The sequence below is a fragment of the Corvus hawaiiensis genome, chromosome 36, assembly GCF_020740725.1.
Source record: "Corvus hawaiiensis isolate bCorHaw1 chromosome 36, bCorHaw1.pri.cur, whole genome shotgun sequence".
Classification (NCBI taxonomy): domain Eukaryota; kingdom Metazoa; phylum Chordata; class Aves; order Passeriformes; family Corvidae; genus Corvus; species Corvus hawaiiensis.
The window spans coordinates 190,098-719,135 of NC_063248.1; the positions used below are offsets into that span (position 1 = coordinate 190,098).

Sequence of the window (529,038 nt, forward strand, 5' to 3'; positions counted from 1 at the left end):
TAGACTCCCATAGAACCTTCTAGATTCCCACGGAGCCCCTCAGACCATTCTGAAGCCCCAGAGAGCCCCACAGAACCCAATGGGACTCCATAGATGCCCACAGTGCCCCACAGAACCTTCTAGAACCCCACAGAACACAATGGGACCCCACAGAACGTTGTAGAACCCCACAGAGCTCCATAGAACTCCATAGAACCTTCTGGAGCCCCAAAAACCCGTAGACCCCCACAAAACCCAGTAGGACCCCATAGACCCCCACAGACCCCGACAGAACCTTCTGGAGCCCCATAGAACCCAATGGGATGCCATAGAATTTTCTGGAGCCCCACAGCGCCCCATAGGCCCACAATGAACCCCCTAGAACCTTCTAGAGCCCCATAAGGCCCAATGGGACCCCACAGAGCCCCACAGAACCTTCTAGAGCCCCATAGAACCACGTGGGACCCCATCGAACCTTCTGGAACCCCATAGAACCCAATGGGACCCCATAGAACTTTCTGGATCACCATGGAATCCACTGGGAACCCATAGATTGTTATATAACCCCACAGAGCCCCCAGAAGCTTCTGGAGCCCCAGAGAACCTTCTAGACCCTCATAGAACCCAATGGGGCCCCACAGAACCTTCTGGAACCCCATGGAGCCCCATAGAACCCAATGGAACCCTGTAGAACTTTCTGGAGCCCCACAGAGCCCTATAGACCCGCAGAGAACCCAATGGGACCCCATAGAACCTTCTGGATCCCCACAGAACCTTCTGGAGCCCTATAGAACCCCACCATGCCCCATAGAACCCCACCGTGCCCCACAGAAGCTTCTGGAGCCCCATAGAACCCAGTGGACCCCACAGAACATTTTTAGAGCCCCATAGGACCCCACAGAGAGCCATAGACCCCCGCAGGGCCCCTTAGAAACCTCTAGAGCCCCATTGAATCCCATAGAGCACCACAGAACATTCTAGGACCCCACAGAGCCCCATAGAGCCCCATAGAACTTTCTAGAATCCCACAGAGCCCCACAGAACCTTCTAGAACCCCACAGAGCTGCATAGAACCCCATAGAACCTTCTAGAGCCCCATAGAACCCAATGAGGCCTCATAGAACCTTCTAAAAAAACTATAGAGCCTCACAGAACCTTCTGGAGCAGCACAGCGCCCCATAGAAGCTTCTAGAACCCCACAGATCCCCCCAGTCCCTTCTGGAGCCCCACAGAGCCCCATAGACCTCCACAGAACCCCACAGAACCCAATGGAGCCCCATAGAACCCAATGGAAACCCACAGAACCTTCTGGAGCCCCATAGCACCCAATATTTCTAGAACTTTCTAGAACCCCACAGAGCCCCATAGTAGCCCTACAGAGCCCCATAGAACCCCATAGAGCCCCATATAATCTTCCAGAGCTCCATAGAACCCAATAGAGCCCCATAGAACCCAATGGAACCCCATTAAACCTTCTGGAGCCCCACAGCTCCCCACAGCATACCATAGAACAGCCAGAGAACCTCCTGGAACCCCACAGAACCCAATGGGACCCCATAGAACCTTCTGGAGCCCCACAGAGCCCCATAGAACCCCTTAGAACCTTCTAGAGCCTCATAAAACACAATGGGACCCCATAGAACCTTCTAGAGCCCCATAGAGCCCCACAGTGCCGAACAGAACCTTCTAGAGTCCTACAGACCCCCATAGAACGCCATACAACCTTCTAGAGCCGCATAGGACACAATGGGACCCCACAGAACTTTCTAGAACCCCACAGAGATCCATAGAATCCCACAAAACCGTCTTGAGCCTCAAAGTGCCCTATAGATCCCCATAGAGCCCAATAGAGCCCATAGAATCTTCCAGAGCTCCATAGAACCCAATGGGACCCCACAGAATCTTCTGGAGCCATACGGAGCCCAATGGGACACCACAGAACCCCACAGCGCCCCATAGAACCTTCTGGAGCCCCATAGAACCCAATGGGATCCCACAGAAATCTCTAGAACCTCACAGAGGTCCATAGAACACCATAGAACCTTCTGGAACACTACAGCGCCCCATAGAGCCTTAGAGACCACCATAGAACTCAATGGGACCCCAGAGAATTTTCTGGAGACTCATAATGCCCCACAGGACCCAACAGAAACGCCACAGAGCCTTCTAGAACCCCATAGAACCCAATGGGACCCCATAGACTCCCACAGAACCTTCTAGATTCTAGGCATAACCCTAACCCTAATCCTAGTTTGAGCCAGGAATCGGGTATTTGGCTGTGGCGAGTTCCAAGTAGAAAGAAGAAGAAGGAGCAAGGTTTGGGCTGGGCTGTGCTTGTCATGCCTTTTGCATGGTGAGTATCCCTGGAGCTTTGTGGTTTTTCCTCCTGGTTTTGTGGTTTTCTCAACCAGAATCTGTAGGTCTTGGGGTGTTGGTCTGGACCGGGCGTAGACGAAGACAGTGACGAGATCTCTATAAGCAGATCTTGGAACATGCGGTTTATTGCAAAGGGCGTGGGTATAGGGGCACTGCTTAGAGCTGCAGCTGGCAGCTCTGAGCAGGCCCAAGAGAGCAAGAGAGTAAGTGAGTAAGTAAGGAGAGAGAGAGAGGGAGAGAGAGTGTAAGAGTGTGCGAAGAGTAAGAGAGGAATGGAATGGTGAAGTCCTGGTTACAATACAATAAATCATCTTCTGTACTGAATATTCTAATTGTCACTAACCAATCTAATACAAGATACAAATCCTATAGCATTTACATACAGCCTATAAGAGTTCTTATATTACCATAGAGTGTTACATCTTAACTTCTAAAAACTACTCTTTGGACCCCTTCTGCTGAGCTAGTACGGTCTGCTCTGACCCTTGGACCTGCCTGCAAGCAGAGGGTATTGTTCAATCAAGAGGGGATTACCTTCAGTCGGCCATACCATTGTTTTCCAGTTGTTCAGTAACTAAGACTTGGTATTTCAAAGGTGGCTTTCATTTCGATGTTGCCTGTAGTTTTCATATTCCCAAAATCTTTTGTCAGGCAATCATATTTATAAGGCTTTCCTGTTTCATCTTCCCCAACATCTCCCCCCGCTCTGATGAACAATTAAGATATTAGACATAGTCCTACTCGTTATTTTTTGCACACACTGAAGTATACAAGGTACTGCTACTAAAACTATAATTATTACTACTAGAATAATCAAGCCTACTTTATAGAGTTCCCTTAGCCAGGGTGCAAAGCTCCAACCATCAAACAAACTGTCTAGCCAAGACGAGTCATCTGTTGTAATTTGGTTAGCTAGGTCCCTTAGGTTTTGTAACTGTTTGTGAACGGAAACAGAATGATTGGATAGGTTCATACAGCATAATCTTTCAAAATCTTCACAGCCATGCCCATGTGCTAATAAAAGATAATCAATATAAGTTTGGTGTCTATGGCTGGGAGTTGGAGAAATGTGATGATTATCATATGGCTAATATTTATCAAAAGTAACATTACCAAAACCTTCTGGAAAAGGCACTCAGTAAGTTGAGAAAGGTTTGTCAGGGCTTGTGTCAGATAGACAGATGGTATCGGAGCCTGCAGATTTGGCTAAGGCAACCCAGACATTTGTCTTTGGTTGATTTACAGGTAAAGCTTCACTACAAAAACAAAAACAAAAGGTTAAAAGCAACGTGCATCTACACAAATAATGCTAAAACTCCATTCTTTTCTTGAGCTGCTTCTGGCAGACAATCTTCTCTCAGTGGTTCTGCCTAGTTCACATTTCAGTGCTGGCTTCTCAGCTTCCACTCGCGGGGTGACTGGCTGAAGTGGAACTGACAACGGGCTTTGATGTGTGGTACAGCTTCACGTTCTTTGCTGGAATCCACTTGGTTCCTTCACCTGTGGAGAGACATGCAAATCCCTTTCCCCACATTATAAGATCATATGGTCTTTCTATTTTTCCTGATGCTAAATTCTTAATTAAAACTGGGGGGTGCTCTTTCAGTTTTGCTTTTTTGTTGTTTAAGAAATGTCTGAAAATGAGGGGGTCAGGCTCTTCTGCAGAGCTGTTCAAGAAATTAAAAACATACAAGGCTTTATTCAACCTTCTTTGAGGTGTAGCCTGGGCTTTTCCCCTTTTCTGTTGATTTAAAATGCGTTTTAAAGTTTGATGTGTTCCTTTTAGGGTACTTTTTAGCAGTTGTTTAAGATACGGTGAGCAAATGCCACTGTATCTTACAGCACTTTTTAGTTCTTTAATTTCGAGAGTGGGGATGGGAGCCCACGTTTTAGGACTGTCAGGCTGTTGGCTAGCTATCACAGGCTTAGTTAATAGACTAAGACTTTCATCTTTATAGATTTGGGGTCTTATTTCATGGCAATCTGTTAATTGAGAATAATCTGAGCACTTTGGAGGATTTTTTGATTCAGAAGGTAGCGCTGACAAACTCTCAGAACTCGTTTTCTCTTTCTGGGTTGCAAGATCCCCGTCGCTCGCTGGCGGGACTCTGGGGCTCATTGCAAACAAATCTGGCTGCTTTTCAAAGTTTACTTGTGTTAGATTTAAAGCATCAGCTCCGGCAGAGGGGCTCTCCGTCTCCCCTGCCACTGGAGCTGCATCATTGCCCTCCGTTCCCCCCCTGCTCGCGGCTTCTGAGGCAAGGCTGCGCTGCGCGGAGGGATGCTGCTGGGCGGCGGAGGGATACGGCTGCACAGTGTCGGGGGACCTGGCAGGGGCGATGATGACACGGCAGAGCTCGGGAGTGGCACGGCAGAGCTCGGGAGTGGCGCAGCCGATCTCGGTGGCAGCGGGCGAGGAGGCGGCGGGGGCCACGGGGGACTGGCTCAGTGACTCCGGCACGGCCGATTGAGGCGGCGGCGGGCGAGGGGGCGGGGCGGAGCTGCGCGGCGGTGGGGGGGGGGCGCGGCGAATAGTTCCATTAACGCTACACAAGCCGGGATGAGTTCTGCGGTACTCTTGTCCCAGCGTGATATGGCATTAAATAATTTGATTCCCACTGAGTCCCAAAAGTCTCTGGTGTAGACTGCTGAACGGTCAGCATTTGGGAAATTAATCAGAGTCCATTCTAAGAGGTTTTTTAGCTCCTGTTTAGGTAATTGTCTTGAACCAGAGCTTAGTAAATGCTTAAGTTGCTCATAGAGATCTCTGTCATGGGCACAGTGGATTTGTCCCATTATTAGACCAGTATGATACTCACTTAGATGATGTCGCAGGAGCAGTGTCCTTAGTCAGAGGTCCGTCGTGGGGGGCTGGCCAGGCACTCCACTTGGCACTCAGGACGCTGCTTTTGGGTCCTTTCTCAGAGCTCCGGTTTTAGGCGTCGCGTGGCAACGGCTTTCCGTGCTCAGGACCTCACAGGTGGGTCCACACTGAGAGCTCCAGTGCGGGCGGCACTGAGCACTACTCGCCTGTGCTCGGGGCACGCGGCAGGGTCCCTCCGTAGAGCTCCGGTCGGCACTGCTTAGCAGCGTGTCCGTGCTCGAGGGGTGCCACGGCAAACTTCCTCAAAGAGCTCCAGGGAGCCGCTGCGCAGCAGTGGCTGCCCGTGCTCAAGGACTGCCACGCAATTCCCTCCAAGAGCTCCAGGTAATCCCCGTGCTCGAGGGCTGCCTCAGCAGAATAAGAGAGCTCCAGCTTTTACGATGCGCAGCAACGGTATGCCGTGCTCACGACACGTTCTAGGTGGCTATAACTGGTCTTTTAGTTACCGTCCATGGAGAAGTCTCCCACAGATGGAGAAAGCTGAACCGGGCCTTCAATCACGTTGTGCGTCAGACTGCGGGTGCTGGGTGTGGGTTCGGCAATCACGATGGGTGCCAGACTGTAGGTCTTGGGGTGTCGGTCTGGACCGGGCGTAGACGAAGACAGTGACGAGATCTCTATAAGCAGATCTTGGAACATGAGGTTTATTGCAAAGGGCGTGGGTATAGGGGCACTGCTTAGAGCTGCAGCTGGCAGCTCTGAGCAGGCCCAAGAGAGCAAGAGAGTAAGTGAGTAAGTAAGGAGAGAGAGAGAGAGAGAGAGTGTAAGAGTGTGCGAAGAGTAAGAGAGGAATGGAATGGTGAAGTCCTGGTTACAATACAATAAATCATCTTCTGTACTGAATATTCTAATTGTCACTAACCAATCTAATACAAGATACAAATCCTATAGCATTTACATACAGCCTATAAGAGTTCTTATATTACCATAGAGTGTTACATCTTAACTTCTAAAAACTACTCTTTGGACCCCTTCTGCTGAGCTAGTACGGTCTGCTCTGACCCTTGGACCTGCCTGCAAGCAGAGGGTATTGTTCAATCAAGAGGGGATTACCTTCAGTCGGCCATACCATTGTTTTCCAGTTGTTCAGTAACTAAGACTTGGTATTTCAAAGGTGGCTTTCATTTCAATGTCGCCTGTAGTTTTCATATTCCCAAAATCTTTTGTCAGGCAATCATATTTATAAGGCTTTCCTGTTTCATCTTCCCCAACAAGAATCCTAGGCCTAACCCTACCCCTAACCCTAACCCTAGATTGAGCCAGAAATCGGGCACTGAGCTGTGGCGAGTTCCGAGAAGAAAGAAGAAGAGGGAACACAGCTTGGGCTGTGCTGTGCTCATTTTGGCCTGCCTTTTGCATGGTGAGTGTCCCTGGGGCTCCTGGCTTTGTGGTTTTATCAAGCCTAAACCTAGGCATAACCCTAACCCAAGTTTTAACCCTAGCATGAGCCAGTAATCCGGCATTCAGCTGTGGCGAGTTCCGAGGAGAAAGAGGAAAAGGGAGCAAGGTTTTGATGTGCCGTGCTTAACTTGGTGTGCCGTTCGCAGGGTCAGTGTCCCAGGAGCACCTGGCTTTTTGGTCTACCCGACCCTAACGCTAGGCGAAACCCCTAACCCTACCCCTAGCTTGAGCATGAAACACGGCATTGGGCTGTGGTGAGTTCAGAGCAGAAAGAGGAAGAGGGAGCAAGGTTTTGATGTGCCGTGCTTAACTTGCCCTGCCTTTCGCATGGTCAGTGTCACTGGAGCTCCTGGTTTTGTGGTTTCCTCAACCCTAACCCTAGGCATAACCCTAACCCTAACCTTAACCCTTACCCTAATCCCAAACCCTAACCCTAACCCTAACCCTAACCCCTAACCCGAACCCTGGAAGAAAGAGGAAGACGGAGCAAGGTTTTCATGTGCCGTGCTTAACTTGTCCTGCCTTTCGCATGGTCAGGGTCACTGGAGCTCCTGGTTTTGTGGTTTCCTCAACCCTAACCCTAGGTGTAACCCTAACCCTAACCCTAACCCTAACCCTAACCCTAACCCAAACCCAACACTAACCCTAACCCTAACCCTAAACCTGATCCCTAACCCTAACCCAAACCCTATCCCTGGCAGAAAGAGGAAGAGGGAGCAAGGGATCAAATATGCCGTGCTTAAGTCGGCCTGCCTTTTGCATGGTTAGAGTCACTGGGTCTCCTGGCTTTGTGGTTTACTCAATCCTAAGCCTAGGCATAACCCTAACCCTAACCCTAACCTTAACCCTTACTCTTACCAAAACCCAACACTAACCCTAACCCTAACCCTGGCAGAAAGAGGAAGAGGGAGCAAGGTTTTGATGTGCCGTGCATAAGTTGTCCTGCCTTTCGCATGGTCAGTGTCACTGGAGCTCCTGGTTTTGTGGTTTCCTCAACCCTAACCAAAGGCGTAACCCTAACACTAACCCTAACCCTAACCCTAAACCTAACCCTAACCCTTAGCCTAACCCAAACACAACACTAACCCTAACACTAACCCTGGCAGAAAGAGGAAGAGGGAGCAAGGTATTGATGTTCCGTGCTTAACTTGCCCTGCCTTTCGCATGGCCAGGGTCACTGGAGCTCCTGGTTTTGTGGTTTCCTCAACCCTAACCCTAGGCATAACCCTAACCCTAACACTAACCCTAACCCTTACCCTAACCCTAACCCAACACTAACCCTAACCCTAACCCAGCCCAAACCTAACCCTAACACTAACCCCAAACCCTAACCCTAACCCTAACCCCTAACCCTAACCCTGGCAGAAAGAGGAAGAGGGAGCAAGGTTTTGATGTGCCGTGCTTAACTTGTCCTGCCTTTCACATGGTCAGGGTCACTGGAGCTCCTGGTCTTGTGGTTTCCTCAACCCTAACCCTAGGCGTAACCCTAACACTAACCCTAACCCTAACCCTTACCCTAACCCTAACCCAACACTAACCGTAACCCTAACCCTGACCTTAATCCTAACCCTAAACCTGGCCAAAATTTGGATTCCACCTCCAAAATTCAATACATCCAAGGATTACTCCCAGATGAAAACTGCCAGGACAGACAGGTCATGCCAGGGACAGTGACACCCTCGGTCAGTCATAGGAGATGCAACCAATCCTGAGGGACACAAGAACAGTTCTGTGTGTCCTGTGTGTGTCCCTCATGTCCTGGGCGTCCACGTCCTGTGTCCTATGTATCCCCCGTGCCCTGCGTGTCCCCATGCCTGTCTGTCCTTGTGTCCTTTGTCCCCACGCCCAGTTGGCACGCAGGTGCATTAGCAACTGTAGCTTTATTCTCTAACCCATACCTCCTCCTGACCTTGGTTTGTCAGCCCCTCCATTGCTTTGTACTGCCTTACCTGGCCTACCCTTCCATTTCCCTGCCTTATCTCGCCTTCCGCTGCCTCCCATTGCCTTTCCTTGCCTGGACCCCTTGCCTGGCCTTGCTTTCTCTTGCCTGCCCTTCCTTTTCCTTGCGTTGCCTTTACCAACCCTCCCTTCCCTTGCCTTGCCTACCCTTCTGTTGCCTTGCCTTCCCCTCTGTTGATTTGCCTTGTCTAACCCTGCCTTGCCTAGTCTTTCGTAGCCTTCCTTTTCCTTGCCTTACCTACCCCACCCGTGCCTTGCCTTGTGTTGCTGGCCCCTTGTATTGCCTACCCATCCCTTGCCTTTCCTCATCGACCTTGCCTTGCTTTGCCTACCCCTCCCTTGCCGTTGTTCCTATTTGGACATATGACTCGGGGTGGGGCGGGCGGTCTCCTCCCCTCCCTGCCCCTCCTCGCTACTTTGTCCCTCGTGTTTTTGCGTCGGGGGGAATGCTCCTCGCCTCCCGCTCCCTGGATATTGTGGTTCGGGGCGGGCACTCTCCCGTCCAGCCGTCACCAACGCCCCGCTCCTCGCGTCCCTCTCCCTCGGGGTGTTGCTCTGGGGAGGGTGCTCTGCTCCCCTCCCGCCCTCAACAGCTCTAAGCCAATCAGAACTATCGGTTGCCAGGCACACCAGTCCTTGGCCAATCAGAGTTCCCCGTGCTGTAAGTCACCTGTTGCCAGGCAGACCAGCAGAACCCCGCGCAGCCCACGGATGGGCACGCGCCGTGTCTCGCAGAGCTGCGACCGCAGCCCGGAGCCCAGCCCGGAGCCCAGCCCGGAGCCCAGCCTGTCCGAGGAGGTGGAGATCGCCCACACCGGGATCCCCCTAATGCTGTCCCGAGGTTTGCGGCTGTGGCGGGTGCCGAGCGTGGCCAGTCAGGGTGGGGGCGGGGCTGGGCTTCGGGGATTCCGGAGGTTTTGGGGGGGTCCCAGGAAGAGCCGGAACTTGCGGGATGGGGTCAAAAGTAACAATTTTATTGGGAGGAGGTAAATGGGGCCCTCTCACACTGCACTGACCCTGGCATTGGGGGGAGACCCAGGCATCTGGGTTGTTGAATGGGGGCACCCAGAGGTGAGACAGTGACGGGTAGGATCAGGTGTGGTTAGTAAGGGTCAAGTGGGTTGGGATGGAGTCATGCAGGGTTCAAGCAGGGTCAGATGGGGGTCATAGCCAAGGTGAGGCATAAGGCTGGCAGGGGGTCAGGCCGAGGTCAGGTGGGGTCAGTCAGGGGGTCAAGGTCAGCCATGTTTAGGCAGTATCACACAGGGTCAGATGAAGTCAGGTGTATTTCAGGGAGGGTCAGAAAGAGTCAGGTGAGTCACAGAGTGTTCAGGAAAAGTAATAAAGTGGTCAGGTGGAGTCAGGCCAGGGTGAGGGTGAGCCTGGGGGCTGGCAGGGCACCATGCGCAGGCGATAGGGGGGGCAGCGCAGCACCGTGCCCGGCGACCCTGTCAGCCCCGGCAGTCCCCCCGGACCCGGCTCCAGACGGAATTCCCGCAGGATCAGCCCCAGGAACACGAAGAGCTCGGCCCGCGCCAGCCCCTCCCCGGGGCACGATCGCGCCCCGCAGCCGAACGGCAGCAGCGACCGCGAGGGGGCGCCCGGGGCCAGGAACCGCTCTGGGGGCGACGGGTCAGGTTTGAGGGGGCTCCGCGGGGATGGGCCGGGGCCATGGGGGGGACCCAGGATTTTGGGGTGGAGGTTTCAGGTTGGAGCCCGGGGTTCAGAAGGGAGACACGGGGGCTTGGGGTGACCCAGGGGCTTGGAGGGACCCTGAGGTTCGGGGGTGACCCCAGGGTGTCAGAGGGGATTCGCATGTCTGGGGAAGGTTTAGACACCCGAGGAGGCTCTCAGGGGTTTGGGGTGAGGTGGAGGGGGGGGGAAATAGGAGGGGAGGAACAGAGGGACCCACCGGTTTTGAGGGGTACCCAGATATATGGGGGGCCAGTGGGGATGGAAGGGAGAGCCACAGGTTCGGGGGAGGGGGTGTGGGTTTGAGGGGACTCAGGCATCTGGGGGGGGGGGCACTCATGACACCAAGGTGTTCCCAGGATACCCAGGAGTCAGGCGAAACCCTGTGGTTGGGGGAACCCACAGTTTGATGCTTGAGGAGACCCCAGGAGTTCGAGGGGGACGCTCAGGGTGCAGGAGGACCCACATACCGGGCAGGAAGGCCTCGGGGTGCTGCCAGATGTCAGGGTCCTGTTGGGCTGCCAGCAGGTTGGGGACCAGGACAGTGCCGGCCACCACGGGGAGTCCCCCAAGACTGGAAGGGACAGGGGGCACTGAGATGGACTGGGGTCTGCTAGGGACTGCTGAGAGCTACAGGGGCCGTACTGGGATCTGGTAGGTGCTACTGGGAGTTACTGGGTGTCTGTTGGAGTCTACTGGGGCCGCACTGGGGCTCTCTGGGGTTTTTCTGGGATCTACTGGGTGCCTATTGGAGTTTACTGATGCCATGCTGGGATCTACTGGAGCCACACTGGGATCTACTAGAATTTATTGGGGGTCTACTGGCATACTGGGTGGGATCTGCTGTGAGCTACTGGGTGTTGATTGGTGTCTATTGGGGCCATACTGGTATCTACTGGGTGTCTACTGGGGCCATACTGGGTATCTACTGGGGCTCACTGGGAACTGCTGGAGCCATAGTGAGCTTTTCTGGGGGCTCCTGGATGTCTACTGGGGTTTAGTGGGGCCACACTGGGACTTACTGGGGTATACTGAGAACTCCTGCTGGGATCCTCTGGGCTCTGCTGGGGCCTACTGGGGCTATCATGGGGTCTCCCAGGATCTACTGGGTGTCTATTAGGGTCTACCGGGGTCATTCCAGGACCTGTTGGGCCCTAGTGGGATGTACTAGGGTTATACTGGGGCCTACTGGGGGTCTAAAGGGGTCTACCTGAGCCATACTGGGACCTGATGAGTCTTACTGGGATTTACCAAGGTCTGTTGAGTCCTACTGCGTCCTACAGGGACTTAGTGGGCCATACTGGTCTGTTGGGGTCTACTGGGGCCCTACTTCTTCTACTGGGCCCTGCCGGGAGTTACTGGCACCTACTGGTGTACTGGGGTCTTACTGGAGCCATACTGGGACCTGATGGATCTTAGTGGGACTCACTGGGGTCTAATGGGCTCTGCATTGTTCTCTTGGACCCTACTGATGATACCAAGCAGACCCTACTGGTCTGTAGCGGTTCCTCTCAGTTCCCCCTCACCCAGACTGGTCCAAAGCGGCTCCTCCCAGCATCCCTCCCCCACACTGGCCTGTAGTGGTCAGTCCTGGTACCTGGTATGGCGCAGGGCACAGTGGGGCAGCGCCAGGGGCGCAGGGGGCCGCAGCCTCAGGGTCTCGCTGACAGTGGCCTGGAGGAGGGGCAGGCGCCCCATGTCCCCAGGCCCAGGGGGGCCCTGTGCCCCCGCCAGCTCCGCCCGCAGCCGTGCCTGCAGCTGCACAGGTGGAGCACAGGTGTGCTATGGCTGTCATGGGGTGTCAGGGGAGGGGGCATGTCCCAGGGGGCATACAGTGGCAACGGGATGACAGAGGGACTTCCCAGAACCCCAGACCCTCCCGAACTTACAAACCTGCCCCTGGGAGCCCAAACCATCCCCAAACCCGACCCTCTCCCTTGGGGACCCCCTTGAACCTCCGGATCCTTCCAAACCCCCAAACTTGCCCTGGGACCCAAACTCCCCCCACCCCGCTCCCCCCCCCCCCCAAAACCTGCTCCTCCCTCCTCCTTGGGGACACCCCTGAGCCCCCAGACCTGTCTCTTGGGACCCTCTACCCTCAGACCCTGAGCCACCTCTCCATGGAAACCCCAAACCAAGGAGCCATGTGAGGACACAGACAGAGCTCTGATATGTCTGTGACACCCATGTGGCACCTCAGGACAGGGTGGTGGGACACTAGTGGCCACAGGGGATGCATAGGACATGGGTGGGGGATATGGGACCCCCTGGGGAACATAGGCAGGGACACGAGTCCCTTCCAGGAACGTGCATGGGGACTTGGACATGGCTGTGACATGCATGTGACATCTCAGGGTGGTGCAGGGGGACAGTGTCAGCCATGGGGAGGAGGACATGGGGAACATGGAACCCCCAGGGACACACATGGAGCCTTGGGACCGTACAGGGGACACAGGGGGACACATGGCGCCACACATGTCATCTGGGGGCAGAGCATGGAAGCCCATGGAGAAGGGAGCATGGGGGACATAGAGAACACATATAGGACATGGCTGGGGACATGGGACCCCTGGTGACACACAGGACCCTCCAATGCTGCACGGAAGACATGGAGGGACATGCGTTTCACCTCAGGGCGGTGCAGCAAGAAGGCCACGGCCCAGCCCAGAGCAGCCGCTGTCGTCTCGGTGCCCCCAATGAACAGGTCGACCAGTGCCATGTGCAGCCGGGGAGGACTCAGGGGGCCCCCCCGTGCCCTGGGATCACGCCCCAGCAATGCTGCCAAAACTGTGTCTGGGGGAGGGGAGGGGCACTCCTGGCAAAGGGATGACACGTGTTGGAGGGTTCCCCTGATCCCCGGTTGCCCCCCAAACAACCCTTTTGTGTGGGAGTCCCTTCCAAACCCCTGAGTCCACCCAAAGCCCCGGTTCCTCCCCCAACCCTTACATCTCCCCAACCCCGCATCCCCCCCAGACCCGCGGGTCCTCCCATCTCCTTGGGTCCCCCCAAACCTCTGTTTCCTCCAAAATATATGGGTCCCCCCAAGCCCCTGGGTACTCCCCAAATTCCTGGGTCCTTCCAAACCCCTTGGTCTCCCCTGCCCCTCTCTTCCCACCAGACCCCTCCTGACCCCTGGCTGCCCCCCACCTCCCCGGGACTCTCCACCTGGTGCCGCCGGATCTGGGCCTCCACGAAGGTGTCACGATGCTGGACGAGCCGCAGCAGCTTCCGCAATCCCGGGTTGGGCAGGGCCTGGGCATAGGGACTCCTTAGGGACCCCCAACCCCTAAGAAACCCTTGACCTCAGAGAGACACCTCCTTCCCCAGAGATGCCACATAAGTCTCCTGAGCCCCAGAGAAACCCTATGGCTGCTCCCCTGGGCCACATAGACCCTACAGGTGCTCTCCTTGCCCGTGTAGACCACTCCAACATCCTATAGGCACCCTCAGCTCCATAGAGACACTTCACCCCATATAACCACCCCAGCCCTATAGAGCCCCCACAACTGCCCCTCCCACGCCCACAGACTTTCCCAACACCATACAGACCCTGTAACACTCCCCTTAGCCCCATATAGACACTATAACCCCTGTCCAGCCCCATAGAGACCCCATCATTCCCTTCCTAGGTTTATACAGCCCCTTCCCAGCCCCATAGAGACCACCCAAGCTCCATATGGACCCTGTAAGACCCCTGTCAGCCACCCATACCCTTCCCCAGTCCCGTACAGATCCTATAACCTCTCTCCCAACCCCATATAACCCCCCCAGCCCTATATCCCTCCCCTGGGCCCCACAGCCCCCCCCCCCCAAGACTCATAGCACTTCCCAGGGCCCTGTTGCCTCCACCAAGGGCCCTATTGCCTCCCGTAGCCCCCCACAGTTCCCTCATGGGCTCCATGCAGCAAAAAGGCCGCGGCCCCATATGCCACCCCTAGGCCCTGCAGGCTTACCCGCAGCGGGGGCAGCAGGTCAAGCGCCCGTACACTGCTGTGCCCCCAAACCTGCAGCAGCTCCCCAAGGCAGCAGGAGAAGGCCCGGAGCTCTCCCGGAGGGGGCACCTGGGGGAGGACACATCCATGTACTGTCCAGTACTCGAGTTCCCTCTAGATCCCCCCAGAACACCCCCAATGCCATTTCAGACACTTGGGTCCCCTCAAACTCCTCTGTGCCCCCAAACCCCTGCCACCCACCTGCAAATTGCTCAGTCCTCCCAAACAGCTGCATGTCCCTTCCACAAACTCCTGGGTCCCCCCCCAAACCCCCAGGGCCCCCGTAAAAACTGGGGTCCTCCCCCAAGCCCCTGTCTCCATCCTGGGGCCCCCCCAAGTCCCCACCAGGTCCCCGAAGAGGACGCGTGCAATGGTGCTGCAGGTATGGAAGGTGAACACCTCAAAGGGGTCCAGGGGGGCCTCCCCATGGGAACGCAGCTCCTGGGGGAAAGAGGAGGTTAAGGGGACCCCTGGGGGAAATAAGGTGGGGCTCTAAGGTGGCTTAGGGGGTGGCAGGGGAGAAGTGGGGAGCTCTAAGGGAATTTTGGGGACTCACAGGAATAATGCCCTTTTGGGGCGCAGAGGGGGGGGCTTGGGTGAGTCAGTTTTGGGGGACGGGGAGTGTGGTGTGGGTGCAGGGTTTGGGGGGAGCAGTCTGCAGCTGCAGGGGGCATGGTTAAGGTGCATGGGTGGGGTTTTGGTGAAGGGAGTGGGGTTTAAGGTATCAGTTTTGGGGTGCATGGGGCAGGGTTTTGCAGGTCAGTGTTGTGTGGGGATCTGTTTTGGAATGCAAGGAAGATCTGTTTTGGAGATGTCAGGGTCAGGGGATCGGTTTGGGGAGAAGTTGGTTTCAGGGTCTCACCTCACACAACTCCCGGCCCTGCAGCCAAAGGAGGGGCCCAAGACGCCCTCCAGCCCGTGCCAGTGCCCCCCGCACTGCTCCCCGCTGCCGCCGCCAGCCGGGGCAGGGGCCTCCCAGTGCCAGGTCCCGACCCCTCTGTGACACCAGCGACCCTGGCATTGGGCAGACGGGGGTCAGGGACCCCCAGAAACTCCCCCAGCCCCTATAGGGACCCACCTCCATCGCACCAGGGGTGTTCTGCGGGGCTCCTCTATCTCATAAAGCCTCCTTCAACCCCACTACTACCTCTTCCACAGGACCCCCCCTATTCCCACCAGGGACCCTGGGAGTTGAAGGGGGTGTCTGGTGGGGCAGAGACCCTCAGAGACTGCCCTAGCCCCTATAGGCAACCCACCCCTCCAGAACTGTCCCCACCCCTTCCCAGCACCCATGTCCCCAACCCCATAGGGACCCCCCCCCGTCCAAATCCCTTAACAACCCCTCCAATCTCATAGGGACCCCCTCAAACCCTATAGGGACTTGCCATCCAACAGCCCCTCCCCCCCTCCCAACCCCCATAGTGACTCCCTTCAAATCCCCCATAGGGCTTCCCTACACACACTCCATAGTGACGTCCAAACCCCACAGAGACACTCTCAGCTCCCGTAGTGACTCCCCGAACCCCTCCAATCTCCCCATCTCCCCATGGCCCACCCGGTCTCCCCTGCCCCCGTACCCAGATAACTGGTGGGACGCCCCAGCCAGTCCCCCCAGTGCCGGACCAGCGCCTCGCGGATGGTCCCCACCGAGCTCGGCACCAGCACGTCTGGAGAGAAGAGGAGGGGCAGGGAGAACCCCGTAACTCGGGAGGGGCGGGGGGGGGGGGGGGGTCCCAAACCAAGCGGGGAGTCCTAGGGTGGAATTTTGGGGGGAGCATCGGGGGATTGGGGTCGCAGGGAAGGTTTGGGGGGCTGAGAAGAGGTCTGGAGTTGGGGGGGGTCCCCACGGCAGGGGGAAAGGGCAGGCAGGGTTGGGGATTCGGAGAGTTCGTAAGGACCGGGGAGAGGGAGATTTGGGGGGAGGGGGGAGGAGCCGGGGGTGCCAGGGCAGGTTCGGGGAGGTCCGTTTTGGGGTGCCCCCCGGACTCACCGCGCCCCCCCAGGCGCAGGCGCAGCAGGGGCCCGTGCCGCCGCGCCAGGCGCCGCAGGTGCAGCGCCCCCTGCGGGTGCAGCAGGTGCAGCGCCCCCCAGCGCGGAGCGCGCCCCTCGCCCCGCCGCAGCAGCGCCGCCAGCGGCAGCAGCAGGAACAGCAGCAGGAGCAGCGCCGCAGCCGCCATGGCCCGCGAGGGGCTGTCCGGAGAGCCCCTATATTGGGGAACGCCGAAACCGCGCCCCATGCAGCCCCACTCCTTCAGTCCTGCCCCTCGCAGGTGGTGCACACGCACACCACCCCCCCTCCGCCACTGTGGATGTGGTCTCTAAGCCCCGCCCCATAAAGGGGGCCCCTGAAAAGCCCGCCCCTTGAGGCCTGGCTCTTATACGGGGGACTCAAAGTCCCGTCTGTCATTAAGCCCTGCCTCTCACCGGCCCCTCTGCCTTTACAAAGAGGAGCCCTGCCCTCCGCCCCTGCAGGCAGCCCCATCCTCTATAAAATGGATCCGTAGGCCCTGCCCCTACAATCCCTGCCTCCTGATGCATTGATTCCTCCCATAAAGCAAACTCCTAATCCCTAACCTCCCAAAATGACCCCACCACTATAAAAGCGGCCCCTTAGGCCCCGCCCCTCAAGCACCACCTTAGAAAGGGGACATTTTAAGCCCCCCCCCTCCCCACCTCGAGGCCTGGTCTGCAGTTACGGGGTTCACCCCCGAACTCTTCCCATCAACTTCCCAGGTGCGCCCACTCATTCCTCCCCCTTGGGGACCCCCTGAGCCCCCTGTGGGTGCCCCCCAACTGAAATTTCCCCAGAACCACCCACCCTGGGGGTGCCTCACCCCTCAAATCCTCCCCCCCAGGTGTTCCCCCATCCCAATTCCCCCAGCCCTCGTGGGGGTGCTCCCAGCCCCCATTAAGTCCCCCCACCCAGAGCCTCCTCCATGGGTGCGCGCCTCCAATCTCCCCCACTCCGGCAGCAGCATTTGAGGATCATTTATTGGGGTGCAGCAGCTCTGAGGGAGGTCCCCAATAGAGTGTGAGTCCTAGAGGGGTCCCCGTGGGAGGTGCCATTCCAGTGAGTGGGTCCTGGGATGATTATAGGTGGGGACCCACAATAATCTGAGGGGTGCTGAAGTCAGGAAGGGGATGGGACCCCCCGCCCTGGGATGTGTCGCTGGAGGAGTTGTTGGGGACTCCAGGGGTGGGCTCCCATGGTGGGGGTCCTCGGGAGGGGTATTGTGGAAGGGGGTCCCAGGTGGGGGGTCCGTGGGGGGGGTGTCTTAACGTATTGGGGATCCCTCAGAGTCCCCAATAAGATTAGGGGTGTGAAGGCGTCAGGAGGTGGAGCCAGGGTGGTGGCCCCTGTGGGAAGGTGCCAGGGGTTGGGTCACGGTGTGAGGATCCCGGGGGTGTTGATCCGGAGCCCCTGCAGGTGTTGGGGAACAAGATGACGCAGTGGGCAGTGAGCACAGGTATGTGTCCTCCATCACCTGCACTCTGACACCCCTCAGCACCCCCTGACCCCTTCACAGCATCTCCCAGGGGCAGCAACCCCCAAAACACACTCTCGAGGCACAGGGTTCGTTCAAATCCAACCACAGGCAACTCAAACACCCTGTGCCCCTAAAAGTGGGGAGTGGGCCCCAATATCCACTGACCATTCCCCCATACGCTGACAGACCTCCCCCTGGGGGAAGGGACCAACCCACCCCCCCCCCCCCAGCACTCCCTCTAAGCCCCCCATCCATGAAGGCCATAGACTCCCCCCTCAGGTCCCATAAGACCCCCTCCACAAACCTCTCAGCCCTCATGGCCCCCCTCCCTTAGCCCCAACAACGTCCCCTTAGCACCCACAGAGATCCTTCTAGACCTCCCTAATCCCCCAGAGACACCCCCAGAACCCGCAGGATCTGCAGAGCCCCTCTGGGACATTCCAACTGCTCCCCAGTACTCACAGCTCCCCTCCAAGTGCCCACAGAACCCTCCCAGGCCCCCTCCCTCAACTCCCATAGGAGGATCCCCCTTGGACCACCCTTGGGCCCCCAGCCCTCACCTCCTGCAGCACCAGCAGGGCCGTGCCAGTGGTAAGGGGCCCTCCGGGTGAAGAGCAGGCAGAGTTCCTGCACCTGGGACAGGGGAAGGGATAGGGGAACAGGGGGACATGGGGATGTTGGGGGATATAGGAGGACATGGGGGATGTGGTGGCATAGTGGGACATGGTAAGCCATGGGAGGCCATGGGGACGTGAGGGGGATATGGGGGACATGGAGACATCAGGGGTCATGGAGGGCACAGGAGTGGGGATGACATGGAGCGGGGCTGTGGAAGACATCAGGATATGGGGAGACATGGGGACATCCTGGTCTGGGGCCATCACCCTGGGGATACCTTGCAGACATGCTAGAGACATGGGAACACCCTGGTTGTCACCCTGAGGACACTTTGGGGACACCCCAGGGACAGGGACACACTGGACGGGGACACCCTCGAGGATGGGGATGTGGGGACACCGTGATGGGGACATCTTGCACCTTGGGGACACTCCAGGTAGGGGGACAAGGGGGTAGTGACACTCTGGGGACATCTTAGGGATATCCTGGGCATGGAGATATGGAGGGCATCCCCCTGGGGACACCCTCTGTGGGGACAGGGGACACAATGACACCGTGGGGGCATGGAGAGAACCCTCTAGGGACACCCTAATGGGACAGGGAGACAGTGCCGCCACAGCAGAAGGGGTACAGGGGACATCCAGTCTGGGAGGCCCCCGGAGGATGGGTGGACACAAGGACATCAGGAGGCACACAAGGACACTGAGGGAGGACAAGGCCACCACGTGGTGGGGGGAGGGCAAGGACATGGTGGTGCTGGAACAGTGTGGAGGGGGGGCCCTTTATGTAGGGGTGGTCCCAGGGCATCCCAGGGAGTGTTTAGGAGGTCCCAGGGTGGATTTGTGTGGTCCCAAGGGCTTCTCAGCAGGTGTTTGTGTGTCTCAGGGTGGATTTGGGGGATCCAGGGGGGGTGAGGGACCCCAGGGGGTCCTGGGGGGGGGGGCATTTGGGGAGGATCCTGGAGTGGATTTGGGGGCATCTAATGGGGGTTGGAGGGGTCCCAGGGACGTTCCCAGGCACTCTGGGGTGTACTAGGGTGGATGTAGGGAGTCTGGAGGGGGCTGGAGGGTTCCAGAGGCTGTTTGTGGGGATTCTGAGGGTGGAGTTTGATTTTCCAGGGTGGTCTGGGGAGGAGGGAGGGGAAGGCAGTCTGGAGGGATCTGGAGGGTCTCAGGAGGTGTTTGGGGGAGTTCGGGGGGGGGGGGGTGGGGGATGGTCCAGGTTAGATTTGGGGGCTGCCAAAGGGGTCTCAGGGAGTAGAGGGTGTCGGGGGGGGCGGGGGCAGGTCTTGTGGTGAATTTGAGGGGTCAGGATGTCTTTGAGTGGATTTGGAGTGTCCATGGGGTTGTTTGTGAGGATCCTGGGGCTGATTTGGAGGGTGCAGGGTAGATTTGGGGGGTCTAGAGGGGTGCAGTGTCCTGGGGATGTTAGGGGATGAGGGGGATTTTGTGTTCCCAGGATTGATTTGGGGGGACCCTGGGTAGATTTGGGGGACCTGGGAGGGTGACAGGGGTTGGAGGGGGGTCCTGATGGATGTTGGGGGTCCTGAGATGGATTTGAGGGGCTCCTGAGGGGCCGTTGGAGGGTAGCAAGGTGTTGCTGGGGGACTGGGGAGATTCAAGGGCATCCTGGGAAACATTGGGAGTCCTGGGGTGGATTTGGAAGGGTCCCAGGGGCTGTTTGGGAGGGTTCCCAGAATGGATTTGGGGAGGCGCTTAGAAAATCTGTGGAGTCCCGGGGGACTTTGGGAGTCCCTGGGGGATATTGAGGAGTTCCAGGGTGGGGGAAGTGGGGAAGGCCGGTGGCACAACCCACCGGTCAGGGGTGCAATGCTCGTTGTAAATTCTCATCAGGCTGAACAAAGACGCCAGACACGTGTTGAGGGGGCAGCCTCATGATGCACAGTTACCCCACAGGTCCAGACAAAGCTCAATGCACATGACCCACGTGGAGGAACTTTATACAGAGCAATCAGTTATCTTTCCCAGTTCAGTGGCAGCGATGGTCTGGAGAGACAGAGGGGCATTGATGGTGGATGAAGTGGCTCACCTGTTCCAGGAGTACAAAGACAATCTGTCTTCCTCCCTTGTACTGGCTGTGGAGAAACTGTCCTGGGAGTTCCAGCAATTCAGCATCCCATCCTTCCAGAGGAATGTCCTGCCCCCACCCATATGGAGCAGGCTCTCAGCTATCAACAGGCATCCTTTCTTCCTCAAGGGGGGATGGAGAAGGTGCAAACCATGGGGTACCGTTCTGACACCAGCAGCCATCACTTGCGCCTGAACAGCTGGGCTGCTTGTCCCAGCACCTCTAAGAGCTGGACCACGTCATTACCTGGGCCTGGAAAGCCAGTCCATCCCACAGAGTACCAGGGAACTGGCCCCTCCCAGCCTCGTTAGGCGCCTAACACATCTGCCTCCACCTGATCCCCACGGCTGCCCAGCGCAACCAGATGTGCACCACAGGACCAGCCCAGAGCCCTTCAGCCCCCAGAGGAACAGAACCCACTCCTGGACAGCTTCAGGGAGAAATTAGTGGTTTCAGAATAAAGGCAGAATGATAAACACAGAGCAGGAGCACAGTCGTCAGGGTTGTAATGGCAGCAAACCCAGGAACTCACCAGTTCTTGAGTGAGGTGGGGGATGCATATACTGCGAGTGATGGTAGCAGTGTGTGTGGGCATGAAATACTGTTCCTGGGCACGCTGATATGAGGATGAGACTGGGGGCCAGGCAGGCTGAGGAGGGTCCCAAGCCTGAGGAGGAGGCAGTGCTCTGTGTTTACCTCTGCTTAAACTGAAGCCCATACTATGACCTTGGCCAAACAACTTCAGTTTCTGGGCATGTTTTGCATCACTTTGTCCCAGTCTCAGGTTTTCGTGTATTTAATGCTGCTGCTCAATATTCTTTCCCTTCAGAGCTGCAGCTACAGTCTCCATTCAAAGGAGAGCTGTTCCTCTCATGAAGAAAATGCAAGAGTAGAAGAACCGGGCCTGGATGTGGATCCAATGGCCATGACTTGCTGCTATGGGCCAGAGGTCCAAGAGTCTTGCTGCTGGGGAGGCAAAGCTCCATGACATTCATATGCCCCTTCCCAGGGAGCACTGGCATGACTGCGCCAGAGGTCTGTGCCAGGTGTGGAGAAGTGTAGTGGCTCAACAGGTGGGTGTCCTCCCCTGTGGGGGCTGCCAGTGTGAGGGAGATGCCAGTGGGGAGCAGGAGCTGTGGGGAGCTTTCCCTGCGCTCCAGGCCAGCCTGGGTGGAAAGTTCTCAAGGGGTGCCCAGGCCCCGAGGGCGGCCAAGGGCCCAGAGCACCGCGAGACTGAGGCATGAGCTGGGAGGGGCACTGGGCACGGGGCCGTGGAGGGATGGCCCCCCAGACCCCACGGGGAGCAGGGCAGGTTTGCCCGGTGCATCACAGAAAAGCTTCCCCCGTGCTGCCTCGGTGCCTCGAAGAAAAGTTTCCGCCACCTTGTCTTGCTGCGTCACCGAAAGGCCCCCCCCCCTTGCACCTCCTCTACTCTGCAGTCCAGGGCCAGGATGCCCCTCCGCTGCCACCCGGCCCTGGTGGCTCCCAGACAGCGGGGGACGGGGCAGAAGCTGCTGCCGGCTTCATCTTCCCCTCAGACCCTGCGTGACACACCGCCAGCACTGGGGTCACCTCACTGACACCAGGGGCTCGGCCAAGGCAGAGCCCACGGCTGGGCTGCGGTGGTGCAGCTCCAGGTGCAGCAGATGGGAGTTCAGAGCCCTCCAGGTACTGCGGGTGCACCGCAAAAGGGGGCAGGGGGTCAGACCTTGCCTTGCTGGATCCACAGGGTCCTGAAGTTTACTCCCACCCAGGCACCCTCAAACTGGAAGCACTGGAATCACCCTGGAGATGGGCACCCAGCCTTGAACTGGGCACACCAATCACCCCATTGACAACTGGAACTGTGGCAAACCTGGAATTTGAGCAGAGCTGGGCACCCCCAAGCCGGGACCACCACCCCCCAACAGGGACCACTGGGATCCCCACCACAGAGAACCACCTCCAAACTGGGTTGCCTTAACAGGAAGGTCACAGACCGGAACTCTCCCTTACTGCAACACAACTGGGATCCTCATCTTCGCAGGACAGCCCACAACCAGCTCTGCCAAATGCCACCTGTTGAAACACACCCACCAAGGCACCCCAAGGTGGGTGTCACTGCGCCTCCCATACTTGCTGCAGCCCCACAAGTGCAGGGCAGCAGGTAGAGGAACAGAACCCTTCCCCAGCTGAAGCATTGAGGACCCCCATGCTCAGTGCCAAGACCAGCTGAATTTGTGCACTCTGGGTCCTACTGGGGACCCAGTGTAACCACCCCACTGGCAGGGATCCCTCCTGCCCCCTCAACACCTCCTTTTTCCTCCCCCACCAGCCCCAGACCCTGCCCTCCCCAGCTGAGGGACAGAAGGGAACTGCTATGGTGTATGTAGTTTAACTCGTTTTATTTAGACTCGAAGGTAACTGCGGCCCAGTGGGACCGTGACCCAGTAGAAACGCAGCAGTACATCAGGAGTGGGGCGGGAGCGGGTGAGCTGCAGCGGGGTGTGGTGCCCAGGCTGCCCAAGGAATGGTCAGTGGTGAGAGAAGGGTTTACGAGAGCTGCCCGCAGTCAGTGATGGTGATCTTCTTGCTCGTTTTGCCATCTTTGGAGCCACAGCGCTCCATGGCCTCCACCACATTCATCCCCTCCTTGACGCGGCCGAAGACGACATGCTTGCCATCCAACCTGCCGGAGAAGCACCAGTCACAGCTGGTCCCCAGTGTCCCCCAACAGAGGACATCTCCCAGCTGGAGATCCCCAAGGTTCTCCTCCCATAGCCCATGACTCACCACTCGGTCTTAGCAGTGCAGATGAAGAACTGGGAGCCGTTCGTGTTGGGGCCAGCATTGGCCATCGACAGGATACCAGGGCCCGTGTGCTTCAGGATGAAGTTCTCATCAGGGAACTTCTCCCCATAGATGGATTTGCCTCCAGTGCCATTGTGACGCGTGAAGTCACCACCCTGTGAAAAGGAAGCATTTCAGGTCATAGGTGCAAGAAAACGCTCTGGAACTGGATGCAGGCAAGAGGCAGAACCAACCTCCCAGCCTTAATCTGCCAGCATTCAATTCCAAAACCCACATGAGTGCCAGATCGCCTCACCCACCCACCTACCCACTGCAGCAGGAGCACCACGCACCTGGCACATGAACCCAGGAATGATTCTGTGAAAGCAGGACCCCTTGTAGCCAAATCCCTTCTCACCAGTGCTCAGAGCACGGAAGTTTTCTGCAAAGGAAATAAAACCACACCATTAAAAGCTTTTATTTGTCGAGCATTCTGGACAGTACTAGGGCTTGGTGCAGCTGCAGTGGAGCCAAAGTTGCTTTACCAACCTGCTGTCTTCGGGACCTTGTCTGCAAACAGCTGTGAAGACAGGAAAGACATTTGTCAGTCCGGGCTGGTGACTGGCCACTGCCCCCCACTCCGCGAGGCCGCCCCCAGACTGCGGGAATCCCCCCAGGCGCTGCTCGGAGCCCAAGGACCCCCCTCCAAGTGGCAGCTTCTCGGCTGTGCCAGCAGCTCTAGACGCCTCCCTGCCTTACACCGCTATTTGGAAGCTCCGAACTAACAGCTGCGGCTCACCAGCGGGGCAAAGAAGCGTTCGTTCCGCTGGCCTAGATTAAATTAAACATTAATATGCCTGAAGCCTTCTTGGGCGGGGCGCGCGCGCCGCCTCCCAACGCTTCAGGAGGATTTTGGGCTGGATGCGCCACCCGAGCGGGAGCGCGGCCCCGAATCTGCAGCAGCCGCGGCGCCCGGAGCCGGCCCAGCCGTGCCAGGGATGCCCCGCGCCCCGGGCGGGGTGACAAATGCTTTGCCCTCCAGCGACAATCCCGTGGCGATCGGGTTGCCGGCACTCTCCGCCGGCATCCCCAGATGCGGGCAGCATGGCCCGGGAGTTCGACACGGCTCATCCCGATGCTCCGGGGGCCCTGCGATAAAATGGCGGCGAGGCAGCCACGGCCGCGACCCGCAGTGGGGGAAACTGCCGCGCCCCCACCGGCCCCGGGGCGGAGCGGAGCGGAGGCGCGGCGGGAACACCGTGGCGGCGAGGCCAGCGGAGGCCAGCGCTAACGGGGCACCAGCGGTACCAGGTGTGGACTGACTCCCGTGGGCGATGGCGCGCCCCGGGCCAGCATCGCGCCGCCGCCGCTCCTCGAGCTCCCCGAGCGCGACGCTGAGGGGCCGGTGGGGCCCTTTGTTCGCCCCGCCGGGCCAGGGGCGCCGCAGCCCCGCAGCCACACCGACGCGCCCCCGCCGCGCACGCGCGGCGCCTGCTGGCCCCCCGCCGGCCCCGCGCGCCCGGCAAGGAAATGGCAACGGCGCCCCCCACCCCTCCCCAGTCGCCTCCCGCGCCCACCTCGAAGGTGACGCGACCCAGGGGCTCGCCATTGGCGGCGATGTCGAAGAAGACGACGGGGTTTGCCATAGCGAGACACGAGCAGGGCAGCAGACGCTCCTCCGGGCGGCGGGCGCGGCGCAGCAGAAGGAGCGCAGCCCTCCGCCGCCCCTTATATAGCGTAGAGGAGGGCCCGCCTCCTCCGCAGCGCTGGCCAACGGCCGCTGGCGAAGTGGCGGAGTGGCAGGGCAGCCAACCAATCGACGGCGCCGCGTTTGAAAAAGAGGGGGAAGGGGGAAAAAAAGCGCGGGCGGGGCGTGGGCCGCGGTCCGGCGCTGGGCAGGGCGCGGCGCGCATGCGCTGTGCGGAGAGTGAGGAGAGGCAGGATGGGGCGGGCGCAGGACCGGCAGCTGAGGGGAGGGGGGTGCGGCGCCGGGCGGCCGTGCGGGGTGGTTCCCGGGGAGGGGGGGCGGCGGGGATGCGGCGGCACCAGGGCTTGTGGGGCTTGGAACTGCCGGAGCTCCGGCCCAGCTCTGGCAGCTATACCGCCAGACGTGGGGAAACACCCGATTCCCCTCCTCCGCCGTCGGACTGCAGCACCGCCCGGCCGGCCCCGGTTAATGATTGACGCCACAGGCCCGGTTCACCGCCCGGCCGAGCCGTCGCTGCTCGGGAACGGGGCAGGATTTCCTCGCTACTCGGGACACACCCTCCCCCCTCTGCCCGGAGAGAGGGCTGGATCCCCCCGCCAACCCAGGATCTCCCCTGCTTGCCCGGAGAGGGGTCGCGGGGCCAGCCCCACAGCGGGATGACAAAAGATCGGGGGACACACATGACCCTGCAGAAGGATCCTTTAATAGCCATCGGGGACATACAGGGCAACTCGGCGGGGGGGCAGTGGGAGCTGAGCTCTGCACCCCACACCAGACCCGTGCGGTACAAGGGGCAGCAGCATTTGCACATTGATGGGGGGCACGGGCAGCCCTGCAGTGATGCACTTGCCTTTAAATATGGGGAGTCTCAGGGGAGCAGTAGTGTTTCTACACTATGTACAGCCTTGTGCTTCTGGGAGGGCTCAGCCCCTCTGTCCCATCGCAGCCCTTTGAGAAAGCCCCCGCAGTGGGGGGGGTCCCAGCTCTGCAGCGGGCAGGGGCACACAGTGCTGCCCCCCAGCCCCCGGGGTGAGGGTGGGGGGGCAAGGATGGCTCAGTTATTCTCGAAGAGGGAGAGGAGGTCATCGTTGCTGCTGCTGGGGAGGTCGGGGGGCCCCAGGTAGGAGAGCAGCTCGTCAGGATTCGTCAGCTCGGGCAGGAGCTGGGGGCAGCAGTGTGTGATGATTGGCTCCCCGCAGCTTCTGCCCACCCCCCAGCCAGCAGCTGGCATCCCAAGCCAGCAGCAGGACCCTTGTCCACCCCCGAGTACTCACGTCGAGGGTAGGCTCCGAACCATCACCCGCCGTGGCCATGCTGGGTGCAGGGGGGAAGACGAGGTCAGCAGTGTGGGCCGGGGGTCCCAGGGGTTGCCGTGCCACTGCGCTCCGGGAGTGCAGCGTGGGGGCCGACTGGCTGCCCAAGGGAGTGTTGTGCAGCCCCGTCTGCACTGCGGGGTGGGACGGCTCCATTCGTCCTGGCGGGGGAAGCTGGGGAGTGGGGGGAAAGAGCTGTGAGACCCTCCCTCCCCTGGGACCCCCCAGTGAAACATGGGGGCTTTGGGGAAGCCCCTCCACCCATAGCCCAGCTGACCTGTGTGGGCAGAGGGGGCACAGGAGGCTTCTCAGGGGCCAGAAGGCCGCCTGGGATGTTGGGCTGGTAGGAGATGGAGGGGGGGCCTGGTGTGAAGTCACTCAGCGTTGAGGTGCCAGGGACGCCAGGGGCAGTGAAAGGCTCCGGGAAGCCCCCAGGTCCCAGAAAGCTGGAACCTGTGAGAGGAAATGGGGCAATTGGGGGACACACACAGAGGAATGGGGTTCGGTCCTGTCCCCCATGGGTCCCCCCGTACCCGGGGTGCTGTAGTCGGTGGCAGCCCCTGCTGGAGGTTGTGACAATGCCGGGAAGGGCACAGAGCCAGGCCCCAGGGCTGCGATCATCTCCATGATGTTGGGCAGCACCATGTGTGCAGGACTGAGTGTCCGGCACCGCTTCAGCGCTGGCCCCTCCGGCTCCTCCTTGATGTGGACATCAGGTTTGATTGGGACAGGTTTCCAGCTGCAGGTCGGGTCGATGGTGATCTCCTCATGCTCCGAACTGGGGGCAGCAGGAGGGCAGGGGAGGTGAGACTGGGGGCACTGGCTGCACAGCTCCCCAGGGGTGGCACAGGACCAAGCATGGATGGACAGACAGCTGAAGTGAAGGCACTTACTTCTGGATGTAGATCAGGATGCCCAGCATGTACTGGTCCACCTCCAGCCCCTCCAGCAGGGCCGTCTTACTGCAGGCAGGGTGAGGGCAGGGTGAGATAAAGGAACCCCCACCAGACAGGAACCTACCCCCAAGGCGAGAACTACTTCTCTCTCAGGGCAGGAAACATATCCCCCACAGGCAGTGAAACACACACCCCTGCCCTGCAGGCAGGGACACCAGGGCGTGGCCCCATTGCGGCCCCCACTCACTTGCAGACAGGACACCGCCATGTCCCCCTCTCGCAGTTGAGCTGCAGGTATGACTCCAGGTCGAAGCACTGTGGGGGAGATCAGCAGCTGAGATGGAGGGGGGCAGGATATTGGGTGGGGGATACCCCCAGCACCCTGTCGTCACCATCCCTACCTGTATGTGCCGGCAGTCATGACCCCTGGCTGGAAGCTGGATCCTCCGGAAGGTGATAGGGCACTTGAGGGACACCTTGATGGCCGTCTGCTCCACACCGTCCTCACCATTGGGCCCTGGTGTCCCCGGGATGGTCCCACTGCTGAAGTTGCGCTTGACTGGAAAGGTGGGGGCAAGAGGCACCAAGGGTCAGAGCCAGGACACTGGGATGGGAGTGGCACCGTGGTGGCACCTGGGTAACAGTGCACCATCACCCCCATCCTGCTGTGGCCCCCCTGCTATGGTGCATCCTCCCGACCCCCAGGACCCAGGTGCTCACTTTTGGTGATGCAGTGCTCAGCGGGGAGCAGGCGCTTCTTGATGAGCCCCTGCAGCACCGAGCGCACCGAGGGCCGATGCACCAGCTGCAGGACGAACAGGTGGGACTGCGGAGAGATGGGGGGGCTGAGCTGTGGCCCCAGCCACCACCCTCCCTCTGCTGGTACTCCCCCGGTGACTCACACAGCAGCAGGCGGTGACAGTGATCTGGATAGTGTTTCTGCCGGGCTGGCAGACGTGCTTCAGGTAGAGCGGCTTGTGGGAGGTCTTGTTGTCACCACGTTCAATGGTGAGCGGCGTGGCATTGACGCTCACCTGCACGGAGGCCGGCCAGTTGGTGTTCATCTGCCGGTCCTCGTGGTGGTAGCACTTGAACTGCAGCTCCAGGTCAGGCCTGGGGGCAGGCAGGGTGTGGGCAGGGGGTGTGCCCGCACTCGAGCCACCGCACCACGTGTTACCACACCATGCTGCTCCAAGCCATGCAGAACCATGCAGCGCTAAACCACTCCATATTACACTGTCATACAGCACTGTGACAAACGCCAAAAGTACCACCGCATAGTCCTGTGCCAGGCCACACAACGTCCCACCATGCTCTGCCATGCCGAGCCATGCCCCAAACCACCACGCCGCGCCACAACATGCCGAACACCATGACACCACGCTGAACCGTGGCAAGTACAGCTGTGCCAGGCCACAGCTCGCACCGTGATGCAGGACAGCACCATGCCAAGCTATACCAGGCCACGTAACCCCGTGGCACACAGCACCATGCAGTGCCCAGCTGTGCTGCCCAGCACAGCCCCCCACCGCACCACATGGTGCCGTACAGCACCCCCCGAGCAGCAGTGTGTGACACTACACAAGGTGCCCCAGAGCCCCCACCTCATCATGAGGGTCTTGTAGACAGAGTCACGGAGCTGGAAGACGTGGTTGCTAACAGCCAGGTTGTGCTGCAGGCGGAAGGGCTCCAACACCACGCCGTCCCGCACCGGGAAGGTCAGTCGCAACTCCTCGCCGGGGGCCGGCCCTGCGGGGTGCCGCCATCAAGGGAAACCGACACCTTCCCCCCGGGCCCCAGCCGCACCCACGCCATGCCCCAGCCGCGCCCCGCCCACTGCACAAGGATCCACCTCGCAGGAAGCCCAACCTCCACTAAGCGGCCCTGCCCACCCCGGAAACCGCAGCCCCATGGAGGAAGCTCCTCCCGCCCAAAGTGGCCCCACCCCTGGGGGCCACCCCCCTCCCACCCCTATGGAGGAAGCCCATCCCACCGAAGATTCCTCCCGCTCGCTCTAGGAAACCACACCCTATCCCAGCCCCTCCCAATCCAGATGGTCCCACCCTAAAAGAAGAAGCCCCCCACCAAAACCACCACTCCTGATAAAGCCCCTCTCCCTGAGGCCACACCCTTTCAACAAGCCCCTCCCAGTACTCTGTCCCCCCTCACAGGAAGCCCCACCCCCTGCCTCAATCAGCCCCCAAACCCTGGCAGTGGCCACGCCCTCTTCTCTGAAGCACACTCCCCCCCCCCCCCCAACATCCTCCATTTAAAGGGGCAAAGGCCACAGGCCTGCCAGAAGCGAGGCCCACCCCAGGCTGCTGGGGCATGGGGGTGATCTCTGTGAAGTGCCCCCCTCACCCGCACCACGGACACCTACCCGAAGGGGATGGGTGCAGGGGGGCAACGCTGGGCTTCATGTCTGCCAGGAAGGGTGACTTGACATCCTGACCAGGGGACGCATAGGCGGGGATGCCGCTGCCTGGCGTCATGGGTGGTGTGGGGTTCCCGGCCAGCGGCGAGCTGGGGTACCCCGGCAGCGACCGGCCTGGCTGTAGAGGCACCATGCACCCTCAGCGTCCAGCCAGGCCAGCACAGCCCCCACCCCACCCGCTGCCAGACTCACCCCATTGATGGCTGCTTGGCTGTAGGTGCTGAAGCTGGCACTCTGCCCGTTGAACTGGTCAGCTGGCTATGGGAGGAGGAGGGTCTCCAGGGGCTGGCACCGTGGGATGGCAGACACCCGGACCTCCACCCCTTGCCCACCGTTCCCCCTGTGATACCTTGTAATAGGGTCCAGCACTGCCTGAAGCGGAGAGGTACTGGCCCATGCTCTGCTGCAGCCTGTGGCCAGGGTATGAGGGGGACGGACCGGAGGACTGGGGGGCGCTGGGGGCATACTGGGCACCAGCTGCAGCGTACTGCCCGCCCTGGAGGTACTGCTGTGCTGGGTACCCCTGTGGGGCCAGGGAGTCAGCACCAGTGGGAAAGGGGGTCCCCATATATCATAGCCTTCACCAACACAGCACTCACCTCACTGGAGTACGCCCGCTTGAGGCTCTGGCGGGGCAGCTGCTGGCTCGGGGGGGGGGGGCCAGGGTAGGAGTGCTGAGGCACTCGCTGCCCGCCATAGAGGGGGCCAGTCCCGGGTGCCCGCACTGGGCTCATGCTCACGGGGGAGACGCCAGAGGGGGCCACAACACCTGCCATGCCAGCCGGGCTCATGCTGTTGGGGCCACGGGGCCCGGCATGGGGCAGGAACTGGCTGCTGAAAGACTGCCCTGTGCCCATCTGCAGCAACAAAGAGAGAGAAGTCACGGCAGGGTGGGGGCAGCTGTCAGCTCCCCAGTTCTGCCACAGCCAGGTTCTTACCGCGCTGTACTGGCTCAGCTCCTGGCTCTGTTTCTCCTGCAGTGCTGCCACCGTTGCCGTGGCTGTGGCCGTGGCTGTGGCAGCAGCCGCGGCCACGGCAGCAGCAGCTGCTGCCTGGGTGAAGTCAGCAGTGGCCCGGCTGGCGTGCGAGGGGAGCCCCATCCCTCCAGGGCCATTTGGGCCACCATTGTAGCTGGAGAACAGAGAACCAGGAAGGGACATGCAGTGGCCCTGCAGCAGGGCACGTGCCAGGCCATGAGGGACAGGGCTGGCCTTACCTGGCAGCGAAGCCCGGCCCAGTGGGGTAGGCGTTGCGGCCATAGACACTTGGCTGCACATACCCCTTCCCTGGCGCCCCCTCGGCGAAAGGCTGCTGTGGCAGGAATGGTGGTGAGCTCATGCCCGAGCTGGTGCCTGCCATGCCAGGCAGCAGTGGGGTGCTGGAGCTGCTCCCCCCAGGGCCCATGGGGCTGCCAAAAACCTGGGGGGGGCAGTGGGAGGCAGCGGGTCAGGCAGGGGCAGTGGCATCCAGGTGCGGGGGGTCCCTGGGGCGGGGGTGCTGCTGGTACCTGGCTCTGGGAGGGGTTGCTGACACCCCAGACAGTGGTTACCACGGAGAGGGATCCCGGCGGCTGATTGGTGCTTGGTTGCCAAGGAACAGCCTCGTATGCAAATGAACCATCACTAGAAAGAAAAACAAATTAATGAAGATGAAGGACAGAGGGATGGAGAGAGAGAGGGGACTGGGGGATGGAGGGATTGAGGAAATGGAGAGATGAAGAATGGAAGGGATGGAGGGATGGACGGGGATGGATGGACAGATGGATGGACGGATGGATGGATGGGGCAATGGATGCATGGGTGGATGGAGGGACGCTGCCCCGGCGCCCACCCGTGGGGCGCAGGCGGCAGCGAGGGTTTCATGGGGTTCATGGAGCTCATCAGCGGGTGTGGGCTGGGTCTTCCAAGGCCGCGGCGGGCACTGCGGGACGGCGGCACCGTCTGTCACTGGGGCTGCGGGAAGCAGTGGAGCGGCCGGTGAGGGGCGGCCGCCCCCGGAGAGGCCGGGGCGGGGGGGGGGGGGGGGGACAGCCCGTAGGCTTTGCGACACCCCCCAGCCTCCGCGGCCGGGACTTGGCGTCCGGCCCGCGGCTGGCACGGGGCGCCGGACGGCACGCGCCGCCCCCGCTCCGGGCCGCCCCCCCGCGCCGGCCACCGCGGCCTCAGACCCCCCCCCGGGGCGGCGGGCGCCGGGGGCTTCCCCCGCGCGTGCGGGCGGGAGCAACCACGGGGACTTCCCGGGGAAAGGACGCGGCCCCCCGCCCGGCATTGCACCCCGCTGCCCGGGGTATTTCCAGCCGGGCCCGGCAGCGGGGGCCCGCGGGGTCAGCGGCGCTTTCGGTTCCTCCCGGCGTCGCGGGAGGGCGGCGGAGACGGGGTCGCCGCGAGGAAAGACACGGAGCGGGGGGAACACCCGCGGCTCCCGGCTCCCCGGAGCCGCCACCACGGAGCCACCGGCCCCCGGCGCCCCTCGCCGGCGGTGACAGCCCCCTCCGCTCCTTCCCCGGCGGCACCGCAGGGACAGGCCCCGGGGCCGGGCCTCCCTCCCCCCCCCCCATTGCCATAGCAACCGCCCCCACCGCCCCCGGCGCGGCGGGGGGTGGCCCGCGGGGGCACCGCCAGCCCCGCCCGTCCTCCCCCCCGTCCCCCCGCCCGGCGCTCCCGCTCTCACCGCGGCGGCGGCCCAAGATGGCCCTGGCGGCGCGGGGCGCGCGCGGCTGCGCGGAGGCTGCGCGGGATCTTCAGCCGCGCGCGGCCGCAGCTCCGCGGGGGGCGGGGCCGGGGGCGAGGCCGGGCCGCCGCCGCGCACAATGGGGCCGCGCGCTCATCAGTATGCAGGCCCCGCCCCCGCCCCGCCAGGCGCGGGTAGCCGAGCGCCGAAGAAGGGTCTGGGCGGCGGCGGGGAGCGCGGGTGGCGGCAGCAGAGGAGTGCGGGCCCCCGTGTGCGGGGCGCCGGGGGCAACACGCGTGGGGCAGCACGACGGGCGCTGCTATCGCGGCGGCGGGACCGCGAGACGCGCGGGCACGTGGCACCGTGCACGTGTGTGCGCGTGTGAACGGGTTGCGCGCAGGGACGCGGACCCACGCGCGCCGCACGGAGAGGGCGGTGACACGATGTGCGAGCCGGTGTGTGACAGCACAGCCACGGGTACGCGCGGGCTTGGGGCACGCGTACCGTACCCCCGACCTTCCTCCTGCAGCTGAAGGACCTGCGGCGCACCGAAAGGCCGTGGTGGGTTCTGGGGATACCGACAGCGAGTCCCAGCTGGCGCTGCCCCCGTCGCCCCCACCCCCCAAGGACCTCCCACGGGAGGACGCGGTGGGCTCTGCAGACGCCAACATTGAGCCCCATCCGGGGGATCACCTCCCCCGACTCCCACCCAGGGTTTCCCCACGAGAGGACATGCCACCCAGCACCAGCACTGACCCTGCGGGGGCTCAGAGCTGGGGGATAGTGCAGACTCAGAGGGGAAAAAGGTGCTCCCCAAGGACAGGTAAAACTGAGACGGGCACAGCACTCTCACACCTGTCTGGGCCCTCAGGGCATGCAGACGCCCTATCTCCCTCCTCCAAGAGAGGCAGGCAGTGGCTGCGCAGGAGCAAGTCCAAGACTGGGAGCAGCTGGGAGGAACCTGACTCATTGCCCTGGACACCCCCATAGAAGAGTCTTGGGGACCAGTCCATCCAGGGGTCTGGGCAGCCATGGGTGTCACCCACCAAGGCAGCAGGCAGGCCCCAGACCCACCAGCGCCGCCCTGATACGAGGCAGACAAGGACTCCAGGCACCAGTGTGGGGTTGACAAGGTCTGTAGTTGAGGGGGGAAGGCGAGCGAAGGACAGAGACAGACAGACAGACGGAGGAGCATGCTGCGCCGCGCCAGCGCTCAGGCCAGGTCCTTGAAGGCATCGAGGTTGAAGGCCATGTCGAGGAGCCGCTGCAGCTCTGTCAGGTGAGTTTTCTTATTGCCGGTGGCAGGGGCAGCTGCTGGCTCCCGCCCTGCATACCTGCCGGGGAGAAGGTGGGCCGTGAGAAGGGTCTGTACCGACAAACTCCCTCCCAGCCTCACAGCCACCCCCTGCATCCTTACCAGACAGGCTTGGCACGGTTGATGGTGGTGCGGAGCCGGGGTTTGACATAGTCATAGTAGCCCTGGTTCTTGTGCTCCTCCTGGCACCACACCAGCTCAGCAGCTGGGTATTTCTGGGCTTCCCGCTGGAGGAGGTCGAAGGGGAATGGGGAGAGCTGCGGGGGACACAGAGTGCTGTCACAGGGTATATGGGGCAGCACCACAGGGGACACAGGGCAGCGTCTCAGGGGCTGCAGAACCCCCAGCCCACAGGCATGGCAGTGGCAGGACCCTGCTCACCTGCTCCACCCTGGTGATGGCCACATCGGCCTCCATCTGCCGGGCCTTGCGTTCACGGGTCAGGTCGTAGTACACCTTGCCGGTGCAGAACAGCACCCGCTTCACCTGCTCAGGGTTCTGGGCTGCAGGGCCACTGTCAGGGATGACACGGAGGAAGTGGGTGCCTGCCAAGGAAGAGAACGGCACCCTGAGCCACAGCAGTTCACAGCACTGTGCCAGCAGCCACTGCACCCACATCCCCGGCCAGCCCCTTCCGGGACCCCCAGCGGCAGAGTCAGGCCTCTGAGGCTGAGTCAGCTGACCTGGGTACAGGTGCAACTCCCACTACAAACCATCACATGCCACTTGGGGCTGCCAAATCCCAGCAGCAAGTGGCTGCCAATGGAGGAAGCTCCACTGAGCCAAGTTTCCCGAGGGTGCCAGGCTCGGCCCTGATGATGGGGGGCTCCCATGTGCCAAGGAGATGGCCCTGGCCTCACTCGGCCACTCTCCAGCATGGGGAGGCTTCTGCCAGGCGGACTTTACCCAAGGCCACAGGCTCCTGCCCTTCACCCTGCAAAGCGGCGTGGGGGGAACACAGGCAGCTCTGTGCTACTTGTACCTGGCAGCATGTCGTCGAAGCTGGAGCGGGCTTCAGGGTGGCGCAGCAGCGACTTTGGAGTGAAGATTATCAGCTGGAGTGGGGGTAAGAGGCAGAGCAAGGTGGTCAGCCCTGCCAGAAACACCACCCCTGCAAACCACTGCTGGAGCAGCCACCTGCCTGCCCCTGCCCCCTTCCCCCCAGTCCTGCCTGGGCAAGGGAGCAGCTGCCAGAGATTTGCTTCTCACTCAGCTGCAGTACTCTGCCAGATTGGGCACCCATTCCTGACAGCACCAACCCTCCCAGTCAGGGTGTCCCCTGGGGAAGAGGCAGAGGGGCTACCAGGGACCTGCCTGTCCCATGGCTGTAGCTGACTGAAAGTGGCTGAATTAGGTTATGTATCAGTGTCTGTTGGCTCCAACAGCCCTGACCTCCCCACCGAGTTTGGGAAGGGATCACAGCCCCTGCAGCCCACATGAGCCAGCAGCTGCACATCGAGTGCCAAGCCAGTCCTGAGCACCATGAAGTCCTTGGCCAGGCAGAGGCCTACTGCCTGTGTTTGAGGTGCACGAACGAGCAGCCCCCAGCCCCATCCCCGTCTGCCAGGGACACAGCGCCCTGCCTGGGCACCAAGCTGGGCACGGAGCTGCTGGTACTGACCGGTTTGCGGAAAGGCAGGAGGATCTGGCGCCGGAGGACATGGAAGAAGTTGGCTGGAGTGGAGCAGTTCACGACGATCCAGTTGCACTCATAGAGCTGACGCACATCGAAGTCATCCAGCTTCTGTCTCGGCCAGCAAGGGTGAGGGGATTTCACGAAACACATGGTACCTCTTGGCCTCGTGGCTCCAGCAGCAGGGAAAGGAGTGGTCCCCAGCCCTCCCTCCCTCTCTTTCCTTCCTTCCTTCTTCCTTCCCTTCCCTCCCTCTCCAGAGCACACAGAGACTCAGAGAGACCTGGGAGAGGCTCCAGGGCTGTGCCCTCCACCTTGGTCTGGCCATCGGGGTGGCCAGCAATCCCTTCTCATGCCACTTTCAGGGCCACCTCTACCTCAGACTATTCCGCAGCCCCAGGTTTGGTGGAGGTGCAGCCGGGGCACCAGAGGCAGGCCCTTTCACCGAACCCTCCTGGCACGTGAGCCCAAGGCATCTCATGCCTCCTGCCATCAGCTCCCACTGTGCTAAGCCCACACGGGTGTTGCTGCCCTCCACCCAGCCCAATCCAGGGCACAGGAGGGCCAGGCTGAGCACCACAAACAGGGGCCACCACTCACAGGGAAGACATCGGGATCATCATTGCACATCTGCAGGAATCGCTCTGGGCGGGCAGAGGAGTGCTCGGGACCCTACAAGGACCAAGCAGGGGGATGGTCATTGCGGGCCAAGTCAGGCATGAGAACCCGACGTCAGGCACTGCCATGTCATGAGCAGTGCTCTGTCCATGCCACTGCTGTCCAGGGCTCTGCCTCCAGGGTGAGCAGGGGAGTCCTTACCATGCCCTCCATGCCATGGGGAAGCAGCAGCACAATGCCATTCTGCCTGACCCACTTGGCCTGCCCGGGACAGATGAACTGGTCGATGATGCACTGAGCAGTGTTGTGGAAATCCCCAAACTGGGCTTCCCAAAGCACCAGGGCGTTGGGACTGGCCATGGCGAAGCCCAGCTCAAATCCTGAGAAATGGAAGAGCAGTGAGAGGGTTGGGTTACCCTTCCAGAGCAGCCTGACCCTGGGCAGTGAGCACAGACCCACTCACTCACCCAAGACACCGTACTCTGACAGGGAGCTGTTGCAGACAGTGTACGGAGCCTGGTTGGGCCAGAGGTGGTTCATGGGGATACAGGTCCTCTTGTCCACGTTCTGATCATGCAGGACATGGTGGCGATGGCTGGAGAAGGGAGAAGAGTTACTTCATCATTAGCCTGTGGATCCCTTCCAGAAGGGCTGGAATTGCCTTTAAAGCCTCCAAAAGCAGGCCTTTACCTAAATGTCCCCCTCTCAACGTCCTGGCCACTCAGGCGGATGTGGATGCCCTCTTTGAGCAGGGAGCCAAATGCCATGTACTCTGCCAGGGCCCAGTCGACCGTCCGGTTCTTCACCATCTCCCCACGGGTTTTCAGAATACGGCTCAAACCTGCGGAGACAGGAGCCGTTTCAGAGCCAGCATGGGACAGAGCTCCAGTGACACCAGGTTTGTTCCACAACCAGCCCACGGACTGACAGACTGCAAGTGGCATGGGCAGAAGAATGGATTCACCTCTGCTGGAGGGATGAACCACGGATGAGGAATAAGGACTGCAGGGAAAGACCAGCTCCAAAGAAGAGCTATTCCTTGGTTCACTTCCCTTACCCACACCTCTCTCGTGAACAAGTTCTCATAGACTCAGGAGTCTGGGTGAGAAGGAACCCTAAAGATCATCCAGCCCAACCCCTGCCACAGGGGTTTCTTCCACTAGAAGGGACATCTTCCACTAGACCAGGTTGCTCCAAGCCCTGTCCAACCTGGCCATGAACACTTCCAGCCACAACTTCTCTGGGAAACCTGTACCAGGGCCTCACCACTCTCACAGGGAAGAATTCCTTCCCAATATCCCATCTAACGCTGCCCTCTGGCAGTGGGAAGCCATTCTCCCTTGTCCTGTCACTCCATGCCCTGGTGCAAAGTGCCTCTCCACCTCTCTGGAAGCTCCTTTCGGCACTGGAAGGGTCTCTCAGGTCTCCCTGGAGCCTTCTTTCCTCCCAGCTAGACACTCTCAGCTCTCTTGGAGTTCCCGCAGAGGGGCTCCAGCACTGGTATCATTCTCAAGGCATCCTCTGGACCTGCTCTAACAGGTCCAGGTTTTGCTTGTTCTGGGGCCCCCAGAGCTGGACATGTGGTCCAGGCAGAGTCTCAGGAGTGCAGCGTAGAGGGGAAGGATCCCCACCCTTGACCTGCTGCCCACACATATTGAAGCAATCCAATACGTTCCTTCCTTCCAAGCCACATCCCAGCCCTATCTCACATCTCTCTGGAACAAATGCCCCGTCTGGTACAGCTTCCACAAGCTCCTACCTCCATGGATAGTGAAATCCTCCACCGGCACTGAGCTGGCCACTTGACCAATGTGTGTCAGGTCCTCTTCATTGAGGCCAGTGGAAGGGCAGGTCATGCTCCGGGGCTGCCCATCCAAAGTGAAGAAACCTGTCAGAGGAGAGACATCATGGTGCAGGAGATGTGTCAGATCCATGGGAAGACCTCACGTCACGGACACCCTTCAAGCAAAGGTGGGGACACCAGGAACGGGGAGAGCACCACCAACCTCCCCTCTGGGGTGGTTTACTAGAAAATCTCTGCCATGGCTCTAGAGAGGTCAGGTGCTTTGCTATGGCCTCCAAATCACTGCTAGTGCCTTACCCGGCCAAGGTGAGTCCAGCCAATGCTTGATGTGCAAGATTTTCTCATCCTTGGATCTGGCATGAGCCTCCTCACAAATCTTATCGTACTTGGCAATTTCCTCCTGAAAGGCAGAACCAGGAGGCAGAAAAACATTAACGGGGCATTTCCAAACAAGGGCGTTGAGCCTGAGGACCTCAGTGTAAGCTTGCAAGGGTGCTGGAGGGCAGAGGTGGTCCCCACAGCAGGGGAGTCCCAGAGCTGTGCAGTTCAGCTTCAGAGAGCACAGCCACAGCTGGGACCCCTGTACCCCAAGGGACAGCTCTGCTACGCTCAGAGCTGACATCTTGTTTTCAACCCTACTGATGCTGAAAGGTGGTGCCAGGGCAAGCAGGGCTGGCGGAGCGTCTGCGTCGCAAGCTGCACAAGCAGCAGAACCGGGACAGGACCTGCCCCAGATATCCGTGGCCACAGCAATCCTGAACGCTAGGATGTGCCTGTGCTGCAGTGGCCCAGAGCCGCATGGCCTGTTCCACACTGATCACAGGCAATCCTTGAACTAGATGTTCCTGCACTTTTCAGAGCTGGCACAGTTGAAGGATGAGCCTTGGCTCCGAACTCCATCACTGCCAAGTCTGCAGCGCACGCCCAGCCCCAGCACAGCTCTGCCACCTTTAGGTTACAAAGCACAAGCCATGTTTCCTGTGGGCCTAGGTGGGCCCTGCACATGGTTCACACCCAGGTCTGAACCACCTAAGTAGTTTCCCGTGGAGATGCCACCTACAGCTTTCCTTTCAGGCCCCACAGATGGTACCTCGTACTCCGGCTGATTTACCACCCCCTGGGAAATCAGCAGCTCTGCGTATTTCTGCAACACTGGCTTCTGTTTCCGGATCTGTTTGTACATCAGGGGTTGCGTGAACATGGGCTCGTCCATCTCATTGTGCCCATTGCGCCTGTAACAAACCTGCCAGGAAAGGAAAGAGCCTTTGAATACAGCTGCCTGTGGCCAAAAGCACTCGGGAGCTACCTGGATCATATATGAGGGAGGGTCCCAAACAGCCCAGGAGGGACTCGAGCACACCCCAGCTTCAGGGACTTGTGCCACATTCCTTACCAAATCCACCACCACGTCCTTGTGGAAGGTGCTTCGCCATTCTGCTGCCACATTGCACACATAGACAACGGCTTCAGGGTCGTCTGCATTGACATGGAAGATGGGCGCGTTGACCACACGGGCTACGTCGGTCGGGTACGGGGAGGAGCGGGCCATCCGCGGGTCTGTTGTGAAGCCAATCTGTAGCAGGTGAGGGGAAACAGGATGAGCACAGTGTTACCAGCTGGATTTGGGACACGGCTTTGTTAGGCAGCTCCTTCTTTGGACACTGATGTCACGGCTGGCTTGGCGTGAGGCAGCTGCGCTTTGCTGGCACAGGAAACTGTCCACACAGCTCCAAGGGCAGCTCAGCTGCTGCAGCTGGGCTGTGGATGCACAACCTGCCTGTCTCCTGTGTCTGGACACAGTGGCACATCCTGGTACCTGTTGCACCTGTGGGGACAGGCTGGTACCAGCAAAATGCCTTCAGTTTCCGTGGTGGCAGACAGGATCAGCCCTGTCAGACCTCACACACTGAGCATTAGGTTCTATCACCTCTGCACCAGACTGGGCTCAAAAGCTGCTGCCGTTGAGCAGCTGGGTGAGAAGTACCCTCTGCTGACCGCAGGTTAGGGCTCCTGCCAGGACCACTGGCAGGAAAACAGCTGCTGCTGGTTCCAGCTACTCCCTGGCCCAGAGCCTGCAGAGACAGCTCTGCCAGAGGCCCACAGGCACAGGGGATTTGCTCCTCACCTGGTTGTTGACCACAACATGGACAGTGCCGTGGGTGGTGTAGGAGGGAAGGTCGCTCAGGTGAAACGTCTCATACACAATGCCCTGCCCTGCAAATGCAGCATCTCCATGCAGGAGGATGGACATCACCTGGGAGAGGGGAAGCCACGGCAGTCATCAGGGACAGCGAGCAGGACACCAACCAGGAAGGGGCCCAGCTCTCCTCCCCATGAGCTTTCAGCATCCTGGAAAGGACATGGAGCAGCTCATCAACACATCCAATTCTTTCCCAGGGGATGGGAATGGAGTCACCCATGGCTGACACACCACTGGGCAGAGGCTGTGGACACCAGCCCCACCCCAGCAAGGGCAGCACCCTTGGGGCACCCTGAGAAGACAGCAAAACACCACCTGGTATGTCCCAGCTGGGCAGCAAGTCCCATTCCCAGATACATACATTGCAAAGCAAAGCTTTTTTCTCACTGGGGGAAGAAGAGAAGAAAGCCCTGTTCCCTCACAATTTCAGCCCAGAAGCCCCATGGGCAGGAGCGGGCCCAGGAGCTTCCGAGCCACTGACGTTATTTTGTCACCATCCCAGGGCTGGCTGAGGACACCGCCTGCCAGGCGAGGACAAGATCTGTCTATTTACATCCAGCCCTTGGGGTGTAGGAGGGAGGGAAGCACTTTGGATCTCACTCTTCCACTTCTTGGGGTTGGAGACAGGTCTGCAATGAATCACACAGCAAACAGCTCCCCACAGTCCCTTCCCACTGGGGTGTGGAGAGCTGCCTCCTGTTGCCAGCTCCAGCTTTCCCAGTCCCAGGAATGGTTATCTCTAGTCACATTGAGATCCTGCTGCCAAGCCGTCCAAGGTGTGGTGCTTGGACTGCCTTGGAGTGCTCCTCGTGTCCCTGTCTTCCAATAAGGGGTTGTGCATTTGCTGTGCACACAGCCCGGCTTAAGTCAGTTCAGAGATGAAGAAAGCAGCAATGGGAGCCTAGGGTGGGCAAGCCCCTCCCAAAGTTATCTCCAAAGACAGAGGAGAAGGATGGAGAAGCAAAGTCAGGGTGACAGCAGAGGAAGGGGCACATCAAACAAAAAGCAGACAAGTTACTTCACTTTTCCACCAGCCTGTCTCCATCAAAATCCATTCCCTACACGCATCTGAGCAGCACTCACCTTCTTCCCCTCCGTGTCCCCACAGTAAAATTGCTCTGCCTTAGTCTTGCCTTGAACAACAGGATCAGCTGCTTCCAAATGAGAAGGATTTGCCACCAAGGAAAGGGTGATGTTCCTGTCAGTGACACGGTTAATCCGCCGGTGGTACATTCCCAGGTGGTACTTCACGTCACCGGAGCCCTGGCGGAGGGGAGAAGAGAGTCACCCCCCAGGAGCATGAGTGGCTTTTGGGATGTGCAAGGAGACAGAGGAGTGCTGACCCCAAGGCTGGAAGAGGGGGGCATTTTTTGGAGGTATTGTCACAACACAGCAGGCACTCACTGCAGGAGCTGAACTGGCACCCAGGAAAGCCTGTTCCAGGTGCCAAACCACCACCAACTTACATGCATCCAGCCCATCTAAATACAGCTGAAGGTGTGGGGAATGAAGCAAGTGTGGTGGGTTCGGCAAAGACCCTGAATAACAGGTGACACTTGTCTGAGCTCTACCCACACTGTGGCAGCACGACCATCCATGGCACCATTCCCAGTACGCTGCCAGGTACCCCGTCAGGGCACCTCGAGGCCACAGGCTGCTGCTTTCTCACCTTGAAATCCCACTGAAGGTCATGACAGGATCAAGCCAGCCCAGCCCAGCTTCCCAAAATCCAAATCATCCCAGCTTATGATGCTGAAGCTTTGGAGCATGAGTTTATTGCAGCGACAGAGCTTTTGGAGCTGCTTTAGAATCCCAGATGGGGACCAGGGGCACAAATTAACTTCTGCTCCTGGCCACCTTCCGCTCCTCTCAGCATCCACCCCAAGGCTGCTTCATACCCTGGAGAGCTGCCAACAGCCTAGCCTGTGCTGGAGACACCAGCAGCAGCCAGGGCACACGTCACCCCCAGGACAGGCAAGGACAGACCAGCACTGGCACCTCTACAAAGACTCCCATCACCCAGGTGTGCTTGCAACGTGGAAATCCTTGCAACACCAGTGCCGCTGAGTGACACCAGAAGCAGTGGCACAATCCAGTCACAGCCCTTGGGCACTGCTCAGGGAAGGCAGCAGGAACCCGCTGCAGGCAGGGGAGAAGCTCACCTCATCAGCAGCCTCCAGCTTGGAGTCGAACTGGCAGAAGATCTGCTCCAGCTCTTTCCTGATCACGTTGGCAAGAACATTCAGGCGTCCCCTGCAAAAGCAAGACTGCTGCTGATGGCCATTGAGTGCTGACAGTGACCTACAACCCCCACTGCCATGGCCCACGACTCCTGCAATGGCTGTGGGGTCACCCAGAGATGGAGGCTTCCCAGAAGGAGCCTGAAGATCCCTCAACACAGGGATGGTTTGGCCAACACCACATCCTACACACTTGCTGAGATGCCCCAGAGTGGGCAGGTGCTGGGATTCCACGATGATTCCAGCTCTGCCCTCAAGCCACCACCCCTCTCCAGATGAATTTACAAACAAGCTGGAAAGACTCTGATGAGCAGAGAGCAGCCAAGGTCTGAGCTCTCCAGCTGAGGTTCATCACCAACCAAGACCAGTTAGGTGATGGCAGAAACCAGTGTGCCCACCAGTACCAAACTCTGGCAGTATCTCCCCACCTCCTCCCTACACCAAGCAGCACCATGGCTTGAGGCAAGGTTACCTGTGGGGCATCCCCATGATCACATAATCCACTCCCTTCTCACTTGACTTATCAATAATGGTCTTTAAGGCTGGGATCAGCACTTCACATCCCTCCAGACCAAAACGCTTCTCCGAAGACCATTTCCGATGGAGGAACTCCTCAAACCTAGCAGGCAAAGGGAGGGAGGGATCAGTGCCAGCGCTGCAGTTGAGGGCAGAAACCAGAGAAGGGATGAGAACTGCACCAAGGGAGCCACAGCACTGACTGATGCTCAAGCTGGTACCATGCAGCACACAGCAGTCATTTCAGTGTCTTCCCACAGAGCTCAGCTGGCCATTTCCCCCCACTCTAACACCGTGCTGCACTTGGTCCTTATTTTTAGACCTTTTCTTTCAGGATCATCCACATTTGCAGGCTGTTTGCCAGCACCTGAGCCTGCCAGGCTGGCAGCTCACTGGCGTCAATCTGCTCATTAAGCTGATGGCAACAGATGATGTCAAGATGTGACTCAGCTGGTGACTGCATCAGTCTGGATGGGAGCAAACCTCCTGGGGAAGACATGGAGAAGGTGAAGCCCCCCACAGGGTACCTGGTAGAGCGGACCAGCCTGGCCAGCAGCGTGCGCTTCTCTTCATTGGTGAACTGCATGATGCCTGGGGTCTCAAACTTCTGCCGGATCCACTGGCACTGCTCCAGGTCATTGATGAACATGAACTCCACACCAATGTGCTGGCAGTATGCCATCTGCCCCAACGGGAAATGGGGGGCCATCAGACAACAGCCAGGGCTTCAGCACCTCAAACCCCCAAAGGACGGGCACTTGCAGCACCCCATTGGGTCACAGGGCCAGGGGCTCTTCATTCCCCCCTTTACCCTTTAATCCAAAAAGCTCTTCTGTGCCAGCAGAGACACCAACCCTCATGCCTGGCAGCTGGAGGGGGACCCCAGCTGCCAGCCCTGCAACAGCCCTGCTTTAGGAGCCTTGTTTGAGTTGCATTCCCAGGAAAAGGGATGCGGCAGGGCAGCTCGGACTGTGCACAAGACCCAGCATCAAGCTGTTTAACTCCCCTTCCCTGAGGGGCCCACAATCAGCCCTTCAGGTCCTTTACATTCACCTCAGAGGAGAGATTTTCCCTCTTGGTGGCATCACCTGTGAGCAGTCCAAAATCCCACATCACAGGGCAGGGGAGAATCAGAAGAAGCTCCTCCCGCGATACATGGGGAGCCCATTCCTGCAGCTGAACTAAGATGTTGGCACAGTTTTGTTTCTTCCAAGGTCAACTAGTCTCAGCAGAGACCATCTGAGCAGCCTGCAGCGTGCCTGAGAGCTGCCTGCAATCAGTCCAAGCACAGGAGGGGATGAAATTTGGCAGAAGAGGGGAACTGCCTGCACGAGCTGGAAGCCCCAGCCCCAGGGGTCTCAACTGCACCAAGACCCTCTGATGGACCCCCATGCTGGACAGTAACACTGCTGCAGTGCCTGGAGAGGGGACCACTGGCCTCCAGCCCACTCCTGTGCTCTGCCAGCACCAGCTGCTGCTTCAAACTGGAAAGCATAGCTGGAGAGGTTTCAAAAAAGGCAATATCCAGTTGCCTGGGGTTTGCTCCACCCTGGGCAAACCAAGTGCATTGCTGCAATGCAGCAGAAAGCTGGAGGCGATCAGAGCTGAGCAGGTTACTCAAGGTGGCTCTTGTGAGTGGAGCGAGTGCTGTGAAGCAGTTCCCAAACTGAAAATCTTACAATGTGCAGGTTGACCCAGGACTTTCCAAAGACAACCGCTCTGCCCCTGCCCCTGGCTGCACAGAGGTCTATGCCAGACCCCTCCCCTCCTCACCTCCAGCCGACGGATGATTTCCCGGAGTGGAAGAGCCGATTCATTTCCACCGATGAAAGTGGTTGTGGGCAAGTGGAAAACTTTGTCGAGGTCAGATTCATCCAGACCGTAAAAGCCTGCAGGATTTGTCATGGGTGGGACAAGCACGAGAAAGAAGGAAGGAAGAGGGCCGGGGATGCCGTCAGGTGCATTTGGGAGAGGTGGGGAAGGGACAAAAAAAAGCAGCATAAAAAAAATAATAAGCATGAAGGAGGTTTATAGGGATAAAAACCAAGCCATAATTAAACAAAAAGACATTAAGCACAGAACAAGGAGTTATTACGGAAGGCACCACAGGAAATTAACCACAAAGCAATGTATATGCATGGAAACAGGCAATTAAAATCCATGGTGAGTCAGGGAGTTTGGAGCCCCAAGAACACAAAAAATACACCACAAATTGTAACAGAGGGGAGAGAAAAGAAACAGGAATTGAGGAGTCACCGAGCACTCTGGAGGTATTGGCACATGGTGGGAATTAAAAATGGAGTCAACACGGAGAAGGAAACAGTTAAAACACACACAACCAAACAGACAAAACCCCAAGGAGGGAGAGACAAAGAAGAGAAAAGGCAACAGGGCTCTGACAGACTCTCCTGAATAGCTCAGCCTGGGAGCAGGGCGGTCAGCAGCCACTCAGGGGTTTGGCTGCCCAGGTACCCTTTCACCCCAATCAACAGCTTTTTAATTAGAGTTTTTGCCTAGGTCTGCTCAGCAAACCTCCTCCCTTTGGTGCTGGCAGCTGAAGGTTTGGAGGCAGCTTATACTCATGGTATGGGGGCTATGGGGAGCTGGGCTGGGCCTGGAGAGGGGCCAAGCAGGCCTCGAGCCTTGGGATTTAGGGCTGCAGGTGAGTCCCACTGTACCCCAAAGCCATCAGAGGTGCCTCACTACCCACTGAAATTCATGGTTGTCTTTGGGGAAACTGAGGCACAGAGGAGGAGGGACAGTGCTGACCTTGCTGAACTGATGCCGAAAGGCAGAAGCAGGGCCAGGAACTGGGGAGTCCGAGGACCCTTCTGAAGCAGGAGCTTGGATGAAGGAGTGGGTCTACAGCCCTGGCACTTCTCTCGGTCTCCTGCTCATCCCTCCCACGCTCCCAAACAAAGCCTGGTCCCAAGGTGTTTCCTAAACCCAGGGCAGGAGCTGCAGAGGAGACACATACCACTACTCCTCCCAGCTTCCTCCAAACCAGCCCAGGATCCCATCTGGAGGTTCTTTTAGAGAGGGGATGGGGAACGTCATCTAAACACTGCAGGGCAGTGTAACCCACCTTCCTCATGGAATGGGAGGCAAAAAACTGGCCCCTCCTGCACTGGCCCCTTCCCTGAACTCCATCTTAAAAGTCTGTCCCTTGCTGTCTGGTCAGGAACAGACAGTGAGCAGTAGACAGCCCAGTCCCTGGAAGTGTTCAATGCCAGGCTTGGAGCAACCTGGTCTAGTGGACTGGATGGTGTGAAAGGCCCCTTCCAGCCTGAGCCAGTCTGTGATTCCATGACGATGGGGCTGGTCATGGCTCATCCCTGTGCAGCCTTGAGGGGCAATTCCAGAGACTGGGAACACTCCAGTCAGCCTGTAGTGGACACATTCCTGGCTGCCACTGCTGTCCATCCCCTCTGCTGCTCACGCCACCCTCCTGGACACCAGAGTCCCAGGAGAGGGAACAAAGCCTGGCCCCAGAAGCTCCGCTCTGGAGCTATGCCTAGGAACATTGAACCAGGCAGGAGTTGAGTTTGGCCCCATGCCTCTGGGGCTTCTCTTTGGTTCCCATGCAAAGAGAAATCCAGGAGAGAGGCAGCAGGGAGCATCCCACACAAACTGCCTGTTGAAGGGTTTCAGGGAATCCTCAGTAATTTGCTGAAGCTTGCAGACCTGCAGCACAAGGTTTTGGCTTGTTCTGCTGTGATGCTTTGAAGACACCCTGGCACACTTTAGGGAGTATCAGATTTTACAGGGAGTTTTAGGACATCTAAGCATCTTTGCTTCTGCTTTGCTGCAGCCTGCCAGCTCTAACAACATTCAGTATTTATAGGCAGCAGCACCATTGGATGGAGGAAGACAAGGGACAAGCTGCCGAATTTTCCCTGCGAGAAAACCAGGAGAAGACAGATTGGATTTTTAGGAGCCTTGAACCAATGAGGGAGATTGAGGCCTTGTAAAATTAATATTCACAACAAAACATGTACTCTAGCAAGCCAGGCATGCAAACATGGTATAGAAAAGGCCAGCAAGGCTCAAAACGAGGATTTCTACAAAGCAAAGTGTCACTAACCACACACCTACATCAAGACTTTGAGTAGAAATTAAAAATAAAACATGTCGCAAAACTCAGGAGTGGTGGGAGATGGGAGGGGTCCACTTTACCAGCTCAGTTCATGCCCAGAATAACCTATTCAAAGAGAGTCTTGCACTCCAGAGGGTTAAGGGCTCATTAATTGCATACCTCCTACTGTTAACACTCTCAGCCGCTCCTTGAACACTGCGAGGTCTGGGGGGGCAGGGAGGGAGGGGGTGCAGAAAGGGAGAAGATAGAGAGACGCAGTCAAAGTTAGTAAAAAAACCCTGGAACCGTGAAAACTAGTCATGGAAAGCACAAGTCAAAAAAATACAGTATTTAAAATACAGTCAAAATCCATCAGAAGCAAAAGGGCAAGGATGGAGGATGACTACACGCTAGGCAGAAGAGAAATCTTAGTGGGAAGTCTGATGAGAGGAGGGAGGAGCAGGAGGGGAAGGGCGGCATCTGACACTGGGGAGCAGTTGAGCTGCATGGTTTGAGATCTCCTCTCACACCTTGATGGGAGAGGGGGTGGCCTAGCATCTTCATCTGCCACGACCAAAAGCATCCTGCCAAGCTGCATCACAGGGAGTGGGACCCTCTGCAGAGCAGGGAGCTGCCTCCCACCAACACCTGCTCCACAGGGTTTGCTCTGCTCGTGCTACTGGGAGGATTTCAAGGTCAGCCCAAGAAGGTAAGGGTGCTGCCTTTGCACAGAGGAGGAGGACTGGGGTGTTAATAAGCTGGCAGCTCACGAGGCAGGCAGGCACAGCCGTCTCTTCTGGAGCACGCTCGGTGTGGGCGGGAGCACCGGCACACTGGAGCAGTGGGCAAGCAGACAGCACCAGCGCTGCCTGCCCGGCTAGCTTAAGTGACCCAAGTGCCTCAATCTCACCTGGGTTACAAAAAAGGCCTTGGAAACACTTGTCCTTTGGGTCAGCAGGGAAAATCAGACCAAGTGGGGAAAAGGAAGATGGGAGCACTTCAAGCCCAGCTCCCTGCAGGGGCTTGCCTGGCTCTTCCTGAGCTGGAGGAGGATTTCCATCAATTCCCCTTGGCATGAGGCAGAGGCAGCTGCCTTCCATGGGGAGAAAGACAGACAGACAGCCTTCCACAGGGAGAAAGACAGGCGGACAGACACACACAGCCTTCCACACACCACCCAGATTTCAGCGTGCTAAGGTACTATTTCTTTCTTTCTATTTTCAGGGTCATACTGAGTTCCTGTAGTCATCCTGTCCTTGTTTTACACACTTACCATGCCAGACCAGCTGCAGTGAAAGATCAGGATGAGATTACTTTGTTTTTTAAATAGGAAGGACAAGAGAAAGGGGAATTTGGTGGCTCCAGCCCCACCACTCCTCTGACCGAGTAACCCTGGGCAGGTTTTCTCCCTCTGACAATTTTCCCAAAGATCACACTGCTTAATCCAAAGAGGGCTTCCAAACCAGAACCAAACCAGTTGCTAAACAAAAGGCAATTGAGAAGAAGGATCAATTTCTGAGACTAACCATCCAACTCCTTTGAATCACAGCACTGTCACTTAAACTGTTGGCAACAGTGATCACACCACAAAAGCTGACCTTTAAAGGACTTCACTGTTCAGAAAGAGGAAACAAGATTGTTTCCAAGTTTCAAAACCACTCCTGTTATTAAGTGCCCTGTCAAGTGTCACATACTCTTTCAAAGCAAAAAAAAGCCCGCAGGATCTGCTTAGAAATTGGCTTTTTCTGCCACAAGCAGGCGACACCCAGCTGGAGTTCTGTGTTCTGCACCACCGCAGCTCCTTCCCCACTTCCTGAACACTATTGGCAAGCTAAGTTCACCCAGTTATAGTTAGGATTGACCAGATGAGGTTTTCCAAGATAAGAATACCAGGGGGAAATCTACTCAGTATAAATAATACTTACAGCAAGATAAAAAAAAGTCCTTTGCTAAGCTCAAGCCACCTGAGTCTGGGGTTCTACCCCAAGACACAGCCTCAGCATGAGCTGGCAGCTGCCACCATTGTATCTTGCCCCCAGATATTTATAATCATTATTTCCTATGAATTCATGGATTCCTGGGAAGCAAATCAACACCAGCAGCCACAATGACAGGTATTTTAATATGAAAGCCCCAAAGGAACAGAGATTAAGCTTAAGGGCTTGCTCAGACCCATGCTGAGGTTCCTTCCAGCCAAGGCCTATGGACTAGCCATGCCTGAATGCTTCCCACCACGGTGAGCCACACTAGGACACACTGCTTGGCTTGTGGCAACTCACCCCGGGGAAGCAGGAAAAATGGAGCCTTGACTGCTTCCCCTGGATGATGGCTGGTGCTGCCAGGAAAGACTTGCTCTTGGATCACACTGGGCTCTGCATCCTCTGAAGCCAGGATATGGCTGGAACATACCTGGCTCCTGAGGAACCAGCAGACTCAGCAGCTCTCTGAGCTGACTTTCCCTCTGAACTGACCTTCCCCTCAAGCAGACCTGTGAGTTGAATGTACAAGTGGAGAACAGTAAGGAGCAGTGTCTCTCAGAGCTCTCTACTGGGATCAGTAGGGTTTAATTCCTCCATCGATGACATGGACAGTGGAATGATGGGCACCCTCAGCCAGGTGACACCACTGAGTGTTGCAGTGACATGCTGGAGGGACAGGATGCCATACAGGACATACATACTTGGACAGGCGGGAAGAGAGGGACTATGTGAACTTCGTGAAGTTCAACAACGCCAAATGCAAGAGCCGGGGCAATCCCCAGTCCCAGCACGGATGGATGGATGGATGGATGGATGGATGGATGGATGGATGGATGGAAAGCAGCTTTGTAGAGAAGGATTTTGAGGTCCTGGTGGATGTGAAGCTGGACACGAGCCAGCCACGTGCACTGACAATCCAGAAATCCATACATGTCCTGGGCTGCATCGGAAGTGTGACCAGCAGGCTGAGGGGAGGCGTTCTACCCCTCTGCTTCACTCAGGTGAGACCCCACCAGTGCTGCCTCCAGCACTGGGGTCCCCAGGGCAAGACAAACATGGATTTGCTGGAGCAAGTCCAGAGGAGGCCACAGAGATGCTTGAAGGCCTGGAACCCCTCTGCTATGGAGATAGACTGGGAAAGCTGGGGGTGTCAAGCCTGGAGGAGAGAAAACTCCAGGAAATCCTGTTGTGACCTTTCAGTGTATAAAGGGACTTACAGGAAAGGAGCAGAGAGACTTTTTACCAGGGTTTGCAGTGCCAGGACAAGGGACAAGGGTTGCACACTGACAAAGGGCATGGCTAGATTGGACATAAGGAAGAAATTCTTCCCCGTGAGGGTGGTGAGGCCCTGGCACAGGTTGCCCAGAGCAGCTGTGGATGCCCCATCCCTGGAAATGTCCAAGGACAGGTTGGACAGGGCTTGGAGCAACCTGGTCTAGTGGAAGGTGTCCCTGCCTGTGGCAGTGGGATTAGACTAGGTGACCTCTTAAGGTCCCTTCCAGCCCAGACCATTCTGCCAGTCTATGACTTCCTGAGCAGCACGGTAACTCTGCTCCCCACACCCAGCTCCCTTTCCTGCTGAGGGACAGCTGTCACTGCCACCACTCACAGTTGACTCTCTCTGGGTTTCATCCAGGCCCTGCTCTACTCTCAAAAGGGATACGCATCCACCAGGCGTAAGGCTTCAGGGCTCTCCTCTCCTGCTCTGCTTCAGAACTGTAGGGCCCACAGCAGAGGCTAAAAACCCTGAGCTGGAAAAGCCTTTCCTCATCCTCTCCACTACCCAACCATGATAAGTGACTCCAAGTTCACCTAAAAAGTCTCCCTGCTTTCCTCGCAGTGCTGACTATGAGCACGTCTTCTCCCACAGCTGGGTTCACAGCCATCATCTCCCCACCTCTTGCCATCAAAATATCTCAGGCACAGGACATGCTCCAAGCTGGAGCTGGACTGCCCCTGAGGTTCAGCCAAGGTTTGGTCCTCCAGAGAAGCATGTCAGAGTCCAGACTGTGGGATAAAGCAGCTTCCTCACCATCCAGTGAACTGGTCCAACCAAAACCTACTCCATTCCCTACCGCTCCTGGTACACTGTAATCCTGTCGGAAGGTCCAGCAGGTCCAGGGCTGGTGTCCCTGTGCTGGCAGACGAATAAGGAATCAAGGTGATTTACATGCACCGTGCATTCTGATTGGCTGGTTCAATTGGCGAGGTTAGTAATCATCACTGCTGTTCTACTCTACGTTAGGAGCAGGAGCATGCCTCTGGAGCACTCGGAGTGCCAGGGAACCACCCTGGGAAGCACCAGTGAGGTGGCAGAGTTCAGCAACCTCATCCTGGCTGGGAGAATGGTAGCAAACTACAGAAATCAGCTCTAAGGCACATGGAGAGGTGCTGGGTTTAAGCACTTTCAGATCAGGATTTCAAGTCCTGGGGACCACACACACACTTCTGTACAACACCCATGCAGCTCTCACTCAAACACATTTGGATTTCCGCCTCTCTACTTGGACAGGAATGCATCCCAAAGCTTCCTTGTTATGATCACCAGTAGGGACTCATAGCTCAGTCTTGGAAAAAAGGCAGCTAAAGGATTTAGAGATGCTGGGGCAAGCTGGAAGTTCAGGAGGGCAGCCTCAGCCCTGCAGAGATGAACCCAGTACGTTCACCCCCAGCTCTGAGGGTCCCCAAGTGCAGCAAGAGGAGCTGAGAGAACAGACCTCCAGCTCTCACCAACACAAAACCTCTCTGCTTTGCAATTCCAGGAGATGCAATTGCTTCCAGCCCTTCTGGGCTTTTTGCTTCTGGGTCAGCACGATCAGTGATGGCACTGGCTGAAGAAACATGAGCTGGGTACTGGGGTGACAGCCGGAGGGGGGCAGGACTGCACTGCTGCTGCTGCTGCCGGCAACTACAATTTTAGAGTGATCATTACTAAGGAAACTTCAGACCCCCGACTTGTGAAGCAATCTACCTAAGAAGCTGTGAAAGAGAGGGGAGCTCAAGCAATGCAGCACCAACTGCTCTCAAAGCCCTCACCCAGTTTGTCTGTGGATGTGATAATATCGGCTGGAAGGGAGGAGTCCAGATCTGCATCCAAGATGCCCAGTGGATCGAGTTGTGCTACATGATGCCCTCGAATCTATGAAATGCACCAGGAATGGAAAGGAGAACAGGAACCAAAAGGGAGAGAAAAACAAAAGAGGGGAGGGGTAAAAAAGTTAAATTACATTAGAATTAATTTGCAGAGTAATTCTCACCGACGTTTGGAGAAACAGTTACTGGTGCATCATCAAAATTTACACAACTAATGCCGAGAGGATCAAGCTTTGCAATGTGGTGACCCCTGACCTGGAAGCAACAACACAGATTAGTCATCAAAACAAGTGAATTGAAGAAACATTCCTAAAAAAAAAGAAGTTAGAAAATTTCATTCAGACTTTCCCTCTTCACATTTTGTGCAGAGCTACCCCAATTCTAGCTGCAGCTGAAGCCTGGAGAAGTTGGGCTTAGTGTCACCTACAGCACACAGGAGAGTGCCAGCAGCCAGCAGGACTGCTCTACCTCACACCAGGTTTGGCAGGGGTACGGGGCGATGGAAGCTCCTGCACAGCAGAGACGGGGTGTAAGGGTCTCCTGATGCTTTCCCAGTGCCCAACTCGAGCAGCTCCTCTCTACAGATGCACTAACTTCACACTGATGATCTCCTCCTAAGCATGACAGGCACATGAAGAGGCAATTTGCCCAGAGAAGCTGTGGTTGCCCCCTCCCTGGCAGTGCTCAAGGCCAGGTCGCATGTGCCTTGTGGAACAACTTGGAAGGTTGCAGTAGGTGTCCCTGCCTATGGCAGGGGGGCAGCAGGGTGGAACAAGAGAAGCTTTAAGGACCCTTCCAATACAAAGTATTCTGGGATTATATGAATTCTTCCCTGTGAGTGTGGTGAAGCCCTGGCACAGGTTGCCCAGAGAAGCTGTGGCTGCCCCTGGATCCCTGGAAGTGTTCAAGGCCAGGCTAGTCCAGGCTTGGAGTAACCTGGCACAGTGGAAGGTGTCCCTGCCCGTGCCAGGGGGGTGGGAACCAGATGGTCTGTAAGACCTCTGCCAAGCCAAACCACTCCACAACTCAAAAGTAATAATGACTTGGACATGCAAACACAGTTGCAATTAAGGAGTCCTCACTGATGCCGCAGCAGAGTAGTAATTGCTCACCTATAATCACAGGGAAAACCAAGCTCGATCCAAGTAAGAAATTCTTGTGTGATGTTTTAAGTAGGTTACCAATCACATGCAGGGCTTCCTTCACCTTCCTACTCTTTCATACCTCCATATACCGTCCTGAACCTCCCCACCTGCACATCCCGCTGCAGCTACAGCTCTACTGTGACACCAGGGCACGGAGAGAGGTGGATTTCTCACTACAAATAGCTTAGAAAAATACATCCAAGAGCCATCATCTTCCTGCGCTGCCATTCAGAGCCTGAAGAAGAGACGAGCATGCTGAAGAGGTTACGGATTTTGTGTTCAAATCACTGACTTTGAGCTTCTGCCTCCAACTACATCAGTCGCTGCACGTTCAAACTCGGCGTCTGCCCGCTTGCTCCACTGGCAGGGGCTGCCTGAGAGCTGGCAGGGTGGTCATCTCTCATGGAATCAGCCATGCAGGCCCTCGCAAACAGGTCCCGATGCTGACATCAGCGCTGCAGCTGCAGAGGCAGGCAGGGCAGGGGCACTATCTTGGAGCCAGAGAGCAGGGCCAAGGCTGGGCAGACCTTTGGACTCGCCCAGTGCTGTAGTTCCTGCCCTAACTCACAGCCTTTTACACTGGATTTTCCCCATACCTCAGCAGGAACACAACTGCACAGCACTGCAAGTGCTTCATCACAGGAACCCGTGAGAAGCTCACGGTCACAACTGCACAGCATCTGGCTTCATTAACTTCTCACCACAGCCGTAATTACAGCCCCCATACTTGATAAACCAGAGCACAGCAAAAAGTAAAACTGTAACACAGATGTAGAAACACACTTAAATGTTCTCCCAAGTTAAAATACTTGCTGGCCTTCCCCCAGCCAGAGGATGTTTCTTTCCTGCTCCAAATTCATTTCTCCCAGAAGGCTGACTTGACAGCATTGGTCTGAGCTGCAGCCCATCAGCACCAGAGGCCTCTATCAGGCTGCGAATCACATGGCAACGTTTCCTGAGCTTCCCTTTTAGGACCTTGGAAGTTCTGTCAGCAACAGGGGGGAAGCAGGATGGGTGCTCCATGCCACTGCTAAGCATGGCAGGAGCCCACGGCACAGGAGCAGCATTCCAGAAGGCAGCAAACTACCCTGTGTGGAGAAGACCTCCCCCTCCCTGCCACCCTGTTTGGATGACAAAGCTTTAATCTTCCTATTGTCTGGCAAAGCATCAGCCGAGCTTCTGCCCCAACAGATCAGCTGCTCCTATTCCAAACCAGGCAGCCCAGCTCCTATCCTGCGTGCTCTCCATGCAAACACGCGGATCACTCCCACTAAATCCAGCCCCCCTCAGCCACCGCAAGCCCCTCTACAAAGGACGCGACCCTCCTCGGCACAAAGTCCACCTACCTGATATGCCCTGATGAGAGACTGCACTGCAAGATGGTCCTCCACCAGTTTATCCACGTTAGGCTGTGCCTGAACCAGGGACTGCGCTTGGGACAGGGTGGAGAGGCTGGTAGTCAGTGGAGGGGGGCTTTGGTAAGCAGTGCCTGGAGCAGCTCCAGCATTGGCGTTGCGAAAAAAGATGTCCCATGACTAGAAAAAGGAAAGAAGAGAGGTGAGCAGGGTCATCACTTGCAGCCCAAACACCTCCTCGGCTGAGGTTACAGAGGTCTCAGCTCTACTGCCAAAGCAGGGGACAGAGCTGCCTCCTCCCCTGTACCTCAGCTCCATGCAGCCACTGCTGAAGGCACCCATCTGCCTTGAACAAAAAAGCACTAAAGCTCTCCCACTATTCCAGCTACATCACTGTCCCACTTCCCATCCATACAGATTGCTTCTCTTGGCATGAGGCCAACACCAGAGCCACCCCTCTCTTGGCAGTGGCACCCAGGACAGGACACAGTCATACCCCGTCCCTTGGCTCTGCTCTCAGAACCACTGCTCTGAGCAACGAGCCCCAGCCTGGACTTCCAGCCCATTTCCCTCTCCCCAGGGGAAGCCACTGCCCTCTAAATACCCTAAATATTTTCTGAAAAATATTTTGGCCTTGTAATCAAATACACCTCTTCATCTTTCCATGGTCTGAATGGTCTGAGACCTAAATCCCCACATCAGCTGTGTTGTTCAGCCCTCAACCAGCAATGGGTTTCTTTTTCTACCTCTTCTTCAATTTCTCCCCATCCTTTTGGTGACACCAATGCCAGCACTATGGAGGTACTCCCATACCAGCTCTCCCATGCCCAGAATGAGGCAGCTGCCAACAGGCTCTGCTCCTGTTCCCTCTGCAGATGGGCATTTTTAGGTGTTAAGAAAACAAACCAAAACACTTGGAAAGGAAAAAAGCCCTTGACAGACTTGGTGTACTGTCATACTTTTCCAGCACCGTCTGAAAAACCTGGAAGTGTCCCAGGCCAAACCCAAGTTAACCTGTCTCCTTGCAGAAGCACCAACAGATCTGGGGAAGGAGAGAGCCTGGCCAAACAAAGTCCAAGCCACATCCTCCCGTCACGCTTGTGCCTTGTCTCATGTGCCGCCAGATGATGGCAAAGGATGAGGGCACAGCAGAACAGCAGCTGTGTGCCAGCACAGACCCAGGAAGCTAGCTAGAGCAAACAAATCCCCTGGGATTTGCACGCTGGTTTCAGCCCAAGGCTCTCTCCACCGACTGGGAGCTTGGCATCCTGCACCTTGGAGGGCACCAAATACAGCCTTGGCGATCACAGATGGGCAAAGCCCAGCCAGCCACCCCCAAAGTGTTTAAATGAGGTAGAAAAGTGCCCTCAAAGCAGGGTTTGTTTGGGGCAGAAAACAGTTTTTGTCCCCTGGAAGCAGCGTGGGGAGGACTGAAAACCTGCCCTTTGCTGGAGTCGCCTCAGCTCAGCTGCTCCCCCCAAGAGCTCCTCCAGTTGCAGCACCCATCACATGTCCCAGGAAGGTATTTCCAGCCCCAATTTACCCAAGCACCCCATCGCCCCACCACATGACTGCACAAGGTGAATAAATTTAGAAACAGGTCACGCTAAAGGAACATAAATAAAATCTGGAACATTTTGACACTGTAACTGATAAACAATCACTCCCCCAAGGGGAAAAAAAAAGGGAAGACAGAAAACACCCAACCCTCTTCTGACTGCTAAAGGAAATTTCAGTGGGAAACAAGGAAGATCTGCTTTATGTTCCATCCCTGCTCTTCCCTTCCCCACGCTCACAGAGCTCCTGGGTGCCCCCAAAGCCATCAGCTCCTGCAAACGGAGGGACAAGGACGCGGGGATGGGCTCTGTGCCCTTGGGATGGAGAGGAACCTGGCTGGCTGCTTTGCTCCGTGGTTTAAGGTTGTTTCATGTACTGGCAAATAAAGACAGGCAAGAGCAAAGGAGCACCTGTCAGCCTGGGAGGGGGCTGGGGACAGGGACGGAGCCAGGGGTGTCGCCTTTATAACCTTCTCCCTTCTGCCATTCATACCTCTTGGAGTTGCAATTTGCTTCTGTTTTGGAAGAGAAAGTTCACTTTAAACTCTGCAAACAAGGTGTGTCACTGGCTGGGTCAGCTTGGGCACTTTCACTGAGTGCTTTATTGCCTCACAGAATGATGTCCGGATGGCACAGGGCAGGCTGGGGCCCTGATAAGTGCCAGGAAAACATCACCTTTCAACCTGCTGATGTGGTCTCGAATTCAAGAGAATCCAAGGGCCGTCCCAAGAGTTTCTGGGGAGCACAAAGGTGCCTCTGGAGCTCACATCTCCCATGGGAGAGGCCGAACAGCCCCATCAGAGTTATCCTGTTTTATCACAGGAAGGAGAACTTTGCCTTAATCCAGCATTTGACAAAGGTAATGGCAGTAATAAACTCATGGGGTTACTCCCCTCTGACTCCTCTGTGCCCGTGGCAACTCTGTGAGTGCTCCACTCACTTTTATACACTGTATAGACACATACAGGATGTAAGATACATAGACACACATTTTGGGTACAAGAGAGCTCAGATTCAGGGCATTTTTAGACAGTCCCACAGACACAACACAAAGCATTAGTCTGCACTGGCTTTCCCAGCGCTCCTCCATGCACTGGCAAAGCGGGATTGGTGAGCCAGCTGTCTGCCACACACCAGGAGAGTTCAGGCTCCAGAGGGATCCTGAGCTCGGTTCTGTGAGTGGAGCTCAGGGCTGGCTCCTCTATTGGGAACAGCCCCAAACCAGCTCACCAAGCCAAACAAGCACCTTCTACGAGACTCAGCTCCCAAAGAAGGGTGTGGGCTCATACTGTCATGTCCCAGCTTCCCAGCTTGGAGGTCAGGCATGCACAGCAAGAGGACAGGGGTGACGTTTCCTACCCACTGCAGGCATTGAGGGTGCTGCAGGCTGGGAGGTGCATAAGGGACACACAGCTTCCACCTCCAGCTCAGGCTGCTTCCTGCTCCTTCCCCTGCCATGGGCTCCAGAAGCACCAACCCTGCTTGGCATGCTCCGCAGGGAGAAGAAGAGGAATATCAGAACTTAAGGCTGAAGGAGAAGTAGCCTGAACCAAATTTAGGGCAGGTAATCTTTGCTGAGAGCAGGCAGTCAAGCAGCAACCAATGGGCTCATGCTATGCACATTGCCGTGTCCCTTATCAGCCTAGACAAGGACCTTCAGTTTTCTGAGCTGTGATGGGCTCACCCCTTTCCATTTCAAATCCCAAACACTGGCATGTTAAGGAGTCTGTGTTAAGGGCTGCTTCATGTACAGATCCATGAGGAGAGCTGGGTCCCTGTCCCCTGGTTCAACCCAAACTCCAGGGGTGCTGCTTAAGGAAGCTGAACCTACCCCAGGTGTATGCAGGTACCACCCACCTGCAGCCACAGCTCTTTGGCCACCTTCCCCAAAGCACCCATGAGCTTGCTCAGGATATGGGAAAACAGTGTGGTCTGTGCCAAGCACCCAAGGTGGTCAAACAGGGGGCAGGAGGATGGTGTCCCCACATGCACGGGATGAGGTCCAGGAGCAAGCAGCACCGACCCTGTGGCAGCCCTCTGGCACCCATCCCCCATGCCCTCATCTCCCCTTTCTCCCACTCTGCTCTGATTTTTATTATTCTATTGTTACTATTATCCAACTCTGCTCATCGGACTTTGAAACTGGAGTTCAGCTAAAGGATTCCATGCAGAAAATTCCCTAAAATAACCTATTTTTTACCTTCCCTATTTCAAGCAAGCACTAAAGCTTGTCCTGCAGTTTAAACCCCTGGTGTCTACAAGGAGGAAATGGATTCAGTGTGCTCAGCTGGGACCACCACATCAGCTGGAAGCCTCAGAGGTTTTTGGTGACAACAGCAAAGACACCCCAGCTCTTCCCACTTGAATGTGTCCCTCCCTAGTGGGACGCAGCACAGCGAGGAGCAGCTGCTCTCTGTGCTACACAGGGACAGAAAAACCTCAGCCAGGTCCGCGTGACAGCGTGACTCCTTCCAAGAGCTCCACCCTATGATCTGACCCTTCATCTGGCAGGATGGAGGCCAACGCTTATCAAGGACAGCAGTGGCACTTTCCTCCCCCGGGAGGGCACACAGGCTGATGAAGACTGCGAGCCAGCATGACCAGAGATGGCTGCAAGCCCAGCCCGAGCACAGCAGCTCAGCATCCCACCAGGAACAGGGGACCCATGGAAAAGCAAAGACAGGACAAACGAGCGCAGACAGGACAAAGGAGTGCAGAGAGGAGCTGCGAAGGAATCTTCGTAAACAGGTCAGTGGAACGAGGTGGAGTCCACACAAGAGACAAGGCCAGAATGAGGCCAAGTGCACCAGGAAGCACCGGCAAAGTCCACATCAACACACGCATCAAGCCCACCAAAAGTTCTGGGACCTGGAGCTGGATTTTGTAGGATCACAGAACGGTTTAGCTTAGAAAGGACACTCAAAGGTCATACAGTCCCATCTCCCTACTCCAACCCCTTTCTGTCAAGCAGGACTCCAGCTTGGTTTTGTTGGAAAAGCAGTCTTTGAGACTTGCTTTTTTCATCATGAGTCTCAGGTTTGCTTCCTGGAAATGGCAAGACTTCATTTCATTTCATTTCATTCACTGATCTTCCTGCTGTCACAAACGAGTCCCAGCCACGCAGGAGGAAAAATCCTACGTCAGTTACTCCTCTGCTCTCTGAGCACTGGAAGTACTTCCAGAGCTGTTGATTTCCAGGGGATCAGTCACCCAGAAATCACACACTTGGAATCCTTCACCATAAACACTGGACTTGGGGCCTGCAGAGGTGGTGAAAGCTCCACCCTCACAGAGGCTCAAAACCTGACTGCACAAGGCCCCAGGTGACCTGGTCTAGCCATGAAGATGGATGTCACCAACAAGCCAGAGGCCACCTCCAAGCTGGATGCTTGGACAGAAGCTCCAAAGTCTCCTTCCAACCTGAATTCTCCTCCAACTTCTTCAGCCAAGTGTGCACATGCCCTGCCTGCCTACAGACAGGCTGACAAGCCCCATTAACGAGGACACGAGCCCAGAAGCAAACCAGAGGTCTGGCCACAGGACCCAAATTCACTTCCCAGCCAGCTTCCATGGTCAGTGCTGATGTTTACTCTCATATCCACTCGGAGTGACTTTCAAGACTGTCCAGAGTCTGGAATCAAAGAGCTGGTACCATAGCACGACTCTCTGCCAAAGACATGATTGTTGCTGGGACAAGGTGGTGTAACCCTCACTTGTTTTTAAATCAAGCTACAGTATTTAAGCTCATGGCTTTTAATTCAATATCGCACCTCTGAAGGAGGGGCTGTACCATGCGCTTGGGCAGCTCCCGAGTCACTATTTGCAAAGGGCACAACCCAAACTAAGATGTTTTGTGACTTCCGATTCTGTCGTTTGGCTCAGCCGTCTGTTTCCCTCCAAAGAAGCATGAAGTCAACATTTTTTGTGAAAATCCTACGTTGAGAACGTTTTAGCACCTACATTTTAGATGGGTGGGATCAGTGCCATTGAAAACACATCCACACTGCCATGAGTGCTGGGGCATAGGATTCCTTATACCCCTGGTTGCTCATTCACTCGTTCTATCCTGGCTTGCACATGACTCACGAATAAAGAAAATCCCTGCTCCACATCAGGACATGTTCAAAACTGTCCTAAAAATCCCCTGGGTAATGCTGAGACTTAGTCACTAGAGGAACATTTTCCTTGTGAAACACTGGGAACGGGGAAAAATGCTGTCAGGTTTCAGAACTCCTCCTCCCAGCTGAGCCCTCACCTGCTGGGCTCACTCTTGCTGGAAGAGCTTCAGGGATCCAGATCAGGACAGACCTCTGCACATACTGCCCACAGCTGGATTGTTTTCCCAGTTTGAAGTTCAGGAGCAGCTGGTGGGAATTCCTCTGGCCACCAGACCTTGTCCCCCTCCTGGTCTGCAGATCAGCAGTCTGGCTTTACACACACAAGCTCAAAGCCAAGCTTACCTACATCTGCCCCAACACAGAACACCACCCGTGCCTGAGACAAAAAGGAAACAAGTCACAATGTGGAGAATACCCTCCTTGGCCCTCTTCCCCATCCTCCACTCCGGAATAAACCCTCTTGATAAGCCACCAGAGATGGAAAAAATACAGTATTGGGAGCTTGCTACAGGTGGATTCCCAGAAGCCATTCCTTGTATCCGCTTGTCATCCAGGATGCTGCCCGTGTCCCAAGCCCACGGCGTTCCCTCTTGAACAGAAAAAGCTCCTCTTGGCTCTTGCTCAAGGAATCACTGCTGTTTCTTTTGGGCAAAGTGAGGCAGAAGGACCGTCCACAAACGTCTGGCCCCTACAGATGAATTCACTCCTCCTCAAGAGCTGGCACTTACCTGCACCCACTGCTCAGACACACAGAGAAGTGAAGGTGACGTCCTGGCAAGGTTGATCCTTACCTTATGTACACTTTTGGGATTTTCCAGCCAAGCATAATACATTTCCTCCACATAGTTAGAACTAGTCCCACTCAGAAACGGTTCAGCAGCCACCGGTGCACTGTAGCACCTGAGCTGTTGGAACGTCCTAGGTGCTGCCCGTCTGTGCTGGGAAATTGTCTTTACAGTCTGGGAGGCCGTCAACGGCCTCAGCTTTGCCGCACAAGTCCTTAAGTTAAGCATTTTTGTCCTGTTGCCTCACACAAGTTCCTGTTGAGAGAGAACAGAAAAGTGGGTTACGAATAACTGCAGGAGAGCACTGAACAGAGACCACCCCCTCCCCTGAGCACGGAGAACTGAGCTTAGGATCAGTTTCTAATTCGGATTCATCCATCCGCCCTGTCTCACAGCCAGGTCCCTCACGGCTTGGAAATGCAGTTTACGCTCAGTACACTTGGCATGGCCAGCTCTGCCTCTCCCATCCCTGGCAGCGCGGCATCCTCATCTCCCCTGTCATGACAGTGCGAAGCAAATTTGCTTGCTGGGTACCCAACACTGGCTTCGAAGGAGCCGCTGCACACCAAAGCCACCCACATCTCGTAATTTCAGCTTCTTCCATCGCTCTGCCTCCCAGCTAGGTCTGGGCTTCAATTTCTGTGACCACTCTGCTTGGCCGAGGTTTTCTTCTTCTCGGTTTGTTGTGACGTGCACCAGGATAAGGCTGGGAAGAAACCATTTACAGGGGAAAGTGCTTGCAAAGTCGGGGTATAGTAGTGCAAAGCACTTGAGAAGTGGACTCCAGGACAGACTGCTTCTCCTCAAAAGCCCACACCCAAGAATGTCAGTGCAGATGAAAGACCCAGAGAGGGACTCTCCCCTGCTCAGAGAACCCAGAAAAGTAACCCAGAGCCGGCGTGGGACCTTTGAGAGCTCCCAACTTGCAGCTTTCAGTAGGGCATGTACCGGGAGGCCTGGGGTTAGCCAGGGGGTTGGCCACAGGGTCAGCCATGGGGTTTACACACATCCAACCAACCAGCGCAGCCCAAGGAAAGCACTGGAGCAGGATCATCCTGAAGGAAGTGCAGGCACTTGGAGCTGCTCTTCTTGGAGCTGCTCTTCTTGGAGCTGCTCTTCTTGGAGCTGCCCTTTCCACCCAGCTTCTCTCACAAGAGGCAGGACCCAAGGCCAGAGGTGACCCAGCTGGCTGGTTTCCATATCCCAGAAGAGTTTAATGAGCAGCAGCCCAAAGTCAAAGCAGTTATCATGCGTTCGCCAGATTAAAAAGAAATTTCACAAGGGACTAGAGAAAACAACACACCTCCATGGCCAGCGTTTTGCTAGCCAGCCTTCCAGGTTTGTCTTGCTGAATCTAGTTCAGACACTGATCTCTTCTCAGTAACAGGACCCGAGGGTTGTGTCAGGGGAGGTTTAGGTTAGATATTAGAAAAAGGTTCTTCACCCAGAGGGTGTTTGGGCACTGGAACAGACTCCCCAGGGAAGTGCTCAAAGCACCGCGCCTGGCAAGACTTCAAGCAGCATTTAGACAACGCTCTCAGGCACAGGGTGTGACTCTTGGGGATGGTCCTGTGCAGGGCCAGGACTTGGACTTGATGATCCTTGTGGGTTCCTTCCAGCTGAGCATATTCTGCGATTCTGTAGTTCTGTCTGCCTGGCATGACAGGGGCTACACTTCCCATCACAAACCATAAGGTTTTGGTTCAAACAGCCTGAGGAAGACCCAGAGTCACCTGAATTCAGCCAAAGTGTTTGACAGATTTACCCATAGGAAAAAGGGAACCACTTGTCCTTTCCACCCTGCCCACAATCACACCTGGCAAGAAAGGTGCAGGACCACGAGTGCCACAGCACTGGGGATTCACCCTCTTCAGATCTGCACAGCATAACACACACAGGTATTTATCTGAAAGGCTGAGAAAGTCAGGGATGTTCAGTCTAGAGAAGAGAAGGCTCCAGGGAGACCTTACAGACTCTCCCAATCCCTAAAGGGGCTCCAAGAGAGCTGAGGAGGGACTTTAGACAAGGGCCTGGAACGACAGAACAAGGGGGATTGGCTTCCCACTGCCAGAGGGCAGGGTCAGATGGGATACTGGGAGGAAATTCTTCCCTGCAAGGGTGCTGAGGCACTAGCACAGGTTGCCCAGAGAAGCTGTGGCTGTCCCATCCCTGGAAGTTCAAGACCACGTTGGATGGAGCTTGGAGCAACCTGGGATAGTGGAAGGTGTCCCTGCCCATGATAGGTGCAACTGGATCATCTTTCAGGTCCCTTCCTACTCAAAGCATTCCACGATTCTGTGATATTTCAGAGAGTCAACTGAATCAGGTGCCAGAGCATAGGCATGCATATGGCAGGGAAAAAGCTTTAGGACAGAAGCAGCATCAACGTCTCCAGTTTCCTGTCCAGTTTCGGTGTTGTCACTCAGCAGCATCCAGCGACCTCTCAGGAAAACAGTGAGGTTAATGCCGGAGGTTGACCCAAAGCAAGCAGAACTAGCTTTGAGGATCCTCTTTGAGGATCTCTTGCAGGAACGCTTGGCTAGGAGCCTGGACAGAGACAGGACAAGCTTGGAGCTGGGATAATTGCAAGTTGGATCAAAATAGAGAACCAGAAGCAAAGACGTAGTAAACCGAGTCTGAGATAAGGGATATCAGGGGCAAATAGGAATGCAAAGGTCACACTGGGAGTGATGACTGAGGAAAGTGCAGAGGGGCAGCCAGCCACAGCCCAAACCTCACCAAAAGGTCAAACCTCAGGAATACCCACAACAGATGACGGCCCAGAGCTCACCAATAAGCAGATTAAAGTGCTAAATGTGACCCACCCGCAATCGGGATGGGGACGTCAGCCTAGATGGCGGGTACTTGGGAACGACTTGGAATTTAGGAACGCGTCCTAGGTTAAAAACAGCATAAATTCCACTTTCCAGGAAGCACCGGGGCCACAGCCACCGGCTGCAGCCACAGCCGATCCAGCACCGGGCACCTCCGGGCCCGCGGCGGGCGAGGGCCTCACGGCGGGCGGGCTCCGGGGCAGACCCTCTGTGGCCGCTACACCGCCGACCCCGGCCCACCAGAGCCCACCAGACATCGCCAGGGAGCGCCGCGGGCTCGGACGGCATCCTCCGACCGGGCAAACGGAACGGAGCGGCGCCGCCGAGAGGGCGCGGGGGGGACCCGTGAGGCGGCCCCGCGTGCCGGCGGGCGCGGGAAGGGCAGCGGGACCCCCGCCCCGCCCCCGAGAGCGCGCCGGGCCCGCCCCCGCCCCGCGCCCCCAATCACCGCCCGCCGCCGCCGCCCGCACTCGGCGCTCCGCGCTGTCTGCAGGAGCGGAGCCAACGGCTGGGCTCTGCCATTGGCCGCAGGGCCGTCCGTCTCGCCACAGCCCCGCCCCCCCGGCTCCCCTCCTCCCAGGCGCCCGGGCGGCGCCAAGGACACCGGGGCGCGACCGCGGGCCCCCGGCCCGGCGCGGCCCCCGCCGCGGCCCCCGCCCCGCCCCGGCCCCGGCCCCGGCCCCGGCCCCGGCCCCCGCTCCCGGCCCTCCGGCCCGGCTGGGTCCGGCCCCACCGTCCGGCCCTGCCGTGGAACCCACCGGCACGTCCGCGCAGCCCGCTCGTGGCCCCGGCTCTGACAGCGGCCCCGATCTCTGGCCCCGCCCCGCCCCGCCCTTGCGTCACCACGCCGCGGCGCCCCGCCCCTTTTGCCCCGCCCTTCCATCCCGGCCCAGGGCGGCTGCGCCGTCGGGCGGCGAGCGGCGGGCGGGGCCGGGCCGGGCCGGGGGAGGGCCCTGGCGGGGCCTGGGATCCCCTGTGGGCTCTGGGGACCCCCGGAATGGCCAGACAGTTCTCACCGTGGCCTGGAGACCCTTGGTATGGCCTGGCAACACGCACCGTGGTCCATGGCCCGCAACCCTCGTCATGGCTTGGTGACCCTCACCGTGGCTTCAGGACCCCAACCGTGGCCTGGGGACCTCTGCCACGGCCTGGGGACTTACTTCCACTGTGTCGTGGAGGACCCCTTGCCCTGGGGAACCTCAGGCCTTTGGGGACATCCCAGCAAGTGTGACAGCCAGCGGATGCTCAGCAGGGCACAGGAAGTGCTCCGGGAGCTCTGGGTTTCTGGCAATTTCCTGACACTGAGTCATGGTGGTGCCAGTCTCGGCCCCAGGAGTTGTGCAGGGCTGGACGGCACTTTCAGGAAGTGAAACAGGTGCCAGGAAAGCACCCCAACAGCCCAAGTCCACGCAAGCCCGGCCACGCACATCCCCGGCCCTCCCAGCATGGTGCAATCTCCGGCACACTGGATGGACACGAGGATGAGGGGGGTCCCTGAAGGCCATGTCCCTGAAGGCCATGTCCCCAGGGTGCCATGAGTGGGCACAAGAAACCGAGGGGACAGGAGGGTCCTGCACCCACTGGTGCTGGGGCAGTGGGGACAAGAGGGGTGACAGAGGGCACACAGCTGGCCATGGCACCAGGGGTCTGGGCAGTGCAGAAGGAAGCTGTGGGGAAGCTTCGGCTCTGCCCCGCACCCCAGCTCCGGATCATTCCCTGCTCTGCCCCACACTCTGGTCCTGGAGCATCCCCTGCTCTGCTCCATGCTCTGCCTCCCCACTGCACTGCTTGGGGGCAACCAACCCCTCCAGCCCTCCAGTCTCAACAGAGTAATTGGGCAAAACTGGGCATTGCGAAACCTGGAAATCCCACTCTGACAACGCTTCCTTCTAGAGACTCTTGAAAACCAGCCCCACTGACGCCGGGCTCAGAGAGCAGCCAAGCAGCCCTGCAGGCGGGACAGGCAGGAGCAGGCAGCCAAGCGCCTCAGCAGTTTGCAGGTGCTGTGAAGTCTCTGCCCAGGACTCTGCAGCCAGTGACGGCAATGGCATTCGTCCCTGATTTGGACACACTGGAGAGCAGCAGGTAAGAAGAGATGTGCCAGAGAGGACTTTGGGGATGTGATTGCTGCATTCCTGACCTTGGCTTCACCATCTCTCTTTGCCTTTCAGCCTGAATGAGGAGACGTTGTATGGCCCCAACTGCTTCTGCCCACAGAAGGTAACGCTGGGGTGGTGGGAGCAGTGGGGTCCGTGTGGTATGGAAGCCAGGCTCTCACTCTGCATCCCCTTTCCTCCCCAAAAGCCCCAACTGGACTTGGAGGTGACATCGCCTGGGGTGGGCATCCAGGTGACAGTGACAAAAGGACACCTTTCCAGGACCTTTCGCCAGGCTGCCGTCCTGGTGGCTGCTGTGACCAAGCTCCTAAAGCAGCCGTCGCACAAGGACTTTGCCGATAGTGACCTTGGCAGCTTCTTGGATGATATCTTCGGTAGGAGGGTGATGTCAGGGGTGTCACTCCAGCCAGAGGATACTCTTGGGGGATACTCTTGGACCTGGGAGCATCAGCGTCCCCCTGACTGTCTCACTCCCTACAGAGCCCGTCTCCTTCCAGTGCATCAAGGGCAGTTATACTGGGGCACCCGTTTTCCGCTACACTCGCTCCCAGTCCTTTGACATCCTGGACATTGACCATAAATGCTTCGTACTGGAGTCACCCACCCAGCTGGTGGCACTGCACCTGCAGGGACCTTCTGCTGGACGGAAAGGTGAGAGCATATGGTCCCATCCCACCGTCCCTCTCCCCAAACCCAGGACCATCCAGGAGCTGACCCACAATCCCAGGACCGCCTATTTACCTGTCCCTTCTCTCTGCAGTGAAGCTTAACATCGCTCTGTACCGTCCCCGGTCATCACAGGGCAGCCCAGGGTCTGGAAGGGTGCCGGTGGCACTGGGTATCAAGGGCTACCGGCTCTACATGTCATGTGTGATGAGTGGCACCAAGCCCGTGCTGCAGCTGGAGGTGAGCAGGGGGTCCCACCAGCGTGTCCTCTCTGGGGCTGGGGGCTCTATTCCACCTTAACTCCCATTTCACCTCCGTGGTTATAGGAAGCAGACGTCAGGAGGGATATTGAGAGTGTGGAGCTGACCCGCTTCATCTTCTATCGCCTGGACAGCCCAGCTGAGGGGACCACCCGCTTCGAGTCGGCTGCCTTCCCCGGCTGGTTCGTTTGCACATCCCTGCAGCCCCGCCAGCCTGTCAGCATCACGAACACCCCAGACCAGGTGAACATTGCTACCTATGAGCTGAGCGGGCGCTGAGGACCCTGCATCAACCCAACCGGCAGTCACTGGTTTTCAGGCTGTATGTACTAAGTACAACCCCCTGGGACACAACCTCCCTCCCCATCTATTTCATGTGAAATAGCAGCTCTGGGCCCCATGGGCTCGAGCCACCCCAATCTGTATGTATGTATGTATGTATTTATTTATTTATTGTATCTGCCCATTGCTTTTGTACTTACTTATTTTGCCCTCTTATTTATGATTGCTTTTAGCTTGTATGTGGATGGAGGTGGAAATAAAAGGTTTTCTAGGACAGCATTGCTCAGCTCATTGTTCATGTGGGATAGGGTTATGGATGGGAAAATCCTTCTGTTTTGGCTGCTTTTTGGGTGAAAATCCAGGGAGTGGGTGGCCACCCCACAGCTCAGGAACCATCCTGACTTGGTCAGACCCACGCAGGACCCTCCACCACCCTGTCTCCATGCCCACACCACAGCTGGGAGGTGACTGGGGTGGGCATCCCATGGTGGATCCCCAGCAGCCCTGGCAGCCACCTGGAGCTGTCACCTCTGAGCCAGCTGCTGCCAGCACATGGCATGGTGGACCACAGCACGGCAGGACAATGAGTGGCGTGGCGTGGCATTACAGGGTGTGGCATGATATCACATAGTATGATGTGGTGTACCATGTCATGCAATTTCACACCACATCATGCCTTATGTGGCACAGCATGGTGCAGCACAGCATGGTGTGGTGTGGCACGGCACTGAGTGGTATTGCATGGCGTGGTATGGCGTTATGTGGCATTGCACAGCATGGCACGGCATGAAATTGCGAGGCCAGACGTGGCACGGCATCTCACACCGTGCCGTGGAACAGTATGGCTCGGCTCGGCTCGGCTCGGCTCGGCTCGGCTCGGCTCGGCTCGGCTCGGCTCGGCTCGGCTCGGCTCGGCTCGGCAAGGACCCGGCCCTCCCCGGCCCCCCCCTGCGGTTGAGGCCGCCGCTGGGGGCGCGTTGTCCCCGCCCCCGAGCCCTCCGACCAATGACAGAGCCGCAGCCGCCGCTTGGCTCTCTCCATTGGTCGGTTTGAAGAAGGCGGTGGCCAATGAATGCGGCGCGGCGGTTGCTGGAGCTGCGGGCGGTTGTTTTGCGGCGGCGCCGTGATGGAGCGGGCGGGAGCGCCGGAGCTGGCTCTGAGGGGTACCGGTACTGAGGGGTGCGGGCGGTCTGGGGGCCCTGTGGGCGCGGGGGAGAATGCAGCTATGAGGCCCTGCGATGCGGGGGTGCTGCGACCTGCGGACCCTCTGGGGCGGGTACCCTGCGGGGAGGCCGCGAGTTCTGTGGGAGTGCTGGACTGGAGGCGCGCAAAGACGGGGCTGTGGGGAGGGTGTCAGGGGTGGCCTGGGGGCTGCTGGGAGGGAGGCTGAGTGGGGGCCGCGGGATCGGTGTGGTTAGGGGTGTGGGAATCCGCAGGAGGTGCCCACAAAACGGGCCCAGGGACGCGGTTTGGGAGAAGGCAGTGTGGAAGGATTGGGGGCGTGTTGGGGGGCGGTCGTGCTGCTCTTGGGGCTCAGTGGAAGCCTTGGAGAGCAGAGGGGGCTTGACATGTCCCTAAAGCCCAGGGCGAGATGTGGGTGATCGGGTGAGACTGGGAGAGTGTTAGAGACGGGGGCCCTCGGGATGGGGTGATGCTGGACTCTGGCTGTGAGGTGCTGTCGCGGGTTGGGTTTGTAACCGGGCGGAAACACCAATTTAGTGTAGTGGTTTGGTCCAAAATACTCATTACTGTTTATCTTCTGTGAGATAAGAATTAGGAGAAACGCAAAGCAGGCACCAAACTTAAAAGAATATAAAGAAATTTATTAACAGACCTAAAAGAAGGGAAAAAAAGTTATACCACCTTCAGAACTCTCCTCCTCCCCCCACCTTTCTCCCTTCTCCCACTGACAATGTAAAAAGACAACCCTTGAGATGTTCAGTCTGTTTACCACTTCCATAAAAACCTTGTTCAGTCCATTTAGAAAGAGAAGTCTCTTCTTGCTCATGCTATGAAAACATTATCACAACGAGAGAGCCGCCCACTTCCAAATATTGTTCAGTCCATTTAGGAAGAGGAGTCTCTCTGCTCCCATGTGAGTCCCTTCCCCCGACTTGCAGCTTTTCCCGCAACTGCTTTCGAGGGTCCGCTCTTGAAGGTTTTTTGGGGTACAATTTTAAGGTTGAGCCGTTCAGAAACAAAAAACAGAGGCCCTTCTCCTTCCCTGGGAGCAAAGGGTCTTCCTCATCTTCATCGTTAGGACTATCTCTGGGAGCATCTCTAGGGACTGAGGTTTCTCCTTTCCCGTTTGGAGCCAAAGTCCTCATCTGGTCCATCTCTCCCTGTCCAAACTTCTCATGAAATTACAGCTGCGTCAGCATCTGCCTATCTCAGCGCAGGTGCTTTTGCTCACGAGTTGAACACTCCACCCCCCAGATCTTCATGGAATTACAACGGGATACTCTGATATATCATAGCTTCACAACAGACTTTCAGCTTTAAGCATCTCCTCTCTCTCTTCCCTCAGGGTTTCAGCTCTTCACAGCAATAAAAAGGGTTAATCTCACCTCGGCCTTGCAGCTTTGCAGCTGGAATGTTGAATCTTTCTTATTGCAGTGGAGAGGGGGGAGAGCTGAGCTGCTCCAGCTGCCCACGGCAAGGCAGTGGGGGGGGTTCCATGGCTGGAACAGGTCCATGGCTTCAGGATGGCCGTGGCCCGGCCCGGCCTGGCCCCCACACGGGGCCCGCAGCCACCTGTCCCAGCGCCAGAAACGAGAGAGAGCTTGGGGGGGAGTTTGTCTATTCTTAAATGTGGATCACAGAGGCGGTCCCAACTTTAAGTGGCTCAGAGAATTGTCCATATTCAAACTGGCTGCTGATAGGTTCTGTCAGGTCCCAGAGGAAGCTGTAAACAAACACCCCTTAGCAAGGACATCCCTTTCGGGACTATGCTTGCTAACCTATGACAGGTGCCCTGGTGCCGCAGCCAAACTGGGAGTGTCGGAAGTATCCTTTCTCCTCCTTTTGAGATGCTCCTTGCTTTTCCCTCTTACTTGTTTTAGAAGAGGGCTTGGCTGCTAGTGGGCGCAGGCCTGTGGGATATACAGCTGAAACAGAATCGTGGGCAGCATCTCCCCTTTCCTTCTGCAAACTGAGCCCTGCACAGCTGGGGTGTTGAGTGGCATCACTCTGTGAGGGTCGGGAAGCTCAAGTGCCAGTGAGCCTCTGGGCAGTATCATGTGCATGGAATTTCTGGGAACAGCATTGCCAGGTTCCCCAGGCAGGGAGCTTGAGAGATGTGCAATGTAGTGTTTGAGACTAAGAGAAATCCATTGTCACAGATATTTGTTCTTTGAGAACTGAGACCGTGCTGCGTGCACTGCATTTCCTGTCATCTCTCTGCAGAGCAACAGAGGAGCCGGCCGCAGAACTGCCAAGCAGCCAAGGAAAGGCTGAAATGCGCAAGCGCAAAGTAAGTTAGGAGGATGTTGGGCTTGGATGAGATGATATGTAAAGGTCTGAGGTATAGCTGGCTCTCCCCACTGGCCAGTGTCTGCCTTCTCTGGCCTGCGTACAAAGAACCAGCTCCTGCCAGGGCCTCGCTGTCTGGGCTCTGCCCCCACAGCACCCTGGCACTGGTCTATGGTTACTGGCAGCAGGAGCAGAGGGATGGTTTGAGTGCTGGCATTTCCCAGTGGCTGATGGTGTCTCTTCTGCATATTTTATGAGTCTCTGTGAAACTTTCTCATCTCAGCTCCTGGCTCTGGCAGAACAAGCCTTGCTGCTAAAAACTCAGATCCAGAACCAGGTCTCAAGGAAAGGGTGATTGGAGTCTCACCACTGGTTTTTAATGGCAGCTTCCAGTGGCCTTTGGAATATGTTCGTATCAGGAAGGGGCGTTTTCAGTGCATCTGGCAGGAAAATAGGAAGAGAAGCAGCAGGATCAAAGAGCAAACCAGTTCCTGTCACCAGGCTCTGGGAAACGCCACTAATGTGATAGAAATGAGAGAAGATTCACGACCTTTCTTTTTGGCATAGGGCAGCACTTGGGCAGAATAGAAGATGATCCCCTCACTCTCTAGGCTCTTTCTTATGGAAAAGTACTTGTGCAGGCATTCATCTTCCCAGAGGGCTGAGCTGCTACCCTGGAGCAGAGGGATGGGAGAACTCCCCAGCTGGCTGCTGTCAGAGGGCTCCAGTTCTGTGAGGAGGAGAGGACAGGACTGTGGGAGCTGACAGTGGCCTGCTGTCCCACCTTCCTGCTTAGCTGCCAGTGCCTGGACAGCTGCAAGGCTTGTGGATCAGCTACACTGCAGTGAACCCCACGCAGGACTCTCTGAGGCACCACTATGACCTGCAGCGTGGCAGCGGCGTGACCCCATCTGTCTGTGACACACAGGGCAATCTGGGAGCCTCCAAACCCCCTACCTGGCAGACAGTTGCCTGCAGGAATCATTTTGGTTAGCTTTGTTGTCCATGGAAGTTTGGGGACAACCTTAGATGTTAATGGTTTGTGTTGCTTTTCTGTTGCCACACAAAAGAAAAAGAATTCATAGTATGGGCTAGTATTCCTTGACAGGTTTTCGATTTCTGAAAACCACTCCTAAGCTCCTGTGTCTGAGACAACCAGCAGTGGGTTAGATATTTAACTCTTTCTGCTTTTCTTATGGCTGATAAATAACCTGATAATTTGTTTGACTTTCACAGACACTTTTTAAAGAACTGGACTAATCACCTGAATCCACCCTTCGAGCCAGTTTCTAAACTCAAGCATGTAAGTAGGAAGCTTTTGGGTCTCTCATGCTTTAAGTGAGTCTGGGCAGAACAGGGTCCCCTGTCACGAATGAGTGTTTCATGGTTGCTTAAAGAATCACTGGCAAAGGTATCAGCAAAAGCAGGTGTAATATAAAAGTGAAAGCACGACAAAGTTCATTGTCAAGGTTCACTCTACTAACGGGATGGTTAAAGCACATAGAGAAAAAGCAAGCTAAAATCTAAAATCAATCAATCTAAAACCAAAACCCACTCAAAAATTACCTACGTGGAGGCTGGGGGAGTGAGGCAGGGGAAGGGAAGGGTAAGGCTAAAAAGGAATAAGGAAGGTCCATTGAGTCACAAGATTCAGAGCGGACAGTCTTGCTAATCTGAGCACTGGACTTGACCAACAGTTTAGGCCTGAAGGTTTTAACAGCACTTAACAGTATTTATTGAATAGGTTAAATTAAACAATTTAACAAAGGATTCGTATAGAATTTACTGTAGCACAACCAAGGAAAGCCACATTCATGGAACATTTGCTGTAGCATACTTACACACGTATAGACCTAAAGAGTTTGTACAAGGTAGATACCTGTGAAAAAACTTCCCCTCAAATTCAGTGAAGGACTCATGTTGATGCCTTTGTATCCTCTCAACGGGCAAAGGGTTGAGCCTCGGGGAGAGGGGGCATCAGCCCAGGCTCTGTTGACATCATTTGCTGTTCCTCCAAGTACAGCCAACGTGAGAGTTTGCTGGCTCTGAGATGTCCCGCTCAGAGGGAGATGCTGGTCACAGCCCACAGCAGTCCAGGAGAGCTCAAAGGGTCTCACTCAGGATTGCTACTTACAGGGTCACAAGAGAATGTACTCTAGTCATAATAATTTTTCATCCTGGCTGCAATTCAGATCTGTAACTTGCTTTGAAAACCACATCCCCAAGTCAGGGTTGTGAGTTCCTGACTCCAAATGGGGGCATACAACAGACAGCTAAGTAGCTGGCAGTGAGTCAACTAATTATTTTTCAAAGGAGTTTAGCTTAGTTAGGAGTTTCAGTTTGGAAGACTGGTCCTTTGCCCATGTCCTGGTGGGTGTTGTGTTACTGGTCTGTTGACAGCTGCTTTGTCATGACTGTCCCCTGGGCCAGCTGTCAGGGTCTGACCAAGCTGTGGTCTCCTTGGAGCTGAGGGCTGCTTTGTCTTTCCAGATTGAGAGGAACCAGGAGGATGTTCTTGGGAACGTGATGGAGGGTGCTCAAGGGCATGGCAAGCTTGGAGCGAAATCCACACAGCACTCTGGCCACACTGCTCAGCAGAAGCCTTCAAATACATCCCAGAGAGCAGCAGGGGTGTGTCCAGTGCAGCCGGGGAACAATGGGAAGCTTCCTGCTTCTGCACAGACCAGAGACAGACTCCCACCTTCAAGCTCAGGTCACCTAAATCCAGAAAGGAACCCGAAGTCTGCACAGGATACTGTCACTGCAGCAGCACCTCAGGTGGGAAGTGACCACCCCCCTCCTGGAGCACCTCACTCCCTGAATGAGGGGCTGCAGGACAGGCTAGTCTGCCACAAGGAAAACCTCGGCCCACGAGCCTCCACACCCCCGGTGCTGATCAGAGCTTTACAATCTGATGGAAACGGTCTCGGGAAGAAGAAAGTCTTGGCCCGCAGGCAAAGCTCAGCCGTAAAGTCAAGGCCTGTTCTGGGTCCAAAAGACAGAGTTAGTAACCGCCAGCCTAAGGAAGAGCCAGTTCTGGATAAATTCAGGAAAACCCTGCCAGAGTCAAAGAGTGTGTCTCAAAATACAAGTACCAGAACTCGGCCGTTGCAGCCCTCTCGGTTCCTTCCTGCTTCTGATAATTTGCTACATAAAAACCCAGGGAAAAACCAGGGAAAAACTACTACAGTGAGGCAACCTGTAGGAAAGCCACCTGGCACAGCTCCCGGCGGAAGTCTCAAGCACCACAGCCAACCTCCCCCAGTGAGAAGATTTCCCACCAAGCCTCCCACCTTGGGCAAGCCCGAGGGGACCACAAACCTGAAATCCAGCCTGAACCCAGGTGTCACTTTGCCAAGGCCCATGGTTAAAGAGGGGATGGACAGGAAGGACATGAAGGTGGTGCCTCCTGGACACACAGCAGCATCCCAAGGGACAGGCCACCCAAACCAGTCTCACAGCATACACAACTCCAAAACTCCTGTACTTGAGGATGATTTGAGAAGTAGGAGAGATGAGCTTCAACCAGACCTACCAAAGGCAGGTGGTATGCAGGCTAGGCGCATTCCAAGGATCCCATCAGCTGCAGATCGTAAGTAAGTGGCAGCTCTGGCCACCTGGGTCCTTGCCTCCAGGAAACAGCAGAGTTTAAAAGGTTTAACTGGGTGAGCCTGCTGAAAATGGAGTCCAAAGTCTTTTATCAGCAAAAGCGTTTTGGGAGGTTGATGCCCTGAAAAAGAAAGGGTTGGGGATAATGTTGGGTGTCACCCTGGGTTCCTCTCCCACCGATTCAGTAAGTGGAAGGAGAGTGTGTGGCCACTCTCCTGTTTTAGCCTCAAGGCTTACACTTGAGAGTGTTTTCCTTTCCCAGTCTAGAGCTCACATGTGTTTCTGACATAGATATACTGATTGGTTTTGAGCCGCTGAAGTTGGCTAAAGGGAGATTCCAAGGAAAAACCAGCCAGCTCTTGCCAAGCTACTGTCTGCTGGGGTGGTAACTGATCTCTCGGTCCTTGGACAGGAAACAGCTGGAGGAGTGGTTGGCATCCAAAGGCAAGAAGTACAAGCGGCCACCGATGGCGCTGCTTCAGAAGCAGGCAGTGAAGCCATCCTGCAGAAGCGTCAAAGCAAAAGAGAAGCAAGAGAATCCAGAGCAGCGCTGCCAAGCGGAGATCAACAACGTATTAACTCAGTGCCTGAAGTTCGCTGAGGAGGTGAGAATGGGAAAGGAGCTGCTTGAACAAGCTTCTCCTCTCCTGGAGCATGCCAGGGGATGAGGGCCATGTCCCTCCAGTAGCTAAGAGGGGTTGGGAGCAAGTGTTCAGTTGCCAGAGGGGAAACACAGGAAAATAAAAGTCCTCCTGAAGTTATGGGTAGGCCAAAGGCATGCGGTGAGCTGTGCTGGCCGGGAGAATGGAGAGGTACCCTGTCCAAACGGACTGCTGTGGTTTAACCCCAGCCAGCAGCCAAGCCCCATGCAGCTGCTCACGCAGTCCTCCACCAGCAGGACTGGGGAGAGAATCATAAGGATAAAAGCCAAAGAATTAATGGGTTGAGATAAAGACAGTTTAATTGGGAAAGCAAAAGCTGTGCACACAAGCAAAGCAAAACATTGACTCCCTGCTTCCCATGGTCAGGCAGGTGTTCTGCCACTTCCAGGAGAGCAGGGCCCCATCACATGCAGTGGTGACTTGGGAAGACAAACAGCATCAACTGTTTGTCAACTCCAAATATCCCCCCCACTTTATACACTGAGTACAGGGTCCAGAATATATCTTTGGTCTGTTGGGGTCACCTCTCCTGGCTGTGTTTCCTTTCAACTTCCCACAGATCCCCAGCATCCTTGACAGTGTGGCAGTACAAAAAGTAGAAAATGCCTTGGTGCTGTGTAAATCTTGCTCAGCAATTATGAAAATACCTCTTGTCATCACTGTGTTTAGCATAAATTCTACTTCTACATAATTGGACTTACATTGGCAAACTTCTACAGTTATGTTATGATTAAAAGAATTCAGAGTTCACCCTCCCTTCTCTCCCTTGCACGGCAAAGTCTGTGTCCCCAGCCTGACACTGCTCACCGCTCTTCTCTGTCCAGACCTGCAGCTCGCGGGCCAGCTCAGGTACCACCAGAAAGGTGCGCCAGCCCTGCCGCTTCTTGGATTTGAGAATGTCCCCAAAGATGTGGTCGCCCATGTAGAGGATGTCTTTGCCCTTCACACCCAGGAGGTCACACACCACATCTGAGGAGCCTGCAACAGCCGGGGGTCAAGGTGGGGGGCGAGTGGGCCCCCGTGCCACCCACAGAGCCCAGACAGAGCCCAGCTGGGCGCTTACCACCGGAGTAGACAGCGCAGTGCTGGAGGGGGCCGGTATATGTCCCAATGCGCAGCTTCCCCGTGTCCTGCAAGACAAGAGGACTCCAGGATGGCGACACTGGTATCTGTGCCTGCTTGGTGCCCAATCAGCCATGAAATCTACCCTGCTGTACTCACAGGAGCCCCCTCAGTGCCTAAACAGTGCCCACCACCCCAACTAGCCCCGTAGCAGGGGAGAGGTCCCCACCGTGTCGACTTGGCGCAGGACGGTGCCCTCAGCAAAGAAGAGGGGCTTGCGGGTGTCCACCACAATCAGGTCGAAATAGGACCTCCAGGGGCGTTGTGGGACGTCAGCCTGTGGGTGCCGGGGAGGGGGTCAACAGGAGAATGCTGATGGCACTCTGCGTCCTCCACCCAGCCCACAGTGAGGACAGACTCACCTTGTCCCCCTGGCTGAAGTCAAACAGGTAGGACATGATGGCCTGCAAGGACATCTGGCATCATCACTGCTGCCCCCAGGGCAGGCAGACCCTGCCTGTGCTTCAACACATCCCCTCTGCCTCCCCCATCCAGGGCAAGCTGGACCTGGTGGTGGGGGACACAGACACCCCCAACTCACGTCAGTGTAGGTGTAGTCACTGTTGTTCTCTGGAGCTGCCTTGTGCCCTGCCTGGACAGCATCTGTTTGTCCCCTGCTGAGAGGCATGTGCAGAGACCTGGTGTCCAGAGGCACAGGTGCTTGTGCCTGAGGGGCTGGGGGACCTGCAGTGCTCCAGCAGCTTCTGTGCAGGTCCCAAGACTGATAGCAGCACCAAGGGTTGCAGAGGACCTTGGGGTGCAGCAGGCCAGGCCCCCAACACCTGGACATGGTGGGGGTCTGGGGACAGATGAGCCCTGTAAGGGCACTTGGGCCCCCTCCGCTGCTGTCCCTGCACTTGGAGCAGGCAGCGGCACAAGGTACCAGGCAAGAGGTTGGTGAGGGGATTGGCAGGTGCTCTCTGCTGTGAACAGTGACCATATGGCAGCTGCAGAAGGGGAGCCCTACTGTCCTCCACCCAGCCCCAGCAAGCAGTGGTCCTGGCCCCATCACGGTCTTTTGCCTCCTCTCTCCCTCACAATGCACCCAACCCCAGCCTTGCCTCAGCATCTCTATTGAGTCATGGATGCTGGAAGAAGTCTGGGAGCAGCGTGCTGGAGTTCTGGCACGGGGCTGGCTCCACTCTGTGGAGTGCTGCTGGCCTGGCCCTCCTCTGCAGAGGTGGGGATAGCTCGGGGCTACCACCTTCTGCCCAGGGGCTTGCACTTGTCCCAGCTGCTGGACAAGGATTTGGGGACTGCCCTTTGCCCCCACCTCTCAGGTGCAGGGACAAAGCAGTTTTCCTTTAAAACAGTCAATGTTATGTCTCTTTGGTGCCAGGAGGTTTGAGTATCTTTATAAATAGAAAAGGGTAGAAAAAAGAAGAGGGGAACAGCTGGTGAAGAGGGTTCCCCTGGAGCAGCTGTCACCTCCAGAGCTCCACCCCCTCCACCCAGCACTGCAGTGCTCATGGCCAGGCCCAGAGACTGAAGGGGCAGGAGCTGCTGGGACCCCGACTGCTGCGGTGGGGCTTCCAGTGATACTGGAGCAGTGGCACTGCCCATTCACCCTGGTGTGGGGTGGCCCCAGGCTGGCACTGAGCTGGTGGGAGAAATACGAGTTAAAGGGGCACCAGGCAGATATGAGTTAAAGGGGCAGGAGCTGGCAGGCTTGGGGGGGGCCCTCTCCTGGCTCTGGGCACAGTCAGGAGAAGGTGCCAGCTGCCCAGGGACAGGTGTGACAGGGGCCATGGGTCAGGGCCAGCAGCCATCCTGTGGCCACCAGAGGTGGTAGATGACCGTGGATAGCTTCCATCTGGCAGTGCAAGTGGTCCAGGGCCCCCGAATGCCCTCCTGTGAGGCTGGCACCTGCCATGGCAGCAGCTGGGGTGTGCTCAGGCTTCTCCATCATCATCCTCCTCCTCACTCGAGTCCTGGGGGACCTGAGACAGAACGGACGGGGCTCAGTGGGCACAGGACCCTGAGGGCATCAGGGTGGCAGGATGCCCATGTCCTTCTGCCCCTCTGTTCCCTGCCACCCACCTGCTGGCCAGGGTCACCGTGCTGGGCCAGCCAGGGAGGAAGGGCAGTGACCGCATCCCCTGAGTCCAGGCGAGAGTGCTCCACTGTTGACTCATGGGCCATCTGCGGGGGGGTGGACAAGGCTCCCAGAGAGAGGCTGGCACCAGCCAGCCAAGGGGTTGGGTGCCCACCCAACACCTCTATCAGCCCCATGCCCCCCTCAGGGAGGGAAACTGAGGCACAGCAGGTGAGCAGCAGGGGCTGGGGGCTGCGTACCAGGACAGGGGGTGCCCGGAAGAGGTAGCTGAAGGGGTAATAGAGGAAGTTGATGAAGGAGGCAGCATAGAGATCTGCATGAGCTGGCAGAGTTCAGCAACCTCATCCTGGCTGGGAGAATGGTAGCAAACTACAGAAATCAGCTCTAAGGCACATGGAGAGGTGCTGGGTTTAAGCACTTTCAGATCAGGATTTCAAGTCCTGGGGACCACACACACACTTCTGTACAACACCCATGCAGCTCTCACTCAAACACATTTGGATTTCCGCCTCTCTACTTGGACAGGAATGCATCCCAAAGCTTCCTTGTTATGATCACCAGTAGGGACTCATAGCTCAGTCTTGGAAAAAAGGCAGCTAAAGGATTTAGAGATGCTGGGGCAAGCTGGAAGTTCAGGAGGGCAGCCTCAGCCCTGCAGAGATGAACCCAGTACGTTCACCCCCAGCTCTGAGGGTCCCCAAGTGCAGCAAGAGGAGCTGAGAGAACAGACCTCCAGCTCTCACCAACACAAAACCTCTCTGCTTTGCAATTCCAGGAGATGCAATTGCTTCCAGCCCTTCTGGGCTTTTTGCTTCTGGGTCAGCACGATCAGTGATGGCACTGGCTGAAGAAACATGAGCTGGGTACTGGGGTGACAGCCGGAGGGTGGCAGGACTGCACTGCTGCTGCTGCTGCCGGCAACTACAATTTTAGAGTGATCATTACTAAGGAAACTTCAGACCCCCGACTTGTGAAGCAATCTACCTAAGAAGCTGTGAAAGAGAGGGGAGCTCAAGCAATGCAGCACCAACTGCTCTCAAAGCCCTCACCCAGTTTGTCTGTGGATGTGATAATATCGGCTGGAAGGGAGGAGTCCAGATCTGCATCCAAGATGCCCAGTGGATCGAGTTGTGCTACATGATGCCCTCGAATCTATGAAATGCACCAGGAATGGAAAGGAGAACAGGAACCAAAAGGGAGAGAAAAACAAAAGAGGGGAGGGGTAAAAAAGTTAAATTACATTAGAATTAATTTGCAGAGTAATTCTCACCGACGTTTGGAGAAACAGTTACTGGTGCATCATCAAAATTTACACAACTAATGCCGAGAGGATCAAGCTTTGCAATGTGGTGACCCCTGACCTGGAAGCAACAACACAGATTAGTCATCAAAACAAGTGAATTGAAGAAACATTCCTAAAAAAAAAGAAGTTAGAAAATTTCATTCAGACTTTCCCTCTTCACATTTTGTGCAGAGCTACCCCAATTCTAGCTGCAGCTGAAGCCTGGAGAAGTTGGGCTTAGTGTCACCTACAGCACACAGGAGAGTGCCAGCAGCCAGCAGGACTGCTCTACCTCACACCAGGTTTGGCAGGGGTACGGGGCGATGGAAGCTCCTGCACAGCAGAGACGGGGTGTAAGGGTCTCCTGATGCTTTCCCAGTGCCCAACTCGAGCAGCTCCTCTCTACAGATGCACTAACTTCACACTGATGATCTCCTCCTAAGCATGACAGGCACATGAAGAGGCAATTTGCCCAGAGAAGCTGTGGTTGCCCCCTCCCTGGCAGTGCTCAAGGCCAGGTCGCATGTGCCTTGTGGAACAACTTGGAAGGTTGCAGTAGGTGTCCCTGCCTATGGCAGGGGGGCAGCAGGGTGGAACAAGAGAAGCTTTAAGGACCCTTCCAATACAAAGTATTCTGGGATTATATGAATTCTTCCCTGTGAGTGTGGTGAAGCCCTGGCACAGGTTGCCCAGAGAAGCTGTGGCTGCCCCTGGATCCCTGGAAGTGTTCAAGGCCAGGCTGGTCCAGGCTTGGAGTAACCTGGCACAGTGGAAGGTGTCCTTGCCCGTGCCAGGGGGGTGGGAACCAGATGGTCTGTAAGACCTCTGCCAAGCCAAACCACTCCACAACTCAAAAGTAATAATGACTTGGACATGCAAACACAGTTGCAATTAAGGAGTCCTCACTGATGCCGCAGCAGAGTAGTAATTGCTCACCTATAATCACAGGGAAAACCAAGCTCGATCCAAGTAAGAAATTCTTGTGTGATGTTTTAAGTAGGTTACCAATCACATGCAGGGCTTCCTTCACCTTCCTACTCTTTCATACCTCCATATACCGTCCTGAACCTCCCCACCTGCACATCCCGCTGCAGCTACAGCTCTACTGTGACACCAGGGCACGGAGGGAGGTGGATTTCTCACTACAAATAGCTTAGAAAAATACATCCAAGAGCCATCATCTTCCTGCGCTGCCATTCAGAGCCTGAAGAAGAGACGAGCATGCTGAAGAGGTTACGGATTTTGTGTTCAAATCACTGACTTTGAGCTTCTGCCTCCAACTACATCAGTCGCTGCACGTTCAAACTCGGCGTCTGCCCGCTTGCTCCACTGGCAGGGGCTGCCTGAGAGCTGGCAGGGTGGTCATCTCTCATGGAATCAGCCATGCAGGCCCTCGCAAACAGGTCCCGATGCTGACATCAGCGCTGCAGCTGCAGAGGCAGGCAGGGCAGGGGCACTATCTTGGAGCCAGAGAGCAGGGCCAAGGCTGGGCAGACCTTTGGACTCGCCCAGTGCTGTAGTTCCTGCCCTAACTCACAGCCTTTTACACTGGATTTTCCCCATACCTCAGCAGGAACACAACTGCACAGCACTGCAAGTGCTTCATCACAGGAACCCGTGAGAAGCTCACGGTCACAACTGCACAGCATCTGGCTTCATTAACTTCTCACCACAGCCGTAATTACAGCCCCCATACTTGATAAACCAGAGCACAGCAAAAAGTAAAACTGTAACACAGATGTAGAAACACACTTAAATGTTCTCCCAAGTTAAAATACTTGCTGGCCTTCCCCCAGCCAGAGGATGTTTCTTTCCTGCTCCAAATTCATTTCTCCCAGAAGGCTGACTTGACAGCATTGGTCTGAGCTGCAGCCCATCAGCACCAGAGGCCTCTATCAGGCTGCGAATCACATGGCAACGTTTCCTGAGCTTCCCTTTTAGGACCTTGGAAGTTCTGTCAGCAACAGGGGGGAAGCAGGATGGGTGCTCCATGCCACTGCTAAGCATGGCAGGAGCCCACGGCACAGGAGCAGCATTCCAGAAGGCAGCAAACTACCCTGTGTGGAGAAGACCTCCCCCTCCCTGCCACCCTGTTTGGATGACAAAGCTTTAATCTTCCTATTGTCTGGCAAAGCATCAGCCGAGCTTCTGCCCCAACAGATCAGCTGCTCCTATTCCAAACCAGGCAGCCCAGCTCCTATCCTGCGTGCTCTCCATGCAAACACGCGGATCACTCCCACTAAATCCAGCCCCCCTCAGCCACCGCAAGCCCCTCTACAAAGGACGCGACCCTCCTCGGCACAAAGTCCACCTACCTGATATGCCCTGATGAGAGACTGCACTGCAAGATGGTCCTCCACCAGTTTATCCACGTTAGGCTGTGCCTGAACCAGGGACTGCGCTTGGGACAGGGTGGAGAGGCTGGTAGTCAGTGGAGGGGGGCTTTGGTAAGCAGTGCCTGGAGCAGCTCCAGCATTGGCGTTGCGAAAAAAGATGTCCCATGACTAGAAAAAGGAAAGAAGAGAGGTGAGCAGGGTCATCACTTGCAGCCCAAACACCTCCTCGGCTGAGGTTACAGAGGTCTCAGCTCTACTGCCAAAGCAGGGGACAGAGCTGCCTCCTCCCCTGTACCTCAGCTCCATGCAGCCACTGCTGAAGGCACCCATCTGCCTTGAACAAAAAAGCACTAAAGCTCTCCCACTATTCCAGCTACATCACTGTCCCACTTCCCATCCATACAGATTGCTTCTCTTGGCATGAGGCCAACACCAGAGCCACCCCTCTCTTGGCAGTGGCACCCAGGACAGGACACAGTCATACCCCGTCCCTTGGCTCTGCTCTCAGAACCACTGCTCTGAGCAACGAGCCCCAGCCTGGACTTCCAGCCCATTTCCCTCTCCCCAGGGGAAGCCACTGCCCTCTAAATACCCCAAATATTTTCTGAAAAATATTTTGGCCTTGTAATCAAATACACCTCTTCATCTTTCCATGGTCTGAATGGTCTGAGACCTAAATCCCCACATCAGCTGTGTTGTTCAGCCCTCAACCAGCAATGGGTTTCTTTTTCTACCTCTTCTTCAATTTCTCCCCATCCTTTTGGTGACACCAATGCCAGCACTATGGAGGTACTCCCATACCAGCTCTCCCATGCCCAGAATGAGGCAGCTGCCAACAGGCTCTGCTCCTGTTCCCTCTGCAGATGGGCATTTTTAGGTGTTAAGAAAACAAACCAAAACACTTGGAAAGGAAAAAAGCCCTTGACAGACTTGGTGTACTGTCATACTTTTCCAGCACCGTCTGAAAAACCTGGAAGTGTCCCAGGCCAAACCCAAGTTAACCTGTCTCCTTGCAGAAGCACCAACAGATCTGGGGAAGGAGAGAGCCTGGCCAAACAAAGTCCAAGCCACATCCTCCCGTCACGCTTGTGCCTTGTCTCATGTGCCGCCAGATGATGGCAAAGGATGAGGGCACAGCAGAACAGCAGCTGTGTGCCAGCACAGACCCAGGAAGCTAGCTAGAGCAAACAAATCCCCTGGGATTTGCACGCTGGTTTCAGCCCAAGGCTCTCTCCACCGACTGGGAGCTTGGCATCCTGCACCTTGGAGGGCACCAAATACAGCCTTGGCGATCACAGATGGGCAAAGCCCAGCCAGCCACCCCCAAAGTGTTTAAATGAGGTAGAAAAGTGCCCTCAAAGCAGGGTTTGTTTGGGGCAGAAAACAGTTTTTGTCCCCTGGAAGCAGCGTGGGGAGGACTGAAAACCTGCCCTTTGCTGGAGTCGCCTCAGCTCAGCTGCTCCCCCCAAGAGCTCCTCCAGTTGCAGCACCCATCACATGTCCCAGGAAGGTATTTCCAGCCCCAATTTACCCAAGCACCCCATCGCCCCACCACATGACTGCACAAGGTGAATAAATTTAGAAACAGGTCACGCTAAAGGAACATAAATAAAATCTGGAACATTTTGACACTGTAACTGATAAACAATCACTCCCCCAAGGGGAAAAAAAAAGGGAAGACAGAAAACACCCAACCCTCTTCTGACTGCTAAAGGAAATTTCAGTGGGAAACGAGGAAGATCTGCTTTATGTTCCATCCCTGCTCTTCCCTTCCCCACGCTCACAGAGCTCCTGGGTGCCCCCAAAGCCATCAGCTCCTGCAAACGGAGGGACAAGGACGCGGGGATGGGCTCTGTGCCCTTGGGATGGAGAGGAACCTGGCTGGCTGCTTTGCTCCGTGGTTTAAGGTTGTTTCATGTACTGGCAAATAAAGACAGGCAAGAGCAAAGGAGCACCTGTCAGCCTGGGAGGGGGCTGGGGACAGGGACGGAGCCAGGGGTGTCGCCTTTATAACCTTCTCCCTTCTGCCATTCATACCTCTTGGAGTTGCAATTTGCTTCTGTTTTGGAAGAGAAAGTTCACTTTAAACTCTGCAAACAAGGTGTGTCACTGGCTGGGTCAGCTTGGGCACTTTCACTGAGTGCTTTATTGCCTCACAGAATGATGTCCGGATGGCACAGGGCAGGCTGGGGCCCTGATAAGTGCCAGGAAAACATCACCTTTCAACCTGCTGATGTGGTCTCGAATTCAAGAGAATCCAAGGGCCGTCCCAAGAGTTTCTGGGGAGCACAAAGGTGCCTCTGGAGCTCACATCTCCCATGGGAGAGGCCGAACAGCCCCATCAGAGTTATCCTGTTTTATCACAGGAAGGAGAACTTTGCCTTAATCCAGCATTTGACAAAGGTAATGGCAGTAATAAACTCATGGGGTTACTCCCCTCTGACTCCTCTGTGCCCGTGGCAACTCTGTGAGTGCTCCACTCACTTTTATACACTGTATAGACACATACAGGATGTAAGATACATAGACACACATTTTGGGTACAAGAGAGCTCAGATTCAGGGCATTTTTAGACAGTCCCACAGACACAACACAAAGCATTAGTCTGCACTGGCTTTCCCAGCGCTCCTCCATGCACTGGCAAAGCGGGATTGGTGAGCCAGCTGTCTGCCACACACCAGGAGAGTTCAGGCTCCAGAGGGATCCTGAGCTCGGTTCTGTGAGTGGAGCTCAGGGCTGGCTCCTCTATTGGGAACAGCCCCAAACCAGCTCACCAAGCCAAACAAGCACCTTCTACGAGACTCAGCTCCCAAAGAAGGGTGTGGGCTCATACTGTCATGTCCCAGCTTCCCAGCTTGGAGGTCAGGCATGCACAGCAAGAGGACAGGGGTGACGTTTCCTACCCACTGCAGGCATTGAGGGTGCTGCAGGCTGGGAGGTGCATAAGGGACACACAGCTTCCACCTCCAGCTCAGGCTGCTTCCTGCTCCTTCCCCTGCCATGGGCTCCAGAAGCACCAACCCTGCTTGGCATGCTCCGCAGGGAGAAGAAGAGGAATATCAGAACTTAAGGCTGAAGGAGAAGTAGCCTGAACCAAATTTAGGGCAGGTAATCTTTGCTGAGAGCAGGCAGTCAAGCAGCAACCAATGGGCTCATGCTATGCACATTGCCGTGTCCCTTATCAGCCTAGACAAGGACCTTCAGTTTTCTGAGCTGTGATGGGCTCACCCCTTTCCATTTCAAATCCCAAACACTGGCATGTTAAGGAGTCTGTGTTAAGGGCTGCTTCATGTACAGATCCATGAGGAGAGCTGGGTCCCTGTCCCCTGGTTCAACCCAAACTCCAGGGGTGCTGCTTAAGGAAGCTGAACCTACCCCAGGTGTATGCAGGTACCACCCACCTGCAGCCACAGCTCTTTGGCCACCTTCCCCAAAGCACCCATGAGCTTGCTCAGGATATGGGAAGACAGTGTGGTCTGTGCCAAGCACCCAAGGTGGTCAAACAGGGGGCAGGAGGATGGTGTCCCCACATGCACGGGATGAGGTCCAGGAGCAAGCAGCACCGACCCTGTGGCAGCCCTCTGGCACCCATCCCCCATGCCCTCATCTCCCCTTTCTCCCACTCTGCTCTGATTTTTATTATTCTATTGTTACTATTATCCAACTCTGCTCATCGGACTTTGAAACTGGAGTTCAGCTAAAGGATTCCATGCAGAAAATTCCCTAAAATAACCTATTTTTTACCTTCCCTATTTCAAGCAAGCACTAAAGCTTGTCCTGCAGTTTAAACCCCTGGTGTCTACAAGGAGGAAATGGATTCAGTGTGCTCAGCTGGGACCACCACATCAGCTGGAAGCCTCAGAGGTTTTTGGTGACAACAGCAAAGACACCCCAGCTCTTCCCACTTGAATGTGTCCCTCCCTAGTGGGACGCAGCACAGCGAGGAGCAGCTGCTCTCTGTGCTACACAGGGACAGAAAAACCTCAGCCAGGTCCGCGTGACAGCGTGACTCCTTCCAAGAGCTCCACCCTATGATCTGACCCTTCATCTGGCAGGATGGAGGCCAACGCTTATCAAGGACAGCAGTGGCACTTTCCTCCCCCGGGAGGGCACACAGGCTGATGAAGACTGCGAGCCAGCATGACCAGAGATGGCTGCAAGCCCAGCCCGAGCACAGCAGCTCAGCATCCCACCAGGAACAGGGGACCCATGGAAAAGCAAAGACAGGACAAACGAGCGCAGACAGGACAAAGGAGTGCAGAGAGGAGCTGCGAAGGAATCTTCGTAAACAGGTCAGTGGAACGAGGTGGAGTCCACACAAGAGACAAGGCCAGAATGAGGCCAAGTGCACCAGGAAGCACCGGCAAAGTCCACATCAACACACGCATCAAGCCCACCAAAAGTTCTGGGACCTGGAGCTGGATTTTGTAGGATCACAGAACGGTTTAGCTTAGAAAGGACACTCAAAGGTCATACAGTCCCATCTCCCTACTCCAACCCCTTTCTGTCAAGCAGGACTCCAGCTTGGTTTTGTTGGAAAAGCAGTCTTTGAGACTTGCTTTTTTCATCATGAGTCTCAGGTTTGCTTCCTGGAAATGGCAAGACTTCATTTCATTTCATTTCATTCACTGATCTTCCTGCTGTCACAAACGAGTCCCAGCCACGCAGGAGGAAAAATCCTACGTCAGTTACTCCTCTGCTCTCTGAGCACTGGAAGTACTTCCAGAGCTGTTGATTTCCAGGGGATCAGTCACCCAGAAATCACACACTTGGAATCCTTCACCATAAACACTGGACTTGGGGCCTGCAGAGGTGGTGAAAGCTCCACCCTCACAGAGGCTCAAAACCTGACTGCACAAGGCCCCAGGTGACCTGGTCTAGCCATGAAGATGGATGTCACCAACAAGCCAGAGGCCACCTCCAAGCTGGATGCTTGGACAGAAGCTCCAAAGTCTCCTTCCAACCTGAATTCTCCTCCAACTTCTTCAGCCAAGTGTGCACATGCCCTGCCTGCCTACAGACAGGCTGACAAGCCCCATTAACGAGGACACGAGCCCAGAAGCAAACCAGAGGTCTGGCCACAGGACCCAAATTCACTTCCCAGCCAGCTTCCATGGTCAGTGCTGATGTTTACTCTCATATCCACTCGGAGTGACTTTCAAGACTGTCCAGAGTCTGGAATCAAAGAGCTGGTACCATAGCACGACTCTCTGCCAAAGACATGATTGTTGCTGGGACAAGGTGGTGTAACCCTCACTTGTTTTTAAATCAAGCTACAGTATTTAAGCTCATGGCTTTTAATTCAATATCGCACCTCTGAAGGAGGGGCTGTACCATGCGCTTGGGCAGCTCCCGAGTCACTATTTGCAAAGGGCACAACCCAAACTAAGATGTTTTGTGACTTCCGATTCTGTCGTTTGGCTCAGCCGTCTGTTTCCCTCCAAAGAAGCATGAAGTCAACATTTTTTGTGAAAATCCTACGTTGAGAACGTTTTAGCACCTACATTTTGGATGGGTGGGATCAGTGCCATTAAAAACACATCCACACTGCCATGAGTGCTGGGGCATAGGATTCCTTATACCCCTGGTTGCTCATTCACTCGTTCTATCCTGGCTTGCACATGACTCACGAATAAAGAAAATCCCTGCTCCACATCAGGACATGTTCAAAACTGTCCTAAAAATCCCCTGGGTAATGCTGAGACTTAGTCACTAGAGGAACATTTTCCTTGTGAAACACTGGGAACGGGGAAAAATGCTGTCAGGTTTCAGAACTCCTCCTCCCAGCTGAGCCCTCACCTGCTGGGCTCACTCTTGCTGGAAGAGCTTCAGGGATCCAGATCAGGACAGACCTCTGCACATACTGCCCACAGCTGGATTGTTTTCCCAGTTTGAAGTTCAGGAGCAGCTGGTGGGAATTCCTCTGGCCACCAGACCTTGTCCCCCTCCTGGTCTGCAGATCAGCAGTCTGGCTTTACACACACAAGCTCAAAGCCAAGCTTACCTACATCTGCCCCAACACAGAACACCACCCGTGCCTGAGACAAAAAGGAAACAAGTCACAATGTGGAGAATACCCTCCTTGGCCCTCTTCCCCATCCTCCACTCCGGAATAAACCCTCTTGATAAGCCACCAGAGATGGAAAAAATACAGTATTGGGAGCTTGCTACAGGTGGATTCCCAGAAGCCATTCCTTGTATCCGCTTGTCATCCAGGATGCTGCCCGTGTCCCAAGCCCACGGCGTTCCCTCTTGAACAGAAAAAGCTCCTCTTGGCTCTTGCTCAAGGAATCACTGCTGTTTCTTTTGGGCAAAGTGAGGCAGAAGGACCGTCCACAAACGTCTGGCCCCTACAGATGAATTCACTCCTCCTCAAGAGCTGGCACTTACCTGCACCCACTGCTCAGACACACAGAGAAGTGAAGGTGACGTCCTGGCAAGGTTGATCCTTACCTTATGTACACTTTTGGGATTTTCCAGCCAAGCATAATACATTTCCTCCACATAGTTAGAACTAGTCCCACTCAGAAACGGTTCAGCAGCCACCGGTGCACTGTAGCACCTGAGCTGTTGGAACGTCCTAGGTGCTGCCCGTCTGTGCTGGGAAATTGTCTTTACAGTCTGGGAGGCCGTCAACGGCCTCAGCTTTGCCGCACAAGTCCTTAAGTTAAGCATTTTTGTCCTGTTGCCTCACACAAGTTCCTGTTGAGAGAGAACAGAAAAGTGGGTTACGAATAACTGCAGGAGAGCACTGAACAGAGACCACCCCCTCCCCTGAGCACGGAGAACTGAGCTTAGGATCAGTTTCTAATTCGGATTCATCCATCCGCCCTGTCTCACAGCCAGGTCCCTCACGGCTTGGAAATGCAGTTTACGCTCAGTACACTTGGCATGGCCAGCTCTGCCTCTCCCATCCCTGGCAGCGCGGCATCCTCATCTCCCCTGTCATGACAGTGCGAAGCAAATTTGCTTGCTGGGTACCCAACACTGGCTTCGAAGGAGCCGCTGCACACCAAAGCCACCCACATCTCGTAATTTCAGCTTCTTCCATCGCTCTGCCTCCCAGCTAGGTCTGGGCTTCAATTTCTGTGACCACTCTGCTTGGCCGAGGTTTTCTTCTTCTCGGTTTGTTGTGACGTGCAGCAGGATAAGGCTGGGAAGAAACCATTTACAGGGGAAAGTGCTTGCAAAGTCGGGGTATAGTAGTGCAAAGCACTTGAGAAGTGGACTCCAGGACAGACTGCTTCTCCTCAAAAGCCCACACCCAAGAATGTCAGTGCAGATGAAAGACCCAGAGAGGGACTCTCCCCTGCTCAGAGAACCCAGAAAAGTAACCCAGAGCCGGCGTGGGACCTTTGAGAGCTCCCAACTTGCAGCTTTCAGTAGGGCATGTACCGGGAGGCCTGGGGTTAGCCAGGGGGTTGGCCACAGGGTCAGCCATGGGGTTTACACACATCCAACCAACCAGCGCAGCCCAAGGAAAGCACTGGAGCAGGATCATCCTGAAGGAAGTGCAGGCACTTGGAGCTGCTCTTCTTGGAGCTGCTCTTCTTGGAGCTGCTCTTCTTGGAGCTGCTCTTCTTGGAGCTGCTCTTCTTGGAGCTGCCCTTTCCACCCAGCTTCTCCCACAAGAGGCAGGACCCAAGGCCAGAGGTGACCCAGCTGGCTGGTTTCCATATCCCAGAAGAGTTTAATGAGCAGCAGCCCAAAGTCAAAGCAGTTATCATGCGTTCGCCAGATTAAAAAGAAATTTCACAAGGGACTAGAGAAAACAACACACCTCCATGGCCAGCGTTTTGCTAGCCAGCCTTCCAGGTTTGTCTTGCTGAATCTAGTTCAGACACTGATCTCTTCTCAGTAACAGGACCCGAGGGTTGTGTCAGGGGAGGTTTAGGTTAGATATTAGAAAAAGGTTCTTCACCCAGAGGGTGTTTGGGCACTGGAACAGACTCCCCAGGGAAGTGCTCAAAGCACCGCGCCTGGCAAGACTTCAAGCAGCATTTAGACAACGCTCTCAGGCACAGGGTGTGACTCTTGGGGATGGTCCTGTGCAGGGCCAGGACTTGGACTTGATGATCCTTGTGGGTTCCTTCCAGCTGAGCATATTCTGCGATTCTGTAGTTCTGTCTGCCTGGCATGACAGGGGCTACACTTCCCATCACAAACCATAAGGTTTTGGTTCAAACAGCCTGAGGAAGACCCAGAGTCACCTGAATTCAGCCAAAGTGTTTGACAGATTTACCCATAGGAAAAAGGGAACCACTTGTCCTTTCCACCCTGCCCACAATCACACCTGGCAAGAAAGGTGCAGGACCACGAGTGCCACAGCACTGGGGATTCACCCTCTTCAGATCTGCACAGCATAACACACACAGGTATTTATCTGAAAGGCTGAGAAAGTCAGGGATGTTCAGTCTAGAGAAGAGAAGGCTCCAGGGAGACCTTACAGACTCTCCCAATCCCTAAAGGGGCTCCAAGAGAGCTGAGGAGGGACTTTAGACAAGGGCCTGGAACGACAGAACAAGGGGGATTGGCTTCCCACTGCCAGAGGGCAGGGTCAGATGGGATACTGGGAGGAAATTCTTCCCTGCAAGGGTGCTGAGGCACTAGCACAGGTTGCCCAGAGAAGCTGTGGCTGTCCCATCCCTGGAAGTTCAAGACCACGTTGGATGGAGCTTGGAGCAACCTGGGATAGTGGAAGGTGTCCCTGCCCATGATAGGTGCAACTGGATCATCTTTCAGGTCCCTTCCTACTCAAAGCATTCCACGATTCTGTGATATTTCAGAGAGTCAACTGAATCAGGTGCCAGAGCATAGGCATGCATATGGCAGGGAAAAAGCTTTAGGACAGAAGCAGCATCAACGTCTCCAGTTTCCTGTCCAGTTTCGGTGTTGTCACTCAGCAGCATCCAGCGACCTCTCAGGAAAACAGTGAGGTTAATGCCGGAGGTTGACCCAAAGCAAGCAGAACTAGCTTTGAGGATCCTCTTTGAGGATCTCTTGCAGGAACGCTTGGCTAGGAGCCTGGACAGAGACAGGACAAGCTTGGAGCTGGGATAATTGCAAGTTGGATCAAAATAGAGAACCAGAAGCAAAGACGTAGTAAACCGAGTCTGAGATAAGGGATATCAGGGGCAAATAGGAATGCAAAGGTCACACTGGGAGTGATGACTGAGGAAAGTGCAGAGGGGCAGCCAGCCACAGCCCAAACCTCACCAAAAGGTCAAACCTCAGGAATACCCACAACAGATGACGGCCCAGAGCTCACCAATAAGCAGATTAAAGTGCTAAATGTGACCCACCCGCAATCGGGATGGGGACGTCAGCCTAGATGGCGGGTACTTGGGAACGACTTGGAATTTAGGAACGCGTCCTAGGTTAAAAACAGCATAAATTCCACTTTCCAGGAAGCACCGGGGCCACAGCCACCGGCTGCAGCCACAGCCGATCCAGCACCGGGCACCTCCGGGCCCGCGGCGGGCGAGGGCCTCACGGCGGGCGGGCTCCGGGGCAGACCCTCTGTGGCCGCTACACCGCCGACCCCGGCCCACCAGAGCCCACCAGACATCGCCAGGGAGCGCCGCGGGCTCGGACGGCATCCTCCGACCGGGCAAACGGAACGGAGCGGCGCCGCCGAGAGGGCGCGGGGGGGACCCGTGAGGCGGCCCCGCGTGCCGGCGGGCGCGGGAAGGGCAGCGGGACCCCCGCCCCGCCCCCGAGAGCGCGCCGGGCCCGCCCCCGCCCCGCGCCCCCAATCACCGCCCGCCGCCGCCGCCCGCACTCGGCGCTCCGCGCTGTCTGCAGGAGCGGAGCCAACGGCTGGGCTCTGCCATTGGCCGCAGGGCCGTCCGTCTCGCCACAGCCCCGCCCCCCCGGCTCCCCTCCTCCCAGGCGCCCGGGCGGCGCCAAGGACACCGGGGCGCGACCGCGGGCCCCCGGCCCGGCGCGGCCCCCGCCGCGGCCCCCGCCCCGCCCCGGCCCCGGCCCCGGCCCCGGCCCCGGCCCCCGCTCCCGGCCCTCCGGCCCGGCTGGGTCCGGCCCCACCGTCCGGCCCTGCCGTGGAACCCACCGGCACGTCCGCGCAGCCCGCTCGTGGCCCCGGCTCTGACAGCGGCCCCGATCTCTGGCCCCGCCCCGCCCCGCCCTTGCGTCACCACGCCGCGGCGCCCCGCCCCTTTTGCCCCGCCCTTCCATCCCGGCCCAGGGCGGCTGCGCCGTCGGGCGGCGAGCGGCGGGCGGGGCCGGGCCGGGCCGGGGGAGGGCCCTGGCGGGGCCTGGGATCCCCTGTGGGCTCTGGGGACCCCCGGAATGGCCAGACAGTTCTCACCGTGGCCTGGAGACCCTTGGTATGGCCTGGCAACACGCACCGTGGTCCATGGCCCGCAACCCTCGTCATGGCTTGGTGACCCTCACCGTGGCTTCAGGACCCCAACCGTGGCCTGGGGACCTCTGCCACGGCCTGGGGACTTACTTCCACTGTGTCGTGGAGGACCCCTTGCCCTGGGGAACCTCAGGCCTTTGGGGACATCCCAGCAAGTGTGACAGCCAGCGGATGCTCAGCAGGGCACAGGAAGTGCTCCGGGAGCTCTGGGTTTCTGGCAATTTCCTGACACTGAGTCATGGTGGTGCCAGTCTCGGCCCCAGGAGTTGTGCAGGGCTGGACGGCACTTTCAGGAAGTGAAACAGGTGCCAGGAAAGCACCCCAACAGCCCAAGTCCACGCAAGCCCGGCCACGCACATCCCCGGCCCTCCCAGCATGGTGCAATCTCCGGCACACTGGATGGACACGAGGATGAGGGGGGTCCCTGAAGGCCATGTCCCTGAAGGCCATGTCCCCAGGGTGCCATGAGTGGGCACAAGAAACCGAGGGGACAGGAGGGTCCTGCACCCACTGGTGCTGGGGCAGTGGGGACAAGAGGGGTGACAGAGGGCACACAGCTGGCCATGGCACCAGGGGTCTGGGCAGTGCAGAAGGAAGCTGTGGGGAAGCTTCGGCTCTGCCCCGCACCCCAGCTCCGGATCATTCCCTGCTCTGCCCCACACTCTGGTCCTGGAGCATCCCCTGCTCTGCTCCATGCTCTGCCTCCCCACTGCACTGCTTGGGGGCAACCAACCCCTCCAGCCCTCCAGTCTCAACAGAGTAATTGGGCAAAACTGGGCATTGCGAAACCTGGAAATCCCACTCTGACAACGCTTCCTTCTAGAGACTCTTGAAAACCAGCCCCACTGACGCCGGGCTCAGAGAGCAGCCAAGCAGCCCTGCAGGCGGGACAGGCAGGAGCAGGCAGCCAAGCGCCTCAGCAGTTTGCAGGTGCTGTGAAGTCTCTGCCCAGGACTCTGCAGCCAGTGACGGCAATGGCATTCGTCCCTGATTTGGACACACTGGAGAGCAGCAGGTAAGAAGAGATGTGCCAGAGAGGACTTTGGGGATGTGATTGCTGCATTCCTGACCTTGGCTTCACCATCTCTCTTTGCCTTTCAGCCTGAATGAGGAGACGTTGTATGGCCCCAACTGCTTCTGCCCACAGAAGGTAACGCTGGGGTGGTGGGAGCAGTGGGGTCCGTGTGGTATGGAAGCCAGGCTCTCACTCTGCATCCCCTTTCCTCCCCAAAAGCCCCAACTGGACTTGGAGGTGACATCGCCTGGGGTGGGCATCCAGGTGACAGTGACAAAAGGACACCTTTCCAGGACCTTTCGCCAGGCTGCCGTCCTGGTGGCTGCTGTGACCAAGCTCCTAAAGCAGCCGTCGCACAAGGACTTTGCCGATAGTGACCTTGGCAGCTTCTTGGATGATATCTTCGGTAGGAGGGTGATGTCAGGGGTGTCACTCCAGCCAGAGGATACTCTTGGGGGATACTCTTGGACCTGGGAGCATCAGCGTCCCCCTGACTGTCTCACTCCCTACAGAGCCCGTCTCCTTCCAGTGCATCAAGGGCAGTTATACTGGGGCACCCGTTTTCCGCTACACTCGCTCCCAGTCCTTTGACATCCTGGACATTGACCATAAATGCTTCGTACTGGAGTCACCCACCCAGCTGGTGGCACTGCACCTGCAGGGACCTTCTGCTGGACGGAAAGGTGAGAGCATATGGTCCCATCCCACCGTCCCTCTCCCCAAACCCAGGACCATCCAGGAGCTGACCCACAATCCCAGGACCGCCTATTTACCTGTCCCTTCTCTCTGCAGTGAAGCTTAACATCGCTCTGTACCGTCCCCGGTCATCACAGGGCAGCCCAGGGTCTGGAAGGGTGCCGGTGGCACTGGGTATCAAGGGCTACCGGCTCTACATGTCATGTGTGATGAGTGGCACCAAGCCCGTGCTGCAGCTGGAGGTGAGCAGGGGGTCCCACCAGCGTGTCCTCTCTGGGGCTGGGGGCTCTATTCCACCTTAACTCCCATTTCACCTCCGTGGTTATAGGAAGCAGACGTCAGGAGGGATATTGAGAGTGTGGAGCTGACCCGCTTCATCTTCTATCGCCTGGACAGCCCAGCTGAGGGGACCACCCGCTTCGAGTCGGCTGCCTTCCCCGGCTGGTTCGTTTGCACATCCCTGCAGCCCCGCCAGCCTGTCAGCATCACGAACACCCCAGACCAGGTGAACATTGCTACCTATGAGCTGAGCGGGCGCTGAGGACCCTGCATCAACCCAACCGGCAGTCACTGGTTTTCAGGCTGTATGTACTAAGTACAACCCCCTGGGACACAACCTCCCTCCCCATCTATTTCATGTGAAATAGCAGCTCTGGGCCCCATGGGCTCGAGCCACCCCAATCTGTATGTATGTATGTATGTATTTATTTATTTATTGTATCTGCCCATTGCTTTTGTACTTACTTATTTTGCCCTCTTATTTATGATTGCTTTTAGCTTGTATGTGGATGGAGGTGGAAATAAAAGGTTTTCTAGGACAGCATTGCTCAGCTCATTGTTCATGTGGGATAGGGTTATGGATGGGAAAATCCTTCTGTTTTGGCTGCTTTTTGGGTGAAAATCCAGGGAGTGGGTGGCCACCCCACAGCTCAGGAACCATCCTGACTTGGTCAGACCCACGCAGGACCCTCCACCACCCTGTCTCCATGCCCACACCACAGCTGGGAGGTGACTGGGGTGGGCATCCCATGGTGGATCCCCAGCAGCCCTGGCAGCCACCTGGAGCTGTCACCTCTGAGCCAGCTGCTGCCAGCACATGGCATGGTGGACCACAGCACGGCAGGACAATGAGTGGCGTGGCGTGGCATTACAGGGTGTGGCATGATATCACATAGTATGATGTGGTGTACCATGTCATGCAATTTCACACCACATCATGCCTTATGTGGCACAGCATGGTGCAGCACAGCATGGTGTGGTGTGGCACTGAGTGGTATTGCATGGCGTGGTATGGCGTTATGTGGCATTGCACAGCATGGCACGGCATGAAATTGCGAGGCCAGACGTGGCACGGCATCTCACACCGTGCCGTGGAACAGTATGGCTCGGCTCGGCTCGGCTCGGCTCGGCTCGGCTCGGCTCGGCTCGGCAAGGACCCGGCCCTCCCCGGCCCCCCCCTGCGGTTGAGGCCGCCGCTGGGGGCGCGTTGTCCCCGCCCCCGAGCCCTCCGACCAATGACAGAGCCGCAGCCGCCGCTTGGCTCTCTCCATTGGTCGGTTTGAAGAAGGCGGTGGCCAATGAATGCGGCGCGGCGGTTGCTGGAGCTGCGGGCGGTTGTTTTGCGGCGGCGCCGTGATGGAGCGGGCGGGAGCGCCGGAGCTGGCTCTGAGGGGTACCGGTACTGAGGGGTGCGGGCGGTCTGGGGGCCCTGTGGGCGCGGGGGAGAATGCAGCTATGAGGCCCTGCGATGCGGGGGTGCTGCGACCTGCGGACCCTCTGGGGCGGGTACCCTGCGGGGAGGCCGCGAGTTCTGTGGGAGTGCTGGACTGGAGGCGCGCAAAGACGGGGCTGTGGGGAGGGTGTCAGGGGTGGCCTGGGGGCTGCTGGGAGGGAGGCTGAGTGGGGGCCGCGGGATCGGTGTGGTTAGGGGTGTGGGAATCCGCAGGAGGTGCCCACAAAACGGGCCCAGGGACGCGGTTTGGGAGAAGGCAGTGTGGAAGGATTGGGGGCGTGTTGGGGGGCGGTCGTGCTGCTCTTGGGGCTCAGTGGAAGCCTTGGAGAGCAGAGGGGGCTTGACATGTCCCTAAAGCCCAGGGCGAGATGTGGGTGATCGAGTGAGACTGGGAGAGTGTTAGAGACGGGGGCCCTCGGGATGGGGTGATGCTGGACTCTGGCTGTGAGGTGCTGTCGCGGGTTGGGTTTGTAACCGGGCGGAAACACCAATTTAGTGTAGTGGTTTGGTCCAAAATACTCATTACTGTTTATCTTCTGTGAGATAAGAATTAGGAGAAACGCAAAGCAGGCACCAAACTTAAAAGAATATAAAGAAATTTATTAACAGACCTAAAAGAAGGGAAAAAAAGTTATACCACCTTCAGAACTCTCCTCCTCCCCCCACCTTTCTCCCTTCTCCCACTGACAATGTAAAAAGACAACCCTTGAGATGTTCAGTCTGTTTACCACTTCCATAAAAACCTTGTTCAGTCCATTTAGAAAGAGAAGTCTCTTCTTGCTCATGCTATGAAAACATTATCACAACGAGAGAGCCGCCCACTTCCAAATATTGTTCAGTCCATTTAGGAAGAGGAGTCTCTCTGCTCCCATGTGAGTCCCTTCCCCCGACTTGCAGCTTTTCCCGCAACTGCTTTCGAGGGTCCGCTCTTGAAGGTTTTTTGGGGTACAATTTTAAGGTTGAGCCGTTCAGAAACAAAAAACAGAGGCCCTTCTCCTTCCCTGGGAGCAAAGGGTCTTCCTCATCTTCATCGTTAGGACTATCTCTGGGAGCATCTCTAGGGACTGAGGTTTCTCCTTTCCCGTTTGGAGCCAAAGTCCTCATCTGGTCCATCTCTCCCTGTCCAAACTTCTCATGAAATTACAGCTGCGTCAGCATCTGCCTATCTCAGCGCAGGTGCTTTTGCTCACGAGTTGAACACTCCACCCCCCAGATCTTCATGGAATTACAACGGGATACTCTGATATATCATAGCTTCACAACAGACTTTCAGCTTTAAGCATCTCCTCTCTCTCTTCCCTCAGGGTTTCAGCTCTTCACAGCAATAAAAAGGGTTAATCTCACCTCGGCCTTGCAGCTTTGCAGCTGGAATGTTGAATCTTTCTTATTGCAGTGGAGAGGGGGGAGAGCTGAGCTGCTCCAGCTGCCCACGGCAAGGCAGTGGGGGGGGTTCCATGGCTGGAACAGGTCCATGGCTTCAGGATGGCCGTGGCCCGGCCCGGCCTGGCCCCCACACGGGGCCCGCAGCCACCTGTCCCAGCGCCAGAAACGAGAGAGAGCTTGGGGGGGAGTTTGTCTATTCTTAAATGTGGATCACAGAGGCGGTCCCAACTTTAAGTGGCTCAGAGAATTGTCCATATTCAAACTGGCTGCTGATAGGTTCTGTCAGGTCCCAGAGGAAGCTGTAAACAAACACCCCTTAGCAAGGACATCTCTTTCGGGACTATGCTTGCTAACCTATGACAGGTGCCCTGGTGCCGCAGCCAAACTGGGAGTGTCGGAAGTATCCTTTCTCCTCCTTTTGAGATGCTCCTTGCTTTTCCCTCTTACTTGTTTTAGAAGAGGGCTTGGCTGCTAGTGGGCGCAGGCCTGTGGGATATACAGCTGAAACAGAATCGTGGGCAGCATCTCCCCTTTCCTTCTGCAAACTGAGCCCTGCACAGCTGGGGTGTTGAGTGGCATCACTCTGTGAGGGTCGGGAAGCTCAAGTGCCAGTGAGCCTCTGGGCAGTATCATGTGCATGGAATTTCTGGGAACAGCATTGCCAGGTTCCCCAGGCAGGGAGCTTGAGAGATGTGCAATGTAGTGTTTGAGACTAAGAGAAATCCATTGTCACAGATATTTGTTCTTTGAGAACTGAGACCGTGCTGCGTGCACTGCATTTCCTGTCATCTCTCTGCAGAGCAACGGAGGAGCCGGCCGCAGAACTGCCAAGCAGCCAAGGAAAGGCTGAAATGCGCAAGCGCAAAGTAAGTTAGGAGGATGTTGGGCTTGGATGAGATGATATGTAAAGGTCTGAGGTATAGCTGGCTCTCCCCACTGGCCAGTGTCTGCCTTCTCTGGCCTGCGTACAAAGAACCAGCTCCTGCCAGGGCCTCGCTGTCTGGGCTCTGCCCCCACAGCACCCTGGCACTGGTCTATGGTTACTGGCAGCAGGAGCAGAGGGATGGTTTGAGTGCTGGCATTTCCCAGTGGCTGATGGTGTCTCTTCTGCATATTTTATGAGTCTCTGTGAAACTTTCTCATCTCAGCTCCTGGCTCTGGCAGAACAAGCCTTGCTGCTAAAAACTCAGATCCAGAACCAGGTCTCAAGGAAAGGGTGATTGGAGTCTCACCACTGGTTTTTAATGGCAGCTTCCAGTGGCCTTTGGAATATGTTCGTATCAGGAAGGGGCGTTTTCAGTGCATCTGGCAGGAAAATAGGAAGAGAAGCAGCAGGATCAAAGAGCAAACCAGTTCCTGTCACCAGGCTCTGGGAAACGCCACTAATGTGATAGAAATGAGAGAAGATTCACGACCTTTCTTTTTGGCATAGGGCAGCACTTGGGCAGAACAGAAGATGATCCCCTCACTCTCTAGGCTCTTTCTTATGGAAAAGTACTTGTGCAGGCATTCATCTTCCCAGAGGGCTGAGCTGCTACCCTGGAGCAGAGGGATGGGAGAACTCCCCAGCTGGCTGCTGTCAGAGGGCTCCAGTTCTGTGAGGAGGAGAGGACAGGACTGTGGGAGCTGACAGTGGCCTGCTGTCCCACCTTCCTGCTTAGCTGCCAGTGCCTGGACAGCTGCAAGGCTTGTGGATCAGCTACACTGCAGTGAACCCCACGCAGGACTCTCTGAGGCACCACTATGACCTGCAGCGTGGCAGCGGCGTGACCCCATCTGTCTGTGACACACAGGGCAATCTGGGAGCCTCCAAACCCCCTACCTGGCAGACAGTTGCCTGCAGGAATCATTTTGGTTAGCTTTGTTGTCCATGGAAGTTTGGGGACAACCTTGGATGTTAATGGTTTGTGTTGCTTTTCTGTTGCCACACAAAAGAAAAAGAATTCATAGTATGGGCTAGTATTCCTTGACAGGTTTTCGATTTCTGAAAACCACTCCTAAGCTCCTGTGTCTGAGACAACCAGCAGTGGGTTAGATATTTAACTCTTTCTGCTTTTCTTATGGCTGATAAATAACCTGATAATTTGTTTGACTTTCACAGACACTTTTTAAAGAACTGGACTAATCACCTGAATCCACCCTTCGAGCCAGTTTCTAAACTCAAGCATGTAAGTAGGAAGCTTTTGGGTCTCTCATGCTTTAAGTGAGTCTGGGCAGAACAGGGTCCCCTGTCACGAATGAGTGTTTCATGGTTGCTTAAAGAATCACTGGCAAAGGTATCAGCAAAAGCAGGTGTAATATAAAAGTGAAAGCACGACAAAGTTCATTGTCAAGGTTCACTCTACTAACGGGATGGTTAAAGCACATAGAGAAAAAGCAAGCTAAAATCTAAAATCAATCAATCTAAAACCAAAACCCACTCAAAAATTACCTACGTGGAGGCTGGGGGAGTGAGGCAGGGGAAGGGAAGGGTAAGGCTAAAAAGGAATAAGGAAGGTCCATTGAGTCACAAGATTCAGAGCGGACAGTCTTGCTAATCTGAGCACTGGACTTGACCAACAGTTTAGGCCTGAAGGTTTTAACAGCACTTAACAGTATTTATTGAATAGGTTAAATTAAACAATTTAACAAAGGATTCGTATAGAATTTACTGTAGCACAACCAAGGAAAGCCACATTCATGGAACATTTGCTGTAGCATACTTACACACGTATAGACCTAAAGAGTTTGTACAAGGTAGATACCTGTGAAAAAACTTCCCCTCAAATTCAGTGAAGGACTCATGTTGATGCCTTTGTATCCTCTCAACGGGCAAAGGGTTGAGCCTCGGGGAGAGGGGGCATCAGCCCAGGCTCTGTTGACATCATTTGCTGTTCCTCCAAGTACAGCCAACGTGAGAGTTTGCTGGCTCTGAGATGTCCCGCTCAGAGGGAGATGCTGGTCACAGCCCACAGCAGTCCAGGAGAGCTCAAAGGGTCTCACTCAGGATTGCTACTTACAGGGTCACAAGAGAATGTACTCTAGTCATAATAATTTTTCATCCTGGCTGCAATTCAGATCTGTAACTTGCTTTGAAAACCACATCCCCAAGTCAGGGTTGTGAGTTCCTGACTCCAAATGGGGGCATACAACAGACAGCTAAGTAGCTGGCAGTGAGTCAACTAATTATTTTTCAAAGGAGTTTAGCTTAGTTAGGAGTTTCAGTTTGGAAGACTGGTCCTTTGCCCATGTCCTGGTGGGTGTTGTGTTACTGGTCTGTTGACAGCTGCTTTGTCATGACTGTCCCCTGGGCCAGCTGTCAGGGTCTGACCAAGCTGTGGTCTCCTTGGAGCTGAGGGCTGCTTTGTCTTTCCAGATTGAGAGGAACCAGGAGGATGTTCTTGGGAACGTGATGGAGGGTGCTCAAGGGCATGGCAAGCTTGGAGCGAAATCCACACAGCACTCTGGCCACACTGCTCAGCAGAAGCCTTCAAATACATCCCAGAGAGCAGCAGGGGTGTGTCCAGTGCAGCCGGGGAACAATGGGAAGCTTCCTGCTTCTGCACAGACCAGAGACAGACTCCCACCTTCAAGCTCAGGTCACCTAAATCCAGAAAGGAACCCGAAGTCTGCACAGGATACTGTCACTGCAGCAGCACCTCAGGTGGGAAGTGACCACCCCCCTCCTGGAGCACCTCACTCCCTGAATGAGGGGCTGCAGGACAGGCTAGTCTGCCACAAGGAAAACCTCGGCCCACGAGCCTCCACACCCCCGGTGCTGATCAGAGCTTTACAATCTGATGGAAACGGTCTCGGGAAGAAGAAAGTCTTGGCCCGCAGGCAAAGCTCAGCCGTAAAGTCAAGGCCTGTTCTGGGTCCAAAAGACAGAGTTAGTAACCGCCAGCCTAAGGAAGTGCCAGTTCTGGATAAATTCAGGAAAACCCTGCCAGAGTCAAAGAGTGTGTCTCAAAATACAAGTACCAGAACTCGGCCGTTGCAGCCCTCTCGTTTCCTTCCTGCTTCTGATAATTTGCTACATAAAAACCCAGGGAAAAACCAGGGAAAAACTACTACAGTGAGGCAACCTGTAGGAAAGCCACCTGGCACAGCTCCCGGCGGAAGTCTCAAGCACCACAGCCAACCTCCCCCAGTGAGAAGATTTCCCACCAAGCCTCCCACCTTGGGCAAGCCCGAGGGGACCACAAACCTGAAATCCAGCCTGAACCCAGGTGTCACTTTGCCAAGGCCCATGGTTAAAGAGGGGATGGACAGGAAGGACATGAAGGTGGTGCCTCCTGGACACACAGCAGCATCCCAAGGGACAGGCCACCCAAACCAGTCTCACAGCATACACAACTCCAAAACTCCTGTACTTGAGGATGATTTGAGAAGTAGGAGAGATGAGCTTCAACCAGACCTACCAAAGGCAGGTGGTATGCAGGCTAGGCGCATTCCAAGGATCCCATCAGCTGCAGATCGTAAGTAAGTGGCAGCTCTGGCCACCTGGGTCCTTGCCTCCAGGAAACAGCAGAGTTTAAAAGGTTTAACTGGGTGAGCCTGCTGAAAATGGAGTCCAAAGTCTTTTATCAGCAAAAGCGTTTTGGGAGGTTGATGCCCTGAAAAAGAAAGGGTTGGGGATAATGTTGGGTGTCACCCTGGGTTCCTCTCCCACCGATTCAGTAAGTGGAAGGAGAGTGTGTGGCCACTCTCCTGTTTTAGCCTCAAGGCTTACACTTGAGAGTGTTTTCCTTTCCCAGTCTAGAGCTCACATGTGTTTCTGACATAGATATACTGATTGGTTTTGAGCCGCTGAAGTTGGCTAAAGGGAGATTCCAAGGAAAAACCAGCCAGCTCTTGCCAAGCTACTGTCTGCTGGGGTGGTAACTGATCTCTCGGTCCTTGGACAGGAAACAGCTGGAGGAGTGGTTGGCATCCAAAGGCAAGAAGTACAAGCGGCCACCGATGGCGCTGCTTCAGAAGCAGGCAGTGAAGCCATCCTGCAGAAGCGTCAAAGCAAAAGAGAAGCAAGAGAATCCAGAGCAGCGCTGCCAAGCGGAGATCAACAACGTATTAACTCAGTGCCTGAAGTTCGCTGAGGAGGTGAGAATGGGAAAGGAGCTGCTTGAACAAGCTTCTCCTCTCCTGGAGCATGCCAGGGGATGAGGGCCATGTCCCTCCAGTAGCTAAGAGGGGTTGGGAGCAAGTGTTCAGTTGCCAGAGGGGAAACACAGGAAAATAAAAGTCCTCCTGAAGTTATGGGTAGGCCAAAGGCATGCGGTGAGCTGTGCTGGCCGGGAGAATGGAGAGGTACCCTGTCCAAACGGACTGCTGTGGTTTAACCCCAGCCAGCAGCCAAGCCCCATGCAGCTGCTCACGCAGTCCTCCACCAGCAGGACTGGGGAGAGAATCATAAGGATAAAAGCCAAAGAATTAATGGGTTGAGATAAAGACAGTTTAATTGGGAAAGCAAAAGCTGTGCACACAAGCAAAGCAAAACATTGACTCCCTGCTTCCCATGGTCAGGCAGGTGTTCTGCCACTTCCAGGAGAGCAGGGCCCCATCACATGCAGTGGTGACTTGGGAAGACAAACAGCATCAACTGTTTGTCAACTCCAAATGTCCCCCCCACTTTATACACTGAGTACAGGGTCCAGAATATATCTTTGGTCTGTTGGGGTCACCTCTCCTGGCTGTGTTTCCTTTCAACTTCCCACAGATCCCCAGCATCCTTGACAGTGTGGCAGTACAAAAAGTAGAAAATGCCTTGGTGCTGTGTAAATCTTGCTCAGCAATTATGAAAATACCTCTTGTCATCACTGTGTTTAGCACAAATTCCAAGCACACAGCCCCATACCAACCACTGGGAAGGAAATTAATTCTAGCCCAGACAAAGCCAGCATGGGCCTTCTGCGTGACACTGATGGTGTCCTGGAACCTGGCAGTGCAGTCTGCAGCAGCAGCCCAGGCTGATTGAGCCAACTCGAGGTAGATCCCTGGTGGGTGTCACAGCTTGAGGTATGGCCCTGGTGAGCTACAGTTGCTAGGACCACTGACTGCTAGCCCTGCTCCAGGGTTTACTGGCCCCAATTAATGCCAGCACTGGAGTCTATCCCTTGACACCCCTCTGGAATACTAGACTCACTTACTCAAGGGGAAGATAGAGTCAGGACAGCTTTTAGCTGCCATGGTTATGTGTTCGAAATGAAAAAGAGTCCGACGACTCCGGCGGGGGGAGAAATTGCAGTCCCAAACCAATGTGGTTGATAAGAGCAAGCTCCGTTTATTAGCAATCCAGAGGCACTTCTATAGAATACCAGCTTGGTAACTCTTAAGTGCCTTAAAACTTATCAAAGTGCATTTCTACTTCTACATAGTTGGACTTACATTGGCAAGCTTCTACAGTTATGTTATGATTAAAAGAATTCAGAGTTCACCCTCCCTTCTCTCCCAGTTAGCACATCTTATCAGCACAGCTGCATCGCTTCCAACTCCCTTCTTTGTTTCTCAGGCTTGGTTCTCACACAAGAATTTTCTCATGGAGAGTCTTTCTCACACAGGCCTTTTGCTTGCAGGCTCTTGCTACAGTTCTTTTATTGATCCCATAATTCTATCAGTGATCCATGTCCCTGATCCTTTAATAATATTGCAACAGTTATGTAGGAGACTTGCAAACCCAGACTTTTGAGGCCCTCCTCCTGGAGAGTGTTGGAGTGTTGGGAGCTGCGGTTAGGCACAGACTACTTCCTGGTGCACACACTCGTCCATGCCATGGACACCTTTCCCTTCTCCTTGCAGGGTGTCCCTGCAGAGGAGCTCTTGGCAGTCCTGTCCCATGTGCCCCAGGCAGAGAAATTTGCCAAATTCTGGATCTGCCAAGCAAAGCTGCTGGCCCGGAATGGCCCCTTTGACGTGTTGCAGCTGTACAGAGAAGCAGTCAGCGCTGGGGCTGAGGTGAGTGGGGCATGCCAGCTCCCTGTGTTCCCTGCCTCCACACTGGAGGGCTTCCTTGAGATCCAAGGGCCAGGTTTTGGAATGAGTTTAGCAGCATTAGTCACTGGTGAAAAAGTCCCTTAGAGCTGCCTGTCCCATTCCATGCTGCAGGATGTGCCCATGCAGGGTGGGCACCTGGCCAGCTGTGCTGGGTGCTGATGGATCCCACTGGGCAAAGGGGAATCCTGCAGCCTCTTCCTGCTGTCCTCAGCACAGGGTGTTGCGATGCAGCAAAAACCTTTCCTCCTATTCAGCTGTAACTCTGGTCTCCATTCCCATGCCAGATCTGCCCTGACCCATGTTCTGCTTTTCCTGCAGCCAGTTGAGGAGCTCAGGGAAACTGCTCTCAGTATTTTGAAGGATGCAGCCCAAAACTTGGAAGGTAACCTGAACATTGTGGGGCCGGCTGGAGCATGGGTAGGTGGGGTGTCCTTGGTGTTCCCAGCCAGGAAGCAACGCGGTTTACAGTCCGTTCCAGCACCTTGTGTCCCTCTTGACGAGTGTTGTGAAAGTCTGGAATCCTGATCTCAAAAATGGGACAATGTTACTCTGCCTGGGCTAGGGAGGGTCCTGGACTGGCAAGTCTCTACAGCCATGTGCCCTGGCCCCTGTCCAGAGTGCCAGCTGCTGCTCTCTGCAACTGCATTGCCCTTTTCCTCTCCTGCCAGGAGAAAAGGCCGAGGAACCCGTTCCTTGGGGGCCTACGACACCTTGTCCAGGTGAGAGGCAGCCCACAGCATCAACTCCAGGCCTGGTGGGGAGGCCCCTGACCTCACTTCCCCCCTCAATCAAGTTACAGGTTACATCTGCATCCAGGTAAGGCTGAATCTCCTGCTCCTGGTAGCACACACCCTCCATGTCAGTGCTCCTCCACAGGGTTTAACCAAGGCTCTTGTCCTCTCCATAGAGGAAGGGAGTTCCCAGAAGGCCCAGAATTGAAATTTTTGACACCCGTGCGGCGCTCGCTACGGATTGAGCGAGTTGTGAGTCTCTACCCAGAGATGCTGAAGGACCATGACCCTGTGGTGTCATCCCTCAGGGAAATCCTGGATGCTGAGGAGGAGACTTGCTTCTTCTTCCGGAAAAACCTGGCTTTGCCAGAAGTGACAGAGCTGGAGGATTTGAGTTCATACCCCCCCAAGAGCTCCTGAGGGGTTCCCAGCAGGGGCAGGCCACCTGCCCACTGTGCTGCTCCACTGACTGCTCTTGCTGCCCCTCAGATGTAGAGGCGAGGGGGATGGCATTGTATCAAATATCTAAATGCTGGTTTAAAACTTGCAGTAGAGATGTGTGTCAGCTAGTGAGTGGTGTGGAGACACCAGCTGTGTCTCCTGGGATTGTCTCCTCAGGACTGCCCTCAGCTCCTCTGCCACAACACACACTGTGGTTTTCCTGCTGTAGAATGGTGTCAGTTGGACTGCAATATTCCAGGTACCTCCCAGTGTTCGGAAGCAATGTCCTGAGGAATGTTCTCTGGAGCTGCCTTGTGCCCTGCCTGGACAGCATCTGTTTGTCCCCTACTGAGAGGCATGTGCAGAGACCTGGTGTCCAGAGGCACAGGTGCTTGTGCCTGAGGGGCTGGGGGACCTGCAGTGCTCCAGCAGCTTCTGTGCAGGTCCCAAGACTGATAGCAGCACCAAGGGTTGCAGAGGACCTTGGGGTGCAGCAGGCCAGGCCCCCAACACCTGGACATGGTGGGGGTCTGGGGACAGATGAGCCCTGTAAGGGCACTTGGGCCCCCTCCGCTGCTGTCCCTGCACTTGGAGCAGGCAGCGGCACAAGGTACCAGGCAAGAGGTTGGTGAGGGGATTGGCAGGTGCTCTCTGCTGTGAACAGTGACCATATGGCAGCTGCAGAAGGGGAGCCCTACTGTCCTCCACCCAGCCCCAGCAAGCAGTGGTCCTGGCCCCATCACGGTCTTTTGCCTCCTCTCTCCCTCACAATGCACCCAACCCCAGCCTTGCCTCAGCATCTCTATTGAGTCATGGATGCTGGAAGAAGTCTGGGAGCAGCGTGCTGGAGTTCTGGCACGGGGCTGGCTCCACTCTGTGGAGTGCTGCTGGCCTGGCCCTCCTCTGCAGAGGTGGGGATAGCTCGGGGCTACCACCTTCTGCCCAGGGGCTTGCACTTGTCCCAGCTGCTGGACAAGGATTTGGGGACTGCCCTTTGCCCCCACCTCTCAGGTGCAGGGACAAAGCAGTTTTCCTTTAAAACAGTCAATGTTATGTCTCTTTGGTGCCAGGAGGTTTGAGTATCTTTATAAATAGAAAAGGGTAGAAAAAAGAAGAGGGGAACAGCTGGTGAAGAGGGTTCCCCTGGAGCAGCTGTCACCTCCAGAGCTCCACCCCCTCCACCCAGCACTGCAGTGCTCATGGCCAGGCCCAGAGACTGAAGGGGCAGGAGCTGCTGGGACCCCGACTGCTGCGGTGGGGCTTCCAGTGATACTGGAGCAGTGGCACTGCCCATTCACCCTGGTGTGGGGTGGCCCCAGGCTGGCACTGAGCTGGTGGGAGAAATACGAGTTAAAGGGGCACCAGGCAGATATGAGTTAAAGGGGCAGGAGCTGGCAGGCTTGGGGGGGGCCCTCTCCTGGCTCTGGGCACAGTCAGGAGAAGGTGCCAGCTGCCCAGGGACAGGTGTGACAGGGGCCATGGGTCAGGGCCAGCAGCCATCCTGTGGCCACCAGAGGTGGTAGATGACCGTGGATAGCTTCCATCTGGCAGTGCAAGTGGTCCAGGGCCCCCGAATGCCCTCCTGTGAGGCTGGCACCTGCCATGGCAGCAGCTGGGGTGTGCTCAGGCTTCTCCATCATCATCCTCCTCCTCACTCGAGTCCTGGGGGACCTGAGACAGAACGGACGGGGCTCAGTGGGCACAGGACCCTGAGGGCATCAGGGTGGCAGGATGCCCATGTCCTTCTGCCCCTCTGTTCCCTGCCACCCACCTGCTGGCCAGGGTCACCGTGCTGGGCCAGCCAGGGAGGAAGGGCAGTGACCGCATCCCCTGAGTCCAGGCGAGAGTGCTCCACTGTTGACTCATGGGCCATCTGCGGGGGGGTGGACAAGGCTCCCAGAGAGAGGCTGGCACCAGCCAGCCAAGGGGTTGGGTGCCCACCCAACACCTCTATCAGCCCCATGCCCCCCTCAGGGAGGGAAACTGAGGCACAGCAGGTGAGCAGCAGGGGCTGGGGGCTGCGTACCAGGACAGGGGGTGCCCGGAAGAGGTAGCTGAAGGGGTAATAGAGGAAGTTGATGAAGGAGGCAGCATAGAGATCTGCATAGCGCATCAGCTGGTTGGCAAAGAGCGTCTGACGTGAGCCACAGCGGAAGAGGCTGCCCATCTTCCCGTAGCACATGTCCATCTCATGTGTGACTTTCTGTGGGCACAGCAGGACAGTCAGGGCCCCCAGCGCCCCCTGGGGGCCCCCCCACGGAGGAAGCTGTGGCAGGGTGGGGAGCTGAGCTGTGTGTCAGCTGCGTGTCACCTGGATTCGACGCTTGATGGAGCTGATGTCCGGGCGCTCACTGCTGCCACTGTCCAAGTGCCTGGAATGGAACAGACCCAGCTGAGGGCTCACCTGGAGGGTTCCCCACAGGTGTTCCCACCCCTGCCTCTATCCCATCCCAACCAACTCACTGGTACAGCTCAGCCAGGAAGAGATCCAGGCTCCTCAGCTCCTCAAACAGCTCTGCAAGTGCAACGGGGCCAGCTCAGTGCAGGAGCGTCACCCACTGCCCAGCATGACTGACAAAGAGGGTCAGGGCACGGCCTACTGACGCAGTTTTGCCATCGAGGGGTGTAGGAGGCTCCAGGCCACCTCCCCTTGCACGGCAAAGTCTGTGTCCCCAGCCTGACACTGCTCACCGCTCTTCTCTGTCCAGACCTGCAGCTCGCGGGCCAGCTCAGGCACCACCAGAAAGGTGCGCCAGCCCTGCCGCTTCTTGGATTTGAGAATGTCCCCAAAGATGTGGTCGCCCATGTAGAGGATGTCTTTGCCCTTCACACCCAGGAGGTCACACACCACATCTGAGGAGCCTGCAACAGCCGGGGGTCAAGGTGGGGGGCGAGTGGGCCCCCGTGCCACCCACAGAGCCCAGACAGAGCCCAGCTGGGCGCTTACCACCGGAGTAGACAGCGCAGTGCTGGAGGGGGCCGGTATATGTCCCAATGCGCAGCTTCCCCGTGTCCTGCAAGACAAGAGGACTCCAGGATGGCGACACTGGTATCTGTGCCTGCTTGGTGCCCAATCAGCCATGAAATCTACCCTGCTGTACTCACAGGAGCCCCCTCAGTGCCTAAACAGTGCCCACCACCCCAACTAGCCCCGTAGCAGGGGAGAGGTCCCCACCGTGTCGACTTGGCGCAGGACGGTGCCCTCAGCAAAGAAGAGGGGCTTGCGGGTGTCCACCACAATCAGGTCGAAATAGGACCTCCAGGGGCGTTGTGGGACGTCAGCCTGTGGGTGCCGGGGAGGGGGTCAACAGGAGAATGCTGATGGCACTCTGCGTCCTCCACCCAGCCCACAGTGAGGACAGACTCACCTTGTCCCCCTGGCTGAAGTCAAACAGGTAGGACATGATGGCCTGCAAGGACATCTGGCATCATCACTGCTGCCCCCAGGGCAGGCAGACCCTGCCTGTGCTTCAACACATCCCCTCTGCCTCCCCCATCCAGGGCAAGCTGGACCTGGTGGTGGGGGACACAGACACCCCCAACTCACGTCAGTGTAGGTGTAGTCACTGTTGGTGGCCAGGAAGACCTTCCCCACCTCCTTCATGCGGCTCAGCAGCAGTGGCACACGGGGCTGGTGTGGGGCAAGTCAGTGGGAGCGAGCCCGGGGGGGCCACGAGGAACTGACTGAGGGGAGCAGAGGAGGGAGGAGTCTATGGGGGTCTGCACAACTCACATCCTTCACCACATATTTCTCCAGGTTCTCTAGCGTCTTCTCCTTGAGGCAGCCCTGCAGAAGGGACGGGGTGGGGCTGACCAAAATCTCGCAGGGTGTGCGTGTGGGAAAACCCCAGCACTCTCAGCTCCCACCACCAGCAGCCCCCTGCCCATTGCACCCACAGAGAGGTGGACATGGTCCATGGCCTCGCGCACATCCTGGAACATGCTGCGGAAGGACATGAAGAGGTTCCCATGCTTGTAGCCGGTGTCACAGCTGCAACAGTCAGGAATAGAAGAGGTGAAGGGGCTGCCCTGCCAAGGGAAACTCCCTCCAGGATTTACCCCCTGTCCGATCCAAGCCCCCACCCATCACCTCCCTCTTACTTGACATATCTGGAGCAGTTGGTGAAGAAGTCCACCAGACAGGCATAGAGGTGGGCCTCTGTGGGGGAGGGGGCTATGAGAGGGGGTGCGGGACAGGACAGCGCCCCAAGGTGGTGGGAGGGCCAGGACGATAGGGGTTCTCACTCACCTGTGAGGTTGAAGAGGGTGTTGAGGATGTGGAAGCGCTTCATGTCATCCCGCTGGATGAACTTGTTGGGATAATAGTGCAGGATTTCGGCTCTGGGGAGGGAGCATGGAGCTGCACTCCACCCTGAGGGACCCCCAACCCCCCCTGCCCCAGGGGTGGGGGATTCCCAGACTCACCCTTTGAGGAAGCGGAAGCCATGAGCACAGACCAGCAGGTTCCCGTGGGAATCCACCTTCAGCAGGTTCCCGTACAGGGCATCGAACACCAGCCCCCTGCACCACACAGCTGTCAGTGCGTGGGGGGCTCACTTCCCTCCCCCTCCCGGCTCTGGGACCCCCTCCACAAACTCACCGGGTGGGGAAGGTGGGGTCATATTTGTAGGCAAGGATCTCAGGAGGGTACCCAATGGCAACGAGGTGCTCCAGCAACAGGTTGAAGGCCAACTCCTCGTAGTCAGGGGACTTGTACACTGTATGGGGGGAAGGGGCGATGTGGGCAGGGGCTCCCACTACCACCCCACCCTGCCTTAGGGCTCCTCCAAAACGCACCGGCCAAGGTGTAGTCCATGTCAAAGCCAAAGCACTTGATCTTCTCCAGTGCCAAGCTCCGGTTGACAAAGATCCTGGGGGTGATCACGGCGGGAGTTACGGGGTGAGGAGAGGTTTAGGGCTGGGGTGGCACAGAGGAAGAGACAGGGTCGTGTTTCCCTATCCCAGTCCCTGGTCAGTGCTCTGGGAGGGTCGTGTGCTCATCCCAGCCCAGGGCCCCCACAGCAAGTTACTGGAGCAGAAAAATGGGCTGTAGAGCTGGAAATGGAGCTGGGGTGGGGGGGATGGGAGGGAGGCAGAGGGTGTGCAGCGCAGGGGGGGGGGGGGATAGTGAGCCCCTGTTTGGACCTGCCCCCACCCCGGCATGTCTACATGACGCCCAGGGCCTCTGCCCCCTCCCGGTCCGCCAAGGGTCCTCTCCCGTACCTGAACCGCCGGGCCCTTCCTTCGGGTTCTGCTCCCCTCCCCATGTGCTCTCCCCACCTGTCCTTCCCCGAGCCCTCGCCCCGCATCCCCAGTCCTGCTGCCCCCATTGCCCGCCAGTCCCCAGCCCACCGGTGCTGGCAGTCCCTCCGCAGGGCCCGCGGGTCGCCCTGCCCCGGACCCCGGGCCGCCGCCGGGCCCCGCTGCCCCTCGCTGCCCATCGCCACCGCCTCCGGCCACCGCCTCCGGCCGCCGCCGCTTTAACGGGGGCCTGCGGAACCGCCCCGCCCTGGCCATCGGCCGGGCCCGGCCCCCCTCGGGCAGCACAGCCGGGACGGACCCGGGGCACCCCGAAGGCAGTGACCCCCAAATGGGGCAGTCATCCCCCCGTGCTCCGCCCATGGGGTACTGACACCTCCCCAAGCGTGGCCCCCGCACACGGGGAGTGCTCCCCGTGGCCCCCTGAGCGGGGCTCCCCGCCCGTGCCGCCCCCGCCCCCCTCCCCCGGGCCCGGAGCCCCGGGCCGCTGTTTGCCCAGCGGCGCCGCTGGCAGCGGGAAGCGCCCGGCGGCGAATCATTAACCGGGGTCAGGGACCGGCCTCGCCACCGCCCCGAGGCCGGGAGCAGGGCCGGGGCGGATAGCGCGGGGCGATCGGGACAGGATGGAGCACCCACGGCCCGTGGGACACAGCGCCCGCCGGCCCCTGGGGTGCGGAGTTTGCGCCCCACGCAGCACCCAAAGCACCTCTCGAACGCTGCGTGTGGCTCCCGCCCCCAGCACTCGCGGCCGCCCCCACCGTGCCTCTTGCGACACCCCGGGGCCGCTGGCATGGGGCCCCGGGCCTGGCCTTGACCCAGGCAGGAAGGAGCAGCCCAGGGCACAGGGAGGGGGGCAGCGGAGCAGTTGTTGTCCCAGGGCTGGGGAGGGACGGACCCACGGCCAGCCACACACACACACATCCACCCCTCAACACCGGGAGTAGGGCTGGTGAGATGAGCAGGAGCCGCCCCCAGGTGTGGGGCCCTGATAACCCCTGCGCAGGGCTGTTTACAGCCCCTCCCACGACACAGGGGGCACGTGGGGCTCTTATCTTTGTCCCCAGCTCCCTCCTGGGGCACAGGGCCAAGGCAGGGAGGGCTATGGGGCAGCACCTGGGGCCCCCACTGGATCCCAAACCCCCAGAACCACAGGCAGCACTGGCATACGAAGGAAATCTTTATTAAGTCCGAGGTAGCAGCAGTGACAGAGGGCCAGAGGGCAGCCCCCAGGGCCCCCGAGCAGGATGGTGTCCACAGCACTGTGGCAATGGAGGCAAAGCTGAACACTGCACAGCCTGCAAGGGGGGTACCCTACAACTCCCCAGCCCTTTGTTCCAGGACAGGCAAGGACAATCCTCTGTCCTTCCCCCAAGAGAGCACTGCCAGGGGAGCATTAGAAGTGAGAAAGTCGCCCCCAGTAACTGCTTATCTACAGCTACAGCAGATCGGGGGGGGGGTGGGGGGGGGCACCTGGGGGCAGATACAGCCATGGCAGTACACCCCCCCCCAAAGTTAGCGCCAAGACAGTTATATTTAAAAAAAAAAAAAAAAGATACTTCAGTGACAGCACTATGCGCAGATGGGCGCAGCCCCCACCCCACAGCAGGCAGCCTCAGTGGCTCCTCGAGGGAGGACAGCAGTGGGAAGCAGGAGCGGTGGGAGCCCTGGTGCCCTCACACCTTCAGGACAGCGAACTTGAAGACAGCCATGATGGCAGCACTAATGAGGCCAGAGATGGGCACGGTGACGAACCACGCCATGAAGATGTTTCGGAAGAGGCGCCAGTCTACTGCCTTCCTGGAGCGCAGCCAGCCCACCGAGACCACTGAGCCCACCTGCCCAAGGAGTCAGGGCACACAGCTCAGCACCAGAGCAGGCATTTGCACCCCCCAAACATGCACTCCTTCACCCCCCACCCGGAGCCCTGGGTCCTGCTCCAGTCTGTGGGGACCTCTCAGAGCAGGGCAGAGTGCAAGGCAAGGAGCTGCCACCCAAGGACCGTGCGGCACTTGGGTTCCCATGGCCTCTTGGCAGAGCCTAGGGGACCATGAAAGGGGTTTTGTTCTCCCATCATCTCCCAAGTGGCCCAGGGACCCACCCTGAGCCTGGGCAGCCACTGCCACCTCACATTGAGATGCAAGAGGCAGAGCTGGGAGCTGACAGTGGCCAGCAGCCCAGAGAGGGTCCTCCCACACAGCTCAGCCCTATGAACACTAAGATTCAGGAATGCTGAGCTCACACTGAGCCAACGCCATCCCCCTGCCACCCCCTCCTACCTTGCAGTGGGTTGTGCTGATTGGGAGGCCAACATTGGAGGCAATGACCACCGTCAGTGCTGATGCCAGCTCAATGCTGAAGCCGCTGCAGACAAAAAGCGGATCTGAACAGGGGCACTGGATACTCCAAAACATCCCATGGGCTCAGCTCAAGGCAGCACAGCTTGGCTCTCCAGAGCCCCAGCTGAACCCCCCAGGATGCAGTGAGGTGTTGGAGCTACACACACTCCAGCTTGACCACTGAAACTCCCAAGAGAGAAGGAAGAGGGGCTCCTGGAGCAGAATGCAGCTCTCAGGCTGCATGGAGCCTCCCCTCTGCTCCATGGCAGCCCTTACCTGGATGGTGTGATGGGAGTCAGGTCCTTCCCCATCGTCTGGATGACTCTCCTTCCCCAGACCCACAAGCCGATGCAAATCCCTGCACCCCCATAGAGAAGCAGCCAGATGGGAGTTGCCACCTTGGTAGCCACATCGCCCGTCTGATAGACCAGGAAGAGTGCGACCAGGGGCCCAATGGCATTGCTGGAAGAGAAAGGGGATCTGGTCTAGAGGACCAGAGGCTCTTGGCAAGACAGACTATCCCTGGAAGTGTTCAAGGCCTGGTTGGATGGGGCATGGACCAACCAGGTCAAGAGGAACATGTCCATGGCAGGGGGTTGGAACAAGACAATATTAAAGGTCCTTTCCAACCCAAACTATTTTGTGATTCCATGATTCTCTGTGAGCACTAGCCCCAGCTAGCAGCCTCCCTGGCTCCCACTGACTCCCACTGACCTGACATCATTGCCACCATGAGCGAAGGAGCCAAAGCAGGCCGTGAGGATCTGCAGGAACTGGAAGAGTAGGGACACCTCAGGCTTGTCCTGCTCATGCCACTCTTCCAGGGAGCTGCTGCTGCCCTTGTGGGCACTGGCACCCAGCTCTGCCTGGGCTGTGTTCAGGTCCACATCTGCAGCCGGGTGGGCATCTGCCACTGCGTTGCAGTAGCTTGTGTAGCTGTCCATGCGGACCCTCTTCTTAGTGTCCGCCATAGACCAGCTCAGCTTCTCCCCCTCCTCGGTATCCCTGGCACGCAGCGAGTCCAGGGGCATGCCACAGATGGCCATGGTGTAGGAGGTATAGCTGTTATTGCGCCGCAGGGGCTTGTCCCCCGAGTCCCCCATGCAGTCCCCCATCTTGGCTAGGTGCAGCTTGTGCAGCAGCTCCTTGTAGAGGCCGGAGTCCTTGTGCACAGTGTGGTACTGGTATTGCCCGCCTGAGCCCAGTTGGTGGCCCACAGCCTGGCTCAGGTGGACCAGGTTGCCATTGGGCAGCCGCACAGCTCCTGCCAATGGGGACAGCGGGTGAAGGGGTTAGCACCAAGGGGTGCCTGGGGCTGGGCAAGTCTTACCAACTGTATCAGCCCCTGCTACTTACCACTGTCAATACTTGTTTCCTTCAGGTCAAGGCTGGGAAGCCTCTCCTGCTCTGGGGCCTCCTCCAGCTCCCCCAGGTTGAAGGAGACCATCCTCTCTTCCACTGCTGCCCGGGGCGGCATGGCCGACTCTGCATCAGCAGCAGGGCTCTTGGCATCACCCAGGGGCATCTTGGCCTCCTCTTGCTCCTCCTTTGAGCCAACATTCTTCTCCATCAAGGGGCTTTCAGAAGGACTCGATTTTATCTCTCCTGTGGGGGGGGGGGGGGGGAGGGGGGGGGGGGGGCAGCTGCCATCAAACCCCTTTCCACCACTGTACCCAATGCCAGCAACAAGCCCACACACCCCTTGCCACTCAGATTTATGGCAGCCAAATAAAATTTCCAGCTCACTCCCATCCTGAACTTTGGAAACTGCTGGGCAGTCACACCTTGTCCCAGTCACAACAGCCAAACCATCTAAGCCAGCTCATCCCCTATTTTTAGACACCCCCACCCACACGGGGTGTGGTGAACACCATTATGGGGCTTTTATGTCAGTAATGTCTAGTGCAGAGGTTCCTCTTTGGGCCATGTTTGTCCCATCCCTGCGGGCAGTGGGATGCTCTGGACTCACTTCTGGAGTGGCTATGACCCCTTCAGCTGACAAAAAGGCACCCAGAAGAGCCCAGCTCCTCTTCCAGCCCAGCAGCTCCAGCCTGGGCTCCTCTCCAGCTTCCACTGGTGAATGGCAAACCCAAAGAGGAGCTGGCCTCCACCTCCCAAAGGCAGCCTGGTTTCCTGTCCACCCTGAGGAGCCAAGCCAGCAGCACCCAGCCCGGGAAGCTGAGGCTGTTCCTCCACCTCTACCAGGAAAAGCATGTTTTCTCCAGGTGAAAACATGAGGTCAGCTCCTTCACACAACAACCAAAACCACCTTCTTGTCATAAACATGACCACTTCCCTGTCACTTTGTTTGCCTCAAGGGCTGGGTTGTGGCATCAACCCTTGACCCTGGCATCCAGTCCCAGCAGAACTGTCTCTCCCTGCATGCCCACCTCCTCCCAGGGATGCTGTGGGCAGGCCGGGAGCACGTCTGGCAGGCAGAAGAGCCCACCTCACCTCACAGGCAGGAGTTAAGTTGAACAGCTGGAGGATTGTCAAGAGCAGCCATAAAGCTGTTAGTCACACCCCAATTACACCAGCACAACGAGGACATCCCCTCATCACCAACTCCCGAGGCCCCAGCTTGCACACATCATTGATATTCAGGACCACATGCAGTTCCAGGCATGGCTCTGGAGGCAGACCTCAGGGCTGCTCCTTTGGATGCCTTTCAACACAGTGTTTTGGGTTTTTTTGCTACAGGGAAAAGATTTTGTCAGCTTTAAACTTGTGATCTGCACCAGCCAGGCCAAGGATTGCTCAGCAGGTATGAGAAGATTAAAGGTTACAACAGGCACATTGTCTCTTGCCCTTCTCTCTCCTCTCTTAGAGAGAGACAAGCTGTCTGATACTGCCCACAGCTCCTGGAGAGATCACCCCGCAGATCAATCAGCCCCCAGACACTGCTCAGCAGCACAACAGCTGATCCGGGGGGGTTTTGGATGCCTTGGTTGGGAGCAGGCAGAGCCCAGTGTGGTGAGTGCCCCAGTGACTCAGAGCAGGTTAATCCCGGAGCGAAGATAAGGATTCTGCTAATAACAGCCCCAGAGCTAATGGGATCTCCCACTGGGAAGAGAAGTCTGTTAGCCAGAGTTTGCCCTTCCCCGAGGATTGCAGAGGGACGCGGTACTTACGGTCAATTTTCTTCTTCATTCTCGGACATACAAAGAACCAGACGACGAGAGCACAGACAACAGCACTCCCCGCCGATATTAGGAGGATACCCCACAGAGGAAGTTTGTCAAAGCCCAGCACTAGGAAATAAAACAATGGATCTTTGAAAACCTCTGGGCAAAACCCTCCTCAATATATGACTTTGGTTTTCCCAGGCACAGGGATTCCCATCACCTGCAACAGCCCTGAGCTAATCCACCTGCCAGGGAGAAACACTGCTGGGAAGGCATCACTGACCACGCCGAGACACCAGGTATACTCTCTAAGCAGCCCCATGGGTCATATTCCCATCAGCAGCTGACCCTTCACAGCCCCTTCCCCCAGCCAAACCCTGTCGGGAGTGGCGCATGCCCCTGGCTCCACACAGCTCCTGTCTCCTCATTTGCTGCAATGTCAAAGGAAAAAACACCTCCCAGCTTGGCTGCTGCAGCGCCACTGCTGCTTCCCTGCTCTGGAGAGGACACGGAAGCTTGGGCTGCTGCCACAGGAGCTCACCAGCCCCTCCGGCTGCTGGGGAGGGCAGCTCCTCTGCTCCAGGAGTCAATGGGAATTTAGGCTTCATGGCATCTGAGGTGATACATGACCCACTTAGGAGCATTCTCACAGGCAGCCTGACTGAGCAGAAGACTGGCATCACGCAACCCCAGGTAGGGCATCAGGTGCTTGTGGCTATCCAAACCCTGCATTTGCTGCTGCAGGCAGATGCTGCATTTACTGCTCCTAAAGCAGACCAGACACCTCACCCAGGCACAGGTCTGCCTGCAAACCCTGTGCTCAAGCAACCTAGAGCTCACTCAGCAATTCAGGGCTCAGGATAAACACAGATCCATTTTGGGCATGCCAAGTGATCAAGTGATTTTGGAGCAGCCCCAGTGCCCCCAGCAGCACCACTGCAGGCCTGTCCTCCTCTCTCCCATGTTGGAGAGCCCAGGGAAGGGGAAGCTGACATCCCTCCAAAAATTTTTCCAGCCACTGTTTACAGAGCAAACCCTGCCAGAGCCAGCACTGCCTGCCCGCATCCCACCTCCAGAGGCTCTTCCACAACAGGAAACCCACGCTCACACCAAAAAACAGCTCAGGCCGAGTCATCCCAGCAAACAACGGATGTGACTGAGCCTCTGGCTCCACGGGCAAATCCCTCCTGTCCCTGCTGAGCCCTCTCCTAGTCCTGCTCGTGACCTGTCCCCTGCCACACAGCACCTTAGTTTGGCTTTTCCAACTGAAACTCAGACTCTGCAGCAGACAGGCCAGCTCTTCTCAAAGGGAGTAATTAGCTTGTTTTTAGGGACAAGAGGAATCAGGAGGCGCAGCCCCCAACCTTGCTCCTAGTGCCACTACTGGCGGCCTGAAGAGTCTCTTCAGCAGCCAGCAGATACCTGAGTTTTAGCACAGGTAAGAGAAGGGAAGGGGAAGTCATGTTATTGGCCAGTCCTGGCAAGTCTAAGGAGAAAGGTCTGGAGGAGTTTAGTTTGAGCAGGTCTCTTTGGTTGGGCAACTACCTAGCCCAGACAGTGCAGGCCAGCCTGCCGCCTTCCGTAACTGGCACAGGCCAGCCGCCTTCTAGGAGATCTCAGCCCTGTAAAGCAAAAAAGGGGTAAATCGTGCATTTAATGGAGGCTTTAGAAAGAATTTCAAAATTCACGTTCAAGCATTCTTCGGTGCACTTACAGGGCGCCCCAGTGTACATGATGGAGAAGAGGTTGATTCCCACAGTGCAAGCATAGAAGACGGGCAAAGCGCGCAGGCCGTTGGGAACAGGATCTGCCTGGAAAACACAAATCAGTGCTGTAGAGAGGTAGACTGGGGGGCTGTGCAGCAGCCAAGGAGCAGCTCAGCAACAGATCCTTTCCAGAAGGGGTTTGTGCCCTCAGTCACCTACAGATGGCAGCTCCCAACAGCCTTTAGGGAACAACCCACAGTCAAATGCCCCCCGGGCTGGGAGGGCAGGAGGTAGCACAATACCCTGGGTCCCACAAGGCTCCTCAGAGAGCCAAGGCAGGCCCAGGGTTCCAGCACTCCCAAGCCTGGAACAACTCATCTCTACCTAGCTTCTGAACCCTTTCCTCGGCTCCCCAAACTGCCACATCCACGTACATTTTTCTTTCAACTCCCCAGGAACTTTCAAAGCTTTTACCTCTTTCCAGCTGACTTGGACAAAACAAAAAGTCCATTACTCACAAAGGAGCTTATTTGACCACATACCTGACAGCAAGGCCCTCACCCCAGCAGCAGGAGCATTTAATCCCCACTGCTGCCCAGCAATTGGGGTTTGGCACCAGGACAAGCACACCAAGCCTTCCTGAATGCCAAGCAGCACGGAGCAACTGGACTCCGTTCAGCACCAGAATGGAGCTGACAGGGCCAGCCCCACTTTGGGAGGCTGGTTACACAAGGTTACTGTGGCAGTGGTGATGCTGAGCTGTTTTAAAGGGCTGGCCAGTGATAAGATCTTAATGTCTCTTGAATCATTAGAGGTAAAACCTAAAGGAATTTAACCTCAGATATGCAGGAGTTTCTCTGCATAGCTGGGGTTCCAGGTGGAAAGAATGTGGTTTCCCCAGCCCCAGGAACAATTCTGTCCCTCCCAGCTAAGGAAAGCCATGGCTGTGGATCACCACTTTCACCTGCAGCCTATCCCAAGGAAAAAAATCCTTACACCAGGCTTTTGGAAATGCCCAGCTGACAGCTCAGGTCTTATCAATTCTGGGCTACGTCACTACTGGGAAACAGGGCTGTTCCTGCTGAAGCCAGGCAAGACAACTCCCATGTTTCAGAGGGGAGATGATGCCCCAAAACCCTCCAGGTCCACTCTGTGGAGTGGCCACAGGCCTCATTTTCTCACCTCTTCAGCTCCCAAAGGGCCCCCCTGGTGCCAACACACACATTCCAGGATGTGCCAGGAGAAGCCCTGGTGACCATCAGCCGACTAACGAGTCCATTGAGAACAGCCAAGAGCCCCAAAGTGACAGAAAGCAGGGCAGACAGCCCTTACCTTACAGAGGATGAATCTCTGGACGAGGAAGAACAGGATAGCAGACATGATGCCCGAAAGAAGGGGTGAGATGAACCAGGACAACACTAGAAAGTGGGAGGCACAATCAGCATCCTGCTGCTGGAAAAGGAAGCCCAGGGACACATGAGGGCCATGGCTGGGGTGGTCCCACCAGCTGGACTTACCAATCTTCAGCAACTCAGACCACTTGACACCTTCTTGCCCTTGAGCAACCAGTGAGAAGCCAATGGTTGCTCCAACGATGCAGTGGGTACCAGAAATGGGGAGCTTCAAGAATGAAGCCATCAGCTGCCACACAGCTGATCCTGGAGAAGAAGCAGCCTAAGAAAGCCATCACCAGGGCACCATGGGACACACTGCCCCTACATTGTGACCTCCCTGCTCCTTACCAGACATGGCGCAGATCGAACCGGCCATCAGCAGCTCCTGTGTGGAGTTGTACATCTCTACATCAATCAGCCCCTTCCGGATAGTCTCGCTGACCTTGGCTCCCAGCAGGACAGAGCCCACGGTCTCAAAGATGCTGGCCAGGATGCAGGCTTGCCGCAGGGTCACCACCCCCGAGCCCACAGCCGTGCCAAAGGAGTTAGCCACATCGTTTGCACCAACAGAGAAGGCCAGGACGAAAGCAATGATGAAGCCCAGGACCAGCATCCAGAGGAAGTCAGCCATGGGGGCGGTGGGCACCGCGGGGGTCGGCTCCATGGCGGGGGTGGGGCGATGGGTTAATAAATTAGGTATAAAATTAAATAGAGGGATCGCTATAGGGCTCGGGGGGGCTGCGACGTCCTACAGGCCCGTCGGTCGCAGGGGCTGGGGACTGGGTGCCGCGCCATGGCCTGCGCCGCTCTTCATCCTGCGGGAAAGACAAGAGCTCAGCGGGGCGAGCACCGGACACCGGCCCTTCCCGCCGCCGGTAACGGCCGCTCCCGCGCGCGCCACCGCCCCCTCCCGCCGCCATGTGTACGTGCGTCCGCCCCTGCCCGTCATCTCAGCTCACCGGCTGGGCCGAGCCGCGCCGCGCTAACCGGGAAGCCCCAACTGCGGTCCCGCTTCGCTGCCGCTCCGGCCCCGCTCCGCCGCTCCACTGGCGGCCGCTCCCGCCGGCGCCGCCCGCCCCCGCCGCCCGCACTGACGCGGCCGCGGGCGCCCGGCGCGCTTTAACGCCGCCCTCCGCCCCCACGTGACCGCGGCCCCGCCCCTCCCGCCGGCGCGGGCCCGCCCTCGCTCGCCATTGGCCCGCTCGCCGGTGGAGGGGGCGGGGCCGCGCCGCCATTGGACAGCGCCGAGCTCAGAGCCCGGGCCCGCCCCGCCCCCCCGCGCCGGAGAACCACGTGCGCGCTCGGCGGCCCCGGGGGGAGGGACGGTGGCACCGGCACCGGGAACAGCATGGCCGGCACCGGGAACAGCATGGCCGGCACCGGCACCGGGAACAGCATGGCCGGCACCGGGAACAGCATGGCCGGCACCGGCACCGGCACCGGGAACAGCATGGCCGGGCCCGGCACCGGGAACAGCATGGCCGGCACCGGCACCGGCACCGGGAACAGCAGGGCCGGCACCGGGAACAGCATGGCCGGGCCCGGCACCGGGAACAGCATGGCCGGCACCGGCACCGGCACCGGGAACAGCAGGGCCGGCACCGGGAACAGCATGGCCGGCACCGGCACCGGCACCGAGAACAGCATGGCCGGGCCCGGCACCGGGAACAGCATGGCCGGCACCGGCACCGGGAACAGCATGGCCAGGCCCGGCACCGGCACCGGCACCGGCACCGGCACCGGCACCGGCACCGGGAACAGCATGGCCGGGCCCGGCACCGGCACGGGAACAGCTTGGCCGGGCCCGGCACCGGCACAGGGAACAGCATGGCTGAGCCCGGCACGGGCACCGGGAATAGCATGGCCGGGCCCGGCACCGGCACCGGCACGAACCCGGCCCGGCACAGCCCAGCCCAAGCCGATAGTGGGCTGACTCGACTCTGGCACGGCCCAGCACTTGTGTGGCACATCCTGCCGCGAATGTGTGCTCTGCCCTGGCATCGTCCGGCTCAGTCCCGCACGGGTGTGGCCTTGACTGGGCTCGGGCACGTCTGGCACAGCTTGGCACCGATGTGGGCTCTGCTCCAGTGTGGCACGGGCACAGCCCAGCACCTGTGAGGGCCCAGACTGGGCTCCAGCACAGCCCGACACAGTTTGGCACGGGTGTGGGTCCGTGTGGGTCTGGCCCACATGTGGCACGGCTCTGCTCAGCTCCAGCATGACCAGCCTGTGCCAGGCACAGCAACAGTGCTGCACCAGCCCAGGCGGGCACTGGGCTGCTGACCACCGGGCTGGCACTCCAGTGTGGCTCAGTCCCACTCCAGCGCTGAACTGGCATCACACATGGGCCTTGTGCCTGCACTGGTTGAGACCAGCACCAGCCCAGGGTATGCACTGGCCTCAGCAAAGGCCACACGTGGACACTGAAACCAGTACCCACCAGGACCAACCATGGCACCAGCATCCACAGCTGAGTGCTGGCAGCTTAGGGGATCCTGCAAGGTCCCAGGAGGTTCCCAGGAGGTCCTGCTGGGTCCCCCCCAGCACTTCCAGCCTGGGTAACAGCAGGTGGGGGTGAACCCCTGCACTCAGGTAGCGCGCAGCCCTCTGTGAACGTGTGTGCACACACAGCCCCCATATGCACATGCACATGCTGGGGGCCCATGTGTGCCCCGAGCAGGGTGAGCGCCAGTGCCCATTCGCATCTTGGGGTGACCATTGCCCAGCAGGAACCACGGCTCAGAGGCCACAGGCAGCCCCAGGGCAGCGGGTCAGCCAGCACAGGAAGCTGGGGTATCTGGCCAGGGATTGTGTGCTGCACGGGTCAGCGGCTGGGGGCTGGCCACGGCTGGGCCATCACAGGCCATCACGTCATGGAGACACTAGCGACAAGGGGTTGCAGATGGCACCTGGTGCGGGGGGGAAGTGGCCAGGATGCCCCAGCCCTGCTGCATCGCTGCCCCTGCGTCACCCGGCCAGAGTCCATCCTGTGTCCCCATGGGCCCTGTGTCCCAGGCCACGTGCAGCACTGGGTGTGCAGAGCCACAGCACAGCCCAGGCTGAGCTTGGGGGGTAAGGAGGTACGTGTACCTGGAGCCTGGGGACCCCTTGCTACTCTCAGCTCGCCAAAGCAGTAGCAGGGAATGACCACACACCCTTACCCTCCCCCCACTCCACATTCCTGTCACCACTGGGTGTCCCCATCTGCCCTAGATGTGTGAACTGGGGAGGAAACTGAGGCAGGAGTCCCTGGATGAAGCTGGGAGGATCCGTGCCCTGGGCCCCCAGGTCCCATAGCCCTGTATCCCCAAAGCTGAGAAGGGATCCAGATGAATCTACACCCCTGCAGGGGTAGAGGCAGGTCTGGGGAGCAGTACTGGGCATACGGGGTGCGGCACCAGGGCACCGAGTATGGGGGATGCAGCACCAAACGTGGGGCACAGCACAAAGTGTGCAGGAGTGTGGCCGAGTGCGGAAGGGTGTAGCACTGAGCAAAAGGGAGTACAGAGCCTTGCACATGGGGAGCAGCATCGATCACACGGGTGCAGCACTGAAGAGATGGGGTGCAGGGCCAAGGATGTGCTGGGAAGGAGCAGGAGGGGTGCCCTTCAAGATGCCCCCAGGCCAATACGTTGCAGGTTCCTAGCACTGGGAGGGGATCCTCAGACCTTTGTCAGCTTCACTCCTACGCTGAGTCCCACTCCTGAGCAGTGGGACTGTGACACTGGAGGCACTTAAAGCAGTGAGGCAGCACTCTGGCAGCTGCTGGGAACGCCCTGGGAAACACTCCAGCCTGTGGCCATCTCACATGCAAACCCAGAGGCTACATCCCCCCGCCCCAGTAACACCAGTAAGTCTGTAACTCCTGCACTGGGAGCCTTTGATGGATGCTGAGCCTGCCCTGCAATCCACCTGCTTGGCATTGGCCCTTCCGGTCCTGGTGCTGGCTTTGACCTGCAGGTCCCTGCACGTGCCCTGGTGTTCAGCAGCATCACTGGGCATCCCAACACTCGCTGGCACACTGTGGACCTCGTAAGTGTCACCAGCAGTCTCCGGAAACCCCCCAGCACCTGGCTACCCTGGCTCCACTCCTGACCGATCCTCTTATTTTATGTTGTCCTACTCTGTTGTTAATTGGTAATAAATTAAAACTAATTTTCCCGAGTCAAGTGTTTTCCCCGTGACTTAACTGTTGAATGATCTCCCTCTCCTTACCTCACCCCAAAAGTTGTTCCGCTGCTCACAACCCTGCCACATGTGCCGACATCACCCCTCCCTGCACACCCAGAGCACACCACTTCTTCCCCTCCAACGCTGCTCTGGCCCCCCAGCCAGCTCACATCTCCCCTCTTTCCCCAGTGCCGAGTCACACCTCTTTCTTCTGCCCACTGTGTCCACTCTGACCCTCCATTTCTCCTTTGCTCATGCTCAGATCTCTTTTATTCACCAGTCTGGATCACTCATGTCTCCTCCTTTTCCTCTTGGGATGCTCAGAGTCCCTTCTGTGTCTCTGTGCATGCTGACATCTCCTCCACAGACCCCCACCTAAACCAAGGGATCTCTGCTTGCTCCTGTGCCAATCCTTTCCCCTCCCAGGATGATGGCTCTGGTCACCTTCCCAAAATCCTCTTCTGCTGCCCTGCAGTGCAAGAGAGATGTGAGATGAATAGAATCACAGGATTGTTTGGGTTGGAAAAGCCCTCTGAGACCATCGAGTCCAGCCATTCCCCAGCACTGCCAAGACCACCACTAACCCGTGTCCCCAGGTGCCACATCCACACAGCTGTTAAATCCTGTTAAATCCCCCCAGGGATGGGGACTCCAGCAAACTATGTCCTCAGATCAGAGCCTTCCCCACAAGCCCAATGGACACCCTAAGGTGTCTGTGTGCACACAGGGGAGGGTAAGATGTCCTGCCACCTTCTGCAAGTCCCATTACTGGCAGAGGAACCATGTCTTGAAAGGATGGGCTCTCCAGGGTGGAAGGGCAGGGCCAGATGCCACATTCCTCCTCCTTCACCTTCCCTGGCAGCTCTGTGTGTGTCTCCAGCCTTGCCAGAACTTCTCATGCTTGTGGTGGCAAGCAGCTACGATGGTGGTGAAGTATCACGGTATCCCGCAGTGGTAGAGAGGAGAAGAGAAACCCCGCAGGCAGGAATTGTGCAGCAAGATTCATTTATTTAATTATTTTACAAACTCTTTTACAGACTTTTTTCTTCATAGTCTAATTGGTCAAAGGATCAGCCACCTCTTGGGGTGATTGGCTAAAATCCTAAAACATCCATTGTCAAAATATTTTCCTACTGTACTATAAACAAAGCTTTGCAAGGTTGCAGGTGTTCTATAGGTGTGCTTATAGAACTCTGTAGATACAAAAATGCTGCTAGCGAGGATTTTCTTGCTATTTTCTAAGTCCGTGAGAGACTTTTCTCTCTCACAGAAGAGGTAGCAGAGAATGTAAACAACCAGGCCACCTGCAACCTTGGAAAGTCTTGTTTATGGTATAGTAGAAAAATATTTTGACAATGGATGTTTTAGGATTTTAGCCAATCACCCCAAGGGGGGGCTGATCCTTTGTCCAATTAGACTATGAAGAAAAAAGTCTATAAAAGAGTTTGTAAAATAATTAAATGAATAAACCTCGCTGCACAATTCCTGCCTGCTGGATCTTCTCTCCTCCTCCTCCCTATGGCTGCGGGACACGGTGATGTACCCTAGGGCCCAGGCCTGCGGTAATAGAACTCTACTAATATCTTCTGTGAGAGACAAAAGCATCCCACGGAACTGGAAAGAAGCAAGAGAAATTCTTGCTAGCAGCATATTGTATCCACAGCGAAGGATTACCTCTGGGCCCTGGCTGAGCCCCAGCCTCTGCCCAGGGACCTCCACAGCCCTGCATGGCATCACCCAGGTGTCTCTTTGGCACTGCCAAAGCAGGGATGGCTGGGTGCACAGGGATAAGGAGAGCAGGTCAGGCATGTCACAACAAGCAATGCCAATCGAAGGGCTCTGGAGCCCTCTAGTACCACTGCCACAGTCCACTGGCAAGAGTTTAGAAATTTGGCAGGAAACAAACCCCCTTGTGTTCCAGCTGGTCCTGAGAAATCAGAAGGCTAAATTTCAGAATATCACCAACTGGGCACTGTAAGTGCAGTCATGGTCTGTGACAACTTAATTGATCCAGATTCATGAATAGTTTGGTTAATTGGAGCAACAGGAAAGCAGGTTCAGAATAAATGCATGAACTACAGAGTGTTAACATGTCATGGCAGAAGGTATAGAAGAGAATATATATATAATATTCCTGGGTCTAAGTGTTGCTGGAGGCTGGGAAGCACTCAGTGCCTGTTCTGGACAGCAGCCAGACACAGGGGATGCCTGCACAAGCAGCCCACCTTTTCCTGGTGTCCCAGTAAGCTGGGATGGAAAAAGCCCTGTCAAGGTCTGCCCCAGCTCACTCACCCAGCTCCTTTCCTCGCCATGCATCTCTCCAGGAGATGGTGCCCAAGCATATGAAAAAATCTCACTGGGTGCCTCCCCTGCATGGGAGACCCCTTCCACTCACTGCATGCTGGTGAATCACTGGCAAAGGTATGAGTGAAAACAAACTTGAATCACATTGTGGATAAGGTTGAACGGAACAACAGTGGGGATATCTGGTCCCACCTCCCTCCTCAAGCAGGGTCATCCAGAGCACATTGTACAGAACTGTGTCCAGACAGTTCTGGAATATCACAGATGGGGGAGACTCCACAACCTGGGCAATCTGTTCCAGTGTATGGTCACCTGCACAGAAAAGTTCTTCCTCATGTTCAGGTGGAATTAATATGAATTTGCAAAAACACAACAAATTGTGATGTCCGGGGTCACTGTATTGCTTACAGCATGGATCATGCAGTGAAAATCAAATTAGAAAAAATTAGAATCAGTGGCAAGTTAGATTCAGTGGTGTCGTGGGGCCCCCCACACCCCCTCAGAAGCCAGGGGACCCCCAGGGTTCTGAAGGGTGTAGTCGCACTCATGGGAGTTTGCTGCCAGAAAAACACAGTTGATTGTGCTGCTGATCTTTATTTATACTCCTGCAAATATTCTGCTGGCTTCTGTCCGGCTGTCTGGGCGCTCCAAACTGGCTTTGGAAGCTGCGAGGCGCCTGTGGAGAGGAAGCTGCTGAGGCCCTGCCGGGGCGCGGGGCGGGTGTGAGGGTGAGGAGCAGCACTGGGTGCCCCACGGGCTCTGGGCACCCAGCTGCACCGGTGAGCTGTGGGCACAGAGAGCTCTGGGGAGAGCACAGGGCGCCAGCTCACAGCTCCAATCTCCACAGTGACTTGCTGGGCACCCAGAGCACCAGAGCTTGAAATGCCTCGTGCCACTCAATACCGGTTTGGCAGCTCCACTCCGCCCCACCAACTCACTTTCTCCTCTTCCTCCACACGTGGAGTACACAACACAGCACCATTCCCAGCAGCATCGAGCCAAGGACCGCCACGATGCCTTCGATGCAGTACTTCTGGAAATTATCAGCATCCACGGCATTTGGGTCTGCCCTGCCCACTACAAGGTATGGCTTTGCCCCACCATCCACATCATCATCCTCATCATCATCCTCATCGGCTGGGTCTGCTCTGCCATTCCCAGTGCTGGTGGATCTCCTGCTGACAGCGCTGTTGAGGCTCAGGCTCTTCACACCTGGAGGAACGATTCTGCACGTTAGTGTGCCCTGCACACCTCTGGCAATCTCACCGGAGAGCTGACATTGCCAACAAAAGTTCTTTCCCACTTCATTAGCATCTCTGAATGAGGGGATATCCTGTTGGCAGCAACATTTCTATGGCTTCGGTAGAAACCAAGGGAACTCCCGAATGTCTTGCTAGTCCGTGCTCTCTGGACCCTCTCTCTCCTCTCAGCTTTGCTTACACTTTGGAGTGGCCACAATCCTGTTCTTCCAGTGTCTGCCTTTCCTCCCTGTTCCTGGGGATCCTTCACATGTGCCCACAATTTCTCTTGTGTTCCAGCCAGGGATGATCTGATTGGGGCAAATGCAGTCCCTGGGACTCAGCTGGAGACACAACTGGCAGTAGAGACTCTGGACCACCCTTGCAGCTCACCAATACCCGCAGGGCATGACATGGAGGGTGCCTGCAGTGAGGGACTGAGGTGTGGGCGGGGGTGCTACGGTGTGCCCCTACATGCACCTGAAACCTCCGCTGCCCCATTGTGCTGGTTAGGAGTGACCTGTACCCACCTGCTAGTATCACCCTCATCTCCCTCAGGATTTCATGTAGCACTTTGGATGTCTCCAGGGAAGATTGTCTCCTTCCATCTTGATACTCTGGACCTTATTGGAAAGAGTAAAGTTGCATTTTCCCTCCAGCAAGCCCGGGAAGCAGCGCTCAGGCTGTGCAGTCGGTCAGGACCGACCAGTGACTCCTGCAGTGCCAGGGGTCTTCCAGTGCAGGGTCCAACCGAGAAGCTGGGAAAGCCCTCCCTGTGCCCACAGCTGCAACCAGACCTCCCCCTGGCAAGGAGCTCCCTGCATACCCTGGAGCACCATCTGTCCTGATGGAACAACAGAACAGGGAAGGGGATCAAGGAAGAACACAGCACACCCAGGCTTTGCTCCCTGTTCCCGGGGATCCTTCACATTTGCCCACAATTTCTCTTGTGCTCGCCCATCTTCCCTTCTGAGGCTTGGCAGGTGCTGCCCTGGATGGAGACTCTGTCTGATGCTGAAGGATATTGCTGTCTCCCTGGGAAGGACTCAGGGGGCTGGACAGAGAGCATGGGGGGAGCACAGCTGTCTGACCAATCACCCCTTGGAGTGAGATGGACAAAACCCATCCCTGTGTCAAGGAGAGCTACCCCCAGCTCTCCCTCTCCAGCCCAGCACCCATACCCCAAGGGGATGCAGTCAGGCCCTCTAGGGAGATACCTGAACTTCCCTCTCCCTTGCCTGAACTTCCCTCTGCAGTATGGGCAGCATTTGCCTGCCCCCAGCTTTCAGGACTTGTCTCCCATTTACAACCTCTGGCAGGGCTGCCCAGTGCCTGAGTAATTTTGAAAGCATTCCTATATCCTGGCATGGGGGCCTTCCCCAGGGTTGGCCAGCACTGTCAAGGATCAGGGAAAAGTAAAGTGTCAGCATGGCTCAGGCACAGCGTTTGCAGGAGGACAATGTAGGGTCCCCTTAAGCCATGTCGGCTCTGAGAGTGCACCCCTTTGGACCCCAGTGCCAAGGAGGGATGCCCCTCTGTTGTGGTAGGGCCTCCAGGGTCTCACAGCAAGGTCTGGGACGCAGGTGCTGGGGGAGGGACATTAGACCCAGAGTCACATTTCCCATCATTCGCTGAGGGGTGTCCAGGTGGCCTCATTCCCAAAAGAGCAAAGTTCTGAAATCCCTGAGAACGGAGTGTGAGAGGTGGTGAGCATCTCGCTGCACCCACAGAGCGTCCGAGCGTGTGTCCCTGGCACAGCAACAGCAACAACCTGCACCCCAGAGGTGACAGTCACCCCAGAGCCACTCCTGGTTGCTGGCAGAGCCCTGGCTCTGCACTGACAGTTTGGCTGCTGCTGCTGCTGCTGCACACACCCGGGGATCTCAATGGCCAAAGGACAGCAATTACCTGACACACTCGTTGTGTGAAAGGCCCTGGTGTTTTCCTCAGGGACTGGCACTGCCTGACGGCCTTCCTGAGGTGCTTCCTCCTGAGGCACAGCCTCACGCTCGGGTGTTTTAGAGAGAAAGTGTGTCAGCTGAATTCCAAGTTGCTGTTGCTCATCAGGATCTGTCAGAGCTGGGTGCTGGCCCTGGCCTGCCCACCTACCCACTGCCTGTGCCTGCCGTGGAGCAGCCCCAGCATCCTGGGCTGGGAGGGCCACCAGGAGGAGGACGAGAGTTAGGGCCCACCGTGCCTGCACCATGATGCAGCTGCTGCTGCTCCTGCCACTGCTGCTGAAGCCCGTGACACCCAACCTACACTGCACACCAGGGCCTGGCTTTGTGACCTCACAGGGGGCTTCTACCAGCAACATTCTGCCACCTCCACGGTGCACCCAAATATTCCCCGGCTGCTGGTGACAGGTCAAGCAGAGCCACCAGGTTCAGCCCTTCCCCCGCGTACACAGGGTTCTCTGGAGAGCTGTCCTGGGTTGCAGTGTATTCTATCACCATCCTCATGAGGTGTTGAAATCAGGTGGGGCAGTGTTTCCTTGCCTCCTCCACCCAGACCATCTTTCTGTTCATGGCCCATCATTGTCCTGCCGCCTGACTCAGAGATAACTCCCTCTGGGCTATCTTCTGTTAATGAGCCTAATCAACACTTGGCCTCATGACTCATTATCCCCATTGTGAGATGCTCCACCCAGAGGGAGGAACCAAGCATCCCATCGTGGATATAATCTGGGACTCTGAACACCAGAGACAACCCCTTTCCACTGGACTTCCAGAGGACAGGAGCTACACAGCCACCACTGGACCTTCTGAGGAAGAGCAGCCCCTTTTTTCTACAGGATCACCACTTCGGGAGGACTGCAGCCACCATTCTACCAGACTGCCACCACCACCCTGCCTAACAGGGTGCCAGGTTGTATCCTAACTCTGTCAGTTTAACCCAGTGTTTTCCGCTTTTATTGTTTTTTCTTTCCCCCTCCTTTTATTTCCCTATTAAATTGTTATTCTGACTTGGTGTCTCCCACTAGTTTGTTTTCGAACTAGTACAAGAGCTGCTCTAGAAAACACTGCAGAGACTACCTGGGACTTAACCTGTCTCCAGAGCAAATCCCAGTGCTCCTGGAAGTGCCTGAGGGTGTCAGGCAGCTGCTGGTATGGACCTGTCCTGAACATGGACCAAACACTTCCTGGAGTTCCCTTGGAGGAGTCAGGAGCTGGCACCTGGGAATTATCTCAAACCCTTCATGCTCCACATCGGTCATCAAAGAGCACTGTCAGCTGGCAATTAAGCACCATGAAGCTGCTCATTTACTTTGCCCCGACAGGATAATGAGCATAGTCAGGAAAGCAAAGAAAATAGAACTTGTGGGCTGAGACAAAAACAGTTTAATAACTGAAATGCAGGAAAATAATAATAATAATAATAGTAATAAAAAGGAGATGGTGAGAGGGAAAGAACACACAAGAAAACAAGTGATGCACATTACAACTGCTCGCCACCTGCTAACCAATGCCAAACCAGTCCCCAAACCCCTATCAGCCCTTTGTTCTGAGTAACTCCCCCACACTGGGCATGACGTTCTATGGCACAGAGTATCCCCTTGGCCAGTTCAGGACAGCTGTCCCAGCCATTCTCCCTCCCAGATTTTAGTGCACCTCCTCCCTGGCAGAGCATGAGATACAGAAAAGTCCTTGGCTCAGGGCAAGCAGCTCCTTGGGGCCACCTCTCCTCTCTCCTACCTGATTTGCTGCCCATCCCACTGGCCCAGCAGCACCGACTGCCCTGGCCAGCAGCTCCCGACAGGCCGGGCACAGAGCTCGGGGACGTCCACAATGGGGGCCAGCTCAGCGGGTGCCCCTGAGGTTCCCCCCAGCCCAGCACGGCTCCCACTTGCCCAGGTCTGGAGGGGCACCATGCAGCTGTTTCTTTGCCCCTCAGAGCTTCTGTCTCCATGGATCGGCACCAACCCACCTTCACTGGCCATCTCCATACTGGGCCACAGTGCCACTACCCTGGGGCAGTTACTAGAGACATTAAAATGTTCATAAACAGGATCTATGTCTGACTGTTTGAAAAGAAATACCTAGACTCTGGGAACTACCAACTCCTCAGCTTCAGCTCTATGCCTGGGAAGATTTTGGAACAGATCCTCCTGGGAGCTCTGCTGAGGCCCATGGAGGGCAGGAGGTGATTCAGGACAGCTAGCACAGGTTCACCAAGCACAAGTCCTGCCTGACCAGCTTTCTGCGATGGAGCAACTCCACCCGGGGACAAAGGGCGGGCTCCGGGTGGCACCTCTCTGGGTTGTGGACATGGCACCCCCAACACCCTTCTCTGCCCTGGAGAGGTGGATTTTCAGGGGGTGTTGGATGCACGTCTGGCGGGTGAGTTGATTGGATGGTCGCAGCCTCGATCAAGTCGATCAAGGGGAGCAGCTGATGGAATAATTTTTGGTATCGGTAGTTTTGATACGGTCTGTCCCGGGACCTTTCTGGACCAAACGTCCCGCACACGGCTGGATAAACCCATCCTCCGTCAGGTGAGGAACGGGCCGAGGAGCCACAGTGAGCGGGGTGACACCAGACCAGAGTCCGGGGGACAGGAGCGAGGGGACGGCTCGGGGAGTTCCCCCGGCTCCGACCGCAGGCACCGCCGGTACCGCAGCGCCGCTCGCCCCCGCCATGACGGACCCGGGTACGTCACTTCCGCCCCCACCGCCCGGCCCTGGCCCCGCCCCCGAGCGGCGGCGGCGGCGCCCGGGCGCCCCCTGGAGGTTCGGAGCGGGTCCTGCAGCCCCGGCCCCGCCCGCCCCGTGGGGGCAGAGCTGGGAACGGCGAGGGGAGGGGGAGGCCGGGGACATGGGGGACATGGAAGATATGGGGAGGGGGACACTGGGGACATGGGGGCGGGGGTCTGGGAGTCCTCTGGTGCTGGGAGGCGACAGGAGGTCCCAGCGGTGCCACTGGGGGACCGGGAATGCCTTGGAACCCCCAGCGGGGCGGGAGGGGCCTCCGGGGAGGCCGGAATACATGTGCGCGGGGCGGGTTCCGGGCGGACCGGAAGCGGGGCCGAACTCGTTGCCGTGACAGCGGGCCCGGGGCCGCCATGGAGGCCGCGCTCACCGACATGTACGACCAGGCGCTGCTGGGCATCCTGCAGCATGTCGGCAACGTGGAGGAGTTCCTACGCATCCTCTTCGGCTTCCTGTACCGCAAGACCGACTTCTATCGGCTCCTCCTGCGGCCCGGGGACCGCCTGGGCTTCCCGCCCGGCGCGGCGCAGGCCATGGCCCTGCAGGTACCGGCAGGGCCCGGGGGGATGACGCAGCCTGGCCGTGCTGGCGGCCGGCGCTGTCCCTGCTCGTGGCCGAGCCGAACGGGCCGTGTCTCCCCGGCCGGGCGGTGTCCGTGTCGGGCCGGCGGCGGGGTCAGGTCCGGGCAGGGCGGGGGATCTGGGGCGGGGGTCGGGCAGCACAGCGCTGCCTGGAGAAGCGCAGAGGAAGGCAGGAGAGGTCCCTTAAAGCGGGGAGAAGCGTCACCCTCGTAGGAAGATGAGCAGCCCCGGAGGCAGGCGAGGACCCCGAGACCCCGGTGGGAAGAGCCCGGGTGCGCCATCTGCTCGGAGCTTGGCCCCGGGCGCACCGGGCCAGGGTGGACTCAGGGAGCTGCCGCCAGGAGCCGTGGGAGTAGACAGGCCAGAGAGAGGCAGGAGGCAGATGAGAACCCGGGAGTCGTGGGGGGAAGTACGTCTGAGCTCCGCTTAGCGAGAGCTTGTGGCCGGCATTGCGCTGGTCCCGCTCCTGGACGGGAGGGGGCAAAACGCCTGAGCTACCTGGTTCGGTGTTGGAGGAGCTTTGACTTGGGGTCCTCTGGCGTGTTATTAATTTTCATTGGCAAGGAGGAAACGAGCTCGTAAAACTTAGAGTGAGGCTGGGTTTGGGGTGTTTGTCTGCTCGGCCTGGATGAGTTTTCTTTCCCAGGTGCATCAGGCCCGACGTGACATGGGTGGGGGGACAGGAGTCCTGCCCCTCCCTGCAGTGCCCCGTGGCACATGGGGGTCCTCATCACCCCCCAGGGTAGCCCCTGATGGCCTCTCTGGATTAGGGGGACCCCAGAGGGTGCTCAGGCTGCAGAGGGATGGCATGGAGCTCAAACTGTTGGGCAGAGGGGCAGTGCTGATGGGGTTCCTGTCTGGTGTCCCCCCGGGACTGTTTGGGGCTGGGCACAAGGGAGGAGGTGCAGCATTCCTGCCATGGGAAGGTCTTAGGCAGGGTGGCCTCATGGCTGCAACCAGAGGTACCCAGAGTGTGGGGACAGTGTGGAAGGGGCTCATTCCTCCTCATCCTGGCTCGACTGCAGCCCAGGGGACACAGTTCTGGGGTGTTGCTTTGCATGATCCATGCAGGGCTGGCACTCACCTTTCCCACATCCTCCCCTCTGCTCATTGCTTGGGGAGGAAGGCCGGGGTAAGTGGCACAAGTTTCTGTCCTGTTGTGGTTGCGCTGGCAGGAGCCCTCTCTGGGCCATGTCCTTTGTCCTGCACCTCCTGGACCCAGAGGAAGACTCAAATCAAGCAGGTGTGTCAGTACACTGCTGGAAGAACTAAATCTGCTTCCAGAATATTCCTGGGAAGCAAAGGAGGGCTGTGTTTGATGCTTGCACACTTTTCATGTTTACAGTGCCAAAGCCCTGGCACTCAGGTGGGAGAAGTTGCAGCCCTTTCAAGGAGCAGGTGCAGGGTCTGAGTCGCCATCAGCCCTTGCTGCAGACACGGCTGTGGGCTTCACTTCTGACCTCCAGCCTGCACTGGACAGGCATGGCCAGAAGCCACCTGTGGGGTAGGATTACATCTCCTGGGATCACATCTTCTCCTGCACCTGTCCGTTTGGGCACAGTCAGTGCCAGCTCAGTTGTCCTGCAGCTTCTCCTGGGGCAGCTCATCCTGTTTGCCTGTTGGAGACTTTGTCTGAGTCCAGGCTTGCAAATGGTCCCTGGGTGAGTCCCGGAATTTGGGGTATGGGGAGGCTCCCTTGGAACCCCCTCCCAGTCAAGAGCTGAATCTCACCGCTCTGCTTTTCCCTGGAGTAACCAGCCCTCTTCCCAGGCTGGTGTGAGGTTGGCTGCAAGAACACAATCCTAAAAACAATTCCAAAATGCTCCCAGGAGTTTGTGAGGTGTGCTTGACATGGCCATGGAACTTTTCAAAGAGTCACCAGCTGTTTTTGTTGGTGACTCAAGCAGCTCGAGGTAGGTGTGTGGTGCGGAGAGAGGAAAGGCAGGAAGGAGTAGGTGCCCCAAGTGTGTGATGCTGCTCCTTTCCTTCGCTCGGCATCCCAGGCAGAGCTGGCAGTGCTGCTCACTCAGTTTGCTCTTTCTCTCCCAGGCATTCCGAGTGTTTGAGCGGATGGCCAGGCAGGATGATGAGAAGAGGCGCCGGGAGCTGGAGGCAAAGCTGAGGAAGAAGGAGGAGGAGGAGGAGGCAGCTGCAGCTGCTGAGAGGGTGAAGCTGTGCCCTGCGGCTCAGGAGATTGAGGTGGAGACAACGGAGCACATCCCAGCACCAGATGCCGGGGGAGCTGCAGGCACACAGGAATCAGCCGCAGCCCAGGGTGCTGCAGCCCCCAGCCCTGTGTCAATGGAGCCTTCAGGGGCTGCTGCCCCAGCAGAGCTGCCCACGTAAGGGTCTCTTACTTTCTTCATGCTCCTGGCGCGGGGAGGCAAAACCATGGATAGGGTGTCCACTGTTCCCTGCACAGCCCTTTTTGGGTTTTGACCTTCTTCTGCAGGCACTCAGCCCTTCGGGAAGCTGTGAGGATTTCCCTTGCAGGCTTCCAGGGCCAGAGGCATCATGTAACTTCCCACAGGAGGGCAGGAGTTGTTGTCCTGTGGGTGGTTTGGGGTTTCCCACTCTGCTCTGAGCAGGGAAGGTGGCACATCCCGTACATGGCCCCACAAAGCTGGGCTGGGCCATGTGGCTCCTCCACAAACTGCCTGTGGTGAGCACTGTCCCTCTTCTAGCACTTGCTAAGGCTCACATGGAAGTCCTGGCACCAGCCTGCAATCTTTTTGTTAGTGCTGGACTCCCTGGTGTGCTGGGAGACATCCCAGCAGCTGTCTGGGAGTGTGCACGGATACCTGCAATACCTACAAGTTGGTACTGGCAGGCCTGGCCGTGTGACAGGCAGCTGCAGCAGCAAATGGGTTTGGAGCCCTGTAGAGGTCTCTGGCCCAGCCCTTGGCTCAGAGCAGGGCCAGCTTCAAAGATCAAGCAAGTGCTGCAGAGTTTTCTCTTTAGCCAGGCTTGGTGGCTTTCCAGCAGTGCCAAGCAGCCTCCATTTGTGCAGAAATGTCCTTGTGTCAAAGTCCTTCCATGGCTTCTGGGACACTTCCAGCCTGACTCTGTCCGCTGAGCAGCAAGACGTGAGCTCCAGAGGGCCAGGGTGGCCTGTCTGAACTGTGTACCTGAATGCAGGTTCTGTGCAGGGTTCACTCGTCCTTCCTTGGGCATCACCTTGACCCTGGGCCAAGGAAGAGCTGCCCAACCCTTGCTCAGGGCCTCATGGCCCATTGAGGTTCAAGCTCCTGTGTTTCTTTGCTGACCAAGTTGGGGGAGTGATGCCGTGAGCTGGCTGTGCAGACTCCATCTCCTCCTCCCCTTTCTGGTGTGTTCTGTGGTCAGACCTCATGTGATGGCTGCGCTGCCCCTCTCCGATCACCACAACTGTCCTGGCCGTATGCGGGGCTCTGCTGTGGCCCGTCCCTGCTGTCCCACTGGTGCTTGGTGAGGAGGGAAGCTTAGGCTGGTGAACCCTGTCCTCCCAGCCAGTTTTGGACATGTTATGGGGAAGAGCAAGCTGCCAGAAGGAAGTGGACCACTGGAAGAACCCCAAATCGTGGAAGGACTGGGATGGCCTATGCCCCTGAGGGGCATAGAGGTTTCAGAGCTCAGACTTAGGGGCTGTCGACCTTTGGCATATGGAAGGAACAGTCTGAGGACCAAAATCTTGGGAACAGTGGAATGATACATGGCAGGAGTGGAGAGCTTTGGTTCCTGCCCCTGGGGATGGTTGGGCACTTGAACAGGCTGCTTGGTCACGGCTTCAAGGCTGCCAGAGCTCAAGGAGCATTTGGACAATGCTCTCAGGCAAATGGTGAGATTGTTGAGGTTGTCCTGTGCAAGGCCAGGAGTTGGACTCAATAATCCTCGTGAGTGCCTTCCAGCTCAGGATATCCCATGATTCCATTATTCTAGGACAATGTTGGGGTCAGGTTCTGCAGCCTCGGCTGGAGGCCATGATGGGGAAGGGCCTGAGCGTGGCCACCACTGGGGGAGGAGGGAAGGGGACTGGCAAGGTGCCTGGTGACTCACGTGGTCCGATGGGAGGAGGAGAAGGGACTTAGGTGTAACTGATGTGCATCCCAGAGGATAAAGATAAGCCAGAAGCCAAAAATGAGATCACCTGCAATGCCTGTGCTGGAGCTCTCCTGGTAAAGGAGGATTGTCCCTGGGGCTGCCAGTCTGACACCGATCCTGGGCAAAATTAGCAAGTCAAAAAAAGCCCTGCCAAAGTGCACAGCAGTGGCCTGGGTGTGTCCAGCTCAGCTTTCTCCCAGTGGAGAAGAGAGGGAGAGACTAGAGGCCCAGTGAAGCCATGAGCAGAGGGAGCTGGGCTGGGCTGAGTGCCAGCTGCTTGGCCCTGTGCAGGCCACATCTACTTCACTGCCCCGTGAAGTTTCGCCTCAAGGACTTTTGTTGTGGGGCAGCAGCTGGTGCGAGGAGAGTTCAGCCGCCCGAAAACAAATGTCAGAGGGAGGGATCAGGAAGGAAGGTGAGGGCTCATGTGGAGCAGGATGAGTCTGACAGCGAGTGTGTTGGAGACAACAGGGATGGTTTCTGCTGTGTGTGGTGAGAGCCTGGTTGAAACTCGGCTGTCGCATGTGCCACCCTCTGAGTGTGTCCTGGCACCGCTGGAGAGTGGCCCCTGTCCGACCTCAGACACTCAGGTGGTGTTTTGCAGCCTGCAGCTGTGGCATTGAACACCAAGCCATGCGTGGCAGCTTTCCCGTGGGTGTTGCCATGAGAAGAAGATGCCTTCAGCTGAATACAGCTGCCGCTGCAACTTCTGCCTTCCCTGATGGGCTCTTCTCCCTCTTACTGCTCCTGCCACCCCAAACTCGCTGGTGGGGTGGAACACCTGCAGCTCCCTTGGCGCCTGCCCAGTTTAAACACGTGGTGGGCGAGGTGGGGTGCAGGTGGCCCCGTCCCAGTCCCAGGAGTCTCTAGTGGTTTTCAGGCCAGGAGGATGGGGTGGCTGCAGGCCTGAAGTAGGGCAGAGCAGCCCACGGGTTTGTCACGGGGCTGTAGTTGGTTTCGATGCCTCTGGGGGGCACTGGAGCCCCCTGAAAGGCAGTGGGGGCCGGGCGGGCACCCCCCGACAGACTATTAATAATTTAACCGACTGCTTAATTCTCCACAGCCCCTTCCTTCTGAGCAAAACCCAGAGCACCCAGCCTGGGTACGAGGGGTGCATGAGTAATGCACAACTCTGGCAGCAGGAATGCAGAAAAGAGCTTAAACAAAAATATTTTCCATCTCCCTTCCTTCCCCCCGCCCCTCCAGCCACTGGTGAAGAAAACCGCTGCCACCAAAATCTATATAAAAACTTGCTCATTCTGTCAACCTGACGGCTCTGGAAATGTAGGGCAGGTACCATCCCAGATCTGCCAGCTCCCATCAGAGCCTCGCGCTGCGCCTGGATGCTGGGATGCTGGTTGGGAACATCTTGTGAAGCACAGTGAGATGGTAGCTTTTTCAGGGTCGATCCAGATGAATTGAGCCAGTTTTGCAGGTGTGGAGGCTTTCAGGGCTCAGTTTGGGGCTCAGCCTGGTCTCCCCAAGTCCCTCACCTTCCCCACTTGTGAAAGGCAGGCAAATCAATTCCTCTTTGCTGTCCTGTAAGTACACCGAGGACTGAGGTGTCTTTGGGGTGACGCTCGTGCCAGGACCTGTGCCAAGGGGGACAGAGGTCTCTGTGCCACAGAAGAAGCCAGGCTCCTCTTGCAGTTGCCCCAGGTGTTGCAGCCATCCTTCTCTGGCTGTCAAAGCTCTCTTGCTGTCCTTCCTTGTCAGGAGGGTAGCAGGGCACAGCCCTCCTCACACCTCACCATAGGGCTGTTCTTCCTGGCACTGCAGCTGCACAGTCCCAGCTCTGGCTCTTCCCCCATCTGCTCCCAGAAGCCATCCTTGCCTGAGCTCAGCTCCTAATTTTGAACACCTCTGCTGCCCAGCACCCTCGCCATCCCCCAGCTTGGATTCCATCCTGCATATATTTGCCACACAGCATTTAAAATAGAGCCTGGCAGCCCACGTGTGGCACTGCGCAGCCTGGCCTGTGCTTGTGCTTTATGACTTTGGTTCCTGGCTTCCCTCTGCTCCTTGCTTTCTCCCAGTATGAACTGGGGGGGAAGCTCTCATCCCCCTGTCCTGTGAGTCCCTTCCCTTACTCCATGTGTGGGCAAGAGGTGGTGGCAGGAGGCTGGGAAGGGCAGTCCTGGAGGCCTGTGCATGATGGTGAGGTTTCTGAGAGGAGGATGTTTGGGTGTAGACAGCACAGCCAGGGCTGGAAACAGGGCCAGTGGGACATGGAACACGGTGCCAGGTGGGCCCAGGAGGATATGCAGTGCCTCATTCCTGAGGAAGGCTTTGGCTGCTGCCAGGCGATCTGGCACAGTAACATGCAGAGCAGAACGAAACGCTGGGGTCTCTGTGGCCTTCTGCGGGTGGAGAGGGAAGGGACGGCTAGAGGAGTGGGCTGAGGTGAGGAGGGAGCTCTTCATGGCTCCACCACTGCTTTGTAGGGCCTTGAAGGAGACCCTTCAGGTGTTCTGGAGTCCGTGACTGGAGAAGGGACTCCACTCACCCTATGTGCACAGTGCCGTTGTGCCAGGGAGGGGGGCAAACAGGCTGCTGCTGAGCAGCAGAGCCCTGGCCACCCTGACCGCCCCAGTCACCTGGTCCAGGTGAGCCCCGCCACCGGGGCTGGTCTCCCTGACATGGCTCTGTTATCCCTGGGAGTGGGTGTTTGGGCTCAGCAGTGACCTGCAAAAATCCTTGGTGTACTCCCTGGCTTGCTGGCCGGTGAGAAGCAGAGTAGAATTGAACTGAAATGCATTAATCTGGTGAGCTGACTCCTAACATTTCAGCTCTCTCCTGAGACCCACCACTCCCATTCCCAGAGCTCCAGGAGACCTGGGGTTAACCCTTTGTGAGACTGGGAGCGTCCCTGGGATGACACAGCAGAGCTCTGGGAAATTTCCATGAGGCGCCTGTGTGAATCTAACTCGACTTAGCAACGGCTTGGCTTTGCTGGAAGCCCAGATGGCGTTTTGTTGTGAGGTGCCTGCAGGATGGGCTTCCTGGCATGGCTGCATCCTTCTTGGGGTGTTGGGAGTTTCACTGCTGGTCACCCTCTGTGGGGGAGCAGGGCTGTGAAGAGGAGCTGTTGCTGCACGCTGCTGACTTCGAGGCCGGTTTTGTTTGACTCAGAGACTGCGTTGTCCCAGGCTTTCTCCTCTCAAGCCTTTTCCATTCGAAGGGAGGGGAACCCTTAGGTGCTCAGCAGTTTTGTCTGGGACTGTCCAGACCAGAAGCCAGTTAAACTGGTTTCCTTCCCCACTGCCCCTGGGGACTTTCCTGATGAGCTCACCTCAGAGTCTGTGCTGTTCTTTCAGCCTGACCCAGAAAGGAGCTGATCTTGATCCACATTTAAGGAGAGTCTGTCCTGGTTCTGATTCCTCTTAGGCACGTGGGGCTGTGCACAGGGAATTCCTCCAGCATGGCCAAGGCCTGTCATGAGCAGGAGTCAGACAGTGTTCAGAGAATGGCCTGACCTGATACAGCCGAGCTCCATCTGGCCCTGTATCCTGTCTCCATCAGCAGCAGATGCTGGGGGAAGAGGAGAAGAACAGAATGAGCGTGCAGTGATACTTTCTCTGTGCTTTCACCCTGCTCTGGTACATAGTGGCTCAGCAGCTTTCTGAGCACTTGGTCCTTCGGCTCTTTGGGGGGATTATTTTCCCTTTTCTTTCTGAATTTCAGCCCTCTCATGCCTGAGGGCTCTGCAATAGCATCCTGCAGCAGGTCCCTGCCACACAGCACTGCCATGTGTGGCTATTTTCTCCATGTGGGTGAAGAGGCATTGAGTGGATCCTCAGTCCCCTTCTCTGCCCTCTATGGGGTTCTTCTACTGTGTCCATTTTCCCCTTTCAGCCTGTTTTTGGGCTGAAGAGTCATCATTTCCATGCTTGTTTCTCACTTGAGCATCCTTATGCTCCTGGTCCTGTACGATTCTCCAGTGTTCTGAGGGCCATCCCCATGCTCATGTATGGACGCATTGGTGTTCTCTGCCTCCTACCCCATTTCTTTTCTCCTTGGCTGTCCTGCTTTTGCAGTGAGGCCATGAAATCATCTTCCAGCAACATGGTACTTCCTGCAGTAAAGTGATATCACTCCAACCCCTTTTCTTCCCTTCCCAGCTCTCCCCAACGCTGACAACTTTTTCAGGTGGGAGCAAGAGCTTCATGGAAGCTCTGTGTTGGTGAGACCTCCTTCTGCTGACATGCCCCAGTGTGTCCTTGGCTCCTTATGTGTCACCAAGGCTTTTTTGGCCCTCAGGGTCTGCAGCGCTGCACTCACAGTGCTGTTGTGTTTGGTTTCTGGGAGGAACGTGTCTAGGTGATACAGAGGGAAGCAGGGAAATGTAACTTAAGTCGTCTTTGCTAAGTGTAGTCTTTCTTGCAATGGAGAGAGGCTGTGGTTCCTGCTGGAATTGTGTGCCTTCTCCCATTGTGGTGGGAACTCAACTGCTCAGGAAGCATTCTTTTCTAAGGCCTGAAACACTTGAGCTGAGGGTAAAATCCCTTAGTCATTTCTGGTGCAGCCCTTGTCACTCCCAAGCCTTTTGCAGATGATGAGGAACTAGTCAGGGTTCAATTTCCCAGTGTTTTCATGGAGAACCAGGCCCCTCCAGCTGGGTTGCTGAGATCAGCAGCAGAGTGCCAGTTTCCCTGTCCTGCACTGAACTGCTAAGGCTTTTGGTTGCCCTACCAAGCTACTGAGCTCCAAAATTAGGTCCTGGGACCAAAAATAACTAAATTAAAACCTATAAATTTTTCTCTCAACATGCAGAAGATCCCAGGGCTGGAAACCAAGGGACAGCATGTGCCCAATTCTTAAGTAAAAAAAAATTGCTGTTTGCTTGGTTTAATATTGCCGCGTTCACCGAAAGGGGCCTAATGTGGAAAACTACCTGGATTGGGCCAGGTTGTGTTGGTGGTGCAGGGGTCTGAGAGGCCACCTCGTACTCTCTTCCCACAGCTCAATCCCATTGGCTTCCTTCGGCCTTATCCCCCTTTCCCAGGGGAGCCTGGTTGGCTGTGTGTAGGTCTCTCTCTTGGGAGACCTCTGAAGCCCAAGGCTGTATAAGCTCTGTGCAAACAATAAGATCCCAGGGGTCTTTTCCGGATGGTAGCATGTCCTGCTGTCCTTGACCTAAATATCCCAGCAGTAGTGAAATTTAGCCCCCTGGTGCTAGCACTCCAACACTCTTCTGCAAGCTGGTGGTGGCATTTCAACTTGCCTAATGTCAGTAAGTTGGCGCTGCCAAACAGCTCTGTAAATAACTCGGGATGCAAAAGGGAAGGCTAAAAGCTCTCCTGAAGAGAGTGAGCTTGGAAAAGAGCAAGGCTCTTCCCCAGCAGGGAGAGGAGCAGAGTGTCTTGGTGGGGCTGGTGGGGCTCCAGCTGCAGAGGAGAGGGGTGGATTTGTTGCCTCGCTGCTGGGTTGAGCAGCATCACGTGGGTGGTGCCTTGGGCACCTGGTACCAGGAGCCTTGGTCCCTTCCCACTGCATCATCCGGGCTTGGTGACACAATGGCATATAGAGGAATGTGTCTTGATGGGCTTGACTTTTGGTTGTTGGTCCCATCCTGGTGGTAAGTTGAAGCTTTGAGGCGTCCTGAAGGTGAGGTGACCTTTGAAGTACAAGTCATATGAGGAGCAGCTGAGGGAGCTGGAGGGGCTTAACCTGGAGAAAAGGAGGCTCAGGGGGGACCTTCTCACTCTTGACAACTCTCTGACAGGAGGGTGGAGCCAGTTGGGGATCTGGCTCTGCTCCCAGGGAACAAGGGACAGGACAAAAGGAAATAGCCTCAAGTTGTGCCAGGGAAGGTTTAGGTTGGATATTGGGAAGATCCCTTCATGGAAGGGGCTGCCCAGCCCTGGCACAGGCTGCCCAGGGTAATGTTGGAGTACTCATCCCTGGGGGGATTTGACAAACGTGCAGATTTGGCTCTTGGTTACATGAGTTAGTGGTGGCCTTGACAGTGCTGGGGAAACAGTTGGACTTGATGGTCTCAGAGGGTTTTTCCAACTGAAATAATTCCATGATTCCATGATCCTTGTAATGCTGATGGTGGGCACTGCAGGCTTGAGCCTGGGCTGCACTTCCTGGCTGGGCTGTGCCTCAGGTTTCAGAGTGCGGGGAAGTCACTGGCTTGCATTTTTCACTTTATTTTTTTGAGAGCAGGACCACCAAGCTGCACAGTGCAGTCCTGGAGGTGTGTACTCAGGAGCTCAGGGATAATGGGCCATGGGGTACTGTTGACGAACTTCTGCCCACTTTGGGGGTGAAGAACACTTTCCAAAATTGGATTTGGGTTGTTCTCCAGCAAACCAAACACACCTGGGCTGGAAGAAATCCCGAGGATTGGGAGGGCCCTGGACCACTGCTGTGCTCAGGGCTGGAGCTTGCTGCCAGCCAAGGAGCATCAGAGAGGATTGGGGTGGATCAGAGTGGATCCTGAGGCTTACTGACTGCACTGCGACTCAAACTGTAAAGGAAGGGATTTGGCATTCAGTTTGCTTAGTGCTGTGCCAGAGCCTTCATTAGTTGAAGTGCTGGTACAAAGAAGCCTTTGGGGAGCCCTGGGTGCCTACCGGACCCCAGTGAAGGTCTGGGAGCTGCAGTCTACGTTCTCCTACCACAGCACTTCCCAGGCAGAACCCAGAGACAGAAAGTGCAACTGTCCTGATGTTTTGATGCCAAAAGATGTTAAATCTGGAAGTGGGGGGGAGGCTCCTTTGCAGCTTGCTTGCAGAAGGAGCACAGAGCTGGGATTTTCCATGCGCACAAGCCCTGCAGCTTTGGGAATGCAGCTTTCTGAAGAGGTTAAACCTCTGGCTTCCCTACCTGTTGCTACAGCACCCACACTGGATCCCTGAGGACCAGAGGGCACACTTTACCCTCTTCAAAATCATCTTAGAAGCTGAGGTTTTTTAGCTTTGGGTGTTGTCCATCTCAAGCTGAAGCTTGATAGCAGCTTTTTGGGGTGCACAGACCTTCCTGTGGCTTGAGGCACTTTGGGTTCTCATCTGGAGGGCTAGCAGAAGTTCTGGAAATCGGAATTCCAGTAAATCTGTATTCTGTTGCGCGTGCCGGTGTCTTTGGGTGAGCGTGGCCTTTCTGCAGCACTGCAGAACAGGCTCTGCCACCCCCCTGCCCACTGCCCGCCTGCCTAGCTGGCACTGCTGGATGGTTTCTGCCCTGCTGGGCTTCATGCAGCCCCTTTAGTGCTGGAGGTGTGGGATGCAGGTGTGGTGCAAGGTGCTTCCCCAGGAGGGAGTGGGGATTTGTGATGGTGTGAAGGCCTGGAGGCTGCCAAGGGTCTGATGGGCCTCCCTAGGTGGGTGACCCAAGTGTTGCCATGGCAGGAGGATGGTGGCTGCTGACGTGGTGCTGTTCCCAGCAGCCCTGTGCTACCTTCAGCAGCAGTTTCAGGGGGACAGAGCCTTCATTAGTTGAAGTGCTGGTACAAAGAAGCCTTTGGGGAGCCCTGGGTGCCTACCGGACCCCAGCAAAGGTCTGGGAGCTGCAGTCTACATTCTCCTACCACAGCGCTTCCCAGGCAGAACCCAGAGACAGAAAGTGCAACTGTCCTGATGTTTTGATGCCAAAAGATGTTAAATCTGGAAGTGGGGGACAGACTGTGGGCTGCTCCTCTCATTCTTCCTCAATACGACTCTCTGGGGAGCCCAGTGAGGTGCTTTGAGCCAAGCAAAGCTGGCTGTGAGCTACAGGCAGATCTAAATGAAACCATGGTGGGGCCACAGCTTGCCAGGGATATGGACCATCTCCCACCAGGCCTCGGGCGCTGGCAGTGCTGGCACTGGGAGCTGCAGGAAGGCATCTACTTTGGAGCTCCCAACCCCAGGGTAGCATTCCCAGCTGAGCATGGGGGACCAGCCCTTGCTGCAGTGGGGCCGGGTGCCCCTGGCAAATACGTGCCAGCAGCAGCTTCTCTTCCTGAGTGTGCTGGTGTCTCTCTGAGTCCTCGCAGTGCTGGGGCCATAGGATTTATGATTCTGATGGATGCCATTTGATCTCAGCTGCTGTTAGGGAGCAGCAGCCTGGATCCCAATGTCTGCTTGTTGCAGTAAATGTCAGCTGGATTGACGACGTGCAGAGCGTCTCCTGGCAGGCCCTGCTCTCTGCATGTGGATTTGGGTAAGGCATGCGGAGTGCTTTTTTCTTTTCCTTATTGCTCTGAACTTCATTGTTACTCAATGAGTTCTTTCCACTCTTGGTAACTTCTCAAGCTTGACGACAGTTTCATGTATCACACAGGGCTTCTGACAGTGGTTAAAGCTGGGGTGTTTGTCCTCTTCTGTCTGCTGCCAGGGTGACTCCATACACCATGCCCTCTGCTTGCCCACTCAAATGGCAGAAGGTCTCATGGAAGGGAGAGGCTGTCTCTGGTGGTTAGGATGTGCTTGTGGGATCTGCAGGATGTGTTGTGATGGCAAAGTGCAGACAGAATGGGACTGTTGGAAATACCTCTCTCAGGAGCAGCTTTGCATAAGGGAATGGGTCTGTGTCTCAGTTTCTGCTGATGCTGGGTTGGTTGCTTCAAAAGGTTGGTTGCCAGCCCAGCTTTTTCTCCACATCATTCCCTTTGGCATCGGCCAGTCCTGCTGTCCAGCTTTGGCTGTGGCAGTTGTTTCTCTTCTCATCCACCTCCACATCTGGCTTGACATGTTTTCCTTAAAGCTGCCTAAATAATTCACCTTGACTAATAGCAAACAGCAGTGCCAGCTCTGGAGGAAGCTTTCTGGGAATTCCAGTGACTGGAGGGTGTCTGCAGTACTGGCCACCGAGCCGTGGCATCCTTGACTGCTAGATCCAGGTATCCTGGACTTCCCTTCCTGAGACAGCAGGGATCCTGTCTTGGAAAGTTGAACTGCTCCAGGCCGAGAGGATCACTTCCATTAAGTTGTTCTGAAATTCCTTGGAATTTTCTCCTTCTTATGGGGAAAAAAAGAAGTCCATTGGGATTATGCCGTATCAGTTCCCTCCCGTGACACTTTCCCACCTCTGCTCCTCCTCAGGCTGAAGAACGGCTGCTCCCATGCTGCTGTGTCTTTTCCACAACTTTTGCATGCTTGCACCAAAACTCCTCAGCGAAGAGGAACTTGGTGAGCTGCCCTGCTTCTTCTCAGCTCAAACATTAACCAGATCCTTTGGTGTGTTTGGTTCCTGCTCTTGGTTTGTGTCCAGCACTGCTTTCACAGAGCTGATGCTGCAGCTGTTGAGCTCCATGGACAGAAATGTGTTCAGCTGAGTGTCCACAAGAGCGAGGATTGCTGTTGCCATTTCCACATTGCTCAGCTCATCGTGCGTCACCAACCCACGGAGCCGGGAATCCCAGAGTAAGAAATGCCCAGAAATCTTTGTATGGGGCTTGACACGCGGCTCAATCCTCAGACATCCAGCGCGCCCACCAGGGACAACACTGTTACCTTTCAGGGGGTCTTGTCCCCTTGTGCTGCTGCCGAGGGTCTCACCCCGCGTGTAGGGAGTGGCTTCAGTCCCAGGGACAGCGCAGCCGTGCTGCGCCATGTGGCTCTGAGGAGTGGGAAACAGATCGGCTGCTTCTCGACGGTGCATTGTTAAAGGTTTCACCTCCCCCAAAATGACACATTGCGAGCAAAAATAGAACAAGACAGAACACATAGACCCACCCCCACCATCCCCACCACCCGGCAGCCAAGTGCACGCGGTGCCAAACCCATGGGTTTAAAAGCTGGTGCTTTGTCACCCTCCCTCCCCTCAGCCCTGCCACCACCTGCCCCAGCCCAGCAGGCATTCGGGCAGTCCAGTGAGTGACCATCGCCACCCGGCCCACACTGTGTGCTGGATCTGGCCTCCCTCTTCACCTGGTGGGTCTGGGGATGGGAGCAGAAGCCGTGGTGTTGATGCAGGAGATTCTCTTGCCCGCTGCACAGTGGTGCTCTTGAGAAAACGTGAGGGATGCCTTTGGCCAGGAGAGCCACCTGCGGCGTGGCTTGGCCCAGCATGTTGTGAGCCAGAGCTGTCTCCTGTGAACAGTGAGGGAAGCTGCCTCCCAGCCAAGGAGCAGGGTCCAATTCTGGAGTGCCACTGGCGTGTGCTAAGCACAGTTGGACCAGGCAGAGATCTGGTTGGAAAACCTCCAGGAAAGGAAGAGTTGCTCCAGGAGGTGGTAGAGCTGTCAGCCGTTTGTCAGCAGTGCCTAACAAGGCTGCGGCCTGCCTTCACCACCCTGGATCTTCCACAGCTCCAGAGCTGGCAGTTACACTGGCAGTGAAATTACCCAGGCTTCATGAGTCCCCCGGTGATCCTGTTCTGGGGTAACAAAGCCCACTAGTTTCACATGCATGGATTTTTAACATTGGAAACAGAGCTGAAGCAGAGGTTCATGGTGTCTTGGGCAAACAGCTGGAGGGATTTGGACTGGATGTTGGGGAGGAGAGGAGTGGAGAAGTGATGGCACTGGAGCTCACATCCCCAGGATCAGCAGCCATGGCTGGAGAGAGGTTTAGGCACGAGGGGGAGCTTCTCCCCTTGAAGCTGGATGAGCAAGGCTGGGGCTGCAAGGCCAAGGCAGTGGGGCTGAGCTTGTCCAGTGAGCTGCACGTGAAGGCAGAGGTAGCGGTGACACATTCCTCCATCACCCAGCCGTGCTCCAGTTACAGCACAGGAATAGCTCTGGAGAATGACAGAGGGACAGTCGGGCTGGGAGTAAGGCTGCTATCACCTGCACAGTACCTGTGCTGTGCAGAGAGACATTCGACAAAGTCCCTACAGAGCAAGTCCTGCCTCAGTTTCCCTGTCACACAGTTAACACTGCCTGTGGGGCTGATGAATCAACTCGTGCCCTCATAGGCAGTGAGACTGCGCTTGGTAAGCTCCAAGTGGGACTACAACATGCAAAACTGTCCAGCTGGGATCTGCTCAGCCCTGGTGCTCTTCTCCTGAGGGAGAGGAGGCACATCCAGGACAGACCTGGTGGCTTTGTGACAGCAACTGACGGCTGTATTTGTCCATGCTGAGGCTGTGTGGCATTTGCAGCTGGCGCTCTCACCCTGTGTGCCTTTGTACCAGTGGATTTCTCCCATCTTTGATCTGCCTCTGTTCTCATGAGCCTTGGCTGGGCATAGGCCCATTGCTGCCTCCTGCTCCCTTTTGAGTTTTTCCCAGGAAAGGCCTGGAGGGGAACAACCATGGTTCTCATCTGGTTCTTTTGTGATTGCAGGGAGCCCCAGACACTTGGAATGGCAGCACTTGGTTTGGGAGGAGCCAGGTTAGGCTCTGCCTTGGCCAGCATGGCCACTGAGCCAGAAAGCTGGGCTTCTCATGGAGGGGGGCTGCAGGTAGAACTGTGGGGTGTTGAAACCCCCTCCATGCTGCTGCCCCTGAAGGTCACGGAAGAAAGGGGCCTACACTGCTTAGAAGAAAACACTCTCTTAGGAGGGGTTTAAACCAGCTGGGTTTAAAATCGAGTCAGATTTGTTCTTTGGTGCGCTGTGTGGCCTGGGGTGGAGGGCGGGAGTCCTGTGAAGCTGTGCTGTGCCTGGGCAGACCCCACAGCATGGGTACACGTCCTGCGAGGGCATTTAACCAGCCGAGCTGCCCCAGGCTGCACACAGACCCTCCTCCCTGCTGGGGGCTGATGCAGGGTGGTCTCTGAGACAGTTGTGCCTTGAGAGCCAAGCTGGGTGCCACCACTGGGGTGTCCCTAGGTGGGGACCGGGGGACACATGAGACAATGCCTGGGGACATGCCACTGCATTTCAGCATATTTGCTTCCCACGGGGACGAGCGCGGGGCCCTGAAGACCCTGTCACCACAGCCCCTGGTCGCCTGCACCATTCGGCTTCTCGCCCTCCAGCCTGTTTGACTCCTACAGTCCGGGGGCGGGTTGGGAAGCGACAGCTGGAGCCAACGCACCAGCCCGGTGTGCGCTGCCATGCCAACCCTGTTTCCATGGCAATGGGCACCCAATGGGCGACTGCCAGGCAAGGCCAAGATGCCCGAAAAATGATGCGTTGCCCCCTGAAACGGCCAGCTGAGGCTGGGAGCCTGTGAACACTGCCAGTCCCAGTACTGCCTTCAGTGCCTGGGAGCGGCTCAGAACCACCCCGGGCCACAGGTGTAACAGGGCAGGTGAAACCCTTGGTGCCCCTGGTGAGACCACAGAGAAAAAAAAACCAGGAGGTGTGCACAGCCATGTTGACAGCCCCCTCTGACGGTCTAATTTAATTTAAATAGATGGCTTTTATATAACCCTCAGGGCACCGTGCTGCTGGAGCCAACCCCACCCTGTACTAGTGAGGGCCCCCTAGACTGGGGGTGCCAGGAAGGCAGTGGGGCACAGGAAGATAGGCTCCCCAGGGCTCTCTGTGCCCTAGGGCTGCTCTTCACCAGCCCCCCCTTTACATAAGTCCCTGAGCCCCATGTTTATCCAGCTCTACATTGAAGCCTAGGTGGGTATCAAAACATTTTAAAATAACTCTGCCTTTTGTTAGCACCACAGCTATCTTTAGAAGAGATTTGATTTTATTTGAAAGCCCTCTCTGTGAGGGTTCGGTGGAATAGATCCCCAGCCCAGCAGTTTAAAGGGATATGGGTGTGGTGGTCTCCTTTCTTGGCTGGAAACACTGTATTGATTATTGCTTATTGATCTGATAAACCCCATCTTACCCCTGCAGCTGTCTCCTCAGCTTTTCTCACATTTCCACAGCTGGGAAGGGGCAGTGTTGTGCTCTTGAGTGTTGCTCATGATTCACTTGCCCAGGCACCCTGGGATGGCTCTTGAGGCATCCCGCTCCGCAGCTCCTTCACCTCCATGTTGCCAACTGCCCTGGTCATAACAGCTGGTGCTTTTCCCAAACGTTAAAATCAGGGTGAGGAGAAAGAATGCTGTGTTTTCATGGTGAACTCAGGTCACAACCATAGGCCACCAACTCTGCAGCCATGACAGTGGCTTGGGGGTCAGGTCAGACCCAGCATGTGCCAGTGTCCCTGCTCCAGCCGTGATGGGAAGCAGAAGGAACGAGGAGCTTGTGCTGGAGCAGAGGTGGCCAGGAAGGCGCCCTGGGCCCACTGGGGGCCAGTTCTGCACCTTTTGAGCAGCCAAACCATCGTGTGTCTCACCAGCTGTCTTTTCAGCAGCCTGACTGCTGCTGCAGCACACTGGGGAGAGGGGACTGTGAGTGTCACCCACAATGGGTCTGTGGTCCCTCTGTCCTGTGGCTGCTGACTTGGACCTGCTCCCTTCCATAGAGTCAGCAGTGAGGGAGAGACTGGGCAGGAGCCCAGTGCTGGAGATGCTGTAGGAGGCCTCAGCAGAGGCTATGCCCTCCCTTTTGGTTTCTTGGACCCTGCTCTCAGAGCTTCCTGCTCTCTCCAGGCTCTGATCTCTGACATTTAACATGTCACCCCTTTCTCCCTCCACCAGGAGACAGGAGCAGTTCCAGACAAATCCTGACAGCTACAATGGAGCTGTGCGAGAGAATTACACCTGGTCCCAAGACTACAGCGACCTGGAAATTAAAGTGCCTGTGCCCAAGCACATTGTCAAAGGCAAACAGGTAAAGTGGTGTTAGTGGTGTCTCTTTAGCATTTCCCTTTCCATCAGGGTGCCCAGCTTTCCTGGGAAACTGTTTGGAGCGGAAAGGCTCCTTGTCCCTTGTACTGAAGGACCAGGATGTGGTTGTGCCATTTTCTCCCGTGTGAGTCTGGTGGGGACTGAGATCCCAGCCTGTCCGTGTTCCTATTGTGCTGCAGTGTTCTCTGCTCCATCCCAGCTAGGTTCCCTGGCACTGCCTCACCCTTTCTGTGCTGCTTCTCTCTGCTGTCGCTACCTGCGTACTCACGTGGGTTTTGGAGCCTGGTTGGGGATGGATGCCCTTCCTCAGTTGTTCCTCTGGCTCTGCATGTCTTCTGCCTCCTGTTTGGAAGCAGGAGTTGCTGGAACGGCTCCTCTGGCACTGGGGAGCTGGATCAGGCACAGCCCCTGTGTGGCTTGACCTGCTCTAGATGGAAGGGAGCCGGCCTGGGTGGAGGCTGAGGGCCAGCCCCTCCCCCTGGCTGGCTTTGTGCACAGAGAGGTCTCGCCTCTCTCTCTTTGGCTCAGGCAGGAACTTCTCTGTTCTGCTTGTGGTCACGTTGTTTTTCCTGCACCACTTCTGTTCCCTCCTGGTCAGGGACCCAGAAGGAGTGTGCCCATGGCTGGCCTTGGTCAGACCTAGAAGTTTGAACTCTTTCCCAAGTGCTGCCCTTCCCTCTGTATTTTTCCATTTGGGAAGCCTGTGCTCCCCCACCTCCTGCTCTCCTCTGCTTCCAGGGCGGCTGAAAGGAGCACGCTGGAGTTTGTCACTGGCTTCAGCCTACACAGCTCCTCAGCATGCCAAGGAATGTCACTGGCAGCAGCAGCAGCAGCAGCCCGGGCCGGAGGGGTGAGGGGGCACACGGCTGCCACAGGCACAGCAGGGCACCAGGAAGATGCATCTCTCCCAGCAGGTCTCTGAAACAAACCCAGGTTGTTTCTTGAAAGGATTCTGGGGTGTCCAGATGGATATTCCATCCCTCCACATCGTGCTTCGATCATGATTCCTCTCCCTGCCTGGGGAAGTTTCTTCCATGCCAGGGAAGTTGTGTCCTTGTCCTTGCCAAAAACCCCACACAGGGCTCTGTCTGCTCCATCCTTGGCCCTGGAGAGGTTCAGGAGCCTGCAGGAGCTCACAAGAGTGGAGACAGGATATGGTTTCCTGACCTTCCCTTGGGTTAAGACTGTGCCATCGCTGTGGAAGAGTCCCTGCACCGCAGAGTGGGCAAAAGGGGTTTCAAGATACCCCATGCCAGTGCCCGTGGCATGGCTCTGCCTACCCTTGCCCCAGTATCTGCCCACGTCCTCTTGAAGCAATCTGTTGTTCGGATGCTGAACTTCCCTTCTCCTTGCACTGTTGCCTGGTGTTTTGTTCATCCATCCTTCTCAGGGCTCCTCTTGGCAGCTGAGTTTCCATTTCTAAATGATTCTATATATTCCCAGCCTTGGGGGAATGGGAACAGGCAGGCTGGGTCTTGGGCCAGAGCAGGAGGACTTAGAGCAATTTAAAAGTTCCATGGACTTTGGACATGTTGTTCCTGAGTACCTGCACAAGAGTTGCACACCCCTGTATTCACACAGCTTCATATTTTAAAAAAAATTACCAGGTTTTTGGCTCCTGCTTGCCAAGGCGAGATTAAAAATCTCCCCGTTTGGTCCCTAGGCTCAGAGTGCACCCAACTCTAATGCTGCTCACAGTCTTCCTTATGACACTTTTTGGGATTCAGGCTGTTGCTATGGCATAGTTTTGCTCTGGTGAGCTTAAGGTTTCCTTGTATGGAGCTCGGGTGTCCTTGGAGCAGGAATGGGTGGTTGGGACCATCTTCCTCCATGGTCCCCACCTCTCTGATCTACTTCTGGGCGCAACAGAGGCCCACAGATCTGAGCGCTTAAATAGAAATCATGACTCCAGGCCTTTCTCTTTGCTGGACTCAGAGGAGACAAGCTCGTTTCCTCTCTCAGTTTGTATTTGCTTGTTTGAGGTGCGTGGGCAGGCGTGGGCGTTCAGTGTGCACAGAAATCACTGTGGTGAAAAGGCCACAGCACACAGACGAGAGCTGGCTTTCCTTGGGAGCAGCCAAATGTTTTGGGGAGCAGGGAGCGCATGGGGAGGGACAAGCAGCTTCAGAGCTGCCGGACTGCTGCGGGTTGCTCTTGGCCTTCCCCCAGCTGTGGGCTGTGCATACGAGTCCTCTCAGACATGTCTCTCCATGCATGAAGGGGCAGGGCTCTCCCACAGGGCATGTGCTGCCCCTGTCCCTACTCCTGGGAGGCTGGTGTGCTGGGTGGGACCTTCTTGCTAGGCGCAGGTAGAAGCAGAGGTTGCAATTGGTTCTCATGCTGGCTGCTTGCACAGCCAAGTGGGCAGGTGGTGGCTTCCCAGTTTGGATCTCTTCTTCCATTTGGGTTTCTCTGCTCCCTCTCCCAGTGCATGTCTGGTCCCAGAGCCACCTGAAAGGTGTCCCTCAGCCCCTCCAGATATCTTGTGCAGCCACCTGGGAATAAAACCCCTCTCACATTTGGTTGTTCTTGTCCATGTGGATCCCGCAGACACAATGCTGCGCCTGTGCCTTCCATGTCTCCAGCTTCCCTGGCCCTCCACACCCCAAAGAATTTCCCCCCAGAAGGTGACTTGGGAGTCACCTTGCTTTTTTCCCCTTGGTCCTTTCTGGGCAGGCCCTGGAGTGTGCTGAGAGACCAGCATCAGTAGCTGTGTCCCTGTGCCCAGGGACCTGAGCAGATGGTGGTAATGGAGGGCAGAGCCTCATCCCCATGCCTCATCTCTGCAGTAGGCCTTCAGCACTGGTCTGGAGGGAGCTGCTCCATGGAAGGAGCACCTCCTCTGGAGGTGTTTCCATCCCAGGGCAGCTGCTCTTGTAGAGGCTGTCCACAGTCACATGCCAGGTGACAGCCTCTTGTCCTCTCCCATCCTCATGTCCCTTCCCCAATCCCCTATGAGCGTGGTCCTGCTCCCAGCCGTCGCACTGGAGCTCAGTCCCATGTCACCCTGCGCTGTGTGTGCTGGGCCTCCTCTGCTCCTGCCGGAGCACACAGCAGCTTTGGGGGTTGTACCCGGGTGACATCAGTCAGACACAGCCATGGTGCCCTCCCTGGCTGGAGCAGCTCTGCCTGTCTTCTGCCTGTGTGGAGCTAGTGAGCTGCTGGAAGTCTCCTAGGTAATGGATAATGTAATAACATTTCAAATGAGATCTGCAGAGCAGGAGGAAGATCTGGGGGAACTCTGGGAGAGAATGCAGGCAAATCTCACTGCAGTCTCCTCCTCTCGGGCCAGCACTGGGGGCCACAATCCTGCTCCTTCCCAGCCAGGTCCTCCCTACATCCTCTGGCTTGACGCGGGCTCTGCTGGCGGCACCTCAGGGCCAGAGGGGACAAGAGAGAACATATGGTCTCTACAGAGACCAAGGGTACTGCGTGCCTGTCACAGCCTGCCTCTGTCTCCCCAGGGGACAGCCATGTCACCTGCATGGCAGGTCAGAGCAGGGTTCCCCATATGGCTGCTGTGGGCGGGAACTGGCCCCGTTCCTGGGGACAGAGCTGCCGCTGTAGCAGGGAGCCGGGAAACCGTGCTGCAGCATTCCTCCTGCACGCGGCCCCTCCTCACACACCCGATGGGAGGCCTGGGCTGAGCCCAGGGCTGGCTCCAGCAGCGGAAGCAGAGCCAAGGAGCATGCTTTCAGCATGGTGCAGCAAAGAGGGGATGACCTGCTGCAGCCCTAGTGTAGGAACCCCCAAATTGCCCCTGCTTAGCTATCAGGATGACATACACTCATGCCCAGCTTGTCACAGTGACGGACAGACATACCCCTAAAGAGCTCTCTCACAGCAAGTAGGTGCTTAACCTTTGAGTGCTGTGTGGAGGCCTGTGGCATTACTGGTCTTCCTTGTGGGGAAACTGAGGCACGGGGCAGAACCAGCTGCCTTGAATCCTTCAAGGGCCCCTCCAGTACTGCTTTTCCGTCGCTGAAGAGATTCCCTCTCTCCTCCAAACTGTCGCTGTTTGCTATGAGAGAACAGCGGGATTCCCACCCTGCTGCTCCAGGCAGGCCTGGAAGCTCTTCTCTCTCTCATCCCCTGCAAGTGCACTTGACCCCAAACCCCAGCTCGCACAGTGGGATGGCAAGCAGGAGCCTTCCAGATTATTGTCTCTCCCTTTGTTTCCAGGTGTCTGTGGATATCAGCAGTGGTGCGATTCGTGTAGCAGTGCTGGAAGGAAGCAGCCAGCACGTCCTCATGGAAGGGAAACTAACCCACAAGATCAACACAGAGAGTTCCCTGTGGAGCCTGGAGCCAGGGAAGTGCGTTTCGGTAAGGATGGTCTACACCAGCTGTGTCTCCTTGGCTCGCAGCTCTGCCGCGCTCGACCTAGGAAACTGAAGCAGCTGGAAGTTTGAGCCAGCTCTGGATGTGTCTGGCTTTGCCTGTCCAACATCTGGCTCTGCCTGTCCAACGTCTGGCTCATGCTGCCCTTGCCTGTGTGCCGTGCCTTGCCTCCTACTCCTGAGTTGCCTGTCAGGGTGCTGGCTGGGCAGCACATCTGTCAGGCTGGGCAGGGTGGTCCCCAGCTCCAGCACAGCCATTACTTGGGGCTGGTCCTGCACACCTGGCCTTGCTGACTCTGCTTTCCAACTCCCCTGGCCCCACTCCAACCCCTGCATCTTGGCAGGTGCCTGTTCCCTTTCCTTTCTGTCCTGCCATGGGATTCCTACTTGCCCTGTGTGATGCGGACACTGTGCCTCCTCCTCTGCCTCCAGCAGGCCTGTGGTTTGCTGTGTGCCTGCTGTCCGAAATCATCCCTGTCAAGGTGGTCTGAGTGCTGCTAGTGCCCAGCTGTGTATTACTGGTGGGTTCCCAGCCCCAGGCCTCATTTCTGATGTGCTCCAGATGTGCAGGCTGAGGGTGTGAGTTCAGCCGTGTTCACAGCTGGAGTTGTTGTGGGAATTCTGCCCATCACCCTGGGATCTTGAGTGTCAAACAATTTCCAAATTTCTGTGCCAGTTTAGGGGCCAGGATTGTGCTAGGAGCGGGATTTTGCTGCCTGTGACCATTTTTGCCCTATCCTTTTTCAGCCAGAGGCTTTTCCAGGAGAGTTTCAGGAGTCCCAAGGCTGTTGTGAGACCCAGGAGAGGACACATGCCATCCCTGGGAGGGAGGGAGCTGGCACCAAGCCTTTCTCCCTGTGGCACAAGGGTGGCAGCAGATGAGCACCCAAATCCAAGCCCCCACAGTGGAAAATGGAGTGGGAATGTGCTGCCAGAGTCAGGAATCCTGTGGATGGTGTGTGGGGAGGCTGCGCAGTGCCACTCGACCACTGCTGATCCGCAGGGATGTACCTTGAGTGACAAGCTGGTGCCAAAAGGGTGAGTGAGGTCCCTACGAGGGAGAGGAGCTTCTCCAATGCTGCTAGGCCATTGAAGGGATGTGGTAGCAGCATCCTTAACCTGCATTTTGTAAATATTCATAAGCATCTTGAAAATTAGCTTATCTGGAACAAAGAAACAATCCTGGAAAGGTATAAACCCATTGAAGAGGAGGTGGCCCAATGAGTGGCTGCTCCACAGTGTGGATAGAAGTCTGGAAGTCCCCAGTGGGTGTTCCCAGGATCAGCAAGGGAGGCAGTGTCTCTTAAATACCCATCAGAGGCTGGGAATGGCGCGGGTGGAGCGAGACTCAGTGCCTCCTGGAGCAGCCGTGGACAGTGTGGGGAGCAGAGTGGGCCCATCACCCCCAACCCCAGAGCTGGGTCTTGCCTCGAATAACACGAGCCCAGGCTTGTGAGGATCTCCAGCTGGCTGCCAACATATTGATGGTGGGATGAGATCTCGCTTGAAGAATTGTAAGGTAACTGGAGCAGAGTGAGTAATTCTCGCCCAAGAGCATCTCCTTTTTCCATGTGCTGAGTAGCCAGGAGTGGTTTGCGCCTCCTCCCAGTTCATTCATCAGAGGACACCCACCCTTGTGGGAATGCATTGCTTCATTCAGTGCCTGGATGGGGTCATTGGGGTTTGTTTGGAGCTTATGGGGCATATGGACCATTTCTGTGCCCCAGTTTGTGCATCACTGTGTGTGAGCTCCAAATGCAGCAGTTGGGCTGTGTCCCTCTTGCAAGGTGCTGCAAGGTGCTGCCTGGCTTCCCTCTGTGGGACCCAGGGATGGCGTTCCCTGACAGGGTGTGGATGTAGCCAAAACTGAACTCACCCAGTGCCAGCGCTGGGGTTGTCCGAGGAGATCCTGCCTGCCTTGGGGACTGCTTGGGGCACATTGATGGCCCTGTCCATGCTGTGTGTTCGTGATCTGTGAATTGAGGTGATCCGTGCAGCAGAACCCGAGCTTTGCGCCCAGGAGGTGTAATCTCTCTTGCTTGGTCCTGTCTGTCTGAAAAGGTCTCAGTTCTGTGCAGAGAGGCCTTTGAGTCCCATGTCCTCTTGCAGGATGTGTCAGGAATAATCAAGATCCCCAGATTCTTCAGGAGGCTGCTGTAACAGCTTTTTCACTGTCCTCGGCCTCCCTGGCCTCCTCCTGGCTCCCTTCTGGGATGCCATTCATGGCCGCACCATGAGCAGACTCCCTTCTCCTCCGGCTCTTACCCTGGGAAGATTATTTTGCCTTACACCCCTTCCTGGCTCTGCTTCCCCCATCCTTCCTGGTGTTCTTATTCATGTATCCTCTTCATTATGTCACTTGCACTCCAGCAGCCCGAGGACTCCCCTCACCATCATTCACAGACCACTCTGCCTTCCCGCTCCTGCTCCATGGAGTTCTCACAGCTGGAGCCCAGCCTGACACCAGCATGTTTCTCATCTCATCCTTTGGCACACCCGTGTGCATGGCAGCAGAATCCAGCTGGCATTGTTCTGCAGTGGAGTGCTCTGCCGACGTGGGGCGGGGACCTGTCCCTACCTCCTGCTCAGGATTATGTCCCAGGATCGTGCCCCTGCCTGTGGCGTGCCACACTGTACCCTGGTCCTGGGTGTCATCCCTGTGCTCTCCCTTCTCCGTCACACCCGCTCGCTTGTTGAAAGCGAGATTAAAATAACCTTGCTGTTTTTAGCAATCCCCACTGGGTGTTGTGCACAACTCCTTTTGGTATTATTTTTGTTGTGGAGGATTTTTCTCCCATTCCCTCTCTTTTTCTCTTCCTCTCAGCCTTTGTTTTCCACGCTTGGGCTTTTGTCAGCAAGTCCTGCCTTGAACGTTTATTACAGTCTTGGCTTGTCATCCTGTGAGCCACAAGGCTGAGGGGATACGGCTCGATGGTGTTCAGCCCTGCCCTCCACGTACTGCTGAGAATGGCACTGCTGCCTCCTCTGTCCCCCTAAACACCTCCCAGTGACTTTTGAGGTGACTTTGGCTGATGTGGTTCCAACAGGAAAGCTGGCCAGGAGAGGCTGTCCTCCCAAGACCTACTTATACCCCTTGGCAGCATCTCTCCAGCTTTGACAAGGTGTTTGAGATCAGAGAGGAAACCTTGTGCTACCACAAAGCCCAGCACCAACAATGGGGGGTTGTGACCTTCCCAGTAGGGTGTGAAGATGGGACATGACGCTGTGTCCATGCTGGTGACGCCTGTCACCTGCTAGAGGGTCTCTCCTGCTGAGTGTCCCATTGTTCCTGCAGCAATCCTCCTTGCAATCCATCATTACCCTGGTGCTTTTCCAGGGAAAGGCCCATCCTGACGTGGCTGAGAGCTCGTATCTTGGACACCGGTTGTGGGAACTGAGCACTTCATCATGAGGACACTGCCAGCTTCAGATACAACATTGCCTTCTGCAAGCCTCCTTCTCCTCAGGCCACCGTTGTAGAGGCTGTTCCTGCCTCCCTGTGCATCCCAAAAGACTCAGCTGGGCTTTTACCCCAGTGAGACTCACTAGGCAGAGCCGAAATCTGGCTGAGGGCACAGGCACACTGCAGGGACCTCATCCTTTCCTCTGGCAAGTGGCTCTCAGCATCTCTGGGGCCCTGAGGGGTCAGCCAGAGCTGTTGGCTGGAAAACTGGGCAGCGGTGTCAAGTGTGGGCAAAGCTTTGCCTTGTTTCAAAGTGAGAAACATAATGGGCTCAGGGTTTGTCCTTGTGGAAGAAGCCGTGCTGCCTCCTGGAGCCCCCCGGTTTCTGGAGCTCTCCCCAGCGGTGCCCACAGCTTCGCGGGGGCCTGTCAGCTGAGTGCCAGAGCCTCCTCCATGGGCGGGTGGGTGGGTGGGTGGGTGAGGACTGGCGTGTGTGGGGAGTCACCCAGAGACCTGCCATGGCCTTTCAGCTCTCCATTACCTCCACCTTCGGGCACCCAAAGCGCTTGTGGGGGGAACCAGCTGCATCTCCATCACCACCGGCTCTCGTAACCCAGACACTCAGCCAAGCAGGGACTGGATCCACAGAGGACATCGGCAGAAACTGTCCAGGAAAATTACTTATGTCTGTGTCCCCCATCCTGGAGGTGGGACCTGTCTGCAGCAAGTCCTCCAGCACCACCTTGAACCACAAAACTGCAGACTCACGGGGGGTAGAGCGACCTTTGCCCTGACCTGTGGGCGTTTTAGAAACTGGAGCTCAATTGGAGTGAGTCTCACTTTGACAGCTTTCCCCCTGGAATAAAGAGGGATGAGCGGATCGCCCCAGGCAGGCTGCAGAGGTGTGCAGGTGGTGGCAGGGTGCCAGCGAAGGAAAGGGGTTTGGTAGGGAAGGGAGGGGGGATGGGTTTCCATCCCAGATGCTCCAGGTTGGGTTTTCCATCCCCCAGTTCTCTGGGATGGAGTTGAGGTGACGCCTGAACTCCTCCAACACTTGTCCATCCCTCTGCCAGCAGGCTGGCTCTGGTAGGGATATACCAAGCCATGTGTGCTTCACAGCAATGCCATGGGAGCATGGCTTGTGCTGGCGCCTCACTAGGGAAACCCACACTTTGCCAGCAGCACCACGGGAACATCCCTCGTGTTCCAAACGCTGAGGAGCTGAAGTGTGCTCCTGCTGCAGGTGTGGGACAGTCAAGGCTGCCCCTCCACTTCGCTTCCTGTCTGAGGGGTGACGTTCTGGGGGCTCCTCTGTTCCCCCACCTGCCCACCCAGGGTTGGGAAGCCCAGGAGCAAACCCTCGCTGGCTCTCCCTCCCCTCCAAAGTGGAACTGTGCAATTAAAAGGAGAGCAAGCATGCCTGTCTAGCTGGAAAAACTAACGCCTTCCCCAGGCTGGAATATTTTACCGGCTCTGCTCTCCCAGAAGGATTAAACCCCAGCCACCCCCTCCTGTATTAATTGGTTCCTTTTCTTCACACCGCAGAGAAACCTAGCTCCATAACAGGAATGGCTGTCCGTGTTCTCCCCTCTGGAGCCATTGAGCTTCCAGGGAGGTTTGAGCAAATTGTATTGTCTGCCTTTATTGATGATTTTGCAGAGGCCGACGAATGCCATAAATCTGCCCTGCTGCTGGGACTAGTGCTAAAATAACATGGGAGGAAGCAGCCCACTCTTCCTGGAAAAACAAAAAGCAAGTTGGAGTTCCCATTGCAGGATGCCCCGTGCTGGCCCCAGCACAGCCCCGCTGGCCAAGGCTCTGTTGAAGGCACTGCCATCAGGGATGCCTGTGACTACAGCCAGCGGCTTTTCCCAGTGAGGGTGTTGGCTGGAGCAGGGAGATGCCCTGTCTCCTTGTGCACCCCTCCGGGGCTGCTGCTGAGCTGCGGTGCCGCAGGAAGCAGGTGCTGGCAGTCAGCACGGGTGGCACAGAGCAGCAGGTGATACCGTTGCCTCCTTTGCCACCCATGCTGCTGCCCACCGAGCCAGTGCCAGAGGAGCTGAGGCCAAGGTTCCTTCTAGGTTAGGGAAAGGCAAGAGGGCTGCACTACCACACCGAGAGCCCTGGCCCCACACTCCACCAGACACAGCCTCCTCATCCGACAGTCCTGGGTTCTGTCACGGCTGCTGTGTCAGCCATGCGGCCTCGAGCCAGTGTCAGCCCTAGGCAGGCACCGCTGGGGGATCTGGTCCTGACTTTGAGCCATAGCGTGGGCTGAGATTTCATCCCTGGGGCCTGTGCTGGGGCTGTGGGGGCCCACAGCAAGGTTGTGCAAAGCCTTTGGCTGCTGAGGGAGGGAGGCACAAGCATCCCTCCCCCTCTGCCAACTGTGAGGCTGGATCCGTATGAGCTTGACTTCCACTTGCGGCCAAGCCCCATGCTGCTGTCGGCACAGCTGAGCTCTGCATCACTGCTGTGGAGCTGTGGACGGGGGTACCACACTCTGGGCAGGATGGGGGCTCCTCCCCCCATTCACTGACCCACACCTTGTCCCCAGATCAACCTGAACAAGGGGGACGAGTACTGGTGGAACGCCATCCTAGAGGGCGAGGAGCAGATCGACATCGACAAGATCAACAAGGAGCGCTCCATGGCCACGGTGGACGAGGAGGAGCATGCTGTGCTTGACCGCCTCACCTTTGACTACCACCAGAAGCTTCAGGGCAAGCCCCAGAGCCATGAGCTGGTAGGTGCTGGCTACCCTGTGCTGCCAGCCCAGCCTGGCCCTCCCACCTGCCCTTCAAGGGTCCCATCCCCAGGAAAAGGGGGCCTCATGGCTCTGCTCCATCTCAGAGCTCCTTTTCACAGTGTTCCCCCACATTAACATTTCGGGGGTGTGAGGTTCTGCTGATCAGTCTTTTGCCATGCACTCCTGTCTTCCCTATCCTGGCACCATGTCAAGTTACCTGTAAGCCCAGATCCCCCATAGCAGGGATGGGCCCCACCTCCCTGTGCCTCCTTGGCACCTCTCTGCCAAGCTGGCCCTGCTCAGAGATGGACCCACAGGGGTCTGGGCTCAGCCCGACCCAGGAGCTGCCTGGTGCTGCCCTGGGTGCTGTCTGTCCTTTGCCGGGTAGCAAGGGGGAGCACAGAGGTGGTGCGTGCCCTTGGCAGTAACTGCTGCCAGCCAGGGAGGAGGGGGACTGCTGCCCACACCCCCTCCTGTGGGTCCAAACGCCTGTGGGATGAACGGCAGGGGAGAGCAAGGGGTGTGGGGAACAGCATGGGGTCACCCCGGGTTGACGGAAGCCTGTGCCCTCTTTACAGAAGGTGCACGAGATGTTAAAGAAGGGCTGGGACACCGAGGGCTCGCCGTTCCGTGGCCAGAAATTCGACCCCTCCATGTTCAACATCTCCCCCGGCGCCGTCCAGTTTTGACAGTGGCAAAAAACAACTGAAAAATAAAGCAGGGAGAGGAAACGTCCCCGCCCCCGGATGCCCACCAGGACCCTCACACCCAGCGCCGGTGCCCGGGACTCACTGATGCACGCTGCCAGCACCCATCCATGCTGTGTGGGGAAGCCTGAGGAAGCGGGCAGATTTACATCCTGTCACCACGGCAACCTGGGCACCAGGACCCCTCCCTTCCCCTCGCCTCACGCTGCCGACGCTCCGTGTTTTTCTGGAATAGAGGGAGCGCGTTGGGTCGCATTGGGTGACATAATTATTATTTTTGGTGGGTGAGGATACTGCTTTTGGGGTTTCTGGGGATGCGGAGCCCTCCCTGCCCTGGCACTGGGCAGCTTTGCCCCTCGCAGGTGGAGATGGGTGCTGGGTACGGGCAGTGGGGATGGGGAAGCCTGCCCCTGCCTGCCTCTGTCAGCACCCTGCCCACCTGGCACCCCCAAATCCCCTCGCCAACCCCACTCCAGAGTATCCCAATGGGGCTGTGCTGCCCTCTACCCAGCCCCAGGGGAGGCTTCCTCCTGCCTTCTCCCCCCTTCACGTCCTCACTGGAGGGTTGTCAGGACACGCGGGGGTGGGCAGAGACCACAGCCATGCCCCAGGGTTTGCCTCCCCTTTGTCAGGGGGCCGCGGGGGTGCTCCCTACAGCACTGGTGTTTGGGGGTGGGCTGCAGGCCCACACCTCATAGCCAGCAGTTGGGCAGGAGCCTCAGAAGCATACAGGTTTCCCTGGCATGGTACTTAGGGGTCTGAGAGTGGGGACTACCTAGGAGAGTAGGCCCCACCCAGGCCCAGCCTGGCCCTTGCAGCTTCCCACCAGCCCTCCACCCTGGGGTGTGTGGGCTGGGGGTCCCCAGCCATCGCCTTCTCTGGTTTCCCACCCCCCAGCCCCAGTTCGCAATAAACACTCTCACCGTGGGGCCTGTGAGTGATTCGGTGCCACCCCTGGGGAGATGAGTGTGCCCAAATCTCCACCGTCACCTTGCCTATGGGACAAGGGCAGGGACACCCAAGCGGGGTGCCTGGGGTGTCTGTCTGCCGGCATGGGCTCTAGACATTAGGGTGGATGTTGTGGTGGATATGGGATTCCTGGGGGAGAGTGGAATTTGGGGGCCCTTCGGGGTGCAGATACAGGATTCCTGGGGGTGGAGGGAGTGGATATTGAGATCCCTGGGAGGGGCTAGATACAGGACACCCCGAGGAGGGCTGGATTTATGGGTTACTTGGGCGTGGGGATGGTGGAATGTGGGATTCCAGGGAGGCTGGATTTTGGGGTCCTTGGGGTGTGGTATGAGATCCCCGGGGAGAGGTGCTGGATTTTTGTGTCCTTGGGGTGGGGGGGGGGTGGATATGGGATCCCCAAAGGCTGGCTAGGTTTCACATGGTAGGTGCTTTGGGGGTACCACCCCTGAGGTGTCACCCACCACTCTCCCCCTCTACCGGTGCCGGCATCTCCCGGTGCTGATGCGCGCACCGGGCCCGCGGCCCCCCGGCCGCCCACGGTCCCCATGGCAACAGCAGCGCCAGTCGCCTGCCGCCCACCCGCGCCGGGGGGGCCCACACCCCCCCGCGCCCACCCACCCCTCCGGGTGGGGGGGACACTCCACTGTCCCCCGGCCCTGGGGCTACTGGTGGCCTTCGGGGTGGCCTTTTGTGTGTCCCCCGCACTAAAATCCACCCCCCCCCCCCCATTATGCCGCTGACACTGGGGGGCTTCAAGGTGCCCTTGGGGGAAGCAGGGGGGGGATTTTGCCCCCTCCCCCCCCCCCCCCCCGGCCTCTCCCGGGCGTTTTGCTTAGGGAGGGGTTGGAGCTTGGAAGGGTTGTTTGGGGTGACATCGGTGCTGGAGGAGAGAGTTCAGTATTGGGGGGAGTAGGGGGGAAGTCCCCGAGGCGGGGGAATGCGGGGCATGGATGTGGGATCTTTGAACGGGTTATCTGGATATTGGGGCTTTGTCGGGGGAGAACGTGGGATCCGGAGGGGGTGCAGGTTTGGGGTCCTTTGGGGGAGGTTGTGAGATTCTTGGGAGGGGTCTGGATGTGGGTCCTTTTGCAAGGGGTGTAGATGTGAGTCTGGATTTGGGGTCCTCGGGGGAATCCCTCAGAGGGAGTCTGGACACAGAGCTATTTAGGGGGGGAATCCCGGGAAGGGGCGTCTGGATATGGGGCCTTTAGGGGTGGGGGCTTGGTCCCCCACTCCCGGGGGTAATTTGGGATAAAGGAGTCCCGGGGTTGGGGGGATCTGGTTATGGGGCCCTTGTGGAGACAAGGGGGATCCCCCCGGCGTGCGGGGGCAGGTCCGAGGTGGGGGGGTGTCCCGGGGAGGGGGTTGGGGGGGATCCCGGGCGGGGGGGGCGGCGGGGGCTGTCCCGGGCTGGAGCCTCCCCCGGCCCGGCGCCTCCCCCCGCCCCCCCGCGCCGGGCGGAGCCGGAGCCGAGCGGAGCCGGTGCCGGGGCGGCTCATTGCGGCGCGGCGCGGCGGCAGCATGGCCACCACCGTGCCCTGCACCCGTTTCACCGACGAGTACCAGCTCTACGAGGAGATCGGCAAGTAAGGGCGGCGGCACCGGCCCCGGCCCCGGCCCCGGGGCGCGGCGGGGGCGGGGGGCGCTGCCCAGGGCTCGGGGAAGCCGCTCGGTGCAGACGTGACGCATCCCCCCCCCCCCCTCCCCCCCTGGGATGGGACACCCGGGACTGGCCCCCCCCGCCCCCCCCGGGACCGGCCCCCCCCCCAGCCCACCCCCCCCGGGACCAGCCCTGCCCAGCCCCCCCCCTCCCCCCCCCCCCCCGGACTGCCCTCCCCCCGGTATTGGCCCTGCCCCCCCACTGGCCCCCACCCCTTATACCGCCCCCCTCCTGGGGCCTTCCAGCCCTCCGGGCCCCCCCCTCCCCATAGCTCCCCCTAGTCCCTGCAGCCCCCCTGTTCCCCAAGGTTCCCCCATCCTTACGGACCCTCATCTTTACAGACTCCCCTGATGTGTCCTCATCCCCGCAGCCCTGGTCACCCCAGACCCCTCCTCCATCCCTCCAGATCCCCTGCAGTCCCCAGTCACCTGTCCCTAGAGACCCCCCACTCAGTCCTTATAGCTGCCCTTGACCCTATGGACACTCCATCCTTACAGACCCCCCCAATTCTTCCTTAACTCCCCCAATCTTCACAGATGCCCCAGCACTCCTAATCCTGCCCCTGGCTCCTGCAGACCCTCTCAGTCCTTAAAGCCCCCTTGCTCCAATAGAACCCCCGTTCTCACAGACCCCTCATCCTCACAGACTCCTCCATCCTTATAGCCCCCCCTCCACATTCCCCGGTCTGTATAGATCCCCATCCCTCCAGACCCTCCCCCAAAGCTCCTACAAACCCCTACCCCGTCTAGCCCTTATAGCCCCCCTGGTCCCTGCAGCCCTCCCAAACCCTCCACCCCCATCCCAGTCCTGATAGACCCTCCCCTCCCTTGTCCTTACAGCCCCCCTATAGACACCCCCCATTCCCCAGACCATCCCTGAGTATTTATAGGCACCTGCTCCTTTTAGACCTCCTCCCCTTTCAGGACCCCCTTGCCCCTCACCCTGATGGTTTTTCCCATCCCTCTGCCCCCCCCCCCCCCCCATCTCCACAGACCCCCCCCTCCCCATCCCTATCCCCTCTGGTCCTTTTAGACCACCCTCCCCCCCTCCCCTATTAGACCCTTTTGGGCCTTACATAACTCCCCAAATCCACTTCCCCTTCGGGTCCTTATAGATTCCAGCCCTGCTGGACCCCCCGGGCCTTAAAGACTCCCAGGTCCCCTCTGCCCCCCTGGATCCTTCCAAGCCCCCCGGCTGCACCCCCCACATCATGACCCCCCCCCCGGGGGGGTGGGTGTTGTGGGGAGCTGAAGAGGAGCTGTTTCTGGGGGGGGTTCATTTGCCCTCAAGGCCACGGGAGTTGCAGTTCCCTCCCCCCCCCATCCACGGGCAGGGATTGGGGGGGAGTAAAATGAGGGGAGGGGGGAGGGGGTCAGACCTTTTGTGAGGGGGGTTGCACCACCACCTCCCTAGATCGGGGGAACGTTTTGCAGGGGTGGCTGTGGTCCCTTTGGGGGTACCAGTAGGGGGAACATGGTGCCAGTCAGGGGCTGTTCCTTCGGTCTGCCCAAAATCCAGCCCATCCTGGTTGCCATGGCAACGTGGTCCTGTTTCCCCCCTCCCACCTCTCAGTGTAGCCCGCCAGCCATCGCACATGTGTCCCCCCCTCACCAGAATGGGGGGGACATTGCTCTGGCCAGGGGGAAACTGAGGCATGGCTAGGGGCTGGCACCCACCATGTCCCCTGTCCTGGGGGCCACATGGGGAAGGGAGGGGTCAGGGGTGCCAGGCCTTGGGAACCCCCACTTTTCCCCTGGTGGTGAGAGGGTCTCCACTATTCTGGCCAACGTGGGGCCCTTGGTGCCTGAGGACATGGGGACATGGGTGGTGGCACGGGACAGGCAGGCCCTGAGCCCGTCCCAGGGGCACCCTCTCCATGGCAGGACCGGGGTGCTGGTCTCAGCCATGTCCCCAGCCTGTTATGGGGATCCTCTCTGTGTGCCCTGACGCTGCCTTGACCCCCCCACGAGGGAGGGGCCTGTCGGGCAAGGGACAGGCAAGGGATGTGCAGGGATGTGGGTCCTGGAAGGGGGACAGGTGCTGATGGCACTTGAAGGGGCTGCAGGTGCTTCTGCCTGGCATGGGTACAACCATGCTTTTCTCATCTCTGTCCCTGTCCCTGGGGTGTTGGTGGCTGCCAGCTCCCTATACTCACAGCTGGGTCCTGTGCCCACTGTCAGCACTGTCACCACTGTCACCGCTATCACCATCACCACTGTCACCGCCACTACCACCATCACCATCACCGCCACCACCATGGCCACTGCTGCCATCCGGGCCACCCACTGTTCCCATGGCAACGAGCTGCCGGTGCTGGATCCTTCCTGCGACCCCCCCCCTCCGATGATGCGTGGCACTGAGCCCCCCCCTCCAGCCTCTTCCCCCCAACCACCCCCTGGTGCCTCCCCAGCGCACCCATGGCAGGGGCCCAGTGTGTCAGGGCCCTCCCTCCCCGTCCCCGTGTCGGGGTTCACCCCCCTGGTGCTGAGTCACTGTGGGTGCAGCCCCCTGGCCTCGGGTGCTGAGTCACGGGTGGGAGCCACCCCCCACTTGCCCCCCAAGGTGCTTTGGGGCGTGCTGAGCCTGTCCCTCCCCAGGGGGGCTTTCTCGGTGGTCCGGCGCTGTGTCAAGCTCTGCACTGGCCATGAGTACGCTGCCAAGATCATCAACACCAAAAAGCTCTCAGCCAGAGGTAGGACCCCTGGGAACCCTGGGACTCCCCAAGACCCCTCTGGCACCCGAGGGGGCCACTCCCCAGACATCCCTGGTACCTGTGATAACCCCTGGTGCCTGTGGCACCTGTGACACCTGTGATACCCCTGGTGCCCATGACAGCCATGATACCTGTGGTGCCCATGACACCTGTGACAGCTGTGACCCCAGTGGTGCTGGTAACACCGGGTGCTGGTGGAGGGGGGGGTGAATGCTCCAGGGGGTGGGGTCTGGCCTGGCCCATCCCCATTATCCCCCCTGCTGCCTCCCCCGGGGCCCCTCAGAACTTCATCTGTCCCTGAGGGATGTCCTGCAGGTATGCAGGTGTGAGCAGATGGCAGGGGAGAAGGGTGTGCACACACAGGTGTGAGCTCTGTGTGTGCACAGGTGTGTGCAATGTGAACATGGGGGTGTGTGTGATGGTGGGTGTGGGCACACATGAACACTGGGGGTACCTCAGTGTGCTTGCCCATATGTGTGTTCATGGTGTGTGTGTGTGCACACACTTGTGCAGGGGGGTGCCTAAGTGTGCATGCAGAGGTGTGTGTGTGTGTGTGTGTGCTTGGTGTGCACCCAGGTGTGAGCAGAGTGTGTGTCAGCAGGGCTGCGGGTGTGCACGTGTCAACAGTGTGTGCGTGTGTGTGTGTGCTTGCACATAAGGGTGGGCACTGCTGTGTGTGCACACCTGCGAGCAGAGTGGGTGCCTGTGGGGTGGGGTGTGCTCCCAGCTCAGCAGTGGGGGTGTGCAGGTGTTTGCAGGTGTTTGCAGGTGTGGGACGTGTGACTGTGTGTGTGTGGGGGGGTAGATGTTTAGGATGTGCACCTGGATGAGTGGCGTGGGGAGGGGGTGTGTGTTCTGTGTGCACACACACGTGTGTGTCTGTAGCCATAGCTGTGTGCACAGGTGTGAGCAGTGAGTGGAGCGGTGCACACACTTGTATGTGTGCGAGCTGTGTGTGAATTGTGTGTGTACACACACACGTGTGTAGAGAGGTGTGTGAGCAGGTGCACACACCTGTGCACGCGTCTGTGTGCTCTTGTTTGCAGACACATGCAGGGGTGCAGCTGCACACGCAGGTGCACGTGTGCACTCATACAGTGGGTGCTGCAGGCACACACGTGTACAGTCGCACACAGGCACAGCGGTACAGATGTGCACACCTGCACACACCTGCACGCGCAGGAACCACCACGCACAGGGGTACAACTGCACACTCCACATCACACACAAACACAGGTACAGTGAGACACATGGGTACAGGCAGGCACACGTGTACACCTGTGCACACAAGTACAACCACAGAGCTGTTGGCTGCACACACAGGTGCACACAGGTACAGCCACAGACAAGCACACCCACGTGTGTGCACAGCTGCAGGACACGGATACTGCTGCACACCCATCACAGCTGCACACCCACATACCTGTATATCCACACAGGTACAGCCACAGGTGCTGGCACACCCATCCTTCTGTGTGTACATGCATGCACAGCCTCACACATGAGCACACATGTGAACATGCACACCTGTGCACACCTGCGCAGTGTGTGTACACCTGCGTGCATGTGCGTGCCCAACCCGTGTGCGCATACATGCAAACCTTTGCACACATGTACACCCACAGGTACAACCCCCACCCCTGCCCCCTGTGCATACCTGCACACCCCACAGAGCCACATGCACTCCCACATGGGCATCTACAGCTCCTCTTGCTGGGCTTGGGCTGGGGGCAGGTGACGGGGCGGGGGTGGAGGGGGCAGGTCAGGTGCCCCCCTGACCACTGCCCCCCCAGACCACCAGAAGCTGGAGCGTGAGGCGCGTATCTGCCGGCTGCTCAAGCACTCCAACATCGGTGAGTGACTGAGGACACCTGGGGGGTCTCACCCCTACTTGGGGCCACCCAGGGACACCTTGAATGACACCCTGGCGGTATGCTGGGTGTCCCTCTGGGGATGTGTGGGGTCCTGCTGAAGGCTACCTTAGGGACACACTGGGTGCCCCCATAGGGGACATGGTGGGTGTCACCCTGGTGACTTATGGGGTCCCACCCTGGGGTCCCTCTGGGTGCCACCTTTGGGACACTGGGTGTGGGGGTGTGGGCTGCATGTGACACAGACACCCATGGGTGCCACATGTAGTGGCTGGGGGAGCCAGGCAGGGAGTACTTGGGGGCTGAGACTGAGCCTGTCCCTGTCCCCATCTGGTCCCCACAGTGCGGCTCCACGACAGCATCTCCGAGGAGGGATTCCATTACCTCGTCTTTGACCTGTGAGTGTGGCAGGAGGCTCCCAAAGCTTCAGGAGGGGCTCAGGGGATCCTGGGGGCTCCCAGGGGTCTCAAGGTGATGTGGTGCCTGGCTGTGTTTCAGGGTGACGGGTGGTGAGCTCTTTGAGGACATCGTGGCGCGGGAGTACTACAGTGAGGCTGATGCCAGGTGAGCCTTCACCCCCCACACACCCCCCAAAGCCCTGGACACCCCCAGCCACCCGTGCCCTGTGCCTTGGGAGGCCTGCAAGGATGGGGCAGCTCCAGCGAGGCAGGCAGGGGGGCACGCAGGGGGAGGGGGGGTACACCCCCTCGGCCCCCACGTTATTGTAACCCCTCCACTGGCTCCATCCCGCTGCTGGGTGGGGTGGGGCCCCCGGGTGGGGCCCCCCCATGTTCCACTTCTGACCCCATGCTCCCCCCTCTGCCGCTGAGTCCTGACACTGTCATGACCTGTGCTGGGGGGCTGGTGGCAAGTGGGGGGCCCTCAGGGCCCCCCCCATGCCGTCCCCAGCCCCCAGTGCCCTGTGTGCCGCTGTGTGCCCCTCCCCGTGGTCTCTGGGCTTTCACAACATTGTTTCTCCCCCTCTCTCGTTCCCCCCATCTCCACCCCTGCCCCCGTCCCTGTCCCACTCGTGCCCCTCACCTCCTCCATCCATTCCCCCCATCCCTCTGTCCCTCTCGTCTCCCATCACACGTTGCTCGGGCTCTGTGCGTGTCCGTGTGTCCATCTGTGTGTCTGTCCGTCCCACTGCTGCCCTCTGCTCGCTGCCCCCCCCAGCACCCTTCGCCCTCTGTTTTGCCTCCTACACCCATCCTTGCCCCTGAACTGCTCCCGTATCCTCCCATCCCCCTTTCCTGTCACTTTCTCCCACCCCTTTACCCCCATCCTGTCCCCACACCCTGACCCCCACTTCTTGCCTGCCACCCCTTTACCTCATCCCACCCTGCCAACCTGCCCCCCCCACTCCCACCCCCTTTACCTCATCCTGCCCCCATCTCCCACCCCCTACCCCTCCATCCTGCACCCCTTCACCCCTTCACCCCATCCCGCCCCCTCCCACACCCTTTGCCCTATCCTGCCCCCCTATCCTGACCCCTCTCCCACCCCTAACCCTCCATCCTGGCCCCCCGCCCCCGCCCCCCGTTCTGTTTTGCAGTCACTGTGTCCATGAGCTCTTTGCCCGCGTTCCTCCCACCCATCACTTTGCCCCTGAGCAGAGGGAGCCGCAGGTCAGTATCTGGGGGGGGCCGGGGGGGCCGCTTCCCCCTCGCTGCCCCCACCCGCCGCAGCCCCCACTTCCCGGCCCCCCGCTCCGCTCGTCAGGACCCTGCTGCGGGGCTTTCTCCTCAATCTTTTTTCTCCCTGACGCCCCTTTTTTTGTCCCCCCCACCCCCACAGGGAGGTTGTCCCCCCAGCGCCCCCGCTCCCCCAGCTAGGCGGGGCCCCCCTTCACCCCCATTTCAGGCTCTCATCCCCTCGCTCCTTCCCTCTTTCTTTCTTGTCTCGTCTCCATCCGCCCCACCCCCCCATCCCCTGTTCCCCCCCTTCCCCCATGAGTCCTGTCTGGGGGATCCCAGCATCCGGGCGGCAGCAGGGATGGGGGGCCCCCACGGGGGACAGGGGGTGGGTACAAAAGCACCATTGGGATGACCCCCACAGCTCTATGCCAAGGTTGGAGCTCACCTGGTGGCCACTGAGGGGTGACCCCCAGCCAGTGATCTCCCCAGGGATGAACCCCCACCCAGTGACCATCTCCTCCAGGATAAACCCCCGGCAGTGACCCCCCAAGGGATGATCCCACAGGGGTGACCCCTCGTCAGTAACTCCTTTGGAGTGACAACCCTGGGATGATGCCCCAGGGGTGACGCCCGAGGGATGACCCCCAGACAGTGATACCCCGCCAGGGGTGATGCCCCCCAGGAAGGAGTGACAACCTCAGGGCTGACCCCGCCTCAGGCATTGACATCCCCATAGGTGTCCCCCAGGCAGTGACCCACCCCAGGTGGGACTCTCCCCAGGGGTAACCCCTCTGGGTGACCCCCCCAGGTGGTGATCCCCCAGGAGTCCCCCCAGGGGTGACACCTCAGGGATGACCCCCCTGGCAGGGCTACATAGGGGTTGCCATGCACAGCACCCACAAATCCAAGGTCACCACTTGTTTTTGTCAGTTCCCCCCAGGGTGCAGTGGGGCCCCAGCAGAGGGGCAGGGGGGCTGGTTTGGAGGTACAGGTTGTGGGGTACAGGGGGTGTGGGAGGTGGGGGAGCAGCGTACCTCTGACCCCCCTCCCATTTGCATGCAGCCACTGCATCCAGCAGATCTTGGAGGCTGTCCTGCACTGTCACCAGATGGGGGTGGTCCACAGGGACCTCAAGGTAAGTGTGTCCCCCCAGCCCCCGTCTGTCCCTCTGCCCCTCTCCCCCTGCCCAGCCCTTGGGGTCCCTACAGCCTGGGTATGGCCCTTGCCCAGTGCGTTCTGGGGGGGTCACTGAGATCTTGCTGGGCTTGGGGGATCCCCTCAGCTCTGAGCACTCCCAGCTTTCACCTCCCTTTTCTGGGGATGCACACAGGTCCCCCAGCTGTGTCACGGTTCTGCACTGGTGGGGCATCTCACTGCAACCCCCCCAGTTGCCATTGCCCCAGGGAGAGTGTGAACTGGCTGGGATGGGGGGATGGGGGTGGGAGCAGCTGGAGCTTGGCTGGGGGTGGGTCACGGCAGGACACAAGGGGGTGATGGGTGGGACACGGAGGGGTGGTGGGATACAGGGGGATGGGGGGGGATGCTGGGATGAGGCTAGTGAGACATGGGATGACCCTGAGCTGGCCATGGGGCTGTGCCATCCGGCACCCTGGGCCATTGGCAGAGGGCGGCCATGGCCACAGCCCCACGGTGCAGAGCCGGCTGACGGGCAGCACCCAGTCGATGGCAGCAGTAAAGTCCCTCCCCTACTTGCCCCGTCCCTTCTCTCTCCCCACCCATGTCTGTGCCTGGTGCTGTCCGTGCCTGGTGCTCCCTGTGCCTGGTGACCGCACAGCCGGAGAACCTGCTCCTGGCCAGCAAGTGCAAAGGGGCGGCGGTGAAGCTGGCGGACTTCGGCCTCGCCATCGAGGTGCAGGGGGATCAGCAGGCCTGGTTCGGTGAGTGCTGCTGGCCCCCTGCCCACCACGGCCCCAGCCCCTGCCCGCTGGGACCTGCTTACCAAGCCCCTGCACTGTGTCTGCCGTGTCCCTCCATGTCCAGAGTCCCTGCTCTGTTCCTACTGCATCTGCCCTGTGCCCAGCACAGCCCTGTCCCATACCCACCATGTCCATGCCTCTGTGCCCACCATGTCCACCCCTGCCCAGCACATCCCTCCCCCATGCCCATGTCCCAGTCCTGTGTCCTGTCCTTGTCCCCTCCCATTGTGGCTCACCTGTCTCTCCTCACCCATCTCTCTGTCCCTGTCCCAGGATTTGCGGGCACACCCGGCTACCTGTCCCCTGAGGTCCTGCGCAAAGAGGCCTATGGCAAACCCGTGGACATCTGGGCATGTGGTAAGAGCCAATCCCTGCCCAGTCCTTGCCTGGTCCCTGCCCCTTCTCTGCCCCCATTCCGAACCCGGACCTGGTCCCAATCCTGAACCCTGCCTCATCCCTGCCCCATCTCTACCCCAATCCCTGCCCTGATCCCTGCCCAGTCCCTGCCCGATGCCTGCCCAATCCCATCCTAATCCCTGTTCCATCCCTGCCTGGTCCCATTCTGATCCTATCCCGCTCTCATTCTGGCACTTTCCTGGCTCCATTTTAGTCTTATCCCATTCCCATCCTAGTCTCACCCTCTTTCCCATCCCATTTCTATGCTGGTCCCACCCCAGTTCCTGTTCCAGCCCTGACCTCATCCTGGGGCCATCCTGTGCCATGTGCCCCGGCAGTGCCATGCTGTCCCCTGTCCCTGCCATCCTGGCAGCACAGGGACAGGCCATATTGGGAATAACTGCTTTGTCATGGGGACACAGCAGGGCCAGAGGGAGCCTGGGGTGGTCTGGGGTCCCTGCACTCCCCTAACCCCGCTCTCCCTGGCTCAGGGGTCATCCTGTACATCCTGCTGGTGGGCTACCCGCCGTTCTGGGACGAGGACCAGCACAAACTCTACCAACAAATCAAGGCCGGGGCCTACGATGTAAGTCCCCGGTGCCATGAGCCCATGCCCTGCAGCAGCTGGCCCGTTAATTGTGGAACCTACTGAGGGACCCTACAGCTGATCTTCAGCAGGCAGAGCCCGGGGGTGGCTTTGGGCCATGTCTTTGGTGGCTGGCTGGGGATGTGTCGGGATGTGGGGTGACACAGGTGCCATGGGGCTGCCCCTCCACAGCTGTCACCCCCGTGTCCCTGTACCCCCCCAGTTCCCTTCACCTGAGTGGGACACGGTCACCCCCGAAGCGAAAAACCTCATCAATCAGATGCTGACCATCAACCCTGCCAAGCGCATCACAGCCCACGAGGCCCTCAAGCACCCGTGGGTCTGCGTAAGTGCTGTGTGTCCCCCCAGTGCGTGTCACCCCAGTTCAGTGACCACTAGCACCTGGTGCTGACCCCACTGTCCCCCACAGCAACGTTCTACCGTGGCCTCCATGATGCACAGGCAGGAGACAGTGGAGTGCTTGAAAAAGTTCAATGCCCGGAGGAAGCTCAAGGTGAGGGGTGGGGGAGGCGTGGGCTGGGGACAGTGCTTATCCTTCCAGCAGCACCCTGCCTGTCCATGGGGCTCTCCTGTGGGACCCTCCCCTACCCGCTGTGGGACCCTTGTCCTGCCTGCTGTGGGACGTTCCCCTGCCCGCTGTGGGACCCCTGCCCTGCCCACTGTGGGACGTTCCCCTGCCCGCTGTGGGACCCCTGCCCTGCCCACTCTGGCAGCAGCCGGTGGCACATTCCCACCCTGGCACCCACCAGGGCCTTCCTGTGCCCTTCCCAGTGGGTGTTGCGGTCCCACTCTGGTGTGCCCGGTGCTCTGCTGTGGGCTTTGGTCCCATCCTGGTGACACACAGTGCAGCATGGTCCCATCCTGTCCCTGCCCAGTATCCTGCCCCGTGCCATGGCTCCAGCCTGTCCCCGTCCAGCTGCATCCCACAACCTGCACCCTCTATCCCACTGCCTGGTCCCATGGCTGCATCCTGCCCCCTCATCCTGCATCCCCTCTCCCAGTTCCCAGTCCCATGGGCCCCATCCTGTACCCCCTCCCATCCCATCATCCCATTTCTCCCCCTCCTTCTCACCCACCCCCATTACTCCCCGCGCTCCCAGGGCCCCATCCTGCCCGTCCCACCCCGCACCCTCTCCCCAGCTCACCCTGCCCCTCCCCGCAGGGTGCCATCCTCACCACCATGTTGGCCACCAGGAACTTCTCAGGTAAGGGGGGGCTCCCACTGGCCGGGGGGCTGGGGGCCGCAGCCCCCCTCCATAGCTCCCCCCCCCCGGGCCGGTGCCCCCCTCTCTCTATCGCTGTCTTTCTCTCTTTTTCCCCTCCCTTCCTTAACCCCCCACCATTTTTTCCCCATCGGTGAGGACGGGGCATGTGGTAGCCAAGGTGGGGGCAGGACCCGGCCCCCCCGTCCCACGCACACAGCAGCAGGTAGTGCCCGGTCCCCGTGTGTCCCCCCCCACTCCGGTGGCTGGTGGGGGGGCGACACGGGGAGGGGGATGGAACAGCACCAGCCACCCCAGGCCTGAGGCCAGGGTGATGGGCACCCCAAGAGTTCGTGCTGGGGGGGGGGGAAGGTGGGGTCCCGGCTGCAGCCCCTCCCCGCCCCCCCTAACAGGAGCTCTGCTCCCTCTCTCTCTCTCTCGCGGCCCGCAGTGGGCAGACAGACCACCGCTCCTCCCACCATGTCGGCGGCCGCTGCCGGGGCCCCCCTGGGGCTGGTGGAACAAGGTAGACGCGTCCGCAAAGGGCCCCCCCGGCCCCCCCGGCCCCGCTTGGTCTCTGTGTGTCCCTAGATCCTTCATCCCCATGTCACCCTCTTCTCCCAACCATCCTCTTTCCTGCCTCCCACCTCCCCAACGGGTTTCGGGTGCCCTCCTCGGAAATCGGAGCGCATGCATGGCCCCCGGCACTGCCCCCCCCCCAGCCCCCCAGCCTCTGCCCCTCCCCACTGGCACGGAGAGATGCCGCCGTCCCCCTGCTGCCATCCCAGGCCTGGCCCGGGGGAGGGGTCTCTGCACCAGCCCCCACCCCCAAGGCGGGGCTGCTGAGTGCTTGACCCTGGGCCGGTGGTTCCTGGAGGGGGTCACCCTGGTGGCACCCCCAGGGTCCACATCTGGGTCAACAATGGGGAGCTGGGGGTGGGGGGATGATTTTAGGGTGTGGCCCCCCGCTGCTCCCCCCCCCCCACGGCGCTGCCCCCCTCCTGCACACAGGGGGGGCACAGCGGTGCATGCATTGGGGGCAAACGGGCTGCATGTCCTGTGTCCCCCCGTGCCCCCCCCTGCGTCCCTACCCCGCATGTGCCCCCCGTCGCATGTGTCTCCCCCCGGCATGTGCCCCCCCCCCCCCCCCCCCCCAGCATGTGCCTCCTCCCAGCTTCTGAGAGCTGCAGCCGGTGTTTGTGACGCCGCGAAACGCTCGGCGGGTCTTAAACCATCCCCACACCAAGGGCTACCGCTGGCCCCCCTGCCAGGGGTCCCCCTCTCCCGCCCCCCAATTTGGCTCTGGTTTAAACCCCCACCTCTCAACACCCGCCTGCTTTCAGAGGAGGGACCGGGACCCTTGGGGACACCCTGCTAGGGACCCCTGAGGAGACATAGGTCCACGGGGGAGGGATGTGTGGGTCATCCCCCCCTCCCTGCATCTGCCTGCCCCTTCCTTTGGTGCTGATGAGTGCCACCCTGCTGTCACTGGACTTGTCGCCGCACATCCCCCCTCAACATGTGACGCCAGCCGGGGGAGGGGTCCCTGAGTGTGGAGGAATGATGAGGATGCTCGAGGTGACACCCCCCCTCCCGCCCTCCACACCCCCTCAACCATGTCCCCATCTCTCCTTATTCCCCCACTGGCCAGAGATCGTGGTAGCAGTGACAGATGCTCAACCCGTGCCCGTCCTTGTCCCCCTTCAAGGAGACGGGGGGGGCACAGGCGGCTGTCCCCACCCCCCGTACTCAACTCATCTTTTTTATGTTCTTTTTTATGTTTTCCCCCTTTTCCTCCTTCCCCCCCCCCCCCCGTTTCTCTCTTGCCCCCCTCCCCACTCCTCTCTCTCGCTTTCCTCTCTGCATTTCTCCAAGGTAAGCCAGCCCTGCCCCCCACCACGGGGGCCACCAGGATGGGGACCCCCCCTCAGGTTGGGGGCACCTCCTTCCCCCAGTATGAGAACCCACTGAGTTTGGGGACCCCCCCCCCCCTCCAGAATGGGGACACCCTGCTTGGATGGGGATCTCCACAGGTTGAGGACATCCCTCCCAGGATGGGGACAGCCCCCCCAGGTTGGGGACCCCCCCTGAGTTTGGGAATCTCCCACTAGGATGGGGACACCCACCAGGATGGGGATGGCCCCACAAGGTTGGGGAAACCCCTCCCTGGGTGGGGACACTCTCTTCCCCCAGGATGGGGACCTTCCTGAGGGTGGGGACCCCTCCAGGTTGGGGACAGCCCTCCCAGCATGGAGAACCCCCCCCAAAATGGGGATTCCCTAGGATGGGGACACCCCACCCTCCATGGGGGCTCCCCCCAGTAAGGGAACACCCCCAGGATGGGGACACCCCTCCCAGCATGGGGACACCCCTCAAAATGGAGACCCCCCTTAGAATGGGGACACCCCTCCCCGCATGGGGACCACCCCTCCAAAATGGGGACCTCCCCCAGGGTGGGGACACTACCTTCTTCGTGTGTTCCCAACACTGGGGAGGCAGGTGCTGCCAGCACCCAGGGTGGGGTCAGGTTGGGTGGCCGGGAAGGGTCCGGGTTTGGAGGGACACACAGTGTCCCTTGTGCTGGGGAGGAGCACTGACACTGTCTCCCCCCGCAGCAGCTAAGAGCTTACTGAACAAGAAGGCGGACGGTGTGAAGGTGAGGGGCCAGCGGGGCCGGGGGGGGGCCGGGGTGGGCTGCTGCCCCCACCATGCCACTGAGCCCCTTCCATCTCTCCCCTCCAGCCCCAGACCAACAGCACCAAAGGCAGTGCCGGCGTCACCAGCCCCAAGGGGACCCTCCCGCCCACCGCTCTGGTAGGTGCTCCGTACCCTGCACCCCCCAGATCCCCCATCCCACTGGATCCATCCCACCAGCCCATCCCATCCATCACCATGCGCGCCCCCTGACCGGCTCTTCCTGGGGTCGCTGGGGAGGGGGGTGTCCCAAGGATGGAAAGGGGTGTGCAGGACATGGGCGCAGGGTGACTCTGCTGGACAGACAAGGTGGGTGAAGGGTGCAAGCACGTGGACAGCCCCACGTCTCCCTCAGCCATGGGGACAGTGACATGGGTGCAGGACACGGTCATGCAGGTGTCCCGCTATGGGGATAAGGTAGGTGCAGGACACAGACACAGAGATGTTCCTGCCATGGGGACAGCAAGGTGGGTGCAAGATACGGGCATGAGGATGTCCTGTGACATGGGGACCGAGGTGGGTACAGGAACATGGATATGGGGGTGCCCCACCATGGGAACAAGGTGGGTGCGGAGTATGGGCATAGATGCCCCGTAATGTGGACAAGCAACAGACAGGAGGATCCTGGTGACACAGATGGCGAGGTGGGTGTGGGGTTGGGAGACAGGGACACCCTGCAATGCCAATGGCAAGGCAGGTGCAGGGTCACAAGGATGGGGGTGCTGACTGTGACCCTGCAGGTGAAGTAAGTGCAGGATCCAGACACAGGACTGCCCAGCTGGCACAGGGAGTGCAGGACACAGGTAAAGGCGTGGTCATCTGAAACAGCAGGTGCAGGATTTGGGGGTGTTCTGGCAATGCCAACAGCAAGGTAGGTGCAGATGTGGGTACAGGGGTGACCGTTGTGACCTTCATGGCACAGGGGGTGCAGCAGAAGGGCAGGGACGAGGTACCATGAGGGCAGGATACAGGCAGGGTGATGCCCAGAGTGCTGTGCACTGATGAAGGTGTGCCTGGCTGGTCACTGAGTGCAGGATATGGAGAAAAAAGGGGTGCTCACCCTGTACAGTGAGGGTGGGATGCCGGCAGCGGGAAGCTGTGGATGAGGGGTGCTCGGGATGTGGGCACCAGGATGGTCAGGATCTGGGCACAGGGACAGTCAGGATGCAAGACAAGGGATGCTTGGGATGCAGGCAGTGGGATAGTTGGGATGCAGGCACATGGATGGGCTGGGTGCGAGCTGAGGGATGTGCAAGGATATGGGCAGTGCTCGGGATGGAGGCAGCAGGTTGGGATTCAGGCACAAGGATGCTCAGATGCATGGTGAGTGGAGCCCCTGGGCACCGGGATGCAAGACATGGGCACGGAGCTGCCCCCCGCCCAGCCCATCCTTTTGGCCTCACTGCGTCTCTCCCCCGGCTCTGCCCACCCCTTTCCCTCCTTTCTTCCCCCTCCATGTCTGTGAATTAAACCATTTGGCTTCGCTGGACTAATGACTCTCTGCTTCTCTCCCCCTTCTGCCCTTCCCAAATCCGGTCTGGGTCTCTCCTTGCCCCTGTCCATGTGCTGCTCACTTCGTCGTCCCCCCTCGTTGTCCTCTCCGGGCTCTCGCTTCCCCCCACCCCCGCCTCTGTCTCTCTCCCTTCTCCCGTAGGAGCCTCAAACTACTGTCATTCATAACCCCGCGGACGGCGCCAAGGTACCGCTGCCCCTGCTTTCCGCCTCCATCCTCCCCCAGCATCAGCCATGTCGCGGGGGGGGTGACGTGGATGAGGAGTGCGCATGGGGCGCGGTGACAGTGGGGTACCCCTGCGGCGTCCAGCATCGGCGGGGTCCTGCCAAGCCCCGGCTGGGCTTGTTCCCCCTCCCCGTCCCCCCGGGGCCAGGTCTGACCCCCTGTTTGTGTCTCCCCCCCACCGCCGCCGTCCTGCGAGCAGGAGTCCTCCGACAGCACCAACACCACCATTGAGGACGAGGACACCAAAGGTGACGGGCGCAGGGGGCGGCAGGGTTGCACTGGGATGCACTGGGAGGGAGCTGGGATGCACTGGGGTGGTGCTAGGATGCATCGGGTTGCACTGGAATGGCACTGGGATGCACTGGGAGGGTCTTGGAATGCACTGGGATGGTGCTAGGATGGCACCGGTATGCATTGGGGTGCACTGGAATGGTACTGGGATGAACTGGGATGGCTGCAGGATGCACTGGGATGGCACTGTGATGGACAGTTGTGGAATGCACTAGGGTGGCACTAGGATGCATTGTGATGCACTGGGAGCGTGCTAGAATGCACTGGGGTGCAGCTGGGATGTGCTGGGATGACACTAAGATGCATTGGGGTGCACTGGAATGGCGCTAGGATGGCACTGGCGTAGCACCAGAGTGCGTTTGGTTCACTGGGATGCGCTGGAGCAGCACTGAAGTTCATTGGGATGAAGCTGGGATGGCACAAGGATGCATTGGGGTGCACTGGAATGACACTAGGATACACTGGGACTGTGATGGGGTGCACTGGGATGGCACCAGGATGCACTGGGGTGCACTGGGAGTGTGCTGAATGGAATGCATTGGAATAGAGCTGGGATGCATTGTGTTGGCACTAGGATGCCTCGGATTCCACTGGAATTGCACTGGGATGAACTGGGATGGAACTGGCATGGCACCAAGATGCAGTTGGTGCACTGTGATGTGCTGGGGCAGCACTGGAATGCACTGGGTGGGATTTGGGATGGCATTGGGATGGCATTGGGATAGCACTAGAATTCACTGGGTTGCACTGGAATAGCACAGGGATGGCACCAGAACGCATCGGGGTTGTACTGGGACATTTCTGGGAGAGTGTTCACATGCACTGGGATGCATCTGGGATGTGCTAGGCTGAAGCTGGGATGACACTAAGATTCATTGAGATGGCACCAGGATGCACTGGGAGCACACTGGGATGCACTGGAATGGTACTGGGATGCACTGGGATGGTACTAGGATACACTGGGGTGCACTTGGGTGGAAATGGTGTAGATTGGGACATGCTGGAATGGCACTGGAATGGCACTGGGATTCATTGAAAAGGCATTGGGGTGACATTGGGATGCACTGTGATGATACTGGGACATGGTGGGATGGTACCAAGAGGTGTTCTGGGTAGAACTGGGCTGTACTGGGATGTATTGGGATGCACTGGAATAGCAGTGAGACAGTACATTGGCACTGAGATGTTAGGGTGACAAAAGAATGGACTGGGGAGCACTGGGATACAGTGGAATGGTACTAAGATTAATTGAGATGCACTGGATAGAACTGGGGTATACTGGAATGCACTAGAATGGTACTGGGATGCACTGGGAAGCAGCAGAATGGTACTGCAATGCATTGGAATGGAACTGGGATGTATTGGGATGCACTGGTATGACACTGGGACACGGGCGATTGGCACAGAGATGCAGTGAGATATTACTGGGAGGCACCAGGGCAAACTGGAGTGTACTGGTATGCTCTGGAATAGCACTGGGAGATACTGGGATGGAACTGGGCTGTGTTAGAATGCACTGAAGTGTCACTGGGCTGCACTGGGATGAAACTGAGCTGACTGGGTGGCATCAGGATGAAATGAGTCATTGGGATATAGTGGGATGGGCTACATTGGAATGATACTGGAACACGCTGAAATTCAACAGCACGATGCTGGGATGCACTGGGATGGAACTGGGGCGAACTGGAATATACTAGAAGGGCACGGGGTTGCATTGAAGTGCAGTGGCATGGCCCTGAGATGTACTGGTGTAAACTGGGGTGTATTGGGATGCCCTGGAATGGCATTGGGACACTCTGGGATGTGACTGAAATGTAGTGGAATGGCACTGGAATGGCACTAGAGTGTACTGGGCTGTCACTGGAATGCAGCAGGATTGCACTAGGATGGAACTGGGGTGTATTGGAATGCACTGGACTGGCACTGGGATGCAGTGGGAAGCAATAGGATGGCACTGGGATGCATCAGATGGCACTGAAGCTGCTCTGGGATGCACTAGGATTGCACTGGGATGTATTGGGGTGTGCTTGCATGGAACCGAGAGGGTACTGGGATGCACTGGAACGGCATTGAGACGGTGGGATGGCGCTGGGAAACACTGGTATGGAACTGGCTGTATTGGGATGTGCTAGAATGGCACTGGGATATACTGGAACTTGCAGGAGTAGCACTGGGATGCACTTGAAACTACTGGGACATGCTGAGTGGGCACTGGGATGCTTGAGCATGCTGGGAGGGCACTGGGATGGCACTGGGACATTTAGGGGTGGCACTAGGACATGGCTGGGGTGACACTGGGCTAGCAATGAGACGTGCTGAGAGGATGATGCGAATACTGGTGTGGCAGAGCTGTGGGGGCCCTGGGAGCACAACGGTCCCTATCTGTCCCCAAGGGCCTTCTGTCCCCAAGGGGTGTCTGTCTGTCCCCATGGTTTCTGTGTCTGTCCTCAAGGTCCCTGTGTCTGTCCCTGTGGTCTGTCTGTCTGCCCTCATGGTCGGTCTGTCTGTCCCCAAGGTCCCTGTGTTTGTCCCCATGGTCCATCCCCATGGTCTGTCTGTCTGTCCCCAAGGTTTTTCTGCCCCCAAGGTCTGTCTGTCAGTCCCCGTGTCCATCCCCATGCCTCCCCTCCATGTCCCATGTCCATCCCAACATCCCGTCCACCCACCCCCACGGTGTCACCGGGGGGCTGGGGCGGTGGCGGTGGCGGTGACAGTGACGTGCCCCCAGCCCGCAAGCAGGAGATCATCAAGATCACGGAGCAGCTCATCGAGGCCGTCAACAACGGGGACTTCGAAGCCTACGCGTGAGTGGGGCAGGGCCAGGTGGGGCCGGGTGGGGCCAGGTGGGCTGGGGCCAGTCAGGGCCACTCTCACCCACTGCCTGCAGGAAGATCTGCGACCCGGGGCTCACCTCCTTTGAGCCCGAGGCACTGGGCAACCTGGTGGAGGGGATGGACTTCCACCGCTTCTACTTCGAGAACTGTGAGTAGCCGACCTGCCTGTGCCACCTGCCCTGCCTGCGCCCTGCCCGCGCCCTGCCCATCCTCTCTCCCTGTCCAGCCCAGCCCTATCCATCCTGTCTCCCTGCCTGTCTCCCTCACTGTCCCCTGTCTCCCTGCCTGTCTCCCTGCCCATCCTGCTCACCTCGCCTGCCTGTCCCCAGTCCTCCCCTGCTGAGCCATCCATCTGCTTGCACTGTCCCCCTCCCTGCCCCTATCCCTGCCCATTCCTCACGCGTTCCCTGTCCCCATCCCTGCCCCCATCCCCCTGCTCGTGCCAGCCCCGCTGACCTCGGCCGCCCCGCAGTGCTCTCCAAGAACAACAAGCCGATCCACACGACCATCCTGAACCCGCACGTTCACGTCATCGGGGAGGACGCGGCCTGCATCGCCTACATCCGCCTCACCCAGTACATCGACGCACAGGGCCGGCCCCGCACCAGCCAGTCCGAGGAGACCCGCGTCTGGCACCGCCGCGACGGCAAGTGGCAGAACGTCCACTTCCACGGCTCGGGGGCCCCCGTCGCCCCGCTGCAGTGAAGGTGAGGGTGGGCTTGGGGCTCGAGGGGACGGGGTCCCCCGGTTGTGGCTCACCAGGATGTCCCCACAGAGCTTGCGGTGGCTGTCCTGGTTCCAGCCCGACGGAGACGGCGATGGGAGCCGAGGCGGCAGCCGGAGCTGCGGCCCCCCGAAGCACGCGTCCGCATGCCTGTCCCCCCCTACCCTGGCCCCTGCTCCCCCCCTCCAGTGCCTGTGTTTGCAGAAAACAAAAAGACAAAAAAAAAAGCCAAAATGATGAAGACAACAAAAAAAAGGAAAAAAAAAAAAAAAAAAAAAAAGGGGGAAAACCCACCCCAATCCCAAACCCACCCACACCCCCAAACCCACCCACACCCCCAAACCCAACCCAGCCGCTCGGCCACAGGCGAGGGCGCTGGGGGGCTCAGCCCCCTCCCTCGGCCCGTCTCTGCTGGGGGGGGAAGGGGGGTCCCAGCCCCCCTCCCGGCTGTGCTCGTGGCGTGTTGCTGTCGCTGGTGGTGGATGTTGTTCTTTGGGCTCCGCTTTGCTCTGTCCTGCCCCGGCCCCTGTACATAGAGAGAGCTCTTTATTTTTGAATTCCCACGGGGGTCCCAGCCACAGGGGGCTGCCAGGGGGTGAGTGAGGTGGGGGGGACACACACAGACTCTCTCCCCTCCACCCCAGTCCAGTGCCTCCCCTGGGGGGCCCGAGACTGATCCTGGGCACTGCTGCGCAGGGAACACGGTGGGTGCCTTTGGGAAGGTCCACCAGTCGCACCCCCGTGTCCCCATCCCGCTGATCCCCACCCCGTGTCGCAGGTGCCAGTCCCAGGTGCTGGCAGGTTTTGGCAGGGGGCAGGTGGGTGCCACGTCAGGGGGCAGAGGGCAGCTGGGGGGTGTTGGGGTTCAGGGTGGGGGGCTCAGGACGATCCAGCCAGCACTGACGCAGCATTGAAAGCACTTTAGACTAAGAGAATGGGTCTCTTAGGGGGCACAGGCTGCTCCGCCGGCGCCCCTCCCAGCACAGGGGCACTGGCAGCACATCCTGCACCCCCCCCTCCCACGGCCAGCGCTCGGGGGGACCCCGTCACCCCCAAGGCCCCCCTCCCTGGGGAGGCATCACTCCACTCCAGGCACTCCCCACGTGATTCCCCAGGGCATCCCCACCATGCTGAGGGCTGGTTTTGGCTGGGGGGGAGGGGGCGGGATGGGCGAGGGATATTAATTATTTTTTAATTATTCTGATGATTTCTCTGCATGCCCTTTGCGCGGGAGCAACCCTCGGGCGCTAACGCTGTATGTCGAGGAGCTGAGCTGTTCCTGTCCCATGAATGCTGGTGGATCGTTGCCAACTTTTTCTCTTTCCTCCCCTTTTCTCTCATTCTTTTTCTGTCTCCCCCTCCCCAGCATATCCCCCCCCATGCCCCTCCCCCCAAAAAACCCTTTGTCTTTTCTTTCTGAGCCTTGTAAGTGTAAAAGATGACTCTGATTTCGTTTTTGTCTCGGGAAAACTGCAAATAAATTATGAGGAAAAACCAATGATCATTAAAGTAGAAGGTGGAGAGAGAAGGCCAAGTGCATCCGTCCCTGCTGGGGTGCCCAGGGCATGTCCCTCTCAAATCCCACCCCGGGACGCCACAGAGAGGGAACAGAGGTACAACTGCCAGATACGACTTTATCCCCCTGGCCAGCGCAGCCAGGGCATGGAAACAACTGGAGCACTGCAAGGTACAGCCCAAGCCCAACTTTTCCCTTCCCGAGGAGGAGGAAGAGGAGGCAGTGAGGGCTGCTGGGCCCTGGCAGGTGCTGAGCCCCCCCCACCCCGGCTGGTGGGAGCAGGGGAGGGGCTCCGAGGTGCAGGGCAGGCTGGTGAGCTCCCCCCTCCTCCAGCACTGGGACACAGCTCCAGGCGCAGGGAGAAGCTACCCAGGGAGGCAGTGAGCACCCCCCACCCAAGAAACCTCTTCTTTTTCCCTTCCCCCCTTCTCCCACCCCCCAGCTCACCCTTAGGACACAAATACATAAAAGCCCCCCCAGCCCCTGGGATGGCAGGAGGGGACTCCACCTGCCCCCTCAGCCCCCTGGACAGCAGTGGACGGCCCCTCCAGGCTTCTGGGGGGTGTGAAGGCAGGGGAGTGCGTGGCCGGGTGCCCCCTGGTCCAAGCTGTCCCAGGAACAGCAAGGGTGGGGGGTCTTCAGTGTGGACCTCCCCCCATGTGTGCTGGCCCAGTGCCAGCCTTGGTGTCCCCTCAAGGTGGACAACAGTCACATCAGCCCAGGGGGCTGAGGACCCTCGGCCCAGCCCCAGGAACACCCCTGGGGTGGCTGCAGAGGGGGGTGGAGGGCTGGTGGTCCGGAGGTGGAGACCCCGGGCTCCATGTCACATGATTTCACAGCAGGAATTCTGCTTTCGGGCCTAAGAAGAGAAGGAAAACCATCTGTAGAACTCCCCAAGGGTTTGGGGGTCCCAGGGCCACCCACCCGAGGCCCCTCTCCTGCTGAAGAGGCCAGCACAGCACAAAGGCTGATGACACGGAGGCTCCTTTCCTTTTGGCCAGAGCTGGTGCCAGGAACTGGGATGGGCATCACCCCCCACTCACTGCAGGGTGCAGGACACCCCCAGTGAGGGGCTGTGGGGCTCTGCAGCTGGAATTGGGGCTCTCTCCAGGCCCAAAGCCCGCAGCAACAGGGGTGATCCCTGCCTGGCACCCAGAGCTGTGCCCCAGGGTTTATCCATTGGGGGTGACCCCCCAAGGATGACGCTCCACCCATCCCCAGCTCCCTCAGGGAGGGGGTGACCCTCCACACCCACCGTTTTGTAGAAGGCTTTGGATTGTGCTCCAAGCACCTCTGATTTGGAGACCAGGTCGTCCAGCTTCTCCCCACGCTCCAGCAGTGATTCCATGGTGTTGTGCTGCCAGAGAAACATGTGCTGAGCCCCAGCACCAGGCCCCCACACCCTGCAGCAGGAGATGGAGGTGCCACCATCCCCCATCCCACCCTCCTACAGTCCCCCCAGCTCTGCAGCCCCAAGGGAGACGGGAACTTGGCCGGGGGCAGGAGCAGCAGAGCTCCCACTGGGTCGCCAGGCAGAGAAGAGACCAGCATTTGGAGGAGGGGTCAGAGCCCTGGTGCTTGTGTCCAGCCAGCTGGGAAATGCCCAAGGAGAAAAAAGGAGGGAAGGGAAGAAGGGGAAGGGAAAAGGAAGCTCCCACACCAGGGAGGTCTCCAGGGTCGACTCTACCCCTGCCCCATACCGTGCCCCCAGGGACCACCGGCTTGTGCAGGCAGGAGCGTCCTGCAGCCTCACCAGGATGATTTTGGTCTCGTCCAGCTCTGCCTGCACTCGGGTCATCGGGTCGGCGTCACGGGGGTTCTGGGGAGAAACAACATGCTGCTGGCACCACCACAGGGACACCAGGGTCCCCTGGACACAGCCCCAGAGCACCGGGGTCCCAGCATGCGCCAGAGTGTTGCCCACCTCCCCTGCCACTTTCAGGGCTGTAGGGAGCACAGGGATCCTCTGTCCTGGTGCCCTGCAGCGTCCCAGGGGTCTGTACCTGGTATTTGCTGAGGTATCCATCCAAGGCAGAGTAGGTGATGGTGGTAGGTGACCCTGAGGGCCAGTCCATCTTGCTGACCTGCCTGGAGAACTCATCCAGCACCTGCCAGGTAAGGAAGCAGCAGTTACCACCCAGGAGCCGCAGCTGTGGGGCCACAGTGGCTGGAGGGGTTTTGCTCGTCAAAATAGGAGATCTGGAGATTTTTGGGAAGGGACCTTACAGCTCATCCACACCCCTGCCATGGGCAGGGACACTTTCCATTAGACCAGGTTGCTCCAAGCCCTGTCCAGCCTGGCCTTTGACACTTCCAGGGATGGGGCAGCCACAACTTCTCTGGGAAACCTCTGTTAGTCCCTACCACCCTACAGGGAAGGACTTCTTCCCAATATCCCATCTCACCCTGCCCTCTGGCAGTGGGAAGCCACTGCCCTTTGTCCTGTCCCTCCAGGCCCTTGTCCAAATTCCCTCTCCAGCTCTCTTGGAGCCCCTTTAGGTACTGGAAGAGGGTCTGGGGTCTCCCTGGAGCCTTCTCTTCTCCAGGCTGGAGAGGCACGAAAAGGGTTGTCCAGCCTTGACACAGGCTGCCCAGGGCAGTGGTGGAGTCCCCATCCCTGGAAGCATCCAAAGAAACACACAGACATGGCACCTGGGGACATGGTTTAGTGGTGGCCTTGGCCATGTTGGAGAAATGGTTGGACTTGATGGCCTTGCAGGGCTTGTCCAACCGAAACAATTCCACCGTTCCATGAGAGGTGCTCCTGCCCTCTGACCACGTTGGTGACCCTGCCCCCCCCACCCCTCCTCCTCTTCTGAATGAGCTGAGGGCAGAGACACGAATGAACAGGCCTGGCACACGAGGACCAGAGCGATGCCCAGGCCAAGGTGGCCGGCCCCGACTCTCCGCAAAGCCCTGCATGTGCCAGGGTGGGGAGACTGGAGGAGCCCCCTGGAGCAGCTCCCAGCATGTGCCCTCACCTTGTCCAGCAAGGTGAAACAAACCCGCTGTGGATACTCATTGTCTGCGATCACCACTCCGGCCAGCCCGTCGGTCCGCACATACACGTGGCACAGGTACTCTGGGAAGGAAATTCCTGTTAGAGATGCAGCAAAGGTCCTGAGCCTTCCCCAGCACCCACCACCTTCCCCCCAGCCCCCACAGTTTTCCCCCCTCCCCAAAACCACCCCGGAAGGTGTCATCAGCACCTGCATTTTTCATTAATTCATTAGGAAAGCAGGAAAGGCTTAAAATTAAAAGCCCCAAGTTGTGCTGTGGCAGGGGACCACAGCCATGCCACACAGTGTGGGACATGAAACCGACAACACATGGTAGCCAGAGGTAGATAAAAACCAGTGGGGGAAGAGCTCAGCCTATTTTTAACTAATTTTATTAATAACAAGGCTGGGGTGTCATTAAAGAGGCTCCAGCAGCCAATCCAGGCTGTGCCCCACAGGCATGTGAAGCAGGACAGGGAGGCTGGAATGAGGTGAGAATTTGGGATACGGAGCCTGGACTTGCATGGCAAAGCCAGCACAGCCACCCTGTGGTGGGGGGGTCGGGGAAGTTGGGGGGGGGCTGCAACCCAACAGCTCCAGGGGTGCCAAGGGGGACATGGAGAGTGCAGACACTGGAGCAGTTCCCTGCTCCCTCCAAAGCCTCTGCTGCACCGAGCTGGGCTCACACCCGGCCCAGCCCCTCACGCCATCAGTGCCGCTCACCCGGGCACTGGGCTTGGCGGGACCTTCCCCAGGAATGGGCCGCAGGGAAGCGGACACGCTGCTCTCACCTTGCTCCTTGACCGAGGCCCTGCTGCCCAGCGCCGAGCGCTCCGCGATCAGCTGGCTCGTGAACGTCATGAACTCCTGCACACTGCGGGGACACAGCGCAGGGCCTGGGGCAGTGCTGGGGAAGCAGCTGGCCCACAGCACCCCGGTGTGCAGGGGTAACGAGCCCTTCCCCCCCCCAGTCCCCGAGTCTGGGCTGTGGGGCTGCAGCTGAGCACTGGGTTTTACTTGGGAGAGAGGCTGGACCCTGCACCTCTGCAGAGTGGCAACCCCCAAACACATACCTCCAGCCACCACCCAGACCCAGGGGAGCACCCAGAGCCCTCCAGTTGCAGTGACAGGCTTGTGTCCTTGGGCTGAACTTGCTTTTTGGGGATTTAGCAGAAAGCAAAAATGCCACTGAACCTGGCTCTGCCCGGCCAACACCTGGTGACCAGCTGCATCATGGAATCATGGAATGATTTGGGTTGGAAGGGACTTTAAAGACCATCCAGTTCCATCCCCTGCTGACACCTTCCACTAGAATCACAGAATCATAAAATATGCTGAGTTCAAGGGACCCATCAGGATCATTGAGTCCAACCCCTGGCTCTGCACAGAACACCCCAACCATCCCACCCTGTCCCTGAGAGCATTGTCCAAACGCTTCTTGAACTAAGGCTTCGTGCTGCGACCACTGCCCTGGGGAGCCTGCTCAGTGCCCAAACACCCTTTGGGGGAAAAACCTTTTCCTGATATCCAACCTAACCCTCCCCTGACACGGCTCCAGCCATTCCCTCAGGTCCTGTCAGTGGTCACAGAGATCGGAGCTGTTCTCTGCTGCCCCTCGGGAGGATGTTGAAGAGCACAGGGAGGTCTCCCCTCAGTCTCCTCCAGCTGAACACATCAAATGCCCTCAGATGCTCCTCATATGGCCCCTCCAGACCCTTCCTCATCCTTGTGGCCTACTTTGGATGCTCTCCAATGGCTTAACATCTTTTTTTAATTTGTTGTGCCCAAAACTGCCCCAGGACTTGAGGTGAAGCCACCCCAGTGCAGAGCAGAGCAGGACAATCCCTCCCTGTCCTTCTTGCCATGAAGGGCCCAGAACTGGACACAGCCCTCAAGGGGCCTCAACAGGGCCAGCACAGGGGATGGTCACTCTCCTGGGCCTGTGGCCACACCATGGCTGGCACAGGCCAGGTGCCATTGGCCTCCTTGCACACCTGGGCTCATGCCCAGTCGCAGCCGACCAGGAGAACCAGGTTCTTTTCCAATTCTCCAGCCACTCTGCTCCAGCCTGGAGTGCTGCCTGGGGTTGTTGTGGCCCAAGACCAGGACCCATCACTTGGGCTTGTTGACTCCTCACAGCGTTGGCCTTTGCCCATCGATCCATCCGTCACTCCGTGCCTGTGTCCCAAGTCCCTCTCCAGCTTTCTTGAAGCCCCACTAGGCACTGGAAGGGACCCTAAGGGTCCCCAGGTCCTTCTCTTCTCCAGCCGAACAGCCCTAGCTCTCCCAACCTGCCCCCAGAGCAGAAGGGCTCCAGCCCTTACAGCATCTCTGTGGCCTCCTCTGGACTTGTTCCAGCAGCTCCACATCCCTCTGATGTCAGGTCCCAGAGTTCGAGGCAGCTCTGTAGGTGGGGTCTCACCTGAGCGGGTCACAGGGGCAGAACTCGCCCTGCCCACGCTGAGCCCAGGACAGGGATACCCTCCCCATCCCAGGGGGATGTTTGACCCCCCAGGCATCCAGCCACCCCTGTGAGTCAAAGTTAAAGAATATCCTTAAGCCAGACTTGCTCTAAGTTTGGAAAACATTCCTGAGCCCAGGCTCAGGCCTGTCCAACAGGCTCCTCAGTGATCCCTTCTCATCCCACAGCAAAGGAAAAGAGGCCAAAAATAATGAGCAAGAGTAAAATAAACCTGTTTCCAAAACACCACATCGTGGGCATGCTGGAATTAGCCAATGTGGGGCAACGCATTCCCCAATTCAGCTGGAAAATCCCAGGAAGGGATATTTGTCAAGGATCAAGTTACAAAGTTTGCAAACACCAAGGAGTGGGACAGCTCCTGCTTGGGAGGTGATGTGGTGCCAAGGAAACGTCACTGGACAGAGACACTGGCATGGCAAAGACCACGGTCTTCTGACTGCCTCCCACTGCTGGAAGCAATTCCAGAGGGGAAGTTGCCTCTCCCAGTTTACACATCCCTTAGAGCGGTCTGCAATCCTCCCAGCCCGGACACCAGTTCTACAGAGACTCTGGACTGTCGGGGTTTCAGGCACTACAGAACAAAGTCCAGCCCAAGGATTCCTGAACATCCTGAACATCTCAGCTTCATCAGAGAGGGAACATGGACACCTTCCTCCTAGTCTAGGGATCTGCTGCCAGCCACGGCCCCCACCATGACCCCAGGTTTTCATATCTAGGTTGGAAAAGACATTTAAGATCACTGAGTCCGAACGATGCCTTAGGCTTGAATGATGCATCACAACCCTATGTCAGTTAGATCCCAGCATGTATCTTCTTCAAGGACACCTCTTCCACTGTGAATACTGCTTTTATTTCCCAGTATTCCTGAAGGAACTGCCCACTCAAGACTCCACTCTGCCTTCCTGACCCTGCCAAATTCCCTGGCAGATGTTCAGCAGACATGAGGCACTGGCACAGCCCAGCCCTGTGCTCCCGCCCAGCAGGTTCCACAGCTCCCAGGAGCCACAGCCCTGTTTATCCCAGACCCAACCCTTTGACCCAACTCTCTGGGAACTCCACAGCCTCAAAAAAATGAATGTGCAGCATTTTAACCCAAACTTCAGCTAAACACACCTTAAACACCACACCTGGGCCAAGCTCTTGCAGATCCTCCGAGCACCACCCATGAATCAGCCTGGGAAAAGCATCAAATCCCAGGAACAGCTGCATGACTGACACACACCCTCTCCAAACCTCACTGCTCTTCCCAAAATCCCAGGCTCTTCTTCAGGCAGAGACGCAGCCTGCTGTGGGGGAAGCCCACAGCATAAACACACAGGGAATTTTCCCAGGATTTGGGAAAACAAGAGCTGCAGCTACAGAGTGTTTTGGGACTGGAGCTGATGTCACACGCTGGCACCGCTCCGCGTCCCACTCGCACATTTGGCTAAGAAAGAGCTTTTTAAGACAGTCTTACTTCAGTCTTCCCCCTTTACCCCTGGAATTACAGAACCAAATGTGCCTGAGGTTCCATAAAACCTTGGCATTGAAAATTTGGGTCCCAGAAGAATTTCCTAACTCCTTTACCATCTGAGGCAGGCACTGGGAACAACCTGTTCCACAGCATGCTCCTGCTTTGTTTGACAGCTTCAGGAGGTTTTCGGGAGCTGCCGAGAGCTCCCTGATCCCTGTGAGCCCAGTGGAACGCCGGGAGTCTGGACTGGCATCTGGGGCTCAACCAGCTCACCTGAAGCCATTGGAATAACTTGAGCAGGGTTTTGTGGGCTGGGAAAAGCTTCAAGTGAGTCCAAACAACCCATGGGCACCAGGATCCAGGCGAGTCCTGTGAGCCTAGCACAGACAGGCCTCTTCTCACCCCACCCAAGGGGAAAGAGCTGAGCCCACTCCCAGGGCATCCCCGCACCCTGATTTCATGGCTTGGCTGCACTGGAGGATTTGTGGAGTCAGACCTGACCTACTGCTGGCTGGGGCTCCAGGAATTTCACTCCATTCCTGAGGCTGACCCATCATTCCAAGTGCTGCAGCAGGTCGCAGCACCCAGGTTGTGGCTCTAGGGGTATTACCCCTTAAGAAAAGCCTTTCACTGCTGCCACTGCAGCCCCAGTGGGGCAGAAAACCTCCCAAAAGCTTCTGCTTCCCCTCCCCAAGGTCCTGCCTGAGCCACACACCAGCCTACAGCACACGGAGGCAATTCCCCCTCCCCAGCCCCCCCAAAAGTTCCAGCGGCCCAGCACCCACCTGGATCTCTGAAAGAAGTTGAAGGTGGACACATCGTAGGCAGCTTTGAGCAAATGCACTTTGGCGTCACCCTTGTAAAGGACACTTAGGCTGTAGAGCCTCATCGCGGTGGCTCCGTGTGCCTGGGGGGAAAAAAGGGTTGGGGCTGAGGCCATGCAGGGGCCAGGACACCCCCGGACCTCCCTCTGCCACAGCCGTGCCTGGGGTTGCCCCCAAACCCTCCTTCCGTCCTTTAAATGCTATCCCAGACAGCCAGAACCCTCCCGACCCCCGGAGCCCAGCCTGACAGCGCATCCCGACCCCCGCCCAGCCAGGTCTCCCTAGTCCAGCCTAACCAACCCCTACCCTCACCTGACCCAGCTGGCCCAGTGTAACCCAGCCCCTCCACCCAGTGTAACCCGGCCACTCCTCGGTATAACCCACTACAACCCAGCCGCCGGCCCCTGGGCAGCCCCGCCCAGCCCGGCGTTGCCCCACCGGCCCAGCTCGCCCCGCAGTGCCTCGGGACAGCGGCGGGCGCGGCTCAGCGCGGGCGCTGCCGACACGGCGGGGGCGCGACCCGGAACGGGAACCGCGGCGCCGGAAGCGCCCCGAGCCCGGCCACTGCCACGGGACTGCTCCCGGCCTGCGCATGCGCCGAGACCGCTCCGCCCCCCAAGCCTTCTGACCAATCATCGCCCGCCTCCCCGCTCTCCCGCCTCAGCCGCACGGCCAATCAGCGCCGCGCTGGCGGTGCGGGCAGTGCTCGTTCCCCAGCGCGGCCAGCAGGGGGCGCTGAGCCCAGCAACGGGGGCGGGGCCTGTTCGCTCCTCCCGCTGTGGGCCGGGACCGCGCTGGGGGGGGGGGGGTCCCTGTGTGGGGGGGGGTTCCCCTCTGTGGGGTGGGGGTCCCTCTGTGGGGTGGCGGTCCCCTGTGTGGGGTGAGGGTCCCCTGTGTGGGATGGGGTTCCCCTGTGTGGGGAGCCTTCCCCTATGGTGTAGTGACCCTCTGAGGAGGGGCCCCACGGAGGCAACAGCCTCTCCCGGGTGCTGGGGGACACCCTGGGGACTGGGGACCCTTCCATGGGGCTGTTCTGCCCCTGGGTGGGGACCCCTCCATGGTGGGGGTGTACTGACGAGGGGTGGGTGAACCTCCCGAGGGTTTTGGACCCCTCGAAGGGGTGAGGACCCCTCTACGGGTGGACACCAGCACAGGGGCAGGGCTGCCAGAGCCCTCCTGTGCCCCCAGGTTCTCCCTGCACAGGGGGCAGGTGAGGTACTGTGGGGTGACCCTGTGTCCCCTAGGCCCTGCTCTGCCACCCACAAAACCTCTGTCCTCCCCAGAGCCCCCTCAGTCCCCCACGGGGCTGTCACCCCAACACCCATCCAGGCTTCCCAGGGACCCTCCCCAGCTCTGTGTCTGAGGAGATGCTGCCACACACCAAGACCAGAAGGTTTTGGGGTCCACCCATGACCAAAGGTGCTCCTTATCCCATTTGGACCCCCATAGTCCCCTGTTTCCGCAACGCTGGGTGGATGACGCGGCTCTGGGGGCGATGGGAGTTGCCACATCCCCGTCCTCAAATCCAGCATCCATCCCCGATCTGTTGCGACGCCTGGTGTCAATCCCAGCACCGCTGGATCCTTTCCCGTCCTGGGGGCTCGGAGCACTTCCCAGTCGCCCTCGGCCCTCCACGGGTGTCTGTAGGCCGTGCTGTGTCCGCGGTCTCCATGGGAGCATGCCGGTTGCCAAGCCGGCCGGTGGAGTGCTTGCCACCACCATCGAGCCGTTGGTATGACAACGGGGACACGGGTGACCCGGGGCGTGGTGCTTCGCGTGACGGGGCCAGCGGCCCCTGCGGGGAGGGTCCTGGCCGAGCCTCGCCAACACACAGGGGGTCCCCAGGGGCTGCCAGAACCTGCTGCGTCGGGCTGGGACCCCCGCACCAACACCAGCCCGGGAATTTATTGACACATTGAGGAAGCGAGCGGGAGAGCGAGAGTGGAATCCCTCTGGAGCGAAGGATGTGGGGCGACAGCGCTGATCCCACCAGGGCCCCGGGCCCTGCTCCCTGCCCCTCTGCTTGAGGCCGGGGGTATCGGGACCCCCTCAGTGGGTGCCGGACTGGGGCGTCAGATGAGATAACGCAGCGAAAGTGGAGCATCCGCGTGTGGAGCGAGGGACGGAGCAGCCCAGCGCCTGCCAGACACCCTCCAGGACAGTGCAGGGGGCTCCCCCAGGCCAGGCACCACGGTGGGGGCACAGGGGCTGAGGGGGGCACGGCTTGGCCCGCAGCCCACCCCACCTCACCAGCTGCCCCCATGCTGGATCACCGAGCCAGAATGGAGAGCAGCAGGAAGGAGAAGGTGAGGCCACTGCCAGGGCAATGCTGGGGGGCCGGGGGGGCCAGGGGATGCCCAGTGGGTGTGGGGAAAGGTGCAGATACTCACCGGGGTTCCAGCCTTCCCTGGAGTGAGCGGCCGGGTGCTCCCAGCATCTCCCAAGGTTCCAACAGAGGTAGCCAGGAGGATGGCTGGTGGGGAGGACACCAGCTCCCAGGCAGCCTGCAGGCAGCCCAGCATGCCCCAGGGGGGTCCCCATCCCTGAGGTCACCCCCCCAGCACAGCATGGGCCCTACAGCACTGAGGGCTCACAATGGAGCTGGGAGCATTTGTAGGATTTTCTGCTGGGCTGGGATGCTCCCACCATCCAAACATCACCCTGGGCATCTTGCAGCCATGCAGCTGCATCCCCGGGATGAGATTGAGCCTGTCACCTCCTTCAGCTGGCTGTCATCGTTGTCACCGAGGCACCCAGCAGGATGGCACACGGCTCATCCCCAGTCAAAAACCAGTTGTTTGTGGGAAGCATCCTCTCCCAGATGGATTGAGCTCATGGGGTCACGGGTGAGGACAGTGGAGACATTCCCTGCTGCCGACTGGGACACCAAGGGGACACCAAGGAGACTCGGCACATGCTGAACCAGCAGAGATGGATGTCACTGGCCCCTGCAGCCAGTGGCCACATAGTTCCCAGCTCCATCCCTTTTGTGGGACGCATTGGAACACACCATTTCCATGGGACACTGAGAGCCAGATAATGTCATGTGGGAAGAGCCAAATCCTGCCAGGGGAGAGCCAAGCCCATTGTTTTGAAGGCGAGTGAAGAGATGAGTAGGTACATGTGGTGCTGAGATGGAAAAAACATTGGAGAAATAAAATTCGGACTCCTGGGTGCCAGCCTTGGGAGGGGGACCCTCCAGCCGCGGCAGATCAGGTGTTCCCATGCCAAGCAGCCCCATGGGATGGATTAGCACTGAATACCTTCAGCCAACAACCCAGGAGAGATCAAATCCAGCTCCTTGCTTTTCCTGGCAGGATTTTTCCAGTCATCCAGGGCCAAACACCCTCTGGATCAGGGCAAACCTCACCACAGTGCTGCTGTGGGTGCCCGGCTCCGTTCCAAGGGAACGGAGGCTGCAGCCATGTCTCTTGGGGTTTTGTCTCCCAGCACCTGGGGGTCCAGGGCTAATGGACCCCCAGCACTCAGGACCAGGATGGAGTGAGGGGTGCCAGGATCCCACCCAGCTGTGAGTGGTGGCTGAGGTCACAGGAGCTCTGCAGGGCCTCAGAGATATTTGGGCTGAGCCCCCACTTGAGGGTTTAGAGGCCAAGGGATGGCACTGGGGGCCAGGCGATGTGCCAGGATGGAGGGCAGCTGGACTGAGCCGAGGCAAGGGGTGCCCCCAATGTTGGGACACTCCACACCCCAAACGCTTTCTTGAGCCCCCTACCCCAAAACCTGTCAGGAAACAGCAGCAGCCTCGAGGCAAACATCTGTGTGCGGCGAGAGCACTGGAGCCTCCCCAGAGCCGGTGACTAATGAGCCCTAATGCTGCCGACTGCAGCTGGTGAAGGAGTGCCGGCTCCAGCTCCATCTGACAGCCGGGGCACCTGGCCCCAGCTCTGCCGGCTAATGAAGGCTGCGCCGAGCCCGGGGTTGCTACGGAAAGGATAAACACGGATCCTGCTTGCCAGGTGCTTCCCTGGAGTGGGCCCTGCGGCTCTCCCTGGCAGCGAGGCAAGGCAGCAACCCCTGAGAATGTTCCAGCCTGCCTGCCCTCTGCCCCATATTAGCCCCACGTTCGATGGGTGAAAAATGGTACCCATGATTCCCAGTGGGATACAGGGAGAAGGATGCTCCCAGGGGAACAAGGAAGGCACACCAGCATCTTCATCATAAAAGAATCCCATGTCCTTGGTGGGAGATGCTGTACTCCTCAATGGCATGGCCAGAAGTGCTCCTTGCTGGGAATGAACCTGGGATTCATCAGGATGGGATGTCCCAGGTCACTGCTGGAATGGGGCCAGCTTCTACACAACCATCCCAAAAATTCAGCTGGGTGACAGAGATGGCAGAACCCCAGTGCCAACCCTGGTCCCCAGGGACCCCAGAGCTGACTGTGGCATCCTGCAGGCAGCACCAGAAGGGGACTTGGTGCCTTGTGACAGTCCTATGGATTCCCTGGTGCCTCAGTTCAGCTGGAGGAGAACAGCAGAGCAATAGGATAAGGCATTTCAGGGTGTCTGTGTGCCAGTGGGGAAAACCAGGGCTGGCGGAAGGAAAGCTTGGCTATTTCTTGCAGTTCAGGCCCCTTGCATCCCATATCCCTCGTCCCTGGCTGATGCTGTGTTGTGTGCAGGTGGAGCAGATCCTGTCAGAGTTCCGGCTGAAGGAGGAGGACCTGAAGAAGGTGATGTACCGGATGCAGAAGGAGATGGACCGAGGGCTCAAGCTGGAGACACATGAGGAAGCTTCTGTCAAAATGCTGCCCACCTATGTCCGCTCCACCCCCGAGGGCTCTGGTACCGTGTCACTCCCAGTCCCTTGTGTCTCACCCCTTCCTCAGACCCCGTCAAGCTCCATGTGGAAGGCTGAGCCTACCTAGAGCCCATCACCTTCTTCCCTTCTCCCTGGCTTTGCAGAGGTGGGAGATTTCCTGTCACTAGACCTGGGTGGCACCAATTTCCGTGTGATGCTGGTGAAGGTGGGCGAGGGAGAGGAGGGGCAGTGGAAGGTGAAGACGAAGCACCAGATGTATTCCATCCCAGAGGATGCCATGACTGGGACAGCTGAGATGGTCAGTGGAGCACACGGGGCATCCCATCCCATCCCATCCCATCCCATCCCATCCCAGTCCCTTTCACAGTGTGTGTTTCAGTGGGGACACTGGAGGGGACACCCCCATCCCTAAGAAGCTGGGAGGTGGCCAGGCCTGGGGAACCCATGGTGGGGACAATGTCCATCCAAGGGCAGTGGGAGGGTGGGGACATCCCTTGGCAAAGGCTGGACCTCCTGTCTTCCAGCTCTTTGACTACATCTCCGAGTGCATCTCCGATTTCCTGGACAAGCACCAGATGAAGCACAAAAAGCTGCCCCTGGGCTTCACCTTCTCCTTCCCCGTGCGGCACGAGGACATAGACAAGGTGAGGGGGTGGCCGGGCAGCATGAGGGCTTAGGGGTCCCCAAGCCTCAGCTACCCCCACAGCCCCATTTCGGTCTGACTCCCACTCCAGGGCATTCTCCTGAACTGGACCAAGGGCTTCAAAGCCTCCGGCGCGGAAGGGAACAACGTAGTGGGGCTGCTGAGGGACGCCATCAAACGGCGAGGGGTGAGAGGATCAGACGGCTGTGCCGGCACCGGCGCGGTGCCGAGACCCCAGCACCCCGGCTGTCCCTGCAATGGGCTCACTGAAGCCTGGCTGTGCCTGCAGCAGGGCCACTGGAGCCTAGTGTGTCCCCAGGAAGGGACCACTGGAGCATAGCTGTCCCCATGATGGGGCTGCTGGAGCCAAGTGTGTCTCTGGGCAGGGCTGTTCCATGTGTGTGCACACACGTGTGCGTGACACATGCCCAGGTCCTCATCCTTGGGGACTGTCCACCCCAAACCCACCTGTTGTGGGACAGCCTGACCCCCCATGAGCCCACAATGGTCCCTGTCCCCAGGATTTCGAGATGGATGTGGTGGCAATGGTGAATGACACGGTGGCCACGATGATCTCCTGCTACTATGAAGATCACCGGTGCGAGGTTGGGATGATTGTGGGTAAGATGCCCCTTCTACAGGGACACCTGGCTGGGGACAGTGAACTGTCCCATGGCCCCGCTCCCCTGCTGCTTCCCCCATCCTTTTGGGGGGGACACACCAAGGATGGGGGGGGTGGCAGTGGCACCCTGCTGGGGTGTCCGGTGGTTGGGACATTCGATGGTATTGCCTGGCCCCAGCACTGGCCCCTGGTTGGGGCACTTTGGGAGTAGAAAGAGGATGATCATCATAACAGGGCTGGTCCCCACAAGGCTGTTGGTGGCTCTGGCACTTCATCGTAGGGATAGGGACCCATGGAAGGCAGCTAGTGTCAGAGAGCCAGGTGGTGGGGGTGAGTTTGAACTCTGCTGGCTCCATCCCCCACTCCCTGCAGAGAGCAGCCCCCCACCTCCCCCAGCCCCTCACTATCATTTGTGCCATCAGCCACGTGCCGATGTGTCATCTGGGCTTCGCATCCCCTCACCAGAGTAAACACATGCTGGGATGTTGATCAGCTTCTTGGGGCTGGGCTGGCCTCAGCACAGTGCCCAGAGCCCCTGGGACCCTGCTGTGGGGACAAGTGGCCAGCCAGGGCTGTGGGGACACTGCAGGGGCGGGGAGCAGGAGGGATGTCCATCGCCATCACTGCAGGACAAGGACATGCAGCTCCAAGCACAGCCCTCAGCCATGATCAGTCACTGAATCCTGGTGCTCATGGAACAGCAGTCACTGGCTGTTCAGTCAGTTCTCTGAAATGAGGTCTAGCATGGAATCATGGAACTGTTTGAGTTGGAAAAGCCTCTAAGGTCATCGAGTCCAACTGTTCTCCAGCACTGTCAAGACCATCACTAACCCATGTCCCCAGGTGCCACATCCACATGGCTGTTGAATCCCCCCAGGGATGGGGACTTCACCACTGCCCTGGGCAGTCTGTGCCAGGGCTGAACGGACCTTCCCATGAAGGAATTTTCCCAATATCCAACAGAAACCTCCCCTGGTGCAACTTAAGGCAGTTTCCCTTCTATCCTTGGAGCAACCTGGTCTAGTCAAAGGTGTCTCTGCCCAGGGCAGGGTGGTGGAATGAGATGAATTTTAAGGTCCCTTCAAACCCAAACCATTCCATGATTCTATATTTTGATGGTTTTATTGCATCCCAATGCCGGGTGGAGTAGGGATACAGATTTGGGACATATGTAGTAAGTTCCCAACCATCCTTGGTTCCAGCTTTCATGAAATCACAGAATGGTTTGGGTTGGAAAGGGACCTTACGGATTATCCAGCTCCATGCCATGGGCAGGGACAGCTTCATTAGACCAGGCTGTCCAGCCTGGCTTGTAACACTTCCAGGGATGGAGCAGCCATAGCTTCTCTGGGAAACTTGTGTTTGTCCCTACCACCCTCACAGGGAAGGATTTTTTCCCAGTATCCAATCTAAATCTCTCCTCTTTTAGTCTAAAACCTTTCCCCCATGTCCTGGAGCCACCCTTGAAGTAGTTGTAGGCCATGGTGCCAGTCACCAGGTTGAGGAATGCCCCTCATCCATATGGGTCCCAACCCCTGTCCTGGCACATGTCTGGACCCTCTCCAGTTCTTCCCCATTGCTCCACAAGACTATCCCAGCTTTATCCCAGTTGGGATGGGAGGGCTGTGGCGGGGGGGTGTCACTGCTGCCCCCCCGCCGCCCAGACCCATCCCCAATTCCTGGCAGGGACAGGCTGTAACGCCTGCTACATGGAGGAGATGCACAACGTGGAGCTGGTGGAGGGCGACGAGGGGCGGATGTGCGTGAACACGGAGTGGGGGGCCTTTGGTGCCTCCGGGGAGCTGGACGAGTTCCTCCTGGAGTACGACCGCGTGGTGGACGAGACCTCACTTAACCCCGGTCAGCAACTGTAAGGAATAGGAGAGATCCAGTTCCTCTGGGCATCCCTCCCATCCCCTGCACCACACTGGGCTCAGCCGCCCAGCACGGGCATCCTTCGCCCTGGACCGTGCCCATGCACGGGAAACACATCCAGCAAGGAGGGGGGAAGGAAAGAGGGGGTGCTGTGGGATGTGACCCCTCAAATCCCAGCTCTGATGCCACCCCCTCGCCTCTGTCCCCCCCAGGTATGAGAAGATCATTGGGGGGAAGTACATGGGGGAGATCGTGCGGCTGGTGCTGCTGAAGCTGGTGGATGAGAACCTGCTCTTCAATGGGGAGGCCTCTGAGAAGCTCAAGACCCGCGGGACCTTTGAGACCCGCTTCATGTCCCAGATCGAGAGGTACAAGGCTGGGGGGTGGCACCCCAAACCTGCCAGGCTGCATCGCACTGGGAGGTTTGTGCTCTCACTCCACACTGGTCCGGGAATACTGGGGAGTCTGTGCTCTCACTCTGCACTGGGCTGTCCCACATCAGGATCCTTCTATTCCATCATCCTATACCAGTCTGCTTTGACTGCCTCATATTGGGGTCCTTTATCCTGTTACTCCACACCAGCCTGCTCTGACTGTCCATCTTGGAGTCCCCACATCCTGCCACCCAAACCACAGTGTCCCATGTCACAGGCCCATCATGATGAGACATCATGATCCGATCATTCCATACCTGCCTGCTCTGTCCCGTTTGGGGTCCCCATGTCCCATCACTCCACATTAGGGGGACCCACTTCCAGGTCCCTCTGTCCCATCACCCCACACCAGCCCTCTACAGCAGCACCATGTTGGGGTCCCCCATCCCATCACCCCACACCAACCTGCTCTGACTGACCCAGTTGGGGTTCCCCATCCTATCACCCCATGCAACTGTCCCATGTGAGGATCCCCCATCCCATCACTCCCCCATCCCTCTCCAGCTGTCTCACCCAGGGTCCTCACCCCCCAGCCCTTGCTGACCCCCTTTTCTCCCCCCATCCCAGTGATTCTGATGACCGCAAGCAGATCTACAACATCTTGTCAGCCTTTGAGCTGCTGCCGTCCCGGACAGACTGTGAGATCGTGCGCCAGGTGTGTGAGAGCGTGTCCACACGCGCCGCCCAGATGTGCTCGGCCGGCCTGGCTGGAGTCATCAACCGCATGCGGGAGAGCCGCAGCCAGGACACCCTCAAGATCACTGTTGGTGTCGATGGCTCTGTCTACAAGCTCCATCCCAGGTGGGGATCTCCAGACCCTTCTCCCTGCTGACATCCCTATCCTTTCCCTTCATCCCCCAAGCCTTGACCCCGTTTGTGACCCCATTTGTGACCCCGTGTTCCCACTCCCCAGCTTCAAGGACCACTTCCACGCCACAGTGCGGCAGCTGACACCCGGCTGTGACATCACCTTCATCCAGTCAGAGGAAGGCAGCGGGCGCGGGGCCGCCCTCATCTCGGCCGTGGCCTGCAAGATGGCCTGCATGATGGGGCAGTGAGCTGGACTCAGGGGGGATGGCAGGGCCAGTGGTCCCACTCGGAGCGCTACGGGAGCAGATACGGACGTGGGAAGGAGGCGGCTCCGGCCCCCCAATAAACGGGGTGTGTGTGGACTTCTCTGGGGCCACTTGGGCCACTGCTCCTCATGCCTCTCCCCCCATGCTGGCAGGGAGACCCCCATGGGGCTGCCCCACATGTATGAGGCAGCTGAGGAGCTTCCTATGCCCTCACACCCCCCTATCCTCACACAGCTGCAGCAAGGGGTGCTCCAGCATACCCCAGCCCCTTTGCTGGGGGAAAGACCCCCTCAAGGGAGTTGGCCTAGAGAAAAGGGGCACTTTGGGGGGTGTCAGGGTGGAGGATCTCCTCACCAGTGATCCCTGGGGTGCAAAGACTGAGTGCACCAGAAAGGGCCAGATGGAGGGGGGCATATTGGGGGGATCCTCTCTAGCCATGTTCCCACCCATGTTCCCTGAAAGGTCTGGGGCACCCCAGGGATTTGAGTTCACCAGAGGGTCTGGAGCAGAGTATTGGGGTCCCTTTGGGGGTCATGGGCACCCCAGGGTGTTGGGGTCCCTCTAAGGATCTGGCAGTACCGCAGCATATTGTGGTTCTCTGAAGACTCTGGAGGCAACCCAGGATTTTGAGTCACTCTGAGGGTCCGGAGCACCCCAGGGTGGAGGGGTCCTCCTGGGACACCACAGGGTGTTGGGATCCCTTTGGGGGTTTGGGGCTCCCCAGGGTCTGGAGCCCACTCAGGGTGTTGGGGTCAGTGCTGGGGTATGGGGCTACCCCATGGTATGGGCTGTCTTGGGGGTCTGGAGTTATATCTGGGATATTTGGGGCCACTGCAGGGGTCTGGGGTCACCCTGGCACATGGGGGCACCCAGGATCTAGGGCCCTCTCAGGGTGCTGGGGTAACTCTTGGGCATCCGGGACCATGTGGGGGGACTGGATCACCACAGGGTGTGGAGCCAACCTGGGGGGCTGGGACTACCAAGGGGTCTTGGTGTCCTCACAAAGCACAGGGTCACCCCACAGCTGGGGGGTGCATGTTGAGGGGCTGGGGACACTGCAGGGGTCTGTGTCACTCCAAGGGACAAAGCCACCCAGTGGTGCTGCTCCTGAAGCCCCCAGCCCCATGGGTGGCACTGGGATCCCCACAGCTCATTGCAAGAGGGGAAGGGGATCCCTCTGCTCTGCTTGGCTGCAGCCCTCAGCCAGCAGGATTCCCTGTCTTCTGATTGGCTGCAGCCCTCACCCAGCAGGATTCCCTGTCTTCTGATTGGCTGCAACCCTCAGCCAGCAGGATTTCCTTTGTTCTGATTGGTTGGCACCAGAAAGACATCCTTGAGCTCTGATTGGTGGCAGGCCTCAGAGACCCACAGTCTCTCTGTTCTGATTGGCTGGGACTGAAGAAGGGATTCCCTGTGCTCAGCTGGGACAGTGCCAGAATGCATGACACAATGCCATGTGTTGGGGACAGTGCGGATGATCCCAAGCCCATGGCAGTGCCAGTGACAAGTGTGTGACAAGTGACAGTGCCAAGTGCAGGGACAGATGCAGTGCCAGGCATGGGGACAGTGACAGCCAGGGCCACCCAGGTGTGTGGAGGGAACCGCTCACTCCGACCCACGTGGGACACATCCCCACGCTACCACAGGCACCTTTGGTGTCACCTTGGCCCTGCTGGGGCAGGCCAGGGCCAGACTATCCCCTGCCAGTGCCTGGTGCCATATGCCCTTGTCACCGTGTCCCCCCAGCGCAGACAAAAAAGACCCATGGAGCCAGAGGAGGGACTTTATTGTGTGGGAAGGGGATGGCTGGGCTGTGGGGGCATCAGAGGCTGGAAGAGCATCGGGGTTTGGGGGCATTCGGGGCTGTGCCTGTGGAAAAAGGAAAAAGCAAGGGGTGAGTCGGGGGCCAGCAGAAGCAGCTCCTCCAGCCTTCCCCCTGCCCCGCAACGCACTTTGGGGTGACCTGGCTCACCCCCACCCTACAGAGCTGCAGCAGGGAAGGTTCAGGAACCCCAAGCGTAGGATCGGGATGTGGGGTGCAGGACACAGGATGCAGAATGCAGAGTGCAGGATCAGCCCATGGGATGCAGGATCAGGATATAGGTGGGCCCTAACCACGCTCAGGACCGGCAGATGCCCATGGCGGTGCAGATGTCCCGGGGCGTGTCCCCATTCTGCAGCGCCTCGGTGATCTGGTCCCGGTACTTCTTCACCAGCTGCTGGCACAGCTTGCCCTTGGTCCGGCCCAGTGCCTGGCAGCCCTTCTGCAGCGCCGCCACCACCGCCGCCTGCCAAAGGCACCGCAGGTCAGGGGGCCGCAGGGAGATGGCCCCCAGCCCGGCCCCCCAGACCCCCATCACCCCTCACCTTGTCAGGGTCGTCACCTGCCAGTGCCAGTATCTTCTTCAGGGCCTTGGTGCACAGCCTGCACTTAATCCCCCTGCCCTGCGCCACGCTGTCCCCATCAGCCACGTCACTCCCGTCAGCCATGTCATCCCCTTCAGCCACATTCCCCTGTGGCGACACAAAGACCCTCAGGGCTGCCTGGACTCCTGGGTGGCCCTGGCAGAACTTGGGGGTGGGGTACTCACCAGGGCCAGGCTGTCCCAGAGGTCCTGGCACTGCTGCTCCTGGCCACAGTGTATGGCCATGGCCATGTCCCAGCACCAGGACATTGGGTCACCCTGGCAGGGCGGGGGGACCACGGCCTGTGCTGCTGCATGGGGACAGGATGGTGAGTGTGGCCGCAGGTTGGGTACCCATCACTGAGGTCCCTGGGGGCCCAGACCCCTAAACCACCAGCCCCAGGTACTCAGCCCCACCCCTACCGTCCCTCCTGCCTGTACCCACATCCTTCTGTTCCCACCATTCCTACATCTCCATGCAGACCCTGTCCCCAAACACCCCCAGGTGCTGGTCCTAACATGGGCACCATCCCCATTACCCGTGGGTCCTCAGGCAGACCCCATCCTTGCCACCCCCAGGTGCTTGGTCCCATGAGATCCCACTCCCACAACCCCCGGGCCCCCACCATCCCTCCTGCCTGTCTCCTCATCCTCCTTCCCGCATCCCTGAGTGCCTGTCCCTACACAGACCCTATCCCGACCGCCCACAGGTCCCCACACAGACCCCCAGCCCCACCAAGCTCAGTCATCCAGGCTGCCATCCCTGTTGTCCCCATGTGTTTCCTCTCCCTGCCACCTCAGGGTGACCATCCCCCCTGGGAGGCAGGAGGGTCCCCATTACCTCCCACTACCACCAGCACCAGGAGGAAGGCGGCAGCCATGGTGAGCCCACCGAGCCGGTGACAGCAGGTGACTGACAGTGGGTGACTGCCTGCATCCTGACACCTTTTATAGTGGGGCTGTGGGGGACCAAAACCCCAAAACGCCTTGAAACAGACCACCGCGGCTCCCCAGGCCCCTTCCTGCCTCGCACCTCCACCCCCGCAGGAAGGCGATACGGGGGGGCTCGGGGGGCACATGGGGGAGCTCAGCAGCTCCCAACCTCCCCACCTTCGTCCCCTAAGGGAAGCTGCCCCTAAGTCCCCCCAAGTGTGGGGCAGGGAGCAAGCGGCCAGACCCCCGAGGGCTCCGGAGGGTCTATCCCGGGATCGGGGAGGTCCATCCCGGGGTCCCCTTTGGCCCCCTCCGGTCTCTGGGGAGTCCAAGGGCTTGGGCTTAGTGTCCCCCTCGAGGTCAGTCTTGGTGTCCTGTCTGGGGTCGGTCACGGTGCCCCCTTCCCCCCATGGGTTCCGTGGGGCCGGGGGATCGATCCCAATGTCTCGCTGTCCCGGCCCCCATCCCCTCCGTGTCCCGCCGCCCCAGGCCCACAGCGGTTGCCTTGGCAACTCCCTGGCGTCACTTCCGCCGCGCGGTCACACCACTTCCGTGTTTGGCGGCGTTCGCGCCTTTTCCCGCCGCAGCCCCACCCCCATGGCGGGTCCCGGTGTCGGCGGCGACCCCCGACCTCTGACCTCGGAGCCCGTACGTGACCTGCGGGAACCCCGGGCGGGGGCTGAGGGCATGTCCCCGTTTGGGAGCAGGGGAGACCCTGGTTGGTGGGGCTGGGGGGACTCTGTGAGGCCCTGCAGCCTGAGGGGGGCTGGAGCGCTGGGGTTGGGGGTCTGGGGGGGGCTGTTGCGTCCTCGGGGGGGTTCCTGGTGCCAGGGAGGTGTTTGGGGGGGTTCAGTGCCGCGGGGAGAAGGATTGTGCCAGAGGGAGTGTGCTGGGGGGGCACTGGTGGCTGGGGATGTCCAGGGGGCTATGCAGGGCCCGGGTCCATTTGGGAGAGGGGAGTCCCGGCGGCATCCGGTGGCCAAGGTGTATTTTGTGGGGAGTTCAGGTGTCCTACTCTGGGGTGGGATTTTAGGAGAGGGTGGGATGGTCCTGTCACCAGGATGAGTTTGGGGATGCCCTGGGTTGGGAGGAAGCAGGGCTGAGTGGGTGCAGCGTGCAGAGGGAAGGTCAGACCCGGACATGGTTTGTGTTTTGGGGGTGGAGAAGATCATTTTCAGGGGGACTGTTGTGTCTTGGGGTGACAGCGATGGCCAGGTGGGAGCCAGGATCCTTAATTCACCAATTTATTTTTCAGACCCATCAGTAGACCCGCATGTCCCACACCATGTTTTCGGAGCAGGCAGCCCCCACGGCACAGGGGCTGCTGGCCCCCCCCTCGGCCGAGCCCCCCACCTTCCCCAGGGTGCCTGTGTCGGGGTATTCAGACTGCTCCCAGCCTTTCCAGCTGGGCGAGCGCAGCTTTTCCCGGCAGTATGCCCACATCTACGCCGTGCGCCTCGCCGGGATGCGAGCGGGGCTGGAGCGGCGCGCACAGAGCCGATGGGGTGAGCCCAAGGGGAACTCCCCCTTTATCAGGGCCCTGCCCCAGGAAAAACACTGAGGGGCTGGAGTGTGCCCAGGGGTAGGGACAAAGCTGGGGAGTGGGCTGGAGCACCAGGAGTGGCTGGGGGTCTCAGGCTGGAGAAGATGAGGCTCAAGGGGGCCTTCTCACTCTCCACAATTTCCTGGCAGGAGGGTGCAGCCAGGGGGGTCAGGCTCTGCTCCCAGGAAACAAGGGACAGGACAAGAGGACTCGACCTCAAGTTGCACCAGGAGAGGTTCAGATTGGATATTGGGACAATTCCTTCATGGAAAGGGCTGTCCAGCCCTGGCACAGCTGCCCAGGGAGTGTTGGAGTCCCCATCCCTGTGGGGAAATAACAGCGGTGTGGATGTGGCACTTGGGAACCTAGGTTAGTGGTGGCCTTGGGAACAAACATCTCTGGAGCTGCCTTAGGATTTTATCTCCGTGTTTGACCAGATTTACATCTGGAGTCCAGAAGTGAGTGAGTGTTCTCGTCCTCAGGCTGGATGTACCCTGCAGGCATCCCTGGGGACAGGATGCATCCCTGCAGGTATGGAGTCCATCCCTGCCAGGCTGGGATCCACCCACAACCTTCCTGCGACCTGAGCAGCTCCAGTGTACCCAGTTGTCCCAGTCTCCAGCAGCATTTTACACCCTTGACAGGGGATGTGCAGCAGAGCCCACCCCAAACAGCTCAGCCCCCAGCTCTGGGATGCACAGTCACGATGGGATAATCCATTTGCAGCTGGGTTATGTGCTAATCCTGCTGCAGCTCCCACCTGGAGTTCTGACCTTGGGACAAACCGCATTCCCCATCAGAAGATAGAAGGGGGGGTGTGGGCAGGGAGAACACAACTGTCTGAGTCCCATCACCCCACACACTTTTGGGAACAGGAGTTGTGTGTGAGGTTTGTCAGGGTGGGGCTGGGGGGCCCTGGCCAGGAAGTGGGGTACAGGAGGGTGCAGGAGGGTGAGAGGTGCTGGTTGTGCCGGGGGGGCTGTTTCCTGGCCGGGGGCGGTTGTGGTTCTGGGGGTGGGACCCTCATGCTCAGAGTTTCCATCCGCGGGATGAAGCAATGCCAGCGCTGCTGGGGCTCTGCCCCCCCGGCCTGGGCATGGCCTGCGATCGAATTTCCTTCAGCTTTGCCCTTCTATGGGCAAAAACCCCTTCAGTGGAAGCTTTTGGGCCGGACGCCTGGTCTTGTGTGCTCCCCAGCCCCGTGGGCTGTGTGGAAGCAAAGCCAGTGCTGGTCCCACAGCAGATGTCATTCCTTGGTTGGCCACCCTGGACTTTGCCAAGTGTGACAGAACCCAATGGTTTGTAAAGCTCCACCTTTTGGAGTCCTGGGATGGGACCAGATTTTGGGGTTTGTCTCCCAGCAGGAAGCGCCTGCAGGCAAAAATCTGGAGAGCACAGCCCCCTCCTGCTAAACGCATATTTTGGGGAGTTTGAGCCAAAAATAAGAAACTTCAACAGAATTGTTTTTGTTCTGACTCAGAGTGTTTGCATTCCTGGGCTCGGGAATCCATGTTTCCAGTGTGGAATGCCAGGGATGGCAGCGGGGTGCTCTCCCTGAGACAAGAGTCAGGTTCAGCAGCATGTGATGAGCAAAGGGAGATTTTTGAGAGGAGAAATGTCACCCAGAAAGGACAAGGAGCTGGCACAGGCAGTGTTGTTTTGGGAGAGGAGACCGGGAGCAGGTTCCTTGCTCCTCTCCAGGGCCTGAGGCTCGGGATGGACTTCACAGGCTGGTTCAAATGGGAAAGGACAGTCCCACACACTGGATGGGGCTGGAGCATCTCTGGGTCCCCAGGGGTGGGGTAAGAAGTTTTGGACTCACCTTGTGGTGGAGACTTTTGCTTCTCATCCACAAAGTGGATGCAGCTGGGGCTGCAATGCTTCTTGCAGCTCCCGAGGTTCTCCCAGCCTGTATCCCCTGTGGATCCCTGCCTAAAGCCCAGGGACCTGTCAGCATGCCAGGATCTTCTCTGGATGTGATGGGGATCCTGAGTTCCAGCAGGGATCTGAGGCAGAGGATCTGGGCCTGGCAGAGATCAGGTTTGGGTGTGTTGAGTGATCTCCTGCCTGTCGGCTCTGAGGAAGTTTGGGTCAGCCCCTGACGAGCAGGACCAGCAACCCCCCATGCCCAAGGGCAGGAACATCCTGGGCCCTTCCCGGGCAGAGCTGTTACTGGGAGCTGAACGCACCATCCTGACCCTGCTTTCCCCCCAGCACAGAGGAAATGCCTGCAGGCTTGTAGGCTCTGGAATGCTCCTCGGCCCCATCTGGCCCACACATGTCCACTCGGCGCCGTGCCTCGAGGAAAAGCAGGAGGCTTCCCAACATTCCCCAACGCTTCTTGCTGGCCTCGACGCTGGGGCCCTTCGGCTGCTGCCCCCAGCCCTGCGCTGTGCCCGCCGTCACCCCAAGGCCATTGCCTGCTGTCTCTCCGCAGGGAATGACGTTGCGCTGCGGAAGCTCTCGGAGCTGCAGGCAGGAGAGAAGTGCTGCGTGGTGGGGACGCTCTTCAAGGCCATGCAGCTCCAGCCCTCCATCCTGCAAGAGATCAGCGAGGAGGTAATGGGCTCACCCCTCCTCCTCCTCCTCCTCCTCCTCCTCCTCCTCCTCCTCCTCTTCCTCCTCCTCCTCCTCTTCCTCTTCCTCCTCCACACAGCTCAGGGGGTTGTACCAGCACACCTAAGAGCTCAGCTGGCCTTCTGTGGCTTCCCTGTGCTCATTGAGCCAGGAAGCTGGCAGGGATTTGAGCTGGGTTTGTGTGACAGGATGATAGCCTCTGCCCACCCTGTCCCTGGATGCCACCTTGGTGATGCCTCTTGGTGCCAGCATATGTGTGTGTGCATGCTCCTTATGAAATCATGGAAACTGAATGGGTTGGATCGGAAGGGACCTTAAAGGTCATCTGTGGGCAGGGACACCTTCCTCTATCCCAGGTTGCTCCAAGCCCCATCCAACCTGGCCTTGAACACTTACAGGGATGGAGCAGCCACAGCTTCTCTGGGCAACCTGTGCCAGGGTCTCACCACCCTCACATGGAAGTATTCCTTCCACATATCCAATCTAAACCCACCCTTTGTCCATCTGAAGCTGTTCCCCCTGCTGCTTACCACCACTCTTGCTCAGGGCTGCTTTTCCAGCCCTTGGAGGGTTTGGATCCAGGGGGGTTGGCAGTGCAGACCCCCTTTCCCTGCCACAGGGGAATGAGGGGGGTGAGGGAGGTGTCAGGGGAGCTCTGCCATCCCCATGTGGGCTTGGGGCCCATTTGCTCCCAGCCAGTTCATGTTGGGAAGCTTGAAGCTTCCCAGTACCCGTCTGAGCCACTTCCTCCTTGGACAGGGCTTGTGTTCGGGACGCTGCAGGGAAGCACTGAGTGAAACCAGCCCGGCCGGGGGGGTTCCAGCTGCCGGGGCCTCCAGCCAGGGTGTTGCCTGTGCTGGTGATGGGGAGCTGGGGTTGGGAAGGGTCCTTGGGAGCTGCTGGTCCTCGCTGAGGCCGTCAGAGCTGTCCCTGCACCCTCGCAGCACAACCTGGTGCCTCAGCCACCCCTGCCCAAGTACATCCAGCCCTCTGACGAGCTGATCCTGGAGGATGAGCTGCAGCGGATCAAGCTGGAAGGAGCCATTGATGTGCAGAAGCTGGTGACAGGTAAGGAACAGCGGTGGCTCTGTGGCAGCACCCACCCTGTGGCTGCTGGCCAGGGCTGACCACCTGCTCTGCTGTAGGGACCATCTTGGCCGTGTACGGCTCCGAGCAGGACGATGGCATATTCCTGGTGGAGGATCTTTGCTTCGCTGACTTGCCACCACCGCTGCCCTGGACCGGGCCCAGCTCTGACCGGTCAGTCAGCAGCAGCAGGAGTGGGGCTGGCACTGTGTCCCTGCTGTGTCCCTGAGCCCCTTGTGCCAAGAGGGCTGGCGGAGGGGACTGTGCCCCCTGCCCTGGCTCTCTGAAGCCCCTTGGTTTGGGAGCATGGCACTGCCTGAGCCTCTCCATCCATCCAGGTTCGTGCTGCTGGCCTCGGGGCTGGGGCTGGGCAGCGTGAGTGGGGAGGCCCTGCTGAGCACTCAGCTGCTGGTGGACGTGGTGACGGGGCAGCTGGGTGCAGAGGGCGAGCAGAGCTGTGCTGCTCACATCACCCGTGTCATTCTGGCTGGGAATCTGCTGAGCCAGAACACACAGAGCCGAGACACCATCAACAAGGTGCGGAAAGGAGGGGGCTGCAGCATTGTGGTGCTCCTGGGGTGCTGGGAGGGCATGGGGAGGGGCCAGAGGGGGCATGGGGTTGTCCCTCACTGTTTTCCTGCTCACCCAGGCCAAGTACTTGACCAAGAAGACGCAGGCTGCCAGTGTGGAGGCTGTGAAGATGCTAGATGAGATCCTGCTGCAGCTCTGTGTGAGTGCTTGGGGTTGGCTGGTGAATCAGGTTCCTTTGGGGGAGAGAGCCTGGTTGCTGAGGCGGGGAAGCAGCCCAGGGTGCAGGGTGGCAAAACCCCCTTCCCCAGCACCCAACTTCCCTTTGAGCACCCCTTATGGGGAGGCAGCTCACAGCCCAGCTCCAGATCCTTTTCCTGGGATCTGGCCTCCATGGTGAAGCCAAGCAAGGTGTCTTGGGGAAAAGGAGCAGCAGTGACACCAGGGCTTTGCTCTGAGCCCCCTTGGAGGGCACTTTGGCCACTCGGTTGATCCCTGCCCTACCGACAGACCTCTGTGCCTGTGGACGTGATGCCTGGCGAGTTTGACCCCACCAACTACACACTGCCGCAGCAGCCCCTGCACCGCTGCATGCTGCCCCTGGCCAGTGCCTATGCCACTCTGCGCCTTGTCACCAACCCCTACCAGGCCAACCTGGATGGTGTCAGGTAAACAAACCTGGTGTGCTACCAGCTCTGGTGACAGCTGTCAGGGGCATGGGACCATGGGACATGTTCCGGCATGTCCACCATCTAAAGCTCCCCTTCTTTCCCCCATAATGTAGGTTTCTGGGGACGTCAGGACAAAACATCAGTGATATCTTCAAATACAGCAGCATGGATGACTACCTGGAGATCCTGGAGTGGACACTGCTGGCAGGACACATCAGCCCCACGGCCCCAGACACCCTGGGTATGGTGAGGGCTGGGGGGCTGTTGAATGGGGGGGCTTTACCAGGGGCTCCCCCCCTAATTCCCATCCTCCCCAGGCTGTTACCCGTTCTACAAATCTGACCCGTTTATCCTCACCGAGTGCCCTCACGTCTACTTCTGCGGCAATGCGCCCCACTTCCAGTCCAAGCTGCTCCAAGGTGGGTCTCACAGCACACCCAGATCCTCGTGGGGGCTGGGAACCCGTGCTGGGGGCTGCCAGGGGGCTCCTGTGCCTGACACCCACCTGTGCTTGCAGGGAAGGAGGGGCAGCGGGTGCTGCTGGTGACGGTGCCCGACTTCAGTGCCACGCAAACCGCCTGCCTGGTCAACCTGCGCGACCTCACCTGCCAGCCCATCACCTTCTCCGGCTTTGGAGCTGACAGTGAGGATGGGGACATGGAAGTTGGGCACTGACCACAGGGAGGACACAGACTCCACAAGCCCCCACCCCTCAAGGTTTCCTGGCATCCACTGCCTTTGTCTGTCCTCTGGGAGGGTGACACAGCTGGGGAAACACCGGAGGGACAAGATGCTTGTACCAATATAACTTGATTTATTTGTGTAACAAAAACTGTATGGAGGGGAGAAAGGCTGTGCCCGCCTCCATGGGCCCTGCCCAGGAGAGCAGTACCACCCCTGCCACCCCACTGGGACACGGACAGTGGGCTGGCAAGGCCCGGCTCCGAGGGATGGGGTGGCATGTCCCTGACAGCACCCAGCTGTTGGTGACGATGCCCGCAGTCCTTGGAAGCAGCAAGGTGAGTGGCTGGAGCCCACCTGGAACAGCTGTCTGGGCTCAGGGAAGATGTTGGAAGCAGATGCCAAAGTGTCCAACCATGGCTTGAAGCTGAGTGAGGGGTCAAGTGTCCCTAGTCCCCAAAGTTCACGGTGTAGGTTTCGGCAGTGGTGAGGGGCTGCGCCGTCCCTGTGTGCAACTCCCAGCCCTCCGTCTCTGTCACCAGCTCAGTGACCACCTCTGTCTCGGTGTCCATCTCCCAGGTGCCAGCAGTGGGTGGCTCCTGGCTCCAGGGCGTGTAGGCCGTGCTGCTGAAGGGGAAGGGCAGGGCGGTGGTGGACGGTGGGGCCGTGGGGCTGCTGGTGGCCGTGGTGGCATTGAGGCGCCGCAGCCGCATCTGCTCCCGCAGCCGCATGCGGTGCCGGAGGCGCATCCGCAGGCGCAGGCGCTCGCGGGGCGTCATGGGCTGGCCGGGCACCACGCGGCGGATTGGCCGGTTCCCGTTCATGGCCATGATCTCCCGGATGCGCTTCCAGTTGGAGCGGGACAGGACGAAGTTGCACTGGGTGGCCCCAATATCGTAGAGGACGTGGCAGGTCTTGACACTGGGGTTGTAGCCCTCGGCCCGTGCCGACACGCGGTACTCGCCCGGGTTCAGGATGCGCCAGTAGTCCCCGCCGCTGGCTGCAGGTACGGGGAGCAGCGGGGTGGGATGGAGGCGGCACGGGGCTGCTGGCACCCTGCCAGCACCTCATGGTACCTACCTGTCCTGACGTTGTGGTTGATGCCCCCCACCACAATGGTGGCGTTGGCAATGGGCTCGCCCTGCTGGTCCGTCACCACGCCCTTGATTCCCCGATGGATCTGGGTGAGGAAAGGGATGAGTGGAACTGTGTGGGACAGGTGGGTCAGCTGTGGCCATGTCCCAGTACACACCTGCTCCATGAAGGTAAGCAGGGACTCCTTGTTGTTCTCCCACTCCTGCTGCAGCTCACTCTCATGGGGGAACTTGTCACAGCCCAGGTAAATGGAGAGCTCCAGGCAGTTGGTGTGCAGGTAGCTGAAGTCATTCATACCTGCAAGAGCATAGATACGCCCACCCAGCTGCTTGCTCACCTGCCAGTGGCTGGGTGACGGGGCAGCCACGCCACTGGCCCCAACTTACTGCCAGCCCGGGGGTGCCACTTGGCGCCCTGCACGATGCCCATGGCGTCAGTCATGTCCTGGGTGTGGCAGCCCCCGCGGAAGGTCTCGGTCATGGTGAGGTGTGCCGAGGCATAGGAGATGGCGAGCCAGCGGAACACGGCGTGGTCAGGTGTCTCCTGCAGCTCGGACTGCTCATCCTCATAGTCCAGTGGACGAGGGGCAGCTGCTGGCGTTGGGGGGCTGGGTCGGACCGTGTCGAAGGGGAAGGACACCAGCTTCTCCCCACCCTGCAGGTTGGCTCCCAGTACGAAGGGGTTCTTGTCCATCCACACCATGACAGCCCGTGTCTCCACTGCCACCTGTGAGGCGGGCACAGGGCATGAGGTGTCACCCCCTGCCACACTCTCCCCACCCCTGTCCCGCCCCTGTGCCCCGTGCCACACTCACCGCCGCATCCTCGGACAGGTAGTGCTCCGGGATGGGGATGTGGTGGTTGGGGAACTGGTGGGGCACCAGCCGCCTCTCCTCAGCTGCCCACAATGCTGAGGCCAGGTCAGGGAAGTTCTCAAAGAGGTCAAAGCCTTCCTCTGTCCAATGGCCCAGTGCCCAGTTGCCCAGTTCGGAGCCCTGCGGGCAGCCCAGGACACTGGTGAGTCCTGGGGGGCTGCACCCCACCACCCGTGTCCCATCCCACCACTCCAAGTCCTGTCCCCTGCCCCACCATCCCATCCCATCCCACCGCTCCCGGTCCCATCCCCTTCTCTGACATCTCAGGTGCCCAGCTTGGAGCCCTGCGGCCAGCCCAGGGCAGTGGTGAGCTGCGAGGAGGGGGCTGCATCCCGCGACTTTGCCATCCCATCCCAGTGCCCCACAGCCCATCCCAGCACCCCACATCCTACCCCACTGCTCCACTGTCCTCCCTCAGTGCCTCACGGTGCATCCCACCCTGCTGCCCCCTCACCGCCTCATGGGCCAGCTCGTAGCCGTCGGGGTTGAGGGACGGGACTAGGTGGATGCGGGTGTCGGTGACCAGGCCCCGCACGCGGGGATTCCCATCCCGGTACTCCTTGCACAGGAACTGCATCAGCAGCAGCAGCAGCTCCCGGCCCAGCGCCTCATTCCCGTGCAGCCCCGCCGTGTACCGGAACTCGGGCTCACCTGAGGTGGGGGGTGAGCAGGGTCAGCAAACTCTGGGGACCACAGCTGGGGGCCCCCAATCCCTCACACCCCCCCTCACCCGTCTCGTGCTCGCCCGGGTTGTCAGAAACCTCCATGGCGTAGATCTTCAGCCCCCGTGAGCTCTTGCCAATGTTGTAGATGCGGGTGATGGTGGGACACTCCTCATTCACCACCTTCATCAGCTGCAGGGTGGGGAGAGATGGGGGCAGTGCTTGGGGGGGAAGAGCCCACACCCTGCAGAGAACCCCACCCCCAAGGAGGATCCCACACTACGGAGATGCCCACCACCATGGAAGTGCCCACAACCACAGAGAATGCCATGCCCCAAAGGTGTGCCCACCACCACGGAGGTGTCCACTTCTCATGGAGGATCCCACCCGACACAGAATCCCACCACCATGGAAGATCCCATCCCCAATAAAGCTGCTCATCCCCAAGGAGGTTCCCACCCACGTGGAGGATCCAACCCACTCCTCCCCAAGGATCTCACCACCATGAAGGATCCCACAACCCAGGGTGTTCCAACCCCATAGAGGATGCCACCCCATGGATTTGTTCACAGAGTATTCCATCCCCTGCAGAGGACCCCACCCCATGCCCACCTGCCTCATGTCCTTGTAGGAGTGGTGTCGGAAGTCCAGGTTGTCCGTGGAGGTCACCTCATTCTGCTGGGTGTAGTAGCTGCTGACAGCTGTGGAGGGGACAGGGACACAGCAGCGGGGGGTGGCTGCAGAGATCCCCCCCTCCCCCCCATGGCCCCCAGGCTGCATTGGGGTGACTGTTACCAGACAGGGGACACCCCAGGACCTCGAGGCGCAGGCAGAGGCTCCCATTCCAGCGCTGGGGGTAGATGCGGATGTATCGGGCCACCACTGGCTCAGGGAACTCACTCAACACCGGTGTGTCCTTGTCCACGTTGCCATAGAACATCTGCCGAGGAGGGAGAGATGTACCCAAGAGGGTCCGTGTTGCTCCCACGTCACCCGTCCAGAACAGGTCCCCACCATCTCCTCGTAGCCATTGCTGTACATAACCCAGTGCTGGCTGTCATTGCTGAAGCCCACGTAGAAACTGGTGACAAAGTCATCGCTGCGGGAGGACAGGGACAGGTTGGGACAGGGGTCCCCACACTGCTCCCCCCCCATGTCCCCGGCTCCACCCCCGTGTCCCCATACTGGATCTGGGAGTCGCGCCCCTGGGTGATGACACCGGTGAACATGGTGATGCGGCGGGTGTCCACCTCGAGCCAGTGCGCCCGGCTGTCATCCTCGGCACACCACGCTCCATCAAAGAAATCGTCCTCGTTGGTGCCCGCCTGGGGAGCGGTGAGCGGGATGTGGGTGGGGGTGTCACCGTGACCCGGGGGGTGGGCGCAGGGGTGACCCTCACCTGCATGTTGAGGCGGCCGCGCTGGGCACCCAGCCCATGACGCAGCATGGAGGAGGCCAGGATCTGGTCATCCTCGATGCGGTGGGACTCCAGCCCAATTGGGGGACACCCTGGGGACAGCAGGGGGTAGGGGGTGATGGGCTTCCCCCCCAGCCGGGTGTCCCTGTCACCCCAGGAATGGGGACACTCACTTTTCTTCTCTGCCGGAGGGGTCCATTCCTCCTCATCTGGATCCCACTTCTTTCCTCCTGGTTTTTTGGGTTTTCCTGGGAAAGGAAAAGGCTTAGTGAGGGGGCAGGGATGGGGACAGGTGTGAGGGGACAGGGATGGGGGCTGGCACCCACCTTTGCGCTCCTGGCCCTTCTCCTCCACCCAGCGCTCTTCCTCCTCCTCTTCCTCTTTCTTGGGCTTCACTGTTGGCGAGGTGATACCCACCCCAGGGACGTGACACCAGTCCCAGGAACGTGCCACCCACCCCAAGAATGTGCCACTGATGCCGGGAGTGACACCCACCCTGGGAACGTGCCACCTCCCTGGGGATGTGGCACCCACCGTGCAGACATGTCACTCACCCCAGGGATGTGCCACCATCCCTGAAGACATGACACCCACCCTGGTGATGTGACATCCACCCCAGGGAGGTGACACTCACCATGTGGATATGTCACCTACCCCAGGACGTGACCCACCCTGGTGATGTGCCACCCACTGTGGGGATTTGACACCCACCACGGGAATGGAACACCCAGCCCAGGGACATGCCACCCTCCCTGTGGCTCTGCCACCGACCCTGGGGCACACAGGCCTACCATGGGCACATGTCTCCCCCCGTCGAGCCCTGCCCACCCCGCCCAGCCCCCTCCACCCCCTCTCACAGGGTCTGATTTTCTCCTCGTCCGTCTCCGTCCTGTCCCCTTTGTCCGGGTGTTCATGGGGCTTTGGCGGGGGAGGCAGCCCGTAGGTCCCTGGGGGGCACAGGGTGGGGGGCTGGGACAACCTTCTGGAGGTGGGAGGGGCAGGGATGATGGGGGTCCTGGGGTGCCTTGTCCCTCCCGGTTCATCACTCACAGTCATCGTAGTCGGGTGGCTCGAAGCCCTCACCGTAGTCCCCTTCCGTCACTGGGCCAGGCACGGGGGGCTGCGGGAGGGGCTGGGGGGAGGGCTGCGGGGGGGGCTCCTCAGGCTCTGCTTGGGGGAGGGGGAGGCAATGAGGGTCCCCATCTCCCTGCAGGGTGCCCTACGTCCCCTATGGGGTCCCTATGGGGTCAGCTTGCCCCTCTAGAACCCACATTTCCCTTTGGGATTCCCATGTACCGTGAGGTCCCCAAGTCCCCCACCGGACCCCTCTATATCCCACTGGGATGCCCATGCCCCCAAGAGACCCCCACACCCCTATATGGTCCCCACACCCCTACAAGGTCCCTGCACCCCTTATGCTGTCCCCATGCCCACCCCAGCTCCAAGCTGCCCCAAAATGCTGCTTCCCTGGGTTCCCAAGGCTGGGGACTGTCCCCCAGCCTCACCCTGAGCAGTGCCAGCCCCTCATGTCCCCATCCTCCCACATACGTGTCTCCTCAGGCTGGGGCCAGACCCGCTCAGGTCTCCTCCTTCTGGGGGGCTTGCGGGGCTTCTGCTGCCGCCGGATGTACTCGACTGGGGACACAGAGGGTGGCACTGGCTTTGTGGCGAGAGGCAGGGGGGACACCCCCTCCATCCCTCCCTGCAGGCCAGGGGGTCCCGGTGGCCCCCCCACCTACACCCCAGCACCGTACAGTCCTCGTAGTCCTCCCGCTCCAGCTGCTCGTTGTAGTCCAGGGTCGGGGGCTCCAGCTCCTCGGGGACCTCTGTAGAGAAGGGACACATGGAGAGGCACAGGGTGGCACTGGGGTGCAGGAAGGGGACAACAGGGAGCAGGGAGGTGGCACTTGAGAATAGGAGGGAGGCCCTGAGGTAAGGGTGGCAGCCCTGGGGCACAGAGGAGGTGACACTTGGGAGCAGGGAAGTGGTCCAGAGTGCAGTGGGGTGCAGGGAAGTGACACCTGGGAGGAGGGAGGTGGCCCTGGCGTGCAAAGTGATGGCACTGGGATGCAGGGAGATGGTGCTGGGACACAGGAAGGTGACATAAGGGTGCAGGAAGGTGGCGTTGAGGAACAAGGAGGTGGCCTGTGTTGCAGGAGCATGGCCCTGGGGAGCTCGGACATGGCATTGGGGTGCAGGGAGGTGACATTTGGGGACAGGGAGGTGGCCTCAAGACACAAGGAGATAGCCCCAGGGTACACAGGGGTGACCATGGCCTGCAGAGGAGTGTCCCCGAGACACAGGGTGGTGGCCCTGGGAGCTGGGCACTCACCTGGCTGGGGCTCAGGGTTCCAGTCCTCCCGGCCCAGCCCCCAGCGCTCATTCGGCTCTTCCAGCTCTCCTGGGGACAGGGACAGAGCAAGGGGCTGGCGTGGCCTCCCCAGGCCCCTGTCCTGGCCCTCCCTAGCCCCACAGTGGGAAGAAAAGCCCATGGGAAGGAAAGCTGGCAGGGCAGAGAGGGGAAATCCCAGGGCACAAAGCCCAGCCAGCTGTAGGATGCCACCAGGGCAGCTGAGCAGGATGCGGGGTGATGCTCTGCTGTGCTGAAACCTCCCACCCCAACCCCACTAGCAGCAAGATGGGTGTCACCAAAACTCACTTCGGACACCTCCATCCTCCTCCTCCTTGTAGTGTGAAGGCTCCAGGAACTCAGGTGTCTCTTCATCCTCCTTGCCCTGTGAGGGCTGCAGGGTAGTGGGGGATTCAGTGGAGGGGCTTGGAGGCACTGGTGGCTTCTTGCCAGAGGGTTTGGTGGCCTTGGGTGGCTTCTCCTTGGGCTTTTTGGAGCCTTTCGGGGGTTTTTCAGAGCCTTTCGGTGGCTTCTCCTTGGATTTCTTGGCGGGTTTGTTCTTGCCCCGGTCCTTGTCCTTGACCTTGTCCTTATCCTTCTTGGTGCCCCGCGGTCTCTCCTTGAGCTTCTTGGGGGGTTTTTCCTTCTTCCCCTTCCTGGGTTTCTCAGGCTCCGTCAGCGACCCTGGGAAGCCTGAGGGGACAGGAGCGGGGAGGCCGCCACCCCGAGGCAGGGTGAGTGTGGGGGGCCGGGCTCCCCCCGTCACGCCACCCCCGTTCCCCTTGGGATCCTGGTGCCGATCGCTCACCCGTGCCGGTGCCGGTGCCGGTGCCGAGGTCGGTGCCGAAGCCCAGCTCAATACCGTCCCCGTCCCGGTCCCCGCCGTCCCCGGGTCCAAGGAAGCCCCGCAGGAACTCCTCGATCTCGGCGTCGGTGAGCGCGGGGGGGCCCGGGGCTGCCCCCGGTGCCGGTACCGGCAGCAGCGGCAGCAGCGCGGCCGTCAGCAGGAGGCAGGAGCGGGGCGGCCCCGCCGGGACCATGGCGCTCCGCACCGGCCCCGCTCCCCGAGAGCCCCGAGAGCCCCGGACGGGCGGGCTGGGGGCGGTGCTGCGGCCGGGGGCGGGATCCGCTCGGCACCGGGATGGCACTGGCGCGTAACGGGACCGGAATGGCGCTTGACGGGACGGGCACCGACACTGTCACTGTCGCCGGCCCGGTATTGGCACCGCACCGGGGCCGGGACTGCCGGGAACCCGCACTGACCCGCGCGGGACTGGCGCTGCCTGGCACCGGGACTGGCACCGGGACTGGCACCGGGACTGGCACCGGCACTGCCGGGGACCTGCGCTGCGCTGGCACCGGGACTGCCTGGGACTGGTACTGAGCCCACCCTGGCGCTGTGCGGGGCCCGGATTGCAGGGGCTGGCACTGCATCAGCGCTCGCACGGTGTGGGGACCAGCACGACACTGGCACGGGCCCTGTGCCACCACGCCAGCCCCACGCGCCTGTCCCCCCGAACCCCGGCACCCCTGTACCCCCTTGTACCCCCCGGCACCCCTTGTACCCCCAGCATCCCCTGTACCCCAGCGGGTGCTGCACACGCAGCCACAGGGTCCCACACACCAGCGCTGCGCCTGCACCGGGACCGGGCACACACCCAGTGCCTCCGCCACACTGCAGGCACAGTGTCCCCATGGCCCGGAGCAGCCCAGGGACACGCTGCACGTCTTGGGACACCGAATGTGGGACATGCCCAGCACATGGAACATGCCCAGCACATGCACACAGAACGCCCACACGGAACACACACTGCACATGAGATCCCACACGCGTGTGGCAGTGCCTTGGGCTCCCTGCACACGCGGGAAGCACCCGCAGGGGATGCAGTGCACACGTTCTGCACTGCACACGCATTACACGTATGTGATCCCCCCGAGCCCCCCTGCTCGCGGGGTTGAGGTTCAGGCTGGGGTGTGCACGCCCAGGGTGCCCGCTGGGGTGCTGGGGGGTGCAGGGGGTGATGCTGGGGGGTGCACTGGGTGCCCCCCACCCACCCGGGCCCCGCAGGCTCCCTGGGCCGCGGTGGCGGCAGGGCCACGTGGCAGCTCAGGCCGCCCGCCATCGTCACATGCGTGATCCCCCCCAGTCACACGCGTGGCCCCCCCAGCCATGACTCACTGTCCAGCAATGCTGTGGCCTGCCAGGAGCTGGGGGGGGCCCCACCTGCACCTCCCAGTGCCTCCCGGTGCAGCCCAGTGAGCCTCGGCTGCAGCCCCTACTCCACTTCATGCAGCCCCAGGAATGCCCCCCCGTCCCAGTTCCACTCCCACTCCCACTCCAGCCTCCCCAGCCTGTTATGGCTCCCCCAGTACAGCCCCGAGTACCATACCCCTCCCTCCCCCCACTACAGTCCCCCCAGTACAGCCCTCCCATTCCCAGTACAAATCCCCCCACCAGTAACAGCTCCCAGTATACTTCCTCCAGTCCCACCCCCGTACAGCCCACCCACCACAGCTCCCAGTACAGTCTTCACACCCAGTATAATCCCTGCTTCCCAGTACAGGTTCCACCCCTCTGGATCCCCAGAGCTGCCCCATCCCCTGGCAGGGGGGCAGAGGCCTCGGACCCCCAGGGGGAATGGCTCGTAGGTGGCACTGGTGCGGTGGGGGTCCTGGGAGGGGTGGGTGGTCCCAGAAAAGGGGGGTCCCAGTAGGGTGGGGTAGGCTGTCATCAGGGTGGAGGGGTCCCATGAGGGTCCCAGCGGGATGGGGATCCCAGAGCGGGTCCAGGAGGATGGGGTGGCGGATCCCCTGAGAGTGTGGTGGTCCAGCAGCACTGAGGAGGGCTTCAGGAGCAGCGGATTCCTCAGGAGGGTCCGCAGAATGGTGGCGGGGTCCAGCAGTGCAAAGAGGGATCCCAGTGGCGGGGGGGGGGAGGGTCCCATGAAAATGTGGAGGCAGGAACGGTGTCCCATGAAGAAGGGGACCCCAGGAGGGTGGGGGTCCCAGGGCTCAGTGCCCCCAGGGCTCAGTGCTCCCCGCAATGCGAGGGGCCACACCCGAGGCCACATTTCCCCCCCCGGGGAGGCCCAGCCCTGGCGCCCCCCCCTCCCCTCCCTCACTCCCCACCCTCGTCCCACCCTTTCCTGCGCCTGAGTCACTCCCGCCGCCTTCCGGGTGTTGGGGCGTCCGTCGGTCCTGCTCGGTCGTAGCCTCGGACGGAGCCGGGCGCTGTCGGGGCATCTCTCGGGGGTCCGTCCGTCCATCGGGGGTCCGTCCGTCTATCCCTCGGGGGGGGGGGGCGCTGTCGGGTTGTCCGTCTGTCCGTCATGGGATGCACTCCTCGCGGGTCTCTGTCCCGGGGGCATCCCACCCCCGTAGGGTCCGTCTGTCCTTCCAGGTGTCTGGCTGTACCTCAGGACACCTCTGGCTGTTGGGGGTGTCTGTCCGTTTTCCTGGGTGTCCATTTATTCGGTTGTTTGTCTGTCCATGGGTGTCTCCCCCTACCCATAGGGGCCTCCATGGGTACGTAGGGGTGTCTGTCCATCCTCTGGATGTCTGTGTGTCCATTGGGGTGTCCATCTACCTCATGTGGTGTCCATGTGTGCATTGAGGTGTCCCTCTGTCCATCTGGGTATCCAGTTGCCCTTCCGGATGTCTGTTGGCATGTCTGTCTGTCGGGGTGTCCACTTGTCCTTCTGGGTGTCTGTTGGGGCATCCGTCTGTCCTTCTGGGTATTAATCTGTCTCTTGGGGTGTCCTTGACCTCCTTCCTCGCTCTCCATCCTTTGCAACCATCTCATGGTGTCCCTCCGTCCACAGGTCCATCTGTCCGTTTGTGCATCCGTTCATCCACCCACAGGTCCACCCATCCATCTGTCCCCACCGCCCCAAGGCCATGTACACCGCACTCCCCAAAAGGTACCTCCTCCCCATTCTCCCCAACCTCCCTGATTGCCCCCATCTGACCCTGCCCACTGCCCCACAGTGGTTCCCCTTTTGGCCCCGGTGCCACCCGTCCGGGGCTGCACGTCTGGAGGGTGGAGCAGCTGCGGCCAGTGGAGGTCCCCGAGGCCACCCTGGGCGTTTTCTTCTCGGGGGACGCGTACCTGGTGTTGCACAACGGGCCGGAGGAGCAGTCCCACCTCCACCTGTGGATGGGTGAGCGGGGGGCGGGGGGATGGAGGGGTTGGGTGACGGCCCGGGGGCAGGCGGGGGTCGGGTGCTCACCTGGCTCCCGCAGGCCGGGACTCCTCGCAGGACGAGCGGGGTGCCTGCGCCCTCCTCTCCACCCAGCTGAGCTCACTGCTGGGCGAGCGCCCCGTCACCCACCGCGAGGTACAAGGCAACGAGTCCGACCTCTTCATGGACTACTTCCCCCGTGGCCTTACCTACCAGGTATGGGGGTCCCCAGGGGTGCTCGGGGTGCTCCCAGTACTCAGCATTCCGACCAGGCTCCCAGCACCCGAGATGGGTGCCCGGTGTCACTGCTGGGCTCTCCACACCCTCAGTACTCTGCTTCATCCTCGCTGAGCTTTATGAACCCCCCTGGGGTGCTGGGCACCCTCAGAAGGTGCTCAGCATCCCTGCTGGGTGTTCAGGTCCAGTTCTTGTCAACACCCCTGTTGGATGTTGGGCACCCCCACCAAACACTCGGCACTCCCACTGGGTGCTGGGCACCCCAGCGAGGGCTCAGCACCCCGGCTGCTCGGTATCCGTGCTGGGTGGCTGTCACCCCATTTGGTGCTGAGCCCCTCCCCTGTACCGGCAGGAGGGTGGTGTGGCCTCGGCATTTAACCGTGCCTGCCCCGGCCCCGGCCCCGAACCCAAACTGTACCAGGTGAAGGGCAAGAGGAAGATCCGAGCGAGCCAGCGGGACCCATCCTGGGCCAGCTTCAACACTGGTGACTGCTTCCTCCTCGACCTGGGACAGGTGGGTGGAGGGCACCTGTCCCCACTGTCCACTCCCTGTCCCCGCTGTTGCCATCCCTGGCCCCAGACCCTTCTCACCAGGTGTGAGGCAAAGTGCAACGTCCTGTGTGCTCCTCTGTCCTCTGGGGTGTCCCTCAGCTCAGTGGCATGTCCCTCTTTGTTGGGGGACCTGTCCCTCCATAGGACAGGCTGCTTGTCCTCCTCTTGGGGTGTCTGTCTGTCCTTCCAGTGCCACTGGGGCATTTCCCTATCCGCAGGGATGCTGGATGCTTGGGGTGTCCATCCCTCTTCCCATCATGGCATCTTCCTGGACCAGCTTCAACCCCAGTGGCTGCTCCATCCCCAGCCTGGGCGAGGTGGGTTGAGGGCCATCATGGGGCAGTTCCATCACCACTGTCCCACTCCCTGCCCCCAGACCCTCTTCATCTGGTATGGGGCCCGGAGCAATGTCCTGGAGCGCAGCAGGGCTCAGGAGCTGGCCGCTGCCATCCGGGACAGTGAGCGGGGTGGCAAAGCACGCCTGGAGATCGTGGCTGACGGCGAGGAGCCACCTGAGATGGTCCAGGTATACCCCCACTGGGCAGAGAGGGGGACCTGGGTGTCCCTGGGCTGGCTCTGTGACCTCCCCCATCTCATCCCCCGGCAGGTGCTGGGCCCCAAGCCCCCCTTGCAGGAGGGCAGCCCTGAGGAGGATGTGGTGGCTGACCAGAGAAACACAGAGGCAGCCGTCCTCTACAAGGCAAGGACACGGCAGGACACCATGATGGCACTGGGGCTGGGCATGCCTAAGTGTCACCATAGTGGGCACAGGGGTGGAGATGGTGAGGGGCCTCACGGTGATTCCAGGGTTGGCATGGCCAGGGAACAGTGCTGGGCAACATGGGGGGACCCCAGGGAACACCTGGGGCTAGGCACAGCCAGGGGACTCCATGGTGGCCCCAGGAGGTCCACGAGGCTGGGCGCAGCCAGGGGACACTATGATGGCCCCCAGGAACACATAAGGTTGGACATGGCTCAGGGACACTCTGGTGACCCTTAGGAAAGCCACACAGAGCTGAGCCTGGGCAGGGGACACCGCAATGGCCCCAGGGGACACCGCGGGGGCCCTGGAGGAGGTGGGGATGGAGAAGGCCCGAGTGGTTGGGTAGGAGGGAGAGGACACCGGGATGGAAAGGCCCCTGGTGACCCCACAGTGATGTCCCCTCCATGGGCAGGTGTCGGACGCGACAGGGCGCATGGACCTGACCCAGGTGGCCACCAGCAGCCCCTTCAGCCAGAGCCTGCTCTGCCCTGATGACTGCTTCGTGCTGGACAACGGTGCTGGCGGGATGGTCTTCGTCTGGAAAGGTGCCCAGGGATGGGGACACAGGGTGACATGGAGACAGGGACTGTCCCCAGAGCGGGTCTGACACCCCCCTCTGCAGGGCGCAAGGCCAACGAGCAGGAGCGCCAGGCGGCCCTAAGGGTGGCCGAGGAGGTGATCGCCCGCATGGGCCACCCGCCTCAGACACAGGTGGGTGCAGGGGGTGAGGGGTGCCCAGGGGCTGGCATGAGAGGCATCACCCCGTCCCAATCCCTGTCCCCTCCCTGTCCCTGTCCCGACAGGTGGAAATCCTGCCTCAGGGCCGCGAGACGCCCTTCTTCAAGCAGTTCTTCGCCAGCTGGAAATGAGCAGCAGGTGCCCAAGGGGCAGTGCCTGGCCCAGGGTGTGACCAGGCTTGTGCCAGCTCCCAGCAATGCCTGCGCTCTGTCCAGCTGTCCCTGTCACCATGCCATCCCTGTCCCTGTGCCCATCCCATCCCCACGCTGTTGGCATTCACATCCTTGTGCATCACAGCCCTGATGTCCCATACCAAGCCCATGCCATCTCTACTGCTGTGATATCCCTGTGCCTTTGGCCACACTGTGCCCATGCCAGGCCCATCTCCATGCCAGTCATTCACATCCTTGTACCATGCCCATGTCCACCCCATGCCCAAGCCTGTCACGCCTGCCCTGTGCATGACAATGCCCTGTCATCCCCATCCCTTTGTCCACTCCATGCCCACATCATCCCTGTCCGTCCCTTTGCCCTTCTCACGTCCATGGCACTTCCTTCCCCATTCCCATGCCTGCCCTGTGCCATGCCCATGCCATGTCCTTTTTGTGACAAGCCCATCCCCATGCCATCCCAGTCTCCTCACCATACCCAAACCCGTGTCATCCCTGCCCCTGTGCCATCCCACCATCCCAATTCCTTTGCCCACCCCATGCTTATCTCCATCCCCATTCCTACACCACCCAAACCCATGTCATGCCCACAAGACAGCTCCCCCCCACGCTGCAGTGACAGCTCTGCCACCTGCATGCCCTCGCTGCCTTCTTGCTGTGCCTGTGCCACACTGTGCCCACCCCGTGCCCATGCTGCCTGTGCCCACACGTCTGCCCCTGCGCCCAGGTCCTGGTGAATAAAGGGACAGTGCCATGTCCTGATGGGTGTGGTACCAGCCCCGGGGATGGGGAGACATGCGGGGACTCAGGACAGGGCAAGGGCAGTGCAGCGGATGAAGTGTCTCCAGCATCCTGGAGACATGGTGCCACATGGCACACTGCAGGGCCACCTGTCACCAGGGCACCAGTTCTCTGCCCCATGGGTGATGCCCACGTCCCCAGGTCCTTGTGTGAGCACCTGACCCTGTGTGTTTGGGAAAGGTGGGACATGGCCCGTGGCACCCATCTGGCTGCCAGCATGGGTCTCCCATGTCCCCAAATCCCTCATGTCTCCAAATCTCCACTGTACCTCCATGTCCACACCCTCGCTGTCCCACCCCCTGCTGTCCCTGCACCCCCAATATCCCCAGTGCTGTCAAACCATCAGTGCCACCAACCACACTCCCAAAGCCCCTCTCCACCCTGGGGCCACCCAGACCCCAGGACCCCAACCACTGCAGGCTGCTTCCTCCCTCATTAGACCCAGATAATTAGTGTTGAGACTAATTATGTGCCCAGTTACCCCTCCCTTGGCCCCTGCTCACAACAGCCTGGTGTGATAACATGTCTGGCATTACGGACACCAAACCCCTGGCATTCCTCTCCCATTCCCACCTGGACCCTGCCACATCCATCACCAAAGAAAAGCCCTTTTATTGTAGCTGGGGAGGGCCCAGGGGGAGCAAGGAGAAAAAGGAGCTCGGGGGAGGGACTCGGAGAGGACACCATGTCCCCCACACCTGCAGGAGGGGTGGGCAAGCTGAGACCCCCCAGCACCCCAACTCTGTTCTCTCCTGTTCCTAAAGGGACACCAAGGCAGGAAGCTCCGTGTGGGGGAGGGGCTGGGCTGGGCTTTTCCTTGTTCACAGTGAGTTTGGGGGTGGGGAGGGGGGTCCCACGCGCTTGGCCGGGCTGGATCTGCACTGCAGGGAAGGTTATTCACTCCCAGTTTAAATCCCCAGAGCACATTTGGGGCGAGGGAACAGTGGGGAGAGCAAGGAGGAAAACACAGGATCACACATGGCAAGCTCAGTGTGCTCGGGGTGGTGGGGAAGAGAGCCAGGATTCACCTCTCTTGGTCATGTCAGACCCCGTAGGATTCCAAAATTATTCTGATGAGCTTTTCCAATGAAATAAAATTGGGAAAGTGGCTTCTCCAGTGTGGCTGCGGCAGGTCCAAGGTCACGGGGTGGGAGGGAGGGAGCACAGGGGGGAGGTAATTTGTTCCCTGAAAATTCCTCTGAGGGATTTGTCATGCCCTCCTTCCCACTCCAAAGCCGAGGGAGGAGGGGGAGACCAGCGCTGTGGGCTCAGGGTGGGATGGGACCCTTCCTTCACCCACCCAAGGGCAGTTATGGGGGATGGGGGGCAGTGCCTGGGGGGGCCCCACTGCCAAGGGACTGGGGAATGGCACTTCACTGAGAGAGAGAAAGAAATAGAGAAGAAGAAAAAGCCACGTGTCGTTTGGAAGAATCAGGCAGGAGCTGAGTGGTCTCGGGGGTCTGGAGCAGTCCCAGGGGTCTGGAGCCCCCCATCAGCCCCCCCACCAGTCCCCCTACTCTATCAGTTCCACGTAGTTGGCGGGGAACATGCCAAAGTGGCCATCGGGGCCGTAGCCGCGCCACCAGCCCTCATCGATCATCTCGATGTTGGTGATGATGTTCTCAGGATCAAAGGAGATCTCGGTGTCATCAGCTGGAATGGGACAGAGAGAGGGGAGGGGGTCAGACCAGCTGAACTACCCCAGCTCTGGGGTTCCCAAGGCTAGAGGGATGTGGAGCTGCTGAACAAGTCCAGAGAAGGCCATGGAGGTGCTCCAGGGGTTGGAGCCCCTCTGCTCTGGAGACAAGCTGGGAGAGCTGGGAATGTCCAGCCTGGAGAAGAGAAGCTCCAGGGAGACCTTGGAGCGCCTTCCAGTGCCTAAAGGGGCTCCAAGAGAGCTGGAGAGGGACTTTGGAGGGACAGGACAAGGGGAATGGCTCTGTGGGTCTCACCAGCCTGGTAGTCATAGAGTGCCCGGGCACAGAGCCCCTTCCCCGCCAGGTCCGGGGGCTCCTGGTACTCCACCCTGTAGTCATATTTGGCATCGTCAACTTGTTCCTTCGGGAAGGAGAGGAGAACAAGAATTACTAGGACAACAGTGGGAGGGAAAACAACTATGTCCAACGCCAGAAATGTCCATCAGCCCCCTGAGGCTTGGAGACCTGCGTGCTGGAAGTCCCAAGTGCCCTCTGGAATAAAACATGGACTCCAGGGAAGTTGTGCCGTGGGTCTGCCACAGCATCCAGGAGACACAGAAGCAAACCAGCTCTTAGCCAAAGAGCCGAGGTGGCCACATCTCCATCTAGCTCAACACCCATCCCTGTCCCTTGGGATCTCATCCCAACAGAAACACCGGAGACCAGTGGCAGACAACCCCTCTGATCCCTTGGGATCCCTGCTGCAGACAGAGCTCATCCCCCAACAGATAAGCTCCAGCTTCTGAAACATTTCTGCCAGAACCTGAGCTGGCTGTGGTTTGTTTCCCTCAGGAAAGGCTGAGGGGATCATTGAGCCCATCTCCCCTGGAATCCCTTGGAACCTGCTGGACGCTTCCAGACAAATTGCAGAATGAGAAAATGTTTGGAATGCTGATGGTTTGGTGAGCAGAGAAGAAACCAAAGGGGCCCCACATCTCCAAGGGCAACACGGCAGCACAGCACAACCCCGCGATTAGCCCCTGGAGAATCCTGGAGTGCACAGGGAATAGCTGGGATTGCCAACTCCACTGGGTTCAGATGGGCAGAGAAGCAGGAGAAGGAGGAGAAAGGGCTTTGGATCCTCTCCCCTCACTGGTTCTGGGATGTGGCACTGACAACAGCCAGAGCAGCCCTGGGGTGCAGGATGGGTGCCAGGGACTCAGTACCAGTGTCTCCCACTGGGAGCACTGGGAAGGGACACAGCCGCACCCCTTTGCCACATGGGTGCATCCTGAATACACCTGAGCTCTGGGGTTTCTCCGTTTCCTACAATTTTAGCCCAAAAAAGTGTTCCATCCTAAGGATGGGACAAGCCACTCTCTCCCACACAGATCTGGCCCCGACAGGGTCCCCTCCGTCCAAACTCACCTGGGGCGGCTCCTCATAGATGGCCGAGGGCTCCGGAGGCTCCTCATACAGATTCTCTTCCATGTGGGACCCTGGGACACCAGAATTGTATCCAGAGTCTCGTCCTGAGGAGAAACAAGGGATCTGTCACCAAAACCATGCCCTGTCCCCTCGTGGGCTCCTGCCCAGGCTGGAGTGACACCACATTCCTGCGATGAGCTGGGTGTCCCCCGGTCTCCTGTCCAGCTGGGGGATGGAGCACGCACAGACCATGGGATGGAGGAGGCAGGGGTTTAGGGAGCAACAAAAAGGACAAAGGAGAGACCTATCTCTGATAGGGAAGGGATAAAGATAGGGAAGGGATAAACTCGCTCAAGATGAAAAAATTCCCGTGGAGGGAAAGGGCTGGAGCAGAGGTCCTGGCCAAGAGCAGCATCTAGTGGTGACAGCAGCCTGGGGACATCAGAGCTGGACCCCCTGTCCACAGTTTGTCCCTGGCCCTCACCTCATCTCTGGCCCCCAGTTCATCCCTGGTCCCTACTTTGTTGTCCCTAAACCCCACCTCATCCCTGGCTCCCACCATGTCCCTGCATGTCTAACTCTGGAGCAGGGAAACCCCTGCACAGGGGTGGAGCCACCTCAGCTGGGTCTTGGGGCATTTTGGAAATGGTGGAAAAGTCCAAGTGTGACTGTCAAAGCCCCTGTGGCAGGTCTGGAGGAAGGCTGGGGGTGCACGGAGTCGAATTCCAGCCTGAATTCCAGCCTGAATTCCAGCAGGAGATATCCTCATCCCCCATGCACTGAGCCTTCAGGTGGAGACAAGCAGGAACCATCCTCATCCCCAGCATCACGCTCAGCCCTGGCTGGAGACAAAGCCCAGGGTCCCTAGCCCACGGAATGGGACAACCAAATGGAATCTCCAAGGCCGGCCTCAAAATGCCCAATTTTGTGAGATCTAGTTGGAAAGATGAGGAGAAAGCTTCGGGGAGTGGAGGGAGCCAAGCACATACCTGCTGCAGGTACTGGGGAGGCCGGCGGGGACCCCCAAACATCCTGGCTGGGGGAGGCAGGGCTGGGCACCGAGTTCACCTCCTTCTGCAGGAATGGGCTGCGGAGCTTCCCTGGAAAAGGAGTTCAAGGGGCTGCAGGAGCCGGTCAGGCAGGGGGGCTCCCAGCCTGACTGCGCACCCACAGGTACTGCTAGGTCACCCTCCCAAGCAGGAATTTCCAGCCCTAATCCTGGTTGTGGAAAACAAGTTTGGCAACTGGTTACAGCAGCAGTCAAGGGAAAACTAAAAAAAAAAAAGGATTTTTGCAGAGGAGGAAGAGCTGGAAGACCCTGCCTCCGGCTCTCCATGGTGACTCTTGGAGCACCCTGAACTCAGACAAAGTCCACAGACATCAAACTGGGAAGGGATGGTGCAAACTGGTTTCTGCCAGTGCATTTCCTGTGACAGGAGGTAACTGAGCTGGTATCTCCTCATCTCCACCTCCAAACCAAACAAAAGCAGAAGAGAATTCCCAGACAAACCCTACCAGCACCAAGACTCCCTCCTACCCTTACTTCTGGGTCTGATCAATCCCAGGGCATTTATTTCCCTTTCCTCCATGAAAACCATCAAATCCTAATGAAATACCTCAAAGTCAGTCTCTCCCCATGATGTCTAACCACCAAAAAAGACATTTTCCCAGCACATGGCATTCCCTCCTCTCCTACCATGGCTTGCCTGCCCAAGGAAGTAGGAATTAATGCTCCTATCACCAAGTGAAAGTGATTATTCTGAATCAATTTAAGGTGCTTTGGAGGGGGCTGGGCTGAGGAGGACGAAGAGGAAGAGGAAGAGGAGGTGGAGGCGGCAGCAGTGGCAGAGGCAGTCACCCAGGGGCGTCATGCACTCGTCACAGCTATTTCCTCAGCTACTCTCAGCTCTGGTCTGCAAACTTCCTGATTTCTATCCGAGAGATCGGATCAGGTTCTTCTAACAGCACAAGATTCTGCTTGGCTGGGGCAGTGCAAAAATTTGGGTGAAATTTCATGCAGTCAGGAGAGATTGCAATAGTGGTGTTTTCCTGGTGTTAATATCTTGAACTTTAACTAAAAAAATCCAAAACAACTTTAAGGCTCAGAAGGTGAATCAGAGTATGGAAATCTTCCATCTTTGTGATTAAAACTTGGCGGGAGCCGCACCCTGGAAAATGGCAGGAGCCAGGTGTGGGACACAGCACAGCAGAGAACATCAGTGTGATGAGAGCTGCCTGTTGTCAGCTCAAACTGTGGCCTCACGATATCGCTGCCCCACTGGGGCCCCTCCACGTGCAGAGAGACCCAGGGGGGGACTGGAACCAGCCCCCAGCACCCTCCCCGTGTCCCCAGGCCGTACCTGGCTGTGCTGGCATCCCCGTGTCCCCTGGCCCTGCTTTCTCCCTTTGCTTGAAGATGTCGCGGGGGTTGACGGCTCTCTGCGCGATCAGCGTGGCAGCCTCCTGCCCAGGAGGGCACACGGCCCGGTCAGGCCCCGAGCAGCACAGCAGGGGCAGAGCCCCCCTCTCCCCAGGGACTCAGGGTCCCAGTTCCCCACCTGGGCTTTCTCCACTGACTCGCTTCTCTTGAAGCCCTTCCGCTGTCGCGCCTCGAACTCCTCGGCCTGCTCCTTCTGCAGCACAGAGAGCATCGGGTGCTGAGCCACCCCTGCTAGCCCCGGCCAGCCTTCCTGCCCCCTTCAGCCCCCTCCTGCCCCATCCAATTCCTTCCAGAACCATCCTGCCCCCTCGGGTCCCTTCTGCCCCCTTCAGCCCTCTCCGGACCCAAGGAACGGCGATGGAGGGTGAATGAGGAGGGAACGCTGGATCTGGGAGGGAGACACAGGAATTCTGGGCTGAGGACAGGGACTTGGTGTCATGGAATCGTGGAATGATTTAGGTTGGAAAAACCCACTGAGAGCATCAAGTCCAACTGTTCCCCAGCACAGCCAAGGCCACCACTGACCTGTGTCCCCAAGTGCCACATCCTGTTAAATCCCCCCAGGAATGGGGATTCCAGCACTGCCCTGGGCAGCCTGTGCCAGAGCCGGACAACCCTCTTCATGAAAGAATTTTACCAATATCCAACTTAAACCTCCCCTGTGCAACTTGGGGCCATTTCCCCTTGCCCTGTCCCAGGTCCCTGTCCCCTCCACCATGCATAAACCTCGCCTGGGGCCAACACCAGAGCTCACCCATTGCTGCTGCTCCCTGTCCCTGTTCTCAGCCTCCTGTTGCTGCTGGAGTCTCCTGTGGGGACAAACTGGGGTTAAAACTGAGGATTTGAAACCTCACCCCACTGCAGGTCTCTGGGAATAGCACATGAAGGCCATCCCTCACTTTGGTAGTGCTCCCCCTCACTTCAGGGCCAGACAAGGTGCTACAGGTCACCCTTGAAGAGAGGAGCATGGTGAGAGGGGCAGGTGCTGCTCCAAATAGTGGGATCATTCCAGGGAAATCTCTTCCTTGGGGATATGGACACGAGCATCTTGATACGGGAGATGGGCAGATTTCCCTGGAGTCATCCCCATGGGGCTTGGAGCTCCCTGGACCTCTGACACCCCAAAAATAGGGGCCATGGGTGCCAGGAAAGAGTTTGGGAAGCAAAAGGGGAGTAGTCCTGGAGCAGGATCCATGGCCAGGGGAACTCAGGGACGATGGTGAACAAGCAGTCAAGCTCCTTGGGGGTTAGCCAGGGAGATGTTTCCTCCACACCTGGAGTAAGATTCCCTCTTATCTGTTCTCTTACAGGAGGTTTCCTGGGATTGCAGGAATTCCAGCAGTGGGGAATACATGGACATGATCCACCATTTCCTAAGGAATGAATTTGCTGGAGTGGAGGCAGCTCAGAGAGGTAGTGACAGGGACACCTGGTACCACAGAGATCCCAGAGAGCAGGACAGGCTCCGGGAATCATTCCCAAAACCCCACTCACTTCTGGGCTTCGATTTCACTGGATCTGGCTTTAAACATCTGCTCCCGCCCCGCTGCCTCCTGCAGCTCCCGCTCCCGCCGCTCCCGCTCCAGCCGCTGCCGCTCCTCCTCCGCCCTCCTCTTCTCCTCCAGCCGACGGTTCTCCTCATCCTTCTGAGGGGAGACGGGCACAGAGCCTTGGGCTTCCTGGGCTCAGGGGTGTGGGGGCCACGCTGCCAGTGCTCGGATCCCCCTGGGCCTCTGCATCCCAGGGCACACAGCAGGTCCCAGGGGACACAGCACATCCCAGGGCACGCAGTGGATCCTGGGGCTCGTGGTGGATCCCAGGGTGCTTATCCAGCCAGAAGGTTCACACGTTATTGCTTAACCCCATAAAACCCAATGTGAAGGGGAAGGAAACAGGGAGCAGCCCTCGGAGAGGTCAAGAACCAGTTTCCTCACCCAAATGGGGTTTGCTGGGAGCTGGGATGCAGCCCAGCTGTCTGCCAGGAGAGCCAGGGTGCATCCCAGCCATCCACTGGGAGCTGGGGTGCATCCCAGCCCTCTCTCCCTGAGCCAAATTCAGATGAGATAAAGGAGCACCTTCCCCTTCAAGACTCAGCCCCTCCTCTCTGAGCACCCCAAGGTAGCAGCTCTGCGCTTCCCTGAGCTCTGGGTCCCCGATTCCAGGCAGGATTCCCCAATTCCCAGACAGGGAATAAGCATATGGAGAATAATCTCCAGCTAAATCCAAACACTTTGTGCTCTGAGGGATGCGTTCACTCACCTCTGCTTTGGCCCAGAAATTATCCTTATTGACCCGCTTGATTTCAGACATCGCGTTTGTCTTCTGGTACACAGAGCCCTGAGGAAAACACAGAGAAATCACCTTTTTTGCATTTTCTGTCAAAAATCAGCCCAAATCAGCACAGGCTGGGACTTCTCTTAGAAGTTCCTGTAACCTGATGCTTTGTCCCAAAATTTAAAGAAGGGCTGGGTGAGGCCAGTGATATGCACGTTGCCAAAAATGGGGAATTGCTTGCCCTGGCACAGGTTGCTGCCCCATCCCTGGAGGCGTCCAAGGCCAGGTTGGATGGGGCTTGGAGCAGCCTGGGACAGTGGAAGGTGTCCCTGCCCATGGCAGGGGTGGGACTGGATGGGCTTTAAGGTCCCTCCAACCCAAACCATGATTCCATGCTTCAAACCCGCCCTCCGGCAGTGGGAAGCCATTCCCCCTTGTCCTGTCACTCTGTGCCCTGGTCCAAAGTCCCTCTCCAGCTCTCTTGGAGCCCTTTTAGGCACTGGAAGGGGCTCTAAGTTCTCCCTGGAGCCTTCCCTTCTCCAGAATGAACATTCCACAGACACGTCAATGGCCAGGGATGATAGTGGTCCCAGACCCTCCCCCCACCCAGAGGGACCCGAAAGCCCTTACTGACTCAACTCACCACGGGAGCCTGGGGCCCCGAGTCCTGGAACTTGCTGCTCTCCTTGTGGAAGCTGTAGTTGGCCCCGGAGGCCTTGGCCACCTTCTCCATGATGAGTTCAGGCTCCACGTCCTCCTCTGCCCGGGCGTTGATGGTGACGTGAGCCCCCTGAGCAGGAGGAACCAGGGTACGGGTGAGGGGGTCACTCTGGGAGCCCCCAAACCCACCACTCTGCCCTGGTGGGTCCTGTCTGTGCTCCCAGAGCTCCCAAGGGAAGGAAGAGGGTTCTGGTGAGAAGGAGAAGATATCCAGAGGGATTTTTTGGGCAAGCTGGTCTACTGGAAGTTGTCCCTGACCATGGCAGGGCAGTAGAACTGGGTGGTCTCTAAGTCCCTCCAACCCAAAGGGAGGACATGAGGAGGATCAGACCTTCAGGAAGTTGGCCACGGTGCTGACGTGGTTGGCGCAGGCTCCTTTCCGCACGTCATTGACCCCTTCACCCGTCTGCAACGAGACACCATCGGCACCAGCTCACCTGAGCCCATCTGGGGGGGATCCATGGCAGCAGCAGCACCTGGATCTGAGCCCAAGCCCCTCTCCAGCTCTCCTGGAGCCCCTAAAGGCACTGCAAGAGCCCTCTCTTCTCCAGGCTGGCCACCCCAGCTCTCCTAGCCTGGCTCCACGGCCGAGGGGCTCCAGCTCCCTCCCAGTTAAGCCAAGGTCTGTCCCCACTCACCCAGTTGACGAGGACATATTTGGGCAGCCCAGAGTTGGGATCCTTCACACGGCAGAAGCCGTACATCACCTTCCCACTGTTGAGCTCCTCCACCATCTCCTCCAGGCCCCCATCTGTCCCGGGAGGAAGGAGACGGGGTGAGTCCAGCCCATTCCGTACGTGTGCCAGGAACAGCCAAACCCACGGAGCCTCCCAGCTCCGTATTCCCTGGAGATTATCCCTGTTAGATTTGGGGTCATTGTACCTCACGAGTGTCTCAGACCCCTGTGTTTACTCTGTAAACACATAACCTGATCATTTGTCATCCACGTGATTACTTGGGAGCCAAGCCCCAGCCTCTTCTCACCCATTCCCATTCCCAGCAGCCTTCATCACCCAGTTCCTCTTCCTCAGACCCTCACAAACCCCATAAGGAAAGATCCTGGATCTGCAACCGAGTGCTGGCAGGACACAGAAGGAGCTGCTCAGACTCCCTAATCAATTAGAAGCTTTAATGAGAGCAGGCAGCTGTCAGTTTTGCCCACAGGTTCCTGCACAAAACACCTCAGTGACGGTGGGAAGGGTGCTGAGAAGTGGAGGAACTGGCTGAGCCTTGTTCCTGCTTTGTCAGATGGGACGTAGAGAAGGAACCAAAAGAGTAACATGAGGTAAGGTCCTGCTTGTCCACCATGGACTCCAAGGGCAGTTCTCACGGGCAAACTCCTGCCTCAACGCCTCCCTCCCTGTTACACCCACCTAGAGTGGTCTCAGTGCCGGTTTGAGGACTTGGGAGTAAATCCCAGAGGAAAAATCCCACACAGGGCTCAGGCAGGGGCAGTGGAAAGGGAACAGCATTGCTCCCACTACACCAATAAAGGAAAATGAAAGGATGAAAAACACCAAAAATGCACACTCTCATCTCAAAAATATTCCCCCAGACCACAATTCCTCCTGTGCTGGATTGTCTGAGCCCTGAAAAGTGGGAAAAGAGCCACTGGTCCTTATCACCCCTGACAGGAGCAACCCAGCCCAACACAGCTCACTCTGCTCTGCAGCATAACCCGGATCATTTCCTTCTCCCTATTAAATATTTATGATTTGGCTCTAAATTTGGCTCCAAACCCAGCAGGGAAGTTGAAGGTTGGAAGTCTGAAGCTGATCGGTGAGGGCTGGCATGGAAGGACATGAGGGGAATGCTGGGGAGAGCAGGGATCTGCGAGGAGCTTGGGGCACACCCTCTGCAGCTCCCCAGAACTCTCATTTGTGACTCAACAAGAGTTTTCCTCAACAAAATTCCCCAGCACCAAACCCCTGGCTCCATGGGCTCCACTAGATCCTATGGAGAATCCCAGAAACTTCCATAGAGCTCCACAGGCTAGGAAAAACACTTGGAAGTTAAGGAAGAAGCTGGGGAGAGGATGCAAATTCCGAGCACGGGGAAACCCGCCTGGACGTGCTGCTTCCCGAAGGCTTCGGCTTCCCAGCCAGTAGTGTTTGGGTGGGAATCAGCAGCCAAATAAAAAATAAAAGAAAAAGAATTGCAGGAAGAAGAGAATTCGACATGAGGGGCTTTAGAAGCATTGAGTAGGGAGCCCTGGCTTAGTGAGTGGCTTTGGAGTACCAGGTGGCCCTGCCTAAATCAGGGATCTAAAATACTTCAGGGATGCAGAAGGCAGCCAGGATACAGACTTCAGATCCTTTGGAAAGGAGGAAAATGAAAGGAAGGGAGAAGCAGAGCTGCCAGTGAGGCTCTGCTCCATATTCCTCACTTCGAAATCACACCAGACCCCCCAACACAGTTCCCACCCTTCTCCCACCACCAAGGGCACCTCCCAAAATACCCTCAGGGGTTAAAAACCCCCCCCGACATCTCAGGCAGGTACAGTGAGATGGGCCCTGGAAGCCCCCCAGACCCCTGGAAAGCCCTGGAACCGCGGAAACAGGGGGTGGTCCCCAACACAGTCACCTCCGGAGCCGGCCACTCGCAGGTCATTGCTGTTGCCTTCATAGGTGAACAGAGCCCTAAAATTAAGGCAGAAATGGGATTTTTAGCCAGCACAGTGCTCATCACACACCCCTGACACCTCCTGAAGCGCAGAGCCCCACAGGGACCCCCACCCCACAGCCCGGGGTCTTCCTGTTCCCCCCGGACACCGCCACAGCCCCCTGAGTCTCTCACCCCTCACCCCCCAACTGCCCCTATACACCCTCACCCCACCCACACCCCTGACTCCCTCTGGGCGCCCCACATCCCCCTCAAACACCCCCACACTCTGATCCCTGTCACCCCATGTTCCCCCCAAGCCACTGGCCCAGCCGCAAATTTTTTCCCAGGCCCTCCACCCCCCCCCCCCCCCCATCCTTGTTTCACTTCCACCCCTCCATCCGCTCCCCACCCCCTCGGATTCCCCCTACACCCCCCTCCCCCCCAAACCACCTCATCCCTCCTAAACACCCACATCTCTGCAAACACTCTACAGCCGCCCCCTCCCCCAGCTCCCCATCCTCCCCCATCCCCCATCCCCATCCCCCCGGCCCCCATCCCCGCTCACCGACCCCCGGCCCCGCCGCCCCTCCCTCACCAGTCCGTGGGGCTCCCCGCGGCCACCACGCTCCCGTAGGCCTCCTGCAGCGCCCGCCCGTTCTTGGCCAGGTTCAGCGCCATGGCCGCGCCCGCTCCGCCCGCCGGCACCGCCGGCACCGCCCCTCCGGTGCTACCGGCACCGCCCGCCGGCACCGCCCCGGTACCGCCCCGCCGGTGCTACCGGCACCGCCCCCGGCACCGCCCCTCCGGTGCTACCGGCACCGCCCCCGGCACCGCCCCGGTACCGCCCCGGCACCGCCCCGGCACCGCCCCTCCGGTGCTACCGGCACCGCCTCCGTACCGCCCCAGCACCGCCCCCGGCACCGCCCCTCCGGTGCTACCGGCACCGCCCCCGGTACCGCCCCGGTACCGCCCCGGCACCGCCCCGGCACCGCCCCTCCGGTGCTACCGGCACCGCCTCCGTACCGCCCCAGCACCGCCCCGGCACCGCCCCCGCCGGCGTTCCCGCCCCGGTACCGACCCCCGCCCCCGCCTCACGGGCGACCCCGCCCCGCCAGGCCACGCCCCCGAGCGCCCGCCCCGCCCCTCTGGTCCTGCAGACCCCGCCCCCGATGGGGAGACCACCCCCGGCAGAGAGAACACCCCCTCCGGTGACAGAGCCCGCCCCGAATGACAGAGCCCCATAGGGACACCCCCCGCCATGGGGAGACCACCCCTCCGAGCGGTCAGCCCACGCCCCCGGCCCGCCAGGCCGCGCCCCCCCGCGCTCCGTGTCCCTCACGGACCCCCCATCCCCGGTGTTCCTGGGGATCCCCCGTCCCAGAGCAGCTCTCGGGGACCCCCACCCCAGGATGACTCTTGAGGACGCCGTTCCCGGGCAGTTCCGGGATCGCCTGTCCCAGATCAATTTTCGGGTTCTCAGGGTCACCCACTCCAAGGGCAGTTCTCAGGGACCCCCATCCCGGGCTGTTCTGGGAGACCCGGTCCCTAGTGGTTCTTGGGGTTCTCTGCCCTGGTGCAGCCCCGACAGTCCCCACATCCCATACAGCCCTCCCCGGGCGGAGAAAATCCCCTGCCCGTACCCCCTAAAGACAGCCCGCGGGTGGAGAAATTCGGCATTTCCGGGGACTTCCCTCATTTCCCAGCCTGAGGCGGCGGGACGCACATCAGGGGTGTTTGCGGGTACCGCAGCAGTTCGGAGCCTGGAACTTTTTGGGGTGTAAATGCGTCTCAATTTTACCCCAAATCATCAAAATTCTGCCTTCCACTCCACCCCCCCCCCCCCCCCCCCCCCGTGGCGATGACCCTCCCGAAGAGGTGTTCTTGGGGGGCAGGAGGTGACCTGAGGTGGAGGGGGAGGGACAGGGGGTGGGCCCTCGCCCGGCGGTGTCCCCAGAAGGTGCTAATGGGACATTAGCAGCTCATTGTCCCCACAGCCCTCCCCCGCTGCCAACATCTGGCTGGAACCGCGCTGCCACCGCGCGGGGAAGGGCTGCTCGGGGGACTTCGGGGTGGCCCTCCATCGGGTCCCCTTTCTCTCCCCCGAGCCTTCCTCCACATTCGGGGTGACCTTAAAGCTGGGAGAGCAGGAGGGACGCGGAGATGGGGGGAGTCCCTCAAAACTCCTGCGGCGTCTCACCCCCATCCCTGCGGGCTCGGGGGCCACGGGGGGAGCAACTCACCCATGAGCCGCCACCGTCATGCACGGGGAAAATAACGGGGGCCCGAGCTCTACCTGCCCCGGGAGGGTGAGGTGGGGTCTAACGAGCCCCCCAAGGCCCCCGGTTTGCCCCCAGAGATAGCGATGGTTCCAGCGCTCTGTCGGGATTTGTCTCCTTGGGGCTTCAGGCTTCGGTTGAGGGGGGTGGAGGGTGGTGGGAATACCCTCGTGCCCCCAGTCCCTGGGATAAATGTGTCTGGGGGAGTGGGATGGGGTGGGAGATGGTGAATGGGGTGATGGAAGGTCCTGGGGTGTCCAAGGGTCCTGAGGGACCTAAAAGTCCTGGGATCGCTGTAATCCCAAGGTGGTCCCAGGGTGTCCAAGGGTCCTGTGGTAGGTGAGAGTCCTGGGGTGCACAAAGGTCCTGGGGTGTTCAAGGGTCCCAGAGTGGCCAAAGGCCCGGGGGTGGGTGTTGGGTCCTGGGGTACCTGAGGGAGCGCTGGGTGGCATGGGACGTTCACCCTACACATGCCCCATGCTGGGAACCAGCCACCTCCTCACGCCTCGAGGATTCATCCCATGTTATTTATGGGAAATACGGGCAAAAATAATACATAAGGTGATTATTTATACTTTTTAGCATCCTGAGACTCACACAGCCCCCTGGACATATCCATACCTCCACTCCGTGTACCCCTAAACAAGGAGCTATCTGGGAAGAAGGGGCAGATGTGAGCTCCCCATTCAGCACGTGGCTGGAAATGTTAATTAAACACAGAGTAATAAAACATCTGGAGGGCTGGGAGCAGGGAAGGGCCAGCCGGCACGACCCCCCACAGCTGCCTCCTGCTTTTCCTTGGGAATCTTGGGCAGGGGGGACTGGGGTCACCAGCGATTTCGATGGTACAAAAGCCTTTTCATGAAGTATTTCAGGCAAAGCAACTGAAGAACCTTTGTGGCACAGAGCGAGGGGCTGCCGGGGGTGGTGGAGTCTGGTGGCCCCAGGGGTTTGGGGACTGGAGATGGCTGGAGATTGGGGTTCACGGTCAGGCTGTGGCTGATGGGATGGGACAAAGACAATGCTTTGGAGATGCTGGGTTAAGCCCCATTTGGTGCCACCCCACCAGCCCTGCAAAATGCCCGTCATGGGGGAATGAGCCCACCCTGTAGAAAAAGGGGGGAAAAGGTTTTTTCAGATGAGTCTGTCCTGCAGGCTGGCCGGTCCCACCATGGCAGAACCCTGCTCCCAGTGTGGAGAGCGATGGGCATCTCCCTCTGAGCCTTCCCTGGGGTAGGGGACAGGGGCACTGGGTGGACTGGGATCACTCTGGTGTGGTGAAACAAATGGGTGGGATGGGGACACCGTGGTGGGGCAAGAGTCTCCCTAGGTGAGGTGTGGAGTGTCCTGATACATGGAGGTACACAAATGGGATACGTGCACCTCGGCAGGACAGGAACAGTGTAATGAGGGACACCCTGGGTGGGATGAGGGCACTAAGGGAGGGTGGAGGCAAATTAATAGGATGGGTAGCAGGGATGGGAGCACCCAGCTGGGAGGGGACACCCTGGGACGAACGGGGGGACCCTGGGCATGATGGGGAGACCATGGGCAGGGTGAGAGGAACACGAATGGAATGGGGGGGACCATGAGAAGACTGAGAACACTCGGATGTGTCAGAGGTGTCACCCTGCATGAGATGGGGGCACCACGGGTGGGATGGGAACACTCGGATGGCAGGTGACACCCTGCATGGGACGGGGGGACCCCAGCGGGGGCACCCTGGACAAGGTGGAGGAACCCTGGATCGGATGAGGGCGGCACGGATGGGATGGGGAGACCCCGGACAGGATGGGGGAACCCCGAACGTGCGGGGAGCTTCGGACGCGGCGGGACCGACTGGTGGGCGTCCCGTGGGCAGCGGGGCCGGTGCGTGGCCGGTGGCGGAGCGGGTACGGAGCCGATGCGGAGTCGGCGGCGGGACCCGTGCGGAGCGGTGCGGGCCCGGCGGGGCGGTGCGAGCCCCTGCCCGGCCCCCGGTGTCGGTTTGCATCCCGGCTCCTCCCCGCCCCGCCGCCCCGCGCATTCCCGACCCTCCGGGCGGTGGCGGCGGCGGCGGCGGGGCCCGGCGGGGCCGGGGCGGGACCCCACGATGCCGCAGCTGGAACCGACGGGGGGAGACGACTTGGGGGCCCCCGACGAGCTCATCGCCTTCCAGGACGAGGGCGAGGAGCAGGACAAGGGCGCGGGGCGCGGCTCGGCCCACGGGGACTTGGACGAGCTCAAGTCCTCGCTGGTCAGCGAGACCGAGAACCGGGGGGGCCCCGGCCCCGTGGTCGGCCCCGGCCCCGAGGTGAGGCGAGGGGCGGCGGGGAGCCTGGGGGAGGCGCCCCCCGCCCGGCCCCGCTCCGCTCACCGCCTCTCCCCGCAGGCGGAGCGGCCCCCGCCGCCCCGGGAAAGTTTCCAGAAGCCGCGGGACTCTCTGGCAGAAGGTACCGGACCCCCCCTCCCGGCGCCCCCCTGCTCCCCGCCACATCCCCCGGGACCGGCCGACACTTCCCAACTTCTTTGTTTCCGCCCCCGGCTGCGGGCGGGACCCCTTGTGTGCCCCCCCCCGCCCCCCCGTCTCCCCTCGTGTGTCTCCCCGTGTGCCCCAGTTCCCCCCACGGTGTCCCTCCACAGTCGTGTCCTCATCCCCCATGTGTGTCCCCCCCGTGTCCTACTCCCGCTCGCCGTGTTCCTCTCCCCAGTGTCCTCAACCCCCCCCGTCCCCCGAATTCCCTTTTCCATGTCCTCACCCTCGTGTCCTCGCCCCCCCCGTGTGTCCATCCGCCGTGTCCCCCAATTTCAGCTCCCGTGTCCCCTCCCCCGTGTTTGCCCTCCCGTCGCGTCCCCTCTCCCACCTCACCGGCCCCAGGTCCCGCCCCCCCGCCCCAGTAACCGGCCCCGGTCGCTTCCCCACGGATGGATCGGTGCCCCCCACCGCTCCACGGAGCACCCGGGCTCGGGACACCCCCCAGGGCTGGGTCCTTTCGGGGAGTGACCACCACCCGGACCCGCCACCCCCCGGGACTCCCCCACGCAGCCGAGATCCCCCTCCCGCGGGGACCGCGCTCTCCAGCAGTAGGGACACCCCCAGAGGGACCTGTCCGGGCCCCTCCCCCGTGGGGACCCCCCAACAGAACCAAGTATCCCCCTAAGGGACTTGGGCACCCCCAGAGGGACCTACCCAGGTGCCCCCCAAGTGGGAACCCCTAGAAAATCAAGGAGCCTCCCAAGCGACTTCCCCGGGTCCCCCCGTGCACCCAGCCTTGCCCCCCTCGGTGGGTGCACCCCCCACCCCTCCGCCTCCTGACCCCCCCCTTCCTTCTCTCCCCAGTGGTCAGACGACAGCAAGATGGGGGTTTTTTTAAGGGCCCCCCCTATCCCGGCTACCCCTTCCTGATGCTCCCCGAGCTGGGCAGTCCCTACCTCGCCAATGGAGCCCTCTCCCCCGGCGGAGCCCGCACCGTAAGTGCCCCCCCGGACCCTCCCGAACCCCCCAGCCTCTCCCCACCTTTTGCCGGTGCTCAGGCCCCCCCAAAGCCTCACAGCCCGTCCTGTAGGAAAGCAACCACCTGATGCTAAGGAAAACCCCCAAGAAATTTGGTTTATTTCCTTTATTTTTGGTTCACTTTGCCCCTTTGAGGGGGGAGTTTGGGGGGGCCTCACTCCGGGGGACCCGCCCCGAAACCTGACCCTGAGCTGCCGCTTTTCTCATTTAAAAGGGTTTTAAAGCCATTAATGGGCCAACATTGGCCACGGGGGGAGAAGTGATTAAGCAAATTGAGCGAGAACTGGGGGGGGGGGGGGAGGCGGGAGAGGGGAATCGACCCCCTCCTCTCAGCAGAGACCCTCGACCCCCAAACCATCCCACTCAACTTCTTGGGCAACATCCTAAAGTAATTTTAGGGATATAAAGGTATTTTAGGAATATAAGGTGTTCCCTACGCGGCCCCACAGTGCCATCCTGGGAGGAGGAATTCTCAGCTCCCCGAGGGACGAGGGAATTCTCAGCCCTCTGGGGGGTCCTCAGCCTTCGGGGAGGGATGCGGACCCGGGCTGTGGTACCCACCGAATCCCGGGCTGGAGCATCACTCCTGACTGTCCAGGTGTATTTCTTGCTCCAGTGGTGCTTTTCCACATATTATTTCTTCGGATCCATAGGAAACTGCGTTCCCATATGGAACATATATGGGATAACAATACTTGTGGCATTTATAATGATTTGAAATCCCGGAATCTGGCTGGTTTGCATGGAGAGTTTTCCATGTTTTTAGGGTTTTCCTACTTTTGCTTTCCTGGAAGCAACTGGTTGAAGTGGCCGTGGAGCCAAAATCCCGGGATGGGGAGGGTAGATAAGCTAATTATCCCGGTGTTTTGCTGGCAGCTGGATAAAGGTTGTATTCCCAATTTGTCACTTCTGGGATTATGAGGTTTTGGGGATGAAGCGCGACTGACCGCGATGCCAAACACTGGCGAGGAATCCGGGATAATGAGAAGGGATTGGGGTTGGGATCCGTCACAAGCGGCCACTAACGATGATTTAATGAATCCCAGAAAGGGGATTAATTAACAGGGGCTGGAGCGGGTGTCGCCTCCCGGATGTTTTAGAGAGATGACTGGGGTTGGGAAAGCATGGATTGGGGCTGAATTCCGACGGACTGGGGCCTCTGCACGGATCCAAGTTAGTGAGGGGTGTGTGGGGGGGGAACTGGGGATGCTGGGGGCGGGGTGGGGTGAATTTTGTGATGCCACTGGGTGAGGCCCCGCTGGATCCCACGGCCACTCATGCACGGAGTGCAGCCGAGCTCTGTGCCCATCACCAACCTCCTTCCATGAGCTCCCACCGGAGTGGCAGTATGGGGATCCCCCCGATCCCAGGATGTCATCATGCCTAGTGCAGCTAGACGGGCACAGTGTTCCGGATCCCACATTAGATCCATCTGGGTACAGCATCCCTGATCCTGTATGAAATCCAGCCAGGCTCAGCATCCTCAATCCCAGAGCAGAAAACAGCAGGACAGAGCATCTTTGATCCTGGTCTGGATCCAGCTGGGCACAGCATCTTTGATCCTGTACTGGATCTATTTGGGTGCAGCATCCTCAGTCCCAAACCAGATCCTGCTGGGCACAACATCCTTGATCTCGTGCTGGATCCGGCCGGGCTCAGCGTCATTGATCCCGTTCCTGATCCATCCAGGCACAGCATCCCTGATCCCGTATCGAATCCATCTGGGCACGGCATCCTGGATGTGATAAAGGATCCATCCAGGCTCAGCCTCTTCAATCCCATACTTCAGTCCTTGATCCTGTACCAGATCGATCTGGGCACAGCATCCCTGATCCCGTACCGGATACATCCAGGCACAGCCTTCCCAATCCTCTGCTGGAAGCAGCCTCCCCGATCCTGACCCCTTCTGGATCCAGCCGGGTGCAGCATCGCCCGAGGGCACCGAGCTCCGCCAAACCCGCTTCCCACCCTAATCCCGGGGCTCTGGATGAGTCTGGACACGCGGAACACCGGGGTGGCAGGAGGCACAGGCTGCTTTGGGAACAGTCTTTTTCTTGTTTCCTTCTTCTTTTGCCCCAGCGTTGGAGGGAACGAGCGGATCTGCAGGATCCAGCCATCCCAGTGGCCGTGGCATCCATCCTCGTATTCCACAGCCGGGTGCTGTGGATTGAACCACATGGAAAAGAAAGATTTTGGAAGAAAAACCCAAACCCAAACTCTGAGGAGGTGGCCAGGAAGGTGGTGGATCCTGGGGATGGATGAGTCTGTGGATGGCAGGACTGATCTGACAGCCAAACTGGAGGACTTTTTTTGGAATACTGGGCAGGTATGCAGTGCTTCTGCATTTCTGCACTCCAAAATCTTTAGAAATCTAGAAAATCTATGGAAATCTGGGAAATATTTAGGAATCTGGTTGCACAGTGCCTTCCCACACTCCAAACCAGGAGAAGTCCCAGCCCTGTGCCAACCCACCAAGCACCAGTGGATGGATGGATGCTCCTGCCCTTTAATCTGTGTGAATTCCTGGGTTATTTCCAAATGGGATCCTGGAATCTGGGAAGCGTCTGTGGTCCCCAGTATCACCTTCCTGGCAGTTTCTGACCAGGGAGTATTTCTGGGGCTCTGCTCCGATGGTGAAGGAATTTGTTGGAATCTAACGATGGCACTGCTGTTTGGAGCAGCGCTTTAGCCCGATTTCCCTCATGGGGAATCAGGAACTGGGGACCCCTGAGGCTGTGTTTGGCTCCTTGGGATCATTCCCAACAACAAAAAGGTCTCCAAGGTGGGGTGGAAAGGAAAGGCTCTGGACTCTGGACATGGACAAGCTGGATGGATGCAAATCCCTACTGCCACGATGCCGGCTCCATCCTGTCAGGATCGTGTGGAGTTGATGGGTTTTATCCCAAACCCAGAATGAGATGGATCCATACTGGGGTAAAATCTCATCCCAGCATCCTTCTCCTGCTTGGAAAGTGGATGGGAACCAGGCACGGCACTGCCAGAGCAGCGAAGCCGAGACCATGCACAGGATTGGCATTATTCCCAAAAAAAACAGTTTAACCCCAGGAATTCGAGTCTGGAGGCGAAGATTTAAATAAATCCAAACCTTCCTCAGGCATGGAATTCCATCCAAACAGCTCTCCTGACGCCATGCCGGTGTAATTAATGCACCTCGGTGTAATTAATGCACCTCAGCAGGCTGCGATCCCAAAATAAATGAGGGAAAAATCCATAACCTGGGCTTATTCCGGCTTTTTTTGCGCCACTCCTGTGATGAATTCCCGAGGATACAGAGCCGTATCTGTCTCCTAAAGAAAATAGATCCTTAACTGTGCTGCTGCCAAGGAAAATGATTAAAATACGGATTTTTGGCAGGAAAAATGGTTGCTCCAAAAACCGGGCGGGTCCTGCTGGCGGTTCTGGCAGAGCCTGGAGGGTTTTGGCATTGGGATGCGGATGGAGGTGTTGGAATGGGGGGATTTTTCCGGCGTGGGGGCTCACTCGATGTTCAGCATCTTCAGACCACGGCAGTTCCTCCTTCCTCCTGCACTAATTTGGGATTTTCTGGTTTGTTTGGGATTTGCCCCCCCATCAGTGCCGCCTTCCTTCCCCACCTGGAAAATATTAAGGAAAAACCCGATTTTTTCACACTTTTTGGCTTGTCCGTGTTGCTCTGTGCAGCTGCTGGGTTGATCCAGTCCTTCCCGGCTCTGAGCCCTCCCCGTGCCTCAGTTTCCCTAATCCCAGACTCTCCCGCCTGCTCTGCAGAGCTGCCGCACACAATGGCCCCTTTATCCCGCTCCTTAATTATGCTCTTCGGCTAATTACCCTGCGGGCGGAGTTTGTAGACCTACAGGAGGTTTCCACTCCCCCCCACCCCCCCAAATCTCCCTCCTCCCTCCTTTTCCAACACGATTCCCAAATTAAAGCGATGAAGTAAGTGCTCGGGGCGCCTCTGCTCAGCCCTGGGATTGTTCCGGGACTGAGGCGCATTCATCATCCTTCTGGAATTCCCAGCAGCTGCTTTTCATTAGTTTTCCTTCCTTGAAGTCGCTGGCGGGAGCTTGGGAGGGAAGAGGAACCCGGGGGGAAGTGCCCGGTGCATCCTGGATGGAGGAAGAGGAGGGATAAGGGAAGAAGAAGGGGTCGGGACCGGGATCGGGTTGTGTTGTGTTCCGTCTCTCTCCTGCTCGTGTCGGAGCTCGGAGAGAAAGGGGATGGAGTGTGGGAGGGTCCGAGGGGGAGGGGTGATGTGCCCCTTCCCGGTTTGCCTCTTATTCCGGTGGTTTTTGGCAACGATGTCACTCTGTGTGTTCACCCTGGGGATTCTTGAGGGATCCCGGAGCCTTTGGGATCCCGGAGCCCTGGGGATGCTGCTCAGAGCTCTGGAAGAGGGCAGCGGAGGTCAGCAGGATGGGAGCGGGGTGTGCTGGTGTGGCTGCTGTCCCGTGGGTCAGCGCTGGCACCGGGGATGCCCTGGGAGGCTCCGGAGCAGTGGGATTGTCGGTGCTGGGGCCGGCTGAGCCCGTTACTCCCGCTGGGATCCCCCCGTGCGGATGCAGGGAGAGATGAATGGATCCATTGAGGCTGGGGCCGGGAGCTGCAGACAAAAGCCTCGGGGCAGCAGCAGCAGCATTCGGGGCCACTGGGTTTGGGCACAGATCCTGTCCTGCCCCGTGGCCAGTGTGTGCGAGGGGTGCTGGGGGCACCCATGGGTGGGGAAAGCTCGGGGTATCCATGGGGTGCTGGAGTCACTGGGGGCAAGGGATGAGCCGCTCCTTCGTGGGGGGAGGCTGCTCAGGGGTGAGGGAAGCTCGGGATGCTCGTGGTGAGGGATGCTCAGGGCACCCACGTGGGGAGGATGCTCGGACATCCTGGTGCCGAGGCCGCTCTGGGCTGAGGCTGTGTCCTGGCTGCTGTCCTGGCCGTGCTCCAGCCTCATCCCGCTGCCTCCCATCCCTCCCATCCTGCCTGCCCTCTCCCTCTGCAGATCTGAGGCCGCGTTCTTCAGCAGATGCCACCGGCGTCCCCATGGGGGGGACTTGGGATCTGTGGGTGGAGATGAGGTCACCTAAGTGCCACCACTCCAAGCTCATCCCAAATGGAGGGCTTTTCCACCTTCCCATCCCAGCCCTGTTGGCATTTCCCATCTGGTGTCCGTGGGTCTGGGCTGTGCTATGGGAACGGACAAACATCTGTTGTTAAGGTGTCACAAACTCTCATTCCCACCCCAAAGTCCTTGTCCCCACCTGGGACACCCTTTGCCTGGCCGGACCCAAAAAATGCCAGAAGGGGACACGGTGATGTCTCCTGCATCACCCCAATATCGCCCTTTAAAAAGCCTAAACCCTGATGGGAAAATAACTCTTACCAGGAATTTTGGGGGTTCTCCTTGGGATGTGGGGAGCTGGAGACCTCCCCCATAAGTCTCCCTGCTGGAATTTGTCATCCTGGTGTTCATGGGCAACATCTGGAGGAGATTATTTGGCTGGGAAGTGGATGGATGGCGGGGGTGGGGGAGAGATTTATGTCTCGTTCCCCAGGCTGTAAATCCAGCTGTAATTGGGATTTCTCCCTTCCCAGTTATCCCAGGGAAGCAGAATGCAGCAGCTGCGGTGCGAGGTTGCGGGCCGGGTGATGGGCACTGTGGGGCCGGGATGCTCCTGGGTTTTCTCTGTGATTTTTGGCATTGGGGTGATTTATTGGGGTGCGAAGGACACCCCATCCTGGCTCAGGAGGGTGAGAGGCCAGGTCCCTACTTTCCCCTCTCCTTTCCCCCTCTTCCCCCACCCGTTTTTTTTCCCCTGTTTGGGGCTTCCCCCCAATCCGCCTTGGCACCATCCCCATCTGCAGCACCCCTGGGTGCAGCCCCAGACCCTTCTGCCAGGGCAGATTTGGGGTTTTTTCTACCTTCTTACTCCCAAGCACAAAGTTTTATGGGATTGGACGATATATTGAGCCCAGAATCCCCATTCCCTCAAAACTCCCATCTCCCTGTGACTCCTGGAGCCAAACTTGGGGTTTTTTTCCCAAACAAGCCAGTGACACTGCCCAAAGCTGGATCTTGGGATGCCATGGGGCTGCAGTGGCCACACCTGGACAAAGATTTTGGGGGGGGCTCCATTAATCATCCTACAAACCCCCCTTTTCTGCTGTAATGCTTGGCCTTTCCTGTCTCCCTGGCATGATTTTGGGATGAATTTTGGGGGAAAAGGGCTGGCAGAGGTGGGAGGGGGAAGGGCTGTTGGTTATCCTGCAGCTGTGTAAACAGGCTGGGAATCTGGGGATCTCTGGAGGGGCTCAGGGGACTTTGCAAAACCCTGGGAATTTGGGCTGGAAAAGGGATTGGTGTGAGGACGGGCGACTGGGGGTCGCCATTCCCCACCTCCTGTCCTGAGCAACAAAAAGATGGATGCTCAAATCCATGGATCCCTGTGAGAACCTTCCTGGGTGCTTTCCAGCTCATCCAGGGGGTTTTGGGGACAGGGATGAAGCACTCGCATGCTGGGATCACCTGGATCTCCTCCATGGTGGCTCCTGCAGGATCATCTCTGGGCTGGAGCCTCTGCAGGCAAAGGGAAAAGCCAGCAAAGAGGCTCCTGCTCTAGAGCCGCTGGCAAAATGGTCCCAAACAGACCTTTTCTCTCCCAAAATGAGGCTTGGTGAGTACCAAGCCTGAGGCTTTGATGGCAGCAGAGAGGAGCCTGTGCTGGGACAGGGAGCATCGGGATAAGTGATGGAATGTGCAGCACAGGAGTTGCGGAGCCTGGAAGTGGAGCAGTGGGACAGGCAGTGCTGGGATGGGCGATCCTGGGACACCTGGACGTGGTGCATCCAGCCCAGAAAACCCATTTCCCTCAAAAATCACACCTCACCTGCACACGAGACAGCACAGCGGTGCTGGGACACCAGGACAGGACACCAGGACAGGGACACACGGTGCTGGGACGTGGAATCCTGGGACATGCGACACCGTGGCAAACCGCGCTGGGACACGCGACCTCGGCACGTGGAATGGCAGGATGTGCAATCCTGGGACATGTGATAGTGGGACACACCACCAGGACATGGCACACGAGGACGTGCAATCCTGGGACCCGCAGCAGCCACCCAGACGTGCCACCCCAGGATCTACGATGCTGGGATGTGCCACACCAGGACACGCAGCCCCAGCCCAGCCCCAGCCGGGCGCTTTTCCCCCTTCCCAGAAAAATCATCACAACTGGATCGATGCCTGTGCCGAAGAGGAGCGGAAATCCTCTCGTGAACGCCCTTAACTGGGCATTGGGGGATCCCCTGGCCCCCCTTCCTCCGGGTCTGGGGGCTCCCAGACGGATGGGCTCCAGCAGGGAAGGGGTTATCCTTGTTTTTAATTGGCTGGTAACGAGGACCCAGGACTGGCTCTAATCTCTCTGGAATGTGACCGATTTTCAACTATTTTCCTCTTTTTTTTTTTTTCTGCTGTTTCACAGTTCGGATCCCCAAGTGGGGGGACAGTGGGGGCTGTGTCCCAGCTGGAGCCAAGGGATGGGGAGGAAAAAGAGGGGAGGGGGGGTCATTTTTCCACATCACCATTGAACCATTCACCAGCTCCCCCCGCTTTGTATATTTTGAAAGGGTCCCCCCTCTTCCCCCCCCTTCCCTTCCCCCTTCTCTTCCCCAGCTTCCCGAAATGGCCTCGAAATGAGAATCAGCCTTTTATCCCCCAAACCTTCCCCCACTGCCGTCCCCCCTGCGCCGCCTCCCCGCCTGTCCCCGTCCCCTCGCGCCTTCTCCGCTTACAGAGCAGCCTAGAAAGCCCCTTTGTGACGGGGAGGGGGCGGGGGCTGGGGGGTCAGGGAGCCCCTTGGGATGTGGGGGGGCATCTCCTGCCCTGTCCTGGACGTGGTCACAGGGGGACACGGTGGGGAGCACCGAGGGTCTCATCCAGTGCTCGGGTCTTGGCTAGGGACAGCTGGGGGGTCCCCAGTGTCACCCCGGTGTGGCTGCAAGCGTGGCCCTGGAGGTGTTGGGACGTTTTGGCTGCCCTGGCACCTGTAGGTCACCCGGATCTGGGGAGGGTGCATCAAAGCTGGCACTTGGGGAGCAGCTCCTTCCTCCCAGGGAGAGCAGGCTCACAGTGAGCCCGTGGGTGGCAGTGAACCTGGGGTGGCAGTGAGCTGGCAGGTCATGGCCAGCCCACAGGGGACAGTGATGAGCCCACGGGTGACAGCCCACGGGTGAGGGGTGAGCCCGGGGCCATGGGGCCACCCGCATACCAGGCGTGCTCTGGGCGCGTGGGGTCCCAGCTGCCAGGGGTGGATCCAGTCCTGGCACCTGTGGGATTATCCCAGCAGTGCCACAAGTCTCCCCATGGAGGCACTGGGAGCATGATGCTGGAGCGTCCGTGTGCCAGGATGGGGATGGAAGTGGCCCTGCGGCACCTGGGTTAGGCAGTGAAGCAGGATTTTGGAGAAATGGTTGGATCACGAGGAATCCTCATCAGCTTCGGGACTGTGCTGTGCCAGGGGGGTCCTGGATGGGGGTCCTTGGGTGCTAGCAGGGATCGGGGTGCTGGGAGCTGTGCTGGGCATGGAGGGGGATGCTGGGGAGGGAGCCATGGGGGATACTGGGGAGGAAGGGTTACTGGAGGCAGAGGGAGGAGACTGAAGGTGCAGGGTGGGATACTGGGAATGCAGGGACAGGATACTGGGAGTGCAGGTGGAGATACTGGAGATGGAGGGGGGATACTGGAGGCAGAGGTGAGGATGCAGGGCTGATGCTGGATGGGATGGCGGGTGCAGGGGGGGTCTGCTGGGGACAGGGGACAGCCAGAGGTGCTGCAGGGGGCACACAGGACACTTTGGGGGTGACAGGAGCCCCCCAGCTCTGGAAGAGTTAACGCTACCCCAAACTCCTCCTGGGTTTTCCTTCCAGCTGCCTCAGCTCAGGAAGGTCTGTGTTTGGGGAAATTCCTGCAGGCAGCTGCTCCAGCCACATTCCTGAGCCCTGGCATCTCCAGGGACCCTCCTGCTGTCTTTGGGAAATGCCTCTGTCCCCCCAAACACGGCACAAAGCACCTTTCTTTGGGGGTGCCAAGGAGACACCCCCATGTCATGGCAAGATGTTACCCCAGAAAGGGAGAAAAAACCCCCAAACCCCTGCATTTGACCCCACCCCACAGTGTAGGGCTGATTTCTTGCATTCCCACAATTTGGGGTTGGTGATGGTGCCCCAAGGATGGAAGAGGCACCCCCAGACACAGGGATGTCTCAGGGAGGCAGCACCACTGGGGTAGGATTTCAGGTTTAAGATTTGGGGGGGTTGCACTATTTGGGGCAGATATTTGATGTTTGGGGCTTGGCACCATTTGGGGTTGAAGATTCAAGGGGTTTTGCTGTTTAAAGCTTTGCATCCATTGGGGCAGAGATCTGGGGCTGGGGTTTTGCACTATTTGGGATTTAGGATTTGGGAGCTGGCACCAGTACTGGGGTCCTAGGAGCACATATGGCTGAAAACATCCCTGTATACCCTCAAAACCTCTTTGCCAGCAGCCCATGGGTTGGGGTGTCCTCGGTGGATACTTTGGGGTCAGAGGGTTGTTTCAGAGCTAGGGAATGTTTTGGGATTGGGGGGAAGTTTTGGGGCTGGGGAATCTTTTGGGGACAGGGTTTTTTTGGAGGGCTATAGGAATGTTTTGGGGCTGGGTGGGATGTTTTAGTGTTGGGGGTGCTTTGGGGCTGGCGGGTGTTTTGGGATCAGGGGGTGATTTGGGGCTGGGGGGTGTTTTGGGATCAGGGGGTGATTTGGGGCTGGGGGGGAATGTTTCAGGACTGGGGCAGGGGGTTTTCTGGGGCCAGGGGTGTCCAAGGCTCTTGGAGGGCATCGTCCCGTCCCTCCCACAGTACCTGCAGATGAAGTGGCCGCTGCTGGACGTGCCGGCCGGGGCCACGCTGAAGGACAACCGCTCGCCCTCGCCCGCACACCTGGTAAGAGCAGCCCCTACCTGTGGGGTGGTGTGTTCCCAGCGCCCCCACGATCCTGCAGATGGGGAATGTGGGGGTGGTTTGGGATGGAAGGGACCTTAAAGACCAAAGTCCCGCTCTCCTGCCACGGGCAGGGATGGCTTCCACTGGACCGGGTTGCTCCAAGCTGCCTGGAACCGCTCCAGGGATGGGGCACCCGTGGCGGTGCTGCCCTGCTGCCCACAGGGGTGTTTTTGGGGGTGGCCGCAGTTCCCTGCTCTCCCCACAGTCCAACAAGGTCCCGGTGGTGCAGCACGCCCATCACATGCACCCGCTGACGCCGCTCATCACCTACAGCAACGACCCCTTCCCACCGGGATCGCCGCCCAGCCACCTCTCCCCAGAGATCGACCCCAAGACGGGTGAGCAGGGGCTGGGGCAGCGTTTGGGGGAGCAGAGGGAGCGGGATGGTGCGGGGGCTCTGCTGGGAACGGGGGGCTCTCCATTGGGTGCTCCCTCTGCCTCCCGGGTGGTCTCTGGGAGGGGGCTGGGGATGCAGCCAGGGACCGGGGGGGTCCTTGACCAGCAATGGGTGGGGTTGGGGTGTGGGATCCCCCCAGGGCTCCGCTGTGGCTGTTGCAGCTCTCCCCAGCCTGGGGTGATGGGTGCTGAGGGAGTTGGGCTGCTCTGAGGGGAGTGGGTACATGGGCTGAGAGAGATGGGGTGCTGGGAGGGAGCTGGGGTGCTCAGAGGAAAGGTGCTGGAGGGCACAGGGGGTCCAAGGCTGCCGTGGCCCTGTTCTCACCTTCCCCCATGCTCCCTCTCCCCCTCACAGGGATCCCGCGGCCGCCGCACCCCCCCGAGCTGCCCCCCTATTACCCACTGTCGCCTGGAGCCGTGGGGCAGCTCCCGCACCCGCTGGGCTGGCTCGTGCCACAGTAAGGACAGACTGACCCTGGGGTGGGGTCCCCAGGAGTCCCGGGAGCCCCACTTCTGACTGAGACCCTCCTCCTCCTCTTCCTCCTCCTCCCACTTTACCCACTCTTCCTGCGAGCTCAGCAGGATGCCGCAGGCTCCTGTGAGGGGTGGGAAGGGAGGGACTCCCTACTGCTGGAAAATTTGGGAATCTTCCAGATGGAGATCAGCTGGAGACCAGTCCAAGGGTGCCCATGAACTGGGAAGGGATCTTTTTTTCCCCTGAAACTCATGTTTCTGTAGGCAAGGACAGCCCGTGTACTCCATTCCTGCTGGTGGCTTCCGGCACCCATATCCCGCCCTTGCCATGAACGCCTCCATGTCCAGGTGGGTCTGGGAAGGGGGAGGGACCCTCAGGGGCACCCCAGAGCTGGCAGTGGGTTTTGGGACACTTGGCTGCAGACCATGCATGGGTACAGCCCAGTCCCAGGAGATGGGGGTGGTCCCCTCAGCTGAAAATGCCCCCAGAGGGAGTGGCTGGTCCCCATGGGTGGAGGAATGGGACATCCCACGGACTCAGGGCATTGCTTAGGCTGGATCAGTGTCACCATCTCAAAGCTGGGGTGTGATTTGGGGGCTTTCAGGTGGACTCAGGGTCTCCAGCATGGCTGTGGGGGGTGCAGTGTAGATTTGGGGTTTGCAGAGCGAATTTGGGGTTTCCAGGGTAGACTGGGGTTCTAGCATGGTTTCGGGGTTCCCAGTGTGCATTTGGGGTTCCAGCATGTTTTCAGGGTTTCCAACTCAGCTGGGTTGAGGCAAGTGGTTCTCAGAAGGGTCTTTGGGTGCCTGTCGGGAGGTGACCACCCCTCCTGTCCTCTCCCGCCGCTGCAGTTTGATGTCCAGCCGCTTCTCCCCGCACATGGTCCCGCCGCCCGCGCACGGGCTGCACCCCTCGGGCATACCGCACCCCACCATCGTCTCGCCCATCGTCAAGCAGGAGCCCTCCCAGCCCAGCGCCAGCCCTGGAGGCAGCTCGTGAGTGGGGGCTGGGCCGGCCGTGGGGACGGAGATTTGTCCTGGGGGTCCTGACCCCTGTCCCACTCCTTCCAGAAAATCCCCCGTGGCAGTGAAGAAGGAGGAGGAGAAGAAACCCCACATCAAGAAGCCACTCAACGCCTTCATGCTGTACATGAAGGAGATGAGGGCCAAGGTGGTGGCCGAGTGCACGCTGAAGGAGAGCGCTGCCATCAACCAGATCCTGGGCCGGCGGGTACGGAGGGGATCCCCCATCAGGGACCCTTCAGACCCCCTGGCTTCACTTCTCCTCATGATCGGACCCCAGACCTGGGGCATTGCCAGCCCAGGGAGTCCCAGGGAGGTGGTGGTGACCTGGGTGGCACTGGGATGGGAGGGACGGAGCTCTGCAGCCCAGGGCAGCAGGTCCTTGGGGTCAGCAGTGTGGATTTGGGGATTCCAGCAGGCTTAGGGGTTTTCAGTGTGCCTCTGGGTCCCCAGGTGAGGCTTTGAGGTCTCCAGCATAGCTCTGGGCATCCTAGCATGTATTTGGTGTTTCTGGTGTGTATTTGGGGTCTCTAGCATGGCTTTGGGGTCTCCAGTGTGGATTTGGGGGCTCCCAGCCTGGCTTTGGGGTTCCCAGAGTGGCTCTGGGGTCTGCAGTGTGGTCTCCCCCCGCAGTGGCACTCGCTGTCGCGGGAGGAACAGGCCAAGTACTACGAGCTGGCACGGAAGGAGCGGCAGCTGCACTCGCAGCTCTACCCGACTTGGTCGGCGCGGGACAACTACGTACGTGTGCCCCTTCCCGGGGTCTGGCTGGCGGGAGGGGCTGGCTGTGCTCGGGCTCAGCGTTTGGGGTGCTGGGGCAGTGGGCGATGGTGCCGAGTCCCTGCAGATGCTCTGGGGCACTGCCAGCCCTGTTTCCCACTGCTGGCAGCCCCCATGGTGGCCAAAAGCCACGGAAGGACCTGGAACCATCTTTTCCAGGGCAAGAAGAAGAAGCGAAAGCGCGAGAAGCTGGCGCAGCAGCAGAGCCACGACACGGACAGTGAGTACCCCCCCTCCAGCTCCCCCTGCGCGGGGCTCTGGCCCTCACGCCCTGCCTGTCCCTCCAGGCTCCCTGCCCTCCAAGAGCAAGAAGCCGTGCGTGCCGTACCTGCCGGCCGAGAAGCCGTGCGCCAGCCCGGCCTCGTCCCACGGCAGCATGCTGGACTCGCCCGCCACGCCATCGGCAGCGCTGGCCTCGCCGGCCGCGCCGGCCGCCACCCACTCGGAACAGGCCCAGCCACTCTCGCTCACCACCAAGCCGGAGGCCAGGGCTCAGCTCGCCGTGCATTCCACCGTCCTCACCAGCAAAGCTTCCTCTTCCTCCTCCTCCTCCTCCTCCTCCTCCTCCTCCTCCTCCAGCCTCAGCAGCCCGCCCTCGATCCTCTCCAGACCCATCCCCTTCACCTCGGTGCCCCCCACGGCTCTCCTGCCCTCACCCCCCGGCTCCATCCCGGCCGCCCTGGCCGTGCTGCAGACGCAGCCCCTCTCCCTGGTCACCAAACCTGCTGACTAAGGGAAAAGCCTCGTTCCCCCCTCGCCCCCCGTCCCCTCCCTGCTGTACATTGCAGAAGCCACAATCAAGATTCAAACGCAGCCAAAACCATTATTGGTCAATATTTGACCCTTTCTGAACTCTTTGGAAGCAGACTCTGGAGGAAGGGGCTTTCTGCTCAGAGCTGCTGCCAGCAGTCGACCTAAAGACTGTTTTTATTAAAAAAAAGGAAAAAAAAGGAAAAAAAAAATAAAATAGACCCTCCAGAAGCTGCCAACGATGGGAATCTCCGTGGGATGAACTGAGTGCCCATTGCTGCCGTGGGGCACAGGAATGACACCGGCACAGGGACGACACCCGCATGGTGATGCCAGCACCAAACACGGCAGGTGTTGACTGGAACTGGCACTCCATCCCGGATCCAGGAGCAGGAATGCCTCCAGCTGCTCCCAAATCCTCCTGCCCTACTCCCATCCCCAGCTCCCACCCTCGCTCTGCCCTGGCAGGGAGCCGGATCCTGCCCCAGGGATGCTGCTCCGTTGGTGCTGCTCCTGCCTGCAGTCGTGCTGGGGTGGGCAGGGTCTGGGGCTGAGCCCTGGGAGGGGTTGTGTTTTTATCACCTCAAAATCCTGTTATTTTTCACAAAAGGAAATAAAACTACAGCTGCAACTTACCATGTGAGTGTGGTCTGTGTGGGAAGCGCTCACCTCTTACCCATTTCGACCTTCCTGGGAACTATCTTGGGACAGAACTCCTGCTCCTGAGGTCCAGTGTCCCCTGAACACCTCTGTCGATGGGCACAGGGGGATTTTGGGGTGTCCATCAACAGTGTGCAGTTTTCTGGAGTGATCCAGGCATCAGGACACGGGGGGGATTGGGTGAACCAGTTCAGGAGGTCCCCAAGAAACCAGGGAGTGGGAGTTACTGGTGTGTACTGGGTCCTCTGTGCCTGCGTCTTCCAAACCAGGGGTGGAAAGATTGGGATGAAAAAGGACAAAACCAACCCAATGGATTTTCAACCCATCTGGGGGCCTCAGTCAGTTCAGTACTTTGGCGTATCAGGACTCTTCCCTCTCCTTGTATTTTAACAGGAAAAACTCTCAATTTTTCCCCTGGAACTCACGATTTTGTTTCTGTTGCAGACTGACTTGGAGCGGCACCTGCCTAGAGCTTATTTATGGGGTTCACAGGCCTGTTCCATCCCCCTTTGGAATTTCCTGCTCTGTTCCCTACTCTCTACCCACACCTCTCCTGCATTTTGGGGACCACAGTGTCCCTCAGTTCCCAACAACAGCATCCCAACCATCGGTGATGGGTGAGCCCACCCTGTAGCTGCTGGGTCTGGTGGGGCTTTGGCTCATTTGGGGGATCAATGACACTTTTTCCTCCTGTTGTGACATTTCTCTTCTCCTTTTCAGTGCTGAGAAGCCACCGGGGAAGCATTTTTAACGAAGTGGATCAGCAGCAGGTGCCTGCCTGCAGGTGGAGGGGAAAGGGAACTTCATGGTGAGTAAGGAGGGTCTGTCTGTGTTTCCTAGATGTGCGGGATGTTGGCATCCACATCTGCAGCAGGTGACTCCCGGATTTGAGGATTTTCATATCAGAGCTGGGCAGAACTACAAAAACTCACACCTGAACCGGGCCCCAACTATGGGCACAGATGGGAGCCCTTGGCTGAGCCCTGGGGACACACCTGGGGCCAACACCAGCTCCCAAAACCTTATGAAAGCTCCTGATGCCTTTGCAAGCAGCAGTGGGACCTCCAGCAGGAGCACGGCTTCTCCATCCAGCTCAGGACCATCATCTGAACAGCTGAAATTCCCAGCTTGGAGCATCCCAGAACTCCAGAGTCACTGCTTGTAGGCGCCCTGGCAAGCTGGGAGCGGCAAGCAGAGAGTGCAGCTCACGCAGCCCTTTGGTGCCACCAAATCCTCCGAGTGCCCGGAGCATCCTGATTGTTGCCACACCCAAGACAACCCCAAATCTGGGAGGTGTTTCCATTCCACACTCCAAATTATTTAAATTTCTTGCTTTCAAAGAAAAAAAAAATTGTGTAAATTTTGGAATAGAGCACGATTCCTCCTCGGCAGCACCCAGGAGGAGTGGCCACGTGTCACACAGTCATGTGAGCACCGGGGCGGAGGGGATTAGGGTGTCACCCAAAACGTGCGTGGCTGTTGCTTGAAAAGAGGCAAAACGGAGCTTTTTTCAGAGAAACTGTTCCAAGAAACTGGTTTTTGGTGAGGAACGCCTGGAGGACATGCGGCCCCGCTCTCCCCAACACCAGGAGCAGGCTGCGGACAAACAGCTCCTTGAATTGGATTTCATGGGACATTAGAGGCATGAAGAGACCTGTCACAAGAATTAAATCTGAACCAGAGCCAGACAGCTTCAAACAGATGTTGGGCTTCAGCAGGAGAATATTCCTTTGTTTTACTCAGTGTTTTCCCATACGGAAAAGGAACATCTGTTCCGATGCTTTCGCGGTGCTCCGGAGCTGAGATGGGATGGGATTATCCCTGCCAGAAGCAATTGGTCACTAAACCCTCCTGGCCTCGCTGCTCCTGGGGAAGAAGGTGAGACCAGGGATGCTTTTCTCCAGTGCTGGATGGACCCACTGGAGCTGTCACGGTGGAACAGATCAGGGGGTCGATGTATCCACCGTGCCTGCAGCAATACAGCTGGATAAAAGTACTGGATTCAGAGTGGTTGTCCATGGAAAATTGGTCTTTTTGGATTTTATTTGTCCTCTAGGAAGTACTTCTACAGGAGGTGTCTCTGCCCACGGGAGAGGACTGGAGCAAGTTGGTCTTTAAGGTCCCTTCCAACCTAAACCATTCCATGATTCTAGAAGAGGAAAACTTTGGGGTTTATCTTTGTTGCAGAAAAAAACCTGGATATCCAGCACATTTCCATTTGGGATGATGTGACCAGGAGGTCTGGTGGCCCCACTGCTCTGTTTTGGACAAGTTTTAGATGATGTTTCCCGTGACTTAACTTGTCCTCAGAGCTGGGAGGTGAAATGGAGCCAGGCAGGCCAGGATGTGGGAGGCCTGGGATACTGCCCAGCAGTGTTTGGCTCTCTGGAAGTGCCTAAAGGGGATCCAGGAGAGCTGGAGAGGGACTGGGGAAAAGCACCTGGAGGGACAGGACACAGGGAATGGCTTCCCATTGTCAGAGGGCAGGGTTAGATGGGATATTGGGAAGGAATTGTTCCCTGGGAGGGTGGGCAGGCCCTGGCACAGGGTGCCCAGAGCAGCTGTGGCTGCCCCTGGATCCCTGGCAGTGTCCCAGGACAGTCTGGACGGGGTTTGGAGCCACCTGGGACAGTGGAAGGTGTCCCTGCCATGGCAGGGGTGGCACTGGGTAGTCCTTGAGGTCCCATCCAACCCAAACTGTCCCATGATTCCACGATTTCCCAGTTACAAGATTCCATTTTTCAAAATTCCACCAAAGCCCCACAGTTTTGCAGCCCAAGGCCCCGTGGTCCCCTGAGAAATGAGGCACTGCCAGCACACACTCCCTGGTCCTGCTCTGTAGGTGACTGGCTTTTCATGGAGTGTGTCCCAGTTCCATCCAGAGAAGGGAAAAAGGTCAGAAGGGAATAAAATGGAGTGTCAGCAGCAGAGGGAAGGGATAGCACAGTGTGGAGAGAGGTGGGACAGCTGGATCCTGCCTTAGCTGAGAGGCACAAACAGCTGGGAGAGGGGCCAACATGCCCGTGACGGGGTCCCCATGAGGCACAGCCGGGCAGGAGAGCTGGGAGCATCCGTGTGGATGATGGAGCTGAGACTGGAAATGAGCAGCTGGAAATGTAAATCACATTCACCATCACTGCTGCCCGTTCCCAGAGCAAAACAAAGCTCGGGGAGTGCCTGGTGTCTCCTGCCTGGGGTGGGTCCAGGTGAGGAGGAATTGCTGCAGAGCTACGCTTGGGGTGGACCTGGCTGCCCCAGGATCCCTGGAAGTGTCCAAGGCCAGCTTGGACGGGGCTTGGAGCAACCTGGGACAGTGGAAGGTGTCCCTGCCCATGGCAGGGGGGTGGAAGGAGACGACCTTTAAGATTCCATCCAGCGCAAACCATTCCCTGCTTCCATGAAAAGGCTGGAAAGCTTCTGCAGCTGGCACGGCCGCCTCGGGCACAGCCACGGCGGGGTTCGCTGCCAGACCCGGCGAGAGAACTCCTGGGAGCATCCGGGAGCCAGCCTGGAGCTTTCCCGGCTGCTTTTTGGACACGGGGCTACTCCTGTCACCTCCGCCCGATCGTTTAATTGCAGCCACCTCCCCGCCCTCCCGCAGCCCCCTCCCGCCCCAGTCCTCCCCCCGCCCCCTCTGCAGGCTGGCCGGGCACTAATTGAAAAGCCTAATGAGGTCCCAGGGGTCTCCTGCAGAGATGGAGCTAATTAGGGGCTCCACCACGAACACCGAGGTTTCTTCAAACCTCCTTTTTTTTTTTTCGGGGGCTGGAGGGGAGGGCGCAGCAGATGTCCTGTTATCCCACTCTGCACCGGGATAAGGCTGGTGCTCCATGCTCTCCGGGCTCCTGCCAAAGCAGCTGGTGCAGAGGCAGTGGCTACACTTAATACATTTTAATTAGCATCATTAAATTCTTCCATTTGCTAATTGTTTCTCCTTTTGATCCTTTATCCTGACCAGATTAGCCCTCGGGGGGAAGGGGTGGGATGGGGGATGCAGACGTGTTGGACAAGGTGAGGACTTTATTGTCTTGACACCAGACCTTGGGACAACACGTTAAAACACCCCAATTAGTGTTAATTAAGGCCAGATTTGTGTGTCCAGCCTGCTCTTGGTGGCTATTCTCAGAAAGAGTCATCCCTGAAAAGTGAATCCACAAGGATTTGTAGAGAAGAGATGGCACCAGTTCAGGAGCGCCCCAAAACTGAAGCTGGGATGTGGAGCTGTTGTTCCGGTGATAACGTGCTCAGGTTTTGGGGTGTCCTGTGCAGGGCCAGGAGTTGGAGTCAATCCTTGTGGTCCTGGTGGGTCCCTTCCAACCGGGGATGTTCCACGATCCAGGACCGGCAGCTGCCATCACGCTGGCTTGGGCTGCACTGTGAGGGACATGAGGGAAGGGGAGGTCACTGATCCTGTTTATCCTGCTTGATCCCAGGAAAAGTGTTGGATCCTGGTGCAAGCCACCAGGCTCTGGGCTGATGTCAGCCTCATCCATGGTATTTTGGGCAGAATTCCATTCCCAGAGGCATTGTTGTAAATCCAGAGGAACTTGGCCTCTGCTCAGTCACTCTTGACTTCCAGGGGGTGAGTGAAAGCTGAGCATGAGAAGCAGCCTCAATTCTCTGTTTAAATCCCAAAAAAGCATTGGGCCAACTGTTCTGGTCTCCTTGGGAAGGCTGGCACGGGCAGAGCCAAGCAGCAGGGATTCTTGGAATGTGTTGAATTGAACTGAGATTCCCCAGAGATTGGGGGGAAAAAAAAACCATGAGAGAAGAAAACCAACCACGTCTTCTGCCACACTCCAAGGCAGGATTTTTCCCCAGTTATTCCCCAATCACGGTGTGGGATTCGGTTGATTTCCATGTGATGTTTTTCCTGTGTTTTAGGGTTAAATGGAGTGGCTGCCCCATCCCTGGAAGTGTCCAAGGCCAGGTTGGATGGGGCTTGGAGCAAGTGGAAGGTGTCCCTGCCATTGGCAGGGGGTGGGACTGGATGGTCTGTAAGGTGCCTTCCAACCCAAATCACTCTGGGATTCCATGATTCTGTGAAAAGCTGGATATTTAGTCCAGAGAAGGGAGATTTAACAGTCTAAACCAGATAAAAGGAAAGACCTGAACAGTCCTGGGTGCCCGCTGACAGGCACAGCCAATTTCCTGCTGCTGCCGGGAGCCACTGCTGTCGGACAGGACACGTCCACTTGGGCCAAAAAAGAAAAACAACAGGTTATCCAAAAAATTAAATAAAATCCGAAAAATAACACAGTATTAAAAAAAAAGAATGAATGCCCGAAAAATACCAGGTTACCCAAAACCAGCAGGTTCTCCAAAGCCGTCCTGAAGCAAAGCAAAGGAAACCAGCCCTGATTTCCTGCCCGTTGCCCCCCAGCCTCGCCCACTCCAGAGCTGGGAGTGCACTCCCAGCGCCCGCCTGGGGCCGTTGCTCACTAACCTGCTCACTAACTCCCCGCCCTGGACTCTCAGGCTCGGGAAACAGACCCCAAACCGGCGGGTTTTACCCCAAAACGCTGCTGAGACCCCACAGGGGGCCCCGCGCCCGCCAGGGGGCGCCAAGCGCCTCCCAATGGGGCTCCAGCAGGCCTAGGCCCCGCCCCGAGCGCGAGACCACGCCCACAGACCCGCCCCGGTGCTGCCTAGGCCCCGCCCCAACCGCGAGACCACGCCCACATACCCGCCCCTGTGCGGCCTAGGCCCCGCCCCGAGCGCGAGACCACGCCCACATACCCGCCCCTGTGCGGCCTAGGCCCCGCCCCAACCGCGAGACCACGCCCACAGACCCGCCCCGGTGCGGCCTAGGCCCCGCCCCGACCGCGAGACCACGCCCACATACCCGCCCCTGTGCGGCCTAGGCCCCGCCCCGAGCGCGAGACCACGCCCACAGACCCGCCCCTGTGCGGCCTAGGCCCCGCCCCGACCGCGAGACCACGCCCACAAACTGCCCCTGTGCGGCCTAGGCCCCGTCCCGAGCGCGAGACCACGCCCACAGACCGCCCCGGTGCGGCCTAGGCCCCGCCCCAACCGCGAGACCACGCCCACATACCCGCCCCTGTGCGGCCTAGGCCCCGCCCCGCGCACTTAGACCCCGCCCAACGCCTCAAGCCCCGCCCCATCCCGCTCAGGCCCCGCCCCCGCACGGCCGCTCTCGCTTTCTCCCGTCCCCTCCCCTAGTTCTCGCGAGATCTGTGCCCGGAAGCGGCACCTGCGTGCCGAGCCGGCCGTGAGGGGCCCGCCCGCCATGGAGGCCCCGCGCCCGCTGCTGCTGCTGCTGCTGCTGCTGCTGTTGCTGGGGCTCTGCGCCGCCGGTGAGGGGCCGGTGACACACTGGGCGGGCGTGCCGGGCGTGCCCGGGGAGGGGTCGCGGAGGGACAGCCGCTGGGGAACTATGGCAGGGGCGGGAGAGGGCAGCCAAGCCCTTTGGGCCGGGGGTGGGTCAGGCACCGCGCTTGGTTTGCGGGGCCTCCTCTGGCCTTGGGCCCCTCCGGCGGGAGGGGTTCCTTGTGGTCCGCCGCGTTTGGTCACCCGGGGGTTTCCCCTCTCCCCCCGAGATCCTTCCTCTCCCTTGAGGTTCCCCTCCCCATCTGCTCCCGCCTGTCCCCGTGGGTTCCCCGGCTCCTGTGGGGTTTCCCCTCTTCCTCCCGTGGGTTCCACCGTCTCTCTCGGGGGATTTCCCCTCTGCTCTCCAGCTCTCAGCCTCCCCAGTGCTGACGGGCTGGTCTCCGTGCTTGCCCACAGCAGCGGGGCAGCAAACGGATCACAAAGAATCTTCCACAGAGTCTGAGGGAACCCAGGCAGCTGGAGGAGGTGACAACCAGGAACACACGAACGCAAACAACCAAAACCAGCAGCAGGATAATTCCGACAACAACGGTGACCCCCAAACAGACACGAGTAACAAGACCAGGGCAGATGAGGAGCAGAAGGCAAAGAACGACGAGAAGGGTGGAAATCTGAATGGAAGCGACAACAAAAAGAACGAGGAGGAGGAGAAGAAGAAAAAAGAGGCACAGAATGACAGCGGCCAAGGCGGCAGCACGGGGGCTGCCCAGGGTGGCACAGGTGCAAATGGGGCCAGTGAAAGCGGCAATGCAGGAGGCGGGGGACAAGGGGATGGAGCGCAGAACAGCAGCAGTGGCAGCCCAGGCAGCGCTGGCACTGATGCCCAGGGCAACAATGGCAACAGCACCAGTGGCCAAAGCAGCAATGGCAGCAGCACTGGTGGCCAGGGCAACAATGACAGCGGCACTGGTGGCCAGGGCAGCAATGACAGCAGCACTGGTGGCCAGGGCAGCAATGGCAGCGGCACTGGTGGCCAGGGCAATACAGGCAGTGACAACGGTGTCCAGACTGATGGCCAGAACAAAAACAGTCAGCAGAACAACGAGAAGGACAAGAAGAAGAGCCAGGATGGCAACAACCCAGAGAGCTCCAAGAGTGAGGACGGCAGTGAGAAGAACAAGGCTGGCACCAGCGAGAGCAGCGACAACGAGGGCGGCAAGAGCACAAATGGCAGCAACAAGGACCAGGCCACCAACCAGGGCAACAGTGGGGCTGGCACCCAGGGCAGCGAGGCCGGTAATGGGCACACAAACGGGAACACTGGCCAAGGCAGCAGTGGTGGGCAGCAGGCCCAGACCGAGACCCAGGACAATCAAAAGAACTCCCAGGAGGAACAAAACCCTACGGAGGACGACAGCTTTTCGGAAAATCAAGAAAACGCCGGAGAGGAGGCGGCCAAGGCTGAGGAGGGCAGTGACAGCTCTGTAAATCAGGAGAGAGAGAAGAGTGTTCCCTCCCTGCCCAGGGCCCACTCAGAGAGCAGCCACTTCTTTGCCTACCTGGTGACCACGGCCATCATCGTCGCGGCCCTGTACGTGGCCTACCACAACAAACGGAAGGTGAGCAGCCCTGCTCAAGCCCTGAGGGGTGGGACTGGGGCCCACTGAGTCCTTTCCCCTCATCCTGGCTGGTTTCTCACCAGTACCTCCTAGTTTGGTTCATGTTCATGTGGTCCCAACAGCAGTGGGAGGAGCAGGGGATTTGTGACCAGGAAAGGGGTCAGATCTGGTGGAAACTGAGTGTCCTCAGCTCTGCTGCTGATTTTCAGCTGAGAGGTGAAAGCACAAAGGGGTGTGAGATCTCTGCGTGTTTTCTCTGACAGTTTTCTACTGAGTTTTCTGTAGCAGGTTGCACAAGATTGGGGTTGTTTTTCCTCTCATAAAGCTGGTTTTGAGGGAGGAGAAAGAAAACAAATTCTTACTGTTTTCTGCTTGTTGAGCAAACCTCGTTATCTGTCGTAGCTGGGGTCAAGTACTGGGATTTATATATTTCAGGTGTCACAGGAAAAGGGTTGTAAGAGCAGGCGAATGAAAAACCACAAGTAAGCCTGTGTTGGAGGCTGCTGTCCCACTCACCCTGTCTCCATTTTTCTCTCTCCAAAGATCATTGCTTTCGCTCTGGAAGGAAAAAGATCAAAAACTGGTCGGCGGCCCAAATCTGGTGATTATCAGAGACTGGATCAAAAGGTGAGACCCAGCCCAAAGTGGGGGTTGGCACACCTGGTGTGCATTGGAAATACAAAATATTGGCCCTTTGCATTAGAAAGGGTCCCAAAGCCCCACCTCAGTCAGTTTGGGAAAGCAGAGTTTGGTGCAGAAGCAGGGTTTTGCCAGGAAATGGAAACAGTAACACTGAGAAATGCTGGCAGAGCTGACCCAGGGCAGAGGTGGGACGCTCTAAAGCTGGACTGTGCTGAACCACTTTGTCACTGATCCAAATGACTTGTCAGAGAGGTTTTTAGTGGGACACGGGTAGGATTTGGGGAGAAATCCCTTTCTTCTCTCCCTTGAAACCTTTTTCTACCTCTTGCTCTTCAAGGCAGATGTGCCTATAATTATTTTCTGCTGTGGGAAGAGGAAAGGGAGGAAAACAAAGGCAAGAGCTCGTGTTTGCTTTGGGAGCTCCTCAGCCCACTCAGGTCTGGACAGAGCAGCAGAGTAATTCTGAGCTTCCAGGTAGTTCCAACCTTTCCTTTTGCCTTTCCAGATCTAGATTTCTCCTGGGGTGATGATGGCCGGCGATGGGAATGCTGTGCTGCCACAGTTGGATTTCAGTCCACGGGAAGGAGGGGAAACGCTTTTTGTTTTGCACCTGCACCTTGATAAAACCTCTCACTTCCCTAAATTGCTCCTTTCCCAGCTGCCTTGTCTTCCCCCTGGGTGTCTGGCTGTGGAAAAGCCAGTCCCAGAACTGCACACCTAGGACTTCTGTGTCCCAGTGCAATGGAATTTGCCATCCACTGGACTGACCCCTCCTTTTGGGGAGGGGGAATTAAGGATCTGCTGCACAATGAGCCATGGGACTGTCCCTTGCCTGGAAACGGAGCTGCCTTGGTCTCCTCCTCCTTCTCCTCCATCTCTTGGGTTTGGATGCTCAAGTTGGGAGCATGTGTGTTCTCTTGCACTTGTTTGGAATTGAACTACCACAGACTTGGATTTGGGTTTTCTCTCCCTCACCAACTTTCCAGTTCCTCACCCAGGTTCCCTTTTCCACACACACTTTCAGCCATGCTGAAGCAGTTTTTGTGGTGTAGCTCAAACCCTTTGTGCTCTATGCAGCTCTTTTCCCTCCCAGTGCTTCCAGTTCAGCGTTTGCACTGGGGGTGTTGGTTGTGGTGTGGTGCTGTGGAAGAGGGAAGAGGCTGGGGAAGCTCCGTGCCCTGTCAGGGATGTAGATGGGAAGATTGCTTCCTCCCCCTTGTCAGGTGTAGGAAGGAATGTAAATCCCCGAGGAGTTTGGGATGGATGAGTGAAGCTCCCAGTCCCTCAGCTCCCCAATTTGTGTTGGACTGGTACCAGTTGAACCAAGGGCTGCCAGAGGGGTTGGTGCCCCAGTTACACCTGTGAGGTGGTTTTCATGCCTGTAATTCTACTCCTAAGAGGTTTGTTCGAGCTGGGATGTTTCTGGAGAGGGCACAAAGTACCTGCTTGGCTCCTGCTTTGGATTTTTCCAGTATAGGCAGAAAAAATGGATTTGAGGAACCCAGAGCTACTCACGCAGGCACCCAGCTGTGCCACAGCAGGTGCCAGCCGTGTGCCAGTCCCGCGTTTGCCAACTGACTGCACAGGAAGGATCCCAGGACAGTTAAATTCCCTCCTGGAGGGCTTTTTTCTGGCCTTCTCAGGCTTGGGAACAATCAGCTCCTTGCTCTGTGGTCACCTTGGACAAGGGCAGAGCCATTTCCTGGTCACTGTGAAAGCTGCAGCTCTAGTTTTGATTTCCTGATAGTTCATTCCAAGAGGGGAGAGAGGGCTTGACTTTCTCCAGACCCTAAAATCATCCTTTCCCTTTTTGCTGGCTCTTGGCAAGCACAAGGAGCATGAAAGTCCCTCTTGGCTTTAGAGAGTTCTCAGGAGTTTCCCTAGGAAACATCTAGGATGCAAAAAGGACTTCCAGGAGTTGTTCTGGAGAGCAGGAGGGTGGAGGGAAAGGAAAGGGAAACAGGAATGTAACTCTCACGGAAGAGGATGGGAACCTCATGCACCCTGCTCCAGAGCTGCTGTGGGATCAGCCGGGCTGGGGGGCTGCTTTAGGGCAGGGCTGGGGAGGGGGACACTGACTTTTGGCTGGTGACAGTGGGGAGACAAACCCTATTCCAGTGTGTGGAATTCCATGTGCTCCTGGGCTGCTCCGGCCACGATTTTTGGAGTGTGTGTGCTTTTTGGAGTGTGAGTGCTCTATGCCTGCTTTGTCCTGTTTTGTTTTTTTTTTAAATTGAATGATAATTTAGAAAGGTGGGGGGTTTTTTTTCACCATCTACTCATTTTTCTGTCCTGGGAGCTGTTTCAAATCTCTCTTGCTCCAGGCTGTGGGAATCCCACCCTGCTGCCAACAGGGGAGGGAATATTTGGACCTCAAACACCTCGATCCCAGGCTGAGCCAAGCGCAAGCTCATTGGGGTAATGAGGATGCACCTCACGGGTCTGGGGAGAGGCAGAGCTCACATCAGGCTGACTTGGGGGGGTTTTCCCCCAAAATCTCCCTGCCAGCACTTCCCGAGGCTGGTGTGTTCTGCCAGCGGTCTGGGCTGCCCGAAACCTCTGGGAATTGCTCCCAGTTTGTTGAGTTTATGGTATTTATGCAACATGTCCCAAAGGGGTCAAGGTGTGCAGAACCTTTTCCTTTTGGACACACATGTTTTCCATGGATGGTGTCTGTCGGTACAGAGGGGTTTTTTGCCAAATATTCCTACTTTTTAGGCTTGAGCCAGCACTTGATTTGTTTTCTGCTGTGAAACGCACCTTGCTTGGAAGGATCAGAATTTTTTACAGTTCTTTGTACTGTTTTTTTTATTTTCTGTGTGGCGAAGTCAGTAAATGGATTTTAAAAGACCCAAAACGCTGAGTTTTCATTTCTGTCTTGGTTTTGTTTTTTTCACATTCTTTGCATGGTTTCCGTTGACAGCTGGCACCAAAGGTGCAAGGTGTCTCCTCTTCATGCAAAACCAATTTGATTTTGATAAAAACACCTGGTTTTGTGGAGCTGTTTGTGCTCAGAGCCCCGTGTGCAGCCGGAAGGAGCCCAGACAGGCCCAGGCCAGAGTGGATTTGAAGTTTCCAGTCTGATTTCCAGTATGAGCCCAGCTCCACCGGGGCTGGCATAGGGTGGTGTGAGGTCAGGGCCCAAGAGGAGATTAAACTGCTCTGGACAGAGCTTAGTCGTGAGCTCTCCTCTTGGATTTCTTCTTTCTCCTCCAGAGAGCCTCAGAGGGCAGGACATTCCAGCTTGTTGGAGCAGCAGCAACTGGGAGACTGGAAAAGAGAGTGGTGTGGCTGCTGCTGCCAGCCAGCTGTGGGAAGGGATGAGACGGTGCCTGATCCCCGGTGGATGACGAGGGTACTTTTGGGGAGTGTTTCCTGCAGCGAATGGAAGAAACTCCCTCCTTTCCCCCGCCTCTTTTCCCTAAAAGGAGGAAATCCCGCCTTCCGCTCTCCGCTCCGGTCCGGGCCGTGGCGAACGGCCCGGCTGGAGACAGGGAGGGCCACTGGATTTCCTGGGGATGGGGTTACTGACAGCTTGCAGGAGGAAAAACGGTGAAAATGGGGGTCAAATGAAAATTCCCATGGGGATGTGGGGTCGGGAGAGACCTTACAGACCCCCCAGTTCCAAGCCTTGCTAGGAGGGCTCAGAGCTCTGCTCCGTGTCCTTAGGATGAGTTCCCAAAAAAACCCACTGCATTGTGCTCCAAGAGCTCGCTGAACCCCTTGCCTGCTCTCACCCTGATGTGAGAGGGCTGGAAAGGTCCCAAAATACTTTGGCAGGCAGAGCAGGGGTGCTGGGGCAAGAACAGCCCCTCAAGTCAGGTCCTGTCCCTGGGCGCAGGAAGCAATGGGAGCACCCCAGGGGTGTGGAGTGACTGGGGGGAGTCATGTTGGGGCAACTGCCCAGGAGTCAAAGTCCACGAGTGGAAATAATGTCAAATAAAATCAGAAATGCTTTGCCAGCTGGGTTGGGCTCTACTTACCAGGGCTGGCTTGCTGAGACATCCCGATAAAGGCAGTTCAGCAGAGAGGCCCGGAGGGCGGAGGAGGTTTAATGCATGAGAAACTGGGTGGAACTGAGGGGGGGCTGGGGCTGGGTCTGTGCCCTTCAACCCTCCTGACTGGAGAGTGGTGCCAGCTGGAGGTCGGGCTCTGCTCCCAGGGAACAACGGACAGGACAAGAGGAAACAGCCTCAAGCTGTGCTGGGAGAGGTTCCAGTTGGATATTGGGAAGATTCCTCTGTGGAAGTGGCAGTCCAGGCCTGGCACAGCTGCCCAGGGCAGTGCTGGAGTCCCCATCCCTGGGGGGATTTAACAAACGTGTGGATGTGGCACTTGGGGACACGGGTCAGTGATGGCCTCGGCAGTGCGGGGGATCAGCTGGACTTGGTGGTCTCAGGGGGCTTTTCCAACCCAAATGATTCCATGGTTCTGTGAAATGCTCCTACTCCCTGACCTCTACTCTGGATCCCCAGTGAACCCAACCTTCAAACCCTGTTAACCACCCCGGGTTTATTTTCTTATCTTCTTTGCTGAAATCTTTAAATCTTGCACGGCCTCCTGAGCAAACACGTGAGCCTGAGCTGGTCTCACTGCAGGTATTTTCCTTAGGGGCAGGGCACCAGCCAAGCAAACACATCAGCTTTGCAAGACAAATGCCATGGCCTGGGAAGGTTTGTTTGGATTAAAAAACCACCAGAAATGAGTGAGATAGCATTTGCAAGGTTGGAGCTCTTTTGGGTGAGAAAAGCAGGAGGAGAGGCAGGTCTGGGTCTCCTTGGAGCTCTGGGAGCCATGGGGATGCTGCTGGGTGTCACTGCACTGTTCTGTGCCTAAATCAGAGGTTTCTGCTCTGCAGAGGGTCCCTGGGAAGAGGATCTGGCTTGTTAAACCCTCCTCCCAATAGCTCTGGTGCTCCAGTTGAGCTGCTCACCTTCCCAGAGGGATTTCTGGTTGGTTTTTCTGTAACTTGTTCCTCTGTCTCCATGTGTGACAGGGAACAAGCTGCTGCTGGTCACCCCTCAGTCTCTCCCCCTCAGGACCCCTCAGGGCTGAGAACAAGAGATGTCTCCAGCAGGCTGGGAGTGAGGCAGGGCCTCGGTCCCCAGCCTCCAGGACCCTGCAGGAGCGTGGATCCACAGGGGCTGAGAAAGGATGCTCAGCCTGCAGGGTGAAGGGAAGGACAGGGACATTGGCTGTGCCCTGGCCCTGCTTTGTCCTATTTTTTTGGCAAAAGGAAACTCTTCTGGCTGGTGTTGGTGCGTCAGGGGCTCTCCCTTGCCTGGGCTGCAGGTGAACATCTCAGTGGTCCAGGGAGGGAGGGGGAGGTAGTCAGAGATCCGACCTGGATCAGCCTCCAGCTCTGCACTGTCACACTCCACATCCACCCCCAGTCGAATCTTCCCCCTGACAAGTCTGTGGGGAGAATGGCCACCTTGAGCTCCCCCAGTTCTGCTCTCTGGGGGCCTTGGGGATTCCCTGTGGGCCTCTAACCCCAAACAAGAATCTGTGGCTTGGGAGAGACCTTGAAGCCCATCCAGTGCCACCCCTGCCATGGGCAGGGACACCTCCCACTGTCCCAGGCAGCTCCAAGCGCCAACGTCCAGCCTGGCCTTGGGCACTGCCAGGGATCCAGGGGCAGCCCCAGCTGCTCTGGGCACCCTGTGCCAGGGCCTGCCCACCCTCCCAGGGAACAATTCCTTCCCAATATCCCATCCAGCCCTGCCCTCTGGCAGGGTGGGAAGCCATTCCCTGGGTCCTGTCCCTCCAGCCCTTGTCCCCAGTCCCTCTGCAGCTCTCCTGGAGCTCCTTTAGACCCTGGAAGGGGCTCTGAGGTCTCCCCGGAGCCTTCTCTTCTCCAGGTGAGCACCTTCAGCTCTTGCAGCCTGGCTCCAGAGCAGAGGGGCTCCAGCCATCTCCATGGTCTCCTCTGGACTCGCTCCAGAAGCTCCACATCCCTCTGGTGTTGGACCCAGAGCTGGAGGAAGCTCTGCAGGTGGGGTCTCAGCTGGGCTGTGGGGCTGCAGCTGCTGGAGGTGCCCAGAGCAGCCTCCCCAGTTCACTGCTGTGCCCTGGGAAGATTTCAGAGTCCTTCAGTAGGTGTAATCTCTCTCCTCCTCCTTGGAGCTGGGTTGTGGGCCCACCTCCAGGGCCTCAGTGGAAAATTCTCCCGATGTGTTCTGATGTTGAAACAGTCCAGAAGAGAAGGGAAAAACTGAAGTTCCAGGAAAACAAAGTTCAACTCTCCGTCTCCCTCCAGAGAAAGGAGCTGAAAGCTGGCTGAAAAGCAAGCAGGGTGCTTCCTCCAGTCTTGCTGCTGCAGGAGGACACGGAGGAGTGTGTGTGTGTGTCCTTGAACAACTGCTTTGTAAGGTTCACTCGGCTTTTTCCTCTCCCCCCTCTCAGGCTCAGTTTAAAGGCACAGAATTAATTTCTGGGCCCAGAGCAGCGATAGGGGATACAACATCATAAAGTCACCCCAAGACAGGGGTTTTGGTGCGCACTGGGCACTTCTCCATGATCAAATCTGGAAAATCTGGGTCAGTTTCATGGGCTTTGAGCCACAGCCCAAGGTGCCCCAGTGCTAACGAAGGACTCGCCGTGCTCACAGCAGTACCCCCCAGTACCAGGGAATTCCTTCTTCCCATGGCTGTCTGCTCCAGGGAGGTGGGAGGAAGGTAAGTCCATGCTGGCCAGCTGCTTTTCCTCACTTGGGGTCCAATTTGTGGCCGTTCTGCCATAATTCCTCCCCAAAACTTGGCTGGTGCAGGACAAACCCCCAGCAGCACGTTCACAAGGATGGGGCTGTCCCTTCCCCTTTCCCTTCCCATTCCACTTTCCATTCTGCCTCCCCTTCTTTCTGCCTTCTTTTTCCCTCACAACCCCCAGCCCTGCTGACCCATCATGAGGCACTAATCCCAGGATCATCATCACTGTTTTATTACTTCAGTCTCATGTGCTTCCCTTCCCATCTGGAGAGGACTTTGATCCTGTTCCCAAGCTTTTACCAGCAGACAGAAGGACTTTGCTGCTGCCAAAGGAGCATGTGCTCATGCCACCAGTGCCTTGGGGCAATGGGGGGAGAGCAGCACCCAAACATTGGGAATGCTGGGGGGTCAGGGTCCTGCTGCTGCCAGGGGTGACTTTGGAATCACTGGACAGCCTGCAAGCACCACTGCTCTCAGACAGCTCTGGGGGCTGCAGGTGGAGGTTGATGAGCCTGATGGGATCAAGCAGCAGCACCCCCGGCTGCTGGGCCATGCTGGTACCTGCTGGTGCCACCTGTTTTAGGGTTATCTTGAGTTCTCTCCTGGCCATGGCTGCTCAGAGCAGCTCTTGGGGACCTTCTTCATGGCCAGGGACCAGCACTGGACATGATGGTGGAAGGTGATGCATTTTTTTTGCGGGGGTGAGGTCCAACATGATCTGTCTGGGAATGGGAACAGCATCTTCTTGGATTGAAATCCCTCCGTTTGGCAAAGAGACGGATCTGCTACAGGTGTGTGAAAGCTGAGAGTGAGTTAGGGGTGCTGTGGTGAGGAGTGGGGGTCCCTGGTGGTGGGACAGTGGGCCTTAGTCTCCCTTCTTGGAGCTGGTGGCCTGCAGGCGCATCTTCAGCCACACCATGTCCAAGTAGAGGTTGCGCTTCAGGACAGTGCTGGCACAGATGATGGCTCCTTGCAGGGCTCCCATGAAACCCTCCAGGCACAAGTCCTGCCCTGAAAGGAGGCAGCAGCAGATGTGGCCCTGCTGTGAGCAGCTCTCACTCCCCATTCCATCCCAGCCAACCATCAGTGGTGGTTCAGGCATTACCTTCCCCACATTCCAGCTGCCCCCACTCCACCCCTGGAATCTGAACCCACAACCCTCTCCCTGTCTGACCATTCCTTCTCTCCAGCAGGAAAAGGGCTTCATCCTGCCTTGGGCAAGGAGACAACCTCCCAGAGCTGGAGGAGCACAGCCCTCTCCTCCTCCCCGTGTGGGACCATGGAACTCCGCTTTCCCAGCGGTTCTTCCATTGCCCCACAGCATCGCAGTGGCTCTTCCCTTTATTGCATTTCAGGATTGAAGGCTTTCTCCCCCCCATCCTGCTCCCCCAGAGCTGTCCTCATCTGAGAATGCTGGTGGCCCTGTCACCTGTCAGGTAGAGGTTGGGCACGGCCGTCTCTGCCCGCACGGCAGCAATGGCTTTGTCCTGCAGGCGGGGAATGCCGTGGTCGGCGCCGTAGAGCTCCCCGCGGGGACTGGCGATGTAGTGCTGGTTGGTGAGGGGAGTCCCGCTGGAGAGGTACTCGATCTGTGGGGGACAGGGGACAGGGTGGTCTGCAGGGGTAGCAGGACCGGGGGCCATTGCAGGAACCCAGGTGTGGGGCTGGGACAGGTCTCCTCGCAGACCCTGGGGGGGTGGTTCTGGCCAGGTTTTGTCCCAGGATGTTTCTGAAGGATCATCCTGGGATGGTCATCCAGGTCTGCCCAGGTTGGATGGGGCTGGGAGCAATTTGGTCTAGTGGAAGGTGTTCCTGCCCATGACAGGGGGTGGAACTGGGTGAGCTTTAAGGTCCCTTCCAACCCAAACCATTCCATGATGCCATGGTCACTCGCCCTTGCACCATGACGAGGCAGCAGTGATGGGTTGGTGCCACACTGGGCCTCATGTGCAGCAGGTCCAGCCCCAGCTCCAATGCTGGGTGGGTAGAGGGGACCCAGAGAGGAGCTGGAAGACCCCTGAACCCTGAGTTTAAGACCCCTGAACCTTGTGTTTCCTCACCCGGCCCTCGATGCGAGGGTAGAGCTTGAAGACAGTCTGCATGATGGCATCCACAAAAGTCTTCTTCAGGTCCTCATAGTCATCCCCCCGCTTGTGGACCTGCTTGTCCTTCCACTCCTCAAACCACTCGTACCTGGCGAAGGTGACGATGGCCAGCGTGGATTTACCTGCGTGAGGACAAGTCTGGGGCACTCGTCCCTCTGCCCACCCTCATCCCACCCTGTCGCTGCCCCAAACCCGGGAGATGTCCCCAGGTCTTTGGGGTTCCGTGTCCTCCATCCAGATATCCCAAAGACCACGTTCCATGAGCCCTGTGCTCAGCGGCTTTGATCATGTACAGCTGAGTAGAAACTCCTTGTTTGGGGTCACCAAACCCCAACAAGAGCTTTGAAGCCTCTCACAAGCATTTGTGGCTGGGTGTCAGCCTTACCTGGGTGCCTCATTTCCCAGGTGGGGTCCTTGGCTGATGGAGAGGTGACAAAGAGGAAAGGGATGTTGTTGGCAGCTTCTTCTCTGGACGAGGCCAGGTAGCGCTTCATCCTGCATGAGAGGGAAGGGCTGAGCTGGGGCTCGATGCACACCTTCCCCTGAATCCTCCTTAGGGCCAAATCCCCATTTTCTGAGTCACTGCCCAGGAATTCGTCTCCTTACGCTCAACGAAGCACATCCAAGGTGAAGCCAAACCTACATTCCATCCAGGTCATTCCCTGGGAACATGAAGTAGTTGGTGGCTTCCAGCCCCAACTCTTCCCTCGAGCCGCTGAGGCCGACGAAGACAGTGAAACCCCCCTCCCCATGGGTCACCATGCGGAGCTGGGACTGGATCTCTGCAGTATGGAGGGAAAAAGGGGAATTAGTCTGTTCTGGGGGAAATCAGGCTTTTCTAGGATCCTCAGCTACAAAGAAGTGGTTTCTCCAATCCTGACCCCTTCCCTCCAATGCTGACCCTTCCCAACCACACAACCATCCCCCTTCCACCCAGCTGTGCCCCTTCCCACCTACCTCTGTCCTCTTCCACACAACCATTCCCCTTCCCCCCATCCATGCCCCTTCCATCCATCCTTGCCCCTTCCAGAAGATTTTCTGGCAAATTCCACAAATTTCGGGGCCCTGCACTGTGTTTTTAAGGGAATCCTCGCACCAAACTGGGACTTTGCAAACTACACCCAACTTGGGCCAATTAATTTAAGCTTAATTAAAACCCCTGGGAAGAAATGAGCGGCCAGGGCTGGGCTTTGAGGGCTGTGGCACAGGAGCAACAGGGGGTTTGCCAATGTTAATTGATAAATCCCCTTTCCGATGAGGCTTAGGATGGGATTAACGCTGTAACCCCACCGGAGCCCAGCGCTGATGCGGTACCTGGCAGAGCCCGCGCCTCCGCTGGCAGCAGCCTCTCGTAGGTGTTGAAGATCCCAGCATCCGAAATGACCACGGGAGCAAAGATGTCCACCAAATCTTGGCCTTTTTTGACACTCACACCTGGGAGGGAAAACCCAGAGGGGGAAGAATGAGGTGCTGGTGAAAGGAGCCCCACTTCGAGGAGCAGCCCCACGCCCCGTTCCGGGCCGGTGCTCACCACAGGCTCTGCCCTGGGGGTCCAGCAGGATCCTCTGCACTGGCGCCTTCCCAAACACGTTGCCTCCAGCCTTCCGGATCACGGGAATGATGTGGAAGGCAATTTCCCCAGCCCCACCCTTGGGGTACCAAGCGCCATGGAGGAAGTGGTTCACCAGGATGCTGTGCATGGAGAAGCTGGCCTTGGAGGGGAGCACACCTGCGAAAAGGGGCAGGGTTTGGGCAAATCATGAGTTTGGGGCTTATCCTGAAGATTTCAGGAGGAGGAACACCCTGGATATGACACTGGGAGGAAGGTGAGGAGCCTGGAGGAGCAGGGAGGATGTCGGGTGTGGGTGTCCCCATGGCAAAGCCTGTGGTCACCAACGTGACCAAGTCATGGGGGGCCTGTAAGCCAAGCCCAGGTGCTGGGATGGAGGGAAGGGGGAGGCTCAGGGGCTATCGGGGGAATATTCCCTTGTGCAGGAATGATGTCGCCCCATCGGGAAGGAGAAGAGCACAGAGGGAAAGAGATGGAGATGAGCAACGGGGATGTGTCATCTGCCGGTGACTTGGGGACAAAGATGCTGGTCAAGCATCCACCACAGCATCCCTGCAAACCTCCCAAAAGCATGGAAAAAAGGAGTTTGTTACCTTTTCTCTGTTTCTAAAGGGTTTAATGTCATCCCAGAGCCTCCTGGTCACCTACCGTAGGTAGGGAAGATGTAGCTGAGGACAGCCCGGAGCTCGGGGTTGGGGGTGAGACCATCCACCACCTCCTTGAGGCTGCGTGAGGCCAGGCGGGAGAAGGGGCAGAGGCGTGGGAGCAGCTGGGAGCGGATGAGGAGCCCGGCCAGGAACCGCGGGAGCATCTTCAGGATACCCAGCAGCACGACCCCGCGGCCGGAGCTCTGCAGGGACAGCCTGGGGCTCACTGACACACCCGGGGGCTCAGACACGGCCCAAAGATGCTCCAAAGCATTTTTTTCCCCTTAAATTCATTGCTGGGCATCCTGGGGAGCTGTGGGCAAGGGGAGTACTGGCTCCCTCAAAAAGCTTCCCTCGAAAACCTCCCTTAGGAAAAGCTTCCCCAAAAAAGCTCCCCCACTGAAACTGCTCCAAAAAGGTCCTCCCGAAAAACTCCCCCAAAAAGCTCCCTAAAAAAAAGGTTCTTCAAAAAAGCTTCCTTAAAGAACTCTGCCCAAAAATCTCCCCCAAAACATCTGTGGTGCTGCATTTTTGAGGCAGAAAAGGGTGATTTTGGATTTGTTTCCCAACGCTTTTGGGGTGATGCCATTATTCCCTGGGGGTGCCCGGTATCCAGGTGCTGGGGGGGTTCCCCTCTTTGTGTGACCCCCAGATCCAAACTCCCCTCGTTTTATCCCACCCAGATCTGCCTCTACCTTCACCAACCGCTGGAACTCATCGATGGCCGCTGCCTCCCCGGGGAACTGCTCCTTCAGCCTCCGGAAATATTCCCGCTTCCCAGAATGGAGGTGGTAGGTCTTTCCAGCACCCTGGGGGTCCCCCAAAACCACGGCATCGTAGGTGGCCGGGAGCTGGGCCCACTCCAGCTGCCCGTCTGTCAGCTGGTCCACCAGGAACCGCATCAAGGAGCCCTCCTGCATCTGCCCCACATAGTGGATCCCTAAAATAGACATTTTTCCTTTATTATCCTCTTTTTTCCTTTATTTTCCCCTTTTTTTTCTTTTATTTTCCCACCCCAGGAAGCACCAAACCCACCTCTTATTTATCCATGCCCACCCCATCAGCTCCATGTGGAAAGGAAAGGGAAAATCTGGGATACACTCATCTCCTACTTAGGGTACACAGTGCTTGCCACTGCATTTTTAATTAGGAGTTTGGGGAATTTTGTTACATTTTGGTGTTTTTACTGGTTTTTTTCCACCCTGGGATGTACAGAACCCTCCTCTTATTTTTCCACCCCCCAGCCCAGCAGCTTCATATGGAAGGAAAAGGGAAAAACTGGGATATACCTGCCTCCCAACTGGGGTGAATGGCACTGGCTTTAGTGTTTTTAACTGGTAGTTTTGGAATTTTGTTACTGTTTGCTATTCACCTCTGCTATAAATAATTAATCCCGGAGATTGAAAGCCGGACTTTGTCTTGCCACAAAAAGTGTGCCAGCAAGATGTGTCCTGAGGTGACATCCCCCGTGCTGGGAATTACATAGGGGCTGGATATAGGGAATTTGGGGGGTTTGGTATCCTACAGCCAGAGGATTTTGGGATGAAGAACAGGAAAATGGGCTGTCTAACGCGAGGTGTGTGCTGGGGAGCCCCAGTCCTCACCCCAACGGGTGCAATTCCCACCCTGAGGGTCTCCCATGCCCCTCCCCTGGGTCCGGGTGGAATTTGGGGCACCAAATCATACCAGTGTCAAACTCAAAGCCTTTCTCGGTGAAGGTGTGGCAGCAGCCCCCCAGCTTCCCGTGCTGCTCCAGGACCAGCACGCGCCAGCTGGCCTTGGCCAGCAGAGCCGCAGCCGCCAGGCCGCCCACGCCGCTGCCCACCACGATGGCATCGAGCCCCTGAGGCACCTTCTCTGGGGAGAACACTGCGGGGAAAGCAGGGAAAGTCACTGAGGGGGCACCCCACGGCATGGGGGACCCCCGAAACCACGGTGAGCAGGGGGTGATGCTGGGGGGGGACAGTGCCACCCCGGGGGGGGCTAACGAATGCTGCCGCAGGTGGAGATGCCACCGTGGGGGGGGTCAGTACTGCCCCGGGGGTCCAGGACAGCCCGGGGCGTGATGCCACCCTCGGGGTGATGCCGCTCCGGGGGGATTAATGACACCGCGGGGGCGGTGCTGTCCCGGGGGATGACACCACCCTGGGGGGCCAGTGCTGTCCTGGGGGGCGGTGACACCCTGGGCTGTTGATGCCCCCCGGGGGTCCCGTACCTGTCTTGACGACGGTCCTGCGCACAGCCTTGTCGGTGACGAGCGGGGCGGGCGGGCGGCGGGTGTCGGTGGCGAAGGGGTTGCGGCTGCCCGGGACCCGCGGGAGCAGCAGGGAGAGGAGCGGGAGGAGGACGATGAGGAGAAGGAGAAGGGGGGCGAGGAAGAGCAGCGCCTGCAGCCACATGGTGCTGCTCCGTCCGGCCTGCGTGAGCCTCGCTCTGCCCCGCGGAGCCGGGAGCAGCGGCGAGGACACCGGGAACCGGAACAGAGGGGAAGGGGAGCGGCTGCGGCACTGGGCGGGGAGATGCGCGGGGAGGGGCGGCGGGGCGGGGGCTGGCACTGGGAGCTGGGACTAGGAAGTAGCATTGGGCACTGGGAACTGGTCCTGCACACTGAGAGTTGGGACTGTGCAGTGAGAGCTGACACCGGGAGTTGGCGCTGGGATGCTGGGAGCTGGTACTGGCAACTGGTAGTGGGACTGGGAACTGACACTGGGCACTGGGAACTGACACTGGGCACGGGAGCTGGGACTGGGCACTGGGAGCTGGGACTGGGCACTGAGGGCTGGGACTGATCGCCACGCTCCCGACCCCGGAAGGTCCGACCGCCGTGCCGGGCAGCACCGCTGTGCCGGGCAGCACCGCCGTTCCAGCTCCGCCGCCGTGCCGGGCAGCACCGCCGTGCCGGGCACCGGCTCCGTTCCAGCCCCGCCGCTTGGGGCTCGCCCCGCCCCCGGCCCCGCCCCGGCCGCCTCCGCCCGCCCCCCGGGCCGCGGCTCCGCCCCGCTCAGCTCGGCGCGACCCCCGCGCGGCTGTCGCGTGGTGCACGCCGGGAGCTGTAGTCCCGTGTGCCTCCCCGGCGGGCCGAGGCGCGGACTGCAGCTCCCGGCGTGCGGCGGCCGCGGGCTGAGGGAACCCGGCGGGTCCGGGGCTTCTGAGGGGTGGAGGGGGGGCTGGAATGGGCTCCTGAGCGGGTTGGGGGGCTCCCGAGAGGCTGAAGGGGGCCTGGGAAGGGTTCCTGAGGCGTAGGGGATACTGAGGGCTGCAGGAGGCCCTTGAGGGATGGGGAGCGCTGAGTGGCCCAGCGGGCTTCCTGAGAGCCTGGGCTGGTTCTGGTGGGTGTCAGTCGCCGGGACTCCCCCTTCCCACCAGCTGATCCCCTCCTCTTCCCCAGGCCATGAGCGGCGCCGGGGGCTCGGAGCGGCTGGAGGAGCAGCCGGAGGAGCGGCAGCGCGTTGTCCCCCCGGCAAGTCCCCGCCCGTGCGTGTCCGGCCGGAGCCCCCGCCAGCCGACACCCGCGGGGGCCCCCCACGCAGGGGTCCCAGCCCCCCACTTCCCCTCATTGCTCCATTTCTATCGTTGCAACCATAAAAAAAACCATCTTGGGACCCGAAGGGGTCTGAGCCAGCTTCCTGCGGGGCACAGGGTCTGTTCCCTGGGGGAAACCCTTGGGATTCGGGGTCGGTTGGTGTTCGGGGTTTGCCGCGGGGAGTGACACTGTGTTGTCTCTGTCCCCCTCAGGTTCTAGCTCTGAGGCAGGAAGGTGTCCTGCAGGAGCTGGTGCTCGGAGCGGGGCAGCCCCCAGACCCTGGTGAGCTTTTCCTGCTTCCCTTGGATCAATCGCGGTGTTTCCTAGTGGGAAAGTCACCTGAGGGGCTGGGAAGGACCCCAGGGATCAAGTAGCGGGGCGGTCTCAGTCAAATCCATCTGGTCCCAGATTGTTCCCCCAGTTCATCCAAGATAAACCTTGCAGTGCCTTGGGTGACTCCGGCTGGGATTTTCCTTGGAAAAGAGGAAATACAGCCCCAGGGTGTAATGAGGGTGTTGTGGAAGGGAGGAAACCTCCCACTCCATGTCTCCCACCCCGATCTGACTCCTGCACCCCTTCCCTTGGACAGGGATCAGCGAGGAGCAGCGCCGGGCCCGGGAGGAATGGGAGGCTCTGGAAGAGATCCAGTCAGGTACTGGGACTAACAGGGGCTGGCAGCTGGAAAGGTCCAGGAAGGGGGAAAGGACCTGCATCCTGGAGGGCAGGAGGGGTGGGGGAGAAGCTGGGGGCGTTATTTGGGGGTGGAGGGGAGGGAGGGGGTGGGAGATTCCGTTTTCCCCCAATTCCCCCTCGGCTTCATTCTCCTGGAATCGGGGGTCATTCGGGGGGAGTCCGGGGTCACTGGGGGTCTGACCCACTCCCTGCCTCCCCGCAGGGTTGGGGGGCACCTCAGCCGCGCCCCCCCCCTCCGATTTCCTTCACTGAGGCGCTGCAGCACTTCCAGAGCGCGGAGCTCTCCGAGAGCCGGGTACGGCCGGGCTCCGGCTCCCGCTCCGTGGTGGGAGTGTAGGCAGTAGGAGTGGGGGGCACCAGCCTCCTTCCCCTGCCTCTGGCCTCATTCCCTGATGGGTTTGGGGTGTTTCTCCTGCAGGGGAAGGTCCGCGCACCAGGACGCCGGGGCATCCTGGCTGCCCTGCTCCGCTGCCTCCGGGGGCCACCCCGGCTCCGGCCGCAGCTCCAGGGGGAGCAGGAGCTGGCGCTGGCCATGGCACAGTGTGAGTGGCCCCGGGATTCCCTTTGCACCCTGCTGGATCTCATCCCTCCTCCCTATGGACACAGCTCCAGGCAGGAGCCCTCTGGCTCCACAGCCCTTCCTGCCCCTCAGTCCAGGGGCAAACGGGATGGGATGGGATGGGATGGGATGGGATGGGATGGGATGGGATGGGATGGGATGGGAATCACCCAGTCCCTTGGCATGAAGGGGTCACACACACATGGAAACCCTGGGCCTGTGAGTTTGGGGGCTGAGTGGCCTTTTTTGGGCACCAAGGGGGTTTTTAAGGTGCCAAGTTGTGTTTTTTAGATGCTGTGAGGGCATTTTTGGTGGATGGGGGGTTTGGCTTTGGGCACTGAGGGACATTGTCTAGGCACTGTGGGGTTTTTAGGGTGTTGAGGGGTGGGTCTGGGGTCTTTTGAGTGCCAAGAGGCATCTTTTGGGTGCTGAGGGGTGTTTTTGAGGAACTGAGGGGATTTTTACGGTGGCATGGGGCATGGGTTTGGGTGCTGGGGGGTTTTACAGTGCCAAGGGGCGTTTTTAGGTAACAAGGGAGGTTTTTTGAAGGATGTGATGTTGTTGTTTTTGGGGGCCCAGCGGTGTTTTTGGGGCACTGAGGGATGTTTCTTAGATCCCAAGAGTGTTTTTAGCTAGCTGGGGTGTTGCCTCCCTCCCTCCAGGCGCCCTGGATGACTCAGAGCGGGTGCACATGCAGATCCTCCAGACCATCTACCGGCAGCTGATGCGCTCCAGGCTGGGCTGCCCGCGCTACGGAGCACACTGGGAGCAGCTGGGCTTCCAGGGTAGGAGAGGGAGCACCCCTCTGCCCAGGGAGATTCCCATTCCCAAAATCCAACTAAACCTCCCCTGGAGCAACTCCGTTCTATCCCAGCTCCCTCAGCCACTCCCTATGCTCCAGACCCAGCTCCATTGCCCTCTCTTGGACGTGCTCCAGCACTTCAATGTCCTTCTTGGACCCCAAAACTCCAATCCTCCCACTCCTCTCCATATCCCTACAAAATTCTCAAGGGCACTCTCAATCCCTTTATCCATAGAGGTATTAAACCAAACTGGCCCCAGTACAACATCTGGACTGGTTGGCCTGGTCGTCCCAGTACCATGTTCCTAAAAAAGTTGGTAATTCCTGGAAAAGTGTGGGAATGGGAGTGGTGGGGTGGAGCAGGGCCTGGTTAATGCCCAGATGACCAAGATGATGGCCCCATTAGGGAAATTCCCTGAAAGCTGTCCCTCGGGAAAGGGAATCCCTAGGATTCTTGGATTCTGGAAGGGCAGTGACAGGGAAAACAGGGAATAAACAGCCCATGGAAGTGGGAAGGTGACAGTGAGTGACTCCGTGCTGTCCCTCACCTTCCCAGGTGTGGATCCTGGGACCGACCTGCGTGGGACAGGAATGCTGGGGCTGATGCAGATCCTGTTCTTTGTCCTGGATTCCCGGACACTGCCACTGGCACAGGAGATTTTCCAGCTCTCCCAGCACGAAACCCAGGCATGACCTTCCCCTCCTCCCTGCCAGGGAGTCTCCCTTGGAATTCCCAATGCTCTGGGAAAGGGAAGAACAAAAACCTTCTCTTTTAAGTTTTTTTTGGGATGCTGAACCACCTCGTGCTGGTGAGGGGAAGAAGGTGGTGCCCAAGGAGCCCTGATCCAGGCTGGGGCTGAGCTCCACGTGCTGTATTTATGCTGGGAGTGGGATTTTAGAGATTTGATACTGGCTTGGACTGGGATAAAACAAGCTGGAGAGTTGGGCAGCAGGAAAATGGGAGTGAGGGGAGCCCGTCTTCATAAATTCCACATTTTAGTCCAGGTTTAAGCATGGGTACAAGGTCTGCTCAACCCTCAGCATCCATCCAAGCCTGGATCTGTAGGGCTGTACATGGATCCCAGGCATCCACCCCATGGAATTGTGGATGCATGGATGCAGTGTCGAAGGGACGGAGGTGCCAGAGGGGAGGTGGGTTTTCCAACTGAGCTTTCATAATGCTGGAATTCTGGTTGTTTTCCAGAATTTTCCCTTCTGCATCATGTCGGTGAACATCACCCGGATGGTCATCCAGGCGCTGCGGGAGGAGCGGCTCTCCCGGTGAGGGGGTGCTGGTTTTTGGAGTCTCAAACTGCATCCAGAGTCCTTCCCCTTCCCAGGATGTGGCTGACCCCTCTCCCCCTTTTCCAGGGAATGCAACCGGCGGCAGCAGGTCATCGGAGTGCTGAACGACCTCTACGCCGCTGCCTTCCTGCGGCTCTTCCACCTCTGGAAGGGGCAGCACGGGACCATCACTGACGCTGGCTTCTTCCTCAAGGGTTTGTCTGCCCGGGTTTTCCTGCCCCTAACTTTCCTTGGGGAAACAACAACCTCAAAACACCCCCCTCTGTGTTCTCAGCACATCCCAACCCAATGCCAAGGGCTGCCCTGCCCAAGAAGTCCGAACGTTCCCAGTTTAATCCTCACACTGAGGTTTTTCCACAATTTTTCCCTACCCCAGTGCTTCAAGGGGTGTTTTTCCTCCTGTTTTGCACCCCAGAGGGATGCTGTGATGGGGCGGCTCAAGGTGGGTGACACGTGGGGACATTCCCTGCTCCCCAGGCTCGCACAGAGGCACAGCTTAACCCCCATCCATGAATTACTTACTCCAGAGAGGATTGCTGTCAGTGGAACCAATGGATCCCTTGGAGATCGGGATCCAGCTGGCACTGCTGGGCTCCAGCTTTGCCCCACCTTCCCTGGATTCCAATCTCAGGGGGCTCAGGCTGGCACTGAGCTTTCTGTGCTCCCTCATCCCAAGGAAAGCATGAGCATGCCCTTTCCCAAGGGAAATGTCAGGACACCAGATGTATTGGACCTTTGACACCATCCAGGTCTTGCTCCCCTCAACCTTTTCCCCCTCTGACCATTCCAGAGCTGGAATTATCCACCAAAAAGAAGCCGAGGCAGCTGCTGAAATCTCTGGAAGCCTACATGAGCCGTGGCCTTCAGCCTCCCTCCTCTCCCTCCTCCCAGATCCACTTCACCAGCATTTGTGACCCTGGGGTCGAGCTGGAGGGAGATTCCCAACTGATCTGACACGGGGTGGGATGCTGCAAAGGGAATTCTGCTGGTGGATCAGCCCTTGGAGGGAGAGACGCCAGTGTTCCCCCTGATTTGGGGGCTCAGGCAGGGCCAGGAGAGGTCACAGAGCCAGGATTTTGCCTGCTCCAGGTGGGAATCTCTGGAAGCGAAGGAGGAGGAGGCGGTGGAGCAGGGCATTCCATGAGCCTGGCGCTGGGATAGTCCCTCCGTCCATCTCAAATCCAGGGTCCCACCCGGGTCCTTACCCTCCCCAGGTGGAGCTGGAAGGGGGGTGCCGGGTCCCTGGGTCCCATCCCAGCTCCAGCAGCGCCCAGGACAGGTAACCCCCACTTTGGGCTGCGACAGCTTCATGGGGGCTGGGTGACCCCAGGGTCACTGTGGGGTGTCAGCACCCAAAAAAGTTATTAAAGGGGGGAGATGAGGTATCTGGTGGGAAAGAGAGTTTTGAATTTGGATCCTGTGGCTGGGAGGGGGAAAGGCGAACTGGGAGTGCCCAGAGTCTGATTTGGGGTGAAAAAGGTGTTGTGGAGGAGAGAAGTGAGAGTTGAGAGCTCCAAGGAGGGGAGGAAGGGTTATTCCCTCTGGGAGCAGATCAAGGCCAGTGCTTGGGAATGTCCCCAGGCCCCTAAAAATGGGGGAAAAACAGCCCCCAATGCCCAAATCTGGAGAGAAATGAGGGGTTTGGAGGAGAGAAGTGGGAGCTGGGGGGAGAGTGGAGTATTGTGGCCCCAGCCCCCCTGAGATGGCGATGATTCCTGGGGGCTGAGAATGCTCCTGGATGGAAAAAAAATACAATAAATGGAGAAAAAGGAGCCTGGAACTGGGGTTTGCCTTCCTCATCTTGAATTATTGTGGAAATTGAAGGGATTGGGATCCTTTTCAGGTGTTCTGGGGGAACAAAGAGGTGGGGTGAGGCCGGGGGTAGTGGGGGGATGCAGGAGGATGGGAGTGCCAGGAACGGGGGGGGAAGTGCAGGCGGTACGCAGGACCAGGGAGGGATGTGGGTGCTGGGGAAGAGGTGGGTGTCACCTCTTGGGGAGGGCGGGGGAGTCTATGCACCTGTGGGAACACATCTGGGAGCGGTATCTGAGATCTGGGCTAAGGGGGGATAGAAAAAGACAAGAAAAAAGGGAAAAAGAAAGGCTGGTATAAAAAGGGGAATAAAAGCAAAGAGACAAGAAAAAAGGAGAGAAAAAAACCAAGAAAGAAATAGAAAGGACAAGAAAAAAGGGAGGAAGAAAAAGATGAGGAAAAGGAAAAAAGCCAAGGAAAAAGGAAGGAAAGAGGACAAGTGGGGTCCCACAGGACCATGCTGACCCCTCCCTATCCTTATCCCACCCCACGAGCCTTTCTTTATATTTCCTCTGCCCTGTCCAGGTGAGGGAAGGGATGGAGTGGCTTGTGGGGCTGGTCTCCAACCACCATGGGCTTGTATTTTCTTTTTTGTTGTCTTTTATTTTTTCCCATTTTCCCTATCTTTTTATTTTCCCTCCTTTTTCCTCGTTCTCTTCTTTTTTCTTTCTTGTCTTTCCCTTTTATTCTCCCTTTTCCCCATCTTTTTTCTCCTTTTTTCTTACTTTCTCTTCTTCCCCACCACTCTTTTCCTAGTATTTTATTTTCCGCGTTTTCCCTTGTCTTTTCCTTTCCCCCCTCCTTTCTCCTTCTTTCTTGTCTGTGCTTGTTTTCCCCTCTTTCCTGCCATTCCCATCCCCTCCCTTATCCCAGCTCCCGGGGGTACCGCTCCTTGGTGTGGTTCTGCAGGTGAATTGGGGCCTTTTCGGTGTTTCCAGGCCGCTGCAGCCCCTTGGGCTCGGAGGTGTGGGAGGGACAGAGCTGGGGTGGCCTCGGGCCGGGGGCTCGGGCCGGGGGGGCTGCTGGCCCTGGGGGGGGACAGGGCCCGGGGCTGGGGGCCGGGAGCCCACGGCGGGGCCGGGCCCGGTGTCCCCCAGGGGTGTCGGGGACCAGGGCCAGGGTGGTGGCGGGCCCTTGGGGGCGATGGGGACCCGCCGGTGGCTGGGGTGGGGCCGGGGGGGGCTGTCCCGGCCGGGGCAGGAGCGGGGGGGTTCCGCGCGGGGCCGGTTCCGGCCGGGCTGCCCGGGGGCGGAGCGGGGCCGGGCCGGGCCGGAGCGCGGGGTCTGCGGTGAGCGGGGCCGGGCGGGGCTGTGGACCCCCGGAGCTCCGCAAGGGCTGTGGGGCTGAGCCCCTCCGGGCCGGGGGGTGAGCGGGGGCCGGTCTGGGGGTGACCCAAGGAGTCCGTGGGGGCTGTGGGGCCTGTGCGGGGGTGCTGCCCCCGCACCTCGGGGGCCTGGCGGGGCTGGCGGGGCCCGTGTGGGGTGTGGTTCCCCCCCGTCAAACCCTACAGGGGATGTGGAGTGTGAGGGGTCGGTGTGGGGTGTGCTGTCCCCCCACACGTTCCCCGCCCCTGTTCTGTGTGTCCCAAACCTCCCGAAATCCCCCTTCCCACCTGTTTGTGTCTCCAGGACTTTTCCCAGGACCCTCGAGCACGAGTGCCTCTTCTCCCCAGTTTGGGGGCGTCCCCCCAGCCATGACACCTCCCAAGGTATGTGACACCACGGGGACCCTCCGTGCCACCAGCCTGCCCCTCGTGAATCCCCTCCAAAACCCTGCCATGGTCCCCTCATTTTCCCTTTCTTTTCCTCTCCCCCAGCTACATTTTAAACCCAAATTGCTTTTTCTTCCCCTTTGTTTTTTAGGAAATAAAATTTGTTAACCCCACCCTACAGAAAGGGGGGGGGGGGATCCCAATTTGAGAGCCAGGAAATTGGAATTCCAGTGCTCCAGGGTACCCTGTGACTCTGGAGGTGGGGGTGGAGAGGACTGATGAGGGATCTGGGGTCTCCCCGGATCCCACTGAGCCCACTCAGGCCCGTATAGCCCAGCTGATTATACTGGATCTGGGTTAATCCCACTGGATCTGTGTGTCTGAGGGAGAGAAAACCCAGTGCCTGATCCTGCCAGGGTGCTGATCCCCCCAGAACCAGGCTGATTTCCCTGCATCCAGGTTGATCCAGGTCCACACAGTCACCAAAACGTGACACCAGCTTGTCCCAGCTAAAATTCCTTTATTCCTTGCCATTATTGAAACCCCCCCACATCACAAGCGCGTTTTGGGGTGTATCCACCCACATCTGGCATTCCCAGATGCCCCTTCCCATTTTTCTTTCCCCCCTCAGATGCAAACGTGGATCAGCAACTCGTACCCAAAGCTGGAAGTTTTCATCCCATTCCTGGGAAAATACCACCGCCCGGTTTCGGGGCGCTGCTGCCAGACCTGCACCCCCAGGAGCTGGGTAGGAGAGTTTGGGATCCTGGGATGCCGAGGATCCGCGTTGGCAGTGACTGATCCTGTTTTTCCTGCCAGGATGGATTCTATCCCAAGGATCTCGCCGCTCTCGGGTTCCGCGACGTCAGCCGCGTGACGGAGACAGACACGCGGTAAGGATGGACGAGCTCTGTGCAGAAAACATCTGGAAAAACACTTTTCCCCCCATATTTCACCAAAATGCCCATGGGAGTCCCTCTCCATCCTCCCCGGTTCCTCATTATCGCAAACCCAGCTCATTAATCAATTTTGGGAGGCTGGAAGTGGCGTCTCTGAGGGCTTGGGCTGTGCTCCAGCCATGGAATTGAGGATTTGGGGTCATGCCTTTATTTGTTTGAGCGAAACTTGGAATCTTAGTGGGAAGAACGTGGAGGTGGAGGGTTGTTTTTCTCTCTGGCTTCAGCTGGCGTCTCTCAGAGTGAGCCTGGCTCCCAGGGAAAAGGGAAAACAGCTGCTTCCCCCTAGAAGGAGGAAAAATACCAGGAAAGGCAAAATCCTGGTTATCCCCCCTTTTCCTGTGGGCAGGAGCTGCCCCAGAGCCATTTCCAGATATTTTCATTCTTGAGGTGCCAGATCGCTTTGGCTCCGCTCCCCTTTAGGGAGCAATCTCTGGATTATCCAGTTTTTGCTTTTTTTCTTCCCAAATCAGATCATTATCCTCCGTTCAGTTCCAAATGTTCGCATCTTCAGCTTTGAAACGCTTGGAAGAATCCATTGGGATCACAGGGAATGCAGCTCCCCTGTCCCACTCCAGCCCTTCCTGCACGCTCTGGGATATCCCAAAGCTCCCACCCACCCCACTCTCAGTGCAGATATGGGGGTAGATTGGGAAATTTCCGTGATTTGGGATGCCCTGAATCCCAGGTTTCCTTCCCGCTGGGCAGCCTGAAGCATCAATTCACTGGTGCCTCAACATTTCCAGCTGTGAAATGGGGAGAAACGTCCTGAATCCCGGCAAAGAGGCAGCTGGGGGGGCTCTGATCCCGATGGAAAAGCCCCCCCTGCCAGGATGTCACCGTGTGTCCCCTCCAGGTTTCGGGGCTGGCTGGTCCGGAGGATCTGTGCGTTCCTCGCCGCCTGGGAATGGAAAATTCCAGCAGAGACCCCCGGGGAGCTCCTGGAGCGGATCTGCAGCAGCAGGAGGTGGGTGGGAGCAGCCAGGGGAATCCCAGGAGCTCCCTCACCCAGGAGGGGCCGGCTCCCTGTCCTGGGGATCCTGTTTGGTCCCTGGATCCCAGCTTGGTGTGATCCTGGAATCCACTGAGGCTCTCTGGACCCCGACACGGGGCTGCTGGGCTGCTCGCCCCCTCCCCATTCCCTCCCCAGGGTGCAGGATGACCCGGGGTCTGGAGGGGATGAGGGATCCCGGCGGCGCTGGAAGGACGAGATCTGCCAGATCCTGAGGGAAATCCAGGCCCCGCTCTCCCCTCTGCTGCTGAGGTCATGGATGGTTTGGGGAAATACTCTGGGATTCTCTGGGGGATGGGTACAGATCTTTTTGGAGATAGTCTGGGATTTTGGGGGGATGCACATGGATCCCTTGGGTGGTTTTCTAGGATCCTTTTGGGTGATGTGCTGGCATACTCTGGGGGATATTTTGGGATCCTTTGGGAGCTGCACACAGATCTTTTGGCTGGCTGCCCTCAGGGTCCTCTCTAGCTCCTGGGGCCATTCCCCCAATTCCTTCTGAGGAGCTGGGAAAATCCAAACCCTGCAGGAGGGAGGGAAGCAGAGAAAACTTTCCCTTTCCTTCTCCCTTTCCCATCCCATCACTGACAACTGGGAATCCAGGGCTTCATTGCTGGTCTGATCCAGTGGGAATAAAGAGCACTTCTGAGCCGTCAAAGGGAAGGTATTCCCCTGGGAATAAGATCCCTTCGGGGATCCCAAGTGGGGACAGGGATATGGAGGGAATGCAGGATATCTGATGGCAGCTCTGGTTGCCAGTGGAAAGGGGGATGTCTCATCACGTGCAACCTTTCACGTGTTAAAAACTGGGAATTTTGAGCAGGGATGGGTTGGGGAAACTGAGGTAGGGAGGGTTTGGGGCAGCCCCATCCATGGCGGAGATCCTCACTCCCAGTTTTCCCACAGGCTGTGCCACTGGCTGCTCCCCAAGCTCCTGACCCGTCTGTTCCTGGGCGTGCAGCTGCACCGGGGGCAGCTGGAGATGGTGCTGCAAGCTGCCAGGACGGTATGGAGCCCGGCCCGGTGCTCCCAACCCCTGGAATGCTGGAAATTCACCCTGGGATCCCTTGCTTGCAGCCCGAGGTGCCGCTGGTGTTCCTGTGCAGCCACCAGTCCCAGGTGGATGGGCTGCTCCTGTCCTTCGTGCTCCTCTCCCAGGGGATCGGGGTGCCCAGGGTGACGGTGGACGCCCGGACCAGCCCTCGCCTCCGGTAAGGCGGTGGTGTGGGATGTTCCCAGAGGATCCAGGGGGATGCAGTGGTTGCCCACGGTGTCCTTCCCTCGCCAGATCCCTGCTCCAGCACCTGGGAGGGATTTTCCTGCCTTCGGGAATGGCACAGACATGGAGTGACTGGGATGAGGGGCTGCCGGGGGCTGTGCTGGATGCGGTAGGTGCACTTTGGGCTGAAAAATCCCTCTGGAGCACTCGGGAAGGTGCTGGCAGCTCCCAGAACTCCCAGTCTCTCCCCAGTACATCCAGGAGGTGCTGCGGAGCCGCCAGCCCCTCGTCCTCTTCCTGGAGGAGCCCTCGGCTTCGCTGCGGCTCGCGGACCCCGCCCGGCACTGGCTGCTCCGCGTGCTCCGGGCGCTGCGGGACGGGGCCGTGCCCGACGTCCTCATCGTCCCGGTGGGAATCGCCTATGACGTGGCTCCTGGCAGAGCGGAGCAGGATGGAGCGGTGAGAGGGGTCCAGGGGGGTCACCGGTGCTCCCCCAAATCTCCAGGGTGGTCCCTGGGAATGGTGCTCCCCCAGATCACTGACACCATCCCTGGCGTTCCCGTAAATCTCTGGGAGGATCCCTAGGGAGAGGCGTTGCTCTGGATCTCTGGGAGCATCCCTGGGGAGTGGCATCCCTCCAAATCTGCCGTTAATCCCTCGATGCCATCTCCTCGCAGCCCCTCGGCCCCTCGGGATCGGCACGTGTCTGCGGGCAGCATTCCAGGCCCTGCGCCGGCCCCAGGGATGTGCCCAGGTGGATTTCTCACAGCCCTTCTCCTTAAGGGTACGGCAGCTGCGGATCCCCTGGATCCATCCCGGCACTGGGAGATTATTACTGGGATGTTGGTGGGGTTTGAGGTGTCTGGGTGGATTGAGTGAATCCATCCTGGGGACATCCAGGCTCCTCCCAGCCCTGGGGATCCAGGGATCAAGTCAGCTCATGGTGCTTCTTCATCCTCGTTCCCAGGAATTTGTGGACAACCACCTCATCTGGCCTTCCTCACAGAGAATCGTCCAGGGCAGCTGCTGCTTCCCACCATCCTGGGCAGGGGGTGAGGAGCTGAGCCCTGGGCAGTGTTTCCCCTTGGATCTCTGCTCCTGGCTTCTCTCCTCACCCTTCTCATCCTGATGTCCCAGCCCGCCGGATGTTGGGAATGTGAGGACTTTGAGTCCCAGTTTGGGGACTGAAGAGGAGATTTTGGTGACGGCGCTGGGGCTGCACGCGCTGAGCGGTGAGGGGGCCGGGGGTCCCTGCATCCCCTGGGACGGCACCCGTGCTCGGGAGTGGGCGTGGAGGTCAATCCCCCCCGGATAACGAGTCCCTCTCCCGCTGCAGATTCCAGCACCTGCTCCGCCATCACGGCCGTGGGAATCACTGCGGCGCTGCTGCTCCACAGGCACCGGGAGGTGGGACAAGCTTTCCCTCTTTCCCTTCCCTCAGAACAGCGTTCCCAGCAGGACTCCCCATGCCATAGGGCAGCATGCCCAGTGGGAATCACCCTCCTTTAACAGGGAGTCGCAGTCCTAGTGGGAATCACCCCTTCTCTTCTCAGAGCAGCATTCCCAGTGGGAATCGCCCCCTCTTTTCCCCAGAGCAGCATTCCCAGCACAATCCCCCTCTGTTCCCCCAGGTTGTGCTGCTGCCCCGGCTGATGCGGGATTTCTCGGAGCTGCTGGAGCAGCTCCTGCTGCGGGGCCGGGCCGTGGGGTTCTCGGGGCAGCTGCGGGCACTGGTGGGGCACAGCCTGCGGCAGCTGCAGCCCCCCTTGGCCCCGCACCCGCCGGGCCCCCCCAGGGCCGCGCTGGGGCCCCCCAAGGCCTCGGCCCGGGTGTGGCTGGGGCGGCTGGCGGGGGGTGTCCGGCACTGCCTGGCCGGGGAGGCCGTGGGCGGTGAGTGGGGACACCGGGAGTGGGGACAGGGCGGCACTGGTGGCACCAGGGAGCGGAGATGCCGTGGGAATTGGTGACCAGGGCTGAGTGGCACTGGGGGAATCGGTGACACCGGGGATGGGCGATGGCTGCGGTTTGGAGAACAGCAGGGGTATTGTTTATATTGTGGGGGCCGATGACATTGGGGATTTGGGACAGCAGGGATCGGTGATGCCGGGGAGACGGTGATCCTGGGGGATTCGGTGACACCAGGGGTCAGTGGCACTGGGGAAATCGGGGGTGCAGGGGATTACTGGCACTGGGAATTGGGGATGGGGGGGATCGGGGCTGCCAGAGGTGGCGGACACTGGGGGAGTTGGAGATGCGGGGGATTGGGGATGCCGGGGAATTTGGTGACTCTGGGACATTAGTAATTCAGGGGAGTTGGTGACAGCCCTGTCCCATCAGCCTGTGCCATCCGTGCCCTGCTGCTGGAGGTGCTGCCTGTCCTGGGTCCCCCCTCCAGCCTCACCAGGATCGTGCTGAGCCGGGACGAGCTGCTCCGCAAGATCCTGGAGCTGCTGCAGCTGCTGCCGCCAACCCTGCTGGGGCTCCAGGTGGGGACACGGGGGTGGCCTGTCATCCCCAACCCTGCTGGGGCTCCAGGTGGGGACACGGGGGTGGCCTGTCACCCCTTTTCTGTGTCCCCAGCCCTGCCAGCCACCTGACTGCCGCAGCCTGGACATCCTGGACAAGCTCATCCTTGGGGGGCTGCTGGAGGAGGAGGAGGTGGGTGACACCCCAAGACCTCTCCTGGGGCACGGGGACAGGGTGGCTTTGAGGTGAGGTGACACCCTGTTGTCCCCCCAGGCAGAAGGTGAGCGCTGGGGTTGTGACGTGGCACCCCGGCCCTTCGTGCGGGGCCATTCCTGGGGATCCTTCACCGATGACAGCGACAGTGACAGCGAGCACAGGGTCCCCAAGCAGTGCTACAAGGTACTGGGGGGCTCCCCTGCTGCCCCCGGGCTGGGGGGAGGGTGGTCTCCCCCAAATCTGGCTGTGTGTCCCCCCACAGCTCAGCGAGCCCCAGAGTTTCCCTGGCTTCCTCCTCTTCCTCTGCCGCCTCCTGAGTCCCATCCTGCAGACCTACGGCCGGGCTGTGGAATTCCTGGAGCGAGGGCCCTGGCCCCAGTCTGGTAGGACCTCCCCAAAGTAGGGAACCCCTTGGGACTCCCTGGAGCCACTGAGGCACAGCTGGAGCCCCCAGGAGCTGGGAGCTGACACCCCTTCCACTGCAGAGGCAGACTACATGGAGGCACTGCTGGAATTCCTGGCTGAGGATGAGGATGGTGAGGGGGGGTCTTGCTTTTAGGGGTCAGTGACCCCCGAGCCAGGCTCTTGGGAGGTGGCATTTGGGGGTTCCCTCGGGATCTCTCTCCCCACAGGGTATCCCGACAGGAGCCTGGCCCTAAGCTCCCTGCAGAGCTTCAAGGACATGGGGGTAACCACAGCTCCCCCAGCCCCCCAACATTCTCCTGCCCCCCCTCTTCCCTCCTGACCTCCCTGTGCCCCCCCAGGTGCTGGAGGAGCTCCAGACCCCCACCAGACCCCTCCTGCAGCTCTCCCAGCCTTTCCAGTCTGCTTCCAACCGGGAGAAGCTGGGAGCCTTCATCCACCAGTTCACTCAGCTGTAACCCCCCAGACCCATAAAGGGGCGCAGGGATCCGATAGCTCCTGGATTTATTGACCCCACGGGGGGGAGGTGGGATTTCGGGGGGTCTCTCCGCCATCAGACCACCCGGTTGCAGATGGTGCCCAGCTCCTCGATCTCACACTGCACCTCGTCCCCGCGCTGCAAGGGGGGACAGGGGGACATGGTGGCATCTGTCCCCAGAGGGGTCCACTGTGTCCCACTCGCCCCCAGCCCCACCCGAGCCCCCGCTTTCCCCTCACCTGAAGGAAAACGGGCGGTTTCCGAAAGACCCCCACTCCTGCAGGGGTCCCCGTTAGCAGGATGTCCCCAGGGACCAGTGTCACGAACCTGGGGGCACACGAGGTGTCAGCCATGACCTGGTGTCAGCCTGGGCTTTGGAGGCTCCCGGCCCCCCCATTCCTACCGGGACACCCAGGCGACGAGGGCGGGCACCCCAAAGATGAGGTGGCGGGTGCTGCTGTCCTGCATGCGCTGCCCGTTGACGCTGCAGCGGATCCACAGGTTGTGGACGTCTGCGGGAGGTGACACAGGGGACATGGGGACAGTGCCACCGCAACCCCACCTCGGGGAAAAACATGGGGGAGTGGGGAACACGGGGCTGTGATGCCACCAGTGGCAGCCAAGAAAGAGTCGCTGTCCCATCCCAGTCTTGTCCCTGTCCTGTTCTCATCCCACCACTGTCCTGTTCTTGTCCCGTCCCTATTCTGTGCCCACCCCATCCCCGTCCCACCTGCCACCGCCTCCTTGGTGACGATGGCCGGCCCCAGGGGACAGAAGGTGTCGAAGGTTTTCCCCAGCAGCCACTGCCGCCCGTTGCGCCGCATCTGCCAGTCCCGGGCGCTCACGTCGTTGGCCACCGTGAACCCCAGCACGTGCTCCAGCGCCGCCGCTTCCTGGGGACAGCGGGGACCCTCTTATGGGGGGACACCCCCACAGACCCCCCGAAGTGAGGCGGGGGCCGGGGCAGGGGGTACCTCGATGTGCCGCCCCCTCTTCCCGATGACAGCAGCCAACTCCACCTCCCAGTCCAGCTCCTGTGGGGACAGAAGGGGGGCTGGGAGTGCCATTCCCCGGGGGGCTGTGGGGGTGGGTCCCGGGGTACCCACGCTGGTGTCCTGAGGGTGCACGATGTCATCGAAGGGCCCGGTGATGGCGCTGGGGAACTTGCTGAAGATGAGGGGCTCCTTGGGGACCTTCACGCCCTGCTCCTGACAGTGGTCGTGGTAGTTGAGCCCCACGCAGATCACCTTCTCGGGGTCCCCCACGGGTGCCAGCAGCTGCACAGTCGCCCGGGGCACCCGGTGCTGCCCCGACTCCAGTGCTCTGTGGGGACAGACCCCCCCTCGGGATCACCCACATTTTGGGGCACCCATTTCTCAGGGGATGCACCTTTGGGGGGGGGGTCATGCACGAGGGTCAACTGTATTTTAGGGACTCTCCTTTTGGGGACATCCACATTTGAGGGGACCCACTTTTTGGGGTCGGGCACTCTTGGAGGTCACACCTCGCTGGGGGTCACCCATGATTTGGAGTACCCACCTTTTTGGGGGGCCAGCTGTTGGGGTAACCCACTTTGGGGTCATCCAAAGCAGCATGCAGATTTGGGTGGACACTCCTGGGGAGGGCCATGAGGATACCCCCTTTTGGGGTTCACTCTCCTTTGGGGAGCACCCACCTCTGGGCGAGCGCCAGCCCGCGGGGGCCGATCTCCAGGAATTCCCGCATCGATCGGGGCAGCTCCGGCTCCGCCGCGCTCAGATCCACCAGGTCGCCCCCGGGCGCCTCCTCCAGCCCGAGCCGGGGCCCCCCGCCCGCAGCCCCCCGGAACCGCAGCAGCCGCAGCGCCCCGCGCATCCCCTGCGGCACCGGGGGATCCCTGACCCCGGGGGACTCCACACAACCCCAGGGCTGCAGGGTCGCTCCCCCCGATCCCAGGGGATGCCCTCCCGACCCCGCACTGCTCCGAGCCCGGAGGACATTCCCCCCATCCCGATTCCGCCCAGCCCAGTCCTGGGGATCCTGCACAAACCCACACCCGGGGGATTTCTCCCATTTCAGTCTGATCCCAAGGAATCCCCCGGCTCCGTAGGATTCTCCACGCCCCCCACATTCCCCCCACCCCGACCCCGAGTTCCGCACGGTCCCGATCCCGCACAGCTCCGATCCCAGGACCTTTATCCCACATAGCCCCGATCCTGGGAATCCCCCCGCTCCAAGGAGTGCCCCCTCCCGTCCCACACAGCCCCGGTCCAGGGGGTTCCCCCGTTCCCGGGGATCCCCCCCATCCCGGGGTCCCGGGGGTCTCACATACGCTTGTTCCCCCGCTCCGCTAGGGGGCGCCGCGGACCCCGGCACCACGCACGTCACGTGTCACGTGTCACGTCACGTGCCGCCCCCCGGCCTCCCGGCTGAAGGTCGCCGCGCCGAGGTCCCGCCCCCTTTTAGCCGTCCAATGGGAGCGCGCGGGGGGCGGGGCCGAACTGCAACGAGAGCCAATGAGAGGAGAGCGCTGAGGGGCGGGGCCCGGGGACCGGGACCGGGACCGGGAACGGGAGAGGCATGGGAGATGGGAGCGGGACCGGGACCGGGAACGGGAGAGGCATGGGAGATGGGAGCGGGACCGGGACCGGGACCGGGAACGGGAGAGGGAGAGGCGTGGGAGATGGGAGCGGGACCGGGAACGGGACCGGGAACGGGAACGGGAACGGGAACGGGAACGGGAGAGGGAGAGGGAGAGGCGTGGGAGATGGGAGCGGGACCGGGAACGGGAGAGGCATGGGAGATGGGAGCGGGACCGGGACCGGGAACGGGACCGGGAACGGGAACGGGAGAGGCATGGGAGATGGGAGCGGGACCGGGACCGGGAACGGGACCGGGACCGGGACCGGGACCGGGAACGGGAGAGGCATGGGAGATGGGAGCGGGACCGGGACCGGGAACGGGACCGGGAGAGGCGTGGGAGATGGGAGCGGGACCGGGAACGGGAACGGGACAGGGAGAGGCGTGGGAGATGGGAGCGGGACCGGGAATGGGAACGGGAACGGGACTGGGAGAGGCGTGGGAGATGGGAGCGGGACCGGGAACGGGAACGGGAACGGGACTGGGAGAGGCATGGGAGATGGGAGCGGGACCGGGAACGGGAACGGGACTGGGACTGGGAGAGGCGTGGGAGATGGGAGCGGGACCGGGACAGGGAACGGGAATGGGACTGGGAGAGGCGTGGGAGATGGGAGCGGGACCGGGACTGGGAGCAGGAACGGGACTGGGAACGGGACTGGGAGAGGCGTGGGAGATGGGAGCGGGACCGGGAACGGGACTGGGAACGGGACTGGGAGAGGCGTGGGAGATGGGAGCGCGACCGGGAACGGGACAGGGAGCAGGAACGGGACTGGGAACAGGACTGGGAGAGGCATGGGAGATGGGACCGGGAACGGGAATGGGAGAGGGGACAGGGACACGGGCAGGGATGGGGAGCGGGACAGGGGCTGGAACACGGGCAGAGGTGGGGACAAGGAGCAGGACGGGGACCGGGACACTGCGCGTCTCTCACATCCCTCTTGACTCAATTTCACCCCTAATTCGTCACTATTCGGTTTATTTATAAAATCCCCCCCTCTCCCCGCGCCTGGGGGAGGGGGAGCTGTGGCTTCATGGGGGGGTCCCCTGAGTGTTGGGGGAAGGAAGGACTGTGTGCTTTCGGTTGGTGTTTGGGGGCTCCATTTCATGGGTGCGATATGGAGACCCCCACCCAGAGAGCCCCCACATCCCGGGGGTCCCCATCTCTGAGGGTCCTCACGTCCCAGGCAGTCTCCATGTCCCGGGGGTCCCCACCCTGGGGTCGGGTTTGTGCTGTGTCAGGTCCCTGCACTGCCAAGGGTGGGGGGTCCTTGTGGAGGGGAGGCTCAGCCCCCCAAAACGGGTCCGTCTGGCAGGTGGGAGCACCGTGCCGGGGGGGCTCTGGTGGCAACGTCGTCCTTGTCCTTGTCCTATCCCGTCTCCGGGAGCCACGTGCTGGATTTCTCCTGACTTTGAACTTCTTGTTTGTCTGAAATAGTAGAAAAACTCCGGGGGGCCCGGGGTCTAGAGCACGTTGTGGAAGATCTGCATGGAGCTCATGATGTCCTTGTCCTGGCGGGGAGAGATCAGAGGCCCCGTGTCCCGCTCCTGACCCCCCCCTCCTCCCAGCTCCCCTTCTCTTGTCACCCTTTTGCCATCTCCCTCCTGTTCCCCTCATCCTGTCCCACTCATCTGCCCCCTCCTGTCCCTACCCCGTCCCCCACATCCCACACTTCCCATAACAGTCCTCGTGTCTCCCCTGGATCCCTCTCCCAGCCCCTACTCCTGTCCCCATCCCTCCCAGGGTGACCCCTTTGTCTCCCTCTCTCCTGATGCCCCCAGAACAAAGAGGAGGAGGATGGTGCCCCCCAAGCCCCCCAGAGCCCCTCACCTCCTGGCATGTGGCCAGGAACTCCTCGAAGGTCACCACGCCGTCCCTGTTCCTGTCCATCTTCTGCAAGGGAGTGGCCAGAGCTCAGCGGGGCCACCCCTGGCCTCAGAGTGGCCCCGGGGGTGACAGTAGGGACAGTCTCACCTGGAAGAACAGCTCCACGTGCTGGGCCGGCGCGCTGGCCCCCAGGGCGGGCTCGGTGCAGCGGCCCATCATGGCATAGATGGATTTCATGATCTCCAGCATGTCCTGGGGGACACAGGGCGCTGCCAGGTCTCTGTCTGGGTGTCCCCACCCCACCAGCCCCCCAGTGTCTCCCAGTGTCCCCCAGGGTCACCTCCTTGGTGACGTAGCCGTCCTTATTCACGTCGTAGAGGTCAAACGTCCACTTCAGCTTCTGCTGCTCCGTCCCCCGCAGCAGCACCGAGAGTCCCATGGCGAAATCCTGCAGGAAGGATCGTGGCTGTGAGCGGGGAGGGACCCTCGGCCCCCTGCCCCCTCCCTTCCGCTGCCACATTGATCCCGGGCCGCCCGAGGGATTTCATTCCCTATTGATCCTGTTATTTTTACCCCCAGCGCCGCAGCGCCCGGCGCTCCCCCCACCCGCGGGGGAGTTTGGCCACAGCCTGGGAGGGGGAAGAGGAGGAGGAGGAGGAGGAGGGGGAGGATGTGATGAATCACGGTGCTGGCACAGCCATTCCCACCAGGAATTCCCACCTGGAAGCAGAGAGCCCCGTTGCGGTCGGCGTCGAAGGCGTCGAACAAGAAGTGGGCGTAGGAGCTGGCGTCTGCGGGGGGAGGGCGGCGGTGACTCCCCCGCACCGGGGTCGGGAGTTTCCCGGAGGGCCCCCCCAGACCCTCCTGCCGGCTCTGGGGACCCCCCGACTCACCGCCTTGAGGGAAGAACCGCGAGTAGATGAGCGTGAAGGTTTCCTCATCCACGAGGCCGCTGGGACATTCCTGGGAGAGGAGCGGCGCCGGTGACCCCGAGGGAAGCGGGGACCCGCGGATTTGGGGGGGTCGGGGCGACGGACCCCCAGACTCACGTTCTTGAAGCCGCGGTAGAGGGATTGAAGCTCCGTCTTGGTGAAGTTGGTGCGAGCCAGCAGCTGCTCCAGCCCCTCGGGCTGGTGCCGGATGCTCGGGAGCTCCACCTCGGCGTCGCTGCTGTCTGCCAGGAGAGACCCCCGGGCAAAGATCCCCCTTAGAAACAACCCCTCCGCCGCTAAACCCACCCCCACCCCCTTAAAACCACCCCTGTCCCCCTAAAACTACCGCCCAGCGCCTCGGCAGACCCCAAGCCTCCCTCGGGAGCCTGGAACAGCCCGGGTGCTGCATCCCGAGGGGTTTCCCACATTCCCAAGGCGCAGAACATTCCCGAGCCGCCTCTTGCCAACTGCTGCTCCCGCCCGGCCCAGAGGAAGGTAATTAATAAATGATGGTTCATTAATAATTTCAGCCTGGGAAGCCCCTGCGGAGCCGCTCAGCACAGGGGGGTGTCAGCAATTTTGGGATGGGGTTGGGAGCCCGGAAAATTCCCAGGTGCTGTCAGAGGGGGGTGAACCCCCAATTCCTGCTGAGCCGGGGGGGCCTGGGGGGCCCCTGGCGTGTTTTGGGGGCTTTTGGGGATAGTGGGGGATTGGAGGGCCCTGGTGTCCCATCTCAGGGGGTTTTGGGGGTCAGTGAGGGAGTGGGGGACCCTTGTGTCCCCTCTGAGGGAGGTTTAGGGGCTGCTGCAGGACTTGGGGCTCCCTGTGTCCCACCTCAGGAGGTTCTGGGGATCACTGTGGAGTCGAACCCCCCCAGACCCCACCTCCAGGGGCTTGTTGGGGGTCAACGCCAGCTCAGAGCCCTCCCGTCCTACCTCGGGAAGGTTTGGGGGTCACTGGGGGTCCCCGTTATCCGCTTCTGGGGGTTCACAGGGCACGGGAGCCCTGGGAGGGGTGGGGGGTCTCTGGGGAGGAGGGTCTCCATCCCCCCGGGTGTTTGGGGGCCGGTGGTAGCACAATCCCCCGGGGAAGTTGGGAGCACGGCTGGGCCGTGCCTGGGGGGTTTTGGGAGCCCTGCCTGCTCCCCCCGCACCCCCAAATCCTCAGCCTTCACTCCGGACCCTCCCGGGGTGGGGAACCCCAAAACCAGCCGGTTCCACTCCGCAGAGACCAGTTAGAGGCCCCCAGGTCATTTAATGCTGGGAGGAGGGACGGGGACACCCCGGGGTGGGAGAATGGTAATTAATTTAATTCAATAATTAGCATTAATTAAGGTTGGGGGGGGGGGGTACCTTCTACAGAGATGGGCTCCAGGATGCCGAACTGCTTGAGGACGGCGATGAAGAGGAGGATGACCACGGCCACGGCGCACAGCTCCATGCCCTGGATGCCCATGGCCCCGGGGGGGATCGGGGGTGCTGCGGGAGCGCGGGGCGGGTGCTGCGCCCTCCGCCCGTGTCCGGCTGTCCTGCCCTCCTCCTCCTCCTCCCTTGGCACGCGCCCACCCCCCGGCCCCCCCGGCGCTGCTTCCCCACATTTTATTTTCAGTTTCCCAAAGAGGGCTGGGGTGGGGACAGGGCCGCTGCCCCCGCTCCCCGCAGCACCCGTGGGTGCGGGGTTCACGGCCGGGGGGGGGGGGGGGTGGGGTCAAACCAGTGCGGGCCTCAAAATTGGGTGAAAAAAAGGTTGTTTTGCCCCCCCGCCCCCGGTGGGATCGATGGGATCGATAGGGATGAGTAAGCAGCGAGGGGAGGGGAAACTGAGGCAGGGAAGGCGGGGGGGCTGTCCCTGTTCCCCCAGAGCTGTCCCCACCCCTCTGTCGGTGTCCCACAGTCCTGGGGACATCGGCCCTGCTCCCCGAGGGCTGTCCCTGTCCTCCCCGGGGCTGTCCCTGTGCCCCTAGGGGTGTCGCCTCCCCCCGTGGCCGCAGGAATGTCTCTCCCGGGCTGGCCTTGTCCCCAAGTCTCCGGGGACATCGGCCCTGTCGCCCCGAGGCTGTCCGTGTCCCTCGGGGTGTCCCACAGGACATCCCCCGCGTACCCCGGGGCGCTGCGTCCCCGAGGCCTCAGGAGCATCTGTCCTCACCCCTCAGGGGCTGTCACGTCCCCATGGTCCCCGCCTCACCGTGCCCATCCTCCGGGGTGTCTCATCCTCACGGTCCCAGGGACACCATCCCTGTCCCTGTCCCCGGTGGGGTGTCCCCATCACCTCCAGGGTATCCCCGCCCGCCCCTCCATCCCAAGGTGTCCCCATCGCTCCCCTCGGGCTGTCCCATCTCCCATCCAAAATCTCGCCCTCCCCCACCCCCCCCAGTGCCCACCGGGCCCGGACCGGGGGGGCGGGGCCAGGACCGGGGGGGCGGGGCCAGGACCGGGGGGCGGGGCCAGGACCGGGGGGCGGAGCCAGGAGCGGGGGGCGGAGCCAGGACCGGGGGCGGGGCCAGAGTCCCTCTCGTGGGCGGGGCTCTGCGGTTGTGGGCGTGGCCAAGGGCGGGGCTCCGGCCAGTGGCGCGCGGCTCTCTCTCAACCCCCCCCCCCCAACGTCACTTCCGTTTCCGCCAGTGCCGGAAGTGCTGCCGCTCTCGCCGCCATGGCCTCAAGGTTACTGCGGGTGAGCGCAGCCCTGCGGCTCCTGCCCGCGGCGTCTGCCCGCGCCGTGCCCGCCCGCCAGCTCGGCGTGCCCGGTGAGCGGGGACCGGGGGAGCGGGGAAACGAGGGGGGGGAGCGGGGGAGGAACGAGCGGGACCGGGGAGGGGCCGGGGCGGGGTGTCTGCACCCCCGGTGTGACGGCGGCCCGCAGGGAACCTGGCCAGCGATGAGGAGCAGGCGACCGGGTTGGAGCGGAAGGTGATGAATGCCATGAACAAGGGTCTGGTGAGTGCCGTGGTGCGGCTTGGGCCGGGCCTTCGGGGGGATGGGAGCATCTGTGGGGGACTTCCCAGGGGATGGCGGGCGGCTCTGGGGCGGTTTCAGGGTTCGACTGTCCTTGGACGGGCAGAGTTTGGGGGATAGGTGTTCGGGGGAGTCGCAGGGTGTTCTAGGGGGGCTCAGGGCGTGGCGAGGGGTTTGGGGTTCTTTCAGGGTTTCGGTGCCCTTGGTGGGGTCGGAGGGGGAAGGGATCTGGGGGCCCCAGGGGGTTTGGGGAGTGCTCGGATGGTGGCGGGGTCGTCTGAAGGGGTTGTTTCAGAGTTTAGGTGTCCTTCGAGGGTTGCAGGGTCTGGGGCTGGGGAGTTCTCGGGAAGGTCTGGGGGTCTCAGAGTTGGGGGAGCCTCAGGGACAGGGTGTCTGGGGGGGAACGGGGGGACGCCAGGGTGGGGTGGCCAGTTTGGGGTCCTCGGGGGGTGTTGGGTGTGAGGGACGGAGGGGCAGGTGGGGGTTCTGGGGCGCTCACCCTGCGGTTCCCGCAGGACCCGTACAGCATGTTCCGGCCCAAGCGCTACGCGGGCACCAAGGAGGACCCGAACCTCGTCCCTTCCATCACCAACAAGCGCATCGTGGGCTGCGTCTGTGAGTGCCCCCGTCCCTGTGTCTGCCTGTCCCGTCCCTGAGTCCTTATGTCCATCCCCGTGTCCGTGTGGTCTGCCCATTCTTGTGGCTGTGTGTCCATCCCTGTGGCTGTGCTGTTCCTGTGTCCATTCCTACGTCCGTGTGTCTGTCCTTTTCCTGTCCCTGTGTCCATTCTTGTGTCCGTGTGTCCGTCTTTGTGTCTGTCCTGCTCCTGTGTTTGTGTCTGTTCCCATGTCCGTGTGCCTGTCCTGTTCGTATCCGTGTGTCCATCCTTGCATCCTTACGTGTTTTTGTGTGTCCTGTCCCCTGTCCGTTTGTCTGTCCCCACGTCCATCCTGCCTGTCCCTGTGCTCCGTGCCACACTGTCCACGTCCCCTGTTCCCCTCCCCCATGCCTGTCCCTCCGTGTTCCCCTGTCACAGTGTTCTCCCTGTCCCTCCCTGTCCCTCTGTCCCACGTTGTCCCTGTGCCCCCAGGTGAGGAGGACAACAGCTGCGTGGTTTGGTTCTGGCTGCACAAGGGCGAGGCCCAGCGCTGCCCCTCCTGCGGTGCCCACTACAAACTGATCCCCCACGAGCTGCCCCACTGAGGGCCCACGGAGGGGCTCGGCTGCCCCACTCCACCCTCACCTCCCCGGGACCCCCGGGGCCCTGTTGAACCCCCCTGAACCACCCCGAAAAAGAGGTTGTGTGGAGAGCCTGACTCTGTCTGTGCTGGGGGCAGCGGGGGCCACGGGGGTGGCACCGTGGGTGGGGAGGGGACATGGGGGATCTGAGTGCGACACCATGGCCTTGGAGCAGTATTTGGAGCAGGGGGACCCCATTTCAGTGTCTTTCTGCCCTGGGAGGTGCTGGGATTGGGGGCCCTGGGTGCAGCTGGGGGCAGAAAGTCTCGTGGGTCCCGTTGCTGCTTTGTCCCCTTTGGGCCTCCTTGCCCAGCCTGTGGAACGCCCCTGAGCACTGAGGGGGGTGAGGTTGGTCCCGTAGTTTCTTGGAGAGATCACAGCCCCCCCCCCACACACAAGGAACCCGCCAGTGTCCCCTGGGGGCCGGTTTGTCCCCTTGGACAGGTGCTTGCCTGTCCCGTGGGTGACACTCCTGTGGGCAGGAGCCTCCTCCTGCTGCTGGAGGGTCCCAGGGCACCGGTTCTGCCAGGCACCTGTGGCTCCATCTTCCCGTGAGGGGACTCAGAGGGCCCTGCCAGATGCCAGGAGATCCCCAGAGGTTCCCCAAAGATCCACACGGGACCTCAGGAGTTGTCTGAAGGTTCCCAGATGATCCCAGGTGGCCACAGGAGATCCTCACTGGGCCACAGGAGGCTCCTGATGGTTCCCAGGAGGTCCCCGTGGGAACCCAGAAGTTCACAGATCCATGAAGGTCCCATGGGGCCACTGCAGGTCCCTGAAGGATCCTGGGAGGTCCTTGTTGGTTCCCATAAGACCCCCAGAGGCCCGGCGTGGTCCCAGGGTGTCCCTTGGGGGCTGCTGCATCCCTGGCGTGAGCCCCCCTTGGGAAGGTCCCATCCCCAGGCGGGGGGAGGGTGGGTTCTGCCTTCCAGGCCCTGCTGAGGGCTCCGGGGGGCCCGCCCAAAGCGTGGCCCCAGCGCTACTGACGAGCAGTGATGTCATCGATGACGTCACACCGACCGGCCATGACGTCATGCACCCCCGGCTGGAGGGGGCGGAGCTGTGAGCCTCACTGACCAACGGGGGCTCTGCTAGCAGTGAGTGACAGCCAGGGGGCGGGGCTTTGGCCTTCAGCAACCAATGGGGGCTGCGGGAGGCTGTGATTGACAGCTGGGAATTGCGCTCGATGAACGACGGGAAGGGAGGAGCTGGGGGCGTGGCCTCAGGGACCAATAGGAGCTGCCGGCGCTCGTGACTGACAGGCGGGGGGAGGGGCTGCGCTCGGAGCAGCGGCGAGGGGAGGGGGCTGTGGGGGGGGGGCCTATCGGGGGCGGGGCCCTGGGCCGCCCTGACCAATAGGAGCCCCCGTGGCCGTGATTGACAGCTCAATGGAGCAGCGCCCGAGAGGGGAGGGCGGGGGCGGGGCCTGTGCACGGCGGCCAATGGGAGGCGTCGCGGCCGTGACTGACAGCTGGGGGCGGGACCCGGCTCGGCGGGATTGGCGGGGAGGGGGCTGCGGGGCGGGGCCCGGCGGGGGGCGGGGCTTGGCCGGGGGCGCGCGGGGACGCGGCGGGCGGGGCTCCCGGCGCACGTGACGGCGGCGGTGCGGCGGTGACGTCAGCGGTGTCGCAGCGGGGCCGGAAGCGGGCGGCGCGCGGGGCGGGCGGACAAGATGGCGGACGGGGACAGCGGCAGCGAGCGCGGCGGCGGCGGCGGGTTCGGGACCGCCCGCGGCGGGGCGGGGGGGGCCGGCCCGGCGGCGGGGCCCGGCGGCGGCGGCGCGGCCGGCCCCGAGCAGGAGACTCAGGAGTTGGCGTCCAAGCGGCTGGACATCCAGAACAAGCGCTTCTACCTGGACGTGAAGCAGAACGCCAAGGGCCGCTTCCTCAAGATCGCCGAGGTGGGCGCGGGCGGCTCCAAGAGCCGCCTCACGCTCTCCATGGCCGTGGCCGCCGAGTTCCGCGACTACCTGGGCGACTTCATCGAGCACTACGCGCAGCTGGGCCCGTCCAGCCCCGAGCAGCTGGCCCAGGCCGCGGGGCCGCCGGGCGAGGACGGCTCCGGGCCCCGCCGCGCCCTCAAGAGCGAGTTCCTGGTGCGGGAGAACCGCAAGTACTACCTGGACCTGAAGGAGAACCAGCGCGGGCGCTTCCTGCGCATCCGCCAGACCGTGAACCGCGGCCCCGGCGGCCCGGGGGGGTTCGCGGGAGGCCCCCCCGGGCTGCAGAGCGGCCAGACCATCGCGCTGCCCGCACAAGGCCTCATCGAGTTCCGCGACGCCCTGGCCAAGCTCATCGACGACTACGGGGGCGAGGAGGACGAGCTGGGCGGCCCCGGCGGCGGCGGCCCGGGCGGCGGGGGGCTCTACGGGGAGCTGCCCGAGGGCACGTCCATCACCGTGGACTCCAAGCGCTTCTTCTTCGACGTGGGCTGCAACAAGTACGGGGTGTTTCTGCGGGTCAGCGAGGTGAAGCCGTCCTACCGCAACGCCATCACCGTTCCCTACAAGGCCTGGGCCAAGTTTGGCGGCGCCTTCTGCCGCTACGCCGAGGAGATGCGCGACATCCAGGAGCGCCAGCGGGACAAGCTCTACGACCGGCGCGCCGGCCCGCCGGGACCCGGCAGCGGCAGCGGCGCCGGTGACGACTCCGACGGCGACGACGTGGACGACGACTGAGCCGATCCCCCCAGCCCTCGACCCCAACGCCGGCCCCCCACCACCCCCCCCCTCGAGCCCCGGGGCAAAGGGGTCCCCAATCCCCCCTCCCAGTGACGGGGCAAAGGGGTTCCCGACCCCCCCCCCCCCCCAGCAGCGATGGGGCGAAGGGGTCCCTGAGCCCCCTCACCCCCCTCCCAGCGACGGGGTGAAGGGGTCTCCAAACCCCTACGTCCCCGCTCCCAGCAACGGGACGAAGGGGTCCCCGAGCCCCCCTCAGCAGCGGTGGGACACGGGGGTCCCCAGGCTCCCCTGTCCTGCCGCCACCGGAGAGAGAGAAACCGGCCCGACCGTGCCGCTGCCCGCGGCCCCCCCCGCCCCCTTCCCTGCTCCCACCATGGGACCCCCCGGCCCGCAGGACTCGCTGCTTTGGGGGGGGGATAGGGGGTCACCCGCAGCCCCCGCCCCTCCCGGTGCCCCCCTATGAAAACCAGCACCCAAGGGCTCCGGAGCCGAGGGCCAGCGGCAGCGCTGGGGGGGCAGCGGAGGCACCTTGGACCAACGGCCGTTCCCTCGGCTTGTGAGTTTTCCTTCATTTTCATTTTCCTTTTTTTTTTTTTTTTCCCTTTTCTCCTCTTTCCACGTTTTTTTTTTTTGTTTGTTTGTTTGTTTTTTTGGGATGCAAACTCCGGGCGCCCGAACTGAAACCCGCGGCTCCCTGACAATTAGGGAAGATTTCCTCGGTTTTGCCGATTTCTGGCCGTTCTTCCCCCCCCCCCCCTCCCTCCCCCTGTTTCCCGCCGGGAAGGGGGAGGTGCCGGCACAAAGCACAAGGAAAAACTCGACGGGGCGAAACATCTTCCCCTTCTCACCAAATAAGGTGCCTCCGGCCCCGTTTCACCAGGACCCGCCGGAATCCGCCCCTTGGCTTCACCCAAATTGGATTTTCCGGCCCTAAATCCACAGCCACGCCCGGCCCCGGCACCTTGGGGGTGGATTTTGGAGGTTTATTGTTATTTTTTGCCTCCTTTTGTCTTTTTTTGCCCCCGTGGGCCCAGCCCTGGCGTCGCCTGGTCCCTCCAGCCACCTCCTATTAAACATATTTTTCCACTCTCAAATAGTCTTTTTTTAAAATTCTTTTTCACTCCCTCAGCTCAGTCCTGCCCTGTCCAGAATTCTGGTTTTTCACCCCGTTTTCCCATAACTCTGAACTCCATCGCTCTCATTCCAAAGTTTTGCCTCTTCTTCTCCAACGGTTTCACCACTTTTAGGACTTTTCTTTTTTTTTCCTTTTAATCCATTTTTGGGAGCCCAATCAGCTGCCTCCTTAATTTATTACCACGGATCCGGCATCTCCCTCTCTCCATATTTATTGGGAAGTGAGGAACAGCCGCAGACCCCTGGGGGACCCCCTGCGCCGCAGGGATGCCGCTGTCTGTCCGTCCGGCCGGCCGGCCGCCGGCCCCATCCCACTGCTCCCGCTGCTCTTGCTGCCGTCGCTCTTTTTAAAGGGATTTTTAAAGTGAATTTCTTCCGTTTATCCCATTTTTAAGCCTTCTCCGTCGCAAAGGACCCGGATCCCTCACTCACTCACACGGGAGCAATAGTCCTTCCTCGATGGCCGATGTGTCCGTACTGTATTTTGTACCCTCAGGCAGCTCTTTCCGGTGAATTCCTGCTGTATCCACCCATCCTCCTGGTCCTGTGTTCTTTGCCACGGAGAAAAACCATAAACCACAACGGCGACGACGGATTTGGGGGGGAAAAATGCTCCCAGCTCCGCGGGACTCACCGGCGTCCAGCCGCGGGACCTCTCCTTTTATTTTTGAAGAGGATGAGATATATATATATATATATATATATAAAAATATATATATATTCCTTTGGGTTTCTTTCTTTTGGCTGAATTGCGGTGATTTAGCCTTATTTCTACTCTGGGAGAGCAGCGGAATCGCTGCCGGCCCGGCCCAGCTCCAAGGAGTTGGCTAGAAATACATGGAAGAGGAGAAAAAAAAAAGGCAAAACCACCAAAATCCAGTAATAAACCCAAAAAAGCAGCTCCCGGCATCAGCTCAGGGAGCCTTTCCTGGCCAGAGAAGTGCTGGATCCATGGACACAACCTCCCACAGCTCCATTTGGGTGGGAAGAGCAGAGCACGTTGGGGGAAGACAGCAGGAAAAAACAGCCAAAATGAGATAAAATTGGGAAAAAAGGGGATTTGAGGCGCCAGCAGGAGCGAGGGGAGTGGCCATGGGGGCTGCCATGGGGGAGGGGAGCTTGGGGGGCAATTTTGGTTTTTTTTTTCTCTTGGAGCCCCCCAGGAGCTGTTGGGTGTTTCCCAGCAAAGGGGACAACACCGACACCTCCCCTGAGCCCCCTTCGCATCTCTGTGTATAGACATGGCTGTGTGTACATAGGTCAGATTCGGTTGGGTTTTGGGTTGAATTCTGTAGAGAATGGGCAAATTGCTTTTTTTTTTTTAAATTTTAAACCACAGATGGGGGAAAAATATCTCAAATTCCTGGTACTTCCAGCTTTGCTGCCCCAGAGGGGCTGATGGAGAAGGCGATGATGGCTGTACAGACAGAATATTGGAGGTCTTGTACAATGCCCCAAAACCCACTAGAAATACCCCAGATGGCTGGGTCTGGAGCGGGTGGTGCCTCCAGGGCAAGCTCAAACAGCTTCAATTCTTTTTGCCCTAAAAAATATGGAAGAAAATTGGGATTCTCCTGCCTTGTTTCCAGGCGATTTGGGGGTGGTGGGGGATGGTTTGGGGGGGCCGTGCCAGTGGTGGCTCCTCGTGTTGGTGACAAAACCAACCCAACCCCTCACTGGCCTCTCATAAAAAAGCAAAAAGTAGAAAAAAATTGCAAAAAACTGGAAAAGATTAAAAAAAAAAAAGCAGCTGAGGGAGCACTGGGGGTATGCAGGGCGAAGCACCACAGAGCTCGGCAGGTATTCCCAGTGGGAAATCCCAGCCAGCTCCATGGATGCTCCCAGATGTTCCTGCAGGGCGAGGCCCAGCCACGGGAGCCATCGCCCTCCTCATCCTCGCGGAGCCGGTCGAGCCGGCGGCACCGGAGCCAGGCCAAGTGGAGCCGGGGGTGGGCGTTGGCGGGAGAGCCCAGAGCCGGGCGGGATGGCCGGGGAGGAGCACGGCACGGCCTGGAGCCCCTGCGGTCCAGGCCCCGGAGCAGCGGCTGACAGCGGGGCTGGCACGGGTGGCTCACCGGGCCCCAGCACACGGGTCACTCCAGCCAGGAGGCTGGGGCAGCATCGGTGGGGAGAGCACTGGATCCTCCTCCAAGAGCCAGGTGCTCTGAGGGTTGGGTTCTCTGACAGCTGGGTCCTCCAAGAATTGTATCTCCGAAAGCTGGATCCTCTGAGTGCCTGATCCTCCTCCAAGAGCTGGATCCTTCAAGAACTGGGTCCTCCAAGAGCTGGATCCTCTGAGCACCAGATCCTTCTCTGAGTGCTAGATCCTCCTCCAAGTTGGATCCTCTGAGAGCCAGACCCTCCCAAGAGTTGGATCCTCTGAGAGTTGGACCCTCCAAACACTGGACCCTCTTCTTCGAGCTGGGTTCTTCTCCAAGTGGCAAATCCTCCTCGGAGAGTTGGATCCTCTAAGAACTGGATCCTGTGAATGTTGGATCCTCCTCCGAGCACCGGATCCTCCTCAGAGCAGCAGATACCCGGGAGCGCCACTTCCCTCCCCGAGCGCTCGCCACGACGTCCCTTTGCCGAAAAGAGAAAAAAAAAGAAAGTTTTATTCCTGTTATTTTTTTAATGAAAGAAAAACAAAAACTAAAGCAAACCTGCACTTTAGGTGGCCGGGGGGGCCGGGGCCCCTGTGTCCCTTCCCTGCGGCCGGCGGGGCGGCTCCAGGGGCCGGAGGCAGGTCCTGGGTGTTACCACTAGCGCAGACGAGGCTGACGCGACGAACTCCTCCTGCTCCGAGCACTCCTGACGTAGCAGATTTTTGCAAATGGAGTTTTACAGTCTATATTTAAAGAATTGTATGTTTGTAACAAATAAAGTATGCGGAAAAGTGAATGAAAACCAGCCTGGGCCCGACTTGCTCCTTGGGGGTGCTGTGGGGGGCCCTGGAGGGTGGAGCTGGTGCCACCGCTGTGGTGAGGGGTGGGGTGGTCACCCTGGGGCATTACAGGGACATGCAGGATTGTCGTGAAGGTGCCGGGCGCATAAACAGGGAATGTGGGGTCCCCCACCTTGTCTTGAGGGGATTGCCTGACTCAGGGAGTTGGGGGTGTGAGGTACCAGCACAGGGGGGAGGGAGGAGGTTTGGTGTGGCTCAGGTGTGTTGTGTGTCCCAGCTCGGGCTGGTGTGTGCACCGGTGTAAGGTGCGTGTGGGCGTGTGAAAGTGTGTGTAAGCCGTGTGTGCCATCACACGGCTGCCTGGTGTAGGTGTGTGTGTGTAAAGTGTGTGTAAGCCGTGTGTGCCATCACACGGCTGCCTGGTGTAGGTGTGTGTGTGTAAAGCGTGTGTAAGCCGTCTGTGCCATCACACGGCTGCCTGGTGTAGGGGTGTGTGTGTAAAGCGTGTGTAAGCCGTGTGTGCCATCACACGGCTGCCTGGTGTAGGGGTGTGTGTGTAAAGCGTGTGTAAGCCGTGTGTGCCATCACACGGCTGCCTGGTGTAGGGGTGTGTGTGTAAAGCGTGTGTAAGCCGTCTGTGCCATCACACGGCTGCCTGGTGTAGGGGTGTGTGTGTAAAGCGTGTGTAAGCCGTGTGTGCCATCACACGGCTGCCTGGTGTAGGGGTGTGTGTGTAAAGCGTGTATAAGCCGTGTGTGCCATCACACGGCTGCCTGGTGTAGGGGTGTGTGTGTAAAGCGTGTGTAAGCCGTGTGTGCCATCACACGGCTGCCTGGTGTAGGTGTGTGTGTGTAAAGCGTGTGTAAGCCGTCTGTGCCATCACACGGCTGCCTGGTGTAGGGGTGTGTGTGTAAAGTGTGTGTAAGCCGTCTGTGCCATCACACGGCTGCCTGGTGTAGGTGTGTGTGTGTAAAGTGTGTGTAAGCCGTGTGTGCCATCACACGGCTGCCTGGTGTAGGTGTGTGTGTTTAAAGTGTGTGTAAGCCGTGTGTGCCATCACACGGCTGCCTGGTGTAGGTGTGTGTGTGTAAAGCGTGTGTAAGCCGTGTGTGCCATCACACGGCTGCCTGGTGTAGGGGTGTGTGTGTAAAGTGTGTGTAAGCCGTGTGTGCCATCACACGGCTGCCTGGTGTAGGTGTGTGTGTGTAAAGCGTGTGTAAGCCGTCTGTGCCATCACACGGCTGCCTGGTGTAGGGGTGTGTGTGTAAAGCGTGTGTAAGCCGTGTGTGCCATCACACGGCTGCTTGTCGTGTGCGGGTGTGAGGCTGGGAGGGTTTGGCGTGGCTCGTGTGTGGTGTGTGTGCCATGGCTCAGGCAAGTGCGTGCACAGGTGTGAAAGGCTTGTGTGCCACGCACACGACTGCACGGCGTGTGTCAGGTGCGTGTGTCATCCCACGGCTGCGTCGCATGTGCAGGTTGTTACCGGGTGTGCGCACAAGCACGGCGCCGTGCCCGCAGCTGTGTGCCGTGTCCCCTGTGTACCCGAGCCGTGTCCCCACCGGCGGTGCCGCAGCCCCCGCCCCCCGCGCTGCGGCTCCCTGCGGGCTCGGGCTCATCTGAGGACACGCGGGGACCCGCCTGCGCATGAGCCGCCGCCGCCGTCACCGCCATCACCGCCACCGGGGCCTGGTGCGACCCCCGAGCCCCCCGCGGATCCTCCCCATGCCGAGCCCCCGGCCCGCATGTCCCCGGGGCCGGGGGGAGCGGCTGCTCCGGCCCCATCCCCGGCCCCATCCCACCCCGCAGCTGCTCCGGCCCCCCCCGGCTGGACCCGGGGGTCGAGCGAGCTGGGGACAGCTGGAGGGGCCCCGGGACAGCCGGGGGGCCCCTGGTTGAGCCCGGGGGGGCCCGGCCTGCGGCAGTTGCTGCCCGGGGCAGGTGCGGGCGGCATTGCCCGCCCCGGGGCGCCGGGAGCAGCTGCGGGATGAGGGGCTGGGGGCACCCTGAGCCTCCCCGGCAGCTGCAGCGAGGGGCGGGGGAGGCACGGTGCCCCCCCAGCCCCTGCCCGGGGCTGGAGGGAAGCTGACGGGGCAGGGCAGGCACCCGGGGAGGACAGTGACAGAGGCCTTCGTCATCCTCCTCCTCCTCGCCCTCCTGCTCCTCCCAGCCCGTGCCTCGGCCCTAGTGCAGCCGGGGCAGGGCAGGTGTGGGAGGGGGGACTGGGGGCCGCCTTGAGCCCCCCCAGCAGCTGCAGCGAGGGGTGGGCGCTGCACGGCGCGCCTCGCCCCTGCCCATGGCAGGGAAACTGTGGCACCGAGGCCGGGAGAGCCGGGGGGGACCAGTAACAGGTGCCTCCCTCTCCCTCCCCCCAGCGCGTACCTCGGCCATGGTCAGCCTGGAGCAGAGTGGGCGCGGGGCTGGGGACACCCTGAGCCCCCAGCAGTGCAGCGAGGAGCGGGGACTGCGCGGTGCCCTCCACCCCGCCCGGTGCTGAGGGAAACTGAGGCCCGGCAGCCAGGACAGCCGGTGGCGGGCGGGGGCACAGTGACCGCGCCGGGTGCAGCCGGGCTGGGGGCCCCGGCGGGGCTGCGCGGTGCGGAGCCCACCAGCTCCACAACCGCTGGCCTCTCACCGAGCCGAGCTCGGGAATCCCCGGTTCCATTTATGAACTCACCTCGTCACACAATCAGGTTCCATTTGACACTGGAACGGGCTCGTCATGAGAAACTGAGCCGAGTTTTTATTTACTATGACCCGTTTGTCCCGAAAAGGCGCCCCCTGCCCCCCAACAGTGCCGTGAATTTTGGGGATTTTTGGCCACACTTAACCCCTGCCGTCACCACGGACAGTCCCTTCGACTCTCAGGGTCCGCCCTAGCCCTCAGTCCAGCCCGGGGGCTGCGGGGTCCCTGTTACCTCACTACCGCTGCCCTTCTCACGCATCCTACGGGGCAGCGCTGCGTTATTTCTGTACTGCCTGAGAGAAACACAGGGACGGTCAGGCACACCGGCGGGCCTGCGTGTCCCCGGGCGGGCTCCCCTCACGCCGGGGCCTCTCTCAGCCCCGAGCAGGGTCGGGCCATATCAGGAGTGAAGCCCCCGGCCCGGCGGAACCCTTTAGCAGGTCTAGGGCCCAGCGGGACCCTCCGGCGGGGCTCGGGGCCCGCCTGGAGCCGCCAAACTCCCGCCCCCCCGCACTCCCCTCACCGCCCACCCCCCCGCTCCCTCACACAAACACGGCCCGAGGCGGAGCGATGAAATGGGCGGGAAACGTCGCCCACTTCCCATTGGCTCTCCCGGCTGTCCGTCCGCATGACCCCGCCCCTCGCCGCGGCGCTCGTTATTTCTATTCGCCGGGCGATGACGTCACCGACGCGAGCACGCCTCGCCCTCACCCCGCTGCGTGCCGTGTGCAAAGGTAACACAGCCGTTAAACGAGCCGCGGGGCGGAGCCAGCGATGGACGGGGAAAGAAGCGGCTCCCCCATTGGGCGCCGCGGGATGTTCAAACTAGTATGGGAGGCGATGATTGGCGGCGACGCGGCGCGGTCCACCGCCCCCGCCCGGGCGGGTCATTGTCTGGCGGCTCCTGAGGCGGGTCGGGCGCGGCGGCGGCTCTGGGGCTCGGACGGCGGCGGCGGTACCATGGTGAGGGTAGGGGTAGTCGGGGAGCTCGGGGCTCGGGGGGCCGGCCAGGACAGCGCGGCTGGGCTGAGCCGGGCCCCGTGGGGCCGCCAATGGCCGCTGCTGTCAGCCCAGGCCGGGCGGGGGACGGCCCCCGGTGCGTGACCTTGGGTCCGGCCCGGCGCTTCCTCAGTGCCCCGTGGCCGCCGCCGCCGCCTGGCTCCTGCGGAGGGGGTTTGTCCTGCCCTCCAAATCCGGCCTCGCCGGTGCCGTCCAGCGCTGTCAGAGCGGTGCGGTGTCAGCCGGTGTCACCTCGGTCGCGGTTTGTGCCGGTTGCGGGCCGGTTGGACGGGAGGAAGCCCGCAACCGGCACAAGCCGTTGTCGTGGGGGAAACGTCAGTCGAGGGGGCCCGAGCGGGCCCGAGCGGGGTCTGTCAACCGCCCGGCGCCTCCTTCGGGGTTCCGCGGGATACATCCCAGCCCGCTTCCCGGGGGACCGGCCCGGTCCGCGGGGGAAGGAAAGGGAGGTTCGTTCTCCCCCGTGCCCCATTCCTGTGGCCCCGTGGGGGGAATGGGGGGAGCCGGGTCTGGAGCTGTCAGCGAAGGCGGGCAGGGGGATGGGGGTTAGGGAGGCTCTGTGGATCTGTGAGAGGTTCCGTGGATCTGCAGGATGTTTTGGGTGGTTCTAAGGATCCTTGAGGGGGTTCCGTGGATTTGCAGGGGGCCCGGGGGACTCCATGGATTAGCGAGAGGGTTCTGTGGTTACATAGGGGGTTTCTGGGGATTTGTGGGGGATTCGGGTGGTTCTGTGGATCCGTGGGGGATTCTGTCGTTCTGTGAAGATACCCTGTGGATCCACGGGAGGGGTTTTGTGGATCTGCAGGGGGCTTGGGGGGTTCTGTGGATCCGCAAGGGATTTCTGTGGGTTTGCAGGGGACTCGGGGGGTTCTGTGGTACCGGGTGGGGATGGGGTGGTGGGTATTTGAGGGGATTCTGTGGACCCTTGGGGGAGTTCTGTGGATCCACAGGTGGAGTCGTGGGGGTTCCGTGGGGGGCTCTGGGATCCGCGGAGGTTCCGGAGCCAGCGGTAAGGGCCCCGATCCCTCAGCGTTAATGGAAACACCGTTGGGTTACGCAACTCCTGCTGCCGCCAAGAACTTGTGCTCGGGGATGTCTGGGAATGTGCGGCAGGAGATAAGTTGCTGTTTGAAGGGGTTTTATCCTGTTTGAAGCAACAAGAAAAAACAATGTTTGCCTGCTGTGAGGGATCCAGCGGGTCAGACCCAGGGAGGATTTAGCACGGGAATGTGCTCCCAGCGAGGGACTTTGGTGGAGAGAAGGGATGGAGATGGCACAGGGATTGCCTGAGTCCCTGGGAGCCCCAGTCCGGAGGTTGAGGAGAGAATCCTCGGGATTCGCTCCTCAGGAGGGAGGAATCCAGGAGCCTTCATTCCCAGCGCGGAGTTGGATGATCTCTCATAGGGAGCTGGGGGCAGCTGGGCTGGGAGAACCTCCCGTTTTCCCTGTGCAAACCCCATGGAGGATTGGTGAAAATCGGGACAAACCTCGGGATTTCCATGGCGAGATCTTTCTTCCCTCTTTTTGGTCAACCCCCCTGTAAAGATGTATCAGGCAGGCAGCTCCAAGCTGGAAAACCTGATGGGGCAGTGGGAAAGTTCGCAGCTGGCTGATAAAAGCCCTCAGTGGGAACAGCCAGTGCTTTTCCCAAAGCTGCCTTTTATTCCTAGAGCAAGGAAATATCCACAAATCCCCCTTTCCTCCCCCTTTCTTTCCCATAAATCTCCCTTTCCACCCCTCAAATCCTCCCTCCTTCCCCCCAAAATGCCCTCCCTGAGTTTTGCAGTTTTATGGAGCGATGTTTTCTCCTGATGAAAGTGACTCCTGGTGCTTCACCATTTCTCCGAGTTATCCCTGAAGACTCTCCTGTCACGGCTGCTGGGACACAGGGCGGGCTTGCCGGGTCCTGGCATCCCCAGAGCCGGATCCCCTGTGGCCTCACCCCGTGCCCTCTGCTTGTTTTAATCACCTCGGGATTAATTAATGCCCCCTCGTGACTGATTTTTTTTTTCCAATGTTTGAGCTGAAACGTAACTCCCACCTAGCTGGGATGGGACCCAGATCTTGGACATTCCCAGGTTAACCAGCATCTTGTTTTGAGGATTAATGTGCTCCACTTTCTCTCCCGGGGTCTCTGGATCATTTCAGCTCCCTCACCAAGAGCCAAAATTCCTCCTTTTTGAGGGGATGGGGATTGTGGGATCAATATGTGCTATAAAAGCAGGGATTATGAATATCCAGGGTGTTTTCAGGCTCTCATCTCCCTGTGCTGTTGCTTCCTGTCTCTCTGTGGGCTGGAAAGCTTGGCTTTTGGGATTATTATCCCTGGTTTTTTTTACCTGGAGCTGATTTTGGGTTGCTGACATCTTTCCCCTGGAGCGTGCAGCTCCCTCTGCCTTCCTGCGTCACCCGTGGCTTTCACCTTGTTAGGAACAGCTTTCATTAGTGATTAGTGACGTCATGGGGTCTTCCCATATCCCTGGAATGCATGGATTTCCTGACAGCGGATGGGAGAGCCCAGCAAACCCATGCTCGGCTCTTCCTTGTTACTCAGCAACTCCCAAACTCTTGGCTTTGGCATTTCCACCCCTTCCAACATGATTTTCATTAAATCCACAATTTCTTGGGCTCCCGGGTGATTTCCCAGTCTGGAGTAGGAAGGGAATTACCCCTGAATCCCACAGGATCACTTTCCCATATGCAGGAACAGGTTCCTGCATAGTGCCCAGTGTCAATGTGTGGAGGAATCGAATCTGAAATCGAACTGGGCTCACAACTGCTGGAAAAAAATGCCCAACAATGGGATTTTGGGCTGGTTTTCCCCCATCTGGCATTTTCTGGAAAACAGTGGGAATACTGGCAGCAGGAACAGGACACCTGGGTGGGGGAGCAGCTGCTGCACCCTGAAAACCTCCCTTGTCCCCTTGAATCCGGGTGGTTTGAGAGGCCCTGAGTTGCCAGGGAGCTGCCAGATTATCCTACAGCAGGTCCCTCTGTCTTCGAATTAATGAGATTGTTTGGATTCAGGGATTAATTAGATTAATTAACAGGCCCCTTTCTCCCCCAGGCTGGCGGCAAGGCGGGCAAGGACAGCGGCAAGGCCAAGGCCAAGGCCGTGTCACGCTCCCAGAGAGCCGGGCTGCAGGTATGGCACAGGGAATCACCGGGAAACAGAATTCTGGGCAGCTGGGGGGCCCCAAACCTTCTTCTTTGTGGTCAAAACTGAATATTTTGGAATTTGGAGGCTTATGGAGCAATGAGGAGCCCTTGGGCTTGCAGAGGGGATTTGCTGTCAGGTGGGACAGAGAGGATGGGAGGATTAATTGGGAGAATTAATGATTATTTTGATAATTAATTTAAAATACAATTATTTTATGCTATACAAGATGTAGTTATATCTTACTAAATTACATGATAGCAATATACAATATATTTATATAACAGTGTAATTTATTATTATAACAAGACATTAATACTATATATTAATTAGTAATAAATTAGATAGTGATAATTAAATCCTCTGTTTGAAGAGTTGCTCCTGGAAGCCACAGCCCGAATCAACAGTGTAGGGTGTAAATATGCATGTGGGGGGGGCTGTAGGGGTTAACGAGGTTGTTAATTGCCCCCCCAGTTCCCAGTCGGCCGCATCCACAGGCACCTGAAGACTCGGACCACCAGCCACGGGCGCGTGGGAGCCACGGCGGCCGTGTACAGCGCGGCCATCCTCGAGTACCTGACCGCTGAGGTAGGACCCCCCTCCCCACACCCAGCACCCCTCCCCTCGGCATTCCCACCTCTTGCCGCTGTCCTGCAGGTGCTGGAGCTGGCCGGGAACGCTTCCAAGGATCTCAAAGTCAAGCGGATCACGCCCCGGCACCTGCAGCTGGCGATCCGCGGTGATGAGGAGTTGGACTCCCTGATCAAAGCCACCATTGCTGGTGGAGGTGGGCGTCATTCCCGTGTTTCCATCCTGGGGAGGGAATTTAGCAAGAAGGGGAAGTATGAGAAACCGAATAGGGATTTGGCAGTTGGCATAAAGGCATGGGCTTGCTGCTTCCCTGGATTCAGACCAAGGGGGATCCACTTGATGTTCACACTGGATTTTCACAAAAAAAGGGAATTTAGGATTTTTTGGAGTTTCTTGAGAATTCTACCAGTGACTTGACAAGAATTCTCCCTTCCTCTCTGCAGGTGTCATTCCCCACATCCACAAGTCCCTGATTGGAAAGAAGGGACAACAGAAAACGGCGTAGAAGGAGTGCGGCACCGGATCCCCCCCCCGTCATCGTACTGTACCTGGGCACAGGAACATCTCGGGGATACGAGGAGTTTTTTTTAAGGAATAGTTCAAAGGAAGAGCATAGAGGATTGACTGTAGAGGAAACATTGGGATGGGTTTAGATTCTGAGTAGGACACACCGTGGGCTGTGGGGCGGCAGCCGGGGGTGGGTGAGGGGCTTGGCTGCCCCTGTGTTTTATACAAAAATGGAACCCATAAACCATTTTTTACGAAAAACCAGACGGTCTCCAGTGGTGGCGGGGAGGGGGGGGTCGGGAGGAGGTGGTCGGGACCCCCCCCCCCCGGCGCTGGGCAGAGGAGCCTGGTGTCCCCCCATGCAAATGAGCCCGCATGCAAATGCTCGGTGAGGGACAAGCGCCGCCCATTATGCAAATGTTCCGGGGTGGGTGGGGCGTGCTCTGCGTGCCGGGAGCACATGGCCGGGTGTGTCCGTCTGTCTGTCTGTCCTGGACGCAGCAGTGTGTCTGTGTGTGTGTGCCTGTCCCGGCCGTAGGGGTGTCCATCTGTACGGTACCCGGCGGTGCCAGCGGTCAGGCAGCCCGCAGCGCAAGGGCGCTGAGAGCCTGGGTGTTCACCGGACCCGGATCTGCGTCTGTCCGGGCCGTCTGTCCGGCTGTGGGTGTCAGGGTCCGTCACGCCTGAGTGTCACTCTGTGCTGACCACGTGGGGCCTGCCCAAGCTCCCGGCGCGCCCCGTGTGTAGCAGCTGGGCACGGGGGTGCTCCGGGCCGGGCGGGGAGGCGGTGCCGGGGGGAGCCGGAGCCGGGCGGCTCCTGCACTGGCAACACCGGGTGCTGGTTGCATCAGGCGTCAAGTGGCTCCAACGGCCTAGGGCACCATCAGGGCCGTGCCCGGGCTCAGACCCGCCCCGCGGGGCCGCAGCGCCTGGGGGAGCCGCGGGCCCGGTTGCGATCGGGGACAGGGGCAAGGGCGGGGCCGGGCCGGGGTCGGTCCCGGCGGGCCCGAGGTCGCACAATGGCGACGCCGGTCTGCGCAAGATGGCGGCGGGGAGGCGGGGCCGTCCTCGCTGCCCGCGGGCCGTGCATTGCGCATGCGCCCTCCGTGCGGTCGCCGGACGCATGCGTGCGCCGCCGCGCGCCTCGAGCTGCCGGGCCGCGCGGGAGGCACCATGCGGCCACCACGGGGGAGTACGGCGGGGGCATCAGTGCCCGCCCGCAGCATTGCGCCGTGCGGGGCAGAGGAGACGGCCTGACCGAAGGTTTAACTCTGCTGAGTGCCCAGCTGATGACGGCCCGCTCCGGGCTGCCCCGGAGGTTGAGGCCAAGCTCCGCGTTATGTAACGCTCTCCCCCTCCCCGGCTGCAGTGGTTCTGCCCCCCCGCCCCCGCGGTGCGTATTACGCTCGCCATTGGCTGGAAGCGGTAGCGGGGCGGGGCGAGGAGGCTATAACTAGAGGTGCTGAGGAAGGGGCCGCGTTCAGTCTGCCGCGGCCGTGCTTGGGTGTTGTTGTTCCTGTGTTTTCCCCTTCCGCCTGTCGCCGCCCATCGCGCCGCCATGAACGGGCAACTGAACGGTTTCCACGAGGTGTTCATCGAGGAGGGCACCTTCCTCTTCACCTCCGAATCCGTGGGCGAGGGGCACCCAGGTGCGGGCCAAGCGGGGCTGGGCGGGGCGGCGATCGCGCAGGCGCGGCCGGGCGGGGGGGGAGGAGGAGGAGGATGGTGAAGATGAAGATGAAGGAGGTGAGGATGAGGATGGAGGGGATGAGGGTGGGCCGGGGGCGTGGGGGGGGGCGGTGACGCGGGCGGGCGCGCGCGCAGTGTGAGGCGGGCGCGCGCTCGCCGCATTGCGGGCCCGGCGCGCACGTGCTGCCCGCGTGGGGCGGGACACGGGGGTGACGATGGGGCGGGCGGGGGGGGCCGGTGCCGCCGTGACTCAGCCGTGACTAAGCAGCTCCCGGTGCCCCCGCACCCCGCGGGACCCCCGCCGTGGGCTCCCTCCCCGCGTGGATGCCGGGGGTAAGACAGGCCTGGTGACCCGCACGCACACCCCCCCCGGGGCGGAGTGCCGCCCTCAGCCCACCCCACATCCCCCGATGTCGCCCAGCCGGAGATGAAGCGTCGTGGGTCTCCCCAGATGTGCCCTCCCGCTGCAGCCGGGGGGTTACACTCCTCCCGGGGGGTGGTTGGAGCCCTCCCCAGCTCGGTACCAGCTGGTGCCGGTCTCCCCCGGTCTTTGTCCTCGCCGGTTTGGGGCACATGACTGTTAATCTCCGGAGGCAGCTGCCAACGCCCAGCGCCCACTGCTTGGGCACAGCCAGCACCCCTGAACCCCTTCAGCTCTGGCCACTCCGGCACCCACTGTCAGGGCATACCCAGCACCTCCCGAGTTCCCCTCAGCTCCAGGTCCCCCTCGGGCCCCACAGCACCCCACAGCTCTGGTCCTTCTGGCTCAAGCACCCACAAACCCGATGGCACAACCTGCGGCTGCTCTGGGGCTCCCCCCACGCTGCCTGAGGGAGGAGGCTATGAGGTCTATTTCCTCACTCTTTCCCCCCAAAAAGCATCTGGGGGACCCCCCCTCCCCTCACCCAAGCTGGGCGCTGCCTTGTCCTCACCCAGATCCTGCCCGGAAGGTCGCTGCCAAGGACGCCCGCAGTCCTGGGGACACGGGTGGCCCCTGGGACACCCTGGACCCCCCCCCCACCGGCGTAAAACACCCCGGGAGCAGGAGGGAGCTGGGTGTCTGGTGGGGTATGGCTGGAACAGCTTTGCCTGGGGCAGAGCTGCTGGAAGCTGGCATGCTGCGGATTTGGGAAGCTGGGATATGGGTCTGATCCCCTCAGTGTTGCCACAGGGCTCAGCCGTAGTTGGAGCTGGAGCTTAACTGGGACATGCCTGGAATTCCAGACTGGGGACGAGGCAAGGGCTGTGTGCACCCTGGGGGGCTCCTGGATTATGGGGCTCCGATCCCTGTGCCGGAGGCTCCGGAAGGAAGGGCTGTGCCGTGTTGGGCTGTCCCACGCCACCGTGACGCCCCCTGCTCTCCGTGTCCCCAGATAAAATCTGTGACCAGATCAGTGATGCTGTCCTGGATGCCCACCTCAAGCAGGACCCTGATGCCAAGGTGGCATGTGGTGAGTAAGGGCACCAGGGGACAGCAGGTGGGTGACGTGGAGGTGACGCTGTGCTGACATCACCCTTGTCCCTGCAGAGACGGTCGCCAAAACCGGGATGATCCTGCTGGCGGGGGAGATCACCTCCCGGGCCAACGTAGACTACCAGAAGGTTGTCCGGGACACCATCCGGCACATCGGCTACGACGACTCCTCCAAAGGTGTGTCCCGGGGTGCCACCACCTCAGTGACAGCACAGTGGTGGCACCAGGCTCACCACAGCCCCCTTTGTCCCCCCAGGTTTTGACTACAAGACATGCAATGTGCTGGTGGCCCTGGAGCAGCAGTCCCCGGACATCGCCCAGGGCGTGCACCTGGACCGCAGCGAGGAGGACATTGGCGCCGGTGACCAGGTGAGACCCGGGGCCGTGGGGTTGCCATGGTGTGACCGAGGGCTGGGTGTGACCCCCTGTCCCTGTGCCACAGGGGCTGATGTTCGGCTACGCCACGGACGAGACGGAGGAGTGCATGCCCCTGACCATCGTCCTGGCGCACAAGCTCAACGCCAAGCTGGCTGAGCTGCGCCGCAGCGGAGCCCTGCCCTGGCTGCGCCCCGACTCCAAGACACAGGTGAGGTGCTGATGAGTCCCCAAAGCCCTTGGGAGCCCTTTGTTCCCCCTCCTGGCCTCTGACTGGTGTCCCCTGGCAGGTGACAGTGCAGTACATGCAGGACCGTGGGGCGGTGATCCCGATCCGGGTGCACACCATCGTGATCTCGGTGCAGCACAATGAGGACGTGTGTCTGGACGAGATGCGCGACGCGCTGAAGGAGAAGGTCATCAAGGCCGTGGTGCCGCCCAAGTACCTGGATGATGACACCATCTACCACCTGCAGCCCAGCGGCCGCTTCGTCATCGGCGGGCCCCAGGTGCAGCCGAGGGCACTGTGGTGGTGGTTCGGTGGTGGTGGTGGTGACAGTTGTGATGGCACGATGGTGGTGCTGGCAGCGACACCACGATGGTGGCAATGATGGTGCGGTGGTGGTGGCTGAGGGGTGGTGACAAGATGGTGACACTGTGGCGGTGGCACAGTGGCGGTGGCACAGTGGTGGCAGTTACAGTGGTGTGATGGTGGTGGCACGGTGGTGACAATGGCACAGTGGTGGCAGAGACGGTGTGGTTATGGTGGCGGTGATAACACGACGGTGGTCACGGCATGGTGCGGTGGTGGCAGCGGCAGCACGGCGATGGCTCGGTGGGGACGACGCTGGTGACAATACGGACAGGTTGTGACGCTGCTGTCCCCAACAGGGCGATGCGGGGCTGACGGGCCGCAAGATCATCGTGGACACGTACGGGGGCTGGGGCGCGCATGGAGGCGGCGCCTTCTCGGGCAAGGACTACACCAAGGTGGATCGCTCGGCCGCCTACGCCGCGCGCTGGGTGGCCAAGTCCCTGGTGAAGGCTGGGCTGTGCCGCAGGGTGCTGGTCCAGGTGGGTGTTGGGCTGGGTCGAGGCTGCTTCAGATGGGTGCTGCGGCCCCCCTCCCCAGCCTCTCTGGGTCCAGCCTCACCCCCACCTCCACCTGCCCCCCGCAGGTCTCGTACGCCATCGGGGTCTCGCACCCCTTGTCCATCTCCATCTTCCACTACGGCACCTCCCAGAAGAGCGAGCGGGAGCTGTTGGAGATCGTCAAGAAGAACTTCGACCTGCGGCCTGGGGTCATCGTCAGGTAACGGGCGTGGGGGGCTGTGCCGGGGGATGGGGCGGGTGGGGGTCCCTCCCGGAGCAGCCTGGGGACCGCCTGGCGCCCTGGACCCGGCGCGGAGCCGCTCGGCCGAACGGAGAAGGCGCGCTCGGGGCGCGGACGGGGTAAGTATCCGCCGGAGCCGAGCGCTTGGAGCTTCCCCGGAGCCGGGAGCCAGCCGGGTGCTTTGGGGAGCAGCCGGGGAAGCTCCAACCGCCCCATGGGGTGGGGAGGAGGCGGAGGCGCCGCTGCGGAACCCCCGGCCAGGCAGGGAAGGGGCGAAGGCAGGACCCCGAGGCCACCTCACTGAGTCGGGAATTGTGTATTCCAGGGATCTGGATCTGAAGAAGCCCCTCTATCAGAGGACCGCAGCCTATGGCCACTTTGGTAGGGACAGTTTCCCTTGGGAAGTGCCCAAAAAACTAAAATACTGAGGAGAAAAGAGCATTGTTAGGGCTTTTCCCCCCACTCCCGCGGGCGTAGGTTACAGAGAAGCCCGTGGGCTCTGGGGGAAAGAGCTCCCAGCCCCCCCCCAGGCTCCCCGGCCCCGCCATTGTCTCTCACCATCGTTTTGGTTGTGTGGGGACCACGTGCCTCTCCTGGAGCCCACCCCTGTGTCCCCCCAAATCCCTCCGGATGGTTTTTAACAAATCTGTCTTTACTCCGAGCTTGGAGATGGGGAAAAAGGCCCAAGTGCCCTCTCGAGCCCTCCCCCATGTCCCCACAGTCCCACTGTGGCAAGGGCCACCCCATTCTGAGTCCCAGCAGTACTGCTGTGGGGGTTACCCCATTTTATCACTCCCCATTCCCCCTTGACCCCGAATTCCACTACATCAGGGGGACCCCCCATTTTTGCTCCCACTGTCCCCCCCCATCCTGGTGCGGGGGGGGGGACACACAAACCCCTCATTGTGGCTCCCTGTGTGTCCCTCTCCACAGTCCCCATTCCACTGGGGGGATACTCATTTTGGCTCCCCCAGTCCCACTGGTGGGGGGGACATCTCCCATTCCACCTCCCCACCCCCCCTGGGACCTCGCTGGTGCTGGGTTTGGTTCTTAACCCTCATTTTTAACCTCTTGTTCCAAAAATGCACATTTTGGGGGGGACACGCTAAAGCCGACCCCCAACCCCCCCCTGAGGGTTCGGTACCAGAGGAAAACATTTTACATTCTTTTTTTTTTGGGTTTTAATCCAAAAGCTGAAGCGACTCCCCAACTGCACAACTCCTCCACACCCCCCAACTTTGTCCAGATTTTGGGGGGGAAAGGGGGGCATTTGGCGCTTGATACTTGAAGGTTTGGTGTATTTATTGTGCGCCGAGGCGGGGGCGTGAGTACAGAGAAGTCCCCGCACTCAGCCGGCAGCTCCTGATCCCTGAAAGCCCCCCCTTCCCCTCCCCCCGCCCTCCCCCTGCCCCCCACCAATTTGGGGCGAAACGGGGGGGAAATGGGTTTGTTGGAGCGCCGGGGGTGCCTGGGCGTGGCGCTGGTGGCCGGTGTGGTACAGAGAAGCCGGCTTGTTTACTGCCCGCCCGGGCTCCGGCCCCCAGAGTGCCTTGGGGGGGGGCAAGGGGGGCTTTCTCCTGCCCCTGAGGATTTTTTTTTTTCTTGGTTTTACTATTTTCGGGAGGTTTCGTCCGAATGTTTTGATCCACTGAATCCAAAAATGAGTTCAAAAAGAAAAGAATCTCAATAAAAGTGATGGGTTAGATGGAGCCACCTCGAGTGTGTGGGGGAAACGGGGGAGAGAGACGGGTGCAGGGGGGAGCTGAAGGGTTTGGGAAACCGAGGCACTGGGAGATGGAGAAATTGGGGTACGGGGGAAAGTGGGATATGGGGGATTAGATAGGGAGAAAGTGTGGGGGGGGACCAGGTACAGGGGAAACTGAGGCACAGGGTCCTGGGATGGGAGAAAGGGGCATGGGGGGAGCTGGGGGAGTGACTGAAGCACAGGAGAAATGGACGGGGGAACTGGACACGGCTGGAACGAGTATCAGGGCAGCAGGGATGGGGGACACTGGGGTTTGGGGAAATGGGCACGGGGGGAACTGGGGTGCAGGGGAGACTGGGATGGGTGAACTGGGAAGGGTTGGGGAATGTGGCTGGGGAGCTGGGGGATGGAGGGAAACGGGTACACGGGGTGGGGAACGCCCAGGGCAGGGGGAGCCAGTTACTGGGAGAATCCGGAGGATGGGGGGAAACTGAGGCACGGGAGGATTTCTGGCTTAAAAAATAGCATTTATTTAGAGTGTTCAGAGCTCGGGGCCCCTCTGGGCCCCCCCATCGGTCTCGGGCCGAGCCTCCTCCTCCTCCCCGTTCCAGCTGGCAAAGGCCACCTCCTGCGCCAGGCGCTCCGGGGACGGGCGGCCCAGCGCCAGGTTCCGCAGCGCGATCAGCGTCATCAGGGCACTGCGGGGACAGCGGTGGGCACCGGGGGGCACGGGGGGCAACGGGGGACGGGGGGGGGGGGACAGGAGGACAAGGGGGCTTTGGGACTGACCTGCGGCGGAAGAGGAAGAACTTCCTGCGGAGGAAGCGCCGGAGGCGCTGGGCCAGGCTGGACTCGTGCTCCCGCCGCTGCTGCCGCCGCTCCCGCCGCAGGAACAGAGACACCACTGGGTCCAGCGGGACTCCCGCGGGTGGGGGCTCCCCCAGGATGGGCCGCAGCTCGGGGGGCAACGGGGACTGTTCTGGGGCGGAGGCGGGAGGTGATGGGGATTTTGGGGTCCCTGTGATGCCCCCAGTCTGGTGATGGGAATTGGGGATGTTGCCCTGATCTCCCCACACAGGGAGGGATTGGGGTCCTCCATGATCACCTCAGCCCAGTGCTCACCAGGGGCTGAGGTGATGGGGATTTTGGGGTCCCCATGCCCCCACTGCTGCCCAGGGGATGAGGTGATGGGGATTTTGGGGTCCCTGTGACCCTAGGGCGAAAACTGACAGGGATTTTTGAGGGGTTGTCTTCCCACTACTCAGAAAGACGTGAGGTGCCAGGAATTGGGGGGACCCTGTCATTCCTCCACCCCAGTGACAGGGATTGGGGGTCTTCCTGGAACCTCCCCCCATGGGGTAAGATGCTGGGGATTTTGGGGTCCCAGAAAGCAAAGTGTCAAGGATTTTGAGATTCCCAGGTGTGAGGTGTTGGGGATTCTGGGGTCCCCAGGGATGAGGTGCTGGGTATTTGGGGGTCCTCACCGGTGCCGTTGCGCACACGCTCCCGCAGCTCCCGCAGCTGCGTCAGGTTCCGCTCCAGCTGCAGCGCCGTGGTGTTGACGTACAGGTACATGTAGCACGAGGGCTCCGGGGACACCGTGTGCACCTTGTGGTACTGCCCCGCTGGCAGCTGGGGGGGACACAGTATCAGCACCCCCAGGCACCCCCAGGCCCCCCGGGGTCCCCCCGAGCCTCACCTGCATCCCCTCACCCTCCTGCAGCGAGTGGTTCTGCTGCTGCTCCACCAGCTCCACCAGCACCTTCCCCCGCAGGACCCGCAGGCTCGTGTTCCCCAGGTCCTCGCTCACGAAGTTCTCCAGGTACAGGCCTGGAACAAAGCTGGGTCTGTACCCCCACCCTGAAGCCCCCGGCCCTGTGCCCCCACCCTGAACCCCCGGACACTCCTGTGCCCTGTACCCCACAACCCCCCTCAACCCCAGGATTCCCCCACGCCCTGTACCCAACCCCTGAACCCCTGGGACCCTTCGTTCCCTGTACCCACTGCTGACCGCCCTCCATGCTCTGTAACCCCTGGCCCCACAAGTGCCCTGTACCCGACCCCCAGGGCCCCTAGGGCCGCACCGGGGAAGTCTGCAATGAACACGGTGTCCGTGTGTCCATCCAGCTGCGCCTCCATCTCCTGCAGCTGCTGACGCCACGGAGAGAGATCCACGAGCAGCGGGAGCAGCCACGGCGTGGGGGTCCATGGGGACCATGGAGCACGGACCAGGTCCACCCGGGGGTCCACAAGTCTGGGGGAATGAGGTGTCAACACCCCTCAGCACCCCCAAATCCTGTGGGACTATAGGACCCACGGCGTGGGGTCCACGGGGACCACAACAGGTCCACCTGTGCAGACAAACCACCAGCACCCCCACCTGTCCCTGTGTCCTCCCCAACCTCGGCTGGAAGCAGCAGCTCCACCAGCAGCAGCACCCACAGCTGTGGGCCCACAGCTCCCACACCAGCTCCACCCGCGGGTCCCCCACCCTGTGCAGCCAAGCCCTGCGTCCCCATGTCGCCCAAAACCCCGGGTATCCCTCCAGAATCCCATGTGGCCCCCACAAGATCCCGGGTACCCCCAAGGCCTCTCTGCCTGCAGCGACAGCACCCACAGCACGAGGTGCCCCGGGGCTCGTGTGCCCCAGCCCAGACCCACCCGCAGGCCCCCCACGGCCCCTGTCCTGCCCCCCACCTCTGCTGGAAGCGCTCGTTGATGGACACCCAAACGTCGAAGTAGATCTGGGGCTCGGTGACGTTGTAGCGCGGCAGCAGCTGGCTCAGGCAGGCCGAGTACTGCTTGAGCATGTCCGCGTGGTCCCGCCAGCGCCGGCTCTGCGTGAACGCCTGCGGGGACCGGAGGGAAACTGAGGCACGGGGGAATGAGGGACGGGGACCACAATGGGGGACGGCGGGGAAACGAGGAATAGGGGAAAATGAAGGCCAGGGGGTGTCCCATGGGTGAGAGGTGATGGGGAAACACGGGCAGAAATGGAGGCACAGGGGGAAAATGAGGGATGATGGAAACTGAGGCACAGTGGGGGGCCCACGGGGGAAGTCCCTGAACTTGGGAGAAATGGGGGGGTCACCAGGGGGAAACTGAGGCACAGCGAGAAAATGAGGGACTGGGGAAACTGAGGCCCGGGGGGTGTTGGCTCAAAACATTGAGTTTATTTAGACTGATCAGAGCCCCCCATCCCTCCCCACCCCAGGGCCTGGCTCACCCCAGTCTCAGGTGCCGCCAGGGCTCACTCACCCCTGGTTTCAGGTAGCCCACCTCCCCGGTGAGCCCATCCCTGTAGGTGATCTTGACGTGCTGGTGGAAGCGGGAATGGACCATCATGTCCCAGGAGTAGCCGTAGAGCCCGTTGGTCCAATTGTTGTAGCCCTGGGGGGACACGGGGGGGTCACAGAGCACAGGGGTGTCCCCACCCCAGGGGACAAGGAGGGGACAGGGATCCCCATACCTACCACCAGCCCCCTTTTACCACCCTAAGTGCCCCCCCACAACCCCACAAAATGTCCCCTACGTGCCCCCAAATGCCCTCCACATCCCCCAACCCCCTCCCCGTGTCCCCAAACTCTTTCTTACTCTTCTCAGACCACCCCCATGTCCCCAAACCGTCTCCCCAGTCCCCCCGTGCCCACCTGGGTGATGAAGTGGGAGTAGGGCAGGAAGAGCTGCTCCAGCACGTAGAGGATGGTGAAGGCTGCGGCCAAGTGCTGGCGAGGCCGAAGGTCCCCTCGCGCCCCCCGGGCCCCGTAGTGGCAGTCAGGGCTGGACTGGGGAGGCTCCGTGCTGGGGAGCCACCCCCGCAGCCAGCGGGGGCAGCGGGCCACGAGCCCCCGTGGCCACTCGGGCCGGCAGAAGAGCCCGTTGGTGGCCAGCATGGTGTAGGAGAACATGCCTGGGGGGGGACACTTAGGGACCCCCACTGCACCCAGGGGTGGGGGGTGTCCCTGTCTGGGATCGGGGGGGTCCCTGCACAGGGCCAGGGTGTTTTGGGGTGTCTGGGTAGCCCTGTTGGGGACTGGGGGGGGGATTTGGGGGCCATGGAGGGGGAACTTGCTCTGGTGGGGGGTGTTTGGGGGTCCCCAGGTGCCCCTGCCCTGGCTCAGGGTGTTTTGGGGGTGCCCAGGGGTCCCATGCCCAGGTTGGGGGTGCTTAAGGCGAGTCATAGAGTGGCTGGGTGCCCCCACCCAGGCTCAGGCTGCTTCAGGGGGTGCCCCTGCCCAGGCTGGGGGTGCTCTGGGGGTGCCCTGGGGCTGTCTGGGGGTGCCATGTCCCCCCTCACCGATGCTGAAGAGCTGGGAGTTCATGCAATGGAAGTAGGTGACGAAGATGAGGGCGAGGGGCCGCGTGGCATCGAAGAAGAGCAGGAAACCAGCAGAGAGGTCGAGCACCAGTCCCCCACCGTGCACCACCAGGCGGCTGGTCAGCTCCTCGGACAGCACCAGCCTGGCCACGGAGCCTTCCTCGGCATCGGCCTCACCCCAGCACCGTCCGCAGCCTCACCCTGCCCCTCCTCAGCCCCACCCATCACCTCCCCCCCTTCCTCCTCCTGTCCGTCGCATTCCTCATCCTCAACCCAAACCCATCCCCCTGAACCCGTCCTCATCCCATCCCATCCCTAACCCCAGCCCATCAGCCCCCCTCTCCTCCCCATCGAACCTCCTTACCCTCATCCTCACTCCAACCCCATAACCCTCCTCATCCCACCCCATCTCATCCCAATCCCATCCTGTCCCACCCTTGCCTTCATCCTCATCCCTATCACCCCCCCTCACCCTCCTCTGCCCCGTTCCTGTCACCCCATCCCCATTACCCCCTCCTCATCCTCACCTTGGACCCCACAATTCCACTACACCCCCATCAACTCCCCTCACCCTCCTCATCCTCACCCCAAATCACCTCTCACCCTCCTCATCCTCAGCCCACCCTTGTCCCCCTCCTCACCCTCGCCCCTTCCCCTCCCCTGACCTGAAGGGTGCAAAGAGCCAGTGCCGGGCGAGGGTCCCCATGGAGAAGCCCCCGACCCAGTCGGCATCCAGCTTCTTCAGCCCCGCGATGAAGTACACGATGAACACCTGGGGGGACACGGTCAGGGAGTCCCGGGGGTGCCGGGGGGCCCCGGGGGTCCCGGGCAGGGACACCCACCTGGGCGCGCAGCAGGGCGTAGTTCCACAGTGGGACGTGGGCGTTCCTCTTCTGGGGACGGAAGAGCCCATCCACAGACCTGCAGGAGCACGGGGCACCCCGGGCACGGGGGGACAAGGCCACTGTCACCCCATTGCCAGAGCCCTGGGGACACCTGTCACTGCCCCAGGGGACACACTGGCGACAGTGCCAGGGGTGACACCGGGACCTGTCCCACCGGGTGGGTACTCAGTGCCAAAGGGATATCCCCTGGGGACACAGCACCATGGGGACCCCGGGACCCGTGCCACCTGCTGGGGACACGATGGCCTGTGCCATCCCAGGGGGCCCCCGTGCCACCCACAGGTGACCCAGTGCCACAGGGGTCCCCAGGGCCTGTGCCACCTCCTAGAGACACCGGGGCCACAGGGGATCCCAGGACTTGTGACACTCCACAGGAACCCAACGTCATGGGGGTCCCAAGGACCTGTGCCACCCCCTGAGGACCCAGTGCCATGGGGACCTAGGGGTCTGAGCCGCCCCACTGGGACCCTGGTGCCACAAGGGACCCCAAAACCTCTGCTGTCCCATGGGAACCCCAGCCCCACGTCACCACCCTGCTGCCTTGCAGAGCCCTGGGATCCCCAGTGCCCCCCATGTCCCCCGTGTCCCCACAGGCTCCCTGTGCTCTGGGGGTCCCTGCAGCCCTCCAGGTGCCCACCCGTAGCGGTCAGCGCCCAGCAGTGCCAGCTGGAAGCCCAGCAGCCCGTAGAGGTAGGAGTGGTTGTTCCAGGAGGTTTTATCCAGCAGCAGCAGGTACCAGTACGGGCACAGGAACGCGATGCAGCTCAGCCGGTAGCAGCACCCCAGCATGATGCCCAACGCTCCTGCGGGCACAGGACCCCCGGTGTACCCCCCAGCCCCTCCTGGTGCCTGTCCCCAGCCTCCCTCAGCTCCCTCCCAGTCCCAGTGTCCATCCCAGTGCCCATTCCCACCCCAGTGCCAGTCCCCCCCGTGATTCCTGCCCGTATGCCAGCCCCGTTCCTGCCCCAATGCTGTCCCCTGCCCGTCCCGCTCCTCCCGGGCCTGTCCCAGTCCGTACCCAGGAACATGATGGTGTAGAGCAGGTACATCCAGTCCAGGGGCAGGGGCTGCAGGAAGGGCAGCAGTGGGAAGCGACACACGTCCAGCCCATCCAGGTACCGCTGGTCCAGGTGCCCCAGGCCCCGCTCCTGCGGCACATCCAAGGCCATCAGCAGCCCTGGGGGGATGAAGGGGGGTCAGTGATCCCACCAGGCCGGGGGGATCCAGGCATCCGTCGGTCAGTGACCGTGTCCCCCCCATCCGGCCGCAGGAGGCCCTGGGCATCCGGGCGGGCACTGACCCCCTCCACCCACCCAGGCCGCTGCCCAACCTTTGTTCCGGTGCTGACGTGTCACGGCTGGACGCCACCGGCCCCCCTCGGGTGGGGGGGACCTCCCGGACCTCAGTCCCTCCACTCAAGCCCCTGAGCCCTCCCAAAGTCCCGGTGCCCCCCGGGCCCCTGGATTCCCCGAGCCCCCCCAGGCCCAGCCTCCCTGTTCCCCCAGCGTTCCCATGGAGCCCTCCCGGAGCTCCCCCATCCCCCCAGAGCCCCCCGGCCCCCGCAGCCACTCCGGCCCCGCCAGCCCCCCTCCCCTGTTCCCCGTTTCCCCTCCCGAGGCCCCTCTGGCCCCCCAGCCCACGATCTCCCTGTCCCCCGCCGTAGCCTCCCCGGACCCTCCCATCCCGGGCCCTCCCAGCCCCCTCGGGCCCCCCCAGCCCTTGCTCACCCTGTCCCCCGGTGTCCCCCCGGTGCCCGGTCTCCCTGTTCCGGTGCCCCCGAGCCCTGCGGTCTGTGTGCCCCTCAGAGCCCCTTGATCCCTCCAGCCCCCGGTCTCCCTGTGCCCCCGAAGCACCTCCGGCCCCGCCGGTCCCACCCAGCCCCGGTTCCCCCGGAACCCCGCGGTGCCCCTTCCCCGCGGACCGAAGGCTGCGCGGAAGGCTCCGAGCGCAGCGGGGTCCTGCGGCCGGTGCAGCAGCCGGACGAAGCGGTGCCATCGCGTCAGGTCCCGCAGCTCGAACCCCAGCAGCCGCTGCGCCAGCCCGGGGCCGGTACCGGGGGACTTGGGGGGCCCGGTGGGGTTCGGGGGCCGCCCCGCCGCCTCCCCCCGCTCCGGCCGCCTCCGCCGCGCCGGGCCTGCCGGGGGTCACAGGTCAGGGGTCACGGGGGTCACGGGGGTCACGGGGGGTCCGGCACCCCCCGCCCCGCCCCGCCCCGCCCCGCTCCGCACCCGCCGCCGCCGCCGCCGCCGCCATCGCCCCGGCCTCGCCCCGCCGCCAGCGCGGCACGTGACGGCCGCGGCAGCCAATCAGCGGCGCGGGGGGCGGGGCCGCCGGGGACACACCCAGTGAAACCCCGCCCCTCCCCTCAGACTCCGCCCCCGCCCCGCGACCCCCGCCCCGCCCCGGCCCCGCCCCCGCCCCCCGGGCCCGCGACCCCCGACCCGCGACCCCCGGCCCGCCGTGACCCCCGACCCCACCCTGACCCCGGCCCCGGCCCCGGCCCCGCCGCTCGCCCCAGCCCCGGCACCCCCCGGCCCGACCCCGCCGCTCCCCCGGCCCGCCCCCGGCCCGCCCCCGGCCGCCGGTGCCGCCGCTCCCGGAAGCCCCGGGCAGGCGGGGCGGGTCCGGGGCCGCCGCGGGAGCGGAGCCGAGCGGGGCCGGACGGGCCATGGTGGGATCGGGGCACGGGGGGCACGGGGGGGGGGGTACGGGGGGTCCCTGTGGGGGCTCCGGGGTGGCCCGTGGGGAGCGCGGGGAAGGAGCCGGGGTGTTCCTGGGTGTCCGTGGGGTGCCAAGGGGGTGTCCGTAGGGGCTGAGGGGTGCCCGTAGGGGGCTTGGGGGGTCCCTTTGGGGCGCGTGAGGGGGTTTGGGGTGCCCGCAGAGCGCTTGAGGAAGTGCCCAGGCTGCCGTGGGGTGCCCATATGGTGCTTATGGGGTTCCTCTGGGGTGCCTATGGGGGGCTGGGTGCCGAGAGGGTGCCTGTGGGATGTGGGGGGTGTCCGGGGGACCCACAGGGTGCCTGGGGAAGCGCCTATGGGGTGCTTGGGGTGGACGTGGGCCACCTGTGGGGTGCTTTTAGGTTCATATGGGGTGCCCATGGTGCATATGCGGTGCCAGGTGGGTTCACAGAAGGTGCTGGGGATGCCTGGGGCGCCCATAAGGTGCTTAGGGGGTCTCTTTGGGGTTTCTGGGGTTCATATGGGGGTCTGGGGTACGTATGGGGTGCCAAGGGGTGCACATAGCGTGCTGGGGGGTCCATGCTGTGCCTGCAGGGTGCTTGGGGATATCCATGCCTGGGGGACGCGTGGAGTGCTCAGAGGGTACCTACGGGGTGCTGGAGCTGTTGGGGTGTGTGGGATGCCTGTAGGGGCTCGAGGAAGCGCCCAGAATGCCTGTGGGGTGCTCAGCAGATGCTTGGGGTGGGCATGGGGTGCCTGTGAGGGACTCAGGGCGCTTATGGGGTACTTCAGAGTGTATATGGGGTATCTAGAGAGCATATGGGGTGTCTGAGATACATACGGGATGTCCTGGGAGTGCCATAGGGTGCGTGGAGAGGTGCCCAGAGTACACATAGGGTGCTTGGCAGGTGCTTGGTGTGGACCTTGGGGTGCCTTGTGGGTACTGCGGGGGCACTTTTGGGGTACGTGTAAGGTGTGTATGGGGAGCGTATGGGGAGTGCTCAGGGGGTGTATATGGGGTACCCATGGGATGCTGGGGTGCCCATGCGGGGATTGGCAGGTACCGTTGGGGTGCTTGGGGTGTTTGTAGGGTGTCCAGGGTACCTTGGGAGTGCTGGGGGTGCCCCAGGGCATGCATGGGGTGTCTGTAGGGTGGTGTGGGGTGTTCATGCGGTGTTGTGGGAGTGTCCAGGACACATGTGGGGTGCTGGAGGTGCCCCCCTGACCCCTGCCCTGTGTTGCAGGCGAGGGTCCCGGGGGGGGTCCCGGCGGATGTCGCGACAGATGCCGCGGCAGGCGATGGGCACGTGCGGGCGCTGCAGCGGGAGGTGCAGGGGGTCACCACCATCATGACCCAGAACGTGGAGCGGATCCTGGCGCGGGGGGAGAACCTGGAGCAGCTGCACAGCAAGAGCCAGGACCTGGAGGCCACTGTGAGGGGGGCACAGGGGGCGTGAGGAGGGGCACGGGGTCCCAAGGGTGGGTACAAAGCTCCCTGAGGTGACTCAAGGCCCCTGAGGTGGCACGGTGTCTCTGAGGTGGTGCAGGGCTCCTGAGGTGGCACTGGGTCCCCAGGGTGGGTGCTGGAACCCCAGGGCGAACACAGGATCCCCAAGGGATCCCCAAGGGAGAACGGGGTCCCTAAGGGGACTGCAGGGTGCCCAGCGGGTTGGCAAGGGACACTTGGGTGGCAGGAGCTGTCACTAGGATGTCCGTGGGGGTCCCCAGGGTTTCAGTTGGTGTCCCCAGAGTGGCAGCAGAGGGTCCCCAGGGTGTCAGGGATGTCCCTGGGGTGGCAGTTGGGATCCCCAGGGTGTCAGGGGTGTCCCCATGTCTCTGTCCCCCCAGTCGGAGCACTTCCGCACAACATCCCAGAAGATGGCCCGGCGCTACTGGTGGAAGAACGTGAAGCTGCTCGTCATCCTCGGTCTCGTGGGCGTCATTGTCCTTGTCCTCATCATCCTCCTGGCCACCGGCACCATCCCCACCTAGAGCCAGTGTCCCCACGGAGACATGGCCGCCCCAGGGCCCAAATACAGATGGGGGAAAGAACCAGTGGGACTTGTGTGTGTGTGTGTGTGGTGGGGGGACATGGGGACATGGGGAGGGACACAGATAGACGTGGTGAGATGGGCATGGGGGGACACGGGGACGTGGGAGGACACCAAGGGGACAGATGTAGGGGCACGGGAATACGCATGGGGACACGGGGGGACCGGCCCCAGGGATGTGGGGATGTGTGGGAACACTCACGTGGGGTCATGGGGGGGACACGTGTGGGGACACAGGCATGAGGGGGTGCGTGGGGGGGTGGGTGCTGTGCCAGGGCACGGGGGGCGGTGCCAGGCACCGAGGGACAAAGGACACTGTGGTGGCACTGCCACCCTCGGAGGCTGGGTGGAAGGGGGGGAGAAGGGGGAGGGGACAGGCGGGGACAGGGACGTGGGGGCTCCTCCGAGACCCGGACATGGGGGTCCTGGTGAGGGCCCATATCTGCAGGGACCTGGGGACACCGACATGTGCGGAGCTGTGGGGCCCCTTTTCTGGGGGACAGGGCAGCCCCAAGGCACACACGTCTGGGGGTCCTGGGGACCCGGGGGGCCGTAGGGACAGGGGGCTCTCCGAGGGTCCTGGGGACAGGGCGGGCCCGGGGGACCCGGCGGCTGGGGAGGGTTGAGTGGGGGGTCCTGGGGAGCCCCGTCCCGGGAGGTGCGGGCCGCGGTGTCCCGGGACTGCGGCCCCTCGGGGGTGGGGGGAAGGGGGGGGCGGTCCCGGTCCCTCCCGTCGGGGGCGGCCGCTGGGGCCCGAGACGGGACGGGTACAGGAACGGGCGCACCGGTACGGGACCGACACCGACCCGCGGTACCGGGACCATGGTGAGTCCCGGGCCGCCGCTGCCACCGCTTTCGCTTTCGCTTTCCGAGGGGGCAGAACCGAGGTCGGGACCGGGATCGGAGACACGGGACCCGCCGGGCTCGGGATGCCCCGGTGCCGGTCCCGGTCCGCCCCCCGGGCTCTCCCTGCCGAAGGGAGGGACGCGGGCCTCGGGGGTGGCGGGAGGTGGCCCGCGCGGGACTTTCCGTGTCCCTGTGTCCCTGCGTGTCCCGGCCCCGCGAGTCGCTCGTGTCCTTCGCCGTGCCCCGGTGTCCCCTGACGTCGCAGTGCTCGTGTCCCCCCGGTCCCCGTCCTCAGGTGACCCCGTGCCCACGTCCGCACGGTTTCCTGTCCCCGTATGCCCCTCCCGCAGCTCCAGTATCCCTGCGGTGCCCTTGTCCCCATGGTCAGGGTGTGTCCCTAGGGTGGTATTTTCCCCATGGTCCCCCTGTCTCCATCGTCCCCATGATCTTCGTGTCCCCTGGTCCCCACATGGCCCATCCACACAGTCCCCGTGGTTCTTGTGTCCCCATGTTCCCCCAGTCCCCCTTCCTCATGGTGCCCATGTCCCTGGTGTCCCTGCCTGTCCCCGTGGCATCTCCATGTCCCCATGGTCCCGATATCCCCATGTCTGTCCCTGTGTCCCGCTGGTCCCCCTTCGCTGCAGTTCCCATATCCCCAGTGTTCCCGCAGCATCTCCCCCGTGTCCCCACGGTGTCCCCACATTGTCCCCCGTGTCCCCAGGCGGGGCTGGCGCGGTACCAGCGCGAGGCCGAGGAGGTGGCGGAGCTGATGCGACAGAACGTGGTGCGGGCGCTGGAGCGGGAGGGGCACCTGGAGCAGCTGCAGAGCCGTGCCCAGGACCTGCGACAAGCGGTGGGACCACGGGGACACAGGGACCGGGGGAGGGAGGGGGCTTTATAGGGACATGTAAATCCGGGGACACACAGAGCCCAGAGGACACTGTAGAGGCATCAAGCCCCAGGGAGGACCGTTATAGGAACATAGGGCCTGGGGGGGACAGTATAGGGACATGCAGCCCTACAAGATACATACAGAGCCCTGGGGGACACTATGGGGACATAAATCCCAGGGGTGGACTTGCTCTAGGGACATCGAGCCCTGCTGCTTCCTCCTGGGGAACTTAGAGGGCCCCAGGAGGGACAAACTATTGGGACACAGAGCTCTGGGGCGACCTATAGTCCTGGGGGGCATTGTGGGGACACAAAGGGGCTGCGGGACACTGTGGGGACATATAGCCTGGGGAGGAGGGACTCCAGGGCCATAGGAGGGCTGGGGGGTGTGTGTCTGTTCCTATAGGTCCCCCCAACCCCTGTGTAGCCCTTGGGGGACTGTTCCCTATCCTCCCCATGTCCCCACAGAGTGAAGCCTTCACCCGCACCGCACAGACGGTGACGCGGCGCCAGCGCAGGCGACAGCGGCGGTGGCACCTGGTGGCCCTCGGCCTCGGCCTCCTCCTCCTCTTCATCCTGGGTCTGGCACTGGCGCTGGCCCTGGCACGGTCATCGCCCGGGACTGTCACCAGCACTGTCCCCACCGCACGGGGGGAGACCAAGCACCCCCCCAGCACTGCGGGGACCCTGCTGGGACCCTCTGATGACAGAACAACGGGGTCCCCACAATAAATAAACACCAGGAGCTGCGTGGGGAGACCCTACAATAACAGCAACGAGCCAGTGGGATGATCTTCAAGGAGACTCAGCAACAGCAAACCTGGGGAGCTCTGGGGAGACCCTACCATAAATAAACCCTTTAATAAAATCTGCTCTGAAGAGACCCTACAATAAAAAACCAGCAAGACTCACTCCAGGGAAACATTACAACAAGCACCAGGAGCTCCTTGGGGAGGCCCTACAGTCACAAACCAGGAAGATGAACTTCAGGAAGACCCCATTATAAATAAACACCAGGATCTGTTTTGGGCTGACCCTACAATAATTAAGCCTTCAGAATCTGATTTGGAAATACCCCACAACAACAAATCAGCAGGATGAATTCTTGAGGAGACCCTACAATAAATAAACATCAGGATATATTGGGGAAGACCCCCACAACAAGAAGCCTGTGGGATCTACTTCAGGGAGACCCCACGATAAATAAACACCAGAATCTGTTTTGGGGAGATTCTACAATAACAAACCAGCAGGACCCACTCCTGGGAAACCCTACGATAAATAAGCACCAGCACATGCTTTGGGGAGACCCTACAATAACAGCAGTGGTATCAGCCTGGGGGAGATCCTACAATCCCAAACCCACGGGATGCAGGAAGATCTTACAATAACAAATGTGCCAGAGCCTCCAGGGAGATGCTACGATCAATAAACTTCAGGATCTACTTCAGAGAGACCCTACAATAACAAATCCCCAGGATGATCCCTGGGAAGACCCCACAATAACAAACATGGACCTCCTCTGGGGGAACCCTGTGAGAAATAAACACCGTAACTTTTGTTTGGAGAGACCCTGTGAAAACCAACCAGCAGGACCCGCTCCAGGGAGACCCCATGACAGACATGCTGGACCCTCTCTGGGGAGGCCCTACAGTAAATAAACACCACAATCCGCTGGGGGTAGACCCTACAATAACACAGTCATGGGACCCACCCTGGGCACACCTGGCCTTGGCCAGAGGTGCCACCAACCTGGGCTGGGGGGCAGGAAGGGGCTGTGGCCCCTCCACCACGGTGGGGAACCCAGAGGGGACCCTGGGGACACAATGGCACCTGAGGAGGGGACGGGGACTCCAGGGAGGGGGACTGGGGATCCCCAGGGACATGGTGACACCTGGTAGGGACTGGGGAGACCTGGCACCCAGTGTCACCTGCATGGGGCCACCCTGGCAGGTGGCATTGAAGGGGACAAGTGGGAACATGACACCTGGGGACCAAGGAGCCACATCGCTTCCCCCCCCATGCCTCAGTTTCCCCAAGCAGTGACAGACGCCGGAGCCTCGCAGCACCTTTATTGACACCGGGGGGAAGTGGCACCGGTCCCCGGGGTGGCACCGGTCCCATGGGGGTGGCAGTGTCCGGGGGAGTGCGGCAGCGTTACCCGGTGCCCCGGCGCTTGCTGAGCTCGTCCTGCACGCGCTGGCACAGGGCCCTGCGCAGGGGGGGCTCCAGCGGGCTCCGGGCGCACACCCGGCGTGTCACCTCCTCGGCGCTGTCCCCCTGCGGCACCCACGTCACCCGCTGGGCCCACTGCCCCACAGAACCCACCCACGGCACCCCCACCGCCCCACGGCACCCCCACCGCACCCGCTGCCCCCACACAGCCCCTCAGGGAGCCCCAGCCCTACGGTACCCACGGGGCCCCACAGCGACATCCCATCCCATGGCACCCCCCACCAACAGCACCCCACGGCACCCCCATGCCATGGCAGCACCCCCCGCCCCATGGGCTCCCCCCCATCCAACGGGAACCCACCGCTCCCCCACACCTCGGGCAGCGCTCTCTGCCCCACAGAGCTCCCCCACACCCAGGGCAGCGCTCTCTGCCCCATAGAACCCCCACCCACCGCACCCCCAGCCCCTCAGCAGCGCTCTCTGCCCCACAGAACCCCCCCGCCGCACCCCCAGCCCCTCAGCAGCGCCCACCCACCGCGTCCCCGGCCTCGACCCGCTCCGTCCCCACCCCCGGCGGTCCCGGGGCCGCACCTGGTGCACGATGACGGCCGTGACCTGCCCGTCGTCCCCCTCGTACTCGAGGCAGAAGAGCCGCGGCCCGCGGGCGGGGTCCGGGGGGGCCCCGCGGGCCTCGGGGGGGGGGCCCGCGCTGGCGTCGCCGCCGGGACCCCCTGCGGCACCTGCACCCTCAGGGGGGGCTGCCGGGGCCCCAGGCCAGCGCCCCTTGGGTGTCCCATCCCCTCCTGGGGTCCCCCGGTGCCCCCCGGCCTCGGGTGCCCCCTCCCCTCCAGCCCACCAGGGGTGCCCCCCATCCCCGCCCTCGGTCCCCCCCTTGTCCCTCCTCCCCCGGGAGGTCCCCCCGCCGCCGGGTGCCCACCCGCCCCTTCCCCACCCGTCTCCCGGGGGTTCCCGCAGGTCCCCCCACCCCTCGATGCCCCCCCAGTCCTTGAGGAGCCCCCCCGCCTCCCCCCTCCGCAGCCACTGCTCGGGGTCGCCCCTGCGCGCCGCCCGGGTGCCGCCGCCCTCCCGGAGCCGCTCACCGCTGCCCCGGTGGGGCCGGTACACCTGCTGGTCGGGCCGCCGGGGCCGCGCCGGGGCCGGGGTCAGCCGCGTCCGCGCTCGGCCCCGCGCCTGCCGCACCGCGCGGTCGTACGCGTCCCTGAGCACCCCAGAGGCCGGGTTACCGGCGGGGTATCGGGGTTACGGGTGGGGGGGGGAACGAGGGAGCACCGGGGCCAAACCGGCCCGGGGACGAGGGTCCCCGGCGATGCCGGGCCGGTGCCGGTACCTGGCGAGCTGGTTGCGGCGGATGTGCCGCACGAAGCCGTGGCTCATGTCCAGCCGTCCCCCCGGCCGGCAGCGCCAGCCCGGAGCCGCCGTTGTCGCCGCCGCCGCCTCCATCCCGGTACCGGGGCCGGGGGTCGGTACCGGGACGCGGCGCCTTTAAGAGCCCCGCGGGCCCGGCACGCGCACGCCGGCAGGGGGCGCCGCAGCACGCAGGCGCGGCAGCGCCGCTCCCCGCCCGCCGGCTGCGCGTGCGCGCAGCGATCCCGGCGGTTTGACACCGCCCCCGGGGCGCGCACGCGCACAGCGTCCGCGCCGCCGCCATGTCGAGCCGCGGGAGGCGGGACCGCGACCCCCGGGACGCCCGCGGGGCCTCCGCCGCCTCCGCCGCCTCCTCCGCCCGGGGCTCCTCCCGCAGCCGCCGCGACGCCGATGCCGAGCGGCCGCGGGGCCGGCGGGACGCGGAGCGGGAGCGCGCGCGGCGGGAGTCGGCGGAGGCGCTGCCGGTGGATCTCGCGCGCGTCAAGCGGGAGCCGGCCACCGGCACCGGCAGCGGCGTCTGGGGGGGCTCCGGCACCGCCGCTCCCGGCGCGCCTGTGCGCGTGAAGCGGGAGCGGGAGCCGGATGGAGACTCCGACCCTGAGCCCGAGCCCGCCGGTGGGGACCGGGAGGAACGGATGGGACTCACGGGCCGAGGGGACACGGGGGACCGGGGGGATGAGGGGGGACGGGACACCGGGATGGGCTGCGCGGCACTGGGGCGGGTGTGGGGACGCAGCAGTGTGTGGGGGAGCAGCACTGCGGGATCCGGGGGACACGAGCGGGTTTGGGAACACACCGGGTGTGGGGGAGCCGCCAGGTCGGGGGAACCGGGAACCGGGACTGTGAAGGGACGCTGGGGCGGGGGCGGGCGGTCACTGTGGTGTCCCGGAGGACGCGGGGGAAGGCGGGTCCGGGCTGTGTGTGCTCAGGAACGGAGGTGTCTTGTGAGCTGGTGGGTGAGACTCCGGGGTGTGTGAGGAGGGACACGCTGGGGGGAGCCGGGAGGGGAGGGATGGGGAATGGGGGTCTGGGGGGATCCTGGGATGGAGGGGTCACACCAGGGTGTACCGGGAGGCACCAGGACTGATCCTGGGTGTCCTGAGCTCAGCTCTGGGCAGGGTTTGGGGACACTGGGGGGAGCTGGGGCTTAGCCCCGGGGAGCTGTAATGGAGGCAGGGCTGGAGGGTGTGTCATCCCGGTGCTTTTGGGGTCCTTGTGCTCCCTTTGTTAACACTCTCCTGCCCCCCCAGTGCGCTACGGGCGCTTTGACCCCGAGGACCAGCGCAGCCGGCACTGCCCCTACCTGGACACCATCAACAAGTGGGTGATGGGGGTGTTTGGGGTCCCCCTGTCCCTGGCGGTCCCCCCAGCTCCCCCACAGCCCTGTGACACCACCCTTCCCCCAGGAGTGTCCTGGACTTCGACTTTGAGAAGCTCTGCTCCATCTCCCTGTCCCACATCAACGTCTACGCCTGCCTCGTCTGCGGGAAGTACTTCCAGGGTGAGACCCTCCCCTCGGGCTGCTGCAGGGCATGGGGACATGGGGAACACATGGGGGCTGCTGAGGGGGGCATGGGGGACACCCACGGACTAGAGTGGGGCACAAGGAGTCTGGGATGTTGCTGAGTCCCCCAGGGGCTGTGGGGACACCCATGGACAGCGGAAATGCCGAGGGACACAGGGAACAGCCAGGCACAGGGATTCTGCCTGGGAAGGTGACAGGGAACAGCCAGGGACAGGGTGCTGTCAAGGGGTACAAAGAGGATGCTTGGAAGGGACACCATGGGGACAGCCAAGGACAGACAGGGTGGCTGCTGGGTGAACTCAGGGACCCTCCGGTGGGCACAGCTCCCCCGTGTGTGGGCAGGGGATCCTTTGTGTGCCCCTTTCCTGTTCCCGTGGCTGCTCTGTGCCTGTCCCTGGTGTCCTGTGTCCCCCTGACGGCGCTGTCCCCGCAGGCCGCGGGCTGAAGTCCCACGCCTACATCCACAGCGTGCAGCTGAGCCACCACGTGTTCCTCAACCTGCACACGCTCAAGTTCTACTGCCTGCCTGACAACTACGAGATCATCGACTCCTCGCTCGAGGACATCACGGTGCGGGGTGGCTCCAGGCGTACCCCGGCTCTGTGGGGCACATGTGGGGTCCCCAGTTCTGGGGAGTTGGGTTTGGATCCCCCCGGTGCTGAAGGGGGTCTGGTTTGGGGTACCCCGACTCTGAGGTGTCAGGTTGGGATCTCCCCAGCTCTGAGGGGTTTTCGTTGGGGTCCCACAGTCTCTGAGGGTTTTGGGTTGGGGTCCCCCAGTCTCTGAGGTCTGTCTCCCCCCACAGTACGTGCTCAAGCCCACCTTCACGGCCCAGCACATCGCCCACCTGGACAAACAGGCCAAGCTGTCCCGGGCCTACGATGGTACCACGTATCTTCCTGGCATCGTGGGGCTCAACAACATCAAGGCCAACGACTATGCCAACGCTGTGCTCCAGGTGACACCAGGGCAAAAGGCTTCCTTTTGGGGTGAAACCCCCCCAAACTGCACTGTGGGCCTGACAGGGAGGAATCCCACCTTGTCTCCTGTAGCTGTATACTGTGAGAGTGTTCAGGCTTCATTCTGGGGTGAAACCCTCCCAAAATCATGCTCTGGGGGTCTCGGGGATGAATCTCATCTCTTTTCCCACAGCATATGCACCTGGGGGGTGCTGCCTTCATTTTGGGCTAAATCCTCTCTGAAATCCTCCTAAAATCCCACTCTGGGGATTCTGAGGGTGTATCCCACCTTCTCTTCTACAGGCATTACACCTGGGGGCTGCAGGTGGCCTTTTAGGGCGAAAGTCCCCCCTAACCCTTCCCGAGCCCCCACTGTGGGGCTGACAGGGATCAGCCCCACCTCTGGGTCCTTTGCACCCCAGGCTATTCTGGGATTTCCCGCGGGCTTCGCACCCGTGGCGGTGCAGGGTTTGCATAACTCCCCCAAAACCCTCACAGATCGCCCCTCTGGGCATCCTGGGGCTGAATCCCCCCTGTTCTGTCCCCAGGCCCTGTCCAATGTGCCTCCCCTGCGGAATTACTTCCTGGAGGAGGAGAACTACCGGCGCATCCAGCGCCCGCCCGGGGACATCATGTTCCTGCTGGTGCAGCGCTTCGGGGAGCTCATGAGGAAGCTCTGGAATCCCCGGAATTTCAAGGCGCACGTGTCACCTCACGAGATGCTCCAGGCTGTGGTGCTCTGCAGCAAGAAGAACTTCCAGATCACCAAGCAGGGTGGGGTTTTGGGGGACACAGCTGGGGCTGGGGGGCAGAGCTGGGTGTGAAGGCAAGAGCTGGACCTTGGAGGCTCTGGATTTGGGGGGGCAGAGCTGGAGCTTGGGGCCTTTGGATTTGGGGGGCAGTGCTGGATTTGGGGCTCTGGATGTGGAGGGCAGAGCTGGATCTGGAGGACTCTAAATTCAGGGAGTAGTGCTGGATACAGGGGCTGGGTTTGGGAGGCAGCACTGGGTGTGGGGGCTCTGGATCTGGGGGGCAGAGCAGGATCCAGGCTCAGCTCCAGCTCTGCCGTTGTAGGGGATGGGGTGGAGTTCCTGTCCTGGTTCCTGAACGCGCTGCACGCGGCACTGGGCGGCACCAAGAGGAAGAAGAAGAGTGAGTGGGGGGAGGTTCTGGGGGGGCCCTCGGGGGCCGCTGTCCCCCCGCTGAGCCCCCCCTGTCCCCACAGCCATCGTCACCGATGTGTTCCAGGGCTCCATGCGCATCTTCACCAAGAAGCTGCCACACCCTGACCTGGTGGGACTTGGGGGGTGCAGTGGGGGGGGGGGGGTGTTGGGGTCCAGGGAGGGCTGTCAGAATATGGAGGGGGGTGCAGTGTGGGGTGTCGGTGTCCAGCAGGATCCAGTGGGGGGAATTGGGCTACAATGGGAATGGCAGGGTCTAAAAAAGCGGTGTCATGGTCTGGTGGGGGTCAGCTGGGGGCAGTTTGGGAGTGGTGGGGGGTGTTGGGTGTAATGGAGGAGGTGGTTGGGTATAATGGAGCACCTGGGCCAGGGGATTGGAAGTGTCCAGTGTCTCATGGGGGGGTGGGGTCAAATGAGGAGTGTGGTGGGGTCAGATGAGGGATGGGGGGTGTTGGGGTGTGTGTGTGGGGGTGCCTTTGGGTACAACAAAAGGGGGTTAGGGTCCAGTGGGGGTGGCAAGGTCAAATGAGTGGTGGCAGGGTCCGGGGTGGGTGATGGGTTCTTGGGGGTGGTGGCTCCAGCGGGGCTGATGTGCCCACCGGGGCTGTCCCCGCGGGTGCCCTGCAGCCGGCGGAGGAGAAGGCGCAGCTGCTGCAGAACAGCGAGTACCAGGAGCGCATGGTGGAGTCCACCTTCCTGTACCTGACCCTGGACCTGCCCACGGCGCCGCTCTACAAGGACGAGAAGGAGCAGCTCATCATCCCCCAGGTGCCCCTGTTCAGCATCCTGGCCAAGTTCAACGGTAGCACCGAGAAGGAGTACAAGACCTACAAGGAGAACTTCCTGAAGCGCTTCCAGCTGACGCGCCTGCCCCCCTACCTCATCTTCTGCATCAAGCGCTTCACCAAGAACAACTTCTTCGTGGAGAAGAACCCCACCATCGTCAACTTCCCCATCACGTGAGCCATGGGCAGGGAGCTTGGGGGGCTGGGAGCTTGTGGAGAGGGTTATAAGCACCTAAGAGGAGATTGGGGGTATCTGGGGGCGTTTGACAGTGTCTAGGGGTGGTTGTGGGTGTCTAGGGGGGCTTGAAGGCTTCTGGGGGGGATTTGTGGGTACCTGGGAGGATTTGTAGGCATCTAGTGGAGGTTGAAAGCATCTGTGAGGGGTTTAAAGTGTTTAAGGGGGCTTTTGGGGGTATCTGAGCAGGGTTGTAAGCATCTAGCAGGCGTTTGAAGGCGTCTGGTGGGGGTTGGAAACACGTGGCGTGGATTAAAACGATCTAAAGGGAGATTGTAGGTGTCTGGGGGGGTTGTGGATATCTGAGTGGAGTTTGTAGGCATCTAGGAAGGGCTGAAGGCATCTGGGACAGTTTTGTGGGTATATGGGGGGCTGTAGGTATCTAAGGGGGTGTCATGGGCATCTGGGGGGGATTGGAACAGTCCAGGAGGGACTTGGAAGCACTTTGGGGGTGTCTGTGTGTGCTGTGGGGGTCCCCCGCGGCCGGTGCCCCCCCTGAGGCTGCGAGGGGTCCCCAGGAACGTGGACCTGCGGGAGTACTTGTCGGAGGAGGTGCAGGCCGCGCACGCCCACACCACCTACGACCTCATCGCCAACATCGTGCACGACGGGAAGCCCTCGGAGGGCTCCTACCGCATCCACGTCCTGCACCACGTGAGTGTCCCCTCCTCGGGGGGCTTGGGGGGGGCCACAGGGACCCCCCCGAGTCACCCCGTCCCCTCCCGGGTCCTGGCAGGGCACAGGGAAGTGGTACGAGCTGCAGGACCTGCAGGTGACCGATATCCTGCCCCAGATGATCACCCTGTCCGAGGCCTACATCCAGGTGAGGAGGGACAGGGGGTGATGGTACCCCCAGAATGTCCCCTGACACCCCCTGAATGTCTCCTGTGTCCCCCCCAACCCCCTCCTGCTCTCCTGCAGATCTGGAAGCGACGCGAGGAGGATGAGACGAACCAGCAGGGCGCCTGAGACCACCGGGGGCCCGCAGAGACCCCCTTGGGGACATCCCCAGCCCCCTAGGGGTACCCTGAGACCCCCTTTGGGAGCACCTCAAGCTCCCCAGGGACACCCAGAGACTCCCAGGGACACCCACAGCCCACCTGGGGACACCTCCATCCTCCCTAGCCCTCAGGGGAACACCCAGACAGCCCCAGGAGCACCCCTGACCCACCTGGGGACACCCCCAGTCCGCCCAGAGGTGTGTCCCAGTAAATGCCACCCATTATTTTTGTAATTTCTTTTCACCTTTCCTCTGCTTGGGGTTTGTAGTTTCTGCTGCTTCCTGTGACCCCCCAGCCCCCATCACGCCCCGAAACACCCCAAAACACTGAGGCAGAGCTGCATCCAAGGTTTATTGGGCAGTGCTGGGGGGGTCCTGGTGTCCCCCTACAGCCAGACGTGCTCCTGGCAGTGCTGCAGGGCCTGTGAGGGGCACAGGGGTCAGTTGGGGGTCAGTTGGGGTGGCAGCCCCCTGTCTCTGTTCCTCCTGTCCCCCTGTCCCTGCTCACCTGGCAGCGCCGGGCGGCCTCTGGGCCGGAGCACCAGAAGATGGGGCCCAGGGCACAGGGGCCCAGGGGGAGGGACAGCGCGGGGGCACCGACGCCCTTGGGGTCCTGTGGGGGGGACACAGGGTCAGGGGTCCCCCAAGGGTGGGGGCACCCCCAAAGCCCCCTCCACAGGGCTGTGCCTTGAGGACTCTGGCACTGTCCTCTTGAGGGAGGGTGGCACTTACTGGGGACCTTGCTGTGTCCCCAGGGCTGGTGGGACTGTGACACCCCAGGATCTGTCCCCTTGGGGCTGCACCACCATTTGTGTCCCTGGCATGGCTTTTGGGGGCTGCGACACTCTGGGACGTGTCCTTGGGGCTGTGACACTCCCGGATGTGTCCCCTCGGTGCTGTGTAACCCTGGCGTGCCCTGTCACCTCCTGGGGACTGTCCCCCCCGGCCATCCTCTTCGTGTCCCCCTCGTGTTCCCCGCGTCCCCCCTCACCTCCTCCCTGACACACTCCGCCAGCCGCACCACGACGGCCTCCAGCACCCAGGGGGGTGGCAGCGTCCCCGCGTCCGCGTTGTCCCAGTTGTCCCCGTTGCGACAGGCGAGGAACAGGCGGCAGAGCAGGCGGGGGCCCAGGCGGCCCAGCAGCCCCTCGAGCAGCAGGGCCGCGTAGCGCTCGGCCAGGCACTGGCACGCTCCGGCCACGGGCAGCGGCAGCGCCCGGCACAGCCCGGCCACCGCCGCGGCCACCGAGCCCACGGGGACAGCGGCCTCCGCCCGCTCCACGAGCTTGCGGCACATCCAGCACAGCGGCACCGGCAGCGCCTCCGGGGACAGCCCGGCCCCGCCGGGGCCCTGCGGGAGGGGACGCTGCAACCGGGGCTGGGGACACCGCAACCGGGGCTGGGACACCGCAACCGGGGCTGGGACACCGCAGCCGGGGCTGGCGACACCGCAGCCGGGGCTGGGACACCGCAGCCGGGGCTGGGGACACTGCAGCCGGGGCTGGGACACCGCAGCCGGGGCTGGGGACACTGCAGCCGGGGCTGGGGACACTGCAGCCGGGGCTGGGACACTGCAACCGGGGCTGGGACACTGCAAGCGGGGCTGGGACGCCGCAAGCGGGGCTGGGACACCGCAGCCGGGGCTGGGACACTGCAACCGGGGCTGGGACACTGCAGCCGGGGCTGGGACGCCGCAAGCGGGGCTGGGACACTGCAGCCGGGGCTGGGGACACCGCAGCCGGGGCTGGGGACACCGCAACCGGGGCTGGGACACTGCAGCCGGGGCTGGGACACCGCAGCCGGGGCTGGGGACACTGCAACCGGGGCTGGGACACTGCAACCGGGGCTGGGACACCGCAGCCGGGGCTGGGGACACTGCAACCGGGGCTGGGACACTGCAACCGGGGCTGGGGACACCGCAGCCGGGGCTGGGACACTGCAGCCGGGGCTGGGACACCGCAGCCGGGGCTAGGACACCGCAGCCGGGACTGGGACACCGCAGCCGGGGCTGGGGACACTGCAACCGGGGCTGGGACACTGCAACCGGGGCTGGGGACACCGCAGCCGGGGCTGGGACACTGCAGCCGGGGCTGGGACACCGCAGCCGGGGCTGGGACACCGCAGCCGGGACTGGGACACTGCAGCCGGGGCTGGGGACACCGCAACCGGGGCTGGGACACCGCAGCCGGGGCTGGGACACTGCAGCCGGGGCTGGGACACTGCAGCCGGGGCTGGGACACCGCAGCCGGGGCTGGGGACACTGCAACCGGGGCTGGGACACCGCAACCGGGGCTGGGACACCGCAGCCGGGGCTGGGACACCGCAGCCGGGGCTGGGACACCGCAGCCGGGGCTGGGACGCTGCAGCCGGGGCTGGGACGCTGCAGCCGGGGCTGTGCCCCCCCGCACCGCGCTGGCCATCGCCTGCGGGGCCACCGCCACCCTCCCCCCGCTGCCCCCGGGTCCCGGTACCTGCAGGTGAGTGCCGGGCACCTCAAGGACGGGCACGGCCGGGGCGGCCCCGGGCTCTCCGTGGCACAGCTTCACCGTGGCACAGATCTGCTGGGGCTTCTGCGGGGCAGCACAGGGTCACCCGGGCACCCTGGAGTGTCCCTGCGTGCCATGGTGTGCCCAAGCCCCCAGCAGCCCGCATGTCCCTGGGGGCCACAGTGTCCCCAGACCCCCTTGCCACTCATGAGGTAGAGGACCCGTAGAGGAGGCGATGGACAAGCGCCTGAACCAGGTCCCGGCACGGGATCACCACAAAAGGCAGATGCAGGCACAGAATCCTCACCACCTGATCTAGCACCACCTGCACCAGGACACCCACAGTGACACCCACAGTGACACCCACAGTGACACCCACAGTGACGGCCTCACCACCACCACCGCACCCCAGCCACACCTGTCACCGCTGCACCGCTGGTGCCCATGGGTGGCACCTGTGGCACGGCACCTGTGGCCATGGCACACACGATGGCATCCATCCTGTCACCTTGCCACCGTGGCACCTGCTGACATCGGCCACCACTTCTCCCCCCAGCCCAGCACCCACAGTGGCACACGTCACCATGGTGGCATCTGTAACCACGGCACCCTCAGCGGCTGCCACCACCTCATCAGCCACAGTGGCACCTCCCTGTGTGGCACTTGCTGGCACCCACCATGACGCCCAGTGGCACCTGTGCCCATGGCCCCCACGGTGACACCCAGAGTGGCCCCTGACCCCATCCCCACAGGCACCTCCTCGGTCGATTGGTTGGAGACGTGGCGGAGGAAGCCCACGAGCTGCTGGCACATGGCACAGACGTCCTGCAGGAGAGGACAGCGGGGACATGTGAGACGTGGGGACACGGAGATGTGAGACACAGGGACATGGGGATGTGAGACATGGGGACATGGGGACATGGGGACATGGGGACACGGAGATGTGAGACACAGGGACACGGGGATATGGGACATGGGGACATGGGGATATGGGACATGGGGACATGGGGACACGGAGATGTGAGACACAGGGACACGGGGATGTGGGACATGGGGACACGGGGATGTGGGATATTGGGGAATGACAACAGAGGAAGACAGGGACATGGGGAGCATGAGGACATGGGGATGTCGTGGCACAGGGATGTTGGGAGGTGGGACACGGGGACACGGTGACATGGGGGATGCATGTGGACATGGCGTGGCACCATGGTGGGAGTATTGGGATCCCTGTGGAGTTTTGGGTACATACAGGGGGTACAGGGACAGAGGGAAGGGGGGAGGGACATCAGAGGGGTGCTGGGGACGTGGGGGGGTCTCTCACCACATCAGGAGGTCCCTGGGTGAGGTGGGGGCAGCGCCCCAGGGCCCCACAGCGCAGCGCCGTCACCCAGTTCTGGCACCAGGCGGAGGGGGGCACCCCACAGCCCCCCCCCGGCGCCCCCAAACCTGTGGCCACTGTCAGCACCCGGCCAGAGGGACCTGGCAATCCGGGCCCCCCCCAATACACCCCCCTCAAGTCACCCTACTCCAACACCAGACCTCTTGGGGGGACCCGGGTGTGGGGGAACCCTCAACGCACCCTCCCACTCCAATACCCCATCCCGGGGACCCCTGGCACCATGACCCCCACCTCAGAACACCCACAGCCCCCAAAACTCCACTCCTGCCATCATGGGGGGACCTGGGTGGAAGGAACCCCCCCATTACACCCCCTGATACCACATCCCTCCCCCACCCATCCCTCATGGGGGACCCCCGCCAGTGACAACCCCCCCAATACCCCATCCTAGCCCGAGACCCCAAGAGGGGTCCCAAGGGCCCGGACCCTCACCCAAGGGCCCCCTTCCCCCCTGCCCAGGGGCATCCAGGCATCCGTGTCCCCGTCACTTCACCACAGGGTCCTTAAGGGGGTGCCCAGCCCTGCCCTGGGGGTGCCCAGCCCTGCGGGGACACTCAGCTCTAGGGGTGCCCCCGGCTGTGGGGATGCAGGGGCCCTACCTGGGGTGGTCCCGAGCAGGGCGAGGAGCAGCAGCAGTGCCAGGGCCATGGCGGGGGACAGGGCCGAGGACGGGAACAGTGGCTGGGCCACGGCAGTGCTGGCAGGGCCGAGCCCGTGGCCTCTTATAGCCCCGCAGGCGGGATGTGGCCGCTGGCACCGTGCCAGCGCACGGGGACAGGTGTGTCACACACACGGGGACACTGCGGGGCCTGCCACCCCCGCCCTGCCACTCTGCTGCTGGCCCCATGCCCCGGTGTCCCCACAGCCATGTCCTCATTGGGGTCCCCATTCAAGGGCCCCATGTCCCCAGCAGGGATCCCTTTTAATGTCTCCATGTCTCCACTGAGTCCCCATTGCTGTCCCCATGTTCCCTGTTGGGGTCCCATGTCCCTACTGGGGTTCACATTGGGGTCCCCATGTCCCCCACTGGGGTCCCCCTGTCCCCATGTCCCCACACCCCCATGTCCCCCTGCACTTCTCCATGTCCCCAATCCCCCCACATCCTCTCAGCCCCACCACGTCCTCCCCACCATATCACCACCTCTCTCCCCTCTGCTGTGTCCCCACACCCCCATATTCCCATGTCCCCTTCGTGGCACCACGGTCCCACACCCCAATACTCCCCCCATGTCCCTCCATATCACCCTCCAATCGCCCCCAGCCCCCTGTGTTCCCCTGGTCCTTCATGTCCCCCCGTGTTCCCCCACCCTGCCATGTCCCTCCAAAATCCCCAATGTCCCCCATGTCCCTCCGGGTTCCCCGATGTTCTCCTGTCCCCACTCCGGTATCAGTATGTCCCCCTCCGTCCCCTCCCGCTCCTGTCCCACGCCCCCTCATCCCATGTCCCCCCCAGTCCCCGAATCTCCCCATGTTCTGCCCATCCCCCAGCCTCGTGCCCCGCCACCCCCTGGCTGTGGCCCCCTCTCCCCCTCGCCCCCCCGCTCCTCTTCCCGGCACGTCCCTCCCCGGTCACCACCCTGTCCCCACTCGCCACTCGAGAGCCCTCAGCGCGGGCGCGGCCGGAGGGCGGGACCCCAAGGGGGGCACCTGCCCCGGGTGAGGCACCGGGAGGGGTCCCAGGGTGGCACAGCCCCCCCGTGCCCCTCTGTCACCCCGTGTACCACCCCCCGTGCCCTGTCCCCCTGTCCCCCCCACGTCCTTCTGCCCCCCTCGTGCCCCCGTGTGCCCCAAATCCCCGTGCCACGCCCCGTGCCGCAGCTCCCAGCGCCAGCCCGCACCTCCCGGCTCTCCTGTGCCCCCCCTCCGGCAGCTCTGGGGCAGGGGCTGGTGCCGGTTTGCTCCGGCTGATCCAGAGGTGACCCCCGGCACAGCCCAGGGACCGGACAAGGGACAAAGCCCCGGCCCCGGGAGCGGCCGAGCCGGGAGCAGCACCGGGATAGAGCCGGGAGCAGCACCGGGACAGAGCCGGGAGCGCCCGGGAGGGCTCGGGGATGAGGAGCGGCGGAGGAAGCTGGCGGGGCTCAGCCGGGAGAGAGGAGGCTCAGGGGCGACCTCACTCCCCACAACCCCCCAGAGGAGGGTGGATCCCCATCCTCACCCTCCCCGGGCCCTTCCTGCTCCCTTCCTGCAGCAATTCCAGCTCACATGTCTCTTTCGTAACGAAATAATTTATTTCCTAACAATCAAACAAGACAGAAATATCCATGGACACAGCAAAGATCTCCTAAAACACGGAATTCCTAAAAAAAAAGCACCATTCTATTGGCTTGACATGGGATTCAGCCCAACAATGGGATATTTACAGCAGGAACGGCTGGAAATGGGATCCGTGTCCACTCCCGACTGCCCAACGGAGCCGAGGCTGGGGTGGATCCACTTCTTGGGAAGCAAAAAGAACAGAAAAAATGATGGAAAAGCACAAATAAGAGGTGTCCCAAAGAATAATAAAGGAAAGGTTGAGTGGAGACGGGATGGCTCCACTGGAAAAATTAGTAAGGATGAAACAAACATTTTGGTGCTTCCCGGGACTGGCGGTTCGGGATCTGCCTTCCATAAGGAAAAAGAAAGGAAAAACAACCCAAAAATGGGTGGTTTTGATTCCCACCCATCCGTGCCCTGATCCGACTCCCCCCACTCCCTGGATTTTTGTCACAACCTATAAAAAAGTCCTTCCTGCAGCTTATTTCATAGGAATGCTGGTGGATCAGTGAATTCCAGGAAAAGGCTGGCACCACCAATGGGGACCCGGAGATTCCGGGTTAGTGCAGCGTTTTGGGGGCTCCCGGAGCACAGCCCGACAGTGCAAAGGGCCAGGAAGGGTCAGTCTGGGAGAGGAAGGAAAAAAGGGGAAAAAAAGGCGCTGGGAACTCAAAAAGGCACAAACCTGCCAAAACCCCTCATTTGTGCTGAGGCCAAACCTTCAGAATGTCCAAAACCAACCAAAAATCACTATTTTGTACCTCTGGAAGGGTCTTCCCAAAGCGGGGAATCACCTGCCCCGAGGGTTCCACTGGGATTCCCCAGGTGAAGGATGGAGCTTGGCAAAAGCCACCTGAGCCACTGGCCCCCAAGGGCTGATATTCCTCTTTTTCTTGGTGTTTTCCATCTTTTTGCCTTTTTTTCCCTCTTTTTGAAGGCGCAGGGAGTTGAGCTCGGGTGCCCATGGTCTGCAGCAATGCCGGAGGGTGAGAAATTCCAGCAGCTTTAAAGGAAAATTCCTTGTGGTTTGGGTTTTTTTTTTTTCTCTTAGGAGCCAGCACGTAGAAAAAGAGCCAGAACCTGGGGAATTTGGGCAACTTGTGGGGCCTGAGGGCAGCTTCCCACTTCCCCAAGTGAGCCAGGAACGGGATTGGGGTGTTGAAAAGGAAAGGAAAACAGGAAAAGGAGAAAGGGGGAAAGGGGAACAGAAAAGGAGAAAAGAAGGAAAGGAAAAGCAGGAAAGGAGGAGAAGGAGAAAAGGAGGAATGAAAAAGAAAAGGAAGAAAGGAAACAGGAAGAAAAGGGAAAGAAGAAAAAAGAAAAGAACAGGGAAAAGAAAAATGGAAAGGAGAGGAAAGGAGAGGAAAGGAGAGGAAAGGAGAGGAAAGGAGAGGAAAGGAGAGGAAAGGAGAGGAAAGGAGAGGAAAGGAAAGGAAAGGAAAGGAAAGGAAAGGAAAGGAAAGGAAAGGAAAGGAAAGGAAAGGAAAGGAAAGGAAAGGAAAGGAAAGGAAAGGAAAGGAAAGGAAAGGAAAGGAAAGGAAAGGAAAGGAAAGGAAAGGAAAGGAAAGGAAAGGAAAGGAAAGGAAAGGAAAAAGAAAAAAGAAAAAAAAAAAAAAAAGAAAAAAGACAAAGGAAAGCACTGGAGTCTCCCACTGCTCATCCCCTTGCACTCCATGGAGCATCTCGATGCCTTTCAGCACCTGTGTTTCCTGAAAGGGACTGGCAGAGCCACCTTTGTATCCTAAACCCTTGGAGAGCTCCTTGCCGACTCCTCCCCAGGGCCTGGCCAGCTCCATGGGGCTGGAAAAGCCCTTGGACCAGCTCGAGGGGAAAAGGAAGGGGTTGGAAGCAGAGCTCTCCACATGTCAGCATTCCCAGAGCATCTCTACAAGCAGGAAGTGGTGGGAACGCTCCCTCCAGTGCATTGGGAAACGAACACACACCACGGACAGCTCACGTGTGCTCTGGCTCGGAATCCCCCCTGCCCTCCGGGGCTTCTCTCCCTGTGGTGGCTTCTGGAATCCTCCACGAGGCTGGAAAAATCCCAGATCCGGGGAGTCCCGTGGGGTTATTGCTGAGCAGAGGCATCATCTTTGTGCTGAAGGGGTGGAGAGAGTCCATGGGCTCCCTCCGAGGTAGAAAAAATTGTCCCCGAGACTAGAAGCGTGGAAATGGAATTCCAGGAGTCTGGAATGCCGTGCCACGGGAGGTGGGACGTCCCATTTGGGTTTAGGGAGGGCAGAAACTTCCCAGCCCGGAGGCGGCCGACCCGAGGGGTGAGGACGGCTCTGCACCCCCAGAGCGCTGCTCCCCACGCCAGGAATGCTCTGGGACGACTGGGATGGGGTGTCCCTGAATATTTAGAGTCGGGGGGAAGGGACCCCCGACTGAGGCTGATCCCTGTGCCCGAAATGCTCTTTGTTCCCAACCTGGCTCCGCTCTGTCCCGGTGGAAACTCCACAAAGGGCCGGTTCTCTTTTCGGATCTGCTCCCAAAACGTCAGCTTTTTGGGTCCTGAGGATCGGGAACGTGATGACGCCACCCAAATGTAGAGAAGATCGGGAATACCGGGCAGTGACAGCCTGGGAAAGAACCCAGGGAAGGCTCTTGAGGTCGCTGTTATTGCCAAGATATTCCCGGGCGTTTCCGCGTGTGGCTGGAATGTAGGGCCTGGCAGAGGAGATTCGGCCGGGATGAGCGGCCGGCAGTGCAAACGGAGCCCCGGGAGCAGCTGGATCGGCGGGACGCTCAGGTTTTTCCGTGCAGGGAATGCTGGGGGGGTCGGTGTGCTGGCTAACGGGATCCCAAGGGAACGGCGATGGGAAGCGCTTCCTAGATCCCGACAGGAAGCTTCCGGCTGCTCGCCAGCTTCGCCCTGGTCCCGCCGGAGCTGGAATATCCCTCGTCGCTGCCGAGGCTCTGGAGGCTCCCGCGCTCGTCCGAGTCGCTGGGGCTGCTGCTGCTCCAGTCCAGGTCAGCCGGGAGGTCGTCCGTGCTCTCCACATCCACATCCATCTCTTCTGCCAGAGGAATGGGAATGGTTGGAGTTCCAGCACGGCCAGACCCCGCGCCGGCCGTCCCCCAGCACGGGCTCTCACCTCGATCCGAGTCAGAGCGCTCGGAGGAGAGGCTGGAGCCGATGCTGTCTATCCTGACCCGCTCGATTCCCAGCTTTTCCAGCTGCCGCTGGAGGTGCCGCTGCTCCCGCTGCAGCTGCTCGATCTGGTGCAGGGCCCGGCGCTCCTGGTCCTCCAGCTTCTGCGGAGGGGGACACGGCACCCTGAGCTCCGGGACGCCCTCGGAACCACGGCACCCTGAGCTCCGGGACGCCCTCGGAACCACGGCACCCTGAGCTCCGGGACGCCCTCGGAACCACTCGGCATTCCCGGCCCAAACCAGCCCAGCGCAGCCACCACCAGCTCCCGAGGCACTCCCGTCTTCAACACGCCTGGGACGTGGAGCCATGTGGATCCCAACTCCCGCAGTTATCCCAGCCCAGTGCTGGTGCTCTCCCAGTTACCCCAGCCTGATCCAGCACTCTCCCAGTCACCCCAGCCCAGTACCGGCTCTCTCCCAGTTATCCCAGCCTGATGTCAGTGCTCTTCCAGCTATCCCAGCCCAATTCAGCACTCCCCCAGTTACCCCAGCCCAATCTCAGTCCTCCCCCCATTATCCCAGCAGAATCCCAGCGCTCCCTCCATTATCCCATCATGATGCCAGTGGTCTCCCAGTTATCCCAGCCCAACCCAGCACTTGCCCCGTACTGGGATGCTGCTCTTGGCACTGATCCCATTTTCCAGCTCACCTGGATGTGGAGCCTGGCCCTGGTGAGGAGGCTGAGCGTCGTGTGCCGCCCGGCCGCCGCTCCCAGCGGCACCAGCCCCTTCAGCCTCTCCAGGCACAGCCGGAGCTGGGCACGCCTGGAACGGGAGCACACAGCTGGATCAGCTTCCCCAATGGCATTCCCACCCCACTGGTGTGGAAAACTGGGGTGGTGGGAGCTAAGCCTGACCAGGAGCCTTCCCAGCCCCCGTGGGCTTCCAGAAACTGTGAGAAAACTGCAGCCAGGCAAAAGGATGTCTTGGAAAAACCTCATGGATAAACCCTGCTGGCAACCTGGGCTGTTGGGATGATCCCAGGCAAGGAGGTGCCAATAACCTTGGAATTCTGGGCGAGAATATCCACTTTTGGTCATTCTCTTCCCAAAAAGGTTCCACCTCAGGAATGCTGTTTGGTTCCTGCTGACAGCTGAAGCTGCCCAGGCTAACACCCAGCTGCAAATCCCTTGGGAGTGCTTCCTTTCCCTATTTTTAGTAGGAACAGGGTGGTTTTGGATACAAAACAAAACCAGGTCCCTGCAGGAGCACTGACTGTGCTCCAGGAATCCTCCCTCTTCTTGTAACGTCTGGATTTTCTCCACATTAACAGGTAGGATGTTAATGCTGGAGGGAAACTCCAGCTCCTGGAGGAAATCCCTTTATCTGCTGAAAGCAGGGATGCTCCCAGCACATCCCAGTTTCCCTGTGTCCATTACTCCAATCCCAACATGTAGGTCAGATCCTCAGGAATGGGCTGTAACACCCATCTCTGAACCGCCCGATCCCGGGCAGCTCCAAACGGATTTTGCAATGACCTGCTGGTCTTGTTTGGGATACACTGGGAGTGAACAAGGTTTCCTCACCCAAAGGACCTCGGGATGACAACACAGGCAAAAAAAGTGGGATTTACTCAGGACAAATCTCAGCTGGAATACCTCTGGAAAAGCAATAATTCCCCCCAGCCCAGCTCCTCTGGCACTCACCTGTTCTTTTCCATCTCATTGTGTGTCGACCTGGAAAAGAAGGAAGAAGTTAATTCCTCTGCCTGATTAGGGATTAACAATTGGGATTAACATGTGGGAATTAGCAAAGGCTCCCTGGAAAAGATGCAAACCCGAGGGGCTTCCAGAGCTCCATACCCAGGGATGGTGAATGGTGGGATGCAGCTGCAGAAATTGCCAGATAAATGGCAATAAAAGGGTCAGAAAAACCATAACATGGGATTTTTATCCAGACACTCAAATTTAGAGTTGGGATTGGGATTAACAGTGGGATCAGTGCTGGAAGTTGCTCCATCTGGCACTGGGCAGCATCTGAGTGGTCGTGTCTGACTCCAGGATCTGGCTCAGGACTGAAACTTTGAATGTCCATGATGCTGGGAAAAGGTGGAAAACACAAGCTATGACTGATTTTCCCTCCACTGAAATCCAAGAAAGAAGCCACAGGAGGCCACACTGCTCGTGCTCCCAGGAATGGTGCTTAGGGAAGAGCAGCCTCCCTGCCTACCGACCTCCTAAAACCTACAGAGACCTCAAGCAGCTCCACTCTAATTTGGGAAAAACATCGTTACGTGCCTGAAAACATAAATGTGGGAATAACCCACAGGCTGTTTGGAGGGGGGTGTCTACTGGGATAGCCCCACGAGATCTGGGAGTGCTGGAAAAACAAGGGATGTCACCAAAGGGAAAATAAGGGATGGACCAAAGGAAAAATGAGGGATGTCACCACCACAGTAGTGGGAGATGCTCTCTGAGGTCTCCTTCGCTTTTCCAGCAGCCCTTCCTGATGGATCACCCTGCTCCAGTGGCTCTGTTGGCTTTCTGGCAATATCGGGGCCACACCTCCCACATCCCCAAAAATGTTTTTCCCACTCCAACGGCCGGGATTATCCTGGCACAATGGAAGGGCTCAGCTCTCCGGCTCCCGTGCAGTCGCTCCATTAAATGTTTTCCTGGACAAATCCATATGTTTCACATCCAGCCCTTTACCAAGGGGTTGCCATGGGCTGCAGCCTTAGGAGTTTTTTCCTTGATCCTAAATTATCCAAACACTTCCCCAGCACTGGTACGGGCAGGGGTGAAGCTCCCATCACCTCCACAATCACGAATTACAAATCCATCCTCTCTTCCACCTGGATCCTTCCTGGAACGGTTGTTTTCTCTTCTGGCTTGCATTCAGCATCACCAGTATTTAGAAAAATATGAATTAATTGATGGATTTTAATTTTGGATAAAATAAACAGGGACAGAGGGGATGGCAGCTTCACCCCCGGGCAGGTGGAGCTCCCACACCTGTGGCTCCCACATCCTCTCCAGAGCGATCTCGTGCCCACAGAGTCACTGATTATGATTCCCACCAGTTTAAACCTCAGCTGATCACCAGCTTTCCCTTCAGAATATGTTTTTTATTCCTGAAAACCGTAATAGAGTGGCCTGAAGCAAACAAAATATTCTGAGAAGGAAACCTGGAGCATGTCCAGGCAGGACAAACCCCTGGATTCACCTGGAGCCTGTTTGATTCAAGCCCAGTGGCCTCAGCTGCCCCTCGAGGGGCTCCTGACACCCCAAACCCCAGCGTGGGCGGACACGGAGCCGCCCCGGCCCTGGGAGACACCGGGAATCCCAGCACGGACAAATCCAGGTGGATTTTTTCCGGCAGCTGCCAAAGGTCGGCTGCCGTGGCGTCGCGCAGACGGGATCGCTCCCAACCAGGAAAGAAGTGACAGATGTGGTGCCATCAGGGCCTGGCTCCTCCCTGGCACGATCTGGCGCCGGTGACGTGTTGGGATGGACCTGCTGCCCCTCACAGCTTCCCCTCGGCTGGGGGCACATCCTGGAGCCAGCCCTTCCCAAAATCAGCTGAGGGTTCCCCCACCACGAGGATCCAAGTGATTTTAAGGTTATTAAAGGAATGGAATAAAGCCTCCAGGATGGTGGGATTTGCTCCTGAAATTCAATGTGGGTGCTTGGAGCCAACTTCCAACTCAGAAAAAAGGTGGTTTAGAATTTAAAATCAGCGAGGAATAAGAAGGAGGAACAACCAGGGGGGAATAAAGGGGAGGAACAACCAAGGAGGGATAATGGGAGGCTCAGGGTGGGTTTCAGGGTGGATAACTAAGGAGGTGACAGGAGGGCCCCCTCCACCCCTGCCAGGGCCCTGTGACAGCAGGACCTCTCTGGGCTGGTCACCCAGGGACAGAAAGGTCCCACCCACGGTGTCAGACACCCGGTGACAGGAGGACTTTGGTGACAGCAGAGCCCCACCCAGTCCTGTCACACACCCAGGGACAACTGAGCCCGGTCACCTGATGACAGGAGGGTCCCCCACTGCTGTCACCACCCAGTGACAGGAGGACCTCCCTGTACCCCAACCACCTGGAGACAGGAGGGTGCCCCCGGCTCTGTGACACCCCCAGGGGCGGCGGGGAGCCGCTACCAGAGCCCGGGGACTGGGGGGTCACCCCGGCCCGGCCACAGGCCCAGTGACAGCAGGGCCTCCCGGGGCCGGGACACCTGGGGACAGGAGCCCCCTGGGCCTGTCACACTCCCGGAGACAGAGGGACCTCAGCAGAGACTGAGCAGCGTCCTGACAGGAGGGTCCCCCCGGCCCTGTCACACACCCGGTGGCAGCGGGGCTCCACCAGAGCCCGGGGACCGGGGGGGTGACCCCGGCCAGAGGCCCAGCTCCAGGGGCCTCGGCGGGCGCGGACAGTCGGACACGGAGCCCCCTCGGGCCCGTCACACACGCCCAGTGACAGCGGGCGCTCCCCGGCCGGGCCAGGCGGGACCCGCAGCCCTACAGCGGCCGGGCCCTTTCGGTCCGGTTCCCCCGCCCCGCCCGGTGCTGCCGTCACCTGCCGCCGCTGCCGCTCCTCCGGGTCTTGGCGCGGCGCCGCGGGGCCTCCCCGTCCTTCCCGCCGGGCCGCAGCGAGGCGTAACCGTGCTCGGCTTCTGCGGAGACACAACGGCGGGCGCGGGTCACCGCGGGGCCCGGCCGGGGGCACCGGGGCCACCGAGGGGGGCGCGGGGGGTACCTCGCTCCCGCCGCTCCAGGAACTCGGCGGCCTCCAGCAGCATCTGGATGCCGAGGCGGGGGGGGGCGGCCATGGCGGGGCCGGGACGGGCCGCAACCGGCGCCGGGGGGGTCGCGGCGGCCTCTGCCCGCCCCGAGCGGCCGCTCCGCCAGACCCCGTGCGCGCCACGCCCCCGCCGCCGCTCATTGGCGGATGCGGAGGGAGGCCCCGCCCAGCGCCACCGCTGATTGGAGGATGAGGGGCGGCCCCGCCCAGCCTCTCCACGAGCGGCCGAGAAGGGGCGTGGCCGCGCCTGAGGACACGCCCCCCGCTCGCCGCCATTGGACGAGAGCGCCACGCCCTCCTGCCATTGGTCCGAACCCCCGCGGCGCCCCGCCCACACAGCCGGCCCCGCCCCGCTGGCCGCACGCGCTGCCCTGACTCACTTCCTGCCGCCGAGCCAATGGCGAGGCCGGACGGGGAAGGGGGCGGAGCCTCGGCTACGTGGGGCAACGTGAGGCCGGCGGGGACCCCCCGGACAGGGACCCCGGGATGGGGAGAGACCCCCCGGGATGGGGAGAGACCCCCCGGACAGAGACCCCGGGATGGGGACAGACCCCCCGGACAGGGACCCCGGGATGGGGAGAGACCTCCCGGGATGGGGACAGACCCCCCGGACAGGGACCCCGGGATGGGGAGAGACCCCCCGGGCAGGAACCCTGGGATGGGGACAGACCCCCCGGGATGGGGACAGACTCCCCCCGGGATGGGGACAGAGCCCCCGGGAAGGGGGACAGATACGCCGGGATGGAGACAGATACCCCGGACAGGGAACCCGGGACGGGGACAGAACCGCCCCGGGAACGGGGACAGACCCCCCAGACAGGGACGCCGGGATGGGGAGAGACCCCCCGGGATGGGGACAGAACCTCCCCGGGAACGGGGACAGACCCCCCTCCCCCCAGGATGGGGACAGACACCCCAAGAACGGGGATAGACCCCCCGGGAACAGGGACAGACCCCCTCGGGAACGGGGACAGACTCCCCCCCCCGGGATGGGGACAGACCCCCCGGGATGGGGACAGACCCCCCGGGATGGGGACAGATCCCCCAGGAATGGGGACAGATCCCCCAGGAACGGGGACCCAAGAGGGACAGGGGCCCCTGGGACAGGAACAGACACCCCCCCAGAGCTGGGACACCCCCACCCCGGTCAGGGGTCAAACCAAGATGGTATCAATTCCCAAGGATTTGTGTGAGGGGGAATCGAGGCCCTGCTTTATCTCTGAATGATAAAAAATAAAGGAAAAAAATAGATCTGGGGTTTTATTAACAGGGAAACAAACCAAAAGCAGGGAAAACACAGCAAAATCCCAGCCAGAAACCGACCTTTTTTGTAAAAAAATAATAACAAAAACCCGGGAAACGGAAACTCGTGGTGGCTCTGGCTGTGGGATTTGTTGGGAACAACCCAAATTCCACTGGAATCCAGCATCGGAGCCAGCCAGGAGAGTGCAGGGAAGCAAAATCCTTCCGTGGTGGGAGTCATGTCCCAGTGTCAGGCGATGAAATCCAGGGGCCTGTTGAATCCTCCTTTTCTGTTCATGTATTGCCTGGATGAGGATGGAGCCAGAGTCAGCCCTGGATCCAGGGAAATCGGGACAAAAATACCTGAGGGAGGCTGGGAACGGGAGTCAGTGGCCACAGGGACCCCAGTTCCACATGGATTTGACCAAGAAATGGGCAGGAAGGCTCCCAGCGAGGAGCTGCTCCGGAGGCTGGGCTGTTGAGGATCCCACCAGCACTGCCTGGCCCTACCCCCAGGCTCCCATCAGAAGGGGAACAGAATTGACAAAGTTGAGTGTTTTTTGGGAATAAACCAGGGGAACAGCGTCGCTTCCTGCTGCTCCCATCCTGTTCAGGCCTCACTGGGCACATCCCACCTGTTCCTAACATGCTCCTCACTCCTCATCCTGATTCCCCCATTCCCAGGGGGATCTGGAGAACTGTCACCTCTACTTTTGTGTCTCAACCTCACAAAATTCCCGTTTTCCCAAGGCCTGGAAGCCGGATCACCATGAGACAGAGGCCACAGTTACCTCACAAAACAAAATCCTCTTTCTATCCCAAAGGAGGGGGGACACACCTGTACTTCCTCTTCTGGGACACGTTGATGGCGTAGGCATTGGCGGCGCCGTCCACCTTCTTCCCCTGAGGAGAAACGTCCCAAAACCCCATGGATTATCCCCAAACAGGGCAGGTGCCACAGCGGAGCCCCCAGGAGTGGCCCCGGGCCTGCGCTCACCTTGGTGGTATCGAAGGAGGCAAACCCCATCATCTTCATCATCTCAATCTCCTCCTCTGTCTTGCCCTGCAAATCCTCCTCTGCGGGAAGAAATTCGGGCTGGGATTCCCAAAAATCTGGGTGTCCCTGGGCTGGTCCCGGCCCCACAGGGCATCTGGGAGTGTTCCAAGAGAAAAATCCCCCCTCACCTGTGATCTGCCGCTCCTTCTTGGAGTCCTTGAGCTCCTTCTTCTCCTCATCCCGGCGCTCCTTGGGTCGCGCTGGTGACGAGGAGCTGGAGCGATGCCGGCGTGGGGACCTGCTGGGGCACACGAGGTGGGGCTGCAATTCCCACCTGGAAATCCCACCTGGAGCTCCCATCGTCTTCGGGTCACTCACACTGCCCTCACCTAGCTGTGCCCACCCCATGCTGGTGTCCCTGCTCTCTCCTGGATCATCCCTACTCTCACCGGAAAGTCCCCGCCCTCACCTGGGTGGTCCCTGCCCTCACCTGGATCGTCTCCGGTGTGGGGAGCGGGACCGGCTCCTCCTCCTGTCCCTGTCCCGGGACCGCGATCGCTCCCGCCGCCGCCTGTCCCTGTCCCGGGACGTGGAGCGCGAGCGCCGGCGCTCTGCCCGGGGAAGGGTCAGCTCCTGCTTCCGTGCCCGCTTCCCAAAGGAAATCCCCGCAGAACATCCCAGGTCCCAAGCAGACACCCCGGGACAGCCCCTCCCAGCCCTCCCTGACCCCCCAGGACAGTTCTGGGCTGAGGGACCCCTATGGGCATCCCCAGGAGTGGAAAGAGCAGCAGGAAAAAGCTCCACCTGGAGCGGGGGGAATCATTCGGGGAGAAATCACCCGGACGGGGCTCAGCCAGGAAGGGGGAGATCCAGCTATAGGGTGATGGTCCCCAAAAACCTGAGGAAGGTGGAGAGGGGTGGGAAGAGCCGGAGAAGGAGGAGAGGAGGAGAAGATGAGGATGGGGAGAGGGAGAAGAGAAAGAAAAGGAGATGAGGAAGAAGAGAAAAAAGAAAAGAAGGAGGAAGAGGAGGGCGAGAAGGAGAGAAGGAAAAGAAGAAGGATGAGGAGGAAGAAGAGGAGGATAAGGATGAGGACGGAGGGGGTCTCTGCTCTCCCCAGAGCGAGGAACCGGGGCCTCCCCGCCGCCCCCCGCCCTGAGGGCCTCAGTCCCCGCCCGCGGGTTTGGGGGAGCCCCGGGCCCGGCCCTTCCACGCGGCTCCCCCCGTGCCCCGTCCCCCGGGTCCCCCCCGACCTCCCCCGGGGCTCCTTTGCCCCCCCGGTGCCCCCTCACCCCGCCGCGGCGGTGACCGGGAGCGGCTGCGGCCCATGGCCCCCCTCAGCCCCGCCCTGGGGCTCCCCCGGCGCCGACGGCCCGGAGCGGGGCCGAGCCTGCGGGGGCCGAGCCGATCAGCACCGCATCAGCCCCGGCCCGCGAGCCCGCCCAGCCCGGAGAGCGAGGGGACGGCAGGAAGGGGACGGCAGGAAGGGGAGGGGAGGAAGGCGGGGCCGTCACCCTGCGCTGGCCGCTGCTCGCTCGCTGCGTCCTGCCCGGCCCGGCCCGGCCTTTCCCCGCCGCACCCTCGGTTCGGAGCCCCGGGTTCGAGCAGGCGGGCGCAGGCCGGTGCCGGCCCGGCCTGGAGTCCGGACGTGTCTGCGGCCGTGCCTGGGTTTGGTAGTGGGGGGGCTCAGGAGGGGCTTCTCTGAGGAGCTGCTGGAACCTTCCCCCCCTGTGCGGCACCTCCAGTGCCAGCGGCTCCGGGCCGTCTCAGTGAGGGCACTGAACTGGGGAGTGCTATTCCTAAACCGTGACACCATCCCATCCTCACCCTCAGCCCCACAGCCCCTTCCCATTTCCACCTCTACCCCCGTGCCAGCCTCAGCTCCATCCCCGACCCATCCCCGACGCATCCCATCCCATCCCCTCCCCAGCTCCACCCCCCTCTCCACCTCCATCCCAGCCCCCACTCCATCCCCGACCCGTTCCATTCCCATCCCATCCCATCCCATCCCCACAACCACCTCCATATCCGCATCCCACCCCCTCGCCCCTCAGTCTCCGAGCGCTGCCGGGTGCCAAACACGGGGTTTATTTACACCGGCGTTCCACGCGCTCCCGGCCGCGATTGTCACACGCGGGGACATGCCACATCCCGGTGGCATTCCGCGGGGTTCAACACCCCCACCGCCACCGGGGCCCTCCTGGGCAGCCCCAGGTGGGAGGACGGATGCTGAGTCCAGCTGGACTTGCCCTTCCCCGTTGCCAACATGCGATCAGCCTCTGTTTTCCAGGGGAGGTGCAGATGCGGAGGCCCCGCAGCAGGGATTTGCCCCTCCCTGCCTGCCCCTGGAGAGACCCGCACCCTGAGCCTTGCTGGATCAAGGGGAGGGAGGGTGGGGGAATTTCCCGAAGGGTGGTCCTGGGATGGGATCTTGGCCCTGTCTCCTTCCAGCTGCGCAGCCAGGACCCTCATCATGGTGATGATGGTGGCACTGGAGCCTTCGTCCCTTCCTACCTGAAAGTCCCCAGAATTTCATGGGAGGGAAAAATCAATCCCACCGCTAAGCCAGTGTCCCTTGGAAAAAGGGGTGACAAAGGCCCTGGGGACAGACTCCCAGGGACAAAGGGGTGACAAAACCCCCGGGGGAGCCCCCGGGTTGGGCTGGGGGGTGTGGCAGTGCTGTCATTCAGGAATTCCCCCCAGGTGTGATGGTGCTACCCCGGGGAGGTGACACAGCTGTCTCTGCTGCCCTGGGTCACGAAGGGGGAACAGGCCCAGGGACAAAAATGGCCTCAAAGAGCCTTAAAATCAGTGGCAGGGAGGAACAGCCCCCCCGGTGACAGGGCTGGGGATGCAGAGGGGGCTTAGGGGCTCAGTGTATCCCCTCGGTCCCCCCTATCCTGCAGGAGTGGGATGGGGACCTGTGGGGGGACACTGGGCAGGGGGACAAAGGCTCTCCCCAGAATCCAGGCTCAAGTTGGCCATGGGGCTCTGGCAAGATCCCTGTCTGGGGGGTCTCTCTGCTATTTTCTGTGCCCCAGTCCCTGCCTGCACCCCCCATTCTGTGGGCTTCCTGCTCTCCCCCATGAGCTGTCTCACAGCAGCAAAAAGGTTTGAAACCACAGTGATGGCACATGGGAAAATCCTGCTGGGGTGAGAAAAGCACAAATGGGGGGTGTTCTGGGGCATTCCAGACCTCCTGGACAGGACTCCATGGATGCAGAAAGGCTCAGGGCAAGCACCCCAGGAAACTGGGAGGGTGAGGGGCTGATCCCGTTGGTTTGTCCCCAAATCCCAGCGCTGGAATGGCCGTGGGGAACATCGGCATGGCTGCGGCTCTTCCTGGGAAGGGATCGGCCAGGAGGTTGTAATGCTGGGAGGGAAGGGAACGCCAGGAAGGATTGAACTTGTGCTGGGAATCCAGAGCTGGGAAAAGCAGGGATCCGGCGTGGACAGGGTCACTGTGAGCGGAGGCCAGCGGGAATTGGCAGCGTGTGTTCATCCCGAAGTAGCACTTAGTGAGTGAGTTTTGCTCAGTTTTAAATAACACAGACAATTTCCGGAGTTTTTTTCCCCTATTTTCCCAGGTGCGGGTCGTGCAGTGAGGTGGGGGCTTTTCCAGTGGTGGGAAATCCTGCTGCTCTTCCTTGGCTGGGGAAGACACAGGGTGGGGGTACCAGGAGAAGGGGATGAAGTGATTCTTTAGCGCAGCGAGAGGAAGATCACAATCTGGGAAGGAAAAATCTCAGCTTCTCCTTCAGGAAAAGCAATCCCCTGCCTTCAGCTCTATCCCATTCTCCTGGCGAAGCGATGGACAGTTTTCCCTGGGGATGAAGCCAGCGCCATTCCAGCAGAGCTTGAAACAGAAGGTGAAGAAAATAACCACAAAACACCCTTTTCTTCCTCAAATCAAGCAGATCTGGGCTCTGGTGGAGAAAATTCAACCCTCGGCCCATGGTGGGAAGGGGCCGGAGCCCAGGAGGGAAAGTGGGGAGGGAGATGCAGCGGGAATTTCCCCAAACGGGGACCACAGTCTCTCTAAGCTCGGTGGCCACCTCCAGAGGCGGGTGACAAGGGGGACGAGGTGCCTTGTGCCAGGAGGACCCGGAAAACAGCCAGAATCCGGGGGTTTTGGGCCGCGCCTCGGCCAGACGCACGAGGCAGGAGCTGCCCCCCGCCCCGGCGCTCCCGGTCTCAGAGATCCCGGGGATCCCCGGGATGGCCACGCGCGAGGCCTTGGGAGACTCAAGATTCAATCTTTTCCTTCTTTTTGCCTTTTTTCAGGAAAGATGGGGTCCGGAATTTCTTCTTCTTTTTGGAGGGTGATTTGGAGGGTGAACCGTCGGGGGACACAGGGTTGCTGGTCACTGTCTCCTTCTCCTTGGGGGCATCCTGATCAGCATTGGGGGTTGTCCGGTCTGTCCCTCCTTTTCCAAGGTTTTCCTCAGTGCTTTGCTCTTCATCCTTCCCGTTCACCACCGCTGGTGGCTCCTTCTTGGCAGTGGAATCAGGGGGGGCTTGGCTGCCATCGGCCTTCTTATCACCTTGGGAAGGGGAGAGGGAACAGGGAATTGGGGCAGCAGCACTGGTGTTGTGGGGATTTTATCCCCTCAGATCTCCAGTGGGACCTGGGCAGGAGCAGGATTTGGCCTCCACAGGTAGAGAATGCTTGGATTTGATCCTGTCCTGCCACAGGCACCACTTCCCCGAGCCTCCCCCCTCCCTGCGGGAACAAGCGATGTGGGATGGAGAGCCGGGAAGAGGCAGCAGGAAAAGCAGGAAGCAACAACAAGGAGGGATTCCCCAAGGGATTTCCTAAGGGATTTCCCCTGAGTGGGGCTGGAGTGGGCCACGGAGACCGAAGATCCCCCCGAGCCCGTGTCCCTCGTCCGGGGTGGCCTCTCCGTACTTACTACGGCGCCAGGGATTCAGGGATAACTCCTTGGGTGACAGGCACACGGGGAGGAAAGAGAAAGGAGACGTTGTGGAGACAGACAGACAGACAGACACACAGACACCACGAGACACCATGGCAGAGCCAGCAGCCCCGAGCCGCGCCCCGGCACCCGCTGTGGATCGGAACAACGGGCCCATCGCACCCGCCGGAGCGTGAGGACTGGGATGGGGGACAGGGGCGGCCCCTGCACCCCACAAAGCCACCGACAGACACTCACATCCTCCTGCCATGAATCCCCATTGGAGCTTGGCCCCTCTGGAGCAGAGAGCCCCCGGGGACAGGCAGGTGACAGCGAGCTGCGTCTCAACGCGGTTTGGCCACAGCTGCCCTTGTCCCCCCACTCCCGCTGCTCACTGGGACCCCACCCCTCGTTTTGGGGTGCTCGTCACCCCACTCACCCTCCGTAGGCTCTGCAGGCGCTGGGGGCTCTGGAGGGGGTGGCTCTGGTGGCGGAGCCCCACTCTCCTCTGCTGCCGCGTCCTTCTCACCTGCCACAGAGAGACATGCTGGCCCCAGGTCCCCTCAGTGCCACCCAGGGCTGTTTGGGGATTTTGGGCTGTCTCTCCTACCCTGTAGGCGCTTCTTCCTCTCCACCTCCTGCTTGTATTCCTCCAGCTCCTGGTCTGTGAGCTGGCTGAAGGGGTTGGGGGGCTCTGGCTCGGGGGGAGCCTCTTCCTGGCCCTCCTTGGCCTCTGCATCCCCCAAGTGGCTCTCAGTGGACTGAAACAGACCCCCAGAGTGGTGTCACCCCCCCGGAGAGGTGCCACACCCTCTGGAGCTGTGTCAGCCCCCCCACCCTGAGCAGTGTCCCCTCTGCCCTCGGAGTGGTGCCACTGCCCCTGGACCTGTGGAATGCTGGGGAGCCAGGGAAAGGCTGGGTGCTCTGGGAAGGGGGACTTGGGGCTGGGCATGGGGGGTGGTGTGGGGCTTGGGACGAGAGGTGACATGGGGTGATAGTGGCCTGGGGATACAGTGGGAAGATGGGGGGGACACGGGGTGACAGGACTGTGTCTGGTCTCAGCAATGACACTGGTCAGCAGCTGTGACGGGGGACATGGGGTGTCATGGGCTGGCGACATGGGGTGACACGGGTGCCATAACGGGCTCCGGCTGGTCTCAGGGATGACGCTGGCCAGCAGCTGTGACTGGCGTGACGTGGGCTGGGAATACCAAGCTGGGGACACGGGGTGTCTGTCACAGGGCTGGGGACACGGGGTCACACAGGTGCCATACGGGGCTGCGGCTGGTCTCGGCGATGACACTGGCCAGCAGCTGTGACTGGGGCCCGGCTGACTTCACGTCCTGACGGTTTTGCTCCCGGATCTGTGGGTGAGGACAGGGATAAATCCCCCTCCAAGGACAGGGATAACCCTCCCCCAGCACCCCGAGGCCCCCCTGTCCCCCAGCCCCCACCTTGTTGCGCATCTCCAGCACCTCCTGCGGGTCCGTGTAGAGCGGCACAAACTGGTTGGGGTTCTCAATGCGAATGGGGGTCCCACTGCTGCCCTTCTCCACCTCGTCTGCTCTCAGCCACTGTGGGGCCGGGGAAGGAAACCCGGGAAAGGTGTTTTGGGGAGCAGGAGACCCCAGTAGTAGAGGGGAAACACCATAAATGCAGGGAGACCCCAATGGTGAAGGGAGACCCCAATGGAGAAAGGAGACCCCAATGGAGAAAGGAGACCGCAATAAACACTCCTTGCATAGAAGGAAGACCCAAGTAAATGCATCATACATAGAGGGAGGACCCCAATAATAGAGGAGGACCCCAATAAAAGCATCTTGTGTAGAGGGGAGACCTCAATAAACTGGTCTTACATGGAGGGGAGACCCCAGTAAATGCATCTTGCACGAGGGAGACACCCCAATAATAGAGGGGAGACCCTTATAAACATGTCTTGTGTAGAAGGGAAGACCTCAATAAAGGCACTTTATGTAGCGGGGAGACCCTGATAAATGTGGGGAGACCCCAAACAATGCATCTTGCGTAGAGGGGAGACTGCAATAAATGCATCTTACATAGAGGGGAGACCCTGATAATAAAACGGAGACTCCCATAAATGTATCTTGCATAGAGGGAGACCCCAATAAATGAGAGGAGACCCCAGTAAATGAGAGGAGACCCAAATAAATGCATCTTGCACAGAGGGAAGACCCCAATAAAGCTGATGGCACTCGGCCCCACTGGAATGGGGAGGTGGGATTTCAAAACAATCATTATTACGGGATGAAGGCGGATCCCTAGGACTTCCTACACCCCAGATTTTAGCGGGATCAATAACCAGGACACACTCCACCTCTCTGGCTGTTGATCCCCAAGCCCCTGTCTGCCCATCTGCCCCTCACCGTGGTCTTTGTCCTCTGGCCACCGGCGCTGCCCTGCGGCTCCTCAGCTAGGTTGACCCTGGTGTAGGTGTTGGGGGTGTTGAGCCACCTTGTCTTCTCCTTCTGCTGCTTCTGGGCGTGCTGGCGCAGGGCGGGGGTCCCGGCGGGCTCCTCCTCGAACACGAAGGCTGTCACGGTGGCGGGGATCAGCACATCGCTCTTGGGCTTGCTCTTCTCTTGCACGAAGGGGTAGCGGTACGTGTAGCCCGTGCGGTATCCCTGGAAAAGCGCAGAGCGGGGAGTCAGGAACACGGAGATAAACCGAGGGGTTGGAGCGCAGTTTGAGGGGGATTGGATGGGTTTTGGCGCTCACCAGGTTGTCCAACATCCTCATGAGGGCCTCGAACTCATGCTCGCCCAGGCGGCTCTTGTGCAGGGGCCCGAAGGTGGTGCCGGCGCGGCGCACGGCGCCCAGGCCGTGGGGCACGCGCTGCTGGGCCCGCTCCAGCACGATCAGGTTCTCCGCGCCACCCGCGCTCGCCAGCGCTGACACCTGCGTGGGCACCGGGCACCGCTGAGCTGGGGACACTGGGGACGAGCCCCACAGCCACCCTTGTGCCCGGCGCTGGCACCCGGGGGAGTAACAGGGGTGAGACCTGGCACAGCTCAGCGGTGATGGAAGTGAGGGGCTGAGAGCTGGCACAGCTCAGGGCATGCTCCTGGCACAGGCTGCTGGGCCCACACGCAGCTCACCCCACGGTCCGCGCTCACCTGGACCTCGCAGGCGGCCTGCAGGTGGAAGATGCTGTAAAAAGCCTCCTCAGCTGTGTCCCCCAGCGCCAGCACCCCGTGGTTCCGCAGCACCAGGATCTGCAGCACCCGCGCAGGACGTCAGCGGGGCGGGCAGGGGATGGGGGGGTGACCCCCGCGTCCCCCGGGGTGTCCCCTCACCTTGCAGGTGGGCCCAAGGCACTTCTGGAGCTCCACACGATCAGCTTCATCCTCCACCTCCCCGCGGAAGTCGAAGTAGGCGACGTCCCCCAGGAGAAGAGCAGCGCGGGAGATGGGCAGGAGCCCGCAGCGCATGGCCGACACCTGGGCACGGGGGGGAACAGGGCAGGGGGGCCAAGGAACCCCAAATACCCCCAAGAAACACCAACACCCCATAAAAAGCCCACCCCCACAAAAAACCCCCAACCCTTCCAAAACTCCTCTCCAAAAATCCCATAACCCCCCAAAAAAACCTCCCCAAAAATCTCCAACCCCACCAAATCCCTCCATAACCAACTTCCTAAATTTCCCCAAACTCCCCACCTCCCAAACTCCAAAATCCTTCCAAAAATGAACTGCCCACAAAGAACCCCAACCCCCAGAAAACCTCCATCACCCAATCACCCCAACCCTTCATGTGCCCCCAAAAGCTCCCAATGCCTCCAAATCCCCCAAACCCTTTCAAACTCCCAAGGCACCCAAGTCCTTCACAGCCCCTCCAAATCTCCAAGATCCCCTTGTCCCCCCAAAAAACCCAACCTCCCCAAACCCCCAATCCCCCTACCCCTCCAAAACACCCAACCTCCCAAATCCCCCCTGAACCCAGCTTCCCCAAAGGCCCCCAAGCCCCGTTCCCCCGTCTGCAGCCCGTACAGCAGCAGCAGCGGGGGTGTGCAGGCGCACGATGCAGCGGATGTCGGGGCGCGCGGCGTAGATGGCGGCGTGCAGGCTGAAGCTGCGGGCGTCGGGCGCGAAGCCGGTGCTGCCCTGCTCCACCACGGCCCCCAGCACGTTCACCTTCACCTTGGGGGGCACAGCGGGCTCAGGGGGGGCTGCTCCCCCCCAGGCAGCCCCGTGGAGGGAAGGGGAGGCTCACCAGGCTGGCTGCTGTCACCTCGCTGCATGCCAGCCCCTGTGGGGCCACCAAGAAGTGCTCCTGCTCCTTGCTGACCCGCAGCTGCCATGGGGGACGGAGTGCGGTGAGAAACACCCCAAAAATCTCCCCAAATAAACACCACCTCTGAACCCCGACACCTCTCTGATCGCCCCCAAACCGTTAAAAAAATCTCTGAAACTCCCCTTCCAACCAATACCCCGAAGGAACCCAACAACCCCAAAACCTCCAACCCCCACAGACTTTGACCCAAAATAACAACCCACAAACCCTCAAAATCCCAACCCACCTCAAATATCCAAAACCCCTCAAGAGCCCCTAAAATCACCAACATCCCTCTAGGAACCCAACAGCTCCCAACCTTGTAAGATTCACCAAACCCCCCAAAACCCCGCTAAAGAACGCCAACTCCTAAAACTCCCCAAACCTCAACCATCCAAAACCCCCCCAGACACCCAACTCGCCCCCAAAAAACCACAAAACAGCCACCCTCAATCCAAAATCCCCCCAAAATCCCACACCTCAATACACAACACATTCTCCTTAACAAACTCCTCCCCAAACCCAAAACACCCCCAACCCTCCTGTCCCCCCGTACAGGTTTTGGGGTGCTGATGGTGTTGGTGGTGTGCTCTAACTGCCCAGTTGAAAAGGTCCAGCAAACTCCAAGCCCCCCAAAACCACCAAATCCCACCAAAATAACCGCAATTCCCCCAACATCCACCTCAACCAACCCCAAACCTCCTCCAACTCCCCCAAGCCCCCAGATCTCCTGTGGGGTTTTAGGGTGCTCACAGTGACAGCAGCGTGTCCCAGTTGTGCCCAGCCTATACAGGTCCAGCAGGTACCAAAAGCCCCATTAACCCCCAAATTCCCCCAAAACAACCCCAAATCCCCCCAAGACAACCCCAGCCCCCCATCCTGGTGTTGGGGTGCTCACAGTGACGGCAGCATGTCCCAGCTGTGCCCAGCCGTACAGGTCCAGCAGCCGGTGGATGCTGCCCACCTTGCAGCGCATCAGCCGCTCGCCCTTGGCCAGTGCCGGCCCCTCCGTCCCATGCAGGTCATTGATGGGGGTGACCGACGCCAGCCCTGGGGATCGGGGACCCCCCATTAGCAGTGGGACCCCCCCAAACCACGGGGGGTTCACCAGGGACAGGGAAGCAGAGGGCTGAGGGAATGGGTTTGGTGGCTGTCAAGGTTTGGTGGATCCAAGGGTTTGCTGGACCTCAAGGTCCTCAAGGCCCCAAAAGTTTTGGGAGGTCCCCAAGGCCTCAAAGGTTTGGTGGTCCCCAAGATTTGGTGGTCTTCAAAGGGTTTGGTGGCACCCCAAGATCCCAAGGAGTTGATGATTTCAAAGGTTTACGAGTCCCCAGGATCTCAAAAGTTTAGGGGCCCCACAGTTTGGCGGGCCCCAAAGGTCTCAAAGGCTTGATAACCCCAAAGGTTTTTGGGGTCTTCAAGGTCCCAAAGGTTTGGTGGTCCCAAAGCGTTTGATGCCCCTGAAGGTCGCAGTGGTTTTTGTGACCCCAAAGGTTTGGTGGCCCCCAATGTTTTGAGACTTTTCCCACCCCCCCCCCCCCCCAATTAAACCCCTTGTGCGTGTCCCCAAACCGCCCCGTCCCCAGCCCCGCATACCCATGGGGGAGGTGGGCAGGGCGGCGGGGGACGTGGTGGCCATGAAGTCAGCGATCTGCCGCAGTGCCCACACGTGGGATGAGTTGTTCCCCTTCTTCATCTGCTCTTGGATCAGGCTCTCCAGCTCCTCCCGGAAGGACTGCGGCACCGGGGACAAGGTGACAACGGGGTGGATGGGACCGTTGGGGACATTGGGGCGGGGGCAGCATCACTGGCTCAGTGGAAGTGGCACTGCTGGCTTGGTGGCACGGTGATGGTGGCACTGGCAGTTTGGTGTCAGGGACAGCATCGCCTTGGTGGCATGGCAATAGTGGCACTGCCAGCTCGGTGACATGGTGGTGGTGGCACTGCTGGCTTGGTACCAGTGGTACTGGCAGTTTGGTGGCTCAGTGGTGGTGCCAGCATCACCAGCCTGGTGGCAGTATCACCACTGGCTTGGTGGCACAGTGATGGTGGTGGTGACAGCATCACCAGCTTGGCAGTAGTAACATTTCCAGCTTGGTGACAGAGTGGCAATAGTGGCACCACCAGATTGGTGGCATTACCGTCTTGGTGGTGTCAGCGACCCCACTGGTTTGCTGGCACAGCTCACCGTGGCAGTGACATTGCCAGGTGGGGAGATGCACCACCATGTGGTGACAACTATTAGCTTGGGGACACGAGGGATGGGGCGGAGACAACAAAGGATGGCGCCAGGGACAAGAGGGCTGGGGTTGGGGACAGGAGGGACGGGATTGGGGACGCAAAGGAAGAGGTTGGGGACACGAAGGACAGGGTTTGGGGACAGGTGGGACGGGGCTGGAGACAGGCGGGAGGGGGTTGGGGACTGGGGGGCCAGCGTGGGGCCGGGGGCTCACCGGGCTCTGCAGGATCATTGTCACCCGCTTCTTCTGCTCCATGAGGTTGAAGTCCTGGCGCAGGTCCCCGGTCCCGCTCCGCGCCCGCAGGAACTCGGGGTCCTCCTGGGGGGGGCAGCGGGGCCCGGGGGCGGGGGGCTCGGGCAGGGGCTCGGGGCTGGCGGCCGTGCTCATCCTGCGGGACGCGGGGACACGCGGCGTCACCCCCGGAATACAGATTGGGAGAAAGCACCGAAAACACCGCGCGGCTGTGCCCGGCTGATAAGGCCCGCGGGGCCCCCGCCCTGCCCGGCGCCTTGCGGGGACGAGGGGACAGGCTGGGGACACTCGGCATGGGGGGAGTCCCCGGCTGGTGGCACTGCCCAGGCTGGGTTACACCCCTGTGAGGACGCCACAGCTGAGAACGGGCACAGCGCAGCGCACCGATGGGACCGTCGGCTGAGAACGGCACAACTCAGCACACAAACGGGTGCCGCAGCCGAGAACAGACGCAGCTCAGCGCACCGATGGAAGCAGCCACCAAGCACGGGCACAGCTCAGCGCACCGACAGGAGCAGGAGCTGAGAACAGGCACAACTCAGTGCATAGGTGGGAGCAGGGGCCAAGAATAGGCACAGCTCAGCACACTGATGGGAGCTGAGAACGGGCAGCTCGGCACACTGATGGGAGTGGCAGCCAAGAACGGGCACAGCTCAGCGCATCAGTGGGAGCTGCGGACGGACAGCTGGGCACACCGATGGGAGCAGCGGCTGAGAACGGGCACAGCTCCGCGCACCAATGGGAGAGGCTGCTGAGAACGGGGGCCACTCGGTGCACGGATGGGAGCTGCCGTGGGGCACAGCTCGGGTCACCCACGGGAGCCGCGGCTGGGAACGGGCACAGCTCAGCACACCCATGGGCTCTCCTCCCCGAGCCCAGTCCCGAATTGGGGTCACCCACTATCGGGGGTCGGCGCCGTGCTGCCGCCGCACCTGGGGGGGTTCCCAGCCTCCCTCCCTGCCCGCGGACCCCAAAAGGACCCTCCCATCCCCTCCCGGTCACCGTCACCGAGCGCCTCGGGGATGCTGCTGCCAAGGGCCCCCCAACCCAGGGCACCCCAAAACACAGGGTGGGGCTGGTCCCCCAAATCCCGGGGGGCGACCCCCCAGTCCCCCCATCGCTCAGGGCAGAAGGGGACTCCCCACAAATTTTGGTGCTCGGAGCGCACCTGGCTCAGCGGGAAGGGGGGGCCATGGCCGGGATAAATCCAGGGGGGCCCCGGTGACCCCAGGCAGCAGGGCCCGAGCAGCCCCGGGAGAAGGCGGGGGGGGTCTCGGGGGGCTGGACTAGGACCCCCCAACGCTTCCCCCTCCCAGCATCCCCCCCCCCGCCTCCGCCTTCGCCGCGCCCAGCGCCGCTGCGGCAGCCGCAGGGCGGGGGGGGGGAGAGGGAAAATCGGGATGAAAACCGGGATGGATCCGGGGGGGCCGCAGCATCTCCCCCCCTCAGGGGTGGGGATGGGGGGAGGGGTGGGGTCGGGTACCACCGAGGGATGAAGGCCTGGGAAAGGGGGGACGGGTGGGATGCAGCCCCCCCACACCTGCATGCAGGCAGCTGGGGGTGGGGTGCGGAAAAGGGGGGGTCATCCAGCCTCCCCCCACCCTCCCCAAATCCCCCCTCCCCCGAGGGATGCTGCGGCCGGGGGCTGCTGCCATCACCCACCTTCCTCCTCCTCCTCCTCCTCCTCAGAGCATCCTGACAAAGGGCCGCCCCCCCCCCGACACACCACGCGTGTCCCCGCACCTCCCCCCGCCCCGCCCTCCCCCCCCGCACCCCCCCGGGAACTCAATCCCTTGCAAATAAACAAGGGGGGACCCCCAAACCCAGCGCTGATGCTCCGACAATCCCTTCTTATCATGCAGTTGATTTGGTTTATATTAATAACCATTAATAAGCCCTTACCTGGGGGGGGGGGAGGAGCAGCTAATTACTAATTACAATTTCATAAAGCAATTAATTACAGCTCTGCCCCCCCCCAACCCCCGCGTTTTAGGGGTGACAGACCCCCCCTGCCCCCCCCAATTCTGGGGTGCGGGTTTTATGGGGTGCAGGACTCCAGGACAGGAGCGTGACCCCGAAAATGGGGGCTGAAGCCTTGAACTTGGCCTTCGGGGGGGACCCCCGCGGGCCCCCCCGGATTTTTAGGGATGACAGGAAAAACCTTAAAGAAAAGAGAAAAATTAAGACTTTTCTCACCTTTGGAATATTTTGGGGGGAAAAGGTGATTTGAAGGCCCCCCTTGTTTATGTCAGTATTACCCAGATGCTCCCCCAAACCCTAAGCCCATGGGTGTCCCCCCTTTGGTGCCCCCCCCCAGGCTGCTCTATCCCCCACCCAAGTGACACCCCCAAACCCCCAGGGAGTCCCCCAAGGTGCTCTGTCCCCCCACCAGGTGCCTCTCCCGAGCTGATCCACCCTCACCCAGGTGCTCCCCCCAAATTCCCAGGGTGCCCCCCCCCAAGGTGCTCTGCCCCCTCCGTGTGCCCCCCACTCACCGTCCCCCCCCCCCCTCTGGCAGTACCCCAGGCTGGGGGGGCAGGAGGGGGGGTCCCCACGGGCATGGGGGGGGCACTGCCAGGCCCCCCCAGGGACACCCCGCCAGTGTCCCCCAGCTCCTGCTCAGTCTTGAGTTCCTGGGAAAAGGGGAATTTAAAAATATATTAAAATTGGGGGGTGGCCCCCCCGATAATAACATCCACCCTCCCCCCCCCCAATAATTCAATTTAATTATTAAATTAATTCCAACCTCAAAAACCTCAAGCAGGAAAATCTCCACCAGGCCCCCAAGCCCCCCACATTATAGGGGGGTTCTGGGTCAGTTTTGGGGCTTACCCTCAATAACAATTCAATTTATTTTGAATTTTTAAATTAATTCCAACCTGAAAAACAAGAATAAAATCCCGCAAAGCCCACATTATGGGGGGGGGGGGAGGGGGGTGTCAGGAAGATTGGGTCCCCAGAGGTGGGGGTCAGTTTTAAGGCCCCCTCCTCAAATAATAATTCCATTTAATTTTTATTATTAAATTAATTCCAAGCTGAAAAGTATCAAGAAAAAAATCCCATGAGCCTCCCCAAACCCCAACATTATAGGGGAGTTTGGAAGTGGAGGGTCGGTTTTGGGGTCCCCAGATGCTGGAGGTCAGTTCTGGGATGTCGCCCCCAAATAATTACATTTATTGTTAATCTTAAAACTGAATTCCAAACTGAAAAATTAGAAGAAATTAGACGAAATCTGTCCCCGCTCCATATACCCCCATCCCCAACCCGGCACTCCCCCCTATCAGCCCCCCCCCAAATTCCATATTATAAAGGGGGGGGGGGGGGGGGGCTGGAGACCAGGCCTCCGTTCTGGGGTGCCCCACAAAAACTTAATAATTAAAACCAAATTGAATTATTAATTCCAAGGTGAAAACCAGCAACGAAGCCTCCATCAGCCGCCCCAAATCCCTCATTCTGGGGGGCCGGCTTTGGGGTACCCACCCTGGCAGCCCCCCGCGTCCCCGCAGCACCCGCCCGCAGCAGGCGGATGTACTGGGCGGCCGCCCGCAGCGTGTCGGCCTTGCTGGGCCGGCGGTCCCCGCGGCACCAGCGGCACCAGCGCCCGGAGCCGGGAGAACCCCGTGTTGAGATTCCGGATCTGCGGGACACCGGGACCCCCCGGGGAGCCGGGCAGAGACCGAGGGGGGCCCCCAAAGGGACCGCAGTTAGAGACCCCCAAAGGGACACAGAGAGGGGACCCCCTCAGATCAAACTGGGATCTCTTAAAGTCAAACTGGGCCCACCCCCAGGATTCAACTGGGCTCACCAGGAATAAACCAGACCTCCCCAGAATCAAAATTGGGGGTACCCCCCACCCCCGAATTAAACTGACCCCCCCCGATTCAACTACCCCTGGGAGTTAAAGTAGGTCCCTCACAGAATCAGGCTGGGGTCTCCAGGATTAAATTCGGGCCTTCACAGGTTTAAACAGGGCTGACCAGAATTCAACCTAGAATTAAACTGTGACCCTTCCAGAATAAAACTGGGCTCCCCAAGATTAAACTAGGCCCCCATCCCAGGATTAAAACTGAGACCCCAAAATTAAACTGGCCCCCTTCCATGATTAATCTAGGCTCTCCTAGAGTTAAACTGGACTCACCAGGACTAAGCATGACTCTCCTAGAATTAAACTGAGACCTCAGAATTTAAACTCTGCCCCTTCTAGAATGAAACTGGCTCCTCCTAGATCTAACTGGGTTTACCAGGATTAAATTGGAGCACCCTAGAATTAAACTTGGGTACTTGGGATTAAACCAACCTCTCCAGGATTAAATTTGGACCCCATAATTAAACCGTGTCCCTCAGGGTTAACCTGGGGTTTCTCCAGGATTAAACCAGACTTCATTCCATTAAACCAACTCCCTCTTCCCCGGGATCAAACTGGGCTCCTTGGAATTAAACTCAGCCCCCCCTAAAATTTAACCAGAGCTCCCCAGGATTAAAACAGGCTCTCCTGAAATTTAAGTGGGCCCTCCACGATTAAAACAGGGCCCTTCCAGGATTAGAGCCACTCCTTCAGGGTCAAATTTGGCTCCTCACAATTAAACTCACCCCTCCTAAAATTTAACCAGAGCCCCCCAAGATTAAACCGACCAACACAGGATTAAACCAAGCACTCCTAAAATTTAACTGAGGCCCTCCAGGATGAAACCCACCCCCCAAATGCGAAGTCCCCCCACACCCCCCCTGTGCTGGCACTGCTGGCGTCCCCACCTAGAGCCGCCCTGGGTGCCACCACGATGTGACACAGCCCCCCGGGGTGGGATTTGGGGCGGGGGTCAGCAGCTTTTGGGGTCACTCACCCTCTCCCTCTCCTTGGCGTTGGCCGCCTGCCGCCGCTCCAGCACCTCCGCCGGGGCCCCGGTGGGCTCGTAGGCCCCGTCGGGGCCCGCGCCGCAGGCGGGCGATGGTGGCCGGGCAGGGCAGGGGCCCGAAGCGCTGCCTCAGGAGGCCCCTCCAGCACCTCGGGGGGCGGCGTGGGCTGCAGGACCCCCGGGACCTCTGAGGGCTGTGGGATCCCCGGGGGCTCCGAGACCTCCTGAGAGCTCCAGGGCTCCCGGGGCTCCGAGACCTCTGAGAGCTCCAGGGCTCCTGGGGGCTCTGAGACCCCTGAGGGCTCCAGGGCTCCCGGGGGCTCTGAGACCCCTGAGGGCTCCAGGACCCCTGAGGGCTCCAGGACCTCTGGCCACCCCCCAGCTCTGCTGGGCTCCCCCCCATCCCACAAAAGGAACGAAGCTGCACCCAGTGAGCTGACACTCAAAAGAGGGGGGGGGGGGGGGGGGGGGAACTGATGGAAAGGGCCTTAAATATCCAAGACCAAACGAGGCACAGGTGGGACTCGTCTGAGCCTGACAAGCGCTGGCTCTGCCTCAGTTTCCTCACCCACCATCCCAGCCTGGTATCCACAAAGAGCTGAGCCCAAAAAACGCCCCCCAAAACCACGCTGAGGGACATTTGCGGGCATGGGCATGGGCATGGGATGGGCACCTGGATTCACTCCAGAGAGAAATGGGTTGGTTTGAGAGGCCTGGTGTGTTCCTAAAGACGTGGGAAGCACTTTTGGGTGGGGGAAAACAGAAATACGAGGTTTGATACCACGAGGCCTGGCTCGGTAGGTGGCAGTGTTAGTCCCTGACATGCTGCAAAACTCAGGGAGGCTGGGAAAAAATGGTTAAAACCTCCCTTTTTCCTCCAAAAGGTCACTTTGGGTTATCCACCATGGGGGAAGCCTCATCCCAGTCTCACCACCGGGATGGATTTCCCCTCCTCTGTGGTGTTTTCATGGGGGAAACGCCCTCCAAGGGGGCTTATCCTGGTTTTCCTGGGGGTTTTGGGGGCTCCAGGAGGGAGTGGGTGCTCTGTGGTGACGTGCAGGGTTGGGGCTGCCTCAGTTGCCCCAAACCTGGAATCACCTTCAAGGGCTGGAGACCATCCCCCGCTTCTCCGGGATCCTGGAAGTTCATTCTGCATCCATAAGGAGAGTGAGAGTGCAGAGCAAATTGTAAAGAAACCCCTAAATGACCCTAAAATGAGCCTCAGAGGCACCTGGAAGTTAATTGAGGTTTTTCTAAGAACTTAGAAAAACCCAATTTTCTTCTCTTTAATGCTCTGTAATGAGCTTCCCTATCCCACAGCAGGCTCTGGATAATCCCATTATTCCTGCCCCGATCTGGGCATAATTCTGGTATCTGACAAATTAATCTGAGGGCAGGGAGGTGTAAAGTCACGCCAAAAATGGGCCTGTGCCCAGCTGCTCACCTGTGCTCACCACATGTTGGACCCCCCAGCTGGGGTTTGTTCCTTCTCTGTGTTGGAAAGAGCTGGGAAATGCTCCAAGTTGAACAGAGGGGGATTAAATATTGAGGGGAAAAATGTGGGGTGGGGGGTGGAGAAGGGGCTGGTGGAAATGGGGTTCCCCTGAAGGGAAATGAGCAGAGCCAGTGGAGAAGGAATTGGGGATTGGGATGATTTGGGGTCACAGTTACTGGGTGTGTCATGGTTATTTGAGGTCACAGTTACTGGGGGTCAGGGTGTTTAGGGGTCACAGTTATTAGTGACCTCATTTTAGGGGTCACAGTTATTAGGATTTGGGGTCAGTAGGGGACACAGTTATTAGAGGTCATGGTTAATAGGGTTTGGGGTTATTAGGGGTCACAGTTTTAGGGGTTACAATTATTAGCATTTGGGGTTATTAGGGATCATGGTTTTTAGGGGTCACAGTTATTAGGGCCCACATTTTTAAGGGGTCACTATTTTTTGGGGTCACTGTTATTAGGGATCTCATTTTTCAGGGGTTGTGTTTTTTAGGGTGACAGTTATGAGGGGGCAGGGTGATGAGGGGTCCCAGTTAGGGATGGGAGCTTGGAAAAGGCTGAACTCCTGTGAAACATCATCCCAACAACTCTGGGGCTGCTGTTTTGGGAATGCCCATTGGGAATGCTGTTTTCCAACCCCTCAGGCTCAGTTATCCCTCTCATTTTCCCTCTCTGAGCATGGACAGAGCAGCAACCAGGTCCCAACGCTCCATCCCAGGCTGCTCCCTAAATCCAGGTGTCTCTATCCCTTTAGGGTCACCCCATGCCACCCACCCCAGTGCCAGTGATCCATCAAGGATCTGACATTTGCCAACATCATGAGACTGGAAAAACGCCCCACGGGTTTCCAGTTACTGTGGCGGGGTGGCCTGGGAAGGGGGACGGTGCCAGGGCTAATCCGGGGCCGGGGCAGCTGCTGGCATGGGATTAAACCCAGTCCTTCCTGGCATGGTCCCAAATGTCTTGAAAGTGTCTGGTCCCTGCCAGAGCTGCCGGCCTCGTGCTGGCTGCGTGCTGCTCAGATCCTGGCCATGTGTGGGGAGAGTGGGAATAAAGTGTTCCAAGGGGTTTTATGGAGCTGTGGCAACACCTCCGGCCACTCTGCATCCTCCTCCCTGTCGTGCTGCCAAACACATCCCAGGACACCTGTTCTATGGGATGCATCCTGGGATTTCTGGCATCATTCATAACTTGCTCCCTGAGCTCTCCAGGAGTCGAGCCTGGGTTGGCACCAGGATCCCCATCCCATTTCCAGAGGGTTCTGGGTGCCCGGGGATGAGCTCACAGCTGCCAGTGCAGGGAAATGCGGGAGTGCAGGTATTCATATGGACAGGGAGGCTTCTGGAAAACTTCGTGCTGTCATTAAAGTCATGAAATCCTCTCTCCTGCTGCTATCGGTGCTGCTGGTGACATCAGGACCGCATCTCCCAGGTGCCTTATCTTTGCCAAGTATCCCGGTGCTCCCATGAGGGACACAGAGATCTCTCCTGGCTCAGTTTTCCCGGCTCACCCAAAAGTCTGAGGGGATATTTGTGAGGGACTTCCAGAGGCTGCGTTTGCCTCTCAATCCAGCCCTGGGGTCGATGCTGTGGGATTTGTGGCCGGGTAGGTTCCCACTGCAACGTTCGTGGGTCCGGGGGACATCCCAGGGACATCCTAGGGAGCATCGCCATCCTGCTGCATCCCAGGCACTCGCTCCCCCAACCCCTCCTTATGCAGGGATTATTTATCCCCCTTTTGTAATGAAGAGCAGGGGGTGGGGCGCTGGAGGGTGGGGATTGTCCCGGCCACCCACCGAGATTCCCGGGAGTCCCACGCCGGGAAGGGGCAGGTCTCACCCCCGCCATGGCTGGATTATCCATGAGGCGGGAGAGACAATAAAGGGATTTATTGGCACAGCGCGGATTCCGGCAGGGACAGCCGGGCTGTGGGGCTCGGCACCGCTTGGATCCCCTCAACCCCACCCGTTATTCCAGGGGGATATTAAACAACCCTGGCTTGGTTAAATCCAAATAATGACTAAAATCCTACTGGCACTGGTGGGAGGGAGTAAATCCGGCACAAGCAGCGATGCCCCAGCGCTCATCTCCCACCACCCAGCTCTCGCGGTTCACTGATTCCCTCATTCCTGGAGATTCCCGGGAAGCGGATGGCGCAGCCGGAGGGCCGGTGCCGGTTCTGCCGTGCCGGCCGCGGTCGGAGCGGGATGAACAAAGGCGGCTCTGTCCGTCCCGGGTGAAGGAGCCTTTGTGCGAGCTGTGGGCGGCGGAGGGAGGATCCCAGCCTGGAGCAGTCGGAGTTTTCCCCGTCCGAGCGCAGAGGAATTTTTGGAGATAAAAGAAGTTTCCATTGGATGAAGGCGCTGTCAAACCCCCATCATGAGGCAGGTGGATGCGGGCACAGCTCGGGGTGGGGGTCTGGCTGTCCCAGGGTCCGGATGAGTCCTGGGCTGTCACCGACAGCCATGTGCCCTGAGAATGGGATGGGATGAGGATGGGTAGGGACAGGGACTGGGACTGGGACTGGGACTGGGACTCGGACTGGGACTGGGGCTGGGGCTGGGACAGGAAAGGGATTGGGGATGAGATGGGAGAGGAACCAGGACGGTGTAAGGGATGGGGCAGGGATGGGGATGGGGATAGGACAAGGGTGAGATAGGGACAGGGATCAGGACAGAGATGGTGACAGGGATGGAGATGAGAATGAGGGTGGGGATAGGGATGAGGACAGGGACAGGGATGAGGATGGGGATGGAGATGGCACAGGACCAGAATGCGGACATGGATGGTGTCAGGGATAGAGATGGGAATGGGGACAGAATGGGGATGAAATGGCAACAGGAACCAAGACAGGGATGGGGTCAGGGATGAGTAAGGGAATGGGATAGGGACTAGGATTGAGATGAGGATAGTGACAGTGATGGAGAAGGGTTTGGGAATGAGATAGTGACCAGGATGGGGACAAGGATGGTGTCAGGGATAGGGACGAGGATGGGATGGGATGGGGACAAGGATCAGGATGGGGTTGAAGTGGGAACGGGAATCAAGACAGAGATGGTGGCAGGGATGGGGATGGGAGCAGGTTTGAGATGGGGATGGGGATGAAGATGGAGATGGGACAGGGCAGGGATGAGGATGGGAATGGGATTGGGACAGGGGTTGGGGCAGGGATGGGATGGGGACAGGGATGGGTATGGGAATAGGATTTGGACAGGAATCAGGATGGTGATAGGGGCAGGGATGAGGACAGGGATGGGACCAGGGCTGGAGCTCAGCTCCGCCCTGCTCCCCCAGCTCACACAGCACCTGACCAAGGGGGTGGGGCTGAGCTCAGCACCTGGACTAAGATTTAGGTCTGGTCTTAACCTTTAGCCCATACAGGTGGTGCCTAAGCCCAGCCTGGAGCCTGCTGCTCCCAAATCCGAGCTTTACCCCTTCTCTCAAGCCTGTCCCTCTCTGTGATGGGAAAACCTGGGGCTGCAGCTCCATCCTCCTCCTCCCTGACAGCAATTCCTGCCTTTCCCATCCCAGATAACCTTCCAGCACTGACTGCTGGAGCTGCTGGGCCCTCCGAGCTGGATAATCTCTGTTAGAATTAATAAATGATTCAACCTTAACCCTCTTTGCCTGGCAGCTCTTCTCAGCAGCAGGGAGAGGGGCCCTGCGTGCCCACTGTCACGTAGGGATGGACCCACGGAGCCACAGGGTGGGGGAGGAGCCAGGCAGCTCTTTTCCCCCTCTTTTATCCCCCATCCGGGTTTTTGGAATTCTCCAGGACTCTCAAAGCTCCTCACAAGCACAGGAGCCGCCGCTGCTGCCATGGCAGATGCCGCAGATCCCAATTAAGCCCCTTGCCGGGTCAGATCCATGTGGGAGGCCACGTGTCCCTGTCCCACGTGTGCCCTCACACGCAACTCACATTTGCACACGCATGATGGGTCTCCAGCAGGCTTGGGGCCGCACGGACTCGTTCTGCCTCAGGGCTCCCAGCCCCTCCAAACACATCCATCCTTCCTCAGCAGGGGATTTTTCCATTTTATTTTCCCTCTCTGCGAAATAGGAGAGAGGATTCCTCAGTAAAACTCTCTGCACTGAAATTTGGGCTGGGGGCAAGCGAGGTCACCCCCACAGGGACAGAGCAATGCGGGGCTGATCCATGATCTGGCTGCTCCTTATTGCCGTGCCAAGGGGGTGCGGAACGGGGGTGCACCTCTGTGGGGGTGTCAGCGTGGGCAGGAGGAGCCCTGACCCTCCACAGAGCATCTCATCCCAGACAGCTCCGTCATTCTCATCCCAAGGCTCCGGGATTACACCACTGCTGCTAAAATCCCGTCTTCATCCGCGCGGTGCCCAGCCAATGACCTCGGCGCTGGCACGCAGGGCCTTCCTCCGCAGGGGATCAGAGATGATAAAGCCCTCCCAGCCCCAGCTCGGCGTGCCGAGGTCTCAGTCTCAGTCTCAGCAAACCATGGTGGATGCTCCAAGGATGATGTCCATGCACACGGAGAACGGGATGGACAGTGAAAGCTTCGCCCAGGTGAGGGGATTTTCGCCCTGGAATTCAGGATTGTGGGGGAGTTTGTGCTCCTTGTACTTGGATGAGGATCTGCGATGGATGCGGCACAAAGGGGTGAAAGGGGAGCAACTGTGGGTGTCAAGGGATCACGGGATGGGTGCTGGGGAATAAGTGATGGCAGGGTGGAGGGGAGTTGTGTCTCAAATCTCTGGCCTTGACCAGGTGGGGTGATGTCAGAGCAAGGTGGGATGAAATATTTGGGGCGATTTTCTGCCTGTCAGAGTGAATTGGTGGAAATACATGTGGCTGGGGACTTTGAGCCATGATCATTCTGTCAGGGAGCGAGGGAGATGCTGCCTGTGGTGAGTGAGGATCCCAGGAGAGACCAGCTCTGCTCCTGTGTCCCAGAGAGAGCTCCGGGCTGGACTTAGGAATCATTCTAGACTTGGGGGACCTGGGGGGGTTTCAATCCTTCTCTGCCCACCAGCAGTGCCATGGCTTTTGGCTGGGATTTTGGAGGGGCAGGAGGTGGGTTCCCAGCCCCTTTCTCCCTTGCCAGCTCATCCCTGTGCCTCACCCAGACCCTGAGGATGGGCTGGCAGGCACAGCCATCTGCATGTGGCTTTGCCACGCTGGTGTGGACACTGGTCCCTGCCAGGACACCACGGGACTGAAGGGTGGGATTCTGTCACAGCTGTGCACCCGCGTCTTCCTCGAATCCAAGTTTTGGGCGATTTCCTCCGATCGGGTGGGAAGGATTTCATGGGGTCGGTGCAAGCTGGGTGTGGCTGTGGCATGGGACCATCAGGGTGGTTATCCCACTCCCAGATGAGACCCCTGGGATCTGGCTTGCTCACACCCACAGCGCTGGGAGAAAGGATGAGGGTCCCATGGCAGAGGCAAGGGAAAACCCCCTGGCACTGAGCATTCCCTGCCCAGTCCTGCCTCGTGTCCCTGCTCCAGTTTGGTGGCATCAGGGATGTGGTGTGTCCCACGCCGTGGGACGTGGCGGTGCCCACGGAAAGTGCCCCAGGAGAAACCTCCCCTTTCCGCTGTGATTGGGAAAGTGCCACACGCGGGAGTTGCTCATCCCAGGGCAGAGTGACTCAGGGTCCTGTGTCCTGACCAGGACTTTTGACCTCGGACCTGTGCCAGGTTTTGTGGCACCTGGCACAGCCTCTCTGGGATGTAGGACGGTCCTCAGCTCTCCCTGCATTTGGCCATGCTGGCTTTTGGGGACACCTTCCTTCCTGCCACAGCTCCTGCCAACTCCAGCATCCAGGCTTTGGGTACTGGACTGGGACTTTTGGGACCTTCCTGGGATGTTGGGGACCTTCCTGGGATGTTGGGGACAGTGTAGCTCCTGGGAATGGAAGGGGCCAGATATCTCCTCTCCCTGTGGTGTCACGGGGCTGATCCCGTGGAGCAACCAATGGATCAGGAGATGTTTGATGGATCTGGCAGGCTCCTCTACAGCTGGATGAGCTGGCACTGCCCTGAGGGAGGTCTGGGCAGGCCAATGTCATCTTCATGGTGCGGTGATTCGGGAGGTGGCAATAGGACATGCAGGGCAGGAGCTGGGAGTGGAGAGGGAAAACAGGATGTACCGGTGTGGAGTGTCCCACTACAGATTCCCCCTGGGCAGAGGGGGCTGCTTGGGGATGGAGATGATCCCTAGGTTGAGGGTCACCATCACCAGTGGAGAGTGGCCACCACAGAGGGACGGTGGCCACAAGCAAGGAACAGTGACCATCACTGGAGGCGGATGGCTGTCACCGATAGAAAGTGACCATCACTAATGGAGGGTGGCCAGCACCACTCCAGGATGGCTGTCACCAGTCAAGGATGGCCATCTCCAGTAGAAGGTGGCCATCACCCCCAGTCCCCTCCTGGCACAGGTCTAGTGACCCCCATGCCCACCCACTCACACCCGTGTCTGGGTGCCGCTAGCCAGCCAAACCCCCTTTGGATCCCTCCTGTCCTGACTGGTGGCCTTGGTGGCTTTGAGGGTCAAGCGAGGGAAGAGCTGGAGCAGTGTGTCAGTGACACGTGAGGACGCTAAAATTAGGCGGCTCCAGCTAATCTAATTTAATCTCCCCTTTTCCATCCGTTCTGTGGAGATTAGCCTGGCGAGCGGGGTGGGAAGCCAGGCTGTGGGAGCTGGGGCAGCCCAGCCCAGGGACACCCAGCCCGACCCCCGGGGAATCCCTCCGCCTGTTTTGGGGAGGGGTGGCTGTGGGAGGTGATGTTGGGGTGCAGCTGGGGTTTGGGATGGGCTGGAAATGGCTCCGGCATTATGAGATCTGCAGAGGAGCAGCAGTGGGATGGACGGACAGATGGATGGATGGATTCCCACCACCCCCAGTGCGGGCAGGGCACAGTCCTCCCCTCCCTCGCCCTTCATGGAGCAGTTTGGGATGGGCGAGCCCCCTCCCTCACTGCAGAGCCAGGGAAAGGCTGTTTCACCCAGCTCAGCCCCAAGGTCACGCGCTCATCCTGCGGCTGCTGAAGAAGAAAAAGTTCTCCGACCGGTTTTCTATTCCCGGCCCCCGTGCGAGGGCTGGGTCCAGCCAAGTCCAAGGTTTCCGGTGCTTTGGGTGACAGGGCAAAGTCAATAACTGGTCACCGGTGTCATCCTGGTGCCGATGGGTTCGTGTGTGTCCGTGTCCTTGTCCAATGAAACCTCGTTGGAAACTATGTGGAGCAGCGCTGGAGTGATGAATCACGGGGCAGGTGATCCCAGATGAGTTCATGCCTCTCCTGGAGCAGCTCCAGCTCCGGGATCATCCCAGCTGCTCCGTGCTTGGATGGTCTGGTTCCCAATTCCTCTATCCCCACCCGTGCCTCAGTTTCCCTGGCATAAAAATGGGACATGGCCCTCAGTGGGTTCCAAACGGTCTCCTGGGGGTCCCCAGGAGCAGCAGTGCTCCAGGGGGGGCTTTGCTCTGTGCTGTGGGTCAGGCTGGTCCCAGGGTTCCAGGATGCTCCGTCCCTGCTCCGGCCCGCTGGGCATGGCTCTTCCTCACGCTCCGACGTTGTTATTACTGCATCACCCATCCTTAAGGAATCACATTAGAGAAATTAGAGCTGGTTGTAGCTCCAGTCCCTGCAATCAGCTGCTTCCTTTTCCTAAGGAACGTGGCATTAAATGCCGATAGATTATTACAAGCCCATGTAGTGTTTAGAAGCAGCTGGGATGCCTTGAAAAGATTTCCATTGGGAGCTTTATTCCATGAAAGGAATTCCAAAATCAACTGAAAAACCTCAAATTTAAAAAATTACTTTATTTAGAGGAACTGGTTGAGCAGAGCCCAGCTCCTCCTGTCTTTTCCCCCGACTAGGGTGTTATCTGGCAAATCAATGGAGTCTTGGGGAATATTTTCCCTGAATAAAGTGATTTTTTGGGACAGAAGGATGAGACAGGTCCCTCATTTTGCGCAGACAGTCGCTTCCTTCATCCAGCCAGGCCGGCGGCAGATGGGAAGGCAGACAGATGTGTCCAGCTATTTTTAGGCTCAAACGCTGCTTTAATTTCAACTTAACCATGGAGAATTTGGCTTTTTAGGGTAAAAAAAAAAAAAAAAAAGCTGGATCAGAGGGTGAATTGAAATGCAGGGGCAGTGACAGAGATTAATGGAATATCCTGAGTTGGAAGAGATCCACAAGGATCATTGAGTCCAAATCCTAAAATGCATCAGGTCATGATCTGGGGATTTAACTGGAATGCCTGACAGATTCATGGTGGGTCCAGTGGGACTGGATCCTCCAGGAAAAGGTGTCTGGTAGCAGGATTGGCTCGGCTCTGGCTTTGGTTGCTTCTCCCCCTCTTTCCTTTGAAACGGAGTTACAATTCCTTGAGCAAAAACACCAAAATGATGTAAATGGCCGCGTAGAAAGGACTCTTGAGAGGCTGAAGGCAAGAAGAGCCGGAGCCGCTCCGAACTGGTTGGGAAAGCGGCGGGAGCGGGCAGACGGGTTGGGTAACTCCCTGCCCCAGGGCTGCTGGGACCGGCTCTGCTGGGAGCGGGGAGCGAGAGCCGCTCCGGAGGGCCAGGACGTGCTGCGGCCCTCGTAGGGCTCTGGGCCACCAACGCCCGGCTGTGGCCCTCGGACTCGGGGATGGAGCCGGGATGGAGCTGGGATGGAGGCGAGGCGGAAGGCGGGGTGGTGGGAGGCAGATCCCAGCCCCGGTGATGCTTCCAAACGATGCTTCCCAAGGTTTTCGGGGCGCAGCGGGCACCCCCCCGCCGTCCGTGGCTGCGCACCGGGGAGCGGGACACGCGGGCGTCGGAGCGAGCGCCACGGGCCGCGGGGTGATGGATGCGACCTGACGGGTGCACAGGGCCGCGCACGTTCACACGCATGTGACAGCACCGGGCACACCGGGGCGGGAGCGGCGGCTGCGGGCACGGGCACGGGCTGCGGGCACGGACACGGGCTGCGGCACACGCGTGATGCACCCCCCAGAGCACCCCAAATACAACCCCCCAGTAGACCCCCACTGGTCACCCTCACTGCACCCCAATGGACCTCCAATGGACCCCCCCCCCAGTGCACCCCCGACCTCCAGTATCCCCCCCATGCACCTCCAATGGCACCCCCCACGCACCCCCAGCCCCTTCAGTGCATCCCCAGTTCACCACTCCAGTGCACCCTCGCTGCACCCCCAGCCCTCCTCAGTGCACCCCCAATACACCCGCCCAGCACCCCCGCAATTCACCCCTGCTCGGTGCACTCACGGCCCCCCCGGTGCACCCCCGATAGACCCTCCCAGTAACCCCCACTGCATGCCCAGAACCCCTGGTATAACCCAGCCCCCCACTGTTCCCAGTGCACCCCCCAACTGCACCCTCAGTGCCCCCCCCCAGTGCAACCCCCAGCCCTCCCAGTACCCCCCCAATCCTTCCAGTGCACCCCCAATACACCCTCCCAGAGCACCCCCGGCCCCCCGTGCCCGCCCCCCAGGGCTCCCCCAGTGCCCCCCAATTCACCCCTCCACTGCACCCCCAGCCCCCCAAGGCACGCCCAGTGCCCTCCCAGTGCACTTTCAGCCCTTCCCAGTGCATTCCCAGTGCATTCCCAGCCCCCTCAGTACCCACCCCAATTCACCTCTCCAGTGCACCCCCAACGCCCGCAATAACCCCTCAAGTGCCCTCCCACTGCCCTCCCCACTGCCCTCAGTGCACCCCCAGTTTCCCTCCCAAATCAACCCTAGTGTCCACCCCACTGCCCCTCCAGTGCACCCCCAGTGCACCTCCAGTGTCCTCCCAAATCAACCCCAGTGTCCCCCCCCACTGCCCCTCCAGTGCACCCCCAGTGTCCCGCCCAGTGCAACTCCAGTGTGTCCCCCACTGCCCCTCCAGTGCCCTACCAATGCCCCCCCACTGCCCCCCCGGTGCCCCCCCCACTGCCCCTCCAGTGCACCCCCCAGTGTCCCCCAATTCCTCCCCGGTGCCCCCCCAGTACCCCCTCGGTGCCTCCCCCAATACTCCCCCAATGCCCCCCCGGTGCCCCCCCCAATGCTCCCCCAGTACCCCCCCGGTGCCCCCCCCCATTACCCCCCCCGGTGTCCCCCGGTGTCCCCCTGGTGTCCCCCCATTGCCCCCCCATTGCCCCCCCGGTGTCCCCCCAGTGCCCCCCCATTACCCCCCCATTACCCCCCCGGTGTCCCCCCGGTGCCCCCCCATTACCCCCCCCGGTGCCCCCCATTACCCCCCCCGGTGCCCCCCCACTGCCCCCCCGTTCCCCCCCGCGGGCGGCCCCGCCCCTCCCGCGCGCGCCGCGCACACACCCTCGCGGCTCAGCCAATGGGGAGCGGCGGCGCGGCCACGTCACCGCGGCCGGGGGAACCTCCTCAATGAGCCCGATTGGCGCGGGGAGCGCGCGGCGCTGCCGGGGCCGCTCCGCTCCGCTCCGCACCGACCCGAGCGCTCCGCTCCGCACCCGCCATGATCGCATCGCACCTCCTCGCTTACTTCTTCACCGAGCTCAAGCATGACCAGGCGCAGAAGGTGAGGGGGGCGCGGGGCAGAGGGGCCGCGGGGGTGAAAGTGGGGAGGGGGAGGGAAGAAAATGGAGAGGGAGGGGGAAAGGTGGAAAGGGAAAAGTGAGGAGGAAAAGGGAAAGAAAAAGGCGAAGGGGGGGGAAAAAAGATAGGGAGGAAGGAGGGAAAAGGGGAGAAGAAAAAAGAGAAAAAAGGGAGGGGAAAAAAAAGGATGGTTAAAAGTAAAAACAAAAAAAAAGCAAAACGGAAGGAAAAGGAGAAGGAGAGTGAGGAGGGAAAAGAGAAAAAGAAAAAGAAAAGGGATGGAAAGGGAAAAGGGAAATAAGGGAGGGAAAGGAAGAAGAATGAAGGAAAAAAAGAGAGGGGAAAAAAGTTCAAAAAAGAGGATGTAAAAGGAAGGAGGAAAAAAGAAAAAAGCAGAAAAGGCAAAAAGGAGAGGAAAGCAGTAAAAAGAGCAAAAAGGAGCGGAGAAAGTGGAAAAAAAAGTAAATGGGAAAAAAGAGGAAAAACGGGGAAAAAAAAAGAAAAAAAAACTTTCTAAAAGGGAGCAGGAGGTGGAATAAGCCGGGGGCGGAGGGGAACCGGGGCGCAGCGGGCCGGGCCGGCGGGCGGAGGCCGGGGCCGCGTGCGGTACGTGCCGCGGCTGCGGGACCCCCGCGTGGCCGGGCGGGCGGAGGGGGAGGAGGAGGGGGGGAGGAGGAGAAGGAGGAGGAGGAGGAAGGGGGGGAATCTCCGTGCCTCTGCCCCGCCGGAGCCGGGACCCCGCGGCCGCCCCGCGCAGCACGTGTCGCCGCTTCCCGCCGGCGCGGAGCATCCGCGGGCGCGGAGCATCCCCGGGAGCCGCTTCCTCCGCTCCCCCCCGCTCCCAGAGCACGGAGCCGAAGCCCCCGCGGGGAGCGGGGTCAGCCCGGGGCGCGGGCCAGGAGGTGCCGCTTGCAGCTCGGGTCCTGTTCCCCACGCTGTGCCCCCCCACCCCCAAACCGCGCGTGTTCCCCCATCCCTGCACTGACAGCGATGGAAAACACCTTCCTGTCTTCCGTTCCCTTCATTTTGGGGGTCTGAATCCCTAATTTCGGGGTCCTGAGCTCCCCGAGCCTGTTCCCAGACTGCAGCCCCAAGCAGCAGCGTCCCGTTGGGATGCGTGGAGTGTTGGTCACCCCTCGTTCCTGAGTTCAGGCACCGGGAAAGCTCGAGTGTTCTGCTCTCCCATGGCTGGGGGAGCAGCCGGCCTTTGTCTGGCCGGGACAGCGCTTAGGCTGGGCTTAATAAACTATTCCTGGAGAAAAAATGCTGGATGGGAGAGAGTGCGGAGGCTCAGGCTCTTCCTGCAGTGCTCTGGTGGCATGTGGGAACGGGGCAGAGGATCTCATCTGTGATCCCTGACACTGGGAACTGGTCCGGATTTGCTGATCTGAGTGTGAGGTGGTCGGGATTTGCAAATATCGCCATAAAAAATGAGGGAAATGCTTGGAGAGACCTGGGCTAACCCTGGAGATGACACCGGGGAAGTGAAACCTGCCACGTTGGCCCTTCGCCGGTGTTAAATAGGAAGGAAATCGAGGGAGAACATGAAAAAAAAAAAAGCGACAACAACAAAAAACCAACCCCAACCCAACAAAGTGCAGGGAAAACTTCCCAACGCAAAGCGATCCGTAAGGAAATACGGGCTCGGCTTCTCCCTCCGCTCGCCAGTGGCCCCGGGGTTGTGCAACAGCCAAATCCACGGGAAGGGGTTGTGTAACCCGAGCAGAAATAGGCCAGCGGCACAGCCCGGCTCCGGGCTCCGGGCTGCTCACGCCTTCCTTATCGGGAGCCGGGAATAATGGAGAGGGAAAGCTTGGATGAAGGAATTCGCCTTCCTTACCCACTGGGAGAAGGGTGTGCGAAGCCTCAGGAACCGGCTTCGTTTCCCTCCCGGCTCCAAAACCCAAATTAAAAAAGTTGTTGAGATGTGAGGGAGAAAAAAAATATCCAGGAGCTGCCGGCCGGAGCTCGGGATGCTGTGGGAGATGGCACTGCCCTCCCGGCCGCCTCCACAACTGGATTTCTCTGGGATATTTTTAAACACATTCCTGTGAATCCTCCCAGTGAGGCAAAGCTGGGAGAGAGCACGGAGCTCAGCTCGGCTCAGGGAAGGGGAGAGGGGGGAGAAGCCAGCTGTCCGACCTGGCTGCTTCCACCCTGGGTGTCAAAATTATTCCTGGTTTATAAATCTCTCCATGCAAAGGGAAAAGCATGGGGAGATGGAGGCGGTGAAATTCTTGGAAAGCTGCGATTTATTTGGTTGGGTCTTTCTATCAAACCCCCTACTTGAGACAAAATCTGGGGGAAAAAGATTGCAGGTGGTAGCCTGGTAGTTGGGTTGGGGTTGGTTTTTTTGTTTTCCCTTTGGATCAGGGAGAAAAGGAGCTCAGCTGGGGTTAAAAAGTGCCTTTTCCAATAGCTGTGGTTTGTGTCCACCTCAAGGCCTTGAAAATAGCCTCAAAAATGGGATTTTTCTTCCCATTCTTGCCATGGAGCAGCTTTACCTGCTCTGCCACTCATCTGGGGGCACATTACCTTCATCCCCAGCTCCTGCCCTTTTCCTGCTTGGAAAGTGGGTTGTCCAGACTTATCTAACCCCCAAGGGATTGTGCAAACTTTAATTAACCTCAGCAGCGTCCTTTGAGATCCCAGCTTGAAAGTCTGCCGCCGCTGACCTGCGTTCCCTTGGGATGTGCCGGCTCACACTGGGCTTCCTGCTCCCTCAGCCTCGTCATGCCATGGGAGTGGGAGCTGAGCGTCTCTTCTTCCCCATCCCCCTTCAAAAGGGAAAATCTGGGGATGGAATTGGTTTTCCTGCATTTGTGGCCGTTCCCAAGCAGGGGCAGGTTGTCCTCGGGTTTGGTTTTTTTTTTTATTTTTCCTTTGCCAAGGGATTAGTTTTACCCGGCTGATTCCTCCCTGGCTGGCTCTCTGGATATGGGAGGGGCACCTGTGGCAAATTCCTGGAAAACCAACTTAACAGCTTCCCTTGAGGCTGCCGAGGTCAACGGCAGAAGCCAAGGTCAATGTCAGGACAGCTTTTCCCACCTTTGGGAAACTGTCCTGTGTCCCCTCGCGCCTCTCCACCTCATCAGAGCTACCCAGCCTCAGTTTCCCCTCCGCAGTGGGATGCTCCCACCATCCGGGGGGGATTCTTGGGGCCAGTGAGGCTTTGCCATCCAACATCCAAGTGGCATCTCTGCTCCGAAGACCTTCTGGGTTCAACATGGGGGAGAAGGAGGACGAGTGGCAGGGTGGTGCCTCGAGGGCCGGTGGGAGACAGGAGCAGTTGGATGTCTCCAGTTCCAGAACTGGGAGGCAGAGCACTTCCCTGGTTGAGCTGGGTTTTTGTGGGGCTGGGGGGCAGCAGGGTCACCTGAGGATGGGTCGGTGGGTGCTCCGTGGTGTCACTTCCTCACCGTGGGTGCCCAGCTCCACCTCCAGCGTGGATCCAGCTGCTGTCCTGGGGGTGAGGATGGGGAGGAACCGGCAGAGCAGGAAACATCTGACTCACCCGGGTTCGGGATGACTCCGGGCGTGTGTCATCCGAGGCTTGGCCATGGCGGGGAGGGCACGTGGGCTTGGATTCGGCGTGGAGGAGCTGAAGGACGTGGGTGCCACCAGGGCCAGGGCTGGGGAGGGTGGGTGCAGCCCAGCATCACCCCTGTGTCACCCACGGGAGGTCGGGGAAGGGGACGAGCCGGTTCCCTGCGCTGAGTCACCTGGGGTGGGAAACAGGGACAGGCATGGGGAGCGCAGGGACCGAGGACATGGAACAGGGAATAAAACCTTCCCAGTGCCGGAGGCCTTCATCCTGCAGCCTCTGCTGCTCCCTCTGCCTCGCTTTCCCCGAATTCGTCACGTCCCACCACAGATTCGGGTGGGGTGGGAGCACAGCTGGTGCTTGCACAGCATCCCCCTCCCAGAGAAGCGGGGAGAGAGTCAGCATTCCCTAAAACTTCAGGGACAGTGTGCTTGAAGTTAAAAACTGGGGTAGGGAGGGAAGTAATTTAAAGACAATGTAATTCCCAGCAAAAATGTCGCTGGAGCCAGGGGTGACAGTGCGTGCTGTGGGTTTGGGGTGTTCCAGCCTTCCCCAGATGGGAACATTCCTCTGTCATCTCACACACAGCAAATGTTTGGCTTTTTTGCCAAAAAGGTAAAGAATCTAGCCCAGAAAGCAGCCACCCTCTGCCAGTGTTCTGCTTTTGCTCAAAAAGCTGCTGGAATTAGTCACATCCAGCTGAAAAGTACAGCGGGAGGATGCTGGGGGATTGCAAACACGTGCTCCCGCGCCAGGTCCTGGCAGCCACGTGGCTCTGGAAAAGGATTCAGAGTAAAACGAAAACAAAAGGCAAACAACTTCCCTTTCTCGGAACCTGGGGTCATTAATGGGAAAGATGTATCTGGGACCTTATTGCACAGGAACAAAGCTCCCCGGGCCCTTCCCCTTCCCGCTGGGCAGGAAGCGCTGGCGCAGTGCCGGAAGCGCCGTCGCGCTGCAGCTTCCAGCGGCCACAGCAGCCCTGGCCCGTGTCCCTGAGTGATGCGGAGATGGGGAGAGGGTCCCCAGGGTCCCTGCAGGGGCAGCGTATGAGCCAAGGAACTCTTAGAATCCTGGAATGGTTTGGGTTGGAAGGGACCTTAAAGCCCATCCAGTGCCACCCCTGCCATGGGCAGGGACACCTCCCACTGTCCCAGGCTGCTCCGAGCCCCGTCCAACCTGGCCTGGGATGCTCCCAGGGATCCAGGGGCAGCCCCAGCTGCTCTGGGCACCCTGTGCCAGGGCCTGCCCACCCTCACAGGGAGGAATTCCTTCCCAATCTCCCATCCAGCCCTGCCCTCTGGCACTGGGAAGCCATTCCCTGGGTCCTGTCCCTCCATGCCTTGTCCCCAGTCCCTCTGCAGCTCTCCTGGAGCCCCTTTAGGCCCTGCAAGGGGCTCTGAGCTCTCCCTGGAGCCTTCTCTTGTCCAGGCTGAACAGCCCCAACTCTTTTCTATGGATAATGGCATTGACTTGGAATTCAGTTATTTGAAGTCTAATTAATATTTCTACAGCACTGATCCCTTGGCGTCCGGGCTCTTTCAGAGGAGTCTTGAGGAGTAGAACAGTGTCCAGCTGCAGTGCTGGCACCAGAGCCATGAGTTTGGAAATCAAAAGCTGTTTTTTGGGTTGCTTTAAGCTCAGCTCGGCTTTGCTCAGCTCAGGTCACACAGCAGCAAAAATTGGGCAAGTTGAGGTTTCCTCAGTTGCGGGGCGGGCGGACCTTTCCCAGCGGTGGCCGTGCAGCCGGGACAGGCGACCCTGGGCACCTCTCCAGCATCCGGCGTGGAAATGAGCTGAGCCTTGGAGACAGCCTTGAGCCAGGAGATGGGGATTTGCTGGGGTTTGGTTCAAAAACGTGGCATTGAGCTCATTACACCCACAGCTACTCCGTGATCCGGAGCTTTAACACGATGTCCTGGGCTGGGGTATGCCCAGCGCTTCCCAGCTTCCATCCCTTCCTTCTCCCTTCAGATTGTTTAGATTTCCTCCAGGAAACACTATTATTTAGGCTGGAAACTTTCCAGGAATTCAATTGCCCCCTTCAGGATACTAACCTAGTGACTTTATTTGTTTGGAATTGGCAATCTGACCTGAACTATTCCATGATCTTCAAAAACATTAAGCAGCTGAGAAGGTGTTTTGTCTTGAAAGATGCTCAGACCCCAGTGCTGCAGGCTGAATTCCCCCTGTTTTATCCCATCTTTGTAACAATTTGAGGGGTGCTCGGAATAACGAGCTGGGCCACAGGGCTGGGAAGCTTTGGGAATGACAGTGGCCGTGGCTCTTCCTCGGGGGGACAAGGCACAGCCAGGGTGGTTTCAATGGGGAAGGAATGTCCTGCTGCATGCCCTGACCTGCCTTAGCTGCCAAGTGGGGTGATAACTACGTTGGGAGAAGATGATCCAGGTTTTAAAGGGCTTTAGAGATTAGAGGGAGGTCACTATGTTCCTCGGGCTGAGGGTTATTCTTGGTACGCTGGAGCTGGAGGACATGGGGGACGTGCCAAGCGGTGCCTGTCCTGGGGAAGGAGGTGAAGCCTCAGGATGGTTTCCTTTTGCTGGGATTTTTGGGTGAGGGGTCTTCACTGCTGAGGAGCAGCTGAGCTCCCAAAGCACCCGGCTTCTCTGGGGTGAGGACCCTCTGTCCTGGGTCAATGGTGTTGACTGATAACCCTTGGCGCAGCTCAAGGAGAGGTTTCCTACCCTGGGGCTGGCACGGAGGTGAGCTCCAGCCCCAGAGGCACCTCTTAACCAGTTAACTGGTTACTGGTGCCAGTAACCAGAGTCAGCACACAGGAGGGAATTTTCAGCGGGTGAAGGCAAACAGGAGGGGAGGGAGGAGAGTGTTTGACTTCCTGCTGCTGGGCTGGATAAGGAGAGGCTGGTAAACAACTGGTACCAGGAAATCTCCAGGTTTCCGTCTCCTTGGCCTTTCCCTCGTGTCTACCTGGTCTTCCAGCTCCTGATTTTGGGCAGAAGCTGAAAGCACCAGGAGAAAGGGGGAGGAGGTTTTACCCATCACACCAGAGGATGCTGCTCCCCAGGGGATGCAGCATCACTCCTGGAATGTGCTGGGCCGGGCTTTCCTCCATCCTCTGACCTCGCCAAAGGGATCTCAGCTCCCGAATTTCCAGCAGAACTCAGGGTGGGGAAAAAAGGATGCGCTGGAGCATCCTGAGCCTGAGACACAGGCAGCCAAAACCGCAGCAGGCCTGTTGTGTCCAGCCCAGGGTCGGATGGCACATCCGTGAGCGAGGTCACGCTGGGGCGGCTGCAATTAGGCACCCACAAAATGCCCATTTCCTCCAGCGTAGCCCCATAAAGCACAATCCGAGCCCGGGTTCCGGTGACCCGGTGTTACGTGCCTGCAGACAGGTGAGCGCGCGGGGTGGAGTTTTCCTCTTGACTTCTCAGGGCTTGCAGCTGCCCTTTAATTAATTTTAAGTGAAGCTAATTGAAACAGGGCATCGTTTTGGAGCGGGCAGTGTCCGCCTCTCCTGCTGCCTGCTCCAGCCAGGCTGCACGGACACGCGCGGTGCTGATGCATGGCTCGGGGAGGAGCTTTTCCATGCCTTTCCCAGGCAAGACAAGGTGCTTTGATGCCATTTATAAAAGGGCTTCTCCATATCCCCAGCTCAAGGGTGTAACGATTTCCAGGAATGGGGGGTGGATTTCTTCCCTCTCCGGCCATGGCACCCACTTGTGTCACTCCAGCTCCCACTTCTGTCACTCCAGTGTGGTTTGCTTGAGGGTGTTGAGTAGCTCTTGGTTCTTGAGGTGATCTCAGCAGTGGAGAAATGACAGGGCAGTGGATTCCTGATGAGCATCCGCGGTGTAGGAAGAGGCCCCGGGGGTCAAGGTCAAGATGCGTTGATGCCGTGGAATGGGAAGGGCTTTGCACCTGGAAAACCTCCACTGCCGACCTCCTGACTCACTCCTGAGTTTGAATTCCTGCTTCTGTAGCAACCTGTTTGGGTGTCTGTAGGTGACTGAGTGGGAAGATGCTGTGGAGCATCAGGAGCAACTTGTGGTTCGGCATTCCCAAGCTGGCAGCAGCCTGGGAAGGGGATGTGGGATGGCATTTGGTGAGCTCCTTGGAGAGAGGGGCAGGGCAGTGGTGGGTGATGCCTGGGATGAGCTGTTCCAGCAGTGCTGTCCCTGTGCTGGTGCTGCCATGTCCTGCCCTTTGGGATGGGTCAGAACCTGCTCCTGCTCCTCGTGTCACCCCCAGCAGCTGTGGGAGAGGCTGGACGCTGTCCTGAGCCTGTCGTGGGGCCTGTGCCCACGTCCCCAGCCCTCCACCTGACCTTTGGGCTTTATCTCCACCTTTCAGATCGACAAGTACCTGTACCACATGCGGCTCTCCGATGAGACCCTCCTGGAGGTGTCCCAGCGTTTCGAGAAGGAGATGGAGAAGGGGCTGGGAGCAGAGACCAACCCCACTGCCTCCGTGAAGATGCTGCCCACCTTCGTCAGGTCCACCCCAGACGGGACAGGTACTGTGGGACAGGAGATGCTCCTGGGAGAGCAGAGGGAAGGCTGGGGACACCCGTCCTCCTGGCACTGCCAAAACAGGGATGGCACCCACGGCCACCTTCACTGCTGGTCCTTGGGGCTTCATCCTGCTCAGGCTGAGGGTGGGGACAGGCCTCGTTCCCCACGCTGTGCTGGGACTGGAGGGGCTCCCAGTTCCTGCTGGCGGGAGGGAGGAGGGAGGGAGGGAGGGAAGCCGCCCTCGCGTGCCCTTGCTGGCAGGACAGAGACAGTCACGGGTCCGGCTCATCAGATTTCGTTAGCAGCGAGGCGGCAGCGGTGCCAGCGCTGTCTGAGAGCCACCAGGGCCCCGGCAGGAGCAGGGGCTCTCCAGTGCTCACAGTGTGGCCTTTCTGCCTCTCCCCGTGCCGGCAGGGCCGCGCTGCCCTCGGCACGCTCCGGCCAGGCACATCCTCCTCTCAGCCCAAAGAGCTGCTCCCTCAGGCATCCATGGGGGAAAGCTCCTTGTTCCCTCTCCCAGCCCGCTGTTTTGGGAAGGAGCTTGTCTCCATCCCTGCGGGAATCACCCCTTGCCCTCAGTGTACCTGGGGCCCACCAAGTGCTTGGAGCAGTCCTGGCTGCTGAAGGGAAGGAGGGACAGAGCTCTGAGCAGCTGAGGCTGCTCCAGTTCCACACCTGGGCTGGCAGCAGCCCTGGAAAGGGCCCCAGGGATGGTTGGTTGTGTTGGATGGAGTTGCTTGGAGTTGGGGCTGCTCTGGTGCTGGCACCTACACAGGGATCTGTGCGAACCCTCAGTGGCAGAGGCTGCTGTCACCAGCAGAGAGGTGGACGAAGAGGGACAGAGCCCAAATCCCTGATGGCTGCTGGCTGTCCACTCCCTGGAGGCAGGGACAGAAGTGACAGAACCATGGAACCACAGAATCAGAGAATCATGGAATGGTTTGGGCTGGGAAAGCCTCTACATTGGTCAAATCCAGCCACTCCCCAGCACTGCCAAGGCCACCACTAACCCATGTCCCCAAGGGCCACATCCACACAGCTGTTAAATCCCTGCAGGGATGGGGACTCCACCAGGGCCCTGGGCAGTCTGTGCCAGGGCTGGACAGCCCTTTCCATGAAGGAATTTCCCCAGTATCCAACCTGAACCTCCCTTGGCACATCTTGAGGCCGTTTCCTCTTGTTCTGTCCCCGTTCCCTGGGAGCAGAGCCTGACTCCCCTTGCTGCACCTTCCTGCCAGGGAGTTGGTGACAGAAGGTCTCTGCAGCAGTGGGCACTGCTGGGTGTTTGCTGGTAATGTCTCAGTGAGTCTGGGGATGGTGGTGGCATCTCCCGTGTCCCTGGGGAGAAACAGGAATCATGGAATGGTTTGGGTTGGAGGGGACCTTAAATTCTACCCAGTGCCACCCCTGCCATGGGCAGGGACACCTTCCACTGTCCCAGGCTGCTCCAAGCCCCGTCCAGCCTGGCCTTGGGCACTTCCAGGGATCCAGGGGCAGCCCCAGCTGCTCTGGGCACCCTGTGCCAGGGCCTCACCCCCCTCACAGGCAGGAATTCCTTCCTAATAATATCCAACTTAAATCTCCCCTTTTTCAGTTCAAAACCATTCCCGTGTCCTCTCACTACACCCCTGCTAAAAGTCTGTCTCCACCTTCCTTATGAGCCCCTCTAATCCTTAAAGCATCCCCTGATCTCAGCCCCTCCACCTGCACCTACACCCAAAAGCTGGACCTGGCTGCCTGCCCCAGGATCGAGATTCCAATCTATTTAAATGTTGGAGAATATTTTTAATTACAGGGGTAGCCAGGAGCCGCCCCTGGGCATGGGAACTGGTGCAGCCAAAGGTGCTGGGTGCTGGTGGAGCATGTGTCAGCACTTCCAGCACCCTGACCCGCTGTCAGGAGAAGGAGCAATCCCTCCCCATGCCCTTACAAGACAGATCCTTGGCACCCTTCCCTGTATCCAGCTTCTCCAGTGTCCCAGCTGGCATTTTTCACCCGGGGGAGGGAGAAAAGGAGAACAGCAGCATGGAAAATGTCACATGAGAGGGATGCTGGGGCAGTCACAGCACTGCAGCTGCCCAGGGGGGCTGGAAAATGTGGGAGTTTTGAGCAAATCCCAGGGAACTAAGCTGGGATTCCCTGTCCAGCTCGAGCTGGATCCAGCCTCTGAGTGGCATCAGTGTCTCTTGGGTTTTGGAGAGGGGGCTGGAAGGTGGCACGTCAGGGTTGGGGGCTTGGTGCCCTGGCACAGATGGTGTGGCAACAGCGTGGGAGGAGCTCAATGCCCAGGGCTACGTCCTTCCTTCTTCCCTCTTTTTAAAGCTCTTGGGCAAAGTCTGGCCTGGGCTGGGCACCAAGCCCCGCTCCCACTGTCCCCAGGCAGCAGCAGCTGCTCCCAGTCCAAGGTCGTGTTGTTCCTCTGCTCCTGCCCTGCTCCGACCCAGTGCTGGTGCCTCAGGGCTCCCAACCACCCTCCTGTGGAGTGTCTCCGTCCTCCCTCCCCTCCTCCTGCAGCACCCGTGTCCATCCCTGTCCCCCGCTGCAGCACCCATGGCTCTGCTCTGGGATTAGACCCCGTTTAATGCGCAGCTCCCGGGATCCAGGAGGATGAGAGGCGCTTATGGAAATACAAGGTCACGTCTGCAGGTTAAGCCAAAACACAGCCCTGGCTCCCGGCTCTCGGTGGCTTTGCCATTCCAGTGTGGTGTGATAAGAGGGGGGAATTCTGCTTTGGAAGCAGAAACTCTTCTAAAAACAACTTTCCTTGCTTTGCTCAGCTCTGGCACCCACTGGAACACCACCATGCCGTGCTGGCAGCGAGGTGATAGGGATCCCAAATAAGCTTCTCCTTGGAGCCCCCCGTGTCTCTCCCAAGGGCTCTCCCTGCTCAGTGCAACCAACACCCTCCTCCCTGCTCCATTCCTGGTTTTTCCAGGCTTTTCTGGGGTCACCAGGTTTCCTCTTCCACACTGGTGTTGACACAAGGATCTTGTGGTGCATCCTCTGTTAAGCCCCAGCAGCTGATAACCCCAGCCAGGAGCTTTCAGGAGGATGCTGCAGGACTTGGGGGTCAAATCCCTGGAAATCTGAAGGATGGCTCTTGGCAACACCTTTCCCTTGGCTGGTGGGCTCAGCTCCTGCCAATAACCTTCCTCTGCAGGAAAACCAGCTCATGTGGCACACAGGCTTCAAAGGCTTGACAAAAATTGCTGTTTTCATGTCCAAAGTCCCGTGGTTGGGGATTTACTGCATTCCCAGCAAAGTTTCCCAAAGAAGCCATGTCTGCCCCATCCCTGAAGTGTTCAAGGCCAGGCTGGATGGGCCATAGGGCCTAGTCCAGTGAAAGGGCAGGGGAGTGGAACTGAAAGGTCCTTAGGGTCCCTTCCAACCCCAACCATTCCATGATTCCATGAATTAGCTGGAAGGAGGGAGGGCCTGCCAGGGCGTGGCAGTGGGAAGTGCTGGAGTCTGTGCCTCCACCTTCTCCTGCATCTATCTCCCTGGAGTCTGTGTCTCCCAGCCCTTCCTCTTCCTCTTCTTTTTCATTAATCCGATTTGCCGGAGGATTCCTACGCAGCGGAATTGCGGTCGGCTGGAAGCCTCGAGGAGGGATCTCTGAGGTGCTGGGACGTGATCCCACACTCGCTGCCCTGGTCCCCTGGCCACGCTGCTCTGCCCTGCCTGCTCTTCCCAGGAGCACAGCGGGTTTTCCAGGCACTCAACTCTCACCCTTTGCCGAGGGCAAACAGCCCTTGGAATCAGGGCTCTGTGTTTGCCCTCCCTGTTTGGCTTGTGGGCTCAGCACCAGCACCGATACCTTATCACAGGACCTGGGAGCCCAAATGGGGGGCAGTGCCCAGAGCTGGTGCCGGCCCATGGAGCCTATCACGCGTTCCCAGGATGGCTGGGAATTTTCCAAGGGAGAGTTTGCTGCCTTTTTCCTCCTGCTAGGCTGATCCACCCAGGAATTCCCCCCGAAATGCTTGTGCTCCTCCTGTGGTGCTGAGGGGGTGTTGGGCGGTGTTTGGGTCCCGCTGGGGCTCCGTGGTGAGGGCAGAGCAGAGCTGGTCCCACACGGCTCCGGGGCCATGAACCCCACGGGGTGGCTTGGCCGAAGCACCAGGTGTGTGAGGCTGGGCAGGACAGAAGGACGGCCCCATCCGGGCTCCTCAGCCCCTTTTTTGGGATCCTCCTGGGTTCCCTGCGTTACCTCCAAGGAGTTCAGCAACCTGTGACCCTCTTGGCTCCAGTGCCCTTATCCCTGGCACATTTATCAGCCCCCCTGAGGTGTTCTCCATGCTCTGCTAATGAGCAGAACGGCCTCAGTGCCGATGGCCAGGGAAGCGGGAGCACAGTGACCCGTGTGAGGGGCAGGACGCGGTGCCAGCGCTGCCCAGCCGGGCACCACATCCAGCTCTGCCCTGCTGTGGCTGAGGGTGGTGCCCATGGTGGGCTCACCAGGGACAGCGGGGCAGTCGGGAGCTTCTCCAAGGTTTTCCTGGTGTGTTTTCCATGTGAAGAGCCACCGTGGCCATGGCATGCCCCGTGGCTGGCAGACAGGCTGCGAAATGAGCTGCCAAACTGGCCTAAAGCTCATCACTGCAAAGGGTCAAGGGGAGGAGGAGAAAGGAGCACCCAGGGATGGACTGAGGCAGCGCAGGAGCTCAGGGCTCTGATGGCTCTGTGCTCTGACCCCCCTGGGGGGATGGGATGCCCTGACCCCTCTTGGGTAATGCACTGACCCCTCTTTCGGTGATGTCCTGGCCCCCCAAGTGCCCTCCCCATTCTCCATCCCCATCTCCGATCCCGCTGCAGCCACACATGACCTTGGAGCCCTCTCATTCATTCCTCATCTCCTTGGAGCGCAGCAACTGCTTTCCATGGCCCTTTTCCACCTCTATAGAGCTGCTCCAGCTCCCAGTCGCTCCCGTGCCCCGTTCCCTCGCCCCGAGCCCTCGGAGGGTCAGCCCAGGAAAGCCGCCAGGCCAGATGGAGCCCCACGGGCTGGGACCAGAGCTGCCTTTTCAGCTGGAGTCACTGGAGATGCACACTGGCGTGTGCATACTAATGACCCGCGGGTTTTGTTCCAACTGTGGCCCCTTTGTACCGCACAAAGCGGCCCCCGGGCGCCGGGATCGGTCCAGGGGAGCCAGCACAGCACATTTAATGCATTCAGGACTCCAACAGTGCTGATAGAGGGCTTTCCCCGGCCCTCTCCCCACTAAAACAGCCAGCTGGGCGCTTTTCCCGCTGCCCGGCTCCCGAGTGCAGTGAGCTGCCTTGAAAACAAACGCGAGGGGACACTCCGGGCTCAGCCCTTGGGGCTCCCCTTGCAGAAGCCGGGTCCCAGCTCTCCTGGGGAAGGCAGCAGTGAGGGCCCAGAGGGCTTTTGGAGCTTCTCCCTCCCTGGTTTCCTGCTGCCACGTCCCGTGTTGCAGCTGCATGCCGGGAGAGCGTGGGATTCCTGGGATTCGCAGGGCAGCGAGCTCGGCCCGGGCTGGGGAGGCTGAACCTGAACACGAGGGTCTTTTGAGTATATCAACAACTTAGCCGAGCTCCAGTGTTGCCACAGCTGCCATCAGGGTTTAACCCCTGAGGATGGAGGTTTAGGAGCTTCCACAAGCATCAGTAGGGTCAGGAGTGGCTCGCTGCCTTCTTCCTTTTGGAGCCTGAGTGTTGGAAATGAAAAAGAGTCCGACGACTCCGGCGGGGGGAGAAATTGCAGTCCCAAACCAATGTGGTTGATAAGAGCAAGCTCCGTTTATTAGCAATCCAGAGGCACTTCTATAGAATACCAGCTTGGTAACTCTTAAGTGGCTTAAAACTTATCAAAGCGCATTTCTACTTCTACATAGTTGGACTTACATTGGCAAGCTTCTACAGTTATGTTATGATTAAAAGAATTCAGAGTTCACCTCCTCCCCTTCTCTGGGTCTTATCTACACAGCTGTAAATCTTCAAAACTCCCTTTTTGTTCCCAGCCCTGTTTTTTTCACACGGGGATTTTCTCATGGAGAGTTTTTCTCACACACAGGCCTTTTGCTTGCAGGCCTATTGCTTGTATAGTTCTTTTATTGATCCCATAATTCTATCAATGATCCATGTCCCTGATCCTCTAACCAAATCCCAACACCTGAGGCTTGAGCTCATCTTCCCTGGCATCCCTGTTGGTTTGGGCATGGGCTTTTCCGGGCTGGGCTGGTGGGATTTATCCTCCCTCCCCAAGGCATCTGGATCTGGCTCAGTGATGGTGTATTGATCCTCCATTGGCTGTGGGGTGCCAGGGGGCAGAGGAGGGGCAGGGAATACAGTGACTGCTCCAATAAAATACCAAAAAATATAGTAATGAATAAAATAATGAAATATATTAAAAAAATCAGACCTTATCCTTGTACCTGGGAGGGGGCTGGTTACCTCAGGGCTCTGGCATGGTGTGGACAGAGGACCCTCCGAGTTAACGGGTTGTCCTTGTCCTGATCCCACAGAGGATGGGGATTTCCTGGCGCTGGACCTTGGTGGCACCAACTTCCGCGTGCTGAGGGTGAAGGTGTCGGACAACGGGCTGCAGAAGGTGGAGATGGAGAACCAGATCTACGCCATCCCCGAGGAGCTCATGCGTGGCAGTGGGGTGCAGGTGGGTCCTGGGAGAGTCCCTGATGTGTCCTGGGGCTGGAGCAGGAGTGGCCATCCCGTCACTGCCTGGGCCAGGGGATCCTGCTGGATCTTGTGCTGGGAGCTCCTGGCAGCCAGCGCGGCGATGAGTGAGGGCGGGCAGGGATGCGGGCACAGCGTCCCCTCCGAGTGGGCAGCCAGCTGAGGTCCCACTCTTTACCTTCTTCCAGCTTTTCGACCACATTGCTGAGTGTTTGGCCAACTTCCTGGACAAGCTGCAAATCAAAGACAAGAAGCTCCCCCTTGGCTTCACCTTCTCCTTCCCGTGTCACCAGACCAAGCTGGATGAGGTGGGTGAGGGGCTGAACTCTCGCTGTGGGTTCCACACCAATTTAGCTCAGGCTTTTAATTAGGCTCATTGATTTTGGGCCATGTGACCTTTCTTGAAGGGCCACATCTCTCATTCCTGTAAAGCCGTTTCGCAAGCTCTGGGTGAGAGGAGCTTAAGAACAGCACTGTCCCTTTATTTTTATGAATATTTTTTGTTGGTGCAATGACTCAGTGGCTGCAGGATCAGGGACAGAAAGGATGGAACATTCCTTCAGGGAATGCAGAGCTTGGCATCACTTCCCAATAACCCCGTTGCTTGTCATCTTCTCCAAACACACTGTTTAAAGGAAAAACAAATGTTTGCTAAGGATATGTGCCAGGTTGCCATTTTTAAAGCTGTGTGATGACAATAAGTGGTGGTGGATCTCCCGTTTTAAACACACCTGGCCAGGTTTTCATAGGAGCCTGGAGTGGTTTGGTTTGGAAGGGACCTTAAGGACCATTCAGAGTGCCACCCCCCTGCCATGGGCAGGGACACCTTCTGCTGCCCCAGGGTGCTCCAAGCCGTGTCCAACCTGGCCTTGGACACTTCCAGGGACGGGGCAGCCACAGCTGCTCTGGGCACCCCGTGCCAGAGCCCCTCCCCATCCTGGATTTCTGGATTTCACCTGATTTATCTGGAGGGTTTCTCAGCCACCACCCATCTGTGAGCTTTGACGGGGTCCTCGTGGCCCAGGGTCACGGTGTGTGCCAGCAGGGCGCGGTGCTGGCAGAGTGAGGGACGTGTCCCAGGAACTGCAGGGGTTTGGGAGGTGATGTTCCCGTGGGATGCCTCCACGGAGAGCAGCTTTTCCCTGCCTGCACCAGAGCTCCAGACGTGCCGAGCATCACATCCCCCCGTGCAGCCGGCGCGGGGAGGGGGGTCCCTGTCCCCCTCCGCCAGCCCCGGGCACCGATGGCTGTCGCTGTCGCTGTCACTGTCAGCTCTGCCGGGAGCCGTGACCTCGCCGGGAGACCAAACATCCCCGAGCCCAGCGAGGCGAGTGGCCCCCGCCGCACCCACCCGGCGCTGCTGGCTGCGGGAGGGGGCGATGCGATGCTCCTCGCCCCATGCTCCCCTCCTCGCCCCATGCTCCCCTCCTCGCCCCATGCTCCCCTCCTCGCCCGGGTCCCCCCATGGAGCGCGGCAGCCCCGGCGCGTCCTCCCGGCAGGAGCCGGCGCCGCGCTGGGGAACGGCGCCCGTGCCGCAGCCCCAGGGAGGCATTAGCGCTTTCCTCCAGGTAGCCACGGGGCTGTGAAGAATGCTAAAACACAGAAGCGGCAGGGGAGGCGTCTGTGCCCCGTGACCTCGCCCGGGCTGCGTCGCTCAGTGCCTCAGTTTCCCCAGCTCTAAGGCGGGGCGGGTGTCTGCCTCCCCTAGGGCGCTGTGGCTGTAGGGTTGGAGATTTCAAATGTAATTGAGTCCTTTCCCTCCCCCCGGGGCTCAGCTCAGTCCCCGGCCAGGTGCCTCTGGCCACAGGGCACTGCGAGCCCCCCACCCCACAGGGACGGGTCAAGGAGCATTCCTTAGGCACAATGAGCCTCTCACCGCATGGGGCTGGGTCAAGGAGCATTCCATAGGCACAGCAAGCCACCCACCCCCCAGGGATGGGTCAAGGAGCATTCCTTAGGCTTGTGAACACATTTTGCTGCAGGGCTCGATCAAACCTGGTGATGGGAACCGCTGTTCCTCCTGCCAGGGGAGCAACGAGCAGCTCACACGTTATTTCATGGCCATAAACTTTATCTGACACGGAAGCTGTGGCTGATAGCGCAGCTGGTGAGCTGATAACGGGGGTTCCCCCACAGGACCATTTGTCCCTTGTGGCAGGAGCCAGGTGTCACCTCCAAGCTCCCCTCTTGCTGTTCCCCCACAGAGCATCCTCGTGACGTGGACGAAGGGGTTCAAGTGCAGCAGCGTGGAGGGGAGGGACGTGGTGTCCCTGCTGCGCAAGTCCATCAAGAAAAGAGGGGTAAGAGCCTGGGCAGGCGGGATGGGGGCACACGGGTCCCTGGGACAGGAGACCTTGGCTCCATGGAGATGTTTCGGTCTGTTTTGTCTGTGTTGGGTCACCCACACTCCTTTCCACCATCTCAGGACTTTGACATCGACATCGTGGCCGTGGTGAATGACACCGTGGGGACCATGATGACCTGTGGCTACGATGACCACAACTGTGAAGTTGGCCTCATTGTTGGTGAGCTGCAGCAGGGGGGAAGAGCTGGGGTCCATCCATTCAGGAACTCCGAAGGGAGATCCTGCTTCTTGCAGGTCTTGGGGGTCTTTGGGGAAAAAGGAGAGGGCGATATCGGTGTTGGAAAGCCAGCATTGCCCAGTGTTTGCTTTGTTCTTCACTTTCTGTGGTGCACTGGGCTGTGGCCAAAGGGAAATGAGGGATAATGGGAATGAAGAATAATGGGAATGAGGGAAAGGCAGCGTCCTCGCTCACCCTGTCCCCGTGCTTGGCCAGGTACCGGCACCAACGCCTGCTATATGGAGGAGATGAGGCACATTGACCTGGTGGAAGGGGACGAAGGTCGGATGTGCATCAACATGGAGTGGGGGGCCTTCGGCGACGATGGGGTGCTCAACGACATCCGCACCGAGTTTGACCGTGAGATCGACATGGGCTCGCTCAACCCTGGCAAACAATTGTGAGCAGATTCTTGGCTCGGGCTCGGGCTCGTGGTTTGCTCGGCATTGTCCGTCCTCCCATAGCGCTGGCGTTACTGGGACTGGGGAGGTCATCCCAGCTAACTGGGTCACCGTGTCCTCTGCCACCGGTGCAGAGAGGGGCAGTGTCCCATCCCAGGGCAGTGTCCCAAACTGGGGCAGTGTCCTAACCCAGGGCTGTGTCCCAACCTGGGGTGGTCCTGCCCCACCCACTGCCCTCGTGAGCCCCTCGTGTGAATGCGCTGATTCCTGTTCCCTTCCTGGCCAGCACAGTCATCCACCAGCCCAGGCAGGCACCCTCACCTAATGTCCACATCCCAATCCTACAAATCTCCCATTCCCCACAGGGCTGCTGTGGTGTGAGGGTGATCTGGCGGTCCCTGCAAACTGACTGAGCCCCTTCAGGTGGCCACGAGCTCTCTTTGCAGAATGATGGTCGTGTCCACATAGCTTCATATTTTCACTGATGGGATAAACTGCTCTAGGAGGGGGTTTCCTAGATTTCATTTGGGATGGGGAGGCTGCCAGTGGGGTTTTCAGGTCAGCCTGTGGCCACCTTGTGGCACATGCAGCCAAACTCACACATAGTTTAGCCTGGAGAGAAGGAAGCTCAGGGGGGAACTTATGGCGAGATAGAATAGGTTTAGGTTAGATATTAGGGAAAATTTCTGCTTGGAAAAGGCGGTCAGGTGTGGCATAGGCTGCCCAGGGCAGGTGTGGTGTCACCGTCTCTGGAGGGATTTAACACCTGTGTGGATGTGGCACTTGGGACATGGGTTACTGGTGGCCTTGGCAGTGCTGGGGAATGGTTGGACTTGATAACCTTAGAGGGCCTTTCCAGCCCAAACCATTCCCTGATTCTATCTCGTGCCTCCCCATGGGCAGGTTTGAGAAGATGATCAGCGGGATGTACATGGGGGAGCTGGTCAGACTCATCCTGGTGAAGATGGCCAAGGAAGGGCTGTTGTTTGGGGGAAGGCTCACACCGGATCTGCTCACCACTGGCCATTTTGAGACCAGATTTGTCTCTGCCATTGAGAAGTAAGTAGGATCCAGGGGGTTTCCATCTCCCGACATCCGTGGATGGACCATCACTGACCAAACCCAGACCATCACACAGCAACAGTTGGATTCCCTGGCATGAACCCCTCTTTGTCCTTCCAGGGAGAAGGAGGGGCTGCAGAAAGCCCACGAGATCCTGAGCAAGCTGGGCCTGGAGCCGTCGCACGAGGACTGCCTGGCCACGCTGCGCATCTGCCAGATCGTGTCCACGCGCTCGGCCAGCCTGTGCGGGGCCACGCTGGCCGCGGTGCTGCGCCGCATCAAGGACAACAAGGGCGTGGAGCGGCTGCGCTCCACCGTCGGCGTGGACGGCTCCGTCTACAAGAAACACCCGCAGTGAGTCCGGAGACAGGGACAGGGGTCTGGGGCATGGTGGGGACAGGGACACAGAGAGGGATCTGCTGCTGCCAGCAGTGGGTACAGCTTGGCACACGAGAAGTATCTCCAAATATTCCCTTGGGCACCTCATTTGGATGCCAGGGGGTCCCCGGAGGGTCACACTCGGGTCCCCAGAGGGTCACACTCGGGTCCCCCTTCCTCCTCCTCCACAGCTTTGCCCGTCGCCTCCACAAGACTGTGCGGAAGCTGCTGCCAGACTGCGAGATCCGGTTCATCCGCTCGGAGGACGGGAGCGGCAAAGGGGCGGCCATGGTGACAGCAGTGGCCTACAGGCTGGCTGCACAGCACAAGGCCCGGCAGAAGATCCTGGAGCCCCTGAAGCTGAGCCACGAGCAGCTGCTGGAGGTGAAGGGAAGGATGAGGATAGAGATGGAGAAGGGGCTGGGCAAGGAGACGCACGCAGAGGCGACGGTGAAAATGCTGCCCACCTATGTGTGCTCCACTCCCGATGGAACAGGTGATGTGTCCTGTGTAAAATCTCTGTCTCTGAGCCCATGGATGTCCTGTGTCCTTGGGAGAGGCTGGCTCCTTTGCTGTGGCCGGTTCCTCTTTGTGGTGGGAGTGGCATAAACCTCCAGTTTGATACTGGGCAGAGCACTGAGCCTCTGGGACGTTCTGCACCTGACTTAACACAAAGCCTGGCTCTGTCTGTGGTTTTCCCCGCCATGGGATTCTCCCCACCCTCATCCTGGGTTGTGTTCCTGGTTCTGCCTGTGGCTTGGGCGAGCGCCTGACCTTGGCTAGAAGCTTGTGCAGCTCCTGCGCAGGGCCGAGAGCTGGACTTCAGTGATCCTTGTGGGTCCCTTCCAGCTCAGGTTTATGATTTGAAGCATCACCCCAAGTCTGGAGCAAACCTCTCCATCCCCTTCCTACCTGCACCCTCTGTTCCTACCTGTATCCCCAGCTACGTCTCTGTTTCCATCCCTCTCCCTGGAAGGGAGCAGATTCTTGTCTGCTCTGTGCCACATCCTGGATGCCCCGTGCTGGGATCTCTCCTGATGATCCTCTCTCGGGTTGCAGAAAAGGGAGATTTCCTCGCCCTGGACCTGGGAGGAACCAACTTCCGCGTGCTGCTGGTGCGCGTCAGGAACGGGATGCGGCGCGGGGTGGAGATGCACAACAAGATCTACTCCATCCCTGTGGAGATCATGCAGGGCACGGGAGAGGAGGTCAGGATGGGCACATGGAGAGGGGAAAGGGGCCTCTTCCCCAGGGTGGCTGGAGCAGGGCTGACCACGGAGCTGGTCTTGCCTCTCCAGGGAGCAAAACCAGGAGTGGGGAGGGCTGGTGCTCTCCTACCCTTGGAGCAGAGCGAGTTCTGCCCAAGGCTCTGGGGTTTGGGAAGCTGGAGACTGTTTTTTGGTTAGAAATGGTGTTATTCCCAGACATGACTGAACCTCCCTGAATCCCACACACTCCACAAGGGCAGATAAGCATCATCCCCGTTTCCCAGATAGGGAAACCACAACACGACCGCTGAGAGACGTTTCCGGAGACACATTTGGAAAGAGTTTTGCAAACCACTCCAGGCGATGCTTGGGGACTGGGAGTATCTCCAGCAGACTGGGCTGGAGGGCTGTGGGGATCCCTTGCAGAGGGACCGGATTCCTCTGTCACCTCCCTGCTGGCCCCTTCCCCTCCTGGGACCTGTGAGGTGGAGATAACACAGGGATTTGGCCACGTCGTGGGTGAGGAGGAGGGTGAAACCGAGCTTTTTGGGGTTGCTCACCTCCCACAGTGCAGCTGAGCTGTGTCCCGCTCCGTTCAAAGTCCTGGGAGTGATTTGAACATTCCAGCAGGCCTGGGAATGGGTTGGAATCCCCAGCAGTTTGGGCAGGCTGGCTTCCAGCTGGGCTCTGGCTGTGGTGGTAACTTCTCCCTTTGGCTTTGCCCATCCAGCTCTTTGACCACATTGTCCACTGCATCTCCGACTTCCTGGAGTACATGGGAATGAAGGGCGTATCGCTCCCGCTCGGGTTCACGTTCTCCTTCCCCTGCCAGCAGAACAACCTGGATGAGGTAACCCAACCCCTCCTGGCAGCACCCCTGGCTGGTACCTGGCTGTCCCTCCCACCTGGTATTGAGGGGGACTCACTGGGGGTTTTTTCCACAACAGGGAATTCTCCTGAAGTGGACAAAAGGTTTCAAGGCGACGGGCTGCGAGGGGGAGGACGTGGTGGGCCTGCTGAAGGAGGCCATTCACAGGAGAGAGGTGAGCAGCCATGGGGCTGGGAGAAGCCGGCGGCTGCTCCCACATCCTGACTGTCTTTAGCATCATTAATTGACCTGTAAAACAAATTACTGGGCTGAGCTCAGGGCTAATGAGTGTCAGAATTTTCACAGTCGCCCTTACTCATCACTTGAGGTTGGATTTTCAGACCCTGGAGCTACAGGCTGGCCCCTGGCCAGGGCTAGAGCAGACTTGTCTGGCCCTGAGCTCAGGAGACACCGGCTCATTTCCTCGGCACAGACCACTCCGAGCTCCTGCCCAGGGGCTGCTGCTCCTGGCAGGGCTGACCCAGCCCCTCGGCAGCTGGAGGTGTTTGAGGTCTGAGCCCTACCTGCAGACAGGTGGGGCTGTGGGAAGTCCGTGGGTGCCTCCATGTCTGTGGAGGTCGATGGTCATGGAGGACAAGGGAGAACAGTTTTAAATTAAAAGAGGAGAGATTTAGGTTGGTTGTCAGAAAGAAATTCCTCCCTGTAGGGTGCCCAGAGCAGCTGGGGCTGCCCCTGGATCCCTGAAAGTGCCCAAGGCCAGGTTGGACAGGGCTTGGAGCAGCCTGGGAGTGGAAGGTGTCCATGGCAGGGCTGGCACTGGATGGACTTTAGGGTTCCTTTCCACCCAAACCATTCCATGATTCTGTGGCTCTATGACTCCCATACTCAACAGACAGACAGGTCCTTTCCCAGCCATGGGAGCAGACTTAGCAGGAATTCCAGGTCCTCCAGGAATAACTCGTGCAATCCATCCCTCTGCAGGAATTTGACCTGGACGTGGTGGCAGTGGTCAATGACACAGTTGGCACCATGATGACCTGTGGGTACGAGGATCCCTACTGTGAAGTTGGGCTGATTGTCGGTGAGAACTGAAACCTCCTTAGGGAGCTCCTGGTCTGTGGTCCCACACCTGCCCCGTGGGGCACGGGAGGTGTCCCAGGGCTCTGATCCCGCTCCTCTCCACAGGCACGGGCAGCAACGCCTGCTACATGGAGGAGATGAGGAATGTGGAGCTGGTGGAAGGGGACGAGGGCAGGATGTGTGTCAACATGGAGTGGGGGGCCTTCGGGGACAGCGGGTGCCTGGATGACATTCGGACGGAGTTCGACCTGGCAGTGGATGAGCTGTCCCTCAACCCCGGGAAGCAGAGGTGGGTGGTGGCTTTGGGGGCTGGAAGGGACCCCGATGAGACCGAGGGTCCAGGAGCAGTTCTGCCCCACCAGCCCCTTGGTGGATCCAGGGGATGACGAGCAGGGCAGAGCCTGGCGTTGGGACACGCCGGTGTGTCCCTTGTCCCCTGCCCGTGGGTGGGGGCCGTGCTGCTGGGCTTGCTGGAAGGATTGTACTGAAGGCACCTGGCAGAGCTGGAATCCCCATCCAGACCCAGTGTCCCTTCCTGTCCTGATGTCCAGCCTTGTCCTCTCATTCCCAGGTTTGAGAAGATGATCAGCGGGATGTACCTGGGGGAAATCGTTCGCAACATCCTGATGGATTTCACCAAGAAAGGGCTGCTCTTCCGGGGACGTATCTCAGAGAGGCTGAAGACCAGAGGGATCTTTGAGACCAAGTTCCTGTCTCAGATAGAGAGGTGAGGTCCAACAGGCGAGTGAGCACCAGCTGCCAATCTGAGCAGGGATGGAATGTGGGGAGAGAGCCCCCAGGGCTGCTGGGAGAAGTTCCACATGCTTGGTCTGGAGCCAGGGTGATGCAGGATGGTCCCACACAGATAAATCAGCAGACCCCACGTGGTTCTGGCAGCACCAGTGTGGAGAGACAAGGAGGCTGTCTGGGGCTGGCAGCACAGATGGCTCTTTATCCTCTGCCCTGGGCAGAGAGGGGCCGTGGGTTACAGGGGTGTCACACTCCGATGGCTTTGTCCTGAAATAGCCTCCCCGATTAGGATGTGACACCAGGCCACGTGTAGGTCTGAAAGCTGAGATTGAAGAGGGGCTGTGGAGTCCCCCCAGCCACTGCCACCCAAGCCACGAGTCCCTGGGCTCTGCAGGATGTAGATCAGGAAGGGGAAGCCACACATGCCGGGTGCTCCATCTCCTAACGCTGCCCGTCCCCGTGTCCCCCCAGCGACTGCCTGGCCCTGCTCCAGGTGCGCTCCATCCTGCAGCACCTGGGCCTGGAGTCCACGTGCGACGACAGCATCATTGTGAAGGAGGTGTGCACGGTGGTGGCGCGGCGCGCGGCCCAGCTCTGCGGCGCCGGCATGGCCGCCGTGGTGGACAAGATCCGCGAGAACCGCGGGCTGGACTTCCTCAAAATCACGGTCGGCGTGGACGGGACGCTCTACAAGCTGCACCCTCAGTGAGTGGCTCTGGTTGTGCTCCAAGGGGGCTGCCCCGGGGCACCTGCCCACCTTGGGCAGTCGGGGGGGCTCAGGGGGAAGGTTCAGGGGATAAAGGGGGAGGATTTGAGGTGTTTCAGGGGCTCGAGGGCTGCCGGGAGCTCTGACCCAAACTTGAGGCCCAGCAAGAGTCAGCTGCTCCCTTAAGGACAGGGCACCAAGACAGGTAACGCAGCAGGGGCTCCTCCAGTCCCACTGGACCTGACCCAGACACGGTGGCCAGGTTTGGCCAGGACTCTAAGCGATGGGGATGAGGCAGCTCTAACCAGCCACGAAGGTTCATGGCCACACAAAAACTTGCCTGTGCCAGAGGTGGCGGCTGGTGTTACTGGGCAGGGGGGCTCAGACAGGGACTAAAGCACTGGGCTGAGCTTAAATAGGGCTCAAGAGCCTGTGGGCAAAGGGAGACTCTGAAGACTCCCCCCCAGATGGGGCTGGTCAGAGCTGTTGAGGCTCATTAGTGCTCCCAGGGCTTGGTGGGACTCGAGAAGCGGCTGGGTTTAGTCCTGAGTGAAGGCACAGCACTGTTGTGTTGTAACTATGGGCTTGGGCTGACGTGTGGAGACTTGGGCTTTCCAAGCTTCATCCATCCATCCATCCATCCATCCATCCATCCATCCATCCATCCATCCATCCTTCTCCTCGGGGTCTGCGTTGCTCTTTGAGGCTCTGTGCAAGGCAGCGAAGGGGTTGGGACTGACACCTTCATCCCGTGGCCGGTTAATTCAGAACCTCTCCCTCCCCTTGCCCTGCAGCTTCTCCACCGTCATGCACGAGACAGTGAAGCAGTTGTCCCCCAAGTGCGAAGTGACCTTCCTGCAGTCGGAGGACGGCAGCGGCAAAGGCGCCGCGCTCATCACGGCCGTGGCCTGCCGCATCCGCGAGGCCGGGCAGCGGTAGAGGGAAGGAGGTTTGCCCAAGAGCTTGGTTTCAGCAAAACAGGACGTTTCCTCACCCAATCCCTCCCTCTCTCTGCACACACTCACACACCCACGCACCCCCTCCCCTCCAAGCAGACTCGTAGCTTTACTTGTTCTCCAAGGCACCACGGTGGGACTGGAGACGCCGTGGGCTCTGTACAAAGTGTTGTCGTAGGAGTTTCCTTGCATGCCATAAAACCGCCTGTCGAGTAAAGCTCACAGTGTCTTTTGGCTTCTCCCTGCATTTCCAGGTGGAGCTGGAGCTGTCCCATCCGCAGCCTCCGTCACACCCCAGCTCTCCCCCCACCGCTCCGAACCTCTCCCCTAACAGCAGTAGGGATAACGCTCGGATAACTGAGACACTGCATTGTCACTTTAACAGTACCTATTTATGTCTGTCGGAGTCGTAGCTGTCCGTGCTGTAGAAGCAAACCTCTAAGATTGGGCTAAAGACCTCCACTAGTCTTTTACCCTGATCAAGGCTGTATTATTTCCATGAAAGTCATGGTAACTCTTAAAGCACAGGGTGCAGATTTCCACCGGCGTGGCCGCGGCTGCACTGGAGGTACCACGTATCTCCCTTGGTGAGCAATACTAGAGAACCTGCTGGAGCCAGGCTCGAGGGGCCCCTCGGCCAGCTCTGGCAGAGCATGTGCCTGGAAATAATTGGGGACTCAGGGTCTAATCCCATTTCCCGACCTCTCACCCGCACCCTGAGTAGCGTGTAGGAACGTGGCGTGTACGTAGGGTCGTGTTTCACCCCTGGACACCACTCCCCCCTTCCCTGGTGCATGTGCGGGCACGAGGAGCTGCTGCCACGGGTCGGGGTCTCCCCTGCCAAGCCCCAAACTCGTGGCCGTGTGTCTGCCCTTGGCGTGGAGAGTCTGGTTTGCTTTGTGTCTGTGAAATAGTTCTGCGGCTGCAGCCTTTAGGTGGCACCTGGATTTATACACTGTATATTTATGTTTTAAGAGATCTGATATCTTTTTATGTACATAGTCTTGGGGGGGTTGTATCACTTAGTTTTAACATCACCTTTTCATGTTGTTGAAGAACAGTACAGAGTAATTATTTCCTTTTTTTTTTTTCTTCTGTTGTGTAATTTTTTTTTAATTTAAAATTTTCTTGGGGTAGACTGGAGAAAGAGACCCAAATTCCTGAGGATGGTTGTACAAGAGGTTTGGGCATTCTGACTTTATCACCAGGACAAAAGGGAAAGCAGAAGGCCAGGGACGCGGCGTGCAGGAGCAGCGGAGCCCTGCGGTGACGCTCTCGGGTTTAGGCTGGGTTTAACCTTAGGAGAGGTTTTATTTTGTCCCCTGCCCTCCCAGCTGTGCTCTGGGGGGGTCACATCCATGGGTGGATGACATAAGCCAGGGCTCTGCAGAGCTCTCAACCTCACGCCACCGTCCTGGTCGAGCGCTGGCACCGGCAAAGCCGAGCTCAGCTCTCGGTGAGGAGACAGCAGCTGGTGCCACCTCATCCCCATGTGGCATCCTCAGGGCTGCCCGTGAGCCATGCCCGCAGCATCACTCGTGTGCCATGGTCAGACACAGGGATCCATTTTTGCCAACAGAAAACTCTGGATGAACTAAAAGCTGCAGGTCTCTGCCTCAGTGAGCAGAGGCAGACAGAGGATGGGGGGGTTCTGTAAATATTTAGCAGAAGTTAATGAAATTCCAGTGATGTACAAAAAAAAAAAAAACCAACAAACTAATAATCCCCACAAACAGCCCTTCAGATTGGAGGATAGAGTTTTTGTCTATTTTTATGTATATTTTTATACTGCTTGGGGTAACCTCATTACCAAAAGTCTCTCTTCTGTGTTGGGGGTCAAGTTCAGTAGCACAATTTTAAAGCAAAATTACTCTTTTGGGCACTTTAAATGCTTATTTTTTTATAAGCCTCAAGACAATTATAACAAATAAAACCTGTGTATAGAAATGATGTAAGAAACCAAGTTTAGTGGAAGTTTTAGAAGCTGTCAAATAAATCTCTGAAGGATGATACAGAAATCCTCTAATCTGGTACCAAGCAGTTTTGTGTGATGTTTTTTCCTCAGAAAACCAGCATTTTGCCTACTGAAAAATGGAAACACAAATGTTTTTAGTTGCTGCACTGTGCAGAGTTGCATTAGTGGCTGTTTTTACTCTTAGCCAGCTGTACCCCTTCTGAAATCCATAGTGTTTTCATCAGTTAGTGAGTGAAATTTTATACAACGGTAGTTTTGGGGGCAGAATGGGAAGGATTGGGATCTGAGCAGCCCTGCTTTTGATTCAGGCTCCGTTGGAGCAGGGGACTGACAGGGTGAGAGAGAAACTGGGGAGCTGAGTACCTGGCCTGGAGCAGGGTCAGCACAGCCCCCTCACCTGTCTGGGGTGAAGGAGGGGCTGTAGCTTCACAGGGGTGATGAAGGATCACCCTGAGCTCACAGGGTGGGGGTGGATTTTTGGCTGGGCTTGGTCAGAGGGATACACACCTGGATACCCACCTGGGTGTCCGAGGCTCCCCTAATGCTGGAAAGCTTTTGCTTAGAATCAAGCAGGGTGTGGAATGTTCCCAGTTAAAAGCAGTACTTGAAGCGTTACAAGACACCTGTGTTACCTGTTGAGTGCAGATCCTCCCCGGGGCTGCAGGGAGGGGTTTGGGGAACACCTGGAGGAGTTTGTGCTCCTCGTAGTTCCCAAGGGCACGAGCACCCGAGGTGTTTGATGTACAGTCTGATTGTGACGGCTGGGACCGGAACCTCACGCCAAAACGTCGCCATGGGATGTTCTGTGAATGTGTTTAAAATGAAGAAGGGAAGAATAAATCCTAATTATTGATATGAAGGGAAGATCAAATGATTATCTGTAGGGACAGATGGACAGACTGCTGAGCCTGACTTGCCCAGTCTGTGTCTTCCCTGCAGCAAGAAGCGCTGCTTTGTGGACTTAGGATGGTTTTGTTTTGCTTGGTTGCTCCCATTTGGATGCATTTTCTTTGCACTCCCGGGGTTCTGGGATGTTCTCCGGCCACGCAGGCAGGAGGGAACAGTCTCTGGCCTTGTCCCTGGCAAGTCTCTCCTTGTTGGTACTTTGGACAGGATTTTATTGGGTTTTTTATACAGATGTAGATATATATAAACACAATCAGCAAATTACTGAGCCTTGCAAGCAGAATTTGCCTCTTCCCTTCCTGGAGTCCAAGGCTGGGAGGGGCAAGCTCCTGCTCAGTGGCCCGAGGGGTGTGAGGGTATGGGTGGGGCACAGATCCCTGGCCTGGCAGCAGCCAGGGTGCAGTTTGACCGGAGATAACTCCTGCCTGCTCTCCCTTATCAGGCAATCCAAACCGATCTGGCTGTTGGAGAGATAAGGGGGTGAAAGGTCCCAGTGCATGGGAGGGGAGAGGTGTAAAATGGTGGCAAATGCATCGTGCAGGGGTTGTGAGATACAAGATAACAACAAAATAAACTGGAGTGGGGGGAGCCCTGGCCCCAGTCCCCTCCAGATAAGGAAATGCCTGCTTTGGGCAGATCATTCCCTTGCTCTGGTAGGAAACTGGGCACTGAAAGCAAAGAGAGGCAATTCCTGTTCTCAAGGTCATTTGGAGAGAGGGAAATTCTTTCCCTTGTGACATCCCTGACCAGTCTTAAATCTTTCTGGCCTGAAGCAAAGAAAATGCATCCTGATGTGGGCGCTGGCTCCGTGTGGGCAGGGGAGTCATAAAGCCAAAGACTGTGTGGCTGCTGGCAGAAACGAGTGCTGTAGATTCACCTGATGTTGTTCTTTCGTGTTTACAATATTTATTTTTAGCAATTGACTGCAATGATATTATATATAGGCTTCCTTATTTTTGTACTTTTCATACCGTTTCCTGAGTGTGGTGTTGTACTGCTCAGCTCCCCTCGGCCACCACTGCTGCTCCTAGTCAGTGACAATAAACGAGAGAAAAACAACCACCACCCATTTCTGGGCTCAGTGTCGTGTGTTTCGGCTTCTGTGCTCCCCTCGCCCCTCAGCAATCCCTGAGGAAGGGCACCTGTGCCCACCCCATCCCAAATCCCTGATCCTGGCCCCTGGGAAGAGGGACCCAGCTGGGAAGGGGGCTGTTCCCTTGCACTGACAGTGCCCCCACAGCCAGGAGGGCGAGGGAGGGCACGGGGAGAGGACAGCCAGGGCTCAAGGGAAGGGGTTACTGCCTGGAGAAAACACCAGTATGAGTTTCCTGCTCCACATCCCACATCCTGGTGACACTGGGTGGGTCCCAGCTGGAGGGGGGCCCTGGGATCCAGGGGGCAGAGCAGGATAGAACCCTGGCAGGGCTGCAAAGCCCTGCACAGCTCAACCCACCCCCAGCTCAGCCTTCAAGGATTTGAGGTACCTGTTTTCCCTCTGCCATTAACCAGCAGCCCCTGTTGCTTTCCACTGAATCAACTTTAAGGAGTTGGTACTTCTAATTAAAACCAGAGTTAAGTACCTAAATGCAATTAATTAAATAAATAAATTCTATGCCGTAGCAGCTGAACACCCAAAAATGCTTCTGCTCTCTGCTGCCAAAGCTGTGACACAACACAAGATCACACAGAGGTGCTGAATCCACAGGGTGATTCCAACACAAGAAGCTATTCCCAGCAGGAAAGGACAGACATGGGTGAATATTCCACTTGAAATCATTTATTGACAAGTTGCCATGTTTTTCTATCTTGCCCAACACATTTTCATCCTTGTTATAAAGTACAAATGGTTTTATATTTTTCTGACATTAAAAAAATAGGCTCACAAGGCAAAAATTCCCACTTTGAATCAAAAAATCCTGCTGTAAGAATTCAAAGTTGTAAGAGACAAACATAAAACCCAACAAAGACTGAACAGAGTGTACCATGACATGACACATCCATCAAACCAACTGGAGAGGAATCCCTTGTTCCCAGCTCTGCCTTTGGATCCTGTGACCTTGCTGAACTGATGTGAAGTTGGTGTTACACATACAACTCAAAAGGCACTCAAAAGTCACGAGTTCCTGAGCTAACACGGGATGTATTCCCAAGGTAACAGCTAAAACAAGCCACAGAAAATGTTTAAAAACTGGTATTTGGTTTGTGTGAGTAGAGGCAGCGCTCAGCAGGACTCCAGCTGAGAGCTGCTGCTGACAGGACTCAGTGATGGTGAGGACATTGGAGTATTTGCTGTACATGGAAAAAATAATTCACTTATGAACATCCTTATTAGTAAATTAACCTGCTGAAAGACAGAGAATTACTGGCTGCAGTGTTAGAACAAGACCAAGAGTGAAACTTGTGTGTGTGAGCTGCAAAAAAAGCTTGAACCCAGCAGGTGGGAAAGGCTGTGCAGTTAAATAACCAAAGTTGAGAGGCCACATTTACAGAGATTATTTGGCCCTAATGGAAAAGGACCAGGAAAAAAAGCAAAATATGGATCTGGTATTTACAGATCAGTTATTAAAAACCCCAACATATAATACAACCAAAACCCACACTAACAAAACCCACACACCCTACAATGTGTGCTCAGAGTCCAACAGATAATTTCCTAAGCTGTGATCCACACAAATTCCCTATTTCCAGTTTGGCTCAGTTTTCACCCAGAAAAGCCCAAGTGTAACACTTCTCAAGCACGGAATGGCTACTGCCTGATGATGCAGAACAGAAATAAAATAAAAAATAAAAAGGGTAACTGGTTTTGGCCTACCTAATGTGTGATCTCTTCAGAGCTGCATAGGAGAGCACTAAGGCCAGGGCTGTTGCTACAGTGTAAGGCCTGCTTGTCTGAGCTTTGGAGCAGCATCCAGGGTGGGAGAGGGGCTGCCACAGACCCCAGGGAGGTCTCAGGCTTCCAAATTATCCAGCTGGGCCTCGCTGTCTGCCCTCTTCTCTGGCGATGTGTACAGGAAGTTGCAGCAGATGTAGAGGGGGAACGTCAGGAGTCTGCTGTCCAAATTCATCACGATCTGCTCCTGGAGCACACATGGGACATTTGCATGGTGAAGGGTGGCCAGAAAGCACAAGGCTGATACAACAGTCATTCTGCACATTTTAATGACTATGACTAAAATCAGAATATAAAAAAATAAAGCAAAGACAATTCACCTTCACCTCAGGTTTATAACGCTGACACATTCTCAGCCTGCCCACAGCTCCCACCCCCTCTGCAGCACACGGAACAACCCCAGGAAATGCTGGAGTGAAATTCCCCTCCAACATGCTGGGGAGAAAGGGAGAGTTTTCAGTTTCGGGAGATTTCACCAACCAGGCATTCCCCAACAGTTTATACTTGAAAGCAAATTTCAGTTTGCGGGTAGGAATTTTTTGGTTCCACTCTAGGAACTGGTTTTGGGGTAGCAAAATTGAAACTTCACCCTAGTGAGGATGCAAAACAATCGAAACTTCAAAACTGAAACCTCATCTCCCAGTGAGGATGGCACTGACAAGGAAAGGTTTTCTGTGTTCTCACCACCTTTGTCTCACTGCTGGCTGGCATTTGAGAAACTTGATTAACAAGTCCCACACATGCCTCACTAAATCCTGCCGTCAGCAATGGGTGGAAAAGGGCACATGCTCTAAGAAAAGTCCCCTCTTCTCTGGGGCTTTTATCAATTTATTTGAGTAATAAATCCAACCCTTAAACAACATGTAGACATTCTTTTAACTCCTCATCTTATAAGAGTCTTCAAATCCCAAATTTGCCTCTAAATAAGGAGTCTGACGGACAGATTATGCAGTGCTGGAAGGCTGGGAGAGCAGCAGAACACGACACTGGCAGCAGACAGCAGCACCACAGGCACCAATTTCACTAATATGGGAACTAATTTCATGTTATCAACACTAATGAAACCCACACTACCCTCCCTACTCTAGATCCACTTCACAAATTAGCTTAATTACCCACTACTTCTAACAGGAATGCCTGAGATTCCACATAAGCAATGACAACAAGAAGAAGCAACTCCTCTTCACAAACCCTGGTGACTTCTCAGCATTTTTTTCATGCCTTGAACTCCACCATTCAAGTTCAACAGCTCAAGAACCCACGGCCATACCTGATCCTTCTCCAGGGTCAGGATCTGATAGCCCGTTGTCCTGCTGCAGATCATCTTCCCACTGCTATCGAACGAGGCCAGGCGCAACCTGGGGGCAGAACAGGGAAATCACTTCAGCCTGCCCTATTTTTTCAGCACAAGGAGTTTCTCCCAAGGAGTCTGGGTAACATTTTTTAATGTAACTGACTCGGTGGCAACAAAATCTAAGGCAAGCGGGGCTGGCAGCGCTGAGGGAGCCCCCCGAGCCCCGCTGGCTGGCACCTGAAGGCGATGCTGCGGCGCGGCTGCAGGCTCACGGAGCCGCTGCACGGCTGGTTCAGCGTGTTGCGCTTGAAGATGATGTAGCGGTTGGTGTAGGTCACCAGCAGGTCCAGGCCGAAGTTGAAGCCAGTCCAGCGCCAGCAGTACTGCAGGACAGAGGGGACACAGAGAAACCAGCCTGAGGATGGGCTGCAACACGGACCGGGAGTGCCACACCAGCTCTGATGGGTCAGTCCTGGGAATGGGGCGCTGGGCTACAGAGAGTGGGGTTCAGGGATCCCTGCCAGCACCTGTCTGAAACAGAGAACTCAGTGGGAACAACCCTCACCAGGTGACTCCGTGAGAGCAGCTGAGTGTCAGCTGCCTCCCAGACAGACAGGAACACGTGTCACACCAGTGGGTGTCAAATACTCAGCACTGGGTAACGGGGCTGATCTGTGAGCCCCAGTCATGTCCCAAAGCACTCCTTGGGGTCAACTGCCTTAGGTTATGTGACTTCAGTTGGAAAAATTCATGTTTCTAACAGTTTTCCCTGTCTCGCAGCACAAGAGCACAGTGAAACACCAGTTCCTTACTCCTTTCAGAGACAATTGCTTCCATCCTTCTGGATCTTTTGGATGCAGTTTGACAATGAGGACCTACGTGATTTGGAAATGCCTGACTTGTCTCAGCCGTGCCAGCTCTGCAGTTAGCCACGTGCCACACTTACATCACCATCCTTTGCCAGTTTGCGACCACACCTCATGCTGTTTCCTTCCAGTTCCTCTTTATTGATTTCTTGAGGCCTGAAAAAAAACCCAAACCAGCATCTTTAAGGACACTTCAACACTTTGTACGATACCTTAATGTGGGAAAGATGAACAGACTGGAGTAAACTTGTCTGACCACACAATCATGGAATACCCTGAGTTGGAAGGGACCCACAACCGACCCTTCTTTGAGCAGAGGCGTGACTAGATGAGCTCCCAGAGTGTCTTCCATCCCAAACTGTCCCATGAACATCCACCTACACTACAAAACCAGGCTGTGACACCTCAGTTAGGCAGGACTTCTTTTACAAAAGAATGTTTCCAGATAACACAATAATAGCTGTTGCAATGAAATACATTCTCCCAGCCCACTTGAAAACACAAGTGTTTTTTAAACACAGCAGGCAATGATTTCTTAGGCACAACCAGAGACAAGTGCTGAGGCACAGCTGCAGGGCTCTGCACAACAGCAGTGCTATGAAGCAGCAGCCACGAGACACTGAGAGAGGTTTCTCAAGGGGCTGGTTACACAACCTGGTTAAAAAAACCACTTCCCCTCAGTGCTCATGAAGTGGCAGAGCCTCTCAGAGCTCCTGAGGTGCCAGAGCCCTTGCTTGTACCATCTCACACCATCAGCTCCTTTCACCCAACAGCTCTCCCTGCATCCAACACGTAGAACAGTCTTGCAGAGCCAGCACGAGTGACATCAGTCTTGATTTTCCAGAAGTGTGTTACTCACTTTGCTTCACACACCATGACATCATTAACCCAGCACCCACTGCCAGAAAGTGTTAAGAGTTACACCAGGCCAAGGGCTGGCAGTGAACTTTATTAATCCCAGTGACATCAACCCCTGCAGGTTAAACTACAAACCCACAAGACCCAACAATGCCCTCCAAGCCAGGAGATGCAGCATCTGTTCTCCTCCTACTGCTTACACACCACAGCAACTTGCAGCTAAAGCTTCTGTAAACTCAGCCACACACTCGGGTCTTTTCTCCCATTTCTGTAAAAACCAATCCTGGGAGGTGAAGTGTTCAATGAACAGGTTACGCATACAAGCTCATCGCACTTGAACAAATTCACCAGGAACCTCCCGTGTGCTTTTCCACATCTTCCAGCTGAACTGGTTCCGTGGCTGACCTAAATGCAGTAATGGTGTTAAAGGATTTATTTCTGTTTAATTAGTGACAAATTTCACAAACATTAGTCCATAATGCTCAGACTGACATTAACATCCCCCCTCCATCCCTCGAGCAGCCTCAGATGATGCAGAACTTCAGCTTTAACCACTTCCACCAGCTGCCACACAGTGAACAGTGGAGTTATTCTGCTTCCTTCTTACACACTGCCAAAGAGACTGCTAAGAGCAGAAGTGAATCCAGTCCCAGACTTGAAAGATCTGTCTGGCTTCTGCCACAAAACACATGTTTAATTAAAAAAAAAGTGATCCACTTTAACACAACAAGTAAACCTTGAGCAGCTACAGTTCAAAGCCACAAACCCACTGCTAACACTAAAAAATTCTCAAGTTCTGAAGAGCGAGTAAGATGTTTAATCCCTTTAAATGCAAACTCAAAAGTAGAAGGGAAACACTTTCTTCCCCTCCTCTCTATAAAGTTACCAAGACAAACCACATCACACGTTTCCAAGCAGCGCCATTTCCATGTTGGCAGTGTTAGAATAAGCAGGTGCAATTATGCTCTGCACCAGGTGGGACATGGAAATAGCACCTTACTTCAGCTCACAGGAGCCAGGTTCACGTCTTGCTCTGATTCCTAAGCCTACTTCCTTACCCCCGAGGGAAAACATGTGTTTGATACTGATATGGGCAGTAGGTGAGAGAGGAAGAGCAGCAGAGCTGGATAAACGATGGGCTTATAAAACCTGAATTCTTTTCCTGCAGCTACAGGTTGGTCAAATGGCCAAAATATTTGCACTCATACAAAGGAACAGCTGCATCTGTGCCCTTCTAAGGCTGAGACTTTTGGGTTTTTTTCTGTCTTAAATGAAATAATAAACCCATACTGCAAAAGAGAAAACTAGACAAGCAAGAAAAATGTGGAAAAATACTCTGCCCATTCCAAGAGCCATTGAAATCCTCAGCTGTAGCTGAATATGAAAGTTGCTCTTTTCCAAGCTGGATGATCCCCGTCATCCTCACTGCAGCTCTGTGGGAACTCACTTTTCCAGAAGCATGTCCAGTGGCTGACATTTCAAATGCTCCCACTGCACTAAACTACCAAAACACATCAAAATTAGCAAATACAGGGTCTTATCTTGTATCAGAATTCTTGTGACGCACTTCCCTCTGAACCCTGGTTCCCCATAAGCCAGGGGGTGACATTTATCTGCTCTCAGATACAGCCACGGCAGCATTGCAAAAGCCTTCCCAAGAGAGCAGCATCAGAAACAAGCCAGGGCCACCCAAAGTTCATCTTCAGGAGTTGAATAAGACACTCACAATTCTGTACTTTACCTCCACCATTTCCTAAAGGACTGCTGCTGAAGAGAACAACTTTTTAAAGATCCTGGCTATTCTTCAGACCAGAGTTTGGGGTTTTTTTGAAGCTCCTGTTACAACCCAACACATCCCTGTCCACAACAGCACTCACGGGGTGACACGACTATGGAAGAAAGGAACAAGCCAGTCTCTTGGGGTTTGGGAGGTAACAGGCATTCTGCAGCTGCCTGACTTGGCATTTTTTCTCCACAAAACTCTCTAGGAACCAGGAGAGAACACAAAGGCAGGATCAACTCCCCCAGCTACATTTTGCTGTAGCTTTGGTGTTAAATCAGGGACCTGGCTCACTGCAGCAGGCCAAGAGCCAGCAGAAGGAAGGGAAGTTCGATGGCCAAAGTATCCTTAAAATGGAAGGCTCAGAAATTACCCTTTCACAGCCTCAACACACACTTCCAGGTGAAGTACTAGTGAGAAGCATTAACCAACATACATGAAAACACAGAACATGTCCCCCACCCAGCATTTCCCTCTGGTCCCATTATACCAGTTTCCCAGAGTTCTACTGGTTGAAGGATGGGAGACCAGCCAGCCCAAGGGAACAGAGAGCTCCACAGAGATCAACAATTTAAAAGCACTGAAGTATGCTTCCCCCCTCCTTTTAATGTAAACTCCAAAGTAATTCATGTCAGAATTTCTATGAGAGGAAGGTTTCTAATCTAAGAAAGAAATAAAGGAAAGCCTGTAATATACCTACCCAATATCATTGTCTTGTTCTGCTCTGAGCATGGCAAACCACTGCTGTTTGTAAACAGAGGACAGCCATTCTAAAATTAAAAAAAAAAAAAAAATAAGCTTGGTGTTGTCTTTGGAGCTGGGAATGGGGATGGTCATATACATTTGAAATAGAGAAATAAAATTACATTGAAATAATAAAGTTACACTTATGAACTGGACAGTCTATGCAACCCACACCCTGGTAACTCCCCGTGTTCTCCAGCTCCCAGCCTCAACCGCAGGGGAAGGGATAAACATCCACAACTAACAGGCAGTCACTCCAGACTGCTCATCTCCTCAAACGTCCACTGCTGCCACAAGTGATGCAACTCCACACATTTTCTCAGCACACAAAGCTCTGTTCAGCCAAGGAGCTGGTTAACAAGCTCTTGGGAGAAGGTGCTGTTTTCTGAATCCCCAGTGGAGTTCTATGTAAGTTAAAGAAGAAGAAAACACAATCAAGGGATAAAAGAAAACAGTGACTTAACACAAATATGGCAAAACAAACAGAAATTGTCCCCTGCTAGGAATAAACATAGATCATGTCTTCCTTGGAGACCACACAAAGATTTTACTGGCTGTGTTAATTTAATGTTGCAACGGAGAGATAGAACAAAACTCAACAGTTTGTCAGGCAGTTACACAAAAGGGATAACAAAAGCATGGGGTGTAAGAAGTTCTTAGTCAAGATAACAAATGGGGCAAGGGGCCAAGGTCATGTATGAGAACCATCTTCGGGAAATGGGCTGGGTGAGAGGAACAGGGAGAGCCACTGTGACCAAAAACCAACCAGGAAGCTGATGAACGTGACATGAGGGAGGAGGGGCAAGATCACGGATGGAAAACTTAAAACCAGCCTTTGTTCCACTGACTCTAGAGTGAAAGTGCAGACTGTGATAGGAGCAAACTGGGAATTAACAAACCAAAGTACAACAGAAAATAAAAAATGGATTAAGGAAACCTACGCAGGTAAGGAACAGAGAATGGATGTGCTAGAAGGGAAGGAAAAATGTATCAGGAGGGAGAGCACCTTCTCTCTGTGTATATGCATGTATCTACTTCCTACCTCACATTTCGGCTGCAGTTCATCTGCTGATTTATGAAGAGGGAAAGCACAGCTTAGGAAATGTTCAGAACTCCCCAAGTAAAACAGAAAAACAAACACTGTGCTCACACAGACACATTATGTATTCCTGTCTCTTGCACCTTTTCTGCACAAAGATCAGACTGCAGTGAACTCCTAACACAGAATTTCAGTTTTCCCCTGGAGGCACTACACACGCTGAGTATATAAATAAACAAACAAACAAACAAATAAATAAATAATCACAGTACTATTTTCAGCTTCTCAGTGATTTGCTTCTCTACCTCCTTGAGAACAGTTTCATCTGTAATAATCTAAAAGGCTTCCACCAGAACACAAACTACCCAGCAATGGCCCCGTCTGCAGACTCTCAGGTACGAAGCATCCCCTCAAACACCAAATGCTGGCAGCCAACAGCCTGTTCCAAAGTGCAGCCCAGGATTCATCTAAACCTCCTTGTAAACGAAGAGCAAAAGTTCTGATCTTAACACAGCTTGTGGCTGTAGCTTGTGGCTACACCCTGGTACGAACAGATTACAAGGGCAGGCAAGGACCGAGCCCTTAGCAGCACCTCCCTCCCCGCGGATCCTCCTCCTGCCCTGAGCTCGAGGCCCTTTCCCGGTGCCACAGTGCCACCCAGCCTGCGCAGCGCTCATCGCCGCCGGGACCGCTTCCTGCACAGCGAGCACTCGGCTCTCTGGCACCTCGTGAGCTGCGCACCAATTTCACATCCTTTTTCAATAGGCACAAGGAAATCAGCCTCAGTGCCACCGCGCAGCGCTCATCGCCGCCGGGACCGCTTCCTGCACAGCGAGCACTCGGCTCTCTGGCACCTCGTGAGCTGCGCACCGATTTCACATCCTTTTTCAATAGGCACAAGGAAATCAGCCTCAAAGATGCGACTGATCTCAGAACAATTCTTCCTCTGACAGACACAGGTAAAGGCTTCTGGGTTTGAGAACAGACACAATATTTATCACTGAAGAGCACTATGAAAGGCTGCCCATCACACTGTAAGGGGTAACAGCAGACATCAGGAGGAGGAAGTCAAGTGTAGCTCCAGAAATTTTCTGGTTTGCAACACTTTATTGACATGCTGACAAAGCCACTTCACAAGGATACAAATCCACTGCTCTCCTGTGTCACCCTTAAGGATCTAAAGAGTCATTCACCCAAAGTTATTTTTTATAATAACCTTTGCGCTTTGCCTATAACTGGTACCAATATCACTCTGAAGTATGATGGATTATACTTACTTTATACATCACTTAAGCATGTAAAATATCATGTATCAGAGCTGAGACTTGTTCTTTTGGAGTTTTTATGCGTAACAAAATGTTATCAGACATCACCAGTGGGATGAGAAGGGGCTTTTCATTTTCCAGTGATACTGGGATGTCAACATCAGTAATCTCTAATAACCTTGCCTCAGTTTTGGAGACAAAACTTCAGGAGGAAACACTCCGGAATGGGTTCTCCTCCGAAGGGAAAAGGGCTTCCCCTTTTCCTCCACCAGTAAGACAAGTGGGTCACAGCAAGTGAAAGTGGAAAAAACAAACTAAACTGTTTATTAACACACAAACAAAACAGGGTAGAACAGGGTAAAAAAACCCCTCAAAATACAACAAATTCCTGGAGAGGGAACAGACACGCGGGCTCGGACCAGCCAGGGCTGCCCCTGCAGGCTGCCTGGACCGGTGAGGAGGGAAGGGAGGCAGTGAGGCAAGAGGAAGGAAAGGGAAAAAAGAACAAGAATAAAACCCCACAGAACGTTTTCTAGCTGGAACACAAAGGAAACCCAGGAAAGCAGCCCAGTGCTCCCAGCACACCCCCTCCCGTGGCCCCAGGTCCATTGTAAAGGCACAGACACCGGCCCTGGGCACTGAGAGGATGGTTAAGGAATAAAGCAGCTTCACAACATCACCCCAGGACAAACATGAAATGGCATTTCACTCTCTGGGCTTCAAAAAGCACCAGACCCTAAGAGGAGGATGTATTTTATACAAGTCAAAATGCAGAGAAATGAACAAGAGTGAAATACTTGAATATCCTCTCTGCTCCAAATCATCCTAAATCTCTATTAGTAAATAACATTTGTTTTAGAAGAGGGAAGAAGAGTTCACAGCATCTTGTGCTTCTGATTTTGATTTTCAGGTTTTATTCCAAATCCTATAAAAACCTATCCAGCTCTTTCTAGAAAATAATGGCTAGAAAACAGTTGAGTCTCAGCAAGTTTTACTCTCCCAAAAGTAAGATGATTTTTTGCTGATCTGGGCCCCTGGGACCATTTAAACATTGATGAAGTACTATGTATTGATTGTAGAGCGTTTTGACAAACTGACTGATGAGCAGAATGCTCATCACGTGGTGATGACACCTACATGGGTGCCTCTGCAGACTTTCATGCCTATAATTTTCATACTCAGCTTCTGCTGAATCTTCAACCACAAACCAGATGCTGGAGATAAACATGTGAGCAGTAAGACAAGTAAACACCCTGAGATCTTCCCAATTACTCCAGGGCAGGACAGGCTGGGGAAGGTGCACAGAACACGATCAGTCGAGAAGAATCATGGAATGATTTGGGCTGGGAAAGTCCTCTAAGGTCCATGAATCCAACTGCTCCTCCAGCACTGCCAAGGCCACCACTAACCCATGTCCCCAAGTGCCACATCCACACGGCTGCTAAACCCCCCAGGGATGGGGACTCCAGCACCGCCCTGGGCAGCTGTGCCACAGCTGGACAGCCCTTTCCATGACAGAACGAATTTTCCCAATATCCAGCCTGAACCTCCCCTGAGACCGTTTCTTCTTGTCCTGTCCCTGTTCCCTGGGAGCAGAGCCTGACCCCCCCTGACCCCGGCTGCCCCCTCCTGTCAGGAGGTGTGGACAGTGAGAAGGTTCCCCCTGCGCCTCCTCTTCTCCAGCTCCCTCAACTGCTCCTCATCAGACTCGTGCTCCAGACCCTTCCCCAGCTCTGTCTCTCTTGGGACATGCACCAGCACCTCCCCGTCTCTCTTGGGGTGAGAGGCCCAAAACTGAAGCCAGGAATTGAGGTGAGGCCTCACCTGTGGCCAGCACTCACTCACCTGAGGGCAGCAGGGCATCTCTCTCCACGATTCTGGCTGAGGCCAGGTCACTGATGATGTACTGCAGCCTCAGGTGTGCGAACACGGGCAGGAACGCGTTCCCCTGCGCCGACTCCAGGAAGGCAACGTCACCCCCAAACTCTGCAACACACAGCGCCCACATGGCAGTTTGCTGCCCTAAAGATTTTCCAGACCCTATTTATGCTGGAGTTTTTACATACTGATTAGAGAAGTTATTATGGGCAGGCAAGTCACCTTTTGCCATTAAAATTAAGAAATTACTCGCATTCAAATCCCAAACCAAGGCCAGGCCAACTCTTCCTACCTCTCCTGCGCTCAGCAAACCAGGCATCAGCTTCAGTTAACACCTGCTTGAAAGACCCATTCCAAGAAGGCACGAGCTGAAGGAACATCCACTGGGTAAAATAAACAAATTCTAGTGAGTCAGTGAAGAAGGTTTCAGATAAGTAATCTGCATGTTAATAAGACACATTTCCACAGTGCATTAATTTCTATAGAAGTTCTGCTACTCCATTAAAACTTTCAGTCCATCCCACAAAGGTTCCACTGCAGCGAGCCCCAGGCAAGTACCTTTTTGAGAGCAGTATACACATCCATTTCCACCTGCAGCACAAACAGGTTGGAGGAGCTGATCAGCTGCTTCATGAGGTTTATGCTGAAAAAAATAAATTGCAGCAGGTCAGTGAGACAGAAGAGAGAAAAAGAAGGGGAGGTAGGGAACACGCAACAAGCAGTAGCCCAGAAAGTGATCTGCAGGGAGCTCCAGACTTGGGCAGAGGCTGTCCTTCATCCCTGCAAGGGAAGTGCAGCCTCAGTACCTGAGCTCCTTGAAGAGTCCAACACTCTGGTGAGTCATCAGATTGTTCAAGAGCCACTCAAGGCACCTGCGTGGAAAGCACGGAATTAGGACCTCTGCTGTTTCTTCTCGATGTCAGCATTCCTGCAACAGCTGCTCCCTCAGTAAATTTGCAGACAATGCTGAGCTGGGTGGGATTGTGGATCTGCTGGAGGGCAGGAGGGCTCTGCAGAGGGATCTGGACAGACTCAATCAATGGGCTGAGGACAACGACACGAGGTTCAACAAGGCCAAGTGCTGAGTCACTGCGGAAAGCCCCTGCAGCTCCAGGCTGGGGCAGGAGTGGCTCAAGGGCTGCTTGGCAGAAAGGGACTTGGGGGTGGCTCACAGCTGGCTCAGCATGAGCCAACACTGTGCCCAGGTGGCCAGGAAGGCCTACGGCATCTTGGCCTGTACCAAGAATAGTGTGGCCAGCAGGACTAAGGAAGTGACCATTCCCCTGTACTTGGCACTGGGGAGGCTGCACCTCAAGTGCTGCGTCAGTTCTGGGCCCCTCACTTAACAAAGGACATTGAGAGGCTGGAGCATGTCCAGAGAAAGGCAACAAGGCTCATGAAGGGTCTAGAAAACATGTTTTATAAGGAACAGCTGAGGAAGCCGGGTTTGTTTAGTCTGGAGGAGGCTCGGGGGGACCTCATCACTCTCTACAACTCCCTGAAAGGTTGTAGTGAGCTGGGGCTGGTCTCTTCTGCCATGCCTGCAGTGAGAAGACATCAGGAAATGGCCTTAAGCTGAAACATGGGACATTCAGGTTAGGTATTTAAATTTTTTTTCCTGTTTGAGTGGTCAGGCATTGGAATAGATTGCCCAGGAAGGCGGTGGAATCACCACCCCTGGAGGTGTCTGGATCTGGCTCTGGGTGATGTGGTTTAGTGGTTTCAGTGGTAGTGCTGGGTGGATGGCTGGACTGGATGATCTTATAGGTCTTTTCCAACCTTGATGATTCTATTCTGAAAAAATACTAAGACAATTAACCTGGTCATTATGGTACTGTGTGTAAATTCACTGTTAATTGGCAATGTCCAAAGCAGCTTGGGGACAGTAATTCTTACTTTTTCTTCACGGAGTCCAGCCCATACGTCCCTGCAGAATTGTAATAACCACACACGGTTTGGGCAGTGATGGTTTCCTTCATTGTTTCACCACATTGCTGGATTAAGCCATCCTGCAGGGAGGAAAAAACACACAAACGTTCTGAGTGTTCATTTCCCAACATGAAATGTCAGACACTGTGCTGTTCATACAGATTTTCATGCCTGAGCCATCCCCAAAGTCCCACAGGCTGCAGTGACCAGTGCTACACTGTTCAAAACATTTAAACCACCATTCCTCAGAAACACAGATGTTCCTTAAGAATATTTCCCATGAAAGAAAAGCGTACTGAATACCCTCGGGGTAGAGCAAGTGAGCTCCAAAACCTATTTAATCTACTTTTAGATATCACTCTCAAAGCCCTTAATCTCACACCTCAATCTTAGTCACAGCATTTTTCAATAAACCCACTGCATTGTTTGGGATTTTCCCCACTTAGCCTGAAAAGCTGATTCACTCCTCTGGGTGAAAAAGGCCACATGGCTGAGGATATTCTGAACTCCTTCTTTCCAGGTAAAGACAAAAATACTGGCATTTCTGACTTACGAGCTGCAGCATGCAGGCTGCTGCCAGCAGGGCGACCACGCGGCTGGGGTTTATCAGCACATCGTCCCTGTAGAGCGAGCCAAATGCCACCTGCAGAGCTGCAAAGGGAACAGGAGTCCAACAGAGACACAACACTGAGCATGGGGCATTGAAAGAGTCCTTAAATACAACCAAACCCCTTCACTGCACACCTTCTCTATGGTCTCAGCACTGGCTCTTTATCTAGAGCAACTGACCAGACAGAGAACACAACATGGGGCAGTAACCAATCCATTACTGAGCTTCCACGAGTTAAACAAACTCTTCAGCACCCCCTGAGAGCTGTAAAACTGCACAAAAAGAAGTTGAACCTCAGGAGCCTTCTCTAAGCATCATGATGTTTAACTTAACCTCTCCCTTCAGGGTTTTGTCAAAATAAAAGGCTCCCACTTACCTTCTACATCAATATTTTGATCAGGAATCTCCAACTCTATGACGTTCATGCTGGATTCTTTCCAAGAGCCACTGAACATACTGGAAAAGTAGCCTGACTGTATGAGGGAAGAGAGAAAAAGAACTCAGCTAAGAGATTTCATCCCAATTAAAACTGCCAAAAGCAGCACATGGAACCAAACGTGGTTAATATTTACCTTTATGCAGAACAAAATGTATTAAGGGAACTTTCACAAGCTAAAACATTCTGACAGACTCGAGGGGCCGATTGTAGTTGCTGTTTCTGACACTCAAAATGCCTACAGGAAAATTTGGGCTACGTGTGTGTAACCAGAGTAAGGAAAGAGTTTGAAAAGGCCAGAAAAACCACACAAGCTCTTTTCCCACAAACCACATCATCAGTGGGGACAGAATTAGTCCAAGAACTAAGTCCTTAAGGTTACTGGCAAACAACAAATCCTGCAGGCATTAGGGAATGCCAGTTTGGGGACTGGGGGGTGAAAAAAAAAAAGAAAAAAGGCATGCAAGACATACAAATTACTGTACAAGGCTGTAGTCTCATACCAAGGACACAGACACACACACCATTTACGGCAATATACCTTTTATTATTAAGTGAAAAGCACATAAAACTAGAATTTGAGGTTTCCATCCAAATGAAGGGAAAGATAATGCTCTACTGGGGTTCCTGATTTTCCTTCCCAGCAGCAGATGTGCCCATTATGAGATGCTATCAATGAAGTTTACCTGAGAGATCAAAAAAATAAAGTCTATTTGTACAGCACCACATTCCCTGACCTCGTCCCTCAGCATTTCAGCTCAGCAAATAACACAGCTTTGATTTCATTTGATCAGGTCAGTATTTCTGTACCCTTGGCATATTCCTAACTCTGACAACACACAACATGCTCCGATCAAACCCAGGACCTCACTCATCTTTGTCTTCCTCACAAGGCTGCCTCAGCTTTGCCATAGAGACCAACTCCTCAGTTTCATAAGGATTTATCATTTTCGTAACAGCATCGGGAAAAAGAAACCCCCCATTTCTCAGAGCTGTGGTGAGCAGGCAGAGCAGCACCTGACCGTCCTTCGTGGAACGCAAGGCAGTGCCTGGAGAGAGCAGGGGAGCAGAAACAGCCAGGCTGAGTCTGATCAGGGGCACAGAAGAGGAGTCACAATGGCAATAAGAGTCATTTACATGGAGTTATTTCTAACCTCCAACACTGCTTTACCTACAGTATCATAATCCCAACGCAGGAGCGTGCCCTGAAACAGAACCTGCCTGAGCAGAATGGTGAACTCCCCCCAAAGCTCATCTCCCCAGAACACCGCTCCTACAACAAGGCCTCTACAGACAGCCTCACAATTTTCAAACCCCACTAAACAGCTGCATCCACAGACAGGATTTCACACCCACTTTCAGTCACCAACCCGCGCTAAGGCTTCAGGAGCAGCTTCACGAACTTGACATGCAGCAACCACAGAGCCACAGTGACAGGAAACACCAGGAGCCTGAGGCCACACCAGCACTGTGCCCACCCTGCACAACCCAGCCCTGACTGTCCCCCCTCCCTGTGCCTGCCAGCTCTGCTCCTGCCACATGCCCCACGGCCCCGCCAGTGCCACCGCTCCAGATCTGCCTCACACAAAGGACTCTCCTGCTTTCAGTTTATGCTTGTTAAAAGGTTCTCACACTCTAAAAAGAAAAGGCTGTTTCCTACAAGAAAGCAATGAAACACTTCCCTCACTGGAGCCATGCAAGTAATTGCTGAAGCTGCTCTGGAATTCTGGCACTGACACAGCAACAGCCACAAAAAATCCAGAATTCACTCTTCCTGTCACTTGTTGCACCAGAGAAACTTCAGCCACGTGCAGAGCACCTCCCGGTGCCACCATGTCACACTCCTGCTCTGGCTCCCACTGCAGCTGACACACAAGTGCCCTCCTGTCCAGGTACAGCACCTGGCAGCTTCACATCAACCCCTGGCAAGCCCACGGGCGCAACTGAATTTGGTGTTTCATGGCACAGTCACGGCTCCTCCCCACTTCTGCCACAGCAGGAGTGACACAGAGAACAGACAGTGAAGCCAACAGCACCTCTGTGTTCCCAAAACACAGACACAAAGGACTCCACCTGAACACATGCCCAACAGAAAATGGACGTATGCACTAAGATTTATTCCTTTTTAGAGTTCCTGAGCAAACATTCCTCCTGCAGCAGCAGGGAAGCTGCAAGGAATCCTTTTGTGAAGGCTCATAACAATCATGTAACAGCTACAGAGACCCAGCACCAGCAACTCCCTGCAGGGCCCTGCACACCAGTCCAGTGGACAGTAAAACTGAGCAGGGACACCACAGGCTTTACAAATCCCTTCTGGAAGCGCCTCCTTTGCTCTGCAAGAATATTCACATCACAGGCGCATCTCAGCCACTTGTTCAGCAAACAAGAACATGTTCTCAGGACATCAAAGACAACTGTCAGGACTGTTTTCACAGAGGATGCACCAAGATTAAGAATAAAATAAATGAAACAAAATTAAAAAATTAAACAGTAAGAGAGAGAAGCAAAGAAATTGCTCTAACACAAAGCTACAGCTCTGCTTCCCAACACTGCTAACAGGAGTTGGTTAACTGTCTGCATCTACAAAAAGGGTGAAAGTCCTATACATAAAGGGGAAAAAAAAGGAAAGATATTCAGTCATACTTCACAGTTCCCAGACATTCTTTTATTAAAAACACAGTTCTTACTGTGAGTTAGAAAGGAGCCACTTACCTGACACAAATAAATCTTGTGCAAGTTCCACTCCTCTCCCAGAGCACAGATTTTGATGTCACTGTTCTCCCCATTCAAAAACAGCGTCTGATAAATATATTTCGATGTGCTTTTCAATTTTTTCCTAGTAAAAGAAAGAAAACAACAAACCACAAACAGTGAGACACACTCCTTCAAATTCTCCCGTTACAGCGGCAATAGTCGGTCTCAAACCCTCGGGAGGTTCGTCCGGCCCGGCCCAGCCCAGCCCAGCCCAGCCCGACTGCCGTGTCCCCCCTGCCAGCATCACTTCCCCGTGCCCGCCGCTGCCGCCGGGGCCTTTCCCGAGCGCCCCAGAGCCACCCCCTGAGAGACCTGACCCCGGCATCTCTCCCCTCCAGGCCCCGCTCCTTCCTGCACGACGGGCTCCGACGGGAGGCCGGGCCGGGCCCTCCAGTGTCCCCTCAGAGCCGCTCCCCCAGCCCGGCCCTGCATCCCCCCAGCCCCTCTGCCCAGCCCTGCAGCCTCCCCAGCACCCCCGGCCCCCTCAGAGCCGGCGGCGCCGGCGCCCGTCCCTCAGCCGGCCCCCAGACCTGCGGCCCCGGAGGTGGAGGAGCCGCTCCTCCCGCTCGGCCTCGCCGTCGCTGTCGCTGTCCCCCGGTCCCTCGGCCCCGCTGCGCTTCCTCTTGCCGCTCTTGCCCGCGGCCGCCGCCTCGCCCCGCGGGAGCCCTGCCTTCCGCCGCAGCACGCGGCTGCCCAGCGAGCCCATGGCCGCTCGGCCGCCTCATGGGGCCGCGGCGGGAGCGGGGCCGCGGCGGGAGCGGGGCCGGAGCAGCGGCGGAACCTCAGCCCCGGCCGGCGGCGGCCGCGGCCCCGCGACTCTGCGCCTGCGCGGGCGGGCCCGGGGCGCTCCTGCGCTCCGGGCGCCAGAGAATCTCCTGGTGGTTAATGGTTTAAATTGACTCCTGAATTTATTGTTTTACTTAATCGCAACTAATGCATATGTGTTAATAACAAATAGTGCGTTACTCTTAAATTATTCTTAGCCAGCATTTAGCAAAGTTGTCATAAGCTGCTTTTGTAGAAAGCTTGGGAAAATTACCGAAACTGTTAAGTTTTGGTAAACAAACTCTGATGTGCTTCGATGAACAAAGCCTGGGAGACAACCGTGTTGGTGAGGTTGGACATCTGGACTGTAGAATTTATGGACAACAAGGACAATTCCAGAAACCAGAAGATAAAGAGGAGACAAAGACTGAGTTTATGCGTTGGAAAGTCCTTATCGAAGGTAAAAGATACAAAAAAGACTAAAACCGTGGACTAATTAGCATAAGGAGCAGCCCCGCAGCCGCTCCTCCCCCCGCGGCAGAGCACGGGAGTTCGGGACAAAACAAGTCTTTGCCCGTGTCCCCTCCCGGAACACACCAGCGGAACAGAAAATACAGAAACAAATTCTTTATTCATTTTTCCATACTCAGCAACCTGACCCAAGGCATTGAAACCCAACACGACCCACGGCACTGAAACCCACCCCCAGCCCACGCACGTCCCCAGCTGCTGTGCTGTGCTGGGCATTTCCTTGTCCTGGACAGAGCCCTCAGAAAAACTGGCTGAAGCTCTGCCTCCTCTCCCGGCAAAAGTCAGGAATGTGTCTACAATGGCAGCCCAGAGAACGAGAAAGGAAATTTTTTATTGGAGGTCACAGAGGCATCTCCTATTCCAGCCAGCAGCAGCCTGTTCTAGAGGAAAATGATGACGGAATTGGGGTGTAGCCACCTCAGTGTTTCAGCTTTGACGATGCAGCCTCAGTCTGATCCTTCACAACAGGATTACACACCAGCAGTAAAAAATAAATTGCCAAGCCAAAAGAGAATCCCATTTTTGTAGTGAAAACAGTGATCAGGCAGGTGTGTAGGGGGAAAGTCTCTCCCAGAGGTTGGTGTGGACGTTCAGGAGAGGCCTAGGCACAAACACAGGATCCCTCATCGGCCCTGTGACATGGGGCAGCTGTCAGCCAGCGTGGGGACACCTGGGCAGGTGTCCCAGGGAGGTCTGGGGAGTTACCTCAGGGAGACTTGGGGACCTGCCACAGGGAGATCTGGGGAGGTGTCCCGGGAAACTCTGGGGAGCTACCCCAGCACCAGGCTGATGAGGTGGGGTTTTGGGGACAGCTCATTCCTTAAAAGGCACCATTCCAATGACATCACTTTATCCAGAGCAGGGTTTGTATTATAACCCTAATTATTTATACCCCCATGACCAAGCAGACAGACCAAAAGCACAGGGCTACTCTAACCAGGGTAGAAAAAGGTTTTTCTGATGTCACCAATGACAACTTCCCCACTTGCAGATGTACAGGCAACATATACATACAGTACAGCCAGGCTGTTAATGCTCCACACCAACAGAGGCAAGTTAATATGTAAACGTGCTCGCATTTTAGGTATTTGGGTTCTTTGTGTTTTAATTCTACCCAGAAACTGAGGCAAACCCGTGTTCTACAGTCTCCATGTACCAATGAGGTTGGCTTTTCCCTATGCAGCCTCTCACACTTTGCATCCAGGTTTGCTTTAGTCGATGCATTTTGCTGGTGAACACAACAGCAAAGGGGCAGCTGGTCAGAAAACAACTTTTATACCTTTGGTTATAGCATTCTGTGTAAGATGGGCTTCACCAGCCCAGTTAGTAGGCAAATGGGTCTTCCAAGCATCAAAGTGTATCAAAAGGGTCAACCAGAATGGCCACTATCTAACCAGTGCATGAACTAACCTAAGTCAATAATCAGAGTAATTAATAAGGCATTTGGGAAAAAATAAAGAAATCTTTATCATGATTGGGCTCGATGATCCTAAAGATCTTTTCCAACCTAAACAATAATTTTATCAGCAGGTCCCCCAGGTCTCCTTTAATCCTCCCCACCACACAGCCTGAGCAGAACCTTCCTGTAGTCCCCTGAGCAGTCTCCCTAGAGAGAGCAGAAAAAAGGAACACCATTAATTTTGCAGCTCCATGGAAAGCAGGATTCCTTCCAGCATAAATGTCTTATTGTAGTGTTTGTACCCTCTTTGACAATTTAATAACCAAGAACATTCAGGGAAGTTTTCAGTACATAAATGTAAAATCTCCTTAATTCCACCTCCTCTAAAATACCCAAAAGGCATTGAGAGGGTCTCCTTGAAGCTGCTTAGCAATCCAGGTCTGTTTGTAAGATTCCAGAGCTTACCTTAATGAAGGAGTGGAGCGATTTCCCGTACATGGCCAGGAACTCCCTCCTGATGTACAGCATGTCTATTTCCGAGCGGGACACCATCACCCGGATCAGCGTGCTGTCATCTGTGCCCAGGCCCTAAAGGAACACAACAACCAGCTACAGCTGCAAAGCACTTTGGACAGACCAGTGACAGACACAAAGGTTTGGCCTTCTGTGGAATCCATTCCTAGTTAGATCATTTTTGCATTAATACAGGGATCCACTACCAGCTCTGAGCTTCCTGAAGGAAAAGAGGTCCACAGAAAAGCTCAGACTTCTTTTTTTTCCCCCAATTAACACAGTTTCTTTTTCTCTAACTGCTGTCATGCTAGTGACTCAAGCATGGAGAGGCAGGGGGGAAAATACCAAAAGCTCTTTACCTTCATGGATTTGTACAATCTTTCAGCAAAATATGCAGGTTTATTCCTCAAGCACTTCACTGTAAGGGGGACAAGAACAAGAGAATTAAAGCAAATAAACACTGAAGGAGAAGGTCTTCCAAACCCTTCCAGCACTTTCTCAGTGCAGATGTTTATTCTGTAAAAGTGCAACTCAACAAGAACAGTGCGGACATCCAGAATCAGTGACCTGCTGTCAATCAATGTCTCTGTGCCCAGTGTGCAGCAATAGAATATTTTTAAGGCTTTAAAGCTTCCAGACAGCAAATGTCAGCTGCCAAAGCATCCCTTGGGAGAGAAATACAAAGCACAAAGCCTTCCTACCAGGTTGTATCTGCAAAGATTAAAACACTGTGGCTTGTAAAACAGCGAAAAAGAATCCGCCTCCTGAAGCTGTGCAAACAGTCAGGGCAAGAGACAGTATCTTTAATTAGTTTGTAGACCAAGTTTAAAAGCAGGGAACTCACCCACAGCTAACAAAGCATCCTCGAGGTCTCCTGACATCTCGGATTTAATGCTCTCTGTGATGTCCTTATTAGCAATCCCTCTGTACACATCAAAAACTAGGAGAAAGAGTTGGATAGAAAGAGCCAAGTGAGCTGCTTCAGTGTAACCCCCGAGGATCATTTTGCAAGATCAAGCTCCTCATACCCTGTACAAACATTGCACCATTACTGTGACATTGTAAGCTAAATCAGGGCTACCCCTCAGAAATAATTCATTTTAATTATCAGCTGTCTTGCTAATTAGCCAACCACTGCTGCTAGGATTTTCCAGAACTGCTATTTAATGCAGACAGTTTCTATGCTTAGCTCTGTCCCATGGGAGTCACACTTCATTATCTCCAATTCACAGGCTAGAGCAAGTTGTGTGGATGTTTTTCTCAACTCCCATTTTGTCTCAGGAGGGAATAAAATGGTCCAAAAGAATTGAATCAGTTGGCTCCAAGAATATCTGTTGTCTCAGGAAGGGATCACAATCAGTTAAGAAACAAGTACAAAGCTCCTACAAAAGTACTGTCCTCAAACAAGGGAAAAAGTCCAGGACACCAGAGAGGTCCTACCTCTTAGCAGGTGGCACCTGTTCCGTGTGCAGAGGATGGACATGAACTGCACCTCATCTGTTCCCCATTTCTTCTCCCCAGCTTCATACAGGCACTTGAAGACATTATGAACAAAGTGAGAACACCAGGTGTATATAAGGAGGCTTTTACTTCATAGAACCATTTGGTTTGGAAAAGCCCTCTATGGTCATCAAATCCAACCCTTCTCCTGCACTGCCAAGGCCACCACTCACCCATGTCCCCAAGTGCCACATCCACAAATCTGTTAAATCCCCCCAGGGATGGGGACTCCACTCCTGCCCTGGACAGCCTGTGCCAGAACTGGACAGCCCTTTCGGGGGAAAAATATTTCCTAATATCCAATCTAGTCTCTGCCTAGGGCACTGCTGACTAACAGAGCTTCAGGCTTACTCATCTACCTTGAAAAAAACTGGTCTAGAAACAGCAGGGATTCACCACACATCACACATACAAACCCAGACAATTCTTGCAAGGAAGCAATTGCTACACACCTGAGCATCTTGTTGAGCAAGGGCCTCATCCACAAATGTTCCCTCATCTCTGTTACCCTGCAGAGATACAAGGGTGAAAAAACTCATTTCAACAGAGCAACTAATGGAAGTAAGTCCTGCAAATTCCCCATTCGAAACCAGTTACTGGAGATGTATAATGGGGTTCTTAACATTGAATAGTGGGTTTCAAATACAGCAAAATGTGATTCAGAAGTGATTTGTTCTTCCTTTTGAAACAAGCAGCCATCCACTTTAATTTAAAAAGAGCACATGGCATTAAAGCATGCCCACAGTGAAGCTGTTCTCCGTGCAGAAGCTGGTGTGAAATGCTGGTGAGGTGAAATGCAAGAGAACTGAAATAACAGCCAGCTTGAAGCACCTCATCAGTGAGTGAGAGATGTCCAGCAAGCAGCAGATTCAATCCCCTTATTTCCCCGATCCTGGACTCACCGTCGCGAGGGACACGAGGACTCTGCGGAACAGGGAGGATGTGTCAGAGACAATGTCGTCCTCAAGGGTGGAGCCGTATTCTGCCAGAGCACACACACACAGAGCAGATCCGTTACTAACAGCTCACAGAACCACAGAATTTCCTGAGTGGGAAAGGACCCACAAGGATCACCAAGTCCAACTCCTGGGCCTGCATAGAACCCTCCCCAAGAGTCCCACCTTGTGCCCAGGAACGTTGTCCAAACACTCCCTGAGATGATCCATCAGGATTGGTGCTGTGACCTCTTTTCTGGGGAGCCTGTTCCAGTGCCCAGCCACCCTCTGGGTGAAGAACCTTTTTCTAATATCCATCCTAAATTGTCCCCAGGATTCAAATTGCCTCAGCAGTGCCAGCACAGGGGGACAGGCACTGCCCTGTCCTGCTGGCCACACTGTGACTGGGACAAGCCAGGATGCCCTTGCCCTTCTTGGCTTTCATCCCAGCAATCCAGCTATCGTATTGAGTGGTACAGGGCAAAATTAAGAAGCACAGCCAGCATAAAACTGGCAAAAGAACCACTATTGCCAGACCTCCAGCTGACAGACATAACCACCTCTGGGTGCCATTATATTTACACCGACTCAATTTCTGGGTGGAATTCTAGTCCTTGATGCTGACAGACCCTTCTCCTGCCTCTTCACACACCCCTGCACACATACAAGTGGCTTCTCAGCCAGTATGAAGTCGCAGAGTGAGCTACGTACGGAGCTTGTAGTTCTCATTGATGTGCCGGATCTCTGCGTTGGTGCGAGAAGCCAGGATTTCAATCAGGCAGCCTTCATCTGTTCCTGCTCCCTAGGGAACCGCAGAGACAAGAGCCAAGAGTATGACAACTGTTTTGAAGGGCAACTACGACTTTTGTTTATTATATTTAGGTTAATAAGAAATTAATAATTAAGATACAATTACACCATTGCATACTTAATTGACCGTAACTCATGCAACGTAAAAGAAGATTTCCAAACCTTTAGAGCCCTCCGCAGTTCATGCACATCATACATGGTGGTAGGAGTCATCAAACCAACAATCACCCTTTCAAAATTCCCACTGAGCTCAGACTTCAAGTCATCAATCAAATCCTAGAAGACAGAAAGAGAAGAAAGGAGAAGACATGGCCTTTGAGAAGAGGAAGAACTCATTCACCACTTTTCTTCATGCTCCAACCTTCCTCAGATGAACAGTTACTCTGAAGTGAACAAGACCAAAAAAAACTTGGCCAAGGAAAGCTTGTGCTCAGCGCCAGTCATACTCTTGTGGAGACTGGGACGTTCTTCACATTTCACCCGATACAAACCAAAAAAAATCCAAAAAACCCCCAGTTAGAGCCACAGCCGCTGATCTCTGAAGAGACCTACCCTGCCAATAGTGCTCTTATAGGTGATCAGAACTTGCTGACGTTGGGAAACGTTCAGTTTGGTCAAGGTCTCAATGATGGCATCTTCATCCGTGCCTGGAAGGAAGCAATGAAAACCAGTCAAGCTGCTTGTACCAGAACCAGAGGCCTGCTCTGGCCTTGCCCAGGGTGTGCCATTGGCCACACCACCTTACACACATCCTTGCACAACCTGGGCCTCATCTGTGCACAAGTGCCTCAGCCCAGCAGCACCACACTACAGGAGAGAGAAAACAAGAGCCTGATTGAGGATGCTTTTATGGCCAAAACTTGGATTTCCTGAAGGAAAAGAGGGGGGGTTCAAGTTGCCCAGTTCCCTCCAATGCCCTCACCGGGCAGTGAGGTGATGCAAATGGCTGAACTTCCCTTCCAAAAAACCACCAGTAAAAACCTTCCCAACCATCACAGCTAAAAAAGAAGGTGTAACAGTGGAGGGAGAGCAACTTACCAAATCCCTTCATGGCCTTCCTTAGTGCCTGTGCTTCTTGCTCAGCACTGAAGGTTGAGACGCCCTTGACTGTCGCCTAAACCCACACAAGAGGAGTTATGAAAAGTAGTCACAAAGTGAGACACACACAGAGTAGAGCTGAATTTTAAAAAAAAGACAATTCAAAAGATGCAAACATATTTTTTGGAAAGTGGCAGCAAGTAAAGTCCACCCTCCAAACATGATTGATTTTATACCGGGTTCCATCCTATCCTAAAAAGAAATGGTTTGTTCTAGAGGGACTTCCCAGCAACAGAAGAAATAAGCCACAGGGACTCAACTGAAAGGAGAAAATATCTTAATGAGGTTGTGCATGGAGTATCTGCTTTCCAGTTAAATAAGGCCTAACATTTCTGTTCAATCCAGCTTCTAACCAGCAGTTTTCCATGTAAATCATAGAAGAGGCTGTTCCCATCAAAGCCCCATTCCTGACTTCTCTAAGAGCAGTCAAGGACCACCATTCTGTTGAACAGCACACCAGGAAGTGCAGTGTTTTACTTGAAAAGGTGATTCACAAACAGGTTTCTCCTGCCTCTGGTCTAGTGCCATTTCTGGGGAAATACACTTTTCTTACAAAGCTCTTCATGTTCCCAAGAAAATAATCAGCAAAACACTACTTAACATTCAATGGGCAGAAAAATGTTCCCCTGTCCCTGGAAGTGTTCCAGGTCTGGCTGGAGGGGGCTTGGAGCAGCCTGGTCTAGCAGAAGGTGTCCATGCCCATGGCAGGAGGTGGAACTGGATGACATTTAAGGTTCCCTTCAACCCAAACCATTCCAAGATTCTGTAATAACAACCATAGAAATGGCTGCCTTGCAGGCTCAACCTGGAAAGAATAATATGCCCAGGAAGTTTATCTGGAGAAATTAATGTTCTTTGAATTAATATCTGATCAGGTTTTCCATTAACTCGCCAAATGCAAAAGCCTGTAGGTGTGGGTCATTCTCCTCTACAAGGAGGAAGCAGAGAGAGGCGATAAATTCATCCCCTTGAAGAGACAGACAGCGACAGTGTTCTTCCTGCTGTGTCCTTATCTGAGCTACATTCCCCACATTGATCAGGTCAGAGCAAAGGCTTGACACAGCCTGGCACAGCAAACACACACACTCACCATCGTCTCGGATTTGGTCAATCTGTTATTGTCTGCGTCCGGGGCACTTAGACAGCTGTAATAAAAAACACAGGGAGTGTTAGTTTTCTAGCAAATAATTAATAGAATACACCTTCCCTTGAAGGTTAATGAAGCTCGTTAAGTAACCATCTAATTCTTTGAGGATTAAAAGCAAGATTGAACAGCCCAAGTGAACGCCCAGAGCAGCTTCCCAGAGTGTCCAGCCCTGCTTAGCGCTGGGCAAAGGCTGGATCACGACAGCACAGGGCCAGGGCCAGGCTGGAAGGGATGTGGTGGACAGGCAGGTGATTAGCACTGGTAATTTAATATGATTTTTCTCTAGTGGCAGCGTGACAGCCTGGCTCAGGCTACAAGGAGAAGGAGACAGTGTTGCCCTGGGAGCAAAGAAAATAGACTTGATTCCTATGTCCTTCAAAACACATGGCTTTGACCTTGGCAGGTGAGAGCCTGAGGGTGAAGCAGGGTGAGGATGAAGTAGGGTGAAGGTGCCCACACAGCCCTAAGCCTTCATGAACCTTCCTAGGAGGCAGAGACATCGTGGTGTAGGTGAGCACACAAAGGACAACCTTACTTGAGCACTGGGCAGGAGAATTATTTTTCCTCTTAATATTTTAATAGAACATTTTATATTCAACATCCCCTCAGTTTGGTGCACTGTGTCCTTCCTTGTAGGGCTGCAGTTTTAACTGACAAAACCCTTGAGAAACCCCACAGCTTTCTTGCCATCTGCCCAGGGTTATTAGTTCTGTTCATAATTTTGTTTTCAATCATAGAGCCTTTGCATGAACACACCCAAATTTTCCTGTATCCCTGGTCACTTGACAGGATGTCACGTACCAGGACAAGGTTCACTTCCCCACAACTCAAGTTTATCCCAGCATCTCAGGAGAGGAGTTAGGAAAGGCAGACTCAAGGAGATACCTACATACAGTAGGGTTGAATTAAATAAAAAATAAATTCAAAATATGCCAACACAGTGACAGCAAGTAAAATCCACCCACCAAACGTGTGGTTTTATTCCAGGGCTGAGTGAGTTCTCTCATTAAAGCCCTGAAGCAGAAGCAGAGGTGCCAGCAGCGAACGACATCTCTCCCCAGTTCTACTCGTGGTGCTTAATAGCTGCTATCCAAGAGCCCAGACAGTTGTGCAAGAACAGGAGTGTGTTTGCTCATGCTCCACATGACTCCTACAGCCCTGGGTGTGCTGTTCGGGCCAGTTAACTCTCAGTGTGGCACTTGCCATGGATGTGTTATGCACAGGCGCTCCCGGGTGCACCTCCACCTTACTACACCCTGTGCAATCAGGCAATTAGTAGTGTTGAGTTTGCTTTCTTTCATCTGATCATAAATTCCAGCGATCACATTATGACCTAGACCTCAGAAAAGTCATCTTTGCTCTTCTCTAATCTTTTACAGAAGTAAAAAGCCAATTCTATTTGCTTTAGTCAAACACTAAATGAAGGCTCCGAATTTCACTGCTGTTTTTATGATGCAGCTTTACCATCCAGCTGGTTTGTACAAAAGTTTAGCAAGTCAATTAGAGAGCAAAATAAAGGTCAGTAGCAAGGGAAAGAGAAGCAGAGAAATTCTGAGCGCAAATGAGCTGGCAGAAGGAAACCAAACTATGAGGAGAGGCTGCATGTACTGGATTCAGGGCAAATGCTCTCACAACATCCATTTACAGCAGAAATACCACACTGAATATTGACTGCAAGATTCTGATTTCTTCATCCTGTGAACATCACTGGGAATTGAAAGAGCAGAGCACTGAAAAGGCAGCAGTGCAAACCGCACTGCTCAATCTGCAAATGCTGGTTTGTTCCTGGTGCATTTCTGTGGGAGAAGGAGCCACTGAAGTTACAGGTGGGAGAGCTCAGCAGCTCAGCCAGGCTGTCCAGCAATGGCCCCTGTAACCCTTTCACAGCTGAAGGGGTCTGCAGCTGGGGCTTTAGACGAATGAAACTCTCCTAAGCCACCCCTTGGCAAGCAGAGAAGGGAATTTGTCAGCAGATTTGCCAGCGCTCAGCAGCTTAACACAATTCCTGGCCTGCAGCTCCATTAGGAAAAACAGCTTCAGGATAGGAACAATACTTTGCTCTGTGTTTTGAAGAATTAAACTACACATGCAAGAGTCAGCCAGCCAGTGCTATGGTCCTGATGTTATTTGCTTCACCCCAGAATAAAGGCCTGGTACAGTAAACCTGGCTTAGAACAGGCTCAAAACACTGTGCCCAGGTGATAGAGTGCAAGTGTAGGAGGGATCCCTCCCATTATTCAATTATTTTTTCCACGGATGATCTTTTCCTGGCAGGCTTTATCAGCTAATCAGCCTGTTTTAAGTCCATATCAATATCCTCTAAAAGCTGAATCCAGAATAAACTCAATTTATCAGGGAAGTGCTGAGACTATCATGTATGCTGGCCAGTTCAAGTTCAGGCTTGAACACAATCAGGTTTTCCTGACTGTGCTCAGAGCACACACACACACAGGAGCCAGCAAGGAAAGCTTCCAACAGCTTAAGAGGATATAAACACAGGGCGTTTCCCCCCCAGTTTGAGCTCGCAGCGTTGCCTGTCCTACCGCTCGGATCTGGATGGAAACCCACTGCTTTGTGACCCTTTTCCTTGCGAGGCAAACACTGGACTTGTCTGACGAGTTCCTTCATTCGGTGCACGTTTACCCAAACACAACCCACACCCTGCGCCGGATCAGCTTTTCCACAGCTCCGTCACGGCCAGCTGTTCCCGGTGCGCGGGATGCAGCCCTGGCAGGGTCACTGACTCCGAGTTTGCAGCTCAGGAAGGCATCTCCCGTCTGCCACGAGCCCCGAGCCAGCTGAAATATCCCAGCGCCTGCCACACGCTGACCTTTAGCTGGCCACTGCCCTCAGAAGGAATGAAAATATGATTTTATAGCCTTGTACGCCTCATTCAGCCTGTGCGCCCACCCCGAACCGCGTCAGCCCCCGGCCATGCCCTCCGCGCTCCAGCGGCCAGCGGGGCGGACGCGCCAGCCTGGGCACGGCACAAATAGGAACCAAAACCCGCACTCCCTGTGCCCGGGAAGGGTCAGCCCTTCCTCCATCCCACAGCTGCCCCCTGTCCTTCCTCAGCCCCCGGGCTGCCCCCGTGCCTTGGCATCGCCCAGCCCGGGGCTGCCACTCCCGCACTGCCGGCACTGCGCGCTGGAAAGCGGGGATGGCGCTTGGCAGCTTCCCAGGCACCTCCAGCCGTGCAGCCTCGTCCCCATGCCAAGGCGGATCCCCAGTTCGCTTGGCACTCACCTGCTGTCCCACGCGGGTCCCTGGCAGAGATGGGGAGAGCTCTGGTGGCTGTCCTGGGTGGCAAAGTCCCCGCCCTGGCGACACGCGGCAGTGACGTGAAGGAGCTCCAGCCCGGCTCTGCCCATCCCTAAACAGTTGGTTGTAATCCAGAGCAGGGAGAAGTTGCCCGGGGAGCCTCACTCACATTGCACGTTTGGGATGAAACGCCAAACTGCACTTTTGGGGTTACACGGAGGGCTGGCATGTTGGGACGGCTTCCACGCTCCCCGGCATTCCCTGTAGAAATCCCTGGGAACAGAGGGGCTCTGGCTGCAGGCTCTGGTCTCTCACTCATGTCTGCGGCAGGGCACACCCGAGGGGGGAGCGAGGGGGACGACGGCGTGGAGCGCACAGGCAGCAACATCCTCGAAGTCCTGTTCCTCCCCCGGTGTTGTTTGTGGGGATTTCTTATCTGTGTCGTGCCTCCTTTGCTCCCCCAGCACCCCTCTGGGTCTTCAGTATCCTCACCCCTTGTCTAAGAACTCTACATTGCAAATAGCCATGATTTCAGTAAGGATGATTCTTTGCATAAAGATTATTCGTTTTGCCCCAATAAATGGCAGTGCCCTCAAGCCAAGACCCTTCAGGCAAAGGGACTTCACTTTTGCCCTGATGTGCCCCCGCCAGGGTCAGCCATAGACATGATCACAAGGCTGACAGAGGGAAATGGGCCTTGCAATAGACATATCTTGTCCTCAAGTGTTTATCCTCAGGACCTTTGGTCTCCTCTGATGCCAAAAGTGCTGTTATTATCATGGGTAAACCAACAGTCTCAGTTTTTTCCCAGCTCATATGACAGGCCTGTCTCATCCCTGTGCCTCTTTGCACATGCTCGTTTGCTGGAAGGGACCTAAATTTAGCAGCTTGGATGCAGGCAGGCTGTGCCCCAGTGAGCATGTCTGTGTGGTTTATTTATTACAGCTCCCGCTGCAGCTCAGCCTCCCAAAACAGCTCCACAGAGCCCAGCACTGCTCATGCAAGGGGACATGGACCAGGGGAACAGAAAAGCCAGGTTCAAGCCTCAAGCCCTCTCCTTTTGCATTGCAGAGCTTCTTTCCTTGCAAAATCTGGCACGTGCCCCTGACCAGGATTCAGTGTGGACCAGCACATTATAAACTGTCTCTAAGGAGAAACTCTTCTCTTTCCTACATCTGTGAAAGTTTCCATTCTCATCTCTTCTTCTCACGTCAGCAGTCCCTGCTCTGGGCCCATTTTAATCCACCAGCAGAACTGCTGTGTTTGTCTGTCTTACGTTGCCAGTGATTTTTTTAGCCTGTGCATTTTCATCCTTCTGTTTGCTTCCCAGCCTCTTCAGCCCCCAGGACTGGAAGGCTCTGTCACTGCAGTCACTGATATATGCAACAGTAATTATTCAAGACCATAAGTTATTAATTTTCTTTACAAATTATTTATCCTTTAAATATTGCACCAATCCTGCCATTCATGATTTTCATAATTTAACCTTTTCTTTCCCGCTGGGAGAGGCACCAAGAAGGAGGAGTACTTGAAGATGTGTTTGTGTGGATGTTTTTGGCCACCTGGAATTAGTCATGTAGGTGTAGTCCATTCAGCAGCTAGATCCTGATGCAACACACAGCCAAGTTCCCTGTAATCTTGGCTGGTTACGGGTGCTGGCTCTGGGGCCATCTGATCCAGTCACGATTATCTGGACCAGAAAGGAAAAAAAAAAAAAAAAAAAGAGGGCACAAAAGCTTCTGAGCATGCTGAGAGTTGGCTGAGCTTCTTTGGAAGGTGGATAGAATGATAGGGGATTTGTTGTACCTTGCTACAGGAGCTGCTCCCTTCAGGAGGGAGAAGGGTGGTTGCTGTATTTTCCTACACAAGGTTCAGGTGACAAAGCTTTGTCTCTCCAGGAGCTCTTTGTAGGGTCTGCTCAGCTATCAGCTTTGTCTTCATCTCTGAAAGGATGGAAAGGCTATGGTTATCCTTCAGTATCTCCAGCTGAAGCACTGGCTGGCATAGCTTTGCTGTCTTTGCATCAGAAGAGGGACAGCAAGGGACAAGCCCACAGTCCCTCTCCGTGCAGTGACAGAGGGCATTGCCCTTCTGTTCATGGATATTTCATTTGTCCCGTCAATTATTTTAACCACCCCAGTTATAAAGCTCTCAACCCCCCAGACTTTACTCAGTTACCCACATCCTTTCTATTCCCATTCCATCTTGCTGTTCTCCCATCGACAAAAGACCTAATAAAAATTAAAGGTCACAGAAAAACAGGGAAGGCAGTGTGCATTAAGTAAATAAATTGAGCTCAAGCAGCAGCCCATTAGGAAGGGGGTATTTATTCAAAGTCCCACAATGAGAACAGAGCTGAACCTCTAGAAAATGGCAGCATTTGTTTTTGCCTGAAGGACCTGACCTTTTAAATTTGCACCTCTGAGAGCAAAGGAGCCTTGTGCTAGGAAGAGAGGTTTTCAGTGTGTCCTTTCATTAGCAGGTACCTGCCTTTAGCTTTAGAGAAACAGCCTCACCTCATTCACTGAGCTCCAAATTCTGACACTAATGAAGTCATTCACCAAGTGAGGGTCAGAATTTGGGCCTTTGGGAATTAAGCAGGTGTTTTTTAGGAGGTTCATAAGTGAAGTGTGCGGAGAGAAACAATGGACTCTACGTGACTCAATGTGAATCAGGCAGAAGCCATTTTATTGATGAACTACTGTCCCTAATATACAATTCTTGCTTTCCCTACATGCGATCGTGCATAATTATTATTGATTAAGGCCTATTTTCACACGCTACTTTATGCTTTATGATTGGCTCCTGTGTGTGTGTCACATTGTCCGTCATGTATGTCACAGCTGTCCTTCAGTTGGCATTTCCTTATCCTTTTCTTCCTTTGCTTGTTCCTCGTTCACATCCTCCCCAATGCTGCTTCTTCCTTTCTCACAACCTTCCCATGGACTCTTTCCTTGTGTACATGCTTAAGTCCTTCCGTCTTACGTGCTCTGTTTTTTTATGGCTGGTTCACGATATGTCCATTTTCTTGTAAAAACATGGTTTCCACAGAAGTGCTCGTTTCCATACCTGACCAATGGCAGTTTGCAAGCAGCAGCCCCTTAAAATGGGGTTATTGAAAGGTTGCACAAGTGCTGTGGGAGTGTGTTGGATGCTGTAGCTCAGTGTTGTCTCCATAGCAGCAGTACCCAAAGGTAGGGTGGAGGCTGAAAACCAGCCCTTGCTTTTCTAAAGCACCGAGTTCTGTGTGCTTGTAAGAGGGTAAAGAATTCTCACATTCCGTGTATTAATATCACAATAGTCCCAAGGTGAACTGCAGTTGTTAGGGCTCGCTGCAGAGATCCAGGGGCACTTCTGACCTTAGAGCAAGGGTGTGTCCTTACCTGCTGTTCAGCACCATGTAAGGTGAAACAGCCATTTCCTCAAGTCAGAGGTGTTTTGGGAAGAGGTGTTTTGGGGAAGACCTTTAGGAAGAGGCAGCCTGGAGCTTCTGATGTATGATTGGAGTAGAGCCCTTTTAACACAAAGAGAGTAAGGAAGATGAAACGCTCCCAGACCTAGGTAAACAGTGCTTATTTGAGGTGGGAAAATGGAACTATTCCAATTCACATAAGAAATTAGAGTGCTCTTAACTCTTCATAACCATTAGAAACACTGCTTCTGCACTCAGTATTATCTGGGGAATGCACAGCACTCTCCCTTTTAGCAATCCAGGCAGGATTTAGAAGCCTGAGCACAGCATACCAGCACTGCTATGCAAGTCAAAGGCTCTCTGGGTAGATTACATAAACATAAATGTCACACAAGGCCAAGAAGGAACTGGGGAGCAGAACTGATTTGAGAAAATGCTTGTAACCCAAGATGCCTTTAAAACAAGAGACCACTTGGACACGAGGGCCCACATGCCTCAGACAATAAGTTGTAAGGGGAGACAGCAATGAGCACTGCAAGGATGAGACAGCCAGGAGTCAAATTCCCCGTTTCAAGTGTGCTTCAATCACCGGGTTTTTAAGGTGGAGATGCTCGTGTGTTCTGCAGGCAGGCACACAGCAGGGGATCTGGGATGCTCTCACAATTCCTCACGCTGACAGCTCTAACAGCATCTCGGGTGCTGGGGTCTCTCCACACTGCTGTCCCCCAGCATATGCTGTGGTGACACTGCCTCAGAGATGCCCACCCACTCTGCCTTTCTCCCACAGAGAAACTGAAGGCTGCACTTGGCCACGGGCCCAGTCTGCTGTTTTCTTTTATTCACTAAAGCTATAAACAGCAGGGAATGCAAACAGTCCGGGGCCATCGGTGGTCTGATGGATTCGTTGGCTGCCTGTGTCCATGAATCCATCCAACGGGGAATGGGCATCAGGAAATACCTCCAGAGTGGGGTTGTGAGGATGATTAGGCACTTGTGGGGTGAGACTTTTCCCATCAAAAGAGCCCCTTGCTGTCATACATTTTGTCTTTTGCTTTTGATCCTACTTGTATTGTCTCACTTGCTGTTTGAAGTGAAAACAGGGCTGCTATAACATCTCCAGCGGGGCCTGAGGCACATGCTGTGGCAGAAGACACACAGGAATCTGCACAGGATCTACAGCTGCCTGATAAACCATTCCCATTACTCCCTGAGAGAGCTGGGCTGCTTCCCTTATGGAACCAGGCTGAGCTGGAGTTATTTGGCCTGGAGAGGAGAAGGGTCTGGGGAGAACTTGGAGCCCCTTCCAGTTCCTAAAGGGGCTCTGAGAGAGCTGGAGAGGGACTTCAGACAAGGGCCTGCAGGGACAGGACAGAGGAGAAATGGCATCCCACTGCCAGAGGGCAGGGTGAGATGGGATATTGGGAAGTGAATTCTTCGCTGTAGGGTGGGCCCTGGCCCTGGCACAGGGTGCCCAGAGCAGCTGTGGCTGCCCCTGGATCCCTGGGAGTGTCCAAGGCCAGGTTGGATGGGGCTTGGAGCAACCTGGGATAGTGGAAGGTGTCCCTGCCCATGGCAGGGGTGGGACTGGATGGGCTTTAAGGTCCCTTCCAACCCAAGCCATTCCAAGATTCTATGAATTACATTGCTTGTTGTGCTATAGCCTGTTTACATGAAAGACAAGAGATGGGCTAGAGACCACTGCAATTGCATTTACATTACAATTTTTGTACAAATATAGTATTTTTCTCTTGGACAGCTACTCCTCATCAAGACTAACTGATACAGTTTGGGCCCCGCACCTCAAGGCATTTGCCAACTCCATGGAGAACTGCTCAGTCAGGAAAGTTCCCAGTGCCTTGTGGAAGCTGTAGATTATTTGTGGCCCCTCCTTCCCCAGAGCTGCAGGCTATGAACTGCTACACCATTGCTTTCAGCAGCTTTAAATGCATTATCAAACTTAAATTTCATTTAATGGGCTTAATGAATGTTTACTTTAATTACCATACATATAGTTCTGAAGAGGAAATTAGTAGCTTTCACTTTTTTCTTCTTAATTAATATCTGCCTCCATGTAGTTTTATCTTACTTAGCCGCTCTGTAATTTGACTATAACCCAGCTCTAGGGGATGGAAACGGAGCTACAACTGCCCAGCTCAGGACGACTTCTCCTGACCCTGCATTTAAACAGAACTGAGCAAAGGGTGTTGGCAGAGACCCCAGTGAGGTAGCTCGGGGCAGGAGGAGCCCCAACAGGATCCCAACACTTGAAACACAGCTGCTAAATCCCTTGTCAGGGAGAACCCAACCCGCAAATTTCCCTTAGCGTAACAGCAGCTGCTTTGAAGGACAGTGTGGAGCTGTGGTGCAAAGTCATGCTCCATGAGAAACACGGCTCTTTCCTGCCCAGTGCTCCATCCCCTGGCTGTACACAGGGTCAATCCAGGCTATTGCATCCCACGTGCATGAGCCTGCAGAGCTCCATCAGCTCCATTATTTCTGGGTGTGCCTACTAGGGTGCCATTACTGTGGATGGAAGATGTGGCTTCCAGCCACAGGAAGCAGAGCCATTGCTGGAGCCAGTGAGGAGGTCCTGCAAGGGCAAACAGGAGCACCAAGGAGGTGGAAACTTCCAGTTTTTAAACACGTAAAATACACGTCTGAGTCTTTCTGTTCTTCTGCACAACTCTGAACCCAGTAAAGCCCAGCTCCATGATAATGTGCTGGAGAACTGACCTCTTCTTGGGGGTGATGAAGAACAGTGATGGTTTTTCTGGTCATGCTAAGAGTGCACGACTATGCACTTGGAAAGAAATCCTTGAAATCCAGAAAATCACAGGCAGAGAGATGGATAGAACAGTGGCTCTATTCTTTAGCTGGTGAGAAGCTTAACCGAATTTTTTGCAGTAAATGTATGTTTAAAGAGACAGAATTGTGGAATGGGTTGGGTTGGGAGGGACCTTAAAGCTCATCTTGTTCCAAGCCCCATGGGCAGGGACACTTTCCACTATCCCAAGGTGCTCCAAGCCCCATCCCACCTGGCCTTGGACACTTCCAGGGATCCAGGGGCAGCCACAGCTTCCCTGGGCACCCTGTGCCAGGGCCTCACCCTCCTCAGAAGGAAGAATTCCTTTCTTATATCCAATCTGAATATCTCCTCTGTTACTTTGAAAGCCCTATCACTGTCTGCCTGTGTAAAAAGTGGCTCTCCCAACATCCGTATCAAGATAGACATAACCGTGTGATTAAGACTTAATTATTATGCGGTGAATTCAGGAAAATGTGACCATTGCTTTGTTTGCCCGGGACAGTTAAGTGTCACCAAGAACAGGAAGCTGAGCCGGCTCTTTTCTCCGTCGTTGCCGCTCCTCGAGCTCTCCAGAAGGGGCCAGTGTGCCCTCGCCTTTCGGGGACCGCAGGAAACTTGTCCAGGCCTGTGTTTTTATTTAGAAAATGCTGAGCTGTCTGGAAAGTTTGATGAAGTGGGATGCAGCTGTTTTAATGTGCTTCTTCCTGGGGATTTGAATGCATTTTCTGAGCAGTGCAGGAGAACCAGGGATCAGGGAGACAATGTGCAGGGAAGCAGCTCTGCTGACCACACTCGGATATTCTAAACCTCGCGTCATGGGATTTTAGCAGCTTAAAATTTGGTGTTTAGGATTGAGCGTATTAGTCAGACTGAGGTTCCTCTTGCAGCAGGACAAGTCTGGGAGCACTCTGGAGTCGCTCTGGGCTGACACGGGAGAAGCACCAGGCCATGTCTGTGCTGCAGCCACTGATCAGGTTTTTCACTTAGAGCTTTCAGGCTCAGTTCCCTGATCCCTGTGAAGGTCACTGGGATTGCAGCAGTGCAGCCAAGCCTTGTGCCTTCTGGAATAAAGAATCTCCTCAGCATCTGCAGCCGGGGATGGCTCCTGCTGTGCTTCTGCTCCCCAAAATGGTCGTGGATGGGGTTTGTGTGCCCGTGGGCTGAACATCAGAGCCCCCAGCCGTGTGTGGGTCTGACACTCCCTGCATTGCACTGCAGGTATGGTTAAAAAAAGCCCTCTCAGAGCCAGGGAGGAGGCTCAGCAGTGCATCTGCAGCTCTCTGCATGCAGTGGCTTTTATCTTCTTTAGTTGGAAGTGAGTCATTTCCCTGTACTCTACAGAGATGCCCAATTTCCTTGGAAATTGTTCAGTTCTGCAGAGTTCCCAGAAATCCCTGTTGATGGGACCTGATTTTTGCACTGGGTGTTTTACCTCAGTCTTGAGAGATGCCTGGGGATTTTCACAGGTTAGAGGAATTAAAAAAAAAAATTTAAGATAATGGATAGAAGCAACTGAGACTTTACTCAGTTCGTATTTTTCTGAAGGGCGCATGAACCTTCTGTATTGACCACTGGCAATTAATTCATCACAGAGCCCCAAACCGCAAGCAGGTTTCGTGCAGATTAAAGCCTGCAAATGAAAAAGGGACTGTTTTCACACGTGTGTTAGCTGCCTGGATGAAATGATCGCAGTTTCAGCTGTCTGGACTTGGGGTGTACTCGGAAATGAGGTGCAGTCAGGAGCCACCCTACAAATTATGGGTGACTGAAGGTGGTCAAAGGAGGACTTTGAGGTCTGCAGGGTGGGCTTGTGGGCACTTACCTATAACACCTGCTGAGGACAAGGATGGTGGAAGAGGTGTAGCATTATCCACAGTGAAGAGGCACAGTGGCTCAGCAGAAAAACAACTGTGCCGTGCCGTGCTGTCAGATCTGTGTATCCAGGTGCTGAATGTTACCACCAGCAATTTTACCTGCCTGTTCTGAGAGCCATATGCATCTTAGAAGTCTTCAAACACTGTGAGGGAAGACCAATTAGATCCATTTACAACATCCTGATCCAATCTCACTTGGGCATTGCTGGAAGCCTGTGACCCAAGCGAGGCCGGATGAAGAAAAGGGCCATGTGAAGGGTAAACATTTTTGTCATCCCAAAGTAACCGGGCCTGGCCTATCCACTGGGGACAGGGGCTGTCAGCAGGATGACTGCAGTTATTACTGTAATACAGGAAATAATAGTCATTGGGAAAATGGGACCATGCTTTGGTTTCCTGTTCCATCCCAGTCAGAGGGGAGGAAGGAGAGTGGTGTGTCATGGAGGTATTCATTTGGCACCCACATGCTGCTTGCGTTTTGTATTCTAGGGCTTCACTGTGGAAAAAACAATTTTTGCCATTTTAACATTTCCCTCTGCTGTCTGAAATCCCAACTCCAGAATGCATGCCATAGGCTGGGAAAATCTCCTGATTTCTGAGGAAAAAACGCTGAAAAGAACCCAAAGTGCATTTAAATTAAGTTTCCCAATATTTGAGCTAAAGTAAACCTTTCCAAAGCCTGACCCAATGGCTTTGGGCTCTGGAGGAGCTGCAGCGCCTCTGATGAGCACCTTGCCGGTAGTTGGGCAGGAAGGAGGAGGAAGCTGTAGTTTAACAGCAAATCCAAGGCACAGGCTTTACAAAACCAGCTACTAGGTGTAAAACACTAAAGACATTCTGAGAGCTTGGGATATCTCTGTTTTTAGGATTTTTTTGAGGCTCTCAAACCAGGCACTAGTAGGGCCTGTGTGAAGATAGGCCTTGTGCTTCAGGTTAATCCCAAGATGTCACAGCAGTGGCCTTTTATTATGATATCACAAAAACATCGAGTTCAGCGCATTATTTCAAAGATAAACGTAAATACCAGTCACCACGCAAAGCCCCAGTGTGGGCCGTGGTTCCTCACGGACAGGATTTCTGCACTCATCCCTCGCGACGAGGAGGACACGGAGCCCCCGGGCCTCGTCCGCTGTCCCTGGGGCGGCCCCCGGTCCCGGCCGGTCTGAGGGGCGACCCCGGCCCGGACACTTCGCCACAGCCCCCTGAGGGCCCCGCCAGCACAGCGCCCCCTGCCGGCCAGCGCCGCGCGGCATGCCGGGACTTGTAGTCCTCGCCGCCCCAAGGCCCCCCTCCGGTCCCGCCGCGGAACTACCGCTCCCAGCGTACAGTGCGCGGCGCCGCCATCCCACCGAGCCCCCGCTCCCCTTCCCGCCGCGCTGTGGGGCGGGGGGGCGCACCGAGCGCTCCGGGACAGGACATTCTGGGACGCGGCATCCCGGAACGGGGCGGAGCGGGACGGGACAGCCCGCGACGGGACACGCCGGGGCGGCGAGGCCAGGCCGGGCCCTGCAGCTGGCGGAGGCGCGGGGGCGGTGCTCCCGACGGCAGCCGGGACTTCCTGTGCCGGCCCATTTCCTGGTCGGATGGGGCCGGCGGGGGGCGGCGGCGGTGGGGTCGGTCCCTGTCCCTGACGGGCTCGGTGGCCGCCGGTGACGCCGCCAGGCAGCGATGCGGGCCCCGGGCCCTGCCGGCAGCCGGCCCCCGCCGTGACCCGGTGGGGCTGCGCACGCCGGCCCCGCGGGGCGCATGGAGGCACCCGCCGCCCTCTGCGAGGTACCGGGCAGGGTCCCTGTGGGTCGGGGCTCGCCGAGGGGCCCACGGCGGCCCGCGGGGGTAACGCCGCGCCCCCGTTATCCCCCTGTGGTTTTGCAGGTGTGAGTCCCCGGCGGACAGCGCGGCTCGGCCCCGCCAGGCGAGCGGCCCCGGGCCCCCCTCAGCGGCCGCGGCAGGAGCCAGGAGGGGCTCGGGACCTGACAGCGGCATCGCCCCCATCGCCGGCAGCTGCCGCCTCCTGAGACATGAAGAAGTTCTTCGACTCGCGCCGGGAGCAGGGCGGCTCCGGGCCCGGGTCGGGCACCAGCGGCGGCGGCGGCGGCAGCAGCGGCCCGGGCAGCGGCTACATCGGCCGGGTCTTCAGCATCGGCCGGCACCAGGTCACTGTGGACGAGGTGCTGGCGGAAGGTAAGATCCCGGTGCCTTTCAGAGCGCTCGACGTGTGCTGGTTTTCCTTCCCCAAGCTGAAAGGGAGGCCTTGAGCTGTTCTGGGCACCCAGCCTCCTCCTCCTTGACCCCCAGATTCCTGAATATTTCATTGTCCTTGACAGAATTGCAGCTCAGTGGTGTCTGTAAGCTGACGTGTCTGGTCTTCCCATCTGTAAATCCGGTGTGGGTTTGCTGGATTTGGCTTTTTTTTTTTTTTTTTTTTAATGCTTTAGAAATTGGGAGGTTTTCAGAAGTTAATTGTTTCCCACTTCTCCTAAACTGGGAGTTACAAAGACACCCCCACCAAAATATTGTCAAATATTTTGGTGCAGAACAAGGTGCTGTAAATAAAGAAAGCAGTGTCCTTCACTCTTAAACTTTCTTCAGCTGTTACCTCCTTTCCTACCTCAAGCAGAGAGGATTAAAACACTGGAGTAAATTCCTTGTAGCTATGTCATCCACATAGGTATAGGCTGAGCAGGACTGGCTGTGAGCTGGGATGAGGGATTTCTCTGTGTGTGGGGTTTCTGCATGGGGAAGGTGTGATCCCAATTGCTTTTGTTTTTGTTTTGTTTTTGTTTTGTTTTTGTTTTGTTTTCCCCCGAATAAAACAGTTAAAGACCTAGAAATGAATTGTAGGGGTTATAGAACTCGTAACGTGTGCAGGCCTTGCAGTGCAGCAAGCTGCTGGTGGCATTTGTTTAATTGTAACCAGCTCTGCTGCTTGAACTATCGTTTTACATTTCATTTGTTGGGGTTGTAAGGAACCTCCTGAATGGCTCTGGCTGGTAACCTTAGCCTCGACCTTCAGAGAGATGTTGGCCTCCTTAGACCCGCTCCTGGTCCCTCCTGCGCAGCATCCTGGGCAATTTTAGTCAAAACAGTGTTTTGTTTTGATGGTGAAGGAGAGCTGCTGGGAGAGAGCTGAGTGGGAGGACCTGTGTTGGCTTTTACAGAAAGAGCCCTAAAATGGAAAAGGGACTCTGTGTACGCTGCCTGTGTTCAGGTTTGTAAGAATTCACCATGGTGTACAAGAAAATAGGTCTGTGACTTGTTTTTTAGACATGGTTTCTGATACGTTCTGCTGAGAGGAGCACTGAAACCAGGCTTTTTAACTAGTAACTATAGTGATTTTTTTCTTGAAATTTGCAATATAGGTTTGCCTTGACTGATATTTCCAAGGCCCTTTTGGCCCTGGAAGCTTAGGACCTACGTGAGCTAAACTTGAGAAGCTGTCAGTCTCTTTTTAATGCAGGATGGCCTCATCCTGGTAACATGGGAAGGCAGAGGCTTTTTTTGCTGATGAGTAATCTGCTGGCAGGTTCTGCCCTGTGCTGACAGCCCCGGGAAGCGGAGCCGTGTGTCACCGGGCTCTCCTGCTCGGCGGGGCTGAGCTGCAGCAGAGGTGGAGGTGGTAGCACGGATTGCCTGGGAGAGAAGTGCCTCCCTTCCCTGCCTCGCTGTCCTGGGGGAGCTGCTGCTTGTGGGGGCTTTTCCCTGCCACTCGTGGTTTCCTGGCTGGCCTGTGGGATGGAGCATGGCCTGCAGCTCTGGGATCCTCACACACAGGCCGAGCACTCCTGCGAAATAGGTGCTGTGTTCTGTTCCTCTGAGGCAGAGGGAGTTCTGGTGAAGGGTGCTGCACAGGTATCTTCCTCACAGTGCGACTCTGCTGTGGGCAGTCTGAAATCTTTCTGCATGCAGAGCGAAGCCTCTGAGGGGACAAGAGCAAGGTGGTGTGTTGGTTTGCAGGTTGTCACCTTTTTTTGGAACAGAGAGGTGAAAATGCCATTTCCTCTATAGGAAAGTTGGGCCATCTGGGGAGGCAGTGTGGGTCAGAAGTGCTGCAGCTCTGCATGCCTGTGGCTGAGTGTGCTGGTAAACAGCCTTTTCTCCCTGACTCAGCTGGAGACCTGGGGAGCTCGTGGGCAGCCCGGTCCCTGCGCTCCTGACATCTGAGACCTCGGCTGGAAAACCTCTTTGTATCTGCAGTGGTGTTTCAGCAGTGCTGAAAAGGCAACTCTTGGCTATTTCTGCTAAAAGGAAAAGTCCCCTGGGAAGCACTTTGTAGGAAGAGTGTCCTGTCTGGGAAGGAAAGACCTCTCATCTCCGTTGGTTTAGGAGGGAGTGGGGAGGCCTGGTGCAGCATGTGAAACATTAAAAAAAAATGAGATGTGAAAGTGGCTTAAAAGAGAGACTCAATGAAGTGATGAATGGTGTGGAGGAGACTTGAGTTGAACCAGAACTTACGGAATTGAAGTGTTGGGATTTACCTCTGTCAGAGCTGTGCCTGGTCACCCTGAATTCTGCTGAGCAACCCTGCTGACAAGGAGTGTATCCTGGCTGCAGCACTGCGTGTGCCAAGTGGCAAATGGCTCCATGTGCCTCTGGGCTCTTGTGTAGATCCCCCAAAATATCTGCTGTGGTCAGGTGCACCCCCACCCCTGAAAAATAGTTGTGTCTGGATACTTGCCTTCCTGGACAGGGAGGAACATCCCTTCCTTTTGGAAGGAAGTAGATGGGAATAATATAGAAGGAATTTGAGAGGTTGGTTGTGGTGTTATGATACTGGTGAATCAGTGGTTTTGTTACAAACAGGGTGTTGCAATAGGTGATTCCTGGTTGGGTCTTTGGAGCTGTCCTCCTCTAATCCATATAATAGCACAAATAATCTCTTGAAAAGTTCCCCTCAGAGTTTGCACAAGGATTATCTCCGGTGGGAGGGCAGTGCTGCTGGCCCTGGGGGTCCGCAGGGCCAGGTTTAAAGTCACACAGTGCCCCAGTATGGGCTGAGGGGTGTTGTGACTGGTTTTGGGGTGAGTGGTGTTTCACAGAGCTGAAGTGAATGCCCGGGAGCTGTTGCAGTGTGGGGCTGCTGTCTTGCTGTTTTCCTTCTGAAAGGAAACCAAAACAGTGTTGGACCAAGTCAGATAGTGCTCTTTGTTTCTGCCTGTGCATAGAGAAAAAACCAAAACAACAAAAACCCACCCCAGAGCCCCACACTGGAGCTGTAGGGAGGTTGGTGTCCCTCGGATGAGGATCAGAGCAGCAGAAATATTGAGAAGGATGTTGCCATAAATTAGGAATTTGCTAAGGAGTTTGAGAGATGTACGTGTGTGGCAAAGTACCACAAGGCACGGGTACTCCTCCGAGCTAAAACAGGGTGGGGATTGCCCCAGTGTCCCATTTCTGAGGGCCTCTGTGTTTTGTGTGACTCTGTGCTCACGGTGTTGTAAGAGAGCGTTGAGCTGACCCGAGGTGTGTAAACACTGATGGGGCACGTGTTTGAGCAGGGTTTTGTCTCTCTCTGCTTCTAGCAAAAGGTACAGGCTGCATTGCTGCAGGTTGATGAAAAGTTACTTTTAAAATCAGTATTATTTTTCTGTAGGTCTTTTCCCCTTGAAGTGTGTAAGTAAGGGATTCAGGTTTAATAGTTGTTGGATATCTCACTGGAGTTTTTCAGGTACATGCCTGTGTGCTGGTAGCTAGTGTTGATTTGAAAGCATTTAACGGTTGATATTGCGAACCAGTGCAAAGTCACCAAATCATCTTATGTTTGCCAGATGTATTTTTTCCTCTGTTTTCAAAAGAGGGACATTGTGGCATTCATCCTGACTTTCCTTGGCAGACCTGCCGGCCAGTGCATGTACGAAATGCATGTAGGAAGCATCTGGGAGAGGCTGTGAATGCCCAACCCATGCCTGGTGGGAAAGGGGGGTTCCCTGAGCTGCCCACTGGTGTGACTGGGCTGAGTGCAGAGGGTTTCTGCTGACCCCTGCCCTGCTCACCCTTGGCACGTCCTTTCTCTGCAGCACCATAACCTGAAGTCACTGAAAATACAACTGAGCTTCCTCTAAAATAATTTCACTTTAAAGCAAACCTCATCTGAAGTACGTTTTTCAGATTTATGTGATCCTCAACCCAATTCCAGTGTGGTTGGGTTCAAGACATTGCTTTGAAGTGTATTTTGTGAGTTACTGCTTTCTAGCTTCAGCCAAGGGCCAGCTGCTAATCAGCTGACCAGTGACATTTGGATTACGAATTAAACTGTTTCTCCTCTTGGAATGGGACATGTGATTTTTATTTTTTTTATTTTTCCCTGTTGCTTTTTCTGTGTTTCTTGTGACATGTACTCTGCTCTGCTAGGTAGGATGTTTGATTCTGTGTTCTAGCAGCCTGGTTTTTTGAGGGTAGGAGCCAGGGGAACTTGTGAAGAATCCCAAGGGAGTTATTTGGTAAATGTTGAGGTATCCCGAGTGTTTTGGTGCTTTTAGCAGGACAGCTTTTGCTGGGACAGTGTGTGCTGTGTTCTGAGATGTAGTCAGGGAGGAAAGGCAGGTGTTAATGGATTTAAGTGTGCAAGAAGTTGTGTAGGCCAGAGACTGGCCTGGCCTGGCTCGTGAGCTTTGTGCAGCCTGTCAGAGAAGGGGTCTGGGTTGTACCCAGGGGGGCTGGTTCCTTGTGTAACAGCTGTGGTAGCTAAAAGCTCGTTTTGAGGCAGTGTTAGTCCAGGGCAGTCATGGCAGGGGGAGTCTTCTGCAGTTACCATCCCAGGAAGAAACCTTCCATGTTAAACCAAAATAGTTTCTGTTGCAAGCAGTCCTACTATGAAGCTGTCAGTTAGTTTAAGAAAGCTTAGTTTTGGGATTCTGGCTGGGGATAATACATGGTTTAACTCTCCAGCTGGGGTCTTGCAGAAGTGTTCTAGTAGTTACAAAGGAACAGGTCTCTAACCTCCAGTTGCAACATGAGCACTGACATTGTGGCTCCCAGGAGAACGTGCACTGCCATAATGTTTTTATTGTGGTGTGGGCCTTCTCCCCTTTGTGCAGGAGCTTGTCAGCAGCTGAGGAGAGCAGGTGGGAAGTTATAAATGTGCTGAAGACAAGTTGGAATCCACTCTGGATTTAGCACTTACTGCCTTCCAAGCTCACCCACCTGCATTAATCATGGCTAATAAGGGGTCAGGACTGGCTAGGTGCTGCACACTTGTGTTGGGACTGGGAGCTGCTTCCCTTGAAGGTGACTTTTTTCAGTGTAAATAGTGTTCTGGGCAGGCTGAGGCTGTGCCTGTTGGGAAGGCAGTGTGCCAGCTGCAGGGCTGGTGCTGCTTCTCTGGAAAGTCACAACCAATTTGCCTTCGCTTGTGCTAAGTGTTTACTTGTGTTCCACAAGTGGAAGGAGACAGGAAGTCTCTGAGCAGAACGTGCCATAAGCAAACTCGGTTTATGAAGGAGTTATCTTCTGATAACAAGAGGTAACTAAGTACGTTTCCCAGGAAAGGGTGCTGGCTTCCTTGGATGGGGGAAGCACAAGATGTCCTTGTGGCAGTATCATGCTGGAAACAAACCTCCTTGGATCAGATACTGGCTGCTGTACTTTTTGAGAGTAGGAACAATACTGACAGTGATTTACAAGCACAAGGAGAAGATTTGGAAAGGCTTAAGTGAGGCACTGCAAGGTAATTCTCATTTGTGGCTTTTTGTCATTATGGAAACTTCCTCCTTTTGTAGGAGGTCCAGGAATTGCCACTAAATGAAATGAAGGTTATTGTTAGCTGCCTACAGTGTGATGCAGCAGAGTGAAAGCAGAGGGGAGCTGCTGCAGCTCTGCTAATGTGAGGAGCTCTCACTACCCAGAGTATCTGAGCCGTGGCACAGTCTGTGAATGTGTCCTTCCATCCCTTTTAGGGCTGCTGGGAACTCAGATAGGGAGGTGAAGCAATGCAGAGCACGTGTGGCCAAGTCAGGAATTGATCTCTGGCCTTCCAGATTGGGTGCTTTAATTGCAGTCTGTGTTTCCTCTCAAGTGCTGCCTCTCTGTGATTTCAGTGAGTGTGCTCTTGGCGCACATGTGATTTGGGTGTAAATTCATGCTTGCTCTGTGGCAGAACCCTGCTGACACCAGGACCCTGGGCCATGTGTTGCAGGATTGGATTAAAGACATTTTTGGAACAAGATGCTCATAGCATCTGGTTTGCTTCATGATTTTGCAGAAACAAATTACGTACCAGTGACGGGTGATCTCATAGATTAAAAATAAAAAAAGCCATCAGCAGCTGAGTTCCCTGAGCAGGGATTTGTGTGTGCATCCCCCCCACAGCTGAGCTGGAAGGTGCTGTGATGAGGGCAGGTAGAGCTGATCTTCATTCACTGTTAGTCACACATCGGTTTCCCTTCCCATTAGGTGATCATGGGCCTGTTTTAGAGGGCCCCAGAATGCGCCTGTGTGAACTTACAAAGCAATCTGACAAGCTGTTCTCAAGGGTGTGAGAGCAAGATGCAAGATCTTCTGAGGCTCTCTAATTGCACAGCTGTTGCTCAGATGATATCTTAGCTTGTCTCTCCTTCTGTAAGCGAAATGATGCTTGCAGGGCTGACATGTGCTTTTGCTGCACAAATGGCAGCAGTAAAATAAACTCAAGCTTGTCTCAAAGATGTGCGGAATGCTCCGTGAGGACACGATGTGCCTGGTTCCTGTGGCTGTCACTGAACATCAGTCTCTCTTCAAAGCACCAAAGCAAGCAGGAGGAACCCTTGGTTTGGTGTGTTATACATGTTTTGTGACTTCACTGCTATCCCAGGTTGCATGTGGGTGCATATTCAGATCTTTATGAGAGTGATGCAAAATTTGGAATTTCAAAGTGGTTTGAAATACTTAAAATGAACACAAGAAATCAGTGCTGATGTGAGAAGCACACAAGTGCAGGCCTTTTGCCTTATGTGACTTCTCTGCATGACCTACCTGCTAATTCAGTGTTACTTTAGTTACCTGTTGTGACCCTCTGAAGGATTAATGGCTTCTGACTTGGGAAGTGCTTCAGCCATAAAGACGTCTCTGGCACCGAGCTGCTGCTTGGGAGGACGGAGCTGGATCGATGGGAAATCCTCACTTAGGGCTGCAGTGTGTCCACATGAGGGTTATTGGTGGCTGCTGCTGGCCCAGGGCTCTGCTCTAATAGCTCTCTTCATGACCTTTGGCAAGAAGTGTCTGATACCGGCGGTATGCAAATGGCTGGAGGCATGAGCAATACCGTGAGACTCTTAAAACACTCTCTGGAGTTAGAAGGATCTGTGAAAGCACCTGTGTGTGTGCAGAGACTCAGGTGCTGCACACTTGCCTTTTCACCCAGATTTTGTAGCAGTTCTCCTTGGACAGGCATCCAGGTGGTGGGTAGGGAGTAGGGATGGGGTACAGCACAAACAGGCAGGAGATGTTGGCTGGAGGGAAGAGGCAGTGCCACGTCTCTTTGGAAGAGAGGTGGGAAAAGGCAGGATATAGCAAGGATGGCTCAGGGGCTGGGATGGATCCTCTTTGTTGGATTCCATAGGATCCTCTGACTAAGGTTCTGCCAGCATCCCATTAGGCAAATACGCACTTGAGAGGAACCTGCTAAACTCCTCTGATGTCTCTGTGCCTTATTTCCCCCTTACAGTGTAGGAAACTTCAGTGGGATGCTCGTGGCCGTTTTGGGAGCAGCTGATGTGGGCTCTGCCTGGTATACACTGGCTGTTCCCTGGGAATTCCAGGCAGTGCTGCTTGCACAGTAATGTGTGTTCTGACTGGAGGGAGCTCTTTGGTGCCTGTGTATTTGTCACAGCCCTCTCACAAGGCAGGCAGTGTAGGATGACACATGAGGCCAGCCCCACTTGTCAACTGATGAGATCCTGCTGGTTCTTATGTTTGTGGTTTTTATTGGTTATGTTTGTAAGGAGATAAAGAAATGCACAGAGCCCTGACTTGTGGGTTGTAGGGTGGCAAAGGATGCAGGAGGGACAGTGTGGCAGAGAGAAGGGGAGGGGGCAGTACAGGCAGGTAACACTGTCCTGTGATCCTTGGGCACATATTTCTGGCGAGAACAAATCTGAACGTCAGAGCCTTTCCTTTGGCCTTTACCTGTTGCTTTGAGTCAGAAGATGTACTTGCACATGCGAATATGAGTTTACCCTTCTGTTTCTGTGCTCCATTACCAGTTGTAGTTTGAACTGCTGAGCTGTCTCTGCTCTCTGGAGAGGTGAGGTGTCACACAACCTGTGGTTCTGTGCCCATTCCCTCTCTGCAGAGCAGACAAACAGATGGTGGGAGGGAGGCTTATCAAATTATTTTACAAATGAGAAGCTGAAGCCTAAGAAGATGAAGCCATTTGATAAGGGCTGTGTAGGAGAGCGGGGACAAAGTCTTGTATTAAATGCAAATACACTCCTTGCCTGGTGTTTTAATCACAGGGTCATTAATATTCATGTCACCAGAGTATCCAGGAACTTTTATCATGGACCAGGGCCCTGTGTCCCATAATGCAAATGCAGAACAAAGCCTGTCCTTGCTTCTTGGAGATTCCTGGCCCCTCCCTGTGCCTGCTGATTCTCAGTGACATGCTTGGTACCTTGTGTGCTGCTGCCTTAGGAGGCCTGCTCAGAGAGAGGGTGTTGGGTACAAGCAGCTGTGATGGTACAGCTGATCACGGTGTGAGAGTTGATACACAGGATCTTCTGGAGATCTGATATTATTCAGAGACCATGGGAAACACATAAACTCAGCCTTGCTCACCCAGTTTTCAGCAGAACATGTGACAGGATTAAATGTATTGGATTTTTTTAAAAATTAAAATGATGCTATTTTTGAAGGGGGGCAGGTGGTGGTTTTCTACCTTTTGCTTTTGTTTTAAACTTAACACAGCAAGCCCTTACACTTGAAAAGTCTTACCTTTGAAAGTCTTTCTGCTACTGATGCATTTAGTAATATATTTATTATATTTAAGTTGGGATATAAATAAATAAAGCAATTATTTATGTTCATTTGAGCTGATGAATTCAATCCCCAATGGTTATGGGCTTGGTGAGTAACAGTCACAAGGCTGCAGGTTCTGGACCCCTGCAGCTGTTTCCTGCTCCTGGAGATCTGACAAATGAACAGACAAATAGTTCATCTCTCTCCCTCCTCACCCGTGTGTGTGTGGAAAACTCAAAGCCCTGTTTCATGTAGAGCTGATTTTTTTCCCCATTAAATGCTGAATGCTGGATACTGTGTGCTCCTGGCTGTACCTGGGGGTTTAAATTCCCTGAGGTCTGCCTGGTGGCACATGCTTGTGCTATCCATGCTTGGCATGTACTGAGGAGTTGGAAAGTTCATTGCTGTCTTCAGGGGTTGATCAGCACTGTGCCCTTGCAGAGGAATGGGATGTGTCCTTAAGTTGTGTTTTCCTGTTACTCAGGGAGGTGGCACTTCGGTGGCCCAAGGGTACCTGTAACCTGTAGTTACATAGGTATCCATAACCTGTAGTTATATGGGATTCCTGGAAAGGCTGAACTCTGGATTCCTGGGTTTAAGGAGAGGAAGCTGGTTGGAGAGAAGCCTTCATCCACTGCTGTGAAGCTCTGACAGTGTCCTGTTGGCTGTAAGCTCAGGCTCTTCCTGGAATGTACGTAGTGGAGTTTTGCTTGGGGTTCTCCTGCTGCTGTGCTCAGGAGGCGTGTCTGGGTGCTGCCATAGTAATCAAAATTCCTAAATGCCTAACTTGTCTGTTGCCGTGAGCTGTCCTCGGATCCTTGCATAATTGCTTCCCAAGTGGAGTGTGCTGTTACCATGGCACTTCGGGTCTCCATGGCCTGCTCTGCCTTGCCCTTGCAAGCCAGTCCAGCTAAAGACCAGTCCCAGCCCTGGCCTTCGTCTTGCTTTCTCCCTCCTCTACACCTCCAGCTACAACCTGCTCTCTGCTCGACTAGTTTAGCTTTTTTCTCTCCTCTCCTGCTGACATGATTCACCGCTTCCTTGCCTTTCCAGGGAAGCTTTTCAGCTGCCTGCAGTTGCTGCAGCTTCTTGCTGGCTTTGCAGTTCCAGTCGTGTTCACTCAGAGCCCGTCATGCTCCGCAGCATGTTGATGCCAGTGCTAATTTCACTTGGAGATGAACAAGGGCTCAGATGCTATTAGTGGCTGCTTGGAATAATAGCAGCTGAAATGTGCTTTTTAAAGGGCTGACTGATAACTAAACAAATGACTCTTTTTAATTTTTTTTAAGCTGTGAGTTATTCATGACCCATTAATTTTTATTTTTTTTCAGGCTTACAGTGGAAGTTCAAGGACTAAAATTGTTACAATTGAGAGGGACTGAGTCTGCCTTGCCAAGTAATCTATTTGGAGGCAGCGTGTCTTGCTGCATAGTAATAAAACACTGTTCTATCAGCTTTGGTTTTCCAAGTCTGCCTGTCAGGGAGGAATGGAGTGGATGCACAGGGCTGTGCAGCAGAGCACATGCCCAGCAAATCTCCCCACGTGAGCACCTAAACGTGCTTCCTGCTGTGACAGCCAGTACAGTTTCATCGCCTTTAGTGAGCTGCTGTTTGTTACAAAATTGCTGTCACAAATACTGCAAATACTGGGAGACTTTAATGCCCCTGAGTTGGGGTGTCTGGGCTGTGCTCTGCCGCTGCTCTCGGAATGCCAAGCCGCTGCTGCCCTTGGACCAGAGCTTCTGACAAGAGTGTGGATTTAATGCACAGGCTGGATCTTGCCCACTGATTATTTTAGGCTTCTAAAATGCTGTTGCATGGAAGAGATTAATTTCCTTCCTCTCCTTTCTCTGCTGTGTTGTGATTTACAGCTTCCTCTTTTGTCCTTCTCCGTGGACCTGGCTGGGAGTTGCAGGATTGTGTGGGGAGTGAGGTGTCTCTTAGAGGTAATGAGATGGGGTCCTGAAACATTCAAAAAAATGAAGCTGAATGGTTTTAAGTCAGCTCTGTCAAAATAACCCCCAGAGAAGTGACAAGAGGCAGTTATGTTTTTTCCATGTCATCCATGTGGTGAAAATGCTTCTAACTATTATAATTATTTTGTGTCTATTTGCTGTTGTGAGCATCATAGCTGATAGACTGAATATTCACTCCCAAAACTGCCACAATCTCTAGACAACCAGTCTTGCTCTCCTAAAATCAGGAGAGGTAAAGGCCATGCTCGTGCTGTGTGTTGGATGAGGTTCTGGGTTGTATTATTTTGCACGGTTCAGGCACTCGTGGCTGGCGCTGCCACACCAACATTAATGATGGTGACGTCCTGCCTATTTAAAAGGAGAGGGTGGAGCTTGTAAATCTAAATCTGTCTTGTCATGGCCTAGATATTGCAGCAGTGACACTAAGCAAGGGCCCTATAATTATGTTGGTAATATTGGATAATTGCATTAGGATTCTCAGCTGTGGTAAATCTTGTGTAGGGCTGACCATGGCCCTGCTTTCCCCTGGCTGTGAGTCTGACCCAGGAACTCTGTGTAAGCTCAAGCCTTTGTTTAACCTGGGGAGAAGTCCTTTGCTCAGATGTGCTGGATGCTCCATTAGGGTTTTCCTGGTGGTATTTAAAGCCTAAAGCTTAAGCAGTGCTGGAGCTGGAAGAGCTGCTGCTTTCTGAGTTGGGAGTGAGAAGGGTTTGTGATCAGCAGGGCTTTGCCTGGGCTGTTCTGCTCTATTGGAAGCAGACCTTTGCCCTGATGATGGGTGTTGTCTGATGGGCTCTGGAGGTATCTTTGAAGCTGGGTGTTTGTTTTTTTTCCCTTTTTCTTCCTGCCTCCTACTGAATCCCAGTTGATTTTGTGTGGGCACCAGGCTGACGCAGATGCCTGGCTTTCCGTGCCCGGAGAACTCGCTCAGCGTGAGGCTGCCTGAGGGATTTCTGCTGGCCAGCCATGGAGGCTCCTCTGCTTGCTGCTTTAACATGGAAACTCTATTGCTGATGTGCAGATTGACTTTGTGCAGATCAAATTCTTCCCAGCTCGAATGTGAGCTGTGTGGAGAATTCCTGGCTGCTTAAAGTGGTTATTATTGGAAGGACAGTGCCTAACTCTGGGAGCTGTGGAGTTGTAGGGCTGCACATGTATTTCTCTGCTATGGACTGTGTGGAACAGTGAGTTTATTACCTGCCCTGCTCAGAGCTGCTGTTGTCGTGAATATGAACCAGGTGAGCAGAGAATCCACCTCAGTGTCCCAGCACTGCCTTCCTCTGGCAGTAGGATGAAGCCTGGGAAGCCCCAGCATTTGCTAGCAGGAAACGAGCTGTGCACATGCTCTGCAGGGAGGAAAGGGGAGCTGGTGATTTGCCCAGCAAAGCTTTAATATTCTTCAAGAGTTCGTCCTATGCAATAGAAGCTGCATTTCCTGTATGTTCACTTTAGCTCTGAGCTCTCCTGACTTTTTACAGTTGTAACTGTTAACAATCTTCTTTTGAGTATGTTCACTGTTAAATTCCTGATCTTGTTGCAAAAATACCTTCTTAGCTAATTTTCCATCTGGGGAGATGCAGGATTCAGCTGATTCTCCTGATACCATGCCTGTTTCAGGTTTCCTGTCATGAAATACTAGATGTCCTCTATGCTTTATCTAGATGCTGTCTGCTTTCCCTGCAGTTCTGGAGCTCTGATTGCTTCCTACAGCCACTTAAAATGGTCAGAACAGGGTTGAAATTTGAGTTATGGTGACCATTGCTCCTTACACAGATGAGGCTCTTTCAGCTGGAGTTAGTGGTGTGCCCTTTATTTTTTGCCCTCAAGGTAACTCTTAAATGTTCAGGCTATTTAATTGGCAGTTGATGTTTCAAGATCTGATTTGATAGGCTTCCCAGAGCAGTTCTATCTCCACTCCAGGATGAAACCTTTTAAAGCACTTTAGGGGCAGTGGAAACAGCCCGAAGGAGCAGACGAAGTCACAACTGAAAGTTCAGTGAACCACCCAGAATCTGCACTGATTTTTGTTGACTTTTAGTGTGTTTGACTCCCTGTACAGGTGAATATGGTGAGGTCAGATACTGAGAGCTGTATCTCTCCTCTTGGAAATGAACAAGGGGAGCTTCCCAGGGGCTGTGATGGAAGTGTGGTACAGTGTTTTCTGCAGTCTCTGTGCTCTGTAGCTTTCAGACCTGTATGCACGGTAAGGACTTGTGTCTCGGTGGTCTAGAGCCCTGAGCTGAAGGAGAGCAGCACTGCCCAGAGGCCTCCTGTCTGCCCTGCAGAGACCAGTGGTTTGTGTTGCTGATAAGCAGAGCTCCTCGAAATAACTTGCTCCAAATACTGCTCTGGGAGATGCTGGGACAGGCCTTTAGATTGAAGTAGTCCCTTAAACTTGGCATGTTATGCTGTAGATAAGTCAAGGGACTTAAAAAAATACAACAAAAACCAACTAAGTAAAGCTTGTTATTTCCTTTGAGGTAGAAAATCTGGGCTGAGAGAGGCCCTGTTTAATTTAGTGTTATTATCTGCTGTTCTCAGCTGGGGAGGCTGTTGGCAGGGGATGAGGGTTTGTTTTGTTCTTGTCCAGAACTGGACCCTGGTTTATGACACACATGTACACAAACACATGCACTGTTTACAGACATTTGGGTGTAGGAAGACCAGGAGATCCACGTTCAGGCCCCCCTGGAGCAGAGCCCGCTGCTGCTGTTGGGTGTGTCCCGCGTGTCTCCTCTGTCCTCACTTGCCGCCTTCAGACAGCTGGGCAGGTGCCACCCACACCTGTGGGTCTGTGTGTGAGCCTGTGGCTGAGCACACGCTGTCAGTGCTCTGTGCTTCAGCTTGCAGACTGTTGACGCAGTTTAGCCCAGGTAAAGAAAATCCTGGTTTTTTGGCCTGAGTTGTGAGGAGCAAACACCAGTTTTGTCCGTTTACTCCTGCAAAATGATGCAAGCCTGTGCCTTGGGACAGGTTGTGTGTTTTCTGTGCCTGCAACTTGAGGGTGAATATTCTTCACTTATATGGATATAAAATGACATGTAAATACCCTAATGTAACCAGAGGATTATGGAATTGGGTGGGAGAGTGAGTCATAGGCACTAATTAAATCCCAAACCCCAAGTGTCGTGTCTCTCCAACGTGTAGTACTGAAACAACAAAATGCAAACACAAAGGAGAACATTCGTACAACCACCACTGCTTTGAGTCTTTCTAGTCTTCTAGTGCTGGATAATCTGGAAAAGACTCTGTATAGCGTGCTTCCAGCTGCCCAGGAGGCTGTGGAGAAAAGATTGGTTATAGCTACGTTGGCGTGTAGGGGAAGAACTTGGGGTTGAGATCCAGTGGAGATTTTGGTGAGACTTCCTGGTGGTGACAGGGTGACAACACCCAGGAATGAATTGCTGCAGAGCATGTGGGGAGTGTGAGTAGAGTGGTGAAAGAGCAGGTTAGAGGATGTGCTGGGGGGAGACTGTGGGCAGGGTCAGTCCTGCCAGAGAGAGGCTGAGTCGGGTGAAATCCTTTGTGGTACCTGGCAGTGCTGGGAAACCTCTAAAAATGTTTCTTCCTGTTGGTAACATGCCCTGCCATACCCAAAATGTCAGGAGAAGGTGAACCCTTCAGTCCCATCCTGTTGGGATGACTTGCTGCTGTCTCTTAGTAAGAGATGCTGTGGTTTGAGGGGTCTGATCTGGGCTGGGACCACCTGAAGGTGCAGTTCCAGCACAAATTTGCTTTCTGAAGCCAGGCTGCAGAGCTCCTGTGTGGGAGGAGGTCTCAGGGGTGTGAGCTGGGTGAGCAGGGCCTGTACCTCACCCTGCTGCTGTCAGCGGTGTGTTGGCAAACTGACCCAAATGTTCTCTGGTCAAGTTCTAAGTTTTTTGCCCTTTTTTATTAATCACAGGTTGTCCCACCCTAGTAGCATCCTTTTTAACACCATGGCTTGAAGAACAGAGAAACTACTTGCAAATTGCTTGTGTTTCTGACTGTCTCCGTCTGAAGGAAGTGGGAGCAGAGATAATGTTCCAGGTTGAACTCAGTAAATCATAAATTGTACCAGTGCTGTCTTTACTTTCTTTGATATTTTCATGATCTTGGATATTAACAGCCCTAATGCAAAGTCTGCCTCGTTACTGTGCCTTCTGAATTGCACCTCAAACGACTTCAAAAACAAAATGAGGGAGTTGTATTTTTTTTAGAGGTGTTAATGCTGACACTCTGTGACTTTAAAGGTGTTGCAGATGCTTCATAAAGCAAAAAAAGCAGTGTACAGTGATCCTGATCATTCCAACCCCTTATGTATCACAGTAGAACACTTCACAATGCTGCCTCTGGTTTGTGGGCACATTTGGTAATAACAAGGAATAATATTGGAACAGAAAACTTAATTTGGGGTGAAATATCCTGTCCTGGAAATAAAGAGCTCAGAAGTGATGCAGAAGTGGCATAAAACCAGGGAAAATGGGATTTGAAATGGTGTGTTTTCAGCAGGTATGTGCAGCAATATCCTCCTGCTGGGCAATGGAAGAGTGGACTAAAGGCATCAGAAAGAATACACTGGTGCAGATTAATAGCCACAAAAATAGCACTATAATCCTAATGCCCGTCACGGGGAGCTATTATTAAAATAAAAAGCCCATATTAAAACATGCCAGCAAATATTTGCTTGTGTGGAGGGTCACACCAGATCATGACACGAGGCAGGATCAGTAGGACTGTTTTCCTTGGCTTCCCTCCCCGTCACTGCTGGGTTTGTGGGACAGTGTGGTGCTTTTTATAGGAGCTGCTGGGGAGCCTCCTCGAGACTCGTGGTGTGGTCCCAGTAGCACTTCCCAGCAGTCACAGGAAGGTTTTCTGGAGGTCTCTGCAGCTCAGCAGCCCCCAGTGTGCTCAGAGGACAGGATCCCAGGGCACCTCTTCTGCTTGTCCTACAGAGGAGTCACTTGTCTCTGTTCCTCCTGGGTTTGGAGGTGTGGGGAACCAAGCTGAGGGTATTCCTTCACCTCTGTTGAAAGCTGGCCCACAGAGCTGTAGGGGAGCAGCACTGGCACATGGAGAGCTTTTCCCTGATGTGCTTGCAGAGCTCTGCTGAGCTTGGCTGTTGTCTGAAATAATTACAGATTATTGTATTGTTTAACTTTGGCCAAACTGTTTTCCTTGGCCTTTTTTCTTTGTGGTGACTCCAGTTTTTAAGTGACTCCAAAGCTGAGGTTTGCTGTAGCCATCTCTGTCTCTGGAAAAAACACCCAAAAACATGGGTGCTTTAGGATCAAGAATCACATCATAGAATAGTTTGGATTGGAAGGAGTGAATATTGTATATACGCAACTAGGGGGAATTTTTTTTTTTTTTTTTGAATGAGTGTATGTTGCTCCAGTTAGAGGAGTCAGAGGTGCAGGATGGCTTCCTCAGGACAGCAGCAGAGAGAAAATGGTTCTGGTGTTGCCTGGTGATGATGTCCAGTGATGGGTAATGTGCCATGTCTGTGTGACAGCTGCTTGTGGCTGTGACTGGGGAGAAAAATACATTACTGTGTATTAGTAAAGCTTTGGGAATGGTGAGCTGGAAACACCCCATGCAAGGGAGTCACTATGATTTTCCTGTAACTGGATCACAGCATCCTGACTGTGGGGAAAAAAAACAAAACCTGAGTGAGCCTGCCCTTGTACTTAGGAAGGTAAGTGCTAAGGAAGTTCTTCTGGCTGGTGAGATAAGGCAAAATATGACATAATTCTTGATGGATAAGAATCAGTAAGTATTGGAATTGTGCAAATGCAGTGGCTTTGTGCCTGGTTCAGCAGAGCACTTAATTTTGAGTGCCTGCTGGTACAGCTAGAGCTTAAAATGCCTTGCTGGCTGTCTCTGGAGGCTGAATGTTCCCGGGGCAGTTTTGGGCACACCTGAACAGCACTTGGCTTCTCCTCAGCTGCCGTGCTGGAGCACAGTGGGCTGTCTGCATGCAGAGCATTGAGGGGGATGAGATGGAGCTAAAATACAGCAAGATGGGAACAATCCAGTGGAAAACCATGTCTTGTTTGTCCATCTCAGAAAAGAATTTCACCCCTGAGGAATAACGTTTTTAGTGGCATTCACAATGTTTATCAGGAGCTATGGTAATTCCAGGTATTGTTAATTTGTTTGTGGAAGGGTGATGGAGAAAATCCAAAATGAAACAGTGGATTTTTATTTATTTTTGAAAGTGGAAATTGGTGACCTGACAGTTTCAAGCCTGATGATTTGACTGCCTTAACTGAAAAGAGGAGCAATTCCTCCTCAAACCCAACATAGCCTCGGAAAAAAAAATGAGGGATGTGATTGGAGGAAAACCTTGACAGTGTTTGCAGAGGGAAAACACATCCATGGAGATGTTTTTGTAGCTGCTCTTGCAGAGCTCAGATGTGCAGCTGGGAGGTCATGGAGCTGTGTGTCTCCTTTGCTCCCGGACAAGCAGCGCTCGTGTCTCTGTGAGGAACATTCAGCAGGATTTTAGGAGGAGGTTCTGCCTAATTGTGTTTGGATGAGGCTGTTCCTGTTCCTCTGCTGTCTCTGGCAGAGGCTGTTGCATCAGCATAGCTGGGTAGCACAGGAATGCAGCGTGTTTTGGGAGCACCGATGGTTCATGGAAGGGCCTTTGGTCCTGCAGATCCCATGAAATCCAGCCTGCTTTTCTGTGTGTGCACAGGGCAGAGTCCAGCCCCGCTCCTGGACTATGATTAACTCTGGTGAAGTGGTCTGTTGAGCTGGGGCTTCAAACACTGTCTGGGCTGCAAGTGAACTTGCTTTATTTTGGCCTGGCACGGACAAAACGTGGGGGGATTCTTGGGCTGTCCTGTGCAGGCCCAGAGGCTGGACTAGGGTGATCCTTGTGGGTCCTTTCCAATTCAGGATATGCTAGGATTCTATGAAAACAGGCTTTTCCTGGGGGCCTCTTGTTTGGCAGGCACAACACCTGCCTGTGGATGTGCCTTGTTTTCCTCTCTGCTGTTCCAGGTTACCTGTGAGTGGGAAGATCTGGAGCAGGGCTGAGGAGGTGATGGTGTGTGATGGTACAGGTGTGGTGCTGGTAGGAAGGGGGTTCTCAGGACAAGCCATTTTGGGTGGTTTCCCTGCTACCCCGCAGTGGTGCCATCCCAGAAGGACCAGGTGGGTCTGTGAAGGGTGAGGGGGTGGCGTCCAGAGCGCGGCTCGGCTGCAGCACCTGATGAGCTCGGCTGATTTATGTGGCCCTGGTGAAAAGCAGCCCTGGAGGTGCTTGTCACCAGAGGGTGATGGAAGGAGCCCCTGTCTCTGTGGTTCTTCCTGACCATTACATCAGTTGGTGCAAATTCCATGCCGTAACAGTGCTGTGCTTGGTTGCAGGTTGGCATTGCTGCCTGCCTGGGACTTGCTGGCTGCAAGAGGATTCCAGGCTTGCAATCCACATGAATCCCTTAAACTCAGCACAGCGCTATCTCCTTACCTTGGAGGAGCTGAGAGGGATCACGTGCAGCTCTGTGCAGCTGCTCTTACCTAGTTTAGAAGTGCTTGCCTGGCTGTGAGGAGTTCTGCATCCTGCTGAAATTACAGAAGGGCTGAAAACATAACTACCAGAGCTGGCAGCTGGCCAGCGCCCTGACACAAACCTGCATGGAAAATTGCTTTGGCATCTATATTGACTGGAGATAATTGGAACTTCCCAGTATTTTTTCAGCTTATCCTAAAACCTTTTAGCAAGTACAACAGTCAGGCAGCAGTGTGTAGCACGATAACCATGTTTCCATGCTGTTGAGGCAGGCCTAAAGTGCCAAAGAGACACAAAAAGTTTCCCCAGAGAAACCGCTGTAGCTGGTGGAAGCTCTAAGCTGACAGTGATCCCAGTGCTGGCTGTGTGCTGCCCGCTCAGCAGTGTTAATATGTCTTAAGGATGAACACAGAAATAACTTCTCATGTTTTAGAATGGGAATGCTTTTTTAGCTTTTGCTGGCTGGCATGGGAAGAGAGTTGAATTTCCTTCAGAACCTTAAACCACAGGCACATGTGCAGGGGAAAACTGTCCTCTGAGGTGACTCTCAGGCTTAGCTCTTGCTTTTGTCGCTTCTGGCGCTTGCAAGTCTCTGGATTTATTTATTTTGTTGCAGCTGAAGCCTGCACTGGTCTCGTGCCTTTTGCTTTCTACACGTGTACTGGAAAAGAGGCTTTACCAGCAAAAATACGGGGATGTTCCTGGTGCCTGGAATACTTTGCCTCTAAGCTGTGCCTGTGTGTGACCCGCCCTCCCTGGCCACGTGTAGCACAGGCTCCTGAGCTGACCTTGGCTGCTGGGAGCTGCACAGATCCTGAGATGATCATCTTTTACATTGGAGCTGGCAGTGCCTGGCTGTTGTCTTGCTGTTCTCTGAGAATAGAAGTAAATGGTCCTGTAATGTGCATCTGGCAGGGCTTCATCATAATTGCTTGTAAATTTGTCTTTGATCTGTTTCCTTTCAACTTTACCCAGATTTAGCCAAGTTGGGGGTTGGACTGGAATAATGAGGGAGAAATTGGTTGTGGTCTGGAGCTCTGGAAGCTGAAAGCCCTTGAGGCTGAGGAGGTGGTGGTGGTGTAGATGTGCAGTGGGCAAGGAGGAAGGGTTAACCAGCTGTCAGCAGTTAAAAGATAAGGTAAGGGTATGAGGCTGACTGTGAAAAACAGAGTTCAGATGGGTGGCTTGTCTGGGCAAAGCCTGTCTGTGGAGTGGGCAGTGACCAGGCAGGGCTGCGGCCATCGTCACCCTGCAGCCCATGGGAGACACACACCAGCTTCTGGGAACGGCCCCATTTCTGCTGGAAATGCTGTGTGCTGGGTGAAGGGCAGCTCTTAAATCCATCAGAAAGGCTTGGTTAAGCAGTGCTGGCTGCAGTCCAGGTGCTGGGTAGCTCGGTCCCTCCCTGGGCTATTGTGGGCTGGCTGGTGCTGCCAAGGGACACTCTCAGCCATCTGGTGGGTCCTGCTGCCCCTCTGCTGTCACACCTGAGCTGTGTTTGCTGGCTGCTCTACAAACAGTGCTGCTTCTGAGGGGCCTGAGGAGCGCGGGTCCTTCTGAACTGCTTTGTGGTGTGAATTTGATGGCTACAGTTGCCAGTAAAAAGGTTTCAAGTACTTCAAATGCTTCGAGTGTATTGGCCAATAACCCGTGTATGCACCTGCCCCCCAGCCTTACAATGCTGCGCCTTTTCTGCAATGCGACAGTTTGTGGCCATTTTCTTTATCTTTGTGCAGTTCATGAGCAGTCGGTAATAAACATTTTGGGCATCTGGGAGGTGAAGGATGGGCCAAAGCTCCCAGACTCGTCTCTTGTGCGCAGGAACTTGACAGGAAATCTCCCCAGCTCTGGGTACGGAGTGCCAGGCATCCCTGCCACTATCTACCTATCTACAGACGTATATATAAAAATAAATAAATATTTAATAGATTTTAATAGATTTAATAGATTTAATAGATATTAAAAATATCTATCGAATTTATTTTGATTTTTATACATATATAAAAGTGTCTAACGGAGGTTGTGGCACAACAAGCCCATAAGCAGATGTACCTACAGCTCTAACCTTGGCCTGGGAGGACCTGCAGCCCCAACCCTCCTGGAAGGAGCAGGATTCCTGCTGTAGCTCCAATTTGCTCCAGCCTGTGGATGTGCCCAAGCCCCATTCCTGCAAATTTGTGTGAGAGTCGATGGCCTGATTTCTCTGCCCTGTCTGTGCTTCCTTCGGAGGCCAGGTTGGAGGGGAAGGTTTTTAGTCATCTTAAAACTGACCTGTGTGTCCTGCTGATGGACTTGAATCTTACACACAGAGGGCTCTAGACATACAAAGAGTGCGGCAAGAAGCTGCTGTCCTTTGTGCTTCTTCCCTTTCCCTTCTCTTCCTGCTGTTTTCCTGTTTGCAGTCCCATTCTCTGTGCCAGACTAGGAGTACTAAAGCCAATTAGCAGTGGAAGGTGTAATAAATGCAGATAAATTCAAATTCGGGTGGTGTTTTTCACACCTGCTGATTTAAATGTGAAGTGGGCAGTTAGAAGTTCTTGATTGTGTTGTGCCTTTCTGGACTGAATCCTGAGTACAGTCAAAGCCTGGGAAGGAATGCTGTGGTCTGCTTTGATTGAGGCAGTTGGACCAGCTGAAATAGGAGTTGTATAGAAAGTAAAACTCTCAGATGGGTGTGGGTCATCAAATTTTGCTTCTCTGATGGCACAGTCACTTCCTCTAGATTGCTGTGTAAAAATTGCTGTGTTTTCCTTGATGGAACCAATCCTCATTTTCTCCGGAGGGAGCCGTGCTGCTTTTACATGTAGCAAAATTGTCGTGCTTTAATCTGCAGTCAGTGGGAGCTTAATAATAAAGTAACCACATTGGTGGGTTTATTTGCAGACAAAATAAATTCAACAGTTTTGCACATCTTCTTTATGTGAGGTGTTTTCAGCTGAAGTTGCAGGAGTCAAAGGTGAGGGAGAAAAGGACACGAGGTGTAATTTTACTGTGGCTTCTGTAAGTGCAGATGTCACAGGTTCCTCTTCCTTGGATGTGGCTTCACCTGATGTATTTTTGTCTCACTGCTGCATTTGGAAGATGCTCCGGGCCACAAGTCTGTGTTGATGTTTGAGTCCTGTATCAAAACCCATTAGCTCGATTTCTATTATTATTTTTTAATATTATGAACATCTCTTTCCTCTGAGCTCTCAGGATGCTTTATCTGTGTTCTCCCTTGCACAGACTGTAGTTTTCTGTGCCAGTTGGCTTTGTGCATGACGTGCATATTCTAATGAGGGTGCTCTGGAGGTGACTTTGTTAATTAGCCCAGGATCCTGGTGGAGGGAAGGGACCTGTGCTAACAAGGCATTAGCAGTTGGTCTGAAGAGGCTCCAGTCCCACTCAGCTGAAGCAAAGATTTGGGAGGAGGTTCTTGAGGGTTAGTGGAGCTGCCTTTTTTTTTTAAAAAAAAAAAAAGTTTAATTGATCTATTTTGCTGCTCAGCTCATGTTTCTTTCTGCTGAGCACAGCACTGTAAACAGAGATCCCGTATCCTGCTGGCCTGGCCAGAGCTGGGAAAGGGAACTGAGCCCCTGGAATGGAGCGGGGGCTTCTTGTGGGTGACTGCTCATTTTGGGGGGAGGAAGGGAAACCCAAGTGTTCTGTGATTACCAAAAAGTTTTGAGGATGGCTGAGACTGTAATAAACTTTGAAAAACCAACCCTTTGGGGTTTTGTTTGGTTTCTGTTTTTTTCTTGTTTAATGTTTTCTCTGGTATTTTTCTGAGATCCATGGAAGTATTGTACATAAATTAAAAAAAAAGAAGTCCAAGCCTGATCTCTCCAATAATTCTGAAAAACATAGACTGTTAGGAAAGTAGGGTTTGGGAAAATTGTGTTGGTTATAGTCCCTTATTTCTTCCTGGCTCCATTGTGGGTTATAAGAGGGGGAAGAAAAATCAGTGCAGCGCTGTGTTCCTCTTTTGCACAGCCACCCTTTGGGCTAAAGATTCACAGTGGGATGTGCGGATTTGTTCTCCAAAAACGAGACAAATGTGGCTGGGGAGAACAATAAGGCTGCTGCTGTGGGTTCAGAAACTCTTAAAAATGACTTGTAATTTGAGATCCTCAACTTGAAGCAGCTTTGGGGAGAGAGTCAGGGTTATTTTTGGGTCTGAATCGAGCACTGTGCACAGAGGCTCCGCCAGAGCTGCGAGGGGGTTCGAGCAGCTGTGATGTGCTGCATCCCAGGGCCATGTCCCAGTTTCCTGAATTTGAATGTCCATTTTGCAGCCTGGGTATCTCTTTCAAGACCTTTATTGAAGTCTTCATGCTTTTTTTGGGAAGGGGGGAGGAGTGGGTGTTTTTTTGTTTGTTTTGCTTCTTTCTATTGCATCCTTCTGCTACATCTCTGGGGCTGCTTCTAAAAGTCAGTGGGGCTTCCTCGAAAACCCTGCTCTAGTTCCTGTGGTGAACTGTGCTGTGTAAAACTGAGGGTTTGCCTGCTGAGAGAGATTCCTGCCGAGCAGTTCCCGTGCTGGCAGGTGTGTTACCTGCATGTGTAACTCCTGTGTCGGTGTGGAAGAGGGGCTGTTACGTTGTAAAAGCCATTGATAAGAAACAGGGAGAGTTGTACGTTCAACACAGCAGTGTTGTCTGGTTCTTTGCTCTTTTTCATTCTTTTCTTGTCATATGCCACCTATTTTAACCATAAATTTTACCCAAGTGTGGCTTTGTTTGTCACTTGTCACGCAATGGGGGCAACCCGTGCAAGAGCTGCGTAACCACGAGGCACAAACGTGTCCAGTGGAGCTGTGTGTGGCGGTGATCTGGTGGTCTCTGGCAGCCTGTGAAGAATGGGATTCCCTAAAGGGCTCAGACTTGGAAAAGGAGAATTCTTTGGGATGTGACTTGACTTCTGTGGTGTGTAACTGCTGCTCTCCTTGTCGTGGGACTTCTGAAGACACGTAACTCACTTGTGAGCTGAGCCTTTACGAGTCCTTGAACATAAAAGAAGTATTTGGTGCAGTGTAAGGTGCCGGAGAACAGATGAAGTGCTGTTGGGTTGTGGCATCAGCAGTGTCATTGTGCCTCCCTTTTTACCAGTGTGCAGCACTTCTGGCTACTTGGATCTGTGCCACTCGGCCCAAATTCATTCTGATCTCCGGAGCCAGGTGTGAAGCTTTTGATGCCTCTATCCCTCCATCCTCCATCAGCTTCCTATTTCTGCCAGGACTACAAATGTAAACCTTTGTATTTGGATGGAGAGCTGACAGAGATGAAAGGCTTTCATCTGAAACAAGTAATTTATCCTGGGAGTCCTGACTTTACTAATAGCAATGACCACAGAATTGTGGGTTTTTCCCCTTGTTCTTCTGTCCCGATTTAAAAGCATTAACATCAAACCGCATGTGGGAGATGTTTCTTCTGCTTCTTGCACAAATCAGCTTTGTAATGTAACTTAGATGCTTCAAAGTTGCAGAGCCTTTTAAGTTTAGGCCTTTGGTGGTTCAGTGTGTGATGTGTAGCTCTGATTTCTGTCCAAGGCAGCATTGCTGTCCTTCAGCTTTCTTCTTCATAACGGGAATTAACGGAGCAATGAGGGACTGTCTGGCAGGACCAGGGACTGGTGTAATTGCTTGTTTTATGGAGATGTTAAGTGTTAACTTCACTGCCATTAGTTGAAGATTACCCCCTTGGATCCTTTTTAGTTCCTAGAGATCCAGGCAGAGCTGGAAGCTCTGGACATGAGCACGGGAAGGAGCATTCCCACCATGGAGTGGTGGGAGCTGCTCAGTGCCCTCCCTCTTCCTGCTGTGCTCCCCTGGCAGGGACAGGGTTGGGAGCAAAGAGCAAGAGGTTTCTTGTTAATGAACAGGTGATTTTGTGTCTTCCATAGGTGGCTTTGCAATCGTGTTCCTGGTGAGGACGAGCAATGGGGTGAAGTGTGCCCTGAAAAGGATGTACGTCAATAACGAGTACGACCTGCAGGTCTGCAAGAGAGAGATCCAGATCATGGTGAGTGACTGCTCTGTGCTGGGGCCCCTGGAAGACTGGAATGCAGTGGGGTGGGAGCCTGGTCACCTTCTGCTTGTGAACTCTGGCATCAGGTCACAAACTGCATTTTCCTAGCAAAAATGGCTTTTGTGTGGAAAGACCTAACCCCTGGAGTTGTGAAAATCTAGTACTGAACTGTTTCAAAAGTAAATAGTTCCAGTGGACAAGGAAAACCTGGTACCTGAAAAAAAACCCAGGGAATTTCAGGAAAATGAGGGGTGAACTGCATGGTTTAATGAGCAAAGGAAGGGCTGAAGGGGTGAGCATGGCTGGGGGTGTTGGAATTCAGAGTCTGTCAATTTTCAGTTGAGAGCCCAAGTCTTCAGCCTTTTAAACTTGATCAGAAGAGGCTGATGATTCTGATATCTCTGAACTGAAATCAGTGCATGAATGGCACACCTCCATCCTGAGATAAATCTATATCACAACATCTTCTAATCCTTTGGGTCAGGATGAAGGTTATCTCTGCATCAGTGAGGTTGGTAGATTAAAACAGTATTTGTGGGGTAGTTGCTGCCAGGCCTTTTGAAATGTAAAGTATTTGTAATAAGCTCTGGGATGTTTCTCTAGATTATTGGGCACAAGGATTTATATGATGGGATAGCTATTTTTAATAGCTGTTTTAAACTTAGCTTCTGTAAACAAAGACAAAACGGAGATGATCCAAATAGATTTGCCTAATCTTGTTTGCAGCATGGTAAACATGGGAGGTGCCACTTTTGAAGTTGTATTCCAAGATGCTGATGAGCGTTTAGAGGTGGGGAAGGAAATACAAAATCCTCCTTTTGTGAATTTACCGCACGAGGTACAGGTTTGGGGTAGATGATCTTCATATCAGAAACTCCTACCTGTAGCAATTCTGGGTGTAATTTTTGAAGTAGCTTTTAATTAGATTAATACCTTTAAAGTGAACTGCAGTAGTTTGTGATAGTGCAAGGAAGCTTTGGGCTTGGTTTGGCATCCCTGTAGCTATGTGGGAAAAGGTGAGATTAGATCTCACATCAAAGGTTTAGCTGTGCTCACAAAGCTTGTTTACTTGGGTTTCACTTGCTGCTTTCTCTTGTCTTCACATCTTTGGAAAGTGAGAGTGAGGAGGGTCCTTCTCACCTGACAGGGCTGCTTGCTCCTGGGCTGGATCTTATCCCAGGCACTTGTCTGTGTCCTGAAGAACCAGTGCATCCCTAAAAGGAAATGTTTACTTCTTTCCCAGCCTTTCTGCAAGAAGGAATTATTTTACACTTAACTGCAGTTTTTGCAGCCCCACGGTGTTACAGCAGAACCTTGATTTCTTTACTGGTGAAGCTGAGCATCAGACTGGGCTGGCTGTCACAGCTGGGAGCGTGTGTGAAGCTGGCAGTCCCAAAGAAGCAATTTTTCCCTGCAGTTTAGCATGTGTCTCCATGGCAGAGGCTTGGAACTTGATGATCTCTAGGGTCCCTTCCAAGCCAAGCCAGTCTGCGATTCTGTGGTAAGTTGTTGATGTGAGAACTTGGGCTTTAATCCGTTGAGTTACTTAAAGCACTTCTAAAAGCAAGGTTAAAGTTTATTTTGTTGTTTTAGTGGGTTTTTTTGAGCATGTGAAGATTTGAGATATGTTTTGTCAGCAGAAGAGTTGGAAGGAGATGAGGCAAGTAAGGCCAACAAGTCCTGCGTGGCCGCCACCACCACCATTGCCCTGTTCTCCCCTCGTGTAGCTCCCAGCAGCTCCCAGGGCCTGGCCTGGGCCACCTCAGGGAATGTGCCAAAATCTGGACCAGTCCTGAGCAAGTTAAGTTAGTTCGTCAGGTTGGCTGTTCCTCTGCTGTTTGTCTCAGATCCTTCTGGAAGGAAAACAGGTAGGGACAGACCTGAGGTTTGCTCGAGCTCTGCAGGACGATTAATCCCAAGTGACAGAAGCTTGTGCGGTGTGGAGGAGCCAGGTGAAAACGCTGCTCGCTCTACGTGGCTGCTCCATGGTGTGACTTTGTCTGTCTTGCAGCGAGATCTGTCTGGCCACAAGAACATTGTGGGGTACATCGACTCCAGTATCAACTCCGTCAGTAGCGGGGACGTGTGGGAAGTGCTGATCCTCATGGACTTCTGCCGGGGTGAGTGGGAGCCTGGCGTGTTGGTCATGGGGGGGTTTGTCCCTCTGTGCTTACAGGGAACTTGCACATCATCTTCCTTTCGAAAGAAGAGCTGTTCCTCAGCTGCCAGGAAGCTGTTCTGAGCTAAGCAAAGCCAGGACTGGGGGTGGAGAAGTGGATGACCCGTGAGACTGTGTTGACTCTGCTAATGGGATTGGTACCATCTTGGCTGCTGCCCAGGATGGTCCTGGATCCCCTCTGTTGTGAAGGAGGACCCTAAGATACATCTTGCTGTTTGTAGAATGGTCCACACAAGAAGTGGCTCCTCTAAAACTGCCAGGAATGTAATTTTTCTTCACTTTAGTCTCATTGCAAGCTTTGATCCACAGCCTGGCTTAGGATTATTCTGGAAGAAGCATGAAATGGATAATGGGAATCCAAGAGGCATTCCTCTTACCTCTGACCTTTCTGCTTGGCTGTCTGTAGCCAGACAGGCTCTTCTAGCTGTCCCAAAGCTTTGATCTTTGTGGCTGGGATGTGGTGTTTGGAACATGACGCATGTGCTGGGCTCAAATGCCTCTTGCAGGAAGAGTGTTCAGCAAAAGTAATGTTTTGGCCAGGTGACTTCAGGAGCCTGTGGCTGGTTTGGATGGTGGCAGCTGATGGAAATCGGTATTTTTGGGCCTGTCTGGCTTTGGGGTCAAATGTAGCAAGGACATGTAGATGTGTGTAAATGTGCCCAGTGCAGGTTTCTGCTCTGCTGTGTCCTCTTTGCTGCTTTGCTTTGATGCAGGAATCTTGACTGCCTTGCACTGGGTTTGTTTGCTGGTGAAAGGAAGAACTTTGTGTGTAGTTTTGCTGAAGGAATCACTTCATAAGCTCTCTTTAAGCTTAAACCTAAACATGACAAGACCTGTTGTAAGCTCTAGGCCTGGCAGCGCTGCTATGTCCCTGCTCAGCTCCATGTGCAGAGCCCGCTGTGGAGGAGGTACAAACCTGAGTTGTTCACATGCACCCCCCCAGCTGCAGTACCCAAATTTTGGGCCAATGAAGTAAAATCCATCTTTCTAAGGCGTTTTCCTTCCATCTGAAAGGAGGAGAGCTGCAGGGTGGCATTTCTCACGTGGCTCTTGCCAGATGCTGTGCTGAGCACACGCCGGCCGCTGTCTGCAGCATTCCCACTGCAATGGTTGTTACACGCTGATTTTCCCTTGTTACTTTCCTTTTGTGGCCAGCAGTTTCCAAACCAAATCAGTGTCTTTGTGTGCAGAACTGCATTCATTTTGAGTGTAAAATGTTCACAGCTGTAGTATTCATTAAACTGAGCTTTTCTTTCCTACCATGAAAGTTTTCCAGCACTTGTGATGTGGAATGATACAGTACTGCTTCACCAGAGCTTCAGAAAGGAGTTTTTCTCTGTCTGTCTAGGGTGTTTAGAGGAGAAAAGAACCTCTGGATTGTTTGGGAAAGGCCTTGACAGCAACACAACCTCAAAGCTGAGACAAATTCAGGGCTTGTTCATGAAAACTTGCTTTTGTTTTTGCAGAGTTTCCCTTGTTACAGATGGATTCTGAATTTCTTTGCCAGTCAACAGCTTTAGCCAAGCCACTTCATGTGTGGGTTTTCTGAGTGTCTCCCTTCCTCCCTCCTCTTGCTTACATGTGGCAGACTAATCTGTGGACTGTGGGTGCCCCAAATTCAGCCTTTTCTGTCTGACTAGAGGAATAATAAGTCCTATTTGGAAGAAAAAAACCAGAAAATTACATGGCTTAGTTAGAATGACTTGAGTGCTGACACAGCCAGGGCAAGGTGGGCTGTGGGAGCTGGTGTGAAGGTTTGCTCAGAGCCCAGGTGAGCTGTAACACCTGCCCACAGATTCTGCAAACCCCTGGGATGCAGGGGAATGAAACAAACTGAGTGATCACATCGTAAACAGCCTCCTGGGAAGGTTTGTTGCGAATTTATTTTGAACTCTTCGTGCGCTGACTGTGGAGCCCCAGTTTGAGGAGCAGCCCAGGACCAGGGATGGTGGGGGGACTGGGTTTGGGGAGGCCAGAGCTCACTCTGTGTGTGCTGGGGTTTGAGATGGCCAGAGCTCACTCTGTGTGTGCTGGGGTTTGGGATGGCCAGAGCTCACTCTGTGTGTGCTGGGGTTTGGGATGGCCAGAGCTCACTCTGTGTGTGCTGGGGTTTGGGATGGCCAGAGCTCACTCTGTGTGTGCTGGGGTTTGGGATGGCCAGAGCTCACTGTCCCTGCTGTGATTCTGTCCCTGCCAGGGGGGCAGGTGGTGAACCTGATGAACCAGCGCCTGCAGACCGGCTTCACCGAGAGCGAGGTCCTGCAGATCTTCTGCGACACCTGCGAGGCCGTGGCCAGGCTGCACCAGTGCAAGACTCCCATCATCCACAGGGATCTGAAGGTGAGCTCTGGCTCCAGGGGTGCAGTAGTGAGGCTGCATCCTCCTCGCTGTGTCTGCCAGCTGCCCACGCCCCAGTGCTGTGCTTCCCTTGCTAGTAGTGAGGGAAAGCGGGCATAAACACACCTCTCTGCTGGAAGATAAAAAAAGAAATGAGCCTCTCAGTGCTGCTTACCATATGTTTGCCATCTATAGATCTACTTAAACACAAATGTTTGTGAATAATTCTGGCTTGCACACGTGCCAGAATGTACCTGATGAATTATTCACAGTGACCTGAAGCACTGCTTATTGAAGGTAGCTCACAAAAAGTGTGCTGTGATGTTGTTTCCTGGACCCAGATTAAAAGGAGCCCTCGAGAAGTGTTGGCCTTGGGGCAGGAATCCTTAGGAGCTTTTGGAAGTGGCCTCTGGAGCTCTGACCATGAAAGTGTGTTGTAAAACTCTGTGTGCTTAGTTGGGAACAGAGCTGGGCCAGCAGGGATGGCTTGGGAAAAATCCCACGCCTGTAATCAAGCAAACAAAAAGATGTTCCCTTTGCTCTCCACGAGCTCGTAAAGTGCCGGAATGAAACATTCAGCCAAGGAGGCTGCTGTGTGCATTTGAAATTCAGATGTGCTTTGTGGGGCAGGTTCTATTTTCAGAGCCCTCACAGATGTTTGTTTGTGCCACTGGCCATTGTTTTACAGGGACTGAAGATGCCACGTGTACCAAGGAGAGCAAGGTAGAGCAGGGAAAAAATCCTCAGGGTTTGGTGTGCTCTGGCATGTTTGAAATGACAGTGATGCCACTGCTCAGTTGGTTTGGATACAGAAACAACTCTTGTGTCTCTTTCTGGGGGAAATGGGTGATTTCTTACCAGTCTGAGTCCTGGATTTAAAGCTGTGAAGTCCGTGGGCAGTTTGCAGGAGTTTGTATAAGTCAGGAAAACTGGGGTGAGAGGATGAGGAACAGGAGCCTCCCCAGCTGATATTAACCCCTGCCCTTACCTTTTTGGTGAATCGCTGTGGGGTCTGATAAAGAATGAACTCAGTGTGTTGCAGGGGAATAAATCTGGGACGTCTGTGCTGGATTAGTGAGTTGATCTGGAGTGTTACTTTCTGCCCTGGGTTGCAGCTGGTGTCCAGCCCACTGTTGGCCTGCTTAGGTCAGGGGAGGTTTTGCAAGGCCTGACTCTTGGTAAGCTGTGCCCAGAGTCAGAGTTGGCTCTTTGGAGAAGTTGGAGAAGTTTTCTGCTTGAGTAGTGTATTGTTTCTGTCATGGCGACCTCTGGGGGTCTAAGTACTAACACAGAATTAATATTTATATGTATTTTGACTTTGTGTTAAAATGTAATATTGTCGAGGGGGAGTTGCAAAGCCAGGAGAGATTAAGGGCCAGAGAAGTTTTGTACAAGTTCTGGGTGTGAGAAGGGACATGTGTAGGTGTTTTCTTGGGGTGACTGTAACCCTGCTGAAGAGGGGGCAGATGTTGACTTTGCAGGCAGCTGCCTGGGGCTTGGAGGCCTTTTTTGCCTTCCAGCTCTTTGATGTTGCTCTGGTGCTGGAGGTTCCTGCCCAGAGAGCTCTGCCAGCAGAAGGGAGGCTGTGAATGAGCTTTCAGCCCTTTCAGACAAGTGCAGCTGGAGAGGAGTTTCAGTGGCCTCTGGCTCTGATTTTGAATTAACCCAGAGGCTTTGCCTGAAGCAGAACAGCCTCCTGTTGGCACAGTCCCCAGCTGGTGGGAAGTGGCCAGCAGCTGGGGACAGCAGCACCTTTACCCAGCATGTCTGTAGGCAGAAGGGGACGTGGCACTGCGAATAAGGACCACAAACAGATCCTGTGTCACCCCTGGGTGTGTTCAGGTGACCCCTCCTGGGCTGGTGGTTGATTCAGGTGCTATGTCACTGCCTGCTGTGCAGTACAGGCTGTGATGTTTCGTTTCGTGTGCTTTGGTTGCCACAAACCAGGTGTATATTGATGCTGCTTTTTCCTAAAAACGAGGAAGGCCCTTGTGCGCTGCCTCTGCCCCAGCCTGGACCCTGTGAGGCAGAGGCAGCCTGCTGGCAGTAGGTCTGCTTTGAGTGGTTGCCTGTGCTTGTTCTTGCAGGTATTTTCCTCACCCTCAGGGTTCAAAGGCCATTGCTGCTGCAGGGCAGTCCCTGGGGAGTTTGTTTTTTTGCTCCTCTCTGAATAAGAACAATTCCTGTATCTTTGGGCTGGGCCTTTTCACAGCAGAGAACAAATGGCCAAACCTTATGGCAGTCTGTTACCATGTGGTTGGGAAGTCTCTGCTGCTAAGTTGGGATCTATATAAGAACTAAACCTGTCAGACCCCAGAGGAGCAGGCTTTAGGGAGGGAAAAATCTGCCTAGGGCTGATGCTAACATTTACACAACTACCCCACACCTGGTGGCAGTTGTTTGCATGGTTTGTTCCATGTTGAACCTTGTCTTTCCAGTCTCACATCCCATAGCTCGTGTTGTTCAAAGCACGGTCTTAGGACCAGCTTTGATTTCTGCAGGGAGAGGTCTCCCATTTCTGTGCGTGGTGCTTCTGCTGGTCTGAACCCACCTGGTTGCAGGAGCAGGTGACTGGATGGCAGACGAGAGGATGATTTTTTCTGTAGCAGACACACAGCAGAACACACCCAAAAACTGTGTCAGTCAACCCAGAGGATGCTGTTGATCCAAACCTCTTCCTTCCTTTCCCTACTTTCTGCATTGCCCAGAAGTTGTCCTCTCAGGATGAGGATGTAGTTTCTCCTGCTTTTATTCCAGCAGGAGCCCTCACAGTGTAGCCCTGCTGTGATCAGACAGTCCCACTGTGCTGTTGTCATCTCACTGCCTTCCATCTCTCTTTGCAATGCCAAGTCTTGCCCTGACGCCACCAACGAGCCTTGAATTTGTTAGGAGGGATCTGTCGAGTGTGATGTGTGAAATTGTTCAGTCCCCTCGCTCATGGTACACCCTCGTGCTGGCCATGGCAGGAGTGTGCCTGTGCCAAAATCAGTCAGCGCCGCGTGGATCTCACTCTGTGCCATCAAACACTGCATCGGCTTTCAAAGGTGAACAGCGAGCGGTGCCAGGGGAGAAAGGGAAGTGGAAACATCTCTGAAGAGACCTGGCAGTGCTGCAAAGCAGCCAGGAGGTGTGCCCTGGTCACACATCCCTCCCAGATCACTACCTGAGCTCAGGAACACTGGTCTTGAAGGCGTTGCTCTCAGGAGAGGGTCACAGGTATTGAATCTGTCAGCTAAAGAAAACCTCTGTCCTCATCCCTGCCCAGCACAGTGATTTTTATTACTCTGCAGTGGTTTTTATTACTTTGGTTCTGTTCTAGCAAAGCAGCATTTATTTTGGAAAGACTGACGCTAACTACACTCTGTAACCAGCAAAACTTCAGACAACTGATCATCTCCTTTCAGGTCTTTTGTTTGGGGTCTAAATCTGACCGTGCTGGGTGTGTCAAAGGCTGCAGCCAGAGTTACCAGTGCTCAGCCGTGCTGGCAGCTGGAGTGCAGCTTTCTGAGTGTTTGACCAGAAGACACCTCCATACTCCTTTTAAAGACACTTTTCTCTGGCCTGGCAGTGGGTAGTAGTAATTCTTTTGCTGTGTTTATTTTTTCCTTCTCCTGGCATTTGCTGCTCAAACCTGGTTGTTGGATAGTCCTGTGCTGATGTTTAACAAACCTTACAGGGTGTTTCAGTGAAAAATCACCTCAGACTTCTCAGCCAGATAACGTGGGAGGACTCTTGGGGAAATGCTGGAGGAGTATTTGCAGGGAGCAGGGAATAACACTGCCAGTGTTGATCTGCTGGGGAAGAACATCTGTGTGCAGTGCTTTATTCAAAGCAGATGGATGGCAGAGGGGGAAGGGGGGATGTTTAACCCTTGGTTTCAAGCCAGCATTCTCCCCCTCAGCTGCTCTAATTCGGCTGCATTTTCTGGTGCTTAAAATGCTGACTCCTTCTTTTTCTTTCCTTCTTGTAAAGACCATCCTCGATGGGGAGCTCTGCTTCCAAAGGGTTCTGTTAGCAAACACTTATGTGGTGATTTTTTTTATTTTGAACTGTATGAGCAGTATGTTTGATCTCGTTGTTGCATCTGAGCGTTTGACACTGATTGAAGATAAAGACATGAAGAATTGTGTGTTCCCTCGAGAGAACATGCTGTTAATGCTGCTGCACAGATGAGGAGTTGGAACAAGGGATGCTCTGCCAAAGCAAAGATCTGAACACAGGGTTTTACACTTTTTAAGTCAGTGTTGAAACAGGCAATTTTCTTAGGTTGGGTGCAAGGTAGATTTTTTGTTAATGCACAGTTGTGACTGTTGAGGAGAAGGTTTCTGCTGCTTCTCTTTGTTTCAGCTGTCCCAGGTGTTTGTTTCAGCATTTGTTTCTGTTGCCCGATTCAAGGTACCAAATAATATTTGAAAGAAAGGGGTCTTCTCAGCAGTCTGGGGGAGCCTCTGCTGCTACAGCCCCTGTTTAGGGACTGCAGACTCTGAGAACAAGCAAATAAGAGTGAGCATGAGCTGAGGTTTGTTTTGAGTGAGACCCTCAGGGACAGGTAAAATGCAGGCAAAGACCTGGAGATGTGTTTTAATTTCCTAAAGTATGGAAGTGTGTGTGTTATTTGTTTGCCTCCCCTCTGCCCCACAGACAGTGAGGAGTTACAGCCCTTGGTAAAGGTGGGACAGCTTGGATTTCCTGTCCCCAGTTCAGATGCCAGACCAGGGGCACAGTAGCTCAGGAAGGTTGAGCTCCAAAGGCACTGGGACACAGTTCTTGTCCTGACGTCTTACAGAAGGCAGAGAAATGTGCTTGCAGGAGGAGAAGGGAGGGGTGGCAGGATGGAAGGCAGTGTTACAACTGTGCTTCCATGATTTGACTTCTATTTTAGGAGATGTGACAGAGTTTTGATGCCTGTTTTCTTTGCTGTCACATTAGGCTTTAGTGTCAGATGTGTCTGATATGTCTTCAGGCACTTAAAACCTTGACTCATCTGAAAAAAGAACCAAACCCTGAATATTTTTTTTGTCTGAGTGGTTCTGTGTCTGTCTGTGATGCTCCCAGGTTGAAAACATCCTGCTGCATGACCGTGGCCACTACGTCCTGTGTGACTTTGGAAGTGCTACTAACAAATTCCAGAACCCTCAGACAGAAGGGGTGAATGCGGTCGAGGAGGAGATCAAGAAGTAAGTGTGCTTTGCCTTTTACACTCAGCTGCAGTTTGTATATGTGAAGGGTAATTTTTCTTGTGCTGGGATTAATTTTGCTCAGCTTGTTGCAGCAGATTGGCTGTGCTGCATGGCAGTGTCTGCTGCAGGTGAATGAGTGCCCGGGGGAAGGTGAAACAATAAATTGAGCTTGATGTAATTGCTTTGGACCTGGAAGAGTGAGATTAATGCAGAGAAGCAGCCCCACCTCGGCGAGGCAGTGACCTGTTCTGTCCTGTGCAGGGTCGGGCTGTCTCTGTCCTTCATCTGTCTTGGCTTCTCTGAGCTCCAGACAGGGATGGCACAGTCCCATCCGCCCTGAGCTCCCGCTCCCCGCGGATCCGGGCCCTGGCTGGGGCTGATCCCCGCTCTGCATGGGAAGTGTCCAGTCCTGGGGGGGTTTAACCCAGCTCCTCCTCCTGCCCCATGCACTGCCAGCTGCCGTGGCAGCATCTCTGGTGCCCCTTGGTGCTTTTTGGGAAGGGGGGTTCACCTGCAGTTCGGTGGCCTGGGTCAGGCGTGGAGCACACCCCAGGGCCTTGGCCTTGCTTTAGTTTTAACATCACTGCTGCAAACTTGCCACTCCTGTTAATAACAACTTTCTGGCTAGTTAGAAATGTGTACAGATGCCTCTCCTTGTTGTGATTCAGCTATACCTGCCTGGATTTCCTAGATTTGTTTGACTGGGGTTTTCAGAGTGCTCCTAGTCCGGCTTTGCAGTCCCCTTGGAATGCCCTATTTGTACACTTAAGCCTACAAAACCTTTGCCTTTGGCAAAGCTCTCCTGTGGTCAGGGTAAGCAGCAGGCAGAAATGACAGACCTGCTGATAGGAAATCTTGTCAGAAGAGCCTCCTAATCTGTGGAGCAGTTTCCAGCTTTTCTGGTTGTTGTTAGGGTGAGGCTGTAGTTTGAGGCACACAGGGACCCTTCCCTTGCTTACAGTGGCTCTGAGCAGGAGTGGAAATCTGCTTTTTAGGAGCCACATATCCAGTTACAGTCTCTGTAATACAGTTGGCCACAGCCCTGCAGTGAGGGCACTGCAGAGGACATTTGATTACTGACCTTGTTAATGCTTTGAATCCTTGAATGTTTCTGTTCTGGTTCTTAAAATGACTGTACAGTTTTGTGGTGAATTCTGTGCTTTAGAAAGTACTGTGATTACTATTTTGGCTTCCCAGGGCAGTTTGAGGGATGTTTTATTGTTTGAGGTGTGTAGCGGGTGATGCTGTTAGAAGATTTTTCCGACAGATATCTTTAGCATCCCTTTCCCTAAAATGAATAGGGAAAGAGTGCATTTTGAATTATTTGGGAATATGACATACCTGATACACCCCTTTTGAACTCCCTGATCCACCTTCCCCTGCAGGTACACGACGTTATCCTACAGAGCACCAGAGATGGTCAACCTATACAGTGGCAAACTCATCACTACAAAAGCAGACATATGGGTACGTATGGGAACCACTGGGCATCCTCCAGCCAGGCTGCTGCCATTGCCATGGCAGGGAGACGGGGCTGCCCTCGTTTTCTAAGAGCCTGGACAGTTTCTGAATGAAGAGCTCCTCTGATGATGTCTGATGAGTTCCTGCTGAGCAGGGAGGCTGGTGGAGAAGAAGTGTGTACTCCTCCTGTGTGGTTTGCATTTAGAGATAGATGAAACTCCAGGGCTGAAGAAGGAAAATGTGATTTCATATCTTAAAGAGTTAAACCAGAAAATTCAGGATATTGTGGCTCATTGTGCCTGGGCTTAGTTAGTGTGTGAAATCAAAGTTCTGGTCAGAATTGGGTAGAAACCTGAGAAAATGGCCCTGCCCCCAGCAGCAGCAGTGTGCTGATCCTGTGTAACACAGGGCTGAGTTGTCAAATTGGCCAAAGGCCAAACTTCTGCACTGTTTCTGATGATCAGGGCAATCCTGCTATGCTCTTCGTGGTGAGAACAAAATCCAGCTGTGATGGAATCCAGGCCTGGCTAACCTGATCAAGGGGGAAAGGCTCCTCTGGGTGGGACAGAGGTGCGAAAGAGTCTGTGCTGTTCGGAGTGCACTGGCAATGCAGCACGTGTTTAAAAGCGTTTAAAATGCTAATTGGGAGCTTGTTTTGTGTTTTTTGGAGCCCTGAGCTAGGAAGTAACATGGCAGAAGCAGAAAAAGAGAGTTTTGATGTATCTCCAATAGTTCTGCATCTACAAGAGGGAGAATTGCTGGTGTGACATCTGCTGAGAGAGTCTCGTGTCCTCAGCGAGCTTGGCTGGCCCCGGGGAAGCAGCAGCTCCTGTGGGAGCGGGTTTCACTGGGGTCTGTAGGATCAGCCCTGCACTGTGCAGGGTTGCTGGCCTGGAGGGAGTGCAGAGGGGAGTGGAGCTGTGACAGTGGGAAAGGACAGGGCCTCAAAGGCAGCCAGAGGAGAACCAGGATTTGCACTCCTTCCTGTGATAGTGTGGAAAGGGGGAGATCCAAAGGCTCTGCTCTTCCTGGCGTGGCAGGAATTCTGTTCCAGTGACACTTGGAGCAGTGTGTGGTGGTGAGCAAAGTGGGGCCTCAGCTTCCAGGCCTGTTCCAGTGCTTGTCCTGCTGGCAACCTCCCTTTCTCTTAAATCTTATCAAGGTTATTTTAAACCAGAGTGCAATTTCATTGTGAAACCCTGTGACAAAAGGGATGAGCTGCTGATGAGTTTCTTAGGATTAGGAAATGTTTCCTGCTCCCCCCTCTGAGATCGGGGCAGTGTTTCATAATTAGTCCTTTGTGCAAAAACTGTTTTCTTTTGCAATAGGTGGTGGTTCTTGCTGCCAAAAGCAGCGTGGCAGTAGAGGCAAGGGTGGTAGAACCTGGCAGCCTGCAGAATGAGCTGTACTTCCCTGGCATTTATTTATAGCAGTTGAAAGGTTGTTTGAACTTAATCTTAGAAACAGTTTGGGTTTCTCTTTGTGAGAATGGATGTATTAACGATGATGGTTGCCATTTATTTGTGCTGTTCCTTTGCTCTTTCCTCCCAGCGTGTGGCAGAAGGGCTCTGCCTGTTCGATGGCACGAAGGGTCGCGCTCCGCGGAGCCGTGGGGAGCGTGATGATGAACAATCCCCCGCATCAGTGGCTCAGCCTAACGAGGGAGAGCTCTGCATGTGTTCATCTTCCCCTGCAGCTGTGCCTGTCTCAGGTCCCTCACAGGGTGTTGGTGCAGACCTCCTGCTCCCTGCCGTGCCCTGCTTGCCTCAGTTTGGTGAATCCTTGCCCTGTTCTCTCTCTGCAGGCCCTGGGCTGTTTGCTGTACAAGCTGTGCTACTTCACCCTGCCCTTCGGGGAGAGCCAGGTGGCCATTTGTGATGGCAACTTCACCATTCCAGACAATTCCCGGCACTCCCAGGACATGCACTGCCTCATCCGTGAGTGTCTGGCGGTGCTGTGACTGACGGACAGGCCCAAAACAGCACAGGGGTTTTGGTCTTACATCCCCTGCCCCTACAGTAAAAACATCAGTTTTTCTCTCCTTTTCAGAGGCTTGCTTGCACACAGAGGTGGTTAAAGTGATCTTTTTGGTAGCTTAGGAGATCACTCTTGGAGAGACAGTCATGACAAAGAGATTTCTGTTTGGCCAGGCTGGAGTGAGCTCTGTGGAAAGGCAGGAACACAGACAACCGTTTGGTTTGAGTCCTACAGAAACTTGCACAATAAGCCTATTTATGCAGAAACGTATTTCTGCAGTAATAAATCTGTTTGGATAAGGAACTGAAAAGACCACAGTGACTTAGGCTAGTGATAAGAATTCATCTTCTGTGAACTGGGAAACAGAACTGAAATGATTTATAAATATCCCACTGACTAGAGTGAATGTGTAATTAAGTGTACAATGCACTACTCTTGGCAAAGCTGGGGCAGCTCTCTTGTTTCCAGCAAAGCTTTTGATTTTTTTTTTCTTTTCCTAGCCACAGTCTTGACTCACACAGAGTTGGATGTGTTTGCAGAGCAGGCTGGTATTTTCTTTGCTGATGTGGGGGTATCTACAGTGGTGCCTGTGGCTGCCCTGTCTTCCTGCCCTGCTGACACACTGGGGCTGGATCAAGCCCTTTTCCTGTGGCTTCACTTGGAGGGGCCCAGTCCCACCCCAGGCTATTCCCTGACCAGGCAGCATTTCCCCTCCTTGCCCCAGAGGCTCCGGTAGCAGCTGCAGGTCACAGCTCTGTTGGAAAATATGTCCTGGTCCATCCTGACTGTCCTGCCCTGTTCCTAGCTGAGCCCATGGTCAGCCCAGCCCTGCTGAGCCTGCACTGACCATGTGCTTTGAAGGAGACAGGACACCCTGTTAGCACCTGGTTGTACCAAATGTAGAGTCATGGAATTGCAAGGGACCTTAAAGCCCATCCAGTGCCACCCCTGCCATGGGCAGGGACACCTCCCACTGTCCCAGGGTGCTCCAAGCCCCGTCCAACCTGGCCCTGGACACTTCCAGGGATCCAGGGGCAGCCACAGCTTCTCTGGGCACCCTGTGCCAGGGCTTCCCCACCCTTAGCACAAATAAGTCCTTTGTTGTATCAAGTCTGAGGTGCTGCCACAGCTGGCTGCCCTGCATCCGTGTGTCCTGCTGCTCTGATCTCAGCATCTCTGTCTCTTCAAGGGTATATGCTTGAGCCAGACCCCGATAAGAGACCTGACATTTATCAGGTCTCCTACTTTGCATTCAAACTGGCCAAGAAGGACTGCCCGGTGCAGAATGTCCAGGTGAGCACACAGGAGTGGCCTCAGGGGGCTCTGGGAGGGGCTGGGGAGGCAGTTGCTGAATATTGAGCATTTGGCTCAATTCTGTTGGTTGTTCCCCAGTTCTGTAATTAGGAGGGTTTTCTTGTTCGTTTGTAACAGCACAGTTTGGTTTGGATTCTTTGGGTCAGGAATCAGGGTTTCTCATGGTACTTACTTCTGTTTGTCTCTGATTTACCTCCTCACCCAGTCACCAGTGTGAGGCCAACCAGGAGATCTTGTGCATGTGAACATGGAAAATTAGGCCATGCTTGGGAAACCAATTTGATTTCCAGGCATGCTCATCATAGCATGTGTAATTTGGCCTGCACTTGGGTTTAAACACAACAGTTCTGGGTCTGTTGGCTGGGACTTGGCATTTGAGCTGCATCAGACCTTACACAACCATCTGCCCCTTCTTAGTGTGTCTTTAGAGACTTCAGCTGAAAAATAGAGCTGACAATTATTTTCTTATGTTGTTATGGACGCCTGTGACAGACGTTTTATTTTGTTGTTTCTACGTAAATAGAAACTTAGGGTTTTTTCCACATGTTCAGGTGCTTATTTATGGTCTTTATGAATAAGAGATAGTTTGGGTATTATTATTCATGTGTTTTTATAGCATCATTAGTAAGTTTTGTCTCTACTGTCCCCTGCTTGTCTTTTAAAAATGCCCAGGTTGTGCTGTGGAGCTTTGTGTTCATGTTCCATGTTCAATGGTCAAAAAGCTGAGCCCTCTTTTCTTCCTTTGTAAAGACCCTTCCAAGCTATGTCTCCCCATGACATGAACTTTGAGGTGTTTGTTATGTGTCCAGCATGAGGAATAATGGCTTTGGGAATCCTCAGGTCTCCCTGTTTTATTGTGATGTTTTTGCACATTATTTCTGACTCGGTTTTCTGCCCTCAAAATACTAAATTGGTTGGTTTTGGGATCTGCAGAACTCTCCAATCCCTGCGAAACTCCCAGACCCAGTTAAAGCAAGTGAAGCTGCTGCAAAGAAGAGTCAGCCAAAGGCCAGGTAAGCCCACCTGCTTTTCACTGCCCTCTTTTGTTGCCTGTTGTCTCTGCTGTTCATTAGCAAAGGTGTATTTAGCTGCTTCCTTGGGGACGTGAGTTGCCAAATGGGGACAAACACTGCGGTCCTGGGGTTTCTCCAGTGCCAGGAATAGCCCTGAGCTCGTGGATCTGAAAGGCAGCAGATGCAGACAGTGGGGGAGTTTGTCTGCAGGGAGGTGGGATTTGGGCGCTGCTCAGCAGGACTCAGCAGCTCTTCATCCCAAAGGCTCTTCCTGAGAGCAGCACTCGGAGTTCTGGCACTTGGATGAATCCAGTGTGTCCATCAGGAGCATGGGAGTACCTGAGAGCAGAGTCAGGAGAGAAACTGCAGCTGCTGCAGTGGGCCTGGGATCAGCCCAGAGAACAGGAATCTGCTGAGAAACTGCAGCAGGGTCTGACCCTCGGCACACCATGACCTGACCCCGTGGGTACTGCACAAAACTGCTGTGATTTCTGCAGGAGTCCTGTCATTTCAGTGGGGAAAACACAAAAGCCCAATTGCCTGACCCACTGTAGTGCTGTGGGTTTTCTCTTGCTGCTGCTTGCTCTGCTTGTGGCTCTGTAATTGAGATTTCTTAGTTCTGCTGGACAAACCTGGTCTGAAGTGGGATGTGCCCTGTCTGGCAGTCCCAGGAGTCTGTCCTTGTGTTCATAACTGAGCACGGTTACTCTCCCATTAGTCAGGTTTGTCAGCTACCAGAAACAATCTGGTATCAGGTTCGTTAGTTATCAGGAGCAGTTTGGTATCTACAAACCACGGTGCTCACAGAAGGCTGGGGGGGTGGCTGCTCCTCTCTCTTGCTGTGCATTTTTGGAGCTCAGTAAACATTGAGCAGAGATCAGAAGAGTTCAATGACCTGATTCTGGAGTGTACCAAAGTTAAAGTACATCTAAAGATGGCAATTTAGACAACTCTGCCCAAAGGTACCAGCTGCTCATGAGCTGATTTGTGTCCCTCATGTGCTCATTCAGAAGTCTGAGTGGATTCAAGCAATATGTTGTAAGAAATAGTTGAATATAAGTTGAGTGGTTTTGACAAGTCCCAGCTGTCCACCAGGAGAAGATGCCACGATTGGCAGAGAAGTCAGAACGACAGTGTTGGATTAATTGTTGTGAATGCATCCAGGAGGTTTTACTGTGCTTGGTGTGTCTGGGTGCTCATGAGCGTTTCACCTTTGTCAGTCACACACAGCTGAAGTGTATGTGAGTGTTTAATCCTGCTGTGTGTTCTGTGCACCAGCTGCCCAATTCCCAGGCTGTGCTCACTGTCCTTCCTTCTTCTCCTTCCTTAACAGGCTCACAGACCCCATCCCTACGACAGAAACGTCCATAGCACCCCGCCAGAGACCTAAAGCAGGACAGACCCAGCCCAACCCTGGAATTCTGCCCATCCAGCCAGCCCTGACGCCCAGGAAGAGAGCCACAGCCCAGGCAGCCATTCAGCCACAGGGTGAGTGACGTGTCTGTGTGGTCCCTGCACCCTGTGTGCCTCAGGGCACTGACGTAACATTGGGTTTGGGTTCTTCTCCCAGTTGCAGGCCCGGCTGCCCTGGGCAGTGCCCAGCCCTCGCTCCCTGCCAGCACCCCCCAGCCAAAAGCAGCCCCCCAGCAGCCTCCAGCCCAGCCCCCGGCCAAACCAGCAGCAGCGCCCCAGGCACAGCCCCAGGTCCCCTCAACACAGCCCCAGGCCACCCCTCAGCATCAGCAGCAGCTTTTCCTGAAGCAGCAGCTCCTGCAGCAGCAGCAGCAGCAGCAGCAGCAGCAGCAGCAGGCTGCCTACTTCCAGCAGCAGCAGCAGCAGATGATGCAGGCACAGCAGGTGGGTGTGTGCGGCGGGTTCATCACATCCCCGTCTGCAAGGCTGGAGCTTTGTGTTTGTGGCAAGCTTCCTGTGCTTTTGGGGGGAATGGGTGCAGCTTTTAGGCGTTTCCAGTGTGTCCCCAGTCCTCTAGCAAGACGATGGTCTACGTCCACCACACCTCAAACCTCTCACCCGGCGGTTGTTTCCCAGTTCCCAGTGATGCAGCAAGGAGCACCCGCGCAGCAGCAGCTGATGCAGAACTACTACCAGCAGCAGCAGCAGCTGATGGCCCAGCAGGCAGCCATGCAGCAGAAGACCACAGCAGCAGCAGCTCAGCAGAAGCAGCAGCCGCCGGCGCAGCCCCAGGCCCAGCCCAGCGCGGCCGCACCGGCGCAGCCGCAGGAGCAGGGGGTGAGGCCGTGGGGGAAGGGATGGGGCACTGGCACTTGGGCTGCTGGCAAATGCTCCTCTGCCAGCTCCTGTGTGCTGGGGACTCCTCAGCTGGCTTTTCAGAGCCACAGAGCCCAGATCACAGATGCCAGGGGAGGTTGGGGTCGGATCTTAGGAAAATTTCTTCACCCAAAGGGTTGTCCAGCCCTGGCACAGCTGTCCAGGGCAGCGGTGGAGTCCCCATTCCTGGGGGATTTAACAGATATCTGGATGTGGCACTTGGGGACATGGATGGTGGTGGCATTGGTAGATCTGGAGAAATGTTTGGACTTGATGACCTTAGAGGCCTTTTCCAACCCAAACAATCCCGTGGTTCTGGGGCCTGATTAGTAATAACTCAGTTACTACTGAGTCACAGATGTCGGCGCTGACCTTGCTGCCTCAGAGATGTGCAGTTGTTTGGGTTTCTCATTCCAGCAGGATGCTGGACTCCGGAATTGTGCTCTGGGTCCATAGAAAGCAGATGAGTAATGGATGAGTAGAAAGCAGATGAAGAGATCTAAGTAGCTGCTTAATGCAGCTTCTCTCCATCCCCTGTCACGTTGCCATAGAAGACAGGGGAGAAACTCTGAAACGTTATTTGGACTTTAAACACCAGGATGGGCACCAGGCACCAGAACTACTTTATGTTGCTGCTTGTTTGGAAAACTTTTGTCTGATGCTCAGGGAAAGGCACAAACAGCTTCCTGGTTGTTCCCAGCACTGGGTTAACTTTCTAATAAATGCAGGGGGAAGGAGACTTTTCAAAGGACACTTTTGAAAGCACCGTATCTAAAAATAAATAAATCAATCATCCACTGTACTAATCATCTGAATGTGCACCTAAAATAAATGCTCTTTACTTGATGGAAAATATGTCCGTGTGCAGAGGAACAGGCAGCTGCCCCCAGGGAGGGGCAGGGAGCTGTGCCAGAGGGCCAAAGTGCTCTGCAGGGCTGTGAGAGGAAGCTGTGCCTCTTGCTTCCATTGCTGTGCAGTCCCATCTGCTCTTCCCTGGCTCTGGGAGCTCAGAGGGGTGTCCCTAACTCTGGTTGTGTGCTAGGAGTAATCCTGGGCACCAGGCAGGAGGAGGCTGCCAGTGTTTGTGCTGCACCTGGCTGCAGGTGTGCAAAGCAGGCAGTGTCTGATGACAACCCTGGAAGTGTCCAGGGCTGGGTGGGGCGAGTGGCATCCCTGCCCACGGCACAGGGTGGAACTTGGTGACCTTTAAGATCCCTTCCACCGCACACCATCCCATGATTCCATTATTGCAAGGGTACTGAGGGTCCCTTTGTGTGCTGGCTTGTGAGCTGCCAGTTAATTCCCCTCTCCAGTTTCCTTGGAAGTGACCTCAGGAGTTCATTTGACTGATAAACTCGAAAATCCATGAACTGAGCAGTGCTGGGGCAGCTGTTTGCTCTGCTCTCTGAGGTGTCTCAGGGCTCTGCCATATCCCCCCTCTGCTGTTGCATTTCCAGCCCTGGTTTGGGTGGGGGATATGCTCGGAGCTGTTGTGTTCCTGGACTTGTTCCTGTTCTGGTGAATGACCTGGGGCAGGTCAGTTTGTTGGAGTTGGGAGATTTTCAGTTTGTGCAGACAGGTTTTGAGTGATGCCCATTATTACTCTGTTCCTTTTAGAGCAGAAATGCCTCAAATGGAGCATTGAATCAAGAGCTTTGCTGTGATTTGCTAGCACAAGAACAGTCTTAATTTTATTAAATCAGCTAGCTTGAAAATGAGCCTTATTCCCCTGGTAGGCTGATCAGAATGGACACATCTGGACATGTTTCTGCTCCTGCAGCAGTCAGGAAGGAAAAACAGTGGTTGGCTCATTTAAAAAATGATAGTGAAGCCTGCTGTCTGCAGAGCAGAGTCTCTGAGCAGAAGACACCTGGCCAGGACCTGTCAAAACCTTTTCACGTTGGGAGATTCCAGCTTAATAAGCTCTGCCTTCATTCCTGTGGCAATTTCGGCGCTGCCCTTTTATCTCTCAGCACCAAATGTCCTGTTCTGCAGTGACCTACATAGGAGCTGGGTGCATGGGGAGCAGGCAGGTCACTGCCTTTCTGCAGTGAGCGAGTTTGCCTGGAATGCCAGAGGAGAAGCATGACAGCTCCCCATTGTTTGCCTTCTCCCACCGGGGTTCAGCACCACACTGGGCATGTAACTGTCTCCTGTTGCCCTCTTAGGTCCTTCCAAGCCCTTCATCTTGGTTGGAAAAGGCCTGGGAACAGGGAGGCAGTGCCCAGGCAGGGGAGGCAACATGCACAGCTTGCTGCTCCTTGTATTCCAGTTTTTCTGTTTTAAATCCAGCAGCGATACCTCCCTGACAGACAGATTGTGAAAAATCAAACAGTCACAAGTGGTGCTGTTGTTTATCACTACAAAACCATATTTCAAGTATTTATGGGTTTGTGAGTGTAATAGAAGACTAAAGCAATGGAAAAATGAAATCAGCGTGAGGAGACCCTTTGCAGTTTCCAAAGGGTTTGTAGCTGGACTGTCTTGGCTCACACCTAAACCAACTGTGCCTGGTTTTCTCCTCCAAATTTTGATGACAAATGTTGCTCCTGTGGTCCTTGCTTTCTTTTTGCTTCCTTCCCCGTAAGAGAAAGTTTTTTGCTCAAAATTTCTGCACAAGGCCTCCACCCCTTTAGGCATTTGACCTCAGTCACACGTTACCTGCAGGCAGCACTGTCCTTCACCTTCTCCCCCTCCCTGTGTTCCTGTGACAAGACTCCTGTGCTCTGTGATCTGAGTTCTGCTGTGGATCTCAGCCTCTCTACCCCTGAGCAGCTTCGAGTCTTTGCCAAGTCCTAATGGAGGTTTTACCTCCAGAGCTGCACCACAGAAAGGGGAGAGAGTCTCTGCCTGTGCACTAATCCTGCAGAAATACTGCAGAGCAGCAAATCCCCCCTGCCACGATGCCTTTGCTTGTCTGCTTTTTCCCCTCCGGACTGTCCCCAGTCCACGACTCGAATGCTGGGTCCTCCAGCAGGAGCTGTTTTCTCCCCGTGGCTGCTGTTCCCAACCAAGGACGCTGTGCTTTTCTCCCCTGGCAGGCACAGGCGAGGCAGCAGCAGCAGAAGGCTCAGGGCACGGCCCCCGCGCAGGGGCAGAAGCTGGGCTCGCTCACCCCGCCGTCCTCGCCCAAGGCGCAGCGCGCGGGGCACCGCCGCATCCTCAGCGACGTCACCCACAGCGCCGTGTTCGGGGTGCCCGCCAGCAAATCCACCCAGCTGCTGCAGGCCGCGGCCGCCGAGGCCAGCCTCAACAAGTCCAAGTGAGTGCCCAGGGTGGGGGCAGCCTCAACAAGTCCAAGTGAGTGCCCAGGGTGGGGGCAGCCTCAACAAGTCCAAGTGAGTGCCCAGGGTGGGGGCAGCCTCAACAAGTCCAAGTAGGTGCCCAGGGCCTCGGTGTGGGGCGTGGAGGGAGGGCAGTGTCAGGCTCTGGGAGGTGTTTGATGCAAAGCTCTGAATGGAGGTAGCCACAAAACTCTGAGGTCCGAGTGAGTCTTTGCCTTCAAGAGCTCAGTTTAGGGCTTGGCAGAAAGTGCTGGAAAATCTGACGCAAAGTCCTCATCAGTCCTTTGTGCTCCCAAAAAGCTTTGGTGACCAGGGCCTTCTCTGGCTCACAAAAGCAGTGTCATTTCAGCCGTAGCCCTGGTGTGCACTGCATTCTCACTGCTTGACATCAGCACTTCCTGAAGGTTGGACATGATGGTCTTAGAGATCTTCTCCAACCTTAATGGAGCTCTGATTCCCTTGGAGTATTTTCTGGGCCACTTTTCTTGTCTACAGGCAGGAAGCCTTCCCATGGGCACTGCAGAGAGCTGTTCCCAGTGGGATGCTGGTTTTAACCCCTGAGATGCGGGTGCTCAGCCAGCTGAGGAGCAGATGAGGCTGAGCGCTCCCAGGCATCCGAGCATGCGACTGCAGTAACTTACAGTGGATGCTTTAATTGGGAGGTCATTAGAGTGCAGTAGCTTGGACCAGCTGATAGTGCTGGCCAGAGGATTTCAGATGGGTGATTAATTGCTCTTGTGTGGGATGATCACATCCAGATCTGCTTCCACCACGCCCTCGGGCTCGCCAAGGACCTCTCAGCAGAATGTCTACAACCCCCCCGACGTGTCCACGTGGAACCCCTTTGACGATGACAACTTCTCCAAGCTCACAGCTGAGGAGCTGCTGAACAAGGACTTTGCAAAGCTGGGGGACGGTAGGTCCGTGGGGTGCTTTCACACCTGCCTGCTCTGGAAAGGGAAGATGCCACGGAATGGGGATGCTTTTGGGCAGGGACTGCCTGCGTGCCCCATATTATTCCAGTCCTCTGGCTGAGTCCTTCCAGTTTCTTTCTGTTTGCAATTCAGTGGTGCCTCAAAGGCAGAGGTAGCAGCTGCTTTTGACAGTGCCCCTGCTCAGGTGCCTGTGGAAGCCACAGTTTAAACTCTGCTTCGTCTGCAAGTTGGGATTTGCAGGAGGGGACTTAAGTCACACAGTGGAACAGTGTCCTAAAAATACAGATAAGCAGCCTACTTTCAGAATAGAAGTTTTTCCCCTAATTCTGGGTCTGCATTCCAGGGAAAGCTCCAGAAAAGGCAGGCAGTTCCACAGAGAACTTGATCCCGGGTTTCCAGCCGGCTGCGCCCGCAGCCCAGGCGGACGCGTTTGGTGGCTCTTCCTTCACTGCTGGGCCAGGTGAGTGTGAACATGAACAACGTGGAATGGCAGCTCCTGGTCATAAAACTCTTTGAAAGGGAACGAAAACTGATACAAACTGAGCTGGGCCTTGGCACTGGGAGCTGCAGGGAGTAGGCTTGGCACTTCAGGAGAGGAGGTGTCTTGGGAAGGTACAAAGGATGCATTCCCTTGCCACAGTTGGGTGGCAGAGACCACGACACTGTGTGGAGGCAGAGGTGAGTGAGGAAACGGAGCCCCTTAAGTTCCCAAGGAAGCTTCTTAGCGTGTAGAAGTTCCACAGAGCTCGTAACGAGGAGTAAATAAAACCTGATGTGTGCAGTGAGGGAACTGGCTTGGAGGTGTTGGTCAGACCTGCTGGTCTGTTTGGGGGAGCAGGGATAACGATGTCTCTGCTGCAGAGTGAGGACAGCAGGGATGAGTGAGCAGGGAAGGTCCTCGGAGGAGAGCACGGTTATTCTCATAACCGACGTGCTAAGTGATGAAGGCAGTAAGCTCTGCCCTGGCTGGGCTGTGTGGCTCCAGAGTCCTTGGCTGGTCTGAGGAGTTTCTCTGGAGAAGCCTCTGCCTGTGGGACCTTGTCTGGTGTCTCCTTTGGTCCTTGTGTCCCAAGGTTTTGCTGTGAGCAGCCCCTTCTATGCCAGAACCCCTTAGCGAGTGCTGCTGCTCATTTCTAATCCTTCAGCATCAGTTCTCACTGAGTGCAGCACAGCCCTGCCAAGCACAGTGGTGGAAAGCTGCTTCCAGGAGCTCCAAATGCCAGGGATCCTCCTCCCCCTGCCTGCTGCAGTCATTGTTGTTGGTGACAAATGCACCTGGTTGATGCCTCCCCACAGAAGCAAAACAGCTGTTGGTGAGAGGAGTCTGGGAAGAGACTGAAGAATCCTTTGTGGGGCAAGGAGTGACAAATCCTTTTATGCTTATTTCTGTTTATAAAAGGAGATTTCGAGGAGCTTATAACAGAGCTTGGTATGTTGGTTCTTACCTGAGAATTAAGGAGTTGAAGTCCCCGATACAGGAGTGCTCCTGGGGAGCTGCTTTCTGAGTTTGTCCAGCTGTGAGCAGTTCATGGTGTTCCATCAGCCTTTGTGGATGATGTTGAGCAGCACCTTCTGCAAAGCCTGAGGAGCATCTGTGTGCCCTGGGCTCTGTGGTTGCTGCACCATGGTCAGTTCTTGCAGTGTCTGTCTTTAAAATGTGCCCCTTGACTTTCCAGTCCTGGGGTTTGGCACAGGAAGGTGTCTTGGAAATCTTGGTGCTGGGCTGGGCACTTCCAGCCCTTCTTTCTTTCCTCAGAGGCAGGAGCCTGTCCCAGTCTGGCTGGTGCAAGATGCTGCATCTTTCATTGCAGACACAGAGGCCCCACATGGGCTGTGTGTCCTTCGTGAGGCCTTTCACCTTTTGTGCTGCTGTGAAGGGAGATAACAGCTCTTCCCTGCCAGGGAATGTTCTGAGATCTGTGGGTTAAATTGTGTTGGAGAGCTACATGGTAACAGTAGTTTGGTTTTGTTTGTTTTTTTATTCTCTTTAGTAGCAGCGCACACTTGGTCAGAGTGTGCCTGTGTGTGGTTGTGTCAGGCTGGAGCTGGGGCTGTGCCTGTGCTGGGGTTTTGCTTTGTGCTTTCTCCTTTCCTCTTCTTTGTTCATTCTGCCTTTTCTTTCCTTTCCTCTTCTCTACCAGCTGAAAAAACGAAAGACATTCTGAGTTTGGACTCTAGCCCTCCTCTTCTGACTGTGCCTGATCCTTTCATTCCTCTCCCGTTATCCGACACGCCAGGTAACCAGAGCTGAGGGCTGGAGGGGGGCAGAGTCTTGGGCTTTGTTTTGTCCTCTTAATCTCCTGGTTCTGTTTGTAGGCACACCTGAAATCCTGGGCACTGCCAGGCTCTGCTGAGCTCACTGGCAGCGGGGATGTGAGAGCTTGGTTTTCATGGTGGAGCCTGGGGTTATCTCATTGTTTCTAATGCCAAAAATGTTGGTGTCTTTAAAGAATTAGCATTCAAAGCCAAAAATTATTGGGAGGGCTGGAGCACCTCTCCTAGGAGGGAAAGCTGAGAGAGTTGGAGTTGTTCAACCCGGAGCAGAGAAGGCTCTGGGGAGAGCTCAGAGCCCCTTGCAGGGCCTAAAGGGGCTCCAGGAGAGCTGCAGAGGGACTGGGGACAAGGCATGGAGGGACAGGACACAGGGAATGGCTTCCACTGCCAGAGGGCAGGGATAGATGGGATATTGGGAAGGAATTGTTCCCTGTAGGGCGGTGAGGCCCTGGAATTTCCCAGAGCAGCTGTGGCTGCCCCTGGATCCCTGGCAGTGTCCCAGGCCAGGTTGGATGGGCTTGGAGCAGCCTGGGACAGTGGGAGGTGTCCCTGCCCATGGCAGGGGTGGCACTGGATGGGCTTTAAGGTCCCTTCCAACCCAAACCATTCCAGGATTCTATGAGAAATAATCCCCAGGTAATTAATTACCTGTTCTGGCTTAAGCTGTTTTTAAATTGTCTCCAGCTTTGAAATTGTAGGTTTTATTATTGTTAATCTTTCTTTCCTTTAAGAGTCAGTGTTCCTTTGGCTTCCAAAGTCTGTTGCAAATTTGAGCATCTTGTGAAGCACAAGTTACATGTGACCTTTTCTGATTTGGCAAGAGTTTCTAGTGCAGTTGGTGCGATTTAATTTACTTTGCAGTGCTGCTTCTAAGCCCTTTCCTCTATGCACATTTCTGACTGCAGCAGCCAACACTTTTTAGCACAAGATTATGTAAGTGCTTAGGAGCTTATTTGCAAATTGGTGGGATTTGGAAAATGGGAATGTTTTTATCTTGGAGCCTCTCAGCCCTCTGGTGAATGTGTGTGACAGGTCCCGTGTCAGGGAGCCCCAGAGCACCACTGCAGCTCCCATCCTTGTCCTGAGCCCAGGCTCTGGATCAGTGATGGTTTGGAAGACCCAAGCTTCAAAATGTACTGTGAAGATGGCATCTCTCCATGGAGAGTTGAGCAATTCAGGAAAAAAATAAACCTCTTTTTTTCCATAACTCTGTGGAACTTTCCTCCTTCTGGTGGATGCTCAAAGAGCCAAAGAAATGTGGTTTGGTCTAAAAGGAATTTTACCCATAAATGCAGTTTGAGAGTAGAAGCAGAACTTGGGAGTCTTTGTTCCCTGTGTGAGCACTGCCAGGAGCTGACCTGCCCAGCTCTACCTTGAAAACAACCCACAGAAGGCAGCTGACTGCACCTTCTCCTTCTTGCTCCCCCCCCCTAAATGCTACTGGAAGTGTTGGTTGTCCTGACTGAAGTCACCCAGGCCATTTATTTCCCCACCAGCATCCTCAGCTCGCAGTTGGACACCACGATGTTCCCCTTGTTGCATCTCCACAGAGCAGGACCACGTGGAGCAGCAGTCGCAGCCTCAGCTGGGGGAGCTCTGGAATTCTTACTTGTAGAGGAACCCCTGTGGAGGAATTGTCAGCCCTGCCCTTGGGGCAGCTCATCAGAGCAGCAGAGGATGCAGGTTCTGTGGTGCCAGGTTGCTCCTCCTGCAGATCTGAGCCTGCCTGGTCGTGGATCTCTGCAGGCAGGTGCTAAACCTGCTCTCCCTGCTGCCTGGGGTTCTGTTCAGTGCACTGGATCCCCATCCATGGGGACAGGACATGCAGGAGACCTGGCTTTGTTCACCTGAAGGTTCCTGCCAAGACATCTTTCACTTGTTTGTTCTTTTTAGAGTAAAACCTGAGGCCAGGAGCTCATGAATATTTTCAAGGACTAGGGCTACAGACCAATCCTTAGCTTTGAAACTAAGAGGGGTTGTCTGCTCATAAACTCAGCAGAAAAGATCAAACTTCTGGATTTTAACTCAGGTTTTCAGTCTGTGTGTGTCATCCAGCAACGTCATGTTTGTCCTACTGTATCTGTGTTGGGCTTGGCCCTGGGCTGTGCTGCCTGGCAGCTCAGAGGTGTTTGCAGGGGTCAGCAGAGCTGGGAGTGGCTCCAGGCTCCAGCACAGCACCTTGCCTTGGTTCTGTGCAGGAACAGCTGAATATTTGCTTTCTGTTTGGAATATTTTTATGCCTGAGAAGATAGGGAATCTCCTTGCTTTGAAAACATTTGACCTCTGTCTTTATCAGCTGGGAGAAGTGGAAGTGTGAGCCTGCACCCTGTGCCTACCGGGCAGGGTTGTTCAGGGGGGGTTTCAGTACCTGGGTGAGGTTTTATTGGGTGTTTGTCCTACAGAGCCAGTCCTGGGGGCTCTGCCCTCTAAAACTGCAGCAGCTGAGGGACTGCTAAAGCTCAGCTGCTTTTTCTGCTTAAGCCACAAACCTCCTCCATCTGGCACCTGAAGGTGCAGGTGGCATCACCTGGGTGTTGGTCAGAGGCCTTGGCCTCTCCTGCCTTGCAGAAGGGCAGATGTGGTCGGGTGGTTTTCAGTGTGTTCCTCCTCCTCCAGTGTGTAATGGCTGCAGTTCTTAATGGAATTGTAACTAGTGAGAGGAGCTGGCAAGAGGGATGTAAAAATATGGCAAAACATCTGTTAAAATAAGGGAGAATTAAATATTCATGCTGAAAACATATTTCCTTGTGTATGTACAGGGAAATGAGCCAAGTTCTTCTTAATGAGCTTATTTCAGGCTTCACCACTGACTAACCGTGGGGTGTTGGTCAGGGGAGCTCTGGCTGTGGGGTCACTGTGACTGATGTAGGAGGGTCTTTTATTTTTTTTTGGAACAAAATACTTGATGAGATGTTTTTAATCACCATAACTCTACTCCAGGTCCATAAATTCTGAGAAAATAACTGGGTGCCCAGCTATGTCTGGGTGTTTATAACAACTGTCATAAACAACTGTATTTCTGCTGGGAGTTTATTTGCACCAAGATGACACATTGAGATAAAGTAATGACACATGCAAGTTAGGCATGCACAGCAGCTGTGAGTGTGCACTAATGATCTGAGTTTACTTCTTGAGTTGGGAAGATGGAAAAGGGCAACTACTCATGTAGGAACTTGATGGATTTATTGCTGTATTGAGAGGACAAGATGTTGTTGTGATGATTTAAAGCAACAAAGCCAACGGGCCACGAGAATCCCAACGAAGTGAGTGTAAACAGCATCCAGTGTTCTTCTGCCTGGGCTTTGAGGTTGTTCTTAGGGGGGGGAAATTTATTATTTTACAAATATTTGAGATCTTGAACACGAAACTAAAATTGCTTGATTTTGATCTCTTAAGGAGCCACTGTTAAGTGTTGTCCTTTACCCTCCATGGTGTTCACAAAGTCCCGTGCATTCGAAGCATTCCATTTGCCTTTATTCCCCTTCCCTTTCTGCTCGTGCTGTGTAAGAACCCATCCCATTTCACAGCAACTCCATCAGGAGAAAATCCAGTGCCTTCCCTGGACTAGTCCACGTGCTCTGTTGCTGAATACCATGCAGGGCCTCCTTTAATCTGTTAGTACTTGGTCAGTCAATAGGCAGAAACCCTCCCCAGGGACAAATCTCTGCCCACGCTGGTGATTCCCTCCCGCCTGCAGCCCCGCTGACCTGGCAGGATTTTCACAGCCGTGTCTCTCTTCCCAGCTGGCCCCCGAAGGAAAGGACTCTGCTGTGTGCTCTCTTGAGCTGTCTGTGCTGTCCCAGGGCAGCCCTGCAGTGAGTACCAGCCCCGTGTGTGGTGCTGCTGCTGCCCATCCTGCCTCGGGCATGTGCATCGTGTCCTCACCTTGGCACAGAGCTCTGCCCTCTGCTCCCTTGTTAACGTGCAAGTTTCTCAGGAGTCCTTGTTCCTTCTAATAGTCTGCTCTAACCCAAAGCCCCTTTGCCTCCCTCATCTCTTGATTGATATTTTGTCCTAACTCTGGTGTTTCTTGCTGCGTATTCTTTGTGGCTGAAGGGGTGTGTGGCCAACAATAAAAGCAGCATGGCAACAGAGAGTCTCTGGCAGTGGTGGCTGCAGATGCAGAGTCTGTGCAAACTGACTGACTGTAAACTCCATCAGGTTTGTGCATGCGTTAGAAAAGGGATCTGAAAACAAAGGTCAGCACTTTCTCACTGGATTGTCCAAAGCTGTGCTTCTCAGCCAGTGCATGGGGTTTGGCCTGTTTGCTTGTCCCAAGATACGAATCCAGAGTTAATTCAATGGCTTCACTTCCTTCTTATGTTGGTGCAAATCAGAGGAAAGGCTCTTGCTTTCATTCCTGGAGGAAGTGATTTGGTTTTCCAGTCTCTGAAACCACCAGCATCAGCCTCTCGGGGATGCTCCAAGACCCATCAGCTGTAGGCTCTTGCTCTGCTTTTTCTGCAGCTGTTTTTCTTACTCTGACAGGAAACAATCAGTAATTTCTTACTGTGAGGAACAGGGAACTTAACAAATGTTTCCCATTCTTCCTTGAAGGCTGCAGTGTGTGGCTGGGCTTTACCTCAGGAAGGGGCTCATTCTAGAGCACTTTTTAATCCCCCTCTGTGCTTTTAAGCTTAGACACCTTCTAAAAGCTTGCCATGGTCATCCCTGACTGCTGCACAGCCCCAGCAAACCTGCCGTGGCAGGGCTGAAATGGGGCAAAGCAGAAGGTGAAATACCAGTGGTCAGCTCATCCTGAACTGGGTCAGATTTACTTCCCTGTGGCTGGAAAGCATCTGGCAGGTTTTCCATAGGCTGACAGAGGAAAAGGATGTCCCCAAGAGGCAGCTTCAAGTGGGAGCACAGTGATTGGTTAAAGCACGCATTTCCCAGCTGGAGTTGATGAAAGCCCATCCTGAGAGCCCTCAGGAGCTGTATGAGGTCAAATACCTCTGTAATGGGTTACCTTTTCCTGACCTTGTTTATCCTGGGGCTTGTTCATATGTTTGCATAGGAACGACCTGGGTTTGTCTATTGGATTTATTGTTTATTGGAGGCATTTTATCTCCTTCCCCTTTCATCCTGATACCTTCTTGTTTTTGTTGAACTCCTCAGCTTCCTGAAAAGGGATAAAAGTTCCTTTAAATCACGCACTGAGGGATGCAGTGGCTGCCTGCAACAGCACTGGCAGATCAGCACCAGCAATGAAGGAGGCAGGAAAGGAGATCTCGTTAGACAAGAAACAAAATCAGACAGAGAACCACTGACAGCCTAAAACTTTGCATAAAACCAGCCGGGCCCTGGGACAGGAGGGAAAATAAACATGTGGGGAGAGTACCATGTTTGTTCTCAGAATCTGTGTGGTCAAAAACGTGGCTGAGCACAATAGGCAGCTCTGGGAGCTGTCCGGGGCAGTTCCAGTGTGTTACAGGGAAAATCTGCACTACTGCAACAGGAGCAAAGGTAAGAGAGGAGGACTGGCACCCCTGGAAGGGGGATCTAACAGGAATGATTGCTGGGTGTGTGGGTTTGAAGCTGCAGGTTGGGTGCAGGTGCCCTGGGAGGAGCTGGGCACTGACAGGCCCTTGGGAGGAGTCTGCCTGGATGGAGCATGTTCCCTGTCTGCTTGTCCCCACAGCTCTCGGGCTGTTTTCCCAACACACCATAACCACTTCCATCCTCCTTAGCCCCCCCCGGCAGCATTAACACCTCCTTGTGCCAAGCCCCTGCTCCCAGCCTGTCCCTTCTGCCCCTCTCTGTGCCACAGAAGCCAGGGATGGCACCTGGATGCAAATCCAGCCTCTAAAATGGGGTGTTCTTACAGGTGGGAAGGGTTCATGTATATTAAGGCTGCTGTTTCCATCACATTTTTCCTTTCAGCTGACCTTTTTCACACCTATAATGATATAACAGGTGCCTCTTGGGCTGATTTTTAGGTTTCCTTCCCCTCCTGGTTGCTTCAGTATGATGTTGGCTTTGTTGTGGGGAGTAGAATTTTTCCTGCTTTGAATGAGCAGTTCCAAAGCCAGTAGACTATTTTATTATTTATATAGAGCAATAAAAAGGGTGGATATTATTCTCACATACGTACCAGTGTAACTTAAACTTTTCTTGGGCGTTCTCAGCATGGCAAGTCTTACACAGCAGGATTCCTGTGCTTTTGTGCAGTTGTGAGCAGGGTTTCTTTGGATAATAAATAACAACACCAATCTTTGAACTCAAAAATTAAAATATAGGTGTAACAGTTCGGTAACATTCTAATGTTAGATTATAAATGGAGTAATTTCAACGAGTTGAAGTGGCAAGATTTGTCCATGTGGAGCAAATTTTATCAGAGCTGTTTTGCTGCAGGTGATTACTTCTAGTAAAGCCTGAAATTGTTCTTTACCTTCTTGTTCTGGGAAGCAACCCTTGTGAAAGCTAAATAATTAATCTCATTACTGCAGACCTGGTTATGACTGGGAAATCACTCATCCAACCAGATGAATAATTGAGATTAACTTCTTGCCCAGGCTCTCTGAGTGTCTGTGTGAGGGATGACAGGAACCTCAGGAGTTGTGCTGCTGAGAGTGACATGTGTGATTGGAAACCTGGTGGTGAAAGAATTGCTTGGTGCCTGGGCAGCTGCGTGACCCAGGGCAGGCCCTGCTGCAGGGGCTCCGTCTCTGGTTCTGCTGCAGCTCCTCAGGGCTGTGTTCCCTCCTCAGGCTGAGCTGGCCCCGAGGCTCTCCTGGGTCTCCTCATTACACAAACACTAACAAAGATTCCCACCACAGGAAGGAGAGGGAGGGGAAAATTATTTCTTAAATGTGGGGTTCAGCAGGTTGTGTTAAACTTACGGGTGGCAGTGCCAGAGCCGTGGGCTGTTCTACAGTGGCTCCTTGGGGAGAGGAGCCCATGGTGGGTGAGGATGTCCTCACCTCTCTTAGGAGGCCGTGGCCCTCTGATGCCTCTGAGTGATATTGAGGGACAAACTTCATAACAGGGCCTGGTGGGATAGGACAAGGGATGATGGTGTTAAACTGAAGGAGGGTGGATTTTAGATTAAAGAGAGAATCTTTTTACAGTGAGAGGGGTGAGGCCCTGGCACAGGGTGCCCAGAGCAGCTGTGGCTGCCCCTGGATCCCTGGAAGTGTCCCAGGCCAGGCTGGACGTGGCTTGGAGCAGCCTGGGACAGTGGGAGGTGTCCCTGCCCATGGCAGGGGTGGATGGGCTTTAAAAGGTCTTTGCAGCCCAGGCCACTCAGGGTTCTGTGCTGGAGCTGTTTGCACTCCCCTGGTGCAGATGCTCCTGTGGGCTCACACACCGCACAGCGAGCCGTGAACTCAGCACCTCATTAATGTTGTCTTTTTCTTTCTTTGCTTTTTCTCTCTGTTGCCTGCCTTCCTCCTCTTCCCGCTTGCCCCAGAAAAACTGATTGAGGGACTCAAATCTCCTGAGCCTGCGCTCCTGCTCCCCGACCTCCTGCCTGTCGCTGACCCCTTCGGTAGCACGTCAGACGCTGTCAATGGTAAAGCCCCCAGGCCCCGTCCCCTCTGTCACACGGCATGGCCTGCCCTGCATGGTCACTCCTGTGCACCCCTGGCTCCCAGAGCAGCCCCTGATGCTGGGGGGACAACGTGAGGGAGGTAATGGGTCGTGCTGAGACAGATGTGCCTTTTCTCCGTGAGATGGGCACTGAGCAGTGAGGATTTTGGTCTGCACCTGAACTCAGGTGCACTGACTGGGCAGTGACATGGCACGGCTGTGCCTTGGGTGGTGTTCTCTACGTAGAAGAAAGTTAATTCCTGATTGAAGAAGAACATGGCAAAAATACCTTCATTTCTGGTCAAGATTTTGTGTTTAACCATGGCCCAGGCACTGAGGTGGTCTGTCTCCATGGGCCCTCAGCAGGATGAGGAGGAAGGACAGCATTCCCTGGACCTGGGGAGTGCTAGGGGTAAACATGCTAGGCTGCTGTGAGCCTGGATGCAGCAGGCCCCAGGCAGGGTCAGGATTTTGGAGTGCTGCAGAACCGTGTTTTAATGCACTTGCCAGGGGCACTGAAGACAGGCACTGCAGGCTGCAGGTTGTTGCCATCAGCTGCTCATATGGGCTGGGGTCCCATGACCAGCTGGGTGTGACCTGTGGCTCTGACTCACTGTAAAACAACTTCTACTTCTGCAGTTTTTGGCAGTTGTCTGAATTTTAATGATCATTTACTCTGAGTGCAAGGGGACTCCAACGGTCACTGTTCTCCTTTTGCTGGACAAGGATCTTGTGGATATTTTCTTCCTGTTCAGCTGCAGGGCAGGCGTTAGTAACCTGCTGTTCCACCCTCTGGGTATTTCAAATTGGGCTTGTACAAATTTAAATAAATAAATAAAGCAACTGAAAGCTGAAACCAAACAAACCCTTGAGCTGACACATACTACAGGGTCACTAAAGGATTCAGACAACTCCTGCCTCAGTTCCTTCTTTTGCTTTTCCTTGCAAACTGACCTCTGGCTTCTCCTCTGCTGTTCTGCCCCTGTGGAAAGGAAAACCTGACGTAGCTGTGGAGAGCCTCATCCCAGGGCTCGAGGCCCCGCTGCCGCAGCGCCTCGTATCCCAGAGCGAGTCGGTGGCCTCCAACAGAACAGGTTGGTGAGGCAGGAGGGGGCTGGGGGGGCTCTGAGGACCAGAAAGCTCTGGCTGCTTCCACAGGGGCTGCTCTTCCCACTGCTGGGACCTGGGGCCTTGCTCAGAGAGTGCTGTGTGATTCCCCTTCTCCTTGTGAGGAATGGAGAAGGTTCTTCCCCCAGAGAGTGCTGGGCACTGCCCAGGCTCCCCAGGGAATGCATGGGCACGGCCCTGAGGCTGCCAGAGCTCCAGGAGCATTTGGACAGCGCTGCCAGGGATGCCCAGGGTGGGACTTTGGGGTGTCTGTGCAGGGCCAGGAGCTGGGCTCTGATCCTTGTGGGTCCCTTCCCACTCAGGAGATTCTGTGATTCCATGGTACAGTGTTCCTTGAGCCCACCATCACAGACCTGTGGATGCTGCTGCCTTGCTCCCATGAAGTGCTTTAGAACTCAAGAGCAGTCACTGATCTGTCCCATGGGGGCAAGAAGCAGCTCCTGGCCCTTTCTCATTGTGCAGCCTCGATTGGGCCACTGCCCACAGCAGATGGACTTGAGCTCTTCTCAGAGGTCTCTGGTGGGAATGCACTGGGTTTGAAGCTCTTCCCTCTCTGCAGAGCTCCCACTTTAACCTGGCTCTGCAGGATTGCTTTGTCTGTTTAGCTTCAGAGAGACAGAGACCCTGCTGGAGGTGCTAGGACTCTCTGCCCTCCCTGAGAGCAGTGGAATCTCTTCCATGACAAGAAATGGCAGCATTTGTGCTGGCTTTGCACCAAAGCTGTGCTCGTACCCTGCGTGTGGGTGGAGGGGAATGTGGGAATGTGAGCTTAACACTGTTTGTGTCCTGTTCAATGCCACCCTGGGATGCTCACCTGGATCCAGACTCTCTCACTGGGGAAGACTCTCTGCTTGACTGTTCTCTGCTCTCTAACCCTGCTGCTGACCTCCTGGATGAGTTTGCTCCCGTAGCTTTTGCAGCTCAGCCTCACAAAGGTAAACTGGCCCTGTGCTCTCAGCCCTGGCCCTCCTGGCCCTGGCCTGCAGCTGACGTGAAGCTGCTCCTGGTTTACATAAACAGATGCTCTGACCTGTTCTGGTGTTTTATTGTCCCCAAGCCACTGTTTTGTTTTCTTCCCAAGCTGCTCAAACTTGGCATGTGCACTGAAGTACTAAGGGAGAAAAAAAATCAAATATTCAGCTTGACTGTAAAGACAGAGTTTGTCAGAAATGGTGTTGTTTTCCTTGCAGTGGGGATCCAGCAGAAGGGATCCAGCAGGCAGGAAGGGTGGGCTCTGTGCAGCCCTTCCTCAGTGAATGCATTCTGGGTTTGCTTTCTCCACGTGGGATTTGAGACCTGTGGTTTTTTCTGCATTATTAATTCCAGAAGGGAGCCTGACAATCATCTGTCACAAGCTTTTGGAACGAAAGGAATTTTTTTTTTTGGTTTGTTGGAGTTAGCATCCCAGGCAGATCAGCTCTTCCAGCCCTAGAGAACGTTGTCCTTCTCAGAAGTTCTTGAGTCCAGCTGTAGTGTCATAGCAAACATGAATGAGAACCTAAGGGGGAAGGCCAGGACAACATCTGGGCTATTCATTGCCTTGAAAGAGAGGCCCAGAGCATCAGTGCTGATTCCTGGGTGCCCCTCAGAGCTGGGTTGTGCTTTGCTCACTTGCTGAGTATCCCTATAGCAACAGAAATGCTCTGGCCATGGAGGAATTGCTGCAAAAACAGTCTGTAATCAATTTTTGCACTTGATGGCACTTCAGAATGAGTTTGTGTTTTCCATAGAGCTTTTGGGTTGCACAGGCAGTTGTTCTAATTGCTCAGTGCTGTAATACACTCCTGTGCCACTTTATTCTGCATTGAAGTGCATGTGGAGCAGTTCCTGCTCCATCCTGGGACACAGCAAAGCCCAGATGTGGTGGTGTGGCTTAATGAGAAAATGAATTAACAGGCCCTGCATGGCTCTCCCAGGGCTGTCCCACTGTTCCTCTGGGATGGGAAAGGCTCATGTGTGATGAGGAAAGTGAGACTCTCTTAGCAGCAGGTGGGGGCAAGGTATTAAAATCTTCCAGAACTCATTTATGGCTTGTTTTCAAACCCTCATTTTTAGCTCGGGGTGTGGTTATTAACCGAACATCAGTCTCACTCTTAATTTTTTGCTTAGTTTATCTAGTCCTGTGATGGTGATGACATAAAACACCCCTGGGACAGGTGCTGCTGTCCCTGGGCGTCATCAGCCTGTGGAGCTGCAGTGGGACCAGGAGGGCTGGAAAAGCAGCCGTGCTCTGATCCTTTTATCAGTGGGATCTGGGCTCTGAGCGGGGACTGATCCTTCAGCCTTGCCACTGCATCCTTTCCTCGTCCTTCACCGGGCCCTTTGCTGGCCCTGGAATTCGTGCTGAGCCTTCAGGGTCCCTGAATTTGCCTTTGCTGAATTCAGCACCAAGCTCTGTGTGTGAGAGGGGGGAGGATGTTTCTGCTTGGGGTGACACAAGTCACTGAGCCGAGTTCCAGAGCTTTGGAGGGGTTGTGCCCGGGTGGGGACATTGGCCAGCCTTGCCCTCTCCTCAGGGCTGTCCCCAGCTGGGCAGTGCTCCTGCAGCGGCCTCGGGAGCTGTGGGCAGCTGTGTGCAGAAATGCCATGGCACTGGGTACTTGCAGGAGCTCCAGGGCTCTTGGGAAGAGGCACAGATAAATAACTCTGGGGACAGAGGGGTCCCGATGACAGTTCCTGTTAAGATGAATCTTTGTGTGTTTGACACTTTGCACTGCTCTCCTACAACATTTGGGGGTTGTTTTCCCTGGGTCTGATCCTCCAAAGCACAGAGTAGTTCCAGAGTGATTCCTGGCCTCATCTCGCCCCAAACCTGTTAAGATCTTGGCAGCTTTAGGTAGAAATCTCTTACTCCCAACAGGAGTCAGAGAGGAATTCCGGGAAAACTGTTGGGTTGATGTGTCCTTGCTGGGCTCTCAGACTTCATACAGGAACTGAGGAGCAGATCTTGGAGGGTATTGGGAGGTGTCTGAAGTGACAAGTGGTGATGCCCAGGGAGGGTGAGAGCCTCTGAAGATACCTGATGAGGTGGATAAATGATCTCATCTCTGGAGATGGTTGAAAGTGCCTCCCACCAAATGTTGAACTGCAGCTGATGTGGTTTGAAATCAATGGAATTATCTCCCAGAACTGCCCTAGAGGCCTTTAGAAAATCTCTGACAGCATCTGGGTACTCTTCAGGCAGGTAAACTCCTTGGAAACCTGACTTCATGTTGCCGTTCTTGTTTCATTGCTGCGGGTGAAAGCTCAGGGTTTTGTCTCATGTAGATGACTGGAATTTCTTCTGTGGTGTTTTTTTTTTCCCCCCCAGCCCTTTTCCCTTTTCCTGGCTTCAGAGAGCCAGACTGAGCTCTCACACCATGCTCATGACAAAGAACACCTTCAGTCCTTGGATGCTTACCCCAGGCCTGTGCCACGGCTTCCAGCTGAGCCCTCAGACTGGCCAGGTTTTGTTCTGGGTCTTGTGGCTTGGCTTGCTTGGTTTGGTTTGATCCCTTCCACTTCTGTATTTAATTGGCTGTCTTCTTTCCTACCCCGACTTACCAACTTTATTTCACCTTTTAAATGAAACTCCTGCTTCTAAACGCTGTCTCTGAAAACATTAAGATGTTCTAACATTTCCTGGCAATTCTAACCAGCCTCTCTGCTGTCTTTGCTTCTTTACCCTTATTTCTCTTCTATGCTGCAGAAGATACTAACCTGATATCAGGCTTTGATGCTCCTGAGGGCTCTGAAAAAGTGACAGAAGATGAGTTTGACCCAATTCCAGTGTTGATATCCAAAAATTCACAAGGTAAGCCAGGATGTGAGAGTGAAAAAAGGAAGGAAAAAAGGCAAACAGTGAATACATAAATTGGTTTTGGGGCAGTGGTGCTGCAGGATATGTGACCAGTTCAAATCCTGAGCTGTAAGATACTGTCAGTGTGGTGTTTAGTGAGATGCCTTGGCCTTGGAATTCCTGTAGATTCTCTGCTTGGGAGATTTCCATGTCCAAAACCAGACATGCAATATTTGAGTTCCCATGGGGTGATTTCTCCCAGCCTGCCAGGAGGGCACAGACCCCTCAGTGGCTGAATGCAGTGAGGGCTGTGTCCTCCCACCTTCTTATTTACTGTCCAAGCCTTTGGTCTTTTAAGTGAGCTTGGCATGAGGCACAAGAAAGGATGATAATGATGATAATCCTTTATAGCCTAAACTCTTGCTGGAAGTGAGGTTTTTTCACTTCTGGTTGGTGTCTTTCACAGGTGGGAACTGAGTGTGAGAGGTTTGGTCCCTGTCCCCACCTCCTCTGAGGAGCTCTGAGCAGGCAGAGTCTGTAGCACAGTGGCTGGAAAGCTGCTCATTTTCACCATTCTGGCACCAGATCCCCTTGATGAGATCCTTGCCAGCAGCCTCAGCCCCACGGGGGTTGTGAAGAACCAGCAGCACTGTTGGCTTAACAGCAACAGTTGTGCTGTGGTTTTTAGCTCTTCAGGGACAGCATCAAGCAGCATTTCACTCATGGCCAGTGAAGGATCAATGAAGTGGGTCCCCTCTCTGCAGTCACCCCATTGAAAGGATTTTTTGATGACAGCCTTTGATGTACTTGTGGAGGTTTAAAGACAAAGTCAGGACTTTTTTTGGTTTTTTGTGGTTTTTTTTTAAGCTTTTTTGCCTTTTTTTTTTTTTTTTCAGTTTGGTCACAGAACCTTTTGGCTTCCCTAAGTCCCAGCTTTGGTCGCAGCAGGAATGTGCTGAGCCCCTGCTCTGCACTAGTCTTGGCTTTCAGAGGCTGACACTTGTTAGAAACAGTTCAGACATTACAAACTCTGCTCCCGCTGCAATCAGAGGAGGTTTCTCCCAAGGCTGGGCCAAGATAGGCCACCTTGAGTACAGAGGAGCTTCCTGGGAGGTTGGAACCAGATGGTCTTTAAGGTCCTTTCCAACCCAAACCATTCTGTGATTCTCTCCTCCAGTATCCAAGTCCCAGTTACAGAAAGTCCCACAGTAGCCCAAGCTCTCCTGGAAGCAGCTCAAAGCACCCAGAGGTGCTCCTAAAATAGCAACTAAATTTCAAGATTTAAAATTTTGACCTGTCCTTTCTGTAGGCTGTGGGAGCCCTTGAATTGTTTTAGAGATCCCTTAGTAAGGACAGGATTCTGCAGCCTGGATAAACTTTGTGGAAAGAACAGGTTTGTAGGGATTTGTTGGCTGCTGTGCTGGTTTGGTCTGGGGGGAGAGGGTGGAAGAGCGAGCAGGGGATTCATTGCTGTCATGGTACAAATAATGAGAAGAGCTTGAGCAAATTTTCTGTTTTGCTTTGACTTTTTTCTTTCTTTCTTGATCTTGAACTTCTGAAACTGTCGTGTGTGTGTGTCCTGTTCAATACTGAATTCCTATCTCTCACACTTTCAGGTGGGCATTCTAGAAACAACAGTGGAAGCTCTGAGTCCAGTCTTCCCAACATAGCCAGGTCTTTGCTGCTGGTGGATCAGCTCATAGACCTGTAGCAGTGACACAGTAGCAGACGCAGTTTCTGTAACGTACCCAAACCTCCGGTTTCGTTGCCAGAAGAGTTTCCTTCCGTTGTGCTTCTTTGGGGCTTTGCTTTGTTTTTTGGTTTTTTTTCTTAATTAAGAGAAAAGTCTGCCAACAGGAGACAGTCACCCACCTCTCTCCCTGTCTTCCCGTGCCCTGGGGCAGATTCTGGCTCAGTTCTCCAGGTAGCCTGTTCTCTCTAAAGCTGGTAAAGCCCTGGGGGGGTTCCCTCTGCACTGTCCCATGGTCGTGTCCAGGGGAGCACCGTGGGGAGCCCTCCTGTCCCTGCTCAGGGAGCTGTGGCTGCTCTGTGACCCTGCACCAGCCTCCTCTCCCCGGAGCAGGGCGTGAACAGCGCGTCCCAATCTTTGCTTGGTGCTTTTGGCTGTGGTTTTGGTTCTGTTCCCTTTCCCCAGGGCTGGGCAGGAGCAGGGGCCAGGTGACAGTGGTAGGGACATCCCTCAGCTGCAGGACACGGGGTAGGAGAGCTGGTGGCTCTGAATTGCTTCAGAGGAGGAGGAAGCCCCGAGTTCCTCTGGAGCAGTCCGGCCATACTCTGGTGATGGTGCACATGAAGAATTTTCCAGCTGCCCCCAGCTCGTGGTTTGCTGTAACAATCCTGCTGGGACAAACTGCACTTCCTGGGGGAGGGAAAACCAGAGAAAAGGAAAAATAGAGAAAAGAAAAAAGAAAAAACCAGATTGTTAAAGCTGCAGAAATGACCCTAAGTGAAACGTAACGAGGTTTTGAACCAAATCCATGTGAGTATGGCTGTGACTAGTGTTTCACTGACCTTTTTTTGGGTGAAAAGGGCGCTGTGGCAGCAGCAGATGTATTTTCTGTGACTTCTTTTCTGTGTTTGACTGGAAAAAAAGAAAATCCCCTCAGCCTACTGTAAATTGTGTATGAAACAAATTGTCCTACGGTTGTTTGTCTATTTTTAATCCTGGTTTTAGTCAAGCATCTGGTATCTGTTCTGAGTTCTCCATTTTCTCTCGTAACTGCTATAGTGCACCCCAGTTCAGTATGGAGCCATTGTTTCAGTAGACAAAGATTCCTGTGGGCCTTTCTCCACCCCAGTCTCTGTGAACACGCATGCACTTGGTTCAGGTCGTTTGAAATCAGTGCTGCTACAACTCGATGGGTTCTCCCTTTTCTTTCCCCCTTCACACGCTTGGTTTGTCGATAGCTGGATACGCTCAACTCGTTTTCCTTGGCTTATCATGAAGTCCGGAATTTCTATCTCGTATTTGAAAGCCCTCTCTGAGCAGAAGGACTCTTCCTCTGTAGTGGAATTCTCCCCAGCTTCCTGCTCCCTGTGTTTGTGTTTGTAGCTGTATTAGTAACAGTGCAGTTCCCACGTGCGAAAGTGCGAGCGACTGAATGTGTCTGTGCTGACCTCGCTGAGAAGGGAAGAACCCCAAGTTTGTGACTCCTCCTTTCCTCTCTCCATCTCCTCCCCACCCCAACACTTAGTTTAACAAATTCTGTACATAGAACTCCCATCGGTTGTGTCTCTACATTACCCTTCTTTTAAAACCTACACTTATTAATAAAAGTATTGCTTAAGTGTGTTGTATCATTACATGTGTATACTGCACTTTCCAAGAGAAGCTTTACATGAGAACTATGGAAATGACCTTAGTAAAATTGTGGATAGAACTTTATTATTTTTTTGTTTTATATTCCTAAAGCACAGGCAAGCTGGACTGGAAAACATGAAGACGCTATAGATAGAAAGTTATTGTATAGTCAGATACTGAGATTATATGAAAAGAGAATGGATTTTAAAAAGTAACCATCTACTGTATATTAGAAACAAAGATTTCTGTGAATTAAAGTACTTTTAAAGAATGTTTAAGATTTTAAATCTAATGGCGCTTGTTCAAGGGTTCTGGAAAAAATGACAAATGCACTGGGTTGTTAATAATGCTATTAAATAAGCAGATGTGAATGTTTATTTTATTGCTTTTTCAAGTAGCTGTTCACGGGTATGGGTGGAAATCCGATATTTTAGAGACGTCTGTTCTTAGACCTCCTCCATCAGAAAATATTCACCATGTGTTTGCAGAACGAATGGAAATGAGAGATGAGTGGAGATTGGGGATTCATTTTAAACTCTCCGAAACTGTGAGTGTCCCACAGGCTCTGGGTTAGTGTTGGTGCTGCTCAGAACTGAGGAGTTGGTTTGAAAGCTGCTGCTCTGAGGGCACAAACTGAACTTCACCCCGTGTCCTGTGGGACATGTTTGGTGCCTGGCATTCCCCTGAGGGCCTGAGAAACGAGCCTGTTCTAGCTTGGTTGGAGCCTTGCCTGGAGCCAGGGGAGATGTTTCTGTCCCCTCTGAAGGGCTGTGGGGCCAGGAGGTGTTCAGTGACAAAAGCAGTCAGTGAAATCCCAGCAGGGCTGTTCTGCTCTGCCCATGAGCAGTGCCCTCGTGGTGGGATGGCACAGGGGGCTGGAGCTGGCAGTGGTGGCACTGACTGTTCTGGTGGATCTCCTGTCAGGGTACTGCAAACACAACCACAGCACATGGAGTAATTTCCCTTCAAGTCAGGGTTGTGCTTTGGGTGCAGGAACAAACTCTGGGCTTGGGTGGCAAAGGTTCAAAGGAGTAGTTGGAATTTTGATGTTGGTTCTCACTTACTCTGGGGGGCTCAGGTTGGGAAAGGCCCTGCCTTTGGAAACCTCCTTGTTCATCTTTAGGTGGGTGAGCACAAGTTCAATCAGCCACCTTGTTTCTGACAGTATCTGCTGTGTTGGGAGCATCTGTCCCAAAACAGAAGGTGCAGCTTCCTGGGTTTGGGCTTCAGGTTGGCCTGGCCAGGGCTTCAGGTTGCTGTACAACCCGCTGGGACAGTGGGTGGAGAATCTTGGCTTTGTGGCAGATCTGCATCTTCCTGCAGCCCACTCATCACAGGCCAGGGCAGCTTGAGCCAATCCGTGTGGAGCAAAGTTATTTTTAGAGGGAGCTTCTTGTAAAGGATGATGATGGTGTTCTTTGGCCTAAAAGCTTGCAGGGTACTGCCTCCAGTGGCTGTGCAAAACCACCTTATTTAAAAATTGATTTAAAAAAAACCCCAACGTTATTGCAATGAAATTTTGGATGTGATTCAGGCAGAGTTCAGCAAGTTTTGGGGTACCTGAGCAAACATGAACTGTGGGGCACATGGGTCCCTGACTCCAGGAAGCGTCACTGGGCAGCCAGGGTGCTGCAGCAGCAGCTCAGGTGGGGGCATGTGGAAGTTATTTTCAGTCAAACTTTTGTACTTCAAGAACTCCCCTGGGAATCTGTTGGAGTTGGGGAGTAGCTGGTAGGGATGTGAGGGGATCATGGATGTGACATGGAATGCTCTGGTGAGTGGTGCTGATGGGCAGCTCAGTCACCAGCAGTCGGGGGAGCCCAGTGTCTCAGTGCTGAGGTGTGGGCACTGCACTCTGAACTGCACCGCTCCAGCAGGAAATGTAGGCTTGGGGGAAAAACATGAAGCAAAAGGGTTCCTCTGTAGTTATTTTTGTGTCCTGTGCTGTCCATTTCCACAGGGGCAGAAGCTGAGCTCTGGCTCCAGATCTCGCTGTGCTGTCCCTGCACGGCAAGGAGGGGCTGCTGGCTGGGTTCTGGAGCAGGGGGCCACCCCATGGAACTGCCCTTGTGATTTTCTTAGGGGGTCCCTGACTGTACCTTAAACAGGACTCGTGTAAGTGCTGGCTCGGGCACGGCACAGCTGAGGGGGAGCCAGAGGATGCTCTTGGTGTGCAGGGGTCAGATTGTTGATGAGCTGCTGGAATGTGGGGCGTGGGTTGGTGTGTTTAACTCCTGCCTGGTGCAAATGGCTGTACAAGTGTGCCAGAACTACAGCATTAAATTCCTTATCCTCTGGAACTGAAGGCCCTGGATCTGCCTCCAGGTCTCCCACTGTCAGTGGCTTTGAACAGAAACACTTAATTCTGCAAATTGTCCGATGCCCCAGGTGTCACTGACCTTTGGTGTGCTGTGGTACCTCCTTGCTGGCAGTGCTGTGTGGGGGTAGTTCTGTATTGTTGCTTAATGAGATTGCTTCTAGGAATTGGAATACAAGGAAAATCTCCACAGTGCAAGAATGAAGGCGTGATAAGTCTTTTGACCCTTTTAAAATTCCAAACTAGTAATTCTGCACACTGGTAACTGTGCTATCTTTAGCTACCTGTTCCTGTATGTTGAGTCCTGCCTGACTTTGGCTTGATGAAATCAGGAGAGTTTCCTGGTGAAAGAGTAGCTGTAGACTCCAGGAATTCCTCTGTCTCCCCTGACCTTTTTTTTGGGTCTGCTCCAGAAGTGAGATCCTCAGCATTCTGGTTACTGCTCTGTCTCCTGTAATAGGGAGTAAATATTTTCTAGTTTTCCTCTTGGTTATTTCAGTACTCTGCCACTTCAAGGCACTGTTTTCCTTGGAAGCTGGGGAAAGTCCAGGTGCCAGGGCTGTCACCTGGGGTAAAGCTCTTTCAGGTTGCTGTCTGAATACCTGCGGAGTGTGTTCCTGGGGTACTGAGTGATGAGAGGTTCTCCCTCTTGAAAAAGAGCCTGAGTGTAGTTTGGAATCTTTTTTAGTATGTGTATCTGACCTTGGAATCAAATACTGCCCACTGGTGTTGTACAGGGGTAGGGAGAATCCTCATCTCCAAGCTCCAGCTTCTGTCAAGATTTCTGCTGTAAAGCTCATGGCTGTTGCACTGGGCATTCCTGAAACCTGAGCACTCACTGAAAACCTGAGGGAGGCTTCCCCATGGAGTAACACCCAGATCTTGGGAGTCTGGAGGAGGAGGGGACAGACAGGAACTGCCCAGTCTCAGGAGAGGAAATGCTCCCCCTGCAAAAGGGGCATCTCTGCAGAGGGGTTGTGGGGCTTTGTTGTGTCAATCCAAGCAAATCTTCTGCCTGGTTCTGTCAGGCCCCCTGTGAATGGGTCCAAGACCCCACAGAGATGGGCCAGGGCTCCAGACCAAGAGGCACTGCCTTAGTTCAGTGAGATTTGTCCTTCACCCTCCTGCTGTCACCAGCTCGTGGAGTGACCCCTTTTCTGTAACACACAACAAACTGCATCCAGGCCTTTTCCCAGGGAACTGTCCCTCGAGTGCCTCAGCCTGGCTGGTCTCTGATCTCAGACCTGCCAAGGCATCCGTCAGCACTGGCAAACTGAAATTCCCTGGTGTCCTGTAAGTCAAGGACACCTCTGCAATGTTGGTTGAAAGGCCCGTAGTTACAGCTGCTTGTGGGAAGCACTGCCCTTGTCTTGTTATCTCTTCCCTGACCTTCCCACACGGGCTGGGTTTTGGTTTGACGGGGTATTTCAGTGTCAGTGTAGCCCAAACCCTTTTTTAACATGATATTCACAGCTGGAGAGGAGATGTCTGAGTCGCACAACCAGATGTTAACTAAGGTAAAATGCTGGTATGATGTTGTCTTCATTGTTGTAATGATGCTGCTGTAGCTCCTTCTGGGACCAAGGAACGTGCTAAAGAAAAGCTGTGGACCAGTTACAGTGGGATGGGTCTGGAAGTGCCAGGTCTCGCTCATTCAGCATTAGAGAGACATTCCCTGGCAGTGGGGGTGGTGTCCCTGCCTTGTCAGTGAGTCCCCACTCAGGGGATCATCACTGTGCCTGGTTTTGTTGTGTTCAGGTCATTGTGGCCCTTCCCTGGTGGTGCCACTTGGCAGCTCTGACTGAAAGCAGCTCCTGCTGAAGCATCACTTAGATTGTGTCTCCCAGAGTAACTCAGAGCTCCTGTACTGGCCTTGGCAAGGGAGAAAACTGCTGCTGAGCATTTGGTGCCCTTCTCATGTGAATGGGTAGAAAGAGCATCGGAAAAAGTAATTTTTCCCAGAACAGGGCATTCTACTTCTTGTGCAGTGTCCCCATGTTCAGAGCTGCATGCTGCCAAGCAGACGGGTTTACATCCTGTCCTCACTCTCTTACTCTGTCCCAAGTGTCATGGCCTGTGTGGGCACAGGCACCTGCTAACACACGTCAAAGTTAGAAAGAGAATTCCACCCAAATGTGCTGTTCTTGTGCAGAGTGGGCCCTTGGTGTGCCTGGCCATGCTCTCCATGACGAATGCCTTTTTCCCGTGGTTCAGTGTGGACTGGGGGATCCGGAGGCATTTGCATGACATGGCAGCTGGTCTTGCTCTTGTTCAGCCTGTATCTCAGAAAGTCACAGCAAACCCTGGCCGGTGTGGGACCAGCTGCCTGGGAGGGAGCTCCACCGGAGCCGTGCTGCTCCTGGAATCCGAGAGTGGCGTCTGAGGGGAAAGCAGTGTGGACACCACGGGCTGCAGGAGAGCGAGAGAGAGGGTATTTTTGTAGAGGAACTGGTCAAATGTTCGCATATCTGCACTGTCTTTATTTAGCAGTGTGATGTACCCAGGTGAAGAGTTTCCCAATAAATATTGGTTTTGATGCCTAATGAACGACTACTGTGTCTTTACTTGTGAGCAGTGATGGAGAAGGGGATAATTTGTGTATCCGTGGGTGTGATGGAGAGGCAGTGCTTGAGGGCTGTGATGGGTGTGTAAACGTGAACAATTAACGTGGGCAGAGTTTTCCCTGGGCAAGGTTCTGTCACTGTGTGTTGGTTGGTGCTTTGCTGTCCCTGGGTACCAACCAGCCTCCTCACCCTTCTCGTTCTTCCTGCAATTCCTACTGTTTAGTTTTTATGTGATTTTCTCCTATCCTCTTGCTAACGAGTCCAATGACACACTTCTAACCTGCCAGTAGTTCTGTGAAGGTAAGAGATCTTCTGTTTTGTCTGTGTGAGTCGTAAGGCAAACTCAGCCTTCTGGTGGGCTCTTGGAGCTGGAGAAGGGCAGGACAGCCTCTCCCTGCACTGCCTTGTTATGCTAATGCAGAAACAAGTCAGGTCATTGTAGCTATGATCCTTGATTTGAAGTCATGGTATGGAGTGTTTGAAAACCATTTGTCTGGGAGTGGTTAAAAAGAATAGCTGCTACTTAGGATTCCCTAAAAGCTGTAGGCTGACTTTCAGTCTTTGAAATCGGCCTGTTATTTTAGCAGGTTTTGGTTTCCACAAGCCCGAGTGCAATTCCACGTATCTGTGGGCTGGCCCACAGAAAGAGAGGCTACACCAAGCGATAGATGTGCTTGGAGAGCAGCAGTGCAGGATGGAGTGACAGAACTTGTCTGTCTGCTGGAGCTTCCCTCGGGCAGCAGCGTTGGGAAGGGAAACACTCTGTGATGGTGGCTGTCGTCACGGGTGGGTGGGAGAGAAACCTCATGGAATGGTGCTGAGGGTGCTGTGTGTGCCCATGCGTGTGTCAGACATCTCCCATCCTCTGAGCAGTGGTACCCGTGGTGTCCCTGGGCTGTGCTGCAAACACCTTCCCTGGCATTTTATCTTCATTGATTTGCCCTCCCTCTCCTGCCCATTTTCCATGCATGGTGGTGGTTTCCATCTGAGAAGCGTGACATTCTTGTGTAATGTACCTCTCACTGTGACTGCTGACCAAGGAGCTGGAGCTGGGTCACTAACACTCTTCTCTTGTGTTTGTAGGTCTGCAGAGGGATCCGGGCCGGTTCCCAGCTGTAGCTCTTGAGCTCTGTAAAGGAGATTCTGGCAGTGATGGACTCGCTTTATACAAGGGTCAGCCCAAGATGCTGGAGGTGAAAGTGCAGCACAACTCAGAGTCAGAGTACTTGGCCAGAGATGGTCCTTCAAGCAACAGCTCCTTCTACAGCAGTGAAGGAGAGGGGACAGACCATGAGGGAGATATTCTGGATTGCAGCGGGTCCAGGCCTTTACTGATGGATTCGGAAGAGGAGGAGGAGACGTGCAAGCTGTGCCCAGGGTTCCTGCAGCCTGTGCCCAGGGAGAGGCGTGAGGCCTCCAAAGAAGATCCCCACTCCCAGGCCAGAGCAGGGGAGATGCTGTTCCCGGCCTTCCAGTCGCGCACTGGGGAGGTTTTTAATGAACCGGATGTGTTTGCCACGGCTCCTTTCCGAAGCTCCAGGAAGGTGCTTGATGAAGTGGATGTCTTTACCAAAGCTCCTTTTATCTGCAAGGGCAGCGCAGCTCTACGACATCCAGAGGAAGCAGATGTATTTCTGAGAGCCCCTTTCACTAAGAAGAAAAGCATGGAAGAGTTGACTTCCCATAAGGAGCCGTTCACACCACCCGTTTTCCTAAGCCAAGGAGGCGATGGCCGAGCTCACCCGATGTTCCCGTGCCTGGATTCAGCAGCACGCGGGTCCGTGGCCTCGGTGAGAGCTCCATACCCTTCTGCTGGGTTTGCTCAGCCAGGCAATCTCCATCCCTGCTCCGTGAGAGCCGCGGAGGCCCAGGAGAGCGTCCCTGCTAAAGCAGTGCTGCCGGAGCAGGGCGATGTGGCCGGAGAGAGGAGCCACGGCCACGCGCTGCCCCCGGAAGCCGCGCTGGGCTCCGTGGCCAACAAGCCTTTCCGTCCGCAATCCCTGTCCAAGTATTCCCGGCACTACAGTCCCGAAGATGGGCCGGGCCTTGAAGCCAAGCCCATAGCTGCTTACAAAGTGGTGTCTCAGACCAACAGACAGGCCATAGCAGGGTCTGTCGCTGTTGTCCCACTGTCTTCCAGGACTACGGAGCTGCCCGGCGCGGATCCCTTCGCCTCGGCGCCCTTCCCTTCCAAAGCGGCAAAGCAGAAGCCTTAATGTGCTGGGAGCTGGGGGCTGTGCTGCCCGCAGGACCACCTCGTGCAGGACCTCGAACCTCTTAGCTGAACTGAATCATATAGCAATATATATATATAAAATAATTATTATTTTTGGTCAGGACTCTATTTGCAGTGATATATAGTTGAACCATTTAAGTTATGTTTGTCCGAATGCCTGCCTCTCAGGATCCTCGTATCCTTTCCAGTTGCTTCTCAACTTCCTCCTCTCACTGTCTTCCCTCCATTTATTTTTTTTTAGATGCTTTTCTCAAACCAGTAGTATTCCATATTTTCTAGTCCTGGGTGGATAAATGCACTACAAGATGAATTAAAAGGTTTATTAATTACAGAGCGAGTCAAGCGGGACTTGCTAATGCTCTGGAAAAGACATGATTTCACAGGTTAAGGGGTTACTGTGACTCTTGCTATCAGTGATACTCCTGCTGCTCGGCAGCAGTGGCAGCCATGGCTCCAGATGTGCTGGTGGGTGCTGTGCCCACGGATCCAGAGCCGTGCTGTGATGTCTGATGCCAGTCTGGGCAGTGCTGGTGAGAGCAGAGCTGTGGCAGCAGCACGGCTTTG

At 57.3% G+C, this 529,038-nt stretch overlaps 47 protein-coding genes and 1 long non-coding RNA gene across 111 annotated transcripts; 24 read left to right on the forward strand and 24 right to left on the reverse strand.

Annotated features, from left to right (window-relative positions):
- The first annotated feature begins 9,282 nt into the window (after window positions 1-9,282).
- Window positions 9,283-22,845, forward strand: LOC125319143. 2 transcript variants are annotated; one of them, XR_007200608.1, is made up of 6 exons: window positions 9,283-9,440; window positions 10,100-10,236; window positions 12,926-12,995; window positions 13,410-14,665; window positions 20,306-21,550; window positions 22,232-22,845. It is a non-coding gene; the product is annotated as an uncharacterized LOC125319143 (long non-coding RNA). The 2 variants fall into 2 exon arrangements; XR_007200607.1 differs by lacking the exons at window positions 12,926-12,995; window positions 22,232-22,845 and having other exon boundaries at window positions 20,306-20,957.
- LOC125319141 (steroid 21-hydroxylase-like) lies at window positions 9,553-16,493 on the reverse strand. Of its 3 annotated transcripts, none has more exons than XM_048290175.1 (10): window positions 16,274-16,493; window positions 15,861-15,950; window positions 15,146-15,297; window positions 14,629-14,724; window positions 14,245-14,352; window positions 13,457-13,543; window positions 12,921-13,106; window positions 11,889-11,965; window positions 10,762-10,865; window positions 9,553-10,218 (listed from the first exon to the last, which is right to left on the reverse strand). In XM_048290175.1, exons 1-10 carry the CDS (start codon window positions 16,458-16,460, stop codon window positions 9,950-9,952), a joined length of 1,356 nt encoding a protein of 451 aa, XP_048146132.1. In that variant the 5' UTR covers window positions 16,461-16,493; the 3' UTR covers window positions 9,553-9,949. The 3 variants fall into 3 exon arrangements, with proteins under 3 accessions (XP_048146132.1, XP_048146131.1, XP_048146133.1); XM_048290174.1 differs by having other exon boundaries at window positions 11,889-12,049; XM_048290176.1 differs by lacking the exon at window positions 14,629-14,724 and having other exon boundaries at window positions 11,889-12,049.
- On the reverse strand, window positions 22,845-24,971 carry PPIA (peptidylprolyl isomerase A). The gene is made up of 5 exons (XM_048290178.1): window positions 24,824-24,971; window positions 23,796-23,826; window positions 23,600-23,688; window positions 23,250-23,422; window positions 22,845-23,145 (listed from the first exon to the last, which is right to left on the reverse strand). Exons 1-5 carry the CDS (start codon window positions 24,890-24,892, stop codon window positions 23,010-23,012), a joined length of 498 nt encoding a protein of 165 aa, XP_048146135.1. The 5' UTR covers window positions 24,893-24,971; the 3' UTR covers window positions 22,845-23,009.
- Window positions 24,972-25,635: 664 nt separating this feature from the next.
- Window positions 25,636-32,328, reverse strand: ZMIZ2 (zinc finger MIZ-type containing 2). 4 transcript variants are annotated; one of them, XM_048290205.1, is made up of 19 exons: window positions 32,268-32,328; window positions 31,428-31,549; window positions 31,105-31,219; window positions 30,814-31,016; window positions 30,536-30,728; window positions 30,197-30,454; window positions 29,947-30,120; window positions 29,790-29,855; window positions 29,544-29,715; window positions 28,768-28,912; window positions 28,066-28,276; window positions 27,884-27,989; window positions 27,565-27,722; window positions 27,411-27,478; window positions 27,161-27,229; window positions 26,801-27,045; window positions 26,545-26,720; window positions 26,229-26,441; window positions 25,636-26,116 (listed from the first exon to the last, which is right to left on the reverse strand). In XM_048290205.1, the coding sequence occupies exons 2-19, from the start codon at window positions 31,475-31,477 to the stop codon at window positions 26,009-26,011; spliced, it is 2,730 nt and encodes a 909-aa protein (XP_048146162.1). In that variant the 5' UTR covers window positions 31,478-31,549; window positions 32,268-32,328; the 3' UTR covers window positions 25,636-26,008. The 4 variants fall into 4 exon arrangements, with proteins under 4 accessions (XP_048146162.1, XP_048146163.1, XP_048146161.1 ...); XM_048290206.1 differs by lacking the exon at window positions 32,268-32,328 and having other exon boundaries at window positions 29,544-29,610; window positions 31,428-31,606; XM_048290204.1 differs by lacking the exon at window positions 32,268-32,328 and having other exon boundaries at window positions 31,428-31,606.
- Window positions 32,329-33,387: 1,059 nt separating this feature from the next.
- On the reverse strand, window positions 33,388-64,363 carry LOC125319173 (2-oxoglutarate dehydrogenase, mitochondrial). Of its 4 annotated transcripts, none has more exons than XM_048290220.1 (24): window positions 64,292-64,363; window positions 60,706-60,954; window positions 54,232-54,420; window positions 51,684-51,786; window positions 46,849-46,893; window positions 44,367-44,482; window positions 43,121-43,275; window positions 42,550-42,696; window positions 42,000-42,090; window positions 40,921-41,100; window positions 39,763-39,891; window positions 39,031-39,210; window positions 38,728-38,880; window positions 37,935-38,037; window positions 37,593-37,721; window positions 36,524-36,674; window positions 36,301-36,428; window positions 36,035-36,213; window positions 35,816-35,887; window positions 35,204-35,326; window positions 34,565-34,637; window positions 33,964-34,127; window positions 33,685-33,839; window positions 33,388-33,601 (listed from the first exon to the last, which is right to left on the reverse strand). In XM_048290220.1, the coding sequence occupies exons 2-24, from the start codon at window positions 60,925-60,927 to the stop codon at window positions 33,481-33,483; spliced, it is 3,108 nt and encodes a 1,035-aa protein (XP_048146177.1). In that variant the 5' UTR covers window positions 60,928-60,954; window positions 64,292-64,363; the 3' UTR covers window positions 33,388-33,480. The 4 variants fall into 4 exon arrangements, with proteins under 4 accessions (XP_048146177.1, XP_048146178.1, XP_048146179.1 ...); XM_048290221.1 differs by lacking the exon at window positions 51,684-51,786 and adding an exon at window positions 51,905-51,995; XM_048290222.1 differs by lacking the exon at window positions 46,849-46,893.
- Window positions 64,364-64,473: 110 nt separating this feature from the next.
- LOC125319181 (interleukin-1 receptor antagonist protein-like) lies at window positions 64,474-67,137 on the forward strand. Of its 3 annotated transcripts, none has more exons than XM_048290245.1 (6): window positions 64,474-65,618; window positions 65,705-65,753; window positions 65,838-66,024; window positions 66,131-66,301; window positions 66,411-66,556; window positions 66,643-67,137. In XM_048290245.1, the coding sequence occupies exons 1-6, from the start codon at window positions 65,578-65,580 to the stop codon at window positions 66,853-66,855; spliced, it is 807 nt and encodes a 268-aa protein (XP_048146202.1). In that variant the 5' UTR covers window positions 64,474-65,577; the 3' UTR covers window positions 66,856-67,137. The 3 variants fall into 3 exon arrangements, with proteins under 3 accessions (XP_048146202.1, XP_048146201.1, XP_048146200.1); XM_048290244.1 differs by having other exon boundaries at window positions 64,474-64,568; window positions 65,427-65,618; window positions 65,705-66,024; XM_048290243.1 differs by having other exon boundaries at window positions 65,705-66,024.
- Window positions 67,138-67,911: 774 nt separating this feature from the next.
- Window positions 67,912-75,296, forward strand: LOC125319179 (cytoskeleton-associated protein 2-like). Its single transcript, XM_048290238.1, has 4 exons — window positions 67,912-68,021; window positions 71,566-71,632; window positions 72,820-73,925; window positions 74,351-75,296. Exons 1-4 carry the CDS (start codon window positions 67,927-67,929, stop codon window positions 74,604-74,606), a joined length of 1,524 nt encoding a protein of 507 aa, XP_048146195.1. The 5' UTR covers window positions 67,912-67,926; the 3' UTR covers window positions 74,607-75,296.
- LOC125319177 (cytosolic purine 5'-nucleotidase-like) lies at window positions 69,747-110,810 on the reverse strand. Of its 9 annotated transcripts, XR_007200616.1 has the most exons (20): window positions 110,710-110,810; window positions 109,542-109,615; window positions 109,345-109,462; window positions 109,170-109,265; window positions 108,994-109,085; window positions 108,846-108,903; window positions 108,642-108,735; window positions 108,478-108,531; window positions 108,292-108,375; window positions 108,113-108,154; window positions 107,920-108,027; window positions 107,692-107,758; window positions 107,436-107,606; window positions 107,208-107,259; window positions 107,056-107,116; window positions 106,845-106,947; window positions 77,763-78,091; window positions 77,589-77,662; window positions 76,085-76,126; window positions 75,486-75,999 (listed from the first exon to the last, which is right to left on the reverse strand). XR_007200616.1 is itself a non-coding variant. In XM_048290233.1 (19 exons), exons 1-18 carry the CDS (start codon window positions 110,793-110,795, stop codon window positions 77,615-77,617), a joined length of 1,737 nt encoding a protein of 578 aa, XP_048146190.1. In that variant the 5' UTR covers window positions 110,796-110,810; the 3' UTR covers window positions 69,747-71,059; window positions 77,589-77,614. The 9 variants fall into 9 exon arrangements, 8 of the variants coding, with proteins under 8 accessions (XP_048146190.1, XP_048146189.1, XP_048146193.1 ...); XM_048290233.1 differs by lacking the exons at window positions 75,486-75,999; window positions 76,085-76,126 and adding an exon at window positions 69,747-71,059; XM_048290232.1 differs by lacking the exon at window positions 75,486-75,999 and having other exon boundaries at window positions 76,007-76,126.
- On the reverse strand, window positions 78,098-91,537 carry LOC125319182 (2-oxoglutarate dehydrogenase, mitochondrial-like). Of its 2 annotated transcripts, XM_048290246.1 has the most exons (5): window positions 91,466-91,537; window positions 87,850-88,098; window positions 81,376-81,564; window positions 78,828-78,930; window positions 78,098-78,699 (listed from the first exon to the last, which is right to left on the reverse strand). In XM_048290246.1, the coding sequence occupies exons 2-5, from the start codon at window positions 88,069-88,071 to the stop codon at window positions 78,518-78,520; spliced, it is 696 nt and encodes a 231-aa protein (XP_048146203.1). In that variant the 5' UTR covers window positions 88,072-88,098; window positions 91,466-91,537; the 3' UTR covers window positions 78,098-78,517. The 2 variants fall into 2 exon arrangements, with proteins under 2 accessions (XP_048146203.1, XP_048146204.1); XM_048290247.1 differs by lacking the exons at window positions 78,098-78,699; window positions 78,828-78,930 and adding an exon at window positions 78,939-79,139.
- LOC125319180 (interleukin-1 receptor antagonist protein-like) lies at window positions 91,648-94,311 on the forward strand. 3 transcript variants are annotated; one of them, XM_048290241.1, is made up of 6 exons: window positions 91,648-92,792; window positions 92,879-92,927; window positions 93,012-93,198; window positions 93,305-93,475; window positions 93,585-93,730; window positions 93,817-94,311. In XM_048290241.1, the coding sequence occupies exons 1-6, from the start codon at window positions 92,752-92,754 to the stop codon at window positions 94,027-94,029; spliced, it is 807 nt and encodes a 268-aa protein (XP_048146198.1). In that variant the 5' UTR covers window positions 91,648-92,751; the 3' UTR covers window positions 94,030-94,311. The 3 variants fall into 3 exon arrangements, with proteins under 3 accessions (XP_048146198.1, XP_048146197.1, XP_048146196.1); XM_048290240.1 differs by having other exon boundaries at window positions 91,648-91,742; window positions 92,601-92,792; window positions 92,879-93,198; XM_048290239.1 differs by having other exon boundaries at window positions 92,879-93,198.
- On the forward strand, window positions 95,051-104,857 carry LOC125319174 (cytoskeleton-associated protein 2-like). Of its 5 annotated transcripts, none has more exons than XM_048290225.1 (9): window positions 95,088-95,160; window positions 97,403-97,469; window positions 98,705-98,771; window positions 99,959-101,064; window positions 101,490-101,682; window positions 103,378-103,533; window positions 103,891-103,954; window positions 104,241-104,388; window positions 104,480-104,857. In XM_048290225.1, exons 1-9 carry the CDS (start codon window positions 95,124-95,126, stop codon window positions 104,721-104,723), a joined length of 2,082 nt encoding a protein of 693 aa, XP_048146182.1. In that variant the 5' UTR covers window positions 95,088-95,123; the 3' UTR covers window positions 104,724-104,857. The 5 variants fall into 5 exon arrangements, with proteins under 5 accessions (XP_048146183.1, XP_048146184.1, XP_048146182.1 ...); XM_048290224.1 differs by having other exon boundaries at window positions 95,095-95,166; XM_048290226.1 differs by lacking the exon at window positions 97,403-97,469 and having other exon boundaries at window positions 95,051-95,166.
- Window positions 110,811-111,167: 357 nt separating the features above from the next.
- Window positions 111,168-119,632, reverse strand: SLC20A1 (solute carrier family 20 member 1). The gene is made up of 11 exons (XM_048290229.1): window positions 119,524-119,632; window positions 118,913-119,379; window positions 118,688-118,828; window positions 118,503-118,588; window positions 117,179-117,275; window positions 115,471-115,590; window positions 113,696-113,944; window positions 113,054-113,603; window positions 112,616-112,801; window positions 112,280-112,364; window positions 111,168-111,838 (listed from the first exon to the last, which is right to left on the reverse strand). Exons 2-11 carry the CDS (start codon window positions 119,226-119,228, stop codon window positions 111,677-111,679), a joined length of 1,992 nt encoding a protein of 663 aa, XP_048146186.1. The 5' UTR covers window positions 119,229-119,379; window positions 119,524-119,632; the 3' UTR covers window positions 111,168-111,676.
- Window positions 119,633-125,415: 5,783 nt separating this feature from the next.
- Window positions 125,416-128,877, reverse strand: LOC125319154. The gene is made up of 4 exons (XM_048290192.1): window positions 128,185-128,877; window positions 126,807-126,899; window positions 125,977-126,250; window positions 125,416-125,714 (listed from the first exon to the last, which is right to left on the reverse strand). Exons 1-4 carry the CDS (start codon window positions 128,591-128,593, stop codon window positions 125,636-125,638), a joined length of 855 nt encoding a protein of 284 aa, XP_048146149.1. The 5' UTR covers window positions 128,594-128,877; the 3' UTR covers window positions 125,416-125,635.
- A 2,316-nt stretch (window positions 128,878-131,193) lies between these two features.
- On the forward strand, window positions 131,194-161,341 carry NUDCD3 (NudC domain containing 3). Of its 2 annotated transcripts, XM_048290173.1 has the most exons (6): window positions 131,194-131,529; window positions 133,615-133,907; window positions 149,066-149,198; window positions 153,398-153,541; window positions 159,516-159,704; window positions 160,286-161,341. In XM_048290173.1, the coding sequence occupies exons 1-6, from the start codon at window positions 131,209-131,211 to the stop codon at window positions 160,394-160,396; spliced, it is 1,191 nt and encodes a 396-aa protein (XP_048146130.1). In that variant the 5' UTR covers window positions 131,194-131,208; the 3' UTR covers window positions 160,397-161,341. The 2 variants fall into 2 exon arrangements, with proteins under 2 accessions (XP_048146130.1, XP_048146129.1); XM_048290172.1 differs by lacking the exons at window positions 159,516-159,704; window positions 160,286-161,341 and adding an exon at window positions 155,926-156,293.
- Window positions 161,342-162,837: 1,496 nt separating this feature from the next.
- Window positions 162,838-183,188, forward strand: CAMK2B (calcium/calmodulin dependent protein kinase II beta). Of its 8 annotated transcripts, none has more exons than XM_048290272.1 (21): window positions 162,838-162,972; window positions 165,644-165,738; window positions 167,553-167,612; window positions 167,974-168,028; window positions 168,129-168,194; window positions 170,330-170,402; window positions 171,063-171,165; window positions 171,478-171,561; window positions 172,092-172,186; window positions 172,410-172,532; window positions 172,617-172,700; window positions 173,370-173,412; window positions 173,861-173,935; window positions 176,025-176,065; window positions 176,152-176,223; window positions 177,758-177,802; window positions 178,041-178,089; window positions 180,861-180,936; window positions 181,020-181,114; window positions 181,439-181,673; window positions 181,742-183,188. In XM_048290272.1, the coding sequence occupies exons 1-20, from the start codon at window positions 162,908-162,910 to the stop codon at window positions 181,669-181,671; spliced, it is 1,632 nt and encodes a 543-aa protein (XP_048146229.1). In that variant the 5' UTR covers window positions 162,838-162,907; the 3' UTR covers window positions 181,672-181,673; window positions 181,742-183,188. The 8 variants fall into 8 exon arrangements, with proteins under 8 accessions (XP_048146229.1, XP_048146230.1, XP_048146231.1 ...); XM_048290273.1 differs by having other exon boundaries at window positions 176,028-176,065; XM_048290274.1 differs by lacking the exon at window positions 177,758-177,802.
- A 116-nt stretch (window positions 183,189-183,304) lies between these two features.
- YKT6 (YKT6 v-SNARE homolog) lies at window positions 183,305-191,520 on the reverse strand. Of its 5 annotated transcripts, none has more exons than XM_048290311.1 (8): window positions 191,426-191,520; window positions 190,926-191,047; window positions 186,997-187,079; window positions 186,188-186,288; window positions 185,210-185,314; window positions 184,960-185,025; window positions 184,462-184,563; window positions 183,305-184,065 (listed from the first exon to the last, which is right to left on the reverse strand). In XM_048290311.1, exons 2-8 carry the CDS (start codon window positions 191,027-191,029, stop codon window positions 184,030-184,032), a joined length of 597 nt encoding a protein of 198 aa, XP_048146268.1. In that variant the 5' UTR covers window positions 191,030-191,047; window positions 191,426-191,520; the 3' UTR covers window positions 183,305-184,029. The 5 variants fall into 5 exon arrangements, with proteins under 5 accessions (XP_048146268.1, XP_048146270.1, XP_048146272.1 ...); XM_048290313.1 differs by having other exon boundaries at window positions 191,403-191,503; XM_048290315.1 differs by lacking the exon at window positions 191,426-191,520 and adding an exon at window positions 191,349-191,366.
- A 548-nt stretch (window positions 191,521-192,068) lies between these two features.
- GCK (glucokinase) lies at window positions 192,069-200,493 on the forward strand. 3 transcript variants are annotated; one of them, XM_048290286.1, is made up of 10 exons: window positions 192,071-193,270; window positions 195,607-195,769; window positions 195,890-196,044; window positions 196,271-196,390; window positions 196,481-196,576; window positions 196,911-197,010; window positions 198,698-198,881; window positions 199,099-199,254; window positions 199,888-200,121; window positions 200,234-200,493. In XM_048290286.1, exons 1-10 carry the CDS (start codon window positions 193,226-193,228, stop codon window positions 200,376-200,378), a joined length of 1,398 nt encoding a protein of 465 aa, XP_048146243.1. In that variant the 5' UTR covers window positions 192,071-193,225; the 3' UTR covers window positions 200,379-200,493. The 3 variants fall into 3 exon arrangements, with proteins under 3 accessions (XP_048146244.1, XP_048146243.1, XP_048146245.1); XM_048290287.1 differs by lacking the exon at window positions 196,481-196,576 and having other exon boundaries at window positions 192,069-193,270; XM_048290288.1 differs by lacking the exons at window positions 192,071-193,270; window positions 195,607-195,769; window positions 195,890-196,044; ... (1 more) ...; window positions 196,481-196,576; window positions 196,911-197,010 and having other exon boundaries at window positions 198,787-198,871.
- Window positions 200,494-202,165: 1,672 nt separating this feature from the next.
- Window positions 202,166-204,236, reverse strand: LOC125319210. 3 transcript variants are annotated; one of them, XM_048290308.1, is made up of 5 exons: window positions 203,643-204,234; window positions 202,988-203,112; window positions 202,764-202,910; window positions 202,512-202,684; window positions 202,166-202,265 (listed from the first exon to the last, which is right to left on the reverse strand). In XM_048290308.1, the coding sequence occupies exons 1-4, from the start codon at window positions 203,878-203,880 to the stop codon at window positions 202,517-202,519; spliced, it is 678 nt and encodes a 225-aa protein (XP_048146265.1). In that variant the 5' UTR covers window positions 203,881-204,234; the 3' UTR covers window positions 202,166-202,265; window positions 202,512-202,516. The 3 variants fall into 3 exon arrangements, with proteins under 3 accessions (XP_048146265.1, XP_048146266.1, XP_048146264.1); XM_048290309.1 differs by having other exon boundaries at window positions 202,166-202,684; window positions 202,988-203,109; window positions 203,643-204,236; XM_048290307.1 differs by having other exon boundaries at window positions 202,166-202,684.
- A 28-nt stretch (window positions 204,237-204,264) lies between these two features.
- Window positions 204,265-210,965, forward strand: POLD2 (DNA polymerase delta 2, accessory subunit). The gene is made up of 11 exons (XM_048290283.1): window positions 204,265-204,382; window positions 204,990-205,239; window positions 207,715-207,836; window positions 208,799-208,922; window positions 209,000-209,114; window positions 209,279-209,477; window positions 209,590-209,670; window positions 209,979-210,136; window positions 210,253-210,380; window positions 210,457-210,558; window positions 210,657-210,965. Exons 2-11 carry the CDS (start codon window positions 205,008-205,010, stop codon window positions 210,812-210,814), a joined length of 1,419 nt encoding a protein of 472 aa, XP_048146240.1. The 5' UTR covers window positions 204,265-204,382; window positions 204,990-205,007; the 3' UTR covers window positions 210,815-210,965.
- Window positions 210,934-218,302, reverse strand: AEBP1 (AE binding protein 1). Of its 3 annotated transcripts, none has more exons than XM_048290256.1 (21): window positions 218,033-218,301; window positions 217,528-217,911; window positions 217,201-217,269; window positions 216,623-216,694; window positions 216,417-216,503; window positions 215,919-216,035; window positions 215,726-215,815; window positions 215,195-215,263; window positions 215,042-215,116; window positions 214,851-214,960; window positions 214,637-214,776; window positions 214,466-214,550; window positions 214,247-214,391; window positions 214,064-214,152; window positions 213,520-213,643; window positions 213,244-213,440; window positions 212,730-212,909; window positions 212,302-212,641; window positions 212,073-212,212; window positions 211,901-212,000; window positions 210,934-211,820 (listed from the first exon to the last, which is right to left on the reverse strand). In XM_048290256.1, the coding sequence occupies exons 1-21, from the start codon at window positions 218,256-218,258 to the stop codon at window positions 211,270-211,272; spliced, it is 3,390 nt and encodes a 1,129-aa protein (XP_048146213.1). In that variant the 5' UTR covers window positions 218,259-218,301; the 3' UTR covers window positions 210,934-211,269. The 3 variants fall into 3 exon arrangements, with proteins under 3 accessions (XP_048146213.1, XP_048146212.1, XP_048146215.1); XM_048290255.1 differs by having other exon boundaries at window positions 218,027-218,301; XM_048290258.1 differs by lacking the exon at window positions 217,201-217,269 and having other exon boundaries at window positions 218,027-218,302.
- CAPG (capping actin protein, gelsolin like) lies at window positions 217,889-224,617 on the forward strand. Of its 4 annotated transcripts, none has more exons than XM_048290295.1 (10): window positions 217,889-217,952; window positions 221,040-221,138; window positions 221,206-221,378; window positions 221,461-221,615; window positions 221,989-222,150; window positions 222,565-222,714; window positions 222,796-222,888; window positions 223,364-223,496; window positions 223,574-223,662; window positions 223,755-224,617. In XM_048290295.1, the coding sequence occupies exons 2-10, from the start codon at window positions 221,116-221,118 to the stop codon at window positions 223,818-223,820; spliced, it is 1,044 nt and encodes a 347-aa protein (XP_048146252.1). In that variant the 5' UTR covers window positions 217,889-217,952; window positions 221,040-221,115; the 3' UTR covers window positions 223,821-224,617. The 4 variants fall into 4 exon arrangements, with proteins under 4 accessions (XP_048146252.1, XP_048146250.1, XP_048146249.1 ...); XM_048290293.1 differs by lacking the exon at window positions 217,889-217,952 and adding an exon at window positions 219,769-219,863; XM_048290292.1 differs by lacking the exon at window positions 217,889-217,952 and adding an exon at window positions 220,376-220,470.
- Window positions 224,618-225,252: 635 nt separating this feature from the next.
- Window positions 225,253-236,477, reverse strand: DBNL (drebrin like). The gene is made up of 14 exons (XM_048290284.1): window positions 236,359-236,477; window positions 235,743-235,798; window positions 233,798-233,910; window positions 233,491-233,565; window positions 233,083-233,229; window positions 232,425-232,502; window positions 231,660-231,811; window positions 230,920-230,974; window positions 230,284-230,358; window positions 230,086-230,188; window positions 228,715-228,825; window positions 227,726-227,829; window positions 226,613-226,718; window positions 225,253-226,313 (listed from the first exon to the last, which is right to left on the reverse strand). The coding sequence occupies exons 1-14, from the start codon at window positions 236,439-236,441 to the stop codon at window positions 226,174-226,176; spliced, it is 1,398 nt and encodes a 465-aa protein (XP_048146241.1). The 5' UTR covers window positions 236,442-236,477; the 3' UTR covers window positions 225,253-226,173.
- Window positions 236,478-240,057: 3,580 nt separating this feature from the next.
- On the forward strand, window positions 240,058-255,455 carry TCF7L1 (transcription factor 7 like 1). Its single transcript, XM_048290289.1, has 12 exons — window positions 240,058-240,332; window positions 240,411-240,471; window positions 241,359-241,489; window positions 251,417-251,500; window positions 251,766-251,898; window positions 252,312-252,414; window positions 252,695-252,778; window positions 253,283-253,426; window positions 253,502-253,661; window positions 254,087-254,194; window positions 254,393-254,453; window positions 254,521-255,455. The coding sequence occupies exons 1-12, from the start codon at window positions 240,132-240,134 to the stop codon at window positions 254,964-254,966; spliced, it is 1,716 nt and encodes a 571-aa protein (XP_048146246.1). The 5' UTR covers window positions 240,058-240,131; the 3' UTR covers window positions 254,967-255,455.
- A 4,172-nt stretch (window positions 255,456-259,627) lies between these two features.
- TGOLN2 (trans-golgi network protein 2) lies at window positions 259,628-267,052 on the forward strand. Its single transcript, XM_048290037.1, has 7 exons — window positions 259,628-259,654; window positions 261,349-261,443; window positions 261,508-261,653; window positions 261,778-261,960; window positions 262,391-263,553; window positions 264,097-264,180; window positions 264,701-267,052. The coding sequence occupies exons 1-7, from the start codon at window positions 259,628-259,630 to the stop codon at window positions 264,704-264,706; spliced, it is 1,704 nt and encodes a 567-aa protein (XP_048145994.1). The 3' UTR covers window positions 264,707-267,052.
- Window positions 267,053-271,118: 4,066 nt separating this feature from the next.
- RETSAT (retinol saturase) lies at window positions 271,119-277,717 on the reverse strand. The gene is made up of 11 exons (XM_048290270.1): window positions 277,440-277,717; window positions 276,911-277,093; window positions 275,920-276,164; window positions 275,226-275,427; window positions 274,539-274,736; window positions 274,322-274,441; window positions 273,651-273,789; window positions 273,393-273,502; window positions 272,963-273,129; window positions 272,332-272,491; window positions 271,119-271,913 (listed from the first exon to the last, which is right to left on the reverse strand). The coding sequence occupies exons 1-11, from the start codon at window positions 277,621-277,623 to the stop codon at window positions 271,768-271,770; spliced, it is 1,854 nt and encodes a 617-aa protein (XP_048146227.1). The 5' UTR covers window positions 277,624-277,717; the 3' UTR covers window positions 271,119-271,767.
- A 541-nt stretch (window positions 277,718-278,258) lies between these two features.
- On the forward strand, window positions 278,259-283,886 carry ELMOD3 (ELMO domain containing 3). The gene is given in 12 exon segments (XM_048290296.1): window positions 278,259-278,361; window positions 278,613-278,684; window positions 278,960-279,029; window positions 279,337-279,399; window positions 279,643-279,665; window positions 279,667-279,735; window positions 279,859-279,982; window positions 280,662-280,784; window positions 281,358-281,488; window positions 282,006-282,082; window positions 282,173-282,300; window positions 282,897-283,886. Coding segments are annotated over 11 exon segments (1,041 nt in total). The 5' UTR covers window positions 278,259-278,361; window positions 278,613-278,615; the 3' UTR covers window positions 283,061-283,886.
- A 1,448-nt stretch (window positions 283,887-285,334) lies between these two features.
- GPAT2 (glycerol-3-phosphate acyltransferase 2, mitochondrial) lies at window positions 285,335-292,408 on the forward strand. Its single transcript, XM_048290038.1, is given in 22 exon segments — window positions 285,335-285,626; window positions 286,261-286,377; window positions 286,449-286,522; window positions 287,442-287,552; window positions 287,736-287,849; window positions 288,504-288,603; window positions 288,675-288,808; window positions 288,886-288,985; window positions 289,069-289,294; window positions 289,494-289,600; window positions 289,784-289,811; window positions 289,814-289,868; window positions 289,954-290,048; window positions 290,153-290,223; window positions 290,448-290,706; window positions 291,154-291,302; window positions 291,397-291,474; window positions 291,556-291,681; window positions 291,761-291,881; window positions 291,984-292,034; window positions 292,131-292,186; window positions 292,263-292,408. Coding segments are annotated over 22 exon segments (2,484 nt in total). The 5' UTR covers window positions 285,335-285,431; the 3' UTR covers window positions 292,380-292,408.
- On the reverse strand, window positions 292,409-294,776 carry LOC125319206 (fumarylacetoacetate hydrolase domain-containing protein 2-like). Its single transcript, XM_048290298.1, has 8 exons — window positions 294,711-294,776; window positions 294,075-294,256; window positions 293,506-293,722; window positions 293,374-293,433; window positions 293,130-293,292; window positions 292,803-292,911; window positions 292,639-292,726; window positions 292,409-292,537 (listed from the first exon to the last, which is right to left on the reverse strand). Exons 2-8 carry the CDS (start codon window positions 294,251-294,253, stop codon window positions 292,475-292,477), a joined length of 879 nt encoding a protein of 292 aa, XP_048146255.1. The 5' UTR covers window positions 294,254-294,256; window positions 294,711-294,776; the 3' UTR covers window positions 292,409-292,474.
- A 1,180-nt stretch (window positions 294,777-295,956) lies between these two features.
- Window positions 295,957-299,864, reverse strand: KCNIP3 (potassium voltage-gated channel interacting protein 3). 8 transcript variants are annotated; one of them, XM_048290268.1, is made up of 8 exons: window positions 299,128-299,230; window positions 297,893-298,017; window positions 297,737-297,806; window positions 297,564-297,634; window positions 297,184-297,291; window positions 296,991-297,095; window positions 296,847-296,909; window positions 296,436-296,527 (listed from the first exon to the last, which is right to left on the reverse strand). In XM_048290268.1, exons 1-8 carry the CDS (start codon window positions 299,228-299,230, stop codon window positions 296,480-296,482), a joined length of 693 nt encoding a protein of 230 aa, XP_048146225.1. In that variant the 3' UTR covers window positions 296,436-296,479. The 8 variants fall into 8 exon arrangements, with proteins under 8 accessions (XP_048146224.1, XP_048146220.1, XP_048146223.1 ...); XM_048290265.1 differs by having other exon boundaries at window positions 297,737-298,017; window positions 299,128-299,864; XM_048290269.1 differs by having other exon boundaries at window positions 297,564-297,806.
- A 515-nt stretch (window positions 299,865-300,379) lies between these two features.
- LOC125319216 (cytochrome c oxidase subunit 5B, mitochondrial) lies at window positions 300,380-302,036 on the forward strand. Its single transcript, XM_048290322.1, has 4 exons — window positions 300,380-300,518; window positions 300,635-300,708; window positions 301,242-301,341; window positions 301,817-302,036. Exons 1-4 carry the CDS (start codon window positions 300,425-300,427, stop codon window positions 301,927-301,929), a joined length of 381 nt encoding a protein of 126 aa, XP_048146279.1. The 5' UTR covers window positions 300,380-300,424; the 3' UTR covers window positions 301,930-302,036.
- Window positions 302,037-303,637: 1,601 nt separating this feature from the next.
- On the forward strand, window positions 303,638-308,683 carry PURB (purine rich element binding protein B). The gene has a single exon (XM_048290297.1). It carries the CDS (start codon window positions 303,638-303,640, stop codon window positions 304,640-304,642), a length of 1,005 nt encoding a protein of 334 aa, XP_048146254.1. The 3' UTR covers window positions 304,643-308,683.
- Window positions 308,684-312,131: 3,448 nt separating this feature from the next.
- Window positions 312,132-316,891, forward strand: LOC125319208 (histone H2A.V-like). 2 transcript variants are annotated; one of them, XM_048290301.1, is made up of 5 exons: window positions 312,402-312,830; window positions 315,449-315,526; window positions 316,013-316,126; window positions 316,196-316,325; window positions 316,573-316,891. In XM_048290301.1, the coding sequence occupies exons 1-5, from the start codon at window positions 312,417-312,419 to the stop codon at window positions 316,632-316,634; spliced, it is 798 nt and encodes a 265-aa protein (XP_048146258.1). In that variant the 5' UTR covers window positions 312,402-312,416; the 3' UTR covers window positions 316,635-316,891. The 2 variants fall into 2 exon arrangements, with proteins under 2 accessions (XP_048146260.1, XP_048146258.1); XM_048290303.1 differs by lacking the exon at window positions 312,402-312,830 and adding an exon at window positions 312,132-312,327 and having other exon boundaries at window positions 316,013-316,325.
- Window positions 316,892-318,106: 1,215 nt separating this feature from the next.
- On the forward strand, window positions 318,107-323,216 carry MAT2A (methionine adenosyltransferase 2A). Its single transcript, XM_048290290.1, has 9 exons — window positions 318,107-318,285; window positions 319,699-319,776; window positions 319,854-319,976; window positions 320,056-320,168; window positions 320,242-320,385; window positions 320,465-320,683; window positions 321,066-321,248; window positions 321,353-321,486; window positions 321,833-323,216. Exons 1-9 carry the CDS (start codon window positions 318,195-318,197, stop codon window positions 321,933-321,935), a joined length of 1,188 nt encoding a protein of 395 aa, XP_048146247.1. The 5' UTR covers window positions 318,107-318,194; the 3' UTR covers window positions 321,936-323,216.
- A 502-nt stretch (window positions 323,217-323,718) lies between these two features.
- GGCX (gamma-glutamyl carboxylase) lies at window positions 323,719-331,105 on the reverse strand. Its single transcript, XM_048290039.1, has 15 exons — window positions 330,913-331,105; window positions 330,357-330,569; window positions 329,454-329,612; window positions 329,073-329,238; window positions 328,373-328,451; window positions 328,196-328,302; window positions 327,510-327,673; window positions 326,863-327,122; window positions 326,471-326,602; window positions 325,910-326,061; window positions 325,297-325,466; window positions 324,912-325,042; window positions 324,697-324,844; window positions 324,002-324,191; window positions 323,719-323,910 (listed from the first exon to the last, which is right to left on the reverse strand). Exons 1-15 carry the CDS (start codon window positions 331,103-331,105, stop codon window positions 323,754-323,756), a joined length of 2,421 nt encoding a protein of 806 aa, XP_048145996.1. The 3' UTR covers window positions 323,719-323,753.
- On the forward strand, window positions 331,025-333,168 carry VAMP8 (vesicle associated membrane protein 8). Its single transcript, XM_048290323.1, has 3 exons — window positions 331,025-331,106; window positions 332,358-332,546; window positions 332,962-333,168. Exons 1-3 carry the CDS (start codon window positions 331,104-331,106, stop codon window positions 333,103-333,105), a joined length of 336 nt encoding a protein of 111 aa, XP_048146280.1. The 5' UTR covers window positions 331,025-331,103; the 3' UTR covers window positions 333,106-333,168.
- Window positions 333,169-333,554: 386 nt separating this feature from the next.
- On the forward strand, window positions 333,555-336,461 carry LOC125319214 (vesicle-associated membrane protein 5-like). Of its 2 annotated transcripts, none has more exons than XM_048290319.1 (3): window positions 333,555-333,592; window positions 334,732-334,863; window positions 335,370-336,461. In XM_048290319.1, exons 1-3 carry the CDS (start codon window positions 333,581-333,583, stop codon window positions 335,631-335,633), a joined length of 408 nt encoding a protein of 135 aa, XP_048146276.1. In that variant the 5' UTR covers window positions 333,555-333,580; the 3' UTR covers window positions 335,634-336,461. The 2 variants fall into 2 exon arrangements, with proteins under 2 accessions (XP_048146276.1, XP_048146277.1); XM_048290320.1 differs by lacking the exon at window positions 333,555-333,592 and adding an exon at window positions 333,888-333,989.
- A 497-nt stretch (window positions 336,462-336,958) lies between these two features.
- C36H2orf68 (chromosome 36 C2orf68 homolog) lies at window positions 336,959-338,639 on the reverse strand. The gene is made up of 4 exons (XM_048290316.1): window positions 338,425-338,639; window positions 338,177-338,295; window positions 337,668-337,807; window positions 336,959-337,181 (listed from the first exon to the last, which is right to left on the reverse strand). Exons 1-4 carry the CDS (start codon window positions 338,535-338,537, stop codon window positions 337,059-337,061), a joined length of 495 nt encoding a protein of 164 aa, XP_048146273.1. The 5' UTR covers window positions 338,538-338,639; the 3' UTR covers window positions 336,959-337,058.
- Window positions 338,640-338,740: 101 nt separating this feature from the next.
- Window positions 338,741-344,381, forward strand: USP39 (ubiquitin specific peptidase 39). Its single transcript, XM_048290271.1, has 12 exons — window positions 338,741-339,077; window positions 339,713-339,782; window positions 339,869-339,963; window positions 340,421-340,557; window positions 340,793-340,945; window positions 341,495-341,720; window positions 342,021-342,098; window positions 342,172-342,239; window positions 342,755-343,086; window positions 343,666-343,801; window positions 343,884-343,970; window positions 344,069-344,381. The coding sequence occupies exons 1-12, from the start codon at window positions 338,744-338,746 to the stop codon at window positions 344,114-344,116; spliced, it is 1,764 nt and encodes a 587-aa protein (XP_048146228.1). The 5' UTR covers window positions 338,741-338,743; the 3' UTR covers window positions 344,117-344,381.
- Window positions 344,382-344,486: 105 nt separating this feature from the next.
- Window positions 344,487-349,050, reverse strand: SFTPB (surfactant protein B). Of its 2 annotated transcripts, none has more exons than XM_048290299.1 (7): window positions 348,635-349,050; window positions 347,958-348,115; window positions 347,390-347,458; window positions 346,619-346,717; window positions 345,139-345,498; window positions 344,656-344,760; window positions 344,487-344,569 (listed from the first exon to the last, which is right to left on the reverse strand). In XM_048290299.1, exons 1-7 carry the CDS (start codon window positions 348,681-348,683, stop codon window positions 344,534-344,536), a joined length of 876 nt encoding a protein of 291 aa, XP_048146256.1. In that variant the 5' UTR covers window positions 348,684-349,050; the 3' UTR covers window positions 344,487-344,533. The 2 variants fall into 2 exon arrangements, with proteins under 2 accessions (XP_048146256.1, XP_048146257.1); XM_048290300.1 differs by having other exon boundaries at window positions 347,958-348,082; window positions 348,635-349,047.
- A 2,797-nt stretch (window positions 349,051-351,847) lies between these two features.
- On the reverse strand, window positions 351,848-358,265 carry MXD1 (MAX dimerization protein 1). 3 transcript variants are annotated; one of them, XM_048290306.1, is made up of 6 exons: window positions 358,146-358,265; window positions 357,966-358,062; window positions 355,096-355,125; window positions 354,100-354,214; window positions 353,393-353,552; window positions 351,848-353,311 (listed from the first exon to the last, which is right to left on the reverse strand). In XM_048290306.1, exons 1-6 carry the CDS (start codon window positions 358,216-358,218, stop codon window positions 353,127-353,129), a joined length of 660 nt encoding a protein of 219 aa, XP_048146263.1. In that variant the 5' UTR covers window positions 358,219-358,265; the 3' UTR covers window positions 351,848-353,126. The 3 variants fall into 3 exon arrangements, with proteins under 3 accessions (XP_048146263.1, XP_048146262.1, XP_048146261.1); XM_048290305.1 differs by having other exon boundaries at window positions 351,848-353,314; XM_048290304.1 differs by having other exon boundaries at window positions 351,848-353,552.
- Window positions 358,266-359,432: 1,167 nt separating this feature from the next.
- SNRNP27 (small nuclear ribonucleoprotein U4/U6.U5 subunit 27) lies at window positions 359,433-361,896 on the reverse strand. Of its 2 annotated transcripts, none has more exons than XM_048290317.1 (6): window positions 361,722-361,896; window positions 360,920-361,040; window positions 360,618-360,730; window positions 360,430-360,509; window positions 360,271-360,335; window positions 359,433-359,737 (listed from the first exon to the last, which is right to left on the reverse strand). In XM_048290317.1, the coding sequence occupies exons 1-6, from the start codon at window positions 361,756-361,758 to the stop codon at window positions 359,683-359,685; spliced, it is 471 nt and encodes a 156-aa protein (XP_048146274.1). In that variant the 5' UTR covers window positions 361,759-361,896; the 3' UTR covers window positions 359,433-359,682. The 2 variants fall into 2 exon arrangements, with proteins under 2 accessions (XP_048146274.1, XP_048146275.1); XM_048290318.1 differs by having other exon boundaries at window positions 360,618-360,727; window positions 361,722-361,894.
- A 605-nt stretch (window positions 361,897-362,501) lies between these two features.
- Window positions 362,502-372,277, reverse strand: ADD2 (adducin 2). The gene is made up of 14 exons (XM_048290261.1): window positions 372,089-372,277; window positions 371,232-371,370; window positions 370,534-370,685; window positions 369,576-369,656; window positions 369,353-369,502; window positions 368,660-368,803; window positions 368,480-368,578; window positions 368,082-368,261; window positions 367,730-367,987; window positions 366,800-366,919; window positions 366,620-366,709; window positions 365,956-366,106; window positions 365,785-365,874; window positions 362,502-364,973 (listed from the first exon to the last, which is right to left on the reverse strand). The coding sequence occupies exons 1-14, from the start codon at window positions 372,260-372,262 to the stop codon at window positions 364,675-364,677; spliced, it is 2,127 nt and encodes a 708-aa protein (XP_048146218.1). The 5' UTR covers window positions 372,263-372,277; the 3' UTR covers window positions 362,502-364,674.
- A 183-nt stretch (window positions 372,278-372,460) lies between these two features.
- FIGLA (folliculogenesis specific bHLH transcription factor) lies at window positions 372,461-378,129 on the reverse strand. Its single transcript, XM_048290040.1, is given in 7 exon segments — window positions 372,461-372,526; window positions 375,608-375,703; window positions 375,705-375,764; window positions 376,969-377,055; window positions 377,057-377,119; window positions 377,121-377,311; window positions 378,069-378,129. Coding segments are annotated over 7 exon segments (624 nt in total).
- Window positions 378,130-382,461: 4,332 nt separating this feature from the next.
- Window positions 382,462-413,887, forward strand: LOC125319189 (hexokinase-2). Of its 2 annotated transcripts, none has more exons than XM_048290259.1 (18): window positions 382,462-383,016; window positions 396,903-397,065; window positions 403,549-403,697; window positions 403,906-404,025; window positions 405,923-406,018; window positions 406,144-406,243; window positions 406,517-406,700; window positions 407,605-407,760; window positions 407,884-408,117; window positions 408,333-408,637; window positions 409,201-409,349; window positions 410,080-410,199; window positions 410,297-410,392; window positions 411,160-411,259; window positions 411,364-411,547; window positions 411,830-411,985; window positions 412,480-412,713; window positions 413,509-413,887. In XM_048290259.1, the coding sequence occupies exons 1-18, from the start codon at window positions 382,636-382,638 to the stop codon at window positions 413,651-413,653; spliced, it is 3,072 nt and encodes a 1,023-aa protein (XP_048146216.1). In that variant the 5' UTR covers window positions 382,462-382,635; the 3' UTR covers window positions 413,654-413,887. The 2 variants fall into 2 exon arrangements, with proteins under 2 accessions (XP_048146216.1, XP_048146217.1); XM_048290260.1 differs by lacking the exon at window positions 382,462-383,016 and adding an exon at window positions 388,867-389,006.
- A 4,419-nt stretch (window positions 413,888-418,306) lies between these two features.
- Window positions 418,307-435,655, reverse strand: GMCL1 (germ cell-less 1, spermatogenesis associated). Of its 2 annotated transcripts, none has more exons than XM_048290281.1 (14): window positions 435,425-435,655; window positions 434,853-434,976; window positions 432,081-432,177; window positions 431,648-431,745; window positions 431,062-431,174; window positions 429,972-430,037; window positions 429,724-429,808; window positions 429,458-429,548; window positions 429,133-429,273; window positions 424,940-425,009; window positions 421,682-421,757; window positions 420,973-421,118; window positions 420,712-420,799; window positions 418,307-419,628 (listed from the first exon to the last, which is right to left on the reverse strand). In XM_048290281.1, the coding sequence occupies exons 1-14, from the start codon at window positions 435,598-435,600 to the stop codon at window positions 419,500-419,502; spliced, it is 1,500 nt and encodes a 499-aa protein (XP_048146238.1). In that variant the 5' UTR covers window positions 435,601-435,655; the 3' UTR covers window positions 418,307-419,499. The 2 variants fall into 2 exon arrangements, with proteins under 2 accessions (XP_048146238.1, XP_048146239.1); XM_048290282.1 differs by lacking the exon at window positions 435,425-435,655 and adding an exon at window positions 432,682-432,826 and having other exon boundaries at window positions 434,853-434,938.
- A 616-nt stretch (window positions 435,656-436,271) lies between these two features.
- Window positions 436,272-447,143, reverse strand: ANXA4 (annexin A4). Of its 2 annotated transcripts, none has more exons than XM_048290180.1 (13): window positions 446,839-447,143; window positions 443,536-443,590; window positions 442,386-442,461; window positions 441,900-441,994; window positions 441,510-441,623; window positions 441,249-441,339; window positions 440,505-440,584; window positions 440,055-440,111; window positions 439,543-439,636; window positions 438,947-439,042; window positions 438,462-438,520; window positions 438,055-438,177; window positions 436,272-437,796 (listed from the first exon to the last, which is right to left on the reverse strand). In XM_048290180.1, exons 1-13 carry the CDS (start codon window positions 446,961-446,963, stop codon window positions 437,737-437,739), a joined length of 1,125 nt encoding a protein of 374 aa, XP_048146137.1. In that variant the 5' UTR covers window positions 446,964-447,143; the 3' UTR covers window positions 436,272-437,736. The 2 variants fall into 2 exon arrangements, with proteins under 2 accessions (XP_048146137.1, XP_048146138.1); XM_048290181.1 differs by lacking the exon at window positions 446,839-447,143 and adding an exon at window positions 446,136-446,249.
- Window positions 447,144-456,310: 9,167 nt separating this feature from the next.
- AAK1 (AP2 associated kinase 1) lies at window positions 456,311-521,734 on the forward strand. The gene is made up of 22 exons (XM_048290201.1): window positions 456,311-456,718; window positions 456,818-457,126; window positions 481,232-481,350; window positions 483,368-483,476; window positions 485,733-485,875; window positions 490,928-491,049; window positions 492,438-492,519; window positions 494,318-494,450; window positions 495,680-495,783; window positions 496,738-496,817; window positions 498,151-498,305; window positions 498,394-498,676; window positions 498,836-499,067; window positions 502,148-502,368; window positions 503,149-503,306; window positions 503,669-503,785; window positions 505,467-505,562; window positions 513,011-513,112; window positions 514,122-514,223; window positions 515,082-515,192; window positions 517,946-518,050; window positions 519,652-521,734. Exons 2-22 carry the CDS (start codon window positions 456,964-456,966, stop codon window positions 519,744-519,746), a joined length of 2,832 nt encoding a protein of 943 aa, XP_048146158.1. The 5' UTR covers window positions 456,311-456,718; window positions 456,818-456,963; the 3' UTR covers window positions 519,747-521,734.
- A 5,688-nt stretch (window positions 521,735-527,422) lies between these two features.
- On the forward strand, window positions 527,423-528,454 carry LOC125319096 (uncharacterized protein FLJ45252-like). The gene has a single exon (XM_048290042.1). It carries the CDS (start codon window positions 527,423-527,425, stop codon window positions 528,452-528,454), a length of 1,032 nt encoding a protein of 343 aa, XP_048145999.1.
- The last annotated feature ends 584 nt before the right edge of the window (window positions 528,455-529,038 follow it).

Excerpts from the sequence above, each read along its gene's own strand:
- GMCL1 (XM_048290281.1), bottom strand. The coding sequence starts at position 435,600 with ATGGGCTCGCTGGGCAGCCGCGTGCTGCGGCGGAAGGCAGGGCTCCCG. Across the intron at positions 431,746-432,080 it reads TCAAAATATTGATGTAGAAG|CTCTGCAGGTGGCATTTGGC; the intron begins GTAAGTGGGAGC and ends TTCCCTTTGCAG. Across the intron at positions 421,758-424,939 it reads GAACAAGACAATGATATTGG|GCCTCAAGAAATCAATAAAG; the intron begins GTAGGTATATTA and ends GTTTTTTTTCAG.
- KCNIP3 (XM_048290262.1), bottom strand. The coding sequence starts at position 299,864 with ATGTCCTGTGGGACACCCCGAGGGACACGGACAGCCTCGGGGCGACAG. Across the intron at positions 297,292-297,563 it reads ACGGGGCTCTCTGCTTCCAG|GATTTCGCCATGGGACTCTC; the intron begins GTGGGAATTCCT and ends TCCTTCCTGCAG. Across the intron at positions 296,528-296,846 it reads TCCTGGCCACATGCCAGGAG|GACAAGGACATCATGAGCTC; the intron begins GTGAGGGGCTCT and ends TCTCCCCGCCAG.
- MXD1 (XM_048290304.1), bottom strand. The coding sequence starts at position 358,218 with ATGGCCGCCCCCCCCCGCCTCGGCATCCAGATGCTGCTGGAGGCCGCC. Across the intron at positions 358,063-358,145 it reads CCTGGAGCGGCGGGAGCGAG|AAGCCGAGCACGGTTACGCC; the intron begins GTACCCCCCGCG and ends GTGTCTCCGCAG. Across the intron at positions 355,126-357,965 it reads AGGAGCGGCAGCGGCGGCAG|GTCGACACACAATGAGATGG; the intron begins GTGACGGCAGCA and ends CTTCTTTTCCAG.
- YKT6 (XM_048290310.1), bottom strand. The coding sequence starts at position 191,080 with ATGGCCTCAGCCCCAACCCTTTTTTCCCCCCAGGCACACGGAGCCACC. Across the intron at positions 187,080-190,925 it reads AACTTCTTTCAGAGATCCAG|TGTGCAGGAGTTCATGACGT; the intron begins GTGGGTGCTGGG and ends GTGTCCCCGCAG. Across the intron at positions 186,289-186,996 it reads GGCCTCGGTCAAGGAGCAAG|AGTACCTGTGCCACGTGTAT; the intron begins GTGAGAGCAGCG and ends TTTCCTTCCCAG.
- ANXA4 (XM_048290180.1), bottom strand. The coding sequence starts at position 446,963 with ATGGGCAGAGCCGGGCTGGAGCTCCTTCACGTCACTGCCGCGTGTCGC. Across the intron at positions 442,462-443,535 it reads TGACCAAATCCGAGACGATG|GCGACAGTCAAGGGCGTCTC; the intron begins GTGAGTGTGTGT and ends GTGTGGGTTTAG. Across the intron at positions 438,178-438,461 it reads GATTGTACAAATCCATGAAG|GGCCTGGGCACAGATGACAG; the intron begins GTAAAGAGCTTT and ends GTGTTCCTTTAG.
- LOC125319214 (XM_048290319.1), top strand. Across the intron at positions 334,864-335,369 it reads CCCAGGACCTGCGACAAGCG|AGTGAAGCCTTCACCCGCAC; the intron begins GTGGGACCACGG and ends ATGTCCCCACAG.
- C36H2orf68 (XM_048290316.1), bottom strand. The coding sequence starts at position 338,537 with ATGGAGGCGGCGGCGGCGACAACGGCGGCTCCGGGCTGGCGCTGCCGG. Across the intron at positions 338,296-338,424 it reads CGCCGCAACCAGCTCGCCAG|GGACGCGTACGACCGCGCGG; the intron begins GTACCGGCACCG and ends TGGGGTGCTCAG. Across the intron at positions 337,808-338,176 it reads CCGGCCCCACCGGGGCAGCG|GGGGTCCCGGCGGCGACGCC; the intron begins GTGAGCGGCTCC and ends CAGGTGCCGCAG.
- LOC125319173 (XM_048290220.1), bottom strand. The coding sequence starts at position 60,927 with ATGCTTAACTTAAGGACTTGTGCGGCAAAGCTGAGGCCGTTGACGGCC. Across the intron at positions 54,421-60,705 it reads ATCCCAAAAGTGTACATAAG|TCATGGGACATCTTTTTTCG; the intron begins GTAAGGATCAAC and ends TCCTTTTTCTAG. Across the intron at positions 38,881-39,030 it reads AGGACGTGGTGGTGGATTTG|GTTTGTTACAGGCGCAATGG; the intron begins GTAAGGAATGTG and ends CTTTCCTGGCAG.
- PURB (XM_048290297.1), top strand. The coding sequence starts at position 303,638 with ATGGCGGACGGGGACAGCGGCAGCGAGCGCGGCGGCGGCGGCGGGTTC.
- SLC20A1 (XM_048290229.1), bottom strand. The coding sequence starts at position 119,228 with ATGGAGCCGACCCCCGCGGTGCCCACCGCCCCCATGGCTGACTTCCTC. Across the intron at positions 113,604-113,695 it reads GGAAACAAGTATTGACAGTG|GAGCTGTGCGGCTGCCCAAT; the intron begins GTAAGTAGCAGG and ends CCCCATTGGCAG. Across the intron at positions 111,839-112,279 it reads TCAGCACAACCCACTGCAAG|GTGGGCTCAGTGGTCTCGGT; the intron begins GTAGGAGGGGGT and ends CTCCTTGGGCAG.
- AAK1 (XM_048290201.1), top strand. The coding sequence starts at position 456,964 with ATGAAGAAGTTCTTCGACTCGCGCCGGGAGCAGGGCGGCTCCGGGCCC. Across the intron at positions 503,786-505,466 it reads TTCCTTCACTGCTGGGCCAG|CTGAAAAAACGAAAGACATT; the intron begins GTGAGTGTGAAC and ends CTTCTCTACCAG. Across the intron at positions 515,193-517,945 it reads TGCAGCTCAGCCTCACAAAG|AAGATACTAACCTGATATCA; the intron begins GTAAACTGGCCC and ends TCTATGCTGCAG.
- LOC125319141 (XM_048290174.1), bottom strand. The coding sequence starts at position 16,460 with ATGGCGGCTGCGGCGCTGCTCCTGCTGCTGTTCCTGCTGCTGCCGCTG. Across the intron at positions 15,951-16,273 it reads CCTGCGCCTGGGGGGGCGCG|ACGTGCTGGTGCCGAGCTCG; the intron begins GTGAGTCCGGGG and ends TCTTCTCTCCAG. Across the intron at positions 13,107-13,456 it reads CCCAGATCCGGCGGCACCAG|GAGTGCCCCTCCCCTCCCCC; the intron begins GTGGAGAGTCCC and ends TCCCTTTGCCAG.
- ADD2 (XM_048290261.1), bottom strand. The coding sequence starts at position 372,262 with ATGAGCACGGCCGCCAGCCCCGAGCCCCTGCCCGAGCCCCCCGCCCCC. Across the intron at positions 368,804-369,352 it reads ACACCCCCGCTGCTGCTGCT|GTGTCGGCCATGCGCTGCGG; the intron begins GTACGGGCTGCA and ends CCCCGTGCCCAG. Across the intron at positions 368,579-368,659 it reads GCCTTGGGCCCACCTGCAAG|ATCCTGGTGCTGCGGAACCA; the intron begins GTGAGGGGACAC and ends CGGGTGCTGCAG.
- CAMK2B (XM_048290272.1), top strand. The coding sequence starts at position 162,908 with ATGGCCACCACCGTGCCCTGCACCCGTTTCACCGACGAGTACCAGCTC. Across the intron at positions 168,195-170,329 it reads TACAGTGAGGCTGATGCCAG|CCACTGCATCCAGCAGATCT; the intron begins GTGAGCCTTCAC and ends ATTTGCATGCAG. Across the intron at positions 172,701-173,369 it reads ATGCCCGGAGGAAGCTCAAG|GGTGCCATCCTCACCACCAT; the intron begins GTGAGGGGTGGG and ends CCCTCCCCGCAG.
- LOC125319208 (XM_048290301.1), top strand. The coding sequence starts at position 312,417 with ATGGCCGCTGCTGTCAGCCCAGGCCGGGCGGGGGACGGCCCCCGGTGC. Across the intron at positions 315,527-316,012 it reads CCCAGAGAGCCGGGCTGCAG|TTCCCAGTCGGCCGCATCCA; the intron begins GTATGGCACAGG and ends TTGCCCCCCCAG. Across the intron at positions 316,326-316,572 it reads AGCCACCATTGCTGGTGGAG|GTGTCATTCCCCACATCCAC; the intron begins GTGGGCGTCATT and ends TCCTCTCTGCAG.
- LOC125319180 (XM_048290239.1), top strand. The coding sequence starts at position 92,752 with ATGGCATTCGTCCCTGATTTGGACACACTGGAGAGCAGCAG. Across the intron at positions 93,199-93,304 it reads CTTCTTGGATGATATCTTCG|AGCCCGTCTCCTTCCAGTGC; the intron begins GTAGGAGGGTGA and ends CACTCCCTACAG. Across the intron at positions 93,731-93,816 it reads AGCCCGTGCTGCAGCTGGAG|GAAGCAGACGTCAGGAGGGA; the intron begins GTGAGCAGGGGG and ends CCGTGGTTATAG.
- LOC125319210 (XM_048290308.1), bottom strand. The coding sequence starts at position 203,880 with ATGTGCCCCCCGAGCCCCCCCGTATCGCCTTCCTGCGGGGGTGGAGGT. Across the intron at positions 203,113-203,642 it reads GGTGCTGGTGGTAGTGGGAG|CAGCACAGGCCGTGGTCCCC; the intron begins GTAATGGGGACC and ends GTCCCCATGCAG. Across the intron at positions 202,685-202,763 it reads CAGGTGACGACCCTGACAAG|GCGGCGGTGGTGGCGGCGCT; the intron begins GTGAGGGGTGAT and ends TGCCTTTGGCAG.
- LOC125319182 (XM_048290246.1), bottom strand. The coding sequence starts at position 88,071 with ATGCTTAACTTAAGGACTTGTGCGGCAAAGCTGAGGCCGTTGACGGCC. Across the intron at positions 81,565-87,849 it reads ATCCCAAAAGTGTACATAAG|TCATGGGACATCTTTTTTCG; the intron begins GTAAGGATCAAC and ends TCCTTTTTCTAG. Across the intron at positions 78,931-81,375 it reads CTCTCATCAGGGCATATCAG|ATTCGAGGGCATCATGTAGC; the intron begins GTAGGTGGACTT and ends TGCATTTCATAG.
- PPIA (XM_048290178.1), bottom strand. The coding sequence starts at position 24,892 with ATGGCAAACCCCGTCGTCTTCTTCGACATCGCCGCCAATGGCGAGCCC. Across the intron at positions 23,423-23,599 it reads TTCCTGGGTTCATGTGCCAG|GGTGGTGACTTCACGCGTCA; the intron begins GTGCGTGGTGCT and ends TCCTTTTCACAG. Across the intron at positions 23,146-23,249 it reads TGCACTGCTAAGACCGAGTG|GTTGGATGGCAAGCATGTCG; the intron begins GTGAGTCATGGG and ends CTTCTCCGGCAG.
- LOC125319216 (XM_048290322.1), top strand. The coding sequence starts at position 300,425 with ATGGCCTCAAGGTTACTGCGGGTGAGCGCAGCCCTGCGGCTCCTGCCC. Across the intron at positions 300,519-300,634 it reads CCGCCAGCTCGGCGTGCCCG|GGAACCTGGCCAGCGATGAG; the intron begins GTGAGCGGGGAC and ends GGCGGCCCGCAG. Across the intron at positions 301,342-301,816 it reads GCGCATCGTGGGCTGCGTCT|GTGAGGAGGACAACAGCTGC; the intron begins GTGAGTGCCCCC and ends CTGTGCCCCCAG.
- GGCX (XM_048290039.1), bottom strand. The coding sequence starts at position 331,105 with ATGGCCCGTCCGGCCCCGCTCGGCTCCGCTCCCGCGGCGGCCCCGGAC. Across the intron at positions 327,123-327,509 it reads CTCCCAGCTCTTCAGCATCG|GCATGTTCTCCTACACCATG; the intron begins GTGAGGGGGGAC and ends GTCCCCCCCCAG. Across the intron at positions 326,062-326,470 it reads TGGGCTACCTGAAACCAGGG|GCGTTCACGCAGAGCCGGCG; the intron begins GTGAGTGAGCCC and ends CGGTCCCCGCAG.
- TCF7L1 (XM_048290289.1), top strand. The coding sequence starts at position 240,132 with ATGCCGCAGCTGGAACCGACGGGGGGAGACGACTTGGGGGCCCCCGAC. Across the intron at positions 252,779-253,282 it reads ATGAACGCCTCCATGTCCAG|TTTGATGTCCAGCCGCTTCT; the intron begins GTGGGTCTGGGA and ends CCGCCGCTGCAG. Across the intron at positions 253,427-253,501 it reads GCCAGCCCTGGAGGCAGCTC|AAAATCCCCCGTGGCAGTGA; the intron begins GTGAGTGGGGGC and ends CACTCCTTCCAG.
- DBNL (XM_048290284.1), bottom strand. The coding sequence starts at position 236,441 with ATGGCGCTGAACCTGGCCAAGAACGGGCGGGCGCTGCAGGAGGCCTAC. Across the intron at positions 231,812-232,424 it reads ATTTCTGGGCCAAAGCAGAG|AAGGATGAGGAGAACCGTCG; the intron begins GTGAGTGAACGC and ends GTCTCCCCTCAG. Across the intron at positions 227,830-228,714 it reads CTCCCCAGTACCTGCAGCAG|GACGAGACTCTGGATACAAT; the intron begins GTATGTGCTTGG and ends GTTTCTCCTCAG.
- LOC125319154 (XM_048290192.1), bottom strand. The coding sequence starts at position 128,593 with ATGTTGCTGGTAGAAGCCCCCTGTGAGGTCACAAAGCCAGGCCCTGGT. Across the intron at positions 126,900-128,184 it reads TCACACAACGAGTGTGTCAG|GTCCAGAGTATCAAGATGGA; the intron begins GTAATTGCTGTC and ends CTTTCCAATAAG. Across the intron at positions 125,715-125,976 it reads GTGTGGAGGAAGAGGAGAAA|GCGCCTCGCAGCTTCCAAAG; the intron begins GTGAGTTGGTGG and ends TCCTCTCCACAG.
- RETSAT (XM_048290270.1), bottom strand. The coding sequence starts at position 277,623 with ATGTGGCTGCAGGCGCTGCTCTTCCTCGCCCCCCTTCTCCTTCTCCTC. Across the intron at positions 277,094-277,439 it reads CAGGACCGTCGTCAAGACAG|TGTTCTCCCCAGAGAAGGTG; the intron begins GTACGGGACCCC and ends CTTTCCCCGCAG. Across the intron at positions 273,130-273,392 it reads CTGGGAAATGAGGCACCCAG|GTAAATCCACGCTGGCCATC; the intron begins GTAAGGCTGACA and ends GTCCTCACGCAG.
- ZMIZ2 (XM_048290205.1), bottom strand. The coding sequence starts at position 31,477 with ATGAGCTCCATGAACCCCATGAAACCCTCGCTGCCGCCTGCGCCCCAC. Across the intron at positions 30,729-30,813 it reads GGGCCGGGCTTCGCTGCCAG|CTACAATGGTGGCCCAAATG; the intron begins GTAAGGCCAGCC and ends TCTGTTCTCCAG. Across the intron at positions 29,856-29,946 it reads GTGCTGGACCCTATTACAAG|CCAGCTGACCAGTTCAACGG; the intron begins GTATCACAGGGG and ends CTCCTCCCATAG.
- LOC125319206 (XM_048290298.1), bottom strand. The coding sequence starts at position 294,253 with ATGCGCGGGGCGCTGCGGCTGCTGCGGTTCCGGGGGGCTGCGGGCGGG. Across the intron at positions 293,293-293,373 it reads AGAGGGGGCGGCACATCGAG|GAAGCGGCGGCGCTGGAGCA; the intron begins GTACCCCCTGCC and ends CGCTGTCCCCAG. Across the intron at positions 292,912-293,129 it reads CACCAAGGAGGCGGTGGCAG|ACGTCCACAACCTGTGGATC; the intron begins GTGGGACGGGGA and ends CACCTCCCGCAG.
- NUDCD3 (XM_048290172.1), top strand. The coding sequence starts at position 131,209 with ATGCCTTGGAACCCCCAGCGGGGCGGGAGGGGCCTCCGGGGAGGCCGG. Across the intron at positions 131,530-133,614 it reads CGCAGGCCATGGCCCTGCAG|GCATTCCGAGTGTTTGAGCG; the intron begins GTACCGGCAGGG and ends TTTCTCTCCCAG. Across the intron at positions 133,908-149,065 it reads GCCCCAGCAGAGCTGCCCAC|GAGACAGGAGCAGTTCCAGA; the intron begins GTAAGGGTCTCT and ends TCCCTCCACCAG.
- LOC125319174 (XM_048290224.1), top strand. The coding sequence starts at position 95,124 with ATGGAGCGGGCGGGAGCGCCGGAGCTGGCTCTGAGGGGTACCG. Across the intron at positions 101,065-101,489 it reads CCATCAGCTGCAGATCGTAA|GAAACAGCTGGAGGAGTGGT; the intron begins GTAAGTGGCAGC and ends GTCCTTGGACAG. Across the intron at positions 104,389-104,479 it reads CAGGTTACATCTGCATCCAG|AGGAAGGGAGTTCCCAGAAG; the intron begins GTAAGGCTGAAT and ends TCCTCTCCATAG.
- LOC125319096 (XM_048290042.1), top strand. The coding sequence starts at position 527,423 with ATGCTGGAGGTGAAAGTGCAGCACAACTCAGAGTCAGAGTACTTGGCC.
- AEBP1 (XM_048290255.1), bottom strand. The coding sequence starts at position 218,258 with ATGGTCCCGGCGGGGCCGCCCCGCTCCTGCCTCCTGCTGACGGCCGCG. Across the intron at positions 216,036-216,416 it reads GCCCCAGCCTGAGGAGACAC|AGCCTGAGGAGCCCCCCCCG; the intron begins GTATGTGGGAGG and ends TCCCCCAAGCAG. Across the intron at positions 215,117-215,194 it reads GAAGGGCCAGGAGCGCAAAG|GAAAACCCAAAAAACCAGGA; the intron begins GTGGGTGCCAGC and ends TTCCTTTCCCAG.
- CAPG (XM_048290295.1), top strand. The coding sequence starts at position 221,116 with ATGTACACCGCACTCCCCAAAAG. Across the intron at positions 221,139-221,205 it reads TACACCGCACTCCCCAAAAG|TGGTTCCCCTTTTGGCCCCG; the intron begins GTACCTCCTCCC and ends ACTGCCCCACAG. Across the intron at positions 223,497-223,573 it reads GATGGTCTTCGTCTGGAAAG|GGCGCAAGGCCAACGAGCAG; the intron begins GTGCCCAGGGAT and ends CCCCCTCTGCAG.
- LOC125319177 (XM_048290234.1), bottom strand. The coding sequence starts at position 110,185 with ATGGGCAGCGAGGGGCAGCGGGGCCCGGCGGCGGCCCGGGGTCCGGGG. Across the intron at positions 108,904-108,993 it reads CACCCTCTTCAACCTCACAG|AGGCCCACCTCTATGCCTGT; the intron begins GTGAGTGAGAAC and ends CCTCCCCCACAG. Across the intron at positions 108,376-108,477 it reads AGAAATATGTGGTGAAGGAT|CCCCGTGTGCCACTGCTGCT; the intron begins GTGAGTTGTGCA and ends GCCCCACACCAG.
- GCK (XM_048290286.1), top strand. The coding sequence starts at position 193,226 with ATGCTGGATCACCGAGCCAGAATGGAGAGCAGCAGGAAGGAGAAG. Across the intron at positions 196,391-196,480 it reads GGCACGAGGACATAGACAAG|GGCATTCTCCTGAACTGGAC; the intron begins GTGAGGGGGTGG and ends CTCCCACTCCAG. Across the intron at positions 200,122-200,233 it reads GTCTACAAGCTCCATCCCAG|CTTCAAGGACCACTTCCACG; the intron begins GTGGGGATCTCC and ends CCCACTCCCCAG.
- LOC125319179 (XM_048290238.1), top strand. The coding sequence starts at position 67,927 with ATGAATGCGGCGCGGCGGTTGCTGGAGCTGCGGGCGGTTGTTTTGCGG. Across the intron at positions 71,633-72,819 it reads CAGTTTCTAAACTCAAGCAT|ATTGAGAGGAACCAGGAGGA; the intron begins GTAAGTAGGAAG and ends TTGTCTTTCCAG. Across the intron at positions 73,926-74,350 it reads CCATCAGCTGCAGATCGTAA|GAAACAGCTGGAGGAGTGGT; the intron begins GTAAGTGGCAGC and ends GTCCTTGGACAG.
- USP39 (XM_048290271.1), top strand. The coding sequence starts at position 338,744 with ATGTCGAGCCGCGGGAGGCGGGACCGCGACCCCCGGGACGCCCGCGGG. Across the intron at positions 339,783-339,868 it reads TACCTGGACACCATCAACAA|GAGTGTCCTGGACTTCGACT; the intron begins GTGGGTGATGGG and ends CCCTTCCCCCAG. Across the intron at positions 339,964-340,420 it reads CTGCGGGAAGTACTTCCAGG|GCCGCGGGCTGAAGTCCCAC; the intron begins GTGAGACCCTCC and ends CTGTCCCCGCAG.
- VAMP8 (XM_048290323.1), top strand. Across the intron at positions 332,547-332,961 it reads GCCAGGACCTGGAGGCCACT|TCGGAGCACTTCCGCACAAC; the intron begins GTGAGGGGGGCA and ends CTGTCCCCCCAG.
- MAT2A (XM_048290290.1), top strand. The coding sequence starts at position 318,195 with ATGAACGGGCAACTGAACGGTTTCCACGAGGTGTTCATCGAGGAGGGC. Across the intron at positions 319,777-319,853 it reads TGATGCCAAGGTGGCATGTG|AGACGGTCGCCAAAACCGGG; the intron begins GTGAGTAAGGGC and ends TTGTCCCTGCAG. Across the intron at positions 321,249-321,352 it reads GCCGCAGGGTGCTGGTCCAG|GTCTCGTACGCCATCGGGGT; the intron begins GTGGGTGTTGGG and ends TGCCCCCCGCAG.
- LOC125319181 (XM_048290243.1), top strand. The coding sequence starts at position 65,578 with ATGGCATTCGTCCCTGATTTGGACACACTGGAGAGCAGCAG. Across the intron at positions 66,025-66,130 it reads CTTCTTGGATGATATCTTCG|AGCCCGTCTCCTTCCAGTGC; the intron begins GTAGGAGGGTGA and ends CACTCCCTACAG. Across the intron at positions 66,302-66,410 it reads ACCTTCTGCTGGACGGAAAG|TGAAGCTTAACATCGCTCTG; the intron begins GTGAGAGCATAT and ends TTCTCTCTGCAG.
- TGOLN2 (XM_048290037.1), top strand. The coding sequence starts at position 259,628 with ATGGGGGATGCAGACGTGTTGGACAAG. Across the intron at positions 259,655-261,348 it reads ATGCAGACGTGTTGGACAAG|GCCCCGCCCCGAGCGCGAGA; the intron begins GTGAGGACTTTA and ends TGTGCGGCCTAG. Across the intron at positions 261,961-262,390 it reads GCTGGGGCTCTGCGCCGCCG|CAGCGGGGCAGCAAACGGAT; the intron begins GTGAGGGGCCGG and ends GCTTGCCCACAG.
- POLD2 (XM_048290283.1), top strand. The coding sequence starts at position 205,008 with ATGTCCCACACCATGTTTTCGGAGCAGGCAGCCCCCACGGCACAGGGG. Across the intron at positions 205,240-207,714 it reads GCGCGCACAGAGCCGATGGG|GGAATGACGTTGCGCTGCGG; the intron begins GTGAGCCCAAGG and ends GTCTCTCCGCAG. Across the intron at positions 207,837-208,798 it reads TGCAAGAGATCAGCGAGGAG|CACAACCTGGTGCCTCAGCC; the intron begins GTAATGGGCTCA and ends GCACCCTCGCAG.
- LOC125319189 (XM_048290259.1), top strand. The coding sequence starts at position 382,636 with ATGATCTGGCTGCTCCTTATTGCCGTGCCAAGGGGGTGCGGAACGGGG. Across the intron at positions 408,638-409,200 it reads CTCCACTCCCGATGGAACAG|AAAAGGGAGATTTCCTCGCC; the intron begins GTGATGTGTCCT and ends CTCGGGTTGCAG. Across the intron at positions 411,986-412,479 it reads TTCCTGTCTCAGATAGAGAG|CGACTGCCTGGCCCTGCTCC; the intron begins GTGAGGTCCAAC and ends GTGTCCCCCCAG.
- SFTPB (XM_048290299.1), bottom strand. The coding sequence starts at position 348,683 with ATGGCCCTGGCACTGCTGCTGCTCCTCGCCCTGCTCGGGACCACCCCA. Across the intron at positions 347,459-347,957 it reads CCCAGGGACCTCCTGATGTG|GACGTCTGTGCCATGTGCCA; the intron begins GTGAGAGACCCC and ends CCTCTCCTGCAG. Across the intron at positions 344,761-345,138 it reads CGGAGTGTGTCAGGGAGGAG|GACCCCAAGGGCGTCGGTGC; the intron begins GTGAGGGGGGAC and ends TCCCCCCCACAG.
- SNRNP27 (XM_048290317.1), bottom strand. The coding sequence starts at position 361,758 with ATGGGCCGCAGCCGCTCCCGGTCACCGCCGCGGCGGG. Across the intron at positions 360,731-360,919 it reads CCACACCGGAGACGATCCAG|CAGGTCCCCACGCCGGCATC; the intron begins GTGAGGGCAGGG and ends CGTGTGCCCCAG. Across the intron at positions 359,738-360,270 it reads TCCCAGAAGAGGAAGTACAG|GCAATACATGAACAGAAAAG; the intron begins GTGTGTCCCCCC and ends ATCCTCATCCAG.